This window comes from Colletotrichum siamense, assembly GCF_013390195.1.
Source record: "Colletotrichum siamense strain Cg363 chromosome Unknown KSG_Cg363_contig07, whole genome shotgun sequence".
In the NCBI taxonomy this organism is placed as follows: Eukaryota; Fungi; Ascomycota; class Sordariomycetes; order Glomerellales; family Glomerellaceae; genus Colletotrichum; species Colletotrichum siamense.
Genome location: NW_023501020.1, coordinates 3,802,745 through 4,298,617, shown reverse-complemented (window position 1 = coordinate 4,298,617; position 495,873 = coordinate 3,802,745). Strand labels below are relative to the sequence as shown.

The 495,873-nt window shown below is 53.9% G+C and overlaps 169 protein-coding genes across 169 annotated transcripts; 85 read left to right on the top strand and 84 right to left on the bottom strand.

Annotated features, from left to right (window-relative positions):
• Window positions 1–4,776: 4,776 nt before the first annotated feature.
• Window positions 4,777–6,674, top strand: CGCS363_v011479 (Non-reducing end alpha-L-arabinofuranosidase BoGH43B; the record flags this gene model as incomplete). Its single annotated transcript, XM_036643328.1, has 5 exons — window positions 4,777–5,118; window positions 5,172–5,276; window positions 5,327–5,969; window positions 6,020–6,333; window positions 6,384–6,674. 5 exons carry the CDS (start codon window positions 4,777–4,779, stop codon window positions 6,672–6,674), a joined length of 1,695 nt encoding a protein of 564 aa, XP_036491584.1.
• Window positions 6,675–6,839: 165 nt separating this feature from the next.
• Window positions 6,840–8,027, bottom strand: CGCS363_v011478 (uncharacterized protein; the record flags this gene model as incomplete). The annotated part of the gene is made up of 6 exons (XM_036643327.1): window positions 6,840–6,897; window positions 6,993–7,083; window positions 7,274–7,434; window positions 7,492–7,604; window positions 7,663–7,760; window positions 7,820–8,027. The coding sequence occupies 6 exons, from the start codon at window positions 8,025–8,027 to the stop codon at window positions 6,840–6,842; spliced, it is 729 nt and encodes a 242-aa protein (XP_036491585.1).
• A 616-nt stretch (window positions 8,028–8,643) lies between these two features.
• CGCS363_v011477 (uncharacterized protein) lies at window positions 8,644–9,159 on the top strand (the record flags this gene model as incomplete). Its single annotated transcript, XM_036643326.1, has 1 exon — window positions 8,644–9,159. The coding sequence occupies one exon, from the start codon at window positions 8,644–8,646 to the stop codon at window positions 9,157–9,159; it is 516 nt and encodes a 171-aa protein (XP_036491582.1).
• Window positions 9,160–13,822: 4,663 nt separating this feature from the next.
• Window positions 13,823–14,861, top strand: CGCS363_v011476 (uncharacterized protein; the record flags this gene model as incomplete). The annotated part of the gene is made up of 2 exons (XM_036643325.1): window positions 13,823–14,714; window positions 14,773–14,861. The coding sequence occupies 2 exons, from the start codon at window positions 13,823–13,825 to the stop codon at window positions 14,859–14,861; spliced, it is 981 nt and encodes a 326-aa protein (XP_036491583.1).
• An 834-nt stretch (window positions 14,862–15,695) lies between these two features.
• stcW-0 (putative sterigmatocystin biosynthesis monooxygenase stcW) lies at window positions 15,696–17,547 on the bottom strand (the record flags this gene model as incomplete). The annotated part of the gene is made up of 2 exons (XM_036643324.1): window positions 15,696–17,256; window positions 17,336–17,547. 2 exons carry the CDS (start codon window positions 17,545–17,547, stop codon window positions 15,696–15,698), a joined length of 1,773 nt encoding a protein of 590 aa, XP_036491580.1.
• Window positions 17,548–19,094: 1,547 nt separating this feature from the next.
• On the bottom strand, window positions 19,095–20,927 carry azaF-0 (Acyl-CoA ligase azaF; the record flags this gene model as incomplete). The annotated part of the gene is made up of 4 exons (XM_036643323.1): window positions 19,095–19,347; window positions 19,401–19,504; window positions 19,563–20,563; window positions 20,612–20,927. The coding sequence occupies 4 exons, from the start codon at window positions 20,925–20,927 to the stop codon at window positions 19,095–19,097; spliced, it is 1,674 nt and encodes a 557-aa protein (XP_036491581.1).
• A 537-nt stretch (window positions 20,928–21,464) lies between these two features.
• rhlG-0 (Rhamnolipids biosynthesis 3-oxoacyl-[acyl-carrier-protein] reductase) lies at window positions 21,465–22,365 on the top strand (the record flags this gene model as incomplete). Its single annotated transcript, XM_036643322.1, has 3 exons — window positions 21,465–21,889; window positions 21,945–22,086; window positions 22,144–22,365. The coding sequence occupies 3 exons, from the start codon at window positions 21,465–21,467 to the stop codon at window positions 22,363–22,365; spliced, it is 789 nt and encodes a 262-aa protein (XP_036491578.1).
• A 529-nt stretch (window positions 22,366–22,894) lies between these two features.
• Aldh1a7 (Aldehyde dehydrogenase, cytosolic 1) lies at window positions 22,895–24,460 on the bottom strand (the record flags this gene model as incomplete). Its single annotated transcript, XM_036643321.1, has 2 exons — window positions 22,895–24,304; window positions 24,356–24,460. The coding sequence occupies 2 exons, from the start codon at window positions 24,458–24,460 to the stop codon at window positions 22,895–22,897; spliced, it is 1,515 nt and encodes a 504-aa protein (XP_036491579.1).
• Window positions 24,461–25,383: 923 nt separating this feature from the next.
• adhA-0 (alcohol dehydrogenase) lies at window positions 25,384–26,495 on the top strand (the record flags this gene model as incomplete). The annotated part of the gene is made up of 2 exons (XM_036643320.1): window positions 25,384–25,440; window positions 25,500–26,495. The coding sequence occupies 2 exons, from the start codon at window positions 25,384–25,386 to the stop codon at window positions 26,493–26,495; spliced, it is 1,053 nt and encodes a 350-aa protein (XP_036491576.1).
• Window positions 26,496–26,608: 113 nt separating this feature from the next.
• On the bottom strand, window positions 26,609–28,014 carry Acad10 (Acyl-CoA dehydrogenase family member 10; the record flags this gene model as incomplete). The annotated part of the gene is made up of 2 exons (XM_036643319.1): window positions 26,609–27,625; window positions 27,685–28,014. 2 exons carry the CDS (start codon window positions 28,012–28,014, stop codon window positions 26,609–26,611), a joined length of 1,347 nt encoding a protein of 448 aa, XP_036491577.1.
• Window positions 28,015–28,654: 640 nt separating this feature from the next.
• sirQ-0 (Short chain dehydrogenase sirQ) lies at window positions 28,655–29,950 on the bottom strand (the record flags this gene model as incomplete). Its single annotated transcript, XM_036643318.1, has 3 exons — window positions 28,655–29,553; window positions 29,609–29,869; window positions 29,923–29,950. 3 exons carry the CDS (start codon window positions 29,948–29,950, stop codon window positions 28,655–28,657), a joined length of 1,188 nt encoding a protein of 395 aa, XP_036491696.1.
• A 1,257-nt stretch (window positions 29,951–31,207) lies between these two features.
• moxY-1 (FAD-binding monooxygenase moxY) lies at window positions 31,208–33,286 on the top strand (the record flags this gene model as incomplete). The annotated part of the gene is made up of 5 exons (XM_036643317.1): window positions 31,208–31,497; window positions 31,547–31,591; window positions 31,647–32,730; window positions 32,786–33,034; window positions 33,107–33,286. 5 exons carry the CDS (start codon window positions 31,208–31,210, stop codon window positions 33,284–33,286), a joined length of 1,848 nt encoding a protein of 615 aa, XP_036491694.1.
• Window positions 33,287–35,863: 2,577 nt separating this feature from the next.
• On the top strand, window positions 35,864–38,748 carry nirA-0 (Nitrogen assimilation transcription factor nirA; the record flags this gene model as incomplete). Its single annotated transcript, XM_036643316.1, has 2 exons — window positions 35,864–36,782; window positions 36,836–38,748. The coding sequence occupies 2 exons, from the start codon at window positions 35,864–35,866 to the stop codon at window positions 38,746–38,748; spliced, it is 2,832 nt and encodes a 943-aa protein (XP_036492244.1).
• A 217-nt stretch (window positions 38,749–38,965) lies between these two features.
• Window positions 38,966–39,999, bottom strand: fabG-2 (3-oxoacyl-[acyl-carrier-protein] reductase FabG; the record flags this gene model as incomplete). Its single annotated transcript, XM_036643315.1, has 5 exons — window positions 38,966–39,167; window positions 39,224–39,299; window positions 39,358–39,470; window positions 39,529–39,889; window positions 39,951–39,999. The coding sequence occupies 5 exons, from the start codon at window positions 39,997–39,999 to the stop codon at window positions 38,966–38,968; spliced, it is 801 nt and encodes a 266-aa protein (XP_036492243.1).
• A 1,260-nt stretch (window positions 40,000–41,259) lies between these two features.
• On the top strand, window positions 41,260–43,616 carry iksA (putative serine/threonine-protein kinase iksA; the record flags this gene model as incomplete). Its single annotated transcript, XM_036643314.1, has 4 exons — window positions 41,260–41,306; window positions 41,358–41,815; window positions 41,868–42,851; window positions 42,910–43,616. 4 exons carry the CDS (start codon window positions 41,260–41,262, stop codon window positions 43,614–43,616), a joined length of 2,196 nt encoding a protein of 731 aa, XP_036492246.1.
• A 1,503-nt stretch (window positions 43,617–45,119) lies between these two features.
• Window positions 45,120–46,232, bottom strand: CGCS363_v011464 (uncharacterized protein; the record flags this gene model as incomplete). The annotated part of the gene is made up of 2 exons (XM_036643313.1): window positions 45,120–45,925; window positions 45,983–46,232. 2 exons carry the CDS (start codon window positions 46,230–46,232, stop codon window positions 45,120–45,122), a joined length of 1,056 nt encoding a protein of 351 aa, XP_036492245.1.
• Window positions 46,233–47,847: 1,615 nt separating this feature from the next.
• ace2-0 (Transcription factor ACEII) lies at window positions 47,848–48,888 on the top strand (the record flags this gene model as incomplete). The annotated part of the gene is made up of 1 exon (XM_036643312.1): window positions 47,848–48,888. The coding sequence occupies one exon, from the start codon at window positions 47,848–47,850 to the stop codon at window positions 48,886–48,888; it is 1,041 nt and encodes a 346-aa protein (XP_036491701.1).
• Window positions 48,889–48,947: 59 nt separating this feature from the next.
• CGCS363_v011462 (Beta-glucuronidase) lies at window positions 48,948–50,596 on the bottom strand (the record flags this gene model as incomplete). The annotated part of the gene is made up of 5 exons (XM_036643311.1): window positions 48,948–49,528; window positions 49,584–49,651; window positions 49,702–49,987; window positions 50,042–50,409; window positions 50,460–50,596. The coding sequence occupies 5 exons, from the start codon at window positions 50,594–50,596 to the stop codon at window positions 48,948–48,950; spliced, it is 1,440 nt and encodes a 479-aa protein (XP_036491699.1).
• A 983-nt stretch (window positions 50,597–51,579) lies between these two features.
• eglD-1 (Endo-beta-1,4-glucanase D) lies at window positions 51,580–52,439 on the bottom strand (the record flags this gene model as incomplete). Its single annotated transcript, XM_036643310.1, has 3 exons — window positions 51,580–51,863; window positions 51,943–52,335; window positions 52,391–52,439. 3 exons carry the CDS (start codon window positions 52,437–52,439, stop codon window positions 51,580–51,582), a joined length of 726 nt encoding a protein of 241 aa, XP_036492248.1.
• Window positions 52,440–53,064: 625 nt separating this feature from the next.
• Window positions 53,065–56,411, bottom strand: SPT5 (Transcription elongation factor SPT5; the record flags this gene model as incomplete). Its single annotated transcript, XM_036643309.1, has 3 exons — window positions 53,065–53,702; window positions 53,757–55,980; window positions 56,118–56,411. The coding sequence occupies 3 exons, from the start codon at window positions 56,409–56,411 to the stop codon at window positions 53,065–53,067; spliced, it is 3,156 nt and encodes a 1,051-aa protein (XP_036492247.1).
• Window positions 56,412–58,056: 1,645 nt separating this feature from the next.
• CGCS363_v011459 (uncharacterized protein) lies at window positions 58,057–58,388 on the top strand (the record flags this gene model as incomplete). Its single annotated transcript, XM_036643308.1, has 2 exons — window positions 58,057–58,113; window positions 58,167–58,388. 2 exons carry the CDS (start codon window positions 58,057–58,059, stop codon window positions 58,386–58,388), a joined length of 279 nt encoding a protein of 92 aa, XP_036491541.1.
• A 364-nt stretch (window positions 58,389–58,752) lies between these two features.
• Window positions 58,753–61,866, bottom strand: CGCS363_v011458 (WD repeat-containing protein; the record flags this gene model as incomplete). Its single annotated transcript, XM_036643307.1, has 3 exons — window positions 58,753–59,249; window positions 59,305–59,902; window positions 59,962–61,866. 3 exons carry the CDS (start codon window positions 61,864–61,866, stop codon window positions 58,753–58,755), a joined length of 3,000 nt encoding a protein of 999 aa, XP_036491542.1.
• Window positions 61,867–63,640: 1,774 nt separating this feature from the next.
• Window positions 63,641–65,428, top strand: ATG28 (Autophagy-related protein 28; the record flags this gene model as incomplete). The annotated part of the gene is made up of 1 exon (XM_036643306.1): window positions 63,641–65,428. The coding sequence occupies one exon, from the start codon at window positions 63,641–63,643 to the stop codon at window positions 65,426–65,428; it is 1,788 nt and encodes a 595-aa protein (XP_036491533.1).
• Window positions 65,429–66,235: 807 nt separating this feature from the next.
• On the bottom strand, window positions 66,236–66,793 carry CGCS363_v011456 (Uncharacterized protein; the record flags this gene model as incomplete). Its single annotated transcript, XM_036643305.1, has 4 exons — window positions 66,236–66,374; window positions 66,488–66,530; window positions 66,604–66,679; window positions 66,740–66,793. The coding sequence occupies 4 exons, from the start codon at window positions 66,791–66,793 to the stop codon at window positions 66,236–66,238; spliced, it is 312 nt and encodes a 103-aa protein (XP_036491534.1).
• Window positions 66,794–69,438: 2,645 nt separating this feature from the next.
• Window positions 69,439–71,144, top strand: pki1 (Pyruvate kinase; the record flags this gene model as incomplete). Its single annotated transcript, XM_036643304.1, has 3 exons — window positions 69,439–69,636; window positions 69,700–69,917; window positions 69,974–71,144. 3 exons carry the CDS (start codon window positions 69,439–69,441, stop codon window positions 71,142–71,144), a joined length of 1,587 nt encoding a protein of 528 aa, XP_036491535.1.
• A 362-nt stretch (window positions 71,145–71,506) lies between these two features.
• On the bottom strand, window positions 71,507–73,443 carry radE-0 (Efflux pump radE; the record flags this gene model as incomplete). Its single annotated transcript, XM_036643303.1, has 4 exons — window positions 71,507–72,152; window positions 72,205–72,778; window positions 72,835–72,915; window positions 72,969–73,443. 4 exons carry the CDS (start codon window positions 73,441–73,443, stop codon window positions 71,507–71,509), a joined length of 1,776 nt encoding a protein of 591 aa, XP_036491536.1.
• Window positions 73,444–76,124: 2,681 nt separating this feature from the next.
• On the top strand, window positions 76,125–77,747 carry CGCS363_v011453 (uncharacterized protein; the record flags this gene model as incomplete). The annotated part of the gene is made up of 1 exon (XM_036643302.1): window positions 76,125–77,747. The coding sequence occupies one exon, from the start codon at window positions 76,125–76,127 to the stop codon at window positions 77,745–77,747; it is 1,623 nt and encodes a 540-aa protein (XP_036491537.1).
• A 679-nt stretch (window positions 77,748–78,426) lies between these two features.
• On the top strand, window positions 78,427–79,162 carry CGCS363_v011452 (Protein PBDC1-like protein; the record flags this gene model as incomplete). The annotated part of the gene is made up of 4 exons (XM_036643301.1): window positions 78,427–78,486; window positions 78,665–78,941; window positions 79,011–79,047; window positions 79,105–79,162. The coding sequence occupies 4 exons, from the start codon at window positions 78,427–78,429 to the stop codon at window positions 79,160–79,162; spliced, it is 432 nt and encodes a 143-aa protein (XP_036491538.1).
• A 1,109-nt stretch (window positions 79,163–80,271) lies between these two features.
• On the top strand, window positions 80,272–84,521 carry ABCB6 (ABC transporter B family member 6; the record flags this gene model as incomplete). The annotated part of the gene is made up of 3 exons (XM_036643300.1): window positions 80,272–80,699; window positions 80,749–81,409; window positions 81,465–84,521. 3 exons carry the CDS (start codon window positions 80,272–80,274, stop codon window positions 84,519–84,521), a joined length of 4,146 nt encoding a protein of 1,381 aa, XP_036492580.1.
• An 847-nt stretch (window positions 84,522–85,368) lies between these two features.
• Window positions 85,369–86,532, top strand: CGCS363_v011450 (uncharacterized protein; the record flags this gene model as incomplete). Its single annotated transcript, XM_036643299.1, has 2 exons — window positions 85,369–85,534; window positions 85,595–86,532. The coding sequence occupies 2 exons, from the start codon at window positions 85,369–85,371 to the stop codon at window positions 86,530–86,532; spliced, it is 1,104 nt and encodes a 367-aa protein (XP_036491539.1).
• Window positions 86,533–88,541: 2,009 nt separating this feature from the next.
• Window positions 88,542–90,568, top strand: FUBT (Efflux pump FUBT; the record flags this gene model as incomplete). Its single annotated transcript, XM_036643298.1, has 4 exons — window positions 88,542–89,192; window positions 89,248–89,349; window positions 89,407–90,489; window positions 90,548–90,568. The coding sequence occupies 4 exons, from the start codon at window positions 88,542–88,544 to the stop codon at window positions 90,566–90,568; spliced, it is 1,857 nt and encodes a 618-aa protein (XP_036492189.1).
• Window positions 90,569–91,014: 446 nt separating this feature from the next.
• Window positions 91,015–92,271, bottom strand: CGCS363_v011448 (UPF0590 protein; the record flags this gene model as incomplete). Its single annotated transcript, XM_036643297.1, has 2 exons — window positions 91,015–91,297; window positions 91,523–92,271. The coding sequence occupies 2 exons, from the start codon at window positions 92,269–92,271 to the stop codon at window positions 91,015–91,017; spliced, it is 1,032 nt and encodes a 343-aa protein (XP_036492188.1).
• A 1,068-nt stretch (window positions 92,272–93,339) lies between these two features.
• CGCS363_v011447 (uncharacterized protein) lies at window positions 93,340–95,155 on the bottom strand (the record flags this gene model as incomplete). The annotated part of the gene is made up of 3 exons (XM_036643296.1): window positions 93,340–93,461; window positions 93,522–94,844; window positions 94,909–95,155. The coding sequence occupies 3 exons, from the start codon at window positions 95,153–95,155 to the stop codon at window positions 93,340–93,342; spliced, it is 1,692 nt and encodes a 563-aa protein (XP_036492184.1).
• A 2,535-nt stretch (window positions 95,156–97,690) lies between these two features.
• On the top strand, window positions 97,691–98,352 carry CGCS363_v011446 (uncharacterized protein; the record flags this gene model as incomplete). Its single annotated transcript, XM_036643295.1, has 2 exons — window positions 97,691–97,862; window positions 98,120–98,352. The coding sequence occupies 2 exons, from the start codon at window positions 97,691–97,693 to the stop codon at window positions 98,350–98,352; spliced, it is 405 nt and encodes a 134-aa protein (XP_036492183.1).
• A 160-nt stretch (window positions 98,353–98,512) lies between these two features.
• Window positions 98,513–100,132, bottom strand: CGCS363_v011445 (uncharacterized protein; the record flags this gene model as incomplete). The annotated part of the gene is made up of 1 exon (XM_036643294.1): window positions 98,513–100,132. One exon carries the CDS (start codon window positions 100,130–100,132, stop codon window positions 98,513–98,515), a length of 1,620 nt encoding a protein of 539 aa, XP_036492182.1.
• A 1,290-nt stretch (window positions 100,133–101,422) lies between these two features.
• Window positions 101,423–102,610, top strand: ge2 (4-O-methyl-glucuronoyl methylesterase; the record flags this gene model as incomplete). Its single annotated transcript, XM_036643293.1, has 1 exon — window positions 101,423–102,610. One exon carries the CDS (start codon window positions 101,423–101,425, stop codon window positions 102,608–102,610), a length of 1,188 nt encoding a protein of 395 aa, XP_036492181.1.
• A 343-nt stretch (window positions 102,611–102,953) lies between these two features.
• CGCS363_v011443 (uncharacterized protein) lies at window positions 102,954–103,362 on the top strand (the record flags this gene model as incomplete). The annotated part of the gene is made up of 2 exons (XM_036643292.1): window positions 102,954–103,139; window positions 103,285–103,362. The coding sequence occupies 2 exons, from the start codon at window positions 102,954–102,956 to the stop codon at window positions 103,360–103,362; spliced, it is 264 nt and encodes an 87-aa protein (XP_036491428.1).
• Window positions 103,363–103,398: 36 nt separating this feature from the next.
• msh6 (DNA mismatch repair protein msh6) lies at window positions 103,399–107,212 on the top strand (the record flags this gene model as incomplete). Its single annotated transcript, XM_036643291.1, has 4 exons — window positions 103,399–103,803; window positions 103,862–104,033; window positions 104,085–106,486; window positions 106,538–107,212. 4 exons carry the CDS (start codon window positions 103,399–103,401, stop codon window positions 107,210–107,212), a joined length of 3,654 nt encoding a protein of 1,217 aa, XP_036492187.1.
• A 6,622-nt stretch (window positions 107,213–113,834) lies between these two features.
• Window positions 113,835–115,608, top strand: CGCS363_v011441 (putative transporter; the record flags this gene model as incomplete). The annotated part of the gene is made up of 6 exons (XM_036643290.1): window positions 113,835–114,313; window positions 114,371–114,555; window positions 114,619–114,794; window positions 114,862–114,963; window positions 115,019–115,125; window positions 115,179–115,608. 6 exons carry the CDS (start codon window positions 113,835–113,837, stop codon window positions 115,606–115,608), a joined length of 1,479 nt encoding a protein of 492 aa, XP_036492186.1.
• Window positions 115,609–117,299: 1,691 nt separating this feature from the next.
• On the bottom strand, window positions 117,300–119,756 carry ywtG-0 (putative metabolite transport protein YwtG; the record flags this gene model as incomplete). The annotated part of the gene is made up of 8 exons (XM_036643289.1): window positions 117,300–117,899; window positions 117,948–118,089; window positions 118,338–118,357; window positions 118,412–118,654; window positions 118,708–118,835; window positions 118,887–119,026; window positions 119,080–119,215; window positions 119,270–119,756. 8 exons carry the CDS (start codon window positions 119,754–119,756, stop codon window positions 117,300–117,302), a joined length of 1,896 nt encoding a protein of 631 aa, XP_036492185.1.
• A 2,470-nt stretch (window positions 119,757–122,226) lies between these two features.
• Window positions 122,227–124,413, top strand: CGCS363_v011439 (uncharacterized protein; the record flags this gene model as incomplete). The annotated part of the gene is made up of 5 exons (XM_036643288.1): window positions 122,227–122,310; window positions 122,494–122,917; window positions 122,972–123,264; window positions 123,354–123,472; window positions 123,534–124,413. The coding sequence occupies 5 exons, from the start codon at window positions 122,227–122,229 to the stop codon at window positions 124,411–124,413; spliced, it is 1,800 nt and encodes a 599-aa protein (XP_036492100.1).
• A 2,432-nt stretch (window positions 124,414–126,845) lies between these two features.
• On the top strand, window positions 126,846–128,038 carry CGCS363_v011438 (D-arabinitol 2-dehydrogenase; the record flags this gene model as incomplete). Its single annotated transcript, XM_036643287.1, has 3 exons — window positions 126,846–127,167; window positions 127,237–127,618; window positions 127,741–128,038. 3 exons carry the CDS (start codon window positions 126,846–126,848, stop codon window positions 128,036–128,038), a joined length of 1,002 nt encoding a protein of 333 aa, XP_036492101.1.
• Window positions 128,039–128,190: 152 nt separating this feature from the next.
• Window positions 128,191–128,829, bottom strand: CGCS363_v011437 (uncharacterized protein; the record flags this gene model as incomplete). Its single annotated transcript, XM_036643286.1, has 2 exons — window positions 128,191–128,603; window positions 128,664–128,829. The coding sequence occupies 2 exons, from the start codon at window positions 128,827–128,829 to the stop codon at window positions 128,191–128,193; spliced, it is 579 nt and encodes a 192-aa protein (XP_036491657.1).
• A 430-nt stretch (window positions 128,830–129,259) lies between these two features.
• manF (putative mannan endo-1,4-beta-mannosidase F) lies at window positions 129,260–130,769 on the bottom strand (the record flags this gene model as incomplete). The annotated part of the gene is made up of 4 exons (XM_036643285.1): window positions 129,260–129,462; window positions 129,550–129,639; window positions 129,702–130,553; window positions 130,607–130,769. 4 exons carry the CDS (start codon window positions 130,767–130,769, stop codon window positions 129,260–129,262), a joined length of 1,308 nt encoding a protein of 435 aa, XP_036492088.1.
• A 1,102-nt stretch (window positions 130,770–131,871) lies between these two features.
• HNM1-1 (Choline transport protein) lies at window positions 131,872–133,998 on the bottom strand (the record flags this gene model as incomplete). Its single annotated transcript, XM_036643284.1, has 8 exons — window positions 131,872–132,110; window positions 132,179–132,415; window positions 132,476–132,587; window positions 132,686–132,891; window positions 132,947–133,426; window positions 133,486–133,582; window positions 133,650–133,732; window positions 133,791–133,998. The coding sequence occupies 8 exons, from the start codon at window positions 133,996–133,998 to the stop codon at window positions 131,872–131,874; spliced, it is 1,662 nt and encodes a 553-aa protein (XP_036491656.1).
• Window positions 133,999–136,678: 2,680 nt separating this feature from the next.
• On the top strand, window positions 136,679–137,815 carry CGCS363_v011434 (Core trichothecene cluster (CTC) protein 14; the record flags this gene model as incomplete). The annotated part of the gene is made up of 2 exons (XM_036643283.1): window positions 136,679–136,872; window positions 136,924–137,815. 2 exons carry the CDS (start codon window positions 136,679–136,681, stop codon window positions 137,813–137,815), a joined length of 1,086 nt encoding a protein of 361 aa, XP_036492087.1.
• Window positions 137,816–138,356: 541 nt separating this feature from the next.
• CGCS363_v011433 (uncharacterized protein) lies at window positions 138,357–139,524 on the bottom strand (the record flags this gene model as incomplete). Its single annotated transcript, XM_036643282.1, has 3 exons — window positions 138,357–138,979; window positions 139,036–139,128; window positions 139,176–139,524. 3 exons carry the CDS (start codon window positions 139,522–139,524, stop codon window positions 138,357–138,359), a joined length of 1,065 nt encoding a protein of 354 aa, XP_036491660.1.
• Window positions 139,525–143,380: 3,856 nt separating this feature from the next.
• Window positions 143,381–145,707, bottom strand: nog-2 (Nucleolar GTP-binding protein 2; the record flags this gene model as incomplete). Its single annotated transcript, XM_036643281.1, has 4 exons — window positions 143,381–144,141; window positions 144,195–144,471; window positions 144,801–145,533; window positions 145,610–145,707. The coding sequence occupies 4 exons, from the start codon at window positions 145,705–145,707 to the stop codon at window positions 143,381–143,383; spliced, it is 1,869 nt and encodes a 622-aa protein (XP_036491661.1).
• A 520-nt stretch (window positions 145,708–146,227) lies between these two features.
• On the top strand, window positions 146,228–147,166 carry CGCS363_v011431 (uncharacterized protein; the record flags this gene model as incomplete). The annotated part of the gene is made up of 1 exon (XM_036643280.1): window positions 146,228–147,166. The coding sequence occupies one exon, from the start codon at window positions 146,228–146,230 to the stop codon at window positions 147,164–147,166; it is 939 nt and encodes a 312-aa protein (XP_036492089.1).
• Window positions 147,167–147,563: 397 nt separating this feature from the next.
• Window positions 147,564–151,047, bottom strand: CGCS363_v011430 (ABC transporter G family member; the record flags this gene model as incomplete). Its single annotated transcript, XM_036643279.1, has 4 exons — window positions 147,564–150,247; window positions 150,313–150,609; window positions 150,675–150,787; window positions 150,899–151,047. The coding sequence occupies 4 exons, from the start codon at window positions 151,045–151,047 to the stop codon at window positions 147,564–147,566; spliced, it is 3,243 nt and encodes a 1,080-aa protein (XP_036492090.1).
• Window positions 151,048–153,142: 2,095 nt separating this feature from the next.
• vioD-0 (Capreomycidine synthase) lies at window positions 153,143–154,398 on the top strand (the record flags this gene model as incomplete). The annotated part of the gene is made up of 2 exons (XM_036643278.1): window positions 153,143–153,649; window positions 153,685–154,398. The coding sequence occupies 2 exons, from the start codon at window positions 153,143–153,145 to the stop codon at window positions 154,396–154,398; spliced, it is 1,221 nt and encodes a 406-aa protein (XP_036492241.1).
• Window positions 154,399–154,742: 344 nt separating this feature from the next.
• CGCS363_v011428 (Elongation factor G) lies at window positions 154,743–157,194 on the top strand (the record flags this gene model as incomplete). The annotated part of the gene is made up of 2 exons (XM_036643277.1): window positions 154,743–157,081; window positions 157,140–157,194. 2 exons carry the CDS (start codon window positions 154,743–154,745, stop codon window positions 157,192–157,194), a joined length of 2,394 nt encoding a protein of 797 aa, XP_036492240.1.
• A 1,348-nt stretch (window positions 157,195–158,542) lies between these two features.
• lys12 (Homoisocitrate dehydrogenase) lies at window positions 158,543–159,672 on the bottom strand (the record flags this gene model as incomplete). The annotated part of the gene is made up of 2 exons (XM_036643276.1): window positions 158,543–159,588; window positions 159,648–159,672. The coding sequence occupies 2 exons, from the start codon at window positions 159,670–159,672 to the stop codon at window positions 158,543–158,545; spliced, it is 1,071 nt and encodes a 356-aa protein (XP_036492331.1).
• A 3,567-nt stretch (window positions 159,673–163,239) lies between these two features.
• Window positions 163,240–165,161, top strand: CGCS363_v011426 (uncharacterized protein; the record flags this gene model as incomplete). The annotated part of the gene is made up of 2 exons (XM_036643275.1): window positions 163,240–163,330; window positions 163,501–165,161. 2 exons carry the CDS (start codon window positions 163,240–163,242, stop codon window positions 165,159–165,161), a joined length of 1,752 nt encoding a protein of 583 aa, XP_036492330.1.
• A 528-nt stretch (window positions 165,162–165,689) lies between these two features.
• Window positions 165,690–166,178, bottom strand: CGCS363_v011425 (37S ribosomal protein S8; the record flags this gene model as incomplete). Its single annotated transcript, XM_036643274.1, has 1 exon — window positions 165,690–166,178. The coding sequence occupies one exon, from the start codon at window positions 166,176–166,178 to the stop codon at window positions 165,690–165,692; it is 489 nt and encodes a 162-aa protein (XP_036492333.1).
• A 1,170-nt stretch (window positions 166,179–167,348) lies between these two features.
• Window positions 167,349–168,761, top strand: CGCS363_v011424 (uncharacterized protein; the record flags this gene model as incomplete). Its single annotated transcript, XM_036643273.1, has 2 exons — window positions 167,349–167,544; window positions 167,602–168,761. The coding sequence occupies 2 exons, from the start codon at window positions 167,349–167,351 to the stop codon at window positions 168,759–168,761; spliced, it is 1,356 nt and encodes a 451-aa protein (XP_036492332.1).
• Window positions 168,762–173,052: 4,291 nt separating this feature from the next.
• On the top strand, window positions 173,053–174,518 carry CGCS363_v011423 (uncharacterized protein; the record flags this gene model as incomplete). The annotated part of the gene is made up of 2 exons (XM_036643272.1): window positions 173,053–173,166; window positions 173,244–174,518. 2 exons carry the CDS (start codon window positions 173,053–173,055, stop codon window positions 174,516–174,518), a joined length of 1,389 nt encoding a protein of 462 aa, XP_036492238.1.
• Window positions 174,519–176,163: 1,645 nt separating this feature from the next.
• On the bottom strand, window positions 176,164–177,072 carry ustYa-1 (Oxidase ustYa; the record flags this gene model as incomplete). The annotated part of the gene is made up of 2 exons (XM_036643271.1): window positions 176,164–176,699; window positions 176,757–177,072. 2 exons carry the CDS (start codon window positions 177,070–177,072, stop codon window positions 176,164–176,166), a joined length of 852 nt encoding a protein of 283 aa, XP_036492237.1.
• Window positions 177,073–179,264: 2,192 nt separating this feature from the next.
• apdF-2 (Aspyridones efflux protein apdF) lies at window positions 179,265–180,641 on the top strand (the record flags this gene model as incomplete). The annotated part of the gene is made up of 1 exon (XM_036643270.1): window positions 179,265–180,641. One exon carries the CDS (start codon window positions 179,265–179,267, stop codon window positions 180,639–180,641), a length of 1,377 nt encoding a protein of 458 aa, XP_036492329.1.
• Window positions 180,642–180,728: 87 nt separating this feature from the next.
• CGCS363_v011420 (uncharacterized protein) lies at window positions 180,729–181,520 on the bottom strand (the record flags this gene model as incomplete). The annotated part of the gene is made up of 1 exon (XM_036643269.1): window positions 180,729–181,520. One exon carries the CDS (start codon window positions 181,518–181,520, stop codon window positions 180,729–180,731), a length of 792 nt encoding a protein of 263 aa, XP_036492328.1.
• A 2,728-nt stretch (window positions 181,521–184,248) lies between these two features.
• ALTA7 (Minor allergen Alt a 7) lies at window positions 184,249–185,501 on the top strand (the record flags this gene model as incomplete). Its single annotated transcript, XM_036643268.1, has 4 exons — window positions 184,249–184,275; window positions 184,651–184,736; window positions 184,814–185,306; window positions 185,331–185,501. The coding sequence occupies 4 exons, from the start codon at window positions 184,249–184,251 to the stop codon at window positions 185,499–185,501; spliced, it is 777 nt and encodes a 258-aa protein (XP_036491863.1).
• An 895-nt stretch (window positions 185,502–186,396) lies between these two features.
• On the bottom strand, window positions 186,397–187,596 carry CGCS363_v011418 (Methyltransferase-like protein 24; the record flags this gene model as incomplete). Its single annotated transcript, XM_036643267.1, has 4 exons — window positions 186,397–186,697; window positions 186,763–186,964; window positions 187,029–187,243; window positions 187,322–187,596. 4 exons carry the CDS (start codon window positions 187,594–187,596, stop codon window positions 186,397–186,399), a joined length of 993 nt encoding a protein of 330 aa, XP_036491864.1.
• Window positions 187,597–188,442: 846 nt separating this feature from the next.
• Window positions 188,443–189,468, bottom strand: elmMI (8-demethyl-8-alpha-L-rhamnosyl tetracenomycin-C 2'-O-methyltransferase; the record flags this gene model as incomplete). The annotated part of the gene is made up of 3 exons (XM_036643266.1): window positions 188,443–188,982; window positions 189,036–189,246; window positions 189,320–189,468. The coding sequence occupies 3 exons, from the start codon at window positions 189,466–189,468 to the stop codon at window positions 188,443–188,445; spliced, it is 900 nt and encodes a 299-aa protein (XP_036491622.1).
• A 3,676-nt stretch (window positions 189,469–193,144) lies between these two features.
• CGCS363_v011416 (uncharacterized protein) lies at window positions 193,145–193,696 on the bottom strand (the record flags this gene model as incomplete). The annotated part of the gene is made up of 1 exon (XM_036643265.1): window positions 193,145–193,696. The coding sequence occupies one exon, from the start codon at window positions 193,694–193,696 to the stop codon at window positions 193,145–193,147; it is 552 nt and encodes a 183-aa protein (XP_036491623.1).
• An 8,120-nt stretch (window positions 193,697–201,816) lies between these two features.
• CGCS363_v011415 (uncharacterized protein) lies at window positions 201,817–202,119 on the bottom strand (the record flags this gene model as incomplete). Its single annotated transcript, XM_036643264.1, has 2 exons — window positions 201,817–201,951; window positions 202,051–202,119. 2 exons carry the CDS (start codon window positions 202,117–202,119, stop codon window positions 201,817–201,819), a joined length of 204 nt encoding a protein of 67 aa, XP_036491624.1.
• A 2,715-nt stretch (window positions 202,120–204,834) lies between these two features.
• Window positions 204,835–206,522, top strand: ustT (Efflux pump ustT; the record flags this gene model as incomplete). Its single annotated transcript, XM_036643263.1, has 2 exons — window positions 204,835–205,514; window positions 205,571–206,522. The coding sequence occupies 2 exons, from the start codon at window positions 204,835–204,837 to the stop codon at window positions 206,520–206,522; spliced, it is 1,632 nt and encodes a 543-aa protein (XP_036491625.1).
• Window positions 206,523–207,107: 585 nt separating this feature from the next.
• Window positions 207,108–207,768, top strand: CGCS363_v011413 (uncharacterized protein; the record flags this gene model as incomplete). Its single annotated transcript, XM_036643262.1, has 2 exons — window positions 207,108–207,541; window positions 207,615–207,768. The coding sequence occupies 2 exons, from the start codon at window positions 207,108–207,110 to the stop codon at window positions 207,766–207,768; spliced, it is 588 nt and encodes a 195-aa protein (XP_036491620.1).
• Window positions 207,769–208,893: 1,125 nt separating this feature from the next.
• CGCS363_v011412 (uncharacterized protein) lies at window positions 208,894–209,793 on the top strand (the record flags this gene model as incomplete). Its single annotated transcript, XM_036643261.1, has 1 exon — window positions 208,894–209,793. One exon carries the CDS (start codon window positions 208,894–208,896, stop codon window positions 209,791–209,793), a length of 900 nt encoding a protein of 299 aa, XP_036491621.1.
• A 2,642-nt stretch (window positions 209,794–212,435) lies between these two features.
• CGCS363_v011411 (uncharacterized protein) lies at window positions 212,436–213,706 on the top strand (the record flags this gene model as incomplete). Its single annotated transcript, XM_036643260.1, has 4 exons — window positions 212,436–212,615; window positions 212,669–212,949; window positions 213,001–213,348; window positions 213,400–213,706. 4 exons carry the CDS (start codon window positions 212,436–212,438, stop codon window positions 213,704–213,706), a joined length of 1,116 nt encoding a protein of 371 aa, XP_036491865.1.
• Window positions 213,707–214,223: 517 nt separating this feature from the next.
• On the top strand, window positions 214,224–215,802 carry LAE1-2 (Secondary metabolism regulator LAE1; the record flags this gene model as incomplete). Its single annotated transcript, XM_036643259.1, has 10 exons — window positions 214,224–214,373; window positions 214,431–214,459; window positions 214,524–214,609; window positions 214,664–214,686; window positions 214,740–214,866; window positions 214,924–214,961; window positions 215,023–215,060; window positions 215,115–215,252; window positions 215,309–215,725; window positions 215,775–215,802. The coding sequence occupies 10 exons, from the start codon at window positions 214,224–214,226 to the stop codon at window positions 215,800–215,802; spliced, it is 1,074 nt and encodes a 357-aa protein (XP_036491866.1).
• Window positions 215,803–215,948: 146 nt separating this feature from the next.
• On the bottom strand, window positions 215,949–217,117 carry CGCS363_v011409 (uncharacterized protein; the record flags this gene model as incomplete). Its single annotated transcript, XM_036643258.1, has 3 exons — window positions 215,949–216,158; window positions 216,214–216,852; window positions 216,911–217,117. The coding sequence occupies 3 exons, from the start codon at window positions 217,115–217,117 to the stop codon at window positions 215,949–215,951; spliced, it is 1,056 nt and encodes a 351-aa protein (XP_036492264.1).
• Window positions 217,118–217,606: 489 nt separating this feature from the next.
• On the bottom strand, window positions 217,607–219,696 carry CGCS363_v011408 (putative transcriptional regulatory protein; the record flags this gene model as incomplete). The annotated part of the gene is made up of 3 exons (XM_036643257.1): window positions 217,607–218,777; window positions 218,831–219,484; window positions 219,536–219,696. 3 exons carry the CDS (start codon window positions 219,694–219,696, stop codon window positions 217,607–217,609), a joined length of 1,986 nt encoding a protein of 661 aa, XP_036491976.1.
• A 398-nt stretch (window positions 219,697–220,094) lies between these two features.
• Window positions 220,095–221,696, bottom strand: CGCS363_v011407 (putative transporter; the record flags this gene model as incomplete). The annotated part of the gene is made up of 3 exons (XM_036643256.1): window positions 220,095–220,925; window positions 220,980–221,320; window positions 221,381–221,696. The coding sequence occupies 3 exons, from the start codon at window positions 221,694–221,696 to the stop codon at window positions 220,095–220,097; spliced, it is 1,488 nt and encodes a 495-aa protein (XP_036491982.1).
• Window positions 221,697–222,280: 584 nt separating this feature from the next.
• Window positions 222,281–225,203, bottom strand: CGCS363_v011406 (Cutinase transcription factor 1 beta; the record flags this gene model as incomplete). The annotated part of the gene is made up of 4 exons (XM_036643255.1): window positions 222,281–223,421; window positions 223,473–224,221; window positions 224,274–224,955; window positions 225,010–225,203. 4 exons carry the CDS (start codon window positions 225,201–225,203, stop codon window positions 222,281–222,283), a joined length of 2,766 nt encoding a protein of 921 aa, XP_036492273.1.
• A 909-nt stretch (window positions 225,204–226,112) lies between these two features.
• Window positions 226,113–228,026, bottom strand: CGCS363_v011405 (uncharacterized protein; the record flags this gene model as incomplete). Its single annotated transcript, XM_036643254.1, has 4 exons — window positions 226,113–227,269; window positions 227,359–227,492; window positions 227,551–227,882; window positions 227,958–228,026. The coding sequence occupies 4 exons, from the start codon at window positions 228,024–228,026 to the stop codon at window positions 226,113–226,115; spliced, it is 1,692 nt and encodes a 563-aa protein (XP_036491981.1).
• A 563-nt stretch (window positions 228,027–228,589) lies between these two features.
• On the top strand, window positions 228,590–230,189 carry CGCS363_v011404 (putative agmatinase 1; the record flags this gene model as incomplete). The annotated part of the gene is made up of 9 exons (XM_036643253.1): window positions 228,590–228,850; window positions 228,912–229,005; window positions 229,066–229,172; window positions 229,224–229,377; window positions 229,434–229,457; window positions 229,510–229,531; window positions 229,587–229,629; window positions 229,680–229,905; window positions 229,960–230,189. 9 exons carry the CDS (start codon window positions 228,590–228,592, stop codon window positions 230,187–230,189), a joined length of 1,161 nt encoding a protein of 386 aa, XP_036491980.1.
• A 539-nt stretch (window positions 230,190–230,728) lies between these two features.
• CGCS363_v011403 (uncharacterized protein) lies at window positions 230,729–231,934 on the top strand (the record flags this gene model as incomplete). The annotated part of the gene is made up of 1 exon (XM_036643252.1): window positions 230,729–231,934. One exon carries the CDS (start codon window positions 230,729–230,731, stop codon window positions 231,932–231,934), a length of 1,206 nt encoding a protein of 401 aa, XP_036491979.1.
• A 26-nt stretch (window positions 231,935–231,960) lies between these two features.
• Window positions 231,961–232,518, top strand: CGCS363_v011402 (uncharacterized protein; the record flags this gene model as incomplete). The annotated part of the gene is made up of 1 exon (XM_036643251.1): window positions 231,961–232,518. One exon carries the CDS (start codon window positions 231,961–231,963, stop codon window positions 232,516–232,518), a length of 558 nt encoding a protein of 185 aa, XP_036491978.1.
• Window positions 232,519–232,830: 312 nt separating this feature from the next.
• CGCS363_v011401 (uncharacterized protein) lies at window positions 232,831–233,859 on the bottom strand (the record flags this gene model as incomplete). Its single annotated transcript, XM_036643250.1, has 1 exon — window positions 232,831–233,859. The coding sequence occupies one exon, from the start codon at window positions 233,857–233,859 to the stop codon at window positions 232,831–232,833; it is 1,029 nt and encodes a 342-aa protein (XP_036491487.1).
• A 997-nt stretch (window positions 233,860–234,856) lies between these two features.
• prp17 (Pre-mRNA-processing factor 17) lies at window positions 234,857–236,502 on the bottom strand (the record flags this gene model as incomplete). The annotated part of the gene is made up of 2 exons (XM_036643249.1): window positions 234,857–235,353; window positions 235,407–236,502. 2 exons carry the CDS (start codon window positions 236,500–236,502, stop codon window positions 234,857–234,859), a joined length of 1,593 nt encoding a protein of 530 aa, XP_036491977.1.
• Window positions 236,503–237,255: 753 nt separating this feature from the next.
• On the bottom strand, window positions 237,256–237,962 carry ERV14 (ER-derived vesicles protein ERV14; the record flags this gene model as incomplete). The annotated part of the gene is made up of 4 exons (XM_036643248.1): window positions 237,256–237,348; window positions 237,407–237,473; window positions 237,531–237,686; window positions 237,862–237,962. The coding sequence occupies 4 exons, from the start codon at window positions 237,960–237,962 to the stop codon at window positions 237,256–237,258; spliced, it is 417 nt and encodes a 138-aa protein (XP_036492518.1).
• Window positions 237,963–239,717: 1,755 nt separating this feature from the next.
• Window positions 239,718–241,106, bottom strand: fma1 (Methionine aminopeptidase 1; the record flags this gene model as incomplete). The annotated part of the gene is made up of 4 exons (XM_036643247.1): window positions 239,718–239,839; window positions 239,897–240,443; window positions 240,505–240,906; window positions 240,966–241,106. 4 exons carry the CDS (start codon window positions 241,104–241,106, stop codon window positions 239,718–239,720), a joined length of 1,212 nt encoding a protein of 403 aa, XP_036492517.1.
• Window positions 241,107–241,923: 817 nt separating this feature from the next.
• nic-3 (Kynurenine 3-monooxygenase) lies at window positions 241,924–243,813 on the top strand (the record flags this gene model as incomplete). The annotated part of the gene is made up of 4 exons (XM_036643246.1): window positions 241,924–242,035; window positions 242,295–242,512; window positions 242,562–242,981; window positions 243,034–243,813. The coding sequence occupies 4 exons, from the start codon at window positions 241,924–241,926 to the stop codon at window positions 243,811–243,813; spliced, it is 1,530 nt and encodes a 509-aa protein (XP_036492519.1).
• Window positions 243,814–244,110: 297 nt separating this feature from the next.
• Window positions 244,111–245,273, bottom strand: CGCS363_v011396 (putative oxidoreductase; the record flags this gene model as incomplete). The annotated part of the gene is made up of 3 exons (XM_036643245.1): window positions 244,111–244,545; window positions 244,619–244,991; window positions 245,056–245,273. 3 exons carry the CDS (start codon window positions 245,271–245,273, stop codon window positions 244,111–244,113), a joined length of 1,026 nt encoding a protein of 341 aa, XP_036492296.1.
• Window positions 245,274–246,071: 798 nt separating this feature from the next.
• Window positions 246,072–247,115, top strand: PIG8 (putative NADP-dependent mannitol dehydrogenase; the record flags this gene model as incomplete). The annotated part of the gene is made up of 5 exons (XM_036643244.1): window positions 246,072–246,156; window positions 246,218–246,528; window positions 246,580–246,690; window positions 246,750–247,050; window positions 247,108–247,115. 5 exons carry the CDS (start codon window positions 246,072–246,074, stop codon window positions 247,113–247,115), a joined length of 816 nt encoding a protein of 271 aa, XP_036492392.1.
• Window positions 247,116–249,713: 2,598 nt separating this feature from the next.
• CGCS363_v011394 (Cytochrome b2) lies at window positions 249,714–251,128 on the top strand (the record flags this gene model as incomplete). The annotated part of the gene is made up of 5 exons (XM_036643243.1): window positions 249,714–250,039; window positions 250,099–250,228; window positions 250,285–250,844; window positions 250,900–251,026; window positions 251,078–251,128. The coding sequence occupies 5 exons, from the start codon at window positions 249,714–249,716 to the stop codon at window positions 251,126–251,128; spliced, it is 1,194 nt and encodes a 397-aa protein (XP_036492391.1).
• A 470-nt stretch (window positions 251,129–251,598) lies between these two features.
• Window positions 251,599–254,517, bottom strand: OPT2-0 (Oligopeptide transporter 2; the record flags this gene model as incomplete). Its single annotated transcript, XM_036643242.1, has 6 exons — window positions 251,599–252,101; window positions 252,154–252,211; window positions 252,266–252,885; window positions 252,940–253,203; window positions 253,257–253,931; window positions 254,013–254,517. 6 exons carry the CDS (start codon window positions 254,515–254,517, stop codon window positions 251,599–251,601), a joined length of 2,625 nt encoding a protein of 874 aa, XP_036492395.1.
• A 2,833-nt stretch (window positions 254,518–257,350) lies between these two features.
• CGCS363_v011392 (uncharacterized protein) lies at window positions 257,351–258,825 on the top strand (the record flags this gene model as incomplete). The annotated part of the gene is made up of 2 exons (XM_036643241.1): window positions 257,351–258,604; window positions 258,661–258,825. 2 exons carry the CDS (start codon window positions 257,351–257,353, stop codon window positions 258,823–258,825), a joined length of 1,419 nt encoding a protein of 472 aa, XP_036492394.1.
• Window positions 258,826–262,058: 3,233 nt separating this feature from the next.
• CGCS363_v011391 (uncharacterized protein) lies at window positions 262,059–262,852 on the top strand (the record flags this gene model as incomplete). Its single annotated transcript, XM_036643240.1, has 2 exons — window positions 262,059–262,515; window positions 262,596–262,852. The coding sequence occupies 2 exons, from the start codon at window positions 262,059–262,061 to the stop codon at window positions 262,850–262,852; spliced, it is 714 nt and encodes a 237-aa protein (XP_036492317.1).
• Window positions 262,853–263,099: 247 nt separating this feature from the next.
• Window positions 263,100–264,491, bottom strand: CGCS363_v011390 (putative transporter; the record flags this gene model as incomplete). Its single annotated transcript, XM_036643239.1, has 6 exons — window positions 263,100–263,107; window positions 263,172–263,326; window positions 263,407–263,797; window positions 263,854–264,160; window positions 264,218–264,297; window positions 264,350–264,491. The coding sequence occupies 6 exons, from the start codon at window positions 264,489–264,491 to the stop codon at window positions 263,100–263,102; spliced, it is 1,083 nt and encodes a 360-aa protein (XP_036492393.1).
• A 1,865-nt stretch (window positions 264,492–266,356) lies between these two features.
• DHG2-0 (L-rhamnose-1-dehydrogenase) lies at window positions 266,357–267,234 on the bottom strand (the record flags this gene model as incomplete). The annotated part of the gene is made up of 2 exons (XM_036643238.1): window positions 266,357–266,816; window positions 266,879–267,234. 2 exons carry the CDS (start codon window positions 267,232–267,234, stop codon window positions 266,357–266,359), a joined length of 816 nt encoding a protein of 271 aa, XP_036491715.1.
• Window positions 267,235–267,865: 631 nt separating this feature from the next.
• On the top strand, window positions 267,866–268,905 carry CGCS363_v011388 (Sterol regulatory element-binding protein ECM22; the record flags this gene model as incomplete). The annotated part of the gene is made up of 4 exons (XM_036643237.1): window positions 267,866–267,951; window positions 268,025–268,652; window positions 268,761–268,856; window positions 268,903–268,905. The coding sequence occupies 4 exons, from the start codon at window positions 267,866–267,868 to the stop codon at window positions 268,903–268,905; spliced, it is 813 nt and encodes a 270-aa protein (XP_036492377.1).
• Window positions 268,906–270,630: 1,725 nt separating this feature from the next.
• CGCS363_v011387 (putative fructose-bisphosphate aldolase) lies at window positions 270,631–271,553 on the top strand (the record flags this gene model as incomplete). The annotated part of the gene is made up of 2 exons (XM_036643236.1): window positions 270,631–271,232; window positions 271,283–271,553. The coding sequence occupies 2 exons, from the start codon at window positions 270,631–270,633 to the stop codon at window positions 271,551–271,553; spliced, it is 873 nt and encodes a 290-aa protein (XP_036491716.1).
• Window positions 271,554–272,620: 1,067 nt separating this feature from the next.
• BOT2-0 (Presilphiperfolan-8-beta-ol synthase) lies at window positions 272,621–274,059 on the top strand (the record flags this gene model as incomplete). Its single annotated transcript, XM_036643235.1, has 7 exons — window positions 272,621–272,691; window positions 272,767–272,893; window positions 272,957–272,975; window positions 273,039–273,206; window positions 273,337–273,589; window positions 273,657–273,902; window positions 273,981–274,059. 7 exons carry the CDS (start codon window positions 272,621–272,623, stop codon window positions 274,057–274,059), a joined length of 963 nt encoding a protein of 320 aa, XP_036491717.1.
• Window positions 274,060–275,602: 1,543 nt separating this feature from the next.
• On the top strand, window positions 275,603–276,736 carry BOT4-0 (Cytochrome P450 monooxygenase BOT4; the record flags this gene model as incomplete). Its single annotated transcript, XM_036643234.1, has 6 exons — window positions 275,603–275,666; window positions 275,739–275,907; window positions 275,970–276,080; window positions 276,157–276,421; window positions 276,492–276,652; window positions 276,733–276,736. 6 exons carry the CDS (start codon window positions 275,603–275,605, stop codon window positions 276,734–276,736), a joined length of 774 nt encoding a protein of 257 aa, XP_036491718.1.
• A 157-nt stretch (window positions 276,737–276,893) lies between these two features.
• Window positions 276,894–278,510, bottom strand: BOT5-0 (Acetyltransferase BOT5; the record flags this gene model as incomplete). The annotated part of the gene is made up of 3 exons (XM_036643233.1): window positions 276,894–277,415; window positions 277,478–278,197; window positions 278,280–278,510. 3 exons carry the CDS (start codon window positions 278,508–278,510, stop codon window positions 276,894–276,896), a joined length of 1,473 nt encoding a protein of 490 aa, XP_036491719.1.
• A 3,896-nt stretch (window positions 278,511–282,406) lies between these two features.
• Window positions 282,407–283,638, bottom strand: CGCS363_v011383 (Zinc-type alcohol dehydrogenase-like protein; the record flags this gene model as incomplete). Its single annotated transcript, XM_036643232.1, has 4 exons — window positions 282,407–282,581; window positions 282,640–282,994; window positions 283,057–283,150; window positions 283,213–283,638. The coding sequence occupies 4 exons, from the start codon at window positions 283,636–283,638 to the stop codon at window positions 282,407–282,409; spliced, it is 1,050 nt and encodes a 349-aa protein (XP_036492298.1).
• Window positions 283,639–285,240: 1,602 nt separating this feature from the next.
• Window positions 285,241–286,443, top strand: SET6 (putative protein lysine methyltransferase SET6; the record flags this gene model as incomplete). The annotated part of the gene is made up of 1 exon (XM_036643231.1): window positions 285,241–286,443. The coding sequence occupies one exon, from the start codon at window positions 285,241–285,243 to the stop codon at window positions 286,441–286,443; it is 1,203 nt and encodes a 400-aa protein (XP_036491720.1).
• Window positions 286,444–286,539: 96 nt separating this feature from the next.
• CGCS363_v011381 (uncharacterized protein) lies at window positions 286,540–288,899 on the bottom strand (the record flags this gene model as incomplete). The annotated part of the gene is made up of 3 exons (XM_036643230.1): window positions 286,540–287,608; window positions 287,754–287,933; window positions 288,025–288,899. 3 exons carry the CDS (start codon window positions 288,897–288,899, stop codon window positions 286,540–286,542), a joined length of 2,124 nt encoding a protein of 707 aa, XP_036492390.1.
• A 319-nt stretch (window positions 288,900–289,218) lies between these two features.
• SEO1-1 (putative transporter SEO1) lies at window positions 289,219–291,033 on the bottom strand (the record flags this gene model as incomplete). Its single annotated transcript, XM_036643229.1, has 5 exons — window positions 289,219–289,443; window positions 289,495–289,844; window positions 289,918–290,270; window positions 290,324–290,611; window positions 290,672–291,033. 5 exons carry the CDS (start codon window positions 291,031–291,033, stop codon window positions 289,219–289,221), a joined length of 1,578 nt encoding a protein of 525 aa, XP_036491810.1.
• Window positions 291,034–291,879: 846 nt separating this feature from the next.
• On the top strand, window positions 291,880–294,794 carry tropK (Tropolone cluster transcription factor tropK; the record flags this gene model as incomplete). The annotated part of the gene is made up of 9 exons (XM_036643228.1): window positions 291,880–291,981; window positions 292,080–292,134; window positions 292,204–292,895; window positions 292,947–293,149; window positions 293,201–293,221; window positions 293,285–293,683; window positions 293,734–294,056; window positions 294,112–294,725; window positions 294,792–294,794. 9 exons carry the CDS (start codon window positions 291,880–291,882, stop codon window positions 294,792–294,794), a joined length of 2,412 nt encoding a protein of 803 aa, XP_036491405.1.
• A 59-nt stretch (window positions 294,795–294,853) lies between these two features.
• ugl-0 (Unsaturated chondroitin disaccharide hydrolase) lies at window positions 294,854–296,448 on the bottom strand (the record flags this gene model as incomplete). The annotated part of the gene is made up of 2 exons (XM_036643227.1): window positions 294,854–296,140; window positions 296,191–296,448. 2 exons carry the CDS (start codon window positions 296,446–296,448, stop codon window positions 294,854–294,856), a joined length of 1,545 nt encoding a protein of 514 aa, XP_036491404.1.
• Window positions 296,449–298,202: 1,754 nt separating this feature from the next.
• Window positions 298,203–299,294, top strand: CGCS363_v011377 (uncharacterized protein; the record flags this gene model as incomplete). Its single annotated transcript, XM_036643226.1, has 1 exon — window positions 298,203–299,294. One exon carries the CDS (start codon window positions 298,203–298,205, stop codon window positions 299,292–299,294), a length of 1,092 nt encoding a protein of 363 aa, XP_036491401.1.
• Window positions 299,295–301,059: 1,765 nt separating this feature from the next.
• Window positions 301,060–301,851, top strand: dltE-0 (putative oxidoreductase DltE; the record flags this gene model as incomplete). The annotated part of the gene is made up of 1 exon (XM_036643225.1): window positions 301,060–301,851. The coding sequence occupies one exon, from the start codon at window positions 301,060–301,062 to the stop codon at window positions 301,849–301,851; it is 792 nt and encodes a 263-aa protein (XP_036491400.1).
• Window positions 301,852–307,136: 5,285 nt separating this feature from the next.
• On the top strand, window positions 307,137–309,011 carry aglD-0 (Alpha-galactosidase D; the record flags this gene model as incomplete). The annotated part of the gene is made up of 5 exons (XM_036643224.1): window positions 307,137–307,521; window positions 307,576–307,630; window positions 307,678–307,845; window positions 307,907–308,047; window positions 308,108–309,011. The coding sequence occupies 5 exons, from the start codon at window positions 307,137–307,139 to the stop codon at window positions 309,009–309,011; spliced, it is 1,653 nt and encodes a 550-aa protein (XP_036491403.1).
• A 280-nt stretch (window positions 309,012–309,291) lies between these two features.
• CGCS363_v011374 (uncharacterized protein) lies at window positions 309,292–310,525 on the bottom strand (the record flags this gene model as incomplete). Its single annotated transcript, XM_036643223.1, has 3 exons — window positions 309,292–309,985; window positions 310,043–310,252; window positions 310,311–310,525. The coding sequence occupies 3 exons, from the start codon at window positions 310,523–310,525 to the stop codon at window positions 309,292–309,294; spliced, it is 1,119 nt and encodes a 372-aa protein (XP_036491402.1).
• A 3,082-nt stretch (window positions 310,526–313,607) lies between these two features.
• Window positions 313,608–314,460, bottom strand: CGCS363_v011373 (uncharacterized protein; the record flags this gene model as incomplete). The annotated part of the gene is made up of 2 exons (XM_036643222.1): window positions 313,608–314,104; window positions 314,271–314,460. 2 exons carry the CDS (start codon window positions 314,458–314,460, stop codon window positions 313,608–313,610), a joined length of 687 nt encoding a protein of 228 aa, XP_036491397.1.
• A 2,248-nt stretch (window positions 314,461–316,708) lies between these two features.
• Window positions 316,709–318,498, top strand: VAOA-0 (Vanillyl-alcohol oxidase; the record flags this gene model as incomplete). The annotated part of the gene is made up of 3 exons (XM_036643221.1): window positions 316,709–317,937; window positions 317,990–318,141; window positions 318,203–318,498. 3 exons carry the CDS (start codon window positions 316,709–316,711, stop codon window positions 318,496–318,498), a joined length of 1,677 nt encoding a protein of 558 aa, XP_036491396.1.
• Window positions 318,499–319,680: 1,182 nt separating this feature from the next.
• Window positions 319,681–321,099, top strand: rds1-0 (Protein rds1; the record flags this gene model as incomplete). Its single annotated transcript, XM_036643220.1, has 1 exon — window positions 319,681–321,099. The coding sequence occupies one exon, from the start codon at window positions 319,681–319,683 to the stop codon at window positions 321,097–321,099; it is 1,419 nt and encodes a 472-aa protein (XP_036491399.1).
• Window positions 321,100–321,512: 413 nt separating this feature from the next.
• fkr-5 (FK506-binding protein 2) lies at window positions 321,513–322,307 on the bottom strand (the record flags this gene model as incomplete). Its single annotated transcript, XM_036643219.1, has 5 exons — window positions 321,513–321,721; window positions 321,781–321,854; window positions 321,909–321,950; window positions 322,012–322,069; window positions 322,127–322,307. 5 exons carry the CDS (start codon window positions 322,305–322,307, stop codon window positions 321,513–321,515), a joined length of 564 nt encoding a protein of 187 aa, XP_036491398.1.
• A 3,289-nt stretch (window positions 322,308–325,596) lies between these two features.
• CGCS363_v011369 (uncharacterized protein) lies at window positions 325,597–325,872 on the top strand (the record flags this gene model as incomplete). The annotated part of the gene is made up of 1 exon (XM_036643218.1): window positions 325,597–325,872. The coding sequence occupies one exon, from the start codon at window positions 325,597–325,599 to the stop codon at window positions 325,870–325,872; it is 276 nt and encodes a 91-aa protein (XP_036492030.1).
• Window positions 325,873–327,349: 1,477 nt separating this feature from the next.
• Mkl2 (MKL/myocardin-like protein 2) lies at window positions 327,350–327,987 on the bottom strand (the record flags this gene model as incomplete). Its single annotated transcript, XM_036643217.1, has 2 exons — window positions 327,350–327,573; window positions 327,852–327,987. 2 exons carry the CDS (start codon window positions 327,985–327,987, stop codon window positions 327,350–327,352), a joined length of 360 nt encoding a protein of 119 aa, XP_036492031.1.
• A 1,215-nt stretch (window positions 327,988–329,202) lies between these two features.
• Window positions 329,203–329,634, bottom strand: CGCS363_v011367 (uncharacterized protein; the record flags this gene model as incomplete). Its single annotated transcript, XM_036643216.1, has 2 exons — window positions 329,203–329,269; window positions 329,327–329,634. The coding sequence occupies 2 exons, from the start codon at window positions 329,632–329,634 to the stop codon at window positions 329,203–329,205; spliced, it is 375 nt and encodes a 124-aa protein (XP_036492024.1).
• Window positions 329,635–329,963: 329 nt separating this feature from the next.
• On the top strand, window positions 329,964–331,718 carry HET-E1-9 (Vegetative incompatibility protein HET-E-1; the record flags this gene model as incomplete). The annotated part of the gene is made up of 1 exon (XM_036643215.1): window positions 329,964–331,718. The coding sequence occupies one exon, from the start codon at window positions 329,964–329,966 to the stop codon at window positions 331,716–331,718; it is 1,755 nt and encodes a 584-aa protein (XP_036492025.1).
• Window positions 331,719–334,114: 2,396 nt separating this feature from the next.
• Window positions 334,115–336,403, bottom strand: CGCS363_v011365 (uncharacterized protein; the record flags this gene model as incomplete). Its single annotated transcript, XM_036643214.1, has 2 exons — window positions 334,115–335,875; window positions 335,951–336,403. The coding sequence occupies 2 exons, from the start codon at window positions 336,401–336,403 to the stop codon at window positions 334,115–334,117; spliced, it is 2,214 nt and encodes a 737-aa protein (XP_036492023.1).
• A 1,924-nt stretch (window positions 336,404–338,327) lies between these two features.
• citE-0 (Short chain dehydrogenase citE) lies at window positions 338,328–339,502 on the bottom strand (the record flags this gene model as incomplete). The annotated part of the gene is made up of 4 exons (XM_036643213.1): window positions 338,328–338,506; window positions 338,558–338,633; window positions 338,699–339,309; window positions 339,364–339,502. The coding sequence occupies 4 exons, from the start codon at window positions 339,500–339,502 to the stop codon at window positions 338,328–338,330; spliced, it is 1,005 nt and encodes a 334-aa protein (XP_036491680.1).
• Window positions 339,503–340,342: 840 nt separating this feature from the next.
• Window positions 340,343–342,022, top strand: CGCS363_v011363 (putative amidase; the record flags this gene model as incomplete). Its single annotated transcript, XM_036643212.1, has 1 exon — window positions 340,343–342,022. One exon carries the CDS (start codon window positions 340,343–340,345, stop codon window positions 342,020–342,022), a length of 1,680 nt encoding a protein of 559 aa, XP_036492028.1.
• Window positions 342,023–342,258: 236 nt separating this feature from the next.
• On the bottom strand, window positions 342,259–345,525 carry CGCS363_v011362 (uncharacterized protein; the record flags this gene model as incomplete). The annotated part of the gene is made up of 2 exons (XM_036643211.1): window positions 342,259–345,034; window positions 345,104–345,525. 2 exons carry the CDS (start codon window positions 345,523–345,525, stop codon window positions 342,259–342,261), a joined length of 3,198 nt encoding a protein of 1,065 aa, XP_036492029.1.
• A 1,369-nt stretch (window positions 345,526–346,894) lies between these two features.
• Window positions 346,895–347,203, top strand: CGCS363_v011361 (uncharacterized protein; the record flags this gene model as incomplete). Its single annotated transcript, XM_036643210.1, has 2 exons — window positions 346,895–346,997; window positions 347,055–347,203. 2 exons carry the CDS (start codon window positions 346,895–346,897, stop codon window positions 347,201–347,203), a joined length of 252 nt encoding a protein of 83 aa, XP_036492026.1.
• A 550-nt stretch (window positions 347,204–347,753) lies between these two features.
• Tsnax (Translin-associated protein X) lies at window positions 347,754–348,625 on the bottom strand (the record flags this gene model as incomplete). Its single annotated transcript, XM_036643209.1, has 3 exons — window positions 347,754–348,321; window positions 348,372–348,389; window positions 348,444–348,625. The coding sequence occupies 3 exons, from the start codon at window positions 348,623–348,625 to the stop codon at window positions 347,754–347,756; spliced, it is 768 nt and encodes a 255-aa protein (XP_036492027.1).
• Window positions 348,626–349,003: 378 nt separating this feature from the next.
• On the top strand, window positions 349,004–350,315 carry GPI14 (GPI mannosyltransferase 1; the record flags this gene model as incomplete). Its single annotated transcript, XM_036643208.1, has 2 exons — window positions 349,004–349,710; window positions 349,760–350,315. 2 exons carry the CDS (start codon window positions 349,004–349,006, stop codon window positions 350,313–350,315), a joined length of 1,263 nt encoding a protein of 420 aa, XP_036491359.1.
• Window positions 350,316–350,759: 444 nt separating this feature from the next.
• On the top strand, window positions 350,760–353,565 carry Nbn (Nibrin; the record flags this gene model as incomplete). Its single annotated transcript, XM_036643207.1, has 6 exons — window positions 350,760–350,796; window positions 350,858–350,923; window positions 350,974–351,056; window positions 351,108–351,259; window positions 351,312–353,299; window positions 353,357–353,565. The coding sequence occupies 6 exons, from the start codon at window positions 350,760–350,762 to the stop codon at window positions 353,563–353,565; spliced, it is 2,535 nt and encodes an 844-aa protein (XP_036491358.1).
• A 151-nt stretch (window positions 353,566–353,716) lies between these two features.
• cyb5r4 (Cytochrome b5 reductase 4) lies at window positions 353,717–354,880 on the bottom strand (the record flags this gene model as incomplete). Its single annotated transcript, XM_036643206.1, has 1 exon — window positions 353,717–354,880. The coding sequence occupies one exon, from the start codon at window positions 354,878–354,880 to the stop codon at window positions 353,717–353,719; it is 1,164 nt and encodes a 387-aa protein (XP_036491366.1).
• A 2,181-nt stretch (window positions 354,881–357,061) lies between these two features.
• CGCS363_v011356 (uncharacterized protein) lies at window positions 357,062–360,094 on the top strand (the record flags this gene model as incomplete). Its single annotated transcript, XM_036643205.1, has 1 exon — window positions 357,062–360,094. One exon carries the CDS (start codon window positions 357,062–357,064, stop codon window positions 360,092–360,094), a length of 3,033 nt encoding a protein of 1,010 aa, XP_036491365.1.
• Window positions 360,095–365,023: 4,929 nt separating this feature from the next.
• Window positions 365,024–365,533, bottom strand: CGCS363_v011355 (uncharacterized protein; the record flags this gene model as incomplete). Its single annotated transcript, XM_036643204.1, has 1 exon — window positions 365,024–365,533. The coding sequence occupies one exon, from the start codon at window positions 365,531–365,533 to the stop codon at window positions 365,024–365,026; it is 510 nt and encodes a 169-aa protein (XP_036491547.1).
• A 1,359-nt stretch (window positions 365,534–366,892) lies between these two features.
• Window positions 366,893–368,087, top strand: CGCS363_v011354 (Neutral protease 2-like protein; the record flags this gene model as incomplete). The annotated part of the gene is made up of 2 exons (XM_036643203.1): window positions 366,893–367,130; window positions 367,207–368,087. The coding sequence occupies 2 exons, from the start codon at window positions 366,893–366,895 to the stop codon at window positions 368,085–368,087; spliced, it is 1,119 nt and encodes a 372-aa protein (XP_036491364.1).
• Window positions 368,088–368,828: 741 nt separating this feature from the next.
• Window positions 368,829–371,115, bottom strand: Lama2 (Laminin subunit alpha-2; the record flags this gene model as incomplete). The annotated part of the gene is made up of 3 exons (XM_036643202.1): window positions 368,829–369,947; window positions 370,000–370,183; window positions 370,235–371,115. The coding sequence occupies 3 exons, from the start codon at window positions 371,113–371,115 to the stop codon at window positions 368,829–368,831; spliced, it is 2,184 nt and encodes a 727-aa protein (XP_036491363.1).
• Window positions 371,116–377,420: 6,305 nt separating this feature from the next.
• On the bottom strand, window positions 377,421–377,977 carry CGCS363_v011352 (uncharacterized protein; the record flags this gene model as incomplete). The annotated part of the gene is made up of 2 exons (XM_036643201.1): window positions 377,421–377,656; window positions 377,743–377,977. The coding sequence occupies 2 exons, from the start codon at window positions 377,975–377,977 to the stop codon at window positions 377,421–377,423; spliced, it is 471 nt and encodes a 156-aa protein (XP_036491362.1).
• Window positions 377,978–379,220: 1,243 nt separating this feature from the next.
• CGCS363_v011351 (uncharacterized protein) lies at window positions 379,221–381,102 on the bottom strand (the record flags this gene model as incomplete). Its single annotated transcript, XM_036643200.1, has 2 exons — window positions 379,221–379,483; window positions 379,536–381,102. 2 exons carry the CDS (start codon window positions 381,100–381,102, stop codon window positions 379,221–379,223), a joined length of 1,830 nt encoding a protein of 609 aa, XP_036491361.1.
• A 7,425-nt stretch (window positions 381,103–388,527) lies between these two features.
• CGCS363_v011350 (uncharacterized protein) lies at window positions 388,528–388,826 on the top strand (the record flags this gene model as incomplete). Its single annotated transcript, XM_036643199.1, has 2 exons — window positions 388,528–388,709; window positions 388,760–388,826. The coding sequence occupies 2 exons, from the start codon at window positions 388,528–388,530 to the stop codon at window positions 388,824–388,826; spliced, it is 249 nt and encodes an 82-aa protein (XP_036491360.1).
• Window positions 388,827–397,761: 8,935 nt separating this feature from the next.
• alp1-0 (Alkaline protease 1) lies at window positions 397,762–399,088 on the top strand (the record flags this gene model as incomplete). The annotated part of the gene is made up of 2 exons (XM_036643198.1): window positions 397,762–398,367; window positions 398,420–399,088. The coding sequence occupies 2 exons, from the start codon at window positions 397,762–397,764 to the stop codon at window positions 399,086–399,088; spliced, it is 1,275 nt and encodes a 424-aa protein (XP_036491992.1).
• Window positions 399,089–402,400: 3,312 nt separating this feature from the next.
• Window positions 402,401–404,031, bottom strand: erg-6 (putative squalene synthase; the record flags this gene model as incomplete). Its single annotated transcript, XM_036643197.1, has 4 exons — window positions 402,401–402,517; window positions 402,610–402,771; window positions 402,839–403,898; window positions 403,976–404,031. 4 exons carry the CDS (start codon window positions 404,029–404,031, stop codon window positions 402,401–402,403), a joined length of 1,395 nt encoding a protein of 464 aa, XP_036491993.1.
• Window positions 404,032–406,521: 2,490 nt separating this feature from the next.
• NRS/ER (Bifunctional dTDP-4-dehydrorhamnose 3,5-epimerase/dTDP-4-dehydrorhamnose reductase) lies at window positions 406,522–407,466 on the top strand (the record flags this gene model as incomplete). The annotated part of the gene is made up of 2 exons (XM_036643196.1): window positions 406,522–406,965; window positions 407,017–407,466. The coding sequence occupies 2 exons, from the start codon at window positions 406,522–406,524 to the stop codon at window positions 407,464–407,466; spliced, it is 894 nt and encodes a 297-aa protein (XP_036491998.1).
• A 1,193-nt stretch (window positions 407,467–408,659) lies between these two features.
• On the top strand, window positions 408,660–410,279 carry CGCS363_v011346 (putative J domain-containing protein; the record flags this gene model as incomplete). Its single annotated transcript, XM_036643195.1, has 2 exons — window positions 408,660–408,765; window positions 408,835–410,279. 2 exons carry the CDS (start codon window positions 408,660–408,662, stop codon window positions 410,277–410,279), a joined length of 1,551 nt encoding a protein of 516 aa, XP_036491999.1.
• Window positions 410,280–411,814: 1,535 nt separating this feature from the next.
• Window positions 411,815–412,078, bottom strand: CGCS363_v011345 (uncharacterized protein; the record flags this gene model as incomplete). The annotated part of the gene is made up of 1 exon (XM_036643194.1): window positions 411,815–412,078. The coding sequence occupies one exon, from the start codon at window positions 412,076–412,078 to the stop codon at window positions 411,815–411,817; it is 264 nt and encodes an 87-aa protein (XP_036492000.1).
• Window positions 412,079–413,727: 1,649 nt separating this feature from the next.
• Window positions 413,728–414,865, top strand: ywnB-0 (Uncharacterized protein; the record flags this gene model as incomplete). The annotated part of the gene is made up of 5 exons (XM_036643193.1): window positions 413,728–414,076; window positions 414,132–414,204; window positions 414,259–414,383; window positions 414,454–414,633; window positions 414,684–414,865. 5 exons carry the CDS (start codon window positions 413,728–413,730, stop codon window positions 414,863–414,865), a joined length of 909 nt encoding a protein of 302 aa, XP_036492001.1.
• A 693-nt stretch (window positions 414,866–415,558) lies between these two features.
• CGCS363_v011343 (uncharacterized protein) lies at window positions 415,559–415,850 on the top strand (the record flags this gene model as incomplete). Its single annotated transcript, XM_036643192.1, has 2 exons — window positions 415,559–415,631; window positions 415,690–415,850. 2 exons carry the CDS (start codon window positions 415,559–415,561, stop codon window positions 415,848–415,850), a joined length of 234 nt encoding a protein of 77 aa, XP_036491994.1.
• Window positions 415,851–416,368: 518 nt separating this feature from the next.
• Window positions 416,369–417,169, top strand: CGCS363_v011342 (Acyl-protein thioesterase 1; the record flags this gene model as incomplete). The annotated part of the gene is made up of 1 exon (XM_036643191.1): window positions 416,369–417,169. The coding sequence occupies one exon, from the start codon at window positions 416,369–416,371 to the stop codon at window positions 417,167–417,169; it is 801 nt and encodes a 266-aa protein (XP_036491995.1).
• A 228-nt stretch (window positions 417,170–417,397) lies between these two features.
• Window positions 417,398–418,771, bottom strand: CGCS363_v011341 (uncharacterized protein; the record flags this gene model as incomplete). Its single annotated transcript, XM_036643190.1, has 3 exons — window positions 417,398–417,915; window positions 417,968–418,096; window positions 418,153–418,771. The coding sequence occupies 3 exons, from the start codon at window positions 418,769–418,771 to the stop codon at window positions 417,398–417,400; spliced, it is 1,266 nt and encodes a 421-aa protein (XP_036491996.1).
• Window positions 418,772–419,407: 636 nt separating this feature from the next.
• CGCS363_v011340 (Glucose 1-dehydrogenase) lies at window positions 419,408–420,162 on the bottom strand (the record flags this gene model as incomplete). The annotated part of the gene is made up of 2 exons (XM_036643189.1): window positions 419,408–419,758; window positions 419,824–420,162. 2 exons carry the CDS (start codon window positions 420,160–420,162, stop codon window positions 419,408–419,410), a joined length of 690 nt encoding a protein of 229 aa, XP_036491997.1.
• A 1,832-nt stretch (window positions 420,163–421,994) lies between these two features.
• On the bottom strand, window positions 421,995–424,091 carry CGCS363_v011339 (uncharacterized protein; the record flags this gene model as incomplete). The annotated part of the gene is made up of 1 exon (XM_036643188.1): window positions 421,995–424,091. The coding sequence occupies one exon, from the start codon at window positions 424,089–424,091 to the stop codon at window positions 421,995–421,997; it is 2,097 nt and encodes a 698-aa protein (XP_036492597.1).
• Window positions 424,092–425,395: 1,304 nt separating this feature from the next.
• Window positions 425,396–426,121, bottom strand: CGCS363_v011338 (uncharacterized protein; the record flags this gene model as incomplete). Its single annotated transcript, XM_036643187.1, has 1 exon — window positions 425,396–426,121. The coding sequence occupies one exon, from the start codon at window positions 426,119–426,121 to the stop codon at window positions 425,396–425,398; it is 726 nt and encodes a 241-aa protein (XP_036492596.1).
• Window positions 426,122–426,745: 624 nt separating this feature from the next.
• Window positions 426,746–427,912, top strand: SSU1-0 (Sulfite efflux pump SSU1; the record flags this gene model as incomplete). Its single annotated transcript, XM_036643186.1, has 3 exons — window positions 426,746–427,756; window positions 427,816–427,875; window positions 427,907–427,912. The coding sequence occupies 3 exons, from the start codon at window positions 426,746–426,748 to the stop codon at window positions 427,910–427,912; spliced, it is 1,077 nt and encodes a 358-aa protein (XP_036492599.1).
• A 459-nt stretch (window positions 427,913–428,371) lies between these two features.
• On the bottom strand, window positions 428,372–428,852 carry CGCS363_v011336 (uncharacterized protein; the record flags this gene model as incomplete). Its single annotated transcript, XM_036643185.1, has 2 exons — window positions 428,372–428,538; window positions 428,603–428,852. 2 exons carry the CDS (start codon window positions 428,850–428,852, stop codon window positions 428,372–428,374), a joined length of 417 nt encoding a protein of 138 aa, XP_036492598.1.
• A 1,675-nt stretch (window positions 428,853–430,527) lies between these two features.
• CGCS363_v011335 (uncharacterized protein) lies at window positions 430,528–431,277 on the top strand (the record flags this gene model as incomplete). Its single annotated transcript, XM_036643184.1, has 1 exon — window positions 430,528–431,277. The coding sequence occupies one exon, from the start codon at window positions 430,528–430,530 to the stop codon at window positions 431,275–431,277; it is 750 nt and encodes a 249-aa protein (XP_036492601.1).
• A 1,457-nt stretch (window positions 431,278–432,734) lies between these two features.
• CGCS363_v011334 (uncharacterized protein) lies at window positions 432,735–435,026 on the bottom strand (the record flags this gene model as incomplete). Its single annotated transcript, XM_036643183.1, has 2 exons — window positions 432,735–434,739; window positions 434,791–435,026. 2 exons carry the CDS (start codon window positions 435,024–435,026, stop codon window positions 432,735–432,737), a joined length of 2,241 nt encoding a protein of 746 aa, XP_036492600.1.
• A 1,734-nt stretch (window positions 435,027–436,760) lies between these two features.
• ABHD12B lies at window positions 436,761–438,242 on the top strand (the record flags this gene model as incomplete). The annotated part of the gene is made up of 6 exons (XM_036643182.1): window positions 436,761–436,873; window positions 436,930–437,003; window positions 437,067–437,264; window positions 437,314–437,321; window positions 437,371–438,073; window positions 438,127–438,242. 6 exons carry the CDS (start codon window positions 436,761–436,763, stop codon window positions 438,240–438,242), a joined length of 1,212 nt encoding a protein of 403 aa, XP_036492603.1.
• A 713-nt stretch (window positions 438,243–438,955) lies between these two features.
• On the top strand, window positions 438,956–440,741 carry NMT1-1 (Glycylpeptide N-tetradecanoyltransferase; the record flags this gene model as incomplete). Its single annotated transcript, XM_036643181.1, has 3 exons — window positions 438,956–439,659; window positions 439,710–440,292; window positions 440,343–440,741. 3 exons carry the CDS (start codon window positions 438,956–438,958, stop codon window positions 440,739–440,741), a joined length of 1,686 nt encoding a protein of 561 aa, XP_036492602.1.
• Window positions 440,742–440,925: 184 nt separating this feature from the next.
• Window positions 440,926–442,113, bottom strand: rutD-2 (putative aminoacrylate hydrolase RutD; the record flags this gene model as incomplete). The annotated part of the gene is made up of 3 exons (XM_036643180.1): window positions 440,926–441,810; window positions 441,864–442,032; window positions 442,103–442,113. 3 exons carry the CDS (start codon window positions 442,111–442,113, stop codon window positions 440,926–440,928), a joined length of 1,065 nt encoding a protein of 354 aa, XP_036492562.1.
• Window positions 442,114–442,977: 864 nt separating this feature from the next.
• On the top strand, window positions 442,978–446,138 carry HERC2 (E3 ubiquitin-protein ligase HERC2; the record flags this gene model as incomplete). The annotated part of the gene is made up of 4 exons (XM_036643179.1): window positions 442,978–443,016; window positions 443,093–443,149; window positions 443,246–443,315; window positions 443,386–446,138. 4 exons carry the CDS (start codon window positions 442,978–442,980, stop codon window positions 446,136–446,138), a joined length of 2,919 nt encoding a protein of 972 aa, XP_036492604.1.
• Window positions 446,139–446,565: 427 nt separating this feature from the next.
• Window positions 446,566–447,339, bottom strand: ATR9-0 (Short-chain dehydrogenase/reductase ATR9; the record flags this gene model as incomplete). Its single annotated transcript, XM_036643178.1, has 1 exon — window positions 446,566–447,339. The coding sequence occupies one exon, from the start codon at window positions 447,337–447,339 to the stop codon at window positions 446,566–446,568; it is 774 nt and encodes a 257-aa protein (XP_036491948.1).
• A 1,717-nt stretch (window positions 447,340–449,056) lies between these two features.
• CGCS363_v011328 (uncharacterized protein) lies at window positions 449,057–449,372 on the top strand (the record flags this gene model as incomplete). The annotated part of the gene is made up of 3 exons (XM_036643177.1): window positions 449,057–449,173; window positions 449,229–449,285; window positions 449,343–449,372. The coding sequence occupies 3 exons, from the start codon at window positions 449,057–449,059 to the stop codon at window positions 449,370–449,372; spliced, it is 204 nt and encodes a 67-aa protein (XP_036491949.1).
• Window positions 449,373–449,993: 621 nt separating this feature from the next.
• Window positions 449,994–451,884, bottom strand: CGCS363_v011327 (Carboxypeptidase Y-like protein; the record flags this gene model as incomplete). Its single annotated transcript, XM_036643176.1, has 5 exons — window positions 449,994–450,145; window positions 450,208–450,411; window positions 450,472–451,424; window positions 451,475–451,637; window positions 451,695–451,884. 5 exons carry the CDS (start codon window positions 451,882–451,884, stop codon window positions 449,994–449,996), a joined length of 1,662 nt encoding a protein of 553 aa, XP_036491947.1.
• A 1,566-nt stretch (window positions 451,885–453,450) lies between these two features.
• Window positions 453,451–454,775, bottom strand: CGCS363_v011326 (putative 6-phosphogluconolactonase; the record flags this gene model as incomplete). The annotated part of the gene is made up of 3 exons (XM_036643175.1): window positions 453,451–453,792; window positions 453,848–454,310; window positions 454,435–454,775. 3 exons carry the CDS (start codon window positions 454,773–454,775, stop codon window positions 453,451–453,453), a joined length of 1,146 nt encoding a protein of 381 aa, XP_036492452.1.
• Window positions 454,776–455,831: 1,056 nt separating this feature from the next.
• On the bottom strand, window positions 455,832–457,742 carry fimD (putative fimbrial assembly protein FimD, serogroup H1; the record flags this gene model as incomplete). Its single annotated transcript, XM_036643174.1, has 1 exon — window positions 455,832–457,742. The coding sequence occupies one exon, from the start codon at window positions 457,740–457,742 to the stop codon at window positions 455,832–455,834; it is 1,911 nt and encodes a 636-aa protein (XP_036491945.1).
• Window positions 457,743–459,790: 2,048 nt separating this feature from the next.
• On the top strand, window positions 459,791–464,411 carry CGCS363_v011324 (Subtilisin-like protease 6; the record flags this gene model as incomplete). Its single annotated transcript, XM_036643173.1, has 10 exons — window positions 459,791–459,878; window positions 459,928–462,026; window positions 462,075–462,444; window positions 462,507–462,922; window positions 463,005–463,261; window positions 463,331–463,714; window positions 463,774–463,917; window positions 463,971–464,083; window positions 464,145–464,259; window positions 464,330–464,411. 10 exons carry the CDS (start codon window positions 459,791–459,793, stop codon window positions 464,409–464,411), a joined length of 4,068 nt encoding a protein of 1,355 aa, XP_036491946.1.
• Window positions 464,412–467,564: 3,153 nt separating this feature from the next.
• On the top strand, window positions 467,565–468,951 carry CGCS363_v011323 (uncharacterized protein; the record flags this gene model as incomplete). Its single annotated transcript, XM_036643172.1, has 3 exons — window positions 467,565–468,257; window positions 468,311–468,430; window positions 468,487–468,951. The coding sequence occupies 3 exons, from the start codon at window positions 467,565–467,567 to the stop codon at window positions 468,949–468,951; spliced, it is 1,278 nt and encodes a 425-aa protein (XP_036491943.1).
• Window positions 468,952–469,288: 337 nt separating this feature from the next.
• RTC5 (Restriction of telomere capping protein 5) lies at window positions 469,289–471,189 on the bottom strand (the record flags this gene model as incomplete). The annotated part of the gene is made up of 2 exons (XM_036643171.1): window positions 469,289–471,046; window positions 471,124–471,189. The coding sequence occupies 2 exons, from the start codon at window positions 471,187–471,189 to the stop codon at window positions 469,289–469,291; spliced, it is 1,824 nt and encodes a 607-aa protein (XP_036491944.1).
• Window positions 471,190–471,925: 736 nt separating this feature from the next.
• On the bottom strand, window positions 471,926–472,725 carry CGCS363_v011321 (Respiratory supercomplex factor 1; the record flags this gene model as incomplete). The annotated part of the gene is made up of 3 exons (XM_036643170.1): window positions 471,926–472,470; window positions 472,521–472,591; window positions 472,661–472,725. 3 exons carry the CDS (start codon window positions 472,723–472,725, stop codon window positions 471,926–471,928), a joined length of 681 nt encoding a protein of 226 aa, XP_036491942.1.
• Window positions 472,726–473,629: 904 nt separating this feature from the next.
• On the top strand, window positions 473,630–475,439 carry CGCS363_v011320 (Threonine dehydratase; the record flags this gene model as incomplete). The annotated part of the gene is made up of 2 exons (XM_036643169.1): window positions 473,630–473,848; window positions 473,913–475,439. The coding sequence occupies 2 exons, from the start codon at window positions 473,630–473,632 to the stop codon at window positions 475,437–475,439; spliced, it is 1,746 nt and encodes a 581-aa protein (XP_036492569.1).
• A 500-nt stretch (window positions 475,440–475,939) lies between these two features.
• rpmJ (50S ribosomal protein L36) lies at window positions 475,940–476,631 on the top strand (the record flags this gene model as incomplete). The annotated part of the gene is made up of 2 exons (XM_036643168.1): window positions 475,940–476,362; window positions 476,542–476,631. 2 exons carry the CDS (start codon window positions 475,940–475,942, stop codon window positions 476,629–476,631), a joined length of 513 nt encoding a protein of 170 aa, XP_036492561.1.
• A 229-nt stretch (window positions 476,632–476,860) lies between these two features.
• On the bottom strand, window positions 476,861–477,470 carry Lyrm2 (LYR motif-containing protein 2; the record flags this gene model as incomplete). The annotated part of the gene is made up of 3 exons (XM_036643167.1): window positions 476,861–476,935; window positions 477,126–477,266; window positions 477,378–477,470. 3 exons carry the CDS (start codon window positions 477,468–477,470, stop codon window positions 476,861–476,863), a joined length of 309 nt encoding a protein of 102 aa, XP_036492560.1.
• Window positions 477,471–477,861: 391 nt separating this feature from the next.
• On the top strand, window positions 477,862–478,735 carry naa40 (N-alpha-acetyltransferase 40; the record flags this gene model as incomplete). The annotated part of the gene is made up of 3 exons (XM_036643166.1): window positions 477,862–477,959; window positions 478,024–478,350; window positions 478,417–478,735. The coding sequence occupies 3 exons, from the start codon at window positions 477,862–477,864 to the stop codon at window positions 478,733–478,735; spliced, it is 744 nt and encodes a 247-aa protein (XP_036492556.1).
• A 1,542-nt stretch (window positions 478,736–480,277) lies between these two features.
• PCR2 (Protein PLANT CADMIUM RESISTANCE 2) lies at window positions 480,278–480,902 on the top strand (the record flags this gene model as incomplete). The annotated part of the gene is made up of 2 exons (XM_036643165.1): window positions 480,278–480,485; window positions 480,574–480,902. 2 exons carry the CDS (start codon window positions 480,278–480,280, stop codon window positions 480,900–480,902), a joined length of 537 nt encoding a protein of 178 aa, XP_036492555.1.
• A 766-nt stretch (window positions 480,903–481,668) lies between these two features.
• Window positions 481,669–483,108, top strand: CGCS363_v011315 (uncharacterized protein; the record flags this gene model as incomplete). Its single annotated transcript, XM_036643164.1, has 1 exon — window positions 481,669–483,108. The coding sequence occupies one exon, from the start codon at window positions 481,669–481,671 to the stop codon at window positions 483,106–483,108; it is 1,440 nt and encodes a 479-aa protein (XP_036492554.1).
• Window positions 483,109–483,488: 380 nt separating this feature from the next.
• freB-0 (Ferric/cupric reductase transmembrane component B) lies at window positions 483,489–485,880 on the bottom strand (the record flags this gene model as incomplete). The annotated part of the gene is made up of 4 exons (XM_036643163.1): window positions 483,489–484,607; window positions 484,655–484,946; window positions 484,994–485,299; window positions 485,348–485,880. The coding sequence occupies 4 exons, from the start codon at window positions 485,878–485,880 to the stop codon at window positions 483,489–483,491; spliced, it is 2,250 nt and encodes a 749-aa protein (XP_036492260.1).
• A 1,291-nt stretch (window positions 485,881–487,171) lies between these two features.
• CGCS363_v011313 (uncharacterized protein) lies at window positions 487,172–488,192 on the bottom strand (the record flags this gene model as incomplete). Its single annotated transcript, XM_036643162.1, has 3 exons — window positions 487,172–487,814; window positions 487,872–488,021; window positions 488,077–488,192. 3 exons carry the CDS (start codon window positions 488,190–488,192, stop codon window positions 487,172–487,174), a joined length of 909 nt encoding a protein of 302 aa, XP_036492559.1.
• A 455-nt stretch (window positions 488,193–488,647) lies between these two features.
• Window positions 488,648–489,348, bottom strand: CGCS363_v011312 (uncharacterized protein; the record flags this gene model as incomplete). The annotated part of the gene is made up of 2 exons (XM_036643161.1): window positions 488,648–488,828; window positions 488,912–489,348. The coding sequence occupies 2 exons, from the start codon at window positions 489,346–489,348 to the stop codon at window positions 488,648–488,650; spliced, it is 618 nt and encodes a 205-aa protein (XP_036492558.1).
• An 842-nt stretch (window positions 489,349–490,190) lies between these two features.
• CGCS363_v011311 (uncharacterized protein) lies at window positions 490,191–490,343 on the bottom strand (the record flags this gene model as incomplete). The annotated part of the gene is made up of 1 exon (XM_036643160.1): window positions 490,191–490,343. The coding sequence occupies one exon, from the start codon at window positions 490,341–490,343 to the stop codon at window positions 490,191–490,193; it is 153 nt and encodes a 50-aa protein (XP_036492262.1).
• Between the last annotated feature and the right edge of the window lie 5,530 nt (window positions 490,344–495,873).

Sequence of the window (495,873 nt, the reverse complement as noted above, 5' to 3'; positions counted from 1 at the left end):
TCACTTTTATATCTCTTATAGTTATCTAGAAAATTAATATATAAGTGTTTAGGCGTTTTTAGGGGCTTTCTACCTAAAGTAGAGCGTCTAGCATAATCGATAAGTTTTCTCTCTTACTTTAGTATAATAGGTTAACTAGACTGCTAATATATTTTATAATATTTTTTAGAACTTATACTTTATAAATATTAAAGTTTATAACTTTTATAATTAGTATAAAAATAAATTATAAAAAAAGTTTTTACTAACTTTTTATAAAATAAAAGTTCTTTATTAAAAACTTTATAATATCTCTAAATTTATATAATTATACTTTCTTTTTGGCTTCTAGCTATTTACTATAATTTTTACTTACTTAAAGCAACAGACCTCTTAACTCTACACCTTTTAATAATATATATAGCCTTTAGTTATATAATTACTAGCCTAATAACCTCCTAAGTCTCTAACTATATCCTTCTCTTAACCTTAGCTATACTTATATATATATATTATACTAAATAACTTTACTATTTTTAACTTTACTTTAGTATTATAATAGATATTAGCTTTAGAGGGTATAATATAAGTTATAAAGAAGATAGCTAAGTCTAATAATAGAAAGTATATATAAGAGTTAAAAGAAAAGTTAAAAAGTTAAAGAAAGTCTATAGTAATTAACCTAAGTTATGCTTATGAAGTTATTATTAAAGTGATATTAAAAGTAATAAGATTATCTAATAGATAGTATATATTGCTATGCGCGTAGGGGGAAATAGGACTGAAGCTAGAACTATATAACTAGTAGGCTGTTAGCTAAAGGAGTAAGTTAAAGGTTATTATAGTATAGGTTTTAAGTAAAAATTATAATAAGTAGCTAGAGGCTATAGAACTTATAAAACTTATAAAATATATATATTAAAGCTATTAAAAATATTTTAACTTATTAAAAGGCTAGTAATATTATTTTATATTATTATTATAAACTTTATTATACCTATATTTAAAGTTTAAGTAAGATATATATTATAAGAGATAGAAAGTTTTCTATTTTTTAATATTTTTTTAATAATAATAAATACATTTGCTAAAGTTTTACTCTAAATACTTAAGAATATAAGATATATTACTAAATATTAAGTAAAAGTATTTTTATATTAGTTTTAATTAAATAATTAAGAAGTACTTAAAGTTATTATTTTAGACTAAAATAGGAAGTTCTTTTTTAGAATATAAAAACTAAATAGTTAAAATTATAATTTATATATTTCTAGTAGTAACCCTAACTATAAACTAATATAAAGTTATCTTAAGCTTTTAAGTAGACCTAAGTAATACTTACTTAAGCTTTATTAAGTTATTACTTAATAAAATACCTTATCGTTTTATAATAAATATAGCTTTTTTATTTCTAAATAATACTTATTAGACTTAAAATAAAGAGATATTTTAAGAAGAAGTAAAACCTTTAGTTATATTAACTTAAATATATATAAGTAAAATATATAATAAAAAATATTAATAAATAACTTTTAACTTTAATACCTTTATTAATATAAGACTTAAGTATAAATATTACTTCTTAAGTAACTTAAAGAAAATATTTAGTTAGTAATATTTTAAGCTAATTAAAATCCTTAAAAGAATAAATAAATTAGTTTATAGATTAAAACTACTACTTAATATAAATATATATCTAATTATATTAGTTACTTTCTAAAACTACTAAGTTCTAATTAAGTACTCCCTAATGGAGAATTTAAGTAAAACTAAGTATAACTAGCGCTATAGAAAAGATATAGAGCTAAAATTACTAATATAAGTATAGCTAGTAACTCTTTATTTAATAATTAAATAACTATCTTTATAACTATTAATAATATATTAATATAACTAAAAGGAATAAAGTAATTATAACTTTATCTAATTAGAATAAAGAGTATAATCATATAAATTACCTATTATAGTAATTCCTACAATTAGCTAAAACGACTAAAAACTATATATTAGGTTAGTTACTATAAAAAGTATATATTAACGGAATTAATAAATCCCTAAAATTAATAATATAGTTATTATTAATAAAAATCAATATTAAGTTAAGATTTAAAACTAAAATAATAGAAGCTAATAATCTATAATAAATCTATAAATTATAACTATAATAATACTATAGATCTAGAATATCTAAATTAGATTAAATAAAGCTATAATAATTAACTTTATAATAAAGTTTTTATAGTTAATTACCTATTATAGTAATTACTTAATTAAGTAATTACCTAATTAAGTAAAGGTTTATGAGGAAAAAATATATTATATATACAATAGATTTTTCTACTTAGAATAGATTTTAAAGAAGTAAGTAATTTAATAGTTTTATCTATTTAACTACTACTACTTATTACTACTTTTTACCTATTATTACTATTATTAGTATTATTTCTTTTATATTAATAATAACTATTTATACTAGTTATAAATAGTTATTCTTAATTATTAGGAATTTTATTATAATAACTAATAAAACGAAAAGTTTCCCCCTTTTGCTATATTATATAATATTTCTACCCCTAATAATATTACTTCTATTATATACTCTTTTATAAAATTTAATAAGAGCACTTCAGCTAGTACTTTATATAGTAAGAAGATTATAGTATATACCTAAAGGTTTAGAATAACTACTTATGCTAAACCTAACTATAGCTGCCTATTATATTTTAACTTATACCTTCTACTAATTAAGGAAAATAGTATAGAAACTTTATATATTCTTATTAATAAGTAAACCCTCTAAATATTACTATATAAAGTTAATTATATACTTTAGCTAAATAGACTAATAGAATAGTAATAACGCTAGCTATATAGTATAAAGTTAGTAGTAATAATACTATATATAATAAACCTAATTATATTAAAGCTAAATAGGTTATTAAAGCTTTTATAGCTTAGGAACACTACTATATAAAAGATAACTCTTTAATTAAAGAAGTTATTAGAAGAGGTTCTTATAGCTAAAAGTATAAAAACGATATAAGGCCTTATACTTATTCTTTTTCCTCTTCCTCTTCTTTATTTTTGAACCTATATTAATAACTTATTCTTATAACTTATAATAAATCCTTTATAATATCTATCTTATATAAAGAATATATAAATACTAACCTTATATAAAATATACTATTCTTTAAGAATATAGCTAGAGATATCACTATATAGAATAATATTTATACACTAAATAAAACCCTTAAGTTTAGTATATATTCTATCCCTAATTAGAAATACTTTATTAAAGTTACTCTCTTAAAAACTTTATTTACTAAATAATTATAATAATAATAAAACTTAACAGCTTTAATATAGAGGCTATATAATTATTACTAAAGTGAAGTTAAAGATAGTAAAGTTATTAACTAATATATATATATATATATATATATATATATAAATATAGCTAAAGTTAAGAGAAGTAGTTAGAGATTATAATTATATAACTAAAGGCTATATATATTATTAAGAGGTATAAAGTTAAGAGATTTATTACTCTAAATAGGTTAAAATTATAGTGAATAGCTAGAGGCTGTAAAGCTTTATATATTAAAAGGTATTATCTTATTAATTATAGTAAAGCTAGCTTTATAGTTAGTATTAATTCTACTATTATAAAGTATACTTTAAGTAAAGCTTTATAGTATAAAGCTTTATAGATTAAGTAAAATAGAATATATTATAAAGTTATAGGAATCTAAGTAGTTTATTTATAGGAATCTATATAGTTTATATAATAAGGAATAAGCTTATAGCTTAGTATAAGTAGTAATATCTTAAATATATAGCTAAAATAAGCTTTTATATAGCTAATATTATACGGCTATTTTTATAAGTTATATAGGTAAAGCTATTAACCTTACTAATAATAAAACTATTATTAATATAATACTAAGAGCTATAATAAGTAGCTATAGTTAGGTTTAGTATAAATAGTTATTTTAAGCTTTTAGGTATATACTATAATCTTTTTATTAGATAAAGCATTAGCTAAAGTGCTCTTATTAGATTTATCTATTGTAGACCTTCTTATAGAGTAGGCTATAAAACTTCTTTAATAGTATAGATATTTAACTAGTAGAAAAAATAATAGAAAATAAGTATATATTAAATATAGTATATAGATAGAAATAGCTAGAGGAAGATAGTTAACTTAGTTTATAATAATAGTTAAAGTTTAATTAATAAAAGAGTATAAAAGTAAAAATAATATCTAAATTTAAATTATAGTTATATAACCTAAAAGTTATTAATAAAGAGCGAGGAGATTAGTCTAGCTTTTATAGTTAATACTAGTTAAAGTTTATAATATAAAGCTAGTAGCCCTTCTTAAATAATATATATCTTTTTATAACCCTTTTTAAAATACTAGCTTTTAATATTATATAAATAAAAGTAGAACTCTTAAACCTTAAGTATATAAGTATATAATACTAATTTAAGTTAATAAGGGTAGTATAGTTTCTAAAGCTATCTTCTAGTTTGGCTGCTTAAATAACTAGGAAACAGTGGAGATCGCTTAGCTAGCTAGGAACGGCCTGTGATTGCTGGAGAAAATGATCCCGATCGACGAGCACCAGCTCACGCTCAGCAAGCATCTGGAGACCAACTCCCAACTTAAAAGCACCATAAGCCAGATTCTGTCCTGTTTATAGGAAGCTTTTGAAAGCGACCTGAGGTCTGCCTGGTGCCACAGTGAACATCCACTGGAACAGCTTGACTCTCACTGAGAGTTGCATCACCATGGCATCCGTTAGAGATGGAGCTGTCTTCTCCAACCCTGTGATTCCGGGCTTCAATCCAGACCCGACTGTATGCGTCGTTCCAGCCACAAACTCCACTCCAACGACGTTCTTCCTGTCCACCTCAACTTTCGAGTACTTCCCTGGATGCGCCATCTACTCGTCCACAGATCTGATCAATTGGAAACATATTGGTCATGCACTTACACGCCGAAGTCAAATTGAGATGCGAACAGTTGAGCCTGGTGCAGGTAGCTGGGCAAGCACTCTGCGCTATCGGCCCAAGGAAAAGCGCTGGTACTTGGCCAATGGTCTTTTTCAGAGATATCGACCGACAAGCGACGTGAGATCCTCTGTTATCACTGGCGGCGGCTCATCTGATCCATTCACTCGTAGGAACGCATCTTCCCAAGGGGCTTCTATGTTTGGACGGATAACATCTGGAACGACAACGCCTGGTCAGACCCTGTTTACTTTGACAACCCTGGATTCGATCAGGATGTGAGTCCCAGTCCCCGACATTGGTACGTTGTCTCTGACCAGGAGCCCAGCTATTCTGGGATGACGACGACAAGGTTTATCTCTCTACCACAGTGCGTATGAGCAAGCGAACGCCAGGACTGAAAATGAAAGACTTCGCAATCCACATCTCGGAGATCGACATCACTACGGGGAGGACACTCACACCCCCTCAAGTCATCCGTGAGTCTCCGCACGGAATAGCTGAAGGTTCCCACATCGTTCGCAAGGGGAGGTACTACTACCTGTTCACTGCCGAGGGCGGCACCGAAGCGGGCCACCAGGAATGGGTTTTCAGGAGTGACATCGGCCCATACGGTCCATGGGAGGGGCAAGGACAGGCTTTGTGGTACAACGGCCCCGAAGAAGAGGTACAGAGAACCGGTCACTGCGACATATTTGAGGACGGTGATGGCAGATGGTGGGCGGTGATGCTAGGTGTTCGGCCCGTGAAGTCCGAGGGCAAGTATATCGAGCCCCAGATGGGCCGTGAGACATTCCTCGTTCGGGTCGATTGGGTAGACGACTGGCCCATATTCAACCAGGGTCGCAATATCACTCTCCGAACTGTCGGCAGGGAGTACGTCCAGAAAGCACCAGTGGCAAACGCAGTCGGGGTGAGATGGAGGGCGGACCTATCAAAGTCTAGCCTCGAGCTTGGTTGGTACCATAAGAGTATGTGGTGTGCATCAATCGCACTGGAGTGCCGCAGTTGACATATTTAGACACACCTATAAAGCCTTGCTACAGCCTCACTGAGCGTCCGGGGTATCTCAGGTTATTCGGAAACTGTTTCGACCTCAACAGCCCAGAGTCTCCTGCGATGTTGCTCAGGAAACAGACGTCATACAACGAGTCGTTCAGGGCGGAGATGATTTTCAAACCCAGCCGAGCAGGATATGAGTCTGGCATCACCGTCTGGTGGAGCCAGTATTCATACGCTACCATCGGAATTGCGGCGGTGCGGGAAGATGACGGAAGCCTGGCTGTTCCGACAATTGTGACAAGAGAGCCTACAGGCAAGGTCAGCGAACTCAAGGTACAGAGGCCGGGAGCATCGACACTCGTGGCTGTTGCTAATGACTACAGGTTGGTTACCCGGTTCTTCGATCCAAGACCTCAGCATGCCCGGGACTGGACTTGGATCACCATGTGCAGCTGGCCATCGCCGCGCAGCCGACCAAATACGAGATGAGTCTTGACATCGGCGGAATCACGGCAAACGTATCGTTCAAATCTGAAGATTTGACCATATATCCTCCTGTGGGTGGAGCATTCTGCGGAGTTATGTTCGGGGTATATTCGTGTGGTCAGAGCGAACCCGTTCTTGACCCTTCCGACTTCACGAACATTGAGATCCTGGAAACGGAAGAACGATGAAAGAAATGTCGCAAGGATGGATGGCCTGAGCCCACAGGAACTGGCTCAAACCTAGTATGGGTACTCCATATGGAGTGAAAAATTGAGCAATAGTCTACTCTCATGTCCCTTACCACGCGAATTCAAGACAATACAACCTATAAGGTAGAAGAGCAGTTGAAATTTTCATGTAATGATCAATACTACGACCGAGGCCTCGACATCGCAACCGTTGCCGTCCGGACTGAGGCTCATTAGTCAGAACATCTGTGGCATCATTCTCACGGAAGTCCTGAACTCTAACATGCTCAGACCTCTACCATTCAGGCCTTTGGTTACCTGTGGGAATAGGGCCGCATTGACCGTCGAGCTGTAGCAGCCACATCATCCGTTTTGCCAGCCAGGCATATTTCCCAGAAGCTGCTCTGAAGGAGACAAAAGGATACCCACCTTGGGCTGTCCATGTCTCCGCCATAGACCCAACCAGCGACGGTCTGCTATACACCCTCACGCGGGACCTCGACGTGGAACGACCAGACACCTACCCAAAGAACACTCCGATCTCACCATGGCGTCCTTCATCAAGTCAGAACATTACGAGACCTATCCAGGAGTGTCACCAACTCTAGTCCGGGAGGAGTTTTCGGGCAAGACGGTCCTGTTGACCGGAGGTGGCTCAGGAATTGGAACAACCATGGCCTGTTCATTCGCCGAAGCCAACGTGGCCGAGCTCATTCTCATGGGTCGAAATGAGTCTACACTAAGGGACACCGCTGAGAACCTTGCGGCGGAGTTTGTCAATCTGAGGGTATCAATCCATGTGGGGAGTGTGTCAAACCAGGACGACGTCGCAGCCGCCTTTTCCAAAATGGAACGGTCTCCAGACATACTGGTCAACAATGCCGGATACCTCCCGGAGCCAGATATTTTTGTCGACGCGGATTTGAAAGACTGGTGGCAGGCGTTTGAGACCAACGTCTTCGGTACAGCTGTTGTCACACAGGCTTACCTCCGACACCGCAGAGGACACAGGGCCAGCACTCCGGGTGTCATAATCAATATCAATACCAGAGCGGCGCACGATACAAGCATGCCTGGCCTGAGTGGCTACTCATCGAGCAAAGCGGCGATTCTGCGGATGGCGGAAGTCATCGCCATCGAAATACCAGCGTCAGAGGCGCGCGTCATCTCACTCCATCCCGGGGCGGTGCAGTCGGCCATGCTAACCAAGTCCAAGCTGAACAGGTCCCAAACTGATGTGAAGCTTGCAGCGGACTTCGTGGTATGGGCAGCCTCAGAGAAGGCTGCGTTTCTGAACGGGCGATTCGTGTGGGTGAACTGGGACGTAGACGAGTTGGTCTCGTGGAAAGACATGATTATCGAGAGGGACCTTCTGAAGACCTGTCTCAAAGAGACGTAAGGAAATGGATGGCTCATTCGAGGAAGCCATGAATTACGGACGAGGCACGTAGCTGGGCGAGGTGATGTCGGGAGAAACTAGCTGGAGAAGGGTTGGGCGGCAAGGCTGCATAGACCACTGTGGAACCTGCGGGCAGGTGCCACCACAAGTCTAGCTACGGATACTGGAGCTGAAATTTGATGTGCGACTTTGAACGGAATATCCGTAATGGCGAGATGCTTCGTCAAGGGACAATTGAGTGCTTGACACGGAGGACTTGCCCTGGCTGCATTGGTCGGAAGAGCCTTTCCGGTGAGGCGGCGATCGCACCGGCTTATCGGATTATCCTCGGTATGACATAAGCAGACACCTACCCAAATGACGTCTGCGTGGTGTGACTGGCGCTCAGCCCCAGTAACTCAGCCCCCTGGATGAGCCACGGCAGTCATCGCTGTTGCTTGCGTGTTCATCAAAACAACGCCCGCTGTAAGAAGGACTTGAAGCTGGTCGAATTTGAGAAAGCCCATTGCAAAAATCCGTTTCCTCTGCCTCTATCTACCTTCGATCCCATCGCCTCCGAACTTTCCGATCATGTCTCGTTTCTCCCGCTACGACACGGACGAAGAACGGCTGCCCGACGGCATGCAGCGAGTGGGCTACGATGCCGACACGCAGATATATACATACCGTGATGCAGACGGCAGCTACTGGGAGGGTGCCCCAGGCAACGAATACGGCCAGTTGACGCAGGTTTCGAATGGTGGACGACCCTCGCGCCACGAGCCCATCGACGCTGCCCTCAGACACCACATGTGGGAGGAGGAGAGAAAGAATTGGCGACAGGGCTGGCAGCCGTTGCTCAACTTCTTCCTTATCATCGGGCTATTCCTCATGTTGCTTACCTGGTGGCTTTACCGGACGCCTTCGGAGCAGTTGCCTCAGTGTGGTGGACAGGCGGTACCGTACAAGATCCACAAAGGTGATACGTGCTGGGCTATTGCAGAGAAACACAAGATGAGAGTGGAGGATCTGGTCAAGGCCAATAACAAGCTCAACTGCGACAAGCTGCAGATTGGGAGCTCAATATGTGTGCCATCGGTGATATAGACGGCGAGTATTGACTGGCGAGGATTCGATGCGCAGTGCTATTGGATACCCGGTCGGAAGGGTATGTGCATATATCTCCAGCCTTGTCTTCTCTCCTGATTCGAAATGGGTTGGATACCACAGGACGGCTCTGAGGCTGGGCCTGAGATTGGCTGTCGGAGGGAAAACGAATGGTGGGCCGAGGGCACTCAATAGATTGTGCAATTGTGAGGGATAGCAGCGATGTTCAAAATATCCGAATGGCCGGAGTTCACGATTGCTTCGCAAGACTTCTTTCGGCTCATGCAAGGTGAAAGTGATGCTGGGACTACTATCTTGGTTGAGGCTGTAGAAATCTACGACTCCACTTCACATGTAAGAGAGCAAGGTATCTGGCACTTGGTGTTGACTCAACATCGTGAGAGGAGCCAGACCTGATGCCTGGCACGCCATAGGGCGGGGGTTCTGCCACCTGACCCCATTCGGCGCGGGCTGGGCGACGATCCAACGCAAGCTATCTACCTTCCCGGAGGTACCGGCACATACCCGGGCCCACTCTCCAATACTTCCATCGGTTAAAGTACCACTGCCACTGCATGCTGCGTCCAACCCATATGTGTACTTTGGTCGGGTAACTAGAAGACAAATGTGGCAGGTCAGGTAGGGTGGGAGTCGTTTAATGCCCTGATCTTTGCGGTCGCCGTCAAAAGTCACCGCCGCAGACCCTCCCTCATTGCGCGAATGTGCCCTCAGGAATTGGAGGCATATACTCAGCATCAAAGTGCACAAGCTGAGACTGCGTCTTGCTTTTCGATTGATTGTGAGTCCACGTCGTCAGCATCAGCGACACTACCAGGCGGGTGGACCCTGAGGGGGGCGGGAGGTGCGGTGCCCAGTGTCTCCCGCTGTGCCGGCGTGCCGCTGCACCCAGCTGTGGTGCGGGCGCGGGTATCGGGACCACTGGGGGGCGCGCTGGGGATCCTGTGCGCCTTCGAGGTTTAGCGCTGTTTTCCCCGGAATTACAGCGTCTGGGGAAGTGGGTTTCAGGCGGGTCCCCTGTTGCTCATCGCCCCACAGTGGTCGTGTGTTTGCGCCGGCGTGCCTTCTCCCTGCCCGTCTTTGTTTTTATTGGCTGCAGCCGGCTCACCTCAGCACACCGACACCTTCAGAGTCCAGAGAAAGCGGCATGTCATTCATGCAATTGGAAGACTGTTTTCAGCACGTCGCCTCGGACCTTCCTGGCCTGGATGGTTCGTGTGGGGTGGCCTCTTGCTGCCTCCATTGCGGGCGCTTTGCAATTTGGGGAGACACATCAGGGTCCCCTCAGTAGGTTGTGTTTGTTTCCATTCTAGCACTCGACCCGTCTATCTAATTACCTTATCTAGGTAGGTAGGGAGACGGGTCGACTCGAGCTCGAACGAGAACCCACGGCAATGGCCAGTTTGGACAACATTCTGGTGCTGCAGAGGTGGTATGTTCGCTGAACCACCGCCAGGAGGTCCACGCCGGTCAACGGTATCCGAATCGCTATCGACCAGGCCATGCTTGCGTCACTGATCTGCCCACACTCATGTCTGTAGCGTTGCACCAGGCGACTGACCTGCCCCTACCTACACAAGCGCAGACAAAGGCATCGCCCCTGGTTTGCTTTTCGACTGGGTGTGCGTGCGTCTCCTCGCTTTGCTTGGTTTCCCTCGTTTGGACTCACCATACTCTCCTTGCCCCTCTTCCCCTCGCCCCCTCGTTGGCCTGCGACGTATGGCTGGCAGTCCGCGTGATGATCTGGCTTACCCCGCACGCTCAAGACGGGTAGATGTCGAGGCGCTGCCCCTGAATCCGAGATTCCTTAAAGAGGACGCCATCTGCCTCGTAGCTTTTCCCCTTGGACTCCCGCTGTGCGACATGTCTTCATCCATCTAATCATCTCTTCCATCTTTCAGACTCATTCAACCGCTGCATCCATTTACTTCGAGAAACGCATCAACCAACGCTGAGCCAACTGCAACGCTTGCAACACCCCAACCTCTTTCGACCAGCCGTAGTACTTAGGAGCCTATTATTATTATCCTTTTTACGCGAGACACATCGAAAGGTACGAACAGCGTGGCTTTCCTTGGTGCATCCGTCGACTCTACATCGTCGAATTTTGTCACCCACTACCCGCTATACACTGTACCAACGCCCGCCTGTCCTTTTGGCTTGGTTGTTAATTCGACTTCATTTCCTGCAGATTTCACAATGGCTCCGCGTATTCCTGCCGCAAAGTCCACCGAGACTCTCTGCTACGGTGTCGCCACTGTCGGTGCCTTTCTCCCCATCTACCTCATGCTGCCCGGCGCTGAGCAGCGTCTCGCCATGCAGACGACAAAGTGGGCTCCTCGCTGGGAGCGAAACATCTCGTACTTCACCCCGGCTGCTGAGAGAGGCATCAAGCGCGTGGAACCCCCTGTCTCCCGCATCGTCAAGCGCATCGATGACAGGCTACCTCTCGAGAAGATGGCCAAGGGCATTGACAAGCGCATCAAGAACGGCATCGAGCGCTTTAACAACACCAAGTAGGAATCTAAACATGTTGGTGAAAGGGTGGCCACGCAGAAGTCAACCCAAAGACTGTCTGTGTATATGCATGTGGGGAAAGGAACGGTAGAGACACCGGTGAGGGGAAGGACGATACCACATCAAGCTCTAGAGATACAAAGGATGCATTAGAGATCTCATAAAAATCTCGGCAACAAGTAGAGAAACAAACAAGAAAAAGGTCAAACACTCACCCGCTCTCTCTTTTCTGGTTTCGCGGAGAGCCCGGCGTAATTGGATTGAATTGACGGCAACGCCCAGTCCAACCGCATACCGTATGCCGCCGTAGGGAGCCGTAGTTTCATGGATTGACTGTGGGCATGGATACTTGCATTTCACTGCTACATCAATCTGCAGATGATCAGGCCATGATGAACAACTTGGACGGAGGGTGTCTCACTTACCCGAGCGGGGTTTCCCTTGATCCCCAATTATTTTTCTCCTCCACCGCGCCATTGCTTGAAGGTTAGCACTGCATTGTTGTCGGTAAAGGAGAGGAAAACGAAGCGGTATACAGGGGAACATGCAGCACCCAATTGGGCCGTTTGCAATTACGCAGACTCTCAAGCGAACTGCCATCGCATCCTGGTGGCACCATCCTCAGCTCAATAGCATGCGTCCAGGCCGTTCGGTACTGCAAAAGTCTCTCGACAATTGCCATGCAACACCTTGAGGGATGACCAGATCGACGCGATCTCGTTTCATTTATGACCCTGGCCTCCCGCTGTCGTTTCGTTGCAACTCTTTGGCAATACTGGGCCTGTACGCACTTGCATATAGGGTCAAATCCCCAAAGAGACGCCAGAAGCCCTGGTGCTCGATTCTGGATGCGCAATGGCGCCCTCGTGGAGACGCTGAAAGCGGATGTTCACCCCCGACCGATGATACGGCATCTCCGTAGGTAGAAACTTCTGTGCCTTAGTTGGGCGACCGCGGTATAAATTGGTTTTGCCGTCCTGCCTTCAAATTTCGGAATCGCCAAAGCCCAAGAGCAGCCTAGTCGAGGGCCAATCGAAATATCGATGAGCGATGGTCACTGGCGGCGTCGCTAAGACACGAGGTATAGAAAGCCACTTGAATTCTGCTCAGGCAAGCACTGCCGGTGCTGGTCTTTGACCGAGATGTAGTAGAGAGATGCTGAGTAATGCCAGACCTCCTCGGTCACCGTCAGCCCATGTACCGAGCAAGTTGTGAGTATCTCTCAATCATCATGACAAGATCCCTCACCAACTAGGCTATCGAGGCTCTACACCTTTTCAAGTCAGTACACCTAAGGTGCGAAGCGGAGAATCTACCCAGTACCAACCTTTGTGCCACCACTTGCCGGCAGGTACCGTCAACTGGTCGACAAGCATTCCGCGCTGGACTGGGCCCGACGAGGGTGAGCGGGAAAAGCCTCACAAACATGACCTTACCAGCTAATATCAAACAACGGTCCGGTAGCCGGCCCCCTTGTATGGGACTCACGACGTTCCCAGCCATGCATCGTGAAGGGCCTGCTGGAGATGCTGGGAGCGAGAACCAGACTCCAACGCCGGCAGCAGGTGCGACTACCTGGGCTATTTCCTTGTTGCCAAATGCCCACAGCTGTACGTTCTCGTGTATATGCTCGTCCAGCATGTGGTTATCTGAGCTGGAGGAGTCCCCAACTAGGATAGCACGTCGTTGACATTGACTTCCTCAAGCGTGAAGACCTTGGAAGCTCCTGACGGAAAAACCTGATCCACCTAGGTAAGGTACTGCTGCCCAGTGTCCGATAAGCACGGCACCACCTGGCGCCAGCTGCGTTCACGGGTCTAGGTGTCCAGTTTGATGTCAGCGACATTTCTGGCTTGACGATAATCTCTAATGCATGAACCATCACGACGCGAACGCGCTCTTGCCCGAGCTAGAGTCGCATTCTGCGCCCATAATGCCGATCTGTTGACGGCGCAATTCAATTAACGGCACCACATCCCTGTCTATTCTTCTCCGTACAGCGAGATGACTCTTCAAGACCGAATGCGAGTCGAAAAAAAAAAATTGTCGAGCTACACCTACCGCGCTTTGAAACGGAACATTGCCGGCAACCGTGTGATCTTTCAGCTATTGTAACGATATTCTCACCATGGCTTTAATGACTCTCTCTCGATCACTTACGAGCACCGCCTGGCGTGTTTTTGCCGCTCAGTCGCCGGTGACCCCGCGTCGCGCGGGGCTCCTAGCGGAACGATGCTATACGACTCGCGCGAAGACGGCCACGACTTCCACGACCACGACGGTCGCTGTCCCGAAGACCACCGCCGCTGCAGCGGCAGCCAAGAAGACGACGACGACTACGAAGAAAAGTGTCAGCACTGCGGCTGCCGCGACGAAGAAGCCCATTACCACAGTCGCCGCGGCCTCCAAGACAAGCGCTGCTGCTACAGCGCCCAAGACCGCCACGTCCACGAGCACAGCTGCGAAAGCCACGAAGGTTGTGAAGAAGACGACTGCAACCGCTGCCAAACTGGCTACGAAGACGGCGACGAGGACGGCGGCGAAGACTACGACTGCAACATCCGCGATTGCGCCCAAGAAGGCGATCTCCGCGAAAACGGCCACGGCTGCGAAGGTCACTGCCTCGAAGCCTGCCGCCGTTACAACAAAGCCCAAGATCGCCACGTCTGTGGCCGCTGCAGCAACATCGGTTAAAACAACTGCTAAGACACCCTCGGCCCCTACAACGGCGGCACCTATCGCAAACCCCACCGTTCCGTCTGCGTCAACCATGTCTAAGGCTGCCCCGGCAGCAATTCCCACGCCGGTCCCGCACAATATTACGCCTACAATTGCCCCCGCGCGGCCTGAAGCTCGTCAGACCACTCTGCCATCTTCCGCGGCGACGGAGACCCCAAAAACACCGGCTCCAGGCAGCAAAGAGTACCGTAAAGCGTACGGCTCGGCGGCGAGGAAGTGGACCGCTACCATGGTCGCCATGCCCATCCTTCTCGTCACTTCATACTTCCTCTTCGATAGGCGTTAGTGTTATCCCTTCTCCAGCTAAGGAATGCCAGGTTTTGACTGACGTTGATGTAGTCGCTCTGGGGCACGAACCCAAAGTAATGCCGGATTTTGACAAAGCGAAGAAGCAGAACGCAGAACAGGCGGAAGCCCAGACGGCCTAGAATCCAGCTCGATTATAATGGTCTTGATAAATACCCACTACCACTTCACCTCTCCGACCAGATGGCTTCTTCTGCGACCCCGTCTCGATTCCATACGATGTATGTATTTGTTGGTCGCCTAAGTTCTGGTTCCCCAAACCTGTGACCCCGCGTGGCAGCTCGATGAGGCGAAATTTTGTGGAAGTTTGACCGCCGAACCATCTACTGCAGATGTCCCGGCGATCATGCTTGGGTGTTCGTCTGTGAGGTTGGCTCAATACCTCGAATGAACCATTCCCTTTTCTTCCAACTACCAAGAGTTCTTAAGTGCAAGGTGGACGGCCAACCCCATGAGTGCAACAACGCACACGCCACCGACAACTATACCAGCAACGGCCCCTCCGCTGACGTACCCTGTGTTTGGCGTGCTGGTTTTCTCTGCAAACACCCCAGCGCCCAACAAACTCCATACCAATAGCAGTGGCAAGATTGTGCTGACCATGATGTCTTCTGGAGCTCGGGAATTGTGAAAGTGGTATCTAAAGCTTCCGTGTCCGCACTTACGGTCGTTTGTGTGTGGCTTTATACGAGCGGTGACGAGACCGTTGCTCTTTTCTGATTCACGACGTGCAATAAGCATCAGACGAGCCCCTCGTCGATTATCAAGACATACCTGGGAAGTCACCGCCTTTGATTCATCACCCAGTGAACGTCACGATTAAGGTGAAGGAAAGAAGCAGATTGATGCAATGTCTGATGCATAAACAGAACGCTATGTAAGTTGCTCGCTCACAGCTAGTATTGTATCATCACTGAAATTGCTCAGAAGCAGTAGTTCTCTCAACACAACATCCATCATAGGCGGGCCATCTCTTTAGCCGGCCCAGGCTCAGCGTCCTCCGGCTTGCCACTGAAAGAAACAAGACTTCTACCCTTAACCGATCCGCTCCTAGTCAGAATCTTTCGCTTTCCGGCGGTGGTCAGGGGTGGATCATCATCCTTGTCTCTGATGTAGTATGCCCAGTCCGAGGTGTCATCAAGCTCCGTCTGAGAGTACCCATTGCCCAACCACGAAAAGCGATTGCCGGCGTACTTCACGTCGAGGTCGTCAAATCGAACTTCCTTGATAGCTTCAATGTAATGAAGTGTCGAGCCGGGCCACAACGCCACAACAGGCCCATCGGCCCGTGGCTTGTACCACGAACGGCACGGGTCTGCCCATACCGTCTTGGTCATGAACCACTCTTTGTACTCGACAAAGTCCCGCACAGCCTCCTCCTTCGCAGCGAACTCGACAATGTTGTTGGTCTGGTACCGATCCACAATCTTGAGCATCCAGTCGGCCTGTGCCTCTATTGCGGACAGAACGGGGCCGTTGCCTATGGGGCAGTTGGGGCCAAGCATATGGAAGTAATTGGGGAAGCCAGACGCGGCCATTCCAAAATACGATTCCGGATTGACGGCCCATTTATCTTGGAGGTTCTCACCCGATGGAGCGACAACGGGGAAGCGCGGCTTGAAGGATGTATCGAAACCGGTGGCGCAGATGAGAATGTCTACAGGGTACTCTTGGCCGTTGTCACTGACGCACCCGCGCTCAGTTACCTCGGTGATCTCGCCGTATACCACTTCGACATTGGGCTTTGTGAGAGACTCAAGGTAGTTCACACCAGGGGTGAGACGGCGGCAGCCAACGCTCCACTCGGGGATGAGTTTGTCTTCGAGGTAGGGGCTGTTGAGCTTTTCCTTCATCTGCTGAAGCATGTAGGCGTGCGTCTCCTGATTGATCTTGTTGTTCTTCAGAAAGATCCCGAACTGCCCGTTGAGGCCAGATTCAATGTTTTTGCGATATTCCATCAACGCTCCAGGCTTCTCGCGGAAATCTTTCAGCTCCTCGGGGCTGAACTGGTGCTGCTCGAGACCTTGTACAGGAGACACCCACGTCGGTTCGCGAATGAAGGTCGTCACCTTGTGACACTTGTCGCGTATTGCGGGCAGTACCTGGATACCCGAGGATCCATTGCCGATGAGGCCGACATGCTTGCCTTCCAAGGAGACGGAGTCATCCCAATTGGCTGTGTGCAGGAGGGTGCCTTTGTACTTGTCAAGTCCAGGGATGGCAGGCCACTTCCAGTTGTTCAGGATGCCGCCAGCATTGACGAGGACGTCGCAATGGTCGACGACAGTGGTGCCCGTCTGCGTATCCTTCACGTGGACATCATAGCCCCCCTCCTTGGAGTTCCAAAATGCCCCTACTACTTGGTGCTGCAGCTTGATATACTGGTACAGCGAGTACTTCCTTGCAAAGCTCTCGAAATACTCTCGAATCTCTGGCGCCGGCGGGTATACGGCTGACCAGTCCAGCTTAGGCTCGAAACTCCAGGTGTAATTGTGCGAAGGTACATCGCAGGCACAGCTGGGGAACGTCCAGAGTTAGTTGATACGTCAAAAGGCAATGATGAGAGTTGCCAAACCCTGGATATCTGTTTTCAAACCATGTACCACTGACTGCCTGGTTCTTTTCGTAGCATACTAAGGAGTAGTTGTGGAAGTGTTTCTGCAGCTTGTACGCCATCAACAAGCCGGAGGCGCCGGCGCCCACGCAAATCACCCGAACATGGCGTTCGCTATGAATGGGTGCCGATAGCCGTCTAGTCGCATCCCGATCTCCGGGTTGCGCGGTCTGAGGGAGCAAGAAGTCTCCCATGGTTGAACCACCTTTCGGCGAGTGAGCGTGACGGGAGTCGACAAAACGGAAGATGCCAAGGCAAACGAAAACTGACAGAAGTCAAAGAAAGAAGTTTGATGGATCGGAGCATGGTCTGTCAAAGGACGGCGAGACTAAAGGGTTAGCTGGATGGTTGCTGATATAGGTCATCTGGGAGGTTCGGCATCGCATATCCCAACGTCATGACCGACGATTGCACAACATTTTCCGGCAGAGAACGCAATAAAGCCAGTGGTATCTGGAAGAGTAACATTCTCGGCCTCTCAGATCCTCGACGCAACGAAAGAACCGAGAGAAACTACGGAACATGACCCACAAACGGTTTCCAAACAGACGGAGTGGACCACTTGTCCTGGGCGGGGCTGCTGGGCGGTCTGGAGGACGGCCGATTGCATGGCCTGCCGCATGTGTGCGGGCTCACTTGGGCGTGTGACTGGAGTGTGAGTAGCAGGTTGGATTCGCCGCCATCGGCATTGGTAGCGATCTCAACCATCTCGAGTCAGGGGATCTCGTGAGAGAGCACGGCTCTGGTCAGGCCAACAAGCCACCATGACTCAGTGGGATCGAGACTTGGAGTGAAAACAAGTCATGTTTGAGGTGATGGCACCGCTTGGGCCAAGATTCCCAGAGACCAGACGAAGGCCCCAAGGCTTAACTTTGGCCGATTGGCATTCCGAACCTACAGTAGCAACTGCAGGCCTACCGCATTAAGATCCTACCGTGAATGTCACCGGTATGATTGGGAGACTTTGACAAGGCGGCAACACTTGATGGCATGGATGAGATGTTTCTCGGCAGTTCAAAAGGGGGTGGTTGTAGTAGAATGCATGGCGGCTTCCCGGGATGGAATGTTTATCCCGTAGCGTGGCACGCGACGATGAAGCCAGGTTGCTGGAGATAGAAACCCCGGGCCTGGTCCCCGTCGCTTTAGTGATTGACTTTCGTGAGACTGTCGTCGAGGATGCGGATGAAGAGGTGCGGAACCGGAAGAGCGGGGGCGGCGAGTCTTGGGCTGGGCAGCAAAAGCAACGGGAAGCAGCCGGGAAACCTCAACCGGAGGAGCTCGGGCCAATATGGAGAGGCGATGGACACTTGACGTAGTAATCAACATTGGATGCTACCCGTTGGTTCCAATGCACATCCCATGTCAGATAGGCGATGAGTTCAGACGGGGTACGGGGTCCGTCATGCTGCTAAATCCGAATCTCGCCTTCGGTGAGGGGTCGCATGTCGTAGCTGCCCGTTGAGTTACCTAACATGAACGTTGACGACCGAGGCGACGAGTTGCTTCCCCGGGCGATCTAGCTGCTCGTGAGGGTCGCTGCCTGGGTTTGACGGCTGGTATTTACAGGTCTTTCATCAAGCAAGAGCTAGTGTCTGCACGTAATCAATACCCAACGCACCGTCTGAAGGTTGATGGTAGCGTCTTGACGATTATTGGCAAGGTTCTAGACAAAACACGTCACTATGCGTGGGGTTACACAAAGATCTTGCTGTGTCCCTGGAAGCTTAGGAACACAGGTATTCTACAACCTTGCTTTGGCGCTCTTCGTATCTGCCAGTGCCGCAGCATCCCTCTTGGACCATTCCCGCATAGTCTTCCTCTGAATCTTGCCGCTTGCAAGTTTGGGCACTTCGTCCACAAACGCAACGCCGCCCGCTAACCATTTATGCTTGGAAACCCGGGGCTTGACCCACTCCTGTATGTCTTCGGGCTTGACTTTGCCCCTGGACGCCTCTTGTACCGCCACGTAAGCCTTCGGCCATTCGTTGCCATCGCTGATTTGCGTTAATGTTGTTTCAAAGCTTCAGGAGACCTTATTCGGACGTACATGACAATTCCAACGACGGCCGCATCTGCTATGTGCTCATTTTCGAGAAGAACGGCCTCCAATTCTGCAGGAGCGACCTGCAAAGCATTGACTTTGATGAGCTCCTACTTTCATGTCAGACTGAACACCGGATGAGATCCTCCAAGCCATGGTAACACTTACCTTTTTGCGGTCTACAATCCAAAAGTAGCCATCTTTATTACATATGGCGATGTCACCCGTCCTTAGCCAACCCTCGCTGTCCAGCGCCTCCTTCGTGGCAGCCTCATTTCGCCAGTAGCCCAGGCACACATTCGGTCCACGAACACACAGCTCGCCCGGCAGACCAAAGGCTACCTCTCTGCCTTCTTCATCAACCAACTTGCATTCGCAATTGGGATCGAGCCTGCCGACGCTGCCTGTATCATCTCTGATGCCGCCAGGCACATGGATAGCGCCGCACGTCACCTCCGTCATGCCCCAACCCTGATTTATCTGAATTTTGAACCTCCGTTGGCACTCATTCTGAAGCTCTCGGGACAATGGGGCTGCTCCGCAAAGCACCTCATTCACGCTCGAGAGGTCGTAGCGAGCCGTCTCAGGCCGCTTAGAGAGCATGACCAGTATTGGTGGCGCTACCTGCAGGCTGGTAATTCTATACTTGCCGATTGCGAACAGGAAGTCTTCATATCTGAACTCCTTCATAATGTAGACGGGCACATGGAGTTTGACGGCCATGAGTATGACGTAGAGCTGACCATAGGCATGGTATAGTGGAAGAAAGCCAACCCATCTCTCCTGAGGGCGTGCTTCAAAGGCGTAGGGTTTCTCTGCGTATCGCATGAATATTGTTTGTTCGACATTGGCGATGAGATTGTGGTGCGACACGCATACTCCTTTGGGAAGACCGGTTGTCCCGGAGCTGTAATTGATCGTGGCCACAGTCTTGGAAGACTCTTCAGGGCTCAGCTCCGGCCATTGATACGAGTCCGCCTCCGTTGGCGTCCCAATCATGTGCCTCCAGTCGGGAATGCCACGCCTGGTCTCGTTCTCGGCGTCAGAGAATTGAAAAATGCGGCTTTTCGGGACTCCGGCTTTGGCTGCTGCCTCAAGCACCTGTTCGAGGTGATTGGGATGTGCTAGGATGAGCTTGGCGGTGGTGTTGGTCATCTGGTGAACGAGTTCTTTCAGATGTCAGCTCATGCCCCTTTCCGCGTAAAGGGGAGACCCACCAGACACTGTGTAAGCCGGGTTGGCACCACTGAAGATGCATCCCACTCCCACGATCCCAAGGTATGCAGCAGGCACATATATCTGGTTTGGAGTGCAAATCATGACAACATCTCCGCGCCGGAGGCCTAGTCGTTCTAGGCCGAAGGAGAGGCGTTTTACCCACTGTTCCATTTGTCTGGGGGAGAGGCTGATACCCTCATCTTTGCAGTCGATCCACAGGGGCTCGTCCGATAACACCCCATCACGAGGGAACAAATACGACAGTAGGTTTGTCTTGGGCAATTCCAAAGATGGGTAAGGTGACGTGATGACCATGTTGAATCGGTGCTTGCTCTGAGGAATCGAAAACCAGACCTTGGAAAGAACTGAATGGCGATAACAAAGTTGCCGGGGGGCGGGCTTGTGCGTCTTCAATTGAGGGAGCTGGTTGACGGTCTGTGTTTGTTTCACCTGATAAGGAAGGGAATTGGGAATTATCATGATGCTAGAGAGACGGCGTTAGCATGGCAAGCCGTCATCTTGGCCGTGTGCTCCCTCGGGATGGCGTCGGTAGCGGGATTGCGGGGTAGTAAGGTAGTTGGGGGAGTCTGGGGTAGCTACCCCTAGATCCTCCTGGGTACTTGGGGAGCTCCCTTGGGATAAACCCGACGTGGCCGATGCTAACCACGGAAAAAGCTTTGGCAAGCCGAAGAGCACCGCATGTTTGGAGGCCCCATGCTGACAGACCTCATATTGCGAGGGTCTTGACCGTGAGAGTGCCTGGGCGATCACCCTTGTCTCTATCCAGAGACGCATGCTCGTTCGCTCTCTTCTCGAGCCCTTCAATCTGCAGAGACTTTGTTCCCAAAAATCATGTCCGAACTCAAGAACCTTAGATCCGCCTTCTCCCTCGAAGGGAAGACGGCGCTGGTCACAGGCGGATCTCGCGGCCTTGGCCTCCACATGGCCACAGCATTCCTCCTTGCGGGATGCTCTCAGGTCGTGATCACGGCTCGAAAACGCGGCGGCGATCAAGGCATTGACCAGGCAGTTGAGAAACTGAACAAAATTCCGGGAATTGAAGGGAAGGCGACAGGCATAGCCGCCAACGTGGCTGACTCGCAGGACATCGTTCGATTGACTGGTGAGGTCAAGGACATTGTTGGTCGCAAAGGCCTGAACATTCTGGTGTGCAACGCCGGAGCAGCCTGGGGATCCAAGTTTGAAGATGCTCCGCCAAGCAGCTCAGTCAAAATCCTAGACCTCAATGTGCGAGGCGTGTTCGAGCTGGTGCAAAAGTGAGAGCGAAGAATCGGTCGACGAAGCCGGACCGGGTTGCTGACATGGCGACAGGTCGCTTCCGCTGCTCGAATTAGCGGCGTCGAAAGAAGATCCGGCTCGGGTGCTGATTGTCAGTTCGACGGCGGGTAACAATGTGCCGCATGTAGGGGAGCACGGCACTATCATGTATTCCACTTCCAAGGCGGCTGCGAATGTGAGTCGGGTATCTCATCTGACCACGATGAACTTTGCTGATGTGTGATTGCCGCAGCATCTCGGTCGCAACCTGGCGGTTGAGCTCGGGCCGAGAAACATCACGTCCAACATCATCGCGCCCGGCTTCTTCCCATCGAAGCTGGCGCAGGGCCTCATTAGCAATCTGGGCGGGGTGGAAGAGCTCAGCAAGGACAATCCTCTGGGCAGATTGGGTGAGCCCGATGACATAGCAGGCGTGGCAGTCTTTCTCTGCTCGCCTGCGGGCAAGTACGTGTGAGTATTCGTGCCCCTTCTGGCGATGGATGACGAGATTTGGACGGGCAGAAGAAGCTGATGGATGCTTAACAGAAACGGCGTCGACATTCCGGTTGACGGAGGTGCACGATTGGCTGCAGGGAGGATGTCCAAGATCTGACCCTACCGACCTTCGGGAGGCACCCGCAGCATATTGGAGACGGGAACACGTACCGTACCTAGGTAGGTAAACTGAGGGGTGCGTGGGTTTCTTCAGTTCTGGTCGGTCGGTGCATCGATTGATCTATGGATTTGGCGGGGTCGAGTCGGGCCTCGAAATACAGTGTGAAAGAAATATGATTGCCAATTTCAAAGTAAATACACACGGTACAATTTCGCCTCTGCTACCTGGGCTTCCCACGATGAAGGCACCTTACCTTAGGTGCCTGAGGTAGGTAGGTACAGTGTATGTTTGAGGTGGAAATCTCCACTGAAACCTGAGCGACCAATTCCACCATTCTTTCATCCATTTGATTCATTCATTCCACCGTACCCAAGCACCCTTCCATCAATCAGTACGTCAAGTTCACCATGACCGTCTTCGGCTCTGTGAAGGCTCGCAACGCGTTGATGGCGTTCTCGCGACCCTGACCGCTCTGCTTGCTTCCGCCGAAAGGAGCCGTCAAGAAGCAAAGGCTGACACAATTGATGCCGACCATGCCGCTCTCGAACTCGGACGCCACTCTCAGCGCCTTGTTGATGTCCTGCGTGAAAACGCCAGCCATAAGCCCGTACTCCGTGTCATTGGCTTTGGCGAGCACTTCCTCTTCTGTCTCAAACTTGTGGATCACAGCCACCGGCCCAAAGATTTCCTGCTTGTTGATCTCAGCATCCTCTTTGCCGGCCTCAAACACGGTCGGCTGCACAAAGTACCCCTTCTCGCCGACCCGTCCCCCTCCAACCAGCAGCGTACCCTGCCCCTGTTGGCCTCTCTCGATGAAGCCTCGCACTCTCTCGAATTGCGCTTTGTCAACGAGGGGCCCAATCACAGTTTCCGCTTTCTCGGGGTCACCAACAACCTTGATCTTCTCCTCCATCGCCTTCTTGTAGCCTGCCAAGAACTCATCGTATATCGATGACTCGACGTACACACGGCTGGCCGCAAAACATACCTGCCCAGTGTTCATGGTAATGGCGTTCGCACACCAGGTTATGGCATTCTCCATGTTGCAGTCTTTGAAAACCACCGCCGGAGACTTGCCGCCCAGCTCCAGTGTGACGCGCTTCAAATTGCTGCTGGCTGCCAACTTCATGATCGTGCGCCCCGTCGTCGTCGATCCTGTGAAGCTGACTTTGCGCACTTTCATGTGGCTAGCGAGAAGAGCCCCGGTACTGCCGTCTCCTGCAACGACCTGGAACACACCAGGTGGAAAGCCAGCCTCTTTTATTAGACTGCCGAGGGCCAGGGCCGCAAAAGGCGTCTTTTCCGATGGCTTCAGGATGAAGCAGTTGCCAGTCGCGAGTGCCGGACCAGCCTTCATACCGATGTTTCCGATGGGCCCGTTCCAGGGAATGATGCCGCAAGTTACCCCAAGTGGTTCGTTGCGCACGATCTTGAGGAACCCGTCTTCTTGCGGATATGTCTCTCCGGCAAACTTATCGGTCCAGCCGCCAAAGTACTTGAGGCATTCTACCGACAGTTGGAGTTCAAAGGTGCCGAAGGACTCAAAGGGTGCCCCGAGCGTGAGCCTATTCATCTCTGCCAAAGCCGGTCCGTTCTTCTCAAGCAATTCCGCGAGTTTGAACAGCATATCGCGGCGTTCGTTCGGTGGTGTCTTCTTCCACTTCGGAAAGGCAGCCTCTGCTGCTGCTACTGCAGCATCGACATCCTCTTGCCCACCGAGAGCGACGTCGTTGGCAACGAGAGACTCGTCCTTTGGGTTGAAAAGCTCAAGCTTCTTGCTATTCTTCGAATCCACGTACTGCCAATGTCTCAGTCAGATGCATCGGCCTCAGGGGCAAGCGCCTCTTACTTCATTGTTAATGAAATGTTGCTTGGGAAGATTGTCTTTGTTCCAAGAGAATGCGGACTTCTGGCCGTCCGTGGCTTCATTCGATGAAGACGTGAAAAGAGCCATGTTGAAGAGTGAGTCAAATGCTTTCTACTGTAAGCCGGTTGATTTGTTGACCGACTAGAAGCATGAGATCCAGGGTTGGGCGTCAGCGATATTTTCAAGGACCACAGTGGTCGTATGTCTTCCTGTTTTCCTACGATGCGGGCAAGAGTTACCGACTGGTGCGAATGGGGAGCAGATGCATTCTCCTACGTGCTTATTCATTCCAGCTCCTTTACGAAACCTCTCGTTGCATCCGTAGTGAGGGGCCTGCGCCTTCTGATGTGATACGGAAGACACCCGGCTGCAAGACGAACTTGGCGCAGCGCGAGGTCGGCTTCTCAGGTACTGATGGTTCCACGGTAGTCCGCGGCAGACGTCACCTACCTAGGTCCGTGACAGCCAACGGCCGTCCAACAGCAAGCATCATGAGCTGGCTATCAATATCCTGTTGAGTCATGAAGCCAAGAGAGCCTTGTCAATCTGACTCGGGGCTCGGGCGTGATGAAGCTCCCGCGACGATCAAGCAATACCCAGTACCCCGCATGGGCTCCCGCTTGAGGTGGGGCATACAAACGTGGTGGAGGGGGGTGTATCTGGAGACCAACAGTGCAGAGGCGTGTAGCAAAGTTCCATCACTAGCACCCCGCGGAAGGATGAGATATGGCCCACTGTCAGCACTCTAAGTCTGCGACCGATGGATTGTCCAGGAAGAGGTGTTCCGGCGCAAGCATTCAGTGTTAACATCTTCCAGGTTAAGCTCTGCTGAAGTGGAAGATGGCACTGGCACGGCTAAGCGTTACTTGGAGGTGTGTCTTGCGATAATAGACATGGTGAGTGATGCAGGTTAAAGCACATCGTCCAGGCTGTCGTACCTCTGGCTCACGAGGACCATCCACCGAGACTAGTAAGCTCCTATTCAGAAATCGAGACCAGCTTCTATCAAAATGGGTTCCATTCAGCCACAGCCTCCTAGGACCATGAAAGCAGGACAATGGAATCCCGTAAGCACATATATGGCTTCGGATAGCAGATGTAGAATCTTCGCTAACATTCCCTGCAGGAATTGCGAAAAGTTGTTGTAAATGAGATTCCCGTTCCAGAACCAGGCAAGAATGAGTTCCTTGTCAAAATCAGATCAGCATCATTGTGCCATTCCGACGTGCTGGCCATCCAACAAGCGGAGAAGACCGTAACGCTTGGTCATGAGGGTGTCGGTCACATCGTGTCGATGCATCCTTCAGCCGAAGAAAGAGGTTTCAGTATTGGAGACGCTGTAGGGTTTCTGTACATCCGAGGTTGTTGCTTCACGTGCTCCGGATGCCAGGTTCACAACCTCCACTGCGAGACGGGCAAACAGCTTCTCCAGGGCTTTGTTGTCGATGGATTTTTTGCAGAGTATGCGCTCGTGGACTACCACAACGCCATCGTTCTCGACGAAAGCAAGTGGAACATGGATGCTGCCTCGGCTGTGTTCTGTGCTGGTATTACCGCATTCCACTCTGTCGACAGCTGCGAGCTTTCACCGGGAGACTGGTTCGGTGTAGTTGGCTGTGGTGGTCTCGGCCAACTTGCGACACAGTACGCCAAAGCCATGGGACTGAAGGTTGTGGGCATCGACGTCGCCGACGCGAATCTCGAGGAGACCAAAAAGCAAGGCGCTGATGTTGTCTTCAACTCCATGTCAAACTCGGAATGGGCCCAGGACATCAAGAAATTGACGGGTGGTGGCGTCCAAGCTGTTGCTGTGTACACCAATGCGCCGCCCGCATTTGCTTCTGCTACCAGCTGTCTGACCTTAGGAGGCACATTGATGATTATCGGTGTATCGAAAGAGCCTATCAAGATTGACGGAATGGATCTTTTGCTGGGGAGATACAAGATCAAGGCAGACAGCACAAGTATTCCTCAGCGCATGGAAAAGGCTGTTGAGTTCACAGCCAAGCATGGTATCATGCCCGTAGTGGAGATACGGGACGGGTTGGAAGATCTGGCGAGCATGGTGGAAGATATGGAGAAGGGAAAGGTCGCTAAGAGGCAAGGAATCGCCTTCAGATGATTTATCGATGGCTTCTCACGCGGGCTCTATGGGTATACGGTGTGGAATTCACTCTCGTTTTGTATATATTGATAACATGACAGACTGATGATGAAAAGTGACTGGAGCGACCACTAGTTGTAAGTGATAAATTTCTCTCCGTACTTGTCCGCGAACTCCTTGTACCTTTCCGTGTAAGACTGGTGTCTTTTTGCGACCTCCGCTGCCTTCTTCATCTCTTCTCTTCCCACTTGATGTCTATGAGCTGCGTCCGGTCCATCAGCAACCCTCACGAAACGAGCATATGTCCACATCTCGGGAAGAGGGGTGTGCTGCGTGAGGCCCTGGCCGCCAAACATTTGCATGCACTCATCGATGATCTTAGTGGCCATGATAGGCACGAGGATCTTGCTCTGAGCGATAGCTCGCTTGCCCGCCTTGTTGCCGAGAAGATCCATGGTGTCGGCAGCGTTCAGGACTACCAAGCGGGCAGCGTCTAGCTCAAGACGCATTTGCGCAACGCGCTCAATGTTAGAATCGAACTCTCCAATGAGCTTACCGCGAGGCCTCTTGCGAGCATCATTGCATCGAATCAGCGCAAGTTCATAGGCACGCTCGCACTGTCCAATCAGACGCATGCAGTGATGAATGCGACCTGGTCCGAGACGGCCTTGGGCAATCTCAAAGGCGCGGCCCTCGCCAAGGATGACATTTTCTGCCGGCACGCGTACATTTTCGTATAAGTATTCGCCGTGTCCCTCCGGAGCGTGATCATATCCCATGATGGTAAGGTTCCGAACTTGCGTGATGCCGGGCGTGTTGCATGGCACGATGATCATCGAGTGGCGGGACCACTTGTTGGGGTTCTCCGGGTCGGTGCAGCCCATGAGGATGTAGAAAGATAGCTCTTTGTTCCACAGACAATTACCGTAGAGCTTTCTGCCGTTGATGACGTAGGAGTCTCCATCACGCTTGATGCGGATTCCAATCTGTGTCGCATCTGAGCTGGCAACATCTGGCTCGGTCATGGAATAGGCGGAAGAGGCCGTGCCATTCAGAAGAGGTTGAAGCCACTTGTTCTTCTGCTCCTCATTGCAGTACTTAGCCAGAAGCTCGATGTTGCCCGTCTCGGGAGCGTGGCAATTCATGGTCTGGTAGAACAGTGTCAGTGTAGTCCCGAATGAGCATAACTAGGTCGAGCCACGCGTACCTGCGCTGCCCAGTAACAGCGACCCATGATCTCTGCGCAACACGAGTATTCCAAGTTTGTCAATCCGGGACTTTCTTTGAAGTGGTTGGGCAGAAACAGGTTGAACAGGCCGCGTTCCTTGGCTTTATCCCGTAACTCATGTATCAACCGCGGCGTCGTCCACCGCCGACCCTCAAGCTGTGCCTTGAAGATTTCTTCTCTTGGGATGCACTCATTCTCAACCCACTCGTAAACGGCCTCGATCTTTCTGATGGCCAGAGGAGAGAGTTTTGCTTTCACCCATGGCGGGAGATGATTGAAGGCTGGTCCATGCAGGGCTGCGGTGTCCATCTTCAGGGGCGACAAGATGGTGTTCTCGACTCAAGCGTCAAATGCAATTGAGATTTCAGTGACCAAAATCAACAAGTCCCTATATCTTCTAGAGTAGGCTCTTTTTGAGCAACTGATGCTGTGAGAGTGTAACCGGTGGCGGGAGTCTTGTTCCCTCGCCGTGTCGAACCGCGGCACGAGAGCTGGCACAACGCCCCCGGCACGAACACAGGGCACTATGGGGAACCACACAAACCGTTTCGCAGACAACGGCCGGGAATATCAAGGCGCTAATGATTCATTGGGGTACTTTCAGCCAAGAATGGGGTGTGATCTGCCTCTCCTGGCCATGTTTGGGGGAACCTTGACCTCGGTCTCCTGCGGCTCCCTTATGGAGGCTGCGGGGCTCGCGCGGGGTAGCTATGCGCCGCCATGGCCCACGGGTATCCGTAAGGTACGGAAATCAATCACTCACGTCAGGGTTTGCGGGGTTTGGGGACAGCTGGAGAACTAAAGAGTGCTCGTGTTTGGCTGAAAGACCACAGAGTACCTACCTTATCTACAAGGCCCCCTAACCCTGCCCATCACCACCCAGTACCTGCCATGTACGTACGCCTGCATTCCCATTGCCCCCAACGATCCATCCAGGAACTTCCTACAACTAGTGGATGATCCTAGCCTTCTTGAACCTGTCCAATGTGGTATACCAAGACTGCCTTGTGTCAATCTCCTCCGTACTGGAACCCCACATCTCATGACACTTGGAAAGGTCAAGCTGCCGATCGAAGTTGAGCATGGTCATGATGAAGCTTGCGAAGCCACCGAAGCTTCGGTCGTTAGCAACGCGGCCGCTAACGAGACCGTGTCTCTGCTCCAGCGCTTTCCATTCGTCAATGTGGTCTGACAGGTACTGTGTTGGTTGGGGGGCCTGTCCGTCCGCTGGAGGCGACGTTCCCCTGAGGCCGAAGTACTCGCAGATGACTGGCCATTTCTTGCTCCATGATGAGGGCTGCGAACTGTCCGCAACATTGTATCGTTGCTCGGAGGTAAGTTCCGGATGAAGTGAAGCGTAGATGCACACTTTGGCAATGATGTCTTGGTTGCACTCGCTGCTCAAATTGTTCCAAGACTTCTCGCTTCCGGGGAACGGGCATTCAGCCCCTTTCCCATGAAGCTCCGCGAACAAATTGAGATACGTACCAACTGTCTGTGCAAGGCAGTAGATGTTGTTATTGGGCACGAAGCCAATGATATTGTCAGGTATGATTTCACACCAAGTCCAGTCTTTCCCTTTGGCCATCTGCGACAGCATGTCGGTTTGGTCATAGTAGAACATTTGGGACGCGAAGGGCTCTGGGATCCGCGGCAGAGTCTCGTGTAGGGGAACGTCCTTGGGGAAGGGAAAATGATCCAGTAAGTGAACTCCGTAAGCTTTGGTGCCGGTCGGCAAGACAACAAACTTCAGGTTGGGGGAAAGTGCCTCGACAGCGCTGACAGCTCGTCTGATGAGCTCCTTGTTGATGTCGCATTCCTTCGCAGGGTCGGCGTCCATAATGTATGCTTTCAACACCGTCAGCACATGATGACCAACGGGAAATGAGAGATAGGTCCCTACCAAAGAAATAAACGTGGCTGATGCGACTGATGTTCTTGACTTTTGCCTTGAGATCGGCCTCGAGTCCTTCCACGCCTTTCGGGGTCATGATATCAACGCCACTGGCGACCTGGAGCTGCGGCCTCTCAGGCTTAGGCCACAGGGCATCTTCAGTGTTCAGCGGTCGGTTTGTGAGAGCCGTGACGGAGACGAAAGTGTCCTCGGTTGGGTAGCCATTGAGAAGCGCATTGGTGATGGACCATCCCGTGATCCCGCTTGCTCCTAGTTGTTGTCAGCACTGAACCTGAAGACTATCGCTCGAATGTACTGCATACCGTAAATGAGGGCGTGATTTTCTGGCATTTTTGCAGCTTAAGCTAAGGGAGAACAGGCGAGGATATGGTGTTGAATGAAATACGAAAAAGTAGCATAGAAATTTCTCAACGAAGGACACGATGTTCACGCAGGATCGTTGAATAAATGCATCATGCGCTCGGGTGGGGAAGCAGACCAAGTCACTCCGGTGTACCTACGGGTATTAGAACGCAGAGAGGCAGCAGCTCCCTCCATTACCTACGCACTGTTGCTTGAGTGTTGGCACAGGAGAAGGTCCAGACGGGCCACCCCCTTCAAATTCTTCCATCTTTTGGTCATGTAAGTCAGATTCCCAACAATGCTACTCTGACCGCAGGCACGTAATCAAGCCAGGCTTGGTTGAAACCCTTGGCGGGCGCAACTCAAAAATCACCACACATCAGGTACAGCCTCGCACTTCATTCCCATAAACCATCGTGAACCTTGATGTTGGAAAACCCTCCAACAAGTCAAAGGGGCGCAAAGCTCCGAGCCGATGGACATTGCGCCGGGCGTGCCTCCCGGCCAGGTACCCACTCATCCCGACTCAGTACGTACCGGATCCGGGCAGTGTACCGCCCTCAGATGCATTCTGGAAAATCTTACCCAGCTCTGGTACCAAGGAGAAGCTTGCCACACGACCCTTAGAACCAACGAACGCAGCCCAATCATTTGGTAGCCTGACGGGTGCCGTGCTCGGCTGTTCACCGACAGACGTGTCGCCCTAGGGGGAACACGAAACCACCAATTGCGTATTGGGCGCCGGCTACCTATCCGTAACTTTCGATGCGAGGCTCTACTCCTTGTAAGTCATGTATACGTACCGTATCCAGGCTGGCTGTCCTATTTACCCTGCGGCAGGAAATGCACATCCCGGACATGAATGGCACTGTGCCTGCTGTGTGACGCCCGTTAAACGGTCGAGCTTGGACTGCTTCCGTCGGCCAAGATGAAATCCTCTGAAGATCGATACCCGCGCCGGAAACTCACTTGCGCCTTGGAACGGACCCAAGACAACCGCAATGCGTCTGCCGTTTTCCTGATCACGCCAGGAGCCCGCCATTATCGCCTCAGAAGTTGCACTCGCAACTCAGCCTGCTTGACCACAACTTCATATCTCCCATCAGGAGAGCGACGTCTCATTCTTGAAATCCAGTCTCATAGCCGTATCGATTCCCCCAGATTCATACCCGTGGCTTCCAATCATCGTCTCTTCGTGAAGGATCGTTTTGGCATTCCGGCATCGATAGGCTGCAACAGCACACCATGGCTCCTTCAGCAGTGCCGACCGCTGCGAATCAAGAACTTGTGAATGAAGGCTTTGATGGGCATGGCAATGGACATACGAATGGAACCAATGGTCAAACCAAAGACAGCGCATCTGACTTCTCATACCCTCCCTCTATTCAGCCTGATGCCCCTTATCGAGTTCTGAAGCAGTACCACTCAAAGCCTACAAAGCTACGAGTGGCATGCATCGGGGCTGCCGTCTCAGGCATGTGCCTGGCTTACAAGATGGAGAAGCAGATGGTGCCTGGCTCCTGGGAGTTGACGCTGTAAGCTTCATCCGGAAGATGTGGACGTTGCTGTTCTAACTCGCTATAGCTTCGATAAGAACCCGAGACTAGGCGGGACATGGCTCGAAAACACGTACGTTTCGCCGATGGGTATCGACGCTACTATGGCTGACTCTCGATGGTAATAGATACCCTGGTGTCGCCTGTGACATACCGTCCCACCTCTACACGTTCTCATGGGACCCCAAGCCCGATTGGACCGAGTACTACGCCAGCGGGAAAGAGATCCTCGAGTATCTAGAGGATTTTGCCGATAGACATGGCTCTAGGAAGTACATGAAACTCAACACCAAAGTCGTCGAAGGTCGTTGGGATGAAGAGAAGGGGCTGTGGTGCCTGACGCTCGAGGATCAGATCACCAAGGGGACGTGGCAGGACTGGTGCCACGTGCTGGTCAACGGCAGTGGTATCTTGAACAACTGGAAATGGCCAGACATTGAGGGCCTGCATGACTTTGCTGGGCCCAAGATGCACTCTGCCAACTGGGATCACTCGGTCGACTTCAAGAACAAGAACGTCGGAGTAATAGGGACTGGTAGCACATCGGTCCAAATCGTTCCTGCGCTTCAGAAGATTTGCGACAAGGTCCAGGTGTTCATGCGCTCGTCCACTTGGATCTCGCCCCCATTCGGCGGCGGTGTTTTGGAATCGGAGCTGCGCAAGGACGGTGATCCAGGACACAGGCAGTACAAGTTCACCGAAGAAGACATCAAGAGGTTTCGAGAAGATCCGGAATACCACTTGATGTTCCGAAAGCGCATCGAGGCCGAGATCAACTCGTTGTTTGGCATGTACCAGCAAGGCTCGGAAATGTCGGACCTGATGAGAACCGTCATAACCGATGAGATGAACCGGCGCATTGGCGATGGGCCTGGGAGCGAGGAGTTGAAGAAGTTCATCATTCCTGACTGGGCACCTGGTTGCCGGCGAATCTCACCCGGCGACGGGTACCTCGAGGCCCTGGTCCGACCCAACGTCAAGCCCGTCTTTGGTAGAATCAGGAAGGTGGTCCCGGAAGGAATTGTCACAGACGACGGCGAGACGCACAAGATGGACGTGCTCGTGTGTGCGACTGGCTTCAAGGTTGCCTTCCGACCGGCATTCAAGCTGATCAACGGAAGCGGGCAAACACTTGACGAAGATTGGGGCGACAGCGTCAACCTTTACTTTGGCGTATCTGCGCCGCGGTTTCCCAATTACTACACCATCGTGGTAGGTGGCAACGATGCGCTGCTGCATGCAGGTGTGGACTAACAACACCCACTAGGGCCCCGGTGCAACATGGTCATCAGGCACTCTCCTGCCGTCCATCGAGACAACCATCGAGTATTCAATCAAGATGATGAAGAAGATACAGCATGACAACATCCGGTCAATCGATGTAAAGCAGGAGGCTGTAGACGACATCTATGGCCACTTTGACGAGTTCCACTCCAACACGGTCTTCCAAGAAGGGTGCCGAAGCTGGTTCAAGGACGGCAAGAAGAAGAACCGCATTTACCTGTGGCCTGGCTGTGTAAGAATAAGACTAGATCCGCGTCTCGCATGATTTTGATGATGAAATGGGTACTGATTTCGGCGGCTCTAGACCATCCACTTCCTCAAGACAATCAAGGACCCTCGGTTCGAAGATTACAACATCCGATACCGGTACGGAAACCGGTTCGCCTTCCTTGGCAACGGTGAAGTGAAGGCGAACACGACCAAGGATGTGAAGGGGTTGAGCACATATGTGCGAGACGCCGATGACGATTGGACGGTTGAGTGAATGGACAGCTTGGAGAGCAGCATCCCGCCGGGCAGCCAGATGCGGGGGTGGGATATGACGATGCTGTTGTGTCTCGGCCAGATATTGCTCGAGAAGAAGCAGGAAACTTGAAAGGGAAAGGGACATAAGGTAGGTAGGTAGGAGTGGGTGCTGTATGTGGGGGCACACGTATGTACCTTATCACAGCTGTGGCCTTGTGGTTTCACTTGAGCAGGAGACAGCCAGGCCAATGTGCAGCCTGATGAACACACACTTGTTTCAATATGATTCAATCACACAAGATGCATCTCGAGTGCTACAAGAGAACTTTCTCGTCAAGTAAGAGGGGTAGAGCAAACTCACCTAGTTAGGTCGGTAGGCGAACGAGGTAAGGTAGAGTGAGTGAGAGTGGGTGACAGCACATATGCTGTAATGCGAGAGACGGATACGAACGACGGACCCCTCAACTACCGGCAAATCATCGGGCGTAAAAGAGGACGGGCAGCAAACGAGTGGTGGCTGCGAGGCAGCACTTCGGTTCAGTGATTGCGCACCGCTGGCGTCGGAGACTCAAGAGTAGGTTGGTTGCATGAGTTGATGGATGGACGGGATAAAAACGGCGACGCGACGCGGAGGTGGTGAGTGTGGGCGGGGACGAGTGCCCTTCAACACATTTTGATTGGCTCAACAGCCAGTGGTCGGAGTTCAGGGTCCACCTGAGTCAGGCCCTTCGAGGTCGCATCTCGCTCCTGATTCAACACTGACCTGTGCGTCATGGTCTGTGCTTCGGCACGACATTGGAGGAGATAGAACGGATTTGCGCCGGGTGGGCCACGTGTCTGATTGGCCCCAACGTCTCAGAAACGAACCCCACCCCACGACCACGACCTCAGCACTCACTCAGGTTGCCTTTTTCGACTTCAGCACCTCCGCTCGTTCGCTCTCAGCTGCCGCAGTCGTCAGTCGTCAACTCTTCTTCGACTCGCACGCCACAGCCTTCATCGAGGGTAGGCAGTTAGGTGGTAACACAAGTCTGACTGACAGGGACCGGCTTGAGGCCTTTCAGCCAATCTATCCCAACCAACCAACCAATTCAACTCCCTTCCCCTGGGCCACCTCACTCATCCAGCTGACGGCTGCCCCTCCCCCCTTCCCTTCCCTTCCCCCCGTTGCTTGGAGAAAAGAGCCGGGGCAAAACCTCGCTACCGCGGCCATCTATCGGCAATCCTCTTCGCCTCATTTGCCCTTTTCCTCTCCACGATACCGGTCAATACCTGCACTTTTCTAGTTCTGGAGGAACAGGTGGATCGAGCGACCACTTCCCCGCACTCAACGTGCCCTAGCCTCTAGGTAGTGTCCCTCCCCCTTCCAGACCTTTCCTCCTCTCATCCCCGTGCAGCAGCAGCCATGTCCATTGCCTTCACCTAGTCTACTCAGAACCATCCCCCTCTCCCTCATCTCGTTTGTATCCCCCGTACGACCGGTCCAGTATCATAGCGCCCTCATGATCCACTCATCCCCAGACCATCCGCAATGGGGGCCATGTCATACTGGCCTTGCTCCTCGTTGAAATCCGGGGTAACAGCAAGGGTTGTTTCCATTAGTCGCGTTCCAGCCTCAATCCTTCAAACCCCACTCCAGAGACACTTGACAGAACCAACAATACGTAGTCAGGTCTAGGTCTGCTCCGAAACCCGAGTCTCATTGCCTTAGTCGGCCTGGGGTAGTGCCCGGAAGTCGGAGCCTCCCCGGTGCCCTGTCTGCTCCAAGGACATCAATCCAAGAAACAGGCAGCCCAGCCCGTCTGGAGAAGCAGCCTGTCTCATAATCTTTTCTGCTCATGCAACTACGTCTGCACCAGCCCCATCCCACCGCATCTTAGCTAGTTCGGGGTCCCCAGACTTTCCGCCTGCTCTACTACCTACGCCGGCAACCCTCTCTTGGGATAAACAAGTGGAGCGAGCCATGGGGGGGAGACGAGGGGCCGCATACGTGACGTTTCCACAGGTACCGCATGTTCGTCGTCACAGCGGGGGAAACCCGCCACGCCCAAACATTCTTTTAATGCTGGACCTGAGCAACTCCTCTGCTCCTTTTGTTGGCTCTTCAATTCCACCTCTGAACCTCTCATTCAAAACAGATACTGAATCTGTATCTTCTCATTGCCGCCCGGCTTTTCAACCTGACGCCTGCTGACCTGACCGTCTCTCACACCCTCTAAACCTGGCATCGATCGCATGTGACTGCACGAATAGGCTTAAGTCCCCGCCGAAATCAAGCTGCGTGACCATGGCAAGTCCGAAGGGAGAAGGAAAAACCTCCACGGAAGAGGCTGGCGTTGCTGCGCAAGAGAATGTCTCACAGCGTACGCAGTCGTCCCGTCAGGCAAACAAGCAACAGGTGAGGCATCGGGCATCTGTTGCCTGTGCATCATGCCGCGATAGGAGAATTAGATGCGTCGTACCCAAGGGCGAGTCCGAGTGTGTGCAGTGCAAGAAAGCAGGGAATGAGTGTATAATCAAGAATGACGATGAGAGAAGAAGGTGCGCTCAACCATCCAATATATGACCACTGCCAGAATATCCTTGAACCTAACCCATGTCCAATAGGCCTATATCCAAAGCCTACATGTCTTCCTTGTCGGATCGCATCTCTATGCTGGAGGGAATGTTGCTGGAAAAAGGAGTCGCACCTCCTCCTGCCGCCCACCCCCCCAAGACGAGACACGAGGCTCAACCCAAGACCTCCGAAGAGGAGCGAAAGCATCATGGCACACAACAGAAGGCTCGCGAGTCATCCGAAAGATCACCTCAAGCAGAAGTACCCTCCCCACCAGACTCTGCTAACGAGGACTACACGATGCAAGACAGTGACCGCGCAGATAGCGCTCATGCCGACGGACCAGTCTCTGCAAGCCAGATCTTCCAACCGCTGCCGAAGGAGCAGTCTCCATTCCGGATGCTGGACCCAAAACAAGAAGACATTGTCCATCGCCTTCTCTCAACAAAAGGAAACCTCTCATTCGATCAACTGTCTGGGCGGCTACGTTTCTTCGGGCCCACTGCCAACTCACATGTATACGCAGAGCCCTCAGATCAGTTTGATTTCCGCGAACCTCCAGAGCAAGTCCGACGAGCCGAGCGCATGATCAGGTCCATCACGGCAGAAACTCACGATTATCTCATGGACAATTTCTGGACTCATTATAATTCAGTGCTGAAAGTCATACACCAGGAGGCTTTCGATGCCGACAGAGAGTCGCAGAACCCAAAGTTCTACTCTTCGTTTCTTCACATTTGCATCCTTGCCATGGCGTTTCGTTTCGCAGACGCCGACAGGGATGACATGAAGAGGATTGCGTTGGGCGGTCGAGAGAGTACGCTGCATCGGGAGGCCAAATATATGCTCGATATCGAGCTCGAACGCCCCGGCGGCATCCCCAGCGTGCAAGCCCTCCTGCTCCTCGGCGATCTGGAATGCGGTGTCGGCAGGGACAACACCGGCTGGATGTATGCTGGTAAGTCAAGCGCGATGCATCTTGCCAGCACCACGGACTAATGTGCTATGAAGGTATGGCGAATCGTCTAGCATTCGACATCGGCCTTCATCTTGACTGTCGTAACACTGGGATCAATGAGCAGGAAGTTGACATTCGTCACATGGTCATGAGAGCCTGTGTTATTTACGACAGATACTGGGCATTGTTTCTGGGTCGACCAACGAGTATCAAAAACCAGGATATCGGAATGGACTTGCTTTCACGCCGCTTTTCTCAATTGACATCGTTGATGGGTGGGCCTGGCGCTGCTCACAAGAAGAACATCGCTGCCGAGGTTTACGACCAGCTGATAGAGTTGATGGAGCTTGCGGGACGAATCGTTGAGACTCGAGAAGTACGAAACAAGCAGCGGGGAGATGGCACAGACAATGTATTCAACACCAACGAAGGCGAAGATAACGCGTACTTGCACGCTATAAATCTCGACCGACAACTTCAGAATTGGTATAGGCGGCTTCCTGAGCATCTGCAATGGAAACCATCAGCTATCAAGAGCGCGCCTTTCAGCTATTTCCTCTTACATCAACAATACCACGTTTCCATGATCCTACTGCATCGTCCTTGGGCCAAATACGGAGCCATTGCTGGCGACGGCACCAGCACAGGATCGCATCCGAGCCCAGCGTCCGCCTCCGAACCCAAAGATGTCCTCGACCAGCACCCCTTTTCTCTGCCCATCAACTCCCCGGGGATGGCAGATCCTCATGCTATGGTGGATGACAGCAGAACAGCACTGTCACGCAGCATCTGCACACAGCAGGCGATTCGTGTGGCACGCATTTTCTGGCAGCATCGCCAACGGTTCGACGGCCGCAAGATCTTCGTCACCGGGATTCAACATGCCGGTACAGCTGCGATCGCCTTGATAGCTGCGCTAGCCTACAATCACAGCGAATCAGATAGGCGCACTTATCTTGGGTATCTCGAAATTCTTTCGAGTGCCGTCAGCGATATGAGCCATACGTACCAACCAGCATCCCGCATGGATGACCTTCTCAAGGCTGTTTTGGTCCAACTTCGAGCTGATATTAACGACTACAATGATGGGATCCAACCACCAATTACCTTGTCGGGTAGTGATAAGAGCCTGCTATCCAGTTCAGGCTGGAGAGGAAATATGGATACAATCTACTCCATCTTGCCAGCAAGACGTGAAGCGGATGCTGGCAGTAGCCAGTCTCACAAAAGGCGCCGTCCATCCACAACCAGCCGCAGGGCATCGGAGTTTACCCGTCCACCACCGCCCTTCTTCCTTACCCAGTCAAATACAATAACATCGCGGGCTTCGAGCCATCGGTCGGCCGGTCAGCATCCCCCAATCGACCCAGCAATGTACTCTTTGGGTAGCGGTGACATGCAAGGCTTCAATTTGGATTTCCTAAACGGCTCGGCGATTGAGGCTGACCTTGATGATGCCTCGGATGGCATGTTGAGACCATCCGAAGACTTCGTGCTCGTTGCTTCTCAATCAGATGGATGGACACTCGGCGGGTTGAACGCAGAGAACACGGCCCAACACGGCGAAGCTGCGTATGACGGGACAGGTCTGGGCGAATGGGCTTCAGGAACAACAAGACCGAACGCAAGCTCCGCACTCGGCGGTTCAGATGCCGTCTCATCGGCTGCACGTGACAACGGGCGGGATGGCGGGGGAAAAGAGGGCGGCGCAGCTGTTCCGCGGGGGCTCTTGAGCGAGAAATTGAATCAAGGTTCATCTGTGAGTACAGGAGACGAGGCTGACAAGTCTCAACCTCTCAACTCGGTTGACTCTGGAAGCATGGATTGGATGGGCAGCGAAGGTGGACTGAACGCGCTGAGTCCAGTCAGCTTGAGTGGATTGGTGCAGAGCGCAATGCCGGATAAAGGAGAAAGCGAGTCTTCTGCGGTCAACAGAAACCATGAGCTAGACTTCTTCAGTTTTTGATGCGACGGGCTCGTGCACGCTAGCAGTCTGGCGACGTTTGTGTACGGTAACTACGAGTTGTGTGTCTCGCAGACTACGGTTGGCTTGTTATTTCATCTGTTTTTCAACGGGTAGGGGTCTGGGAGGTCCGGCGTATCGAGGGGGCTTCCAGGAATTCGAACATAGGCAAGAGACGTGTTTTCTTACTCCATGAGAGACGTTATCTGAGTTCCGAGAGCTATTGGACCGTAAACCCTCCGTCGACCACCAGGCCGGCGCCTTGCATGAAGCTGCTCATATCAGAAGCAAGAAATGTGATGCAGTCTGCTATTTCCTCGGATTTCGCCATGCGGCCCAAAGGTGTTCGGCTGATATCTCGGGCAAGGGGTGATTCGGCATCCTGGGCCATTGTCTCAAGGACAAGCGGTGTTTCGACGTAGCTATTGGACCTCATTAGCGCCTGACCCATCAAACGACTCGTCTTGGAACTTTTCACCCTGGGCAGATTGCGTTGATGCGGATTGCTTTTGGACCGTATGTGTTGGCGTCAGCTTTCGTCAAACCAAGCACTCCTGAGAGAACGCTTCATTAGTAACTTTGAAATATAGCATGGGGAAGAGCGCGACTCACCATGCTTTGCGGTTGTGTATGCTGTATGCGACATGAATCGAGACGGCGATATGATGCCAAACATGGATGCCACGTTGATGATGGTACCACGACCTCGACGGGATCCCAAATCTCTGTCACAGACACCACAAATTTAGTATTGGCATTGGTATTCGAATCTGTAAGACTTACTCTTGGTTTAGCATGGCATTGATCTCTTCTTGCTGGCAACGCCACACGCCATGCAGGTCGACATCGAGAACTTTTGTAAACTCGGCTTCATCGATCTCATGAGTGGCGCGCCCACTGCCTCCAATGCCGGCATTATTCACAGCAATATCTACGCGGCCGAAGGCGGAAATGGTTGCGGCAATGCCAGACCTAATCTCAACGGCATTTTGAACGTTGAGGGATAAAGGGAGAAGCTTGACAGCAGGATAGCGGCGGCGGAGGAGATCAGTGGTGACGCTGAGGGTCGCCTGGTTCATGTCCGCGAGTGCCAGGCGATTGATGCCGTGCTTTGCAAAAGCCAGTGCTGTATGCTGGCCGATACCTATGATGCTTATCAGTATGAAGTTATTCGCTCTCAAGACCCAATGATGGAGCTAGCTTACCAGAAGCAGCACCAGTGATGAATGCGGTGCCGCGGAGAAGAGATGCCATTTCCAAGGTGATTGTTCTGCTGAACGAACCTCATGCTGGAAGAGGCGCGTCCGAGACCAAGACGTCTTAAGAGCACTGAAACCTTGACGGGTGCTCACACCCGGTTGCTTGCTCCCCTCCCTTCAGACATCCTTATGGGTTGTTTGGAGCAATGAGACTGCACCAATCAATTTCACTGCAGCTGAACTGAGGTCGGATTCCTGAGCTGAGACAAAAACGCATCGGTGGGTTTGTGATCCGGATGGACTGCGGGGTGGGCAAAGGCATCGGGTGAGGATATCCGGAGGAGGCCGGGCTCCGGGGCCCGGGTCTTCGGCGCCGCAAAGTCATCGATAGGTATTGCAGCTATTTGTACGGACCGTGGCATTTAACTGTGTATCTCCTGGTCGAGTCTCGCAAAACCCAAGTCAAACCACAACAAGGGATGCACATTGTCTAATGAGATGGTTGGGGGTACAGATGGCACGGCTTATGCACCAACGGGGCAATACGAGCTGGTGTCACATCCTCTAGGCTTTTCCATTGCGCTTTCCCCGTATCTGGAGCGCAGCGACGGAAACAGCGTGTGCATGGGTACACGGCCAAGTTTCGAGACGAAAATAATTGAAATGAAGTAGACTGAAAGAAGCTATCAGCAAAAAGGAGACATCTCTCCGGGCTGTAGGGAGGACCCCCAGATAGAGTTTGTACTGTGCAGCTGCATTACGCCCGTCACCTCCCACCTCCCTGGGCAGGCACAGTGCTGCTGGACTAGCTCCCCGGAGCTCTCTGCCCGGTGGCCCACTGTATGCGGGCACGTGGGGTAACGAGGTGCTGCACAGACAGTGTGAGGTCATAGCCTCAACGGGCAAGCATTGGATGCCTTCGCCTTTCTTTGGCTTCACCATGCCATGCCATACTCACCTTACCTGCCCGCCTTACCGTGCCTCGCCCTGTCTGCTGTTTTGGCACTGTACTCGTGACACCTAGCCGCCGACGACAACAACGACAGCAACAACAACCATAGCTGAACTGCGCTTCCACACACAACCACACACAATACCTACGCGTCCTTCGCATCTCCACCATTGTCGCCGTGCCCCTGTCCGCGTCCCTGACAACCAGCGCACCGACCAGATACCGACCGCGACGCCTTCACTCTCCTCCGCACCTGGATACGTCGAGTACTTCAATCTGGCGCCTTCCCCCCCAGTCGGCCATGGTTCACGCCTCTTTGCTGGTCTGACGACCTAGTATGACAACCAACCTGACCGAGTCACAATGTCGCTTATACCATACCATCCGCGCGAGGGCCGCGAAATCGTTCTGTGAGTTTCTCTTCCGCCTTGGGCCATGTCTTTGCTGACGTCCGTGTTTAGCCGTCACCGCAATGCAATAGTAGTTCGCGACCCCTCTTCCCAGCGACTCGAGATTCGAGGCCTGTCCGAATGTCCTACATGCCGACAACCTTTGCGCTCCTCCTCCCCCGATCGTCAATTCGACAGTGCGCGCCACCACGATTCCTTCGTTGACCCCAACTACTTCCGCATGCTGCGAGCTGGTCACCACAGTGTTCGAGCCGAACATCCACCTTCTAGCCCAATCCGCAGATTCGTGCAGCCTATTCTGGCGACTCCCCAACCCGCCGTTTTCGAGGACACACAAGATGTTGAGTTCATATCAAGCACACCCGCCGTCCAGGAAGGAAGTCGCATCCGCCGCGAAGCCTTCAGTCCGAATTATTTCAAAACCTTCTTCGTCGAAGAGAAAGAGCTTGGCCGAGGCGGAAAAGGAGTTGTCCTGCTCGTTCGTCATGAGATTGACGGCTGTCACCTAGGTACGATGTGTTGCTCACGGAGAATCAAACATGACAGTCTAACTGCTCTTAGGCCACTTCGCATGCAAGCGTGTGCCAGTCGGAGACGACCATGCCTGGCTCGAAAAGGTGCTCATCGAGGTTGAGCTGCTTGCCAAACTGTCCCACCCAAACCTGGTTTCCTACCGCCACGTTTGGCTCGAGGACGTTACGTTGACGAGATTCGGCCCCAGCGTGGCATGCGCCTTTATTCTTCAACAGTATTGTAATGGTGGAGATCTGCTTCAATACATCATCGGCGAGCAGCCAAAGGAGACTACGAAAGAGCAACTCAAGGCTCAAATGCGTAGGAAGTCCAAAGGTCAACTCGAAATTCCACGCGATCAATTCGCCTCTCAACGGCTCCTTTCTTTCGAAGAAATCTTCTCCCTTTTCAAAGACATCACATCTGGACTGGCCTACCTTCATGCGGCCAACTACATTCACAGGGACCTCAAGCCGAGTAACTGCCTGCTACATCGTGAGGGGAGTGGCATGATCTGCCTGATCAGTGACTTTGGCGAGGTTCAGTCCGAGCACATGGTTCGCAAGTCCACCGGCTCAACCGGAACCATCTCCTACTGTGCGCCGGAGGTCTTGAGGAGGGACTCTGTGGGACGCTACGGCAACTTTACAACAAAATCCGACATATTCTCTCTAGGAATGATTCTCTACTTCATGTGTTTTGGCCGGCTACCCTACCGTAGCGCCAACACTATCAACGAGGAGTTAGAAGACATTGACGCCCTGCGCGCTGAGATTTCGGATTGGCAGGGCTTCCAAGATGAGCGCAGAGAGCGTCCTGACCTTCCCTCCAAGCTGTACCAACTTCTCAAAAGGCTCGTCGCACTGGATCCTTCTCAACGCCCAAGCGCCAACGAAGTCTTAGCAGCCATGAAGACCGAATCCACCGTTGATAGCGTCCCTCGAGGCAGAAGCTCAAGTCCGCCGGTGGGTCTTCACAACCGCCGCATTCAGAATCTCGATTCTCCAGTACCTCCTAGTACACCTGTCCCAGGTTCGTCATCCACGGCACCATAGTGATCACGCTTTCTATCGAACTGACTTTGTCACAGATCCTCAAAAGCAGTCCAGATTCTCATCCTCTCAGGAGGGCTATAACATTCCTAGCAGGGCTGCAGAAAATAGCTCTCCCCGTCCAAGCCTACAGACAGGTATGCAAAGGCTCTCGGATCCTAGCTCACCGCGGCATCGTCCCCAGGCCCAGACGATGGTGGCCTCGCGCAGCCAGGACAGCTTTCCTCGTCTGTCTCCGGAAATTGCTGTGTCCGAAGGAAGCGCCGAGTCTGTCAAAGATGAGCCGTTGGGTTCTCCACCGTTGCTGATGCCACCCCCTCCCGGCACAAGATTTGCCGCCTTTCAACACAGGCTAATGGTCGGATGGCTCCGAGCAGGTCATCTAATCCATCACAATGCCAGTCCTCTGCTGGTGGTCACTCGTCTTGGTCTCTTTCTCAGTAAACTTTACAGCCTCACGCGTCCTTGTTGGCCTTACATGGTGGACACAAGTGTAGGGGCGTTTCTGGTCGTAATTGCCGCGCTTGATCTCGGTCTCGCGAACACCGATACGTCACGGGAGCTGAGATACCGGCAAGATTTCAGGATACACAATGGGCTGCCATGGGCTTGGGGTGTACGTGGCACCGTGCTCCTTGCGGTCATACACCTCGTCGTCCTGTGGGCTGCCGGCCACTGGAATGCTCTGTGCACGACAGGCGGCAGCCGCTCGTGGAGCGTCCACGACGACAACCTGTTGCCATAGAACATCCGCGTATATGCATTTCTCGATGTTTGGGGGTTGAGGCAACGAGTCCAACATTCAGAAGCTCACAGTGTATTCTGGTGTATATTCCGCTCAACATCAGGGCGCACATCTCGACTGGTTCAATAGCAGATCTCTGTTTGCGATCTCATGCCACGGTGACAAGCGTCAACCACACGGGGCGCTTCAGCGAATCGGCACATTTGATAACGATTATGTTGATCACTAACAGGGGGTATACCTATGGCTATCTTCCGAGTAGTCTGGCTAGCACGGTGGTGATTCATTATGAGTTTAATTCGGTATGGCGTTAGAGAGGCAATTAAAAGTGGACGAATTCTCGAGAAAGATAATTGGTTTATAGGCGCTTTTAACGGACGTGGCATTTATGGACGGGCCGGCTTTAAGATGCATCGCACATGTCTCCCCGCCTTTGACCCCCATGTTGTTACGAGAGCTTCTAAGGCTCCACCGATTCGACGGCAACGGCCGCATCGTACGAGGAGGTACTTTTTGCAGTTTGCCATTCACGACGTCAAAAGGCAGCAGCGCACTGCCGGCGACCTATCCCGTGCCCAAGGCTTATGACTTTTGTAGGGTAGGATGAACGAACGACAGTTCCTTCCGGGTCTCGGGCCATGGACGCTTTACTCTTTTCAGCCCACCACAATCGAAGCTGCTCTGGGTTGAGTTGTTTGGCCAGGTGACTTGTCGAATCGCGTCCCGACGACAAATACCTTCACCGCCCCCAACACGTGCATGGTAGTGATAACATTCAAACGCTTCGCCTCTCAGCCAAAGAAAGCATACAGTATAGGACAGTGAGACTCAGGATCTCTCATGAATACAGGAGCACAACCCCATGCCCCGCCCTCGCAGCATTCATGTGTCTTCGCAAAGTCTTCATTCATCACCGGTGCGGCCACAAGATCACCGAGCTCCTGGAGCCGTGTGATGGCATCGACGGCTGTCCTGGCGTCGTAAACAAGCCCGTCATTACCAATCAGTACACGTGCATCATACGGAGTTGCATCTGGTATGGGCGGTTTTGAGGGTCTTTATCCGGAAAGCATCTGCTAATGGTGAGTTTCGCGGCGATTTCACGATCTTTGGGCCGTCGACCTGATGATGTGACGATAGTCTGTACCCAGGTGGAAATATCAAGTTTTTATGTGCCTGAGTTATTCTGTAGGGTAGCTGGGCCCCTGCATTAGCGGCCTGCGCTGCGAAGCCAGAAGGCATTAGGAAAGGTGCCCATCTTGAAAGTGGGATGATCGTATGAGCCACTGATAGCAATTTGCTCAGTCACAACCAATGTATATGGTTTTAAATCGTTCAATGTATCCTAAGCACCTGTCTAGTATTCTTCGGGGTATCAACACAGTTCAGACCATGGCGTTCAGGGGTATTGCCATTCAATGCTCCGGACCTACTCCCAACACCTTCTGCGCCCTAAATCAAAATCAACAGTAAATCAGCGTCTTACGTGTGAAAGAGCCAATGCTAGGCTATGTCTCTCTCGTGGAGAATCTGCCACTTGGTGTGACAGGAGTTGATGTGCGCCGCCAACGACTGTGACGAATCATACGTCTCCGTCTGTCCGCTTGAAACACAAAGAATACACCCATAGACGTCCTTGTCGGAGTGCGACTTGGCAAGAAATCGGTTCGACATGCAGAACCCCTCCTTCAGCACAATAAAGTCTTTCTTCTCGGGCAGGACTGGCTTCCAACGGTAACCGCACGTACAACTCTTATCCTCTGGAATGGGCTTCGACAAGTCAACCTGGAGCACCATTGCCTTGGGGCAGAACATACTGAAAACGCTGACTTTGGGACGGAGGACTGCCGATGCATCACCACCACCACCACCAGCCTCTGAGGGCGCCAGCGTTGACGGGGCAAAGATGGATGCCACATCGCTGACAATGAGCTTGGAGTCTGGCGGGGTCGGCGGAGGCGAAGGCGGCTCCGATTGGAGGCGGGGTTGATCGGTGCAGATGGTCATCTTGTCGTCATCATCGTTGTTGGAATCGATAAAGCTTCCGGGGCGTCGGGACAACAAGCTACTTTGGCGAGACCGAGGCTTTGGGACAGGCAGGTCTTGAGGGATAGAGCGACCCACGGCCATGCGGCCGTAAAGGTCCGTTAGTGCCTTGACTGAGGCAATGCGGATAGCCTCAGATGTTTGAAGGATATCGGCGATATTCAGCGTCGCTGTCCGGCAGGTGGCGTCAACAGCCCGGCGCAAATGGGAAACGCGACTTTTGAGGTTGAACAACTGGTTGCATAGAAGATCCGTACAAGTGACTGTGCAGTTCCGATATTAGACAAATCCCTGGTTGTAGTCATGAGGACGATACACACCATCTCCTTTGGAGAAATCGGGCCCTACAATGGAGAAGGCAATATCAAACGTCTCTTTGATCTGTGTTTCGGCAGCGTCAAGAGATGTAGTCAAGGCGCAGGTAACGACGCCTTTCTGCCCAGCGGGACCCGTCCTCCGGTAATGGTTTTGCCGGGATCGTTTTCTTTTCCACAGCGTGTAGTGTTGCGCGCCCTCTGCGAAGAGGTCGGTCAAAGCAGACACGCATCCGATGACTGTGGTGGGTTCCATTTCGGTTGTCACCTCGACAGCATGATGGAGGTGAGAATTGGGAAGGTTATTGCAGCATACACAGCAGAGTGCGACACAAAGACAATGGGATCGAAGATGAGAAGAGTCCTTGACGGCGAGAAGAGAAATGGGAGCGCGGGCCAGGCCGGGGAGGAATGTCGGAGAGAGAACAGAAAGTGGCACAGCAGGCAAACATGCAATCAATATAAGCTGAAAATTGGGGGTTGAGCTGAGGAGGAGGGCCGGTCTGGTCTGCGGCTGCCATGCACGCGCAGAGGGTGCAAACAAAGTGCTTATCTCCCGGAGAGGGGAAGAGGCGTCCACGACTCAAGGCAAGCTTTTGGATGATGGGGTCAGAAGCGAATTATGTCTTGGTTGTGTGAGAAGAATTGGCTTTGAGGCGGATGCGAGGTCAAGTCCCGGCTGGCTGATCGACAGCAGCTAGGCGCCCTAGCACCTGGGTAGCAATGGGGAAGCCGGCTTGGGAGCTGGGGCTGGGGCTGGAGACAAGACAAAGGGCACCTCAATTTTGGTGGGCAAAGGCAGGTCGACTGGAGGGAAAGTGTGGCGTTGGTTGGTGGACGCCAACGTGATGAGCGAACGCCAAACGGGCGCACGGGAAGTTGGGGGGCGGGTAGCCGACATGACATGATGCATGGCAAGGCAAGGCATGGCATGGCGTTGGGACGTGGGAGTGAGCAGGGACAAGGACAAGCGTTGCAGTCGGCTGTTGGTGAGAGTCATGTGTCCATGGACACCACCATCTCCGATTCCTCTTGCTGGCGAAGATGCTACTGGTGATGATGGTGATGCAGCGGGCAGAAGATGGCCGATGGATGATGGATGATGGATGATGGTGTGTGTGGACGAACGGCGGCTCGGTACCTTGGATCCCTTACCTAGGTATTGCCTAGCCTGGCACCTAATTAACTGACCCTCTCAGTGTCTTAAGTAGGTACCTAATGAGATGCAAAGACGGACGCAGGGCGGCTGAAGCACGGAAGGATTCCAGGGTTGTGGTTCACTAGGTAGCTGGACGTTTTCTGCGCTCCTGGATGCAAGGGGTCGAAGTCGCAGTGGATGTGTCTCGGCGTTTCGTGTCATTTTCGAGGGAGTTGGGACAAACATGTGTCAAAAAATAGTGCCTGCAGAAGTTCGGACGGCCCACGAGGCCGGTGCGATCGATGACGGTGGCATCCGTGCTCCTGGGGATTGAAAGACATCCACACGTGGAAAAGACACACCAACGTTCGAACAACGGAATCAGAAGTGAGGAGAAACCTGGTGGTGTTTTGTAAGGCAAAAGTGCATCCATACTCCGTACCTATCTAGGCACCTCCGTAGGTAGGTAAGTTAGGTAGGGAGAAAGCAGAAACCATGATCCATGTAATTGATTTGGGCGAGTCTGGCGGGCGCTACGGCACGCTAGAGAGGCTCCACTAATGTCGATCCGCCAGCGCCGACGCCGAAGGTGACAGACCGACCTAGGTACCTAAGATTGTGCCAGCTGGCGACCCGTGTCGCGGGCAGCACAGCACCTCACATCCAAGGTAGCTGCTCCCATCAGCACTTCTCTCCATGCTGCGTCCCGTCCCCAAAAGTATCATACACCGACATGCCTCTTCCTCCGCGCAATCGTCAGGCATGCGACAGATGCCACAGCCAAAAGCTACGATGTCCGAAGCAGGCCGGCTCTGCCGTATGTGCCCGGTGCTCCAAGGCCAGCGTTGCTTGTGTCTACAGTCCCGCTGGTCCACGTCCGACAACTCAAGACTTCGCCATCCTGGAAGCCCCTCTCGTCGCTGAGACCTCAGCTTTGGACTGGGAACCCTTCTCTTTTGACCAGCTCCTGACTTCTCAGCCAATATCCCAACTCAACATCTCTCTCAGCGAAAACACTCGCGAAGCCCAACTTGATCCGAGAGCCCGATGCTTCGAACAGTTGTCCGCCATGATGCTCAAGCTGAACGAAGCTTCCAATGGCCTGCCTCCAGTCTCGAAGCTACACGTTGCCGCTTCCGACTTGAACTTGTTCTGTACCCAAGTCAACGAATCGTACGGCTTGCGCCGCTCACTCGAGTTGATGCTTGGCCAAACCCAGCAGTTGATCGAATTGTATCCCGAGGCTATTCGCTTGGCCGTCGCGTACGATGCAGCCCCTGAATGCATCCTTCCCAATTGTGTCCATACCTTCAAGTGTCGTACTGATTTTGGATCAGACCCATTTGAGGCGGCCGACCGCCCGTCAAGCGTCGACTTCACCTTGCTCAACCAGCTAATCTCATGTCACTACCGCCTTCACGACATTACAGAACTCATATTCTCGCACGCTCAAGTATGCTTTAAAATATCTGTCGCCTCCGCAGAATACGACGGCGTTGAGAACCATCGATTCGATATACCCGAACTTCGCATCGGTTCCTTCACTCTTTCCCCTGGATCCTCGCCTTCTGTCATGTCCGCCATCCTGGTTGATCTTCAGTCCTCCCTAGCTCGCTGCGTCCCCAAGATTCAAGCCTCGTTAGAGGGAAAGGCCGGCAGAGAGTGCCAGGTACTGTCTTTGCAGTGCGACATGTTGAAAGAGCGTGCAGACTCCATTGTGGATCGCCTCACGAAACTCAGGGCCGCCGTTATCGAAGCCGGCATCATAACATGAAGCCCGCACTCCATCCATCACCTGCACAGCTCCTCTGAGATGCCCCAGAATCAACCACATCACTGGAGATACACCAAGAGAGCCTCGCTGGCCCCAACGCTGAGGGTGACTTTACCCCCCGAGACCGCCGCTGTCTCGAATGTCTCCGTGCCGCCGGTAATGCAAGTGCCGTTGTTGAAGTATTGGCCGCCGATCGACGCGTTCCCGCCTCGATCTTGTCTTGCTTCGGCGCTGGCCGCAGTAACCCGCTTGGACCGGACACTCGTCGCTGACAGCCCGCTGAGAACGAAAGATTCGACAGCTCGCGTGCCGGAACCGCTGTAATAGTTGGAGTTGTACAGAAGAACTCGAAGTGGGGCTCCCGCGGCGTCATAGGTGGCATACGCTGCAAAGGCAGACTTGCCATCATCCAAGGCGGCGACGTGCTTAGCCCCAGCCAGAAAAGCTGTTGCCGTGTATGCGCCGACATAGGGGTTGCCCATGGAGTATCTTCCAAAGAAGCTGTAGGGGTTATTGCCAATGGTTCCGTGATGGAAGTATACGCGGGAGACGTTTGACGTGGCTAGGCGCACCGCATAGTCCATCACCCACAAGGCAGCCCCAAACGTCGGGGACACGTTTGCCGCACCTCCTCCAGCGACTGTTCAGAGGTTAGCATGTTCAGTGGCTCAATCAAGGGGAGGGCGTCATCTCACCTGAGTTAGTCTCTCCAAAGACATACGGCTTGTTCACCGCCAAGGCACTGGCGATATCGCGATCGAATCTTACACCGTTCAGCATAAGGCTTCGACGCACTTGGGCACAGAAACTTACAAGTGGATATTGGTTGCAATGTTCGCGTGAGACATCAAGCTGGATACGGTGCCGCCGGGATAGTTGTGGTGGGCATACGTCTTCACATACTCCCTCACCGTGGCATTTCCGCTGGCAATCAACTCTTCGGCCCCCCACGTGGGAGGAAGGGAGTTTGAGTTTCCGGCTTGGATGATATTCTTCTTGCCAATGGCATTTCCGACGATGATATCCCAATTATTCTGCGACGCGGCATCCACGGCAGGGTTCCACGTGCCAGAAGCAATCGGCTGGACTCCCGACCAATCTGAGATAAACTTTGTCAGTTTGATTAAGAATGGATCCCGGACTTCGAACTTACACTCAGGCTCATTTCCGAGTTCAATCGCATAGAGATTTTTCATCTCTGCGACGGCGACCTTGGCTGCTGCAATGGTATTGTCGATGTTGTTCTTGCCTCTGTTCAGTCCCAGAGTCACGTCGCCACCGTATGTCGCAGCCAGCTTCATGAAATTCGGCCCGAAGGTCAGAGTTGCGGGCGCATCGTTTGGGCTCGCAACAGTGTACACAACATACGCTGACGAAGAGGCATCATAGGAGGCTCGGTCCTGGGTTGTCCCGCCGATCCGGATAGGTGGCCAGGCACCGCTCAGCGTCTTGAGGTTGGTCAGACATTGGTTTGTTGCGGTGACGTTCTGGAAGTACGAGGGGAAGGCAAAGAACTCGAATCTGGACGGATATCAGCAAACTAGCATGGCGCAAAATTCAAGTGGACTGACGAGATTCCGACGGGTGCTGTTTCGAGAGGCGCATAAGAGAGGCCGCCGGTGTTCACTTTACTGGGCACAGTGAAAGTGGCGGCCGAAACGAGTTGCGCCGTTGACGCCAGAAAAGCGAGCGAGGGACCAGACAACATGGTTGGAGAGCTTATGGGCGCGACTGAGCGAGTTCCAGCGATGATTGCGCGATCATATGTCCGGCGTTACAGTCAACGTCTTCGGGGCCTTCGGAGCTACTTATACTACTATTCTGATCTCGCCAGCCAGCATGCAGATAAGCCATGCTACAAAGGATCTGCCCATCATCAAGCCTTAATTTTTCCACCACATTAATGAGGTCTTTTCATGACAAGCTCAATACTTGACGTGCCTCAGCCGACAGCCCTTGCATAAGCGCTGGCCTCCTGCCGGTCCGGCCCCCTCATTACAGAAAGATTGAGCTTGACTCGAACAACACGTATTACGAGCATCTGGGCTTCGATACCCCCTATTGGAGCTTTTACCACATGCCGTTTTGCCGAGAGGTCAGGGTTCACGATGTCTGCCACGAGGGCGGCGAGGGGTGCAAGGCCACAAGCTTTCCCCGCACCTTAACCCGTCGACTTAAGCAATCAAGCTACTGTAGTGGGTTACATCGCGTCCTTCGCCACGGGGATCAGCCAAAAATGGCAGGATAGAAGTTCTTCACCTAGCCGCACCTGGCTGCGAAAAGCTATGGAGGTGACCAGTGTTCCAGTCACCCTTCGACCTTGTTTGAACAGGATGAGAATGGGCTCCATGTTCTGCTGAGTGTAGCGCCCAGATTCTATCAGGGAAGCTGACAACAGGCGGGGTCTGATTTCTCGATATTGCACGTTGTGTCGCCCTGACTCGAGGACCCACAGATATAAGGAGCACAACGGTTATCACATCAGAGTTCGGGTCTTGAATGTGACGCAAGTATCATACAACTCTGATCTGATGTCTCCCTACTATGGCTAACTAACCATTGTCTCTGAATCCTGGGTGCTATTGGACGATTTGAGGACGTCAACATGCCCTTGGCTACACCAGTCGACATTCTCGATGCCTTTGGGAAGATCTGAAGGCTTTTCCCACGACATGCCGCTCGCACTGCAACCTAACACACCAGTGGATCGCCTCCCGGGGTTTTGTAGTTTTGAGGAACGGGGTAATAGATGTTCACGACGAGACCCGGGTCGTTGGGGCTATATGCGCCAGGGAACGACATCAAGTTGGGCTTGTACGTGCCTGTGCCGCCGCTGACACGGAGCTGGGCGCACGAGATGTACAATTGAGCGCCGCCGACGCTACTAGCGCTGTGAAGAGCAATGTGTTCGACGCGCAGGAAGTACTCGCCATCTGCGAGGCACCTGGGAATCTGGACGTTAAGCGTCGTTTTGCCTGGGGCATAATTGTTAATACGCGCGAGAGAGGCACAACAAGAGATGAAGGTGCTTGCCTGAAGTGGGCCAGGTCAGACCGTTAGAGGTGACTGTCGGGCCGTCGTTGTAGACCTTGAACCATACTTTTCCGGAGCCATCGAAGTTTGTGATGGAACCAGAAGGCGCCTTGGCCATGTAGAAATTGACTGGTCCGGGATGGGAGACGGACGCCTTGGCGTTGTAGCCTTTGAGAAACTGATTGTCAGTGAGCTTGCCTTTGATCGTGAATGCCAACTTGAACACACCAATCGTGGATCCTGCAGTCACATCCAGCACCGTGGCACCCTCGTTACCTGGGGCTAGCTGGTAGCATGTCATCTGCTGGGAGGTCACGTCCGTGACCGGTCCGTTGGACTGGTAATTCGCCGTCTTGCGGACGACTTCCCAATCTTGTGTGGTCTTGCCATTGTAAGTGACGGATGGAAATACATCTGAGAGGGTCAGTAAGTAGCACAAGGTGCCCCCAAGATGATAGGAATGTCGTACAGTGAGCAGAGGCAAGGCTGGCCAACGCCACAACCACCGAGGCCTTCATAGTGACGCTTAGGGGCTGTTGTTAATAGGTGGCTTCGGAGGAGGAGCAGCAGAGGATGGAAGATAATGTGCATCAATACGCGCAGGAGTTTCACCCGAATCCGTCACCAGATGCTGAACTTATACCTGTGAAGAGCTACAACGCAGATCCTGAACAAAAGGGAGAAAGTACGGCATCTACATATCAAATGACCAGACCTAAAGCACACGTACCATGGTTACGATGCTACCGGCGATAGAACAGCCGGCGGGTAAAGTCGCTCATCCAGTCAACAGTGACCTGCAATATCATCCGAGGTGTCCTAACAAATTGATCCAGCCGGCAGTGGCATTCTATATTGCTAATATCTGACTGGAGGTTGCGGGCAAGACGCATGGAGGCATGGGATTTGTTGAACTGGTTTTCTTGTAAACGGCATTTGGTTTGGAAATTGATCCCGACGCCCGACAGCCAAGTGTGATGCAAACTATCTTGAAATTCGCGCTTCTTTCTTGCGCATACCCTTTCTACGAGAACGCCGGATAATATACAAGTCTTGTGTCCCTCCTGTTTGCTAATGTAAAGCCAATCTGACTATGTAAGACCGGCCACCTTAACTCGTCAAACATCTTGTGACGCTGTTTGATCAGTCATCGTCGGTGTATCTAGGCCCGCTGGCCGCCGGTGTCTCGGGCGCGCCATAGGCAGCAGGGGTGGGGGCGCCGTAATAGCCAGAAGAGGAGGCGAAACCACTGGCCGCCGGAGTGGGAGCACCAGCCGCTGGTGTAGGGGCCGAATCAGCAGCCCAGCCTCCTTGCCATCCTCCACCAGGAGTCGGAGCACTCGCGGCCGCTGGGGTGGGTGCCGAATAGGCACCCGGTGTGGGAGCATTGAGAGCACCGGGTGTGGGTGCACCTAGGAGGTTTCCACCCGGCGTCGGCGCGTCGTAGCCAGAGTTGCCTGGGGTGTATCCCCATGAATCACTACCGCTGGCGCCGGGAGTGGGTGCAGAGCCTCCATAGGCAGGCGTCTTCGAGCCTGAGCCCCAGGCATCGCTCCCGCCGTAAGCTGGCGTCTTCGACCCCAATCCAAAAGCGTCATGTGCAGGTGTCTTTGCGCCTGACTGCCATGCCGGAGTCCTTGAACCTCCGCCATACGCTGTTCTGTTACCATCGCCATAAGCAGTTCTTGAGCCGTCAGCCCAGGCGGGAGTGCGAGAGCCGGATCCGTAGTCCTGGCTGCTAGACTTCCAAGCAGGTGTTCTGCCGCCAGTCGGTGCAGGAGCTTGCTTTATATTAGCAAAGTAATCATGGCATCTCATGTTGGGCATTGACTCACTTCGTGAACCCCACGCGGGCGTCCTCTCCGCGCCGCTAGAGGCGACTGGTGTACGTCCTCCTTGCCAGTCTCCACCACGCCCACCTCCAGGAGCGCCGCCTTGGCCCGGTCTTGGACCCCGTCCATTGATGTCGATCTTGGCACCGGTATTCTTGTCCTTGAAGCTAAGATGGTCCTTGGGCACCGTGATGGTCTTGCTCTTGGTGTGCAGCTCAACACGAGCGTGAGTTTCCGTGGCATCTTTGACGATACCCAAAAGACCCTTGTAACCACCCTTCCGAATGATGACAGTTTGGTTGATAGAACGATCACGGCCGAAAGTCTTGGGAGGTGCCATCTTGCTCTCGGCGCCGCCAGGGTTGCGCTTCATCGCCGGGTTCATTTGATCCAAGTTGGGACCCGCTGAAAGCACGCGTCCACCCTTGGCAGCGATAGTTGTGACATTGCTAGCCTTGGTAACGAACACACCGGCGTTCTCGTTATTGTTGTTGCTGTGCAAGAATACGTATGCGCGGTGGATGTGAATGATTTTGCCCTGCCGTTGTTGGGCGCCATACTCCCTGACAACATCATCGAGCCGGATCTCGGAGCCGTTTCTATCGGCAGCCACAGCAACCTTTCTCTTCGGGAGTTTGTTGGCAATTTGGGATGGCATGACCTGTCTAGTGTCTCCGTTTTGATCGAGCACAACCACTGACTCGCGATCGACCTTAACGATGCAGCCCACAGTGGTCGGGTCCAGCTGAACGAGGTCAAAGAGCTCGTACTGACCCAACGCACCTTGGCCGCCAATATCGCTGGCTTCACGCAGATCTTTGCTGAAGACCGTGACCTCCGTGTTGGTTTGGTCGGTCAAGAAGGTTACTCGGTCTTCGGAAATCTTGACAACCATACCAACTTCGTCGCGGAATCGACTGCCGCTGGTAACCTTGACATGATCTCCGATCTTGAATCTCTTTCTCAAGCCCTTGGTAGGGACCTCAATGACCTGACCTACGAGGTCTCCCTCCGTAACCTGCATCGTGACGATGTCGCCCTGGACGTTTGTTGCTTTTCCAACGACGCCCTTTTGCTCACCATCGTAGACTTCGATGACATCGCCGGGAAGGTAAGTGACGTTGATGTTGCTGTCCTTGAGGCTGGCAGCAAGGGCTTTGAGATCGAGATTTTCGGTACCATCCTCAGCGCCGGAAGCGAACCTAGTGACTTCCTCTAAAGTGGGGTTGACGTCCGTGACAACTAGCTGCTGGATCTTGATATCCTTCACCTGGAAGCCGTTCTCAAACTCATCACCCATGTATGTCCAAACCTTGGTCGTCGGGTTTCCTTGGATATGCCGGGGGTGACGTTTTCGGGCCTCCGTCTCGTTAAATAAACGCTGTGGCGGTCTTGGTCCAGGCACGCCAACGGGGCGCTTCCGTTTGCCATCAGAGGTAAGGGCGGCAAGGGCATCATCTCTCATGCCGTAGTCAAGACGCGGGATGAAGCGGACTCGGGCTTCAAGACCATTTTCGGTAACGTCGATGACTTGCGCCAGGTCACCGGCGTGCTTGGCTGGCTTGCGAAGCCGGACCCAGGCACCGGGCTCGAGAGTGGGCGTCTTGGTCACACGGAGCAAGTCGGGCATGTCCTTGATGTCGACGAGAATCATCTTTGACCGAGGGTAGACGTTGAACATGCCGTCTAGCGCAACCATAATATCCGTTGAACGATTGGCCTCGACGTAGATGTAGCCTTTCATGACGGAGGTTGGGCCGCCACGTTCGAAAGCCGAAATGATAGCCAACTCATCCTTGGTGCCCATCCGTTCATCGATACGCTTCATGATTGAGTAGACGACTTCTCGCTCCTTGCCCTCCTTGCACCTAACAGCCCAGATCGTAGGATCCTCCACACTAGGCATCAGGAGGCGCTTGGGGACAACAGTGGAATCGCCGAAGCCCTTGTTGGGGCGACGGTTACCGTAGCGCTGTCGAAGAATTTCGGCCTGCTTCTCAGCATCCATGCTGGACTCCATCTCGCGTCGGCGATCCAGCTCGCGGTGCCTTCGGTCATCGTCGAGGCCTCCACTTTCGGCAATGTCGTCAGGATGAGCGTTGTCGATGAAGTCCTCTATCTCTTCACCGTCTTTCTCCTCATCCTCGCCATCTTCTTCGTCCTCGACCTCGGCCTCGATATCGAAGAAGACGGCGCGACGATCCCTGCGACGCTTGCGACGATGTCCCTGTAGAGTAAAGAAAACATTAGCAGTGTATCAATCTGCGGAGGAAACGCAGAACAAGTCGGCCAGATGCTCGAAGCTTGACGTATCCCCCTGTTAAAAGGAACAAGGAATGCGAAATGCGAAAGCGGAAGGCTTACCTGCTGAACATCATCCTCGTCTTCTTCATCCTCGTCGTCCTCTTCGTCATCGTCGTTTTGGCCACCCTCCTCGTCGTCTTGCTCATCATCCTCATCGTCATCTACTCGTCGAGATTTGGGGGCAGCGGCGGCGTCGTCATCGTCAGCAGCAGGGCTGCTCTCTCGCGCATCGCTACCCGCATGTCGCTGACCAGAGTTGTGGCTAGGTTCGTCGTCAGAGAGATCGGCAGGCGCAGGGTTGAAGTCATCCTCGTCGTCCGAGTCATCGTATCGGTTGTGGTCGTTCGAAGCCATCTTGAAGGCAATTAGAAGAAGCGAACGTTGTTGGCCTCAAGATTTTGGATGGCGACGTCAGGCGAAGACAGGTTTCGTTTGGCTCTGCTGGCGCAGAGTTGTAGAGAAGAGAAGGCCACTTCGAGGCTGGCACTCTTCCAAGGGGTTCGTTTGTATTAAATATCTGGACGTAAGAAAGGACAACCGAGGGGAAAGAGCTACCATACAATCGACGGCTGGGTTGGGAAGGCAAAGGATTGAGAATAAATTGTAGGACGAGTCGAGGACGGAAAGCTCAGCCATGGTTACCTTCACGCGAAGGAGGCCCAGATTCCGTCTGAATACGGTTTAGCGTCAAAAGACACCTGAGGCAGGCCGGTTGTGGTTCGCCTGTGCAGCGTGCTGCAGGCAATCAAGGTGCCCCACATAGGTGGGAAGAATAAGTGCTGAGGTCGGTTCCTTACCTTACCTTAGGTAAGGCACCTGAGTACGTGTCTTTAAGTAAGCCCAGCTGAAAAGGCGCCGCGAGCACCTAGCAAGGGAAACCATAGGTCGTTCTCCCCGATACAGTCAGTCTAAGAGAGGTTGAGCCGGCCCAAGCCTCGGCCTCTTTATGTCCAGCAGCAGTGGGAATCTTTCAAACAGAATAGCGACCTCCGCACGAGGATGCTGCGTAAAACTTCCCCAGTCTCGAAGCTTCAATCACTGATGGCATCTTAATGTTCACTGCCGGTTTTCGCTCGATATTTTAGTGTGCTATTGCTCCCCGGATACTACTAGTTAAGGTAGTTTTTGTAGCAAGCCTGTCATGTCGCCAAGTTCAAACATGAAAGCGATAGTAATCAACGACTTTGTCAAGGTCAGTGGGTCGCCCACAATGTTAACAGACCAGACTGATCGAGTCCAGGACTTTGACGAGATCACGGTCGCTGAGGTCGAGAGACCTGTTCCCAATTCGAATGAGGTGCTCGTACAAGTGAAGGCTGCCGGCATCAATTATGTGGATACGCTCTATGCATGTGCTTCCCTTCAAGTTGCTGTACCCATCGACTAACGGGACCGCGTGCAGGCGAAAGGCAAACATCAGAATAACCAATCTTTGGTCCGGCCACCATTCATATTGGGTCTTGAGTTCTCGGGAGTAATTGTCTCGGCACCATCGGATTCGGGCTTCCGCCCTGGCGACAGAGTCTTTGGAGGGCACACTGGCTCATACAGCGAATTCATATGTCTTCCTCGTTCAGATTCTCTGCATCACATGCCGGCCAAATGGACGTTTCCGCAGGCTGCTGGGTTGGCAGCGACGCTACCCGTCTCTTTTGCCGCACTTATGCAAGCCGGCATCAAAGCTGGCCAAACAGTTCTCGTACACGCTGCAGCAGGCGGTTTGGGCACCATGGCTGTCCAAATTGCTGCCGCTCTGGGTTGCCGTGTAATCGGTACAGCTGGGTCCCAAGCCAAATGCACCGTGGCTACGCGGTGCGGAGCTCATGCTTGCGTAAACTACCTCGAACACACGGCATGGTGGGAGCAAGTACTAGAATTTACTGATGGCAAAGGAGCTGATATTGTTTTTGATCCCGTCGGCCTCGTTGACCCTAGCTTGAGATGCATCGCTCATCGGGGGAAAGTGTTGGTTGTTGGTTTTGCAGGTATACAAGACAACATGGAACGAGTAGCTATGAATCGCGTTCTACTGAAGCAAGTCTCGCTCATTGGCTATGTGGGTTCCTCCTTTCACTCAAGCATTGTCCGTTTGCTGATAGAGGCACGCAGCGGTATGGCGAAAGTTCTCGTCGGTATCCTCAGGAGCAAAAGGCCACCTGGGATGGGCTTCAGCCGTTGATGGAAAGCGGGAGTATACAACCCGTGGTTTACGACACGCATTATTATGGGCTTCAGAGTGTACCTCGGGCGCTGAGAGACATGGTGGATCGGAAGATTTGGGGCAAAGCCGTCGTCACAATGGCCAGCGGTTCACCACTGGCAAGGCTCTGAAGTCCGGAAGTGCTTTGCAACATTTTTTGTGCAGGAAAGACACCGCACAATGATTATGACATTTCAAATCCACCTCCTTCCTTTCCCCTATGCCCGCCGGTATATAGCCATCCGCCATTCCAAGATTTTGTTTCTGACCACCAACCGAGAAGCCGTGCTGAGCCGGGGGGGTAAGATTCTTCGTCCGCACTATGAGATACCGTAAGGTACGAAGCTCCGACCACGGTAGCATTCCTCCCACAAGTGGCTCAGGGCCCATTCCCAAACGCCAGGCTTCGCGATGCATATACCACAATTGACCAGCCAGATCTATGAACAGGGCAGCAAGACGGCCAGATGATGCCACTCTTCGTCATCCCGCTCTTCAGACACCAGACCGCCCGCATGTCTTGACACCCCAAAGACCCCTGCCTGCGCTTACTCCCAACCACTCTCCTTGGTCGCTGGAGAGATGCGGTACCCACGCAAGGTTGCCGACTTCGTAATCACACTGCCAGCTAGCGAATGGGCTTCGTGTGCTATCGGGCTGGCCGGCGCCATTGGCAGCAGGACCGCCACCGAGGGAGTGGTTGTTGTTGTAGACATCCCAGAGCAAGACTTGGCAGTCGTCTCCTCCGGAAGCCAGGACGCCTCGCTTAAGGGGCGACCATTCGATGCTGTTGAGCGCACCGCCGTGGCCGCGAAGTTCCAACAAGGCCTGTCCAGGATGGCGCACATCCAGAATGCGAATAACGTTGGAGTCTTGCGCAAACGTAGCGAGCAAGTGAGTGTCGTGAGGCGACGTCGCCAGTCTCAGCAAAGGAGGAGGGTTCGACATGGTCTGCTGGGCCAGGGTAGGACTGATCCGACCGCCATTGGCATCTGTGAAATCGGGTTAGCAAAGGCGCGAGGTGACTCTGTAATTCACACGACGTACCTCGGTCATCCTTGCCCGTGGGCTCGTATATAATTGTGCTATGCTCAAGACTGCGCAAGTCGAACATGCGGACACTGCCGTCCTGTCCACAGCTCACGAACACATCCACACTATTGGCACAGAAGCGCACGTCATATACCTCCTTGTCATGAGCAATCAATTGCGTCTTCGCCGTCAATGAGGGGATATCCCAGATTGTGCAGGTCGTGTCTATGCTCGAAGTAATGATCAAGCTTGGGGAGACCGTGTTCCAGTCCAATGAGGTCAGCGGCGCAGTGTGGTCCGGGGTTTTGGAGTTGGAGAGAAGCGCCAAAGGGGTGAGCTTTGTGACGCCGGGATCCCTGCCTTGTCGGTTGATCGAGTTGCTCTGGGACACAGGGCTTTCCGAGGGCAAAGACCACAATCGGAGGTGATCGCCGGACGTCGCAAGGAGATCGGTGGATTGTTTCTGCGAAGAGGGCGGTTCCCATAGGAGGCGGGTTACGGGGTACGAATGTGTGGCTTCGGCAACCTTTGAGAATTCAAGATTGAACTTGGGAGTTCCGGGCTGGTAGACGTCGTTGGGGGTCGGCACCATTTGGGTATCGAGGATTTGAATCTACGATAAAAAAGTCAGCATAGTCCTAGGCTGGCCAATGGGGTAAATCCGGGCCCTACAAAATTGTGTCCGTCCTCCAGATAGCTACCGACGGCGAGCTTGCCGGCTCCGTTGCCCTGAGGCGGCCACTTGCACCAGTCAAAGGCATAGAGTGCCCAAGGAGCAAGATAGTTGCTCGTGCCGGGCTGGACATTGGCGAGATCGAAGGCGGTGCTGCCAGGCACGCCATCCGACATACCAGAGTCGGCACGGGGCCGAATATCAGCCAAGCCTAGCGGAGTGTTCGAAATATTCCGCTGAGAGCCGGGAGCATTGTATTTTTGATCTGGCGGCGACATGAATTGAGAACCGGATCCGCTGGGGGTCGTGGGGGTGTAGGGCGCGAATGTTGCGGCGCCTTCGTAGTTGGCAGCGGGGGAGGAGCGCGAGTAACTGTGGGTGAGACTCAAGCTGGGCTTGGAAGGGGTCTGGTAGTCTTGCGACTGCTGAGGCATTGTAGCCATGGCCGGGGCGGTGGTTGCGGTGATGGCGGGGGGACGGCCACCTGCACCGCCGGGTTGCAGTACGTTGGGCACCGACGATGTGCTCTGGAACTGGGGGGCGTTCGGAGAGGCCTGGTCCAGCTTGATCTGGGGAGCGGCGGGGGCGGCGGATGAGGACGAGTATTCGCGGGGCGATAGCTGACCGTGCTGCATCATGCCAGCAGGCATGTGCAGTTCGTCGTGCTGGGAGCCGTATGTGTTGGTTCGACGCGGGGTGGCCGAGGAAAACTGCGGTTGCTGCTGCGGCGGCGGCTGTTGCTGCTGCTGAGGTGTCGGTTGTTGTTGCTGGTTCATGGCCGCGACGGAGAAGGACGGCGCGTGGGAGGACGAGGAGAGATGAGTGACGGAGGGGGAAAGGCCCGGCGGCCCTGATGTCTCAGTCGCAGTGGGGTGTGCAGGCAGCGAATAGGTCGAATCGTGGTGATGATGGTGGTGCAGCTGGTGGCCATGGACCGGATGCAGCGCGGCGGGAATGGAAGCACGCTGCTGCTGCTGCTGCTGCTGCTGCTGGGAATATGAATGAGAGCGGGAGTGATAGGAAGGGGAGTGGGAGTAGGAATAGGAATGGGAGTGAGTGGGCGAATGCGAGAGGTCAGAAGAGTGCGAGTAGGAGTGGGAATGGCGAGGCTGGAGGGGACGGGAGGAAGCGGAGTCGGGAGCGGCAGCGGCAGCGGCGAGGGGAGAAGGAGGGGCGGCAGCGGCGTTGGCGATGTTGAGGCCGCGGTCGTGGTGATTCAGGTGCTCGGCGTCGTCTTCGTAGTAGAAGTTGGCGACGGCGTGTTTCTTGGGCGCAAGGGGCCCGGTCGCAGTCGCAGTCGCAGGCGCGGCTCCTGAGGCGAATTGAGGAGATGAAGTTGGAGAAGGAGAAAGGGTTATGGAAGGAGGATGATTGGGGTCGCGGTTGGGCGACAGATGCCGCTGATGCTGGTGTTGCTGGTGGTGGTGGTGGTGGTGGTGCTGGTGGTGGTGGTGGTGCTGGTGGTGGTGGTGGTGCTGGTGCTGGTGTTCGGGCTGCAGCTGGTACTGCAACCGCGGCGACTGCTGCTGTTGCTGAGAGTGGGATGACAAGGCACCAGAGGGCGAGGGTGCCGGATTGGGCAGCGAATGGTGGAGGGAATCGGTGGCCGCCGTAGCGTCGTCCATGTCCATGCTGGCGCTGACGCTGAGGCTGGCCTGGCTGTGGCTCCGGCTATGGCTACGGCTCTGGTTCTGGCTCTGGCTGATGGCGTTGGCTGCAGCAGTGCTGCTGGCAGGGGCCCCAATGGAGCCCAAGGCCTGGGCCGCTTGCCAGAGCGCCGAAGTTGCGCTGAGCCGATGGGAATGTCGCTTGTGCTGCTGCTGCTGTAGTTGTTCTTCCTCCTGTTTCTCCTTGTCGCCGACGCTCTGCTGCGACGCCGACCGGCGATGGCCCAGGAAATGCATATTTGCTGGTCAGGGCAAGTCGCCGTGATGTATGTAGAGTACCTAGGTAAGGAAAGGTAAAGTATGCAGGTTGCGTGGAGCCTCCAGCACAGGGCAAAACGGACGAGAGCAGAACAAAAACACCTGGTTGTCCAAGGAGCCCGGAATGACACGGCACGCGGCGAGGGACAGACCAGAGCAACACCAGCCGATGCCTGCGTTCGAGTAAGTCAGGCAAGGTACCGTGCCTCAACTCAGCGCACAAGACACGAGGGTCCTGATGCTACGTACTTGGCTGTAAAGAGTCAAAGTACTCTGGATCAAGAGGAGCAAGAGAGTAATGAGACAGACCATGGGCAAGACTGACGACGAACGGTGGTGATGTCTGGACGCTCCGGAACACGAACACACAAACTTTGTCTTGGCCTCCGTCCGCGCGCTCCGCGTCGTCACTGCAGGAAAAATCGCTCTTCTACGGCATCACTTCTGACTAATAAAACGGCCTCCCAGTTGACTTGTTGGCGCTGGACAAGGAGACGGGGGCCTTGGACGGGACGGGGGCAGATGAGATAGGGATGCGCGTTGTTGCGAATCGTTTGGGATGCCGCGTATGTACTCTCCAATGTCTCGTCTCGCACAACACTCATTGCGTGAAGCTTGCCCTTCTCCCCTGACGGACGGCTCCCTCCATGGAACTAACGGTTCAATGCCAATAAAGCTGCCAATGCTGCCAATTCCACATGGCCGCACCTGATATGGCCCTGGCTTTAACTTGCCTCACCTTGTCTTGCCCAAGATGGCGCACAATACCTTGCCTTACCTGACTTTCCGCTCCTCGCCCACCAGCCGTGCCTTGCTTGAACCAAGTGCGACAAAACTTCTTCCTTGCTGGTGGGTTGGAATATCTGCACGCCGGCTGCCTGACTGACTCTTCCTCTTGGGCCAGAATGTGAGGCTGGGCGAGACTCCTTCCGACCGGTGCCCAACCCGTAAAACAAAGAAGAAAACACATGGGAAACAAGGAAGAGGTGCCTTCAAAACGTCACATTGAGGGCCCATCCAGACCCAGTGGAATGGAAGTTTGTGGGAAATAAAAGACTGGAGACTTCAGACCAGACTTTCTCTGCTGGGTTGGACCAAGCTAGGGCTAATGACTGACCTTACAGAAGCCACTAGGTACCTTACTCCACAAGCATTTGCTCCAGTGAATCAATGCTTACATGCAAGTCACCTTTATAAGCTTATCGGATTTCTTTCCAATGGATATTTCTTCCAGGTTGCGATAAGGAGCTAAGTCCAGTGACGTCTGTAGCTGGAGTAGAAAGGGTTGCCTCGTGCCGAACCGTGGCACATGCTCGGAGCTCGTGAGCTCGACACATTTACCTTCAGTTGCTGGCTTTCGTCACAAATCTTTGCCTTAGCCCATAGCAGCCCGTGGATTCTCAAGCCGTGCCGGCCCATAGACCCCCCCATATCATCAACTTCGCTTCCGCGCCCGACAACTTGCTTACTCGTACATCTTAGCTGTCATCATCCATAGTATTACGCCATTCCACCCCAGTTCTGCCGATTTGTCGCTCAAACAGCCCGACAGTCCTGTCGGCATTGTCCATGTGTCTTGATGGCCCCAGACTCCCCAAGATTCTTTGATCGGCTCTCGCTGAGCCGAAACAAATCGCCTCTCCTGCCGCTGCATATCTCTGCCGAAAGACGTGCAAACGATTACGATCTCGACGAACTGTCCCCACGACCGCACGACGCTCTGCTTCCAGAGTCGCCGCGAACACCCACAACGATGTCAAGACGCCGCTCTCCGTCTCCTGTGGACCCGTGGGATAACGATGTTTTGGACGAAGACCCCCTCAGTCCCGCTGGGTCTATCTCCAAACTGAAGCCCAGGGCTAAGGCCTTGTTCGCCGGCCCTCCACCGCCGATCGCGGCCTCGATTCTGGTTCAAAATCCACCGCAGGGCAGAAGAAGTTCTAGAGAAGGTTCCAAAGCCGGTCGCAGTAGTCATGCGGCTGGGGGCATGGCGCCGAGCCGAGTCAGTTTCGGGAGCATTCTGTTCGATCAGAGTTCGCGCGGTTCAAGCTCCTCGTCCAGAGGTGATTCAATATGGCGCAACCTACAACATCGGGAGCGAGCGTTGCAGAAGGAAGTACAGCAATTGCTGGACATGCAGGCCACGGGACTAGCGCCTAGCAATGAGTCGACAGACACCATTGCCACAGGTGGACAGGATGCCTGGAGTGACTCAGGGAGTAGTACGCCCACGGGGACATTCTATTCTACAGCATCATCAAAGTCGCGGATGATGGCATCGCTCGATCCACCCGTGCGCGCGACCGCTCGTGGCGACATCATACCTGTTCGGCAACCGAAGACCTCGGGGCCTCAAGGCCTTCAGACCGCACGCAAAGGCCTACGGCGTGCTTTAACGTACTTGACTGACTTGAAGTCCGAAGAGAACTCCTACATCGAATCCGCGCTGTCACAGCGCAAAAAGGCACTTTCGCATTTGGGCAACCTTTGCAGTCGTAAAGAAAGCATCTCTGCAGAGCTTCGTAGCCTTGCAGACAATGAGGAAGAGCCGCTGGGCAAAGAGCTTCGAGACCTAGGCGATCAGCATGAATCCTTGGGCCAGGAGATTCGTGAGTTAGAGGAGAAGCTCGTTGGCATGAGAAACAGGCATCGATGGCTCGAACGTAAAATGGCGGATGTCCGCAATCGCCGAGAGGCCGGCTTGAGCGGGTACAGAGGTGCGCTGAAGGAGGTCGAGGGCGAGGTTGCGTCTTTACTCCACCGGCCCCCCATTGAGCCTCTCGATCCCGACGTAGTCGAGACTGTATCACGTACTGACCCTGATTCATCTTACGGGGCGAACAATTTGCCTGGGGGCGCTGATTTCTTTCGCATGATACCCGCCCGGCGTACGCTTAGCATGGCAAAAGACTGGTGGGAAAGTGAGGTCGACTTTTTGGAGCGACGGAAGGCCCAGGTTGACAAGGATCGTGAGGCACTCGACCAGGGCACGGCATTGTGGCAGGAAACCGTTGACCTCATCACCACGTTCGAGGCCGACCTGCGGAAGTCACTAAGCAGCGGCGTGAATGAGAAGGGCAAACGGACCCCGCGGATGCAGGAAGAGGCCGTTCAGTCGATGCTACCCAGGATGGGCAAGGTGATCCTGGAGCTCGAGGAACATATGCGGACTGCGGAGAAGAACAGCTGGAACCTCCTGATATGCGCCATCGGCGCTGAGCTCGAGGCGTTTAGAGAAGCTGAGCGCTTGCTTCGTAGCAGCCTCCCGCAACCCAGGGCGGAGGTTGGTGATGTCGAGGAACCCTGGCCAAATGATGAAGGCCAACAAGAACGCAACGAGAAGGATGCCGATGCCGTCGAGACGAATTCTGTTGGTAGCCACCACGACGAGAGTGACAACGAAGTACCGCCTGATTTGCTCGTATCGCACCTCGAAGAGCATGACGACGCACAACCACACGCCAAGCCCATTGGAGCTTCCTCGAGACGAGACAGCGACAACGAAGTGCCGCCAGAGTTCTTGGCTGAGCATAGTCTGTAGATTGTCTTGTTGGCCGGATTGAGGGAGCGCTGATGGATCACATTCGAGGGACTTGCGGTGACTGGTCGAGCGCACACGGCATGGATAATGAGTTGCGGGGAGGACCCCTAACTACGACTGCATTGGATTACTTACATTATGGCAAACGGCATTGGATAGGACAGGGCAAGTAGGACAGGATACCCCACGAATAGTCAGTTTGAACGGCGTTTATCGGAATGCCTAGGAATCGATTTGCATCAAAGCCCACAGTTCGCCCGTCCCCATGTGCTCCCCGTCACGAGGCAATTTAGGTAAAGTCGCGGGTACGTACAAGTGAGCTGCAACTGTGGCGCACTGGATTGGTTGGTAACCTCGGCTATATCTGTGTTTTGCGACGAGGACGATCCCGAAAGTGGGGTCTAAAGGTCCGGTGGTAAGGATACACGGGGGAGCCTGCGCCAGAGGCTTTTATAAAGAAAAGCTGGGCGACGAGAACGTCGTCTCGTCCACCATGCCCAACGACATTTGATAGCCCCCGCAGCACGATTCCAGCATCGCACGTAACATCTTCGGGGAGCAGAGTTTTGTCCGAAATCGAGAACACCGACCGGGTGCCCGCCGAGGCGCCACGCCCCGACCACCCGACCCTCGCCGAGCGTTCACCCAGGTGCCGAATCCCCCACGCAGCCGCCGAGCATTGCCGCGCCAACATTTGCAAGAAAAATGGCCGAATAGACGAGAAAATTGGAATGGTCGTTGAAATAGTCGTCGCGCCGTCGAAATTCGTCAAAGGGGGGAGGAGGAGGAGCAGTCATCGTCGTCCATCTACCGCGTACGCTCAAACCATCCGCTGGAGCCGGCGATCGCAACCGACTGATCCATCACCCACTCGCCGACACCGAGATACTTGTCAATCCACTTCGACATGTCCTTGTTCTCGCCCGCGGCTCTGTCAGTCTTGAAACTGGGTCTGACGATTCCCAGAATGGGCACTTGTCAGCTGCCACGCATTCTCTTGACGCAGATTTGCACCTGCGGATGACAGTTTTGTCCTGTCCAGTTCGGATCGATACTCACGTAAGGCCTGTCGAGCGCTTCATGCCAGCGAGGAAGGCGGAAACTGTAGGTAAAAGCATCAGCCGGTTGTCGTCCGACGAATCGGGGCGGTAAGAGAGGGGGGGGGGGGGACCAACTGAGAACCGCATCGAATGCGTAGTGAGTCAGACGCCCAAACTTCGACCACAGCCCCAGAGTCAGCAAGTTGAGGAGCTATACGGAGGTTAAGACTGCGCAAGCAAGTCGAAGACGAGGCAGCGAGCGAGCACGCACGAGGAGGACTCGCCGCGCGGCCGGAAACGGAGGGAAGGAGGTGGTACCAACCATCTTGAAGATTCAGGTTTGTTGTTTCTGTTTCTTTTTTTGGCGTCGTCGGTTGAGGAGTTTGCGTGTTTTTAGTCTCCTTTGCGTTTTGGGTTTTGTTGGTGTCGAAGAGGCGGTATCGTCGCTTGGGTTTTGGAGACAAAGGGTGTTGTCATGGGACAAGGCTCGTCTGGCACACCACCAGGGTGGACACTTTTCGCACCTGAGAGGACCCCACGGGAGGAGGCTGGGCTGGCGGCGACTGGTGCAGCGAGTGCTGTGCCTGGCCTGAGGTGGTCGGTGAGCGGTGCAGAGCTCGCGTGGACTGTGCGCTACTGCGTCCGCTTAGGTACCTGACAGGCCTCAGGCTGCCGGGCCGCCGCCGAGGGTGGGCCGTTCATGTTCATCGTGGCACCGTCCAGCGAGGTGTCTGCGGCGATAAGGAGCGCGCGACTTTGGGAGAAGTACCTCTCTGAGACGGTCAAGTACCTCGTGGTACGTTCCTCGATACGGAGCTCGCGTTTCAGTGGAACCAAGCTTGTCAAAGTCACGTGGCCCTGAAGTCAGCTCCAAGTGGGGTCGGGCTGCTCTCATCGGTTACCCGACGAACTCTGTTTGTTGCATATTTCTCGCTTCGAGTCTTTTCGACGGGTTTTCCCTCTTTAGCCCCCTCAACGGTCTGCCCGTAGGCGCTCCCCTGCCTGGACGGCCGATAAGCGGCGGCGCAGGACGCGACTCGGTGCATGGTACCGTTATCGGGACAATTTGATTCGCGTCACGACGATGGGATTGGGCGATCCGGTGCGGACCTTGGACCTTGGACCTTGTGCCTTGGGTCTTGGAGGACTTTTCCTCCTCCGCGGTTCAGATTCAGTGCCCCGTCGATTCTGGAGGGCCGGAGCTACCAATTATCTTTTTGACGAGGGCATTGGACACTCCGCGGACAGGCCAGGAAGCACCCCAAGTGGACCAGGGGACCTCTCCACTGCGACGCTTTCCCTTTTTTTAGCTGGTGGGGAGCCCTGCTGGAGAGCCAAGGTGCCCAGCAATGGAGGGGCTTGGAGGGGTCGGGCTGGCGCTGCCGCACCCGTTGGAAATAGCTGTGTGTCAAAAGCATGAGCTCTGGTTTGTTGAGTGTTTGAGGCTTTATGGCCCAGCGCCCAGCCAAGGTCGCCCAAGGAAACGGAGCTCCGTCGCAGAGTGGGAGAAGGGACAGCAGAGATTGGACACTGCCAGGAACTCGAGGACTCGGGCAGAGGCAGAGAGGACGCAACCCGGACCAAATGGCCGGAGGCGAGCGAGGGATGGGACTGTTGAAGGGGAACTTGGGAAGGGAAGGTGGGAAGAAGAAAAAAAAAGCACGAAAGAAAGGCCGAAACTAACAATGCCATTGAAATCCCTCACATCCCATCCTGTCCATGCTCCCCGTTCCGCCATCCCCGCCGCTGTCTTCTACTACCTCCCTCCTCCTATTACTACTGTTCGCGGGGTTCCCTCTCTTGCGGTCTTCTCTTCATCATTTATTTTTATTTTCCGCCGTACCGCTTCCGAATCACTTCACGTTGGACAGCATCACGCTCGAGCGTCGACGAGAGAATAAATAGCTTGGCTCAGGTAAGTGGAACGAGTCGCATCAACACCAGCACCAGCATCAGCACTGCATCCCACGTCTACACCCCTGCCAGTCTTGTTTCTGCGTCTGTTCCTGTTTCTGTTTTCTCTCCCAGTTCCGCCTGGCACTTTCACTGGCCTGACCTCACCTTACCCGACCTTGGGTCTCGCGTCACCCTGTTCCGGCTGGGCATTCTATTTACGTGTACTGCCGGGTTTGCGCCGGTGTGCAATGTACCTACACAGAACGTGCGTGCCGAGCAGTGGGAAGACCAGAGAAAAAAGGTGAGGTGAGGCGGGAAAAGGGCAAGTGCGCACATACCAGAGGATGGGCATGAACAGGGTCCCCGTCAGGGAAAGGTGAGGTGAGGAAGGGACGAGGGTGCTGTCACAGCACCTCATGTTGGTGGGGCTCCCCGGTGGTGCTGGGTGCCCGGCGCTGCCAAAGCTGCTGGGTTCTGTTAGCAACGTTGGCTGATTGCTGCCACTGCGTTGAATTGAGGGGCAGTTTTCCCACCCGACCCCAAAAAGTCAATGGAAACCAACGAGGGGCAGCAGCACCGCACCAAGGTCCAGCGCCAGCGCCAGCCAGCGCTACCGGGAAACCGCCGACGCCGACCACCACCACCGCAGCAGCAGCGGCAATCTTCAGACGGACAGCAAGCAGCTTCTTCACTCGGTCTGGGCCAAGCAGCAAATTATTTCTCTTGCTCCCACCTCGTGTGTCTTGTCTGCCTGCCCTGTCCTGACGTCTGTTGTCTCTGCTCTGTCTTCCCCCCCGTCCTTCAACAAATACCCATCTTGGTTGAGGCTCCCTGTCTGCATAAATCTTGTACTTTAGGGTCTCACCCATCCATCAGCCATTAGATTTTTTATTTTTTTTATCTCTCACTGTTCACCCACTCCCACTCTCCTCACATCATCCCTCTTCCTCCTCCAACCCTCCACTGCCTGTCGACCAAGCAGGATCTAATAGCTGCCGCAGACCAGAGATTGTCACGACGCCAGCTCAACCACCTCTCCCTTCGAAATCGATACCCCGCCGCCAAATCTTCACAATGGCTGCCACTGCTCAGGACCACCTTGATGTCGGCGGAAAGATCGCCTGGCTCTCCAGCCTCGACACTGCCTACCAGCCCGAGAAGAACTACCGCCGCTCTTCTATCATCTGCACCATCGGTCCCAAGACCAACTCTGTTGAGGCCATCAACGCTCTGCGCAAGTCCGGTCTGAACGTCGTGCGCATGAACTTCTCCGTGAGCCACCCCGCTGCCTCTCCCTGTTTGACAGCAATCGGCTAACATGTTATCCACCAACAGCACGGCAGCTACGAGTACCACCAGTCCGTCATTGACAATGCCCGCGCCGCCGAGAAGGCCCAGCCCGGCCGTCAGGTCGCCATCGCCCTCGACACCAAGGGCCCCGAGATCCGCACCGGCAACACCAAGGACGACGCTGATATCCCCATCTCCGCCGGCAAGATCATGAACTTCACCACCGACGACCAATACGCCACTGCTTGCGATACTGAGAACATGTACGTAATATCCCTGCCTCACGAAATTTCTCTCGGCCGCTAACACTTCTGCGCAGGTACGTTGACTACAAGAACATCACCAAGGTCATCGAGCCCGGCCGTATCATCTACGTTGACGACGGTGTCCTGGCTTTTGATGTCATCAAGGTCGTCGATGACAAGACCGTCCAGGTCCGCGCCCGCAACAACGGCTTCATTTCCTCCAAGAAGGGTGTCAACCTGCCCAACACCGATGTCGATCTTCCCGCTCTCTCCGAGAAGGACAAGAACGACCTGAGGTTTGGTGTCAAGAACAACGTCGACATGGTCTTCGCCTCATTTATCCGCCGCGGCCAGGACATCACGGACATTCGTGACGTCCTTGGCGAGGAGGGCAAGCACATCCAGATCATTGCCAAGATCGAGAACCGTCAGGGTCTCAACAACTTCGAGGAGATTCTCCAGGAGACCGACGGTGTCATGGTCGCCCGTGGCGATCTCGGTATTGAGATCCCCGCCGCCGAGGTCTTCGCCGCCCAGAAGAAGATGATTGCTCTGTGCAACAGGGCCGGCAAGCCCGTCATCTGCGCCACCCAGATGCTCGAGTCCATGATCAAGAACCCTCGCCCTACCCGTGCCGAGATTAGCGATGTTGGCAACGCCATCACTGACGGTGCCGACTGCGTCATGTTGTCTGGCGAGACCGCCAAGGGTAGCTACCCTAACGAAGCCGTTTCCGAGATGCACGAGGCCTGCCTCAAGGCAGAGAACACGATCCCCTACGTTTCGCACTTCGAGGAGATGTGCACTCTGGTCAAGCGTCCCGTCAGCGTCGTCGAGTCTTGCGCCATGGCTGCTGTCAGGACTTCTCTCGACCTGAATGCCGGTGGTATCATCGTCCTGTCCACCTCTGGTGACTCCGCTCGCCTTCTCTCCAAGTACCGCCCTGTCTGCCCCATCTTCATGGTCACAAGAAACCCCTCTGCTTCCCGCTACGCTCACTTGTACCGTGGCGTTTACCCCTTCCTGTTCCCCGAGGCCAAGCCTGACTTCAGCAAGGTCAACTGGCAGGAGGATGTCGACCGCCGCATTAAGTGGGCTGTCGAGAACGCTCTGGAGCTTAACATCGTCAGCAAGGGCGACACCGTTGTCGTTGTCCAGGGCTGGAAGGGCGGCATGGGCAACACCAACACCATCCGTATTGTCAAGGCCGACCCTGAGCACCTGGGCCTTGGTATGTTGAACTAAATTGCATGTGAGGGAAATAGAAAATGCTGTTGGCGTATGGGAGGAATCAAAGTACCCAGTTAAAATCCTGATAGACGATGGTGGGCCACGATGCCCTTTGACGCGAGTATGAATTACACAAATGAATAAAGCAGATATCACCTTCCAATCGTTCGATCTATATTAACATCTTGATCCCAACTATAGCATCCAGTCTTGACTGAGTTGCGGAGTAGTCCGAGTCGCAGAGAAGGGATGAACTCACATGGGTGCTCTGTCTGAGTCTGATGTATAGATGCGGAGGCCAGTGAAGAATGGCTTTTGACCATTCTAACTTCACATGCAATGTACGTCTCTCGAAGCCATCTAACATTTCCTCAAATTTACAAGTTCTTCACCTCGAAGTTCTTCCGAAGATATTCGCCATACTTTATGATCAAGAACGGCACGGGCACTAAAGCTGCCGCAATGAATCCAAGAACACTGTTTCCCCAACCCACGCCCAAATCCTCATACATCTTCAGACCAGCAAGAGGCAGAACAGCGCCAGCCACGGACCGCACGACTGCATTCGCTGCCAGCGCGGAAGCCGCATAGATGGTAAACGAGTCAACCAGATAAAGCTGCAACGCCATGAAGATGATGAGGTTGCCAACGCCAATGATGGAAGTGCCAAGGATTGGTACGATCCAGTGCACACCGTACTCCGCTGTCCAGCCATAGATGAAGAGGCCTGCGGGAAGGAAAAGGGCGCCGGCTGGAAGCGAAACCAGCCGGTACTCGGGCTTCATTCCCTCGCGAGCTGTTCCAGCTTCATCTGCGGCTGCATCGGCCTCGGCCGCTTTCTTTTTCACATACTTGTCTGAAGTGATGCTGAAGAATACCACGCCGATCATGGAGCCAACACCTAGACCGAGGAAGGCTAGACCAGCTGTACCGGCGCTAAATTGATACTGAAGCATGAAGACGGACGTAATGGAGGTGAACATGAGGTACAGATATCCGTATACGACGGCGATGTAGAAGCCACTGATACGAAGGGTCAGCCAAGTATCAAGGGGGCGGGTATGGATGAGCCTACAATATTTGAGTGATTGGCGAGAAGGCGATCATCTTGAGAGGTCTAACGATACCGCGCTTGAAGTAATCGGCTGATGAAAGACCAATGTCAAGCTTCGATCGCAGCATCTTGTTCCCCGTCTCCTTTTGGAGCCGACGAACCTTCTTGTCCAGAATGACGGCCGCATACGTCTCCTTGAGGAAAATGACCATGATGATGCTAATGACGCCTGACACAATCGAGAGTAATCGGAACGTCCAGCGCCACCCCGCGCTTTCACTCAAAAACCCACCAGCAACCGGGCCTACGATCGGACCGAGGAGAGGTCCGATACTGAAGACGGACATGGCGACACCTCGCTTCTCCTGACGGATCATGTCGGCGATGGAGCCGCCCCCGTTAGTGATGGGGCATGAGCCGAAGATGCCTGCGAATAACCGGAAGACGATGAGAGCGTTTAGGGTCGGGGCGAAGGCGGCGCCGATGTTGAAGCAAATGAAGCAGAAGTTGCAGACATGGTAGACTATCGTGCGGCCGTAGATCTCGCTGAGAGGAGCGCAGAGGAGGGGTCCTGCTGCGAAGCCGAGCACGTAGACTGGAACTTTCTGTTGGCCTAATTTCTGCTTATGAACGAGGGGGTTGTTCACTGACCGGAAACGACAAAGGAGGCTAGGTAGGGGCTGTCATTTTTAAACTCTTTCATGAGTTCTGGCACACCTGGGGCGAAGATAGCTACGGCAGAAGAATTAGTGTTCGCTGAAGACAAGGTCGGAGAAGAATCATACATGAAGCAAGGGGGGTGACGAATGTCATGGCACTGATCAGTGTGCATGTCATGACTTTCCTCCAGGTTGGCCAGTTGTATGGGTTTTGAGGATCGTCGTCGCCATCCCACCAAACCACATTCTCGTCCTCTGAAGTCTCCCCACCATCCGGCTCGTTTGTTTGAGGGCCCTTCTCAACATCTTCAGGTCCATTTTTGCTCGTAGTCGATTTCCGCGCGTCTGATGCCCGTCTCTGTCTTGCTAGGGATTGTCTCCTTCGCTGTTCGCCGCGCTCATCGAGTACATAGCCCAGACTAGAGGGAATATCGGCGTCGTGACCTTCTGCGTAGGCCTCTGCTGTCTTTTCTTCTCTTGTGGGCTCACGTTTCAGTAAGTGAGGTGGTCCAGGGTCCTCGTTGTCACATTCAGTCTCTCGAGTTGATGCGCGGTCATCTGTTGTGTGGCCAATCTCCTTTTCTGATGGATCTGAAGGCATATCTTAAGAGGTCTACCGAGCTGACAGTGAGTATTAATACTGATGTATGTGGTTTGAGGACTTCTAGGTGTGTATCGAACGGAATAAAGAGTGTTTGTATGTGCATGCTGTGCGATCCGTCCCGAGCCTTGGCAACTCGTTACGCTATCCACACGCGCTTGGTTTGACCCTCACCTGCTGAGGATTCATACGATAGGCTCGCATACGCAGAAAGGGAGTTTGAAGTGATAGCTTGGATTAACTTACAAATGGTTCAAGTCCAGCATACAAATCTGTGGCAAATGCAAAGTAGCTGATCAAATATCACCGCCGAGCTCGAATCTGACACACAAAATATGTAGTGATGGTGAAGATCAAAAGAGGTTCTGGAGGTCAAACGACGGGCAGTCAAGCTATGAATGAGTCAGGTTTAATGAGACCCATGGGTATCGAGCAATCGATGAAAATAAAGTGGCCTGACAAGTTCAGAGCAGGGGGAATCGCCGGACAACAGTGAACAGAATGTGAAGCAAACCGGAAGAAAGACAGTCAACGGGGCTTAGAGTCATACAGCACCTCTCCCACTCTTTAAGGGAATGATCCAAGCCTTTCTCGGGTTCTCGGTCCCATCATGCGGCCCCATCCCATCTGCGCGAACCGTTGAGATGGGATTGATGAGTGTCATATTGACCAGCGGAACCTGATCACACCACCAACTGAGCACCGTACCATCAAGCCAGTCGGCCTCCCTGCCTAGATCGGCGGGGAGAAGAGAGGGGAAAGGGAAGTCTGGGGTCTAGCGCAGAAATACGGCAGCTACAACTGTTAAATCCGCCCCGAAACCCGTGCAGTCAAGGCTGGTCCGTTGGTTTGGAGTAATTGGAACTTCTGCACGGTTTCTACGCGAGGCAACGAGCCAATCTTGTTGTCGCAAAGAGCTCACTGCCGCCAAGACGTCGGGGCGAGTCGGCCGATTCTGCGCCGTTGCAAGTCGTTGTGTCTCGGCGCCCGATTTTCTTGGTGAGATCTCTCCCGCCCTGTGTCGTGGTCGGCTCGCACTTCCTGCCATCCACCCTACCTGCGATGTAACGTATAAGACGGAGCTGGTGCGGCAACGAATGAGAGCGAATGTTTCAAGGCCGGCTATCTCCGGTCATTTCGCTAAAGCCGTTGACCCGAATCATTGCTTCTCAGCAAGGGATTGAACCCCTGCAGCTATGAATGCTCCCTCATACGAAAATGAGCACGGCAGCAAGAGCGTTTGATTCTAGACACATGTAATCTGAGTATGGGGTTCCTCTGAAGAATAAGGAAACGCCTTTTAGACTTTCGGTTCTGCAAGACATGGGTAAGGGCATATGAGGAGGGCTATCATGTCTTGCAATTACCTGTGCTGCCAAAAACGGCGTATGAGGCCGGCTCCGTGTATCGGGGCCGATGGCCCACTTATCGCCGAAGAACAACGGGATCCATGTGCCAATACCACTACCGGAAACTTCGCGAACAATGGCCCAGATCAAGAAACCAAGTCTTCCGTTTCAGTTAAAGAATTACAGCCAACTGATTATTGAGTACCCATGAGGACGGGAGATAAGTTGTCCCTATCGTTATGTTTCTCCATCGTCTCCTTCGTCTTCATCATCCTCATTCTCGTCTTCACTTAATAATGGTCCTCAAAGATCTGCCCAAAAGAGAGGAAAAAAAAAACCAGAATTATTCAAGAGGTCATCTACAGGGGCCTAAAGCGCTAATATTCTGTAAAAGGCCAAGCTGAATATCGTGTCGTCTTCGCAGAGTCAGAAGCCACAGACCCCTGAGTGGAGGGGCTTTATGGGACCGCTCATTCCTCACCCATCAACATCCCACGTCTCGTCTAACCAAGGCCCTATTAGCGGTTAAACAACGAAGTTTACAATAATGATGAATGGGAAATAACGAGGTAAGAATAACAATGGCTCAAGAACACAAGGATAAGAGGACGTCGCACATTTCTCGTAACCCCATCTCGAGGTACACAGCCAGCAAGACAGACTCCAGTACGAGGGTAGCTCTTTTGAGGATCAGATAGAGTTATACTGCCCAGCAGGCAATTGTCTAAGGGAGTGAAGCGGAAAATGAGGTTAGATGAAGCCTGGAGGATAGCGAAAAGTTTACTCGAATGAGAAGAACGCTGACCTTCAGATGAAAAGAGGCGGCGGTGACAGCCGTGACGGCAACCACATCAAGAAGGTGCAATCCAGTCTAAGCATATATGGAATTTCTTAAAATTCACCAGGTCGCTCGCAAAGAAAGTCAGGCGCCTTCTTTCACCTCACTTGAAGTCCCGCCAATGGCAGAATTTTGATCGATGCTACCACAACCAATTCTCACTTGAGGTACCTACCTGCCTTATTGACTAGGACATTAAACGCTCCCACAAAGCCGCTCTTCTTGGTTTCACCACCCAAACAATCTTCAGTTCGGCAAGAAAAAGGAACCCGACAACTCAAAGAAATCGAAGGGACAAAATACCCCGCCAAAGAAGCGACGAGACTCTCGTCTAGGAACATCACAAGAGCTTCTGCCTCAAAACACCACAAGTATGCCTCACTTTCATCCGTCAGGAGAGGCTGAATGCTCAACGCCTCGAAATTTCTCGTGACGATGCTGACTCGATGGCAGTGGATGAACCGACGCTGAAGAAGAAGGGATCACTGCCTCAGATGAGCCACATCTCGACGCCTTTGCCTCATCCTTTCCCCGCCGCACTGCCTCCCAAGGCAGCCCGCAGGTTGATGGAACCCCCCAAATCAGGATGGCCAGATGCACCACGCAAGAGCTTACCTCCCTGGGACCGAGTTGTTGACGTTGTCTACCACAAGTACCGTCGCGGAAAGAGGCCCAACGTGGAAGATTTCGCCTTCGACCAGTCCGTCGCCATGTTCTTCGTTGAGCGCGGTCGAGCCCCTGACCTGGATCCCGTATCGCCATTCTTCAGACTGCCCGCTATCGCCCGCTTCAAGATCTGTCAAGATGTGATCATAAGCCACAGCTCGGAGCTCCCGATCTCTCTCACCAATAGTCGCTCGACGAGAGAAGTCTGGAAGGACGACGAGTTCATCTCTCTTGCTAGCGCCATGGAGCCTTTGCAATCATACTTGCAAGTCTCTTTTGCTCTCCGCGCCGACATGATGGTTTCCTTTTTGATGACCGAGAGGTTCCATGTCACGTACTCTCCGTTCGTCAACGCGTACTTCGACCCCCTGGCCACGCTGTGGTACAACAGATATGGTGCTTTCATGCAAGACATCATTCTCGAGCTCGACATGACGCGATTCGGCTTCGGCCCCGGCAAGCAGGCTTACAAGCTTCGTGCAGGAACCATAAAACTTGACACCCTAATCAAGTTATTTGTCGAGACACAGCTGAAGCGCTCTTCGTCGCTCAAGAGCCTCGTGCTTCTCTGTCGAAGGTTTTACGGCCAGCGCCCAAAGATTTGCGCTCCGTTGGGTGCTGCCAACTCGACGCCGGACGATCTGATCGAGGTAGATGAGCCAGAGGGTTCTCTGGCGGTGCAGAAGGTGGACGACGCCGTGTACTACTGCCCAGACGAGGAGCTCAAGGTTTGTGAGCCGCTGGTGCGAATGGAGTGGATGATCGACTCGATGCGTCTGGCCGGCTTCAGCAATAAGTACACGCACTCCCTGATCCGTCGAATTTTTCCGATTCCCGACGATGCAGACTGCCTAAAGCACCATTCTTACAGAGTTGCGCCATCCTCAGTGTGGCCGCGGATACCTGGACAGTCTTCTTGGATCGACGCAGGACGTGGAAAGTTGAAACTCGACGACCACTCGAGGGAGTATCTTCGCGGTCTCTACTCTCCCGAGGGCGCAATTCAGCTGCCGCCACCTTACTTTGACCCAGTCACCGGCCACATGTCGATGCGCCCGCCCAGTGAATACATCGAAGAACCATCTGCTGCTTACGACATGTATGACAGACCCGAGACCAGAATGACCACTTCTGGAAAGAGTATCAAGAGCTGCTCGACTCCTTCTGACGCCGGTAGCCTGGAGCGGAGAGTGCAGGGGGTCATGAACAAGCTACGGAGCATGTCCCGATCAAGCCGTGGGACTGAGGCAAGATCCTCGCTGGAACGACACCTGCTTGATCGAGAGTCATTCGAGAGCACGCCATTCGAGGCGAGGTCTGCGTGTTCCGATGGCTACAGACGCAGCCCCGTCGGGCACGTCTACATGGGAGGTGATGGCACGAACATCACAGTTCAAAGACCAAGGAGCGAGAGAGCCTCCAGTATGGCCAGCAAGGCCCAGACGTACTGATGTGAGACGGGGGTGACTACCGACAAACAGCATCCATCAACGAGGATTGGGCGAAGGGAGTTTTGGACTTGGAGGTCGTGACAAGGTTGGAACTTTGACGATTAGGAATGAGTCTCACCTTGGTGATCCTTCGGCGAGGACAAGGTGAAGGGGATGTGGATACCCGATTACGTACTTGTAGGATACCTTGCAGCACAGTACATTGACGTCAGTGCACCTTGCGCGCTAAGCAAAAAAAAAAAAAAAAAAAAAAAAAAAAAAAAAAAAAAGATGAGCATAGAAAACGCCTCAGTGACCTTCAGAGAGCATGTCGTAGCATATCCTCTGGGGCTCATCCGTGGAAATCTCACAGCCTTGCGGAAAGAAGAAGATTTTAAATGTCTTGGACTCCGTGGCTAGCAGAGTGAAGGAAGATCTTACCGTAAACAATTTCTTCATAAAAGAAGTAATTGGGAGGAGGAAAGAAAATTGGGGTACATCCATGAGGCACCTAAAGCAGGGAAACCCCACGGTTGTGCTGTGCGGTGCTTTGATCTTATCGGGCTGCGAGTACCCCACCATCAATCTTCAAAGCTTTGCCAAACAAACTACCGCCCACGAACCGCTCCTTGCGCCCGATTGAATCTGCCTACGTACAAGCCGTATAATCCGACACAAGCCCGTCGCAAAAGATATCAAGATGTCTATGCAACAGGTTCCCAACAACTTCAACGCCGAGGAGGCTGACAACCTCGAGGATGTAAGCCCTCAATCCATGGACCCTCATTCCCCAGATCAAAGAAGCGATGCGCTGACTCCTCTGCTCTCATGGTCAGATCGAGAAGCAGTTCGCGGTCAAGGGCACGTAAACCCACGTTCTAAACGCACTCCGAGCGAGAAAGAAACAAGCTAATTCGCTCCTGTCCGCAGTCGTCCAGCACATGGAAACATACTGGAAAATCCTTGAGAAGGTCAAGGGCTCTTCGCTGCGCCTGACCAAGATCGACGACGAGATCTACGAGCACCTCCAGACGGACTTCCCCGAGTTCGACCCCGCGGCGACCATCAACGAGGATGAGATGAAGAGCAAGAACGGCAAGGAGCGCTGGAGGAAGTTCATGATGGCCTACGAGAAGAGGGTTGACGACTATAACTTCGGCACAATGGTTCGCTCCAAGCCCGACGTCGAGTACGGCCAGCACGACGTCATTTTCGGTAGGTCTCTTCGCAGACGCTGTCTGCGCTGTCTGAGTGCTGGAGGGCACAAGTTGACTAGAGATTCAGTGCCCCGCATGCAGTTCTACGCCATTGAGATTGCCAGGTAGGTTCAGCCTACCCATTCCACCCTATCTAAGCCAAGGCTGACAGTTTATCTTAGAAACCGCAAGGGTCTGAACGACTGGATCTACGAGAAGGCTCAAGCAGGCAAGGCCTAAATTGCGTTCTGAACAATATCAATCAGGCTATTGCAAGCATCCGAGTGAATGAGCCGTCAAGATGTTGAGCCACCTTTGTGGCTAACGCATTGCAAGCGAAGGTGATCCTGTTAGTCGCCTCGGATGGGTATCACGAGGCGTTTCCTGGTCTCTTGGGAATGAATTATGAGGGAAGAACCGCGAGCCGGTCGCTGACTGCAAAGCATCGCACTCGGCTCTGGATCGCTGCCATGATTTGGAGTTTCGCTCATATACAGCGTACGGTGGATGAGACGCATCCCGTCCAAGTCTCCTTTTCCACTCTCGACCTTCTCGGTCAAGTTTACGTCAAGCAAATATCAACAAGAAGTTCATTCATATCCGATGCTGCGCTTTGCCATTGTGACGACACAATGCATTGTGTTTTCGGCGCCCTTTCACGACGGGGGATGCCACTTGCGTACAAGACACGGCTTGAGAAGTCTGTGCATCAAAGAACTCTCTGCAAGGCTGATGCGAATTCAATAAACTTCTGGAAACGTCATCATTCACGGTTCTGTCTTTGATTCAAAGATTTCCGAAACTCAGGAGTGTCTCCCTGGCTTTCAAGAACATTGAACAAGACCCCAACTCTCTGAAAGATATGTTAATGGTCTAATGCTATTGCTTCTGATCGCGGAGAGTTCCTTTGATTCGTTTCCTCTTTCATTCCCAAATCCTACTTTCGTTGCCCTTGTCATGGACTCGGAGACTCTCAACAAGGAATGCCTACAATGGAGCTTCTTACCTACGATTCAGAATGACAGCCGAGTGCTATTTCAAGAGAATACGCTTGCACATAGGCACACAGGCACACCTAGCTAGAGTCCACGATGCAGATATTGTCCAGCCACAAAGAAAGTAGCAGGCATCATATGCGCATCTTCTCCCTCCAGCAACCCACATCGAGAATCTCTACCCTCGAGGGTAGCACCGACTCGTCATGCTCCTCAAGACCCGCCTAGGTCTTTTCTGCCTGTTCTTCCAGTGACTCTTTCCTTCTAAGCTCTATCCAGAGATTTCTCTCTTCCATCATCTCTGGCACCCCCAGAATCCTGCATTTCCCTAGGCCACAGGTAAATCCCATCGCCATGGATCAGGATCCCGATCCACAGCCCCGGAAAACGGCTACCTGGAAGCATCTCTTCGCTTTTACAGAGTGGAAGCACTTATCAATCCTGGTTCTTGCTGTCGTAACTGCCTGCATTTGCGCTGCGGTGAAGACAGGGTACGCGCTCATCCTCGGTCAAATTTTCCAGGTCATCGCAGACTACGGCAGTGGCATCTTGGACGACGCCGACGCTTTATCCCAGACGTCAAGATGGTGTGTTATCCTCTGCTGCGTCGGATTAGGAGCACTGGGTGCCAACGCCTCACTCATGTCGTCTTGGATCCTCTTTGGCGAGTTCCAGGCTAGACAGGCTAGACAGAACATATTCCAGGATCTTCTGCATCAGAGAATGTCATGGTATGATTGCCAGGCCGATGGAACGCCTAGTATTCTTGTTCGAGTCGAATCGTGAGTCGTCCATCCCGGGAAGCTCCTGCTCCTTGCTGACATCAACTAGACAAATCCGCGATCTACAGATGGCAACGTCTCAAGTCTTCGGTTTCTTGCTTACAGACATCTTCTCATCCATTGCCTGCATCACTGTGGCTTTCGCACTTTCTGCGAAGCTGACTCTTTTCTTGATTATGACGGCGCCCATGTCTGCGGCCGTCATGTATGTGGTAAACCGCAAGCTGGGTCCCGCGATCGAAAAGCAACGGCAGCATCTCGATGACGCTTCTAAGCAAGTCAACGCCTCAGTCAGCGGTATCGACCTGGTCAAGATTTATAACGGCTTCAACCAAGAGGTGTGGCAGTATCACAACACCATCAAAGCCTCGAAGGAGCAGCACATGATTCAGGCTCATTGTAATGCCATTCAAATTTCTTACATGCAATGTTGGATCTCTTGTCTCTTCGTGGGAGGCTTTTGGGTCGGTCTTTGGCTGGTGACGCTCGGCGCCAACGCAGGACAAATTCTTACAACTTTCTACGCGACTTTGACGGCTTTCCAAGGAATAGCGAATGTCATCCCTCAATGGCTCATCCTCGTCAAGGGTATGTCCGCCGGCCAGCATCTCAAGCAGACGACAGGAATCTCTCCCGATAGACGACCGCAGAGAGCGAGCCAGGCCTTGGTCACCCCGGAGACCTGTCATGGAGATATCAAAGTCAAGGAGGTAAAGACGAAGTTCCCTCAGAACCATACCATGGGTATTTAAGTAACATCTTCAGGTGACCTTTGCATACTCGTCGAATCCTCAACACATGATATTCAGCAGAGTTTCGCTTCACTTTCCCGCTGGACAGACATGCTTCGTTGTCGGCAAGAGTGGCTCCGGAAAAAGCACTCTCGGCAGCCTCCTGGTCAACTTCTACGACACCTGGTACGGAGATATCCTTGTCGACGGCCGTAAAATTGACACACTGGATAAAGAATGGCTCCGCAGGAATGTCACCTTGGTCCAGCAGTCTAGTGTCATCTTTCAAGGCACCCTTCGCGACAACGTTACCCTCGGTCACCCTGCACCCAACTTCGTCTCCATGGAAGAAGTTAAGCAAGCCTGTGACATGGCACTTCTGCAGTCTACGATAGCAACCTTGGACCAAGGTCTAGACACGTTGATCGACTCCGTCGGCAGCGGTCTTAGCGGTGGCCAGAAGCAGCGTCTTGCCATTGCGCGAGCCAGGGTCAGAGATCCTCCGGTTCTCATTCTTGACGAGGCCACTAGTGGACTAGATCAATTCACCAAGCAACTCGTTATGGAGGCGGTTCGCTGCTGGCGAAAAGACAAGACGACAATCATCATCACCCACGACTTGTCTCAGATTGCGGACAACGACTTCGTCTACGTCTTGGAAAACAGAGAGGTTATCCAGCAAGGCACTCGGAAGACATTGTCAAGAGCCCGAGATGGCCTATTTGCACGAATGGATTCGGGACCAAACGAAACTTGCATGGAGATGAGTCCAGAGCAAGCCGATATGTCGATGGGTGAAGTCAACGATGAAAGGACAGAGTCCCAGATTCAGCACATCCCCATTGGAATCGAAGGGTTGCACTCTTTCAGAGACTCTCGCCAGGCTCGCGCTACCAAGAGATCTACTTGGCGCAACTCCATGGAGCTCACCTCCGCCTACACAAGCAAATGGGGTATGAATGCAGCACATCCAAACTCGTTGACTGGGTTCAGTAGGGCTCTACCTCTTTCGGAGAGCGCTGATATTTCGACCGAATGGGAGAGTATCAGAGGTTCTTTCTACGACCAGGCCCCCTCCCATCACGATTCTGTCCAAGCCCCGAATTGGTCAAGCATAGCCGCCGTTCAGATCGCAGGCGACGCCACACGGAACTCTCGCGCAAACTCAACCCGAGTACATCGCCAGCCAAGTGCAACCCAATTCGTCACCCCTGACGATGCCGAAAGTCATGGCACCCAAGACCTTGGCCAGGAGACAGACATGGAGGTAGCCAAGCCTTCGTTCACCAATGTCGTGCCCCTCAGTTCTGTCCTTCGCAGTGTTTGGCCAAACTTGTCAGGCAAAGACAGGTCCAGACTTGTTGTTGGTCTCTTTTCCTGCGTCATCGCCGCTGGATGCAATCCTGCTTTTTCCTACTGCTTCGCTCGACTCCTCGCCACTTTCTGGGAGGATGGGAATAGACTGGCTGCTAGCAAGGAGTGGGTCATCTACATGATCATCATTGCAGTCATCAGTGGTGCTTCGATGTACCTTGAGCGATATGCCATGGAGGCTGTTGGTCAAGCCTGGATCTGCTCTCTTCGCCTCGAGGGACTGAAGCGCATCCTTCAGCAGCCAAAGGCATGGTTCGACGGAGACACGAACTCCGCGCGGCGCATCAGCGAGTCTCTAGACCGCGATGCAGAGGAGATGAGAAACTTGGTTTCTCGCTTTGTACCAATTGTTCTGATGGTGACTGTCATGGTCGCGGTCTCGACACTCTGGGCTCTAACAATCTCTTGGAAGCTGACGCTTGTAGCCATCGCCACGACACCGATCATCCTGGCAACCGTCAAGATCCTTGCTTTCACCAGCGCCAATTGGGATTTGACTTGCGATGAAGCCGCGAGCAAAACGGCATCTTTCGTGAGAGATGTCCTCGTCAATATCCGCGTCACCCGAGCCTTTACATTAGAGAAGCACTTCAGTCAGCGGCACGCCAAGTATATCAGGACGATTTACGACTTCGGAAGTGAAAGAGGCTGGAGAATAGGCGCGCTGTTTGGTCTCAACCAGTCCATGAACTACTTCGTCATTGCCCTCGTCTTTTACTATGGCATCTACCTCTCGGCTGATCAGACCGAACTGTCGCCCGCCAGCCTTCAGCAAGTCGTCAATCTACTCCTTTTCTGTGTCGGCCAGGCAGGCTCGATGGTCAACTACATTCCGCAACTCTCAGTCTCGCAAGCCGCCGCATCACGCATGATCCGTCTTGCTACCTTGCCATCCGAGAAATCCGAGACAGACGATCGCCGAGTTCTCAGCACCCTGTTTCCAATCAATATGCGCAACCTCGAGTTCTCATACCCATCGCGCCCCGAGCACCAAGTTTTGCACAATATTTCTCTGCGACTTGACCAAGGAACTTACGCGGCAATAGTCGGTCCTTCAGGATGCGGCAAGAGCACCATTCTTTCTCTGCTCCTGGGAATTTATCAGCCATCTCGATCGAACTCTACCGGCCAAACCCAGATGGCTCTTTTGACCTACGCAGGAGTTGAGTTCAACCGAATCAGCAAATCTCAACTTTGCTCTCTCGTCTCTTATGTGCCGCAGACACCGTTCCTCTTCCCAACCTCGGTCTCGGAGAACATCGTCTATGGCCTTGCAGATGCATCAGACCTGCGCCATCCCAACAATTTGCAAAGAGCTGCCCAGGCCGCGGGCATCCACGACTTCATCATCTCACTCCCTCAAGGTTACAATACGATGATCGGCGATGGTGGACAAGACTTATCTGGAGGTCAGGTCCAACGCATCTGTATTGCAAGAGCCATCGTCAGGAGACCACGTCTGTTGATCATGGACGAGCCCACTAGCGCGCTGGATGGACAAAGTGCGGATTTCATCCGACAGACTATCGGAAGAGTGTTGAAGGATCAGGTAAACGGCGGTACGAGTGTCATCGTTGTCACACACAACAGAGAGATGATGCGCATGGCTGATCGCATCATTGTTATGGAAGAGGGTCAAGTGGTCGAGGAGGGCGGATACGATGAGCTGCAGCTCAGGGGTAGTGTGTTTCCCAGACTCATTGAGGAAGACCTCTAGATAGAGCCAAGAGTCTTTTGCAACTTGCAACTTGTGTGTATATACAGAATATAGTCAACGCCACTCCCGTCCAATGTGTTCCCCTTGCCAAGATGTGTTTCTGGAAGCTTTCCTCCCACACACACCCCCATCTTCTGATGCATTCAGAGAACCTACGTCCGCAAAGCATCACCCCCTTTGTCGCATACAGTTCACAGCCGCACATAACTCAACGCAGTCTAGCCTCTACATCGTGATGAGTCGCCCACCTCAGTCCTCGCCCTCATCGGCCACTGACACGTCCTTCAACCACCCATCCATCCCCCACGCTCAAGAGGCCCTAGAAGATGTTTTTTCCTTCCTCTTCCGCCACTTGAAGAAGGAAAGAGCAGGGTAGTTACCGCTTGAGCAGCTTCCTCAAGGACTGAAGACGCGCCCCTGACCGCTCCGGCTTTTCATCCCAAGCTGTTGAAGCGAGAGACGAGACGCGGCAGAACGCCTGGGTTGAATAATATTCACCGACCCTGCCTGAGAAGCAAACTTTTCTTCCTCCCAACCCATCCTCACTCGCTTTACCATCGACACTTCCCCATCCTCTCTTCTCTCCTTTGCGTCGCTACATTCGCTATCTGTGAGCGAGATCAGCTAGCTCTCACTCTGAGTTTGACTATATCCTGTCGAGCTGTCTTCTTTTCAACAGTTCTCAGGCTTCCAATATTACCTGCGAGTTCCAATTTCTCACGGACTCGTCCTTCACTTTACAATCGCCAGCCCAGATCGTGAGTGCTGCCCTTCACCCCCATATCTCTCAATTTAATCTGACATCAGAAAAACGCAGGGAAACTTTCATCTCTTAAGTCTGTTCAAGATGGAGAAGATCGATCACAGCGGTCTTGCCGACAGCAAGACCATGGGCTTCATTGCCATGGTTACGGAGACTTCCAAGCCTGGCCGTCAGCCTCCCCTATCGGCTTCCAGTGACTCGGCGTGGAACTCGGGCGGCGCAGTTGCAACCCGCGGAAGGAAGAAATTGAGTAAGTTCAGCTTCAATACGATTTGACTTTTTGAAGTAAGTCACTTACATGGGAAACTAGCCACGGCCACTGCCGGACCTGCTACCACGAAGACTTCCAATGTTGCGACTTCTGCTACCGCAAAGTCCACGAAGTCCGCCGAAATCACTTCGTCATTCAAGACAGTCACTAGGCCTACTACAGGTGGATCAACTCTGTGGTTCACGGAGCCAACTACTTTCGCCACGACTTCGGCTTCTGCTTCACAGACGGCGACCAGCGGGCTTGCAACCCCCACCAACAGCAGGGCGCCAGCTCCGGAGGCCAGTGATAACAGCGCGCCCAACCCGCAGTTAATCATTATCATCCCAAGTGTCGTTGGTGGAATCATTCTTTCGATTATCGCCATTGCCATTATCAAGGCATGGTGTCGTAGCCGTGAGGCGGTCAAAGATGGCAACGCTCGCCTGGCCAACAGCGGCCTTGGTCGGTGGGAACCTACTTACGGCCAAACTGCGCACTCGCCGTCCGCGGACGAAGATGCCTTCCCTTTTGGTCATCGCGCCCCTTGCCCACTTCCTCGTCCGGAGGGCATCCAGAACGGAAGCGCTCAACAGAACCAAGATGAGTACCAACTTCAGGACCTGACCCCGACTCAGTACGGCGGCGGAACGCAGACGGAAATCTTTCCACCCTATCAGGATCGTGGTTCGCGTTCTTATCCTCAAAGCACCGTGGGTTCCCAGCGCAGCTACATTGCCTACCAACCTCACCCGCAGCACCAAATCCAGCTTCAGCCGGCCGAACTGCCCGGTGACAGCTACATTCAGAGTCCGACTACTGCTGGACCATCTATCCAGAGTTCTCCTTCGGCAACAACTTACATCCAGCCTACTTCTACTACTGGATCCCCCGACCAGGCTACTCCTACCGATGCCTACCCTCAGAACCCGCCCGCCGGCACGTACCACCAGACTTCTCTCACTGGCACTTACATGCAGGTCGTCAACCAAAACTAAGAACATGGTTCGCAGAAAGACCAGCATTCTTCGTTCATTCACTAGCGAACTACCGGCATAGGAAGGCTGACGAAGAAAAGGCGATGAGCTGTTGGATTGATTCGACCGAGCGTACCAAAAGTCCTCGGTACAAATTGTTGGATTACACACAAAAGGACACGGACGCGCGCAAAAAAAGTTTTTGTTTTCAGTTATTCCAGGTAATGGCGGGGAGAAGGGGATGAGTGGAGGGGAATGGAATAAGAGGTTCTGAGGTTTGGTCAAGAAGAGAGGATTGGTCAGGGCATTGTAAATAGCCAACAAGGATCAAGGAATCTCACCGATGCCGTGGAGCGTCGGGAATAACAGGGTTTAAAAAAGTCATTAATCGCGTCTGCTCCACGTAGGCTTGGCACATCCAACGTGGATGTGACTTTGATTTTGGGTCTTTGCCGACATTTTGCCATCTCGGTGATCTCACACTAAATCTCACACCCTGTCTGTGTCTGCTTCAATCGGCTCTCCAACGGTAGGCTCCCCATCCCAGACTGGACCAGATCAGGCCGGACCAGCTTAGCATCATCACGACTCCATCATTCAAAGGCTAGGAATAGCCGGTAACCGATGCACCACTCCGTCTCAGGATGACGCCGTCTCTGCGGCTACTTGAGTCTTGCGCATTCGCCCAAACCCCCCGGGAATAGGATGGGAACGAAAAAGAGTCGAGACGTAGATGCCGGTTCATTCCCAGATTGGTTAGAGATGGCGGGGACAAACGGACGGATGGACGATTCAGGCACTTGTCAAAGCAGCTCGCTTGCTCACGGCCATGCAACCACCCCAGATGACCCCCGGGATCGACTCTTGGCAACGAGACGACCCCGTCACTAAACCCGCGCGGGTTTCCATGCCCGTGGTTTGGTTTCGGTCTGGCCCTTGCCAGCATCATGAGAGAAGCAGCAGCCGCAGTCTGTCGTTCTTCGATGTCGATATGCCAGTTTGAGCGAAATGGAACAACCTGGCAAGCCGTATGTGTGACATTGGCGGTATGGATGGTCCGTCTGTTGGCGATCTGCGACTGCATCTACCCTCAATTTTTGGTTCCCGCCATCCTCTAGCTCGGGACAGCAGCATCAGGCAGGATGACGAGCGATGACAACCCGAGTCTTGAGCGAGCTAATTAGCAGCGACCCCGAGACGCGCCCTCCCTGACTGAGGCTGTTGAGGTGGTGTCGCTGCACGCGGGCTGATCCTCCCCGCGTCGCTTCCCTTCCCCCCCCCCCTCTCCCATTCCCTTCCCTTCACTCCGGCAAACGGCAAACACGGCCGGGTCAGCACAGCACATCATGTCGAGATCCGTTTCGCTGAACTCGATATTACCAAGATTCGCGGGGTACCGTCCACAACTGCGCGTCCGAGGCACAGCACAGCGGACCGGGATACGATTTGCGTTGGCCTGTCGCACGCAGACGGCGGACGAGGTCGGAGACCGGCCTTCCTCCCGCCTTGAGTTGGGCTGAGCTGAGCTGCCAACAATCGCATCTCCCATCTGCCATCCGGCATCTGGCATACTCGTTCTCCAATCTGCAGTCTCCAATCCCCATCCGGGACCCTGACCGCCTACGAATACGCATAGGTGCCAGCGGTGCCATGCAGCCATGCTGCCAGGGGGGGAGAGGAGCAAGGAACCAGTCGTGTACAGATTGACCAGGCCGGGCTTGCCAGGGTAGGGCACAGCCATGCAGCTGGGTCCCTCTTCTCTTATTCCCGCTCACCTGGCCGCATATCCGGTCCTATAATATAACATCCTGCCACGCCCTCGATGCAAACTCCAGGAACGTCACTTGCCTGCTCTCTCGGCTTTCGCGCACCCTCTTTTTGGATCCCATCTGTGCACCGTGTGGAGGCCGGTCATGGATTCTGGAATTGTCAGCAACTTGCCCGCAGATACTTAGGTTTCTGATCAGGCCGCCGCCGCCGCCTTCGATACAGCCCGTCGTCTTTGCACTTCCTCAAACACCTTCGCAACAATGACGAGCTTAAGCCACGATATCGAAAAGGCGCCCCAGGGCTCTGGGGCAACGGGGCAGTCACCCTCGCTCCTCCAAGCCTCTCTCCAAGCTGGCTCGGAAACCCCTCCTCTTGACGAGAACAGCCCCATCACCTACCAGTACCTCACCTTCGAATCGGTTATTCCTGAGCCAGTATTTCTCGAGTCACCAGAGTCACCACCGCTTCCACCGGCCCCAGATCTCAACCGCTTCTCCAATCCTCTGCAATGGCCTCACGGACGCAAATACCTAATGTTGGCCCTCTCATGCATCGCCACCTTCTTGACAGCCTACACTGCTGGGTCCTACTCGCCCCCGGCCTCCATCATGGCTGCAGACCTGGACACAACTCGTCTGGCGATGCTTACCGGTATCACCACATTCTGCATAGGTTTCGCCCTCTCGCCCATGGTTCTGGCCCCCCTGTCAGAACTCTGGGGTAGATATCCCGTCTTCATTATATCCGGTGTGATCTATGTCATATTCCAAGCCGTCTGCTCCGTGGCACCAAATCTTGCCGCCATGCTCATCGCCCGTTTTCTGGTGGGCGTGGGCGGCTCCGTTTTCAGTTCTGTCATTGGCGGCGTCATTGCGGATCTTTGGGCAAAGGAGCAGAGGAATACGCCGATGGTATTTACCGATTTCCCGTGCCCTAGGTTCATATTAGTAATTAACATCACCCCAGGCCATCTTCAGCGGTGCAGTCTTGGCCGGGACGGGGGCAGGTCCATTGGTTGCTGCCATCATGACCAAGCGTATGGGAGCCACTGACCCGACCATGGCATGGGTTTGTCTCCCGGCTGTTTCTGTTACACCATACACATGCTAACCAATATCAATCTAGAAATGGATCTTCTGGCATCAAGTTATCATCGACGCGGTTCTTGTCATTGCTCTTGCTGTCCTCTTCAGGGAAAGTCGAGGCTCGGTCATTCTCTCCAGGAAAGCTAGGTTCATTAACCACTGGTACGAGCAACTCGAGACGGCTGGCCACTACGGCGTGTGGCTAGAGGACACGACGAACAACACCAACAACACAACGACGGATTCAACTTCGGATACTGATACCCAAGGAGGCTCAAGCTCCGGGCGAGAAAAGTCATCTACAACGTGTCGCTCAAGTCCACGATGCTCAACACAGCTGTCGCCGCAAAGACTTCGCTGGCTCGTAAAGGAGGACGAGGAGAGAGCTTCTGTCGCCACGATGATTTCCGTCTCCGTATCCAGACCATTTCTCCTCCTTTTCACGGAACCTGTCGTCTTCTTCTTCTCCCTCTGGTGTGCTTTTGCCTGGGCTGTCTTGTACTGCACATTTGGCAGCATCCCACTGGCATTCTCGCGAACGAGGAATTGGGACATTGAGCACTCTGGGTACTTCTTCAGCGCCATGATCGTTGGCTCCGTGGTAGCCACCATCGTTGGAGTCCTGCAGGATGAGCTCCTAAAGTTGCCTCAGTGGCGTGCCGATGTTGCCCCAGACAATTTGTCTTCCTTCTGGCTCTTCATGCGACGACGCTTACCCGCCGAGGCACCTGAGTCGCGTCTTTATTTCACTTGTATCACAGCCACCCTGCTACCTATCGGTCTCTTCCTCTTCGGATTCACTGCTCGCCACGAGGTTCATTGGATCGCTCCTGCAATTGGCATTGCCTTCGCTACGTGGGGTATCTATTCGGTCTACCTGGCGACATTCAACTATTTCGCAGACATTTACCATAAGTTCGCCTCCTCGGCATTGGCGGCGCAGTCCTGCTGCCGTAATATCTTGGGCGGAATATTCCCTCTTGTGACCGGTGCATTATTCCGAAATCTCGGCGAGGCTCGTGCTGGGGCACTGCTCGGCGGCATCGCCACGGGCCTGACCCTCATTCCTTGGGCGCTCGTGTTTTTCGGTGAGAAGATCCGGGCCAAGAGCAAGTTCGCCATCGTGAGTACTCCTCATCCTTCTGCTTCTGGAATGTTTGAAGCTAAATCCTTGTGAAAAGAATCTCGAACCTCAAAGATGAAAGACGCGACTATCTACTTGGATGATCATAACGACATGTTGGTCGTAATCGGCACCATACAGGTATGTCGTCGATTTGACGATGTGATTTTGCATAAAAGTAAATGAAGATACCCAAGACGAGATTTCAAGCCATCTCGATCATCTGCACAGCAACGCATTTTCTGTAACATTATCATTTACAACAACTTCATACTGCATATCTTCCATGTTTGTGGGCGAAAAATTTCTCAGGCATTTTTGAACCAACTTCATGAGACTGGGTTCCCCGCCTTACCGACCAGATGCGAGTATTAGATAGACACATACATAGATCCTGATAATACAAAACTTCTCTGTGAAGGCCATACAGGGGTCTTTAACCGTTCAAAACCACTGCTCACTTGTGTATACTCTACGAGCACCTGAATCACATGCATTGTCCTCCAACCCATATTCCCGAATCGCTCAGTCCACATCATCAGCATTCGTATCCGCCTCTTGCGGAACCGGGCCCAAATGCTTCTTGGCCTCGTCGAGAGCTTTGGTTTCGTCATGGGCGTCCTGTTGCTCCTTGTCGGGCGGAGGCAAGTCTCCGGCCTTGGGCCCATCGGCATCCGCCTTGAGCGTCCCGTCCTCGTTTACGTCGGTCTTGTAATGGATGGTGAAGAGGACCACGAGGTAGACGTCGCCAGTGGAACGGTTCCGGAGAACATATCTGAGCTGGTGTGAGCGCTTCGGCCCTCCTTCCCTGCAAAGAAGTAAGAACGACATGAGAAGTGAACATAAGAAAGGTTTTCTTGTTTAATGGCGTGCCATGGCGTAGTGTCGCTGAATTCCGATCCCAGTTCCAATTCCAAAGTCACCCCCAGGGGAAGGGACTGAGTACCATGAAAGAATCAAAGTGGGCGTAAACTCGCACGTAAAACACACAAGAACGGCCAAGCCTGGATGAGAAAAGGGGTAATCAACTCACCTCAGTCCCTGTCCGTCCCAGTACTTCATGATGGCAAGCTGAAAACCGGGCAATCGAAGAGCCAAGTTGGAGAAGTCCAGATACGGGTTGAAAAAGTCCATGCCGTACGTCTTGCCGTACTCGAACACCCACTGCTCCTTGCTGTCTTTCCTCAGCGCCCACTTCATGCGCTCTTTGGACGTTGCGGGCGCACCGACCGTCTCCCGCATCTCCAACCCGTCCTCGTCGCCTCCCTCCTCAAACCAGAGTCCTCCCTTCTCCTCGTCGTAGGTGCCCGCACCCGCATGGATTACGTTGAAGGAACTCAGGGCGGGTCCGTAGAGGTACGGCGTGTCCGCGTAGGCGTCGCCCTCCAGGCCGGGGTCGATCCACCATTTGACGATGTTCATGGCCGTGTTGAAGCCCGGCGGCAGACGGTCCCTGATGGGGTGGTCAAAGTCGTTGCCGAACTGGAGGTCGGCGGCGGAGATGCCCTGCTCCGAGGATCCCTCGGGCTTTTTGGGCGTGAAGCGGAAGGAGATGCTGTACTGGTCATTGTTGCTGGAGTGAGGCTCCGTGGAAAAGTAGGATGAGGTCGTTGGTGATTTGCGGGGGAGGCCGGCGTAATTCTGTATGCGGACATTGAGCTCAATGTCGGCGAGTGGCGTGCTGATTTTGACGGGCTTCGGGGTGTTGACTGGGACTTCGGTTTGTGAGTCTGCGTCGTAGTTCGGGCCGGCCGTCACCCGTAGGATGTACTTGTCTGACATGGTGGGTGAAGGGGAGGGGTCTTATTTTCGGGTAATGAGTTTGGTCCTGCTCTCCGCCGTAATCAAAGGTGTTTGCTGATATTGACGGCGATGAAAGTGAACGCAATCTCAGTCCGGACGGGGATGTCGTCACAAGACAAAACGTGTGAATCCGGGGACTGTGCTGTAATGTTTCAGGATTCCAACCAGAGCAAGCCTGAAGTTTGCTGTCTCGGTCCGTAACCTCAATGAGCAAGTCAACAGCAAGAGTAGACTGATTTAGCCGCGTGATGCTATTGTGGATGAAGTCGCGATTGGGACGAGGTTAAAAAGGTAAAATAGGTGTCGTCCCAAGATGCGGAACTTTGGCGGCAGACACAGTTCTGAAGGCGGGTTTACAGCTGGGTGGTTCAAGGGTGAAAGTCAAGCAACGCCCGGATCCTTGCTCACCACCACCACTTTTTTAAGGCGGAAGGATGCGCCAAGTTTGGTAAGGCTTAAAAAATGGGGGGAAAGCGAGCCGCAATGACGTTGAGATGAGAGACTAAGGGACTGCCACTTCGCGTACCAGTAGAGAAATGGACCGTCTGGCTGTTTCCTGCCTTACCTCATCCAACCAGAATAATTGCATGTGAAACAATGAAGGGTGGCGTTTTGAATGCCATTCGAGCTGGACAAGATTGTAAAGTTTTCGTCATTACGTCGGATAAAAGCGGGAGCAAAGAAGCGAAGAAAATCAGCAGGAAATAAATTCTCGCATGGCGCTAATCTCACTCAACATGTGTTTTGCGGGGTGGGGTGGCGGGGTCGAGGTCAAGCTGTTGACGTGGAGCTCAGTTCACAACGACAGATTGCGACACTAATCCTAGGTAGCAAGCTCTGTAGGAACGACCTCTATTTGAGCGCGAGAGCTGACAAGCATACCGTATTTTAGAGGCGTTACTGAGTTATTCATTCCCCATCTCTAGGCTAAGATATGTAAATCTGTAACGTTCGCATCAGCAGCGAAGCCCGCCAACTCATTACACGGACACAACACTTCCACGTCTTCTTCGATGCCATGACTCTCCACAATCTTCCGACTGAGGCTCACGGTGTAATGAACTCGTCGATATTGACCCTTTCAAAGAAACTTATGTGACCAAATGTGACCCAGTATTGCGCAAGTCTGTCATGGGAAATGAGCATAAGCTGGGACTCAATGTATCTGTCTATAAAGCAAAGAGCCGTTAGCATATATTCATCGACGGAGTGAGGACGCTGGCGCCAACCTTCCATGAAACCGGTTCCAGCCACATGTCCCTTGCTCTTCACAACTCGTGTGCCCTGGAAGGGAGGTTCCTGGGCTAGCCCTACAAAGCCTGCCTCACCGAGGTCATCTGCAACGAAGGTATACTCTCCCCTGGGCACATTGGGGTCCCCGGTGAGCTTAATTGCTTCCAAACGGCCTCGATGTACTCTCGCATCCGTACGTCGGCGTGTCCACTCATCGTCCGACTCATCAGCAGAGCGCACCAGACCAAGCTCCTCGTCAGATACTTCTTCGTCGTCCGGTTGGTTGATCAACAAGAACTCGCAGCCGTGACCGCTGTAGTCGCCTACCCAAATGCCGCGCCATGGCTTGAGCGGCGTCGGCGTGTAGACGATGGGATCCAGCGTCGAGTAAGTGACAACTTCCTCGCCGATATGCACTCCTGGTAGGCCTCGCGCCGAAAGATTGGCATGAATAGCCCGTATCAGGCCGGCAGGGCCCGCGCCGACAAACAGCCCCGCTGCCGGGGCACCGGCCATCTCCATCCAATGCCGGATGCGGAAGGCTTGGTCAGAAGCCTCGGCTCTTCGAGTCGGCAGATCTGTTGGCGTGAGGTCGTCACCGTGCAGTCCTGAGACAACGCCTGCTACACGATGGCGAGCCGGAATCGCTGGAGGAGGCCAAACATTGCCATATGGGAAGAGCGTTCCCATTCTCGAAGTGGCCGTGGCTGCATCGAGCGGCCGAGCCAGCAGGAAATTGCTGAACATGGCATCGGACCGGTCGTTAATTACCATGGGTACTTCAGCGGCAAAGCGATTCTTCATCGCCTCATAAAAGTTGCGCGACTGCTCTCGGTAATTCGGGTAGAACTGGAGTACCGGTTTGTCTAAATGGAGCTTGACTTTCGGCTCGAACGCATGGATCATGACAGTTGCATCGGCAGGCCAGTGCTGGTATGTAGTGCGATTGCTGATGGCCAGCAGCTGGTACCCTTCAATGCATCCTCTCCGCGGGTCGTACCTCACGACAATCATCTTGCCCATGAGGTCGCGGTCGCAGAACCAGATCTTGTATTTGGGTAGAAACCATCTTGGATCATGGGCTGTGTACAGCTCGCGGTAGGTATTACACGGGTACGGTGTGTCGAGTTTTACGCCCGGCACGTTCGCTTGCACCCTTTGATACCAATGGACGTCGGATGCGGCGTGGGCATGGAGGCTACGACAAGTCTCGGAGACAATGGCCAAATCGCAAGGCGACAGGTATGCGAGGATTGAGTCTATGAGTTCAGAGGGCAGTGACAGAAGTAGGCAGCCGTCGGCTGGCGGAGGATAAATGTCTAGCAAATGAGTTGCAAGTCAGATGGCGGTCGGACAAGGATACTAGTGTGGAGGACAGCGTACCAGCAGGCTTCACGTTATTAAGTCCAGTTGGAAGCGGATAGTAGTCGGTTTGAGGTGATCCAATTGTTTTCCGGCGGTCCGTAACATCGCTTCGCAAACCTTCGTCGGATACGTATGGTAGAATATAGAGGTTCGACTCAACTTCCGGGTCGATGCCGCCGTAATTGCTGCTCGAATTTGAAGTGGTACTAGGTGCTGGGGCAGCGTCGTCGGAGGCCGAGCTGGAGGCGGGAGGAGTAGAAGCCATCTTGTCTGATGTGACCATGTCTGGACAGGGACAAAGCAAGGCAAGAAGTCGTGTGCCACACAGTCGGCAACCGTTGCCGATCAGGGCGAACAGCGTCGTGCAATGTCCAGGGCAGGAAGAAGGCTGGCCAAGTAGGTGGTATGGCTTTCCTTTCCGGATGGACTAGGCAGCTTTATGTGGACGGCCTTGGAGGCGAGACCAGCCAAAAGGGGGTGCTGGGAGTTCGTTGGCTTTGGTGGCAGGTTGTTGAGGTAGGATGGTGCAGGTCGTCGGTTCGATCGGTCGGTCGGGCGGTGGTTCGAGGACGGGTGGCTTATCAAGGTGTCAAGTCAACAAGTCATGGAGGACGTGGTCGGGCAACAATGATGCGTGGGAGGCGTGGAGTCGTCAGTGTTGGGGTCATGACTCCAGACTTTGTGTCTCCACGTCTCCGTCGCCGTCTCCGTCTCCGACGAGCCGGGGTGAGGGTGTGAAGGTGGCAGTCCTCGTCGCGGTCGGACCAGAGGTTCCCTTGGTCTAGCAATCGGTGGTGGTTGCTGTTGCAGCAGCTGTGAAGTCCCGGTTACGGCATGCCAGGAGCCTGGTAAGGTGTGCAGCTGTTGTCGGGGCACGACTAATGCAGTGCCCGGCGGATGGGATCTGGTTCTCGGAAGAGGAAGGCTGCTCGGGGCGTTGCATGAGGTGCAGCGGTGCTAGCTGGGGTGGAGGATATGCATGCCGGTGGTGGTGGTGGTGCTGCTGCTGCTGCTGCATCTCTCACTCACTGGAAACCAGCCCGGGAGGATACGTTCCCGTCAGCACCTCACCGGGCTGGGTCACAGCGCACGGGGCACCGGGAGCCGGGAGCAGATTGCGGGGAGCCTTTGGCCATATTGGATGTACGCACATGGTTGCGTTTACACCCTACCTACCTACCTAGTACCCTACCTGCGAATACCTAGCCGATACTATTGCCGGTAGGCGTACGGGAGTATGCCGGCCTCCAATTGAGGTACGTCAAGCTTGAAGTTTGCAGTTGGGCGTTCAGCTGCCCCTGACAAAAGAAACAAGCCCCTTGCCCCCTTTCAACACTCCAATCTCAACCTCAGCTCATGGCTTGAGTACCCTGTGAGCTCTCGCTTATCGGACGTTATGCCCGATAGATGCAACTGGGCCTAGCCCAGCGATAACGCCATCGATAAGCCTTGGTCCTGTGGTCCTCTTATGGTGCATACAGCTGCTTGGAGCAACACCAGCGATGCCTGTTGCCGCCCTTCAGGCTGCCATTTGGAGACTTGCTCCCAACATCCGGCAGACTGAAGGAGCATCTTGTTCTTATCTCGAGGCTGGATCCTGTTCCATCTGGTGCTCGTGCAGCTGCAGCCAGTCAGTCGATCCACAATCTCGGCGTGGCCAAGCCGGCGGTTCTCTTGTCGTGCAACCAATGCATCGTCAAAAGGCCCTGGCCAAGCCTGGCTTAAGGGAACCTTTGCGAGAGGAATCTGGAGAGGAACCTTTGCAGAATGGGAGCGAGAAACATCCATTGGTCCATGTCGAAACTGGCCCAGTCGCTTTTGTTGGTCCATCTGAGATGCAACACCAGACGTATTGACGCATAAGAGATGAACCCCTCATGCATACATATGCATATAACGGTGTATATGCAAGTCAGGGAGAATGTTCACCAGCCTGCCCAATTAGGTAGGCACCCAAGACACGGCGGGGCTCCCATCCACGTCTCCTTCCTCTTACCACTACGTCGTCCGCTACGTACGCTACGGCTCACTTCATTCCAATTCCCTCAGACCCAGCGAATTTCGACCCACGACCCTCGACCCTGACCACTTTCACCTCAACCCAAGGCTACCTGACCTCGACCTTGCCTTACCTACCATTTGAAGCCTCGCTTCCCACCTGCCCTTGGATTTTTGTGACCAGGCTTAATTACGCTTATCCTTCGTCCTGGGAATCACATCATTTTCCCTAGCCTCGCTCCAAAAGCATCCATACCACGCCCCTCACTTGGCAACCATATCTGAACCACCATCCAACGTCAGAATCGACTACCTTCTGGCAGTCATCATCCGCTGTCAAAGTTGCCGTGCGGTCGGCCTCGCCGCTGGCTCTCCCCACCACAACACCTCCTTCACGACGGACGCGCCTTGCTCCAACACCTCAGCTTGCTTAAGCACCTTGTCACATCGTCTCGTCTCGCATCAACGCGTGTGACACTCGCAATACGATTTTTTTCGGGGCTCCCAAAAGTCATTTAGCCAGCAATATAGTCGCTCGGTGTCTTGGAATCCCGGCCATTCGCTGTAGCCGTTGCCGGAGTGCCCACTTCACCTCCAAGACCGCCCAACGTCTCCTTCCTACTTGGTGATAGCTTCCGTCCGCCACTGGAGGGCTGCCCTACCAACCCCGAACCGACCTCTTCCTGTCTCCGGAGCGCGTCAAGACGACACGCCTGAACCTCCAGACCGCTTTCTGCAGTTCCGACCTTGGAGGGCCACCGGAACCTCGGAATCCCGCCTGACCAGCATCCTGCAGGAAACCATGTCGTCCTTGATCCCTCTCATCAGCGACTTGCTTCCCATGATCATCTCATCCTCCTCGGTTCACATCACAAAAGCAACAACGCTACGCGCGCCCGATACAACTCCAGAACCAGGCCCCGCCAAAGAGGCCGATGCCATTGTCAGCAAAAGCGATAAGCTCTGTGCTTCTGGTATGTTACACCCGGCCGGTCCAGCCTGCCTCCCCCCCTGCTCAACCAGCACGCAACATACTTCTTCACTGATGGCGCTCCCTGTGTAACTATTTTAAGCAGTTTTGACTCTCCAACCGCATACTACATCCTCTGTGCGTCATCACGGCGAGCAAGGTCAGATTCGTGCCCCCGTTTTATCCCCCTCTTTCACGCCCCCAACCTGTCACTGTACTGCCCTCCCGCCCCCTTGTGATGGGTCTCTAATACGTGCCAAGATACCATTATTTACACAACCTCCGGCACCGGAGTTCTACTTGTCAGCCCGGGTGCGGCGCAAGAGGTCAAGCGACATGATATGGAAGCCGGAGACTTCGCATTCGTTCCGGCTTGGACGGAACACCAGCTGCTCAACGAAACAGATCAAGAGAATGCGTGGGTCATCACCCGCAGCGGCTCGCAGCCGGTGGTAGTAGGCCTAACAGACTGGGGTGGTGACCGAGCCAAATAAGGCCGTTTGCGAATGAAGTTGGACTGCCTTGACAGCTGGCTTCCCGTGGTGTCACATGGTACAACACTCCGAGCCTAGGAGCCACCACTGAGAAGCGACTTCCCCTTTCCCGCGCGCAAGTTCATTTTCTCCATGGTGTATTTGCCGAGCCGCTTGTCTGTCATTTCTCGCAGTATTCTCGTACGACATCGACAATACGCCCTCTGTCCCGCACTGAGTCAAACACCTGCGCGTGGTCTCTGTGGGGGAACCAAAGCACGTCTATGCCCGACCCAGCTGAATATCGATGCTCGCTTCCCAAACCAGCCACTCCGGCAGCATTACGCCGACCCTGCTTCTCTTCGCCCTGCGCACATGCGGGGTCGCTTGACTTCCCGTCTGCCAAATATTTGGCGACAGCATGGCTGTCAACTATCAAATCCTGCCCCGATAAGCAGACGGTGATCTTCCTTGTTGCGGTTCGCCCATTGCTCGTTGATCCGTCAGTTCGAGCCGCTTGTTCCAATTCTGGATGGTGTCCTGCGAGCTCCTCGGCCCAGATGACATTCTCCCTCCAGAAGAAGTATCTGCCGAGGCAATGGGCAACCCCTGGATCTGTACTTGCGAAGTACCACAGCTGCCACTCATTGGCGCGCTTTGGCTGACGCCGTGTGAAGTTGAATGCCACGTCGGGGAGATGGAGCAGTATGCTCACGGGATCTATGAGCACCGCTCGTGGGATTCTCGCCTGCAACTCCGGACAGCGCAAGACATGCGTTGTCAAAACAGACCCATATGAGTGAGAAACAAGAACAAATTTGTCCCACGAATGACGGTCGAGAATCTCGGTGAATTGTTTGAGAAAAGCGTCCTTTCCCAGAGGAGGCTTCGTCAACCGAAAGGATATCGGCAAAATCTCGAGAGCTATAACCCCAACCTGGCCCTCTCCTCCGACTTTACTGGCGCTGATTTCAGCGAGGAAACGAATGTACACCCATAGTCCTATCCCTATGCCGTGGAAGAAGACAATAGGCAGTCGGTCAGATTGTCGATGTGGGCGATGCCAATAGCTCAATCCAGATGAGGAGCGACGCTGGGCAGCAAGTTGTTGAATTCGTGGTGGGAAGACGGCAAGGGTTTCATCTCTACTTTGAGCATAGTACTCAAAGCCATTGAACACGAGGAGAAGATGGGTGAGGGCGTCCACGAGAGCCATGATGGCGTACCACCAAACGCTGCGATACTTGGTCTCGATTTCGTCAAACGTGAGCCGTAGACTTTGCGCAGGGCCACGGCCGTCCTTGAATGGTTTACCCAGCAATTGTTCGGTCCGGCTGATGTATCGGCCCACTTCCTCCTCAACTTCGCTTGAAATGGGGATTCCCTCGGCGCCTTCGTCAAAGAAGGCCCAGAGGAGGAATTCTCGAACATTATCACGGCGAATGTCCTTAAGCTCTGACCCCAAGAACCACCCGCGGAGGTACAACTCCGGGTTCGGAACTGTGGCCATGCATCGGTCAAAAAGGGCTCGTCTTGCAGCCGGCGACGATGGGGCTGGATGTTTCGCAGCTTCCCCCAGCCGGGTCTTATATGGCTTCCAAATGAATAAGGCAAACGCCAGCTCAACAAACATGAAGCCGACAACCCATGAAGCAGCGGCCGTCCATCGCGGGTCCGGGGAGCCAGACTTGGAGCCAAGGAGGCAGATGGCGAGAGCGGATGCGTATGTAATGATGGGATATTGCAGCAAGGCTATGCATATGCGAATGAAGATGAGTTCGTGCAACGTGCGTCCAAGCATTTTGACTGGATATTGCGTCGTTTGCAATCAAACTGAGGATAAAGTTATCGACGCGGTGACAAACGGCAATGAAGGTAAGAAGCAACTGAGCACAGTGACACAACGCCGAGAAAACTGCAAAAGCATGCCAAGTGGCTGGACTTTTATCAAGCTTGAATCCGAGTTGGTGTTTTCGAGCCCGATGTTGACGGGCATGTGATTTGTTGGGATTCGCTTGTTGCGCTGGGGCCTTGAGCGTGCCTGGCTGGTGTGCTCTCGGGCACGTGTCGCACGCGAGACTGGGATTGAAATCGGAAGAGTTTTGCTGATTGGTTTGCAGCTCAAGTAAGTCGCCACGTCAAATCCTCACAACCAGTGCGTTCTATGGGTCTTCAGAACGATGAGATCAATTAGGTAGTGTAAGTGCGGACGTGGTCGGTACGTACCGGACTCTAGTCGCTGGGATTTTCAACCGATCTCGAGAAAAGATTATTCTGTGCAAGGTATTCACTACAAAACAACATTTCGCGTATGTCACCTGTCCGTCGCCATTTCCTTCGTGTACTGCGGCAGAAATTCCGATGGACACATACGCGTCGAACTCAACCGATGTTGATGCCGTATCGTAATCCGGGTTCCTGCACGCATGGGCCGACGTAATCTTCTTGCCTTACCTCGGTTCCCAACCGTCATGCTCAAGAAGCACCTCATCAGGCAAGGGCCATGGAGCTTGGATTTTCCGCCCGAGGCTGGGTACCATGTCATATGAAAACATTCCATTCCGTAAGTCGTACTGCAAATAACCTTACTGTAGCGTTGCATGGCTACTGGATTCAGCCGGCGCAGACCAGAATTTGACATAGTGTTTGATCAATTAGCCGATCCTGAAAAGGTAGCCCTTCCTCCGACATGTCCAAATCGGGGTAGTCAGCGGCAGCATAGATATTAAAAGGCACGTTATTTTCTAGCTGCCGGCGGGGAAGTTGATGGCAGTCGACCTAACTTGGCACTGAGGAGCTTGCCCAGTGGTTGAATCTTTTCTCAACCTCTTGAGGCTGTAAGTATAGCCGCCGGCATTCAATGGTAAGTATTGCGTAGCTTATAGGATTGCTACAGAAATATGCGTTCACAAGAACCTCATGCTACTTTCCCCGCGTAGTTACATCCATTTCTCCGGGCCTCTGTCAGGGGCTGAAAGATAAAATGGCCCTTCAAGCGCTTGAATACACGATGATTGTCTCATCAATCCATCAGAAAATAGCACTTCTCGTCAACTGCAGACAAGATATCTCTACTTCTTGACAACGCAACATGGCCCTGCGTCTCGCAATCACTCTGCTTGCAAGCTCTGTTCTGGCATTGCCTGCCGGGGACTTGTTAGAACGCCAAGCTGACTGCAGCAAGGCGAAGACGAACGTCCCAGCAGTCAACGATGCAAAGCTTCCAGACCCCTTCACGTTCGCAGACGGCTCTAAGGTCACTACAAAGACCGACTGGGCCTGCCGGCAGACCGAGATTCAGAATGCCTTTAAGCAATACGAAGTCGGAGATTTCCCTGGGCCCCCGAGCAAGGTCGAAGCTTCACTTTCTGGAAACACGCTCAATCTGAGGGTCACCCAAGGCAGCTCTACTATCAGCATGAGCGCCTCCATCCAGAAGCCCTCTGGAAGCGGACCGTTCCCCGCCATCATTGGCATCGGGGGCGCAAGCATCCCTATTCCTGGCACTGTCGCCCAGGTCACTTTCAACAATGACCAGTTCGCTGCTCAGAACGGACAGTCCAGTCGTGGCCAGGGACTTTTCTACAACCTGTTTGGAAGCGGACACAGTGCCGGGGCGTTGACTGCCTGGGCCTGGGGTGTTGGTCGCATCATTGATGGCCTCGAACAACTCGGTACTGCGGCCACTGGCATTGATACCAAGCGCCTTGGAGTCACCGGCTGCTCGCGCAATGGCAAGGGTGCCTTTGTAGTCGGTGCATTGGAGAAGCGTATCGCCTTGACCATCCCTCAGGAGTCCGGCTCCGGAGGCGCAGCCTGCTGGCGCATCTCGGACAGCGAGAAAAACAAGGGCAAAAATATCCAGACCGCAGGCCAGATCGTTGGAGAGAATGTTTGGTTCTCGCCGAACTTCAACACTTGGACCTCGAGGACATCTCAGATGCCAGAAGACCACCACTTCCTGGCAGGATTGGTGGCGCCGCGAGGCCTGTATGTTGCAGAGAACGATATTGACTGGCTGGGCCCCGTGTCGACCACAGGATGCATGAAGGCCGGAAGACAGATCTATCAGGCCCTTGGCGTGCCCGAGAACATGGGTTTCTCTCTGGTTGGCGGGCACAACCATTGCCAGTTCCCGAGCAGCCAAAACTCGGAGCTCACGCAATACATCAACTACTTCCTACTCAATTCAGCAACGAAGCCATCGATTACCGAGCGTAGTACCGTCAACGTCAATCTGCAAGATTACGCCAGCTGGACGGCTCCAACACTCTCTTAGCCAAATTGCATGACAGGCTTCAGTTTTGTACATAGGAACCGGGGAAATGCAGGCCTGGATGGGGAAGGATTACACTCTTTAACTAGGTACCTCACAAGACGTGTGAATAAAGACAGCAGCATGGTAAATACTGAAGATCCTCGTGGACGAGTCTTGTTCGTGTGTTAATCGTCCTCCAATGAAGCGCTAATCTACACCGGAACCCAGCCGGGCTTCGGCCGGGACCACACCCCACCAAGCCGGGTCCGGGTGGATCTGACAGACGGGATGTCATAATTATGCACACGCGCATAGTGATACTGCATGCTGTTGGCTCGTGCTTATGCATTCCCCACTTCCAAAAATGTTAAGCGAGTGCCTGCTCCTGGCCCCTGCGTGGAACGTCAGGAGTTCCTTGCCCCCCCCGGTCGTTCAATTAAACACAGCTCTGAGCCAGACGCGGCAAGGACGCGGTTACGCGACTCCACGATCTTTCCCGACGCGATTCCCAGCACTGCCGGGGCACGGCACTTGCTGCAGTCCCAAAAAGGTACACACCCACCCACACTTCGGACCTTCTGCCTTCTCGCTCGTCTTTCTAGAGCTATCGTCGAACGCGGCGTTCCCAAGTCGACTCAAGAGCTCTCGAATCTGTCAATTGACCATTCTTCTTTCCACTTATTACTTTCGTCTAGCCTTCCTTTATCCCAACTAGACCGGGAACACACCGAATTTCGATTCTTCTTCCTACAAGACAGACTACCTTCGTTTGACCTACAACCGCACTTTCACCGATCCAACTCGCCGTCATGGCGCCCAAATCATCACCAGCGGCTCGCACGCCAGCCAAAACTCCCTCGCTGAAGCGCCAGCCGTCGTCGTCTTCGGGAACTCAGAAGACTATAGTACAGTTCTTTTCCAAGTCTGCCTCCAAGCCGACCCCCAAGCCCGCGGCCAAAGGCCCCGACTCATCGCCATGCCTCAGAGAGTCTACCCGAACGAACGAACTCCCCAAGGTCAAGCAACCTCCCAGCATGACCCCCGTCCCCAGCAGTGACGCCATGGAGCCCTCGAGCTCCCAGGAGAATATGGACGGCACAGGGCTCAAGGTAGCTCAGGACTCCTTGCCATCACCGTCTACTCCCGCTGAGACTGTGACCCCGCAGGTGTCTCGTAGCAGACCTGTTCTGCCTTCCTCTAGCCCTACGCGAAAGGTATGTTTGCCACGACGCTAGTTCTCCGAGGCCGCATGCTGACTCGGCGTCTTCACAGGGTAGAAAGGCCGTCAACTACGCTGAGCCGTCCGATGACGAAGACGATGACCCGTTCGACCGCATTAGAGCCGCAGGCACGCGTCGTCGTACCAAGACACCCGCTGTTCCAGCTGATGATGGCGACGATTATGAGGATGCCGCCAGCAATGATGGGCCCGACGAGGACGAAGGTAAGGATGAAGCTCGTTGCAAAAAATCTTCCTGTTTCTAATGCGGTGTAGAAATGGACGACTTTGTCGTGTCCGACGAGTCGGATGCTCCCTCACGCTCTAAGAAGCGCAAGCGCCCCGAGACTACAAAGAAGACACAATCAAGGAAGAAGACAACAGTCTCTTCGCCAATCAAGGAAGAAGAGACCGCAGACGAGGACGAGATGATGGAGGAGCTGCCTTCGACTTCCACTGCCCAGCAATGGCGCTACGATCCGAATAGCGTTGCCTCCTCTGCTCCTCGTTCTGCCCAGGGTCCGGCGGTTCGTCGACCAGCCGCTTCCAAGCGGAAGGAGAAGGCTCACGCCACCGAGCCCGAAGCCCGATATCCTTGGCTGGCCAACATCCAAGACATTAACAAGAACTCCCCTGGCGATCCCGAGTACGATCCCTCCTCTGTCTACATTCCTCCAGGGGCGTGGAACAAGTTCTCTCCCTTTGAGAAGCAGTACTGGGAAATCAAGCAGAAACTGTGGGATACCGTTGTCTTCTTCAAGAAGGGCAAGTTCTACGAGCTGTACGAGAATGATGCCACTATTGGTCACCAGCTCTTCGACTTGAAGCTCACAGACCGTGTCAACATGCGCATGGTCGGTGTTCCTGAGAGCTCCCTCGACATGTGGGTCAACCAGTTCGTTGCCAAAGGTTACAAGGTTGCTCGCGTTGATCAGATGGAATCCGCCCTTGGCAAGGAGATGAGAGAACGAGGCGATACGTCTGCCAAGGCGAAGAAGGCCGACAAGATCATTCGTCGAGAGCTAGCCTGCGTCTTGACTGGCGGCACTCTGGTGGATGGTAGCATGCTGCAGGACGACCTGGCGACCTTTTGCGCGTGTATCAAGGAGTCCGTCATTGACGGCAGCCCCGCATTCGGCATCACGTTTGTGGATTGCGCGACTGGCCAGTTCTTCATCTCGGAGTTCGAGGACGATGCCGACTTGACCAAGTTTGAGACTTTCGTTGCGCAGACCAGCCCCAGAGAGCTCATTCTGGAGAAGTCGAGAATTTCAACCAAGGCTCTTCGCATCCTCAAGAACAACACTTCCCCAATGACCATCTGGAACTACTTGAAGCCGGCCACTGAGTTCCTTGACGCCGACATGAGCCGCCGGGAAATATCCAGTGGTGGCTACTTCGCCAACGAGGACGGAGAGGAGACATGGCCTGATGCTTTGGCCCAGGCCAAAGACAAGGACCTGCTGATGTCTTCTTTGGGTGGTCTTATCCACTATCTCAAGTTTCTGAAGATTGAGGGTAGCCTGCTGTCGCAAGGCAACTTCGAGTGGTACACTCCCATCCGCCGTAACGGCACTCTCATCCTAGACGGTCAAACCCTGATCAACTTGGAGATTTTTGCGAACACTGTGAATGGCGGCCCCGAAGGCACGCTCTTCACTCTTCTGAACCGATGTGTCACTCCGTTCGGCAAGCGACTCTTCCGTCAGTGGGTTTGCCACCCGCTTTGCGATATCAAACGCATCAATGAGCGACTCGATGCTGTCGATATGCTCAACTCTGATCGAAGCGTTCGAGAACAGTTCTCGTCCCAGATGACGAAGATGCCGGACTTGGAGCGTCTCATTTCCCGAATTCACGCAACGCTCTGCAAGCCCGAAGATTTCGTCCGTGTCTTGGAGGGTTTCGAGCAGATTGAGTACACTATGGGCCTGCTGGGTGCCTTTGGCGGCGGCAACGGCCTCATCGATCGCCTTCTCGCATCCATGCCTAATCTCAATGAGCCACTGTCGTACTGGAAGACTGCTTTCGACCGGAAGAAGGCCAGAGACGAGAAGCTTCTTATTCCAGAGCGTGGCATTGAGGAAGACTTCGACAACAGCCAAGATCGCATCGAAGAGATTAAGGAAGAATTGCAATCGCTTCTTGGAAGAAAGAAGTCGGAGTTGAAGTGCAAGACAATCAAGTTCACGGATATCGGCAAGGAAATCTATCAGATCGAAGCACCTAAGGCTGTCAAGGTGCCAAACAACTGGCGCCAAATGTCGGCGACTGCAAGCGTCAAGCGCTACTACTTTGAAGAGCTGACGGACTTGGTCCGTGAACTTCAGGAAGCAGAGGAGACACACTCTCAGATCGTCAAGGAGGTTGCTACGCGCTTCTTCCAGCGCTTCGACGCTGATTACGACACGTGGTCGCAGTCGATCAGGATCATTTCTCAGCTCGACTGCCTCGTCAGTCTTTCCAAGGCTTCGTCATCGCTGGGTGAGCCCAGTTGCCGCCCGGAATTTGTGGACGAAGACAGGAGCGTTGTCGAGTTCGAAGAACTTCGCCACCCCTGTATGCTTAACACAGTGTCTGACTTCATTCCCAATGATGTCAAGTTGGGAGGCGATTCTGCCAAGATCAACCTGCTGACCGGTGCCAACGCTGCTGGCAAATCGACAGTTCTGCGAATGGTAAGAATTCTGTGCTATATGTTCCTAGACTAGATGCTGACTTCATGACAGTCTTGTGTTGCTGTCATCATGGCGCAGATCGGATGCTACGTGCCCGCTGTGTCTGCACGACTTACCCCCGTTGATCGAATCATGTCACGACTTGGTGCTAATGACAACATCTTTGCATCTCAATCAACATTCTTTGTCGAACTGTCGGAGACCAAGAAGATCTTGTCGGAAGCCACACCACGGTCTCTAGTCATTCTGGATGAGCTCGGACGCGGTACCAGCTCCTATGACGGTGTCGCCGTTGCGCAGGCCGTTTTGCATCATGTTGCAACCCACGTAGGCTGCGTTGGCTTCTTCGCGACTCATTATCACTCTCTCGCCACTGAGTTTGAAAACCACCCAGAGATTGTGCCTCGTCGTATGCAGATTCACGTTGATGAAGAAGAGCGTCGTGTTACTTTCCTCTACAAGCTGGAGGAAGGTGTTGCGGAGGGCAGTTTCGGAATGCACTGCGCAGCGATGTGCGGCATTTCCAACCGCGTAATCGAGCGAGCTGAGGTGGCAGCCAAAGAATGGGAGCACACAAGCAGGCTTAAAGAGAGCCTGGAGAAAGCCAAGTCGGGCTGCTACATCCCTCTTGGTGTGCTCAGTGATGTGGCGTCACTGCTTAATGGTGGCGATGAGGTCGGGAAGAGGGGTGTTGAGGTGCTTTTGAGAGCCGTGGAGGCTCTTTAAGTCGGTTTATTTCTTCGGGAGTGAAAATATTGGTGCGAAGCTATACCGTGGCCAACGATGGCTACCTGTTGTTATGATAATGTCGAAAGGGTTTGGCGTCGAGGAGTTTTACATGGTCGAAGGATGGTCATACAGGAATGCACATGTAAAGATAGAGGCGTGTTGCTCGTTACGTTGCTTGGCATTCTGGTCTTTGCAAACAAATAGGTTGTTTCTAAGTTCGACCCACACTCGGAAGCGTGTCCGATAACTTGCATGAACTTCATGATGCTGCAATGATGATGGATAGGTAGGTATCGGTTGGCCTGGGCCCGTACGTGTTCCGGCGCGCAATCCAAACCCTCGTCACACAACATTGCCAGAAGGAAAGAAGGCGTGGCGGAGAGTGAGTCGATGAAAGTTCGATGTCACGCAAGCTAACCATGGCAAAGAACACGAATCTGGCATCGATTAGACGAGACGAAGACCTTTTTGCCATGAGGCTGATGGATTTGGCTTTACCGTATCCTACGACAAGATACCTATGGGCGTATGCTGTGTACCCCCAGAAGGAGCGAGCTGAAAAGCTTCCGCCCCTGGGCCAGGAAAAGGGGACTCTGCAGGACAGTCGCATATCGCACCCGTAAACGGATCCTTTCCGACAAATGCCACCTATTTCTCCAACCAACCGGGACGAAGACGCGGCGACTAGCGCAGAAGGATATCCCTGGGAGGCGTTGGACTTGAAATTTTGATGTGACCGAGGCTGTCTGCGAGGTTGGAATTAGCCGGCGGCGAGGTGCAAGTTCGCGGACTGCCCGGTCCGGGTTGCTACACGGCAGCACGCTAGGCTTGCGGCGCACGAAACAGGTCCTCCACCAGAGGCAAAATGTTCAATGGCTTATAATACAGGGGTCACACCATTCCTTTGCGTGAGCCGGATCTTTTGATCTGGCGCGACAGGACGGGTGGCGTCGGTGAACTCGGTGAGGCGGGAGACTAGGGGTCACGGCACGGAGGAGAAAGGGAGCCGGGGGACGGACTCCGATTCCCCCACACCACCGGTATCGATTCCCAAGTCGTCTAACTCATTGGTGCAATTTCAATGGTACATGAGCTGTCGCATGCGCCGTACGCTAGATGATCTAGCAGCATTGAGAAGCCCCTAGGTTTCTGGAGATGTCTCCCGCCAGGGACGTATGCCAGAAGCAGATCTGTCCGCAGACGAAAATGGCCAATTTTGTGCCCATGCTGATTTATCCCGAGATACGAGGTCTAGACCGTTTACCAGAGCCTACAAGCACAAGCTGGCATGGCTGGTTGTCAACGAGGAATGGATTTATCTCGTCAAAGCACGGCGAATGTGGATTTGTACATTCTCCAAGACACGCAGATTGTCTTGGCTCTCACCAGGAGCCCTGTCAATGTCGTCTTCGATGTCTGTACTCTGTATAATCCAATGGAGCCCTCAGCCGGAGTAGTGCCTAGAGTTGTCTTGCAGAATTCTTCGGGAACATCAGGTTGGCCGCTCACAGAGCCCACCACTACCATTGCTGCCAGCTAACTTGCGCGCCGAGAGAAGATCGGCACCCTTCGATAAGAAGACAGCCACTATTTTCTGCTGCCACGTCTCAGGGCGCCTGGGGCGAGGGATTTGTGCAGGGGAGGGGCACAACCCCCATGATGGCAGTGACTAGCACACGACCATCATCGGCTAGTATCAATGACGGGAACCATCTTCCCTCCAAAGTTTCGCCGTTCTTCTCCCCCCCCGCGCGGTCGACAGTGTGGCTTTTGAGGCTGCCTGGGCGCCGAGACAGCCTTTCGTCCGACGGATGCACTGGATCGAAAAATGAAGGCGTCGATGCAAGATGGACCTGGAGATTCCGAGGCCCTGTCAAGTTGCCAAGCCGTTCAGATTGCTCGCTGATCGAGCACTTCATCCCCGCTCGGGGCAATGTGTCTGGGGTTGAACCTCGCGCTAATTGGAAACGAAAGCTAACGGTGACGGTCTGTTGGGACTGATGCGTAACGCTTCACTGTCGGGCTTGGGAACGAGTCAGGGTTTCCTGGCCGAGATGGACCCTGGGAAAACCATTGCTATGGCGAATTGGACTGGACAGACAGCGAGCACCAGACGAGCCTGCAATCTCGCTGTTAATGAATAAGAAGTGGGAGGGAACCGAAGAGGGCTGCAGCAACAGCGAGACTGGAGAGTGTTCAGAAGACTGGGGGAGGGGAGATGGCGTCCTGTTGCCAAGAATCGCCAAGCCATTTCATGTTGTTGAGTTTGGAGAGTCGACGTTGGTTCGCAGATTCGGTCTGGAAGTCTGGAAGCCTTTGGCCTAAAAAGGGGGCTGACCCATGCTGTCCCCGGTTACCCCATGAGCCCCCCGGTCGGGACAGACGCGTCCCTGTGGATATCCTGGTCTCGTGCAGGGCAGGGAATCACATCCATGGTCGAGGTCGGGTTGGATGCAGATATGGTATTTTGTCACCTGTATCCGTACGTACAGGGCACCAGATGCAGGAGCGAACGAGAGAGTGAGGGCTCTCCGTCAGCGTCGTATCAATCACTTTCTGATCTGTGTTTCGTCAGCAACCAAGCGACCGGCCAGATCCTCAGCCAGTCAACGCTGGCGCCGTCAGCAAAGCAGCCTGAAAAGATGCCGATGGTGAAATCGAGGCGTTTTCATATTGGCAATTGGAGCCCCGAATAATGCTTGCTGGACCGGTTTGCTGCCTCGAGGAAGGAAGGAGCCATCCATCAGCAATTCAGCTGTCGCTCCTTCCATAATCTCAGTTGCTGAGGGTTTGACTGGACGAACCGGTCCCACTGGGTTGGAGCGATGTGGATCCGAACTTCGCAACACTGGCCATTCAGAGCTCATGGTTATCTCAGTCAGCGCTTTCGACAAATGGAGCTCCTCCAAAAATGAGGGCGGGTGGGCGTTCTCGACCCAACGTGCCTAAACTTAAACCTAATCTGGCGGGGCAGCACCAGTCAAAATCTTGGGGTAACGATACGTACCGCCGTACCTATGTATCTTATCTTACCTACCTACCTAGGTACCGTCGTACACCATCCACCTCTCTCACGTCTGTGAGCTTCAGGTCAGTTCGTGCTTCCGTCGCCATTCTCAGTTACACCACGGGCAGTTGGTCCTGTCACCAGCAAGTGTGGCGGACGCTAGGGCCGAGGGAGCCTCTCTCTGACTCGGCTACCTAGCATGCAGCATTGAGAGTGTATGTGTTTACCTTAACCTGATTTACGTTTCTTCTCCCGAATCCGCTGCGACAGCCAGCTGAAGCGCCTTCATCAGCCACGTTTCCCTGACCCAAGCTCCCCTGTTCGTATCCAATGTCGTTCTTGTCTTACCGCTGATCAGTCAGCTACAACAACGCGGTACATACTAATTAAGGTGCCTACAGTAGGAAACGAGTCCAAACCAGCATCGGGCAACGGCCCCTCCCCCATCTTTTCCAGCTCCAGACCTCCACTGGCCCCGAATCCCCAGGAAAAGGGACCTTAGGTTTCCAAAGCAGCCCGCGAAATGCGGGCGTACCCCGTGTCCTGTCAAAACATGTGCCTGCTTTGCCTGCGCAACAGTTGGCGGGGAACGGTGGCGGAGCAGGCTAGTCTGTGCCAAGCTGTCGGAAACTCGGTCGTGCTGCCTGATTTGGCTCGATTCGTCCGGGGTCCTGCCAGCCAAGACTTTTAGACGACATCAACGACCACGTCCTCATCCTGTCCTCATCTTTTCCCCTCCATGTCCACGACATCTTCCACCGCCTTACCTCGCAGCCATCCTTCTCTCCCATCGCCGCCTACATCCCGTCCCGTCTGCGCCCAGAAACGTGCCTCATGTCTCTCCCGCCTTGACTGCATTCACCAGCTTCATTCCTCGTGGCGTCTCCCCTCCCCTCGCTACAAGCCTGTTCCCTTACCCGCCCATCTCCCTGCCATCGTGCGCCCCCAAATCTCTTGTCCATGTATCACCAAGTGTTGATGGCTTTCTGATTGAGGATCAATATTCCATTCGACCGGCGCTAATTCTCTCCAGCACTCCGGTACACGTGGCTGTAGGTTCAGCCAAGAGCTGTCTGGCATGCCTCTCATCGCGACGGAATACTACCCGTCGTCTGTGTGACTCTTGGTGTCTTGGTGGCTGCCAGCACGAGAGGGAACGTCTTTGTCGTCTCGGTGGAAAGGCACCATGGCATAGACCCTCTTGGCTGCGGCATCCCGTGCTCTGGGATCAGGAACCGTTGCTCGAAGCTTGAGCTTAGAAGCATCCCCAATATCCGGATACCGAGACTCTATGCCGTCACACACCCACATATGGCGAAGGCATTGTCATCGCAGAGAACATCGCGATGGATGGAGCTGTAAAGGCCAAGCTAGGTGGCACTGCAGCCTTGGCTCGCGGAGCGGAGAGTTCGGATGCTCGCGTCTCTCGTAGCACCGTCCAGGCCCATGTCTCTCGCGCATGCCTGCGTTGTCTTGCATTCAACATACCTGGAGCTTACGATGTCTCAACCAGCATTATGGTTCGCGAAATACTGCTTTCCTGGCTATGGCGAATTTGAGGAGCCCACAGGCCAATGTTACCCTCCGGGCTGGATAGCCGCATTCCGAAGGCCTGTGAAGTCCTTCTGTCGTTTGTGGAAAATCCGGTTGCATATACGGTACCATAGATGCAGAACCGCGCTCATGGCCAAAGGAAGGAACAGTCCGATAATATCATGGGGGTTGGGTAGCACGCCAGCTGCTTGGGCCCTGACATATGCTCTGTGGAGCATGGGATGGGATGGGATGTGGGCAAGGGAGAAGGGTTCTGCTTGTGTTCGTTGAAAACGCTTTGGCCAGCACTACTTCTTGTGAAGGAGACTAGCGACAATCTTGCCCCAAAACCTCATTTAAAAAAAAACGAGAGTCCTCGAGGTCCATATCCACTCACCCGAGCTGGAGGCATGGTTGGGGTTGGGAGATCCCAGCTTGGCCTTCTTGGCGGCTGCACTTTCACGGGGTAAAGAGGTTGAGGCCAGGCGGAAGAAATCAGATTGGTATGCGGGGGAAAGATTGGATGCGGAGCATGCCCCCATAGATTGTTTGGGGAAGCTGGGACTGCCAACCCAGGGACTTTGGCGGGACACTGACTGAGTGGATGAACGGGGCAGACAGACATGGGATGGGTGGCAACGATGCGGCCGTTGGCTTGCTTTGGATGTGGATGTGTGACTCTTCTTCCATGATTACACTATTCGTACCCCAGAGAGACCTGAAGCCCTCATCAACTCCGCACCAGACTATGTATGTGTGACACAGCTGAAGGCGCTATTCTGGCTGATGGATCGTGAACAAACGGTCGTGTCCGCCGGTGATTGTCCAGATATCTTGGGAAAATCTATGATTATCTTGAACGCACGCTACTGCTGCGCGCCCACCGCATGCTTCGGTGGTCATCAACGTCGTCGCGCCGTATCTTGCGCACAGGTCGTGGTAAGACAGTGGAGGGTCACGTACAGCAAGTACCTAGCTAAGGTAGGGATACATGGCCTCGACGGCGGGACTGTCTCAGCTGCAGTAAGGCGAGATAGGCGTGGCGTGCGGGTGGTGTGCGGCGCCGGGCAGCCTATGACTGGCCCGGACGCGGCCGCTCAAGAGCCAAAACGGGATAAGCTGACAGGATCCGAATCCTGAGAAGCGGCAGAGTAGCAACGCTCTAGCTCGCAGTCTCGGGGATGAGGTAGCGAAGGGTGCATGTACATACGTGCAAAGGTACCACGCCTTACAGACTGACCGCAGAAATGACCAGGCCTCGCGCTGCTTCACATACAGACACAGAGAAGGGACAGACAGACCCTGGTCAGGTACCTAGGTAGGAAGAAGGTAGGGGTTGCTTGTAACCAGCCCGGCGAGACATCCGGACCTTTTTTTGCTATTCTCTTTACTTTTTTGCTTTCCCACAACCATGAATTTTGAACAGTTTGCCAAGACATTAGACAATATGGATATATGGATGGGGTTGGTGCCATCGGATTCATTTAAAGAGGAGAGCTTCGTCCGGGGTCCTATCTTGCTCTCACGGTTCTCTCCTGCCTTTCTTCTTCTTTTCTCATGCTCGATCTGCGCCGCTCTTGCATCTGCACCTGCTTTCGCATCTGCTCTTGTAACTGATCGCCCTGTTCGTCTCTCTCGCGATCAAGGTCAAGTGAGACAGAAGGAAGACGACAAGTCTCGGGCTTCATCCTTTCCCCTCCGCCATCCCTAGGCCGAGCCGCCCTTCTCAACAATACCAACGCCTCGTCTCATTTGGTCAGATTGCCAATATTGTGAGACGAAAGCTTGCGTCGCTCTAGAGCCCCGGATAACTGCAGCGGTCCTACTCAGCTGCATTCTCATCACCTGAAGAGGCGCTCATTTTGATTGGCTTCCGAACTTCACCTGGCTCTCTTTTCCGAGACACCCAGCAACTTTTCGTGTGAGCTGTCTCACGCTTCGTCAAAGCACTTACACGCACTCGAATCCTTCCCGCGTCAAGTGTCGGCCACTTATCTTCCGGCGCTCCCCCGATATTCTGACGTCTCGCTCGTCGCAACCTCATTTTTCAAAACGTTGCGCCTCTGAATAACCCTCAAAATGTCGTCAACTTCTGAGAAAGACATCAAAACCCAGGGCGTCATCGACCCCTCGATCGAGGTCGAATATGTCAGCGATCCCGAGAGGAGCGGCTTTGACCAAGCCGCTACCAAGAGGCTGTTGCGCAAGATGGACTGGGCTCTCATCCCCTTCCTCGCTCTGTTGTATTTACTGTCTTTCCTGGACCGTACCAACATCGGAAACGCTCGTCTTGCCGGAATTGAGACCGACTTGGGCATGAAGGGTCTCGACTACAATGTTGCACTCTCCGTCTTCTTCCCCTGGTACGTGGCCGCTGAGATCCCCTCCAACTTGGCCATGAAGCGTTTCCGCCCCTCCATCTGGATTCCCTCCATCATGATTGCCTGGGGTATCTGCTGCACCCTGATGGGTCTCGTTCACAACTACGCTGGTCTCCTGGCTGCGCGCATGGCTCTCGGTCTTGCTGAGGGCGGTCTGTTTCCCGGCATTACTTACTAGTAAGTGTGAATACATTCCAGAATCCCCAAAAATTCATCTGACGAACCGATTTCCAGCATCACAATGTGGTACCGTCGTCACGAGTGCGGTTTCCGTATGGCCATTTTCTTCTCCGCTGCTACCGCGGCCGGCGCCTTCGGAGGTCTTCTCGCTCGCGGCATCGTCGAAATGAAAGGCGTCGGCGGCAAGCCTGGCTGGGCCTGGATTTTCATTCTCGAGGGTATCATCACTCTCGCTGTTGGTAAGCACACTGGTTCTTTCTTCCCTTGGTTGCTCCAAGACTAACGAGGTTGCTCTTTCTCAGCCGTTGCTGCATTCTTCATCATGAACGACTACCCCGCTACCGCGAAGTTCCTCACCACCGCCGAGAAGGAGGAAGTCACCCGCCGCCTCGAACAGGACCGTTCCGCTCTAGCCGACGAGTTTGACATGGCTTACTTCTGGGATGCGCTCAAGGACTGGAAGATCTGGGTTCACATGGTGAGTAACAGTTGGCGCAGAAGCTTCAATCCGTCTGGATCGCATCGCTAACCTATGGTCTCACCAGCTTATCACCATCGGAATTTATACTCCCTTGTACTCCTACTCTCTCTTCCTCCCGACTATTGTTCAGGGTCTGGGTTACACCAACAACACTGCTCAGCTCATGGTAAATCAAGCCCTTCAGAAACTCCGTTCCGTTGACTCATACTTACCATTTGTAGACCGTCCCTCCTTACGTCGTGGCGTGCGTCTGCTGTATCAGCGGAGGCTGGTTGGCTGATCGTCACCGACAGAGAGGTATCTACATGATCTTCTTCTGCGCTATTGGGTAAGTTACGCCTCGGTCCCCTGATATCACACACCAAATCCTAACGCTGTCAGCATCATCGGCTTCATCATGCTTCTCGCATCTCAGAGCAACGGTGTCAAATACGCCGGTTGCTTCTTTGCTGCCTCTGGCATTTACCCCAACGTGCCTCAGGGTGTTGCCTGGAACGGCAACAACATTGGCGGCTCTGTCAAGCGAGGTGTCGGTATTGCCATGCACGTTGGCTTCGGCAACCTCGGCGGTGCCATCGCCGGTTTCCTGTACCAGGCCAAGGACAAGCCTCACTACTACCCGGGACACGGCACCCTCCTCTCGACCATGACGATGTCCATGATTCTCTCCACGTTCATGACTATCTACCTGCGCCGCGAGAACGCCCGCCGAGACCGCGAGTACAAGGACCCGAGTCAGTACACCGCTGAGGAGAAGGCTGCCGAGCGGACCAAGGGTGACAACGCCACCTTCTTCCGTTACACCGTTTGAGAGGACCGTGTTTGTTGTTTCGATTTAGCGAGTATTTGCTTTGCAAGTTGGTTGGATTCTCATCTACTCTTACATGGAGTTGTGAACGATGCGACGGCAGCCTACGTGTGAGAGAAGGAAGGGTCATGAGTGAAAATGAAAGACAAACCGGTACCCTCAGTGGCTATAGAATTGCATCACAGGAGATAGAGGAATATCCATGCCGAATGAGTTCTTAATGAACATGAGTTCTTACTTGTATCGACCTGTTCTGAAGTTAATCTTCGTCTCCATCCACCGGGCGTTCTACATTCACTCATGCCATTAGACAAGTCTCCGTCAAACTCTATAGCGAGCGGAGGTTTAACCACTAAGTTGCCATGAAATGCCTTGTGAATACAACCCGAAGACAAGTTCTTCCTTTCCAGCAGCAGCCTCTGTCAACACCGCTGTCTCTTGCTGTCGCAGAACCATCAGAAGCCTCCTTATCAGACAGATAGATGTCCTAGTGCGGTGAGGATGGGACTGTCTTGGCCCACTTGGCCTTCTCCATCTCTTTCTAGCCATCGAGGCATGCTAGTCACATGAAGTTAATACAACCCGCGCCAGTGGCTGAGCCACAGCCCCTACCCGATGACGCCTTGCAAAACAGAGCTTGGCCCCATTTGCTAGTGTCCTCGACGGCGCCGTGCCTGTGAGTTATGCTTAACTCTTGGCATCTAACATCCGTTCCCCCGAAACGTGGGGTTGACGGGGGCAGGTGGGGTGCGGTAGCTTCGACACAGGCACTAATTTCGGCCGCTTGGCGCCGGCGGAAGGGGAGGCCAATTCCGTGGACCTGGGGCCGGCCGACTTTGGTTTCGGCTGGCTCTTGACAGGTGTCACGCATACGTGTGTGCGTAAGGCAGTGTGCTGGATCTTGCTGCCCACGCGCGGAGTCCGGTGGATCGTGCAGTGGTTCTTCTTTGACAGGCCTCAGTGTTTTGCGGGGTGAGCAGGGTGTTTCCTTGTCTCTGGCTGGGGGTGGAGGAGGATGGGTGCAGAGGGATCTGATCTGGGCCGTGTGGTTTTTGATGGCTGGCTCCGGATCCAGGGACTCGGTACTTTGTCGTATGATGATTGCGGTTCGGGCGGTGTCACCGACGTCATTTCATCTACCTCGCCTTGAGACCCAGGGGCTACACCATCCCCCTGTTTGTGTCATAGTCCATTATTTGGCCATTTCCGTCGTCATTATCGCGTTTGTTATCTCGATTTAAGGAATCCAAATGTGACTAACATAATATGCCTCTAATAATAGACGCTGTTCCATTACAAAGATGTGGGCAATAACATCAGGTTCACCAGCGAGCTGGTCTCTGCCGCAGGGTGGAAGCTTCTCTGGATAATTGATCAAACTCACTACGTGGGCGAGAGAATCAGATATTGCTAGATCGATTGGTGGAAGACAAGATGCCTTAGGCGTAGAAGACGACCAGCAATATGAAGTATTTTTAAGGCACGATTATCCCTTGACCATTATTCGATTATCTGTCATAAGATTTCCCCGATGAAAAGAAAGCAAGAAGTCTTCAACAGAACAACCAATTAACCTAGTGGTTAATTCTATCGTGGTATTCAAACATAAGTTTTCCATCCATCCTTATTTTGAAAAGCTAGAAAATTACACAATGTGATAGACAATTATCTATACAATGTCAACTGAGAGCCTTTCACTTCTCGCTGTTCGTCCCTGAGATCAAGCCACTCTCGCTGTGCTGAACAGTGGCCTTCGGTTGCACGTCATGGTGCTCGTGATGATCGTCAACCTCGTAAAGCGCGGGGAAAGGTGACACATCCCGTCGTAACAAGTACTTGTTCACGTACCAAGGCATCTTGGAAGTGTAGTACTTGGCATGGTCCCTGTTGCGCACCGAGAAGACGCTATCGAGCTCCTCCAGCGTCAGGTTCTTCGTCTCGGGGAGGAAGAAGTACGCCACGACAAAGCCAAAGAGGTTCCAGCAGGCGTACCACAGGAACGCGCCCGTCGGGGTGAAAGCCTCTGACATGGACGGCCAGGAGAAGCTGATGATGAAGTTGAAGCCCCAGGTCACGGCCGTGGCGCTGCTCATGCCGATGTCGCGGATGTGCAGCGGGAAAGCCTCGGCGCAGTACGTGAACGGGACCGGCCCGGCTCCGGGGGAGTACACTGCGGCGAAGATGTAGATTCCGGTCGCGATGCAGGCGAGTCTTGCGGTTCCTTCGGGGATGTAGAAGCTGAAGCCGGTGAAGATGAGGGAGAGAGACATTAAGGGGAAGGTGACCAGCAGGAGCTGCGTGAACGTCAGCAACACGTCTGTCAGCTCTAAGAATGAACTTACGTTTCTTCTCCCGAATGTGTCGATGGTATAGAATGCTGGGAGGGCGAAGAGCCAGTTGATGAGGCCCATGCCCATGCTGGTGAGCAACGCCTCAGACCTGGTGAAGCCTCCCTCCTGGAAGATGGCCGTGCTGTAGTACATCCTGTAGGTGTGTTAGCCTCTTGATCTGTGACTTCGTTCAATCAACTCATGTGCTCAGGCAATTAGACTGCTGTTCCCAGCGAATATTCCCCGGGAGAGGGGGGAGTTCCTCGGACCAGAGCTCCGCCACCGGCCCCATTACCGGTACCGGGTGGGTCACGTTATCGGCCTCATCAGCTTTTGAGCCCCGGCTCCATATTCTGAGAAAAAAAAGAAACGAAAATACGAAAAGGGTAGGAAAGTACTAACACAACATTGATTCCACAAAACTATGAAATGATTCGTTAGCATGAAGACTTTGGCAGTGCCGATCCATCACATACCTGCTGCATGAACATGACAAAGTAGGAAAACGTCGCAGCGCGTCTGTTTCTCCGGACGGTGAAGAACTCCTTCCAGTTGCGGCCGCTACGGGCCTGAGTCTCGACTTCCAGGAGTTTGTGCGCGTAGTACATGTCACGAGTTGCCTGGATGACGTGCTTGCGCAACCGGCGTACCGATGTGAAGGCCTTGGCGTACTTGCCCTTCTCCATGTACCAGCGCGGGCTCTCAGGGCAGAAATAAACCTATTGATGGAGGGTCAGAAAGGGCAGGGTTATGTAAGGAGAGGTGGACATACCTGACACATAACAATCAATGGAGGAAGAGATGTGCTTCCAAGCATCCAACGCCACTGCGTGTTTTCTCCGAGAAACTCGAGGTCTTGAAACGCGACTGAGACGATCAATCCGAGGGCAATCCCGAAAGCTTCGACGTGTTAGTCAACTCCCGTTTTCGAGGTCGCGGTGATATCTATACCTGTCCACATCTGCCACATCATGGTCAACGCCCCGCGGATGGTTTTCGGTGTACTTTCAGCGCTGTACACAGGGGTCGTGCTGCTTTTTGCGCCAACGGCAAGACCAAGACCAAGGCGAGCGATGAATAGATTGTACCATCTGTCACTTATGTCAATGGAAAGCGACGCTTCCGAAAAAGGAAGGGCACTCACGTATCGGCGACAGCCATCCAGAATCCTGTTGCGACGGAAAAAAAGCATGAGATGAAAATGGTTCCGCGTCGGCCAACCCAGTTGTTGAGATAAGGACTTGTCCAACACCCGAAGAGAGCACTGCAAAGGTATGGGGCTACGTGGATTGTCAGAACATGTACTACGCAGCATGGTTCGGGTGGAAACATACCGCCGTTAATCAGTCCCCGCATCAATGGGTCATCAATGCCGAAAGTCTCGTAGTAAAACTCCTGGGCTCCGTTGACTGCCGTCTGGTCCATACCCTGCACGATGGCCGATCCAGCGCACAGGGAGCAGAGGAAGTACAGCATAAACGGCTGATCCCAACGGTGGTTGATCTCCCTCCGGAGCACCACCTTTTCTTCCTCATTGAGAGCCGTGATAGTCTCGAATCCATCGGGGCGGTTGCTGGCCTGGGCAACAAGAGCGCCCTTTCGGAATTCTTCCCTATATTCGGTCAAGCCGTACTTGTCGGTGAAAGTGTCGACATCTTGGATGAGCTCGTCGTGGCTCAACCCGACCAAAGGGTTCCGGAGTAGGGCTGCGGTGGAAGCTCGCGCGGCTTTGTCTGGAGGGCTATCGCTTCCCGACGTGCGAGTGCCGGTATGGAAGTCATCCGCCGGAGGAGACTCCGTGTCTACCTTGGAGGGAGGCATTGCGACAGATCAGAGGACTGTGTACCAAGCAATGTTGCAGAGATGCAAGTCTGTTTGGTGGGTCAAGTCTGGGGAATCAACAATGATCATTGAGGAGCAGAAAAGAGGGGAGTATGGGGAAGAGGAGGGATGGAAGGTGTTTATAGACATTCAACCCCATGGGCATTACCCTCCTCATGGTATCGACAAGACGTTGCATGTGGGCCCCCGGTGCTCCAAGATGGAGGGGTCTTTCTTGGTCCATGATGGCATACACAGCCGGGCACCAATCTCTGCGTTCAACGAGGATGGAGGAGTGGAACGTCCAAGACTGCAGTCTGGGGAGTCGGCGGTCAAGTCGAGGCTGCATACTGGGCCATCTGACCACCGCTTGGTCGAATATGTGCGGGAGTCCTGTCCAAGCCAAGGAGTGTTTAGTGGAGCAAGGTGTTGCCTCCTGCACATCGACGACCTCGACGGCGGTAACACCGTGTAACATCTCGTGCTGGATGACCACCAGGAAGGGAAATGTGGTGGGTCTTTCGCCCATTCAGAGAGACGGTAAGTGAAGTTGCACCCGGCATATTCTACACGCGTTGCTACATTTCCTGCATCTCAAAGTCGAGATGACGTCGTCCAGCATTTGGTATTTCAAACTCTCGATATTGTGCAGCCCCGTTGCCATGGAGGTTCACTTGCAAACTGTCCACGAATACACTCGGGTCTTGAGCGGCTCCAACAGTAAAGCTTTCTACTACAGGCACGATATAAGTGACCACGGCGAACATTAACCGCAACAGCCAGACCAGATGCTGGCCAGCCGCGTCGAAGTCCAGACGTCGACAGTGTCTCACGGCCGGTCAGCCTCCAAGACGGCCGCCAAGGCGACGTTGGTGGCAGTCGGGTGATGATCAGCGGCACCGCCAAGCGGACGTCGTGCTCGGCGGCGGGGCCTCCGACTTTGAGGACGCAGTAAGCGGCCGTACGAGAGGTAGAAAATCGGTAGACCCCCTGGACACGGTCTCGGCGCGCGGCGCGGCACTCGTCACACCCGCGGGATTAAACCACCAGGAGCCGGACATTGTCCCCTGCTTCGAGTTTTCGAGCCGCCGGAAGCCTCGCCTTCTCGATGAAAAGTTTGCAAATTCTTTCAATCGCCTGGCACGGTATGACTTCATACCAAGCCTTCAGCAAGCCTGGGCCGTAATCCTTCCGGTCGCTCGACGGCAACCTCGATTACATGCTACGACGCGCTGCAGGATTCCTCCCGTTGGTTTGTGCGCCTTCTTACTCACATCGCAGTTCCGGCAAACAAATACCGAGACGTCTGCTTGCCTCCCTGGAGCTTCCGTGCGGCGTCGACTGATCCATGTCCGAGTTGCACCTTGTGAAATCGTCGCCGTAATCCTTCTGCCGTCATTCATGGTCGTTGATCAGCTGGCGATTAATCGGCGATTGAGGGGTCGACGACATGTGATGGCAAAGTGTCGCGTGTTGTTGGGCTCGGGTTTCCTTTCGCGGTTGGCCGCGGCGATCTTGGTGCTCTTCATGCTCCTCCTCTCTCATTCGTTTGCGATCCAGTGGCGACCTCCTCCAAGTCTAGCGCCAACAGTTGTGAATGGCATTGACGAGCCGCGACAAGACGCTTGCCCCCACCCCAAGATAACGCCAGAGGCTTCTTCATATTCTTCCTTTGGGACGGCCATTGAGTGAAGCCCCTGGCTCAATTTGAGCCGAACATTGACCGAGACAGCAAATCGACTTGAAGGAGAGGAGACTGCTTGCGGTTGGCAATCGGAAACGGTGCGAAGGACGACGGCTTGTGAACTCATCGACCCTGGCTGATTCATTCAGAATAACGATGTCGAATCATTCAATTCAACCAATTACATTTGTCGGATTCGATTTGTTGTCTTGGATGGTTATTTCTGTCGATACTGCGGTAGGCTGTTGTTGACGATTGTGGTGCAACGCATCGTCCGCTATTGTCGATCCGCCGATGCGATGGACGTGGAAACTTGAGAGAGACAAAATACTTTCAAATATAACTGGGAGATCTGAAGCTACATATAATCAAGAAAAGTGGAGGAAGGCTGAATCTAATTCGCATCCCGAGTCAAGCGCCGATGGTTTCTGTCGCTGGTATGGAAGTTGGGGACTCAACAGGGTGAGGGGAATTTCTGGACAGCCGCCTTTGGCGATGGCCGCAGCAAAGACGCAGCGTACATCAATGCTGGGTATGCATCAATCCACTCACCCATGCAACAGCATCATGCAGCTATCCGCCTAAGTGCAATACCACCTCCCTTGCGCCTCAATATCTTCTAATCCAGACGCTCCCTTCACGTTCGCTCAGCCGTGGCTGAATCAACAGCATGTTAGTGGCCCGACGACTCCTTTCATCTTCTTTCAGCCGTCTTAGATTTCAGCTGCTCAGTGCGACCAAAATGCGACGTTTCACCTCTCATCATGTCAAGTTTCCTCAGTCACCATGGCCGAAGCATCGAAACCCCCGCCGAAGCGGCGGATGAGAGTGCAAAAGTCGTGCACCGAGTGTCAAAAACGCAAGCAAAAGGTGAGTGATCGCCGTCCTTTACAAGTCAATCCGGCTCGGCCCGGACTGTGCGATCCACCCATCTACCTTAACGTCTGAATCGGTGTTGAGAACAAGGGGTTGCAGTGCATAATCCGACGGCCAGATGCCCCCTGCGTGAACTGCTCGAGGCGCTTCCCTCCGGTGGAGTGTACCATCACGCAGGTCGAGTCGATCCCGAAGCCCGCCTATGAGGACCAGGTCCTCACCTTTGAGCTGTCGTCCTTCTCTGTGGGGTCCGGCAAACGACCCGAGGACTCGTTTGCGAATCACACGTCTGCGCGCTCGAAAGCTCCAGGACCCGGGGCTCTGCAGACGCAAGCGAAGGAAGTCGGCAAGAAGTCTGGTGCTCGTGGGGGTTCTTCCTGGACGGACTCTAGGAGATCATCTGAAGAAAAGCGACAGGAGAATGAAGCCATCATGGCGAGGGCGCGAGCCCGGGCCAACCTTTTCCTCGACGGAAACGGCGACCCGATGGCCTTTTTCTACAACAGTCCCACGTCCATCGGAGGCATTCTCACCGAGGTGACAACGCTCAATGGCATGCCGCTTCCTCAAGGTCCCAGAACCACGGAGCTTCTTCACTTCTGTGAGTCGATGAGCTGCACTAATGACTCGCATCCTGGCTAATGGGACTGTGTAGACATCCAAGTCGTCGCTCCCAACATGGTGTCAATCGACGGGCAAAGCCAGCCTCCCGTGTTTCTGGCAGAGGTTCTTCCGTGGATGCTTCAGTCACCGCTGTTTCCGAACATTGGCATTCTCATGTCGTCGACAACTCAATCGTTGGAGCATGGGCTGGAGATCACCCAGAATCCAGAATCACTGGCCCTGAAAGCTCACGTTTTGTCAATCATCGCTGAGTACATGGAGCGCCCGTTTGACGCAATCGCCGTGGAGATGGTACGAAGCGTTGTGAATCTGGTGGTCATGGAGGTGAGTTTGCAAGAGACACGCACTCTTGCTTCTTGGTGTGGGAAATAGAAGAAAAAGCTCCATCAAGGACACGACTAATTGCCCTGCAGTGGTTCTGGGGCGCTGACGAGAGCATGTTTGCTCACATGAGAGGCATCAAACGCATGATCAAGCTGCGCAATGGGATGAGGGGGTTGAAAGACATCGTAGGCGAGAGCATCATGATTCTGTAAGACCGCCTCCAGCATCGTCAGGGTGCTGCCGCAATAATACTCACGATTGATGACCAGAACCGATTATGAGATTGCATGCTGCTTCGAGACCGACCTCTACTGGCAGGAAAACGACCCGGTGCGGGACGAAGAAATACCAGTTCCAACGACGTGGCCGGACGGGTATGACAGCCCACTGCTGGCTTCACCGACAAGCTTCGAGAGTGTTGCGGAGACGCTTGGGTTGTGCGTAGAAGCAGCGCGGGTGCTCGACGACGTGCGTTTTCTCACGATGTCGGTGACCTCGGCGGCGGCAGGGTTGGCGACAGGAGGAAGCCCGAAGATCCGAAGCACGGCATCGTGGCTGTACGATAAGCTGGGAAATTTGGGAGCGTCACGTTCGCGGCCCACAGAAGCCAGCTCAGAGGCGGACTGGGTGCTTGAGACAGTCAGGCTCGCGGGGCTGATCTACAGTTGGGCGGTGAGGTCTCTCCGCCAAATTTCAAAGTTTGACGATCAGGAGGTGCTGGAAGACGCGTACATGGCAATGCGACGGGTGAGTCTGGTGACCTGGAAGAAGATTCCGGGGGTCTTCCTGTGGATCATGTTGGTGGCGGCACCCAACGCGGGAGCGGACGCCAAGGGCAGGTTCGTCCGGAGGAAAATGGCCGTGACCGGGCTGTCGATCGGGTTTGAGGACTTTGTGCTCGGGATATCGTATCTGAAATCTTTCTGGGCGGTCCAGCAGTGGATCGCCAAGGAGGGCGATGCAGGTGTGCAGCGGCTCGAGGACAAGTGGTCGCTCGGGCTGGGAATGGGAATGGGAAAGGAAATGACTGCGACGGTGGCAATGGGAGTGAGAGAAGGAGGAGTGAGAGGAGGAGTGGAAACGGAGAGCGGCGGGCGGAAGCAGAAGCCGCAGCCGGAGATGGAGCTTGCGATAGAGCCGGGACACTGACAGAGTGTCAGAGGCAGGAGAAGGAGATGGAAAGGAAGCTTTGACATTGGTGAGAGCCCAACAGAAGCGAAGGGAGGGTCGGGAGGAGAGACGAGAGAGGGTCAGGCTCAGGCTCTGGCTCTGCATCGGCTCGTGTTTGGTTGTTGCATTGCGTGTTCGAACGGAGTCATGCGTCACGATGGCATCAAAATTTGACTGGTCTGACCGAGTCTGTTGGTGGCGCAGGAGTCGGGGATGTTTGATGAGCTCGTCTCTGGGTCGTCTGGCCGAACGGACTTGTGGCCGTGGCCGTCAAGCTACTACCAGTACGGATACCAGGTATGGATGGTGCTCAACGGGGGAGGGATCGATGAATCAATCACGATGGTGGCACAAAGGCAAAGGAAGGGAAAGGAAACATTGGGGGCCCCTTTCACCCCGAAAGGGATTCGCCCTCGGATTCCCCTTTTGGGCAATCCGGCGGGGGGTCCCTGACTGCACTCCGCATTCCCCCAGACTGGATCCACTCCCGGATGGCCTGGACTGGGGGGCGTGGAGTTGCATTGCTCGACGTGCCAGTCTGGACTTCTATTTCGCGGCAGACGGCAGGGTCCAACTTCCCTGTGCAGTGGTCACGAAGACAGAAAAAGGGTTCACGATGGACCCATATCTGCAGCCCAGTGCTGCTACTCTCGATGTAGTATCCCAATAGTGTTTGACCCGGGATTCCAGCCGGGACCCAGCAGACCCAGCAGACCCAGCAGTACCTTACCGTGTATCCATCATTCACTTCACAGCCCACTTACCAGCAGCACGCAGTAGAGTAAGTTACACTGGGTCAGATGAGATTTGCTTCTAGCATGGTAGAGTAACAGAAGAATGTTCCATTCGCATCCTTGACAGTTGAGGCAAGCCTTGAGAGCTTTACTTAGACAGTACGGAACGTTCCCTGTCTCCCGACGTTCCGACGAATCATGTCTACGTTTCGTGTGAACCGTGAACCAACGGATCCCGCCGGTGTGTTTCCGCCGCGGGGCCCAGGGTCCTGTGTCCGCTTCCAGGATGCCTGCTTGTGCCTGCTGGTGCTTGCTTGATTGCTTGGAGCCCAAGCTCGTGGGTGGTGGGCGCCTCCAATTGCTGTTTCTGAGCTTCTTTTGGTAGCTCGTCCCTCGTCGTCCGTCTCGCCATCGCTTCCTTTCCCCTCCTTTCCTCCCCTCCCCTCCCCTCGTCTCCCCTTCCCCCCGGGGCGCTGGCCTAGTACCGTAGCTAAAGAGCTTACAGGAACATGGGCGGGGATCTTGAATCTGATATCTGACAACCACCGCATGACCTGTCTCGGAAAATGGCGGACCCTCTGGTTTGGATGTTCTAGCCTTCCCCCCTACCTGGGAGAGACCTGCAAGAGCTCATGCGGCCGCGACGCGCAGTTGGGACGGACAGATAGACACGCACATACACACACACACACACATCCTATGCAGTACACATGGACCTAGAACAACGGGGCGGCACCGAGCCCGCGGCCGCGACGGTGGGCCACTTCCACTTTTTTTGCTGCTCACTTGACATCCGACGATGCTAAGAAAAGAATAGGGCAAGAGAAAAGAAAACACGGTTGAGGCGAAAGTGAGGGCGGGACGTCCGGCCAGACGACACGAGGCTTGTCGCAGTCGCCCAGTCCGCATCCGGACCGGACCAGCCAGGGACATGTGTCTGTCTGTCTACCTTACCTTAGTGACCAACAACAACAACAAAACCCCCCTGGGGCGCACCAATCAACCCAGAGAGACCAGACCTTGTCGATGCCAATGCCTGCTTCGGCGCTAGCAGCTGTTCTGTTGGTGCAACTGTCGCGCGTGCGGTTCGGTGCCGTGCCATTGAGCTTCGGTTCGGGGATGCTGATCTGAGAATTGGATTGGCATGACGGGAGGAAAGGATCCTATCCTGGATGGGCGTGGCGTGGCGTGGGTGAAGGAAGGGCGAAGGGTGAGGGGGCAAGACCTACCTTGGGCATTGCCTGTGCGGGGGAACGGGAAACCCAGCCCGGCATGCCAAAGTTGACGATATTAGTCGTTCCAAAAGGTATAAAGACGAGAGAAGACGAACCGCTCTCAGGACTTGAGGAACAGCTCGTCACTCTACACACTCATCAACTCATCACTCTTACAACACACACAAGCAACCAAACGCTCCTCCTCTTCGTCGATAAAGTTTCCGCCCTCCCGTCTTAGACGCCGCCGCCGCTTTCATCTCAAGCTCATTCACACACACACACACACTTACACCCACATACCTCGACCGTGCGACATCGCTCCTCCATCTCCTCCGTCTGCCCTCCCTAGAGACAACCACCGGCTTCCACCACCAACGGATCACCACTTGCCATTGACTTCCAGGCCAAACTTTCCATCCTTCTTGGACTTTGCACATATCTTAACTGTCAATTCGACAAGATGTCTCGGTACGTAACCCGTCTGAGGCCGTTCGCTCTCGGCGCCCAGCTCAACAAGGCGCATTCCAGGCTCGCAACCCAATCTCTCCCCGTCGCTCCTCTGGCTGCTGAGCCCCTCCTCAACCAAACCGTCGTGAACCCCGTCGTGAACCCGGTCAGGAGCTTCAACACCACTCCCAAGGCCGCCGTCCCCCTCACATCGCCTACCATGACCCGCGTCCTCCCCGAGTTCAGCCTCCACGGCAAGGTCATTATCGTCTCCGGTGGTGCCAGAGGTCTTGGTCTCACACAAGCCGAAGCTCTCCTCGAGGCCGGCGCAACTGGTAAGAAACCCCACGAAACCAACTTACACACACTTTAGGCGCACGACACTAAAACACACGCTTTTACAGTCCACGCCATCGACCGTCTCCCCAAGCCCGACCCCGACTTTGAGAAGGTCGCCCTCAGAGCCGAGACGGAGCTCGCCACCACCCTCACCTACCACCAGGTTGACGTCCGCGACGTCGCCTCCCTCAACGAGATTGTCGCCGGCATCGCCGACAAGCACGGCCGTCTCGATGGCCTCATCGCCGCCGCTGGTATTCAGCAGGAGACTCCCGCCCTCGAGTACAAGGCCGAGGACGTCGACAGGATGATGGGCGTCAACGTCACCGGCTGCTTCATGACTGCGCAGGCCGTTGCTCGTCAGATGATCAGACTCAACACCCCCGGCAGCATCGTTCTGATCGCCAGCATGAGCGGCACAGTCGCCAACAGGGGATTGATCTGCCCGTAAGTTCTCACATCTCATCTACCCCTCTCTTCCCCTCAATAGCCATGAGGATTCGCGAATCCTTCTATGAGGAGAAGTTCCTTCGTGGTGACACAAAACTGACGTAACACGCGGCTTGCAGTGCATACAACGCCTCCAAGGCTGCAGTTCTGCAACTCGGACGCAACCTCGCGGCTGAATGGGGCGTGCACAACATCCGCGTCAACACCATCTCGCCCGGCTACATCGTGACCGCCATGGTCGAGGCGCTCTTCGAGACCTACCCGGAGCGCAAGGAGGAGTGGCCCAAGCACAACATGCTGGGCAGACTCAGCAGCCCGGGCGAGTACCGCGGCGCCGCCGTCTTCCTGCTCAGCGATGCCAGCACCTTCATGACGGGCAGCGACCTGCGCATTGACGGAGGCCACTGCGCCTGGTAGACCGTTGCTGTTGCATGGTTTAGAAGGGAGAAAAGTGTCTTTTTATTGGGTTGATTGGTCGTAATACATCGATATCAGGAGTCTAGCGTATCATCTTGTTTTTTACACATATAATACAATCACATTTTATATTAGCTTTTTTTTGGTCTTTCTCAAGCGGGACTCGTGATGCCCGGACGACCCAGCTTCTCCACGATGCCCTTCTTCAGATTGAGTCTTTCCTCAATCTGAGCTGACGAGTGTCCCTTGTCGCGCATCAGATGCATCTGCACGATGGTGTTGAGGTCCAGCAACGTCCTGCCGTCGTTCCCGCTCCTGCCCATGTTCTCAAACTCCTCTTCAGCTCGCTGTTGCAAGGCGCGCCTCGCCTCCAGAGTAGCCAGTGTCGCGTTTCGTGACGTGGGAGGGAACAAGGGCCCCGGGTTCGAGATGGCAGCCGCGTGAGCTGGCAGCGACGCCGTCGAAGTGGCAGAATATGTCGGGTTGGGCTGCACGACGCCCATCTGGCGCAGGCGGGAGGAGAACTCTTCGCTGACTTCAGGGTTGATTGAGTCCGCGAGGACATCTGGAAGAACAGCGTGTCAGCGACGCTTTTCGGGCCATTTGGTCAGGAAGAACAGCTTACCATCTGTCTTGGACGTCGCAGCCTGTGCCTTTGGATGTGTGTTCGGCTGCGATTGAGTAGGGGCCGGAGCTGCCCTGTTCGCTGATGTGGGCGGCACGGCGCCGGGCGCGCGGGTCGGGAACTTGCGCGCCGCGCCTTGTGCTGCTTTTGACGATGATGCGCCCATTGTGCCGTGCTGTGTCAATTGGTCGTCGGTGAGAACCAGCGATGGCGAAGTGGAAATGGAGAGCAAATGGAACGCTGTGAGCGACCGGGGAAGCTTGAGATTCTTTCGCGGGCGACAGCTTATCGATAAGCAGCTTTACAGGGACCGCCGCCGATGACGCTTCTATGATTCCTGGGGGACCGAGGCACGTCAGACGATTCCCCTGGTCTCTGATTGGCTGCAATTACAGAGTACAGCGGTCACTTTCCCAGGTCTGGGGTAGCTGATCTTTTCTCCAGCTTTTCAATGTACACACAGAAAGTTCCATTAACACATAATATGTACAACGAAGAAGAAGCTTATTTACGCGGTCTTGCGAGATTTTACCGGCCGCATTGGTTGCACCACTTCTCGGGCCTCTCACTCATCATTTATCAACACATCATCACACTCAGCTGATCTCTGCGACGTGGTTCGTGACCAAGCAAGTCCACTCGTCGGTGCCGTAGTAGATGGTGTTGCCGTCGTTGTGAGTCTGTCCGGTGCTGATGGTGTCGCCAAGTTGCCAGAAAGCATCGCCAGCCATGCCGGCAGTCGTCGCCGACGTGATCTGCCACGGCCTCTCCAGCTCGCAGTGCCGCTCGGGGGTGCCGTCTAAGTCTCCGTGTCAGCAAAGTTTTCTGTTTCTTGCATTGCCGCCTCGAGTGAGGCTACTGTTTCCATTGCGTATCATTCACTTACACTCCTCAAAGAAGCATGGCTTGTTTGCCGCAACGCACTGAACAGCGTGGTCCGTCACCCACTTGCTGCCCGCGTCGTACCCGAGTCCCCCTATCTTCATGTCAGCTACCATCACCCCTCGAGCGAGATAGATATCTTCCCTCAGAACTTACATGAGTTGGGGTAGAAGTGGAAGGTCGCAAAGTCGAGCGTGGTGATGTTCAAGAGGGCAACCCAGTCGGTTCCCTCAGAGTACTGGTACGGGTACGAGGTATCCCCGGGCAGTCCCATGCCCTCGTCGCCGAGCGTCACCATGTGGTTGGGGTCGAGGCTCTTCACATACTGCGACGTCGTCTTGGCCCAGTTGTAGATGACGCTGGTGCTACAGCCCTGGCAGCGGGGCTCGTTCGCCAGCTCCCACGCGAGGATGGCGGTGCTCGACTTGAATCGGCTCACCACGGCCTCGATGTACTTCTTGTACTGCGTCTGCGCGGCCGTGTTGGTGTACCAGCCGTTGTGGTCGCCGCCGAAGGCGTTGACGTAGGCGTTGATGCCGCCGTAGTCGTTCCAGTTGTTGACGAAGTTAATGATGAGCTTGATGCCGTTCTTCTCCGCCGACGCGACGACGGCGTCGAGGCGCTGCAGCCCGTTGGCGCCCGTGTTGATGGTCGACCCGGACGCGCTGAGGTACTGGAAGTACACGTCGTTGGACGGGATGGAGTTGACGTCGTTGAAGCCCCAAATACGCAGGATCTTGAGGCCCGAGGACTTGAGGTGGCCCATGACGAGGTCGACGTCGGCGTTTTGCGAGGAGCTCAGCATGGAGATCCAGTACGAGTTCGTGCCGGCGTAGTACTTGGTCACCCCGTCGATGTTGAACTTGGTGCCGACGGCCTTGGCGAAGCCGGTGCCGGTCGCGGGCGGCGCAGCGGTGGAGGAGGTTCGGACTGAGGAGGAGCTTGAGGTGCGGACGGTGGAGGTGGCGAGGGTGCTGGTCCGGGAGGTGGTCGTCGGCGCGGCGGTGCCTGTGGATGTTCAGCTCTTGTTCTTCAGCAAGAACGATGTTGTGGCGACTTACCGGGAACGCACTGCGAGTACCAGGCGTTGGAATACTGGCATACGGCGCCGGCCACGCAGGTCGTCGGTCCCGTCCAGCCCTGTCCACCGCATTGGCCGTACAGAGCTTGCTGCGCCGAGGCGGCAGCCGCGAGAGAGAGCACTGCGGCAACGACTGACTTCATGATGAAAGACTGCGTTGGTGTTGTTCCTGCAAACTACTCTTCAAAAGCAATCGAGAATGCGCCGGTGGGATGCCGTCGTTTTGTAGTCTCGACGTGCATCGCCCACATCGTCCTGATCGGCAACATCAGCCTCTGCGGATCGTCGTCCTCCTTGCCCCTCGAAAGCTTTTTGCCATGTGACTGCGAAATTCCATCAATGGCGTCCCGAGGACTCGTCCTGTGTCAAGCCACGGCGGACGGCTGGACCCTGATCTCGAACGATGCAGTTAGGCACTCCGCAATCGATGGGAACGCATCCGAAAACACCGGGGCGGATGCGAAAAAGCAGCTTGTTCACACCCACTTCAGGTCTTGGGATGGGTGGCCCGATATGACATACCTGCGCTGGTTCTGCGTTACATTGCATATCCAGGGCGGGAGACTGGTCGTCAATTAGAAGTCATCTGGGGCCGCAGAACCAAGATTCTCATTTTCGCTTCCACCGATCTGCCCAACATTCAGCCGTTCATTGTTTTGAACCAGCAAAACACGGTCTCAACCAGCTTTCCACCGACTACCCAATTTCTTTTAGTGAATGAACTTCGCGATGAGATAGGTGGTGAGTCAAAGTACAAGTCACATCAAAGACCCAGCGGCTCTTCTTGGACATAACATCCGCCTCAACGTATGGGGCTGCAACGGCGGACCATGGTCCCCCGAATTCCGCTTTCGAACATCGCGCCCTCGACCCCGCGTCAACGGCAAACCGGCCACAAAGCTAGCACGCTTTTGCAGCTGTACACGTACAAAAGCGAAAACGAGCTGAGTCGACAACGCGGGCCGTCAGGTTCCTGGATTTGATTCCAGTTAGTCATCCGCAGCTTGCGGGATGTACGCGATGCAAATGGCGGGTTGTCCCGAACACCGCCCATCCGCGACCCCGCCACTCCGGCAGCGTGATCCGGACGTGGACGTGGATGCAGCTGAGATGTCGGACCACAATTCCTGTCAGCAGTCTCTAGGGTGGCACAAAGTTCATGTGCAAGGCCGAGTATATTCTCGTCTTTTTGTTCATCTCTCGTCAAGTCAATCCAAAGGCTGCTGTAGGCCGTACAGTTATTTCTTAATTCCGGAGGCTTTCTGCTTCTTTCTGCTTGAGCTCCGTAGCCATCGCCGATGCCGAAGACTTTTCGGTGGCCACGGGCGCCACTCCGTCGGTCTCGATGTACAACTCCATCACCTTCGGGCCGGGGTAATGTTTGACGGCGTGCACCGCCCACCACAGCCCGGTAATCGCCACCGTCCCTACCAAGATTACACTGCTCCAGTTCATAGACGCTTCGCTCACTGGTAGCACAAAGGCTGTTGGCAGTAAGTCAGCTTGATTGCCCAGAAACAAACACACGGCAACATTGAAGACGCAGACTCACGAAAGCAAAAGAGAACATCAAACAACACGATGAACAGGACAGCCAGGCCGTTGACCGCGTACCCCGCTCGCCCTAGGTGAAACGGCCCCTTGGGAAAATACTTGCGGCCTGACAGCATGTTTGCCGCGAAGGGGATGGCGTAGGATATGGTTGTCAAAACGACAAAAGATCCAGCGATGGCGAGGAAAGCCGTCGAACTGCCAAGCGGAATGGCACCTATCCCGGTAGCAAGCACGCCTGTATTGGACGTCAGTCAAATTGAGCACTGGGACGTTGCAAGACCTCGACTCGACTTACAGACGAACAGGGTTGACCAGACGGGACAGCTGAGCCGTTCGTTTACTCGGCCAAACAAAGCTGACAGCGGCACGGCGTTGTCTCTGGCCAGTGCCCAGTAGGTCCTCGAAACCTTCGCGAGTTCGTTAGTCGTTGGTTGACGCGACTCAGACGGGGAGTTGTTTCCCCTAGTCAACCCCTAGTCAAAGGTAAACCGGCACTTTTGCTTACAGTCAACGTCAGACCCACACAGCAGGTCAAGGTGCAGATGAGCATGATGAACAGAAGCCCGAAAGCTGCGCCCGGATTGCGCACGCCGTTATCCCCGGCCGTTGCTTGAACGTAGATGTTGGTCAATGGAAAGGTGTTGAAGCCGCCCTGGAGGGCGGTGATGTCTGTGATGGCGTACGACAAGGCGACGGCGAAACAAAAGGCATCTGGCACACAAGTCAACCAACATCTGTCTTTCAATAAGATGAGCCAAAGACTTACAGACGAACCCCAGAGTGATCTGCAACATGATCGCTTTGGGCAGGTCCTTCCGGGGATGGCCCATCTCCTCCGCCATATGCGTAACTGAGTCAGGAGTCCCGATCGTAAAGGCGCCATTGAGGACGCCCAGGAGAAACGCGACCCCGCCCGACCAGCCGGTGGCATTATTCTCGTTGAAAGAGGACCAAACAAAGTGGTTGGTCGCGTGGCGTTTCGGCATCGCCGCCAGGATGATGATGGTCACGATGCCGCCGACGATGACGAAGAAGGTGCCCACGTGCTGGGTGTGCGGCGCGTACTTGTTGGCGAAGACGATGAAGAACGCGGAGCCCCAGAGGATCAGGAGGTATCCGATGAAGACGTGGTACGGCTGGCTGACGTAGGTGTCGAGGTGGTAGACTGCGTACATGCTCACGGCGACGTTGCTCGAGATCTGCATGAGCGACGCCAGGGCGAAAATCCAGCCGTAGAAGTTGATCCCTGGTAACATATAAGTGAGTATTGCTTCACGTAATGCGCGATGCAGCAGACCGACGTACATCCTGTGAAGAAACCTAGTATTCGTCCCCATCGGGGGCCTCCTGCGATGGTGGCCCAGTGGTAGACGCCGCCGGCGGTCGGGACCGAAGAGGCAAGCTTGACGCTGCATCAGTTGCAGCTCACGATGTCTTCAGAACAAGGGATAGAGGTGGCAGGTACAGACCTCCGACAGACTCAGTCCGATCAGAGAGTAGTAGAAGACGGCGACCAGGAGGCCGTAAATGATGCCGGGTGGGCCACCGTTGACTAGACCAATCCCGGTTGGTTACGGACATTTAACCTGCGAGACTGAGCGTGGACTCACGAATAGAGACCGAAATCGACGAGCCCAATGCGACCCAGGCGTTGTCCACGGTGAGGGCCATGCTGGCAAGTCCCAGAAGGCCGTATTGGCGCGACAGCTGGTCCCTGTGGCCTGCAGCGTTCAGGGCGACGCCATCTTGGATGACGACGACGGTTTCGTCGTCGGAGGTGCCTGGCTCCTCGAATCTGTTTCGTACTTCTTCTCGCATCGTTGTGGATTTCTCACGTAGATGCGCTTCCAAGCGGATCTAGTGCGGTTATCTCGAGTCGTCTGCGAAACGGTGTGTGGACCGTCACGATGCACACACTTTAGGAGGGAAGACGAGGTGTAGACAATCAAGGGTGACAGTAGATACGGCAAGCCGGAAATCCCAGCGTGGTAGCCCGCACGGGAGGCGAGAAAAGAGAAAGACCAGACGGAATATGTATTATTTGAAGCAATGGGCTATCTGCTTGAGCAATGCCAACGTAGCATCGTGTAGCGCCATGTCTTGGGATGAAGATATCAGACACTTCATCCCTAGTGGTCAAGACGCAGACTGTGCGATGGCGCGGTGCTAAGATTGACGTTGCATATTCTTCTTTTTCAGCCAGTCAGCCCGCATAAGCCCATGCTGCTGTGCATCGGACTCGTAAAGCCAAGATAAGACAAGAGGCAAAATCGTACATCAGTAGCGCGTTATCGGACTGCGTGATACGGACAGGACGAGCAGTTTCTTTGCCTCGGCGTGTAGAGGATTTAGACTGTGGCATTTCGCTTCATATGTGCGCCACAACTTGCGTGGGACGGGCCGTCCAATCTGTGCCTGGCTGATGGACCATTCAGGACGGCAGGATAGCTAGAGGTCTGTGGTGTAAGGGGGATGCAATTTGACAAATGATGTTCGCCGGTGCGTGCGGAAGGATTCCAACCGGCAATGTAAGCTTTCCTTGGGCAGCTTTTCCCATGCCCATGTGGCATGTGCTACAGAATCAGTCAATGCTCGAAAGCCGGCAAACCAACCGAAGGCATATTAGTTGAGCGTAGCAAAGGATATAAACGCCAAGACGGTTTGTTTACTGATGTGTCCGATACCCACGTTTTTGAAAGAAAGAAAGAGGCGAACCGAGGCGCGCCGCGGCCTGTGCTGCATGCAATGGGAGAGAGCTGTGTTGGTGTTCGAGAGTCCGAGGTGGAAGAGCACCAGCTATGCAGCCAAGGTTCGCAATGAAACACTGCCAATTCGCATCGCGTTCGGTGTAGTGGACCGCAGTCAGAGTCTAGATCAGAGAGGCTACAGGGGACTTTTAGGCCGATACGACGCTCTCGCATCCGTAAGGTATGTATGCCTCATCTGAAGCAGCAGGCCTCGGAGGGCTGAACCAAATGTCTTGGTGAGATATTAGTGAGCGAGTTTGAGTGCCAAGCGTGATGGCCAACCGGAAGAAAAAGATGCTGGAGAATGGCTGGCTGGCTCATTGGGGTAGCACTGGAGAAACTGTTGGCGAGTAGAGTTTTCTCGCTGACCGGGTTTTGAGTCATCACGATGGTTCGCAGTTGAAGGCGATCTCCTGATGAGACAGGACGATGCCGGTGAGCGAAGGGTTAATAGATGAATTAAATAGACGAGGTTGGATGAGATGGGCTGATGTGAAGGAAGTGGAGGGATCGAGTTGGGTTGAGGGACGGAAGGAAGACTTAGCACTGTAATTAACCCCGCGGCCCGGGCATTTAGCGCCGATAGCGCCCTCGTCCTCCCTCTTTCGGTCACTTTAGCGAATATGGACAAAAGCTTAACAGAAGCACCAAGTGGGGGCTCTGCTTTTCAACGTTCCATTTCGGCGAGGAACACACACACAGAACACTCACCCTCCGCTCATCCATCTCCTCAACTTCGCGAAACAAAGATTCGCAGCTTCATATCTCCCTGTCAAACACCAATGGGCATGCAAGTCATTTGCTGCCAAGCCGCGGAAAACCAGCGCAAGTAAGCACTTTCGGGCCACTGTGCCCCTGTTTCCACGTTGCGACGACGACTCGGCAGTCGTGCCATTGGCTTGGAACCTGCCGTTGAACCTTCGCCGGCACAAGATCCCTGCCGTACGGCAAACCTTCAGGCGTCTTCTGTCTGTCGAGATCCCTTGAAGAATCTGCTGCTGTCCTTCTCCCTGGAAGCCTCGAGTCTTTTTGATGGGTTAGGGGAAGACGGTGACGCTTACACTCTTGGCAATAGAGAAACACGGTTCGGAAAGCCACTAACAAAAGCTGACATGATATCGAAATTTCTCCTCCTCTGGAACTCTTCCTCCTTTCGGCATGTCTTCTCCTTTCAGAGAAGGATGATTCTCGTCGTCTATAAATAATACCCACAAAGCATCGCCGACGAGTCTGTCCACCCAAATCCACGCAACAAGCAATCCCCTGCCCCAAGCGCCGACCGTGTCTCTCATCCAATAACCCACGAACACGGAACATCTCACGCAAACCTGTCATTCAAGAGCCCGGACACCTCCTTTCTTAACTGCCGGTTCTATCGGCCGGGGACCATGCCCAGGTAATCTCCCTGCGATGGCCACGGTTTCCCCGTCCATTCGGAATCCCATCCCGAGCACCACCTTACCGGTCATGGAATCCTCGAGGATTGTTGATCTTGCCGCTTTTTGTTTTCAGGCACATTACATGGGCCCCGAGGGAACCGTAGGAACGGCAGCTTTTCTCGTGCAGGCATCCGGCTGGACGTCAGCTTGAATCCTGGTGCCTTCTTAAATGTGAGACGCTGAACTCATCATTGCAAATGGGGTATATACATAGGCAGACGACCCCCATCCTGAAGGAATCTTTCGAGAACCTCCAGCGAGTTCGTTCTGCCCTTTTCGTTCTTTAATCTGTTGATTACTTATTCCGTTGCGATGTTTTCCATTCAGCATCACCCGTGCGGGTACCTCCTCCTAGCCTTGATTTCCTCCTTGGTGCTTGTAAAAGCGGCCCCCAACCCTCCCAAGGCCTGCCCCCCGTTCACCAAAGGCAGCTTCACAATCCAGCAGTACCAGCTGTACCCCGAAAATGCGGACTGGGACGTGATCAACTGTATCGTCTACTTTGGGTACCTGAGCCTGACCCCTCTTACACAACTCACGCACTAACCCCGTCCCAGGTCCTTGTTCAACGCCAGCGTAGCCGTGTACGACCCGTACAAGGACTCGGTGGTGGACATCCTCACCTTCGACGGCATCACGCACAACCAAAACCTCCACATCGGCGGCGTCCAGGTCGACCAGCACACCAAGCTCGTCTCCGTGGTCGTCGACGCCGCCGCCGCCTTCAACACCGCCGGCCAGGACATCTCGGGTGACAACTTCATCATCAAGTACGACCCCGCCAAGAAGCAGGTCCTCTGGAACAAGAACATCACCGCCGTGACACAGGGCCAGTACGGCGGCTTCCAGGACATCGAGCACGACCCCCGCGGGAACACGTATGTCGTCGGCTCGTTCCCGGGAACCATCATGAAAGTCGACCCCGAGGGGTCCGCCGTCGATCCCTGGTTCCTCCCGCAGCAGATCAACCACACCAAGATGGGCTTTTCCGGGCTGGCGGCGACGGGGGATATCCTCTTGGCGAACAACAACGAGGACCGCCAGATCTACCGGTTCAATATGAAGGACGACAAGGGAAAGCCTGAGCTGGTGCCGAGAACGCCCGAGGTCAGCCTCGACAGCACGGATGCGATTTACCTGCCGCCGAGGTATGACGGAAAGGTCCTGCTCATCGCAGAGAACCTCAAGGGCATTACCGTCTTGCGGTCCAAAGATGGGTCGTGGAAATCAGCTGAGCACTTGGGCACTGTTCCCAACAACTCTACAGCAGCCCAGGGCGGGATCGTCACGGCGCCGGTGCAGATTGGGGACAATCTCTTCATGGTGGAGGAGTTCTTCGCAGACCCTCCCGTGTCCGGCTCAACCGCAGGAAACAGAACGAGTTTCCCATTGGTTGACATCACTTCTGACGTTGAAAGGTTGCTGAAAAAGTCAGCCAGCCGTAGATGAGCCAGATCAGCGGACCGAGAGTAATGAAACACATCATCTTTTCTACACTTTGATACATCTTATACACACCCTGATTAACTCTAAACACTGGTAACGTCCCCGAATCCGATCTACTGCCAAAATTCCAAGGCATCATGTAAAATCGCCAGAGTCCAAATCGCGAGTACAAGCCAACATGACGCCCAAATGCCGTCGGGGTATTACCAAGCTGAGTAGGTCCGAATCAACAACCAACTACCCAGATGCGCAGCCAAGGTTCGCTCGAAGAAATAGGATAACCGCCGAAACCTCAGAATTGGATGCCGGGGTGTTCGTCGTACAGAGTCGAAAAGGGATCGTCCTCCTCGATGCCCAGAATCTCGTTTGCTTCTCTCAGCCAAGCCGGGGTCGGTCCCAACCGGGTGGTAGGCGGCTGGGGTTGATACAATTCCTCTTCAAATTTGTCCTCAAAATCAGCCGTCTTAGCTCCCATCCATGCGTCTTTTCCATTTTTACTCCAGGGGCTGACATCTTCCTCCACCTGCTTCGGCATGGCCGTACCCTATCCGGGGCCGAAAAGGTGTGAGGCTCCAAAGTCTTCCCTGAAGCCAAGGAACTCTCCTCTCTTACCCGGCATCGGCTCTCCATTACCTGAAGGCGAGATCTTGGAGACGTCCCTTCCGAACTTGTCCTTGTAGATGACATTGCCCATACCGTCAGCTTTCATTACGGCAATCTGAACGGGCTCGCCATTGTAAGGATCGATCAGGCAGAAGTGGCGGCCGATCTGGAAGGGGCCTTTGTGCTTGTCCTTTGCGAGCTCGCGCGCTTTCTCGACCTGGCGACCAACCATGCTCTGATGCTCGCTAATGGGCTGGGGGTGCAGCATCATCATCTGCAGTTGAGCGTCGGACTCCTTGGTGGGCTTGAAGGGATCTGCCAGCTTTGTCTCTCGGATCGGGCTGCTGCTCATCATAGCGCCAGGAGCGTACCGGCTTGGGGATGGAGTGATTGTGCTGCTGGATCCGTTGCTGGACATAGTGTTCGAGGTGCCATCAGAGGTCGGCAATGCGACCTTTCGGAGTGACGAAGGGCGGCGAGGTGTCGACGGCGTGCTACTCGATTGACGGTATCCCGGCGGACTGCTAGATGGAACAAGGCTGGCTCGGTTGTTTCTATCGGTGTCTACATGAAAAGGTTAGCTAATCTTGGTAACTCTGGGCATAAGGTAGTGTTCATACGAAGTTGCATGCGGGGCATGTTTCCGGACGAGAGGGCGACCACCATCGGATTCTGCGTCGGACGACCAGAGGGGCTGAAGTGCGAAACGTTGGCTTAGATTGTCAGTAAATCTCTGGATGAATATCGAGATGAGACTAACGAGAGTATTCCATCTGGGACATGTAGGAAGCCATAGACGCGCCGTCCAAGTCCAGATCAAGAGGGTCGCTCGGGAAGGCAGGACCTGGGGAGACGGACTTGGGGCTCGAATGGCTCATCTGATCGTAGGAACGCTTCAGACGGGGAAGCTCCATATTTTCCCGAATATCGGAAGCGCGTTGCTGCATGGCGTTTTCGGCGCGGGAGTTCGGGATCGCCAGGTGGTTGCGGACTTGGTCGGCACGGCGCTGCATCTGAGGCTCGGCAGGGCGGGGCAATGTCGAGATTCCTGATGAGACACGCTGAACGATACTCCGTGTGACTTCTTCGGCTGCCTTGGTCGGGACCATGGGTATGGCTAGTTGAAAGACTCCAGGCGACTAGAATTTTACCGGAAACTGCCTGGCGAGGTGTCGCAAACCGGTTAACCAAGGAGGTGTAATGAAGGTCAAAATGCATGCGAACTGCCAATGTCGGCCGTGATGTGGACTCCGAAGTGTCGTTCTAGAGAAAGAACGAAGGTAGTTAGTTGGGTTGTGGGAGTCGAGGATGGAAAACTCCAGTAAAGGCTGCCTCGACACAAAAGAATATTGTCGAGTCGCACGTTATGCGGTTGCTAGCCTCGAGCTCCTGGTGAATAAGACGTTTGTTTACCTTCGCGTGGGTCTGCAAGGCAGGCAGACTTGGGAAGGTGCTCTTGGTCGTGTCGTGGCTTCCTTTGGCGTGACAAACATGTTCTTTACACAGCCTTCCGATGACCTGATCAAGCAACGTCGAATCAGACCAGCTCCTTGTCTAGGTTTGTTGACACTACCTACCCCTTACCTCTTCCCCAAGCATCACCAAGCAACAATTTGAACCAAGTGGGATTGCGATGTCTAATCGTTTATATTGAATGATTTGTGGTTGCCTCTTGCGTTTCTTGAGGCTTCATTTACATCTCTTACATTACTCGACCTGGAACCCTCGCACAGTCCAGACAAGACACATAGATATCCTGCATCCATGACCGAAGGCAGCACCCGTCCAAGGCTTCAGCAGCCAGTCCCGAAGCCATCGCGAATCCCTCACAGCAAGCAACCTGCGAACACCCGAAAAAGGGCCACCACAGATCCCGTCCGCAAGCGAACCCTCAAAGACGCTGCAAAAACCTGAACCTAGACTTGGGAGGCTTCGCAGGCGGCATCTCGGGCGGGTTTCCGTTGCCCGGCATGCCTGGCATGCCCGTGCCGTTGTTCGGGGGAGAAGGATTTCCCTTTCCTCCGCCCGGCTTGTCGCCGCCCTTACCACCGCCTTCGCCAGGCTTGTCGCCGCCTTTGCCGCCGCCTTCACCAGGCTTGTCGCCGCCCTTTCCTCCTCCTTCTCCTCCTCCTCCACCACCGCCGCCACCTCCACCACCACCACCTCCGCCGCCGCCTCCTTCACGGCAGCCACTTGCAAATAGCATGACCTCAGCGCAGTTCGCACCCTGGTCAGCCTTCTTATAGACGTTGTACTGCTGCTGCTCGGCCTCACACTGGAAGAACTTGGTCTGGTTCTTGAACGTGATCTGCCCGTCGCAGCCAACCGAGAACCCAGAGTCGGGCTTCTGGCCAACGTCACACTGCAGAGTCTCCGTGGGAGCTAAGTCGTCACAGTCAGTTTTCGGAGTCTTCAAAATCACAGACAACCGGATTTACTTACGAGTCCACCAGCAGCCTCGCTTCTTGTCATCGTTGACCTCCCCCTTTTCCATGTGCATGGTCGCCGGCTCCAGTCCGATTCTGAGCTGTCCGCTTTCCAACTGGCCAATGGAGCCGGAAACAGAGCCCTTCGCCATGAACTTGAACGACTTGCAGTCTCTCAGACGGCCGCCCTTACAGTCATCACCTCCCTTTCCGCCTCCACCGCCGCCGCCTCCTGGGCCAGGGGGCGGCTTGGGCTTGTCACTAGCTCCGGGTTTGTCAGGCCCCGGCTTATCAGGTCCACCCGGTGGTGGCATCGGCTTGGGTTTGTCGCTCGATCCAGGCTTATCAGGTCCGGGCTTGTCAGGCCCAGGCGGCGTCTTCGGGGGGTTTTCACCACCCGGAGGCATCGGCTTGGGCTTGTCACCTCCGCCCGGCGGCGGCATAGGCATGGGCATTGGCATTGGCATGGGCGCGTCACTTGCTCCAGGCTTGTCCGGGCCCGGCGGCATCGGCTTCGGTTTGTCGGGCTTGTCGCAGTCTTTAGGGCCCTTACCACCGCCATGACCACCTCCCGGGAAACCACCTCCCGGGAAGTGGTTATCGATCTGAGGGTCCGCATTGTCCCTCTTCGTCCCACCACCGCCGCCGCCTCCTGGACGTTCGCCAGCGCGGCAACCTTCTCCACGGCCGCGGCCGTGTTCGGCAGCCAAGGCATTAGCGTCGTCTCTGCTACCGAGGGAGAGAGCAAGGGAGCTCGTAGCCAGGGAAACGACAGTGATTACCGACAGACGCATCTTCCTGTTCTCTCTCGAGGGATGTACAACTTTTGAGTGGTATAATACAAATTAAGAAATGGGTGACAAACGAACGTCACACGGCCCGTCAGGGGAGTATGCCCTTGGGGGAAAGGAGTTTACTGTCGGAATGGGTAAGGTGAGGAAGATTTATTCGTCTTCTCTACACGAAAAAAGCGAATGCTGTCGTGAAGAAAGGGGGAAGGGGGCGACGGTAAGCACTAAGACGATGGACGACAGACGAAGTCTTCTTATCTTTTTTAGGCTTTTCTTTTCGAACCACCTCGAAAGCTTGAGAAACGACATCGGAGAGAGGGGACATGGCTGCGAACACGAATCACAACGTGAGGCGGCCGTCAACTGACTAGCCGGGCGAGAGCAGAAAAAGTCTGGCCGGAGCGGAAAAGGGGGACGAGGGGGTCGTGAGGGGGAGGGGTTGGCGGGGGTTCGATGATGTCCGACGACGATGTCAACATCATGAGAGAGTCATTCAACAAAGAGGGGTGTGTGTGGGATGGGTGTGGGTGGGCAGAGAGAACAACCAACAGGGGGCCTGAGGAGGAGGCCTGGAGGAGGCCTCGACGAGGCCTGGGTAAACATGATCTCATGAACCACATACGGCATTCGTACAAACATCGGATACGGCATCCACGTGGAGACTTAAAGGCAATTGCCCTTCCAGTCTTTTTTTCTGCCGCCTCTCAGAAGCGAAGGAGATCATAAAAGATCAAGCTATAGAACTTCAGATGGAGCCAGATCGAGATGACATCTTGGCTGGGAGAAAGGGGGTGCGAGAAGTTAGAATCACGAACTGGCGAACCACGCAGAAACAACCACCAAAGGCGGTGACTTTTCCGACGACTTGGTTCGATTGGGCCAAGGAATAAAACTCGGAGGATTAAAAGGAAGATGGAAAAAACTCTCTTGCTTAGTCCTGACAAGAACTCAAAACCTTGCCATTCAAATCACCCCTCTTCTTTCCATCCCCTCATCTTCGCTTCTCCGTCGCCCGATCTTTCCAGGGACTACGCGGCAAGATGCGGCGGTGAAGCGAACGGCCAAGGTCAAAACAAACATGGGGAGGGAACCGGAGAGAAACAAAGTTTGCATCGAACGAATCATTTCTATTCTCTTGACTGATGAACGAGAGTCATTGTGTATGTGTGTGTATCTTTCTCTAACTCTTGGAATCTTTTTCTTTTCTTCCCTTGCGAGACACTGAGTCGTCCTCCACTAGAGACGATTCGGGGGCAGACGAGGTTTCGTTTCCTCGAATCACAAAATGGGGCCTTGTTCCACGGGCAAAGACTCGTTTGCCGTTTCGATTGCGACGAAGACATGGGTATCATACGGTTAAACACACTTCAAAGCTCAGCTCTTCCCCAGACGCGTGCGTGCGGAGCCTCGGAACAAACACCTTGCGGCTGAAAGCCCGTGCCATGCTGGTGGGAGGAACAGGGAAGTAGGGGTTTTGCGGTTCTCCGGAAGAGCCGCATTCGGGTCGCCCAACATCGAAACGGGGTGCAGGTTTAGGCCGCAATCAGGTTTGTAACGGCTGCCGTTGCCCTGTGATCTCATACCAAACAGTGCGGTGACCGCACGCTGGCGGGCGCTGAACTTTAGGATCTGGAGTCCCTGAGTCGGCCCGATCGACGATGATTGGACTGTTTCCCTACCCGAGCTGGCGACGTTGCCGAAACTTCGGCGACGCGACGGATCAACATCATCTAGCTTTTCAGAGAGCCTCATGTCTTTCTCCTCTTGGCGGCAGTGCTGCTCCTAGTACTCCTAGTACTGGCGCGATCCGAGATCGCACGGACCGAGGTATTGTAGCTTGTCTCCGAGGCAGCGCCGTCACCACCCTCACTGTCACTTGCGGAGTCGTCATCAGAGTCAGCGTCCAGCGGGATCATATCGTCCGAGGCTTCATCGGCGTCTTCAGACGCCTCGGCCAAGGACTTGTCGCCCTCGGCCTTACCGTCTTCGGATCCGAAACCCTCAAACTCATCATCGTCCTCCTCCTCTTCCTCATCATCGCTGTCACCAGCGACTGTGGAAGGTCCCATTGAGGTATCAGGCATGCTCTCAGCATTCTCAGCGTCATCCCGCTTTCGCTTCAGGGGCATCTCTCCGAGTCTACCACCGCGACCCTCCACGGCCTCACCCGCCTCGGCATCCTCATCCACCGGCGCAGGAGTGAACCAGGGAATCTTGCCGCGCATGAAATCGTTGAGGATCATCTTGGCGACACCATCCACGTCAGGCTCTCCCTTGCGGAGGAGACGACCGCTCTTTCGGGCAATCATCTCGAGGAACTCTGTGTGGTTCTTCCAGCCCTTGAGTTCGTAAGTCCTCTCCATGTGGTGAGGCTTCACCTTGGCGAGTACGGCAGGGATATATTGTTCAGGGTGCTCGACGTTCTCGACACGCACAACACCACGCAGAAGCAGGTCCTGAGGCGTGTCCGTCTGAGAAGGCGGGACGATACCAGGGCAGTCAATGAGGTCTGGGCGTGTTAGCTCATGCACATTGACTTCGAAAAAGGTGAAGGCGACTTACAGATCTTCTTGGTGAGAGTGATGTATTGCCAGACCTTGGTCTCGCCAGGAATTGGCGCAACGTTGGCGACCTTCTTCTTCCTCAAGGTGTTGACAATACTGCTCTTGCCGACGTTGGGGTAGCCGATGAGTCCGACAGAGATCTGCTTGCGCTCGCTGTGGAGCTTGGCGTACTGTCTGAGCAGCTCAATCAAACTTCCCTTGCCGAAGGGGTTGGTAATGCTAGAGTGCATGGCGAGCGTTGGCCTGACCTTGGAGAAATATCGCACCCAACGAGCCTGTGTCCTGTTAGCTTCCGCTTAAGAAAACAAACGACACAGTCATATGTGATGATATGTATGCTTCGCTACTAAGAAAACCGCCATATCGAGGCTCGGAAGAGCACTAGCAGAGTTCAACTCAAAGTGATGCAATTTCGTCTCATGATGGGAAATCCAAAACGGACCCCATCAGCCCTGATCCAAGGACCAGGACAGCGAGACGACCCTTGATATTCCCAGCGTGTAACGGAGAACCTTCCATTGAGGGCAACAGAGTGCGAAAGGATTCCTGACAAAACGACTGGGGTCTGGAGGAAAGGTAGGAAAAGAAGGAGACAAAAACTTACAGCTACGCTGGTGGGCACCAAATCGGTCTTGTTCAAGACGAAGATGAGGTGCTTGTGAGGAGCCTCCTCTGAGAGGTATTTCTCAACACTCTTGCAGCGCGTGCCCAGAGGGTCGCGAGCGTCGAGGACGTGGATGACAACATCGGAAGAATCCAACACGCGGTACAACTCGTTCCAGATACGCTTGCTCTGTCCCTTGTTGAAGATGGGCTCGATCGACATGGTAACGTGACCCTCGTCCTCGCCGTCCGCCGAAGGTCCCGAGTTTCCACTGAGCAGCTTGGCCTGCTCGAGGCGCTCGTTGTAGGTGTCCAAGCTCTTGTCCGCGTCGTCCATCAAGTCCGTGATGGTGCCCGAGCTGATCTTGACACGCTTCCTCTGCGCCTTGGGGCCGAAGGTGCTGCCGAAAGAGGATGTCTCAATCGTCATCTTGGCCTGGTGCTTCTTGAGGCCGTTGGTCTCGCCTTCCTTGATGAGAGACATGGGAAGCTTGTTGCTCTTCAGGAGGACCGAGTACGGGTCGGCAGCCTTCTCCGCCATGGCACTGCGAAACGCTGTCAAGCTCTCTTGGGAGATGACGCGAGTGTTGTTGAACCACTTGCGGTTGGGCTCGATCCGGGCGTTGGGAACTTCGCGGCTCTGGAACGACGCGGCCTTGGTGATCTCACCGTCGGCATTGCGCTGGGCCTTTCCATCCTTGAGGATATTCAATTGGCGCACTCTCTTGGCAGAGCTGCAAAGATATGTTAGGGACGCGTCCAATGGGGCCAAAAGCCATGTTCCTGAAGCAGGAAGGCGGATAGGCTTACCGATAGAAATTTTCGCCCTTGGTCTTGACATTGCCCATGCCATCGCCGGTCTTGCCCTGGCGAACCTTTCGGTTCGCCTCCTTCTTGCCGGTTCCCATCTTCTTTTGACCGCGAACTCGCCCAGTCGTAAAATTGAAAGAGAAGAGGGAGGAAGACTGGGCAGGAGTTGAAGTCGGTGAGTTGTTAAGGAAGGTTGAGAGAGGGAGGTTGGAGCTCGCGCAAAAGAAGAAGTTCTCTGCGCGCTGGTGGGGTCCTGGCATTTTTTTAGTGGAGTTGCTGAAATTTTTGGAGACTTCGGGTCAAGCACGCGCCGTACCCCCGACCAGCCAATCAAGACTCCGATTGACTCCTCCCCGCTGTGAATGGCACATTCACGCCCCGGTGTTGTCTCTTACTGGTACTGCTCACCTGCTGGCAGACGGAGAGTAACCACCCATCTGCCCCTCCAATCAAGCCACCGGTGTGTTTCTATCAAACCCTGGACAATCGAGAATTTCTCAGGTCCATGATCCTACCACCACAGCAGGTCATCTCAAGCCGCGAGCCGACTCCATTCCCAGCGCCGTCAATCTCCTCACAGTCGGTGCCATTAAGTTGGTCGAAGCCGACTAGGCCAAAATGTCATCACGATGCGCATGCGCGCGCCTGGCACGGCTCCCCGTCGCCGCTGGATCCAGCATGAACCTCACACGACCCTTCTCGACCACGACTGCGAACCTCAAAGTGCCTCCTGAATCCCCCGAATGGATCCAGGTCCCGGTACCGCCTCAATCTCAGTCCTCTGAGCAGAAGCTCAAGGTCATTAGGGGAACTCTCCCCGTGCCCCGCGACCCCTTCCCGCGCAAGGAAGGGGACCGCAAGGTCAAGCCCGAATACCTCGAACAAACGGCCCCGACACCCTCGAACGAAGCCTCCCAGAGGCCTGTCGAGCCAGGCTCTCGCAGGGAGCACCGCCGACTCATGGCTGATAGCCGTCGTGAGAACCTCAAAACCGCCCTCAAGGGCCTCTACCAGCGCAAGAAGACCACCGTCGATGCCATATCAGCCACTTCGAGGCAGCGTCGACTCGATAACGCACGCGCAGCCAAGGCCCCCGAGCGTGAGGACGACCGTCTCACCCGTAGCTCAGTTCTGTCATCTCTCAAGACTACAATGTCTGTGGACCTTGATCCTCACCGTTACGAGCGCGCTGCGGAGAGCAAGGCTAAGACCGCCGCCCTCGCCCAGCAGAAGACCGATGCGAAACGGGATGCGCTTATGGAATTGTACATTAACGCCTCCAACTTCATCGTCACCGAGGAGGAACTGAACGATGAGCTGGACAGGCTGTTCGCCGAGGATTTCTGGAAGCGCCAGGGCCAGTCTATGGTCATGGACCAGGAGAACGCTTGGGACGTCTGGGGAGCGCCCCCAACGGTGCAGACCATGTTGGAGGAAATGTTCAAGAGAGAGACGAACGCCATCGACTCGCAGCAGACCGAAGGAACCAGGTCCGTCAACAGACAGAAGACAATTGCCGAGGAGTTGACCGGTGGCAAGATGAAGGGTTCAGACTAAAGAGCCGGCTCAGCTGGCGGGTCGTACACAAATTGCGGTTCAGGCCTGTAAAATCTCACATCTTCAGTTGTGGTGGCTTGAACCAGACAGCATCCGCATGTCACGCCTGGGTGCAATGTCGCCTGGGTGCATTCAACTTGTACTACCATAGATTCTTTGTAGCATTATAAAAGCCATCGATATCAAACTAACAAGACGTACATGTCCTCCAACGCCGAAGAACCCCATATGCACATTGGCAGGCTTTTGCCAGTCGAAATAGAAACTGTTGTATGTGTCTGCGGGATCTCTATGAAAACGACCGGAGCCGCCACGTTCTTGATGCTGGCGGCCTTGATGCTCCATAATCGTACACTCGTATACCAAAGGTACTTTTGCCGCCAACAGGCATGGCTCATTACCTCTTCTCAACGAGAAGGATGTGCATGGCAGCATAAGCAAGGATGATGAAGACGACTCCAAAGACACCGAGGCTAATAACATCGGTCCAGAGAGCATCGTTGTTGAATCCGAAGGAGCTGAGAATGGCTGCTCCAGGGACAGTGATGTCTAGTCCGTACTTCTTGTCGACCAAAGTGAGTTGGAGGACTTCGTTGACTATGAGAGACTCGAAACCGTAGTGGAAAATGGAGAGAGTCTGAAGCCAGATAGCGGCCTTAGGAATAGCGTTGTGGTTGAGCAGTAGGCCCGCAAAGAGCAAGCTGAACAGCATGACCAAGCTGCCAATCAAGTTAGCTACTCCGCCATCCTTGCAGATGATGCCGATGAACAAGCAGATTGCGGCAGCTGCCAGGTTGAAGAGGACCAGGACGAGGATGAACTTGAAGAAATGGCCGGCTTCAGGAACCAAGCCAGTCATTGGGTAAATGATGGCACCCATGAGAAGGGGAGGGATGATTCTCAATGGGACGATGTCGAACAGAAGCTTGGCCGCAAAGTATGTGATGGGATGGTAGTAGCCGTTGGCTCGCTCGCGCACGAACAAGAGTCTCTCGGTGGCAAAGACGTTCAAGCTCGTGAGTGTGCTAAACCCGAAAAGAGCCAAGAGGAAGAAGAAGAGACCCAAGCGGTTTTGGAATCCGGGAATGTCGTCAGTCAAGCCGTAAAACAGGTATCCAGACAGAACCGCGAGAAGGATGGCGATGGCGTAGTGCGTCAACATCAGAATTGGGTTTCTGTAGAGGTTCTTCCAGGTTCTGTTTGAGAGAATGATGAATTGGCGACCAAGACCGACCCGAGCATAGCCCTTGCCGATGGCGCTGATGTTGATGTTGGGGCCCTCTGGGTTGTATCCGTTCGCATTCTGGCCGTTGGCGCCTCGGGCAGCTGAAATCGATTGCTGGATCTCATCGTGTGTGGAACCAGCGATATCCGACTCCGCAAAGGATCTGATCAACATGTCCAGATCGGTACCGATATAGGCAGCAGGGGGAAGATCATGGGGATCCTCAACGTTGATCGTGGGAACAAAGCCAGCAGGTTGGTTCTGTAGCTTGTAAGATCCAACATCCTCACCGCCAGCGTCGGAGGAAGCCGCAGTGTCGACAGTGTTCTTGCGACGCGTGTAGAGCTCCCGCTCCTGACGAATCCTGACCGAGTCGCGGCGGCTGTTCTTTGGGCGCGAAGTGGAAGATTCGACACCACTGTCCTCAGCAATGCTTCCAGGGATGCTCGCAATGGACTTAACAGCAGTAGTGCTGCTGGGTCCCAGGCTGGCGACTTCCGCGTTGAGGGTGCCATCATCCTCTGACGTAGTAGATCCGGCATGCATCGTGAGGTCGACGAGGTAGTCTGCAATGTTGAAACCGGGAGGGCATGAGTATCCAATACGGTCGAAGTAGCCCTGGCATTGCGAAAAGGGGCCAGAGTAGACCGCGCCTCCGCGCGCCAGCAAGATGAGTCGGTCGAACAGCGCCACAATGTTGGATCGCGGCTGGTGAATCGTGAAGACAACAGTTCGCTTGTAGTTCTTGGCCAAGGTGACCAAGCACTCAATGACGTTGAAGGCATTGTAGGCGTCGAGACCGCTAGTAGGCTCATCCAAGAACAGGATCGAGGGGCTGGTGACAAGTTCACAGGCGATACCAACTCTGCGCTTCTCTCCGCCAGAGATACCTCGACCCTTGCCTTCCTCAGAGCCAATCAGTGAATCACGAATGTGGTAGATTCCAAGTTGCTTCTCGACTTCGAAGACGCGCTGTTCCTTGGCGGTTCGGCCCATATTGCGAGGCAGACGGAGAAGCGCACTGTTGAGAATAGTCTCATGCACCGTGAGGGTGGGCAACATCGTGTCTTCCTGGTCGACGAATCCAATCACATTCTTGTAGTCCGTGTCGTTTACCTTCTCGCCGTTGACGAAGAAGTCGCCAGAAACGTTACCGCGCTTGTTCTTCCGAGCCAGGATATCAAGGAACGTAGTCTTTCCAGCACCCGATGCACCCATTATGGCGGTGACCTCTCCGGGATGGGCCATGCCTTGGATGTTGTTCAAGATCCTCTTGCCGTTGAGCTCGTAGGCAACATTCTCGAAGTACAGAGAGGCGGGCTTGTGGTTGGTCATAAGCTTCAAGCTCTCATCATCCGAGTCATCCAAGGCGATAGCGCCATAGTTGAACTGCCTTCTAGACAGGTACCAGGTGAGAAGAATGATGGCAACGACAAACAGGGAGCATGCCGCGATGATGCTGGCGATAAGCGGAGTGTTGATCTTCTTGACGGGGCGCTCATAGCCAGGGACCTCGGTGTGGTACAGACACTCGCCGGAACGGCAAGTGAGCTGGATGCTGCTATCGCCGATCAGCTGAAGGATGAGATCGTCCATTGCGGGCTCTTTAAACGCGCAGTTGTTGATCCCTCCATTCTTTTGAAGACACTCAAACTCGGCGGGGCCCTTGATTTCCTCGACGAGGAAGTCGCTAATGTCGACGGAACCATTCTCGCCACAAAGCATTCGCTCGGAGATGCAGTTGCACTCGATCTTGTTGCACTTGTAATCGGTGCTATTCTGGCTCTCATTGATATCGGCCTTGGACGAGCACTCGGTCAAGTGGCAGTAGAAGGACTCGCGCTCGTCAACCCAGACTGAGGATGGTTAGCAACAGATGTTGACTCGGAGCTTGAAGCGCAAGGACTCGGCTCGGACTTACATTGGAAGTCACAGTTGCCCTCCTCTTTCTTACAAGTGAAGGTAACCTGGGGTCGCTTGTCGCCCAGAAGGTCGGTAATCTTCTTGTTGGTGACATCACAGATCTGGTAGTTGTGGTTGATGACCTCGCCATTCTGGTAGCACACGCCACCCTCTTGTGAGGGCATTAGAGCGTTACACGCCTGGTTGCTCGTGCAGACGTTGCAGTTGATGCCGGTCCAGCCGTCGTCGCATTCGCAAAGGTCGCCAGATCGTCGTGGCCTGTCGGTGTTGTCGCCACGGGAGAGAGAACCGCAAACTATCGAGGGTGTCAGTGATGCGCCTCGCTTGTGCGACAAATCGGTTCAGAAGTGGGCGGCGTACGTGGTTCGAGGCAGTCATCACCGCCGAAACCCTCGGGACAGTTGCATTTGCCTGTATAGTCATTGCAGCCGGCGAACTGAGTGCACTTGTGGGCGGGGAGGAGACAGTTGAAGCTGCGCGCAATGTTGTCAGCCTTGGGGTCATGGTCGCAATGCCGTTCCGACAGCGGTTCGGAGTGCCAGTAGCGGATTCGACGAGGTCGCAAAAGGCGAGATGGAACTCACCAGGGAGGGCAGTTGTCGGGACGATCGTCAAGCAGCGTCAGCTGAGCTCGCAGCATATCGGCGGTGGAATAGTTGCGCTGGGCCATGGCGAGTGTTGGAAGACACGCCAGGGCCCCGACGAGGAGGCTCCTCAGGCTTGGAGGAGCCATGATGGGCGTTTCGACGGAGAGACGACGCCGTACCGATAAGCGGACGAAGGAGCGGGCTCGGGGTTATCGTCGATGATGAAGGCGACTAAAGGAAACAGACGATGTCAGAAGAGAAAAGGAAACATGAAGGTAAGCAAACGGAGTGATGGATGAATGGCAGCAGAGCGGCGGATGGCGAAGAAGCTCTGGCTCGGGTTGGCTGTGGTAGCAGGAAGAAGAGAGCGGAAGATAGGTAGGCAGGCAGGTAGGTAGATGGGCAGATAGACGACGTACCTGTGACCTTGTGGCACCGCAGTCCAAGCTGGCCGAGTGACGGAGCCGGTACCTTGCTGAAGGAGGAAGCTGGGGTAGGTTCCCAAGAAGGTCTTAGGTCGTGGGTGTTTGTAGGTGAGTACGTACACACGGCCGATAATAACCCGCGTGCCCGCTTGGCTCCCACGTCCCACGTTCCGCCGCCCAGCAACGCGCCGCACACCTCAGTTACAGCGACCTGGACACCTGTACGGTGGCGTCACAGTGGACACGTCTACCCCACTGCGCCTGTCGGAAACACGCACCAGCGTCCCGTGGGGTGGCTGAACTCCAACAAGTGCTTCCACATGGAAGTACACGCACAACGCAACAGAGTTCGGGTGCCTGATCTTGGTTGCGCTGTTTTCCGCTGCCCGCGCAGGCAACCAGCTGCGTGGGACGGGACGGCGGGCAGACTGACGCTAAGAATAACCCCCAACAATCTGTCTGTCTGTACCTGTCTTTGTGAGAGGGAGACTAGGAACAAGGAACACGCCAGGAGCCAGATCCATGAGCATTACACTCTTGCTAAAATCTACCCGCTCATCTGGCGGCGAATTGCCCATTGAAACGACGCCTCGCAATGCGAATCCGGTCCTAAGCGCAAAGTAAGCCACATGTTGACAAGACAAGCACAGAACATTACGCAGTCCATCTGACATGTTAATCTTCAGCCCACACATGCCCATGGGAGGACATCTGTCCCGCCATGTCAACGACTCGTACCTCTAGCAAAAGAACAGCGTGTCTTGGCTGCGACATGGCCAACTCCTTCTCTCGATGAATACAGTACATAGTCAGCATCCAGGACAGAACCCCGCCCTCTCAAAATCATGCTTTCTGTGACGACCGACACTGCCGTCAGATCCTGGGCGGATGCGAGAGCTGGGGAAGTGTGGAGAAGCCTCACAACAAGGATGTCTAGATCCCACCCGACCGTCCGCCAATGTGGTTTGTAACTCAAGAAGAAGGGAAGAGCATGGCCCAAAATCAGGCCAGACCAAACAGTTGTTGGTTCAGCTACGACTCGACATTGCAGCCAGAGGACTGGTCTCGTGAGCGGTAGCCCATCTAAGCCACAGCCGAGGCACTCGAATTCCCCCGTGGCATGTTTCTAGTGGGCTTCTAAACATGCTTTTAAGCATTCCACATAGTGAAATCCAAAGGCGCCAAGATAGAGGTTTACAGTCCGATCTACCGTCTGGTAGTCCGCTATCATCAAAGGATTGGCAAAATGATATCAATTCGAGTCGGCCATAGACGCTTTATCTCTTTCTTTTGTGTGAGTCGGGTCTCTTGGGCATGTGGCGGAAAGTGACTCCGGCAGGTCAGAGCTCCAAGCCCACGCAGTCTGATCTTGCTCAAGCTGCTGTACCAATGCAACCCTGGCTCGGATCTGAATACTCATTCCCAAACTCTCTTAGGGGAACCGATCCGTCTATTTCTCTGCCCTTGGACCCTCCGGCTGGTTTCTTAGTGCTGCCGGTTCCTATCAAGCCTATGCGCGCCTGGCGCCCTGTTGACGGGTCGTTGTCATGCATTAGACTGCGGGAGGGCGCTGGTGTCTGACATGTCGCCCGTGCTCTCGGAATTCACACGCAGCACCCGATACGTACTCCCACGTTAAAAGGTCGAAGCGGTCTTCAAAGTTACCGCCAGCAACTGTTTGAGAACCTCGAATTCGGTCTCCGTAAGGCCTTGGCATTGTGTCAATTCAGTTCTACGCCGCGATTTCGTCTACCGACACCGTCTTCACTACTGACCATCGAGTTGTCAATTGTTCCCTATAGCGGAATCCTCCAACATGGTCCGAATTGCGGCCTTCGAGGTGGAGCAATGGATGGACGAGTATGAGACTACCCCGGGATGCCTCAACATCGCCGAAACCTGCGCCGCCTCCGTCTCCGTGGATGAGTTGATGGCACTCTCCGAGGACAAGAGCGCTCCAGGCCCGATCGACTTCTCCACCAAGCTCGTCTACGGACCCATCCGCGGTTCTGATCCCCTCCGACAACGGGTCGCCGAACTGTGCGGCAGTGACGGTTCGGGCGCCCGAAGCATTCTTAAACAGGACGATGTTCTCATCACCCAAGGCGCTATCGGAGCCAACTTCCTGTTGCTCTACACCCTCGTCAACCCCAGCGACCACGTCATCTGTGTGTATCCCACGTATCAACAGCTCTATGGCGTTCCCGAGAGTCTGGGCGCGGATGTCTCACTATGGAGATTGAAGAAGGAGAATGACTTTGTCCCCGATGTCAAAGAACTTGAGGGTCTCCTCAAGTCAAATACAAAGGCATTCCTCTCTCTCGTACTCTATGGTTTTGTTGACTAATAGTATTGCAGATGATCATCATCAACAATCCCAATAACCCCACAGGAGCACCAATCCCCACCACAGTGCTCAAGGACATCGTCGCCTTTGCCAAAACTCACAACCTCATCCTCTTTTCAGACGAGGTTTACCGCCCGCTGTTTCACAACTTCTTCGAGGATGGCTCCGAAGTGCCGCCTCCGGTCACCACCTTTGGCTACGAAAAGGTTATCGTCACAGGTTCCATGTCCAAGTCTTATGCGTTGGCCGGCATCCGGATCGGCTGGATCGCGTCAAAAGACAAGGGCATCATCCAGGCAATCGCTTCAGCAAGAGACTACACCACCATCAGCGTGTCTCAGATAGATGATCAGATCGCGTCCTACGCCCTTTCGCGGCAAGTTTGGACGCCGCTGCTAAAGCGTAACGTCGCGCTCGCCAACACGAACAAGGCGTTGCTAGAAGCCTTCATCGAAAAGCATAAGAAGGTCTGCTCATGGGTCAAGCCCAAGGCGGGAACCACGGCATTTGTCCAATTCACCCATGGCGGAAAGCCGGTAGATGATGTCAAGTTTTGCCTGGATGTTCTCAACAAAACGAAGGTGTTCTTCGTACCTGGGTCCAGGTGCTTCGGAGACGGGAAGGACTTCCCGGGCTATGTCCGCATTGGCTATGTGTGCCACACGGAGGTGCTCAAGGAAGCCCTGGAGAAGCTCGAGAAATACGTGGAGGCCAATCTTTCATAGCCGAGAAACAGTGAAATCCACAAGACAATGATTGAAAGAAAAGAATGCCAATTGTGAATGCCACCAGATGCCCGAACTGTCGCCGTTGAACCGGCCGGCGTAATCCCGCAGCAGCGATTCGTCCAGCTCCGGGAATACCCCACTTCTCCACGAAAACACGTGCCGTCGCGGCCGGCGCGAAATCGGACCCCTGCAAAAAAAGTTTCGCATGCATTGTGTGGGAGTGCAAAAAAAAGTGCGCTATCAGACCATCCTGTCTCCAATGGGTCCCATCTCCCTCTTTTCGTAGTTCTGCCTACTCCATTCTTTCCCTTCTGTATACGCCGCATACGCTTTTGGTCACGATGAGGGCTCCCAGGGCCGTCAGAGTGCCGAATGGCGGCCTCTTTACAGGCGCAAAGCCTTCGAGTCGGCCCTTCAGCATCGCCGTCAATATGAAGGCTGCTGCTCCTGCCGCCGCCACCACCCAAGCGACCCCGGCATCATGGAAGCTCGCAAGGCGTGCGTTCTCCACGACCTCCCGCGTCCGGTCCGCCGCCCAGGAGGCCCTGAAGCTGGCCCAGGAGAATGCCGCCGCCCTGACCCCCGAGGTCGTCGCCGCCAAGATGAGCCCCGAGGAGGCCCAGCGTCTCTCCCGCGTGCGCAACATCGGTATCGCCGCCCACATCGACTCCGGAAAGACGACATGTACCGAGCGAGTTCTCTTCTACTCTGGCAAGATCAAGGCTATTCACGAGGTCCGCGGAAAGGACTCCGTCGGCGCCAAGATGGACTCTATGGATCTCGAGAGAGAAAAAGGCATCACCATCCAGTCTGCGGCTACCTTCGCCGACTGGACTAAGAAGGAAAACGGAAAAGACGAAACATACCACATCAACATCATCGATACCCCCGGTCACATTGACTTCACCATCGAGGTCGAGCGCGCTCTGCGTGTTCTCGACGGTGCCGTCATGATTCTCTGCGCCGTCAGTGGTGTCCAGTCCCAAACCATCACCGTCGACCGTCAGATGAAGCGCTACAACGTCCCCCGCATCAGCTTTGTGAACAAGATGGACCGCATGGGTGCCAACCCCTGGAAGGCCGTCGAGCAGATCAACAAGAAGCTCAAGATCCCCGCCGCCGCGATCCAGGTCCCCATCGGTGCCGAGAACGAGTTCCAGGGTGTCATTGACATCATCGAGAAGAAGGCTTACTACTTTGAGGGCCCCCGTGGCACCCAGGTCAGGGTCGCCGAGGTCCCCAACGGCTACGCGGACATCGTCGAGGAGAAGCGCCAGGAACTCATCGAGAAGCTTGCCGACGTCGACGACGAGATTGCCGAGATCTTCCTCGAGGAGCAGACCCCGACCATTCCCCAGATCAAGGCCGCCATCCGCCGCTCTACCATCGCCCTGAAGTTCTCCCCCGTCATGATGGGTTCCGCCCTCGCCGACAAGGGTATCCAGACCGTCCTCGACGCTGTCTGTGACTACCTGCCCAACCCCTCCGAGGTCGAGAACAAGGCTCTGGACAGGAAGCGCGACGAGACCGAGGTCAAGCTGGTGCCCTACAACTCGCTCCCCTTCGTCGGACTCGCCTTCAAGCTCGAGGAGAACAACTACGGCCAGCTCACCTACATCCGCGTCTACCAGGGCAAGCTCCGCAAGGGATCCTACCTGTTCAACTCTCGCACCGACAAGAAGGTCCGCATCCCCCGCATCGTCCGCATGCACTCCAACGAGATGGAGGACGTCAATGAGATCGGCGCCGGCGAGATCTGCGCTGTCTTCGGCGTCGATTGCGCCTCCGGCGACACCTTCACCGACGGAAACCTGCCCTACACCATGTCCTCCATGTTCGTCCCCGACGCCGTCATGTCGCTGTCCATCAAGCCCAAGCGCACCAGCGACGCCGACAATTTCTCCAAGGCCATGAACCGCTTCCAGCGCGAGGACCCCACCTTCCGTCTGCACGTCGACGAGGAGTCCGAGGAGACCATCATCTCCGGCATGGGCGAACTGCATCTCGAGATTTACGTCGAGCGTCTCCGCCGCGAGTACAAGGTCGATTGCGAGACCGGCAAGCCCCGCGTCTCGTACCGCGAGACCATCTCCCGCAGAACCGACTACGACTTCCTCTTCAAGAGACAGTCCGGTGGCCCTGGTGACTACGCCCGTGTCGCTGGCTGGATCGAGCCGTTCGAGGACCCCGAGAAGAACTACTTCGAGACTCAGGTCGTCGGTGGCACCATTCCCGACAAGTTCCTTTCCGCTTGCGGCAAGGGCTTCGAGGAGGTCACCGAGAGGGGTCCCCTCCTCGGCCACAGGGTCATTGGTACCAAGATGATTGTCAACGATGGTTCCACCCACGTTACTGATTCCTCCGATCACGCCTTCAGCCTGGCCACCCAGATGGCTTTCCGCAAGGCCTTCGACGAGGCCGGCGGCCAGGTCCTCGAGCCCCTGATGAAGACCACCATCACCGCCCCCAACGAGTTCCAGGGTAACATCATCATGCTCATGAACAAGCGCAACGCCACCATTCACGACACCGAGGTCGGCACCGAGGACTTCACCCTCATCGCCGACTGCAGTCTCAACGCCATGTTCGGCTTCAGCTCTCAGCTCCGTGCCGCCACCCAGGGCAAGGGCGAGTTCTCCATGGAGTTCAGCCACTACGCCGCTGCCCCTCCCCACCTCCAGTACGTCTTCTCGCCTGATTGATGTTTTGTGTATCATAAATGCTAACACCCGCCGCAGAAAGGAGCTCATCGCCAACTACCAGAAGGAGTTGGCCGCCAAGCGTACCAAGTAAGCCGTATAGGCCACCCCTACTGGGGTCTTGTATCAAATCCGTGGCCCATTTGTGGCATCACGTCGTGTATCAACAGCGGACCGCCGCTCGGCGTCATGAGCTCGCCGAGAAGGGCCGGTCGTATGTCGCCTATTTGAGCGGCGTACATACATGTATATCTATCTAATGTCATACACCAGGAATGTAGAGCCTGGACGAAAATCACCCTGAAGCCTTGAATAGAGAGGCTTGCGGGGGTACGTGATTCATGATAGAAACTAGACTTCGAAGAAATACAGACCTCGTCTCTCCCAATGTGCTTTCCGTACAACCGTCCCCATCATGTCTCCGTTTTCGTCTTGTGCTTTTATCAATCCTAGCAATATGGCGACTCTGGGGGACGTTAACGTCGAGGGCTGATGAAAAGGGGTCTTTTTGGAGGAAGCTTTCTTCAGATATAGGTGTCGACACTCTAAGACAGCGAAACTACTGTTGTCTGCGTGAGGAGGATGTGATAGGGTTGATGGTTATTGGCGATAGACTTCGGGCTGTTTTTCTTCCCAACTTTCTCCCGGCTGCCATGACATTCTCCAGCGAACGATACCCAGGATCCTCGGCGGAAATGCTAAACTTCAAGCGATACTCAAACATTTTGCACAATCATCCTCTTGCTAGGGCCCCTTGAAACACGGCTTGATGCTCTGCTTGGACGCATACTGTCGGCCTCCGTTGTTTGCCATGTGTAAACGTAGGGTGTTGGACGTCGATCACGCCTGGTACTGGGATAACCAAAGCAGCTCAACCCGAAGCAGTTGTCTGCTTTTCTCGTTGCTTTCTCGGTTGTCGCGTATGAGGGTGTCGGTGTTGGAACTGCTTCAATCTTCTCTGGCTCGGGCATCGAAGCTGATTCTTGTGGAGCTTGATGGTGTCGGGATGGCTTCAGTCGGGCTTTTTGCTTGAGCCAGTCGGCCAGCCGATGGTGAGTCTTGGCATTTTCGCCGTTATCGGTGTCTAATGCAAGAGAGCTCTGGCTCTGGGGCTGAGACGAGGGAGGGATAGGGATGATAGAAGCGTAAGAGGCCACGAAGCTCATGCTAGTGGCGATGGCTGGCATTTGTAGGGTTGCTGGGAGGAAATTCTGGGCGATGACCTTTGGACAGCGTGTTTAAGCAGGTGCATGCGCGCAAGGTCTACGGAAGAGAAGTTTCACTCATTGCACGGCAGGAAAGAGCGATGAATCCCCAGAGCTGCTAGGTCAAACAAGTACTTTTAGTAATATGGTAGGTATCAAAGACGCAGCTGCCTGCGCCGACTGCCATATCCAGTCACGGAAGTTGCCTCATTCCAAATTTTATCTCGACACGATACCTTACATTCTACGGAGAACGTCGGCGACAACCTCGCTGGTCTTGGCAGAGCCACCGAGATCAGGGGTGAGGAGCTTGCCCTCCTCCAGGTTGGCGTCAACAGCGGCGTAGATCTTGGCGGCTGCAGCCTCCTCGTTCAGGAACTCGAGCATCACGGCAGCGCTGCGGAGGGTGGCGATGGGGTTGGCGATGTCCATGCCCTGGATGTCAGGGGCAGAGCCGTGGCAGGGCTCGCCCATGGCGAAACCCTCGCCGACGTTGGCGCTGGGGACGAGACCGAGAGAACCGACGAGGGCGGCGGCGCCGTCAGAGAGGATATCGCCGTACAGGTTAGGGGCGACGATGACGTCGTAGTCCTCGGGCTGGCGGAAGAGCTTGTAGACCATGGAGTCGACAATCTGCTCCTCGACCTTGACGCTGGAGAACTTGGAGTTGGCGAGGGCCTGCTTGGCGGTCTGGCGGAAGAGGCCGTCGGTCTGGGAGAGGACGTTGGACTTGTGGGTGATGGTGACGAGGGGGCTGCTGTGGATGCTGGAGGCACCGGTGGCGCGGACGTTCTGGCGGCGGAGGGCAATCTCGCCGGCCATGGCGGCGATGCGGTGGGAGGCGTTCTCGCTGATGCGCTTGATGGCCTCGGCGATCTTGCCGTTGGGGCCGTCGTAGGTCTTCTCCTCCTTGACGTACAGGTCCTCGGTGTTCTCGCGGACGATGACCATGTCGATCAGCTTGCGGTCGGTGGAGACGGACTTGACGGGGCGGACGTTGGCGTAGAGGTCGAGCTTCTTGCGCAGGCCGACGATGGGGGAGGAGTAGCCCTTGCGCGGGGTAGTGGGGGAGGAGACGGCTCCGAAGAGGGCGCCATCGCACTCGTTCTTGAGGATCTCGACGGTCTTGTCGGGGAGGGCGGCGCCCGTCTGCTCGAAGGTCTCGAAACCGGCCTTGAGGTCGGTGAACTCGAACTTGAGGCCGAGGGAAGCGGGGAGGGCCTCGAGGATGCGGCGGCCGGCGGGGATGACCTCCTTGCCGATGCCGTCACCGGGGATCAGGCCTGGGAAATGTTTAGTAAATGCGGAATTGGCCAATTGAGTTTTCCCAAAGGTGTCCTACCGATTCTGAGAGTTCTGACAGACATGATGGGCTTCAATTGGCGGCCAGCGGGTGGATTGTCTTCTGGTTGAAGGAAACGAAGCCCGACTCATTCACAGCCGAGACGCAAAAAAAGTTACCTGCATGGACGGTCGATATCGGAGGTCGGGCCAGCCACACCGAGGGCCGTTCGGCGAGCGACCAACGGGCGGCCGTTATTCTTGGAGCAGGGTCCAACACATCGGAGCTTTCAAACCGCGGCTACTTCCGCGCCATTGCGTCCGGTTCTTTCAAGGTGAACTTTTTGTTGGTCCTCTCCAGCGCTGCAAACGAGGCGCATGATTCGCTTTCGCATCTCATCTTGGACAGCATGTTTACGGCGGTACTGGACGGTCTGGTGTCGGCCGTTGATGCGCTGTTCGCCCTGCACGGCCAGAAAACGAGCTTCAAAGATTGAGTGAGTGCCTATTTGATTCCCGGAATGCTACCCATCCCCGCGGCACGCCCCGGGTACTCGGGCCACAGTCCTTCACCATTAGCCGGCCCTACGATCTACCTTCTCATCAACGAACTTGCCCTAAGGGTACAAATGTACGGCACAGTAGTGCATCCGTACGGTGCCTGGGTCGGGCCAGGTCAGGCCGCGAGCAGCAATGAGCATGGAGCGAGTCAATTGACGCAGCACAGCAAACTTGGGGCCTCACAGACGGAAATTATATGGGCAAGGTTGTCGCCGGTTGGCGGCCGAGGGGATGTGACGACCCCTGAGAGACTCCCCACATTCTTCGCTTCTAGCGCGTTGGAGAACAGAGGGAACAGCGCGGGCGTGCCGGGATTGTAGAGCTTCCAGAGAGCTTCCAGAGCATTGCGAGAGGGGAAGCTCTTCCCTCCCGAGGTGGGAAATGGAAGGCAAAAAGGGGGCCGTGCTGCAGACCGGAGTCGCGTTCCAGATACATGACTTTTTTTTTTCGATCTTCTTTTTTGCGTGATCCCAGGGATGATTGATGGATTGTCATTTTCTTTGATCTTTGTCTCTTATTGTCAAACGGTGGAGGGCTCAGTTGCCAGAGCAGCCGGATAAGCTAGGGATAAAGGAAGCCGCCTGAGTAAACAAGAACGCCAACCTTTTTTTTTTTTTTTTTTTTTTTTTTTTTTTTTTTTTTTTTTTTTTTCTCCCTCTCCCTCCGTCGAGCCGTGTTTCGCGTCGCTCCTGCCCGTTGCCCCTTTTCTGAATAATGCATATTCTGATAAACAGGTTAAGCGGCAAGAGGCGGTAAGCTCGCAGTCCAGCAGACGCACTAATGCACAGCGGATGAGAAGAAGAGAGACTGTGAAACAGGAGACCGTGCATTGGAGCTGTACCTAGCTTTCCCACTAGGTAATGAAAAAAAGATTAAAGATATGGACCTGAGAGAGGGAAAGAAAGCTCGTCCGGCGGCGTTCATGTCCATCACCTCAGAGACCGTTTGTAGGCGTGCTTCACTTTTGATAAGCTACCAGAGCTACCGCTGTAAGTTGTCAGCGCCGTCTCGTCATTGCGCCCGGTTGGCGGCATCCGACGGCTGCCAAACTGACATTGCTACCGAATTTCCCCTTTTTGTCGATCCTGCCGCGCCCAACAGTCAGGCACTAGCTGCAGATGCAGCTGCAGCTGCGGACTAAACCGCGGCGACGGCGGCATCGCACGGCCTGGGACAACAGACAGACACGACAGAGACTCCCCGAACACTTCAGGTGAGGGCAGCGAGAGGTAGGAGGGGCATTTTCCTACAAGGGCAAGCACCACCAAGCCAAGGGATAGAGGGGAAGGGAGTCTGGAGGGATGGTTGGATGGAAAAGGGGGTCCGACTGCCAACAGTGAGCTGTGAGGTTGTGTTTGACTTGTGATGTGTCTTCAAAAGTACTCGCGTAAGGTAATGAGTACCTCATATTGTTGGCATCCTGGGACCTATCACCGCCCACCCCCTCTGTGGTTTTCTTGTGCTCAAATGACAATTCTTCAAAAAGGGAGGCCTGGGGGAGACCCTCGCTGACCAAGAGGCACTGGCCGTTAATGAGCAGCTTCCAGAACCATGTTCGACGACCCTGGGCCAATGGATCTCCCATTTGAGGCCCTGCAGGCATTTCGACAAGCGAGAGCAGCCGGAATGGCCAGTGGATGCCCGCCGTTGGAGCTCCTGCATGTTCTTTCTTGGGACTGGGAGGCTGGGGACGCGCACCGCGGCGTTGCAGTGAACGCGAACCATTCGTCTACCTGGCTGTGTTCCATAGCTGTGTAAGCCTGTAAGGTAAGGTAGGCAGTGTACATGATGCATACAGGCATAAACTGCATATGCCACCAGTCCTTACATAAACGCGTCGCCAACACCACCCACCCACCGCCTCATGTTGAAGACGAGCTAAGTCTGTGACAGTGAGCTGGCGTCGGGTCGGTTTGGCAGTGTAGCAGCGAATGAGCATGTACATGTATGGGAACCCCTGAATGCTCGCACACACCCCTCACAACGCCGCCCCCCTCCCTCTAATGCTAGAGTGTACCTTACTCTGTGACTCTGTATTGTATTAGTGTACAACTCTCTCTCTTGGTGATGAGGTATCTATCCCAAAGTTAAGCAGATAGTACATGACGCCGAGGATCGAGCAGGCCCTACACGAGCAGACCGCGGTGGTCTGGTGCGTTCGAATTGGCAAATAGTGGCCTCCCGCGTGGTGGGCTTTTTGATCGATCCAGTCCCTTCTGATTATGATTATGGGATTATGGGGTGGCCGTAATTTAAATGCTAGCCCTGATGAACAAGCAACCTCACCTGTCCCCTTCTCGAACCACCCGCACCCACGAGTATCCGTACCGCACCTCACACACCCTGACCGTGGCCGTTCCATTTTCTCCTCTGTTCGCACTGAACCTAGGAGACCACAGACCCGACGGGACCTGAACCAAGTGGACGGACAAACGCGCCCACCGAGGGGAGACGGGACTGGAACTACTGGACACCAAACACCAGACGAGAGAGACTCTGACTGAGACAACCCAACCACACACGCACCACTTGCAGCACACAACACCACAGCACTCCCCCCCCAGACATCGAGACAAGACAGCTTTCGCAATCTTCCTCTTCTACAGATCATGCATTTAGCATAGCACCTCGCTGCTCTCCCGTCTCTCACCCGCCTACAACTCCACACAAACCCAGCTCGAAATACCCACAACGCTGCTGATCATCCATCGTCTGTCTGCCTGCCTGCCTCGCCTCGCTGCACTGACACCGCCGCCCCCGAATCCAATCCTGCCCTTCTCTCCCACTCTCTCCCTCCCGCTCAGCCCCCAAACCCACGACTTCGAAAAGCTCACACGTCGTGACCGCTGCCCGACTTCGAAGCCTGCTTCCGCCTTCTCCGCAGATACGAACCTGACTCGGCATGCGCCTGCGTGCTGGAAACACTCCAGCGCCGAGTTCCTCCTTATAGCCCTTGAGCATCTTGCGCCGCGCTTTCTTCGCCCAACATATCGCCCAACGAGATACTCGTCGCAACTCCAACCTCCCTTACAGCTTCCACCGAAAGTTTAGCAGAGTACCTCGTCGCAAGGCAGCGACCCGACACCGTCGCCATGTCCGCAGTCAAGAACTTGCGGGCAATGTTCGAGCAGAAACAGGACGCGAGCCCGCCAGATCGAGGCAGATCGCCTGGACTTTCTTCCAGTAAGTGCTGCCCACCAGTCTTCTTCTCTCGTTTGCCCTGCACAGCTGCACTGCGATGCTCCAGCTTGCAAGTCGCCCCTCGCAGCACTATTCGCTATAAACTGCACCCACATTGTCTTCTTGTAATCGCGTCCCGTTCTGAAGCTTTGCTAACCGCATAACCTTCCCAGACGGCACCGAAACCCCTCCGCCGCCAGCCCGCCCCCTCTCCAAGATTCGCACCAGCTTCGTCGCCGTCGAGAAGGACGGCAGAGTCGGACTTCGCCGAGACCCCAGCAATGAGTCGAGCTTGTCTCAGCGGCGCCTGAGCAGCCACACCGAGGGAGAGGCGTCTGTCTCTGGCCAATCCGATAAGACAATGGCCACCGAGGAGACTTCCGGCGGCTTCAAGGCCAGTGTTGTCAGCGAGACCATTCCCGAGTCTCCTCGCCGCCCTGACGCGACGAAGGGCTCTCCCCAAGCTGCCACCCGAAGCCTCGGCGCCGTGACCGACAAGCCAAGCCACAACCCCGACAAGCACGTCGACATCGAGACGCCCACGCCCGAGCTTCTCCCCGGAGACCCGACCGAGAAGACCCCCTCCGCACCTACCAACGGCACAGCTGCAGCTGCTGCCGCCGACACGGCGAAGCCGGCCGCCAAGGCTAAAAGCACCGCAAAGCCTGCCCCGAAGAGCCTCGCGCCCCCTGCGGCAATCAAGGCGAGATCGAAGACGCCCACGAGGTCTCCGACCACCACCAAGGCACCCGCGCTGCCTCAATCCGGCTCGAAGCTGAGCGCCCCCAAGGCAGCCCATGACCCGGCCAAGAAAACCCCCGAGAAGCCGGCAACTAGCACGCCAAAGACTGGCGCGAAGACGGCGGGATCAAACAAGAAGCCTGCCCCCGTGAACGTTACCCCGCCCAGCGGCGCCGGCTTTGTTAAGCCCAAGGTCAAGTCTCCCACAAGGCCCGTGAGACTTCCGGCGTCCCTCATGGCCCCGACTGCCGCGTCTGTCTCCAAGGTCAAGGGAGAAGCTCCCCGCGAGACCCTCTCTCGCTCCTCCGGCAACCAGGGCCGCCCGGCTAGCAGAGCGAGCGCCGCCGGGGCAGGGCCGCACAAGACGCTGAAGCGCCAGAATTCGGTCATCAACCGGCCCAGGCCCAGCATTGGACCCCCGCCGAAGAAGCCTCTCCAGGATCACCCCATCACCAAGAAGGAGAAGGAGGTCGACGAGAACTTCCTGGCGCGTATGATGCGTCCGACCCAGAGCTCGAGCTCCAAGACCACCGAGAAGGCCCCCGTCACGCCTCCCAGACACCGCAGCTCCACGCAAGGCAGCGGCAAAGCTTCATCCGTCTCGAGAAGCCCGAGAAGAACCATCAAGCGCTCTCCCGAGTCCGTTCGTACAGGAAGCCCCTTCACCAAGAAGGAGACCTCGATTGAGGAGGTGGCGGCCGAAACCGCTCAGGCTGAGACGGTTGAGAAGGTGGCTGAGGTTGTCGACAAGGCCGAGGAGCCCGTCGAGGTCAAGCCTGAGCCGGAGCCAGTCAAGGCACCGGTCACACCAGAGCCTATTCCTGAGGAGTCTTCTTCGGACAAGACCTCTGACCCCGAGCCCAGTGCCGCCGTCACGTCTGGATCCGACGGCGTCAACGAGGATCGCCCTGAGTCTCCCGAGTTCGATGAGCTCACGCAGCGAGCGGCGAGGCTGTCCATTGATGAGGGAGACACCCACGAGCTTAAGAGCCCGGATGAGTTTGAGGAGCTCCTTGAGGAGACCGTCGAGGAGCAGAACGAGGCTCCTGCTTCCAACGCGGCGACCACAGAAGTCAAGACTGAGACAGCATAAAGAAGCGTGTAGCGTGTTGAAGAGGGGTGGAGGCAAATGTATAGTTTAGACGATTGGGGTGTACCATGATACCTGACCGACAAAAAGGCGTAAATTTCTTCGTTCGTGAGAGTTTTTTTTTTAGGGGTTCCGGAGCAATAAGTTGGTGTCTGGAGCCCAAGGATTAAGATTAGTTATAGAGAATGAATACCACTCGCAAGCATTTTCACTTCGGCGATTGAAGCTCCTTCTTCTTGTGGTGATACTGTTCGGTGCATGTGTACTTTAAGCGTTGTAACAGGGCCGGGGCAAAGTGAAGCGTGAAATGGTGTGTTCATGTTTTCTACAAAATACAGATTTTGTACAGTACGTGGAGGACATGTCTCCCACCGGGCGTCTATAAATCGGCCGCCCGTTTGTCCCTTTTTGGTGCCTTTTCCCCTAGACGCCATTTTTGAGGCCATTCGTCTATCCGTTTGCGGACCGAGTCCTCGTCTTCGTCCAAAACCCCATCCGTCATTCCTTTTTTGTTTTGGTTTTTCTCTTATTTTACCTTGCACGGCACAGGACCATGCCTCCCACTTTCCTAGCCAAAGCCTCCCTCGCCTCCAAAACGCCCCTGTCGGTGGAGATGAACATGCACTCGCCCAGCGTCATGCCCTTGATCAGGCCGTCCTTGCTCTGGAATCCTCTTACGACGAGCTCGAGGTCCTTGATGGAGATGTTGACGGGTCGCTTCGGCTTAGTGACCATGCTGATGCCCTTGAGGACGGGCTCGTTGTTCCAGTACTTGAGGCCGACCCAGAGGCGGCGGGAGGCCACGTTGGCGGTGGTGATGGGTTCCGGGGGCTGGGACATTTGCTCCGGGGTCGGGGGCGCGGGGCCGCCGCGGTAGAGGGAGGAGAGGAAGCCTGCGCGCTGCAGGGCGAGGGCGAGGTTGAGGTTGTGCTTGGTGTTTACGATGGAGGTCATGCCGAGGCGGGCGCGGGAGGCATTCTGGAGGTGCGAGCACGCGTGGATAGTGTTTATGAAACCCATCTTGAGAGATGATTGGGTGAGCACCGGGGCTCTGGTATCGTGGGGAGGTTGCGTCGAGGGGTGAGAGGGTGCTAAAGGGTGCGGTTCTAGGCGGGGACAAGTTAGACGCAATCAAGTTTCCGGGACATCGGTGGGATGCTCTTACGGCGTGAGCCTCAATTGGGGCCGAATGACTGGTTTGTATGTCACCCTTGACCTTTGAAAGGAACGTGCTGCGCGTGGGGTGGCTCCAAAGATTGCGAATTCCAGACCGTCACCTGACCAGACCGGCGATATGGAAGCTATCGCCAAATTTTTGGAACGCAGCCCGGCCGGTCGTCGAATGATGACTAAGGATTCTGGTCGACGGGTGATGGACCGTGCACAATGGACCAGAAAGCTCCACTTTGAGGAACGTGGGGACCGCGGCCGGCTGCGAGTGCTTCTTCTCACTTTCACCCCGGCCGCCGCGTGTCATTGGCTCTTTCAACCTCCTGTAAGCGCCCGGTTGACCACTCGATGCGACCACCTGCAGGCTCCTCCAGTCGAGCAGCATGCATTTAGACGCCGGCACATTGGAGCTATGGGCGGGACAGTGGGATGGTCGCAAGACTCTCTGCTTGGGTCTTTTCTCCTTCTCTCTTGCGACCGAGTACCGAGTGGTACAAAAAGCTGACTGGCAGGGCAGAGGGAAGAGAAAGAGGATGGGCCGGTTCCAAGGAGACCTACCTTAATTATCTAGCCCTCACAAACCCTCCTCCCTCCTCTCTCCCCCGACACTCTTGTCCTCCTTCCGTACGGAGTATATTTGTGTTGTTCCTTGCAAAGAGTCCGCAATAAACGTGCCACACCAAACACCACACACACACCTCCCAACGGCAGTTTGTTTCTATTGTCGTCCTGCTGCCGCCCTTGGCCTTTGACCGAGGCGGGGTAATTCCACAGCTTGCGCCGCTCCTGTGCTTCTCACCCTCGCGAGTGGGAGGGAGGGGTTTAGATTGATTGCTCGGCCGATTGCCTTTTCCCCAACGACCTGAAGATCTATTCCTGGAAACACGGGTTCCAACAAAACCAGGATGGCGACCCGGCCGGGCGAGGAGAACGTAGCTACTCTGTGAGTTTGCTCTATCTTCTCAGACGCAGAAAAAACAAGAGTAGCAGTGCTACTTGATTTGAGGGGAAACCAACATCATGGCTGACTGGCCTGTGACGCTTCACAGCTTCGGAGACATTCATTACTTTTACGGCCCGCCAACGAATAACCCCCCTCATCACCGCTTTGATAAGGGCTCATACGTCTATCTGTTCGAAAACGCGAATGACCGCCGCGCGCGCATTGAGATCGCGAACCACCCAGGCACGGATGATCAAGATGCCTTTGACGGGTGTATGTTGCGCCGCCATGCGCCGCCGTAGCCAGAGAGCTGACAATAGTGATGTCTAGTCCTCGATAAGACGCACGTGCAGTACACCTATAATCACCAATGCATGGTAACCCTCACCGTCGGCGAAACGACGGACCAGATGGAGTGGCATCTCCCGACCTACGACCCCCAAAACCAGAACAAGTACCACTACAAGCTTCACTCTCTCGACATCTACTTCTGGAAGCAGGAGGACGCGCTCCAGTTCGTCAATGGCATCCGCAGAGTCCTCCCGCCGGCGCAGGTCGAGGTTCTTGACGAGCCGGCGCAGCCATCACACCACCACAGCCATCACCAAGCCGACCCCGTGAGCGCAGTCGTGCAGCAGCTCGAGCACGCCGCGATCTCGGATCCTCACTACGGCAGCCCCCAGCAACCTCAACAACAAGCCCCCGTCAGTTTCGCGGGACCCCCAACATCCGCTGTCCCGGCGCAGCAAGAACCTCCAGCAAGCTTCGTGCCGATGGCATACAACCCCGCCGCGCCCGCGGCGCCCGAGGCAATCAGACACCGAGAAAAGACTCCTCCCCCAGAAGACGGCGGGGTGGACCCCCTGGCGGCCGCAGTAGCATACGACGCCCAGGCTCCCTTCTCTCCCGGCTTCGTCCCGCCCCCGGGTTTCCAGTCCGCCCAGGTCGGCGCCACCGGTCTCCCTCCCCCACCCCCGCCGCCGCAGTTCGGCGCGCCACCGCAACCCGGGCTCCAGCGCGCCGTGACCATGCCCGTACAAGCCGTCCACGGCGGCCTGGCCTCACCCGGATTGGCAAGCCCCTACGGCAGCAACTTTCCCGGCACCCCGGGCCTGCAGCCTCCTCCACCTCCACCCCCGCCGCAGACAGCGCCGGCCCAGCCTCAACAAGCGCCCCAGCAGCAACAGACCCAGCAGCCGACGCCGCCTCCTCAGACGCCAGGCGCGACAGGCACGCCTCCGGTCACGAGCCCCGGACCCACGCCGATCGGGGGATTCTCGCAATACTCGTATACGACGCAGCCGCAGTCGCCGGCGGCGGTGGACTACTCGGTGCACCAGCAACTCTACCGGCCGACGGAGCAGGAGGCGGCCCGGTACAAGGGGTACATGGTCAAGCAGGAGCCGGCGGGCAAGTTGGAGGCGAACGCAGGGCGGCTCGAGAGGGGCGTCACGGGCATGCTGAGGAAGTTTGAGAAGAAGTTTGGATGAGCATGTTCTTCTTGTTGTTCCTTTTTGGAAGGCGAAATATGGTTTCTTGAGTGGTGGGTTATTAAGACGGGCTTTTTCTCACGAGATAATCTGGTAATTGAGGCTTTTTGGATATGAATTCTGCGCGATGAATTTGTTTGATCACAACGACTCTGCTCACCGTTTACCTCCGGCCAGGCGTGTTGATCGTCATGATGATGATATGCTCGCACCCAATCATAAACGTCCGTCTTTTCACATTACTAAAGTGGACATGAAGTCTGGATTCGATGCTTACCAGAGTGACTTGAGTTTCCTCAGGAAAGGAGGACAGGCATCACATGGCCCTCAGTGCATTCCAAATCATCATGGCCGTGACTTCGCGTACTACTTCAGAATATGCGATCGCGACAAGGCTGAATGTCGTTGTCTACGCCTGGAAACATTACTCAAATCATTCAGGCGATATGCAACGATTGATCGCTTCCCTCTGGACAAACGGGCTGCGTTCTACGTCATGCACGGGTGTGAGCAACAACGTGGTGGCCTGGTAGGATTCGCGACTCTGGGGGGCCGGACGTCAAGGACCCGTGGCGCAGTGAGGAAGGCTGCATGTGTTTTTCTTGCTTCGGCAGATCGTCGTTGGGGCGCTGTGTTGGTTGCTGCAGTGGTGCTTTGTGCTTTGTGCGTGCATGGAGGCGGGCTCAGAGGATTCGCGCTGCAGACTGCGAAGTGTGGTGGTGATCATCCTTCAAAAGCACTTTGCATATGACTGAGAAAGTGCACCGTGGGACAAGCTTCTTGAAGCTCATCCCAGCTGAGCTGAGACGGAACGTGGGAGTGGCAAGTCTGCGCTGTCGAGTTTGCGTTGGCTCTAGGACGGTTGGAATGAGGGGCAGTTGGGGTAAACCCGCTGCTCGTATAATTGAAGACTGTGGCACGACGACAGGCCGATTTAACGTTGCGTTGCGCCTGGTTCAATGCGGGACGGATGCCTTGGTGCTGTGTGAAGCGTGGGGACGGCGCAACAGAGGCCGCCACCGTCAACCAAAATCTCGTTCGACCCGAGGCATGGCCGGGATTGAGTGCCAGACTCAAGTATGGACGAAAGTGGGATGCCATCCCGTTCCGCCTCTGTCAGCGCTACTCGCGAGGAGCTGCGAATGAGAGGGCACAGCCAGGCGATTGGGCAATTTAAGACGACATGCAGGCAGGTCTTAGACAGGTGCGTCTTGTCTGAGACTTGCATTGAGACCAGCCATCCGTCCCTGAGAGTAGGGCACAGCTTGGAGAACTTGCAGGTTTGGGCATTTGGAGCCAGGATGGAATTCGCAATTGTATGCGGGCATCAGCGCATGGCTGGCAAGAGGCATCATGTCGCAAGGATGACTTTGTAGTTGCGCGAGATATCAGAGGCTGGTGATCAAACAGGCCTCTGTTCATCCTGCCGTTGGTTGCGATAGGAGAGCGCAAAAGCCACAGTGCGTTTGGGGGATGAGGCGGTGCGCCTCATGGCGGGGCATCCTTGCTGTCGTCCAGAAGTCTCCCAGGCTCTGCCAACTGGTGTGGTTGGCGGCTACGGGATTAGTTTTTGCACTTTGATCGGGCTGGGGAACCCTGCAACGTCTGTGGGCTGTGGCAGAGCGCATTCTTGGATATCAGTCATGAGAACATGTCGAGAAGGCGGTGGCTGGAGGATAATGCATTCCAGGCATCAGCGAACGATTTTTGTGTTTGAGGTCTCTTGGAAGTGGGAACATTTCGTTGATGGGTCGTCACTGGGCGGTGATGCTTGTTGTGCTTTGGGTCATGATGTTGCTTGAAATAGTAGCACGGGCAAAACTGGAGACGACCCTGAGCGCTCGAGCGCGCTGATGTCCTTCCTCATGTGGGTAACAAGACCGAGGAAAGCAAGACGGCCAGCGGCATGGCGACCTCGTCACTCCTGAACGTCACTCCTGAAGCGCCTCATTGCTGGTCGAGTCGCTACGCGGGAAGTGACAGAAGCGAAATCAGTGTCCTGGAACAGGATAAAGCTGGTATCCGTCACCCTCGAAAACAAAGACTGCATCGTCGCCAGGAGGAAGACAGTGTTTCGTCTGATGTCACGCGTGGAACCCGTGTCAAGGACGAGATGGGGGTCGCGATGGAGAAGTGACGCTGCGGTGGTCCAAAAGTTTTGGGTCTCGATACTTTGAGGTGAGCGTTTGGACAGAGTGGGATCGAATGGAGCGTTGTAGCGTTGCAGCAGCCAGGACAGCCATGGACCGAGGGGCCGGAGAAGTGGGCAGGGCTGGGTGGTGGTGACCACTGACGATTGACCAACAGGTTTGGCGGCAGCACCGCCTGGCGCACCGCCTCAAGCCCCGAGACTGGAGGTCGGGGTTGGGCTGACTGGTAATGAGGCGGCGATGGCTTGGTGGCTTGGTGGCTTGATGGCTGATGTCGAACTGGGAATGTTTAGGGTCTGACGGCATACAGCTGGAGATGGGCGGGTGAAGTGGTTCGTCGGTGAAGGCCGAGGGAATACCAATTGCTTGAATCTAATCGAAGGAAGCGCGGGAGACGCATTGATGGAGAGGTCGGTTCCCGAGATTCGGCTTGGTCCGTTTGCTGGACACGACAGGGCTCTTCCCTCCGCATTGTTTCGCCCGTTCGTGTTTCCCGTCGCGTATGTTCCCGGCTGCAATACTCTTAAGATCAATATTCGAGGGGTTGTTCATTCGACGAACACCAGTTGGACAGGTGCCATCTTCTGTAAACTCAAAAAGTTGCATTGATTGCTTCCCCTGCCATCCGGAGAGCCTCATCCAGTGTGGACGTCGTCGTGTGTCAACGGGCAGGGCATAGCCTCTTGGGCGTCCGTCTCTTCCGTGGCGGTTCGGTCCCTTCGGGCGCAGGACCAGCCATCGGGGACGGGCGGTGTCTCTTGGTCTGATATCATCGAGGAGCTGCATCCGCGGGGTCCTTTGCAGAGGACGCGACGACTCGCATCGTCGCAGCAGAGGGGGCGGCTGATTGGCTCAGGGTCTGGCTGTTCCCGCCGCCGGCGCCCACTAAGGAGCATACACGAACCCGGGGTGGGACGTTAGTGTTTCCGTCGAGGTCGTGTTTTTGGAGGCCCAGGGTTGTCGGCGGAGGGACGGCCTTTGCACAGCATTGGGTAAGGTAGGTAGGTCTACTGTCTTGTTGGTGGTGGGTGATGATGATTGCGGTTTTTGGGAGTGGTCTGCGAAATGAAATGAATGAATGCACTGCGTGCACCGAGCATTGCATTGCATCCGGAGCTGCAGATGCTCGAAAGGAGAACGAGATGGCACCTCAGGCACGAGAGGCAGAACCGAAGAAAAAAAAAAAAAAAGGAAAAGGCTTGGCTGGAACTGCAAAATGGGGGAATGAACGAACGGTGGTGCTGACGGGACCTGGACCTGACCTCCTCCAGTGTCCTCCTGCCTGCCCGGGCTGACGGTCAACCTGTGACCGTGACTTGACGCTGCTGCCTCCACGTCCCTCCTTCCCATAATCCATAATCTGGAATCCATCTCCATATCCATTTGCATCCAGTACCTTATTCATATCCATCCACCCTTACCTATCCTTAAACCCTTCACTGCTCTTCTCTCTCTGTCTCTCTCTTCCCCATTCAAACCCCTCTCCTCCACCCTCAGCTCCTGCTAATAATAAGGCGAGGTCGGTCCCTAAATACCTAAAAGGCATCTCTTACACCTCCTGGCTGAACACACCCACTGGCACCCTCTCCAATCCCCATCCCGTGTCCCACCTGGCATCCTCGTACACTAACGCACCTGGTCCTGGTCCTTAACCTGGACCTGGACCTGGCCTTTGGGTTGCCCCCCCGGGACCTTGCCTGCAAACTGGGACCTGCACCTCTGTCCTGCACCTGTTGTTCCATTCCTTCCTGACCTTACCTTGCCTCACCTCGCTCACCTCATCCGCACCTCTCTCACACACACTCACACACACCTACCAGCCAGCAGTCTGCGCTTCCCGCCGCTGCTTCCCTCCTTCCTGTCTCGTACCGTTCCTCCAACCCACCGGAAGAAAACCCTTCTCGCAACCGACTTCGATTACATTTCGCGCGTCGCGAATTCCTCCATATTGCCCTTCTCCATCTGCTGTTGTCAATCGTCGGTTCTCAATGTCCCAGCTCTGACGCTTATTTTTTGCCCTGCGCAGCTGGGACGCCCCGCCGTAATTCGCCTTACGCCTTACCTTAGTCACCTCCGCCCTCTTAACCGCCGCCTCTTCCGCTCTGCGCCCTCTATCCTTTGTCACTCGTTTCTTTACCAACATGTATCTCAATATGCGAATACCTCTGCAGTTGCTGGGAGTTGCTCGAGAGCACTCGTCCAGGGCCTTGCGGCGCCGTGACGGCGATAGCGATCCCAGGAAAGTCACCATCATTGTAAGTACACTATCATGCCATGGCCCCGAGCCGCTCGTGCCAGTCAACAACACCACTAACACCTATCGCCAATACAGGCAATCCTCGCCGCCCTGGTCCTCATTATCTTCGTCGCCTTTGTAATATTCTCCTTCCGCGCCTCTCGACGCAATCGCCAGCCCTCGAAGAACTCCTCCCGTGGAGGCTTTCTCAAAATATGGAACACGGGCGCTGGCCGGAGCAGGTACCAACAGGCTCAGGATGAAGAATCAAACTCCACCGAACAGCTAGCCACCCGCAGCTCCCGTACTCGCCCGACTTCCCTGCGCTTCGATGCCTCCACCAACCAGTCACAGGCCGACAGCCGCTCCCCCAACAGCGCCGTGAACCGCAACACTTCTATTCGCTCAGTCATGACCCTACCAGCTTACAGGGTCGATGCCAACGATAACGAACAGGTTTTGGGTCGTGAGGGCGAGCGTGGCGGTGTGGATGTTGTCATTGAGTACCCGACGGAGGAGAATGAGGAGGAACTGCGTGACCAAGAGATGGAAGCACTGTACCAGATTCGCCTGGCTCGACGACAAGAACTTGCCGAACGCGAGGAGAGGAGGAGAGAACGTCGCGAAGCGCGAGACCGTGGCGACCACGTTGCTCTGGAGAACATCCGCACACAAGCCCGCAACGCCAGCAACAACAGTGTCGTTGGCGTCCTCCGCGAAGAGCATGAACGTATCAAGGCCGAACGCCAAAGAAATGTCTCCAGCGTATCTTACGCCGATCTTGGCGTTGCACGTCACGATGGCACCCGAATTCGAGCCAACAGCCAGGAAAGCGAGAGGATGGGCTTGTTATCGGACGCTGCTAGTATTGCCGCCACATCAACCAGGTCCGTTGCCGAGTCGGGCCACAGGAGAGGCAGCTCCGTTATGAGTATCGACAGCGACCTCCCCTCTCCTGGGCTGCCGAGATCCCGGGCGAACTCGCGACCAGATACGCCCCGTCTAGACACAAGAGCCGGTTCGAGCCCTGAGATTATCGAGGCCGATGTTGGAGAGGCCGGCATCCCCATCTACTCTCCTCCCGGATACGACGAAGTTTCCCTCGACGATGAACACTCCAGAAGCAACACTCCTCAGCCAAACGTCGAACCCCCTCCGACCTATCCCGGACCCTCTCAACAACGCGCAGACAATCTTGCCTCAAATATGGCCGACTTGGCCGCGGAGGAGCACACGACTGGCCAACCTGGGCAGCAAAGCCAACAGAGCCAGCAGAGGAAGATACCACAATTACCAAGCCTTCGGCTACAGCAATTACCACAGATCGTGATTGAGCCATCCAGCGCCAGACCTCGTGATGACGAGAGGTGACGGTTGATCCTGGATAGAAGAGAAGGAAGAAAACCGGATGAATGACGGCTGGATTTAATGAGCCCCCGTGCAAAGGAAGAAAATTTGGTGGCGATCTTTTTTGATACATATGGCCTGAATCGGCAAATCACATACACACTGAGCGAGTGCTGTCAGGACGAGGCAAGCTCTCCAAACTCATTGTATAGTACCTTACCAGTAAACTGGATATCGGCGTTGGGCGAATCTCGGCCTGGACAGGGAGTTATAAAGGATACCAGAGCGTGTTCAGGAGGTTTTGCACCTCTGCGGCCTGCGCGCCCGAGGTACCATCATATTTCGAAGCAATCATTTCAAGCTTTCACTCTGAAAATGACTTTCTGTGCTCATTGGTTATACTGCTCTCCACGGTATTATCTGCCGAGTGCTCCTCGAGTGCATGGAAGGCATGCTTTATGATCTGCATTGTATGTAAGTAACCCTTGCTCTTATGACATGGCCAAGTTGCTGGGGCCAAGTCGAAGGTCAATTCCTGATGCTTGGCCTAGTCTTGATTTTGGGTCCTGACCCGTTTGCACTTGCCAAGCATCTTGGCCCAATGCTTGACTGTGCCTCCGGTTTTCCACCGGGTCGAAGACGAGCGATCGTAAGAGGCTGTAGAAGAACTTGCGGAAAACCCATGCGCAGTATTTGTCTCAGCAGGACCGATCAGAACCAAGTGCAGCCAAGACACTCAAGGGCCTCGGATGTGCTCAGGATTTTTGTTCGTCAAGCTCACAAAGCGCTATTTCTCTTACTCTTCAACGATACACATTCGCCCTGGGTGAAGGTTCTGCTGCACGGAATGGGTTATTGAGTTTGCGCAAGCAGCCCCATTGGAGGCAATCAGACGACAGCCGGGGGAAGCAGGGAATCAACAACGGGTGCTTGGAGACTCCCCAAAACCCTCGGATTATGTTACCGTCACTTCTGGCCTCAAACGAATCATTCTTTCTGTCCAGTACAGTGAGGCCCGACGCGGACTGCTTTTGTTTGGTGGTATTCCCTGTTACCTGAGGTCGTTTCTATCAACACATCCTGGCCTCTGCATCAATCTTATTATCGATGAAAAGGCATGAGAAACGGAGGGCGACTGATCAAAAGCCCTTGACGATTAGCATAAGCAAAGCTGGAGCGGGATTTACTATCCGGAGCGAATATGCAACATTTGCGCCCATCGTACATGTACTATTTTGTGACCGGATGACAGTATCCGAAGTTATTCACATAACGCGTTGGTGGGCGTTTGGCGCAGTGGTAGCGCGTCCGCTTTGCATACTCGCATCTGCGGAAGGTCTAGGGTTCAATCCCCTAAACGTCCATTACCTTTTGCTGATTCTCACGGCTGATGCTTTTTTGCTTTAATAGTCTTCGCACGCGCTTTCTGACTTTTAGCGTCTTTCAAGATAGCTGTGCAACGGCTCACAATACAGATTGAGAAAATAAAAGATGGCTTGGTTCGCTAAGCAAAAAGACTTCGGCCGGCCTGTATATATAAAGTGTCTCAATGAATTCATCCATGCTTTGCGGGCTCTGGCCGTAAAGTGAACACCTCCCGTCCCAAAACGCCGATAACCCAAAAAAACAGCCCGTTCCCCAAAACTCCAATTTTCATCCCAAGATATCATCAAATCCAGTGGTCGTCCAACGCGCGGTTCTTGTCGAGATAGTCATACACCTGCTTGGGGTCCTTGCACACGTGCTTCGCGTCCCAGCCGTCGCTGCCCGTGAACCCGGGGGGGAAGGTCGTCTGGGTGCCCTCGAGCGCGACGTCGCCCGAACACAGGATAGCCTGGCGCAGGTACTCGAAGCAGTGCTGGAGGTGCCAGGGCCCGTCGGCGCCCTCGGTGCCCTCGGGGATGTGGGAGTGCATGTCGACGGCGGCGGAGCCGTTGACGGAGAGGCCGGCGTAGCTCTCGAGAATGGCGTAGAGGCAGTGCAGCTGGTGCGTCATGGAGGTGGTGAAGACGGTGCGCGGGGCGAACTCCGGCAGCGGCACGGGGAGGTTGCTGTGGGCGCGCGGGTTCTTGACCTCGAGGTAGCCGAGGCCGCGGGGCACCATCTTGAGCCAGTTCTCCTGGAGGGAGGCGTTGGTGAAGAGCGATTTTGGGTCGTCGGGGACGAAGTCTGTTGTCGGGTGGAAGGTTGTTATTTGCTGGGTGACTGGAGGTTTCTTGTGTTAGCCAGGAGGAGATTCGACTGGGATGGGAATGTACGAACATTCTGGCGCAAAGCCTGTCAGGTCGCCGACGGGCTCGAGACGCTTGTCGCGGGCGGGCGACTGGAGGTATCGCCTCTCGACGAGGAGGCCGATGACGACGAGAATCAGAGCCGTGTCCAATACCCAGCGCCAGCGCCTGAAGGCCTCGCATTTCTTGGCGCACCGGCTTCGTCGTGTTGCGCAACCGCCGCCGTCTTCGATGTCTGCTTGCTTCCACGGCTTGTCGTCTTCGCTGAGCAGCGACACGCTGATGTCGGTCATGGAGTCATTGTGAGGCGAGACACCGCGACGGGTGTCTGAGTAGCCGTGATTCATGTTGTCGGTTGTCGTCGTCTTATAGAGGGAGCTCTTGATGAGTGAGGACTGACGACGATGGTTATGTATGTCTTCTTCGAAGAACAAGATACAGCTTGACTATCGAACGCTTCAAACTAACAATTCGATCATTGAAGGATAGAAAACCCAAGGCCCAAACTCCTGGGCGGCCAGCCAAGGACGCGACATCATGTCCCTATTATTCGGCCAATGTGAAACACCCTCTGGGCTGATGTCCCTCCCAACGGCGGTGCGTGGCGTCGCTGGCCGGTCGATGATCTGAAGGAGATCCGACACTTTGTGTCTGAGAACGGCGGAGCGGCGGGAAACGGTGACCCGTGCGTCTGTACCCTGGGCGAAAGGACTTGAGGGTGACCTATTCTCATGTGGCCGTGGACTCTTTTCTCTGAATAATACTTGCGATGGTAGAAATCCGAAATTCGGTCGCAATGATTGGGATGGATTGAGTGAGGTCGGTGGTGAATGAGATACTTTGCCCATGCGCCCACAAGATTTGCGCCAACATTCGCACTTGCAGGCTGCCAAAGCCAAGCTCAAAGCCTAACGAGTTAAGCATAATCCCCACTGGGCAGCTAGCTTCCTTTCTGTGAAGAATCAACGTGGCTTACAATTGAATGATCCTATTCATTATTCGCGACTCATCAATCCTCATCAAATTGCGTCTAAGCATCAAAGATCAAAAAGTAAAATATGTTTTAGACTATTCCGATGACGATAAAAAGGCAAAAATGACAACTGTGAGATTCGAACTCACGCATCTTTCGATACCAGAATACTACCCTTTGGAAGGACAAGCTCGTCGCTTGAGTCTGGCGCCTTAGACCGCTCGGCCAAGTTGCCCAGTGATTTCCGAAGCGGATTCATTACTCGAGTACCCTTGCGCACAGGTGTGGAGACCTCGCCCTGTCAAGCAAGCTTCATCCGAAGCACAGCTTCCGTCCAGTTGCTGGGCCCGGTGGTTTTCTTCTTTGGCTTTGGCATTCTGCAGTTGACTTCACATCATCTGAGATGGTTTTCTTTCTGAGTACAGCAAGCTTTCGGTCACCTACCACGTCAGAGCTGAAGCCCTAAAGCACCGCTCAACCTCTGGCCCAAGGTTTGCGCGCCAGCTCTGGCTGACTTCATCATCGTATGAGCTTCACTGCCCTCACATCACCTCCTTCCAACAAGGCCGAATGTCTCGGATGCAAATGGCCTCCGGCATGGGCCCGTCCGCACCGGCCTCGGCGGCCGCGTACCGCCGAGAACGTCCTCCCCCGTGGGCCCTCCGTTATCGTCGTCGTCGTCAAAATGTGGAAATCATTCGAGTTCCCAAGGGTCCAGTCGTCAGTGCACCGGGAAGCCTAAGCTAGACTCGGCCTAGCCGGTGGGAATACAGCGGAGACCAGCAGAGGACGGGAGTTGACGTCGGCAATCTTTCGAGCCTGCTTCTGATTCTTTTGTTGCTTTCACCCTGCCAACATGTTTGGCCTCGCCCAGAGACGCGGTGGTTGCTGGGAAAAGACCATCCGCGTCTCTCAGTAATCGGGGACTGGCTACGGTAGATATCACTTTCATATTCACCCAGCTTCTGGATATGTTCACTAGTACCAAGGTGTATTAGCTAGGCCTACAAACCATCACTTTCTCGGGAGAAGCCTCCCGATCGCAACCCTCCCATGCCCTGGCGTCCGCACTGCCGGGACGAGGTGGCGGATGCGCATCTCAAATCCATCAACAAAGATTTTTTTTCTTTTACATGGCCCCAAAGATAGCGAACAGTGGACCCTTGCCAATGGTGCAATACGCAGAGTTCCATTGTTTCCCATCCCTTTTTTAAATGTCCGTCGGTCTGCCGCCGCCGCCACTGGTCCTTTGCCGATTCCACTTCCCGATTTCTAATACATCTTCCGACCTTTCGTTTTCTTTTGCTCGGCGTCAGATCAGGATAAGACCACGCTTGTTGGGGGGAAACACATATTTAATGTTTAATCGCTCCTTCTCCCACTTATAACATCGACTTGAGCCGCCGGGCAGATTTCCCGACTAGATCTTCGAAAGGATCGCCCTCGCAACGTCGCAACGAGCAAGGTTCATCCGCCAAGGAGGCTTGCATGAACCAACGATCCCCCTCTCGGGACAACATCACCACGAAACGACGAGCAAAAATCCCAGCTCAAAAAATTTAGAACATGTCTTCGGCCCGAGACCCGGCCGCCGAGGCCGATGAGAAGCACGGCTCCGCGCCCCCGGGCCTCCGTTTAAACCACCCCTCCGAAACGACTCTCACGCCCGCCTCGAACTCGGACAACGACCCCGAAACCCAACCCTCCGCGGCGGCGGCACCCACGACATCCGATCCCGGCGCCGTCCCAGACGGCGGTCTCGAGGCCTGGCTCCAGGTCCTCGGGTCCTGGGTCGTCCTCGCCGCCACGTGGGGCCTCGTCAACACCTTCGGCGTGTACCAGACCTACTACGAGACGACGCTCGCCGCGACGCCCTCGGCCATCTCCTGGATCGGCTCGCTGCAGGGCGCGCTGCTGATGCTCGTCGGGCCCGTCTCCGGCCCGCTGTACGACGCGGGCTACTTCCGCGAGCTCCTCTGGGCGGGGCTCTTCCTCATCCTCCTCGGCCAGTTCATGACCTCGCTGTGCACGACCTACTGGCAGGTACTGCTCGCGCAGGGCGTGTGCATCGGCCTCGGCTGCGGGCTGACCTTCCTCCCCTCGACGGCGATCCTCAGCCAATACTTCCTCAAGCGGCGCTCCTTCGTCATCGGCATCGCGGCCACGGGCTCCCCGATCGCGGGCATGGTGTTCCCCATCATCTTCGGCCGGCTGCAGCCCGTCATCGGCTTCGGGTGGGCGACGCGCATCATGGGCTTCATCCTGCTCGGGCTGTCCGTCATCCCGGCGCTGTGGATGCACACGCGCCTGCCGCCGTCGGGGCACAAGCGGTCGCTCATTGACCGGACGGCGCTGCGCGACCCGGCCTTCATGCTGGTCATGGTCGGCTCCTTCTTCGCGTTCCTGTCCATGTACATTGCCTTCTTCTACATCCAGCTGTTCGCCGTCAGCCGCGGCATCGGCCCGGCGTCCTTCTCGTCGTACTTTGTGACGCTGCTGAGCGCGGGGAGCATCCCCGGGCGCGTGGTGCCCAACTACCTCGCGGACAAGATCAGCGCGGTGTACGTGCAGACGTCGCTCGCTGCGGGGGCGGCGATTATGATGTTCGCGTGGCTGGGGATTAACAACATGGCGGGCCTGATCGTGTTCGCCATTATCTACGGTTGTTTTTCGGGGGGTATGGTCAGCATCACGCCGAGCGTGATCGTGAGTCTGTCGCCGGACCTGGGCCGCGTGGGGACGCGCATGGGCATGATGAACTTCACGTCGGGCATCTCGATCCTCATCGGCACGCCTATTGCCGGCGCGATCCTGGGAGGATACAGCGAGGTGGAGTGGCAGGCCATGATCGGGTACGGAGCGGCGGCTCTGACGGTGGGATGTTTCTGCTTCACGCTGGCCAAGATCTTCCAGCTGAAGCAAGAGCGGTCTCTGAAGGCTTGAGTTAGTGGCCAGTAATGTATTGCAATCGTGTATATTAAGAGGGCTCTGTTCCACGTTGATCGCGGCTATCAAGACGCACTTGTAGAGTCACCGCATCCACCACCAACCGCAAGCCACTGCCGCGACGCCGCCAAACACAACCGCCCATCGAGCCAGCCCGCGCATGATCTGCTCTTTCGCAAAAGCATCCATCGCGTCCCCGTCGTTGATGTTCGGAAACGGCACATCCGGGATCGGCTTCCCGAGAGCCTTGCACAAAGGCTCCCACCCGTCCTTAACATGGTAGAACACCAGCTGATCCGCGGGCACCACCCTTCTCAGCCACGCCTGGTGGGTATCCCACACGGCGCGGTCCGGCACAGGAGCTTCGTGGGGAAACAGCTCACCCCAGCGACCCTTGGGGATCGCATCAATGTACCGCGGGAACCAGCGCATGGTCGGGACGAGAAACAGTGCAAAAGACAGAAAGGCCTGCAGAGACGCGTTGCCCGTCTTTTGGATGCTGCGGACCCACGCGTCCGGTTCGCGGACGGTGCAGATGACCTTGACGCCAGGGTGCATCTCCAGCAGCTCCTCGATGAAGAGCATGCCAGGCACGTCGAGCACGGCGGCGAAGCCGTCGGCCAGGTGGTTTCTCAGCGTCTCCCGGACGACCTTGTCGTCCTCGGCTGATTTGATCGGGGTGTGCTCGAGGGCGGCGATCCAGGAGCGGATCTCGGATTCCGGGCCTCTGGTGACTTGGGTACCGCCGTGGTGGACGGGTCCGTTTAGGAGGATTTCGAGGGCTTTGCTGAAAGAGGCCGTGCCGGTTCGGGGGAGGCCGGCTCCGATGACCTGGAGCTTGGTTCCGGGCTTCGGCTTGGAGGCTTCTTGGCCCATTGTGAGACTTGAGATGCTTGTTTGAAGATTTTGCACTCGAGAAAGAACGCAAAAGATGGAGCCACTGTAATCAGATTAGATGAATGATTGATACTTACGAGTTTCCTATTTTGATGCCAATGCTGACACCGTCCACTAAGGTAGCCGAGGATGCACCTAATGACCCCTTCCGTTTTGGGGAATTAAAAATCACTTGTCACCCCTCTCACTCGACGTGGTAAGAATATCAATCACATATGCCCATGGCAGAGTGTTTGGCGTAGTGAAGCAGTTGACAGTCTGAAATGGACGAGGCCGTTGCCGGATACGGGCAGAGAGAGTCCCAGGTGAGAGCGCACACCTCCGTTCACCGACCTGACTCACCGAGAAATCCAGCGTTGCGTACCCCATCAAGGTCGGCGGGCGCTTGCCAATTTTGGCAAATGGGAGTGGAACTCGTTTTCGCACCATACCGAGGATCTGTGTCACTGAGCCTGAGAGCTGCACAATAATAGTACGGCGAGGTTGGCGGTGAGGGTCCGTCGATGCATCGGATGTTGGATGCGTTTCGTTTTCGTGGTGCGGATAAGGCTCGATATGGGCATTGGCTGCTCCGTGACCCCCGTCAGCGAAGCCAAGTCTTTCTATCGGGACCTAGCCCTCGAAAGATAGGTCGAGAGAGATCTCGATAGCGGACAGGGCCTAGGTGTTGTAAGCCAGATGTTGAAAATGAAGACCAAAGTATTACCATTACCCAGCGATTCGTGAGCGTGTACCTACGGAGCTAACTGCAGGTTACGATGCGCGGATCCGTACCAGCGGCGGCGAGGGCGGCCTATCACGGCGGCAGGTGAGGGTCCAGCGCTGTGTGTTGCTGATTCATACTTGGATCATGGCGCTGGTGCAGCTTCAACCGCTTAACTCAGACCCGCGCGCGAGGGATGACAGCGACAGCGACAATGTATGGGGTGCCGCAGCGTGCTCCGTCGTCGGGTCCAGGCGGTGTCTCCACTGAATGCTGACGGCGGTTGACGAAATCTGCGACCATCTGCTTTGTGATCTGATGGACCTATTCAATCCATGGGTATCAGACGACAATTTCGATGAGCGCAACCGTCCAGGATCGGCCAGAGGGAACAGGAGTCCCACGTGTAAGTCATGAAGAAAAGATGCTCCGTGCAGTCCACGTCCTGAGGTAGACACTGGAATCCCCGGCGTTCTTTCATTGGCTCGCCGTGTTCTGAGCTCCGTAGAAGGAGATGGGCTGCCATTTGTCAGTCAAGACTAATCTCTTCGTCCTACCATCGATCGTCACCGCCAACTCCGGACCTCACTCGCAAAAGATGCCTTCGGCTCCGGCACTTGGCAATAATGGGAGGGAAAACAGGCTTTGGTACCTGATCCCATCCCGCCGTCTGGCTGAGCTTTGACCTCCGAGGGCCTCAACTCTAAATGAGGAACGCTCCTGATGTTAGGTTCGTCTCGCGGTTCGTCATGACAATTTGAGGGAACGGCAAGAGGGCAATCCGTGATACACCCGCGATCCGAAAGTATTTGCGCTCCTCCAGAGACAGTCGTGCACAAAAGAAGAGCCTCCTCCCCCCACCGGGCTGCCAGGTTGGTGAGACTAAAGTGACAATGGAAGTGCCGCCCTTACCCCACGGCCGACAGGGTGGTCGAGGAAAGGGATTGCCTGTGTATTCGTAAGGCTTATGATAGCTGATGGCGTTGTTAAGCACTTATTCAGCACCCTCGTCTCTTTCAGAAATCCAGCCCCCCCGCTGCTGGACCACGGATCACTGCGATCTGTTGCAGGGCAGCTACTGGAACAAGGTCGGCACGGGTGGTTTCTGACATGGGTTCGATGGGCAAGATGGTGGTGTTCTCCGGGTAGCTTGCATCATGGCTGAATTGGATGTTGCATCGCGACCTGACGTGCCTATCGCAACCCATCCTCGCCCGCGGCTCCGATTCGCATCGTGTCTGTTTCCTGTGATGAGTATTGAGTGAGACTTTCATTGCACAGAAACAGTATGGCGGGTAAGTACTTGCCTGCCTAGGTACAGAGTAGAATAGGTACACTGAGATCACGAACCCAAGGAGTGTACCTACCTACCTCAGGTGCCTACCTCAGGTGCTCATGTCACAATAACAAGCCAGCCCCGCAGCGGAGCATGGACCAGCTTGGAGGGGTGTAGCTCCCCATGCCGGGCAGGGCAGGGGCAGGGCAGCTGCTTTCCTTCCCTCCCCTCCACCCGCACCTTGAGGTGCGGTTTGTCAATTGTCGCGCGCCTGCTTACAGCACCTTAGCTGAGCAGCATGGAGCTCTTGGCCGTTGAAGCTGGATGAAACCGCACCTCATCGTCCACCTCAGATCCCAACCTATGGAAAGTACCTACCTTACCTACCTTGACGCCCGTCTGGTTGGCCTGCCCGAGTCTAGCGTGCCTTTGATGATGCAACACCGCCGTAAGGTACCTTATCCAAACCCCTCCAGCCCCTCTCTGGCCGTTTCCGCGCCTGGCCAAGCTGCCGGCCTTGCGTGGTAACGTATCCGTACCTTGTCTTGCCCGGGTACTCTGGGTGAGGTAGATTGATATAAGAAGATGTGCTCCTTCCCAACAGACGACACCTTTTACTCCATTCCCTCTCCAGTTCCTCTGTGTTGAGCACTGATTTCCTCTCTTCACTGCAATCGATACCCTTCCTTTTCTATCCATCCGTCCTACAGAGACACACATCTGCCACAATGGCTCCCAAGATCGCTATCGTCTACGTGAGTATCCACCCCCCAGCCAGTAGCTCTTCTTTCCTAATCGGGCAATTTCTTCTGTCCCGTTCTCTGCCCCTCCCCCCACCCGCTACCTCACTCACCACCTTGCCACCTCACTCAATCTCAACGGTGGCTTGGCAACCTCTGTCTCCCTTTCCATGTCTACCGCAAGCCTTGTGTGCAGTAGATGCCCATCGTTGCCTCTGGCTGCAACAGAAGGCCTCATTCTGCAGACGACATGACGACTCCCGCGCACAATCATGACGCCTCGATACGCGTTGCCCGCACCTCGGCGCCCTGAACCCCGCCGCGATCGCCAACTCAACTCCAACCCTGCCCTTAAGACCGCCATGCTAATCCCGTGCGCCCTCACAACAGTACTCCATGTACGGCCACATCCGTACCCTGGCCGAGGCCGAGAAGGCCGGTATCGAGAAGGCCGGCGGCACCGCCGACCTCTTCCAGTACGTCCTGCTTTACTACAAACCCCTTCCCCGCCGCGAGTCGCTTGCAAACCGGCTAACCACTGTACAATCAACAGGATCGCTGAGACCCTCCCTGAGGAGGTCCTCACCAAGATGGGCGCTCCCCCCAAGCCCAGCGACATCCCCGTCCTCGAGGACCCCTCCACCCTCGAGGCCTACGACGCCTTCCTCCTCGGCATTCCAACCAGATACGGCACCTTCCCCGCCCAGTGGAAGACCTTCTGGGACAAGACCGGCAAGCAATGGAGCTCCGGTGGCTACTGGGGCAAGCTTGCCGGCCTCTTCATTTCTACCGCCTCCCTCGGCGGCGGCCAGGAGTCCACTGCCATCGCCGCCATGTCCACCCTCGCCCACCACGGCATTATCTACGTCCCCTTCGGCTACGCCAAGGCCTTCCCCCTGATGGCTGACCTCAGCGAGATTCACGGCGGTGGTCCCTGGGGTGCCGGCACCTTCGCCGGCGCCGACGGCTCTCGCCAGCCCTCCGAGAAGGAGCTCGAGATCGCCCGCATCCAGGGCCAGTCCTTCTACGAGACCGTTGCCAAGCACGTGGGTTGACTGCATGGCAGCAAGGACGGTGCCAAGGTGGAGAACGGCACGACCAACGGTACCAACGGAGCGGACAAGCCGGCCCCGGTCAAGAAGGACCCGCCCGCGACGGAGAGCCGGGCGCCGAAGGAACTTGACGACAAGGACGTCAAGTCTGGACCGTGTGGACTGCCCAGCAAGTGTGTGGTGCAATGAAAACAGAGCCCCTGCACGTTTAATCATGTAAAATCATCACAAAAATATTTACCGTAATGACATACTTACCACCACTTTGCACACAAATCATCCCATGAGTACGTGAACGGTTCTGCCACCATCGAAAAACTCCGCCTACGCCCGTCATGACACTCGGACGCCATCCGGTCTACACCTGCGGAGTCAAAACTTGGACGGAGCAGGGTCCAAATAAGCTTTGTCGCCGCGCGCAGACATCGGGGACGGACGCGACCCTCCTCGGACTGGCTGACCGCATTACGGCCAGGGGAAATCAAGGCAGCGATAGGCCAGACTCTTGACCACGGCAAATGAGGGATCGAGCTATTCAGGGACAAACCAGGAAGGCGGGGGAGAGGGTTGGAGAAGAAGAGGTTTAGCGCACGGGACTGACAAGCTGACATGCAGCGCTTTCGTAGCAGAAAGAAAACCTTTTTTTTTCGTTTTCGCCGTTTGCCCACGAACGATCCCTGGAATTGGAGTATTTAGACTTCTCGACACCATTTGCAGAATAATGGTTCGAAGATGGAAGGTGGCCGAGGTTTGACCGAATGATTGAATTTTCATCTGCCTTTAGTTCCATCTCAGCTCCGTCTCTTTCAAGGATCATCGAATGACAACTCCAGGTTATGGGCCGTGATATCGCCGACCACCGCCGACTACGGGCCGCGACGTCTTGGGCTGTGCGGCAGACTATCGTCATGGTCCGTGACTGTCAGTCATAAACGAACGTTGGGAGAAACAAGTCCTTAATTCACACATTGACTGAATTAATAGGGCATCCATGTCCACACATGTTATTTGCCATTCGCATGTACCGACAACGCCCTTAAACAATGCAATATCACCATGCCAAACACCGTACGCTCAGTGGCTTTTACCTGCCGTGGAAAAGGACATTGTTGCGGTCCTTGACGTTGACCAACGTGTACTCGGCCAGCTGGGGGTGCTCGAAACCCAGAGTGACGGCGAGCAGGTTCGGCTCGGTCCAAGTAGGACGCAGGCCACGCGCTTCCATACGCTCCCACCAGTCGAGGTACGTCTTGGAGTTCCTCACTGTGAAGAAGTGGATCTCGACCATGAGCTGGCCGATGGGAAACTCTCCGCTGGCAAAGTCGGCCATGAGACCGTCTATGGCCTCGAACTCGGCCTCCTCAATGTCCATCTTGAGAATGTCACTGTGATGTCGCCATGTCAGTGTCTAAGCTCAGCATGGAGGTCAGGAGTGGGCAGCAATGCGTACATGTACTGATGACCGTTCATTTCCATCAAGTCGCTAATGCTGTAGAAAGGAGGGCTCGCGTTCAGGTCCGTCTTTCCGGCAATACCGGCCTGAAGGAACTGGGCACGAGCACGGTTGGAAGCCTCGAGCTGTTCCCCAAAGTCGACAACGGAGAAGTCGTATGCCCAGACGTAGCAAGGCGTGCGGCTCAGCATTTCGTTCTCTGAATGGCGAGCTTTGTCAGGAAACACCATCGCCAATACTTAGTGCTATGGCGGGAAACTTACCGAAGCTAGACTCGTCACGAACACCAAACGAGTAAACGACACACTGCTTGTTCTTGGGGAAGTTGACGTAATGCGACATTCCGCATACCCACTTGCCGCCGTCTCCCATGCGGCCAACACGCTCCATCTCATGAGGGCAGCTCCATGAAGCCGGAGTGAAATCCCAGATCGAGTACGGGCTCTTCTTGTAAATTTCCGCGTTAATGGCAGGGAACCTGATGCATGTAAAGACATATGGTCAGCCGTGGGTTTCCTGATCTGCCGACGTGGGATAACGGGGAGGGGATTCATACATGGGCATCTTGGAAGCATCACCGTAGTCGGCAGCGATCATCTCGTGACGCTGTCGGACCGTCTTCTTCCATAGGGCCTCGGATTTCTCCATGGCCTCACGCAGGGAGGGACGGCCGGATCTGAGCTGGGTGATGGAGCCGACCTTGTTTGCCGCCCACTCCTTGGCCTGCGGTGCGGAGCCGCCCGTGGCAGACAAGAAGGCGAGCACCAAGAGCAATCCAGCAGCCAGCCAGAGCATCTGGACGATGCGGCGGTTGTTGGCGGGCAAACTCATGGTGGAGGTTCAGTTGCTGAACCGAGAGTCAAGATGTGATTATGCTCCGATTGTGGATCCAAGAGAAAGGCGGGCTGCTTTCGTAGAAAGCGGAGGATGAAGAGAAGATGATGGAAGAGCTGGTAGCTCAGGTAGATTAAGTAGAATGAGGGAGGGGCGTCGCCGAATGTGCACTGCAGCCCTTAAAATGTTTGTAAGCGTGGCTTCCCACCGTGGACACGGAAGGCTCGAATTAGTACCTGCTCAAAAAGGGAAGTATATTTAATCGCAGGAAAGAGGGACGACTTCCTTCCTCCTTCCCACCTACACATTCAAGGGACATATTGGACCGGAGAAGCTGAAGAAAGAGGCTTCTCGGCGGGAGGCGGAGGCCAGGGATGATGAGACCGGGCATGCCCAAGCCAACACAAGGGTGCACCAGGGTTCGTCCTCACTTCAAACATTTACCTGATGATTGAAGGGGAATCCAACGCGGGCTTTGCATTCCTGCACATCTCCGAAACCCCACGAGCTTCTTTGCTTGACTGCCAGTGCAAGCGCCACCTCCCTAGGCTAAACTATCCCCGACGCCATGCTTTGTTGTACTCGCTCAGCTGAAGACGAAGCCCCCGCACACCAGTCAATCGCTGGCGATAGCAGCCACCACATGCTCAATGGTCTTCTCGCGCTGGCTGGACGCCACTGTGGATGATGCAATTATAAATAATATTTAAGCATTGTTGGCTGTGACTCGACAAGTACATTCATCCATGTAGGCCAGTATCCTGACAGACAAGGGAGAAAACAACCGGACTCCTGTCCCATCCCACCCGCTACTCCTCGTGGTATTCCTTCGAACAAAACTACTCATCGCGCTCCAATCTCCTTCTTGACCAACACGCACATCGCCTCCATACAGTCGATGCTCGCAATCTCATGCGTGAAGGGGTATTTGGTGGCACCGACCGGTTCAACATGAGCCTCGTATGCCGGCAGGCTCATTATATCGTCCAAGATCTCGTACAGGAAACGCATGAAGGTGCGCTTCGTAGCGTCGGTCCTGGATGGGTCGCCCTGCCACGAGCTCAAGTAGCTGGTGTGCAGGTCCTCGATGATGTAGATACCGCCGGGGCGGACGTACTGCCACAGCTCGTGGAGACTGACTTCCTGCTGCCTCATGCTGTGGCCGCCGTCGTCGATGAGGATGTCTAGGAGACCATCGGCGGTGGCAGCGGCACCCGCTGCGTGGAGGAACGACGGGTTGGCCTGATCGCCGAAGTGGACGGACGCCTGAGGGTGCTCGGCAGCCCATGCCTTGCCACAAGCCTCGTTGTACTCAATGATGTTGATTTCCAACTGGGGGAAGTACTGGATCCAAGTCGAGAACGAGGCGCCGGGACCGTAGGCCTGCGACGGCGTGAGATAGCGGACGGGGAGGAGATACAGGGGCCCAGACTTACCATGCCGCAGCCGAGACCGATCTCGAGCATCTTGACGTGGCTGTCACGGAAGGCCGGGAGGTACTTGTCGTATAGGACGGCGTAGTTGTGGTCCGTTACCTTGTCCGTACCGGAGTCCTTGGCCAGGTCGGCGAATGTCGGCCGGTTATCGTGCTTGCCGCCGTAGGTAGTCACATGTCCTGGCTTGTAAGTGTGGCCATTGCTGCCGGCACTGCGATTGAGATGTCAGCCTCATAGGACTTTCATTTGTATATGATGAGAGGCTTTGGGGCGAGTGGACGCACTTATTCCATCCTGTCGTTTGCTTGATAGACTCCGGGACACCCTCACGGGAGACGTGAACTGTGGCAAGGAGGAGGAGGATGGTAGCACCAGCGAAAAAGATGGACAGGTACCTCCTGTTGGCGGACACGTTGGAAATCGGAGTCTGCATCGTGATGGTGATGCTAAGCCGATGCTCTCTGCTGGACTATCGAGTTGTGTGAAGAATAAAGTCTTGGACAGTGGGGACAGAAGGTGAGCAACGAACGGCGAGCGTCCTGCTCGTTTAATATTTCACGTACAGCTGCTGATCGTGTTCTACTGCGTGACGATTCTCCATTCGCGTATGCTTCCGGTCTCATCTGCGCCCGGCATCCGTTCCAAAATACCTGAAGCAAAGCTAGCTTCGTCCTACGGAATTCAAGGGCATTCGCTACCGACTGTAATTGGCGGCAACTAAACAACCCCATTTTCGGTCACTTCTGAGATTGGTCGGCACTGCTAAGTGTATGAAAACGGCGTTCAACGACGTTGCGGGGCTCTGCTTAGTTGTATGAACGGTGATGTGGAGGCTTGGAGGCAGCCGTCTTATTCGCTTGAGAGGGTAGATGCTTAACGTTTTCGGTCTCTTCAACTTTTGGAGCTCTCTCGAGATTCCCTCATTACTTTACTCACAGGTAGTGCTATATTGTACTAGGTGGACACTGAGGGCATCTCCCTACCGTCCAATGCCCCAGGCTGACGGTTTGGGGGGAAAGCCCATGTCTCAAGGAACATATAGGTATGGCCATCCGCAGGGATTTTCTTTCCACAGCCACGTCCATCCTCGACGTGTTCGCGATCCAGACCATTTCGCGAAACAGTGTTTCGGTTCCATTCGCGATGCCAGGAATGTGTGCATCAGCGCCGTTTTCCACGCCCAATGATATTGTCCAGAAAAGAGGCAAATCCTCCCTTCGTCTTCTTCTGAGAATAGCGCGCTAAGCATACTGTCGGGGTCTCAGGAGGGATGAATGAGGTATCCATTACAGGGATATTTTGACTTTTACCTGTATCCCTTTCTTGTTTTCTTCACAAGAAAAGAAGAAGCGAGTGATTATGTAAAAACTCAATTTTCTTTTACCGTTGCTTCTTATCCGTGGAATCCGACTTCCTTTTAGTCTTATTCCCACCACGCTTTGCACGCACAGGACGTAGGTACGGAGGGGAAACCACTTCTGTATATCAATTTTTTGTCCCACTTACTTGACTTACAGTGGATGCGAACCTGCTCATCTTCCGGGACGATGGCAGATCTGGACTTTATGAAAGAGAGTTAGCCTATCTAGACACATCGATGCGCCATCACATGTAGCGGGCCGAACAGGTCGCTAGTCTCGGGACTCGATGGGGAGAAAGCTCGGATGCCGCTTCAGATTTCCTGCATCTTCGAATCGGGTGCCGGTTCCGTTTCAAACAAAACGCAGCGACGGGCCGTCCTGTGAAGTCTTGTATCTGAGTCCGAGCGAGATGGCCGGTTTTCCCGCTAAGCCTGTGGAAGCAAAGAACGTTTCCGACGGGGGCTTGACGTCAGAAGAGGTTGCCAGACCGCATCCGTGAGAACTAGCACCATCAAGCGAACTTAGCCGCCCGCGGATGTGTTTGGTTGTTTTCGGCAGCGCTCATGTTTGGCAGCAACGGTTGGTCTTGGGTTGATGAGTCACTGTTCCTCATCGCGAGAAATAAAAACTATCATGCCGGTTACTGTCCCGAGAAAAACAGTTCCAATATAAAACTGTGGACACCCTCCCCAGACTTCGATGCGGTCTGCGCTTCGGTACACGAATGACGCGCATTGGAGAGTTGGTAAAGCTTGTCGTGGGAAAAGCTCGCAGAGATGGAGTTCTTGATTGATTGAACTCGAGCTGTCAGCTTAAGCCTTCCCGGTAGGGCTGTTCTTGAGAGAGGTCTCTCTCTGGGATCATCCATGACAGGATTCGCCGGGTGCAAGCCAAGCCAGGGGAATTAGCCACGCCAGGAAAAGAAGCTCTGTCACTGCCACGCGACCAGTAAGAATCCTTCGACGCCTCGTCTGCGAATTGACCACTGCCCACTTTTCAGACTCTCCTCGCGGCGCGCATCTTCCATACCATAGCTTTTTCCCGGACCTGAGACGCTTCTTCGCGGCCTTTGCTTCGATATTCTGACTTCCTGGGAAAGTTGCCGGCACTGATACTTTGCTCACGGACGGGAGAAGACCGGTAGGATTTCCATCGACGGACGTTGTCCGCGCCCAGGACAGGGTGAGCCACAAGCTTTTTCGGCACAGTCTGCCGTGGCCCGTCCGTGTACATGGTTCGCATGTCGAAGATCTCAAACCTCGCCCTTCTGAGTGGGAAACGTCCAAACTCTCCGTCACCTTCGCGCCTCTAGGAAGGGTTCCGGGTGTCATGGCAAGCTCCTTGCAGCAACCTTGGCTTTCTGCCCACCGGCCGGTTTAGCCCTTTTCGCTGCACGAGACCGCGTCCCCTTCCGTCCGGTTTCTGGAAGAATCACAGGCTTCCTAGGTCGGGCAATTTCTGGTCATCTTCTTACTGGCATTCCATGTCCGAACATCGAACGCTGCGATGCGTCGAAGACCAGTCTCGCCTGGACCCGTGCTACGGAATCCCAGGCCAGACGGAGCTTGCGCCCCTCGGCCGAGTAATCATCAAGCCAAAGGCACATGCCAAGTGGGCTGTTTCCATGCAGCATGGAGTTATCTGCACCTATCAACTTCCTTCCTTCGGCCTTGCGCTGTTCTCTGCAAGGGCGCGCTGCTCCAAGAGTCGCAGGTATACTCTCGCCTTGTGAACTTTGCTCAAGGCGCAGTTCTCGGAGGAATATACAAGCCATGGAAGTCCCTGCCGCATCGCCACCAATAGTTGCGACGACCAAAGGCTTCCATCATTCATACAGGTCTTTTCTTTCTATATAAAGTACTGTCGAGAATGACATTTACCTCGTTATCGCTCTTGTCAAGTTGCACGTGTTTTCATCAATAAACCTATTGAACCCAGCTTTCAAACCAAGTCAACTAGTGTTCACCAGTCAGTCTAGCACATTGCTCTAAATTTCACAAAGTGATTACTCCTGGAGACCGATTATGAGAAGACCCTGCTAACACCTCTTTCCAGTCACCCGCATCGTTACCAGCTAGCCATGGACTACCAGAGTTCCCGCGGCTCAAGTCGCCAGACTTCAAGGTCAAGCCCTAGGCAAAGAGACGCCAGCGGAAGACCTCGCGAAGGCTCTCAGTACGTCAAGATGGCAGAAAGCGAACGACGACGAGAGGTTCCCCAAGGCCGCAGCGGCTACAACCGCACTCGGGACCACGGCGTGTCGACCAAGGGGAGGTCAGGCTACAACTGAGCCGGCCTCGATACCTGTTGACCAGGCCGAAGCGATATTAAAACATAGACATTTGAATGGGTTCGGCGTTTATAGAATAATCTTTTGGACACAGTCATAGAAAAGACACTTGGGCAATCCAAAACCATGCATTAAATCTATTCACATACACAAAGCAAACAAGCGTTCCGGTCCAATTTCAAAATAACTCACCGTCCTCTGACAGCTTGCCTCCCACCAATCCAAGTTTTCCGTGTAAATCTGCCGGAGTGCTGTTGTCCTCCGTGGATATCAGATACACTCTCCAGATTTCGACGACCGCGCCAGAACAAACTTCGCCAAAACCAACCGAATCCAAGACACAAAGAAAAGCTGATGATACAGTAGACAGGAGCGTAGTGCTCCTAGGCCGTCTCCACCCTCTCACGCATCGCCGTCGCAAGCCGACTGCGACTCTGGACAAGCTTGCCATCCATCAATCAAGGGTCCGACCTATCCGACTCGTCCGACTCAAAGGTATCATCCTCTTCGTCAGGGTTCCTGAGAGGGCAAATACAGTTGCAATCCGGGCAAGGTTCATTCTCATCGTCCACAACGGGGCGTAGCACTCGGCAGCGGCAGGCCCACCAAACCGCGCCGGTCTCTGAATCGAAGCGCCGGTAGCGCCGGTAAAAGTGGAGACGGACGCCGCAATCCACACAGAACTGCCGCAAGGGTTCAATGTTTACTGATTCGGGGTATTTGCGCTTCTTGTTGAACGGTCTGTAATTTCCGTTGGCTTTCAGGATGGCGTAGGCGGGCTGGTCCTTGCCGAATCTGTCATCTCCGTACTTCTCGTAGCAGTAGTAACAGGCGCGACCACTTCCGCTAGGCTCACTTCGGTCGCGCTCTCCGATGGCCGCCAACAGTGTCCCTTTTGCGTTTGCGGATTTTTGGATCTTGTCTTTGTACCAATCGCTTGAGTCAAAGAGTTTCTTCAGTGTCACCGCGTCCAATTGACCAAACTCTTCCTCTCTCGATTCAGGAGTCATACTCTGCAGCCTTAGTGAGAGGACGTCGATCGAAGCCTCTTGGCTCAGCCTCTCCTCCGGTTGGCGATCCAACGATACTGCGCCGCGGTTGCTTGCGTAGCTTGCTACTGAGCCCCTGTTGGCCCGTCTGTTGGATTTTTGCCCGTATAGCGAATTGGAACCGGTGTTGGCGTGTTGTCCGGACTGGGGATTGCCGTTTGTATTGACCGAACCGAGGGGCATGATAGGCGACGAACCCTCATCACAGCTAATGAGCCTGGACTGAGGAGACACAGAACATCTATGGCTCTGCATGGGGGGGTACATGGACGATTGTTGGTAAGGCGGTGGAAAAGCTCGAGGCGCGACGAGTGAAGACGGAATCGGTGAGTTGGATGGTGAAGGAACAAAACAGTGCACTTGATGTTGGACAGGCTGAGGCGTGGGCTGCTGGACGTATCGGTGGTGAGGAGGAGATAGCGCGGTAGGCTGTTGAAGAAGAGTATCGACAGAGAGAAGTCGTGTTCTGTATTCTGAGCCTTCGGGTTCTTGGCTTGGTGTGCGGGCCTTCTTGGTCATCGGTGCTGTGGATGATTCAGAGTTTTCCGTTTTGGTTGAGTGTGGAAGACGTCGCTTTATCGGAGTGAATAAGCGGCTGGCGTCAACTGAAGGGTGACGAGAATGTCCGGATCGGCGAAAGGCCAATGCGGGACTTTGAGGATTGGGTTCCCAGGTTTCCGCTGGAGACGAGTACTGATTCTGTTCGCCACCAAAGGTCTCCATGTCGTATAGGTTCGGGGCTCGCTTTGGTTGCTGGCAGCCTCGAGAAGGTTGTTGGGTCGTTCGCTCAGCTGCTTGCTGGGAAGCGCGTCTTTCCTGGACGCTGATGGCCATCTTGAGAGGCTCTCCGACGTCTAGTGAGGTTGAACGCTTCTGTGCGGATGTCCCTGGATGGAGTCAGACGACAGCGACAAGAGCGAAGACGGAGAGACAAACTTGCAAAGGATGAGGTGGAGAGAGGTACAGTGTGTTCGTATCGTATGAGGAGGCTGATGAAGAAGAAAAGAGGGTAGGGACGAGGTGAGTTCTCCGCACTGGCTCTTATATGCTAGCAGAGCCCAGATACCATGGATGTTGGACAAAAGAGCGCGGGCTTTGAGACAGGAGCGCTACCACAGACCGGGAGAAAAGAGAAATCAAGCTCAAGGTAAAAGGAAGGCGACATGCACCCTGACAAGCGATGGATGTCTACCCGCATATCAACAACGATAACGTGACAAGGGGTGGGGTAAGGTAGAAGAAAACTGTCAAGGGAAAAGACGCCAACATCGAACGGATACCGTATCCGACCACGACGAGCTTTCCACTTTAGAACCGTCCATCCATTGTAGCGACGGTATCGCAAGCCCACAAAGCCCTACAGCTCAAGTCCGAGATACCACCATGCAAGCATTCATGGGTTTCGTAAGGTGCTGATGCATCACCGTCGGCTAGGACCACACCGGCATGGATCTTCGGGAGGACCAACGGCGCCAGCAGAGACTGCAGACTGGCGCAAAGCACGCCCTACCAGTTGCGGTCCGATGCAACGCTGTTGTTGGCGGTGTATGTCCACCAGCATTTGTCTCTCTTTCTCTCGCTACACGCAACGCCGGTCGATGTGGGCCAACGGGTGACCAGGTTCTTGAACTCTCCTGGAGTCTCGACAACTCGAGGGCGTCTGCCCGCTAGTCCCTGTCGTCGGCGACTGTCCAAAAAAAGGCTGCAAGTGGGGGCATCTTGGCGAACATGGTACAGGGAAAAGAAACGATCGATCAATATCTAGACCCCGGTGGTAGGAGCCGCCAGTCCTGGAGGGGAGGGTGGAAGGGGAGACAGGAGGGGCGATGGATACCCTCCAGGTCGACACAGACTCTGGTCTTCCTGCAAAGTCCAGATATCCGGTAAAACATCCCGGGTTCCAGGTTCACAATGAAGTTGGTCTGCAAGTCGTGTCCCAGAAGTTGCACAACGTAACACCGTCGCCGCCTCATATTCCGACTTCTCGGACCGATGGACCTCATCTATCCGTCCTCCTCCATCGGTCTGATATTTGAGGACGGAGCTGTCACTTTTTCAAGAAAGTCGTTCGGGCACAACCTCGAAAGTGTCTCTGGTCTCATGGACAGAGAGAAATGAGAAAACTTGCATGATTGGATAATGTGGACGACCATGAACACGACACAGCCTGTGCGTACGGGAGCCAACAACCCTTGCCTCTGTCTTCTGGGCAGAACAGTGTATCCTAGTATCGTTCTCCACGCGATGGACAAATGGATTATGTATGCTGCTAGCCTTTAAACTACGCAAGATGGCCAGATGTGCATTGGTCTTTGTATGTCATCTGCAGCACCGTTGGCAAGGATCCATCAACCTTGCGTCTGAAGTCACCCTCCTGATCCCCGGTCACAGCTTGTCTCTCCCATTCGTAGACTGCGAGGTCGCAATGAATCCACGAAGGAGGCACACACGAAGAAGAGTGAGCAGATCCACAAGGGCTATCAAAAAATTGCTCAGGCGCTCGAATCGCCGGAGTGCGCCCAGCCTGCTAGTCAGAAAGCAAACTGCAGGTCGCATACGCCGTACTGGTGAACGGGAAAAGGGAAATTACGTAGTATGTCCAATGTGACAAAATGTGTGATAGTAATTTAGTGTGCATGTCGACCCGTCCCGTCGGGTCCAATACCACCATCTCACACATTTCAAGGCTCGTTCAAGGTGCTCAACCTCTGTTGGTGCGGTCCTGTCGAGGCTGGCCGGGTCCATGATTGGCTCTCCCCTACCCTTGTCAATCTTGTTGGAGTTTCGATGACCACCGGACCGGGGTTGTGAGGTCTGAGAAACATCACCGGGCAGGGGTGTAAGCAAATTCATCAACGGTCCTTAGTGCCAACAATGACAATATCAGGGATTGATCTGAGCGCTGCCCTCAATCTTGTGGGCCGCTCGACGCTCGGAAGACGTAGGCTTGCATCCGGGACTGGAGACGCCCTCGATCATGGACACGAAATGGAGAGCGCCGGAACCCCCGCCTGTTATTCCCGGTCTCTAGCTCGGTTCTGAATGGGTACCAACTACCAAGCCCACGGGCGTCGGAGGAGGAGACCGGCCCCGATGGCTCGCTGCGGTCCGTCCGTGGAGCGATCAGTTCCGTCTGCGTTGTTGGAGCTTGAGATTTTCTCTTTTCATCTCTGCGCACCGGCCCCCGAGCAGCTGGGAATCCAATCTGGGGAAGCCAGAGGACGGTAATGTTCACCCTCCTGCTCCTCCTCTTGCTGCCCACCCCCTCCTCTTTTCCAAAATACCCCTGCTGGTACAGCACTTGGCGGGTACGTGACATCCACGACCTGGCCTGGCCTACATCCTAATAGCATGATCAGTCCCCTGCGGTCGGCCGCCCTGCAGTCCATGTTTGCTTCCCCTTCTGTCACCCAACGGGCGCGTCCTGCATCAGGTTGATATGGAGAATACGCAGTACTTGCGGTTGGTGGCGCAAAGACGTTGGCGCAGTTGCCGGGATAAGCGCGGTAACTTATCCTTTAATTGGGCACTGTACGAGTTACGAGGTCCAATTCGTTGCGTCTCTTGTGATCACGTCTCTTTGCTTGAAAAGACTACCATGAGAATCGTTCCGTTGCTCCAGGGTGCCGGACGGTCCTGTCCAACCCGGGCCCCGGGACGTAAAGACGTAAATACCTGGCACGTTGACACACACTGGCACACTGGCAAGCTAGCAAGCTGGCACACCGGCTGACCAGGGTCCCCGCCATGGTGTGCGGGCTTGCAGGCATGTTCGGTGTTCGGGGCCAACGCGGCTCGATCTGGTCTCCGCCTCTAATTCCCTTGTGAACCGAGATGCACTAAGTTGTACGCCAGCAGTGTGAGGGGGGCAAGGGGGCACCGGAGAGGAGAGAACAGTGGCGAAAGAGAACAATCCAAGCCAGCCGGCGCAGACTGACCGTAGTGGCCTTGTCAGATGTAGGGCTTGCGAGGAGGGCATGGCGACTTCAGCCCCCATCAGTCCGCGAGACGTCTGAAGTGGAAGTCTCCTCAGGCTCGTTGCCACGTGGATACTGTGTCAGTTGTCAGTCGAGAAGGACGTGCACAGCAAACAATGGCCTTCCATTTCATGCCATCTCATCATTCATTCAGTTGATCGTTTCACTGCGTCGGGCATTACCTGATCAAGCCACAAGATGGTGACTAGTAATTCTCCGATCGTCCTCGTCTGATTGGTGTCACCAGCTTGTGGCGTACTTGGTCGCCGACTTCGACGGAGCTTCTTCTGGGCGCACACAGATAGATACATGCGATCCTGGGTAGGACAGAAATTGATCTATCCGAGGACTCGAGTCACACAGAATCAACGCTGGACACGCATTCACGCTGTCGATGATTTCAGGCGAGCCGCTCATTGCGGCGCGGGAAAAGGGGGCGAGGGGGCCAAAAGGGGGGGAAGATTGGCGGTGACACCAACGCCGCCGCAGTGCCACTGCGGGATGACTCGTCAGATGCGGCGAGGAAGCTTGAGGAGAAGTGCTCTGGGCGGCAGAAGACTCGTCAGATATCATGCCAGACCTGAATGGAGTTTGAAGTCAGCATTGAGGCCTGAAACTGGCCAGCTGAATGGCGGTCACATATGATGGGAGCCCTCGGGGAGACGGTGAGTGGCAGTACAGCATCGCAGCAGGCACCTCAGCGCTCGTCATCCTTCGAAGATTCCAGGAGGCGACCCAACAGACTGGTTTAGGTCGGCGATGTCTACTCATTTAGGCAAAGTGAAGATGCTGTGCCACTGCTTTGAAGACAGCCGCAAAGAAGGACCGATGAGCTGTTGAATTGTGCCGCCGAGATTTGGAATTCTCCATCACGACTCCGTCATGGTCATGTCTAAACTGATAGCATGGAATAACGTCGGAAGGCAAAAGGGATGGTATGATGCTGATGCTATCAGCAGACCGCCCGGCGAGCAGGAAACGTCTGGTGGATTTACATAGTTCCAACAACGGCTGTTGCTCGCATGCAGCCTTGGTGTAGCAAACCTGACGTTGGAGACAGGAGATTCCCTACTGCACATGTCGTATTGAGGCCTGGCGAATAGCGAACTGAGGACACGGACACGGAGGCGGACACGGAGAGAGAGTCCTTGGCTTTGGGTTCCAACTTCCTGCTCGATCTCCCCTGAGCACAACAAGCGATGACAACAACGTCTTCCAGGAGCGAAGATCGAGAGCGAATGAAAGGAGCCAAGAACTCTCTCTCAGCCGATCTCAGCCGTCTTGGGTTCTGCAGGCGTTGCTCGTCAAGACGACAAACATTGTTCCAGAACCGCTTTCTTGCGTCGAAGCCAGATGAAGATACGCTGTCCAAGGGGCTCGCCTGGGAATGAAATTCATTTGGAATGTTCCATGATGGAAGTAACGTGCATGCTAAATCTCGACCGCTTCTTGGAGGGGACTACTGGACGCCGGGGGTTTGTCCACATGGACTGGACTGACGTTGGCGATAATCGGTGCTCACGTCGAAAGACTTGCCTCTTCTAAGCGCCCAGGCGCATGCAGTTTGCTTCAACCCCCCCTACCACGAATCTCTGACCACATATTCACCTGGGGTTATACACGGTTCCCGTGCGCAGCTGTAACGGAAACCCAGATGCTGAAAGCAACCAATGAAACCAACTCCAACGGCGTCAACTCCGGTTCACCAATCACGAGTTGCATGGGGGAAAGGAGTAGCCACCACTCACTTCGTTTAGCCAGCCTGACTGCTGCTGCTAAACTAGTCTCTGTCAACCATGATCAAGCCGCAAACTGAACGTCAAACCGCTCGAGAGGTTGTCAGGGGATTCGCATACGCTCAATCCGGTGAAACCCCCCGACCAGCTGACCGCTTCACGTTGACGTTCAACGGTACTAAGAGGAGCTGGAGCCGGGAATAGCTTCATGCTGCAGGGACATACACAACGTCACAGCCCCCATTCACCACAATCCTCGTCATGTCAACGGGCGTTGGGTACCAGTGCTAAAAACAACCCTCACGACACACCCAGGGGCGTAATTCTCTGGTGAGGGGTAGACCACGTTGTTTTCCCAACCTGTCTTCCGACATTGGGACATGACGATAGCTGTGGACACGCACTGCGAGGTCCTTTCGTCTCTCATTAGCCTTCCTCCTGCGCTCTTCCGGGTATCGGGGAGAAGGCCCGGCCGTGTGTTCGCACTAACCAGACGAACGTAACTACAGACATGGGTAGACATCTAGGAAAGTGGTGCTGTCACTCGGCCGAGTCTCGCAGTCCTCGTCGATCTTGGTTGGTACGACAAGTGTAAGAAGTCAAAAAGCGGCGGAGCCTCCTGGATGAGAGGGAAGTCAGGGATCAGCGATATTCTCGGATGGCGAATAGATTGCGAACCTCGCCCGAGCAGCAGGAACTCGAGACTCGACCGTACTTGAAGTGGAGCATCGAACTACGGAGTCTGATGTTGGGCTGGGCTTGGGCTTGGGCGGAGAGCCAGTCGATTCTAAAGCGTGGTAATAGTACCACAATACCACAGTCCCTCAGGTCACATCAAGCAGGCGATCTCTTATTTCCGTGCTGCAGACGTGTTTTGACGTGCCATAAACAAGCAGCAATTCGCGAGTCCCAGCTTTCCAGCAAGTCTTGGCTTTGCAGTTGCAGTGACTCCTGGCTTTCACAATGTCTCATACGGAGTACCCCGTGAACAAGCTGGATAGACCAGCCATACGTATGCCACGTTCCGCTCCAAGTGCCTGCCGGCGGGATACACAGGACGAGCTCCCATATTATGCCACCCCGGCCCGTGGTTCACCGGTCCCCGTAGACATTGAATGGCACGGTGGCATGCATACCGTCATGTCAAACGCCACATCTCGCGGTGGTGGCTCCATTGAGGCTCCCCAATGTTCAACGTATCCACTGGAACGGCAACCTGGTTCATCTTGCGCCAGGCCTCGGACTGCTACAACTCTGCAGAAGGCACATCAAAGTGGAAGAAGGCGGCAGCGCGGCGGTTACTTCCCAACTTTCCCTGATAGAGCAAATGCGGATTGGCCACACAGGACAGGCGTGCGTCCAACTCATGAAGAGGCTGCAGGGGGGTTTCGCTTGTTGGTAAGATTGTGACCAACCGGACCTCGTCGACATATTGAACGAGACCACCACCAGCAGGTTTATCAAGCGCCCAGATCCTCGCCAGCGGTGCGGGTCTGCTCATGTGTGGCCCAACAGACGAGCAAAACGATATGAGGGGGCTAATGCGAAGATGCCTGACGGATGTGCTCATCTGTCGAACGTGTGGTCGACGTCTTCTATCTTCTGAACCCAGCCACATCCAATTTGTTCGAACGTGTGGTCAAATCAAAGTGTGACTGGGAAATCGCTCCTTCAAACTTCTGAAAGAGTAGTAGGAGGAGCAGCAGGAGCATGAGACTTTCTCAGCTGGCTGGGGAACCGACAAGGTCTGGTTGCTCCTCCGGCCTGGTCCTCCGTCAACCTCGTCGAGGGGTGATGGGCGCCAACACGACGAAGGCCCCCGCAGGGCCAGTAATGATCTCCAACGTCAAACCCGTTCAGCGGGGAGAAGACGGTATCCAGGTTCAACCTGCGCCATAGTAGCACTCGTCGTGGAGTACCGGTCGATAGGGCGAGATGCGGGCAATTCTGGACTCGTCACCTCTTCATGGAGGGAGGTGCTCGCGGGGAGGGGGGTGTGGGCGTTATTTTCCTCGCTGAGAATCAGAACAAAACGGATGAGGGTTACGGCTCTCCCTCCCAAGACGACCAACAACAAACCTCATTTACATTATGGCCAGGGATTGCGTGTTCGTATTGGAAGGTAGCGAGAGTCCCAGTCCCCGGACGAATGTTTATGCTGTTGGTAGATGACAGGGAAGCAAGCAGCAGCAGACGGCGCGAAGAGGGAGGAGAAGCCCGGGGCCCTGGGTACTGAAGGTTGTTGCTGCTGCTCACTTTGGGCGGAATTGGGTCCGGGAGATCGGGGGAGTATGCCGGTGACGAGTGAAATGGCTCGGAAGACGGTTTTGGGAAAGACGATGGAGAGAGATGGAGGGGGCAGTCCATGTCATGCCAGCCTTGGGAGCGGGCGGGCAAGACGGTGGCCATGTCCGGGCAGTTGGAACTTGGGCTCTCTCTCTGTCTCTGTCTCCTCCTCGCAGGGAACATCTACTGTAGCATTAGCATTCATAAGAGGAAAACCGTCGCAGCCAGCCCAGCCCAGACCGGGTGTGTGTGGGATATGAGGAGCGACGAAGGAGAAATGAGAAAAACCCGAGAGTTCGGGAATACCTGCACCCACCTGCCTGCACCACAACTGAAATTTCTGCCTCATGCACGGCGACTGGATGGATTTGGATTTGGTTTGCATTGACAGTTACTCAGCGTTCATAACTGTAATGCAGTCGGACGAGGGACGACAACGTGGGAGAGGACCGCGCAAACTCAAGCGCGCCATCACGCCAGACCAGACCCCTTTGCGCCAAATGCCATTCCAAAGCTGGGAATCAATGCATTTTTCTGGTTTCCCCCGCTCCCAATAGACTTTGGTTTACGGTTCATTGACACCTCGTGCCCTGAGTCCTTCCCCTCTCGGTGAACAAACCCCGTGGATAAAAGTTGGCTTCTGCTTTCGTGATCCCCCACTCGAGGGCGGGAGGTGCCTGGCGGGAAGCATATCTCTCTTCCGCGAGCATCACATCGTGGACCAGGGGCCTGCTGGGCGGAGTCGTACGGGAGGTGGACTGGTCATCTCCTGCACCGAGCGCCGGGCCAGACTGATCTGTTCCGAACAGAGTTAAGCGAGAAGAGAGGGGGGCCAGGGCAGAGGAGCACTGAGGAGGCGCCGTTTGGGCGTCTGCGCCTCGGACGTGTCTTGCACGTGTTTTGGGACCGTTGGTGCTTTGTCTCTTGTCCTCAGTCGCCGTTTGGTCGAGGGGCCCAGCACCCGCGGATCGTTCCGGCCGTCAGGAAGAACCTGGGACGAGAGAGAACTGAGGACTGAGAGGAGAGAGAGCAGAGGATATTGGATGATACCCGATACGCGGCCGCCGTGAACCACCTAAAGACGAAGGATAGGAACCGGGGCGAAGGGTCCCAATCTCCCCCCGTTCCAACAGATGGGTAGCAGGGCAGTCCCCCGAATTGCCAACGCGCAGTTCCTGAACTCTTTTCGCTCTCTTCCTCGCAGCGGACCTTCACTCAGGTGCTGGTCCCAGTTCGCAGAGAAGATCGCAATGCAAAGGCAGACGCGGTTCTTGTCGTCGCCAACAACCGCGGCGCATCCCAACGCGCGTCCATTGCCTTTTGCAGAGGAGGGGCGCCAAACAGCAGGAGAGAATCCAGAGCTGCGAATGGCGGATTAAGCTTACCCATTACCCAACGATTCTGCCACTCTGATGCTTGTTGTTGTCTGTCATTGGGAAGATTGGGGTGGGAAAAGAGGGGAACAGCTTTGGGCATCCGGTTGCCTCGGTGCAAAAGTGCCATTGCCCTGGGACCTGGGACCTGCGTTGGCGTATCTCTTAGATCACCACCTGACGAAAGAGTAAGACGGCGACAACGACGATGGACGTGAGCAATCAATGAGACTGGGCAGCGGGAGACTGTTGATAGAAGCCGCCACGCAAGCGGAGCCACGTCAGTGCTCTGTCTCTGTTTCCGTCTCTCGCTCTCTGCTTCGGTGTCGTGACGAGAAATACGTACTCGCTCTCACTCCAAATACCTGCCGAACACACTGCTGGAACACACAACACACACAAACACACACAGACAGCAAGGTCCCGAGTCTGACATCCCCAATCGGGAGGCGGCCGGCGTCCGAACACGCTCATTGGGCGCCCCGAGCTCCCCCCAATCCCGAGGGGGAGCTCTCTTGCTCCTCCTCAGCGATCAGTCTTACTGTCTTCCTCGTCCATCCCTGAAGTCGCACCATGCCTAACCTGGAAATTGGGAACGCTGCCGCCCCCATCTAATAGGTTGCCGGGCTGGCGACTCAGGGAACAGCTCGTCGTCGAAGGCAGCTCTCCCGCCCGTTCTACTGCGTGTCTGAACTGTGACTTGCGTGTGTGTGAGAGACAGAGAGATAGGGAGAAGAGCTCCAGGTACAGCAACAGCAGCAGCGACAAGGCAGTGTGTCAAATGTCATCGAGCTGCTACCGCCGCCCAGCCGGCCGGGACTTTTGACGCGCCCCCAAAAATTCATGCAGCCCTATTACCTCTCCATTGCGTAGCTTTGGCTGCTGTTTTGCAGCAGCGAACCTGTCGTGTGCCGCCGCCTCTCACAGCTCACTTAATTGCCTTCTTTGGAACATTCTCTTGGCCTCTCATTCGTAGGATTCCTTTCGCAAATCGTTTTCGATAGCCGGGCCAGATTCCTTCTTCCCTCTCTCGCTTGGTTTTTGATGCATTTAATGACGACAGAGCACTTACGTCTGCCCCGTCTGCTGTCTTTTCCTACTTTGGCGCAAAGGTCCGCCCAGCAGGGCCCTGATAGCGACTCGCGAGCCCATATCATAGTAAGACGGAGGAATATTACCTCCTCGTCCGCTCGTTCAACCTGCTTTTTTCGGGCAGGACATTGGACCTTTTGGCCCCTTGCTGCATCGTGTCGTGTGCCTTTCTTATCGTGCCACGCAAATTACCTGAGGAAAAGCTGCCACGACTGCGCAAGCCCAGGTACGCAACACACGGCTCCGCGGCAAACGCATACGGCTCGCGAGTCGCAGATACGTCGAGGTTGCAGCAGTAGCTCCGGCGGCAGAGCGAGAAGCACTTCGTTGCCGCAGGGAGTGCCTTATTTTCAGTTTCAGACCGCGTGTCTGAACGTCGGGGTCCCATCACGTCAGGAAAGGGATAAGATTGCACTCTGCGTCTTGTCACCACACCATCATCATTGCCTGCCCTGCCCCAGCGATGCCATCTCATTCATATTTCTTGAGCTGTCTTCCCTCCCCTTCGTTTCTTTTGAGAGTCCCCCTTTGGATCAAGGGACTGACTCGCATCTGTTCTCTGTACTACACCCCATTCTTGAGAGAGCATCGGAGCGCCACAGCCAAGCCCACGGAACCGTTACACCGCAGCCAAGATGCATCGCCGCGCCGAGCAATCCGACGACTTCAATGGGGACCACGAACCCGCCGCGCCGTCTAGGTACTCCGTAGACGAGGAGCCCACCGAATCGACGCCCCTCATCGCCGCCGATGGCAGCCCACGCCGTCCCGGCGCCGGTCGTGGCCGCGCCGACTCCCTCATCCGCGCTGCCAACACCATCCACGTTCCCAAGGTCCACAACCCGAACGTCATCGTCGGCATCTTCTGCGCCATTATCCTGCTCGGGTCTGCCGCCGGCGGGCTGTGGACTATCCCCACCACCCGTAAGGTCGAGGACATTGTCTGCCGCCATTACTATGACGTCCTGAGCAACGAGAACATCGACGAGAGCCTCTGCAAGGAGGACGCCATCCAGTCCAAGGTCGCATACATTTTTGCCGTGTACAGCGCTCTCCAGGCCTCGATCGGCGCCATCTGTGCGTTCCCCTGGGGTATCGTTGCTGATCGCCTCGGCCGCAAGATGGTCTTCTCCCTGACCATCTTCGGCATGGCACTGGACCAAGCTTGGTTTGCCACGGTCTGCGCGTTTCCTCGAGTGATTCCCTTGGAGGCCCTCTGGTTTGGCCCCTCGATGCTCATGATTGGCGGTGGAAATGCGGTTCTGAGCGCCATCGTGCTTTCAATGCTCGCCGACGTGACAACTTCTGAGAACAGGTTTGTCTTCGAGTCTTACTCCGTCGATCGTCGAGAGATACTAACATTTGTACCAGGGCAAAGAGCTTCATGCATGTTCACCTGGTGTCAATGATTGGCAACCTGTGCGCCCCCGCCATCGCCGGCTGGATGATGGAGAAGACCGGCCCTTGGCCCGTCATGGGGTTGGCGTTTGGCCTCTTTTCGACCTTGATATTCACCATCCACCTCATTCCCGAGACCAAGCCAGCTGCCCAAGTATCCGATGACCCAATTGAGGACGAGCCCGAGGTCGAGTCTCCCGCGCTTGGGGCCATACAGCACACAATTCTCCGTCTGAAGGAGTCCTTGGCTCTGTTCAAGTCGCCGTCCCTCATACTTCTGCTTGTAGCGATGCTCACTTCTTACCCCGTCATGCTGTCGACGCTGCAGTTCATGTCCATCTTCGCCTCGAAGCGATACCACGTCTCGCTGTCGCAGACTGGCTACCTGTCGTCCCTGTATGGCACGGGCGTCTTGCTTTCGATCTTGCTCATCCTGCCGGCCTTTTCGAGGCTCCTCGCATCCACGAAGATGCCCAAGTCGCTGCGCCTATCGGACGACCACCAACGCGACCTCTTCCTGGCCCGCCTGTCCTCCGTGGCGCTGCTGATCGGTTCCCTGAGCATGTCCGCATCGCCAACGGTTGGATCTTTCATCGGCGGCCTCGCCATCCTGTCGCTGGGTACCGGTTGGGGCAGCTACGTGAAGAGCGTCAGCAACGTCTATGTCGACGCGGCGCATCGCACCCGGCTGTTTTCCATCATCTCGCTGGTTGAGACTGCAGGACAGACCTACGCGCAGCCGCTGCTCGCAGGCCTATTCAGCCTGGGCATGAAGATGGGAGGGCTCTGGATCGGCTTGCCCTACTTGGGTGTCGCAGCCTTCTGCTTGATCGCGCTAACGTTGTTGCTCATTGTTAGACTGCCGCCGCCTGAGGGCAAGGTCCCGGAGGACGGTGGCGAGAGCAATGCGCCCGCCCAACACTAAATGTTCCATGATTTTCCTTTGTTGTTGTCCTTTGTTTGTAACAACACCTGAACGAGCGATTTCCTTGTCTGTTTCGATACCATCCACGTTTAGAGAGAGAGAGAGAGAGACAGAGAGACTCTGTCGTCCTAGAAAGAAGATGAATAAAGTAGACCTTCGCAAGTGTAATCATGGCCCGAGATGCAGCTTACCATATGACGGCTACTCGTCCCCATTTCCTTGGTAAAAGTACCATTTTGTACGTCACATTCAGTTCGAGCGCAAGGAAGCCATTGGATGCGTCTGGAGCAGATGGGACTCCAGGAAGGCTAAAGCGATTTAGCTGTGGTGTCCGCTGTTACCCTTGCTCTAACCCTGTAAAACACCGAGTTAGCGACCCATTTCCAGCCATTTCAGGGGACGAAGTCCGGCATGATGCTCTCTTGTGCCTCCTGCGCCGCGGACCCGCTTCGCCCGGCGCCTTCGCTACTTAAGGGTTGGTGTGGTCCTCGTCGTCCTCGTCGAAAAGGCGAGCGCAGCGAGGTTGTTGTCGCCTGTAATCTTTCACACAATCGAAGAAGCCTCGACAGACATGTGCGCGGGAGGATGGCGGACGCAGTCGACGTTAGCGGTACCGCGGGCCATCTGGAGGCTGCCGTCCAGCTCAGCGCTGCGGTGAGCCGGCAAATTGACGCCATCTCTGACGCGCCGCGAGTGCTCACGACCCTCTCGGCTGATCTGCAAGAAGTGCTGTCGATCCTCGAGACATTGCTTTACTACCTCAGCAACGACGACACGGCCAAAGGAGTTCTGCATCCGTCCACGGCTCGGGACCTGGATACGGTCCTCAAGAAATACGCCAAAAGCCTGTGTCTGCTGGAAGAGAAGCTGGAAAAGGCCACCGAGGGCCGCTCCGGGGGCAAGCTGGGCTTGTGGAAGAGGACGATGCTGACGCTGCAAGCCAAAGAATTCACCGACGTGAGAGAACAGCTTGCGACGCAGAAGATCATGCTGAATATCAGTGTGGCGGTATCTAATTTGTAGGTGTCTCGATCAAACAGGAGGAGCTGCTGCCTGTCGCATGGACGTGCCTGCCTAACATTTTCTCTGCAGTATTAATACGACATACGAATCGACACCTGAGAACCGGAAGGAGCTCGTCAAGATGAAGACGGACGTCGCCAAGGTGCTTCTGAAGCTGGACCACAGCCAGCGGCGGCAATCCCATCGAAGATGTCCATCACTGCGATCTCGTCACACAAACTGAGGCTGGTTTGCATGTTGCAAGTTGTCATAAGTCAGGTGTTTGGCGATTCAAGCACCATGGAACGTGAGTTTGACGCCCTCATACTTCTTTTCCACTTTCTGCGACGGATGCTGACTTCCTTTAGACGACAAACAGGACCGATGTAGAAGGGCACGGCACGCGAAATGTGACGCTCGACTCGTGGCTAGCGGAAGAACAAACGACGAGGTTGATGACGATCTTCAGTGTCCGTGACACTCCATTCTCCCCGGATCGACGACACCCCGGCCGGCCTGCGATAGTGTCGGCGGGCAATTTCAGCACGAATTGTATGCCTCTCTTCGTGTGGCTTCAATGTCCTGATTTCCTGCGAAGCCCTGATGCAGCGAGTTCGGTCGAATCAGCCGAAAACAAAAAGAAAATACTAATAAGAAAAATACAAAAGACCCTTTTGATAGTGGAGGAAGGGTCCAGGCACCAGGCAAAGCGCCGGTGGTTCGCATTGTGGCCCAAGACAAGGGGCCCTTGAGGCAGCCGGGATGGATTCGGATGGTGAGATGGCGAGGCGGAGGATGCGAGGGGATCTGCGACCACCAAGACAAGGGAAGCGGGTGGCTTGAGTGGGGCACAGCCACCAGCGGCAACGCAAACACGGCCGCTGAGAGGCCGCTGGAGAGCACCCGCCAGCCAGTCGTCCGGTGGCTTCAGGGATCTTCCTCAGCGGGTGGCCGTTTCAGACGAAAAGCTGCAGCGCTTACTGGTACGTCATACCCGCTGAACCTCGCCGCCGTGGGGTCCAGTCAGAAAAGGGGAGGCCCACCCTCACCATACACATTAATGCGCCGCGCCTCACGCACGAATGCTTTCCCTTCCATCATATTAGACACCATTTCGCTCCCTGGTGGCACGCGAAACAGGGCCGTCAGTCTTTCATTGAATCAATCAATCAAACAAATCGAATCGTCGATAATGATGCCATGATTTTCAGAGGGCTGGAAACGAACACATCGTCTGCAATTGCGAGTCGTTAATCAGGGTACCGCACCTTGAATCTCCGAATATCCCGCTCGCCGAACCTCAATCTCGAATTCGATACCCAACTTCATTTCTTTCTAGACGCGAGTTTTGCACTCGCACTTCGCCAAAATGTCCTTCTTCAGTCCCCCGAACTGTTCCGTCGACCCCGCCACCATCTCCGTCGCTGGCAATGCCGGTATCGCTGGAGTGGCCGTCTTGCTCTCCTTCACCATCGCCGCCACCATCGCCCTTCTCCTCAGCTGGTCCATCGTCCTGTTCGAGCGGAAGGAACGCCCCTCCAGTATCCGCCGCAAGCTTCTGAACGGTTATTCCGATACGCAAATCCTCCAGGGCATCGCCATCTCCATCCTCGGGCTCGCTACCACAAACCGCATCGTCCCGTACCACTTCTTCATCATCTGGTGTCTCTCCAACATGAGCATGGCCGTCCACAACGCTACACTCTTGATTTACGGCCAGCTCCTCCGCCAGGACTGGCTGCTCCGCACTCTCCGACAGAGTCTCATGACCGTCAACCTCGCGCTCAACTGCACATACGGCGGCGTCATCCTGCAGAGCCTGGGCAAGGGCATGAAGGACTCCAAGCTGCCCGTCGGCTGTGTATGGTCCTCCGTCAACGGGTCCACCGGCGGGGGCTCGTTCATCGACTACGCGGGCACGATCGCAGTCATCGTAGCGAACGTTCTCGTCTTCTTGGGGGCTAGCTGGTACATCCACTCGCGGGGGAAACGCTTCGCCAGGCCAATGATCATGGGCGGCCTGGCCCTTATGACGGCGTCGGCGATCGGTGCCGCGGTGCGGTCCTTCATGGCCTCGTCCGTCTTTGGATCCGGGCCCCAGGGCTACAAGCTCGCTGACAACAGCGAGGAGAGGTGGGAATTCGGGCAGTTCCTGTCTATCCTGGTATTGCTGTTCCCGATAGTCAACTTGCTGGAAATCTGGCGGGGCGAGATCATGGTGGCAGAGCCCGTCTGCGAAGATGCCGAGGACCAAGAGAAGATGCTTTAATTCAATTTTTTTTTATTCTGTTCGCATGTAGATCTTTCGGAGGATGACTGGGCTGGCTTCATTGTGACAACGGCCTCGAGAGACTGTACTAATTGAACGGGCAATTTCAGTCGCCCTAGGGCTCTCTGGAGAGCAAGCGGCCCGCGCCTTCTTCCCGTTTTAAATGACTCTTGAATGTCCATGCCCGCCTATACCCGAGTCGCCTTTTTTGTCTAGGTCAGCTCATATTGACTTTCTTATGATTAAGCAGACGGAATATCGAGCAACCTTACACGTGCAGACCACGTTTACAAACTTTCAACGGTTATTCTTTAATCATATACGATATAAAAGTGCCGGCATCACTCGAGTACTTTTTGACTCAAAACGCCATGGCTTTGTACCTTGCTCGTCTCTTCGAGGGATCTTGCGACCAGAAACCTGACCCGACGCAATCAAGCCACCAATTACTTGTGCCACGTTTGATCCCCCTACGTTCCTTGTATCAAGCCACGAGCAGCTCAGGTTCCAGAAACCTGCTGCAGGGTGCATTCTTGATGACCAAATCGCCCCCAGAATGGCATTGAAAGTTACGAGGGACCCGATTGGGGGCCAATCTAGAGTGCTCATTCTGAAACTTGCCTCCTCTGGTTGGGAGGAGGGGCGCTCAGTCGCGAAGACGGTGTCGAATTCCAGAGTCTGACCGGTATGTTTGGTCAATACTGATGAGGGTGTCTGGCATTTTCACGGGCTTTCCAGTTTGCCATCCTTCCTTGGAGTTTACAGGGCCATCCAGGCGAAGCTCTGTTCCTGAAGCGAAAAGAACCAGGTGAAAACCAAAACTTCCTTGACTTCGGGACAATGTCAGAGGCCTGCATTCTTATGCCGCACACAGTAAATTTCACATCAAGGAATGGGACCTTTATTTGCATGTTAGGGTACATGCAGTGCTTCCCAAGGTTTGATGGGTTGCAAACATTTTCCTAAGCCAAGCTGCGGCGGGCCCAAGCAAGTGGCTCTGCCGAAGTTTGGATGTTTGTCAGTCGGGTAAATCTCCAGCAGAAGCTTGTCTTATTGACAGAACGGTCAATTAGTCGTGGACAAGCCTTTAGACCTGGTAGCTGCTGCTCTCAGGCGGCTTGCCTCGCTCATCTGCTACCCAGGTGTGATGTTGAACCCAAACATCACGAAAATCCAAAGCTCTCTTCACTTGTGCCGTTTCCACATCAAACCAATTGTTGCATGTGCCCTACAGGTTCAGCGACCACCCATGGCGTTTGCGCCATAGGGGATTTACCGTGATTGGCTTCCAGCTTGCTATGCTCATCTTAGTTGGCAATGTCCAACTCCTTTCCGTCTCCCCATGAGAAGAGTGAAGCGGGCTTTGACACATCCACCTGTGGGTTTGGCACCACTCCTTCCTTCCATACTGGCAGCCCTCGTCTCTATTCAATGCGTGCGCCGTGCTTTCGGAATTTTCTATTGGAGTATCGTCATGCATACTCAACGAACAAGAGAGTTGAAGGACAAACACTCCAACGCACATCAACACGTAGGATCTACCACCACCCGACCAGAACAGTGGTGGATCAACCTCTACAAGCAACAGCCACAATCACTATTTGTCGATGAAGCTGCCAATAATTCGGCCTGGCAACGAGAAAGAAATATCAGCGAGCTGCGTTTATAGCTCATACCACAAGCCCCCGGTCGCTTCCTTCCTTCCTCATTGCAGTTTTCGGTTGCAGCTGCTCGTACTAGGGACCGGCAAGCTTTGAGAAGTAGCAGCTTCCTGCTAGTCCTTCACACAACAACACCGACCGTCATAAAACAGCCGATAAAGCTCGCCTCAACACCAAACGGACACGATCATTTTGCTGGGCACTCCCGCTCTCTTGCAGCAATTGTCAAGACAAGAGCGACTACTTGGGAATCTCAGAAGCCACGGAAAGTTCGCCCATACTTCCTGCGTCTACTTGCTTCTACCTATACTGTTGACACTTTATTTTACGACACCCGCTTCCCCTTCGACTTAAAGCCACCTCGAACATTCTTTCACGGCTTTAGAACCTCTTGAAGACACAACAAGACTTAGACTTTCCTCGCGGCTTAAGATCGCGGTTTCACTTACCGTTGGCAACCTGCTCAAGAGAAAATTTCGTCACCAGTGCAAAGAACGACAGGTCTCACGACGACAACAAGTAAAATCGAACTACTATCATTCAACAGAAGGCGCCTTCCGTAAAGTTGGGTGACACTGATAAGCCTTGATAAGATTTCCTATCACTGCTCAGTCGACATCCAGTGGCAGGGACGACAGGGACGACAATCGAAACTCTTCAGCAACTTCCTTCATTTCCGAGCTCCTCTGTCTACACACTACCCAGAGTGCTACCTTCCGAAGCTCCATGAGTCGCTGAATTCGGGAAAGACGCATACTAATATCGCGCTTGCCAACGACCAGACGATCCATTTCAGACATATTTAATTTTCTTTTTCGACTTCGCCGAGCGATTGTTGCACTCATTTCGATACACATCATATACATTCTTTTGGATTCAGATATCCCGTTCAATATCCCGTTCGCTCTCCCATAGATTTATACTCACAACAAAACATTTCTACCTGTTGAGAAAGCACGGCCTGATTCTCAGCCCGCGAAGATGCTGTCGCCGCTTGCAATGGGCGCGCAGCCGGCCGATGACCTTCCCAGACCGCATGATAGAGATAGCCGCCCCGGCGAGAAGATTAAGTCCTTGGAGTTGGACGCAATCCTGCTTCTGGACTGCCAGTCAACAAGAGTCAATGAGCTGATTCTTCTTCAACTGCAGATCGGACTCAAGGTTAGTCACGCGCGCACACCCGTTCCGGCCCCTTAAGCTGACCATGATCACAGAACCTCAAAGAGGATTTCATGGTGTTCTCGGAGGCCGTGGGATCGAAACTCAGGCCATTGCATAGCAAGCATATGACCTGGAGAACGATTCCCCTCGTCCGTAACATTGTGTTCGGGGGCGAGCCCGACGACGAGGATGACAGCGACGACGAGGATGACAGCGACGACGAGAACGACGGAGATTACGAGTACTACGACATCCTCTCGCCCTTTGATATGAACGATGTCAGCGATACAGACATGACCAGTGAGGAAGATGATGATTCGGCAGAGCTGATAAGGTAAGTTGGATGGCTCAGGTATGAAAAGAAGGATTGGTCTAACATCACCAGTACCGGATTCGGCCACGACCTTGAGACTCTCAAGCCCGCCGGTCTCCCGTTTCTGAGGGCCAAGAAGGGCGAGGACGGTTCTGAAGAAGAGAGACCCGTCATCTTCCAGAACGAGTTCTTCGAGATCCGGCGCTCTCCTGTAGCCGGTTGGGGCGCGTTTGCCACGAGGAAGCTGGACAAGGGAGACCAAATCCTCGTTGAGAAGGCCCTTTATCATGCGACTTATGAGGATGTGGAATCTTCTGTCCTCAGCCTTCACGAGCACGAACAGAAGGTCGCCAATGATCTGCATGCCCATTTCGGTCGCGATGGAGAGACCAAGGCGCAGGCTGTTTGGAACACCAATGCGTATGTTCCTTTCCTACTATCTTCCAAATATTCTGCTGACCCATCACTCAGGTTCGCATCCAAGCTACCCAAGGACACCGTCTCGACCCGTAAGAAGGGTTCGGGAGCATGTAGGGATGTTGCCGGCCTCTTCCCTATCGCTGCTCGCTTCAATCACTCCTGCAATCCCAAGGTGGGGTACAGATACGATGCTGAGGAGGAGGTACTGATATTCGAGGTCCGCGCTTGGGTCATCGAAGAGGGCGACGAGCTGACCATCAGCTACGGTAAAGATCCCTCGGTGTTGTATTATAAGTTCGGATTCAACTGCGGATGCGGCTACTGCGGCGGTTTCGACGAGAGCAGGTGGAACTTTTAGGTGTGTTTGGTGCAATTGTATAAGATTTGAGCGGGAGCAACTTGGACAGAGAGCATGCAGATAGACATTGCGGAGCGGCCTGCAGCGGTTTGCTTTTTTTGGTTTCGGCGCTGCTTTAATTCAGATAGAAAAGACCGGAGAAAATTGCGATCACTTCCTCGACGATAATTCCTGCCTCCAATCGGGATGTCACGAGCTGTTGTGCCGCCGAGAGTTGCACAACCACGGCGAACGCTGCAACTTTGGCCGACAAACCCCATCTCGTTCCGAGAATGGTTGTCCACTTGCGACCGGGGGTAAGTAAAATGAAAGGTGACAAAACACCCTTGCCTCGTCTACATCTGTGCCGCAATGATAGGATAGACCGCACCAACAGCGAGTCACGTTGCGGAGATTGAGCCCGCGTTGCAAGGGGATTACAAAACCCGTCTCTCCTGACCCATTCCCGAAGACGCCAGATTCGTTCCTACTTCACGGAGGCTCTGAGACAGAGAGCCCGGATACTCAGCCTTAAAGGATGGCCGATTCACCTGCGGAGACGGCGCCGGCGAGCCCACACCGGTCGCCCAAGTCGTCGCCGGAATCCCCAGAGTCTCCGTCCGCCCAAGCGCCCGCAACCGGCGAGGCCCCGGTACCGGCACCGCAAGAGGTCATTGATGCCTCGGAGGTTTGTTATTGACATCATATTTTCGTTCCGTCATGTTGAATCTGACGTGATGCGCAGGATGATAATTCAGTCACGGATGATCAAATGTGAGCTTTGCCGGTATTTCTTATTCAACGCACATGGGACGCTGTAGCTAAGCTGGATGAGAAGTTCGTCTTACACTGCATCTCTCACCTCATCGGTTCTCAACTACCCGACTGAATACGGACGGCGGTATCATGCGTTCCGAGCGGGAGGTAGGTTTCTAATGAATATCGCTGGTGCTGACCGTGTTACTGAGATGAATTCAGCATATAACTTCCCGAACGACGAGGTACTTGTTGGAAGTGTCTGGTGACGAAATTGAGTGTTAACTGTCTGGATTAGGACGAGATGGACCGCCTTGATTTGACGCATTGTATGGAACGGAAAACGATTGGCGGTGAACTATTTCTCGCCCCGATAAGTGACAATGTGCAGCGCATCATGGATGTCGGGACTGGAACGGGCATTTGTGAGTGCCTGGTATCGCCCAGGAGAACCTAGAAAGGTGGTTACTGAGACATACCAGGGGCGATAGAGATGGCGGAAATGTTTCCTAGCGCCGAGGTACGCGTCAAAACGGCGTTTTTCTTGAATCTTGGATGGTGTGATTCTCACCGAGAGACAGATCATCGGCAACGACCTGAGCGCCATTCAGCCAGAATGGTAACGGATCCCATCATGTCACCAAATATCTCACAGAAGCTGACAACAGACTAGGACACCGCCCAACATCAAGTTCGAGATCGACGACGTTGAGGATACATGGGTGGGCCACCAACCGTACGACTTCATCTTCAGCAGGTACATGGCGGCGTCTCTCGCAGACTGGCCAAAGTACGTGGGGAATATTTACGAGTAAGTCAAACACGATGGCTGTCTCGACAGACTCTAACTTCGGAACCGCGTTTTAGCAACCTGAAGCCCGGCGGATGGGCCGAGTTCCAAGACTACGACCTCATGCTCGACTGCCAGGACGGCACGCTGGAGAACACGGAAGTCTGCCGGTGGAACACGCTGATGATGGAGGCCTGCGCCAGGCTGAAGCGCGAGGCGGCGCCCGGGCCGAAGCTGGAGGGCTGGGTCCGAGACGCCGGTTTCCGGGACGTCCAGCGCCGGGACTTGAAGATCCCCCTCGGTCCGTGGGCGAAGGACCCGGAGCTGCGGGATATTGGGATGTGTAACCTTGCGCAGACGCTGGAAGGGCTGGAGGGGTTTACGATGAAGCTGTTTTGCGGGGTGTTAGGGTGGAATGAGGAGGCTGTGATTGTGTTCCTGGCTAAGGTTCGTCGGGAGCTGAAGAGGGGGGATATACATGGGTTTTTGAACTAGTATGTTGCCGCAGTGATTGATGGGGGTGTTTGCTAATATGGTACGCAGCTACGTGGTGTATGGTCAGAAGTCATAGGATTACATGAGGGATGATAGCATCTTATGAAATCCGAAAACGAGCGGCAGGGTCTCTGGAATAGTATATAACACGCTTGTCATTACAGATGGAAGTAGCAGAGTCGGATTTAGGCGTAGATTTACAAAGCAAAATCACCCGTGTTCCTAATCAGACTTCTTTGGCTGCCTGCTCGCAACATTGGGATCGTTCTCGGAGTAAGCAATATACGTCCATCGCTCATCATACGGCTTCGTCTTATCCACGAACCGCAAATCCGTCGACACGCGGATGCGGCCCTTTGGCGACTGGTTCATCGCCCCGGCATGGACGGCGTACGGAGTATGAAACACCACATCACCAGCCTCGTACGCCCCCTACGAAACACCATCGTCAGTAAACACAAGAAATCTTCAACAAGGCGAGACTCACCACAAGCCAGCCGCGAGACCAGTGCTCCCCAAACCTCCTCGCATTCCTATCCAGCCACCCGCCCTTCTCCATGTTCCTGTTAAACGCCGAGATCCTGTCCGCGTCGGGCAGCACCGCATTCACCCTCGAAAAGTCCTGCTCATACTTCTTCCCGATCTCAGCCGAGCGGTCCAGGTAAATCAGCCCGCCGCCCTCCAGCTCCACGTCGCCGATGGGCACCCACGCCGTCACGCTCGTCGGCGGCCCCGCGCGCAGGAAGATCTGGTCGTAATGCACGGGCGTCGTCTCGCCCCCCGGCACGGCGCACCGCAGCAGGGACCTCGGCAGACACCAGCTCTCCTCGAAGCCGGCGAGCTTGCCGACGAAGGGCTCGAGCTCGCGGCCGACGGTGTCCTTGAAGTCCTGGTAGAAGGCGGCGCTGTGGCTGGCGATGGCGTTGTCGACGAAGGGGCCCTCGTCCTTGAGGCCGCAGGCGACGCGGACGGCGCCGGGTAGGAGGAACTCGCGCCAGTCGAGGCCGGAGAAGATGCCGTCTGCGGGGTCGGTGCCGGGCTTCAGCATGCCGGTGCCGTTGTCGACGAAGGTGAGGTAGTCTGAGCGCATTTTGTTGACCATGTCCGGGTTGAGGAGGCCCTTGACCTATGAGAGTGTGTTAGTGAGTAAGTGGATGTGGGAATCAGCGGAGGAAGGGGCGTACCCAGACGACACCGTCTTGCCAGTATCTCTGTTGGATCTCCTCGATGGGAGTGTCGGGGTAAACGGGTTGGAGCAGCCTCACATCGTCGAGGACACCGCCGTTACCGTGCAGCGAGAGCTTCTCGTCGTCTTGAACCACGGACTTTTCCTGTGAAAAGACAGGTTTTGAGTGAATGTCAGGGGCGCTGTAACCAAGGACTTCAGTCATGTTGGCGATGTTGACGACTTGTCTGATGTATTTGGACACAACTAAGGTATCAATGGTAGCCGAGAAAGTTTTGCTTATGAAGGCAAAGCATTTGTGTTTGAGCTGACGTATATCCATCTTGGAGTCCTGCGTGCATCTTCCGTCTTTATGTCCTCGAATCTTTTCGATTCGAATGGTCAGCTGGGAGGGGGAGACGGTGCCTTGAGTGATTGCCGAATACAGTAATGGGCATCGTTCCCCGAATCATTGCCCGGAGGCAGGGGCGGGGTTGACTCCCGGGGAAGCAGTCGATTGCCTAATCCGGTAATTTGGACACCGTTCCCCGGAGAAGCCGTGAGTATGACGCAGATTCGGGATGTCAAAGTTGGGGTCTCATCATTTCGATGCGGGCTAGTTTTCCCGCCAAAGCACGGCCGGAACTGTATTGGCCTGAACTCCAGTTGGTACGAGAGTAGTAAAATACCAACCGGTGGTGATCCACGTAGTCGACTACCTGGTTTCGACGTCAACATACTCATCAATAGCCGAAGTGTCAAAGAAGAGATTCGACCAAGGCCCACCAAAGTCCATCAAGGACGTCTCAAACGCTGATATCTCGTCAACAGTACACGCACTCGCCAGCATATCCATCCCGGCCGACGGTGTCTTCGCCGTCACCTCTCGCAACTCGTTGAGTATCTCTACATACCGCTGCCCCACCAAGTCGCCTTGCACGCCGACAGGAAACTCAGCCATGGCCTCCTCTGCAGTTTCCCTGACATGAGTCGCCTCGGGCCACAGATGCGAATACATGTACAAAGTGCCCAGCGCCGCGAACTGCATGTAGTTGACCAGCCAGAACGCCCTCGAGAACAGGCCTCGCTGACAGAGGTAGCGGCACTCGTTGACGACTACCCTGGCCGCTTCGATGGACTTGTCGTGACATCTCTTGACCCACTGCTCGAGTCTTGACACAGATCCGGTGGCAGGGTCCATGGAGTAGAGAATGAAAGGGCGGTAGAGGAGGAGACTGGCGTGCGCGAACATGAGTTTCAGCGTGCAAGTCTGGCGTTGGGTCATTGTAGATAGCGCTGATGGGGGCAGGGCGACGTAGTTGAGGTACGCGGGCAGATTGTCCTGCCAGTCCAGCAGACTCTTTTCGAACTCGGCCGCAAACTGGTGCAGCTGGGTGATGCTGTTGCTCCGGGCGGCGGGACTGTAGAACTTTCTGAGGATCTTGCCTAATATCCTGGAGAGGCGAGCGTAGTGGATGAGTGCCGCGGCAGAGCAGAACTCTCCGTAAGGGCTTACTCGGCAACCCGCTGCAGTGATGTCGTCGTCGTTGGCCAGGGCGCATTCGTCTTGGTCAATGTCATCGTCGTGTATGGCGCATGGACGGCCGAATATGCTGCTGATGATTCGGTCGTTGACGTAGATGGCCCAGAAGAGTCGTTTGCGATACTCGTGGGTGATACAATTGCTCAACGGGCCGACGGAACGGCGGTGAAGGCCGAGGGCTTGGGCGTGGCGGACGACGATGCCGAAGGAGGACCAGGCTTCGTGCATGCGCGAGTGGTTCAGCAGGTAGTGTGTCGCGAGGAGTCTCGCTTGAAGAGATGCAAACGTGATCTTACTGGATTCTCTTTGAAGCTGGCGGTCGGCCATGTGGTAAAATCGGACGCTTCATTCATAAGGGTCAGTCAGAACTGTAAGGGATGTTCGCCCATGTCGTACCTAGAGGAGTAACCGCAATACATGTTGTTGACTCTCGAGTAATGGGAACCAAGCGTCAGTACCATGTAAACCAGGGCTAGACTGTCATTGTTGAGACTATCGCCCTGGCCGTCGCTGTAGAGCTTCTCAAAGGACTCCATCAGAGTCGGCTCATGCACGAAGCGCGACGTGGTCAGGCCAAAGTCGAAGAAGGTCCGCATCAGCCTGTCGGCAACAGGTTTCGGAGGAAGAATCGGTGGCAAGTTGCTGGACTCGGCGAGTGGGTAGTCGGAGAAGTGAATCGACATTGACGGCAGACGGGCGAGTTTCTGCTTGGCCATGTGGAGGAAGGCAAAGTCGGAGGCGCCGCCGTGGAAGTGGCCGTACTGGTCCTCCTGAAGCGGCCCGTCGGGCGTCTCGCTGGAGGTCCCATTCGCCGGTGGTGACGATTGAACTGGTGAGAAGTCATGAAGGCTGTCTGGCTGGGCGCCGTGTGAGTGCTGCTGCTCGAAAGAGATTGTTGTCGCCGTTGCGATTGGCGATGGTGCTGAGGGTGTTGCTCTTGGGCGTCTTTCTGGAGGACACGGCGATGCTGTCGTCGGCATGTACTGACATGGCTGGTCGTGCTGCTGACAGCGGATGCATGGTAGGTGGCCGGAACAGCGAGTCTTCTTTCTTTAAAGGGAGTTAGTATTAGGATATGTTTTGTGAAATAAAGCAACTCACTCTCTGCAGGTCATGCAGGCATTCCTAATCTTCAAAGATGGTCCATTCTGGCTGTCACCGTGAGTGCCTCTCCGTTTGCGTTTCTGGCCGGCTGTTTGTCCTGGTGTTTGGTACGGAACAATCTTCAGCGGTGGTGCTCGGGCAGAAGCAGCGCGATCCATTTGTAGTCCAAGGGCACTAGTTGAGCATTCCCAAGCACTTTAATCGCTTTTTGAAGAAGGCCGTCTCGAATGCGTGTAGTTGGCAAACATCATCTAGATGCAAACGGGCAGCCGAGGTGAAATCAAGGAGCCGGGACTGACTGACCAACCCCCTGTTTCTTACTGGCAGAGGGGTCAGAAGGGCGCTGCAGCCTGTGTGGAGAGGGGCACGTCAGGGCCCCAACGCAATGGGCTTCACTGGGTCACCATCAACTGGCTGTCTTTCTCCGTCTTCGACCGTCCATGACCACATCACGATTACCATGTTGTTGTGTTAGTTGATGTTTTGTGTCTACAACACAGACTCATTATTCAACTGGTTTGAGCCGTCCTTCTTCATTCCACATCTCCCATATCATCTACAGCATGTACCTAAACCCACTGGCCCGCTGCGCCGCCGTCGGCCCGCTCACACCCAGCTCTCTCCCATCATCCATCTTCCGGTTCTCCCTCCTCAGATACATCCTCGTCACCGTGGCCGTCACAATCGCCGCCCCGGCCGCCACCAAATTCACCGTAAACGCGGCGAAATACCGCGGCGCCCCGTTGTACAGGTACGGCGTCCACACGTTTGGCGTATTACACACCGACACGATCAGCGCAATCGCCGCCGCCCGCTTCGTCACCGGCTGGTTGATGGTCCCCGCGATCCACGACAGCAGCACCGTCGAGCCCGCGTAGAAGGACGCCGGCATCAGCATCATGGCCGTGTACCGCGCCCCGACGTTGAGCGTCGACACGGCGATGACGTTGGCCGCGAGCGTGACCCCCAGCGGCGCCACGACGTGCCAGTACCGCTCGCCCGCGCGGTCCGAGTGGAACCCGTTGGCGAGCATCGTCGCGCAGCAGAGGATGAAGGGCGGCGCCGTCAGCGCGTAGGTCACGGTCCGCGAGTACCCCAGCGTCGCAACCACCGGCGGGAAGAAGTTGGTCACGCCTGCTGATGTGAAGATGCAGTACAGCGTCGCGAGCATGAGCCACGTCTTGGGGTCGCGGACGGCCAGCATGAAGCCCTGCCGCGCCGAGACTTCGGAGCGGTCGTCGCTCTGGCCTTGGTCCTTTTCGTAGTTGAATTTGACCCATGCGCGTTCTGTCGCCGAGAGGGACTTGATGCCGTCTGGCGAGTTGGGGAGGATGAAGGCGAAGAGGAGGGCGAGGCCGACCGTGACGACGCCTTCTACGAGGAAAAGCTGTTGATGTCAGTCACACGGGATTAGAGAAGAGTGAGTGTGGTGGTTGCTTACCCAGCGCCAACCCTCTAGCCCGTACTTGCCGTCCAGCTTCAGAATGGCGATTGCGAGCAAACCGCCAAACGCGTTGCCCAGCTGGGACCCCGAGTAGAACAGAGCTGCGCGGAGAGCGTACTGCCGTCGGTTGAAGAAGAGGGAGAGGTAAAAGAGACCGCCTGAGAAGAAGACGGCCTCCACAAAACCGACGGCGAACCGGGCGACCGCCAGGCTGGCGAAGCTCTTGACCACCGTCTGCGCCGCCGTGACAATGCCCCAGAGCGACATGGCGCAGCAGATATAGACGCCTGGTAGTTTGATCTTGCTGATAATCATGTTTGACGGGATCTGCATGATGACTGTCATCGGTTGTTAGCCAGATCCCCTCCATTTCCGTGAGATGTGCGGTGATGACTTACTATATCCCACAAACAGAACCGAGACGCAGGTCTGATACTGCGTCTCGGACAAGTGCAGGTCCTCCGTGATCCCGGCCAGCTTAGCCGCGGCGATGTTGTTGCGGTCGAGGAAGTTCAGGATGAAGGTAATCATCAGCGTTGGCATGATGATGATGTCCATCTTCAACGTCGCTCTCCTGCCGGTCTTCCTGTACTCCGCCGCCGAGAGAGACCTCAGAATCTCCGGCATGGGGTGCTCGACGCCGCCTTTCTGCTCTTGGGATACATCCTCTTTGATGGACTCGTGGGCAATGGAGCCAGCCTTTTCGACGTCCATCATGAGGGGACGAGGGGAGTATACCCAGGCTCTTCAGTAAATATTAATGATCAAGGGACTGCCCGAAAGATATGATGGGATCTAGCTGAGCATTCATTCTCGCGGTATATGTAGTCATTACCGTTGAATTTCGCCAAAGCACGTTCATGTCACCTGGCCAGGACATCTTCCCGGCCTATTCCCCGCCCCTGACATCGCGGGGTTAGCTCCGGGGAAGGCCAGTCTGTGGGGGATGGGCAATCCGGGGTCGGAGAACCTCACGTTGCGGGGGACGGGTCTGCTTTCCCAGACTGCACTCCCAACGCGGTTCCCCGGGCATTTCCGCCCTGCACGGCGCAGATCTCGTATGTTTCCGTCTCTCGGGGGAGTCGTGCATGAGATAAGGGAATTGATGTGCCGGACAATCTCTCCTGAGGAACTGCCATTGGCCGCTGAATGCCGGCCGCAAGACGTGCATGTAATGGACCCTTTCTTTGGTTGGCCGCGCATCTTCACTCTCATGGTGAGACTACTGCAAAGTCTGACGTATGCGATGGTCAAGTCATTATCATCATTCTAGTCATACCCTCCATAGACATCCCACATCACGCAGCACACTCAGCCAGGTCCCCCTCCCGCAGCGCCTCAAGCAACACCCGCGCCGTATCCCGATCCGTCCTGTCATCCCCGCCGTGCGTGAGCTCCCCCCACGCCGTCTCGATCCACCCGTTCGGCCCGTCGTGCCCGGGCATCCCGTCAAAGTACATCCCGTCAAAGTCGCCCTCCACGCTGACAGACTGGTCGTCCAGCGGGAACGCCGCCAGCACCTCCGCGGCCAGCCCGTCGATTCCTTCCGAGGGCGGCCGGTCCGCCATACTTACGTCGCCCCCGGCGCCGTTCCCGCGTGGGGAGGTCCCGTCCGTCGCGCTGTCTTGGCTCTGCGATGTGGGCGAGTTGCTGTCTTCGTCGGAGGGGATGACCGTCACCGTACCCGATTCCATGCGGAAGAGGCCGGGCCGCAGCGTGCCTGTTTCAAAGTCCATCATCGACGCTGTAGATCCAAGGCCACCGAGAGCGCCGAGACCCGCCCTGCTCTCGTTCCGTTTCCTTTCGAGGAGTGCCTTGAGCGGGTTGAAACCGCCCGTGAACAGGCCGCGGAGAGTGACCGGAAAGTCGCCGTCCTCGGGGAGTCGCCCCTTACTCAGGGATAGGTCCATTGTCAAGGCGAGACGAAGGTAAGAGCTGGGCTGCGACGCGAGGATGTCCGTCCAGTCCGCGATCACGGCGCCGCCCTCATTCGCGCTCGCAGGAGCCTCCCCAGTTGCCGAATCTATCTGTGCCAGGTTGACGATGTGCCGTATCGTCTCGCTGACCCAATCGACGCCATCGTATTGCGGCTGGTACGTCTTCATGGCCTCGATGAGGATGTTGAGGCGGTGCTGCTTCAGCGCCGACTGCGTGTTCGGGTCGAATGATCGCGACGAGGCGGAGAGCTTCACGTCGAGGATGTGTAGGACCAGGGGGAGGGCGGTGCATGCGACGGCGCTTATGGGTAGCCAGCGGGCTAGCCTCAGATGGATGAGTTCTTTTAAGCATTCCGTGACACCGGAGGCTGCGTCTTGGAGCTCGTGTCGGTTCTCTCCGATGATGACGAGGTCTGATGTGGGTATAGCGCTGAAAGAAGGGGCGGCGGCCGTGATTGCGAGGTGTAGGACTTCGTGATGGCTGAGGACCACGCGTGAAGAGCTGTTGATGTCAGCGACGATGCTTGAAATGTGAGAAAGGAGGGCAACTTACTGATAGTACATGTACATCAGGTTGGTGTACAAGATCACGGAATCGTGCTGGAACTCATTCCCCGGCGATTTCATCCTCGCGACGGAGCCGCCCCCGAACATGGGGAATCTGAGCGTGGCGCCCTTGTACCACCTCCGCAGCGCCATCTTACACCCGCGCACCCGGTCCTGTTCCTCAGCGCGCATCTCCCGGCCCCAGCCGGGGCTGTCGTCCAGCGGGAACACCAGGATGAGAATATCCGTCAGCACGACGCACAGTTCAACAAGCTGCTCCAGGATCTCGGCGAGACACCGCTTCGTGCCAGGGTTGTACACCCTGCTGCGCTCGATCTCGTCCGCGAAGTCCGAGTACCCCAGGATGCCGTTGGCGTCGAAGTCGAAGTGGCTGCGGGTGATCTGGACGCCACGGCGCATGCCGAGGCCGACAATGCGGTCGCGGATGATGCAGCACCACCACAGCCTCTTAAGCAGGTTGCGCTTCTTCGGGGGTGCGGTGCGGGTGGCGTAGTGGTGCGCCTCGACAGTCTTCGCATTCTGGATGGCGATGGTGAGCCAGGCGGTGTTTTGCTTCCGCAAGGCGGGCGATGAGGGAGGGGACCAGAAGGAGAGGAGGAGCGCGGCTTGGGAAATGGCGAGGGGCGAGGACTCGGATTCGAGGTCGTAGAGGAGCTTTGCGCGTCTGTAGAACGCGGCGCGGGCGGCCCGTATTGTGGCGAAGCCCAGGGTCTTTATTGTTTGGCGGGAGACGAACTGAAGTGAGGTCAGTGAGGTGTTTTGAGAGCTGTCTTCTAGTGAAACTCACATTACATGAAGCGAAGAGCATCGCTTGAAACAGAAGTAGCGACAATCGGTCGCTTGGCATACTGCTCGGGTTCATGCAATACACGTCCCAAAAGTCCCCCTCGTTGAGCATTGGGAGGAGGGGATGTACGTGGAGAAAGTACTGTTGAACAAACTCGTCAAGAATCGCGCGCGTCGGTATCCTTAGACAGCCCTGCAGCTCGAGGAAGTTGACATCTTGAGGAGGGATGTTGTGAAGGTTGCCCAGGGCCAGGAACGGGTAGAACGAGAAGGTGACGTCCAGGTTCAGGTGCCGTTGGTCGGCAGATAGCTGTCCTCCAGGGGCGCTATTCAGAGGCAACGAACCGACCGGGAGAGACTCAAAGCTCGCTCCTGTTGCGGTCGAGGGCTTGACGGGGTGTCCATGGCCGCCATGTTCATGCCGGCAAGTGTTCTTGTGCGCCGTCGGGCTCTTTTGTCGGTCATTGTCCGCAGCTAATGGCGATGATTCGTCACTGTGAGAGTGGTCGTGACCGTGATGCTGGCCATTGGGTTCACTCAATGGTATTGTCTTGCCGTCGCTGCCTGTTGCCGCAATGGGGTCGACATCGTGAGTATGCTCTCCAGATTCGGCGCCATACGGCGGGTAGGACGCCTCTGCATTGTCTGCGTTCGCGGCGTCATCTCTCTGCTGAGCTCGCCGGCTGTAGACGGTCAGCGACAGTACAAGAAACGCTAGTACTCGCGATTCCACTTACAATCTCGAAGCTCTCCCTGTAACAACACATGTCTCGCTGTCGAGATAACAATTCATACACGGACGGCCACGCTGTGAGACATCACACCTCACTTTGCGAGCGCGACACGACAGACACGCCTTGGGAGCGCGCTTCCGGATCTTGCTCTGTGATTTGGGTTTGGTAGACTCCGCAGCAGCTGCTTCAGTTGCCATGATGTGGGTTCGGCCGGGACACTGTATATGCTTGCGTGGTATCCGTGGAGAGAGCAGGACTGACCGAGGTGAAGCTCGTCTATCGGCAGTGACTACGGGTCGAGAAAACACACGAGGATGTCGGGAAAAGTTCAACTTCCCAGATCAGGATGGACCGAAGACGGAGGATGGGGACGGGACACGGAAAGCAGTTTGCGGGGTGTGGGGAAGAGGGGAGACTGCATGGAATTTCTGGAGACAAAGTCTGGGGGTCTGGAGCCGTCGACGATCCTTTGACGCTACACGTCTGGGGATATCAATAGCGGTGGACTACTCGTCCTGGACAGTGGACACGGAGCTTGGGGGGCATGCAGCTCGCGGCCGGAAATTAGGACCAGGGGAAGCTATTCCCCGTCCCCGTCCGTTGCGCCGGCGGCATGGTTTGTGAAATCGGATTGATCGGAACTGGACGGCTTTCATTTGCTGACTCGTATATCCATGTCCCTTGGCAAAACGCTGTCCAGCATCACGAACTGGAGGCTCGATCTCGAAGAAGAAGGCCGAGGCTGGAAGTGGAGGGATGGGAATTGACAGAGCAAATGAGAGTCAGGAAATCGTTTGCCGATGACACCAGCCGAGTCTCGAAGGGAGACATCCCAGAGCTTCTCCACACGAGCTCGGCGCCGAAAGCCAATCACCAGCGATGTAACTCTCTCCAACTGACCATGCAGGTCGAGTCATTAGTGCCTCTCCGAACCCCGAATCTCGGAACATTTCCGCACGCAACCCACCTCAAGGGACGAAGCACCACACCAGACGCGGAACTGACAGGTCCATTCCGTCATATTCAACTGCCTCACCCGCACTGCCGTTTTGTTTTAGGTTCGATCTGATGTATCAATGCACTCTGATGTCGATCCAATGCCAGGATCACCATGAGATCCCTCCCTCAGAATCGGAATCCGACGATGATTCTTCGCTCTCGATCGGCTTGAAGACCCAATCGCCATCTTCCTCTCTCAACAGGCACACCTTCTCGTCCCCGACGCGCTTGTCCAACCCGTTGGGCAGGTCCATGCCATCGCCGACTTTCAGGAGGATCGAGGGATCGATTCGGCAGAACAGCATTGGCAACGAGTCGCTCTTCCACACAGATATGTCATCGCGGGCTCCCCGGATAATGGTGTGGAAGAGATAGTAGATGCTGATGACAATCAAAGCCGTCGGGAAAATGAGCCACCACCACGCGACGATAATCATCTGCCTTTCCATGACTGCCGGACAGCCGTACCGCTGCCAGTCTTTACGCCTGTTTCGAACATGTCCATGAAGTCTGACCTCATTCGTGAGACTGGTGCTGAACCGACCGATCCAGTCTTTGAGGTTCCCTTGAGCGTTGTAGAGACCCTCGACCCAATCCGAGGAGAAGTTGATGATGGCGTACTGCTTTTCGTACGTTCCCTCAAGCAGGGGATCTGTGAACCGTTGTAGTGCCGCCAATGCCTCCTTGGTGACGCTGTATCGAGATGAATTCGTAACGTTCATTCCCTCCGGTATGTCAATGAAAACGTACTCGCCGAAATGCGCACTGTTGTCCTTCTTAAAGCGTGTCGTGTGCCACTTTTTGTCTTCGGGGACTGTCTGATTCAAACCACCGTCACCAGCCTTGATCGTGTAAGTCTTCATGCAGAACCACAGGGCGCATTCGTGTGCAAGGATCTTGGTCTTCCGCCTCGTTCTCGACACCCAAAGGAAATCAAATACGTTGATGTAGGTGCGTGAAGTTGAGTTCATGTGATGGAAGACACCGTCAAGCGAGTTCGTCACCTTGAACTTTTCCGTGTTCGGTGAGTTGGCGACATCGAATGAAGTGTCAGATGGCGTCCTGTACTTGCAAGTCTGTGACTTGTCGGTGCACACAGTGTCGACGCTCAGTTGGTTGCATTCGCCGCAAACCGCAAGTGTTGGAACGGCTTCCCATGTGCAGGTATGGTTTTCCGGTTTACAATCGGCTCCGATATCCTTGACATCAAGCGAGAAAATGCCGCTATAAACGGCGGCTTTCGTGGATACGTTTAGAGCCGGCACTGCGTACTGTCAGAAGAAGTGAAGCGACAAGAAGGCATCTACTTACGAGGATCAAGTGCCCGCGTTACCGTAAAGTCCTACAAATCACTTCTCGGGGGAGGCTCGACTAGACCTGCTGTTTCGTTTTTCCATGGTCTGGGCTCGTATTGATAGAGCTGTTGAGAGGATGCCTCAAGTCCATGGACTAAGATGACAATCAAGGCTCCGATGCATGCCAGGTGCCTGTTTTGCAGAGTTAACCATGGGATTGATCAAGAGTGTCGGGTGCTGCATCCATTACCTTGCCCGCAGACGCCAAATGAGGCAGATACTCCCCCACAGACCACGCGAGGCTTCGTCGTATATCTTGAAGTCTTCCAATCTTGCACGCATGTCGTGGGTACGGCTTTGGCGCGCGTCAGAAACCCAAATCCAAGCGGCCTGGCTGATGCAGGATTCGACAATGCCACTCATTGCAACGCGGACACATGTGAACATGGCGACTATGACGACGTCGAAGTCGACGCCTAAGGGCAGCACTGGTACCAAATCCTTATCGAATCTTTTGAAAATGATTCCCAAGGCAATCGCCCCGATGATGCAGACCACGACGAGGAGGTATTCGTCGATCCACTATTTCGAGATGGATCTCCAGTTGCTCTTCGGGAGAGGCCTTGGAGGACCTTCGTTTGCATCGTCGTCGTCAACAGCACCATCATGGTCAATCTGGTTCAGACGGATGTTTTCATTTCGTATTCCGCCAAATCGGAGATTCATGGTGGGGCGGATAGGCAGGAAGAGAGTAGTTTCCTGATTCGGAGATAGAGATAGCAGAGAGAGGAGTGCTAAAAATGCAGTTCGTAGAGGACAATAGGTAGGTCAAGCGATTGCTGCCATCATCTTAGGTGAGTGATGCGACGTTGATATTTTGGAGATGGCAGCGCGGAAGGATTGTTGTCTGGATGAAGTCGCGACGACACCCGAGGCACCGAGCATCCGGCAAACATCGTGCGCTCGAGTTTCACGGAAGGAAACCTCATCTATTTCTCATTCCCCGGCAACTGCCTGACGGAGGGTCGTTCTTTCCTTGATCGAAGAGATTAGTGCAGACCTATAAGATATGCACAACGATAAGGAACGAGGCAGGGAGGGACGGATGAAGGAACCTCCTTAGGTAATGTTCGGCTCGCTGCGTCTCCCCGATAGGAGTGATTCGCCTGTACAGCGCTGGGCGCGCTACCAATGTCCATCCTGAGAGATTTTACACTTTTTCCCCTAGAAATTGGCTACCGAGGAAATTCGCATTAGTAGCCGTCCAGTCGTAGAGCTTGTTATCAACGATGCATGCCCTCCTCGTTGCTCTTTTTGGCCTTCAAGGCACAGCTGCGTGGCAGCTCCCCCACCGGGTCCTGGCCAATTCCCCTCACGGCCAGATGCCCTTGACCTTTCAAACCAATGACGACGACATCGACATCTCCGGTGCCGATACCATCGCTGGACTGAAGACCTTTGCCAATCTGCCGTTTGTGGATTGCTTCTCTGGCGGGGACGCCGAAGGTCAATTATATGACATTGCCATCTTCGGTGCCCCTCACGATACAGTCCGTCCACCCCGAATCCAACATTAATCGGCGTGTACATCTGACTTGATGCATGCAACAGACAACTACTGGCCGCCCGGGAGCTCGATTTGGTCCACCGGCCATTCGTATGGGCAGCCAGAGAAAAGGGCCTGGGCAATGGGACATTTTCACCGGTCGGCTTTTCCCCCCAAGCGGCCCGCACAAGTCGGCAGTCTAGCTGACCGTCCTCATAGGCCGTGACCCCTTGCAGAGTTGGGCTAGAGTGGTCGACTGTGGTGATGCACGTCTTACATGGTTGGATAACACCGTTTCACTGAAGCGACTTGACAAGGCACACAAGGTGACAGGTTTTTAGCTCCAAATCCAGGAACAAGATGCTGATGAAGACAAGGGCATCTCCGGCCGACCAGCAGCAAACTCGGCTGTGTCTGTCACACCTAGGATTCTCGCCTTAGGCGGCGACCACACGACGACATTGTCAGCTCTTCGGTCGACGTATGAGAAATGGGGACCTGTCTCTGTCATTCACTTTGATAGTCATATTGGTTTGTCTCAACGACCACTGACCTCGGTGACACCAGTTGCTGACACTGGAGTTCAGATACGTGGGACCCTTCCGTTCTTGGTAAGTGCATCTCACTGAAATATGTGTCGATGCTTATACTCAAGCCTTTCAGGTGGAGGCATATCAGATTATGCGTGAGTTGAAAAGTCACTCTTTATGTACTTGTCTTTGAGACTGACTTGCTGCTAGCGGCCTCAACCACGGTACCTTCCTACATATTGCCCATGAAGAAGTAATCAAACCTGGAGAAAACTTACAGTAGACCACGACTGACACCGCTAGCACCTCATTCTGAATACTTCCATCCATGCCGGAATTCGGGCCCCTCTTATCAGACGAAAGGGTGATCTGAGAAACGATGTTCGATGCGGCTTTGAGATAGTAACTGCGCGGGACCTCGACAAGCTTGGCGCGCAGGGCGTTATTTCCAAGATCAAGGAACGTGTCGGTGACTCCAAGGTTTACATCAGTGTTGACATCGATGTCCTTGATCCCGCTTTCGCTCCAGGTATGTTCGACTGGCCCGTTTAAGCTCCGCGAAATGCATGCTAACACATATTAGCTACCGGGACGGCTGAACCAGGAGGCTGGTCAACCCGAGAGCTTCTCACAATTCTCGAAGGTCTAGAAGGTCTTTCAGTTGTAGGCGCCGATGTAGTGGAGGTGGCACCTGTTTATGACAACGCAGGCGAAACAACGGTCCTAGCCGCGGCCGAGGTCGCCTATTCCCTCATCGACCTCATGGTCACAACTCCTGTCAAGTCAAAGGCTGACCTGGAAACCGGCCAATGAATACTAGCCATATCCATGAAAGACCATACTGCAGACCTATGAGATGTAAAGGAAAGATCAGTGCTCACCCAATGTGATAGACAATAAGGGACCTGCTTGTCGAGGCGACATGCACAGGCGCCTTTGTTCAAAGTCGCATAGGGCCTTGAGATTTTGTTTTCTGATTTATGCACTAGAAACAAAAACAATGGAGCCATATCTCTTACACCGCGACTGTTCAAGGATCAAAGCCGGCCACTTTGACCTTGCCCAACAGCATTCCTCATCTAGACAAAGGCAACTCGAGGTGTTCGTGCAGTTAGCGGGCAACTCTCCACTGACAAAGCCAATTGTGACTTGCCAAGCATTGTTCTTTCGCTTGGTTTGCAGATTTCGACGACCATATATCACAGGTTCCAGCCGGCTCAATCGTCCATCTCAACTCAGCTCACAACTCGCACTCACACAATAATATTCCTCGAGTATCACTCAACACAGCATCAATATCTAATCCATAATCAAATTGATCAACACCGAGTGCGATTTCGAATCATTTTAAAATGAGTTTGGGTTCCAACACCTCGAATGATTCCGACATGAACCACCCCGAAAGCCCCCAAGACGTCGCCATGTCCTTTGACCTCGACTCCCATCTCAACGTCAACGCCCCCGTTCCTCAATACGTGCGAGATTCACCTTCGTCTACACCCACTCACTCGTACGACACTAGCAGCCTCCCGGACTACAAAGAGCCAGGCTACGACTATGTTGCGGGTTTCGGCTTCCGTCGGACCCCATCCCCAGGCTCCGGGACCAACCATCTCGTCCCCTCGCCTACCCAGCGCCGCACATGGGAAGTCAACACCGATGTGCGCATGCAAATCCTCTCTGACCGTCAGGATCGCATCGAAAGCCGCCAGTCTGGCTCTGAAGCCATGCAGGAATCGCTGGACGACCGCATGGACATGATCTCTGAGCGTCAGGACGTCGATTCCATGCGCATCAGCAGCATCCGCAAGGATCTCGAAGATATTCAGGACGCGCTGCGCAACGGGCTTCGTGGGACCTGGACCAGCGATCATCCCGCATTCTGCAGACCGGAGCGTGGTTGTCGTCCCACGGGGCTGGCAAAGAAAGCGCGCGCTCATCCCTTGCGAGGCGCGAAGGGGAGCTCTGTCAAGTATAAGCATTCGCGGGATGACGAAAATGAAGATGAGGTTGACGCGCTTCCGTGTTCCAAGCGCCGCAAGCCGTCGCCCTCGGCTGAAATCAGACCTGTAGTTCCCCGTCCTGGCGATCATTCCAGCGATAGCGACACAGAGATGATGGAAATCGACAACGTCAGTGTCATCGAGTGCGCAACGGTTTATGCCATGGCAAAGAACGCGATGCCTACTACAAAGGGCAAAGCGAAGGGCAAAAAGGCGGCGTCCAAGGCTCCCGCTTCAGCTCCCGCCCCTCCTCCCGCTCAGAACAACCCACAACCTCCTCGGCACGCTCATCCTCGTTACGGACTTAGGAATCTCAACCAAATGCAAGAGGATAGGAAGAGGAGAGAGGCAGCGAAGCAGGCTGCTGACGCAGCGCGACGACAAGAAGCGCAGGATAAGAGAGTGGCCGCGAAAAGGAAGAGAGGCGGCGGCGCAGTAGAGAGAGGCGCGCCACAAGACGTAAACTGCGAAGAGAGCGGCAAACAAGGCTGCGAGGACGGAGAATGGTGGATCTCAGTCGGCTCCTCCTCCACAGCAGGATCAGCAGCAGAATGAGAGACAAAATCAGGAACAGCAAGACGATGGCCGACAGCAAGACGATGGCCGACAGCAAGACGATGGCCGACAGCAAGACGATGGCCGACAGCAAGACGATAGTCAACAAGATGATGATCAACAAGATGATGGTCAACAAGATGATGGTCAACAAGATGATGGTCAACAAGATGATGGTCAACAAGATGATGGTCAACAAGACGGCAGACAGAAGGACGACCAACATCACGGCGAACAGCAAGATAACAGCCTGCAAAGCCAGCAGCAGCAAGAACCGTATCAAGAACATGAGGAGTATAATGAGCAACAAGATGAGCGACAGAATGAGCAGCAGGTCGAAAACGATCATCAAGACAACCAGGTGCAGCAAGCTGGCGAGGTACAGGAACAGAAAGATGGAGAACCACAACAAGGAGAGGGATCTAACACGAGCGACGATTCACGGGCCGGCGAGGAAGGGGGTCAGGGGGGACAGCACGATCTCCAGCAAGACGAAGTCGAGGAAGAAAAGGACGAAGAGCCCCAGCAAGAAGAAGGTTAGAATACAAACAACACAAGTCATGATTCAGTCGAGGAACAAGTAGAGGACGGGGCTGGAGGGGGGACATGTAGCCTTCATCAAGACGCCAGGCAGGACGAAGACGGGGAGGATGATGATGAGGGCCACCAAGCTGACATTTAAACAGAGCAGAGCCTGGACAACGGAGGGAACAGAACACTTAACGTATAAGGTCAATAGGAGTCTGCCGGGATAGGCAAATGAAGGATGTGAAAGGGATGGTGGAAAAGGCTGAGTTGTACTTATTTTCTCGTGCCTTGGTCCCCTCAAAGTGATGGCAAGAATATTTCTCAGTTCATCTAGACGCTCATAGTTGATTCCCCTAGATATTGAAGCATTAGTCTATGTCCCTCAAGTCGACAGCAGGACCCCTTTCAGTCCCCCATAACCAACCAACCATCCCATTCCATATCCCTTCCATCCACGTAATCCCGGGCCCATCTCCAGAAGGCTCACCTTTCGGAGCAGGCAGACAGAAGAGACCTCTCGCGTGTGCCGTTCCCCTAGCATACGCCATGCCAAACACAACCCTCGAATGGCCCTTCCCAGACACGAACGCCATCTCTAGCAACCTCGCCCTGTGTACCATCACAACATCATGAACATACCTCGGCGTCAACGGCTCAACCAGCGGCCGCGACCTCCATCGAAGCTCCCCCTTCTGCTCATCCCACTTCCTCCTCCTTCCGACCCCTTTCACCGGCGCCCGCTGCACCCTCTCATTCTGCCAAACCCTCTTCTGCGCCCTCCGCTCCGGCGTGCGTATCCTCTGCTCCTCCCACCGCGCCCCTTCGACATCCCAATAGCTCCCGGCTCCCTCAATCTCCCTCTCATCCCAACCTTCAACCTCGCTCGTCTGCCACCCAGAAGACCGCCGCCTCTCACTCATCCGCGGCCGGCGGGGCTGCATCCTCCTCCTCTGGTGCTGGCCCGTAACCTCCAGAAGCGGCCCCCGTTCGCGCTGCGACCGCTCATGCGCCGCCGTGTACGTTGTGGCGCACGTGCTTGACGTATAAGTCGACATCCAGGACGGCGAGGCGGTGTACATGGCCGCGTACACCGGGGCCGCTGCGCCGTTTCTGGGCGTAGGAGTCTCGTCGTCCGGTGACGGGAGGAGCACCTCGGGCACGGGGGCGGGAGCGTCGGAGCTGGCCGCGCGGGGAGGGAAGCAGGCCTTCTCCAGCGACGACTTTCTCGCTCCAGCGCTCGAGATTTGTTGGCGCCGTTTGCATCGTTTGCAGAGATGCTTCCTGTCCTTGCACCGCGCACACGGGATCTCCAGAGATGGCGCGCACTCGTTGTCCTCCTCGTCGCTGCTGGATTCTGAGTCGTTCGCGGGGAAGACGTCGAAGTACATTGAGTCCATCTCTGCGCGCCGGTGCTATTCGGAGAAATCGTGACAGCCTGGAAGAAAGGAGAGAGACAAGACTGTCGGAGGCTGAGGAAACGATGGCCTTCCGTGACGGACGGTAGGTATGAGAAGATCAGACGAACATGTGATTGCCCAGTTTCTTTCGTGAGTGAGGTGATAAGAGGTATGATGTGAAGGCAGAGAAAAAAAAAAAAGGAAGGTCGAGGTATGTTCAATGCGCGGGACAAAAAGTTGAGACATGCGTTTGGGGTAGCTCAACCAAGAATGGCCCGTCGATGACTGCACCACCTGATTTGCGGGAAGGAGGCGTCGGATTACTTCAGCCATCTGCACCGGCGCGCTCCGTGTGCCCGAGGAAATAGCCTGTATTGACTAGATCTCAAGCTATTCTATTTTTGCAGCAGTCAAGTGGAAGCTAATTTGCTAGAAGTTGACTTGCTTCTAGCTCTGAGGCGGCGTTTTGAGATCTAAAGCGGGAAGGAGTCTGTGGAGGTGCGGACATCTTCAACCTCACCTTAGTACACCATCAAGGAAGGAACAAACATCCCATCACGAGCCTCACTAAAAGAAAATAGCAGCAACACCTCGTTTTTAAAGATGGACTGCTTCTACATCAAAAATAAATCAGATCAAAATGACAAAAGATAACGCGACGGTCATCCGTTAGGCCCTCCTCGCTTTTTTTTTTTTTTTTTTGCGAGATTCGAACTGAGCGCCCCTACCCTCAACAGAGTAACCAGAAACTCATCGGGTGGTATTGGTTTTAAGTTATTAGAGATGCTTTACCAACTAGACCATTCGGCCCATCTCTTAGTTGTGACTGGTTGAGAGTGCTTGCACCAAAGCCATACAAGTAGCATACTGCGCGCAACATACGCGCAGGTCCAAATTTTTGCATTCCCTTTTTCTCCCAACGCCAAGCAATGCCTACCAAAAATACAAGAAAGCCCGCGTGCTTCTCCGGATTTAACCCCTGAGAGCCTCCCCCCTCTTAGTCCCAGTACCGGATATCCCCCTCCGCGCCCGCCGAGACGAACTTGCTCGTCTCCTGCGGATGCCACGCGACGCACGTGACGGCCTGGTCGCCGGCCTTCAGCTTGTGGTACATCTTGCACGTCTTCCAGTCCCAGAAGCAGACGTAGCCCTGCGTGTCGCCGCTGGCCAGGAACTGCCCGTCGGGCGACACATCCACGTCGATGGCCGTGCCGGCGTTGTTGTGCCCGCGGTACGACTTCTTGCGGTTCTGCCGAAACTTGTCGTTGGCCCCGTACACGACGATCTGGTTGTCCGACGACTGGAACGCGACGTACTTGCCGCTCGGGTGCGGCGCCGCCCGCGTCATCGGGTACATGTACGGCTCTGCGATGTACTTGATCGGCACGGGGATGTTGTAGTCCCACGCGCGCAGCGACTTGTCGTCTGAGGTCGTCATGAAGCGCCGGCCCTCGTCGACGAAGGTGATTGTGTTGATTGCGGCCAGATGGTGGTCTGCATACATGTTAGCATATACCGGGAGCGAGAGAAAACACAGAGAAACATACCGTATTCTTGCACAATCTCGTTGCCGGCGCGGGTGTCCCACTGGATAATCTTCTTATCCGACATGCCCGCCACAAACTCATGCGCATGCTCCGCAGACGGGTTGAAGCGCACGACGTGCGGCGTCTTGCCCGTCGAGAACTTGCCCAGACAGCTGCCCGTCTCCGTGTCCCACAGCTTGATCTGCCGGTCGAAGCTCGCCGACAGGAACCGCGTGCCGTCGTTGTTAAAAGTCGCGTCCGCCACCGCCTTCGAGTGGCCCGAGTACGTCCGCAGCAGCTCGCGCTCGTGGTAGACGTCCCAGATCTTGACCGTCGAGTCCGCCGAGGCCGAGAGCAGCAGGTGGCCCGAGCCCGGGAAGAAGCGCAGCGCCGTGACGGCCTTGCTGTGGTCGCGCCACGTGTGGATCTGCTTCTTGGGGATGTAGTTCGTGATGCTGCCGATCTCCTTGCGCAGGTCGACGTCCAGGTCCTGCGGGACGTGCATGTACGTCCGGCCCTGGTAGTCCCGCTCCGCGGCGCCGTGGAACGTCGTCGTCTCCTCGCCCATCTCCTCGACCTCCTTCCTCCTAGTCAGGGCGGCCTCGGGCGCGCGCACGACGGTGCCGCTCTCCACCACATCGTCGTCGTCCGTGACTTCTTCGTATTCCTCATCGCTCGCGAGCTCCTCCCCCTCGCGGACGACCTCGTACTCCTCGCGACGGTACCGCGCCCAGGGGCCGACGTATGCGCCGTCGCCCTCCGCAATGGACGCGTCGCCCTTCTTCTCGCGCCCGGAGCGTATCCTCGCCGCCTCCTCTTTGACCGCCTCGCCCGTCTGGTACTCGCGCTCCGGTCCTCCTTTCCGCTCGATCGCGCGGTGCTTGCTGCGGAAGGTATGTTCTGACAGAAAAGTCTCTTCCGCTGTTCCCGTGAGGACGTTCTTGCGCTTCAGGGTGGTGTTTGTCTCGTCTTTGAATGGGTTCGCGGGCCCCAGCTTCGGGCGGGCGAGGTCTTCGCCGGTGTAGGGGACGACGGCGTGGTCGGGCTCTGCTTCCTGGCGCACAATCAGGGCATCCTGGGGAGCCATGTTTGGCGTGTACTCTCCAAAGCCCGACATCTTGAATACTGTCGTCTGTTCGCGGAAGATTTGGGGGTTGAAAGGCGGTTGCGTCGCGGTTGAAGGATTTGGTCGCGATTGTCAAGGTCCTGGTCGCATCTGCAAAAGTTGGTGTCACGTGACTCTGATGTCAGGCCTGAGCTTTCGCTGCGATGCAAGCTCCTGGGTGCAGAAAAGCTTGGACAGCTGCAGTGTACAAGCACAGGACACTTACGAATCGAACCCTGGAAAAGCTGCTGGCAAGCTTTTGTGTTTGATGATGATGGAAGCAGTGATAGAGGCACAAGAGGCACAATAAAAGATCTGTCATTACTCAATTATCGCAACCCGCCGCTCCCAGGACCAGCCGGCCTGGCAGCAACATAAAGTAAACAGCTAGGTATTTGTCTTTCGCATCATAAACTTCCACAACCATTCCCTCCTCCCCTTCATCACATTCCTTTCCCGTTCATCATCATCAGAATCCCAAACGGAGGCGATCATAAACCAAACCTCTGCCCGTAAACTCCGGGAGACCAAGGCGCGGGCACCCGCGCCGTATTCTCCGCCCCAGATCCCCACCACCGCATCCTGGTATCATGACCCCATGTCTAGCAGTTGCCTGCTTTATGCCTTCATAATGAGCCACCTCGTAGCGTCCGGCTGCGGGGAGGCGCAGCGTCTGCGTTTCGGTGTGCTCACTCTCGTCCACACGGCATGGTAATGTATGTACTGGAATCCGTCCCGTTGTCGTTCGCAGTAAGCGCTTCAGCTCTAGTGAGCCTCGTCGCGAATGAGGGCGACGATCATGCTGTAGAGGTAGAAGAAGAACATGACGAGATGGAAGCCGAGCTTCACGAAGGACTCCTGCAACGATGTTAGATCTAGTCATGCATTGTACTCTGCTAAAGTGGTGCTTGCTTACCTTCTTGTGGACGTTCAGCTTGCGGAAGATCTCGGTGGCATCCAGCAAGTGGGTGTTGTCAACAATCCTAGGCCAAAGTCAGCTTTCATCCCTTCTCCGCAGTGGTCCCTAGCATGTGACGTACTTCTTGATGTTGTAGGCAAGCAGCGGCAGGTTCAGGATCAGCGGCACCCAGTAGCCGTTAATCAGGAACAAGAACGTCAGGAATCCGTGGACAGCGGCTTCGGGGATGATGTAGGTGTTGAGGCGGTTGCAGAGGTCAATGGGGTTGATGTAGTCGCTGCAGAAGGTGAGGGTTAGCTGTCAATTGTCCCATCTTTGAAGGTATCAAGAGCACGAGCGCGCTCTTGCAGCCGTCTGCAGCAGCTGCAGCTTGTTTAAGCTCGCAGAGCAGCGGCCAGCGGCGATGCACGGTGGGCGCGCGTCGACTCGAGGGCAGGAGGAGATCAACGTACCATTCCAGATCGCTGTACATGATGGTGAAGAAGACTTGGAGGAACAGGTTGACGGCATTTATGAGGACGGCGAGGAGGTATAACCACGCTTCGCCAGACATGTTAACGGCTTTGGCAGCGAGCTGCGCTTGATCGAGATGGAGAAGATGAGGTGTTTAGTTGGTAGAGATACAGACAGCACTGGTCGGGCGTGCTGTTGTTGGAGATAGGAGGGGAAGCTCTCGTCTCTTTTTTTTCTGCGCTCAAAAGGGTTGGTTTGGAGCTGTGTGCGATGCGGGCGGGTGGAATGCTTCGACGTCACTGGGGTGATGTACGAGGGAAGCTCTGCGCCGAGGCAACCGTTGCAGTCAGGAATTGCAGTCGGGGGGATGCTGCGGAAGCTGCAGAAAAGTGCGAGGGAGATAGATAGACAAGAGCCAGACGACACGTGTGGGTATCCAAGGGGTCGATGGCGAAGTCGAGTCGTGGTTGGATCTTGTTGGCTTTTTGGTGGGAGAAGGCAAGAAGCAGCAGACGGGGACGGAGACGGAGGAGACTCTGCTCTAGCAGGCGAGTTGAGGCAAGGCGAGGCGAGGCGAAGCCAGGTGAGGTAAGAGAGGCAAGGTTAGGTAGGAAGCGAGCCGAACAGGGTCGAGGACACCACACAAGCAAAGCTACTGAGGTGAGGTAGTGCGTAGTGCGCCGTTGACTGAGGTTGGGCCGTGGAAAATCGGGAGGGTGGGTATGGTGCGCGCGGGCAAAAGCTACGGGGCTAGGTTTTCCCTTCTGATGATGAAAGAGGCTCCAGTGTCGATGCCTTGCTCCAGCACACCACCACCACCACCACAACAACCACCAGCGTGAGGTGCCCTTCAACTGACCTGGACCTCCAAGCAGCGGGCAGGCAGGCCCAGATTGGGCTCCCTGCCTGGCCAGCAGCGGCCAACACCCGACCAACAGCCAGTCAGCGCCCCGGGATTGCGCCCCGCCAGCCTGCACCTCACAGGTGCACCACCAGATGCACCTGGCAATACAGGGGATACGTACCGCTAGAAAATCCTCCGGCAGCGTTTTTCTGATTTCTCACGCTCCGACCGGCGACCCCAGCGAATCCCATCGATGCGTGGCCGCGAATTCCAGACCCGCCAGTTGAGCCACACTGAGCAGTTGACGGCACAAGCGTGAGGGGAAACACAGAAAATCCCAGATAAATCCCCAGGGGTCCCCATCGCGGCGAACAGGACCCCTCCTTCGTCCCAGCTGCCAGGTGTTGTTCCCGCCCCTCATCCAGCTGTTGACAGTCCATCAATGGCTGTGCCTGGTGGGGAGAGGGGCATTTCGCATCATCGTAAAACGTCCATTCTGTGTCCGCCGGGTGGCTGGGAGCGGAGGCTGGGGGCTCGACGGGCTCTCTGCCGGTCTTGGCCCGGATTGCCGCCTACGACTACGACGCGCCCTATTGTGTATTACGAGTCCGAGTCGCAGCCTGGACCGGAAGCTTGAACAGCAGAAGCACATGTCCATGTCCCTAACTTGGGATATCCCTGGCATAAATGCCCCTCGATTGACAGCTGTCTTTTCCGTCCACCACATGGGACAGGGGACCGCCCCAGACGTCACGCTTGGATCCGATCTCACGTGCCCGTGCTTTCAGCATCAATTCTTTCGCTTTTCAAGTCATGATTCTCCAAGGTATCATGCCCAACGCTAGCAACCTCGTTCGCTCTGCCGGCTCAACACCCTGCATGAGCTCGATACCTCGGTGTTGCCAGTCGTCACCACGTAAACACTGCACCAAACCATGTATCTCCTTGTTTTCCCCCTCACCACAACGCCTCCTGCTGCTTGTTTATGCATATGTGTATGCTAATGCTTGTTTATGCGGTCGTTCCGTTGGCATCGCCGTTGGCGCCGGGCATCGGGATCTTTCCACCAGGGGAGTCGGCTTTCCTGGCAGTGAGTACCTCCACGCCATCCTCGGTGACAAGGAGCGTGTGCTCTGTAACATCATTAGCAATCTATCCATGTCTGCTATCGGTCACCATATATCACTCACCAAACTGCGCAGTCCTCTTGCCATCGATCGTTGTGCTGGTCCAGTTGTCGGGCCAAGTGATGTCCCGGTACTTACCAAGAGCAATCATGGGCTCAATGGTAAAAGTCATACCGGGCTTGCACTCGCCAACCTGCTTGTTCTTGGCGTAGTGAGGAACGTTGGGAGGGCAGTGGAACAGCTTGTTGATGCCGTGGCCGCAGTACGTGCGGATGACACTGCAGTTCCTCTCCTTGGCGATCTTCTCGATGATGTTGCCAAAGTCGCGGATCAGCGTGCCGGGCTTGACCGCAGCGATGGCGGCGTCCAGACAGTCGCGAGCAGCCTCCACCACTCTGACGGAGTCGGGGTCGGCCTTGGCCCGCTCGCCAACGTAGTACGTCTCGTTGAGATCGCCGTGGTAACCCTCGTGGTACAGCGTAACGTCAATGTTCAGGATATCGCCGTCGAGCAGGACACGCTGGTCGGGAATGCCGTGGCAGATGACCTCGTTGAGGGAGGTGCATACCGACTTGGGGAAGTGGTTGTAGTTGAGGGGAGACGGGTAGGACTGTTGGGCACCTGGTCAGCTCTCATGCCCACGCGCGCTGGTTTCAGCGCATAGCACTCACGTTTCTCTCTATGCAAGCCTTGTGGACAATCTCGTCAATGGCGTCCGTGGTGATGCCGGGCTTGATGGCAGCGGCAGCAATATCCAAAACCTCTCTTGCCAGGCGGCAGACCTTGCGCATACCCTCAATTCCCTTGGCATCCAAGATATCAACCTTGTTCCTGTTCAGAATGGACCTGGGGTACTTGGGCTGACCATCTTGCCACCAGTCGGGGTGGGGGATCGACTTGGGAACCTCGCGGCGGGCGGAAAGAGGGTAGACGGGTCGGAGGGGGCCGCTGAAGGGGTAAGTCGGGAAGGGGTTGAAGACACCTGTCTCTGGATCTGGTTTAGAGACGACCTTTGGCGGGAGGACGTGGTGGAGTATACTTGTCTCGGTCTTGTGCATGGCCTTGTGGTTGCCCTGCGCGCAGTTAGCAGCCGTCGCGGTTGTCGTCGCGGGCATGATTCTGCAGTGCTAACCCAGTTCTTCTTGAAGCAGTCCTGCGAGCAGAAGTAGCTGTCCTTGATTCCCAGCTTCAAGCATGTCGGGCACTGGAGGGAGCCAGCATCGTTGGGGCAGTCGACTCCCAGGCACTTCTTCTTCGCGGGGGGTTCCGTCATGGTGGGCGGTCGTTGGTCGTGTGTCGCAAGAGGAACGGCAGTGGTGTTCACGAGGTGACGATGGTGTTGGAAGACACTTGAAAACAGAGAATGGAAGTTTACGCAAAAAAAGACCCTGGGAAACGACAGGGTTCGGATGGAGAATGCGGCGCGGCAGCTAACAGCACAGCATATAGTACGGTACGACTGAAAAGTGACCTGACGAAGAATTATTTCCAGTGGAGGCCAAGAGTCTGAGGCTGTGATAGGTACGTTGCCGCAGCTCGGGCGCTTCCACACGTCCCAGGTCGGTTCCCCGCCACCAACAGCGACAATTTTTGGTGGGCTAGCGGGCGGGCGCTTGCTCCAACAGTCTTGGGTGTTTTATCGATTGGCTGCAATCTTATCAGATAAAGACTGTTATCGATAGGCGATATCCAGCAGGTACTTCAGTTTGTCAGCGTTTGCGGCTAAAGGCCGAAGCAGCTCGCACCGCGGAGCTTCCTTTGTCGGGGCTTCCGGGAAATAGCCGACGTCTCCGAGACGGTAACGGGCACCACCTGGACCTGAACCTGGACTCTTGGTGGAAAAAAGCTTTCAAATGCAGGTGAAAGAAAGGTGCGCTCTGCGGCGTTGCGGCAAGTCATTGACGCTCTCTCCCTCTGTCCCTCTGTCCCCGGCCGCCCACTTGGCTTCTTCCCCCGGCCGACTCGACCCGCCAATGTGCGAAATCATCATGCGACTCTCTTCACGCCACCGGCCGTAGACTGTTTTCCTTTTTCCAGCAATCCCTCCCGTTGGAATTGGAGAATCTCTTTGTTTCGGCGCCCAACCAGCAATGGCCGGCAAACAGAAAGTTGTAGTTGTGGGCGCTGGCCCAGTTGGTTCGCTCGCTGCGCTTTATGCCGCGCAACGCGGTCACGATGTCGAGATTTACGAGTTGCGTCCTGGTAAGTTTCTGTCTCTTGGTCTCGGTCGCGTGTTGCTATTCCCCTTCAGCCCTCTTTCGGCTCGGCCGCCGTTGCAGAGTCGCGGGGGATCCTCCAAGCCCCACCACCGTCTGCGCCGAGACGGTGATGTGGATGAGATTGATAAGATTGCTTGCTTTTGGCTGTTGCATATCTCTGAAATGGGGCCGCATCGACTTCATTGACGATAAGCCTGGTCACTCATAAACTCAATTGAATGCCACTGACTTTCGCAATGTAGACCTGCGAGATCCGACCACGGAGTTGTTGAACTTCACCCGCTCCATCAACCTGGCACTTTCGGAGCGCGGCATCAACGCTATGCGCAATGCTGGCCAGCCAAAGTTACTGGAACATGTCTTTGGCGCCACCATTCCCATGCGCGGTCGCATGATTCACGGCAGAACCCCGAAAGGTGATCTGTACGAGGCCTCTCAGGACTACGATGTTCACGGAAGGGTGAGCCAACCGGTTTCTAGGGGTCCTAACCCGGATGCTGACTGTTTAGGCAATCTACGCCGTGGATCGCGCCGGTCTGAACAAGCGCATGCTCGACATTCTCGAGGAGATGCCCAACGTCAAGTTCTTCTTCAGTCATAAGCTTACGGGCGCCGACTTCAAGAAGTGCAAGGCCTGGTTCGAGGTGATGACCTCCGAATCAGCTACTGGTCGCGCGCGGGAGATTGAGATTGACTTCGATTTCATGATTGGCGCCGACGGAGCCCACTCCGCCGTCAGGTACCACATGATGAAGTTTGCTCACATGGACTACAAGCAAGAGTACATCGACACCCTCTGGTGCGAGTTCCAGATCAAGCCGGCAGAGCCTTCGTCCAAGGACAGTGTTGGCCCTCATTTTAGAATCTCCCCCAACCATCTGCACATCTGGCCCGGAAAGGACTTCATGTTCATCGCGATTCCCAGCGATGTAAGTTGCTGAAGCTGGACAACTCGCCAAATTACACGACTGACAATTATAGGATGGATCCTTCACCTGCACGCTGTTCCTCCCCAATGAGCAGACCGCAGCTCTGGAAAGCAACCCCGACAGCCTGCCAGCCTTCTTCGACAAGCACTTCCCCGGCGTCACAAACCTGATTCCTGCTGACGACTTGATCGAGTCATTTAAGAGGAATCCCCATCTGCCTCTCATTAGCATCAAGTGCAGCCCTCACCACTTCCAATCGTCCGCTGTCCTGGTAGGCGACGCCGCCCACGCTATGGTTCCCTTCTACGGCCAAGGCATGAACGCAGGCCTCGAAGACGTCCGTGTTCTCTTCTCGGTCCTCGACAAGCACAGGGTTCTGGATGAGAACAACAACCCGTCGGGAGAAGGAAGTGATGCTTCAACTGCAGCGTACCACAGAACGGTAGCTTTCGCTGAGTACACAGCCAACCGAGTCCCGGACGCCCACTCCATCAACGATCTCGCGCTGCAGAATTACGTGGAGATGCGGGCCTCAGTTCTGTCTCCTCGCTATCGCCTCCGCAAGTGGTTGGAAGAAACCATGTCTGTCTACCTGCCTGGCCTCGGATGGCAGACGAAATACTCTCGTGTTAGCTTCGGAAACGAACGGTACTCCGAGGTTGTGGCCAAGAGCGACCATCAGGGACACGTCCTGATGAAGTCTTTCGAGGCTCTTGTTTGCAGTCCCTTCGTTGTGGGAGCTGTGTACCTGTGGTGGAAGCGGCCACAGTGTGTCATGGGTGTTGTTCAAGGGGTGCTGAAGAGTTTGTTGCGGGCGACAGAAAAAGCATGATATCGACGACGATTTTGACATTAAAATACCATCTTCTGCACGTTAGACTCAAGAATTACACCACTCAGGCGCAGCCTCATCTCGTCTCATGTCCCAAGACCCATCCTATCATGACCTTTGTGTTATGTGATCTATTTCAGTGTGAACTTTAATAGACTTCGTGAAAGAGCCAGGCGCTTACAGATGGCCACCACTCGTTACGTTTGCTTGTTACATCATCACACCACGGAAGAAATGACGGCGGCAATACGATTAGCCAAGTTGAATTGAGGAAGCCAGATCTATGCTCAAATCCTCTTACACCCCGTCTAGTCCCTTGTACAGCGGCCAGCGATACTCCTCAGACGGAACATTAAACCTAGCCTTCAAGTCCATCGTGGCAATCTTATCCATGTCCTCGGCATCGAGCGCAAAGTCCGACTTCAGGTTCTCCTTAATCTGCCACTCAATTACGCTCTTGGGAATGACGGACCTGCCGCTGTTGACGCCCCACGCGAGAGCCACCTGCACCGGCGTCTTGCCGTGCTTCTTCGCCACCTCGGCGAGGACGGGATGCTCGATGAGGCGATGCATGTGCGACTCCTTCTTGCTCCATGACACCTCCCTGTAGAACGAGTTCTCGTTTCCCAGCGGGCTGAAGTGGATCATGTGGATGCCGTTCGCGCGCTGCCACTCTACGAACTCGCGTTGCTGGAGGTAGGGATGGAGTTCCATCTGATGAACCGCGGGCGCCTATTTTGACGAAAAGAGTGAGTCAGCTTGAGCCTCCATCGACTTCTCATCCGTCGCCCCTTGGAAGACTTACCACAGAACCTTTGTCGAGCAGCGTCTGCACCTCGTTCTTGCTAAAGTTGGACACCCCGATCGCCTTGGTCTTGCCCGTCTTCAGCAGCGCCTCCATCGCTTTCCAGGTATCGAGAAACGTCGTCTTGCCCATTATCATCTTGCCTGACGCGTCCTTCGGGAAGCGGTCCTCGCCGCGCGCAAAGGTGCAGGGGTAATGCATCAGGAACAGGTCCACGTACGGCGTGTCGAGGTCCTTGAGGGAGGCGTCGAGCGCGGGCTCCACGTCGTCCGGGTGGTACGAGTTGCACCACAGCTTGGTCGTGAGGAAGACGTCTTTGCGGGGGACGCCGCTTGCTTTGATGCCCTTTCCTACCTGCACCTCCGTGTCGTACCTGGCTCATGTCAGTTTGGTGCGTCAACAGCGGGTAGGCCGGATGATGCCGGGGGTCGCCTTACACTCTGGCGGTGTCGATGTGGCGATAGCCGCACTGCAACGCCGTCTTGACGGCGCCCTCCTGGGCGTCTGCATCTTGGAAGGTCCCGAAGCCGATGGCGGGTATCTTTGCGCCGGTGTTGAGCGTGTGAGTGGTGAGACTTCTGAGTTGTTGCCTTGGGGCCAGGCTGCGCCGCCTCAGGACTTGAACTGGCCCGGATCTGAAGAAACTCATACTCATGGTGAGTTTTAAGGGGAATGGCGGGTGTTATATGGTCCAAGCCAGCACGTCTGGTACGAGAGAGGAACAGTAGAATAATCGTATCAGACGGTGGCTTTATATCGCATTTCTCAATTACAAGAAAGTGCTACATTGCATGAAGACAGCAAGACCCTTCCTCCCACCGGCTTCTGCTCCAGGAACCTCCATCCGCTACCCCAATTCTCACCTACGCAGAACCTCAAGATGATCAGCAGGTCTCTCCGGATGAACAGACGCGGTGCGACATCCATGTTGCGCCAAACCTACGGCTCGCCTCTCCAACTTCGCCAATGGTGTTTCAGCCGGATATCTCACGCTGCAGCCAAACACCACCAACTGTTACAGCCCGATGCCCGCCGGACCGCATTGAGAGGCACTGCTGTCGTGTAGTTGTGTTGGTGGAGATCACCCCGCAGCGTCGTCTCGAGGGAATCCTTCATGCTGCCCGTTATTAACCCCGCGTTCACCCCGCGATTGTGGAGCACGCGGCCACCAGCGCTGAGTGGCCTGCGCCCAGCTAAGAGCTGTGCTCGTCTCGAGGGAATGTGTGATGATGCGTTTGAAGCTCGAGATGATCCGGTTTGTTACGAAGTTGTGGACCAGGGTAGCGCTTCAGGTTGGGGAATTGAAGACACTTATAACGTGACGATGCCATGGCTTTATAGTCTTGTTTCCCAAATTACAAGTCAAGTCCAATACCAACCGATTAAAGCCCTTGAAGCATACAAGACAAGCCTCCCTATTACGAGGTATCTTGGATCACACACATCAGACAACATGTCCTCATCAACCGGAATGCCAGCGGCGACGACAGCCGTCGACGTCCAGCCAGTTCTCACACTAAAGGGAAAGGTCATCGCGGGTACGTCACAACACACCATCGAGTGAGGTATACACAGCCCCTCCGTTGACACTCGCTATAGTCACCGGCGGTAACCGCGGCATCGGTCTCGGCGTCGCAGAGTGCTGTCTCCTCAACGGCGCCGACAAGGTGTACTCGATCGACCTCGCGGAGCCCGGCGAGGAGTTCGCGGCGGCCTCCAAGCAGTTCCCCGGCCGCCTGTTCAACGTGCAAGCAAACGTGACCGAGGAGGAGAGCATCACCGCCGCCATCGACAAGATTGTCGAGGAAGCCGGCGCCATCCACGGCGTCGTCGCCAACGCCGGCCGCACGAACCATAAGGCGGCGCTGGACTTTACCAAGGAGGAGATTGAGACGCTGTTCGGTGTTAACGTGAGTTTGATTTAGTATGGGAATCAGAGGAGGGTTGCTAATGATGGGTAGCTGTTTGGAGCCTTTTACACAGCCAGAGCCGCGGCGAGGGCGTTTATCAAGCTCGGCATCGAGGGATCTGTGGTATTCACGGCGTCTATGGCATCTTACCGCCCCAACAAGGTTTGTCCTGTCAATTTCGAAAGGGACAGTCGCATAGAGCACGACTGACATTGTTCCAGCGCGTGCCCTCGGCACCTTACGGTGCGTCCAAGGCCGGCATCCGCAACATGGCCCACACGCTGGCGATGGAGTGGGCAAAGTACGGCATCCGCGTCAACAGCGTCTCCCCCGGTCTCGTCCGCACCGCAATGACCTACTGGGTCCCGCAACAGCCGGACTGGGAGCAGCAGCTGAAGTACTACGGAGGCATCCCAAGGCTGGCAGAGGTTCAGGAGTTGGGTGGCGCGTATGTTTACCTCCTGAGCGACGCCGCGAGCTACACCACGTCGATAGATATTCCCGTCAACGGTGTTATTGGAAGTAAGTTGATTTCATTGTACGATGATGATTGAGGGTTGTCTGACGAGTTCTTTCTAGTCTGCTGAGTGTGGTTGATAAGAGAAAACACAACAAAAATTAAGCAAAGCGATGTCTTTCTAGAAGGAGATAGACTCAAAATGTGTCACATAGTTCACCAGTGGCGGAGTGCAAGTAGAAACCACCTGGATGGTGCCGATTCTTTAAGCGGTGTGGTGCTGCAAGTTGCGGTGGATATCAAATCAAAAGATTTTCGACGATCCTGCCTCTGTCTTGAATCATGGTGTTGTGTGCATTTGGTCGTTCAGCACTGATTCGAGTCAGGGGCTGCGGGTTTTGGCTGTGCCTCCCCCTGGCTTGCAGGCGCTGCAGGCGGTGTTGTTGCGCCGAGCACCGAACCCGCTACTTGTGAAAGTCACCCTGTTATCGGAGCCGAGCACAAGAGACGGAAAAGAAACAAGGATTTGAGCAGAAATAAGAACGACGGAGAGAGGATATCTGTGTGAGGGAGAATGAGAGAGTCGGCTTGTTTGACAACCAAAACCACCGGGGCCCGCGCCGCCCGCGCATCGTGAGAATTAACATCGTTCCTACTGCCCACGCCCAGTCCGTGCCTTGGATTCTCAAAGTGATCAGAAACTGCAGCCGAGATGATGATTTCCAGACTTGTCAAAGGGCTGCCTTGTAGGGCCCGAAAAGCTGGCTGTGCGACCACGGACTTTGGCGATCGGAGCGTGGGGGTCTGTCTTAATCGAGGAGGTGCAACGCTCATATCGGCTCGCAACATCATTGGTGAGCCCGGCTCCGTCACATTGCAACTGTACCATTTAAATCGAGGGACATCAAGGGAGCCTCATCTTGATTACCAGCCTATGAGGAGTAGTTGATGGGGGCTGTTCAGCGTGTGATTCATGAAGTTTTAAGCCGCGGCGGCCGCAGGAAAAGCATTATGGAAAAGATCAAATGGGATCAGTCAGTCATGTTGGTTAGTAGATGTGTAGCATCACTCCCTGGATTCTTCACGGGAATAAGGACTTGTTGAAAAACACCGCTACCGGTCTGAATCTGCGCCAAAAGTCCTCCGTATTGCGTGACAATATCCCTTGAGAATTCCTTGCTATCTCTTGGCAGCTCCCGTTCTCGGAATTGTCGTCCGAACCAAGCCCCGAGGATCATGGCAATGCTGCTGCCAATCGCCCTCGCGAACCCGTGTGCGTGGGCCATTGATTCCAAAGAAAACAAAAAAGTCTTTGCTAGGGAGGGTCAGTGATGTCGGTTAGGTTTTTTCCTTCTCAACGACAACCGCGCGCGAAGACCCATCTCGGGCTATCGGAGAACCGGAGGAGTCCACAGGTCCCCGGGCAAGCTCCGTTAAAGAAAGCCTGGAGCCCCAACCGTGAGATGAGTTTAACTGCGAGCTCTCCGCAGAGTCCGCACATACGAGTGTGGGCGGACCCCATGGAGAATTATAACTCAGCCCGTTAAAGACAGACCGACCTTGCAACGGGTACCATACGTACGGCTGACTGAGGGTGAAGACACCCATCGACATGGGAAGCATTTTACATCCGCGCCAAGCTTTCTGTAGACAGCAGATCCATCGCTTTTATTCTTGTTGGCGACTCCACTCCCTCCTAGAAACGAGAACTTAATTTCATCTCGTCTCGCGGCTCTCGTTCGTCCAAAGTCATTCCCAACTCTCTCCACAAGCGGAGTTGATGTTGCATCTTGAATGATGGAAAGCGCGCATAAACAGAGCCAGTGCCAAAGCAGCAACACTGCCGACAAGCGACATCCTGTTACCGCAGTCTTGGGCCGGAGCCAAGCCTCCTGCTTCAGGAAGTCAGGAATCCCAACCTGCTGTCTCTGGCAGGTCTGGGCACTTTCGCAATCTTGGTTATCATTGAGGAATTCTCATTTCCATTCTGGTCAACAAACTGGTAACGACCGTCCGACTACGGAGAAGCAGCCGAGTCGTTACCAAGTCTTGGGCAGGATTTACTTCATTGTGGGTTCTCTTCTTTTTAATAAACTAACCAATGCCCTGAAGATCCGACCACGGTGACAGGATACCCTTGCCTTAGCCACATGTGAAGGTCCCAAAATTCTCCGGTTTAGGCAAGTCGATGCCTTCAAAAACAACTTCCAAAAGAAACGAGTGGACTCTCCGCGCCATTACTAAGGATGACTGAACAGACACCCCCCACGGAGGCCTGACTGCTTCAGCCAAGGAATCCAGGCATTCGGGTATCTCGGATTGATTAGATTAGATCGTGACTGGCCAGTCGGCGGGTTCTCTTCACCTCCTTTCGACTCGCGCGGCAGGGGGCGTCCCAGCTCCCAACTTGGCAAGTGACTCGGCCAAGGCCTGATGTTTGCTCTTTGGGGAGGACTTGAGATGAACCAGTACCTGCTCAACGTGAAGAACATGCGGCCTAACCCTGAGGCCGCCGGGGGTAAAATGCACCGACATGGTAGTGGGTGCTCTCGATGGAGATCATCGTGGGATGGAAGGGGTCTAGCTCGTTCGGAGAGGAGCATATAAGTCTGGCATGAGTCGCTGTAGCTACTTATGAAGAAAGGCGTCACCAGCTGTGCTTGGCAAAGATCTACACTCAGTCTTACCCATTCCACTCCTTTCAACGGTCTTTACAGCACAGTTCACGATGCGTTCCTCTCTCTTCGTTGCCGCGCAGTTCGTCGCTGCCGCTTTCGCGGCCGAGCCCTGGGAGAACGAGGTCGATACCGGCTTTGTGACGTACCTCGATAGCACCAACTACACCAAGGGCAGCCTGCCCCTTCTCAAGGACATCCGCGCCATCCCCGACTTCGACTGGGCCGCCCGCCAGAAGCTCGACAACCAGAAGTACTCCTTCTACCGCACCGGTACTGCTGGCGAGTTCAGCTACCGCCACAACCTCGACGTCTGGCAGAAGGTCCAGCTTCGCTCTAAGCACTTGAGCGATGTCACCAAGCTCAACGAGACCCTTCCGTATGTTATGACGACATATATACAAGACAAGAATCCTTTTGACTAACACTTACCAACAGCGTAACCATCCTGGGCTACAACTTCAGCGCCCCCATCTTCATCGCGCCTGCTGCGCGCGCCGCCTATGGAGATGAGGCTGCCGAGCTGAACCTTGTCCGCGCCGCTGGCAACGAGAACATTCTCTACGTCGTAAGTCATTTCCCTAAAGGATAATTGGTAGACATCACAAGCTAATGCGGCGAAAGCCCTCCATGTACGCCTCCAAGTCCATCGAGGAGATCGCCACCGGCAAGAGCAACAACACCCTCAACGGCCCCCAGGTCATCTTCCAGCAGATCTACACCAACGGCAACCTGTCCGTCACCTGGGAGAACATCCGCCGTGCCGAGCGCACCGGCGCCAAGGCCATCGTCTGGACCATCGACGCCCCCGGCGACTCTGTCCGCCACCGTGCCGCCCGCTACGACACCACCAACGCCAACTCTGTCTCCTCCGCTCTCACCTGGGACATCTACGACCAGATGAAGAACCAAACCAACCTGCCCATCATTCTTAAGGGTATCACCACCGCTGACGAGGCTCTGCTCGCCGTCGAGAAGGGTGCCAAGGCCATCTACATCTCTAACCACGGTGGCCGCCAGCTTGACCACACCCCTGGACCCCTCGAGATCGCTTACGAGATCTACCGCAACGCCCCCGAGGTCTTCCAGAAGGTTGATGTCATTGCTGACTCTGGTGTCCGCTACGGCAACGATGTCCTGAAGCTTCTTGCTCTTGGTGTCAAAGCTGTTGGCATGGGTCGTCCGTAAGTCAATCCCATTTTATCTATATTAAGACCCCTATCCGCTAACTGGCCGAAGTTTCATGTACGCCAACTGCTACGGCCTCGAGGGTGTCACCAAGGCCATCAACATCATGAAGACCGAGATCGTCCGCGACGGTGCTCAGATGGGTGCCACCAACCTCCACAACATCAGCATGAGCTTCGTAAGTTCTATCATTGTTCGTCGTTATTGGGTCAATGCTAACATGCTGCAGCTCAACACCCGCCAGCTTGAGCAGAACGTGTACCTGTTCAACCAGCAGTAAACCGTGTTGTGCACGCACGCATCATCACACTCATGACTTGTCAGATTACGTTTCATTGCATGCAGCCCTGCTGCAGTTAGAACGGCGTTCACATTGGGATTGGGGTTAGCACATGTCGGCTCAGCTTTGAAAGCCATCTTCTTGTCCATACTTTTCCAGATCTTACATACCACAAAAGTACTTACATTTCCTCATAACTGCTGCGGTTCACCATATATTGCAGCAAGAAAGCCCGAGTACTTGAGTCGTCATGCGTGATATTTTTGGATTAAGGGGCTTAACTCTTAATGTCAAACGGCGGCGCCAGGAGACCGCATTGAGCCAAGATCCCGTGACGGCTCCACCTCTCCGGCCCCCACGGGGATGCGTCTCCGCCAGAGTCCGGAGAACCCGACAAGATGCCGGATACAATAGCTCTTCCTACATCAGTTTTCAATGTTGATGGTCTGCTCCTTGTTGTCTCAAGACGTCTAAAACGCTCCCTTCTCTGGTCCAAAATAGCCCCTTTCTGGGATAGGCAGAATCCCGACCTGACTGCCGTCTACTCCTGCACCACTCACCGTGTTCCCCCACCATTTCAGGGCTATAGGATTATAGCCGACGGCGAAAAACATGACGAGCGCCGAGACCGCCACACCGGCAGTCAAAGCGGCTGACAGGACGTAGTTGTACTTTTCCCACCAAGCCAGCCTGTGCCGGGGCAGCCAGTACATGAAGATGAAACCCAGAATCATCCCGGGCGTCTTGTACGAAAGGTTGGATGGCGCCCAGTGTTGAATGCCCTGGATGACGAGAACGGGGTTGAGCCAGAGGAGTGAGGCGACGAAGGGGAACAGGGTCCGGTCGAGGAGGGCAAACGTCTTGGGGCTGAGCTTGACGCGCAGCTTCTCGCGTACGCCGGGCAGGTACTTGGGGCCGTATCCTTGGCCGACCAGGAAAACGATGGCGATAAGCGTGCCGATAAGGAAGCACCCTGCAAATTCGGTGTTAGACAGACTTCTGATGTTGGGTGGAGAAGGACTTACACTTGAGGATTGGGTAGAATGAGACGAACATGCGTTCTGAGCCCAAAAGACCCCACATCTAGTCGGTTGTCAGTATTCTTGTTCGTAGCATAGGCATGTTTGTTGAACGAACCAGAGAGTTGGTGTAGAGCGGTGCACCGTCGTTTGCGCAGGTGAATCGGCTCGGCTGGTTGGGGGTGCAAAGCCCTTTGACATTCTCCAAAATGAAGTTTTGAGTCGCAACAGCCACGAAGCAGGTGATGATGATAGTCCCAATCTGACTTCTGAACACCGCGCGTGGTGCGATCTTCGTGTAGTGAGCCATCTTCTGGTCTTGCACGTAGTTGTCACCGTAGCCCGCAAGCGCCCAAGAGCCCAAAGTCTGCGAGAAGAGGAAAGCGTTGGTGTTGCCGGGCAGCATGTAGCCGGTGATGACCTGGATCAACGCTCCGAGACCCAGGTTGGTTCCCGTCGTCGCCGAGAGGAACGAGAGAGGGACGGCGAAGACCAAGTTGATGGCGATCATGAGGAACGTGATCCAGATGGGTGTGTCGAGCGGGTATATGCTGAGGAATATGCAGGAGACGACGATGGCGGCTACGAGAATCAGGAGGAACCACCAGTCGGGGACCTCCTTGTACTTGGCCATGAGTCTGCTGTGGACGTCCATCGCTCCGTCGTAGTTGCCCTTCTTGTAACGAAGACCCTTGTAAAAGTCGACGTAGGCTGCAGAAATTGTCTTCCATTGGTTGCCTTCAACATTTTAGCTCAGCCTCAGTGAGAATACGCGCCGCTGGTATGACCCACCCATGATGTAGAGGAAGTAAATCGGGTAGAAGCAATAATTGCCTCCAACCGTGATTAGATAGCCGGCTGAGTAGAACGGAGGGGAGTAGTCTTGGTAGAGAGTCTCGTTTAGCTTGTTGTCGACGACCACGTTTTGGACCACATATGGGGTGCCGTCGTTGGCAAACGGCGAGGACGAGTTGATGGGAAGATACGCCGTGTTGTACATGTTGGTATAGTAAATTCCGAGAATGATGACTCCGCCGAGAATGGCGCCGCAGTATTCTGGTTTCAATGTCAGTCAATTATACCTTCTGGGGTGTTTTGGGGCAACATACGGGTGCAAGTGGCGAAGAAAGGCATAGACAAGGCTGCATACGAGGACGTGGCGATATTCCAATCGAACGTGGTGATGGGGTTGAACAGCCCCAGTCCGAGGGAAGAACCAGTGATGATTGCGAGGGTGACATTTTGGGGCGAAATCCAGGTCATCCAGTTGAAGGTCGCCAGAGCAGTAAACAAGTAACCAGGAATCCAGTAGTAGAAGAACATGCAAATGGTACAGACGTAGAAGAACTTGTATCGAGAGATTGTCCATCCGTTGATGTTCTCCCTGGGCTCTGGCCGAGTAAGGGCCCGGTTCATAGCAATGGTCGGCAGGATCGTCGGCCACAGTGCCTTGACGGGATAGACGCTGAACCGGCGGAGGTATCCCGCGAAACCCATACCCATCAGCTGTACGAACAGCGTCAACATGATCTGGTAGCCGAAATTGACGAAATCTAGGCCGTAGTAGACTGGCGACTTTTGAACGAGGATCATTCCATAACTGTTGGTCGTGTAAATGGCGATATTGTAAGTGATCGTCGCGAACATTTGCTCCTTGAAAGTCCACGGACCCGGGTTCAAGGAGTGGCGGACACCGAAAGCTGTGAAGCCCCAGTCAGGTAGAATGAACTCCAGAACTTTTGCGCATGGGAATAACAGAATCTGGATGACCTGTCCGCTCAGAGCTACACGCCTAAGAGATTAGCGAGAAGACAAAAAGGCAAAACTAGCACTAGCATGATGCCTATAAATCCCAGGAGACTCACAAATGGCAGGGAACCTGGAGTTAAAAAATGTCGAGATGAAGGTGCCGATGACAGCCCATCCAATGCCCAGGAAATAGGCCCGGATGGTTTCGATCGGGACGTTTTGGTCGTCCAGAATCTCGGCAACGGCGCGAACGCCGGGGTAAGGAGACGAGTAGCGGATCATGACCGCGTCGATCCTTAGATCGCGGTCGTAAAACTCGCCATATGATTTCGGTCCCTCGAGAAGTCTTTTCATCCGCTCTCGCATATCAGAGGGAAAGTTCCAGTCGTCCTTGAAGAACTCCACACTCTCTTCGATGATCTCGATGGCCTCTTCCTCAGTCATGCCATTGATCTTCTCCAGAACGTACTCATGCTCGCCATTTGGTGCCAACTCCTCCAGTTTCTCATGGGAGATCTGGTCCCCGATCCGCTCATTGCTCTCAACTTTGGCCGGGATCTTCTCGATATCGTCCGCGGCCGGGGACGGCTGGTCGGCGGTGATCTCCGCTTTTCCGGACATTTTGGCTTCAGAACTCCACGCGGTGGTGCCGTCCGTCCGGGACCCGGTGAAAGGAATTGACGAGACAACTCAGAGAAAGAGATGAACACCGGACTGACAATTCTACATCATTCGGGGCGCGGGGACAGCTCCGATAATATATGTCGGAAAACCCGTCTCCCGACTTAGAGTTGGTGGCGGATGCAGAGGCGGGGGAGTCGGGGTCTCGGCCCAGCTGTCGGGCGAGATAGGTCGTTCGACAAGGGGAAGCACCGCTATCTCCTCCATCTCCTCACCAAACCCCCAACAACGTTGCATTCCTTCGGTTCAACGTTGCGCTATCAAGCTGTCTAACAGAAGTTCTGTGATCGTCCCATACACATATCCGTATCACCCCGCACGGCCAACAACACAACGGATGACCTGCCAGACCGGGCCTGCGGGGTGCATGGGGTTGAGAGGGATCCGCGCCCCTGTTCGTGCGCTATCGAACGACGTCTAACCAACGGCAGTTGATCATTTGCCACGGCAAAAACAGTCCGACGAAATTGATAAAAGCGCCAACATGAAATAGAGGGGTCGGGTAGGGCACTTTCGGGTACTTGCGGAGAAAAAGTGAGTTCTGGGCATGCAGTCGAGCAATTGTGGGAGGCATTGCTTTTAGGCTGGCCAAAAGCGGTAGCGATACCACGGGCTTTTGTCCTGCCTGATTGCTTCCCACATGACCTGTTTATGAGCACCAATATTCTGTGTTGCAATGCAAGCTAGGCCGGTGAGTGGATGGAGAGTTCGATATCTGTTACGCGCTCTGCAACCAGCACAATATCGTGACTCCGGATTTGATCGCACTGCAGGAAGACGTGGACGTTTTCGCTTCCTCTAGCCATTGGACAGGGGACGTATGGCTTGAGTTTCATGGAGCTATTGGCTAGTTGAGCGGGTAAGGCGCTTTCTGGCTTCAGGTGGAACTGGGCCGAGCCTACTCCTTGTCCCGCTAGGTCAGCTGTGGCCGTCAGTAATTCCGACGTCTGGTCTGAACATGATTCGTGTGTGCTTTGATCCATTCGATCTATTATGGTCTGGATCGAATATGCATGAGTTGATTAGAGGGCTATATTACTGCATGTGCCCAAATCGTAGCATGCAATATCAGGGCTTCTATTGCGGAACTACACGCATCTACGGGGATGAACACGTGGTACGGCCGTCCCACTGGTATGGTATTGGATTGCATCTTGCATGTCACCGTCAACATAGAATCTTAGGAGACTGACGAATTAGATCTGAGAAGTACAACTTTGAGCCGCAGATGGCTGCCTCCATGCACGTCCACAAGTGGAGATGCGAGAAGAAACTCCAGCAAAACGTTGACGTAACCTTGAAGCCACCACCTTGAACATTTCAACCAGAATTACAACCTTCATTAGCATAAAGTACTATGCTAGTCGTTCAACTAGGCCGTCCGATCCATGTTTCACCATTTGTGGCTGAGCTTGAGATTTGCAAACTTTCGGATGGAATTGGAACACGGGAAAACATGATTTTCAGCTTAGTGTAGTAATCGGTTTCGAGACTCCTCCCTAGACAGACTGGGGCAAAGTACCTGCGGCTAGAATCAAGCAAAAAACCATTGGTGATCGAGGATGGCTGATAGTTTCTACGACTAAGTAACTAAGTTGCCTACATGTAGCATCAAAGGCACTACATGTACCCATTGCTGTAGCCTATACAAAGCTAGCGAGATAGAGGCTTCCGGAAAGCTACCCATTCTAAGATCAACCGAGACGTACATACGATTCAACACTTGCCGAATGGGCAAAACCGGTTGACCCTCTTCTAGAGAACCACTGGTTCAAAAAGATTGGACAAAGAACTGATTACGATCTTGATACGTGATTCCTCTTATAGCCAATTTGAAAGAAAGTACCGGGATCTCTCGAGAGTCCTGTCGTCATGAGACTCGCCTGGTGGTTTAGTCTTAGAAGGGAACATCTAAGCGCCGCGGTCTTATAATCATGTTGTCACAACAGGGGGCTAATTATGAGAAAGTCCTCTAGTAGCCTAATTCTAACTTTGTGAACTAACACATCCATCAAAATGTCAATCTCGACTCCGTTTTCGAGCATTTGATCTTCACATATTCTTACTGCTGACGCTGCTGATTCCAAAGCAAATTGTTGTGGTCTAGTTCCGTTAGGCTGACTATATTTTCGTTTTCGAAACATTCTGCCATTTACGGAATTTGGGAAGCAGGATGGCTGAAATCCAGTCTTTGTCATTCCGATGCTAGCCATACTCTATTCTTAGTTGGGATTGAGGCCACAACGACTTTTAGGCTCCCATCTTGTTGGAATTTCATTCTTGTACGCGGGTGGGTCGCCTACTACGCCCGTATCAAAATCTAGACTTTTGAGGTTCAAACGCCCCCAACCTTGAGTTGCAATTTTTCAGGTGTGATTGGCTGTGGAAAAGTCCTCATTTTCGAGTTCGGGCGTAACAGCTTGGATTAAACTGGAGATTGCGCTTAATGAATCTCTTTTGGGCATCGATGCCGGGTGAAGAAAGGCGCGTGGATGGGGCACAGTCACTTGTGGGTTCTGGTGATAGGAGGCACAGCTAGGTAGTCACACATGTGCCCGCAGTTTCGGTGTCGCAAATGAGATCAGGATGAGGCAGCTGTATTTGATCGAGAGAGTGCTGGTATTCCGGAGTCGACTATTTATACTCCCATCATTCCGTCTACATTTGGCGTAACACATTACCTCTCCTCACCCATTTCTACCCACTCAGCCTTCGCTAGGATAGACTGAATCATCCGTCAACATCAAATCTTCTTCAGTGAGAAAATACAATTATGAGAGCGGAAATCTTCATCACATATTTCTGTTGCCTTGGGGCTGCTTGTCTGGCGTCCCGGGTATGGAAGCTTTTCTGGTCATACAAACGATCCAAGGTCTTGGATGAGAAACCAGTCTCCGAAGAAACCGACGAAGAATTGAGAGACCGAAATATCGAAAACATTCAAAGACTCGTCGGAAGCCACGAGATTGCCGCTGTGCTCTCCGATCTTGTCAAGAACGATGGAGCTGGGTCCTGGCCACCCCGAGCGAACCATGCTCTCGGTGCCTGGCCCGAAGCTCTGCGGCCGTACCGGAAGATTTACATGGAGCTGGCTCCCCAAATCCCACAAGCAAACCCCTCTCTGGACGACAACGTCAATCTCGCTCGCATCGCCGAGTTCCGCTCCCGATTCCGAACACTCCTGCGGGAAGAAGTTGACCTGCCCCAGGTCGACGGTCTTCTGAGCAGCTCTGAGGCCGGCCAGTGGAACGCGATGCCTCAAGATGTATACAACGCCTTCTATTGCTGTATCGCTTCCTGCAGACATGCGTATCGATGGGCTACTATTCCGGTTGTGAAAGTAGCCCAGATGGAGACGCAGGTCGACTTGCCTGAGGAGCTGGTTCTTCCATGGAAGTACATGCAGCGACGTTTTGATTGCGCATCTGATGCTGGAAACAATACCAGTAATTTGATATTGAACTTCGACGCCGATGGCGAATACATGTTTCGAGCTAACACTGGTATGACGCCACACATCGTTGCGGCCGAAGAGGCGTTCGCACGTATTTTCCGCGAAACCGAAGTCCGGGCCGTGTCCGTTTACTATGAGATGCTTCAAGCCACTATCACTTGGACAAGAGGCGACATGGCAGAGTGTGCGCGTCATGTGGCGGCTGTTGGCACACAGTTGAGGACGGTACTGAAAAGCTATTACGACCGTATGCATGAAACTCGCATCCCTCGGTCGGTGTGGCTTTCAAGAGTACAGAGCTTTTTTGCTTGGAGTGCCGGCAACAAAGAGCAGCCCGACGTTCGATTCAACGGCTTGAGCGGAAACCAGGTCTTGCTTTTCCAGGCGTTGGACGCCTTCCTTGGTCTCGAGCCTTACCTATCAGAGGAAGACCTGGAGCGTAGTGTGCCTGTAAGGCAGCGCGCACTAGGCAAAGCCTTCCGGAAGCATTCTTTTAGGGACCAGCTTTCTCCCGAAAACAAGCTCCATGTGCGGATTGCGGAAGAGATGGAGGACGTTGTAAAGCGCCTTAGAGTAAGTTTGCCACCAAATGTCTCATCGGAAAGACGATTGATACTGACATCAAATAGGTGTTTCGCGCCGCCCATAGGACTCGTTCCTTGCCATACCTAGCATATCCCGCTCCCGAGAGACTACCCATGACGGCGGCAAAGTCTCTGCTCAAATCTGATTTGAAGTCAAGTTTGGAGTATCTCGATGCTTTCATGCTTGGCCGACTTAAGCAGACAGTATGAGGGGTTCTCTCAGGTATGCGACTGAAAATCATGACTGAAATACCCTCGGGTACCACTACATGTAGACTATTAGAAAACGTTGGCAACAACGTCCTCATTATTAATATTATCCAAGTACGATATCAATACTTGAGACCTGGAGAGAATCCCACTTGTCTTTGTGCACCCGACCAAGGCCCTCTCGATAAGCAATCCCATTCCTCCGGCTGATCCACATGATATTGTAAAATTCATACTTCTCGCCAGCCTTTGGTCGTTCTTCCAAAACATACTCTGGAATTTCTCTTGCAACATAACTCTCAAGGCCATTCGCGATGAAACCCCGAGATATAGCTATAAGCTGCAGCTCAACAGGACTTTTCGCCGGGTCCAAACCTTGTCTTTCGAAGTGATCCCGGCTGTGCAGTCGTATCACTCCGGCCCATTCGTTCTGAGAAGTGCGCATCGACACATGAGCAGTTGATGGATTGACTGGCCCCATGCCAGTCAAATCTTCATGCATCCATACTGCGCCTGAAGCTGAAAGATATGCCGTTTGCACGGAGCCAAAGAGGTATGTCGCCTCAGAGAAGCTGGGAATTTTTTGCTGGTGCGGATAGTCTGGATCCGAGAGAGGTATAGGGTACCAAAACCGTGCTGTGCAAGACTCGTGCTTGTACAAATACTCGCCGAACCCGTCGGGGAATTCCTCTATGGTTAAGCTCTCGCCTTTTCGCCGCCTTCTTCGTGTCCACCCTGAAGGGAGGGGACACTTTGGGTCTTTGTGGCGATCTCTCCATAGCGCCCACTCAACTTCCACCGGTCTCTTGCCAGTCCTGCCAGTGACATCAGAGCTGGTGAACCATTTGGTAATTGGAATAATTTGTTGCCGTGAAGAGGCGATCCAGCCGCTGCATGCGGCCACGAAGTCATTCCCTGTTGCCCAACCCGCAAAATCGAGACGGCCTTGCCATCCTACCCAGGACCAGGTCGGCAGGCTCCCGCTGTTGATACCGCCGCATGTTGTACCTGTGTCTACTGGTACGCGACGTACAAGATCATCTCCAGGCTGCCAAAGTAAAGTTGCATCGAAAAACATCTCTGGGAGCCCGCAAAGAAACCCTCCCTTGAAGGCCCTTGAGTAACATGGAAGCATTCCCGCTATAGCAGCGAGACAGTCTTGTGGGTAGCTGAGTTGTCTTTGGTTGAAATCTTCCACTAGGCGTGAAAAAACAGTGAGAGATGGGTACCCAACATCCAACAAGAAGTCGCGATTGCGATCGGGAAGGTCCGGATGGCTGTGGTCTTCGTACTGGGTAGATTGACAGCACTGAAACCATACGCTACTATTCTCGAAGCATATGCGTCTTCTTGCGAACAGATACTCTTGAAACGTCCATCCACGATCGAAGTAGTCAGCCTTTTTGGATGAAAATTCACCCCTTCCACGCAGACCCATCTTGGTACGAATCAGAAGCGACCTCTCCCCAAATGGGATAGTCTCCTGCTCCAGGTGCCTGGGTTGCGCCGCAGGCGCCTCTTTCAACCCCGGAATCCCACTTTCGGCATTCTCTCCGTCAATTGGGACGATGACAGCTTGAGCATGGGCGAAGATGGATGCCATTCGGCCAAGATGACCGTTGAGAAATTCTTCATCGTCCTGCACAATGCAGAGGCTATCCACCCAAAGATAACGTTCGCCAAGCAGCCTCGTTAAATAAATCGCATGTCGGATGGTTTGGGGAAGAGCAGTGTTGTTCAAGGCCCCTAGCTTTTGCAGTTGAGATACGTTTGCTGTGAACGTTTTGGGCATGTCTACTTTGCCCCAGACGTAACTGAGCGCCATGTAAGAAGCATTTTCAGGGGCTGGAGTCAAACAGTTTTCCGTGACGTCGATCAGAATTCTCAGCTCAGGTTTGGGAAGGTACCCAAGATACTCGGGTCTACTGCACCTGTCTCCGTGGCCAGACTTGCATGTGTCGTACCACCGAATAAGAGTCTTGTTGTCGATCCAGGATGGATCAAGTTGGATCCCATATCCAGCAAATTGCTTTCCGTCGGGGCTTTCCAATACATCTAACGAAGGCGACGATTGACCATAATTATCTTTCAGCGTAAATGTGACTGAATAATCGAAGTAGTTTCTGAACAGGTGCAGTTGTTCTGTGGCTCCCTCTTGCAAGTCTAACCAGCTCGTTATCTTCTCCAATAGTGGTCGATGGCGAGTACATGCTGAAGACACAATTTGATTGACAGGCTCGAGGTCAAGAGATACGTGGTCGGTTGGTTTCCTTTTCATCGCCGAAATGAATCGTTTGCAAAAGTCGCAACGTGTTGCTCCCTGCATTTCGGCACATCCTTCGTTTCTGGCTGCCAAATGCGATTGGAGGAAGGCTTTGATAGGCTGCAGGCACAAGGACATCGCGTTGATGACAGCGCCCAATGGGAGAAAAGAAAATCAGCAGGAATATTGATCAATAGATGGTTGCCTTCGTGCAGGCAATCACTCATCATAGTCGTGTCGAATGAGTGGGGTTTATCCGTAGACAAAGGAGAAATCGACGACTTCTGAGGCAGCAGGTTTAGCGCCCAGCCAGGATGAGTCAGCGCTGGTAGATCTGATTTGTCGGGTCAGACGGCTTCTAAGCGAGGATCTCATCACTGAGTCTGGAGGCACGGGGTGTCAGTTCATTCATTCTCACCATGGCCTCCTTACGGACAGCTGATACGCGCTTCTGGCTGACATGCTAAGTTACTCCATCTATCTCAGGGTAACTAGTCAACTGGAAGGTGCATAAAGACGATTAAGGGTCCCGTCAATGCTTTTAATCCACTTCGTGCTTATCGCCCACTACGTCAGCAACTGCAATGATGGTGTGAGACCTAGGCCTGGAGGTGTTTGAGCTGCCGCTTGTAGCCGGCTTACAAAAGGCCACATACAGTCAAGTTACTGACAGGGGTCCAGCTGACGATGCGATAACACCAGGCTCTTCCCTCTTGATGCTCGGACTCATATGATCTGCGTTTAGAAGAGAACACGTATTCCTACTCATGACGGGATTATGTGTGAGTGTCGTTGAATCGAAAATGAGTTAGGGTATAAAAAGCTCAGATGCCCTGTTTGAATACATGTACATTTGATTTATCACTCAACTACAAAGTTTGTGCCAAACACCAGTGCTTTTGTCCTCACTCCGATTTTGGGTGTCGACTTTGTTGAAACCTCCCTAAGCAAGTGTCTTAACTACGACTCGATGACTTTCACGATATCTGCCGTCGACTACGACGACGCTCAAGGGGTTTCCAAGAACAATATGACGGCATTTTACCATACCGACGCCCACTGGCGAGCTCTTTGGAAGTCGACCACACTTGAAGAAATCATTAGAGGTGCCGCTGCTCGAATGCCGCATGGTCTTGCATCAGGCCGCGAAGGAAAACGCCACTTGAAAGCCACTGATGACGACACTGGTGAAATTATTGGGTATGCTCGGTGGATTCTGCCTGATGCCAGTAGCACATTGAACTGGCCAGAGGCTCTTGTCCGAGAACCAACCGACGATGAATCAGAAAGTTTCAAGGCCAAGTTCCAAGCCAACACCGAGGAAGGTATGATTCCGGGGATGGATACGCGTCTGCAAGAGGCTCTTGGTCTTCCCCTCGAGAATGCTGAGATTGAACTCATGAAGTCCCAAGAAGGACCATTTCTGGGTATGCTGGCCCCATTTGGTTCAGTCACCTCAATACTTGCACCATATCACTCGGAAGTGAGCCAAGACTAACTTTTAAAGTCCTCGACTATCTGACAGTGCATCCGCAATACAGACGGAAAGGGATTGCGTCCGCCCTGGTCAAAAAGGGTCTAGAGCAAGCAGATGCTGTTGGAATGAAGGTTTGGGTTATGGCTACAATGGCCGCGCAGCCGATGTATCAGAAGTTAGGTTTCCAGCTTCTCAAGACGGTGGCAACGAATGTCACTGAATTTGGGATCGAAGAACCGCATTGCAAGTCTTTCTTGATGAGACGGCAACAGCGAGCCGTGCGTTGAAGGGTTGCTATTTTATTTTCTCGGTAACGATTGGATGGTTATAAGGTACATGATGAGTAATGAGAGAGTGGCGCAAGTATGTCTTGCGCAGTTGGGTTCCTCCAGTAATAGCAGTCGAGCACCAGTCGGTGGTTTCAATAGTTTTGACCAAATAATACGAGCGTCTGATCAGGTGCATGCTTTATTCGGGTGACCATAATGATTCTTCTTCGAAATAATTCAGTAAGTGTATCGGAAATCGGAGGCATCAGTTTCCTGGAAGAAAATAGGAGCAAGTTAGAATCGAATTGCTCGTCAACATGAGGTAAGTGTATGGTACTTGCCTCTGAGGCTTCAAGCTCAACCTCACCACGCTCAGCCTTAGCGTTCCAGTAGTAAAAGTAAGCGCTGAGGCCCAGAATAATGATGATATTCAAGACGGCACATCCCATGCAGGTGCTTAAGCCTGGGAGATAGCTGGGCTTATCTTGACTCCTGTGATTTGATTAGAGTTTGTGGTTGTGTCGAGTTTGAAACGGGTGCTGAAAAAATGGGCTTCTGAAATGAATACTCACCGGAAAATGAGAGAACCGGCGATGCCGCCAACACCACCGAACGCAACGACCAGGCCGCTAGAGAATGCCCGCTTCCATTGTCCTCGGATGTTGTTTGCTTGATAGGCCATGACGACAGGAATAGAAGAAAAAGAGCCGGCAGTAAGAAGAAAGACGCCGGTGTAGCGTACAGCCACGTCGTTATGGAATCCGACCAGAGCGGTTCCAACAATGGCGACAACCATGTCTCCTATGATGATGGGACCACGTACCATGAAGTGATCTCCTAGCCACCCGGAAATCCACATGAGAACCGCACCGAGAACGTACGGTGGAGCGATCATGATCTGGGCTTTGCCAGTGCTGAAGCCCATGTTCTCCTTCAAGATAATGGGGAGAAAGAATGACAAAGCTGAAGAAACAGGGTGTTAGTTCAAGCCATGGATACTCGAAGACTCAACAACGCACCAAAGTTGACAAGGGCCTGATTGAAGTAAATCAACGCAAATGCCCAGACCTTGACATCAGCCCCGCCTCTCAGAAATCCTTTCACACTAAGAGCGGGGAGCTTTGCATCCCCGCGATCTTCTTGAACACGAGACACAACCCATGCAATCTCTTGCTGAGACAGAAATCCCCAGGTTCGCTTTTTGGAGTCGGGAAAACCGACCAACACGAAATAGCAAAGGACTCCGAGACAACAGGTGATGATGCCTTCCATGAGGAAAATCCATGACCAACCCCTGAGTCCCGCCTTTGCTTCCAATTTGGTGAACTATTCCACCCAGTTAGTCCTAGGCACCCACTTTGATGTAGAATGAGAACACGATACCCCAAATGCCAGGATTCCAGAGAACGCTGTGGCGAGACACACCACAATGTAAAAGGCTGAGTAGCGCTTGCCAACCTCGTCTATGGCAGATCAATATCTCAAGCTATCCATGTTCAGGTAATGTAGACTCACAGCGAGTGTACCAGGTACTGAGAAGGTAAACACAAGTAGGGAAGAAACCGGAGTCAAGAGCCCCAAGAATGACTCGCAGAGCAACCATCTGGCCCCAATGTTTGAGGAAGGCCATGCCAATGACAATAAAGCCGCAAATCATTGTAACACCAGTGAAGTAGGCTCTTGGGCCAATGGTTCGAGCGAGTATGATTGAAATTGGCTGAAAGGTAGTATATGTTGTGAAGAAGACAAGACTTATAACCGACTTTGTTGAAATTAACGTTAGAGTTGACATCCCCAATACTTTTGTTCAAGTCGGAAATCAAGGAGTTCCAAACCTGCCCATTCAGATGACTTACATAACGGTTTCCGATGAGGTTCAAATCTTCTGTCATACCAGCCACGGCGGCGGAGGGTAGGTTCGATCGGTCGATGACAGAAAAGCAATATAAAAGCCCGACAGTGGCTACGACACGAACGTCAACACGCCTCATGATTCTCTGCTGCTCCTCTGGTGTAAACTCGTGTAAGGCTGAAGCTTCTGCTGCTTCTCCACCCGAAAGTGAAGCTCTGCGGCTTTGATTCTCGGTCTTGCTGTTCAAGGTCGACATTTTCGTTGGATGATTTTGTTGCTTGGTCGCGTAAAATCGAAGATTAGATGACAGTCTATTGACGAGAGCACTTTTCTCAAAAGGCCTGAAAGTCTTTATATGTTCTCCGTTCGACGAGGCTAGGTTGGGGGTTTCCAGTGAATTGACTCAGTGGTTGCTTCTCATCGACCATGACTTCAGATGGCAGTGCTCTTCTACTGTTTACTAAGACACATTACAAAATATCTTTGTCTTTGTGAGCACCGGATCATCATGGAAGCTGGATAAAGGATGGTCAATGATTGAGCACTTAATTCAGCTACTCGATGACTGGCTTCGTGGGCAGGGACTTGGGGCAAAAATTAGTCCAAGGATGTTCCTACTTGCGCCTCGCTACTCGTGGGCCCCTTGTTGTTGCTAACCTAACCTTCCCGCGCGTGAAAACGCCCACATACACCTGGCAAGAAATGCATTTGTCGCTGCCTCCGAGATATCAATTTGCTCTAACCGCTTTATAATCATTGCATTTCTTGACACCGGCTTCACAATCTTGCTCACGCTGTACTAATTGGCGCGCGGCCTGGGGTGCATTTTACTTCTGGAACCAGCATGAAGAACTTGCTAAGCTTCCTGATCATCAACTTCATTCACGATACACACAGCAATGGAATGGTGTTTCTGCTTTCATGAGACATGACTAAGTCTTGAGGATGGGGTCGGTCAGACCGGCACTCTGGCGCACCGGGTAGGTAAGCAACGGCTAAGTGGAGCACCACCGATGTCATCTGCAGGGCATCGCCGATGGGACTGAATCTCTTGGTTTTGACGTAGGATTGCGGGATTTAAGTCTTGGCGAACTCGTTACCAGCTTCCGTAAGCTAATGACATAGGCGCCGCTGGCCTTGACAAACCACGACAAATCGAAGTCCCACGAAGATGAGCCCGCGCGCGAATGATGGCTGCATCGAGACATTCGCCGCACATGGTCTCATTTCCTTCCACGTTCCCTGGTAAGTATGTCCACCGCACCTTGCAGATGGATCCTGTGAGCCGGAACTCCACTGAGCTGGTCCGGCGATGACGATCAACATGCATAACCATGGAACCAACACAAGGTATGCCGGCCCACAACAACGAGCAGAGATCTAGGAATAATCAGTAGGGCTGATGCAGGTGCAGCACGTCTACCACGAGTATTTGATCCCCCTTACTCTATTTGCGGCTCTGTAGGATGCCGCAGGCAACCCGGGATATTTGTCCACGCCGTCCCCCACAACTTACCTTTCGAAGGGATAGCGGGCCGCTGGTAAAAGTAAGCCATTGAATACTCCCAAAATTAGATCAGATGATGCCTTCACTTCATTGAACAAGTAGTTACGGTCATAATATATCATTTACGGTATAAAACCTTCAGCCCAGTAGCAAGCACATTCGATTACTGCAAATTTACAAACATTCCTCCGTCAACGAGCACCTGAGATCCCGTCATGAATCCGCTCAGCTCCGGACAGGCCAAGAAGACTGCTGGCCCCGCCAAGTCTTGGGGCTTTCCAACACCCATGGGTATGCGCTGCTGGAGATATTTGCGCTTTTCCTCATTCTGCATATCAGGCTCCGCCAGTTGTGTGTGAATAGTGCCTGGCAACAATGCATTACACCGAATCTTGTCCTTCGCCAACGCAATTGCCATTGACTGTATCATGGACAACACAGCGGCTTTTGTCGGCGTGTAATGTGTTTGTAGGCCACCACCAACGAGAGCAGAGATTGATGATATTCCAATGATCGATCCGCCGCGTCCTTGCTGCACCATCTGGTTGGCTGCCGCCTGACAGGAGTAGAACGCCCCGTTGACGTTGACTTGCATACTTTTGTCGAATACATCTTTTTCAAGACTGAGTTCTCATAAAGTTAGTAACCTCGAGGCTGAGCATGATGCAAAGAAGGGCCAACGTACGTGAGAAACTCCGCAGCCTTGAAAATTCCTGCATTGGCAACAAAAACGTCAAGTCCACCCCATTTCTTGACTGCTGCACTGACAAGAGTTTTGCCTGTCTCGGGGTTGGTGACGTCTCCAGCAAGTTCTATCAGCTGGCCAGTCGGTTGATCTTTGGTCCCAGCTTTTGCGATGCTTTCCGCCTCCTCCAATAGACTGTGTCGATGCTTCTCGTCTTGGGGCAGGCCCAAATGATTTACAGCGACATTGGCTCCTTGTCTCAGATATTCCAAAGTAATCGCACGGCCGATACCAGTTGTGCCTCCTGTGATGGCAGCGGTTTTGCCTCTCAACAGACGGCAACTAGACAGAGCCATTGTGAGAACGATGGATGCTAAAGATTTGAGTAGCCCCTATCGTCATCAACGGTACTGAGACTCAAGGACGGCGGAAGAGCAGACTACTTGAATCGAACCTGCGGGGTGAGTTACCCTGTGAACAAACGATGTGTGGTCTACCCCGCATGATCAACGTATCAGTCAAGGTCCCACTCCCTCGTCTCGAGGGAAACCCGATGTGTGCGAGCCAATTTGTCGGTGTTACAGGTCGACCAGAAGATAGACTTCGTCTCGTCTCGACCAAGCCGCCAGAAGCCTTCGAATTTCGTTTCTCGACTAATAGATACTAGCCTCTGAGGGCTACATCGCATTCACACACCAGACAACACCGGCCCCAGGGCCGGCCGCCCACCGGGCCGTTACGGGACATCCAGGACCCAAGCTCGGGTCTCCAAATTGTGGACCGTTGCCCCAGATTACCCCGCACCGGCTGCAAGATCTCCACGCGGTTTCCTTCACGCTGTCGACGCTGCTCGGATTCTCCCAAAATTGCTTTCAATGACCCCACGAATGATGCCACCAGGTATCACCGCAGCCTTGGTCTCTGCCATCCGTGACCACGAGTACACAATATCTGTCAGGGCGCAAAGTATCCACTGAAGTCCACAACATGGTGATCGAGGAGGAGGGAACTAAACGATACTTCACCAGAGGTCGACTGACCAGAGGCCGGGGCTTGAGAAACACAACTGGATGGTAATACACCTATTTCCCTCTATCCATTGGACGTATGGTCTCATATTTCATTGGCTAAACGTATACCGCATAGCGCAACCTGCCGTCGCCGCCACGTCAAGTGCGACGAGAAAAAGCCTACTTGCGGAGGTTGTGAAAGGACCAAACACATCTGTATCTATGCGCCACGGCGACCACCAAACAGAAAACGCACTGGCAGCCCCGGGGATGTGGCTCATACTCAACATGAGAGCGATGCAGCACAACAAGAGTCTTCTTTGCCTCCGCGATCAGTCAGCCCCGAGCAGCAATCCCCAGAGCCCCAAGAAACACCTCCGGCAGTCAACCATGAGGAGAGTATTTCCGCACCCGTAGTATCGTGGGATGAACAGCCGCAACTGAACATACCTAATACGACGCCGGACGCCGGCCTTAGTGCTGGAGCCCAGGATGAGACATCACCAGATTTTCACGTCAATGAAACACCCAATGTTCAGGCTGGTGGTCCGGAGCATCTTCCAGAGACAAGATGCACGGGTATTACGCCTCACAATTCAGCTACAACAAGCAGCTCTTATGGGGCGAATTTGGAAAACGCAACGGCAGTATGGGTTGACCTACTTCTTCAAGATGCTGCCATGCAAGAGTTCGACTTTACAAGCTTCAACGTGGATCAAGAAAGTGTCGATATTTTTGGAAGTTCCGTTGTGCAGTCACCAGCAGTAAGAAAAGCTCAACCGAGGGTTTCCTCAGATGGGCCACATCCGACTCCATGCACTTCCAACCCTTATTTGACGGAGAGGATACCAAGGTTAAGCGACTACCAACAGTTTGAGAAGCAGAACTGGTACTCGACAAGCCCAATACACATCTCTTCTCATGAGCATGTGATTTTCCAGAACTTTGTGAGGCACATCAGCATGTGGGTACGTAGGCATATTTCCCCGGCGTTTGGCCGTTCTAAATCTTTAGTAGATGGACTTCTTCGACCCTAGAAGACCTTTTGGAACACAAGTTCCCCAACTAGCGGTATGTCTCTCACAGAAGCCTTCTCTGCAGAGCCTGTCACTTAGCAGTTATACCTTGACTTAGATGCATAATGTAGGTCTCATGAACGCCGTCTTGGCGCTTTCGGCTCGCCATCTTTCTTTGAGCTCAAAAGTTGGAGAGAAAGATCATCAAGATCTGAACGAGGCCTTAAAATATTACTACAAGACTCTGCACTACATCCAAGAGGCAATGCAGTACGATACATACAAGACAAGCCTTGAACTGCTCGCTACTTCATCCATCATATCTGCATATGAGATGTTGGACGGATCACGTCAAGACTGGGAAAGACATCTTAAAGGAGTCCACTGGATACAGCGCTCTCAAACCATACATGGTGATTCTGGGGGTTTGAAGCAAGCAGTATGGTGGACGTGGCTTTGCCAAGATGTTTGGGCTGCATTCCGTGAGAAGCGTCGCCCCTTTACATTCTGGAGGCCGGTCAAGACATTGGATGAGCTGGATCCTTATCAACTTGCGGCTCGTTCCGTGTACTTCTTTGCCCAAGTAGTAGCATTCTGTTCCAAAGAAGACACAGAAGCAGCAAAGAATGACCCGATTGCTAGAGTTTCTGCAGCTGATGCGCTCAAAGATCAATTGGAAAATTGGAGGAGGCATCTGACGGCAGAATTCCAGCCACTGCCGTACGCCGGTTCTGTGGACGATGTATTTGAGCCAATTTGGATTCACCCCCCAGCATGCGGTAAGCTGTGACATTTTGAGCACCGCCCCCAGCGACCAAGATATTTACTGACGCCCTGTGAAGCGATCGCATTCCAAGTCTACTACTGCGCTCACATACTTTTGCTTTTGAATGTGCCAGTACTAGGAGGTCTAGAGCAATACACACAGCAACGGAAGCGTCTCATGGAATGCGTGAAGAAGGTTTGTGGGATTGCCTTGACACTCTCTGACTACCCATCGAGTGTCATGTGTTCTCAGTGTCTTTACATAGGTATGTTATCGTCACCGCCGGCCCATGAACTAGAACGCGTGCTCATGGCCTTAGCTGGAATTCCTCTTGAAAGCAGGAGAGAACGAAATTGTGTTCTAGGGCTATTGGAGGCCTGTCGCGAGAGATCCGGCTGGCCAGTCAAGCCGCTAGGAGAGGAACTCTCAGCAAGATGGGAAATCTCAGAGGGTAATTGAGGAATAACTCCAGAAAAATCAAATTGAACACAGATTCAATTCACTTGGTAGAAAAGGAAACAGAAACTTGACTACCGGTGAACCCAACATAAAAGCTCCCTGACTTCGCATTGGTGCTCAAGCTCGAGCCGCATCATACAAAACCTCTGTGAAGCATTTTGAGCCCAGGCTTCTCCCATTCATATTGCAGTTTTCATGCATGTCGGAGAAGCGGGGATGAGACACGATAAAGGTCAACATGGAACAATGGTTCGTGTTGGTTGGTGATCGTGACGTCCCTCGTGACGACTCAGACCCACTGCCATTCGATTTCCTCGACACGGAAGCCAACACATCACCCCAGACCCATCCGTCATGTGGTTGACGTAAATTCGCCACTATCGATATCGGATCATGCACAGAAATAAGTCAAATATCCAATACTTGGGGTTTCCAACGGCTACCACTCGACGAACACACCAATATCAGCATTATCCTAGTTCGAACGTTTAGACACACATCATGGCCGTGCCGACCAATTGGAAAGACAACAATCGACATCTCCAGATCTTACGGAATGCTGAGAAGGGGCGGTATGGCGTGATCGCAGCCATTGCGTACAACCTCGAGCAGATCTACGGGCTTGTTGCCGCTGCTGAGCAAGCTCAGTCACCCCTCATTCTCCAATTCTTTCCCTGGGCAGTGACCTACGCCGACGGTCTGCTCGTCAGGACTGCGAAGGAATCCATCAGCCGAGCAAGTGTGCCGATATCGATACATTTGGACCACGCGCAAGATGAGAACATCATCAAGCATGCGGCCGACAACCTCCCCTTCGACAGCATCATGGTCGACATGTCGCACTATGAGAAGCATGAGAATTTAGAGAAGACCGCAACTTGGGTCAAGTACTGCCACGAGCGCGGTATTGCCACGGAAGCAGAACCTGGGAGGATCGAGGGCGCTGAAGATGGGGTGATGGACACGGCCGGGCTGGAAGCGAGCAAGACGACGCCTGAAGAAGTTGACCAGTTCATCGCCACAGGCGTAGATGCTCTGGCTCCGGCTTTCGGTAACGTCCACGGCGAATACGGAAAGCAAGGCCCGCAATTGGACTTCGAAAGGTATGCCGCTGCGCTGGTTAATCTTTGGTACGCCTCTAATCGAGAATCAGGTTCGACAACATACAAAAACAGATTGGTGGGAGAGTACGGGTTGCTCTTCACGGCACAAATGGATTCCCGTCGGATCTCATGCGGCAATGCATCGCTGCAGGGGCGACCAAAATCAACGTGAACAAATTGGTCCTAGATGAGTATTACATGCATCTTAAACATCAAGTTGCACGGGTACCACACACCACCTTAATCGAGGAGGGGACGTATCATGTGAAGCGACAAACGATGGAGTGGATGGAGATATGCGGATCAGCCGGAAAGGCATGAGTGATGTTGGTCGGTGGCTAAATGAAGAAGGGCAAAGGGGTAATTAGCAATGGATCGATGCATATCCTCATCTTCTTTACCAGATCCAAAAGAACATCGTTCTCGTTTGGCTGGAGGCGCGTGCATCAATCCTGCTACAGATCCGACTGAACTCGGCTGGTGAAATCCCATGCATCTTTGGGAAGACGTCGCCTCCGTCAGAGTTGAGGTCAAAGTTGCCGATTTCATCACCCTCCATCGCTGCTGGAATTGTGGAAAATGCGCTATAAACGCGTCCAAACTGCACTGAGTCACAGGGACTTGTCTACAAAAACATCCATTCAGGAGGCCCACACACGGCAACGCCAGAGAACCGGGGTCGCACTATTTTACTCTCCTGGCAAAGCCCGATTTCATGCTGGGAAAAGAGGACATTACTAAGATGAGAATTCCAAGTGGAATTTCTAGATTGAGATTGGCTTATTGATATTGCTTTGTATAGACGAGCCTCCGGCACGAAAGCTATAATCTGTCGGCGTTTACTCTTTTTGGCAATTGCCGTTAGGCCGTATCAGATGCTCTCCTTTGGGAGAACGATAGCCTGTAGTACACCGGTTCGTGCTTTCAGATGCTTTGCCACCCCGTTGACAGGCTTCAGATATGCGGCCATACGGCAGTTTACCCCCCTGCTATCGCACGATTACATCTTGCGTAAGGCAAACGACGATGAGGCGTCATACTTAAGAATCAGAGGGAAACCTCTACGCCTAACCCATATGAAACGGGTGATCGATGGTCGATAATATCTGGTAGTGTCGCTCACTCCAAAGATCCAAGTCTCGTCAAGAATTATTCGATTCGCCTTACACGTATATCATCGGAAGTTAGAACCTACGAATACGGCAACGCTCTTACGCCAGTCGCAGGACGTCGAGATGGATCCCGCCTGTGACGATGCCAGTAGCAACAGCTCAGACTCTGGCTACGAAACTATTAGTTTGACTTCCCCGATGCAATCAAAACCAGAAAGAAGGCAGATTGCCAAACGGCCACCTTTCGTTCGTATCCCAGAGCTATTTGGTTCCATCATGTCCACAAAGCTTGTTGTCAATCCCAACTACTTTGAGGTAAAAGCTGTCGGAGACGAATGGATTGCAAGGTAAGCGTACACTTTCAAATCCAATTCTGGAATCGTTTTCAGTCCGAAACTAACGCACCGAGCTTCGTCCGGCAGTGTCATGAAGTACAACAAGGCGGAAGCAGCAAAGAACTCCAAAGTTGATCTGTGTTTCCTGGCATCAATTTGGTCACCAATCGCCTCAGAACACCGCCTGAAAATCATGTTAGATTGGCATCACTGGGTTCGTCCTTCCACTAAGTCAACTCATATACTTCCAAATATTGACCAACGATTACCTCAACAGGTGTTCCTTTTCGACGATCGTACGTGGCTCTTCCATTTCGAATATTTTCTTCCAAGTTACTGATAACGCATCGTCATGAAAGAGTTTGATGAAGGACACCTCAGAGAGGACCCGGCCGCTGCTGCTGAGGAGATCATTCAAAACATAGCCATCATGGGCGGTGATGCGCCTCGCTACACTGCTGATTCTAATCCCATTCGATATGTGTTTCAGAGATGCTGGGACGCCATCAGCGAAGTATCTAGTCTAGGTTTGTCCTACATTCTCCTTGGAGCAGACAACCATCTTCTCCCATTGCCCATCCTCGCCTCATGGCAGCTGACCAGGCTTCGGGCATTCTTGAAGACGCAAGCTCGTACAGCACTGATATTCGAGAGTAGAGATGCAAAACCGATGGATTGATCAACACAAGCGCTACTTTGGACAACTCCTCGTGCAGGTCGACCAGCAAGTCAGCGGCCTAAACTTCACACGCGACGTAGATGAGTACATGAACATGCGCAGAGGTACAATTGGCGTGTACCCAGCCATCAACCTCACCGAGTACGGCTCAAACATCAACTTGCCACAGCACGTGTACGAGCATCCAAGCCTGCAGGAATGCATGACTGTCTCGGCAGACCTGGTGATATTGTAAGAATTAAGAGTGCACAGCGTTTTGTATTCAAGCCTTTGAAGCTGACATTGTTCGTTCTCCTAGGGTGAATGACGTCTTGTCTTACCGCAAAGACCTGGCATTAGGCGTAGACCACAACTTGATTTCGCTACTCATGGAGAAAGATGGTCTCAGTATCCAACAGGCAATGGACGAAATTGGTAATATGGTCAACCAATGTTACCGAAGATGGTATCTTGCTCTGGCAGAGCTGCCATCCTATGGAGAGAAAATCGACCGCGAAGCTATGAGATTCGTGGAGGTTTGCAGGGCGTTGGCGCAAGGGAATCTGTATTGGAGGCAAGTAAATCCAAAGTTTCGACTGTCTTGTCATGAACATTAGACGAGGAAAGCTAACAAGATCAACAGCTTCAAAACAGGTCGTTACTTAGGCCGCGAGGGCCATGCCGTCCACGAAACAGGCATCATGCATCTTCCACCCGCATAGAAGGAATCTTGATCGTTGCTGGGAAAATTGGAGTGCATTGGAGTGGAGCTTATCATAGATTGATACAAAAGTTGACGCAAGGATCGCGGGCGCTGCTGTTTCTCGCAGTGAATTCTCGACAAACCCCGAAATGGGAGACCATTTAGAAATATAGGACTTTTCGCGCAGCATATCTTTTTCACACATATGTAGCAACAGTGATTTTTGATTATATCCATGCATTCCAATGAAGCTCAATACCATAGGTCTCAAGTGACCCCCATCACAAGTTGTGCATGTGCACCTTATCTGTCATGCCACTTTTAATGCCACCGTAGCTGTGAAAATGCTGCTAAAGGATTATCTCCACATGAATGAGTGCAGCCGGGAGAGTTTAGCTTTGATGCGGCAAGGAAATAGCCACGTTCTGATATCCAAGAGATAATCGGGTGAAGAAAAGCCATCGTAAGACATGAAGTTGCACATTCATGATTCGTTGAGCAAACCCCTATCTGAGTCGCCCATGAATCTTTGTGGGTGTTCTTCCTCAAACGAGTATCGAGGATTTCCGTTTCGGGATTCAGCGATCGGTAAGTCTCTAATTGGAACTCCCCGGCCACCTCTGGTTGGTTGTCGTACACTGAGAAGGGGCGCACCAACAGTATATGTGGAGGTAGATTATCCATTCCTTGGGGATTCGCAGAAGTGCGCTATGATATCCGAAGAACGCGGCTCACCATGAATTACGATAATGTCATCGTAAATGAGACCCGTGAATCCAGGTCTAGCTGGTCTATCGGGCCCCAGCTTGCCAAAACAATCCACAACACGCCGCAGCAGTGGGGATGGAAAGCAGTGGTCACATGGATAATTACTATTGTAAGGATCAATTACACATCTGAGGCGTACTAAGAGCGATATCACTAATTGCTGCACATAAGATAATCTGTCGATGTATTGCCGTATGGAGCTACAATTTATGGTTTCATCCCCTGGCAAAGTTTCCAGGACCAACTTTGGGCCGATGTTCTTTGGTAGGCAGAGAGACAAAAATGACAGCACCAAACTAAGGTATTAACGCGACATTCAAAAATTAGTTATATCGTTTCTTTCACAGCTCTCGGGGTAAAATCCATATTGCAGTTGAGCGAGCCCATGACAAATATGGTGCGTTTCGAACCATCGTCGTTTCGATTGCACGCGACATTGTTTTTGACATATTTTGCCAGGCAATATAGTCCGGATCTCGCCTAATGAGCTGTCGTTTGCCAGTGCGGAGAGCTGGAAAGCCATCTACGGTCACCCCGGAAGCGGCAGGCAGATTGCGCGGAAAGGACCTTTCTATGACGTCTTGGCTGCCGGCTTCAGCAGCAGATGCATCGGAAGCGAGCGTGATCCCCAGAAACACTCCGTCATGCGCAAGATTTTGAGCCCATCTTTTTCGCAACGTGTTTTGGTCGAACAAGAGGATATTATCTCGGAAATTGTTGACAGGTTTGTCACGAAAATGGGAGAAAAGGGGGGATCTGGAACGAAAGGTTTGAACATGACCAAATGTTACAACATGAATTCATTTGAGATTCTTGGCGAGATGGCTTTCGGAGAGAGCTTCCGCAATCTTGACATTGGTGAGTAGACTCATCTCTGGCTTCAGTCAGAAATGCTTTGGCAGATGGCAGCTCCGCTGATTCCAAGACCAGATATCCTGAATTCTTGGGCGGATACTGCACTCGAGCATCTCTACATCGTCACTCTTATTGACAATTTGCGGCGCATTGGGTGGGTGTCCAAACTTGCAAGACTACTCATTCCCACATGGATCGTCACCAACAATCAACATTCGAACTATAGCCGCCAACAGGTCGAGAAGTAAGTTGAAAGTTGTCCAATGGTTCTCAGTCAACTCATGAACTAACTAAACCTCTCGTTAGCCGTCTTCAAGTCAAAGCGGCTCGCAGCGACTTCGTCAGTCCGCTCGTCGACAAGGTTCGCGCAGGAGAAGTCTCTAAGGAGGAAATGACAGCTCACGTTTCAACAATCGCGTACGTTCAGTCAAGATTCCGTCGAGTTTGCTTCCATGAAATTTTAAAGGATACATTACCTAACGTGACCCCGCAGAATTGCTGGTGGAGAGACCGTGGCAACTACTCTATCAGCCTTGACATGTTTCCTCGGTCAGAATCCAGAGAAGCTGGAACTTCTCAGCCAGGAGATCCGTGTCGCTTTCAAAACCTACGACGAAATAACCGGATCGAAGGCCCAGCAGCTACCATACCTGCAAGCTGTTATCAATGAAGGTCTTAGACTGTTTCCTCCCGCTTCTGGGGGCGCGACCAGGCTCTCTCCTGGCTTTGAGCTGCACGGCCAACATATACCTGAAGGCGTGAGTTTGAACAAGCCAGGGCAATCAGTGTATTCTTCACTAATTAAAACAACTACTGATGGATGTACAGACGGACATCAGCGTCAGTCCCTGGTCCACCGTTCACAATCCAGAGTATTTCTCCGACCCCTGGCATTTCAAACCAGAGCGATGGCTGGACCCTCATTACAAAGATAATAAGGATGCCAGTCGTCCGTTTCTGCTTGGTCCTCGGGACTGCTTAGGAAGAAAGTAAGTCACAATTCACTCTCATCGCTCTGAGAGTTGACCGGTCTGACAAATTTGCTACGTCTAGCTTTGCATGGATGGAGTTGAACCTCATGTTGGCGAAACTTCTGTGGTCGTATGACATGGAGCTCGTGGATAAAGATATTAAGTTTATAGAGAAGAGCAGAGTGCATGTCTTGTGGTGGAAACCAGACTTGTTTGTTAGATGGCATAGGCGTCCTACGTAAACGGCTATGTTCTCCCCTCAGAAGTCTTCCATGCCTTCTTCTATCTTCCGCTCCATCATACCCCATTGACCCTGCGCTCTCTGTCCTCCAAACCAGTAGTTGCCTGAGGAGTCCTTGCCAAAAAGAATGAGCCCATCATTAAACTCATAAGGGCCTGGGACTGCCTGGATATACGAAGGAAACAGGGGGTCATCGAGTTTGTTGACAGATGCTGCCGAGAAATCGGTCTCGTAGAGCCTAGCCCTTTGCCAGTTCGTGAACATCAACAGCTTCATGGAGGTGTCGCCAAATAGAGGAGGGGCCTTGTTGATCGGGTCCTGCCGGATTAGTGATGTATAGGCTTCAATCTGCTCTCGTGAGCCTTGCTCAATGAGCGTACGACGGATCTGGGAAGCCACATAGCTCAGCGACTTTTGGAGAAGATCTTTCGCGGGTATCAGAGTTACAACGAAGCCGACGCAATTGCTTAGTATCGGCCTGTCGTTGGGTATGAGGTCTTTCAAAGCCCGTCGCCATTCATAAACCTGCTGTAGGGCCATCTAGAAGTATCATTATGTCAGTATGCTGTACCAGCTCTTGATTATTATGCATGATTACTTACCGTACACTCAGAACTTTCAGAGAGACTTGAAAATGAGAGGCGTGCAACCCATGCTAGGATCACGTCTCCTTCACTCACAAACTTTGGCTTTTCCTTGCCGTCGATACTTGGCTGCGCCTCAAGCTCAGCCATGGCCTTTTCCTTGAGCCCCCGGAGGTACTCAGCAGGAATGCAGACAACGCGATTCTCCTTCGGCCTGATGGCCAGATTGTAGAAGTTCCAGAAGAGCCACTTGCATAGACTGATCGTGGACATGTGCTGATGAGAAAGAACGTGTGGCCTGTTCGGATTCTTGCCCAAATCTTCCAGAGCATAGGCACCTGTCAGTGGCTTTGGTATGTCATCTTCCCGCCCTTGAAGTTTCAGCGACCAAGCGTTGAGAAGAGACCCGATAGATACGGCATCAGCCGACAAATGCAGCCAATGAAGGACCATGACTGTCGAGTTCTTGAAGGAGACGATACGCAGTCCAAGCTGTGGCCGATCCGTGAAGAGGTAGTCATTCAACCCTCTGGGAATGTCAGGGCCGAGGTAGAGGTCCGATAGATGGCTGGGGTCACCGACAATAGAGGGCTGACCGCTGCTCGGTGGGCGGGGTATTTTGGATGCAGTGGGATGATCCTCGGCAGCCAAATGACTTAGGTCAACATGTTCAAATCCGACGGCTGGGCGGTCTGCAGAAAACTCTTTCGGGATGTGGTGTTCAAGCTCTCCACGGTCCTGTACGGCCATTCCAAGTCAGATCTTCATCAATTATTCAAGAAGACGTGCTTTTTCGGATGATTCGAGCACCATGCCTTACATTTCTTCTCAATCTGGCTCCCAACTTATTCCAACCCGGCTGATTTAGCAGACCTCCTAGAGAGTCATGTAGCAATCCAGTCGCAAGGACACTGTCAAAGTTGAAGAGGGCGTAGAAGACAAAGTTTCTGAAAATGATGGTATCATCAAAAAATCCCACGGGAATAACTTCATCAGTTGACACACGCTGAGGTTGCGGTGATCTCCAATACTTGGCAAAAAGGTTGAACATTGTGTCGAATAATTTGCGGATTCTCTAAGATTTCAACCCAAGGGCAGGAGGGTCGTCTCAAGAATCCGAGCCATTTTATGTAGTAGCGTTACCTTTTTCTTAGAGATAAGGAATGTGATTTACGAACCTGGATCTTGAGCAGGCTGAAGCTAGAATGCGGATAAATCACCCAGTTGCAGGAAAAGAAGTAAAAGGCCGGGCGAAAGTCGATGCCGGGGTAGGATGTGCCAATTTAGAGCAATAACCCTTTGCGGAATATGTAAGACGGAAGATGAGTCTGACCCTGAACACCTCACCCAATCATCCTCGACAGCGCCAACGTGGTCCCACTGAAGCATGCAATTGACACCATCGTATGCTCACTCGGACGTGTGGCTCGAGCAGGCTGTGCGGAATTTTATCTGTCTTGGGATGTTTGCGACTGTTTGCCCGAATGCTCTTCATCCACTCGTGTAACACAAGTCCCATAATTTCACAGGGAGACATCCACGCAAACGCTTTGTTTTGCTTGGCACCGCATGGCATTGGGACCAATCGCAAGCCGTGCTATCTTGTCAACATCACTGTGAATCATTCAAACTTGAGCTATGTATAATCATGCGTTTCCTTTTGAGATGATGATTTTTTGTCGACAGATGTCGGAGGCAATTTCATGTAAAATCAATAAAGACCGGCACTGGGCTCACCACAATCAACCAAATGAGGCGCATGTTCCCCCATACAGTGGCAAGAGTGACATTCTTTCACATTTAAAACATATAATTGGTCTTTTTCGCATCCGACGCCGTGTAAAATCACCATTGCTAATGTTTTTGAGCAGAAAACATTGGTAGTCTCATGTTTTTGAAGGGTCCGATTGAGGATTTGCAGCTCTTCCAGATATTTTCTAACTTCTAAGTAAGCGCTTGCCTTAGCCTTTCCATCTGCCGCTGGTACTCTTCATTTACAGTGTCTAGGCCAGATAAATTCACTTTGAGACTCGTGGTTGAGATGAAAGAGAACAATTCCTTCATTCTCGAAGTTATAAGGTGTTCAGCAATCAATCGCCGATCAGCCCTATCCTCCACGACGAATGATCCCATGGTGATGTTCAGAGCAGAACCTGACAGTCCGGGGTCTTTGGCAATGTCTCCAGATCTTGCTAAAGATGAAGCTTTCAATAGCAACGAGACCAATTGTTGCACATTCATCAACATGAGAAGCGCGAGGCTCGGGGTAGTAGAACATGCCGAAGCGCACGTGTCGATACCCTTCCATCTGTACATGCAACGCTTGAAGAGAAGCAGTACACGGTCCACTCGAACATTCTCGCCAGATGTCTGGAAACCAAATAAACCTGCAGTCAAGTCTTGGAGGCATGTGCATACGCTCGAGAACGAGTTTGCCGAGTCGGATAGGGAAGGGCTTTTAGGAAATCGTACGACGTCTATGACATCGTGAAACCCAGTCAGAGGTGATAGACGGGCAGGCAGCTTATCTTGGGTGGATCCCAAATGCCTTAAAGTCCATGAGTGATCAAGAGGTGTCTCCAGAGGGGTTTCCAACGTTTTGGCTCGTCCATCTTGCCCATGTGGTGTACTCCTGCTTATATTGAGTGCTGATGAGAGGGTTGCTGTTGATAAAGCCCGATCCGAAGGACTATGGTTGCCAATGGACCTTTCATCAATATACTTTGATGTTGAAATCATGTCTGGCACATGTGACATGACACAAGTGTCGTTTATGAAACCAAACAGGCTGCCCATGTCGTCAATTTCATCTTCAGCTTGTCGATTTGCTATGTCTCGAGATGTAGCTGCCGTACTTGGACTTCCACTTTGGTCGCCAATTATATCGATGTTGTCCAATTGAAAATCGAAGATGTTTTCTCTCCCAACAAAGTCGTTCTGTCCGCCTGGTGTTGGGCTGAGCGCTCTTGGCGGTGTTGGACTTATGACTGGGTGGCTGTCTCCATCCTGAACCGTTTTCTCCCCGACGACTTTGGCTGGTCTAGTTGATCTAGGTGGTCCTTCTCTGCCACTCTGATTTGATTGTCGAGGTGCGTGTTGATTTGAGCTGTACGTGCATGTCCTTCTCGTGCTGTGACACCGGGCACATTTGTCTTTGCTGAACTTCTCTCGACACTTGACGCGTGCTCTTCGACATTCGTCGCACGCTGGCTGCCTCTGCCGCCTGCCGCGAATCGATGAAAATGCGTAGAACTCTGTTGGAGAATTGTCTTCGTTCTTGTCAAAAGAGAGAGTTCCATACATCTTGTCGATCTAGATTGTGTGATGATTTGGGTACCTTTCGTAGAGAATGGTACCAACCTTGGAAGTCCTCGTCAATCGAAGCCCACAGCCCTCGGAGCAGTCTCCGAGTTATGAATGAGGTGGTTCCCATGACACGTCATCGGGATGTTCTCGTCCCCGCTGCAGATTTCTGCGACTGGGAGGGGAACATTCCGGTGCAGTGTGTTGCTGGTTGTTGGTTCCGATACTGGGGGCCGCAGGAGACCCTGTTCCCTTGCAGATAGAGATCTGTTGGTAGTCCCCGCCGGCGAATTCCTGGACATGTTTGGGGGTTTCGGGCCCGTGATGCAGCTGGATATGTGTGTACAGTTTGGCGTCAGTATCAACATTCAAGCCCATTCAAAACTCTAAGTAGGCAACGAATTTGACTTTCATCAATGCCAATGATGTTTAATTTTCGCAGACAAGTTGGCGTAGTTGGAGCGTGTTCCACAGGTGAATTCCTTCTGTACAACCCCTGATGAAATGTGGCAACCAACGCCCGGCCGCAAAAGACACCCTTACCGATAAACTTGGATAGGATGAATACCGACGTATCATTCGTAACCCAACCCCGCACCTCCTGGCTTGCATGCAAGTTGAGAAGAAGTACCACGCCTATAGACCGCGAAAATCAGACGATAGAGTGGGTGGGTTCCTCGAAGACCCTGTCAGGTAGAGGGTGTGATGGGGCATCTAGGGCAGATTTACCAACCAAGGATATTTTTACACCCCTGCACATCTATGTTTACCCTTACAGTGACTCCAAGATATTCGTGGTAGACGATTTGGTTGTTTGAAGAATAGAAAATTGGATTTTGACGCTTCTTAGGTGCATGTCATTCAACCAGCGATACGCCATGGAGATCGAAAAATGGTGAGCTGGCAAACACCTTGCCCGATACCCCTGCAGAGCTAAAAGTCTCCATCGGTCCCAACATCGGCTGCGTCGGCTACATCTGGGAATCTTGTCTTGTTGGTGCAGTTTGTGTTGGCATGCACTCGCGAATCCCATCTGGCGAACATGGGCATCATTGGGATGGTCATGGGCTGCTGACTCGCGAGGTGCATGGATAGGGAAGTTGCACGTCGCTTCTGCGTGTTGCTGCTGCCCTGTGTTGCTGATAACAGGATTTCCTTCGCCCCCATATGCATGGCAATGACTGCTTCGCCAGCTCTAGTGGAGTACCAGAATGCCCAAGACCTGTGGTATAATGTCGTGGGTTGCCCAATGATATGTAGGTATGGCCCCTGAATCAACGGCCATCCCATTGACTTTTTTCTCAATTTCAATAGGTACATTGGCGTTGCCATCCCTTGATTCGTGCGTGTCGAGCGTCACGTCAGCCCACCGCCTCTTTTCTTCGGACAACAGATCAGCCTCCGCTGGCTGTGGCTATTGTTAACAGCTAGAGCAGCCTACCTATCTTGCAAAAGTAGATGGGCTAGCCGTTATTCTGTGCGGCTAATAGTGCCGTAGTCAATTGTACAACAGAAAATGTCGTATTAAACAGATACACATCATCAGGAACTATAGCACTGTCATTGTGACAAAGAAAAGCCAATATAATATGTGTTACTTAGAAAAATGCCAACATGTCATTGAGGACGGTGACACAGCATCCCTCAGACTTTGATCACCACCTTTCCCACGTGCTTTCCGGAGTACAGGTAGTCACAAGCCTCCCGAGACTCGGAGAAAGGGAAAACACGGTCAATTAGAGGAGTGAGCGCAATCTTGTGCTTCTCGAGGAAGTCGAAGAGCTGGATGTAGTCTTTTTTGGACCCAACCTTAATGCCCCTGCAATTTCGAAGAGTGATTAGCACAGCTTTTAGTCTTTTGTCTTGCCTGAACTCACCTCAGACTAGCTCTCTTGCTCATGAAGCCCAGAATCGCGCTCTGGTCCCACTCTGCCTTGAATCCGTCCAAGAATCCAACCAGAGAAACATGGCCGTTCTTCTGGCGCAAAGCATCCAGGTCTTGTATGATGGATGCTGGACCAGTGTTGTTGACCACGACATCGACTCCTCTACCGTTGGTAATGCGCCGGACCTCGGCTGCGACATCGGGTGTTGTCTTGTAGTTTATTCCTTGGATCGAAGGATGAAGTTTCTTGATGGCAGCGATCTTCTGGTCGGAAGACGATGTAATGATTGGCTGGACACCGGCAGCAATGCACAAGAGGAGGGAGAACATGCTCACACCACCGGTCCCTTGTTCATAAGAAGGTCAGTTTCACTTTAGGTCGACAGAGGTATGATTTGGGATCACGTACCTTGCAACAGAACGCTCATGTTCTTTCCGGATGCATCGCTGGGAAGATCTAACACGTTCCAGGCAGTAACTCCGGCGCAAGCGAGAGTGGATGCCTGAAGAAACAGCTTTCATCAGCAACTACTCACACTAAGGATAGACATTTACAGGGACATACCTCCTCCCAGGATAAATACTCGGGCAGGTGGACGAGCTGTTTCGCTTCAAAGACTGCATACTCTCGAAGAACACCTTGAGCATCTCCTCCAAGTGCTGCAACATCATCGTCAATGTAATCATCGATGTCGTTGATGTCAAAGATAGGCACAACGTGGTCCCCCTGCTTGAAGTCTTCAACAGCGTCCCCAACCGCCACCACCTCGGCTGCACAGTCAGATGCGATGATACCTCCGTCTATGGACTTGGCGGGATAGCGTCCATAGAGTATGCCGACATCTCGGAAGTTCAAAGAAACCGCGTGGATCTTGATGACGACGTCGTTGGAACCTAGGTTCTTGGGCAGTGTCTCGGTAGCGGGTTCAACACTCAGGGGTAAGCTGCCGAGAGTTCGCCTGATGGACTGATAGGTCTCTGGGTAAGCCATGTTGAGATGAGGAAGACAGTGATGACTTGTGTTCTCAGGAGAGCAGATGCTGTTGCAACGGAATGAATGCAAAATCTCATTTCACGAGAATCGAGAATGTGGGAGTCTTATATGATCTCGTCGGGTTGCGGGTACCGTACCATCATGCAAGAGGTGACCAATCTCCGCCGCATGATATATCAGATAGTCTTTGTGGTGAACGTTTGACGAAGCCGGGAATAACATGGGGTAAGGGTTGTTGTGACTGCTGTCAGCAATGATCGAATTCATGATAGGATGAGATCGAGCGCACGAAGTCGGAGTGACGGCACGCAGAAGTAAGCTACGATCTGCCTTCCTGATTTGTAAGACGGTAAGACTTACGTTTGGTGAAACTCCGCTAACCAAAAACTCCGCTGTCCCCATTTGTAATCGAGCACCTCAAGCAATTAAAGGCTCCAAGAAAGAAAAACGAAATACAGCGCTATCCCCACGAAAATCGCAATTTTTGCCAGCAGCTTAGATGTCAGATAATAAACTTGGGCACGTCGCTGGAGCAGACCTTCGTGTATTGCTTCGTGCTATCTTTCTACACTGCCACAAGCTTTCCTTTTTTATACGACACGCAAAGTTTAGGAGTCAAAGAATCATTTCCTCGATTCATGTTTGTCGATGAGCTCTAAAAGATCGGGGCATATGTCGATGTCCAGTAGCAACTGTGTAGGATGGCTCATGGACTGGATCTATGAACATGTGATCGGTCGCAAGCATGTGATTGGTCAGGGGTTCCCTGACCAATTGTGCGAGGCCTTTTTGTCACTCTTCACCATCAAACGCCCGAGGACTCTGTCTCTTTCTGTGTTAGTCGTTGTCCAGCAGCGTCTTTCACCTTGACGGGTTGAGGCTGAAACCTTGATTCAAACCATGGTTCATCCGAAGCTTAATTGTTTCAACCTGCATGTCTCTGCCGTTGTCGGATTTGTCGCCGCCAGAACTCGACATTCAATGTCGTGTTCAACTTTTTACAGCACGATGCGTGGGCGGCTATCTGTGTCCTTCACCGCTTGTTGAGACCTTGCCCCCGAAGAGTCTGGACCGTTGAACAAGGCGTTAACCCCGAAACACGACAGATTTTTTTCCAATCCGCAAGCAGCACCCAGCTCGCTTATCGGAATTGCTTCACGCTAGTCCAGAGTCAGCTTTTCCAATCTCAGGGTCCGGGTCCACCCACGAGATTTAAAAACCCACCGCCACCTACTTCATCGCTTTCTCCGTTCCCTTTACCCCTCCAAGACAAATTGCCCATACCTCAAATCACCTCTTCTGCAGCATGGCATTCTTTCAATTACTTATTTCCAGCAGCAGTATACGTGCGTCTAGGAGTTGAACACACTTCACTCGCTTTGCATTGCTATCTTGCATCATCAGTGCTACCAAGATTGACCACAGAGACTCAATTGCCCCGGTTGCAGACGCCTATTGATCCCGCGTGTCACCACATTGCTCAGATCGTGTGCATTGATATCACCACATTCACCCGCGACTAACGTGCATTCATTCACTGTGGATATCACCAAATTCAACATGGCTGCTTCACTCACGGCTAACCTACAATCGCTCACTATGACCGCTACCGACAGCGACAACATGTCTCAATCGACAACTAACCCCATCATCGACCTCCTCGAAAGCGATACCGCCGCCTCACTGACGAGCTATCCAGCATCGAGCGCCTCGAGACCCTCCTCCGCCTCCTCAGCTCCCTCCGACGATCTCTCGAAAGCACAACTCCCGGGAGCACCCATCTCGCCCCTGTTCGAAGTACGCGACACACCCACAGCCGGTCGTGCCGTATTCGCCACCCAGGATATCGGAGCCAACACCCTCCTCTGGAGTGCAGAGGACCTCACAGTCTTCGCCCTCCTCCGCGAGTACAAGCGCGAGGTCTGCGGACAGTGCTTCGCGTACGACTACGGCCGAGACCTGCGCATTCGGGATCAGGTCGTGGGCTTCGCCTTCTGCTCGGAGGAATGCCAGAAGAAGTGGCACCAGGAAACTGGTGAGCTTGGCGTCCAGGCATGGACTGAAGTCGAGAAGCTGGTCAAGAAGAGGAGTAAAGAGGATAATGAACTGGTTGATATTGGTTTACCCCGGCCGCAAGCAAATGAAATTGCAGAGGTCTGGGAGGAGACCAAGGCACAGGCAGAACTTGTCCGGGCGTCAAGAATGGCGGAGTTGGGTGGCGAGGGCGTGAAGATCACAAAGCAACACCGCAAAGCTGTTCAAAAGGCGCTCCAGCAACCAATCCAGCCGGACGTCATGAGCTTTTGCGTTAGCGGTCTCGTCGCCCGGTACAACCACCCCGACAAGTGGGAGCATGTGCTGTCGCTCGCTGTGGATTCAACGCCGTACAGCAATGCAGACAACTTGAAGGCGTTCACCCGCACTTATCTGCATCTGCTCGCCATTCTTCCTCTCCGACTTCTTTCCCTCGCCACCCCGGAGACTTTCCACCAACTCATTTCGCACGACAGTCATAACTCATTCGGTATCCGCTCGTTGGAAGACGAGGGGTCTGAGTTCTTTGGTTATGGTTGCTGGCCATCGGCTAGTTACTTCAACCACTCCTGCGGCCCGAACATTGTGAAGAGGAGGGAAGACAGGGTATGGGAGTTCAGGGCTGCAAAGGACATTGCGAGTGGAGAGGAGATGAATATCACCTATTTGGGCGGCGAAGAGAAGGACATGCCAAGGAATGCCAGGATGGCGATTCTGAGGAAGAATTGGGGTTTCGATTGTGGATGTAAGAGGTGTCAGGAGGCATGATAACATACATTGAATTTCACCAATAATCCACGTCTCCTTCATACAATGAAATCGTCGCCTCCGTTTCGGAGACCTTGTGGTCTAACGCGTTCCACATCACACATCAACCGCGATGATCTCTTCTCCATTGGACACAGGATTACTCCCAACGCGGACAAGAGGTACATCTATCCAACGCTGTTGCAGTCCTTTGCCGGTCAGGCTCCGTCCGCCATTCGCCTTTGTAGAAATTGCAAATATTGACTCGACCAGAACGAACTCAGATCCAGCCTCGATACCTTCAACAACGCTGTGGGATGTGACTGGGATCATTGTTCGCTGGGACGCCAAGTTTGTGTTGGAATCTGGCTTGAGGGGGGAACAGTCTGAAGTTCTTCCACTGCCAACGAGACCTTTCGTGACCACCCCACTCGCACCAGCGGAGGATAGTATCAGCACTGAACCCTTCTTTTGAATGATTGCCTCAGTTACGCCCAGTGTAGCGTCATCTGAGATGGTATCAGTGACAGGAAGTGGCATGCCGTCGGCCGATTTGCGATTGAAAATAGCGAACCCGCCCTCGACCGTATGCAATGTCTTCAATCTCTCACTCGCTTTGATCCGGTGGATTCGCACATGCCAGTCTGGCCAACGGTTCGTCGGCGGAATCAGTGTCGTGTCGACGGTGACCGCACGATCGCCCCAGGGATACCAGACAGCGCTCGCCACTTGCACCTTTTCTGAACCTAAAGAACTTTTGAGATGAGCTCTTGAAAATCTCACTTCATCGGACTTCCACTTGACTGCCCAGGTGTCGCCCCCATCCTTGCTGAGAGCCAGGGCATTGTCGGGCGCAATTTGTTGGATGAGGGGCCCTGTCGGCACAGAGAAGGCGAAAGCCGAGGAGTAAGCAAATTTGCAATACTTTGCCTGGTTTGCTTTCATTGGCCATGCGACGAACTGACCCGGCGAGAGGAGGAAGTGGTGGTTGCTGCTGGGATGGTTGCAGAGAATCTGTTCTGGAGCCCGAACGACAGTCACTGAGTCCGAAAGCGCCGATTCAGGGTAGGATGACTCGTCTTTAGTCCAGAATGAGTCGTTCTCGCTGAGTCCAACGGCTACGAGAGTCTTCAGGCACCAGTAGGGGGACTGCGGTGAGTTGTAATCCTCACACATGAACATGTTCCTGGTTCTGATGTCAGCACCTGCCACGGACACATTCCATCCATTCACGACTGGGGGATATTTGATGTCGAGGCTAAGACTCATCATCACGAAGACACAGATGACTGGAATAGCCCTAAAGTAGAAGAAAGCGGGTGAAATCTTACGGGTACAGCCATCCAATATTCAGAGTTCCATCTGGGTAGAAGATGTCGTCAGAGTTCTTGGCCCACCATCGCAGATGTCTCATCAAGAACCCTTTCACGGCACCGGGTGTGTTCAGAGGTGCTGGCAACTCGCCTACTTGGGCCAGAGCCACGGCTGCGAAGTAACCACCGCAGGCAAACCTGTAAGTCAGAGATCGACCGAACGGGATAGCGGCACCTTCAGATAGTTAGACGCAACCTGATAATCTTCCGGATATGGGACACATAATACTTGCCATCAGTGTCGAAATATCTCCAAAAAGTAGCTCCAAAGTCTCTAGCGCGCTGGCGATAGACCGCACTTCGCTCAGGGTCTAAATCCGCAGCAAAACGTGAATAAAGCAGTTGGCTGAACTGGATGGCAAAGCTTCCAGAGTAGTAGTCCGCTTGGCGCCCAATTCCAATGGCGTCACGTCTCCCCGTCTTTACGGACTGCTCAAACTCATCGTGGGCCTGTTCGGCAGTCTGCCAAGGTCCATCGGCTGACCATCCATCCATGCGATAGAAGGTATCCAAAAGCTTCAGGTCCGAGTTCAACTCGTCTCGAACATCCTCGAATGGGACACCACAGACTTTGCTAAGCGCTAGGTTACCAAAGACTCGGAACCAGCGCCAGTTATTCTTGGGCATCTCCATCCCATTGAGGGTACGAAGCCAGTTCGTGACATTCTGTTTGGCTTGGTCGCTTAGTGGAGCGAAGAGTTTCTCAGGGGCGGAGAGCAAGGCAAATGAGATAATCTCGGCCTCAACCATTCGTTGGTCCATATCGTTGATCTTTCCCCAGTACTCTGGATGTTCTGGATCGGTCCCGGCAACGAAGCCGTCGATCCACGGCTGGACCACTTCATTGATCGAGGTTGCCAACTCTGAATCCGATGTTGATTCAGCTCCAAGAAGAAGAGCCCCGACCGCCCACAATGGTCTTGCAAACCCTTCAAGTTGGGCTGCTGTCTCGTCAAAGTGCGTAGCCGTTGAGACCGGGACCCGGATTCGGGCTTTGGACGGAGAGAAGTGGGGGTTCAGCGGCCGGAGGAGAGCAAGCGTGGCACGGATCAGGTCCGATCGGGTCTGGAAAGGGTTGTCTGAGAAGCCTGGAAGGGGTGGCATTTTGGATGAGTTTGGAATAGCATGAATTATTCGGGATGGCGAAAAGAGCCGCAACTGGTTATTGCAACCTTGCTAGGTCTTATTTCGTCCTGACAGAGGGGACGGATAATGAGTTCCACAAATCAAATCGGGCGTCGGGCGAATGACCGGGTGATTCTCCGGCGTTTTTATGATCTGCCGGGTGCCTATTTCTTATGTTGGTTGCCGGCATACGGTACAACGGCAGCCTTACGATCTGTGGGTCGCCAACTGAACGGAGCAACAAGTTATAGAAATCATTTGTTCATCGTTCGTTCATATGAATAAATGCCTAGGGTATCTAATCCACGTGCTTGACATCGGCACCTTTAAGGTTCTCTTCGTCAAGATCCAGCTGTTTCTGCCTCTTCTCTTGCTTGCGATATAGGAAGAAACCAGTCGTGAGAGAAGCCCAGCATCCTAGAATGAAGAAGAAGTTGACGATGTAGCCCTTTTTCCACCGGGGAGCCTCTACCACTGGAAAGACGACAAGAGGGTAGAAGCTTGAGATCGCGAAACCGAGCGTCTGATATTTCTTGTTAGCTTTTGCGAATCTCTGAAAGTATAAGCTACTTACCAGCATGCTTCCTGTGCAGAATGCGCGTGCCTCAGCCGAATCTTTGAGCCAGTAGTTCACGGTTGGTACCAAGATGGGCGTGACGGCTGCACTGACGCCGAAGAGATAGTAAGACACAAAGTGCAGACCATGCGGCACGAACCAAACCATTTGCACAATGTTCGCAAACATGAAGATGGCCATGACGATCTGGAAGATGACCCACGTGGGATACACCATGCACAGAGATGTGGCCAACACTGCCGCCACGACTGAAACCCCCTGAGCTCCTGTGGGGATGGTGTTGATCTGTGGTACCGTATAAATGCCCCATTTGTCTGCTTGATCTTTGAGCCATAGAGCCATTTGGCCTGTATGAGGAGTGAATCAGCTTATGCCTGGCGAGAAACATCATGCGATGAGGTGGTAAATGAAATTACGAACCGTGAGGGTACGCTCCTGACAGGAATAACACGTAGGCGAGAACGCCAATGTACCAGTGCCAGTGACCAAAGACGCGCTTGAACATCTGCATGCTGATCTTCTTGGGCTCTTCGATGCCTTCCTCTCGCATTCTTCGCTGGCCGATTTCATGTTCTTCCTGAGTAAGCCACCATGGCTTGCCGCTGGTTGGCATGCCGGGGAAAATGAAGTAGCCAGCGATTCCAATGGGAAGACTGATACAGCCGTCGATGATGAATAGCCAGCGCCATCCTGCCATACCATGAACCCCGTTTAGGTTCTTGTAAGCTGCCGCTTGAAGATATCCACCGAACATCACACCAATGTTATTTGATCTAACGAGTGTCAGTACGGTCGAGTATAGGGGTGTTCTATTCTTTTTACTTACACATACCACAAGCCCGCGCGCTTGAAGAGTTCTTCGGGCTTATACCATGAGGATAAGATGAACAGAGAACCTGATGCGACTGGGGTCTCGAGTACGCCGAGTAGGAACCTGGTGCCGTAGATCTGAGGAGCGGTTTGAAGCTTGCATTGAGCGAATGTCAATACGCTCCACAATACCTCCATAGTTGGCAGAAAGTATCGGGAATATTTGGGTCGGGAAAGTAGTAGCATTGCTGGGACTTGGCAGATGATGTAGCCGATGTTGTAGAACGTTTGGAACATGGAGTATCTGCACCCATCTTGTTAGTTGCCGTCAATCTACTAGTTGCGGGTTGTCTCAGCATCTTACTCATTTCCAAAAAGCTTCAATTCTTCTTTCATGCCAGAGACGTAGGCGGAGTTGATGTTGGAAGAATCCAGCCACTTCAAGAAGAAGGCTAGTGATGTGAACGTGAGCAGAAAAGCATCAAGTTTTCGCAGAAACTTCTTCTCCTGTTTCGAAAGATGTGAAGGATACCAGTCGAACATGTAAAGCCATGCGATCCAGAGGGAACGCTTCGGTGCTTGATTTTCAGTCTCGCCGGCCTCCTCCATCACCGTCGACGCAGCAACAGCTGGAACCGCTGCGTCCTTGGCCACATGACGTTCCGTCGTCGCATGTTGATGTTGAGAAGTCTCCTCTGAGACTGTGGCCGATGCCGTTGTAACCATTGCTGCTTTCACCTGACGTATCTGTAAACAAGGAGAAATCTCCACGGAGGACTCAGAAGATCCGAGGCCGTGGTTCTGGAGCCGACGCCAAAAAACTGGAGGTGCAACTCCACGCCGTCCTCGTTTCCTTTTATGTGAACAAGCCGTCGATACGACGTTCATCTGATCTACGCTACCCCAGACAAAGCCACAATTCTCCTCCCACACGAACTCCAGTCGGGCGGCAGTGAGCGGTTCGCGTGGCGCCGGGCATCGGGCAAAAGCTCACCGGGGTGCTCATTCGACATGATCCCTGTCGTCTCTCCAGTTTCTCCGCACCAACCTCGTTCCACGAAACTGCCCACTGTTTGCTATCACCCCGGTCCCACGAAGCCGAGAATGCGGGGAAAGCTCCGTTCTGGTCTCGCTCTCCGTCTGAGGGGGAGAAGAGCGAAGAAACCAAGAGGCGAGATCACCTCGAGTAGCTAGCCCCCTCGGCGTTCGAAGTCTCTCGGCGATTTGCAACCGAACGATGAAGGGCCCCCGGTTCCCCCACAAGCGCCCCCAAATTCCCACCTCATAAACGCGGAAAACCCTCTTTGCCCACATCCTGCATCGTCGCGTCGCACGATTCCCTGGCCGACGATTCTCACGCAAAACCGACGGGAAAACACAGACGCGCTGCACTTGCGCCCGGTGTGCGCCCGTCCTCGCTTGTGCTCCTTGTTACGGCCGATCATCGCTCGCGACCCCTCAGCCCGGCCACCCGTGCCGCCGGCCACTGCTGTCTGCCGACCCGCTGCCCGGCGATCCTCTTCGAGGCCATGGAGCTGGCCACGTCGGCATCCGCAACGCAGCAACCCAACGATGGGTCCTCCGAGAACGACATCCCATCTTGCCAGGGTTGTCGGCGCCGGAAGCTCCGCTGCTCGCGCGACCAGCCGACATGTTCTCACTGCAAGCGATTGGGTACGTCGGACTCGTACGGCCGGAGGGCTCCGCCGATGTCTCACCTGCGAACTTGAGATGCTGATTGGCTAGATTCACCTTGTGTTTATGACCTGAAGAAGAACAAGCCTGGAATTAAGCCTGGAGCGGTTGAGAGTTTGAACCGAAGAGTAGGTGCGTAGCTAAGCTGTCATCCGATTTTGTCACGTACCAAACACGCGGATAAACTAATGATTTGCTCAGAGGTATTGGAGAATGCTCTGTTGAACAAATCAGAGCAAGGATTGCAGTTTCCGACCTCCAGCGGAAGTGGAGATTCGAGCAGCGGGCCTACCGAGTCTCAGAATGTTGTCGGCATTTTGTCTTTGCTGGCTCGTGAGTTGCACAAGCTCAATTCTAAGACCAAAGTAGGCTCTCAAGCAGGAAGTCCCGATGGCATTGGCGAGCATGCGGTGCTGTCCCCGACAACCTCCAGTTCGTCCCGAAGGTACACGGTTGATGGGCTGGAGATAGTGTCTCACCCTCACAACCAGCCACGGAAAAGAAGACGCGTTGACAGCTGCGGCAATCCCAACATCGATCTCGCGTTTCCCCTCGAAGACCTCGAGAATATTACCACAAGTTTGCCGTCACCAGAGCTCCTGGAAGATATCATCAACATTCATTTCAACATCATTCAGCCATGGATTCCAATCCTGCATGAGACACAATTTAGACGACGAGTTCACGACCCAGAACAACTTCCACGATTGGTTGTTGTCCTGCACGCGATGGTGGTTGGTGCTCTTCGGTTCGTTGACAACCCTGAGACCCGCCTCTCGGCGCAAGAAGTTGAGCGCCGCACTTCAAGGTCCAGGAGCATCGTGGTACTCAACGCAATGGACCATCTTTCAGTGGAAAATCTTCAAGCACTTATAATAATTGCCTTCTGTGATGTGAGTTAACATACAAGGAACAAGTGGACTTCCGTTGACTTTCAGTCTCAGATCGGTAACGGCGATGCATCCAAGGCATGGTCCATCGTGGGGTCCTTAACAAGAACAGTCGAGTACCTCCAGTTGAGCATCGAGTCGGACCATCGCGAAAAAGAGCCTCTGTTGAAGCCATTGCCCTCGATAGATCCGCCACAAAACTGGACCGAAGAGGAGGAAAGACGCAGAGTCTTTTGGAATATTTTCAACTTGGACAGGTAAATATTGTGCTTCCTGAGGCTGCCAACATTAGACACTAATTAGCCTAGATTTTGTTCAGTCACCACAGGGTAAGAAATTAAGTCATGAGATTTAATCCTGACGGCAGTCGTGGATATCTAATAGGCTTTCAGATGGAACACGAGCTTGACCTCCGACGATGTTCACCGCAGACTGCCTGCAGATGGGGGCCTTTGGCACAAGGAAGAGTCGGTGATTACCCCGTATTTTGGCATTTGGGATCGGTCGGCTGCAAAGATCGGCAACTCCATCGCTTTCTTGCCAGCACACTATCCCAGCCCGGAGCAGACAGTCGATGCGCCGCCGCAAACGCCAGTGTCTGTGAACCCAAACAAGGGGCCTAACACTGTCGATATGACTACTGTTGGCGCCTTTGCTTACTGTATTGAGGCAACCGAGTCGTTGAGCCGAGTCACGACCTACTTCCTCCAGCAGAAGATCAACTTTCAGGACCGTCAAGAAGTTAGCAGCTGGCTCACACGGTTCAAGGAGTTGGACCTTCGTCTTGTTCAGTGAGTTTCACTACTAGTAACGTGCAGATGATCATGCTGACATTCGATAGTTGGAAGATGTTTCTGCCTCAGAAATGGAAGGACTCCAATATCTCTAGGCAACCAGCCCTTATCAACATGGATCCTAACTTGACCTTGGCGCACGTCACCCACAACACATCAATGATCCTACTTCACCAGCGCATAGCGTATCCAGAGTCTCGTTGGTCGAATATTGTGAAGCTTCCTAGCTTTTGCAGTGCGGAAACTTGCCAGATTGCTGCAGTTGAGACTGCAACTATCACCCAGAAGTACCTCAAATACACACCCGAGAACAGCCCGGCAACCAGCCAGTTCGCGTTTTGCGTTTTCATCAGTGCAAGGGTTCTGCTAGGTAAGTTCACAGTCGGGAAGAGAGCATTCATGATTCACTGTCTAATAAGATATAGTGCATTGGCGTTATTATGATGCGGACCTCGTCCCGGAATTCTGGCTGCTCGTTGAAGGGCTGGAGGAAATGGCCAAGCGTTGGGTCGGGCCGATTCTTCGGGAGAAGCATGCCTTGTGTCTTGCCGGCAAGTATGCCGCTCAGCTACGGGACCTTCATCACAAGTGCGAGACGGACTCCCAGTTCACAGTAGATGTTCTAGGCTACTCCAGCGGTATCAGCGGCCAAGGTTGCAGTCCATCTGCCCAGACGCCAGGATTCAGCCACCATCAGGGAAACGCGCTCTTCTCACAACCATCAAAGGCGGCTCAGCCCCCTTCATCGAGCCCCTTGGCACCTCACCAAGCGTCTACCGCATCGCAACCGAGACCGCCCCCAATCTTTCCGACTCAGCAGTCACCAAACCAGCTTCGCCAAGGGTCCATGATTGGGCCAATGGCTTCGCCGCTTAATATCACTGGATTCACTCCTCGTGACTCGGACGCGCCCGATGAGCTTTCCGCCATCTCGCATATGCTGATGGATCAGAGATTCATGGAGATGGATAGAATCATCAGTTTCGATGACATGATGTTTACAGCGCAAACCGCGAACCCAGGACAGTCCGGTATGTCAGTGAGTGGGTGGAATCAAGTAGATAACTCACGATTGGAGTAATTTGTTCTGAGGTATGGTAGGAAGTAATGACGGTGGTAGGAAGTCTATTTGAGATACCCGAGTTTACCCTGTCTATAAATGCATATTCAAACCAGTCCCATCTTCAGCAATCTGTTGCCGAATTCAATGAGATAGTAGTCGCCATATACTAGCCCATGGTCCCAGTATCGCTTGTGGTCGCGTGCATTGTGGTTCGCCGTCGCATTCTTCAGAATGGCCTCAAAGGTCTTGCCCTCCTCCGTGTCAATGGTCGTGATACTACCGTTTTCCAAAACAAACTTGGCTTTTTCAGCGGCCAGCGAGAAGTCGAGGGTATCCTTAACAATGAGAATAGCCATGTCTCGCCATTTTACACTCTCCTCGTTGAGGCCCTGGCCTGCCAGAGCTTGAGAGAGAACAAGCATGCCGTTAGCAGCAATCACGCCGGCCGACGAGTCTCTCAAGGGATTGGCCTCATCTTCAATGGGTGCATCGAAATCCCAGAGAGGAACGTAGCGGCCCTTCGTGCGGTTCTCGCTTTCAACAGGAAACTCAACCGACTTTGGCGAAGTCTCAAGACGGAAGATGAAGTACTCGGCCAATCCAAGGGCAACGTCCAGGAATTCCTTGTCGCCAGTCCACAGGAAAGTCTGGGCATAGCCGAGGATGGCCCATGCCTGCCCTCTCGCCCAAGTGGATTCGGCCTTGTATCCCTGGCCGGTGCGTCTCTCCTTGATCTCGCCGTTCTTGGGATTGAAGTTGATGACATGGATGGTACTGTAGAATGGGCCAGTAACAAGGCCTCTGGGGTCCTTTTCCGTCCGAAGGTTCGACTTGATCAGCGTTTTCGCATGCTTGGTCGCCGCGTCCCACAAATACGTTTCACCTGTGTGCGATGCTGCGTAGTACAACAGATCGAGGTTGCACATTGAGTCAATGATAACCAGAAAGTCATCAGTCAAACTTGTGATGGTGACACCATGTTGAGTCAGGGCGTCCCACGACCGCATCGCTCCAACGGTGTCGTTGTACCGGGTGTAAAGAGCTTTCGCTGCAGTGATGATGGAGTTCAAAGCTTGCTTGTCTTGTGCAACCTCCCATCTTACTCTCATTGATGGCTGAATCATGAAAGACATGTCATGGGTGTCTGTTCGCTTTGCCGTCTCGTGGAGCGGTTCTGACCATGCGGCGCCGAGTGACCAAAGTTCTGAGAGCAACGCAGCCTTCTCGTTACCACCTGGCATGGTTTGAGGGAACTTGGCTAGTCTCTCGATGAGGGAGTATATGCTCCCCGGGAAGAAACCGCATGTCCAGAAGGACGCCTCTCGTAGGTGGTATTTCCCCGCTTCGGGGCCAGTCTGGAGCACATACTCGGGGTATGCTGTTGGGGGATTCTAGATATCATGAGCAACTTGTCATCATCCCCTGACTTCGTGATGCTCACATTGTTGACCAGAGAATCCGTTGCCGTTTTGAAGATCTTGGCGGTAATATTTTCTTCGAACAGGCCATTCAGCTGGTCTTTGGTTGACTTGGACCGAGACATCTTGGTTCTAGAAGCAGTCCGGCCTCCGGTCTCAGAAACGCTAGTGTCGCTATCAGCATTCAGTTCCGTGGTACTGTCGGACTCGGCGTAAGCAGCGCCCGTGTTCGAAGACAAGCGGTCTGCAGGGGTCTGGCTGATGATTGTACCAGGGGCCATGTTGTTGATGATGTGGGTTTGGTGGGAAACAAAATTCCTCTTTCTAAACGAATTACTCACTTACGACAAATGTCTTGATGCGAGATCGTGAGATCCCGGGCTAGCCTTTTAAGTCGAATGTGTCGTGGAGCGGGCCAAGGCTTAGCGTAATGTTCTTGCGGGAAGAGTTGGCAATGGACAGATTCCCCGGCCTGTCATTCGGGACAAGATGTCGTACGAAACCTTCTTTCTTCTGGAACGGCGCAGTCTGCCTGATTTCTCGGTGGAAACATCGGGCAAAACATCTTACTGGAGCGGGAATCGGGTGGTGTTGTGTCGGCCCTGCGGGGTTGATCGCCCGGGCGATCCCCCGATGCCCGATGTCGACATCTGGAAGAGCGCTGCTCAATTCTTCTCTCACTCGCTTGAGGTGATTGAATTCATGACTGGACGGAGATCATTGGATGAGAGCGACCTCTATATAACCTTGAATCAACTTCTTCTCTGTTTAGATAACCATCAAGTGTTTCGAGCGTCAAGCGACATGGATCCTGACGATGCTTAGCCATCGACATGCGCAGTTCTTGAACATGCAATTGTATGCATATCCACGATCAGGGCATCTCATGAGAGTTCCGAATGGACAGAAAACTCATGTATCATAGGCCTGTTGATGTTGTTGCTGTTGTTTTCTCAGGTCCTGTATTGAGTGGGGTTATCGATGCCACCCGCGATAGCTCAACCGTGACGCGCTCAATGTTTCAATTCGCGGTCGGTTTTCCCAACATCGAGACTCTTTCCAATAATTGCGTTCCTCAAATGTGCCACCAGCAACATTTGTTTTCTGGGAGATACTACGAGTCAGCCACAACTTGTATTGCATGTAGCCAAGCCGAATATCCGGAAACATGTACGCATACGGATCTTGGCTTCCGCTGGCTGACGCCGCATTGCTATGATTGCTACCAAGGTACCAATTGTTTCCCGGGCACGCGACCAGTTTCCCGATCCAACCACAAGCTCCTCAAGTCTTATCTTTTGAATCACCTGATCGGACTCAGACGTGAAGCCGTCCGAATGATAACGATGCTACCAGGGCCCTGGTTGAACCCTTCTCCTTCGGGTTGGCGAGTCCGGTTCCCCTGATGCACACATTTGGCCTTGGCAACTCGTGCATCATCCCCACGCTGCGGCATAGGGCTGAAGAACGGTTCATCCGATGCAACACACCTGAAGACTTCGAAGAACTCGAGCCGCGATGAGGCTTGACTCGCACACGTTTCTTATCGGCTCAGCCATAAGCACTCCACTGGATTACGAAAAGCTTATCAGCTTCTCATTTTATTAATCCCGCTCGACGTCACAAATGTGACCAAGACAAGCCGGGGAAATTGGGAACCCCACAAAGTGGATGTTACGCGACGTCGCGACACCATCGCCAATGAACGCCAACAGTCGCATTCGAGTCCGGTACCTTGGCGACCCCAGTATCTACTAGACTCAGCGCGGTAAGCGAACAGGAGGGACCATGATTCCCTGAATTGAGTGAAGCCGAAATTCGGGGTCACCTTCGTCCAATCGACGCCTCCATTTTGCTAACGTGACAACGGCCCGGCCGCCGTTGAAAATGGGGGTTTCTCCCGCTCCCTCCCGTCCCCTTCCGTTCCGTTCTTTACCTCTGCCGGCATCCTTCTCTCAGATTGGTCTCGAAGTTTTGGCAAGGCGCAGCTACCCTCAAGAACACTAGCTCGACAACGCTATCACCGCAAGCAAAGATGAAGACCTCCGTCAACCCCATCATCGCCTCCCTCGGGCTGGCCCTCGCCCGTGGCGTCGCGGCCGTTCCTTCGGTCTATGCCAGCAACCACACCGTTGGCCCCGAGCTGAAGACCTGGCCTGCCGAAGCGGCGAAGTCCCTCAACGCGATGATTGCCGCCAACGCCAACCAGAGCAATTATGCCGTATTCGACATGGACAACACCAGCTACCGCTTCGATCTTGAGGAGTCGCTGCTGCCGTTCCTCGAGAGCAAAGGTGTCATCACTCGCGAGGCCATGGATCCCTCGCTGAAGCTGATCCCCTTCAAGGACACGGCCAACTACACGGAGACGATCTACAGCTACTACCTCCGCTTGTGCGACGTTGACGACATGTTGTGCTACCCCTTTGCGGCCCAGATCTTCAGCGGCATTCCTCTCGGCGAGCTCAAGGGCTACGTGGACGAGCTCATGGCGCTCAACACCACCATCTCGACCACCTACTACGAGGGCGATGTCATTACCCCTACCGAGGTGTCTCCTCCCAAGATCTTCACCGGCCAGGTCGAGCTCTACAACAAGCTAATGAACAACGGCATTGACGTCTACGTCATCACCGCTGCCGCCGAGGAGCTCGTCCGCATGGTCGCCTCCGACCCCAAGTACGGCTACAACGTCAAGCCCGAGAACGTTATCGGTGTCACTCTCGTCATGAAGAACCTGACCTCTGGCGAGCTCACGACTTCCCGCAAGCAGATCACTGAGGGCACGTACGATCAGGAGGCAAACCTTGGTCTGGTCATGACCCCCTACCTGTGGACTCCTGCCACATGGATGACGGGCAAGTGGGCTGCCATTCTCACTTACATTGACGAGTGGAAGAAGCCCATTCTCGCCGGCGGTGATACCCCTGATAGCGATGGCCCCATGATCTTCCATGGCGTTGACGTCTCCAAGGGCGGCATCCACCTGTGGATCAACCGCAAGGACAGTGCGATGGAGGAGATGAACGGCATGATCGAGGAGTACACGGCCGAGCAGACGAAGCTGGGCCTCCCCGTTACTGCCGATAAGAACTGGGTTATTGTCAAGCCGGATGACATTCTGTAAATCAAAGTTTCTGTTTGGAGTACGCCCAAGTATACAGCACCCTGGGCACAAACACTATAGGGAAGCAAAATAGAACTAAGAGTAATGTCTATGATATACATTTGATCTCTATACACAGTCTTGCTAGTGTTGAACTCAGACTTCCAGGCGGTGCGTAGGTACATACGTCCACAACGTCGGTGTTCAGCACTTCACGCCCATCGACACATCCACTCACATTCCCAATTGATACAAAAAGCAATTCGCAACGCGACAAGACAAAAGGTTGGACGAACAGGGAATCGAACCCTGGACCACTCACATGCTAAGCGAGTATTATACCACTAAACCATTCGCCCAAGATGATTTCGCCCGGACTTGAACCGGAGACCTTCAGTGTGTTAGACTGACGTGATAACCAACTACACCACGAAACCATTTGGCTTGTTGAAAACGTCGAGGGAAAGAGACGCTAACATTTGACGGCGGGTCGACGGGGTTGTGGGAATGGCTAAACCCTGGTGGGGGTTGAGTCTTGACTGGGGATGTTGATGGGCCCGCATCAAGAATTGAACTGCAGATGGGTGAGTGAGACTTCACAATCTCGCGAGAGCATTGCTCGAAAGAAACGGTTATGCCGAGAGTCAGTGATAGAAGGTATTGTAAGAAAATTTACAGTGAGCGGGATAATGCAAAGCTCTGCATGTTGACTCATGAAGTTTGGTCGGAGGTATTGTATAACGTGCTGGTATTGTCAAAAAGTCTTCTTGCATCAGGTGCATCACGCTGACCAGAAATAATGAATTTGTGGCTGTCAGCATGTGAAACTCCGCCTCATCAGAACTAGACTCATTTGCGACAAGCAGTAGCTGACATGCCTCAACTTGAAAGTAGTCATTCATAGAAGCGATTGTATATAAGAGCTTCGCGGAGATAGTGCGGACTGGTCTGTGATTTTGAGAAGTCTCTTTACAGTTTGCAGAAGCGGTTTCGAGGGCAGCCCAAGTTCACCAAAGCAGGGAAGCCATGGTCATTACTTAAAACGGACGACACAACGCACCGGATCATCTCAAGCAACTGGAGGAATATCAGTATAAGAATACTGAATGGAGTAGCCTGAGCTTGAAATATTATTTGAGTATACAACATCACCATAAATGCACAGCGTGACTTTAGTAATCCCCGCCAAACCAAGCGGTCGCTCAGTTGCAGACCCTCAACAGATTCTAACTAACCATGTAACATCATCCCATTGCTCCATTTTTAGGGGGTCACTCGGTTGTTTGGTCCCACTTGCAAAGTCTAGATTCCTTCAATGGAGCCTCAAACGAGTTAGCCTGCATACCACATAGCCGACATCAAGCTGAGGTCCGTTCTGGTAGGCAGTTTGCTATGTCCAGGGCCCTTCTCCATTCTATCTTTAGGCTATCAACAACTATGCGACTAGCATTCTTTGAGTGATTTCTAGAATTCCATGGCAATGAATTACTAATTCTGAGCCGATATAGGCGCTTTGTTCAAGTATTTGCAAAATCGCAGTGCCCACCGTGTGCTTAGCGCGATGAATGACGTCGCCTACACAAGCCCCGGCGTCACCACCCGACATATGGAATTAAAAAGGTGACGAAATTCGGCCTCACCACCTGAGGAAGAAGGAAGTAACCAATTCCTCACTTTAAGCGAACCCCCATCACAGGCAAATACTGCTTCAACTGTCTTATATCCCGACGATACCGCAGGACCGCTTCTTTCATCTCTCTACTGTGAACCACTTTCTTCAACAAATATGGCACCAGCGAAAGACAATCTCGGTTTCCAGTGCGCCGTCATTACCGGTGGCGCTGGTGGCATCGGAAAGGTCATGGCCCAACACTTCATCTCAAAGGGCAAGAAGATTCTCCTCGCTGGCCGCACCGAGTCAAAACTTCAGGAAACGACAAAGGAGATTGGAGCTGCAGGCTACTATGTGCTTGACACCGGCGATGTCGACTCCATCCCGAGCTTTGTCAAGAATATCACCACCGATCATCCAGAATTGGACTGCCTAGTCAACAACGCAGGGGTCCAGCGACCCCTCGAGGTGCTCAAGGACGATGACTTCCTCTCAAAAGCCGACCAAGAAATCAACATCAACATCCGCGGTCCAATGCACCTGGCTTTGGGCCTACTGCCACACTTGCAGAAGAAGGAATCGGCTCTGATCATCAATGTGTCGAGTGTCCTGGGCTTCATTCCATTCTCAATCATCAACCCGGTCTACAATGGCACGAAAGCTTGGCTGCACTTCTGGAGCATGAACCTCCGCACTCAGCTGAAAAATGGAGGTTCCAAGGTTAGAGTGGTGGAAATCGCACCGCCGACGGTAGCTACTGATCTTCACCGGGAACGATCGGATCCAAATGACAACAAGAAGGAGAACAACCCTGACGCTCTGAGCGTGGATGAGTTCATGGAGGAGGTTGCAAAGAAGTTGGAAAACGGTGATGAGACGATTGGCCCTGGCATGGCTGGTGAAGTAATTGACCGCTGGTACGATGCGTTTGGCGAGCAGTATGCTAAGGCGGCGTCCGGCAAGTAGTAGAACCAACGCCAGGCTCTCTTTCATAAATATCTAAGACGGAAATATTTCGATAGGCGTTGAAAAATCCTAAGGGCCAATCCCAATACTGTCCATTATCATTTCCTGCTTGTTCCTTCGTGTAGTGTCTTCCATGAGAACTCCCCAGGCTGAAGTTTTCAGATCTTCCCCAACGTTTTCAAACTGTCGGTCTTCGATCCGTAGTGATCGTAACAACCAATGACTCCATTTCTAACCCAGATGCCGTAGGCTAGACAGTCGCCTCAGGTTAGCCAACTGAGCATGCATGCTACTTTTGGGAATACTCACAAAGATTTAGCCATGACCAGTTGTTGCCTCTCCAGAACCAATTCTTTCGCGGGCAATTCGAGCAGTACAAGTACAAAGTGCTGCCTTTTTCTTTTGGGTCTTGCTGCAATCTACAGCCCTTGCATTTGTGGCCTCCGCTAAGGAAGAATGAAATTAGCTGCGTTTGAGGTCGACAAACTTGCATGGAATTCAAGTGAAAAGTAGCGTGCCTTTTTAGAGTATCTGGGAGAAAAGCCGAAAAAGTATGCTTGGGGCAAGAAAAAGGGGACTCAACGCATCGGCCCATTTGAGGAACCCATCAAAGTTACCGACACACCATCGAAGATCAATCCACGTGAAGACTTCATTACCGGCGTCATTCTTGCAACGGGCATTTAAGACGATTGGCGTCTCATAGTCCGGTCCACCAATATCGTATGTGATGTCCTTGCACAGATTCTGGATACAGTCAGACTCGAGCGGGCAAGTCCTGGCTATAATCGTAGACGCAAAGATGGATAGAATGACAACAATAGCGAGGTTTGTGAGACGCATGACTGCGACGGGCAGACGGTCTATGCACTCAACTTGTCGAGGCGAAAATCTGACCCCCAAACGTACGCAAAGATCCTCTGGAGGCTCAAATCGGCCGAGCGATTAGTGGACGCGGCTCGATGTATTTATCAAGTAGGTTCTCTTTGTTTCTAATCGACTCATTTTTTTCAACATTGAACAAAGTCAGATTGCAGCTCCAGGGCTATCGTACAGTGTTTGAGGCATTACCGACTGTTCATCTTTGAATGAGAGAAAGAGACCGAAAACGTCTAAGATACCTTTCCCGGATGTTGATATCAACCTCTGACAGAAGGACATAGGGAGAAAGTCAGAATGGCGCTCTTTGGCGAGATGCTGGACCCTGATGCCCCTTTACGCCACCTTTGTGAAGTTCCAAGCCATGATGGTAGCTGAGTTCAATGGTCTTCTCAGCTTTCATCTTTGAAGCTGATGAGGCCTTCGGGCAAGTCAAGTGGAAATGCTTTTTGCAGTACAATGCAACTGCTTCCAGAAAGTAAAACAAGATACTGAATGTCAGTTTGAACTGCCATATGTTGCCTCAGCTTCCACCATCCATGTGGCACAGATCCAAATTGTGCAACATCCACCACGTGAGACAATCTTTGATTGCCAGCAAACCTTTGACGATTTGCAACTCACGGCTCAACAAAGCACTCTTGTATCACCATCTTGGTTCATCGGCAACCTATGCAGCCGTTTTCATTCGGGTCGGTTCTCAAACGATTCAGCGGGCCTATTGTGGATCTGTGGAACCACTGGTCGGATTTGAGTTGACACAAATTTTCATTCCATCAGACCCATAACCGTGACTCATTTCCAGGGCTTCTTGAGAGACTCATGCTTGGGCACCGCTCATCTGATACGTCCCACAAGCACGGTAGCTCAGGGGTAGAGCGCTGGGCTCATAACCCAGAGGTCCCTGGATCGAAACCAGGTCGTGCTAGCTTTCATTTTTGCACTTTTTCTTTTGCTTAGGCTACGCATAGGAAGTTGGTGATGTGTTTCTTCGTATTCTACTCATTGATTCATGCGCATCATCTCTACTTAAGGTGCCTCTATATCTTCCTTGAAATCTCCGAGCCTTAGTAATTTTGCTCCTCAAAAGTTGCAGACAGGATAAATCAAGTTGGTACCAGAGTCTCCCCCTCAGCGCGTCTTTGGTCCCCTAGTCTTTATCAAAGAGTCGCCATCTACTCTCGTTCTTGACTCAAGGAGGACGATAATTGACGGGATTGGCCAATTACCCATGCAAGAAAATGACCCCACTGAATCCTTCCAGTAGTCTTGACGTCTCATTCATCAACGCGCTTCCCTCAAACCCCGCTCGTTGCATGCTCGTTCAATAGTCCTCCTCTCGTGCTCTTTTTGCCGTACACCCAACAGACGGTAACTCACAACCAAAGATGAACAAGCAATGCATCTACTGCGCGAAGCTATCAATCGAAGCACTGGTCGAGCTCGCCAAGATCAGCTTTGAAGCACAGAGATTTCCACAAGATGCCTATTACCAGCACCACGACTCGTTCAGCGCTCTCGAGCAGTCAGCTCACGATGGCTGCGATCTCTGTCAAGTCATGCTCCAATGCTTCCAGCAGACACCTTGCGACGCAGAACAACCTGTGGAGTGGCCACAAGATTGGAATGAGACAAGCAAAGCGTCCTCGGACGGATATCCCCAAACAATGTACTCTGTTGCGAAGGGACTCGACGTCTCAGACGTTAAACTTTGCATCAACACATCGCATCTGTACGATTCACAAGGGCTAAGGATGTACAGGTCTTTGATGAAATAATTGTCCAAGTTGGAACCTTGCACATTGAGACAGATGAGAACTATGGCGTATGGTCATTTCCCCAGCTTGTATTGAGACTGAGTACTCCTAAAGGTTGGTTGAAAGCAATCAGATCAATCAGAGGGTCATGATCCTAAGCTCACATCTCTATCCAGACCAGGCGGTTTTTGTGGAAACTTTTCGTATTGGGAGATTCGAAGTTGACCTAGATCTCGGGTCCTTGAGAAATCACCAACTGGCCAAGGAATGGCTTACAGAGTGCTGCCACGATCATGAATCATGTCTCTCGCGTCAGATACATGAACTTCCGAGCAGAGTCATCGATGTCGGTAGCTCCCCGAACGAAGGCTCTGTTCGTCTGCTTCTCTCCCATGGCTTGAAAGCAGACTACGTTGCCCTGAGCCACTGCTGGGGTGGAGCGATATCGCCTCTTTTGACAACCGAATCAACTGCCATCTTCCAACAGAACATCGATATTGAGGTATTACCGGCTAACTTTCGTGACGCTATCACAATAACACGCCATCTTGGTATTCGCTATCTATGGATAGACTCTCTGTGCATACAGCAGGATTCGAAGTCGGATTGGGAGGTCGAGTCTAAGAAAATGGGGCTGGTATATCGAAACTCAACGGTGACAATCTCAGCGATGGTTTCAGGGGATAGCAAGTCAGGGATCCTGAAAACCAGCCAATCGGCACAGAGCTCCGATGTCTCCACCACTTTGCACGTCTTTGGAGGCAATAACGACGCATCTAAGGTCACCATGAGACGGAAGAATCTACAGGAAGAGAACCTCATGTCTTTGGATAGGCGCAGTGCGCTGGCAGAGCGTGGGTGGACCCTTCAGGAGTACATTCTGTCTCCAAGGCATCTCTTATATGGGCAAGAGATGATCTACTGGAGATGTCCTCAAGGTTTCAAATCTTCCGATGGCTTACCGCCAGGCAACAACTCACCGCACACGATTTACGAAGATGCTGCACAATTCATTTGCTCCGACATTCCACGGCGTCCTACAGCAGTACCACCCGATATTGACGCCATTTTTCGAGACTATTCCGAGCTTGTCAACGCGTACTCGCAACGAAAACTGACATACGGCTCGGACAAGCTGCCCGCGTTTTCCGGTCTGGCCCAGCGACTTCATCCGGCCATAGGAGGTGAATACTTGGCTGGAATCTGGACAGCCAATTTCAGACAAGGCCTGCTCTGGACAGCAGAGATGAAATTTTGTCAGCACGTCAACGAGCCTTATCGAGCACCGTCATGGTCATGGGCTGTGACTGATGACCTGGTACTTTTTGAGGGCCCACAAGCGGTTGAGGAACAGGTAGTGCTGAAATCGACTCCATCAAGCGCCAGACTTCTGGAACACAGCATCAACCCTAGAGTCCCTGACAACCCATACGGCGAGATCAGATCAGCAAAGTTGGTGGTGGAAGCCTTGACGAAACCATTCGTGCGGAGCCGTCAAGTGGTCGAGACAATTCTAGACCCGAACTCGATTGGAACTGCCAACTTTGATGAGCCCGCTGGTCCTGAAGACTCGGTTCCAATGGGCTGGGCGAGCCTTTTCCGTATGAAAACAGAAGGTGGAGACTACATATTCAGCATCATTACTCGTCCGGGTGACGATGCTGATTGGGAAGTCGACTTTCATTACTTTCGGGAGGAAGACTATCTTTTAATGCTTGTTTATACCGACGACGACGTAACAGAGGATGATGAGACTGAGTGGTCGAGATCGCCTGCGTTCTGTCTAGTACTCCGACGAACCACTGATGGGTCTGAAGAAACGTACGAGAGAGTTGGGTTCGCAAAGTTGCAGGAGCCTAGGCTAAGATGGCTCAAGACTTGGGAGCGATGCGTTTTAACACTCGTCTAGGAGAAAAATCAACAACAAGATATTCCTGTCTTCCTCAATGCAACGTTGGAAACGCAACCCGCGGACATGTGAAGATGAAGTCGGCCCACCCCCGGAATCTGCGCATGAGTCGTAACCGCAGGAAAACGTCGGTGTCATCCGTGACCCTGGTCATTGCAGGCCTGTCGAATCCCGCCTGTGTTTCCTATTTCTCTCATTCTCCTCCTGGGAACCCCAACAATATTGCGACTCAGATGCGGGGAAATCGTTTGCCAAGTTTAAAATCCGACGTGGTTTCTGCTCCGGTTCGTGTGGAGAAAAACATGGCCAGATCGCGGGGTCGCATCACACATTTTATAAGCGCCCGACTCGGAATCGCGCGCTCTTCTCAAATGCAACCTTCCCCCGGTGTGCGCATTCGGCTGATTCCCCCGCGTTGTTTACCCAGGCGCATCCGCCCGTTCGTCTTGTGACGCGCATCCTCGGCGCGGAGCTCGGTGGATAACCTACATCGGAACGATATTTCAATGGTGCGCGTAACAGTTGCGATGACCTCACTAATGCTCGACTCAAGCTATCCATGCCGGGGAACACGGGGCCGTGCGGGGAGGATGGTAGCATTTCGCTCTTGGCATCAAGCTATAAGACGAACACGAGTCGTTCGACGAATTATGCTTAAATACTGGTTCAAGATGCGATGATTGAGACTCTCTAATTGTCCCGGCCCGACCACGTCCATACATTGCAGCTCCAGTGCAGCCATGGCCTCCGTTGCGTTCACTCTTCTAACGGCGCTTGCCAGTCGGGCTTCGGCCAAGACCGTCAAGACGCCGACGCCTCAGATGGGTTGGAATAGTTACAACTACTACAACTGCTACCCGAACGAGACGATCATCAAGGAGAACGCTCAGGCCGTCGTGGACACCGGTCTCGCGGAGGCCGGGTACTCGACCGTCACGACGGACTGCGGATGGCCAGCCAAGGACCGTGACGCCAACGGAGAGCTCGTGTGGAACCCGGCCCTCTTCCCGTCCGGAGGCGCTAAGGAACTCGGCGACTACCTCCACAACCTCGGCCTCAAGTTCGGCGTCTACTCCGGTGGCGGATACTTCCAATGCGGATCCACTGATCAGCCTGCATCGCTGGGTATGCAAATCATCGTGGCTGCGAGTGATTGACTGGAGTTAACGACGATTTTAGACCATGAGTTCACCGATGCGAAGTCCTTTGCTGCTTGGGGCGCGGATATCCTCAAGTAAGTATAATCTCTCGAACTCAAGGACGATTCTGACAAGGCCAAAGATACGACAACTGCTACCCCATTGACCCTACGGTGATGGTCGACTACGTCTCTGAGGAGGCCATCTCCCCGGACCGTTTCGTGACGATGGCTGAGGCGATGAACACCACCGACCGAGACATGGTCTACCAGGTTTGCCAATGGGGAACAGGAACCGACCTGGGTGTTTGGTAAGTCGTCACTTACCCGCATTTGTCTGCTGACATTGACGGAAGCTAATTTCGCATGCAGGGTTCCCAAGATTGGAAACAGCTGGAGAATCAGCAACGACATCTACAACAGCTGGCGCAGCATCTGGCGCATCACGAACCAAGTCGTCCCCTTCTACAAGTACACCGGCCCTGGTGCCTTCCCCGACATGGACATGTTGATGTGAGTGGTCTGATGATAGTCTGCCTGACATCACCGCGGAAACTGACTGTAGCATTTCAGCGTCGGGCTCAACGCCTTGTCTGTTGAAGAGGAAAGGTTTCACATGGGCATGTGGAGTATTAACAAGTCGCCCCTCACTCTGGGCGCCCCGGCCATCCCCGCCCTCGTGCCGGAGCACACCTTGTCCATCGTCGCCAACAAGGAAGTAATTGCAATCAACCAGGATCCGCTCGCCAAGCAGGCCCAGCTCGTCCGCCGCTTCACCGAGGAGGAGTGGGACGTCTGGGCCGGCGAGCTCTCTGGCGACCGCCTCGTCGTCGGCATCGCGAACTGGAAGAACGACTCCCAGGCCGTCAGCTTCGACGTCGCCGACGTGCTGGGCCTGGCCTCGGCCAACGCCCGCGACGTCTGGGCTGCGAGTGACGTCGGCTCCATCTCGGGGACTTACGAGACGACCCTCGTGGGCCACGAGCTCAGGCTGCTGGTGCTCTCAGACCTCTCCAGGGCGGAGCCGGTCCACAGCTCCACCGGGTATTACACGGCCACAACGAACGGTACGCTGTCCGGATCAGCGGCCGCGGTGGCTTGCGGCAGTGGTGGATGTCTGCCCAGCGGGTCGAAGGTGGGCAACATCGGGTCAGGGGCTGCGGTCAAGTTCGAGGGCGTCGAGGCCAAGAGCGAAGGCAAGAAGTTGCTTGGCGTTGATTTCATCAACTACGATGTCGCCCTCGACACTGCCTGGGGATTTGGTGCCAACGTCCGCAACATGACTGTCTCTGTGAACGGCGGCACTGCTAAGCGGTGGGCGTTCCCCATCTCTGGAGGCAACTGGTTCGACAGTGGCCGCTTGCTGGTCGAGGTTGATGGTTTCAAGGGTGATGACTCCAACACTGTGGAGTTCAAGAACGTCGGCAGCGAATGGGCTCCCGACTTGGTCGGTTTCGAAGTCTTCGAGTCCGCCTAAGCTTTTGAGCAACGTCTTTTCTTCTTTGCACATTATTACAAAAGGCCACTCAAGACAATGGTCGTCAGCGTTAAGGTAGTTCCTAATCATATTGATCTGCCCACCGAGAGTCCTGTCTTTACCACACGGTGACATTGTACAAAGGAAAACATTGGTGCATTTGAAAGTACATTAATGGGGTATACGTGTAAAACAGCATTTTAACCAGTGCATGCCACCCAGTCCTCCAGTCGTGTTCGATAATACCATAAGGTCAGTGCGTTGAAAACGTCGGTAGTGGTCAATTACTCTTCTCAAGCGAGCGAGAACGAGGGTGGCCGGGGTTGCCAGTGAGCGAGTCTTCGTCGTCGATCTTGTAGAAAGTGCTGCCGCTGCCGGTGTCGTCGTGTCCCGATCTTCCACCAAACGAAGGAGTGTTGGAGTGCTCGGGCGTCTGGTCGACTCTGATTTCAACGTCGACTCTTCGGTGGATTCCGTTCGCGCTCTTCGGGATGTTGTCCAACTGCAGTTCGGCGGGAACGGCTCCGACGCTGGCTCGGTGGTAGCTCTTGAGTCCTGCATCGTGCTCGCCGCGGTTGGCATCGTGCTGTGTCGTGCGGTGGCCGCGGGAGTGGCCTTGGGAGTAGGAAAGAGAGTTGAATCTGAAGCCGCTGTCTTGATCCTTGGCGAGCCGGGTGATGAGAGACGCCATGGACATCTCAATGTTAAGCTTGACCATGTAGGCGACGGGGTGGAACTGGATGAAGACGACTTGGTTGGGTAGCGACATGAGTCCGATGAGCATGCCGTCCATAGCGATAGAAAGAATCATGAGCTTGGCGTTGAAGCCGACAAGGGGCTTGTATTTCACCAGACCATGCTGGCTTAGGAGTCTTGTCTTGACGATGCGCAAGAAATACCAGTTGAGACCGGCATCAACAATCAGGATAAGGACCTTGGAGGTGCGATCCCAATAGTGGTTGATAAGAACGAAACTGCGGGGATGAGGTCAATATCGTTGAAGGGTTCGTCTTATAGTTAGGTTAACTTACGTGTCATTGACGGGAGGGGAAAGATGGGATGGAATCCAGATAATGAAGACGGCTATGTTGATCACAGTGATGAGCACTGCGGTTCCCCATTTCAACCTCATGATTGTCTTCTGGCTTTCCGCAATGACTGCGATTCGGTTGATGATGATTTGCATCAACAGTTGGACCTCAAAAACCCAACAGAAAAGGATGAAGAACAACACCGGCACCCTAGCCAACCAGAGTCAGTATGAAATTTCTCAACAGATATCGTCTCGAATAGACGTACGTTGGTCCTAAAATCCCATCCAAGAACAACCAGCCGATGACTGTGATGACGAGGTTCGCCAGAATCTCACCCCACATCATGTAGATGTATGAACTTCGAAGCGGGTTCCGGTTCCTCCTCGTCTGCTTCATGGCCTCCCATACTGTCAAGAATCCGAAGCCGATGGTGAAGCCGGCCGCCAACGAGGCGATCTGGTAATCGACCTTGGACGCCATCGTGAACCGCCGTGAGCCGGAGTCGTCGTCGTCCTTGTCTAAGCCGAGTATGTGTACGGTCGATGTTTCGAGCTCGCCAAAGTCCTGCCCGGTCGTCTCGAAGCTTCGTGGATACGCCCGGTATGCGAGAAGGGTAGGTCCGCAAGGCGAGACCGGTGGGATGTCGTCAAGACTTTAAACTCTAAAAGAAGGGCCCCCAGAGTCCATGTCGAGTGGGAGAGGCCACTCTTAAGGCTTCATGCTTCTCCAAACAGCAGTGGGCTGCGGATCGTCCTCGCCCAGTTTCCATGTCCCACTCTTTCCCGGAGTATTTACTGCATGAGTCTTTCTGACTACACCTCAGTGTGAGCCTGTGGCAACAGCATGGCAAGCTTTTGTTTTGGGTACGCTGGAAAAGCAGTCCAAACGGCCCCGGGCAGCCTGGGCCGCGGGAAGCAAAACCCTTAGCCGACGCTGGAGTGCCTCGGTGGACTAGCTAGACCCAGATGGAACCCACATGGTGACAATTGGTAGTGTCATCCTTAGCCCGACGCCACAGCGCCGTAACGTCGGAGGAGCCCTTCACTACGACGCCGTAGTGGCAGAGAGGAAAGGCTTGCGTACTATTATGGACAGGGTGGTGGAGGGATATGAGACGACAGGACCTGCAATCGACACGCCCTTCCTTGATATCTCGCCGTTCCTGCGTGCATGGCACGTATTCTAGCGGGCAGAAAAACCAATTAAGGTAGAGGCCGATGGAAGACCTCGGCCGCCAAGGGTTAGCCTGAGGACGGTAGCAATACAGCTTCAGAAACCTGCAGGTGTCACAGTCCATTGGCCCGAAGACAAAGGATCAACAGGCACAGCAGCCGTGTCTTGTCTTTCGATGTGCCGTCATCCCTATCGTTCAACTGCCGGAGGAAGGTTTGCTGAAGAAACCCAGACGCAGATCTTGGAAAAGATCAAGTCACGCAACAGACGGACGGGGGCCTTTCCAGAGGTCCTCCTGGAATGCAACTTGGGGTCCGGAAATACAGGCATCCCCTTTCCGGGGGTTCAGTCTTGTCATACGCGCAGCGTGGCGGGCATGGGTCTTTCTGGGTCCCGCTAACAAGAATCTCGCGAAAAAGGCGGGGAATATTAAAAGGAGACGATGGGTCAACAGTGTCGATAACTCCTTCACAGTAAACTAATCAGCGAGTCACAGCACGAGATTCCGGTGTCCTGCTGGAGACGGGTGCGAAAAATGTGTTCTGGATCAGCAGAGATCGGCACGGGTTCCATGTCTTGATGGATGCAGCTGAGGCCGTGCGCTGCTCTGTTCTTCACGCCAATGAGTTGACAAGTGATCAAGGTCGCATCATGCCATCTGCCACATCTGCTTTTTTAGAGTGGGCGGACAGAGGCTCAACTGCTGACGTACAGTAGATTACGACGGGAGACCCAGACTGCGATGAAGAAGACAGCATCTCCCGGTGAGACGGTCTCCAGCATCTCCAGATGCAAAGTTTCTTCATCAAACCCACAGTAGCACTAGAATGAAGCGGGAGAAAAGACTCCAAAACACCCGGCTCTCCTGGCGAAGACACCGGCCAAACACACCAACGAACCACATCCTGCAAGAAACCCCGAACAGCCGTTCATGCGCATGGGACGTCTTCACCCTCGTGCGTTCTGAAACGTGATATCTCCTGCGTCCCAGTCGTTCTGCTGGGCCACAGGGCCGCATTGTTCCCTCCCGGAGATATTTTCCACGTGGGTGAAAGCTTCGACCTAGTATCAATCAGGACACGAGAGCCGAGATAACCGTCAATCAGAGTGCGAGGACGACCGTTCTCCATCCGAGGAGGTAGCGATGTAGTAATGGCCCTTCGCCTTTTACCATCGCCATTGGGCCCCATACTCTGTGCGGCCCCCAATGGAAATTTGAACCCGCCAAGATTAAGATGCCAGGGGCCGAGAAGCGAGCGAGAAGAAGGCTGCCACAGATCTCCTTTTCCTCATCATTTTCTTCTGCACCGTTTCCACTTTCTTCAGCGCAGCATGCCAGTCAGTGGACCGACCGTAGACGACGCGCATCATGAAATGCGGGGATGTCGCGCGCTAATGACATGGGAACTTCGACGCTTCATCTCTTTTCTCGCCCTTCCTCGTCCATTCATCTGTCAACTGAGCAACATCGTCCGAAGAAAGGATAGAGCGGCTCGTACCCGAGGTCTAGCGACATAAGGTGGCGGTAGAAAGAGGGGCGTCGAAGAGAGCTGTCCCTCTTCCGACACTAGGCACCGGGCGTGGCGTCAGTCGCTTGAGCATCCGGCACTATTCCCACTTCGTCCCCGTCGTCCGTGGCTTGTCTCGATCTGCACTGCAGTGACGGTGATTCGGTGAAGAAACCCCTCCAGAACCACGGTTCCAAACGCAAAGATCCGCGTTCTGCAGCAACTCGAGTTCCGCGTTCGGAAAGTCAATCGGCATATAAGAAAAAGGTTGCAGCTTGTCACAAACCGACCAAAGCACACTGGACGAACTATTGCGAGTCTCGTGACCGTATCCGTATGCCCCTGCGACGGCGTCTAGTGCGTGTGTGGGGAGAGTCTGGAACTCCCGAGCTATGAGCAGACCTCTGGTACTATGGCCAGTCATCATCTTGCTCTCGTCTGTGTTGTGTAAGCGAGCTGAGAACCGGCGCACTCTCTCCGGCAGGGGATCCTAGGGCGCGGACGTCGATAGCTTCACAGCTATGCTTCATCTCCGTGCTGACAGCTTTCTAGTGCGGTCACGAGGAATCACAGACGCGAGAGGAACGCGAGACGGTGTTGGTATGATGGTATTTTCTTTTCGCAATTCCGCAGTTCGCCACTTCGCCCGACTAGAAGCTGAATAGAATGTTCGACCCAGAAAAAGCACACGTTTGACCCCGCCGAGAACCGAAACTAGCATCAAAACTACTGACATGAAAGGTGCGGGATGCTAACGGAAAACGGGCAACAGAACCAAACCAAGCGCAGCCCTCTCAACACATGAACGCCCTGCTCATCAAAATATCCCCTTCTAAAACCCGCTGAACCACATCATGCACCCGGGACATGCGCACAAGTCTCTATAATCCTCCAAATCCTTTGACGGGAAATGTAAAGTTGACGTGGTGACTCTCGGTTTTCATACCGCCCGTGTATGCCGCCTTGTTCGCCCTCCGGCTTGCCTCGACCCCCGTCCACCCGATGACCGCGACGAAGGTCCTGCCGCCGTTGCCGCCACCGATGCTCGCACTCCCGCTTGCCATGCCGCTGCTGCTGCTGCTTGGACCTCCTCCGGAACTGTTCCTACACAGCGAGAACCCGCTCGCTACGCCGTTGCACCCGGGCATCGCCTTCGCTCTCTCGACGATCTTGCGCATCCTCTCTTCCGGCTCTCGGCAGCCCTCGAAGCTCAGCGTCTCGACGATGGGCGAGTTGATGACGGCCTGCGGCGCGAAGGGCTTGAACTGCAGGAGGTAGCTCGTGGGTTGTCCGCTCAGCACGGGCGCCAGCTTGGCCATGGCATCGGCATAGTCCCTCGTCCTCTTCCAGGCCTCGCTTGCCTCAGCGTTGATCCAACCTAATCGCGGAAGCACAGTCACATTAGCTCGGCGTCTTTCCGGTCTCTCTCTTGCCTACTACGGCAACTTTCCCCGGTCGTTGATCGGCAGGGCTCGCGCGCAACGGTTTTTGTATCCCTCCCCGCCCCGTCCTCCTCCCCGGGCATAAGGAGGTTGTTCACGTACCAGCGAGGAGCTCCAGCTTCTGCGGATCTTCGCTCCATGGGCCCCATCGAGTGCGGAGATATCCGGGCTGGTTCTGGAGGACTTGAAGCATGGACTTCAACTGCTCTTTCCAGTCATCAATGCCACCCTTGACGGGAATGATTACACGCTCGGTGACGGCGTTGGCAAGCTGGGCGGCAGCGGGATCCATCACTACAAAGCTGCGTCGTGCGTGTGTATGTGCTTGACTTTGCTTTTCGACGGCAGGACCTTTTCTCGTCACAGTCTTTCTCCTTTTTTTTGCAATGAAGCTAAATGAGGCAATGGGCAGATGACTTGAAGTTGATTTATAGTTGCTGCTAAGCTCAGACAGAGACAGCTAGCTGGAGACGTCCGGATCCTTTTCTGAGGTAGTGTATGTGGTAATCACGCATCCCCCTCTAGAGCTGATGTGGACACAACCCTAATCTTAAATACCTACAGCTCAACGAGAGCGAACAAGACGCGACTGGATCAAGGGATTGGTTCCAACGCAGAAGTTTAGTCTCAGTCCAAGGTGTGTGTGTGATGGGTGTGATGGGTGTATGGCGTGTGGCTGTCTGAAGGGAAGGGGATCTTGGCTGATGACGTTCTCCCGCTCAGCAGAAACGGTATTCAGGTTCGCCCGACAATCTGGCACCGCACTTCGGGATGTGGCTCACGAGCGCAAGGCCGTCGGCGTGTCATATCCCGCCCTCCCTTTGTGCCCAACGCAGTTCGCAATCGTGGGAACCCCCGATCAAAGCTTCATGGGGGGTTCGCCAATGTCCGGCTCTGCCTGCTGCCACCGGGGGGGAAATAAGCTCAACGCTCGCACTTCGCAACATTTCGCAATCGCAACGATACCCGGTGACCGAGGGTCGTGTGTGGTATTGGTATTGGTATTGGGATTGGGCTCCTATAGTGTCCCAAGCTCCCTTTCGTTCTGCTGGGCCGAACAGCCGACGAACCCCAAAGCAGGAAACGTTCTAGAAACACCGCGCAGTCCGCTCCGCGCCGACAGAGGATGGCCGATGCGAGAATTCTCCAACCGCTCCTCCGGAACTGGCCGCACCCCGGTTCAGTCCGCCCGCCCGCCTGTCTTAGGGCTGCGGCTTTACAACGTCAAGCACGCCATTGGGTGTGTGGCAGGTTTGAAAGAGAACGCAAGCAACCCAAAATCGAGATGGGACGAGTGCAAGAGAAAACGAGAAAAATAAGCGTAATGTGTCGGTGTCGCTGTCGGTGTGTGAGAGAGAGACACAGAGATGGCGAAGAGGGTGTGCAACCGTAATGATCTGCCGCCCGTCCATCTCGGACAACGCCGGCCGAACGAGCCGACGGGCTGGTTTACCCCACGGACATGGTGGACGGGACCAACTCAACTTGTTTCGTTTCATTAGCGTCTCCCGCTGCGACGGTAAGACGCCGTCTGTCAAGACTGCATCTTGCAGCATGCAGCATCTCACAGCGGGAACGGCTGTCTGTGTGTCCAAGGTTCCCGTCAAATAACGTTTCATGTCAAGTTTCTGTCCCGTCGACTCAAGGTCCGCAGCTTCCGCCACTCGTTTCTCCTGCAAGGCCGGCCATCGTCAGAAGGCCCAGCGGACAAGAGACTACTTTTTTGTTTTTGCTCTCACTCGCATACTATGCCTCTTCAGTCCGCAACCCAAAACTGCTCCACGACACCCGTCACGTCAGGTGGAACAGAGTTTCCTGACACGCGGGTGTCTTCGTACCTTATCGAACTCAGCCCAGCGGCGACAGAAAACCATAACCATGGGCAGCTTGCGCCACGGACGGAAGTTACCACTTACATGGAGTCGGCATCCTGGCCACGCCGGACATCTCTCAAGCCACATGTCGGAAGCATCTGTCAGTCTCGAAACGAGTAAGCGTCTGCTTGGTATTGTTCGTATTAGGCAGCTGTCGACGTCGAACAGGTGGTCGGTCCATTGACCTGAAGCGACCTCTGCAAGCCACCCCTTAATAAGTAGAAAGAGCCGCATATCTCATTATCGACTTCGGACGGACTCGACTCTGTCGGCACAGAGCCTCGGTCTCTCGTAGTTCCCCGGGTAGCATGGCTTGGTTGACTCTTGCCGACTGTCCCCGTATCTGTATACGCTCTGCCCGAAGATGATCTTTGCGGATCTAAAACGGGCAAGGAAAACTGCCCCACGACGTCGCCTCCGTACCATGAATTGCTTGATCGTGGTCCGGTCCGCGAGGTTGACTTGTCTCGAGGATCCACCGTCATGCTGAAGTTGCATAGTGATTGATGCGAGACCGACGGTCGAGATTGGTATTAAAAGATTCAATATCCCAATTGACAATGGAATATGAAGGAGCATCAGAACCACCTGCATCTTGATATTCTGCTGGACACACCACATCCAGAGAACCCCTTTTCCACACAGCCAGCCATCCGATCATCCACAATGGCACCAATCCCAGAACCTATAACTCTCCCTCCAAACTTCACACCCGAAAAGTTCCAAGAGTTTATTGTCCGCGCCCAAGAGATCTGCGGCACCGAAAATGTCCGCGTGATCCCCAAAGACAAACCCCTCGAGGGCGACTCGTACCTGAACCAGCCCAAGTCACACGACCACTTCCCCCTCTACGAAAAGACAAAATTCGTCGCCTCGGCCGTCGTCACCCCGCGCCATGTCCCGGACGTCCAGGCCCTCGTCGGCCTGTGCAACGACCTCGTCATGCCCGTCTGGCCCATCTCCCTCGGGCGCAACTTCGGCTACGGCGGCGCCTCCCCCCGCGTCCCGGGCTCCGTGGTCATGGACCTGGGCCACCACATGAACCGCATCCTCGAGGTCAACGTGGAGGGCGCCTATGTCCTGCTGGAGCCTGGTGTTAGCTTTAGGGATCTGCATGAGTACCTGGAGAAGCACAACCTGCGCGAGCACCTGTGGCTCTCTGTGCCTGTCGGCCAGGGCTCCGTGCTCGGCAATGCTGTCGAGAGAGGCGTCGGCGCAACGCCGTATGGCGATCATTGGGGTATGCACTGCGGCATGGAGGTCGTGCTGCCGAATGGGAAGCTGGTGCGCACGGGGATGGGCGGCGTGCCGAACCCCAATGCCGACAAGAATCTCCGCCCCGACGAGCAGCCTGGCTGCGAGACGTGGCAGCTCTTCAACACCGGCTACGGCCCGTACAACGATGGCCTCTTCTCCCAGAGCAACCTCGGCATCGTAACCAAGATCGGGATGTGGCTGATGCCCAACCCCGGCGGGTACCAGCCCTACGAGATCACCTTTGAGAACGACTCGGACTTGCCCAAGGTGGTCGACATAATCCGGCCGCTCCGTCTTCAGATGGTTCTCCAGAATGTCCCGTTTCTCCGGCACACTCTGTTGAATGCCGCGCACTGCGGGCCCAAGACGAAATACACTGACAAGGAGGGCCCGCTTTCCGAAGACGAAGTCAATGCCATTGCGAAAAAGCTCGACTTCGGACGGTGGCAGCTTATTGGTGCTGTCTACGGGCCCAAGCCCGTCCGCGACGTCCTGCTGGGCGTCATCAAGCACGAGTTCCTCGCCATACCGGGTTCGCGGTTCTTCCTCCCGGAGGACCGCGCCAGGGAGAGCCCGCTGCGTGCCCGTGAGTTGTTGATGCAGGGTATTCCGACCGTGGAGGAGTTGAGATGTCTGAAGTAAGTTGCCTGTCGTCGCATCACTGGAGACATGAGCTAAACAAAGCTATAGCTGGCTTCCCAACGGCGGTCAGCTCCTGTGGGCCCCCATCTCCAAGGTCTCGGGCGAAGACGCCAAGAAGCAGCACGATGTAGCCAAGAATCTCATCACAAAGTATGGGTTCGACTACCTCGGTGCATTCGCAGTCGGCATGCGAGAACTTCGTAAGTCATGAAACTTGAGTGTGAATCTCGACCGAGAAACATTGTGCTAATGGTAACCAAGACCACGTTATCGGCATCCCGTACCGTCTCGACGTCCCAGACGACGTGACGCGCATCCGCAAGCTGGCCCACGAGCTGATCAAGGAGACCACAGCACACGGCTGGGGCCAGTTCCGCGCGCATACTGCCCTCATGGACCCCGTCGCTGACGCCTTTAACTGGAACGACAACGCGCAGATGCAGCTCAACGAGGCGATCAAGAACGCGCTCGACCCCAACGGAATCATCGCACCTGGAAAGAACGGAGTGTGGCCTGCGAGCTACGACAAGAAGAAGTGGGTGCTGGACGGTAACTAACCGTCGGCCCGGTGGAGGACCGATCTGGTATTGGGGTGCGGCGGCGACTCGTGCCGAGATGACGTGGACTTGATGCTCCAAACAAAATGCGGAAGTAGAGCTAGAGGGGTGAGGAGGGCGTGGCCGAACCTCGGAACGGTGCCGGAGATGGGGGCGGTAGTTGAGAGGCTAGAGTAATAGACTCCGCGCGGCTAGATCTTGCATCGAAGGCTAGAGAGCCTTAGACCGTCGCCGGAGTTGGTTAGATGAGATTGATTCAAATTGAGATACGTGCTAATGAATCTCGGTCATGTTATGTACCCCATGTTTCTTGCGTGATGAGGTCTTTGATCGGGATTTGCTGTGCTTGTCCGTAGAGGTCGCTTAGGTTGGCACAAAGAATGGAAAATGTGACAATCCGAACTTCCTCCGGACCTAAACATCCGGAGACCGATCAAGGACGAAACGCAGAATAATGTCGTTTCCCACGTTCTACATCATCGCGCAGTCGTTGTTCCATAAGTTCATCTAACTGACCGTCCTTCCCGACGCCCTTCCACATTCCGAAGCAAGGGGCCATTCCATCTAAGCTTCGAAAAAGAGCCTCACCCGTCCGATGTAAGCGTCATCAACACCGGGGCCGACCAGTCACGGCCCGGCGGAGCAGATCCACCAGCGCCCCCCTGGACCGGTTAGCCCCACACCGGACCTGACTCCGTGAGGTACTACTGACGTCTTTCCGTTGGTGAGGCTGTGGGAATAATTGCGGTTCTACACTGGAACATCGGAAATTCGATGGTTTCTTATTTCCCCTTCGTATGCCGAGGAAACGAACGCCTGAGCTTGTTTGTAAGCTGGTCCGTTAGGCTCAATCTGGCGGATGACGGCACAATTACACCCAAAGACTCTGTAGCGCGTGAGTAAGACGTTGCAATTCTCCCCGTAATTCTTCCTTTTGAGATGAGAAATTCTCCGATGAGCCGTTCATCCCGAGTCTATGAACTCATCCCCAGCGGCTAATGCCAGGTCGCTGGGGAAATGGCGAGCCGAGATCGGGAGGTGATTCTGTGATGTTGTAATGGAGTCGTAGTCCCGACGCTTTGCGTAGCTGTGCAATCCAGATTTGTCTTATATAAGAAGCAAGACCTGTTCATCTATTCACAGAAAGCCGTATTCTTCAGCACATCTTCAACACCCAACAAGATGACTAGGATAATGGCGCCCCGAGGCATCCTCCAACATGCTGGGCTTCTCGCCTTAGCGACGACGATCCGAGCGGTCCCGTTCGTCTCTGAGCCTCAGACAACAGTCACTTCCGAGCCAACAATCACCGCCTCCCAAGTTCCCGTCCAGAATGTGACCTCCCATGGCCCCTACACAGGACCATCGCCAACCACGACGGGCGCCATCTCAACCAGCATTCTCGCCTCAGAGGTGCCGCAGCTTCCTCCCCCAGACGATGCCTACGACTACCCAGCAGACGGCGCTCTCCACGGCGACCAGCCCGCACCGTACACTCCTGCTGGCGGTCTCGGCACCAACGGCTCTGCGCCAGTATACCGCGTCCAAAGCGACTTCGACTACCAATCTCTCGCTCTGGCTCTGTACCAGGAGTACATCGAGCTCGATCTTTTCCATTGGGGCTTGGCCACATACCCCGTTGAAGATTTTGAGGAGCTCGGCCTGAACGCCGAAGACCGGTACCTGCTGCAGTTCATGGCGGAGCAAGAAATCGGCCACGCGACCGTCATCACGAACATGCTCGGCGCCGAAGCCCCGCAGCAGTGCACGTACAACTACCCCGTCTCGAACCTTCGCGAGTACATCGACTTCAACCAGAAGCTCACGCGCTGGGGCGAGGCCGGCGTCTACGGCTTCCTGCCGCACCTGAACTCGGGCCCCGCCGCGCAGCTGCTGTTGCAAAGCATCACGACCGAGGCGCGCCAGCAGATGATCTTCCGGCAGTTTGAGGGCCTGTTCCCGATGCCCGAGTGGCACACTGTCGGCATTCCGCAGAGCTGGGCCTGGACGCTGCTGGCGCCGTACATCTCCAGCTGCCCGTGGAACCAGACGCGGCTGATTTGGCAGAATTTCCCCGCGCTGCACATTCTCAACCAGCCGAACCCGTACCGCATCAATGGCTCGAGTGCGTGGAACGAGACGACCGGCGGGTGGGCTAACACGGCGGCGACGGGCAACATCACCGACGCAGAGTCTTGTGTGAACGCTACGGATCCCGGCGAGGACTGCAACCCGGCCATCTCGCAGAACCGCACCATGCCGCTGTCGTATGCTGGCCGGCAGGTGTTTTTGCAGTGGGATGCCCCGGGCCAGCCGGTCGGCCCGAACAACAGCTACATCACCTCGACGAACGTGAAGGAACCCAAGTTCGCCGCGTGGGTTTCGCAGCTGAATGTCACGTACTCTGCCCTGCAGAACGTCAGTCTGGAGGACCGCACTGCGTACACTATCCAGCCGAACGTGTCGACGTGGGAGTTTGACCCAGCGATCAACTCGACCATGTTCTTGGCGCTGACTGACACCGACTTGTATGTCACGCCTTACAACCTGACCATGATCAACCCGCATGTTGCCGCCCTGGCCGTGTACCAGGCTGGTTAAGGATTGACGAACGAGGCAATGTCGGAGCCTAGCCGTTGGACCAGGCTCGGAGTCATAAACGTGGGCAGCTTCGGCGCAGGGAGCGAGGTTTCAATTTGTTCTGTACAAAGTCCGTTAGCAATCAATCTTAATGACATCACGATGTAATTACAAAAAACAACAAAGCGACTGCGAAATAGTTGGGTGCGCCGGATGTAGCAAGGCGAACCTTCGCGAGAATTGATTGGCATTATTGCTCGCCTAGAATCATAATAACTTCGTTGCACGTCAAATATTTCTCATGTCAACCCGTATTCGCCGGTCATGCTATGATGCAGACCCGTGTTTCTTGTGGGAGAGGCAGTACGCCTTAAGCGGACCTTTCCTTTTTTTCTAGCCAACGCATGTCTAACGCCCTGTATTGATGCGCCCGTTTAGAGCTCGTTGTGCTCCTGGCCGTCAGCGTCGGAGTCGGCGACAATAGTCTTAACGACATCGGCAGCCTCAGCAACCTTGCTGGCGACCTTTTGAGCAACACCCTCCTTGGCAGCCTCAGCGGCCTCGCTGGCCTTCTCGGTGGCCTTGATGATGATCTTCTCAGGCTTGGGGACACCGTCGATGCCAATGAGCTCGGTCTCGAAGACTGCGAAAGATAACGGTTAGCTAGGACCGTTCAACGATTTGCTATTTGGTTGTACATACCCAGGGTTGAGCCGGCGGGGATAGGGCCCATGCCGCGGTTGCCATAGCCCAGCTCAGGGGGGATGGTCAAAGTTCTGTAAGGCGTCAGGATCGGTTGGTCTCGAACATTTGGTTGCCGCCCATCTTACCTCTTCTCGCCAATGCACATGTCAAGAAGACCCTGGTCCCAGCTGCAATGTTGTCAGTCATGTTACTTCGCCCATTGCTCGTTGGCCGAGTGATTGAACTGACCCCTTAATGACCTGGCCGCTACCAAGCTTGAAGCTGAAAGGGGTTCCGCGGTCGTAGCCTTGAGAAACGAGACGTCAGCATCATTCGGCAACTGACAATCGGCGCAGCATCTTACTGGCATCGAACTTCTGTCCGTTGGACTGGAGAGTGCCGCGGTAGTGCATATTGACCTTGTCGCCATTCTTGGTCTTGCGCTCGCACTCGACGGCCTGGGTAACGTCGATCTGGAGCTCGGCGGCGGCGACGCTGACGGCGCTGGAGGCCAGGAGGCCGAGAGAGAGGAGAAGACCCTGCATTATGGCTGAATTGGGACGGTGAGGCGGTAGACTGTGCTGAAGAAAGTCGAGATGTTGTGATTGAGCGGTCAATTGGTCGAATTAGAGACGAACAGCTGGCGGGCAACAAGGAAGACAGCTGCAACGAGGGGCCACCGCCGGGCAGCTGTGGTGGGTTGAAGCCACGCCGCCTCTCCCTCATTGCTATTTTCCGATTGGCTCTTTCACAGGGATAATCCGGAGACACGGACCCGTTTTCGTTATCGATAAAGGGCACCTGCAGGTGACGAGGGTGGCTTATCGCCAGGGACTTGCCCCAGCTGAGCTCCAGCTGACAGCTGTGGACTCTGTGTGACGTCAAGCACCAGCAACAACCCCAAGCAACTCTCCCATCCACCATTTCTTTTCACGAGGATTATTGGTGATAGTTGTGGGGGTCTGTCAACCGCCCATGAGGCTATCGACCGCCTTGGACTCGCGATCGGCTTTCTTCCGAGTCATTTGACTCAACCCCAGTTCGCCCAGGAATCCATGAGCCGCAGCATGTCTTGCCTCGTGTGTCTGGACCGGTCGTCGATTTGGTTCCCGGTTTCTACCCTTTGGTGTTTTCTTTTTCCAAGCCACAGCTTGTGATCTCGACGTGGCTGCGATGGAGTCATCGGTGTCTGGGCTGTGCAGCGTGCCCAAATGTCATTTCGGCCGAGGCGGAACAACACGAGCTGTCGAGGCAGACAGGGACCACGCAGTCGCGTCTCATTAGCCCGACATCAACGCCAATCATAGCCCAAAGGATAGTCATCGCGACCATCACGGCCTGCGGTTGAGGTGCTGTTGAGGTGCTACCCACCTCCGGCGAGTCGGCACTGTCGCGTGCCTGTCAGACATGCCCGAGCACCAGTCGATTGCCAGCTTCACGGAGACTACTGCAGCAAGAGAAACCTATCAGGCGACCGGCTTCTCGTCGTAGAGGGTCGGCGCAAAAGGGTTCCTTGCCTATCCGTCCGGCATGTCGATATGATAGTGACAAACGATACAACAGCCACTTGGAGAAGGTTTACAGACATGCGCACTCTAGCACACCTGTGCTATACGCTTTTGAGGGTTTGCCGTTTCGAGCGTCATCGGCATTAGCTCCGTCGTCTCTTCTGCCAGAGCCCGTCTGGCCGTCTGCCGTCGACCTCCAGTCGCAGATCAAACCATGCAGCCCGCCCTACTTGCCCGTCTCCGTCTGCACGCCAGAGGCATGAACCACTCCACACGGCGAAAAGAGCACTCGCAGCAGACTGCTATCCGCGATCCGTTGCCCATTTCGTGCATTCACTGCATAACATGCTGCAGACAACCTGCGCTACTGGAGCGATCGCTGCCACATGCATACTCACCCGCTGGAGACCCGATCGAAAGGGCTGGATGGCGGCCAGTTGGGTCGCTGTCGCAGCCCGCATGACAGGGTTTCCCCCCAGCAATCTTCAAAACATCAGGCACGATCCGAACTCTCTGACCCGTTGGAGAGCCCGACTGGGCCGCTTCGAGAAAAAAACACAGACATTTTTGCTTGTCTCCGGCGGGCGGTCCCGTTTGAGTGGAAACTCTGAGATGAGAGGGCAGAAAAGCAAGATTGCACTGACGACCGAGGAACATCGACCATCAGGCCATGGGTTGGGAGGTTGGGCAGCGATGGCGTCGCTTCGCCGGGGTCTAAGCCAACCTACATCGACAGCAGAAGAAAGAAGAAAAATTTTCAACTTTGCGGAATGCCAGATTCGGCCTTTCACACACTAGAGAAGACGTTCTTCGGATTTCGAAGACACCGGACACGTACAACCCACGTCGGACCATTCGGGGCCTTTCCTCGAAGCTTTTGCTGCACGGCGCTTGGAGCAGCCAACCATGCCCATGCTCCCTCCAGCCCAGGCTATCTAATTATGCCGCAGCCTGATCTAGTCCAGACAGTGACAGACTTCAGACAGACGAGGAGGGCCTCCTGGACTGTCAGCTTTTTCCATTTTCACTGCAAAACAGCCCCCAAAGCTGAAGAAGACTGGGCGCCGAGCAGCCACAGGCTCAAGGCTGCATACACGCGCGTTGCTGCTTCGTAATGAAAGCAGGCTGGCACGCACTCCGGGTTTCTGGTACGATTTGCACTTGCTTCCCGTTGCGCGCATGACGAAGCAATATGAAAATATCAACGGCGCTTAGTTTGGGAGGCGTAAAATGCCAGTGTCATGAAGCAAAGGGTTCACCACGGACACAACAAAGTACACACACCTGGAGGCGGCAGTAACAGGCCGAAACAGAGCGGCAGTCCGTCAATCATCGCCCTGGCGAATGCGCCCTGCAGTTGTCGTCAGGCCCAATCATTCCGTGTTGTTCGCCACCGGGGCACTGCTCTCGCGCAGCAGAAGCTCTGTCATTCGCCGGGACGTTGGTCCGGGTCGAAGTTGACAAAGTTACTGAGGCATCGGCAGGACTTTTCCAGCAAGAGTTTCCTTTCCATGCTGGCGGGTCCACCATGCAACACCACCCTTTCTGCTGCACCTGCAACATCAAACAACAACGCTCTTCCCTGCTTCCTTGGTGATCCAGGACGTTAACAAACAGAGACTAACCACCTTTGCCCTCATCCTGCGCCCAACGGTCCCTGCATCCAGTGGCCTGGGATATGACAAAGCTGCCCAAGGACTTCCAGCAGCAAGGCGACAGACACCCTTCTTTCTCACGGTCAGCCCCAGGTTCCAAGGTTCATGGTCCGAGGTCCAAGGGGGCTCCATGATGCTACCCGCCCCCACTGCCTGTCCACCTTCGCCCGTCCGTCGCCCAGCGCCAGCGACCACCACATCCTGTCTCCTGGCCACTTTTCCACTTGGTGCTCAGCCGCGTACACGGCTGCAAGACTTTCCCCAGGGCTGTCTTTCTCCCGGCCTGGCCTGGCATGGTCCGGATGCATGGCATGGCCAGGCAAGCAACCCAGATGGGTCCTGTCTGCTGTACCCACGACCGGCTTGACCCTGGCTCCGGCAAGTGCTGATGGCTATGCCCCCGTACCAGTGTACTTGATAGAGGCATCCCATCCCATCCCACATCAAGTGTGTTTGCAAACAGTCCTCCTCTTCCAAGTATATATCTATCCTGCCCTCGACCTCTCTCCTCTTCCTGCTCTCGCCTCTCACCAAGCAAGCAACCAAACATCTGTCTACACAAAGCCATCTTCCTCAACCGAGTCTTCACCCTCTCTCATCTCGACCAAGTCACCGTTCTCGAGACCAACCTCAACACCACACCTTACAAACAAAACCTCACATCACACAAAATGTCTTCCAGACCAGTCATCATCCACCAGGCCGCTCCCTCCATCAGCAGCGCCTACACCGCGTCCTCGGGCTCTTACCCATCCTCCAACGGCTCTTACACCCCTCGCTCGCTCTCACCAGCCGACCCCGTCTACCACCGCGTCCACGGCGCCGAGAACCACATGTCTTCGAGCAAGGTCTCCTCCAAGAGAGTCACGGTAGTCAACCGCAACCAGTCTGGCTATGAGCACGGCGCCCCGTCACCAAACTACGGCGGCACCTTCCGTCGATCCTGAGCCATCGACATCGATACCACATCACAGTTCATCATCATCATCTTTTTGTTTTGCATACATTGGCGTTAAGGGAGTAGGGCATCAGGGGGCATCGACGGCAGCGACAACATTTGTACGGCATACTTGTATCATTTATGGGATATCGGAGAAATATTTGGAGATTTTTCACAGGCAAGGATGATAATGCGAGTTGCACGCGGAGGGACCCAAGACGACGGGGCCATAGGGCATGAGGGAGGCACGGGATTGATTACTTGCAGATTGTTGTACCATCATAGCATAGCAGTGTGTATATGTGCCTGTTTAGATTAGATTGGGGTTCGCGGGCGATGCATTGGCAGCCAACAGCGTCTTCTTCAACAACACCTGGTTTCAAACAAATCATTGTTTTTTCCCCATTGCCCAGAGACCTCTCCTTCCCCTTTCGGCGTCCCATAATTATGTTTTGCAGTTACTATTTTCGAAAGTGAATGCCTGTCCGTCGTGAATGACTTGCTTCGTTCTTTTCCTCGTCCCGTGCCTGTTTGACGTGCAGAATCCGGCTGCTGCAAAACATGTCCTCCCCCCGTGCCGCCGTGGACCCTTGGGGTCTCAGTGGTCCCCCTTCCTTGTTTTCCCTGAGGGAGGCCCCGAGTAAATGCCCCGAGGAGCTGGGTACGTAGGTACGGGCGCTGCAACGCTGGGCGGTCGGGTGGCCGGTGATTCGCTACGGCGGTTGGGTGCCCTGCATTACCGCAGTATGGTACTTTCATGCAAGGGCAGCTGGCAGCTATGAGTGCTGGAGTGGCTTTGAGAGAGGAGAGAGACACCACCACGCCAGGCCTGGGCCCGCTGACATTGCAGGTAGGGAACAACAGCTCCGAAGTGCAGCAGATAATTGGGATAGAGGGACTGGCTCTGGAATTCGGAGCAAGGCGATGAGGTCATGCGAATCCGACAGGGGCCTGTTCACATGTAAACGACCCTCGACCGGACGGGAGTGTTCCAAGAATAGACGGATGGGGATGGGTACGACGGGATGGATGGGATGGGGACCCTGAAATGTCATCGCATCTTGATTGTGTGCATCATGGTAGCATTTACGATAGGGCTGATGGAGACGATGGCGCGAGTATGTTTGTTCGTGATTATTGTTTTTTGTGATATTTTGGGAAACAAGTAGATCAGCTAGCTAAAGATACCCATCTGCAAGGAAAAAGACGTCCCGCATTGCCTGGTTCCAGCGTCAATTCGACCTGTTTTTGGGTGTGATTCGGTTTGGATGTTTATTCATATCTCATCAAGGAAAACAAGGGACCCGTCCGCCTCCACATGTAAACTGCAAAGTGCGATTGATCCTACATCGTATTGCAAGTCATCCGCAGCGGCTCGTTGACGTCGCATCGCAATCGCAAGAGTGCCGGGTTCACTTCCCCACAATCAATCCCGTCCGCCCCAATTGATGGGGAGCCATGATGAGGCTGTGAACGGCACGTCTTTAAGCACCGCCCTCACGCTTGGCGTACTCGTCCTCGATGGCCTCGGCGTACTTGTCTTCAGCGGTGCGCGGGTCCTCCTTGAGCACGCCCTCTTTGACGAGCTCCTGGGGATCGGGACGGTGGGAGAGCTTGTCGTTGAGGGAGTCTGCGCGCATGTGCATCTCGAGCTCCTTCTGGTGGGCGATCAAAGACGGCGCGGCGTTGGATGCGGGAAGGATGTTCTCTGCGAGGCGGGTTGTGGTCAGTCTCGCTGTGGTCACGATGCTCAAGGGTTTGCTAGTTGGGGATATCATGGGGTGATGTTCATAATGCGCCGGCGGGTGGATGCTCTGGGTTTAGTGGTTGGGATCGGCGGGTGAGGCGGGCAGACGGGTGGTGGGGTTTGGAGGGAAGAGTGGTTGCAGGGGTCCGGTGGTAGTTCGAAAAAGGGGAAAACAGGGAAGTGAGGCCGTGAGGCAAAGAAGGCGAATTGCGAGGGATTGGGTGACGGGCGAGACTCACTCTCGACGAGTTCCGCCCGGTCGGGACGGTGTTGGAGGTGTGCCTCAAGGGAGTTCTTGCGGTCGCCGCGAGAGGGCGAGATGGGGGTCTCGTCGACGGCGGGTTGCTGCGTGTTGTTGGTGCTGTCGTCGGCCATGGTGGATTGGTGCTTTGCCGGGGTAGTTTGATGGTTCTTGGTTGTTTGGACCTTTGGTTCTGGGTTCGTATCTGCGGTCGAACGGGGCGAACTGTCTCTGGGTCGAGGGATGTCTCGCCTTGTTTTTCAGTGGTATTGAGATGTGCAGAAGCTTCTTCCGCCTTGCTTTCGTGGACTGGACAAGCTGTACGATTCAGGATATCCGGTTGGTTGCAAGTGCAAGTCTGGTTCGCGATGGGTATGGGTTGTAGTGTCGGTGTTGTTGATGTAGGCGGGAGGAAAGAGGGGCTGAATGGGAGGTGGTGGTGTTTTGTACTCGTTCGGACGTCAGCCACCTCGCTTCAGTCTGGAAAGCAACAATCAAGCCAGCAAGTAAAGCAGGCAGGTTGGTATGGCAATGGGCGCTTGCTGGCTCAGGCACAAGGCACATGGGACGGAGAGCTTCGATAGGTAGAAGCCAGTCCAGCAGGTCGAGAATGTGGTCTGTCACTCACTTCGCTGGGGGTCGGGAGACGCTTTCGCGCAGAGAAGGGAAGCTGTTTGGCCGCAGCTGCTGCATGAGACCTGGTTTTACCCCGCCCGTGACCCTTGAGCCTGGGGAAAGCGCACCCGTGCAAGCAGTGACTGCCCCTCCCCATTGCATCACCACACGGCAAGCAGTGCCTGCCTCTAGTGCTTGCCCTGCCCAGTCCCTGCCCGAAGCTGCACTTTGTGCCTGAGGATCCTCAGCTCCATGATTGGGGGAAGCTGTCATGGCAAGCTCCCATTTGCTGAACTTTCTCCATGGGATGTGTTTGTTTGCCATTTGCATCTGATGTTGCAGCTCCATCACCTCGGAGACGTCGGCTGCTTTGATACCGTCTGGTAAATGCCTTTATCGATTTAAACGACCGTTGATGCCGCTGCATGGAAAGCTCAGAAACATCCAATGCGACAGCTGCCAAAGCTCTCGGCCCGCGCGCCCCCTGATGACTCTGACGACGGATGACGTCTGGCGCACGGGAGACCCCCAAAGCCACACACGCCTGAGGAACCACGGAACCTAGCTCGCCCACGCCAATCTCGTTCCTCCACCCGTCATGCCACCAAGTTTGCCTCAACCCAGCTGCAGGACCCTGGGAGAAACCACAGACGCGCAGCCTCGGTGATGGGATCATGAGGACCGAATTGCCCCTTCACTTTGCGCTGCGCTACCCATCCCCTGGCTGCCTCGTCTCATGACCGCACCAGTCCAATGCCGATGGCCGTCACGACAACCACCCCGGCCGCGATGGTTCCGCCTCTGCGAGTGTCATCATGTCAGCGAGCCCGGTCTCATTTCGCTAGCCAAGCTACTCACAACTTCGGCCCTTTTGCTTGCCAAATGGCCACGGCGTCCCAGACGCAGAGGATCGTTCCGGCGAGGATCACCGTTCCCATCTCCGGGCCCTTGCCCTGCCGCGCGAGTGCGAACAGCGCTGCTGCGATTGCCAGGTCCCGTACTCCGAGGAGCGGCACCAGTCGCCCTACCGCATCCGACGGCGGGAGCCCGAAGAACTCATACCCCGCCCGGTACGGAAGGAGGACGTCCAACGCCCCGAGGACCGTGTAGCTTGCTGCGACAGACAGGCCAAGAGTCCGCCACGTCGATGCTTGGAGGGAGGCCATGGTGAATGATGCTTCAACTGTGTTTTGCTTTACTTTTGTGATGCTGTGATCCAGGGAAACCTGGTTGCTTACGGCTAATCTGACGGACAAGCTCCTGCTGACTTTCCATCAGGCTGTCATCCAGCTCTATCTGAACCGCTACTGATGATGCAGCCGCCTGTGGCCAATGACAGGTGCAGCAAGATGCGCGACGAATTCGTTCGTCTTGGCTACCAATTGGGGTGCTTCGCTTTCCCACCGATCCCAACCGCTAGCCTGATTGTCAGCTTTCAACATCCACAACCAATTGGGCGCATAACCAGCGAGCTTGTCCCTGAGAGCGAGACAACATGAGGCTTCTTCACACCACGACGCTCGATCTCAATGAGTTTATCGGCGACGTTCCTCCATACGCCATCCTCTCTCACACCTGGGAAAATGACGAAGTGAGTCTCCAGGACTTGTCAACCACTGCTGGGCGGTCCAAAAAAGGGTTCAAGATTGAGGCATGCTGTGCACAGGCCCGTCGCGACGGTTTTGACTGGGCTTGGCTAGACACGTGCTGCATCGACAAGACATCGAGCGCCGAGCTCTCCGAGGCCATCAACTCCATGTTTCGGTGGTATCGGCAGGCCAGAGTTTGCTACGTCTACCTGAGCGATTTGCCATCTCAGTACCCGGGGGATGTCGATCGCCGCCAATTCAACAATGCCAAATGGTTTACCCGAGGATGGACTCTTCAAGAGCTTATAGCTCCCAGAGCAGTTGAATTTTACGACCAGAACTGGGAAGAAATCGGCACCAAGGCGTCTCTGCTCGACTTGCTACATGACAAGACGGGTATTCGGCGCGACATATTAGACGGGACAACCACCCATACCGCCATTTCTGCCGGAGAACGGATGTCTTGGGCTTCAAAGAGGGAAACCACCAGGCAGGAGGACCTTGCTTATTGTCTCCTAGGCATATTCGGCATACATATGCCTCTGCTCTACGGAGAGGGCCCGCAGGCATTCATCCGCCTTCAACATGAGATACTCCGCACGTCAGAGGACCTTAGCATCCTCCTGTGGACAGGCCTTTCGCGACGACCAGCCGCACACGGTGTTCTCGCGCCGGCACCCAGTGCCTTCCGAAACATCAGAATGGTCGATCTCCAGGGCCACAGAGTTGGTTCCATAGTGACTTGGAGGTGGAAACACGTGTTACTGTTGCATCCTTGGTCGGAAATCAGTCTGGGCGATAATACGCTTCCAAATGTGCCCCCCACCATCACCAGCCGCGGTCTACACGTCCAACTGCCGAGAACTCTGGTCGACAGGGGACGTAGGTGCTTATTGTGGCCAAAGTGCATGATTGTGGAAAGGCTCGACGGCGCCTCAAGCGAGCGAGGGTCGCTTGATGGATTTCTGTGTATTGAGGTGCAGGGTGGCACCCCTAACACTAATTTGCCAGTGTCCAGACTATGCGCACACTACATCTACTATATCCCACGGGCCGTAATCACCTTTGCGACCCAGCTCCCGATGTACCTTACAATGTCGCACCAACAAGTTGACGAGGATTTCCGAGGCCTGGACGTGTTCACCGTCTCACTGGAAGACGACGGTCCACTACGGCTTGGGATTTGTAGATCAACAATCCCTCCCGGCACTTTCCCAGGACCGGGGCCTGCAGATGATGGGATCGACTTTTTCAGGCTCCCCGAGTTGCATGCGCACCAAGTCGTTCTGCAATGTTCGGTGACGCACTGTGAGTCACCTCATCTTCACAGCAGCAAGGCCACCGTTGCCGTCAAGGAAGTTGCGGGGGAAGACCGCCTCGGCTGCTTCATCAACACAAACGACGACGCTCAAGCTTCGATTTGGGAGATGATCGGCTCTCATTCTACAGGACTCGACGACGCTATTTCTCTGAATGGTCCTCAGACCGACGATGAGGCTCGGAGATGGTCGTCGGTTTCCCAGTTGGTCGGCGCGGGTCCGTGGTCGGATCGGTGCGCAAAGAAACTCCCAGGTGACCAGTATGTACTGATGGCTGCGATTAAAATGTCAAGAGGCATTCCGGTGCTTGTCCTTAGCATCAAATCGCTTTCTGGCAGATGATAGCGGTTCTCAGATCACGGCAGTAGGCATTAAGCAGTCTCGTCGCAAGTAAACATCTATTTTTGCATGTGACGCTGGGCTAATGGTTAACCGCTCCATCATTCGTAATAATCCGCGCTCTAAACAACCCATTCCTTGTTTAAACTAGACCAAGCGACTACATCTAAGGCGACTCGGAACTGGATGACTCGGGCTCAACGTTAAAATCCCCGAGATCTTCCTCAAGCCCCGTGTCCGTTTGAGGCTGGGCTATCGAAGAAACTGTCTGCGGTGGTTCGTAAGGCAGAGAAAGGGTTTGTTGTCCGTCAGACAATAGGATAGAGCTGGGATGGGGGAGGAGCATGCTTGATCTACTCTGCATCCAAGGTGGGTAGCTATCTCTGGGGGGGTCTTCCGGTCGTGTGTCGTGATCCAATGGAGTGTTTTGCGTGAGTTCTTCAAATGCAGAGCTTGCATGGAAGCTAGGATCGGCGAGGTTATCGTCGGCACTAGACTGAGGGGTGACTGAGTCATCGTTGATTATATTCTCAGATGAAGATCCATGAGTTCGCTCCGGCACCGAGGGGCTAGCTGAGCTCCCGTCATTTGAGGGATGTGGCGAACGGTCTATCTCCATGGACTCACCGTCAAGTTCGTCTCTCCAGATAGTCTCTGGCCTCGGTTGAGGCAGTTCTGACGGTACTGTAAAATCATTACTCGAGGAGGCATGTGCCTGAACTGTAGGCACTGCTGAAGTAGCCCCAGGAATATTGCGTGGCAGGATATTACCCTGAGTTGGTTGAACGGAAGGCCCCCTCCGGAGAGCACCGCTGTTCCTAGGTGATGTTAGTCAATCAATGGCCGCAAGCTTGGAAGTGACACATACTGTGCACTATCCTCGCGGCTTCGGAAACCTGTTTGATTTCTCGCGCGCGGAGAACGAGATCTTGAAACAGAATGAGGTGGTGGAGGCGTAGAACACATCTGTGAACCGTCCTGGCGTTGCTGTGTTTGGGTCGGCTGTTGTATATCTCCTGTTCCGGAGCGGCTGGTGCCGTCGACCGTAACGTCAACGTCAGGAGTCCAGTCCATAGCGTCCTGTGAAGTCCCCGGCGGGTTCGGCGCAGGTATCTCCTGTGCTGCATTATTTTGGGTGGAGGGGATCGGTACGTTGTCATTTGTGGTGGCACGCGTCGATATGTGAGCACCAGCCAAGGTCGGTAGCTCGGAAGAAGAGCCACGGCGTGCTAGCTGGGGCGCCTCCGAAGGCCTACTCTCGCCCGCCTGTCCGATAATTGACGTTTGGAGGGGGGGAAACTGGCCTGCATCACTGCTGAAGCTCGACGGAGACGTCAGACGTGCTGGCCGGGGAGAGCCGGGGGGTCTGAGGCCCGCTGGATCGGGAGTTGATCTCTGAGGAGGAAGAAGCACAGGAGATTGATTGCTCAAGCTGGGAGATCTGTTCGTGCCGTTCAGAAGTGGGGATGACCTCATCATAGGTGCAAGCCGAGATGTTCGACCCTGAGCTATCGGTGGCGAGGACCGAAGAACTGGTACAGGCGAACCAGGAAGTCTGCTGTTCGGTAGCTCGGAACTTGATCTTGGTGGAGGAGAAGACGAAGCAGGCTGGTACCTAAGGACCGCAGCGTATGACAACCGAACGGGCCGTGGTGCCGCGAGAGGTCCACTCGCGCCCGTTTGCTGGGAAGTGTATTGTTGAGCATCGGATGGAGCTGGTCTAGGCGAGCCAGGAAGTCTACTGTGAGGTAGTTCGGGAGTTGATCTTGGTTGAGGAGAAGACGAAGCAGGTCGATTCCTGAGGAATGCAGCGTATGGCCTTCGGGGTGATTGTGGTGCAGCTGGAGGTCCAGTCGCCCCCGTCTGCCGGGAAGTTGATGGTTGAGCATCGAATGGAGCTGGCGAACCCTCCAAGTCGGAGGACGAGGTAAGCTGATGTGACTGAGAAGAATCAGGCGGCCCATTCGTGCCATCCCGTTCGGAGCTGGAGGCGCCAGGAGACATTTTGAGATGTTCTGGTGCTAATCAAACGAGATGATACTAATGCGAGATGGAGAATGTCAGGGGAGATAATGTGGTGACGCAGCGTTAGTTAGAGTTGCTGATGCTTTGTGGAAGACTTGCTGATGTTCGTTGGAACCTTGTTGACGTTCGGGGAGATGAAGAATGACATTGAAAATGGACAAGTAGTAGTCTCGCGCTCGAGAGAGGTGCTATCCTGCGAGGCATCGATGGTTCTTTCCCTGACTCCGACTTGTGAGGTTGGAACCGCCTTCCCACACCAAGTTCCAGAGAGCAAACGCAGGAGGAGCCATGCAGCTTTTGTATCGAGAGTCGCTTTCACTTGAAGGAAATCCAAGTTCATCGTAGTTGCTCTAATCATCTCATTTCTCCACCATCTACTTCCTAGCTAGAACATCTTTGATCCGAGCAGTTTCCTCTTCATGGCCGACGGCCATAACCGGCTGCCGCGACTCGTCGCGAATGAACCCGTACCTTATCCTCAACTTCTTCAGCTCATTGGTCAGTTCCGAGCCATCCAGCCAAGTTGTACTTGACGGCAAATCGATGTACTTCGAGTTCCGGATCGTCGTGGAGACGTAGCCGAGAATCTCAGGGCCGTGGGTCAAGTGGATGAACACGACGCTGAGAATGCCTCCCGCCAGAAGAACGACGGCAGACAGCAAGCAAAGTGATATCCACAGCTTTGAGATGACGTATGTCTCCAGCAGGGTCGACGACTCCCCTAGGAAGGTGATGTTGGGCTGGAAAACGGCATCCGCTTCGGCGCTGGTGTTTGCAATCGTGCTGGAAACTTGGCTGAGGGTGAGATACGTGTTAAGCAACTGCCCAAAGCGTGCGCCGACTTTGGAAGTGTCGAGTTCGTCCATCAGGACTGCCGTGCCAGACGAGATGTTTTCGTAGGTCGGGTCTTTGAGATAGTACAAAGTCGGGTCGATGAAGCCGGTCATATCCCGGCCTGTGGCGACCGGCATCTCGCCGGCGAAGAAGTCGAAAGATCGAGGGAAAGATAGTTGGGTGATTTGCTCCGGTGCATGGGTCTTTTGCGACAATCGCTGCTCGATGACTCGGCAAGATCGCTGGCCCGCGAGAAACGAGCAGCTGACGCGAGATTCAACGTACTTCTGGGTGATGTCGCAACTGATCTCCAGGTTGTCGCGGTTCTTCTTGGTGATTTGAGGTTGCGCCAGAGCCATTCGGAGCAGAAATTTCGTCGGACCTGCGGTGATTCCGGTCTCGTTGGAAAACATGGCCAGGCTTCCGTTGTCTGCATATGCTGGCATCCAGTCCCATCCCTGTCCCTCCTTTCCATGGGTTATCCAGTACAAGTCAACGAACCTGTCAATGGCAATTCCCCATTGAGTTGAGATGTAGCCTCCGGAGCCTCGTTGGTAGTCGTATCCTCGCCATGTTCCATTAGGGTACTCCTCAGTCATATAATCGGTCGTCACGTTGGCCTTGGCTGTCCTGTTCGCAGTGCCCTTGGCAATATCCGAAGCGGGGAACTTGGTAGCGTTTGGGCACACGAGGTGGATGTAGCTCGACTCCAGCGAGAAAGTTGCGTTTCCAGTTCCAGCATAGTGGACTGGAACACCTGCCAAGGAAGAGTATTCGACCTCTTCGGGGTTGTTCGAGATGCTCCTCCACGTACCATCTGCATCCGCACTCAAGTAAGGGATTCTCACGTTCCCCCACAGGTCCATGGCGTCGATCTTGTTCGCCTTCGGCGTTCCTACGAGGATCGTGTACAGAGTTGCCAGACTCGCAAGCTTCGGTCTGTTCAGACTGTCGACGACGCTGCTACCCTGTCCCGACGATACGCCATCCGCGAGAGGCGCTTGCGTGTCGAAATAGGCTATGTAGACGGGGCTGGGATCAGGTACGAGACTCGTGTCCATCATACGCAGAAAGGCTTGTGCTCCTAGGGGTGAACACGCCCAGACGAGGAACAGTCCAATAGCGACGAAATTCAACGTTCGGAGTTGGAAAAGGGTGATCACAGTTGAGCCAACGGTCCTGCTGCCCATGAGCTGCTCGAGGAAGCCCATGGTTCCTCCCTTCTCAAGCTTCCATCGAGCGGCCTCTGACATCAGACGGCCAATAACCGACGCAAAGAGGATAGGGAATGCCGTGGCAAGCTATGTTCAAATTGTCAGCATCATCATACCCATAGTCGACTCTTCTTTGGTAATTATGACGGCGGCTCTACATACCACGGTGATTGCGTTCTCCCAGGCTGAGAGGTCGTCACCAACTTGCGAGCCGTCGAGGCGCCATACTAGTACAATGAAGACAATCACAGCTAACGGCAAGACAACGACAGCGAAGTCGGCGAAGATGGTGGGCGCCGTGGCATTGTAATTTCTGCGGCCTGAGATGTTGCCATGGGCCTGGTCATCTGTGGCAACGGGCTTGTACGATCTTGTCTGATTCTGCCCATCAACAGAGACTAGCGGGTCGTTGACTTCAGCAACTTGGGACTCAGGGCCGCCGGCGCGCTTGACGCGGCTTTCCGATGACGGCCGCTCCGCATCAGTCGGCCCCAGTCGTGTCTCCGATGTGCGCCGGGAGAGATTCGGTGAGACCGGCGAGACGCTGTACTGTTGATCTCTCATTTGAGATTGCGGTGAGGGGTCCCTCGAACTCGGACGAAGGTTGTACGCCATGTCGGATGCCTTCAACTCCTAGTACTATGCCCAGGTCGGTGCTGACATTGAAAATCTCCAGCCTCTCGACTTGGCGAGGAGGCATTGAGGTTTTTAGCTTGTGTTCTGCTGACTTCGTGCTCCATCGCACCAGACGATGATCTACATAAGCGGCGGAAGGATCCTTTGAGAAGCAAGCAGGCGTCGAATCAAACAGCGCACCCGTCGCTGAATGTAACCAGCAAAATGTAGGGGTGAGCAAGGCAGCCGCCAAGACTCGCTTCGGTTGTTGCCCCCCTGTAAATATGCCCGTCTGCCCCTGGTTGAACCACTCACAGCGCATACCTCTACAGCCCTAGCATACATGTGTGTGGGTGAGAGCCTCTGAACGAAAGTTGCAGTGGGACATTCTGCCAGAACGGCAAGAGGATCGTTGCGACTGAAACACAATGATCAGGCTGTGTTAGGCTGCATTTTCCCATTGCCAGGTTGCTATTCCTGTAGGACAGACAGGCTGCAAGCCGCGATCCAATCAGTTTTTGAGCCAGTTCTTTCCCCAACTGTGCTCGGTGTAGGACTCAATACTCGTGGACACATCAGAGATCTCGACGTGGAGATCGGAATGAGGTGTTCAACTGACAAGATTGGGTTACAATGATGTATCCATCGTGTCCAAGCCATGATCATTCTTAAAAGCTACCAAGGAGTTGGCTTCTCATGATCAGAAGACTCAGAAGCCCCGTTTCATACGTGGATATTTTCGACTAAGATACACTGGAGTTCGACGATAATGAGATGAGCAAATTTCACCCTGACATTGACCAAAGCTGAGAAAAATGAAATGTTCTAAAGGGCTGGGATTTTTCATCACCTACGTAGCCTCATTTTCATTCGAAACACTCTATCATTTCAAAGCACGCCTGTGCTAATCAACCAGGGAAGCCCAATAAAGACCCAGACCATCATAAAAATGGCCAGTGGTGCCGCTGCAACTGAGTTGAAACTTTCGAAAAGTTCAAGAACATAGACCACGAGAGGTGTGATCATCCATAAAAACGACTTGATCGGCTTGTAAATGAAAGTCATGAAGGCACTTCTTAGCCATCGGACCCAGAATTGCTCGTCTACGGCAGGCTGTTCCTCTCCCGGTTGTTCCATGGGCCCTGCCGCAGGCCGGAACTCGTCAGTGAATGAACTCTCTTTCACGGGTATATAGTTAGCCTGATTTCTGGCATACATAAAGAGACAGAAGGGGTTTATATACCGGGCAATCGTGCATCTCGCTGCCACCGTGGACCGGCTGGTAGGGTAAAGATCCCTCGCTCACGCCTAGAGCCCTGGACATCGTGAGTCCGGCCTTTCGATCGGAACATGACAACTCTGCATGAATATGAGCGACAGCAAGCTTTTAACACTCTGGACCCCAAACCTTTGTAACGTTTGCTGTTGATGCTCGTGAGCGGCTGATGTTGGGAAAAGCTACACGCAGCCTGATGTTGTTTTTGAATGCCTTGCCAAGGCCCAGACGGCACTGCGGCTCGGCTGTCTAGTATGACATGCAGCCAAGCGAGACAATGCTGACATGCCCAGTTACCGGGTCTTCTGAGCAGGCTTAATAATTTCAGAAGAGCAGCCATTTAAATCCGGTATAATAAGCCAGTCGTCTTTGGGATTCGACCCTGAAGAAAATCATACCTCGTAGCCTCGCAGAGTCGCGAATCTACAAGTCACCAATACTGGGGAAGATCCTGCGGTGAATTAAAGTAAGTTCGAGTGCTGGATGTGAACTGCAGTCGAGTGTGCCAAGAATTACACTTTTCGTACAATAAATGATTCAATTCCGTCGAGGACTGGTGTCATCTCATTACATTTGGACATCATCAAAAGGTTCTTGTTATTTCATGCGCCCCTCCAATACCAGCATCCAACTAGATTTAGCCTTATCTTACAAGCCCATGCACTTGAACTTCAATAGATTATTCTCCACAATCTCTTTCTCCATAGTGATTAGCTTTGGCATATCCCACATGCAGCTAAGCCATCTTCCACCAAGCCACTCCCTCTTCTGACTGGTAAGATAGGGGATGGAATGGGCGGCAAGCTCTGGGGTATCAGTCATCCTAACTACTCGGACGTCAGCATATTCCGTTAAAAACAGAGAATCGAGCTTCTTACATTGTAGCTTCTCGGGTAGGTTTGACGATAAGTCAGTCGGAATTCCACCAGGGTGGATGGAAAATGCGAGAACCCCCTACCAGTTGCATCGTCAGTTTCGACCGTAAGGTATAACGCATACTAGGGCTGCGTGAGACGTACCTGATCACCATACTCATCCTGAACAAACTCGGTAAAGCGGATGAGGGCGAACTTTGACACATGGTATGCACCACCACCGGCCCCCATGAAGTGCGCCGCAACTGAAGACATGTTGACAATCGTCTTATCGCCGCCCTTGAGCATCAAGGGCAAGAACGCTTTGGTGACTCTGTATGTGCCCCAGTAGTTCACATCCCAGGCTTTCATGTACTCGTCGTCATCCGTGTCCAGCAGCAAGTTGAATGGGGCCATGTAACCAGCGTTGTTGACCAAGATGTCCAGCCGCCTCCATTCGGTCGTTAGCCTCTCCGCTGCCGCTCTTACGCTGGCCATGTCGCTGACGTCCATCTCGAGGGCAAACACTGTGGGCTCATCTCGCTCAGCGTTCTTTGCCGCTTCACGGACGGCAGCGACAGTAGAAGAGACGTCTGATCGAGCAGCTACCGCGATATGAGATGCGCCGGCTTCGGCGTAGCCGATCGCAATGGCTCTGCCCAGTCCCTTGCTAGCACCGGTGATGAGGACCGCTTTCCCGGAGCAGTCTGATGAAGTGAGTGGGTTGATCTCTGGGTACGTGTCGTGATGGATCACATCTCCGGTGAACGTGTCAACTGCAGGCTGTCAGACCGATTGAGCTAGATCGGAGACGAGGTCTAGAAGCATACCCTTGCGAGGAGGGAGACCGGTGGGCCCCGCGGGAGTGTTTTCCGCCATGAGTGGAGTCAGGTTCAGTTGAACGAGCGTTCGTTTGATCTCTGTTTCGACGTCTTCTTTCAGGAAGAAGTTGTAGATTTGGTTCAACATCTTGGGCGGTTGCGAACCTTCAGCGGGCGCTAATATCGGAATGCCGGACTTCCCCACGCTTCAGGGGTGGCGCTCAGGCAGAACAGGCGTTTTGTACCACGCCTCAATCCAGTCCGCAAAGTGGCGGAATCTTGCTCTGCAAAACTCATTTGAAATTGGATCTTATAAAATTTCAAATGGAAGACGACACGAGGTTTTCAAGACCGCGCTGTTGGGCTTGCTTACCACCCCAGGATGGGCGTAAGCGAGCGCATCCAGCCGCTCAGCCATTGCCAGCGAATACACTGTGGAGCTGGCCGCTGACTCTTCTTGGTCAGCGGGGCGCATATCGCTGGTGCAGAGGATGCTCATAATCAATTGTAGCAGTCCCAATATCATCCGGTGAAAGCGGTGAGTGCCGGGCAAGCCGGGTTGCTGCCGATCAGAGTGCATGGACTGTTACCGTGAATCCGGGGCCGGTCCGAGAAGAGCCCCACTGAATCCGGGGTCTCCTCCGAACATGCAAACCGAGTGCCATCGGCGGCTCTCAGGGTTGTATTTTGATCTCCAGCAGCTTATCAAACTTCAGCTGTTCAACGATCTAGCTAGATGAGGCAGCTACATTCATATGCAAGTAAGACAGATACCCCACTAATCAGACAAATCCCCTTACTGGATAACACGAGATTGCTGACCGGGGTTGTAATCCTCCGAACCTATTTGAGGATGGTATCAGCCCAGAGGAACGCGTCAATTGATATCGCGGCTATATCTGCGCCACGAAGCATTTTCTGACATTGGAGTGCGTTAGTGGTTCGTGAGACCAAATCTCACATCAGTTGCACTCAAAACACCAACAGCATGGCATCATCTTGGTTTGCCAAGGCCGTCTCACGCCTCTTGTGTTCGGTGTATGCAGCTTCATTCTGTCGCGAGCCCTCAACTACCAATTTCCCACCCCTTCTGGACGCAACTCTAGATGATCTTCGTCAAGGGCTCGACAGCGGCCTCTTCACTAGTGTTGACTTGGTGAATGCCTACGTTGCTCGCATTGATGAGGTGAATGATGACCTCCATGCCGTCGCCGAAATCAACCCTGATGCAGTCTCCATCGCTGCTGCTCTAGACCAAGCTCGGGCGCAAGGCGGACCTCTTCTTGGACCTCTGCACGGCATCCCAGTTCTCCTGAAGGACAACATTGCGACCAACGACAAGATGAATAACACTGCTGGCTCTTTCGTCCTCGTCGGCGCAAGAGTCGGCGAAGATAGCACCGTAGCGGACAAGCTCCGCAGAGCCGGTGCGGTCATTCTTGGCAAGGCCACCATGGCTCAATGGGCGACTTGCCGCGGTACGAACTCCAGCGCTGGATGGTCTGCTCGAGGGGGCCAGCCGATCGGAGCGTACTATCCAAACCAAGACCCGCTGGAGTCCTCCTCAGGAAGTGGCATCGCATCTTCAATCGGCCTCGCGTGGGCTTCACTTGGAACGGAGACTCTGGGATCGATTACTATGCCCTGCGATGTCTCCAATCTTGTGGGGATCAAACCTACTCTCGGTCTCGTCTCACGACACCTCGTCATACCCATTACTGAGCACCAGGACGTAGTTGGTCCGATGGCCCGTACGGTGAAAGATGCTGCGCATTTACTAGCAGCCATCACGGGTCCGGATGCTCGAGACAACTACACTTCAGCCATACCGTTCACCAAGACGCCCGACTATGCTGCAGCTTGTGTTGACTCAGGTCTCCAGGGGAAACGAATTGGTATCCCGAGGCATCTGTTCAAGGACATCCCTTGGCCAAATACCAACTACTCCATCTCAGTTTTCGACTCTGCGGTGGATGTTCTGAGATCTGGCGGAGCTGAAATCATCGACGACATATGGCTTCCTGTGGGTGACCATGTTACACGGCTCCTCAACCTGTCTAGCCAGGTTATGGGCGCAGACTTCCTCGTAAACCTCGAAGAATACTTTGCAAAGCTCACATACAACCCTTACAACATCACTACGGTCGCCGAACTTCGGAATTGGACGCAAGGTGACCCACGCGAAGGCTATCCGGAACATAATACTGAAGTCTGGGACAAAGAACTTGTCAGAGGCGTTCGCAACACTGATCCCCTTTTCTGGGAGCTTTACACCGAGAGACAGTATCTTGCTGGTCCACTGGGGTACGCCGGGGCTTTGAAGAACCATTCGTTGGACGCCCTGGTACTTCCAACGAGATTTATCCTGGGTCCCGCCGCGCTTCTGGGCACGCCGGTCATAGCTGTTCCTTTCGGCCGGCACCCGGATGACACACCGATTGTGAAGGATGACTTTGGCAATCTTGATGTCTTGGCACCGAACCTGCCTTTTGGTATCGGTTTTGCTGGAGCAGCGTTCAGTGAGGAGAAGTTGATAAGCATAGCGTATGCTTTCGAGCAGAGGACTAAAGCTCGGACTGCGATCAAGCCGTACATCCAGCCAAAGACTGAGTTAGGGGATATTGTACAATCAAGGGAATGGCGAACGAATCGGCTGGATCTGGTGTAGAGGAAGGATCTATTCTTTGGGTGATCACCCAGGTGATCGGTAGGTCTTCACAAGAATTTGATACCAGAGGACGTGCAAAGCCCCGGTATTTAAATAAGGTAAGGAAACGTAACCAATTATCAAATCTGCATATATGTCTTATATCTACACACAAATGAGAAAACAAGTGCATGGGGTATCCACCAGCAACTTCAAATCTACCCAGTAAGCTTACTCTAAAACGACTGTAAAACAATCTATAAAGCAGAACGAAGATATTGCACCACTTTGATATGACTCAGTGCCACCGAGCTCATGCCAGATGCCTTCAAAAGCGGTGGGTTATCGTCGAGATACCTCAACCCTGAGACGACACTTTCTTTCAAACACTTCTTGGCCTCTCGGAGTGCAAAGTCAAATGCTGTACGCCCCTTTTCGTCTGTGGCTCTGAAGTCTGCTCCATGCTTCTTGAGAACCTGGAGTACTGCTAGGGGCTCGAATCTTGAGACGGACCCGTCAACCCAGGTTCTTACGACACCACACACCGGTGGTAGTAGCAGCTCATCCGAATCATGTGATTTAGATCCCCGGAAAACACCAAAAAGCGAAGTGCTCGACCGTTTGTTGTTTGGAAGTTGCATGGGCTGGTCAGCTGCCCCAGGGCCCCCCTTCTCAAGAAGGGCTTCATATACTGGCAATCTACAGTACCTCCACATGCCGTGCGCCGCCCTCAACAGTTGTAGAGCTTGTTTTTGTGAGGCCTTGTTGATAAGAGTGGCCACGGAAGTGTTGATCTTGGAGACGATCTCCCGGCCTTGAGGATTGCACGGCGGGAATGCAAGCAACCCGTCACACGACAGCTGACTTAGATCCGTGACATCAAGGGATAGAAGAAACTCAACGACCGCCTTCTGACCAAAGGTTGCAGCCATCCACAACGGTGTTCGTACAATACGCCTGGCCTGATCAGATTGATCTGCATTCCGCTGCGGCACGAATAACTGGTCGGGCGTGTTGATCAGAGCGCCGAGCATTCTGTCATTGGGGCTTCCGAGCGTGAGCAGGAATTCAATCTCTTTCACGCAGCCAGATGTCTCGTCTCTCCCTGGCCATTGACTGAGTACAGGATCTGCAATGGAAAAGAAGGACAACAATGAATAGCAAGGCAAGTAAGAGCCACTCGATACTTTAAACTCGGTCCAGGTATCGGCAGGTTTCTGATGGAAGGTGCAGAGCATATCCGGGGTCTGAGGAGTCAGGGGCAGGGCTTTCATGTTGACCATCTCAATGATGTTCCTTCGAACACAGTCAAAGCAGATTTGACAAGGCTTTTTGGGCTGATTTGGGTACCATTTGGCAGAGAGCGCATCGACGTAGTAGTTCTTTCGTAGAAAGTCGGTGCCAAGATCAGCCGCTGCTCCCACGTCATTGGCGGCCATTTCAAGCATATCTCGGTACAATGCGTGAAGCCTCTGAGCGGGATTGGAGGAGCTCACCGAGATTTCGCCCATGGACGCTGAAGCCCTGACAGTTCTCTCGGGCCCCTCCGGCAACATATCCTTCCAGATATCTTCATCTGGGTCCATTGTCTTGCGACAGACATCAACCATGAGCGACAAGCAGGCGAGGGTCCTCTCGTCAGAACGGCCGCGAACCTCCATGTTGAGCTCGACGGCTTGCATGCAGTGAGATTTTGCATGGTCTAGGTCGGACTTGAGGGCATACGCCTCGGCAAGTAAGCGGTGGACGTCGCTCGTTTGTGCCGGGTCGAGTTCTTCTTGCCTCTGTAGAAGGAGATTTAAAATGAGAAGGGCTTCGTCCGCCTGGCTAAGCTGAACCAGCGCAGTGGACAGGATCAGTCGAATGTTGATGTTGACGTCGTCGTACGCAAAACCCTCAGCTTGCGTCGTCCCATAAGATTGAAGTAGACGAACCACCCCGCCAAGGTTCGGTTCTGCCAGGAGAATTTCGGCCTGGACAAGACGTTGAGCGTCGAGATGGAGCACAAGACTGGGATATCTCCTGCATAGAATCTCGGCGTCTTTGCTGTTGGGATCCGTTTCGCCGAGAGCTTTAGCAAGCATTCGAATCAGACGAGGGTCTTTTTCAGAGCCAGACTGGCCATCGAGCACTCTAACAAGATGCGGAATCGCCTTGGAGAATTGATTGCTCGCAATCATCTGCTCGGCGTGCTTGATCCGTCGCTGGTTGAGTTCGTCGGCGAGGCTTTGGCTGCTGACGCCCGTCGCTCTCGATGTTAATGAAGTAGCTTCTGAGATTGGCGCAGTGGATATGCTTCCAGCTCGGGTTGATGCGGTGTCAGAGAGAGATCTGGCATCGTCGCCGTTCACATCGATTGCCCAGTCTGAGATTTGTCTGTGCCTATCTCCGTGTATGTATGGGCCGAAAGCCAGGCCGGCACTGAGCATTTCGCCGAAGTCTACCTCTATGGGAGCAACAGAGTAAGGACTTCGTCTCGTGCGGACTGTCGTGTTCCGGGAAAGAGGGCTCATCGGGCCGGACAACATTGATTTGGCATCCAGGGTTGTGGCTGCGTCCTTGATGCTGCCGCACAGTCCTTGGGTTGCCATTATCATCGAGCGCGTTTCTTCAAGCATCTCCACGTCAATTTGCAGATCTGAATAACTTGCTTTTCTCGAGGCCGTCTCTTGCATATTTGTATCCTGGGGTTCGTCTAGCTGGAGTCCGACCAGAGTGCTGCTAACACGGGAAAGGCGTTCGGTAGCATTTGCTGGCGATGTCAAAGTAGCCAGAGAAGCTTGCCGGGCGCTGAAGGAAGTTTGTGACCCTTTTTTCGGATCCGCCAATACCTCTGAGCTGCTGCGATCACTGACACCGTTGTATTCGGTCTTTTTAGATTTGGTCTGCTGGATGTATAACTCTTGGGCCATTAATTCCTGCTGATGTTCTGTTGTTGCCGTCTCTAAGTCTTGCATTCGTCTGGCGAGATCTTCAACCAGCATTGAAATCTTCGCCGTCGTAAGCGGATTATTGCTCGCAGCTGCATTGTACCTAACACAAGCCGCCTTGTTAGCGACGAAGGCCGTCTAGTCTGAAACCTGGAATAGACAAACGACATACCCTGAATGTACTATAACCGGAAGTTGGAGTGCCCCTATGCAAGTTGCGATCTGCCCCCTGAGCGCATGGATTTGATCATCATAACGCTGAAAACGTGCGTACGTCCTCACGGAGGTCGTCCATGATCTATCGCGGTGTATCTTGACGAAGATGTCGGAAAGCCGCGTGTACGCCCGATCGCACGATTTGATAACCGGAACGAGCTCTGCGTACCGACAGATATGCTCGCCAAAAGTTCCGCTGGAGATGCAGTTCTCTAGCAACTTAAGATGGAACCTGGTAGCTTCGAGCTGCGACTCAAAGTCCTCGATCCTATCATCGATGCGCCGGATGTCATGATATGCGCTGCTGGCAACTTGAACTGTCTTTGAGAGAGCGACCACGAGCTGGAGCACGGCGGTGGCGCCGCCAATTACTTCCATCTTCGCATATGAAGTTCATGAGATTGCGTGGGAAATGCCATGGCCGTTTCCCTTGACAGATAATGCCCATTTGAAATACTAGGGAGAGCTGACGTGGAAGGAAGCGGGGTCGGGGGGCTTGATCAGGCTGGCAAAGGGGGTTTTCAGCTATCTGTTGGGAGCATTCTGCTTGCATTCCAGATCAGGCTCTGTCCCGCGTTGGAGCGAACTATTGATTTTCTCTACTGCGCCGCCACAACATGCGTGCGTCAGACACGGCAGGATCTTGCGCCATTCCTCTTTCTGATCAACTGGTGACGTTCGTGGTTAAATTTAGGGGCGGCGTTCGCGAGCAGTCCCAGAAGGCAAGGAACTTGCGTGTTTCGATTTTCTTGTGTACAGAGGCCGATAAACGTACAAAACCTTTGTCGTTGGATGGATGAGTATTCAGTCATGGTAGAAGTCATGACTTGTCTGACTTTCACCAAAAGTAAGAAAATCAAGTTTCCGCGTGTTGGACCTCGCTCTCCGCGGACGCGTGAAGTTCATATGAATGATGGGCTAGGGTCTCTGGAATAATGTCAGCGGCGTTTGTTGAGAGGACCCATTTTGTCCGGAACCTTCCACTCTTACGGGCAAGCCCACCATAATAAGGTCATGCTTTCTAATAATAAGAGGCTTTGGGGGCCAAATGGCAGGCCACGCCCTACTGCGTACACATTATATCAGTGGCCGGTTGTACATTCGATAGGATCCACAATTCTGAGGCTTTCGGCATTCATGAGCTAGGTGCTGTGCCACGGTGCCTCTGACTCGCAGCCTGTGACGACTTGCGATATAGCCAAGAATCAAGTGTTGGCTCGCTGGCCTGACTCTCGAGCCGTCTGCAAGAGTGATGCACCCCCTTCAAGGAAATAATGCCTGCCAAAGGCATTCTGCGTTCGTCAACTGCTTGGAGAGAGAAGGGCAACATTCACTTGTTGCCGACGGACTTAGAGTCCGCGCCGAGTTGAGGAACGGGTCCCCGGTCGTCCCGTATGAATAATCCTCGGAAGCTTAAGTAGTGGGCTCGGGGAGATAGAATGAACCGCTTTAATATAAGAAGTTTTTAGACCACCCGTTATGGGTTGTTCCGAAGAGTACGACGACGTCGGAATTAAAGCTGACCTAGGAGGTCGTGGCTTGGGTCGCGCGACAACCCACCTCCCCTGACGATAGGACTTGGCGGTTGATTGAGAGTCACGGAGCACTCCATTTGCATCAATCCTAGTCAACCACATAACATATCTATAAATATGTTCCTGTACCAAAGCCCCTTTGCAACATTTCATTGTCGCGCTTCTTTAACATCCACAACACGCTCATTCAACCAATTTTCAACGCTGTAAAAATGCCTTCTACTCTGAAGATCGCCTTTCTGGCCTTCGCCGCTCTTGTCTCCGCGGTGCCATCCTCCCCCAACAATGATGACGGTACTCTTTTCGCAGTAGAAAGTCAGTGAAAGCCCCACATCCTCTGCCCTACCTCGATGTTGACTTGATGATATGCAGAGCGATGCGAGGCACTCTATGCCAAGTGCAATGAGAACACCGACTGCTGTGGCCCCACACCGGTCTCGTGCAACTACATTCCCATCTGCGGCGACAACCGCTGTGTGTCTTATGACCCTAACACCCCGTACAACCCCACGTGCTTCTAGACAGCTACGAGATGTGGGTTTGACTGAGACTTGTCAATGGGGCCATTGGGTGGGACGGCAAGATTAGGTTGTTCTTGGCAACTATTCAAATAGTGCAATAATGCATTGAACAGATTAAAGCAACGTTCTTGAATCTTCATATGACCCCAACAACACGTAGACTCAACGCTTAGCACACGGCACACTTTGTGTGTGAAACCAAGAAAAACGTCCAGTGCCAGCAGAGATAAGGTCTCGCATGTTGCTGGCTATACGGAGTCCCCCTCCCGTCGTTGTTCTTGCGGATATATTGTAGAGCCGGTGGGCGGCCGCGAGGTTAATTCAACAACAGTTCGGAGATGCTCGGATTAGTTGCGACCTCGGCGTGAGAACGGCGAAACCGGGTCACTTCTCATCAATGGATTTGAGAGAACTTAGTCTTTCCTTCAATATTTTGAACGCCAGGTCCTCTACCTATCAGGCCGACGACCGCAAATGGAACACCCTCTCTGACTTCGTCATTCACGCCGGACAATATTGTAACAACGCCCAGCAATGAACATCGTCTGTCTTACTCCAGAGATGAGGGGTCGAAATCCTCCTTCATATCAGGAACCCAGCCCTTTGGCCTCTCCGTACCCCGAATCGCCAGACCGTAGCCCAACTTCTCGACCTTGCGCACCGACTGCCTCATAACCTCCATCTTTCCTCTGAAGTCCTTGGTCGGAATCTCGGGCAGGATCTCGAAGCAACTGCTCAGCTCGTGGATATCCTGCAGGATGTTGCGGCCCTCAACGCCGGCGAGCTGTCCCGTTTGGGCTGTCGTGACGGTGGCGAAGCGCATCATCTCGCCGAACAGGTCGAAGAGGCCGTACATGTAGTCGTTCTCGGTCAGAGGCACGTTTGCCGGGACCGCGGCTGCTGTGTCGTCTGGGCTGATGAGGGTCTGGGTACGCAGGTAATGGGTGAAGGAGAGGGCCTCGACAAGTTCCTCGAGGCAGCGAAGGGAGTAGGCGTAGCGGTAGCGATTAATGCCCTGGATGTCGCCCTCGATTGAGGTGAGGTGGTTCTTGATCTCTTCCATGCGGGTGTTGAGTTCCTTCTGTGCGAAGTTGGGGAGTTCACCGAGCTTGTTGACTCTGTGTTGTGTCAGTGGTGCACCTGCTGGATGCGCAAGGGGCGACGGTACCTTTGGCAGGTGAAAATTCTGTCCAAGTGTTAGCCAATTCATTCTGATTCTGTTCAAACGAGATGAAAATACATCTTCTTGCTCAGAGCAGTGACGTCTCTTGAGGCCTTGATGATGCGCTCTCTCCGGTCGTGGTGCTCGTCCAGCTCATCGCGGAATTTGGTGAACATGGGTGTGAACTGCGTCACGGGTGCCGCGGGCTTCTGCTTGGCCTCATTAGACCGCATGTTTCCATCACGATCGCGCTTAGACATCGTGAGTTTGTTGCAGCGATTGTTGAGCGCCTTTGATAAAGTGCCCCGCGATGAAGTCGGTGATGCAGTTTGATGGTTGATGCACAGGGTCAGAATTGATGGTGGGGTTGATTGGAGCAGAACCCCCGGGCGTGGGTCCATACACAGTGTAGCGGCGGGTGCGGGTCTCTGCGACAGCCAGGGGCTTGCCAGTTATGCCCACGTCACTCAAATTTCCCCAGTTGGGAAGGGGAAGCTACGACTTGAAGCTTCAACAACCACGCGACATCAACAAATCGGAGCCCGGGTGTTGCGATCGAATACTGCACGGTGTCCAATGGCAGTGTAAAGTGTCACATCTTACCGGAAATACTGGGAGGATTGAAACACCGCCCAACCATGGCCGGCCTCAATGCGCTCTTCCGGCCCGTGCCGCTCTTCGGCGCCGCCGCGCTTCTCCGCGTCGGCATGCTCTTTTATGGTCTCTGGCAGGACGCCAACTCGGCAGTCAAGTACACCGACATCGACTATTTGGTTTTCACCGATGCCGCCCGCTTCACAGCGCAGGGGCGCTCACCTTACGACCGCGAGACTTACCGCTACACGCCTCTCTTGGCGTGGATGCTCGTTCCGACCGCCTGGGATGGATGGTTCTCGTTCGGAAAGGCGATCTTTGCTGTGGCGGACCTTTTGGCGGGATGGCTGATTGTGCGCATTCTGAAGAGTCGCGGCGTCGATGAGGGAAGGGCTTTGAAGTTTGCCAGCATCTGGCTTCTCAACCCCATGGTTGCGACCATCAGCACGAGAGGAAGCTCCGAGGGTCTGCTTGGCGTGATGGTGATGGCACTCTTATGGGCCGTTTTGGAGAAGCGGACGGCATTGGCTGGTCTGCTGCTCGGCTTTGGGGTGCATTTCAAGATCTATCCGTTCATTTACGCACCGGCAATCGTCTGGTGGATGGATGATGAGACCCTTGGACGAAAGGGGGCTGAGGGTGTGAAATCCCTGCCCCAAGCCCTCGTCAACTTCCTGAATCCGGAGAGGATCAAGTTGGCTGTCGTCAGTCTTGCAACATTCATGGGCCTGAACATTGCCATGTTCGAAATGTGAGTTCTGAATTAATCTCTCTCTGGTTGCCATGCTAAGACCCGCCAGCTACGGCACCCCGTTCTTGGTGCATACCTATTTTCATCACGTCACCAGGATAGACCACAGGCATAACTTCAGCCCGTACAACATCCTTCTCTACCTCAACTCGGCAATGCCATCCACAGCTACCATCAAGATCGAGTCTGTGGCATTCTTCCCTCAGATTCTGCTCTCGACCATACTCATTCCTCTCGTTCTGGCGAAGAAGGATCTCGCAACATCAATGATGGCGCAGACTTTTGCATTCGTTACATTCAACAAAGTCTGCACCAGTCAGTACTTCCTCTGGTACATGGTCTTCCTCCCGCTCTACCTTCCCAACTCTGCATTTCTGAAGAGCCCGAAGCTGGGAGTGACGGCGCTGGGTCTTTGGATTGTTTCTCAGGCTGCATGGCTGCAGCAGGGATTCCAACTCGAGTTCTTGGGATACAGTACGTTTTTCCCGGGCCTTTTTGCTTCCTCGGTGGGATTCTTCTTGGTCAACTGCTGGATCCTAGGTGTCATCATTGGTGATGGAGCCGAGGCAGCGAACACTGTCAAGGCCATCAAGGCCAAGAGTTGATGTAGTAATACATGGCAACAGTCGCCTGTTCATTCTGAATAAAACTAAAGTTAATTAAAGTGTGGCTCTCGCCGTTGGCTTAAGTGAACCGGTCGATTCGACCTCAATGGTGTGTAGGCAATCAAATACGACCCTTCCAGCAACTCAACTTCGGAAAATCCAACGCAAAATGTGGCAAAGACAATTGATTACCTTGATTGAAGCTTTCAAGTGCAATCGAGCCAGGTTCAAAGGTGCTGTTGCCTGGAAAGTGGCCACGTGATTAGGCGTCACCTTCCCGCAGGAGCACGTCCGAACGCGATCCAACCAGTCGCGCACCTTCTCCCCACCATTTCGCACCTTGCAGGCCAAGCACCCAACGACTTTTCCCAGCGCCACAACGTCCTCCCATTGCGCAACGATCTGCAAACATTTTATCCTGTGGATCAGATACTTACTCTCGCAATGTGGCTGCTGGAGAACGAGGGGAACGCGCTCGAGGGTTTGTATTGAGCTTCCTGCTGACAGCTGCCTGCGACACGAGCTAACGCGATTGATCACAGGCCGGCGCATCTGGCTGCGCCCCGGAAAACTGTATCTCTTTGGCCGAACATCCGCGAATGTCGAACGTATGCGATTCCACTGACTCCCGAATGACTCACGTTGCTGACAACTGCAGCCGGAACCCTCACGATCGCCCACAAGACCATCTCGCGCAAGCACATGACGATACAAGTCGACAAGGTTCCCGAAGGCGACAACGTACGTTCTAGTTGGGTATACATAAGGCAACTCTGCTGATCTTATTCGCAGCAAGATCTGTCCAGTCGGTCGACGATAACGATCGAAGACTTGAACACGAAGGCGGGCACAACGGTCGATGGACACAAGTATAAGGGCGAGAAACATGTAGTGACCGAATCGACGGCAGAGATCAAGATTGGCGGTTGCACGGAAGTCTTCCGGTACGGTCGCACTCTATTGCGAAAGCGTGAACTGTTGCTGACCATTTTCTAGGTTGACATGGCACCCGGTGGTGCTGACCTTCAGTTTCTCTAGTCGCGAAATGCAAGCCGACCCCTTGTCCCGACTGCGAGCCGACGTCGAGCAGCTGGACATCAAGCTTACATCCGAATACGATGTTGAGCATACGACACACGTGGTGGTAAAGAAGCGTAATACATCAAAGGGCCTTCAAGCTCTTGTTAATGGGAAATACATTGTGACGGACTCATTTGTCGATGCAATTGTTGCGGCAGCGACTTCGGAGCCAACAGCTATATGTGCGCTGGAGGATAACTTCGACAGCTCCTGGCCCGATGCCTTAAGCCACTTGCCTCCACGTGGCGGCGAACCTGTCGAGCGTCCCAACGCCGCTTATGCCCCCGACGAAGGTCGCCGCGACATCTTTGAGGGATACACCTTCATTTTCTACGAAAAGGGCCAGTTTGAGAATCTTCGCGCCCCCATCATCAACGGCAAGGGCAAGGCGCTTTACACAAAGGTGACCCCCAACGCGACTACTGTCGACGAGTTCATTCTGTACGTCAAAACAGAAGCAGGCGAGAAAGGGCTTGGGTGCTTTGAAGATGGCAGCGAGGGACGAGGTGTTGTTGTCGTCCGCTACACGCCTAGCAAAGGTGATGCTATGGCCTGGTATGCGGACTTTTTCACTCAAGTCTCGCTCCGATTGGACCATAGGCCCATTGAGCAGAACGAGTTCCTTGAGGCGATTCTCGTCAAAGACGCCAGTATTCTGCGTCGGCGTCTGGAGATTGACCCTACTCAGGAGCCTCCACGCACAGCGCCGCAGCAGGCTTCGAGCAGTGACTCGATGGATGTTGACCAGCCCGCCCCTTCACAACATACCCCCCAAGAATCTGCACCGTCTGCTCCACCAGTGAGACCAGCTCGCGTGCGAAGGGCAGCCACCAGACGTTTTGCCGGATTCGATAATGATGACGACAATGATGATCCTGTGGTCCCCAAAGAACCAGAGAGCGTGCCTGTCAACGCTGAACCGGAGACCGAAGAGGGGTTATTCGTGTCGCAAGAAGCGGCCGTACTTGATGAAATCCCAGATTCGTCACAAGAGACGAGAACCAGGAGGTCGCAGAGGAAGCGGCCTCCAGTAGAGGATGACAGCATCATGGATGATATTATCCCAAATGCGGCCGCAGCCAAGCGACGACGGATTGAGGCTGGAGAAGATCCAGAGCCGCGACCTAAGGAGCCCGAACCTCCAAAGGCTCAGGAGCCGAAGCCTGCTACTAAGCCCAAGAAGGTGAAGCAAGAGATTGATGTCCTCGAAGTCGCTCGCAAACGACGTGAAGAACTGGAGGCTGCGGCCAAGGCCGAAAAGGATGACCTTCGCAATTTGCCAGCCGACCTTGACTTGGCAGAAATCGGTCGGAACCAAACCACGGTGGCCATGCCTGTACGTCAACGGCCGGCAACCAGGACTCACGAGGAAGACGTAGCGAGCGGCAGATGGAACCCTGCCTGGAATGGACGCAAAAATTTCAAAGGCTTCGTACCCCGTGGCGAGCTCACGGGACGACCGCGCCAGAAAGTCATTGTACCTCTGAAGGAGGTCAAGAAGAAAGATTATGGCATTGGCGATGAGTACTGGCTCGAGGACGACAGTCAGAAGAAGAAGAAAGACGACACCCAGAAAAGCGGCAGGAATACTAGTCAGAAGAGTGGCACGAGTACTGGTCAGTCTGCCGCTTCGCGACGTGTGTCACTTCAAGATCGGGGCACAGTTAGCATTGTCAGCAGCGACGAAGAGGATGAGACGCCTGCACCTGAGCCCGAGCCAGAACCCGCCCCATCACGATCGAGAAGCTCTCGCGCCACGACGACACAGTCTCAAGCTACTAGCCAGATTCAGAGGACGACGCGCGGCAAGAGAGCAGCGCCACCTCAGGCTCCGGCCGACGAACCACCTGCGAAGAAGACTCGAGCGGCGAGGAAACCTCGAGAGGTGGCTGACAGCGATGAGAGTGACGACGACGACGGGCTGAAGTTTAAGTTTAGGAGACGCTGAGATAGCCCCAAAGCTGATCCTGAAGGCCTGCTGTTCAAGTGGAGCGACGAGTCAAAGGGAGCTATAACGCGAAGTCGGGCAAGACGGCTTTCAAGAAGCCGTGCCCGCGAAGCTGGCGAGGGCAGCAAGGCCGACGACAATAATGCGGACGGCGACGCTGAGATGGTTGACTACAACGCCAGCGAGAAGGATGCGGACGACGGCGCTGAGGAGGCCAACTAGCGATGTTTGTATGATTGCGGTCGCTGTGAGCGGTGCGTCTATTATGGGGTATCACTCTATCAGTATCTGTATGCAGGATCGACCTGTTAATACACAGCGTAGTAGCCGTATGTGCCTGGCTCTCTCTTCTGAAATGTGCAAAAGAAGCGGTTTAATCCATCTCATCCATGGCGCTCGGCTTCGCGCCTTCTTCCTCGTCTACTAGCAGCCCGACCAAACACGCCGAAAGCATAGTCTCGTAGTTGACCCAGGGGTGGATCTCCCCAAACAGCTTGGTGCCATCTCGCCCGGCGCCGCGAAGCAGCTCGGGCTCGCCGGCGGGGTGGTAGGGCAGGTAGGGTGTGATGTTGTAGACGCGGCCGCCGAGGGCCATCCAGGCGTCCTTGCCCTTGCGGCCGGTCATCTTCTTGAGCATGGAGGGGGTGACTTTGAGGTAGGGCGTGGAGGGGGGGAGGTTGCGCAGGTCGGCGTTGGGGCCGGAGATGCGCGCCCAGTCGAGCGGGGAGTGGCCGGGCGCGAGGATTACTTTGCGGCTTGGTTTGGAGGGTTTGGCGGAGTGTGTTGGCGGTGGTAGGAGCGAAGAGGAGGAGGAGGAGGGGGCAGGGCCGCGGTTGGGGACGGGGCCGCGGGCGCGTTGGGGGGAGTTTGCGGCTGGGAAGGCGGCGAGGCGGGGTGGGACGGGACCTCGTGAGGAGGAGGATGGTGGTGGGGGCATGCTGCCGCGGCCTGGGAGGGAGTTCGTCGAGGTGTTGTTGAATAGAGGCGGGGGAGGAGGCATGCTGCCGCGCCCGGGTGCCGGAGGGGGCGGCATGCTTCCGAGGCCGAGGGTCGGGGTCGGGTTCGCGCCTGTGGTGAGGCCGGTGGAGGGCTCGTTGAGGGAGAACGAGGGGACGGTTGGGCCGGCGGGGGTGGAGGGGTTGGCTTTGGGTGTTGTTTGTTCCTCCTCTGGCTCTGATATCACCGGCGTCGGGGCCGCGTTCGGACGGCGGATGATCGTGGGAGGAGGAGGCATGGCGAGGGCGTCGTTCTTCGGTGCCGGTGCCGGTGTCGGGTCGGGGTCTTCGGGGAAGTTGATGGATGGCGGGGCAGGTGCGGCTGCGGTGCGCTTTTGCTCGTCGGGGCCGGCGGCGCCGTTGCTTGGGTTCTTGTCATCGTCCGGCGGGGGACTCGAGCGTGTCTTTGGCGGCGGCGGGAGGGATGGGGAGGGACGCCAGGTCAGGAGGAAGGGCGGCATGAAGGGGTGTATCCATGGCGGAGGGGCGACGATGACCCAGACGACGGAGGCGATGATGAGGGAGACGCCGATGTAGCCCATTTTTTGTTGTCCTTGTTGGTGTCGCGTTGGGAGAGGCCGTGGGGCGGCCGCGACAGAAGTTGGATTGGTCGTCGTTTGTAGAGTGAGGGTCCTGACAGAGAGGCAGTTTGAGGTTGACGTCGTGATGGGATTTGGAGAATGTTGCGCTGCGAGTGTCTTCAGTGTTTGTCAGCGGGTTCAACGGTCACGGTGAGTGGTCAACTGTCTGGCGCGGGGCCCGCAATGGAAGCTGGAGAGATGGTTGTTCCCTTAACGGGCGGCTGCTAAGCGACAGGGGTGCACCGTGTCCCCTTTTGGTGGGGTTCACAAGTGTTGCCTCGGAGGGCGGAATGACGCGCTACGAGAGTGAGATTTCGAGATGGAAAGGCGCGAGGAAGGGAAAACAGGTACGTACCGAGACGTTCCACTAGCGCGTGCCCACGTTCAATTTGGCCCGGCCGGGCAACAACCCGGGATCACGGGAGGAAGGGGGGGAGGAAAATAAACGAGATGGGCGCTGTCAAGGGCCCAAAACAAAAATAAAGCAGACTGGGAAGGGTCCGACCTGAAGGGGGAAGGCACCAAAGGAGAGACGAAATGTCACCGCCGTCCCGAAGGTGAATCGTTTCCCGCCCTGCCGCCCTTGTCCCGCTCATTGGCGATATTCTTTTCCCTTTTTCCTTTTTATTTTCTTGTGAGTCTCCGCTAGCCTGCATTCATATCAGATATACCTGCCCAAGGTGTTTTATGGATGGGCCAAGGGTAGGTATCCGTAAGGCAGGCAAGAGTTCGAGACTAGCACTGCACACTGCACCTCTCGAACCAAATCACACAGCACACAAGACAAAATGTCACGACGGCAGACCTCTGAGATATCCGGGATTGGTTGTCTTGTGTCGTGTGGAGTGGGTTTGTGCAGGTTGGGACGCATGAATAAACAAATGCCAATCGAGATGAGGGGGATCCAACGGGCGGTTTCGAAGAATGACAACACGCCAGGAATAACATGGCCCAATGGACGATGGCCCATGGATAGTTTTGTGCCTTGCTGTGGACGATAGCGAACATGTCATATTGCATTATCTGCCATTGCCGTTCCCAGGTTCGCCTGCGCTCTCCTCTTTTTTTACGGATCCTCGGTGAAGTTCAAGCGTGAGAGAGGAGTCGAATATGCAACTTTGAGGCTTGCGGCTAACTGGGCTGCTACTGGACGCCCCCGTTTCGTGGAATCGTGAATGACATTCTTCAACTTGCGTCCTCCCCCCGCCGCCGCTGCCCATTCCAATCTCTCAGTCACACTCACCACTCGTGCTCTGTCTCGTTTTTTGATCCCCCGAGTTTCCCTATTCCGGCACACACCTTGGACGCGTCTGTTCGCGGTTGGTTGCTGCTGCTACCTCACCTGCTCCGTGTCACCGCTACGCCGTTGATCATCGACCTGCATGTTTCAATCGGGGACCGTTTCGTGTCGAGTCAACGCTGTTTGAGAGAGACAAGCGCGAGACAACAAACCAACAACTCTTTTTCTTCTTCCTTTCTCGGTCTTGGTCTTTGGGCTGCAAAGCACATTGCCTCCTTTTTTTTTTTTTTTTTTTTTTTTACTCCTATCCCGACGGGACCCCAAGCTGAAAAAGGTGAAGCGGCGAAGTGGTCCATCACCGCCTTTTGCCTCACCGACGACGAACCCCTCCCCTCCCCTACCCCCCCTCCTCGCACCCCCGACCTGCAGCAAGCAAGCACTTGTGCGTACGACGGGCACAGTCATACACACACGAGAGAACCGGCATCGTCGTCGACTACCTCAAGCGGAATTGCAGGCCCTGCGAACCACTTTCCTCGAAGCCCACCGTCACCGGTAAACTGGGCACCTCGACAGTCGACCACCGCGCCCATCCCTGCTGGCTTCTATTTTTCTTTGCACATCTTTTGCAGGTTTTCATTTTGCAGCCTCGTTCCCGGGATACCCAAACCTGGGAAAGGAGTGCACGACGACGACAGAAAGAGGCAGGGAGCGCCCGTGTTCGTCCAATGTGGTTTTCCGTTTCCCGGCCATGGTAGCCAGTGAGAAGCCGAGGACGGAGGAGGAACCCCAGGAGTACCAGCACCTGTACCCGTACCAGTACCTGTACCTGTCCACCACCGCCTCCAGGAACCCGAACCGAACAGTCACCTGCAAATAGGTAGCGGCTGCTGCTGCCCAAAATGCGCTCGCTCACCTCCGCCAACACGCCGGCCGGCTGCAACAATCTGTCGACTGCTTCTGAAGACCTCACCAAGAACAAGCCCAAGAAGCCCGACCCATCCCGGCTTCACAGAAACATCAGGCCATCGTCGCTCTCGCCCGCCACCCGCAACCCCGCCCTATCGTCAGCAGCATCAACAGCAGCATCGTCCAGGGCCTCTTCGCCTGCGCTGCTCTCGCCGACCTCGACGCCCTTGCGGCCCGTCTCACCAGCACCAGCATCCGCGGGTCGCAAACCCACGGTCGCCCAGATTCGAGCCCGAACCACAAATAATCCCGCTAGCACGCCCACGCGAAGGTCTGTCTCTGGCTCTGGCATTGGCAGCACTGGCACCACTACCAACACTCCATCCAGCAGACCAAAGACTGCCGCTGCCGCTGGAACTAGTGCCGCGACTGCGACTCGCACTGCTGCCACTGGCCCACCAACCGCAACGGGGCCCCGGCCACGCATCACAGCTACCACCACTAGAAGTAGAAGTACTGTGACCGTAACCACAATTGGCGCAGGCACCACCAAAACATCAAATTCCCACTCCACCACTACAACCGCAACCGCCAACCCAACCGCCGCCGCCGCCGCTGCTGCTGCTACTGCTGCCAATCCAAACCCAAACCCAAACCCAAACACAACATCCTCTTCGCAATCACCACCCGCGACCGCCTCCAATACCACCGCTACCGCTACAACCACAACCACAACCACCGACGCCGACGACGCGGGTACCACTGCGGAAACTCCTGCTACTTCCCCTCAGGGTTCTGCCTCCGCCCGACGACAGCAAGCTGCACTGTCCTCCAGCTTGCGCTCTCCCCTCCGTAACAGAGACCAAAATGTCCTGAACCCCTCATCTCGTCCTGCCAACGCCGCGCGAGCGAAGCCGTCGCCAACACCTTCGCCCACCTCATCCTCCGCACCTGCATCCGCATCCGCCTCTGCATCCGCCTCTCCCACGCCCACCACAATGCCCCCCTACGACAAAGGGGGCAGCACGACTACCCGCCAGCCGGGAATGCCCTCCCTCACCGCAAAGGGAATGAATCGAGCTCCCCTCACCCCGAAAGTTGCTGCGAAGCCAGCCTCCGTCGTGACCCCCTTGGGCCGCCGCCGCAACGATAATACGAATAACAACACCCAACACCCGACTCTACACGCCGCTGCTGGGGGAGGAGCCAAGGACGACCTGACGAGTCCTGCGCCCTTCCTGGGCAATAATATCACACCGCGATCCGGCCCTCGCCAGAACCGCGTAGACAGCAATAATAGCACTCCCAACGGCACACCGAACCCCGACCGGACCAACGATTGGGATCACCAGCCCACTTTCCAGGCTGAGCCGGTAAGGAGACAGGTCGTTACCTTCAGCCCTGTCCCTTCCTCCGCTGGCAACCGTCACGATGCCGACTCCAAATTTTTCTATGCGAGCGACGCCAAACCCTCCGCGCCCGCTCCCCAGCCCAAGCAGCCTGCTGCTGCTCCTGCCGCCCCACAGCGAGCTTCCACCTTCCTGTACGCCAATGGCAGCGCCGTAGACAAGAATCGGCCCACGTCCGCTGGCGTAGGCTTCACGCCGATGCTCGCTCCCTCGCTGGCACCGTCATTATCACCAACACTTGCGCCCACGCCGGAGCCGCCGCAGAGCAAGTTCTTTTATGCAAATGGAGCTCCAAATCTGGCTCCTGGCTTCAGGCCGTCGTCTGCAGCCTCGGGGACTGGGCCAACGATCGCAGAGTCGAGAAAGAAGGCTAGGAATTCAGCTGGCTCGGCAAGCGGTTTGTCGCTCGCCTCTCGGCCCATGTCGCCCAACAAGCCGATACAAACTCCAGCTGCTCCGCCATTGGTTAAGAGCAATAGTCAACCGCAGACTCGGACACAGATGACAAGCCCGCCACCCCTGGCGCCTTCGATGCACAAGCGCAAAATCAGCATGGACGCCGTCTCTCAGGTAGCCAGCCATGTCAACAGCCGGCCCGCGAGCCACGTCGGCTCAGACGCTGCACCCACCGATGCCATGATCATGTCACAGTTCATGGCTTCTCAGTCGCCGACTCCCTCCGGAGTGTCATCTCCGACAATGGCCAGCTTCTTCCCTAACCAGCCGATCACGATAGCTTCGATATTGCAGGCAGCAGATGAGCTGAGCGAATCTGAGGGAGAGGAAGAGGAGGAGGACGATGACGACGACGATTCCAGGGATCTGGAAGAACTCCACAGCCCGACCCGGTCGAACCACGGCGACCCTTTGAACGATATGGTGAAGCACGCCAGGAGGGAACGTAAGGTGCAGGATCTGGAGATTACAAACGCTTCCCTGGAGGCCATTAACAGATCGCTCGAGAGGCAGCTCAGGAAACAGACGGCTGAATTGAGGAGGTACAAGAGACTGTCCCGGTCTGGCCGTCTGTCCTCGGCTCCCACCGCGCCACCAGCGGAGGAACCGTCCGAGCCGACCACGGGTCTTGGTATCGAAGGTGTTTTAGATCTTTCGGACCTTAGTGAGGAGGAGGAGGTTGAAGCTGGAGGTGAAGGCGGGGCCGAGGGCGAAGGCGATTTAGAAGACCTCGAGGATTCCATGTTTGAGTCATCGGAGCTTGACGAAACGGACTCTGCCAAATCGGACCCCGAGCGCGACACTCGGCGGAGGAAACGAGACGAAAAGCGACTTCAGCTGGATCTCACCAAGCACAGGGAGCTGCTTGTTGACAGTCAGAAGATTAATCAGAGCATCAAGAAGTGCCTGAATTGGACGGAGGAGCTCATCAAGGAGGGCAAGAAGGCTCTCGAGTACAAAGTGCAACCCAGCGAGGTGAAGCTGCCACCACGTGTGCTCCAGCCAGCTTACCTGCGAGACAACGAGGATGAGGAGTCGCGCAAGGATGGAGCGTCAGCACCGAGCAGTCCAGTGGACTCCCCGAGGAGTCTCACGCCAAATTGGAGCAAAGAGCCGCAGGACCGCGATAGCGGTATCGAGCTGCCGACGGAGGGCTCATAACAGCGCCTTCAATACCAACTACACATTATAATCTTTCAAGCAGACCGGGTCTCCCGTCGCGGCCTGGACGTTGCGGCGGCATCGCACAACATCACCACTCACGGAACATTTTCCTTTCACAAAATCACCAAACATTGCATCGGGAGACAGGATTAGTCGGAACCAGGCGTTTTCTATTTTCTCATTTGTGTCTACTCGGCCTTTCGGCATTCTAACGAAAGGAACGACATCATCGGCGAAGCATCATCTTTCCTCCCGAGAAGGGAGGGTAGAAACACTGCGACTGCTCATTTTCTGCAAACAAACCGGTTTTCCTTTGTCACACGTTTTTGTGTACCAACAGATACCCCAAAGCAACTTTACATATAAAGAACGGAACATACAAGGGCGGGCCGAGTGGGATTTGATGTCCAAAAAGAAGGCGCCCACAACTGATTTTTTCGCCTGCGCTTGGTTTGGGGAGGAAGTTTCGACCCTTGCGAGCGATTTGCCCATCAGCAGATGACGCAAGTAGAAGACCAAGAATCAAGACGGAAAGACGGAGGAGACGAAAAAGGGGAACATGCAGATGATGACGAGCCGATGTGTATAATATCGATTCGAGTCAAATAAGACCAGTCAAAGACTCTGGTGATGATTTCGGGTTCATGCTTCTTGCCTTTGGCGGTGAGTGATGTCAGATGTGAAGATCAGGGGTCCATCCGGGTTCCTGGCGGGGAGTCCCGAGGGCTGGGCGGCGATGAGGCTGAGGGTTCTGGACCAGGAGTCTGCCTCGATCGGGATGGGAGAAGGAAATATCAGGTCCCACATGGGTGCAAAGGGGGGCCGAGGTATTGCTTCTTTCGTACGCGGTGAATGTCTTGCTCAACGGTCTCAATTACGGGTGGTAGGGGTATATATGGGAGGTGCAGAGACAATGCGCCGGGCCCTTGTGAGCCTCCTTTTTGAAGAGCGTGGCTTGGGTGATTGCGATGTGTCCCGGGAGGGATGGGAGCTTGTTGGCTGGGGGTGAGACAGGAGGTTGACTGGGGTGAGGGTTCGGCTCGGAGACGGAGGTGACGGGTGAGGCTGGACCGGGGAGCGAGGGAAGGAGGGAGGGAGGTTTTAATGCGTGAACAAACATCGAATAACTCGGTGGTGGGTTGGTTGTGCATTTGGAGATGCTGGATGGCGATGCAAAAAAGTGAAGAGGATGGGTGAGAAAATGCAAAAAGAGTCGGCCGACGGAGATGTCGGAGGCTATGTGCCTCGTGGGTGAATCGAACACCCGATCTCCTCATTACTAGTGAGGCGCTATACCACTTAGCCAACAAGGCGTTGGAGACGGCAGGCTGTATTGGGGAATAAGAAGGATTGCGCTGGGGTGTGGGGTTGTGGGGCATGGTCTCAGGAGGTGTTGTGCTGTGGTTTGAGCGTGGAGGTTTCGCCAGCGGTTCTTTGGTTTGGACTTGGGATGGGTTGATTCACGGTTTTTTTTGGTGTTTTTGAGGGTTTCTGGAGTTTGGTGCTGGTTGTGAGTGGTTGTTTAGTTGGCAAGTGGCTTCGTCACGTCAGTGTGTACGTGAGTGTTGAAGCTGCTGTTGGGTTAGGTTGCGTGGTGTTTGAGGCGGCGTTCTTTGGGGGATACTCCACGAACCCATTTCGTTCTTTTTTCAACTGATTCGTGATAGAGCTCATGTTTGAGTCTCCTTTTTGCGAGTGACCCGAAGTCGAAAGGTGCTCCTCGTCAGTTGTAGGGATGGAACATGATGGGCAGTCCCCATCATCATGTAAGTGCGGATTCCGTGACGACATATTCCTTTACTCTTGGGCTCTGAAACTTGTTATCCGAGGGAAGGCAGTTGGGCTTCAACCTTTGAGTTTCTTTTGCAGAAGATGTCGGCTTGCTCAGAGGACTTGAAGGCTGCGTGTGGGAATTGGGCATAAAATAAGCCACCCTTCGTGAAATACAGTTCAAGTTGGATGCTTTGATGAATCTCGGCGAATATTCCAGCCTCATTGCTAACTCCACAAACTCTACATCTCGATGGAGGACTCAAGGGCATGCTCATGATGAGCGGTGTCAGATGGTCGACACTGCGCGGCTCCTGCCCCTTCAGCATTGTCCTGCGCCTTCCTATACGTATTCAAGAAAATCATCCCACGATATTCAAAAGAGGAGGAGAAGTCTCCTATGCATTGCGTCGTGTGGAACATATCCTGGTTGAGTTCGCTTGCATCGAGGTTTTCACCATCTCATAACGACAGTTTTACAGAACTCAATGCCATGAGAATGCGAAGAAGCCATTGGCTTGATGCTCTACCAAACACTTCGTCCAGCTTTCTTTATATGCGCGCCTGGGATTGAGGCATCTCTTCTCCTCCAGCGCCGGTGGTTGCCCACGCGCAAGGCATGTCTTCGGCTCCAACGAAGACGTACCAGAATTGATTCTTTCCGAGAATTTGTCTGGCTGTTAACGAGGTAGAGATCATGCCATGTAAGTTTTGACTGAAGTTGGCGGCCGCTCTCTGTCTTTGGTTGGGACTCGCGGGCGTGGGTCTATCGTCTTCGCCTCCGGGTGTATTCCAAGCGCATACTCGATGCTGGGGAGACACCAATGAGTTTCTCCTTACTCTTGACGAGCTTTGGAATCCCCCTCAATAGATAGTGACGAGATTCTCATGACGATTGCCTTGAGTAGCCTGTTTCTATCTGAGGCAACAATGGGCAGCATTGGCTTGTCTACCGTCAAACTGAGGAAGCTCGGCTTTTATGTTCAAATTCAGGTCAATTATTTCTTGCTTGATACCATAGTAAGTGCTGAGAAGAGATCTGCTACTCTGCCACTTGCGGACACCTCATATCGATGGTGGTGATTGCACTACATCGATGTAAATGATCCCAAACACCCACACAGCATCTCAACAAGAGAGATAATTGCCAGTCGTAATCTCTAAAAAGTTTACACAAGCTTGAATCTTGTTTCGGTGCAAGCTTTCTGAAGTAAGAATAGCGTGGTCGCTGTTGTGGGGTTGTATAGTCACACTATGAACCTCTGCTTTCTCCGAATTACTCATGTATGGTGTACTGTAGCTCTTTCAGACGAAAGAGATGTCTATGATTGTCCCATTTTGAATCCCAGGATTGCATTTGGTAAGCTCCTCGTGATTCGTGGTGATCGCCGTTCGCTGACCGGACCAGTGAGCCTTGTGTGGCGGCGCCAGACCCATTCGACTACATTTGAGGGTGGTGATCCATTTGTGTGAGGAAGAAACAGGGATCTCATTTTACCCAACATCTTTTATAAGCTTTCCGAGCGATTTAAACGATGTTGAAGCCTCGATTGATGCGCTGCGACAGTGGCGGTTGAGACGCTGCGTCGTGGAAGAAGGCCCGAGACTTGAAGCCCAACGGGCATAGAAGCGATATATAGTATATAAGCTCAGATAGCTTTGTGATTGTACAAAACCCAAGCAATAGCGGCTTCGGCCGCGTCGATGCCTTTGGGTGGTAACTAGTCAGGTAGTGCAGTATCTTTCCAACGAGCCATGAGTTGCCAAGAGTGGTTGCCTTGAACTATTTCGTGAAGCGGGCAGCTTTCATTTTGTTTCGTCATTTTGAGTGGATTCACCGTAGTCAATGTAGACAACAGGTGAAACTAGAGTATTAGACAGATAATCCGTGTCACAATTCGTACATTCCGGAAACTATGGTCACTTTCACAACGTCACGTTTAGCAGGATTATGCGAAACCATCTTCGGAAGAACTTTGCTCTCTCTCTGACGGGAGATGGTTCGAATTCCCAGGCGATGGACCTGTTAACTGACTCTCTACTATTTCTCATCGTTGTTTGCGATTTATTCACTACATACGAGCAGACTGTTCATCATATTCAAAGAAATGTACCAATACTTACCAGCTGAGATCGGGACTGAAGTATCTCTTTAAGTCATTTGCATGTTTTCCTCTAAACAAAGTACATCAAGCTCAACCCATCAGCCTTCACCGTAGTCAAATTGTTGAACTCGATTCTGGTTTCTGTGACCCTAGGGAGCTTTTATAGCTGTTCACATGAATATGTTTCGGAATACATCAGAGTCTTGTTTCGGGATATGGACTGTCTTTAGGGGAGTTTCATGCAGACGTGATGACGCTAAAGCCGTCAACGGTCAACCACTAGCATGGTGTCTAAGTTGGACAAGTACCAGTCTTGACTTTACGTACAAAGCCCAGGGATATTTCTTACTTAATCATTTCAATGAAGAGAAGCAATGTGTTAAAAAACAAATGGCTGTGCTATTTAACTCAAACTGACGAAGTTCCAAAAATCTAGTTCCAGTCCGGCGTTCTTCACCACCTCCTCAGCTTGACTCATGACAAACCCGCGAGACAAGAAGTAGGTATAGCTCTTTTTCGCCATTCCCCTGCATGGTATCGGTTCTGTTGAAGCTCGCAGGCTATAGAGATTTGCAATATCCCGTTCGCCATTATCATTCAGCTTCTTCGAGAGTATCGTGAGGCGCTGCTGCCTTGCGGATCAGGATCCTCAACACGGAAAGCTCTGCATGAGCGAAAAAAACACCTTCCACGCCAGGAGATAGGACACGGGACAATCGGGGACGCAGAAAAGAAAAACCAAACTCTGCTTTGGGAAAAGTTCAACGTTCTCCATGACACCTTTCCTTGGTAGCTAAAAGCATGACACTGAGCATTGTCCCCGACTAGATCTTCCATACTAGGTGTACTATGGAAGTTCATCTACTGAGGAGCTTCTGGGAACTAACCTGGAATTTGAGATAACTTTTCAAACCTGGACTTGAGCTCGACAGGCGCAAGTCACAACAAGCCTCAATCTTGATAAAAGTAACACGGTGAAAACACAAACGGACAAAATGGAAGTTGGTCAATCAACTTTATTGAGCGAACTGCAGTTCGGAAATCGAGTCCGCTACTGACCGACCTCCACAGCCTCAGTCTTCCAATCCCCTGTCAACGAACCACCAGCGCCAGCACCAACAGACTGCAGCTTCTCCGGCTGCTGCAACAATTCTTTCGTAGTCAGTCCGGGCCAAACGGCCATCCACCTCCCTGTCATCAGTACTTTCGCGTGGCCTGCCTTCCACACATCTTTTGAAACCCTCGGCTCGCGTAGCTCGATGACATTGCTTACACTCTCACCAGGAAGCAACGTTACTAGGGACTCGGCATTTGGTGGCATCTTGCGGGTAAGTCTGACGGCGTCGATGTGGATAGGCTCTGACGCCCCGGCGGGCGTGATAGACACTAGACCCAAGCCAAGAGCGGCCTCATCAAGGGGAGAACTCCACTTCAGAATCGTCACGGGAGTGTCAGGACTAGTGTTCTTGACTGACACTGAGACGCTGGGGGCTTTCGAGGCGACGGTCTGGGAGAGGCTCAGATGCAGATCGGGAAAGGACGACGACTCGGAGTCGACCATCGTGGGCGTTGGTTGGGCCGAGAAGAAGTATAGAGAAATGACAATGAAAGCGCCTATAGCTAAGGCGGTTGGGAGCGATAAACGTCCACGGCTGCGCTGCTGGGCGATCATGTGTAATAGCTCTGTCCGTGTCTGGCTGGTAACAGACTGGTCTGATGCGAATGCTTTTTCTGCGGTTGAATGTTGAGTGAGTTGAGCGGCAAGATTTGTGACGGACCTTCTGGGGGCCCCTTCAACTCTAAGACTGGATATATGCAGGTAGATGAGAAAGGCAAGTTGCCGTTGTAAGGCTAAGAAGGAAATGTTGCCATTGAAAGCGGGAAAAGTTGCCGTTACAAGAAGGCCGTCGTATTGTTCACTCTCGCTTTACGAATCTTCAAGGGGCTGCAACTCCTTAATGATGTGTTTGTGGTTCGTTGTTGAGTAACTGACAGGCTGAGGAATACGAGAAATCCATATATGAGAGGCGCAACTTGAGGCAACTGAGCAAGCGGCAAGTTTAAGCGACGTTTGTAGAATATTAAAACTTGCGACACGTGCGGGGCAAGCTTGTGCTAATTCTTGATGAGGCCAGTTCATTTCAAAGAGACCAGTCTAGAATCTTTCGCCTTGCCATGCCTCGCTAAAGGGTAAGTCGGTAACCCCTTGAATCAACTTCTCACTTGTGCCAAGTCGGCCAAGAAAGCCAAGACATTTTCTGATTGGTGGTGCACGGCTGTGAAAACAAACAGCGAATTAGAAGACAGAATTTAAATCAACACACGGCTTCAATAACTTATTACAAACCAGGCAACTCCCCCACCATCAATCGTTGTGATCGACAATTCAGAACAACCATAATCTTCCGTGGAGAGGGGCCGGGACCAACTTGTGACTGTGCTATTCAATCCTCCAATATGCTTACTAGTCAGTGTTGGCCAAAGTGCCGCCTCTCTGGAATTCAAAGGCACAGACAATTGTGATTCGACCCCTGTTCCCAGATCGCTGTCCATCAGCCTCAGTTGCTCCCGACGAACGTGTCGGAAAAGTTGCTGTCTTCAAGCCCCATCCCAAAATTGCTCGTTTTCAGTGGCGGAAAAAAGCATCTACACCTTGAGATTTCATTCTCCACGATACGACTCATGTTTCGGTCCAGGCTGAATGCAGCCTCCCACAGCGGGGCCGGCGGGTTGCTCCTTCACGAGGATGTGAAGTAATAAAGTCGTGCTCTTCCGCTGACGAAGGGAGCATATTCTAGTCACAATTCAACAGCTGAGCTGCTACCGACCAAGTCCGGAAGATAATTCATTCATCCGCTCATTCATTCATTCATTTATTCATTCGTTCTTACGTTCGTTTCTTCCACATCCCTTAGCCAAAATGAAGGCCGCCACTGTTGTTTCCTGCCTTGCAGCCCTTGCTAATGGCGCTGCTATCAACCTTGCTCGCCGAGACGCAAGCCCTCTTGATGTCAAGATTGAGCAGGTCGGCAACAGCGAACTGAAGGCCACCATCACCAACACCGGTAGCAGCCCTCTGCGAGTTCTCAAGACCGGTTCTATTCTCGACGACACTCCCGTCGAGAGGGCTCAATTCACGACCGCCTCTACTGAAGGTGGTAAGTACTAGATTTTGTTATGGCGCTTTTCATATAAGTTGGTTGCTAGGATGGTCCTCTCTAATGAATCCAACAGTCAACAGAGTTGCTTTCAACGGCATCCGCGTCTATGTCCGCGACACGAACCTCCCCGACTCTGCCTTTAAGACAATTGGTGCTGGTGAGAAGGTCGAAGTCCAGTGGGATCCCGCCAAGGTACACGACCTGAGTACCGGCGGCGAGTTCAACGTTTCGAGCGTCGGATCTCTCCGTTACGCCAAGGAGGGAAGCAACGACATTGCCGGCCAGATTGTCTACGATTCGGGCGTCCTCACCGCCAAGGTCGATGGAGTAAAGGCTGCTGAGGTGCACGCCGCGTTCCACCAGAGCCTGGCTGCTAAGCGCGCCAACGTCCAGAACGACTGCACCGGAAGCAAGAAGACGGCCGTTATCAAGGGCCTTGCCGAGGGCCAGAAGCTTGCCGCCGCTGCGCAGACGGCCGCCAAGGCAGGTACCCGCGTGGAGCAGTACTTCCGTTCGAAGTCGTCGGGCACCAAGGCTGCTGATGTCCTTGGCAAGGTCGCCGACTATCTCGGCAGCTCGACTGCGGATGCCAAGATGTACTGCTCCGATGTTGGCAACTTCTGCGCCAACGCTGCTGCTTACGCTCAGGCAAGTCACCTTGAACTTTTCTTCCTTAATGGCGCGAATACTAACAAGCTTTCTCAGCCCGGCCTCGACGGCTATATTGTCCTTTGCGAGAACTCTTTCGAGGTCCCTGTTTCTGGCGCCGGTTGCCGCGGCATGGACCTGGCTTACCTCATGATCCACGAGGCTACTCACTTGTCTGAAATCGGCGCCACTGACGATGTTTGCTACGGATACGAGGGCTGCGTCGACACCATCAGCGCGTCTCAGTCGCTCAACAACGCTGACACGTTTGCCATGTACGCTAGCGGTATCAAGAACAGCTGCTAAATGGGCGAGGGATTACCTGTCGTCAGCATGTTTTAACAAATTTCTTTGTATATCTAGCGAGTACTTGACGTATCTCTTACATAAATTGACTTGGCCTTGAAGGCCATCTGACTTCAGCACATCAGAGGCACTTCGTGAACCTAATTTTACAGTTGCAACCAAAACAAATTTCATATAGAGTGAATGTATTTTGTATTCACCTTTCAACTAGCGTCGTGATTGATAAAGATCAGGATAAAGGTTATGATAAGTGACAAATTCCCAGCCTAGAATTCAAGTATTCCTTTTGACAATGATTTCATTCCATCATCAATGAGCGAGTATCTTTGCGCAAGGTATTTCTATTATGCATAGATAATGTAGATAAAGTCAAGAGATAAATGTCAGAGTGTGGCCATAGCAAATAAGCCCATCGGACTTTAAACATAGGTAGCAACGGTAGAGGGTGTAACTTCGTCTCACGCGATACTGCAGAAACAGACGCAACCAAAGAGAATATGAGTGATCCAGTCATGATCACACGGAGAGATCTTACTTTACTATCAAACTTTGGCAACGACGGCCAAAAAGACTTGCGCGAAATTAGTTGTGTATTAGTGCTTATGGGACTATGATCCCGGAGCCGCAAATGCTCAATTAGAAACAGTGTTTAGGGAGCGTGTTGTGAGACGATACAATCCAATTGCGCGGCCGTGCGACAAGAAAACCCAACACAAAAGAAACCTAGGCAGAGCCTCATCTTCAGGCCGCTACAGGACCTCTGTTCCTTCTTCTTTGGTTTGCTTCGAACGCGACTCTCTCGTTATAGTCTTTGTCGTCTTGGGCGAGGTGGTCGTCATATTCCTTCTTGGTGTCGGTATAGTCCTTCTTGGTCTTCTCGTATAACGCGTTCTTCTTGCCATCATCCTCTTCATGCTTCTTGCGATAGTCGGCCTCCTCTTCTTCACGTTTCTTGCGATAATTCGCATCCTCCTCTTCATGTTTCTTGCGATAATTCGCATCCTCTTCTTCATGTTTCTTACGATAATCCGCCTCGTCCTCCTGGCGTTTCTTATCCTCTTTCTCGTGATCTTGCTCCTCCTTTTCCTTGAGTCTGATAAGTTTGACTGCATCATCTCTCTCCCTTCGCATCAAATCTTTCGCGTGGAGTGCATCCTGGTACTCCTTCCAAGCTGAGGCGGCCTCTCGTTCAGCGCCCTCCAGAGCCAAAGTCTTTTTCGCAAGGTCAGATCGAGCTTGGTCTCTCTCCTCTTCTGCCTTCTTGAGAGCCAGGTTCTTTGAGTCTCTGTCTAACTCTGTAGTCTGCAGAACGTCTGCAGCACGACTGAGTTGACTCTGGAGGTCCGAAAGTTTCTGGTTAAGACTATCCTTCTCCAAGGCGAGTTGGCTGTTCTGAGCTCTCAGTCTCCTAAGCTCTTCCTCTGAGTGAGCCTGTTGAGCTTCAAGGGCACGATTCTTAGCTTCCAGCTCTCCCTTTTGCTTCTTTTCCGCAGCAAGAAGAGCTTCGGTAGCCGAAAGCTCAGATCTGGCGGTGCCGAGTTTGACCTGGAGGTCGGAGGCTCTGGCGTGGAGATCACTAAGTTGCTTCTCCAGTTTGTTGATGAGATGGTGATCCTTGACGTCATGGGCCTTTCCTTGCTTGATTATCTGCGCGATCTCCTTTTGTAGCTCCACTTCTCTGTCACGGGCCGCTTTCACAGCGTCTTTGAGACTCTGCTCCAACGTGTTAATCTTGCTTTCTCCCTCAGCAACTTTGCCTTCCAATGTTTTAACGTGCTCTTTGAGGTCCCTGATCTTTCCCTTGGCAGTGTCAAGGCGTTGCTCGCGCAGGTGGAACTCGGCGTCCATAGTGTTGAACGACTACGGCAAGTTAGCATATCTAGGCTTCGCCCAGTGACACATCGCCACATACCTCCTCAGCGTATTTGGCCAGATATCCGGCTTGGTTAATGAAAGCAGCCGTGTGCGTCAATGTTTCGAATAGAGTGCTAGGGAATGGCATCGGCGTGAGAATGTGAGGAAGCGAAGGCTGAGGCTGAGGGACCCTGAACTCGGTCTCAGCCTTGTTTGGGGTGGACTCCGGCGGGTTGAAGTTGCTGAATCAAAGTTGTCAGTATTGCGCATTCATGAGAACTGGCGAACCTTACTGGGAGTGGCGATCTATCATAGCAGCGAGGGCAAAGTCGCCGAGGTCCTTGGCGGAACTCTCTTGAGGTGATTTCATGCGAACAAAAAGTTTGCTGGTTTGCCGGTTGAAAGTGCAATCCAGGTCGTAGTATGAACTGTATGTAAACCTGACAATGTCGTCGTTCTCGGTCTGAATCTTCTGGTATTCGCAATGGAGAGAAGGATCTTTGGCTTTCCCAGCATAGCTCTTCGTCCATTGCCAAAGAGAAACTATGGGTCTACCTTCGCCGAAACCCTCAGGGGCAATGAAAGTTGCCATCTCGTTTTTGGCGAAGGTAGACCAGTTGATCTTGCCAGTCCAGACGCGGATCGTATCGTTTGCCTTACCACCGTGGGAATGGGTTCCCCAGATCCGCTCAAGAGTCGTCGAGGTCTTCGAAGATCCAGTACCAGACATGGTGACGTCGATTTTCTCGTAGATTTGCTTGCTGGTGATCTTCCACGAGAACTTGGGATGCTCTAGAGTGAAGACATCATCTCCGTTGTCGTTCTTGGAAACCTTGTCGATGAAGATGGTCTGGAACCAGTTGGCCTTCGGGACCCCAAATTCGTCGTGTGTCCACTGAAAGAAGACGTAGGCAGTGTCGCCGGTGCGAACAGGACCATTGGGCAAGATGACGATAAACGTCTCGTCTTCGGCCACCGCAGTACCCTTCCAGTTAAGCTTGCCCAAATAGACGTACATCCTGGTGGGCTTTGAGGTTGAAGCGGAGAGATTCTTTGCGGCCGGACCGTTCTGCGGTTTGGAAGGAGCCAAAGAAGGATGTGGAAGATGATTTCTGAGTATCTTGAAGGGGATGAATGGGATGGAGATGATCTTGAACGCGAAGTCGACGAGCATTTTATGTGTAGGAGTTAATCGCAGCGTGGGTGTTTTCTGATGATACTTGGCTCAATCAGTTTGCCGGTTTCCGATCTTATACTGCAGGGTTGTGGCGTTCATTGACAGGAACTCGTTAGCAGCGTGAGTTCTGGTTCAGCTTTCCACATTTTGGCTTGCCAGGAGGAGCTGATCATATGAGATAAGATTTTGTTTTTCATTTTGCCTCGAGACATGCGTGTCCTGTCTAGTTTGATTCAGCCCAAGCACGTTGTGTAGCTGAAGTTGCCGGAGCTGAAGTGCGAAGTTTCCTTATCCGGCAAGATACGATTCAGTTTTGTGAAAACGTCAATGCCACTCACAAGCCACATTCTTCCCCGTGATATATTTCAATACGGTGAAAACCGAAAACATGTCTAGCTTTTCGATCCGCGGGGCAGCATCAGTTGATGCTTCCTGTCTGGGTAGACCTCAGCTGCAGAAAGACTCAGACAGTGGGAATTGATTCTCACTCATCTCGCGGTTCCCTACCAATCAGAATCTGAAGTTCGGAATGGGTCTAAGAATGAAGCTATTATGGCGGTTCTAGCCGACGGGCGCCGTTCTCGCGTCACCTAGCCCAAGAATGCTTGCAGGAAGAACCCAGAGCAATGGTTGTCTCACTTCCGCGTTGAGAAGACCGACCGAAACGCCACAGAATTGCGGGACTAGCATTTCTCTAGCCCCCGACATGGCAATGTAGATCCCCGTGGAATCTTCCATGATAGATCTGCCGCGTCTTGGCCAAGAAACTGGATGGGCCTTGATCGCCAAAAGTCAGCAGAAGATGACTGAGGGTTCGTCCATTGCGTGTTTCCCTTCAACGGCTTTTGAAAATCTTCTACTCTTCATACATATTCTCAACGACAGAGGTGCCAACCTGCCAAAGTCTTGCGGATGAAGCTCCTTCCACCGGAACAAGTGTCGTAGAGCACATGCCAGACGCTCAATCGCAACACGCAGGACGGAGAAAGAACACCGATTAGGAATCGAGGATTGCGGGTACCAACGTTCGGGACGTCCCTGGAAGCCTCCACGCTCACTGGCGATCGGAGGGCTTCTGTGCCAAGCTGCTAGATGTCTCACACGCGATGAAGCCGTACGTTCCTAACGTTTGCAGTGGCGAAAGCGGAATGACGTGAGTGGGGAGCCACCAATTGTTTTTGGCAACGACAGTACCCATCTTCAATGGGTCGAATTCTAGGATATCAGACCCTAAAGCTGATGGGAAAAATGAGGAGGTGTTTCTCGTCAGCTTCAGCTACAGCGTTGGGCGTACCTGTTCGCCACCAGCCAGCCACAGCCGTTCACACGCAGAAAAAAGAGCTATCAAGATCGCATGGAGAAATTTTGAGCAGAAACAAGCAGTACACAGATTGTTACTACGGAACTCACACATGTAAATGGATTTCCTGCCGGGACAGTTAATTGGCACTGATCTAATCGACTCGGCTACACGACGGCTGTTCCCTTTGTAGCCAAGGCGACCCTGATGGCCGTTTAAAGTCAGCGAAGGGATATCCAATGCCTTGGTTCCCTCTTTCTAACTGATGACCCTCCTGGACTCAAACCTTAGCCTGGGCTTCGTGTCGTCCCGTCGAATATCTGCAGGCCTGGAGTTCTCATCAGCGGAAGAGGCAGATTTCGTTCGTGTTCATCAAAGCCAGAAAATAAAGTTCATAAGAGCAATGAGGAGGGCCTTCCAGACAGTCCATAGTCACAGCGACAGAGAGCAGTCCAATCAGGAATTACTGACAAAGGTTGCTGATTTGCTACTAGCGTCTTGGAAGAATGAACAACCTTTTGGTCCTCGGCTGCGCTGATATTCCAAGGTTCGGCTTGAATATGAGTCATTGAAAAAGAACGCCGTACGGTGAAAACATTATGAATGACGCTTCCCATAGCGCATGCACCGGATTTCTTCTCGCAATCACCCACCGCAGAAATGACGCCTATCAGCATGGAGCAACCGCACGCCGAGAATCGTCAGTCAGCGCCCGCCGACGGTCTCGAGATGACGGTATTTGATCGTGAGCACCGGAACAGATTGCAGAGCCGCATCTGCGCTCTTCCCGAGGAACTTGTCCTAGAAATCATGTCTTGCATGCGACTTACCGAGCTCTATCTCACCCGCCAAGTGTCCCATCTCTTCTTCCGGCTCTCTGGGGCAATCCCTTTTCGAGAACTCCGCTTTCCCAAAGAATCTGATTCCGCAAGCAATTTTTACAACAGGTACCGTTACAACGACAACAGACACGTAGTCAGTCACTCTCAGCCAGTCTTTAACGCGTACGTCTGGAAAATCCACCCCCCTATCGGCGAAAACCCGCTTGAGATTCCGTACGACAAGTTTTCGAAATGGTGTAACTGTAGCGAGAAAGTTGCGCTCACTCTGCGGCGTCAATCTCTCTGCCAGCCATGCTCGCAGCAAATCCCGGAAGAAAATCAGCTGGCTGAGCTGATAGCTGACTATACAAAAGACGTCTGGTGCTCCGTTTGTAAGACGAACCATAAGGCGATGTTGTTTTCTCATGAGAAGCCACATGAACAGCCCGAGGGCTCAAGGCGGTGTATTCTTTGGGAAGGACGTATCCGACTGTGTTCCCATCTCTCTTTCAGATGGACGGATATCAACCACTGGAAATCCCGCAGACGCAATCTCCCCCATGGCGGGAGCATATTCGAATGCCACCAGTGCCTCGCTGGAGTCAGTGGTGCACAAAACCCGGCGGTGAGGGCTTTCGCCGAGGTTACAAAGACGAAACGTGGCAAGGAGGAAAATCGATACAAGATCGAAATGAGTTGGAGACTCCCCGCTTCTCTTATCGAGAGCTGCTCTTCCAGGCGACGCATATACGACAACATGCTTTGCCGGCATGTCACCTGGACAGAGATCCTGAGGCATATCGTACCAGGTCAGCTTCCGGGATTATTGGAGTGCTCTATCTGCAGCTTCCAGTATTCATGGACCAAAGCAGAGTCGGGAGAAGAGACGCTTATCCAGGGATGGCGAATTCTTTGGAGACCTCAAAGAATTCAGGCATCTCAGGAGATAGAAACCTACGATGATCTCGAACCTCCTTCTAAATCGCTCTTACTAGATCCAGAGTCATACCAAACACACAACTTCTCAAAGCATGTCCTCTGGTGCGACACCAAAGGGTGTTACAACGCTCAGGGTGACTTCAGGAACATCCTTGATAAGAGCAAATCCTATAAAAAATTCATTTACCGCCCTTTAGAACCCAAGTACGTTTGGTCGTCCCTCCCTTTAGCTGTAGAACATTTGCTAACTTCCATTTCTCGTTGTAGTCGATGCAATTCTTCTAACACATACTCGTGTGACGAACTACGAAGAACTTTGCGAAGATATAGAAAGTCTAACTTGGACTGGTCAGCAAAAGACAAACTTTGCAGCTGCGCTATTGGGCCTCCTCATTTTGAATGCCCACAGCCAGACGAATGAAAAGTGAGGTTATTGACGAGGCGATGGCTTGTGTTGCCACTCCATATGCTGTCCTTCGGGCGCAGTTGTAATTAGACGAAAGCACACAAATTTGACGGACAAGAGTTGAAGTTCAAAGTTGGCATTTCCTAGGAGACTGTGAGCTTCTTCAAGCTTTTGCTCTGCTCATATCATTCTAAGAAAACATTTACGTTATAATCACTGGGAGATTTGAGAGGTTGCATGTTGTATGTTCTGTCGAAGACCAAACATCGAGTGCCCAGGTGGGCTAAGCTATTCAGGGGGGACATTTTGACAACAAGACCTGGTGGCGATATTCTGACGGCTTTATGAGAGCAGAATATGAGGTTTTATGAGTGCCTACGCTTATAGCCGGAAGGTTTTGGTCAAAGATAGGCCTTAAACGTCACATCTTCAGGAATCTGAACTTGTCAGGTCTATACGACAGGGTCTACGCAGGTATCAGGAGTCCGAACTTGCTAAACATTGGGATCTTCTTTTCAATTGACGAGAAGTTTTTGAACCTAATTGACCTGAAATTACATCCACTCCCAGAAGTGAAGTTTGATCTGTGTGCCTGAACAGTCAAGCTGTTGTTACGAGGGCAGAATCAGAAACCTCGATTACGGTAACCATAGAAAGGAAATAACTGGTCTTGCAAACACGACGGCTCTCAGTCACGGCGACCCTGATGAGCATATCACGTCAGCGAAGGAATACCCGAGACCTCGAATCCCTCCTTCCAAGCGCAAACCTTAGGCCCGAATCCGCCCCAGCCATCGGGAAGAAAATGACGTATCAGTATTTTAGCCGGTAATTTGCCCTATCTGGCCCTTTCAAGCTATCTGCATGTAGGCGTATTGTATGATTCTAGTAGGCTGTAAAGGGCAAGAAGTGTCTACAAAAGCGGTACTGAGACAGCTGCATCATCTGGCAGCTGGCTTCTGGGACCTGGCAAACGAGATGCTAGGAACCAGTTGCCAGTACTTCGAGTCCCTGGTGTCGCCGCGTGCTCATCACGCAGCCCTACTAACGACCTGGTTGGGACAGCCAGAAGTCCTGGCAACTGGTTGCTTCTTATCGCCTCGCCAAGTGACTGCAGGTTTGATTTCTTTTTTATCAGAGCTGAAGGCACACGTCGTTCGAGTGAACAACAGCGACGAAACCAAGTCTAGAAGAGCAAGGAGGAAGGTTTTGGAAATTTTGTAGGCTGAGAAAAGCTTCTCGACGCTGTCCATAGCGTCTGCGGAAAATGGACAACCTCTTCGTCCTCGGACGCCATCGGAGTCACCGGTTTGAGTCATTGAGAACAACGCCTCAACTAATAAAGCATGAACCAGACGCTCTCCAATCAATTTACGCTGAACATTCATTCTCGCCATATCCGCCGCACAAATGACTACTACCAGCACGAAGGAGTCGAGCCTCATGACGGCGGTGCTCGATCGGGAGCACCAAAATAGGGTACAGAGCCGCCTCTGTGCTCTTCCCGAGGAAGTCATCGCCGATATCATGTATCAAATGCGAGAAGCCGACCTATATTTTATCCGACACGTATCCCATTTGTTCTTCAGACTCTTTGGAGAGAAGCGCTTCTCGAAGTTCAGAAGCGACAGGCCACCGTACCGCTTCCACTTTTCAGGACACGAGGGTTGTACCTGCCAGCAGGAAGTGCAATTTAAGCTGCTACGTTTGGTGCTCATGTCTGCGACCAGAGCACCGCACTTCCTCTTCCAAGCGAGCCATGCGAATCTCTGCCAACCATGTCTGCAGCGTATCCCAGACAGAACGGAATTAGAGCTCCACCTGGCTCGCTTCGAGGAGAACCTGAGGTGCTCTGGCTGCGGAGAGGATCACCAAAGGCTGTGGTTCTCCAGGGAGCAGCTCTTCAAGCTTCACAGGCGGAAGTGGAGGCGCTGTATCCTCTGGGAAGGACGCGTGCGGCTGTGCTCTCATGTTTCTTTCACATGGGGCCATGTCAGCCACTGGGTCGAGGCCAGACACAATCCCAAGCCCGACGGCTTTGTCTTTGTCGAGTGCAAACAATGCTTCGATGGAGTTCACGGAGCAAAGCCTCCAAAGGTTGTGTTTCTTGTGGAGCAGTCCACGAATGAGAGACTCAAGCGCGAGGTTGAACCAAGCTGGACGGTTCCTCTTTCAGCTGTCGACGGCGAATCCCCTGGACAACACAGCTACGACCAGCTCCTCTGTCCTCATGTTACCTGGACGAAAGTTCGAACTCAAGCTCTCAAACAGTATCGTAAAGACTTCACGTGCAGGAGCTGCCACTCCGAGTATTCATTTTCAACAGAGGAAGGAGGGAAAGAGACGTTCGTTGAAAGGCGTCGTTTACTATGGAGTAACGCCCAGGTTGAGAACGACTACAGTCGAGTCCTCAAAGTGCGCTTGATGGACCCGGATTCGTACGAAATTGACACGAGCTTATCGAGAAATGTGTTGTGGTGCGACAGGGAAGGATGCTTCAACGCCAATGCCAACCCCAACTTCCGCTTCGGCCTCTGGGTCAAAAACCAAAACCCATATGCCCACCTGAGCATTTTTCAGTCCTATTCGTGCCAAGGCCTATCAACGACACATTATCCCTGGTCATCCGACATGTTCAAGGAGCTCAAGCTTTGCTCCTGTAAGGGCGTCAATTACGTTGTTGACGACCTTTACGAGCAGTTGTGCAAGCGGCGGCGCGAGCTGCTGCGACGGCAACAAGAACTATATGATAAATACCCCTGGCTTTTTGTTGACTACCTTGAGCGGAAAAACGATACTTAGCTATCAATTTATGTAACTGAGGTGTCTTTCGGTTCTACACAAGATTACACTGCTTCGAATTCACCCCATGAGCGCTCTGCCACACCCGTTCCTCGCTCGTCACGTCTCCAATCGTCACATTCCAGAACCAAGTCTCCAGCGACGGATAGTTCGCAGCTCCGGCCCACTCCAAGATCACAGCCTGGATGCCGTACTCTCCAGGTGCGAGGTTCAGGGACTCCGGGATCGAGATGTTTGGGATCGTGTCATTGTACCCGCCGGAAAGTTCCTCTACATCGGCAAAGGTCAGCACGCGCATTTGATGAACCATCTCCATGCTCGGCAAGAACAATAACTACGGCATGAGAGTTACATACGACGCAGATTGGTTCGGTGGAATTCGCGACTAATGCTTCCCGCGTAGACGGAAGACGTATCGCCGATGCCCCAGATCATGAGGTCCTGCCTGGGCTGCATGATGGCCGTCGTGACCGGCGCTTCCCACACGTCGCCGGGCTTGATTGTCTGCGGGAGTCCGATTGTCTGGAGATATCCCTGGGCCACGCCACTCAAGAGGGCCGCGGCGGTGGTGATGAATGTTGAGGTGCGCATTTTGAGGTGTTTCCGTCGACTGGCTTCAAAGCTTTTCGCGCCTCGTAAGTCGTCAATATAGATACTAAGAAATTCAAAACATTTCTCGAATCAAAGATTGGGTGCAGTGTCTTTTAAGTACCGCAGTCTGCCACTTCCAGGCCTTCGTAAGAAAGGATCTTCCGTTCCCCTGAGAACACCAATAGGCAAGGCAGCAGGCTGACATGCAGATGAACTATTCAATACGGTGTTACATTTACAATTTAAATCCCCTCGTCTCTCGTTTAGTGAGATCCTTTGATGCGACTGTGGTGATTCAAATTGCGTCATGTCGTGCATGTACTTGAGGGTAAGCGGGATCTGCTCCCAACCATCTCACCTTTTCTCAGCGCAACGTCATCACGAACATTCGAACGACAAGTTTACCGTGCAGCCTGGACACGGGCTGAACCGCTGAGCCGCATGACTGCATCGGTGGTTGCATTATTGTCTCTTCGGCAGTGGGCATGTTACACCCTGTGCTGACCTAGAGCCCAGCCCTCGCCGTATTTGAGACTCTGGAAGAGCTACTGCCACTCTGCGATGAGTCCACGAAAATTCTAGCGTGGATTCGTCGACTCTGAGGGATGTAATATCTTGGTCCGCGTCTTCCTCGGAAGCGAGACCTCGAGGGACACACCACCAAGCCATCTATAAAACGCGGACCGTCGACCCGCCACGGACTCTCGCTGAAGCATACACAAAATCAGTTTAAGGTTGCAAAGATACTTATCACTCATGATGAAAGCAGTTCACGCATACTGGCCCACTTGCTCGTGGGAACAGCCGCCACTACATCATGCACAGACGGACCAGGGAACGCAATAGCAGAAAGAGAAACCATTTTTGTTGACCATATACGACCGGTGGACAAGTGAAGGAGGAATAGTTTCCTCCAGATGCAGAGCCAAAAGACAAAGATGCCTCAAAACGAACTTGCTGATTCTTGCCCCCCTTCCGTCCAGACTCCATATTAACCCATCGTTCCATGTGTCATGCCCCCAACTCCGTCGAGATAAGAAAAGTCATGGACCCAGGTTTTCCCAAATCAAATTAGGGGTATGATGCTTCTATGGCGCAGAGACCTCGAATTAACGCCCCTTCCGGTACCCCTTGTTGCTGTGCAAGTTCATTGTTGTCGTGATATAAAGAAAAGCAGAAAGGAAGCGTATGATGTCTTTCACACCTTGCTTGCTTTTTCGTTCATGCGCAGATGTGTGGCTTTCTATGGCAATGCGGCGACGCTACCAGCCAGCAGGGCATAGTTGGCCAGCTTCAGTGAGAGGACTCTCGAGCGCGGGTAATCAGGGCTGATGATCATGCGGCCGTCCTTGTTAAACCCGACTTCGCCAAAGGATTCGCTCAACTGCTCAAACTTCGCGTTTGGTCGCACTCGGTTCAACTCTGCTAGAATATTGTCGCTCCATACGCCTGAGCACCAGCCGTCGCGGAGGACAAAGTACGGGTTCAGTGGTGGAACAGGAGAATCTAAGAAGTCGTCAGTACAAAGCCAGTGCATGGTGTTGGAGGTAATACATACCCAAGTCCACAAACCGAATCCGCAGGTAGTCGAGTGCCTTCAGAGTTGACATGGAGTGGATGCCTGCAAGGACAAGCATCTCAAACGCGTGGATAAAGTTCATATCTTGAATTCCACTTCCCGAGTCGTGGAACTGTGGCACCGGCCGGCAGCAGTTTTTGACTGTCAGGTCAATCGTCTTGAGCCGGGTTGTTCTCGGGTCGGATCTGATGGCTGCCATGTTGAAAAAGGCCTTGCACACACGACCAGTGTATGCCAGGTGCTCAAGCGCCGGCGTCGCATCCGCCAGCCGAGTACAGAAGTGTACTTGGTTGGAGACCTTCATGTAGAATGGAGGGCACGTCAATTCCCGTCTGTAGTCGCTCTCCAGGCACAAGTTGAGGTACGTCAAATTTGTCGGCAGCTTGGGAAGAATGCTGGCCATGCTTAGGTAGCTCTTGGACTTGGGCTTGCTGTAGGAGCCGTGCCACTCGTTCAGATTAGGGAGGGAACCCAAAATGGCTGCGAAATCGGAGTCGCTGCGCATGAGATTCCACTGGCCCTTGGTCACCAAGGTGCGCACCGATTCGAGGGTGGGAAGATGCCAGCCAGCCGGCCGCCTATGCCAGCTATGCTGCACCTTCGGCGCCTTCTTTCTCTCACCACCCTCAATCGTCATTACGCAAACGTCAGGCAGAGCCTGGGAGACGAAAGAGAAGGCTTCCTCGAGGCTGCAGTTGTTGGCGGGGAGTGTGTAGGTCGCATTCGTCAATCCGTCCATGGTGACCGTTGGGAGGGCGAGGGTAGTGCTTAGCGCCAGCGGTCCGTACTTGGGCTGGAACACCGGGAACCAAATCTCAATGTGTTTCACGTAGCGACGAAGGTGGTCGTGCTCGCTGAAGTAAATCATGGCCATCTCGAGGGATTCCACCGTCGCCTTGATCTTGATATGGCGATACAAGCGCTCTTGAATCAGGATTCTCCATACGGGGCTCACGAGGGCCAATTCTGACAACTCCCTGCGCCGAGAGTGTCGCAGCGCGGTTCCCCAGCTCTTGGTCACGCTCGGCATGCCCACCGAACTCTTTGACGTTGTGGATACGCGGTATCCGAATAAATGATCAAGGATGCACTCGTGAATCTCGGCGGGAAGATCGTTCAGGTTCAGTGAGGGCGAGGCCTCCGGGGTCTCGAGGGAGTAGGGATGGGTGGTGATACCCGGGCCTCCGTAGGCCTCGGTGTCCTCAGCCATCGGACAGCAGCAATCCGAATTTCGTTGATCGGGGTGGAGGAAGGGAGTGCTGCTGGGGCGGGTCGGGGGCACGAAGTCATTGCTCTTGGCCTGTTCGAGAGGAGGACTGGAGGGTCCGGGAGATACGGGGTTGGAAGCGGTGTTGAGGATTGTTGTGATGATTGAGGCAGTCATGATCGAGGTTAACTCTTCTGTAGCGTTGGCGTTACCATTGTAGTCGTCTCGCGACGGTCGCCTATCGATACCGGAGGGGTCTCGGTCTCGGGAGACGTTATTCGTGACGTCGGGGTGGTCGTCGTCGTTTGTGTGCATGGACTGCTCGACGCAAACGGACATGGTCGCCTGGATGGTTGAAGTGAGATCGAAAAGCTAAGTTTTTCGTGGTGAAGTCGGCGATTCCAGGGTCATGGCAGGTTGGAATCGAAAGGCGTCGAATGTCGTCGGGGTTGGCGGGAATTGGTTGTCAGGCGGGAGGTAAAACTGGAAGGTGAAGGGAGATTGGCCTGGGCTGCTTTGACGATGGTGGGGGAAATGAAGTCCCAATAATTCAGAGACCCTTGATACCAAGACCGGGGGGGTCAACAATGCTGAGCAGCTGTTTTGGTAGGCAGGCCGCCGTATTCGTCAGGGCAGGGCCAGGTCCAGGTGTAGGTAGCGGCCCAGCGATCCAGTCAGTTCGCTGAGAGTCTGGGACTGGGAGGGAGTGGTCCAGTCCAGTCTAGTCGTGGCGGTAGCGCTGCGCTGGGGTCGCTTCGCTTGACCAAGCCACTTTACGCGGTCGGTCGCGTGCGCAGCGGCAGAAAATGGTCCAATGGGGCCGTGAAAGGGAGGAGTTGGCGAGAGGACGCAGTTAAGAATGGGTGGTGTCGATCGATGGATGGCCGAGCGAATGGCGGCAGTCGGGAAAAAAAAACACAGTGACAGACTGCAGACTGCTGTTGACAGTTGCGGACCGAGAGATTCCCAGAAGGTGAACGGTTCAGTTCAGGCGCAGTCGCAGATGCAGCCGCAGGGGGTCTTTGAGTGAAGAGACGATTGAATAGAGCAGACCCAAGCAGAGAGACCAAAAGACACCGAGACTCAATGCTGGCGTGTCGTGTATGGATGAAACGGGCGCCGGACACTTGACAAAGTGTTTGGGCGGGCGGGAGCGCAAAAAGGCTGACTTGGTTGCTTTAGGTGAAGCAAGCAGGTCGCAGGGTCGCAAGCACGCAGGGCAACGCAGCGAGGCACAGGGCGGCGGTGCGGCGGGCGCGGGTGCGGGAGCGGCGTGTTGCGGTGCGGCAGGAAGATTGGGTGAGGAGTGGAGGGTCGACGGTCGCTGGCTGCACTGCACCGGTAGGCAATGCGACGCGAGGACGAGGCAGGCAGGCGGTCAGTCGACGGGGGGTGGCGTGGTCGAGTTGGGGTTCCCGTAGTCGCAGTTGCAGTCGCAGAGAGTGGGTGGTGAAGGTGGTACCAAGGGATAAGGTAAGATAACACCGGCCAGGGTTGCGTCCAGAACGGGAGGACGGAGATTTGATGATGACGGTATGGTCTGGTTTTGATTTCGGTGACGAGATGAAAGCCGGGAAGAGGCAAGAGTCGACCGAGAAGAGGGGGGTAACCAACAGTCGACAATGAAGAGAAGTGAAAAAGAAGAAGCAGACGATGCAGAAAAAAGAAAAAGAAAAAAAAAAGAAACAAAAGGAAAAGGTAAACCGGTAAAATGGAGTCAAGCAGGAGAGATATGACGGAGCCGAAGAGGAGACAGACGGAACGGCAGTCGGTAACTTATTTTCGGGGGCTGCGTGGAGGGTTGCGGTTGGAAGGTGAGATGTTGGTGCAGTAAGGTAAGGTAAGTGCCTTGTCAGGTACCTTTGGGGAAGGCAAGGCACATGAGGGGAAAGACAGAAACACCACGCAAACCTGGAAAGAAGGTTACTTTTTGGTCAGGCAGGCGGGCCCAAATCGCGGACCCTTTTGATGGATGGAAGGCAAGAGCAACACTCGGAATAGAGCAAGAGCCACTGGGGGCAACTGCAGCAGTAATGACAAGGCAATAGCGATGCAGGTCACGGCAGGCAGGTGCAACCAACGGCAAGAACAGTACCATTACCACCATACCTCCTGCCTTCCAACTGAAGTGGAAAATCAACATGCGCCCGGCAGTCAGGTACCTCAGGCTTCACCAACCTGCCAACCACTAACATCCATCACGGAGGATGGGAACAACAATAACACTGGGCATCAACAGCACCACCACCACTAAACCATCATCAACAAGCTGGCCCGATGAGACGTGCACAGCCGTCTTCCGCGACGAGCTCCGAGAGTCAGAGTCAGCGTAAACATAATCAGTCCGTCCGCGCCGTCCTGCCCGAGCCGTGCGTGGTTGGCCGTTGCAGCGCTGCCTTAGCCTGCTGTAGTGGCCACACTCAGTGTGTCGTGTTAGTGAGGGCCGCCGGGGACTTGCTCATGAGGTAAGGTACCTTAAGTACCTCACCTCATTCAGTATCTTGCGCAGTACTGAGGTGGGCGTCCATTTCAGCCACTCACTGATGACGGCCCGGACCCTCGACACGGGCCAGTTCCAAGTCGATGCGTCCAGCGATGGTCCCAGCATGCGCAACCACCACTGGCCACCACCGGTCAACACCGCCGCTCATTCGCCGCCTACGGCGCCACTCTTGGCGGGACTCCACCTGCCTTATCCTTCAGAGGTACGTACCTTGCCCACTGCGCTCCTTATCTCTGATACCGATAGCCTTATCGACCCCCATTTCACAGTGTTGGCAGCGTCATTGTCTGCTTACCTCATCCGCAGTCTGCCGACCGTAGCGAGCCGAACGACGCCAATCTGCGGGAGTTCCGAAGAGGCAACAACCAACAACACAAACGCATGAGTTTAAGCCGCAAGTCATCCCACCTTTTCTGCTCGATGCATGAATCCGACCAACTTTTACTCCATCACGTCACTCCCCTATTTTTCTTTCTCCCCTATCCCGAATTTTCTTCCGAAAGGGTCCATTGTCTCCCGCACCCGGCCGCCAATGAGGACTCGCACATGTTGGTCCAACCTTGCGAATTCCCGGAAAATTTCCGGCAGAATACCAACAACCAACCTGGAATGCCATCAACATGCTACATGCTTCTTCTTCAGCATGGCACAGGACAACGGCTGATCGACAAACAACCAGCCCTGCCTGCCCTACCTCAGCCCCAGCAGAGTTCGGAGCGAATGACAAAGGGATGACAACTCTTCCTTCGCCAACCAAAAATGACGAAACACACCTCAATTGAGTTGCCAAAATAACCTTTGCCAACCTTCCACGCCCACGTTTCAACTTGTTCTACGGCAGGCATGGCAGCTGCTGCTGTCAACCTTTGCCCACGGGGGAACCGATCACGCGCCCTGCTTTAGTCAGCTGTAACGTGTCGCGAGAGTTCAAACTCTGACCCAATGTCATGACAGCGTTGCCATATGCCAGGCAAGAGCACCGGGCAACGTGCTGGCCCGACGACGCCGTCCCTCCGGCGAAGGCATTCCGCGAGCGGGCGGAAGCGACTGCAGAAATGTTATTTTGCTCAAATTTGACATGATTCATCAAACTCACCGAGGCCGGTGGACGACATCTCGATTCGTCCAGAGCTAGCGCCACTGAGAATGCCTCACTGGAATGCCAACGTCTCGGCAACGGATGCCAATTCCTTGGAGAGCCACGGGGAGGGCGGGCAACCCTCTTTATCAACGCATTCTCGGCGCCGATACTGCTCGGGTTGACTTGGCAGTAACGGCCAAGCTGTCGGAGTTAAGAACTGTCTGGCGCATTGCCAAGCGCAGAGTTCACGCTTTACTGAGTCGAATATCGTGAATCACGCCAGCTTGCATTTCCTCGCTTGATTGATCGACAACCAGGCGCTTGTTTCCAACTGAGTCGGACAGCGCGCGCGCACCTTCGTTATCGGGTCCCAGGACTCTGGAACCTGCCCCGGTCAATAGCATTTGGACCGGTCTGGAAGGTCATCATGGGATTGTCCCACTCAGCTGAAAAAGCAAGAGCCTCGTTTGAACAGTAACCCGCGACGTCAAGGAACTCATGACTCTGGAAGCGACCGAAATGGTGATCCCAAGCTTGACTTGCGACAGCATGCTGCCTTGGGTGCGGCTGACGACGTCGGCATGTCCGCAGAAGCGCATCCACATTAGCCTCGTCCAGAACTTAAGGAAGTGAGTCTTATACCTGGGCCACTCACTTGACACATGTGAAGCTATTCGTTCGTTACATGATGTATGGCGCATCTCTTAGAAGGGGGGAGATATGCTGCCTTTCCAGCTCCCTTTCCAGCTGCCTTTCCACAATTGAATGATGTGATGTAACCAAGTGACATACTCTCTTCCCTGCGTCGGTTGGGATACTGCGACTTCAGTCAGAGCCGTCATGTTGTAAATCTTAGACGTCCATATCTCAACGCAGACACGCCTTCTATAGGCATGGTGATATCGCGTCAAGCTACGAACATGTTAATGCGCCTGGATGAGACCTATCAGTATCAAGTTCCCTGTGCTACTGACGGTCAGCTTTGAACAGTTCCGGTCATCATTCGAGGGACTGCTCGGTTACCTGAGCCCCAACTGCGTGTTGACAGGCTTAATTTGAGAGCAAAAAGACTGTACCCGTTGGGCGCAGAGTCTAGACGTGATCACGAGGTCATGAGATCGAGAAAAGGAACGTCATTCCATGGGACGTATTATTGCCGTAAGCAAGTCAGATGTAGTATGCTTTGAATCCCTGATCCCAAGCCTGTCATGCTTTTCGTTGAGGTCAGGAACACATGTAAACTGTCGTTGAGCGTGTGCCCTCATCAACCTAATTTAAAGCTTTGCAAGATCTATGGCCACTAACTTATGTTGGGAACAAGATGATGGTATCCGAAAGTCGGGTTTAGCATAGCCAGTACCCTCAAAGACTACTCCTGATATAGCAACTGGGTGTTCAATGAAGACGTTGCAAAGACATGTTGCATAGAGCTGCTAGCCCTCGTCAGCATCGTTCTCACCTACCACTTCACACGTCAAGGTATTGTATTAGGCCCCCTCATGACCCAATCATTCGAAGCATCGGTGCCGAAGAACGAGGCTCCCAATCACATCCAAACTCTTCACTGCTATCGTATCTACTCTTGTCTGTCGATGTCTGGTGCGGATAGAGGGAAGGGTGAGGAGGAGAGAGTGCGAGTTTGTGCGTGGGTGTGTGAGAGAGGAAGAAAGACAGACGTCCGGTCGGATAAGATCAAGAGGATTCAAGCTAGATACAACTAGATAAGCAACGCAACGTAGTGTGAAGCAACGTAAGGTCGGGGCAGATGATGAAGGATGATTGTGTTTGTTTTGCGCTGGCGCAGTTGCCTCAAGTCGGCTTTCGCAAAGACCAAACCTACTTCCACAGTACTTTCTCCATCACCTTCTTCTCGGATGGTTTGCCCGCTGAACTTCGACAGTAATATCGCCTCTTCGATCCAGCTTGCAACAGCAGTGTCTATGGGGCAGGCACTTTCTGGGGATCTTGAGGCCTTGCCAGTGCTCAATACCACTGGCATGATCTCATGCAGGTGATCAAGCACTTTCACGCCGGTCCCATTACATCATGTCTTCTTTGTGTTGTCGACTTTGAAGGAGCCTTCCTCATGACCATGTGGGGGACAGAGTAATAGGAGGTCGAGAAGTTTGTTTGCCTCATCAAGGACCTCATCGAGACGGTTGCCGGGCTGGATCTTTGGGCCAAGGGTCCCAGAGGTCGTGTTCTCGTCAAGCAATACGCCAACGGGGTCTCGAACGGCTGACAGACGATGCACAACACCAAGACATAGAAGAAGCCTGTGTAGTCCACGTTAGCAAAAGGTTCTCAACGCATGTCTTGGGAGATGTGCACAAGACCATAATGCCCTAGCAACACAGATAAGGAAGTGCAGTCCTTTCGACGATAACGGGCTGAGTCTAGCGTCACCATTTGGCCAACGTCAAATGGGAAGAACCAGATTGTGCACGCGGTTTCCTTGTACTCATTTAGTCACATCGTCGAGCCCGTTCTTGGTGATGCTTAGGCACAAACATCACCTGCTGGTAGAAGTGATGTCTGAACGAGGACAACGTGCCCTCACTATCTTCGGACCGTACTTCCAAGCCGCACATCTCTCTGAGGCAGTTGCTCGCGCAGAAAGGGCCTTGAAACCTCTGTTCATAGTATAACACAACAGAGAGGAAGACGAGACGCCTCACTAGTGCTAAACATCAAGCAATCCACGGCACAGGACTATGGCTATGTCCTCGCGAATCACCACAAGCAGAATACTACCGAGCTCGGAAACTTGATCCCGCCGCCCAGAGGTGCCATCGACGCCAAAACCAAACATTTCAAATCATCTCACATTGGTCATCCCGCAAGCCAAGGCAGGATCACCAAGGCGCCGAGACGTCACACATGGGCAACGCACATCTCGTTCTTCACCAGATCAGCAATGACAAGATCCATCCAGCCAACACACATCAAAAACAAATCTCGACGAAGATCATCTTGGCACAATGGGCAAGCGAGACTATATGTAACCTCTAAGCAATGCTAAGCAAACAACAAGCGAGCCTCAGAATGCCTTTTCAAATATTGAAACAGCAACAAGTCACAACACCGGACGCGCCATCGCCAATCACCAGCGTATAATACCACCAACCCCAACAATCCGATATGATATCAAAGCGAACTCGAGGGATCGGCGCCTCGGATCCTGCCATCCGACAAGGCGGGCGGCGGGCCTGGGGTTGGTTTTGGCGCTGGCGTCGCACGCGGATACCTTAGAATAGCTCTGATATAACCCATCGCAGACCAAGACATAACCGGGGCCCGTCGACGCACGGCGTTGGCCGAGGGGAGAGGAGCTCCAAGGATCAACGGAGGGACTGGGAAGCTCGTTCTTTGCTCTGCGTCTGTTCTTCCTCCGATCGGCGCCGCACTCTTCGTCCGCTCCCGCGATTTGTCACCGAAGACTGCTGTGACATATTCATGGACAAGATGATGGACCAAACAAGGTTACACGTCGGCAGAGGATACGACTTTCCCACTCTTTAACCAGACGACCCTCCGCTCCGAAACCTCGAGACCACGCACCCAGGCGCAAATCAGACCACAAAACATGATCGACGAAAGATTCACCACTGCCAAAACATATGCTTGTTCGGTATGCGGGCGACGCCAGCAAAAGACATCAAGCAAGGTGCGAGGTACGGTTGTTGGCTACCTACTCCAACTTTTTGGCTCCAGTATTTTGGAACAAGCTCAACCGGGAGGGGGGATGATTGTGGGGGGTTGCACCAAGGGGGAGTTTCTTCGGCCCAACACAGCTCACCTTTTGCGGCGTCAAACGTCGGAACTTCCGAGCTGTGTGTGGTTGATGCTGCTAGGGGGCTTACTGCTCTTCACCACTCACACAAGCGCGGTGCGCAGACGCGCAATTCCTCGTGATTCAGAAATGCCGCCAAGACCTACCAACGGTTACCGAAAAGTGGGCGACGCGGTCGTCGAGGGATTCGCGCGGTTCAAGCCTTCACCTTTCGAGAAAAAAACAAGCATTTTTCCCGGGAAGAAGAGGTCTTGGCAATGTTCGAAGACGCGTGGGCTTTTTTTCCCTTTTTCTATACACTGCTAACGGCAGGCAAGCGGGGGGGCGTTCCAAAACATACAGGAGTTCGTTCGTGTTGGAGATGGATGACGAACGCAGGTTGCTTCAATGTTCGAGCCGGGAAGAGAAACTCGTCTGAAATCGAGGATTTGGCAGGTGTCTGACGACGGCCACGACGACGGCGGCGGCGGCGGCGCTATCTTCGTTGCTTGCGTTGCGGATAGAGACGAGCGCTGGCACTCGCGCCGCGGAATGGTCACGGCTGCGTGGGTTCACCCTATCTGTGACAGGTACGGTCTCTTACCACGAAAGAGTTCGGATCGTTGTGACGGACGTCCAGATTTCGAACCGTCAAACGGTGGTCTCCTACTCGTGGGATTTACTTCGCACTCAACGGTCGTCGGTGACGGTGAGGGGACGGGTTGAAGAGAAGCCGGGTTTGATGTTAAAGCTCCGGAGATGGAGAGACCGAATCGGCGGGCCGTTGAGAAGAGCCTACCCCCGGGCCGGACTGGGAATGGAAGCCAATCTATCCTTTGCAACAGGAATGCGCGAGATCGTGCCGGGCGCCGATCAGATTGGAGCCACGGGACTAGTTGTGGAAGAATACAGTTCCGAGGCTGCAAGCCAAGGCGCGAGACAGCCGCATATCCTCGTGTAGGTCCTAGGTTCCAGACCGTGGAGTATTACACGAGAAACGCAAGATTTCTACAGATTAGATTGCCCTTTATTTCGGGTCCCCTGGATTACGATGTATTGGCATTGCGGCGGTACGAACGCTGGGCATTTGGGATATTGCGTACGTTCGTAGCCGATGTGCTCTTTACAGCAAAATGATTTATTGCTTGTAAGCGAGGGCGCGGCGACGTTTGCATGCGTGCAGCGTCGCATCGTGGACGGGGGTGACGGTGCCCCTCCTTCATCTCTCCAGCGCAGCGGTGGACTGACGATACGTTATGGCTGGTCGTCTATAACCACCGGGGCCAATGAATGGTTCGTCGAATGTCGGTTAGTCAGGTCCTCCGTATCCTCCGTATCCTCCGTAAATTGTAGTTCATCGTCCCAGTTTCTGTACGGAGTATCGGTGGACTGTCCGTACGGTTTCCAGTGTGTCAGTCAATATTGGCGTGTACCAGAATCCGAGTCACACAAACACGCCCAATGCCTGTATCGCAACTGCCAGCCATGCCTAATCTGGGATATCACACATAACCGCAAACAATACACAACCCAGCGGCGCAGATGGGATGGCGTGGGCGGCTCTCTGAGACTGGCGTCGTCACCTCGAACCGTTCGCTGCTCCGCCAGGGAACCGGCGCCTCCCAATGTCCAATGCACTCACTCACCTGCTGCTGCATCAATGGGCAATAAAGCACAACGATGAATGACCCCCTGCCTATGTCTAGCCCTGTCTCGCGGCCTGCACGACTTGTCAGGCCCGTCGATGTTTCATCCGTTGTCATGTCCAATCCGTCACAGCCAATCACCTGCAGCCAGACCCGCCGCGCCACGCCTGTTTCACCGTAGCCGATTGGGTGCTGGCGCCTCTTTCTTCTCTTCCTTCTCCCTCGTCGAGTCCCCCTCCCCCGGTCACTCAACCCCCTGGGCCAGCAGCACGAGGAACCTGTCCAACTGTCGTCTGGTCTTTTTTCAGTCTGGCGTCGCTGCTGTGCTGCTTCACCATGGGCCTTGTACTTCAGTGGGGAACGTCGTCCCCCTTCAGCCGCGCTGAAAGGTGGACGAGAGGGGCAACCCAGTGGAAAACCAGCAACCGCCTTGCTCGACTTTGAACGGGGCCCATGGCATAAATCTTGGTCGCTATTAATCTATCCCCTTCATAGCGCTCCTCACCGCTGGAAATTCCGCGCCCCTCGACGCCTGGATTCTGGAGGCTCGGTCGTCTTCCATGAAAAAGAAGATGAACCAAGCCTTGCTCCACTGCATGGTCGTTGCTTGTCCGGCTTTTGACAGCCCAGCCGGACGAATAACTAGCCAGAGGCTGATATTGGGTGCAATAATTGCAGAGATTCTCATTGGCATCTCTATTGCCGGAGATTTCGTCTTCGTCAGCCCACCCGCGATATCTCCGGCCCTGTCTGCCTCCTCCTCCGCCGCGCCTCCGCGAGGCCTCTTCAACGGAGCCGGTGGATCTTCCCAGGAGATTGAATTCCGGTAGCGATAGTGCGGATTGCGTCGTGGACGACGACGACAATGAGCTTACTTCACGTGGCGACTCTACGTCTTGCATCAAACATCGCCAGTTAACAAGTCATGGGCCCCCCTTACCCGAATAGGTCTGCCAGTATAGCATTCCTCAAACGGCGCACTCGGCGATTCATTCTCACGATAGAAAGAGTATTATGAAGCACGCCGTCGTAAGCACCTATTAAAAAAAGAAGCCAAAAAAGCATATCAAGCCCGTCCTTCGGGACGTCTGCGGTTCGTCCTCCCGCATCCCGAGAGTGCCGCGTCCATGTCTCAAAACAGCCGCCGAACATCGCTGCAGCGGCCGAACTAAAAATCCCCGCTGCCGTCTGCTGTGGTTTGGCTTTTAAGGGATGACGACGAATGGGATGTCACCGTTTTTGTGCAACAACCGCAGTTTGCACAAATTCAGGTGTAGGGTAGGTCAGGTACCTCGAGGTACCTGGCATCAACCATGCCACGGTTCGCCAGAAAGAGAGATCGCTCCATTCCGAGATGGGGAGGCTCCCGAGATTAGAGCAAAGCAAAAAAAATGATTGAACGGAACGTGCGCGTTCGATTCCCACCTTCGTGCGACGTTAGCTCCGATGATTGGCAAGGGCCCATGTGCGCCGCCTGTTGCTCTTCTTAACGGAATGCATTCGTAGTCTGGTCCTGCGGGAAATTTCCAACGATACAGCGGTGTTTGTACGTGGTGTTTTTCACCGGGCCAGGGACCATAGGTAGGAGATGCCTTGATACCGCCGCAGAGCAGTTCACCGTTCACCAGCAAGATTGACACAGCGAACACTTCGGGACCACAAAAAGAAACACACTTCATTACGGCAACCGTCAATTAAGGTAACGAGAGTTTTCCGTTAAACCTCCGGCCCAGATTAAATTTCTCGCTCGCTCGCACGCAACGGCCAACAGCATCAACAATAACGCAATCCAACGGCGCACGTAGTCAATTAGAGTTGAAGCCGTTCTGCGGATCGTGCGTGTGTACTCTCTCTTTTTTTCCCGCTCACACTCACATTGAGCTTCCTGTCGTCCAAATTGCGGTGCTGTAATTTCGGAGCAAAGCAGAAGATCATCTCCCGCGGCGCCGGCCCCTCAGCTTTAACTTTGTATTTTACCAATTCGTGCGAACGACTGGATTCTGCGCGTAGTGTATCGCAAAAGTTAAATGGCTAGTTCCCCGCCCACGGCGACGATCATCTTGCGGCTCGTTAAATTGAACCTTTTCCAACGTCCGGCAATTCTGTTCTGACAACTGCTTTAATTTATATAGCGACCGCCACGAACACGACGTCTGAGCCTCTCAGTCCCGGCCTCGGCGCATGAACGTCGAAAAATAGGGTACGGCGGAGTAAATGGCCTACCTGCCTTTGCTGGCCGCCGTCCGCCGTTCGGGACCCCCGGTTGAACCTTGCACAAGCCCGGGGCTGAACGAGGAAGGTTCAGCCTTCTTTTCTTTCAGGAGCTGGATCGTTGAGATGCCGGTGTGCGATATATTGCAATCGCAGATATAGCATTTCTTCCATCTTGCGGTCTTGCGCTCGCTCCTGCAACCAACGCACTTTTCATTCCGTGGCGTTAGCTTTCGCGAGATCAATGTATTGCAAACCGGGTACAGATACCTGCGATGAACAGGTTCGCTTGACCCAGATGTTAGACTACGTGCCTAGGTCTGGGGAAGGCAAGAGACAGGAGCCAGAGACAGGACGGTCTGGGCCTTGCCTTGTCGCCTGCACGCCAAAACTACGGGACGGGATATGGCACAAGGGTGTCTTAGCAGCGTCGCCTTGCCGCAATTCTTTTTTTGGTCCCTGGGTTCCTTTGCGACGAGAGACGATCGATTCCCACCGCGAATGCAACCCGCCTTTTTGGCATGTTGAAGAACATACAACTCGCACACGCATGTCTTGAGGAATCTGACAGGAATGCTGTTTTGGAGAGCTTATTGCGCAGGGGACTGCTTTCGGCCTCCTCCCCAGTCGGAGCACATTTACGGTTTATTGGATCCGGGGGAGCTGGGTTAGTAGGTACTTGGTATTTGGGCTCTTGATGTCCTTTTCTTTCCCACGGCCGCTGTACCGCCGTCGGCTTCCTACCCTTTGGCTATGGTCTGTTCTCCGCATCGACCGCTTCGATCCTACCGACGAGGGGGTGCTTGGGGATTGTCGCGGGAGATTGACGGGCGGAGCGTCTGTGGTTTAACCTGTTTTGACGTTGACGTGACCCCCCTTCCTGGCTGCTGCTGCTGCTGCACCCCCCAAGCGTCGCCCCGGAGTTTAGGGTGCGAAAGGGGAGGGGAAGGGGGGGACGGTGACAGAAGGGCAGGGTTCGGACGCGAGAAAGGGAGGTTCACGGGTTTCAACGGTTTCGAAAGAAGCTCCTCGAAGGTCGTATTGCTGAGGTTTGCATGTTCCGCTATGGGACGGATGCGGGCCTGAGAACACGAGCGGCCGAGGTGATGAGATGTTTTTCTCTTGTCCAGTTTGCATGAAGTGCCATGCGGACTTGCATTGAGGGCGCGATATTACACAGAGTCCTGGAGGTGAAGACTAGACAACGCCATTGGATGCTTGGTGTTGCACTGAGTTGCTTTTTGATATCTCCCCTTTGAAATTGCGCGAGGCGGCTCAAGCACCGAGAAGGCCAGGCTGCGGCGACGGCGTGTGGCTTGCGCCGTTGGCTTGCACGCCGAGCCGCACGTTAGTCGGTTCATCGCCCACGAGCCAGGGGGGAGGGGGCCGGACGTGCCTCGGAGGAAGCAATCGAGGAGGGGCGAGGGAGGTCACTTTTTTAGAGTTGCTTACACAGCGGGATCGATCAGTCGGTCAGTGTGGTGTGAGTGACGTGAGGGCAAGAAGGAGCGGAGAGGCCGTGGGTATGGCGTCTCGGTGCCGGGCAAGGAACTCGTGGACCTCGCGGCGGGATGGGCGGGCACACATGGCGAGATCAGGGATGCCAAGAGAGGGGACGACGGGATTCGGCAGACGGCAGCCAGTCCAGTACACGGGACCGCTCGACGAGGGGGACGAGAGCAGGTATGCATGCATGCATGCATCGTCATTACGGGTTGGACGGGATATGGGCTTTAGCGATATGTAGAGGACCGTCATGATGAAATGAAGAAAAGCTTCGTTGCCGGGATGGCGGAGTCCGTCTGGGCCAGTCGACGACGGGACCGAGATGGGGGTGTGGAAGGTGTTGTTGATGACCGACGAAGGTGTGCACTGCATGGGGAAATCGGAGAGAAGAAATGGGATGCGGAGATGGGGATGGGGAATGGATGACGGGTCGAGTGATGGCTGCAGATGCAAAGCGTATCTGCGAGATGGCTGCGAAGCGGTTGAGACACAACGTGTGGTCTTGGGATGTGTTGCTATACGCAGTACAGAGTACCCAGAGGAGAGGGTTTTGCATGAGGCAGGAGGGGAAGGAAGGAGGAGACGCAAGCCCAGAGGAATAGCGCAGAGTCAAGACATATTGGTGATGCTGACGGAAACGAGCCAAGAGGTGGCATGTTGCGAGGTTGCGACTTGTGAGGGTATCGACGACGAATGCGATTCGCAAGCTCCAAGCCGAGCCAAGAGACAATACGCTTATGGTGTGCACTTGCATAGTATTGGCGATGTCGGGTGTTGAGGGAGGCATACAGTAGGCATCGGCATGGGTGTACGTAAGGCTGGGTTTGGCAGTTGCACAGTCTCGCAGTCAGTCAGTGTCATCAGTGTCAGGCTGTCAGCATCAGCATCAGCTCCGGTGCACCGCGCCTCCTGGGAGTCAGGTGCAGTTGTGGCAGGCAGTGAGCATCTCAGTCAGTCAGCAAGCCAAGTGAGCCATAAGTCAGTGATTCAGTGTCTGACGGTTAAACTCCGTCGTCGTGTTAATTGAGTGCACTCTCGGTGGGACACGCAGAGCGCCAGCGAAATGGAAAGCAGCCACAATGGAGGCGAGGTGGGCGTTACAGATTTATGGAAATGACAGGGTCGAAACAGGCCCCAGTGGGGAGGATCGACGACCAGCGTCTCCAGGCGTTGGGCTTGTTTGACTTGGCACGGCCACTCACAAGCGCGCTTGGCTGCCGCAGCGCCCAAAAAGGGAACCGCTACGCTCGACGCCTTGCCGTCTCGGGACTAGCCTCCGTCAGATACGTACTTGCCCCTGCAGAAGGGCAGGCGCTACTGTCCGTAACGAGGAAGGGACCTTCCTGCCAGATTTTTCCAGGGGCAAAAGGGGAGGAGCAACAGCAGCAGCAACAGTAAGAGCAACGGCGACAGCAGGAAGGACCGCACCTCAGATCAGGTCACCAGCTCCTGCCTCAAGGAAGGTGGGAGGGAGCGAGGCAACCGTAAGAAACTGCGATGAGGGAAGGAACGGTTCAGGTCCAGACCCAGCCTAGGTTTAGGTAGGGCCATGTCCGGGTTTGAGACGGAAGCAACGCTGGATTCTGGAAAAAGAATGCCCCAAGGAAGGATCCCAAACAGCCAAAACAGAGAGAGACATTCCATTTCGCACTCTGGCGTCCAGCGTCCACTGAAAAGACGACGACGCTGACGAACCCGGGCGGCGGGAACCAACCAGACGGGCCCCATCCACAGCGACGGGCGTCTCGTTGCTGCACATCGAAACGGCGTCGTCGTCTCGCTGCTCCTGCTCCTGCTCTGCTCCCTCTCGGCGGCTGTGGCCAACGGCATCTGCAAACTGCATGTTTGCTTCTGTCCTTTTTTCGTCTCTCTCTCTCTCTCTCTCTCTCTCAGACTTACGCGCGTGTGGCTGCGGCACTCATTTGCTGCAACCTGCGTGGTACAGGCCCAGGAGACGGCGGTTTGCGACGGCATGTTTCTGCTCGATGCGCCTCTTTTCCTCCCCCAGACTTGCTTGTTTCTGTTTCCTCCCAACTGAAGACATCCTCAACGCGTGCTGCTGGTCCGAAGTATTGCAGACGTCTCGAAGGGTTCGCTATTTGCATTTCTCAGCTGTCAAGGATGACTGGGCCAGACCACGGGTGGACAGTCACCGAGATCTCATCGTCAAATCCATCTAGTCAACACCAACCAGTCCCTCCATCCCATTCTTTTCGCCGCACGTCACCGACAGCGTGCCAGGGATGGTTGGCCTGCGTTGGTGTGTGTCCCCCAGCACCACGACGCACTAAAAAAGCGTGCAGTGTGTGTGGCGCCCCGGCAATCAACGACCCTGGCACCCTGCCAATGGCCACCTCCTCGTGGTGGTTGATTTTGATTTTGATTTTGGCGCCCTGGGCCGGATTGGACTCGACTGGACCTGGCACGCACGCCGAGTCGCTCGCAGCCCGAAAATAATTCATGACGAAGGGTCGTCAGCAGCATTAGCAGGACCCCCATTTCAATACTATGTACAGCAACCACTCATACCCATACCACCTTACCTACCTTACCTTAGGTACCTAATGGATAATGGACCTCAGCATCTGCGCTAGGCGACATGTCGGTACCCCTTCACACCTCGACATGCACCTCACCAGCACCTCACATTTTAGCCTAGTGTCAGCGGCCTGCTCCCGAGAGACACTACACCCTCCCGAGTAAAGACAAGAGGCAACAAATCGGCGCTACAACGACAAGGAAATAATGAGGGAAAATTGTGCAGGGACCCGCGAGGCCAGCCGAGGGGAGCTAAGACTCTCTGCTGCTCTGTTGATCTCACTTTGAGACTGCGCGTGCGTGGAAGGGTACTTGGCTAAGGCGCTTGGTACTTGGCTCTCTGGTGGTCTGGTGTCTGTTCCCTTCCCCGAGGGTTTTCAATGGCCACCTTAAGGTACTACGGCTGTGATTGCATGCTGTCACTGCCACTGCCTCCCTCTGCCTCCTGCTTCTGCTATGGAAATCTATGCAACAGCCTGCCTGCCAAGTCTCGGATGCAGTCGACCCAAAGCCAAGCCCAAGCCATGACAAGCAGACACAGCAAGACCGGTACGTACTCTGTACCTCCTGCTGCATTTGCATCTCTTGTCTGGTCTGGTCTTTCTCTGCCTCTTGCTTTGGTCTGAGTGAGTGACTGAGTTCTCTTTCGCTCTCAGCCCAGTTGCAGCATTGTCTCTCCCCTCTCTTGTCTTTCTCGTCTCTTTCTCGGCTCTCACTCCTTGTCTTCTTGGAGTCCATGGGTCCAAGGCCTTATTCACTTTGTGCAAAGAGCACTGTCCCCTCTTTCTCTCTTTCGTCTCTCTGCCTCTGCATCGCCTCTGTCCCTTGTCCCACTCACCCTCTTGCCTCTTGTATCCATACCTTAGTCCATCGTTCGTTGCTCCTAACCCTGGCCTGGCCTGTCCGTCTTCTTGCACGAGCACAAGCCCTCCCCCATCCACACTTCATCCACCCCTGCTCCCAAGGGCCCCAGTCCTCTGATTCCCACCCCGGGTCAGGTCCCAGTCCATGTCCACCCCTTCCCATTCCCATACAGGGCAAGGCAAGGCAAGGCATGGCCCAGCTGCTCCAGCGCAGACCGCAGATGCAGGTACCTGATGTACCGCTTGCCCCCCCGGCTCGCTCCCGTCCCCTAGTCCTGTCGTCCACTTCGTCCCCCCTTCTTTTCCTCGTGGCCCGTCGTTATACTTAAGTTACTTCTCTCAACCTCCATCCAGACCCAGCTGTGCTTGGCCTTCCGTCTTTTATCTTCTTGCTCCGTCTCTCTCTCTTGTTGCTTCCATCTTCCTTCCCTCCAATCCTCTCTCCATTTTAGTATATCCATCAGTCAGCTCCCACGTCTCCCGTGCGGCCGGATAGCTATACCTCCTCCTCTCTCCAACAACAACCGTCCACTTCTTCGCCTATTCTTTTATCATATTTGTTTTACTCCGGTTCGGGCTTTTTTGACTTGAGATCAAGAGCGTAACAAAGGCTTTGTGTCGTGACTGGTATCCGGATCCTTTATTGCATCTTCTCTCAACATCGCACTCCTTCCGTCGCTCGACCACGACTCACTCACTCCCACGCACACCTCGACGACCTCTTTCCAGCCGTCGACTTTTTTGCTCATAGACCAGCGGTCTCATATTTTCGCTTCTTCATAAACACACCAAACACGACGACGAGCTAGCTCTCTCCCGTACAAACCTTCCTTACTTAAATATCAGCAACCCGTATTTACATACACATCTCGCCCAACATGGTTCGCGCCGTTTCCACCTTCGTCGCGGCTCTGCTGCCCGCTCTCGGCCTCGCCGCCCCCTTCGGCCTCGGAGGCAGCTCTACCAACACATCCGGCTCCTTCATGGGTGTTCCCATCTCCAACCTCGACGCCCTGGACCTGATCCCCAACAAGTACATTGTCGTCTACAACAACACCTTTGACGACGATGCCATCGACATGAAGCAGCAGTCCTTCATCACCTCCATCAAGAAGCGCAACATTGGAAAGCGCGCCCTCGACGGCCGCCAGTTGTCCACCTCCACCAAGAGCTTCAAGATGAACGGCTGGCGTGCCATGACGATGGAGGCCGACGACACCTTCATCATGTCCGTCATGAGCGCCGACGAGGTCGCATACGTCGAGCAGGATGCCAAGGTCAAGCTGTCCGCTACCGTCTCCCAGACCAACGCCCCTCCCGGCCTTGTCCGTCTGTCTCACGCCACTGCTGGCGAGACCGGCTACGTCTTTGACCAGACAGGTGGCGAGGGTATCACCGCCTACATTGTCGACACCGGTATCATGACCACTCACTCCGAGTTCGAGACCCGTGCCACCTTTGGCGCCAACTTCATCAACAGCGTCGTATGTACCTCCGGCTTGCACGTTTACGATCCTTGAGACTGACGTAATATAGGACACTGACGAGAACGGCCACGGCTCCCACGTTGCTGGCACCATTGGAGGCCGCACCTTCGGTGTTGCCAAGAACGTTAACCTGATCGGTGTCAAGGTTCTTGACGGCGATGGTGCTGGCTCCAACTCTGGTGTCCTCGAGGGCATGCAGTTCGTTATCGACGACGTCCAGAAGAAGAACCTTACCGGCAAGGCTGTCATGAACATGTCCCTCGGTGGCTCCGCTTCCCAGGCCGTCAACCGCGCCATCCAGGCTCTCAACAACGCTGGTGTCGTCCCCGTCGTCGCTGCCGGTAACGAGAACCAGGACGCCGGCAACACCTCTCCCGCCTCTGCTCCTAACGCCATCACCGTCGGTGCCATTGACGCCCGCAACGACCGCAAAGCCTCCTTCTCCAACTTTGGCCAGTCCGTCGACGTCTTCGCCCCCGGTGTCAACATTCTGTCCGTCGGCATCACCTCCAACACTGCCACCAACACCCTCTCTGGTACCTCCATGGCCTCTCCCCACGTTGCTGGTCTCGCCGCCTACCTCATGGGTCTCGAGGGCCTGAACACCGTCAAGGCTGTCACCGACCGCATCCTCGCCCTCTCCGATGCCTCTGGCGCCACCGTCCAGCAGAACACTGCCGGCACGACCAACCGCATCGCCAACAACGGCCAGCTCTAAGCGAGCTATTTCATTGGTCCGATTACCATTTCACGAGAGCTCGAAGCATGAAACCACACATGGCGTCTTTTCTTTAACCTCGATTTCCTTGGTTTAATATCCGCGACACTTGTGTACTTCATTTTTTTGGTTCGAGGAGGAGACGAAACGCAAAGAAGAGAGTAAAAATATTCACGGCATTTTATTAGAGGATACCCAGTCATAGCATGGCGCGCGGGCCTTTTCGACTGCAAAACCTGTCCCGTCTCTCGACCAGGGAGAGGGATAACTTGTATGTAAAAAGACACTTTTAAGCAAGAAGAGGTCATCACACAAACACCATACCGCATTTCAAGAAACTTTCCACAGACAAGACGCAAAGAAAAAGAACAAAAACCCTCGACGGGGCTGGTTTCCTCGTAACTTCACTGTCCTGGGTTTACAATCTTTTCCCTCCTGTCTAGTCAACGATTTTTCTTGAATCATTTTTCACTTATAAGCCAAAAACTTGTATTTACTTGCGACGGGGGAGGGATGGGAAGACTTAGGTAATGACAGCAGACAGCTACAAGACGTTAACTTCACCTCTTGCCTATCCATCGAGTGACATGACTCTTCTACCGTGATCACGATCTTCCAATACACATATCACAATCTGCAAGCACCGACGATCACCAAGCAACCCCACCCTTCTCGCCGGACCGTTGGAACGAGATGAGACGGGAGGCGAAAGACCGTCACCCACGCGCGCACTCGGAGACGGAAAACCCAATCTGCGTGGATTCTTCAGATTCCTCGCATTTGCATCTTTACCGATACGATGCGAGGCCGGGGGTTGTATCGCGAACTTGGACAATCCCGTTGACCATACACAGCCTTCCTTCTCTTATTTCATCCCGAGTCTTGTTAGGTAGGACATGATGCCATGACGACACTACATCTACTCGACGCACGTACGCACACCCTCGTCGGGGAGGTCCAGCGGTCAGAGCCAAAACAACACAAGGCAAGACTTTCGCCCGCTCTCACACGCGAAACAAGGTTTCACGGCACCTTCACGACGGGATGGGATGAACTTAGCGCCGCTGCTGTCCTGGTGTGCCTTTGCACGCGGGGAGTTCTCCGGCCGAAGCAGCAGCGGCAGCAGCAGGCCACCATCACCGCATTCGGGTCTGTAGACGGCCCCCAAGGTTTTCCATAAGTTGACTAGTCTCGTGAGTTGAGTGCTCGGAAGGTCGGCTGGGGCAGCTTTTTCGACCACAGAGATGGGACCAAAAAAAAAAAAAAAAAGAGAAAAGTTGAGTTGAAAAAGCTAAAGTTGCTTAAGAATTGCCCGGGAGGGTAGTGTAAAGTCTCCCTCTTATGATGTAGCGAGCGCAACGAACGGACGGGACGGGGTAGGACTTCCCCCAATAGAACGGAAGACAGGTTCCGAGGCCAGGCCAGGCCTCCCTTTCCTCACCTCCTCGCGCTTTCGCTGACTTGTTCCCGAAAGCTTCTTGCCACTGGGCTGAGAGAGAGAGACTGCAGCGTGGGAATGATCAGCTGCGAGCGCGAGTCAAACATCACCGTCTCGGTACCCCGAACCTGAAATAGGAAAGCTTCTGGGGGTGGGTTTCCTGTGACGATGATCTTCCTTCACGGGCAGTGCGTTAAAACCGAAGACGAGGATGAATTCCTCTCCATAATAATCGAGGCCATGTAATAAGTTGAACAGTCCAAGGGAAGAGCGAGAGAGAACCCCAGAAAAGGCCTCCTCCCCTTCAACAAAACAACGCTGAAGCAGACCCCCGATACTTGGGCCATCCAGTCCGCCTGTCATGACCCCAGGGGCGACGGGGGCCAGCGTTCGATGTTGCAGAGGTACGGAGAACCGAGTTCTTGGCGTCATGGGGCTTCACGGGGCTTTCTGTAACGAACCACCTTCAGCTTGGAACGGAGGCCGGGAAAAAAAAAAAGGCTGAGGAGGCAAAACCAGCTGAAGAAAGTTGAGCCCACCAGGTACGGATACACCACGGCTGGAACAGGGGATGTCCTGACATCGCGCGTGTCTTATTTGTGATTTGTGGTTTATTTCCTTTCCCACGTGTTGAATATCGATGTGCTGTCACGGGAGTACTCTTCAGAATGACTCGGCTTCGAGACCTCAGCAAGAAGCAAAATGGCAGAAGGCGAGACGACTTCCAACGACGATGGCATTCGACCGTGAACGCGATCCATCGCAGCAAATGCAGAAACGGCTATTCGTAGGGGAACAGAAAGCACCTCGATAACGGGTGTCAGCTGCGTCGCCGCACGGGCAAAGGCAGCTCCCCAGCCGGCGCGCATGAACGCCGAGAAGCCTTCCAAGAGCCGCATCCAGCGTGCCTGCCTCCCCCAGGTTCTCCCCTTCTCCCCCCTCCCTTTCGCTTCGCAGCTCGCGGCGCGCGGGAAAGACGGGACGGTCAAAGGTACAGACTTTCGGTCCGGCCAGCCCAAGGCTAAAGTCCGGGGGGAAGGGGGCCGGACGAGTGCGAGACAGAGACTCTTCATCCGATATGCAAAAGAAAGAGCCAAGTGTCGCGAGGGGGGACACCGCGCGCATTACCTTAACTCGTCTTAGCTAAGCTCTGCCCTACGACATGGTCTTCCAACTCTTATGACAAGAACATATCCGCATGCTTCCCCTGCTGAGAGGGATTTGGGATTTGGATTTACTTTTGGATTCGCGTCTTCCCTGATATTTGGGGAACCGAAGGACATATAGATATGGGAGGCTTGTCATTCCTTCCCACGTTGCTTTATGTGACTGCGTCGGTGGCAGTCTTGTCACCCGATGGGAGGATGCCCGTGGATCAGACGACGACGACGGTGACGACGATGGGCAGTCGCGATATTTAGAAATCCGAACTATCGGCGCCGAACATATAACGGAAGGGACATGTCAAGTATGTTTGCAAGCCGAAGCAAAAGAGCGCATCCCTGGAACAGTGGAAGACACGCCCGCCCCGTACTCGCCGCTGTGGACGAGGTCTTTGCCGGTGGGTTTGATATCAGCACTTCTTCGGCACAACTACAGTCATGACCACCAAGCGGTGGGACTGAATTGCAATTTGACATCCGTGCTTGGGTTCGTTGGAAAGAAAGTCATCTCAATGGCGTTGGTTCAAACGGCGACGAACAGCAGGCTTGGCGCACAAAAACCATCGTAGATGGTGTGTATTAGCAAGATTAGTATGGGCTCAATATTTCGTGACCGGAACCGGCAGAGCAACCGAAAAACTCCTCATCAATATGTACCGTCAACAAGTCAGATGAAGCGTAAGAACAACTTTTGTTCTCGTCTGTCTGGTGTTACAGCTCCTTGTGCTCCAACGGCTTGGCCGCGTTGGGCTCCATGCCGGGCCAGTAGACGCTGTCCGACTTCCAGAGCGTGTCGAAGCGCGCACCAAAGAACCACGCCGTTCCAATCTGAGTCGTGTCAGCCGTGGTGTTGAGGTTGAGGGTCGAGAAGAGGTCGGTAAAGGAAGAGAAAACAAGCGAGAAGAAATTTTTGGACTGACCATAAGAGCAGAGACAAAAAAGAGGGTCAGCAGGACCATGCCGCCCAATATGAAGGCTTCGCCTGGGTCCATGCCCGGCTCGCCCCGCTGTTTTTGTTTCGCTGCATCTCCGAGCTTCTTGGGGTCCTGTCTCGGGAACAATGAGTCGATGAATTGCTCAATCTGTGCATTGTGTTAGCAATTAACTTTTTTGACGCGAACAAAGGCGCGGGACAAAGCCGTCGCGTACCTTGGCGCACTGCACGCTGATCTGCACGTAGTTGGGGTCGCGCGGGTCGTTCTTCTTGTGTATCCGGCGGACGTATCTCCTGAAGACATCGCAGACGACCATCAGGTTTTGTGTTGACTCGGACATGAGCTGGCATGCGTCGCCCTTGGTGATCTTGATGTGGCTGTTGAAGATGGCGGGGTTGCGGAAGACGAGTTCGAGGGTGGCAATGGCCATGCTTTGGGGGATGGCGACGAAGTTGAAGACACTCTGATCGCGAATGCCGGCCATGTAGAAGATGCACTCCTCGGCGTGCTTGAGCGCGTTGAGGACCATCTCTGAGCTGCACTCGAGGGCTTGGCGCTGGTACTCGGGCTTGAACAGGTCCTCCCACTTGTCTACGTGCTTGCTCCAGATCTCCTTGGGCCACCACGCGCGCTTGTCGAGGTAGTCCTCGTGGATATCACGGATGATGTTTGTCTTTTGCAGGAACTGGCCCATAGACTCGGTGAGCTCGGGACGCTCGAGGAGCTTCGGGTTGGCCAGGTCGCCCTCAACGAAGAGGCGGGTCAGACCGTCACCGACCAGACCGGCGACGTAGTGGCAGTACAGCTCATATTCCTTGATGGTGTTGGTACCGTTCGCATTGAGCTCGGTGTCGAGAGCGTAGTCGGCCATGCCGTTGCCCATCTTGATTGTGATATCCTTAATGATCTCGTAGTAGGGCTTCTTGAGCTTCTTCAGCTCGACAATGATGTCGTCAAAGTGCACCAGAAGTTGGCGATCCTTCTCATTGGGGCCGTTGCCGGTGAACGTCCATCCGTCCGTCTCCATCAGGGTGTCAAACTTTCGCAGCAAAGGCTCCTTCTCCTTGATGTCGATCGTCATATCATCTTCGATGGTGTCGAGTCCGCGCAGGACGAGGTAGAATAGAGCAACGGGGACGAGCAGCTCGGGGTTGAGCTCCTGGATGACGGCGGAGAAGGAACGGCTGGTCTTGTTCAGGAATTCGAAGCATGATCTCAGGGTCGGGTCTTCCTTGGAGGGGTCGCGGCGGTGGACAGGCTCGTGCCAGACCTTCCTGGAGGCTAATTAGCATACAGATTGCAGAATGAGCGCATGGCATGCGCGCATCGGCAAAAGGGAGGTAGACGGTACCATTGAATGATGGAGCGAAGCTGGTTCGGGTGGAGGACATAGTAGAGGGCGCCCATGATGGCAAGTGGTCGTCGCGACGGACGGTGGGCAAAGGCAAAACTTGCAGAGGAGACGACAAGGTGAGGTCAGTCAGAACGTGCGGCGACGGGCGGTCAGGGCAAGCAAAGGGCCGGGTCAGACTGTCGTCGCGGTGGTAGTGACGCAGAATCGAGAATCGCCAGTTGCTTCGTGGCCGCAAGTTCGCGCAGTGCAGACGGTTGCGGGTGTCGTTGCAGTCGCAGTTGCAATTTTCTCCAGGTACCGAGGGGTTGGATCAGACCAGTTCGCGAGGGACACGGACGCTTCTTATGCTCGAAGGACGGGATTGCAAATTGCAGATTGCAGCAAGCGATCTGGGTAACCGGTGACGACGGGAACCGGAGATCAACAACACACGACGGGAGCGAAGCAGTCGACGGGGAACTGGAATAGGAGGAAAGATTTCTCCGCTGTCATCAGCATGAGCCAATCCCATGCGCCGGGTAAGGTAGGTATGTAGGAACTGGGCAGCTCCTCCCCAAATTTGCCAAAATGCAACGATCTGCCAAGCTCCGGCGGTGGTGTGGTCCCCCGTCCAGTGAGGTGCCTGCGCTGTGCCACTGACGGCGCTGTGGTTGCCCGCCTTTTCAGTTGACAGCTCACGCGGTGGTTGGCTGCTGTGGGCGGTGGACCGGCGCGGATGGGCGGCGAGCGGCGCCATGCTACAGTGACACACGGCGTACCTTGCCTGTGTGCGAGCCTGCCACGGGTCCAGCAGCGCAGCGGAAGCTCGCAGTCGAAGGCCCTATTGGGGAAGGCTCCAAAGGCCCCCAACTGCATCGCACTCGTAGCTCCCATTTGGCAGGCGACGGAACCAACTGGAGCACCGGTTCGGCTAAACCTAAGCGAGCCAATGAGACGGACGGCGCGGCGTGATTGGCCAGTGGAAGGTGCTGACTGTCAGCGATGCAGGTCCCTTTTTTTTTTTGTCCATCCAAGCGGGGCACGGATCACGACCCTGTTGGTACTGCCTGAGAAGGAAGGTATTGCCCATATTTCAGGGTCTTCCATCCGCGACTGCGTCGTTGAGTTGGTTCTCGCTTCCAAGTCTTATTTTCCCTCTCTTTCTCCATGGGCTCAGCTCGCATCAAGTGTCATTTGCACCTCGGGCGTCTTGGCGGCACCCAAGAGGCCGAGACTGATGGTCTATAAGTACCGGGCCTGCGTCCCTTCCTTCGCCTGTTGACACGCCAGATGAGGTGTGGGTGGGGAGAGCAGTCGACTTATTTCACGCATGCAATTCACCTCCCAATAAACGCAGCAGCTCAGCCTCCCCCTCGCGACCCGACTATCCGAACCTTAGCACGCGTGCGCAATCGTCTGGTCCTTGGGATATTATCTCAAGTTTCCAGCCCATCGTCTATCACGCAACTCGACAGAGACCCTTGGCTTTTATACCAACCGTGAGGCTCTGTTTCTCCACCATTCCTTGCGAATGGCATGACGCTGGAACAAGAGCAGAGACAGAAACGGAGAGCTTCTTCTCCAAGTCTCAAGTCTCAACCGTCTTCCCCTCCACCGCCACCCGACTCAAGGGAGCACGATGCGGTGTGCACCTCGTCGGCGCATGTCTCACTCGTTGCATCTCCAAGGGAGCATACTGAGCACATCTAGCCCCCTTCATCATAGGCCCACGTATCCGCGATACATGTCGTTGAGGCTCCCAACGACGGCGGTAGCAAGTAGCTACTTGTCTTTCAAGTCTCCCACTAACAATACTTTGTCGTCCCGTTGCTGTCTTCGGCTTCCGTGGCGCTGCTTACATATCCATAGCCTTGCCAAAGCTCCGCCGACTATTGACTGAAAATAGGCACGATAGGCCCGTCTGATAACACGCGCCCATCAACATGGAACGTAGCTCCTGGCAAGCTTCGTACTCGAGGTACGTAAGTTGCGCTACAGGGTCGCGCGGTGAAGGCGGTACCTCCACGCTTCCATTCCTCTGCCAGCACCAAACGTGTGCAAGCCCGCCCACGTCCAGAGTGTCAAGGACCAGTGCAGTTCCCGGAGGTGGGGGTGGGAACGACATTGAACACCTGCTGTCCAGTGCCGGTGGCAGCTGCTTGCTGTGAACGGTCCAAATGGGACAATGGGACATGGAGTCTCGACCATGGGCTGAAATGCAGATACGACTCGTACCTGAACTGAAAGTTTCCGCCTTCTCTCCCTTGGGTCACACCTGCGCTGCCATGCTTACCCCAGATAAATAATCCCGTCTCACGCCTTCCCTTTTCTCTGCTGATTGCTATCTTGTCTTACAAATTACTCAATTTGTCCTTTTCCCATCCCCTTCCCATACCACCCCACGACTCCATCCCTTGCCGGCGAACGACATATAAGACCGCCGCCAGCTATATACCGCCGCTTGCCAACTTACACCATCCCAGCGAGCCGATACAAACCCAATTCGAAACTTTCCGTCCCCGACGAACGCACCCGATAACAACACTTTCATCAACATCATCACAATGGCCACCAACGGACACTCCGCGAACCGCTTCCTCATCTGGGGAGGTGAGGGTTGGGTTGCCAACCACCTCAAGGTCCTCCTCGAGAAGGACGGCAAGGAGGTCTACACCACCACTGTCCGCATGGAGAACCGCGAGGGCGTCATTGCCGAGCTGGAGAAGGTCAAGCCTACCCACGTCCTCAACTGCGCCGGCTGCACTGGTCGCCCCAACGTCGACTGGTGTGAGGACAACAAGGAGGCTACGATGCGATCCAACGTTATCGGCACCTTGAACCTCACCGACGCCTGCTTCCTCAAGGGCATCCACTGCACCGTCTTCGCCACCGGCTGCATCTACCAATACGACGATGCCCACCCCATTGGCGGCCCCGGCTACCTCGAGACCGACCCTGCCAACTTCAAAGGCAGCTTCTACTCCGACACCAAGGGCCACGTCGAGGAGGTAAGTCATCAACTCTCCGTGCTTGCGACGGCGAAGCTAACCCCATCACAGATCATGAAGCACTACAAGAACTGCCTCATCCTCCGTCTCCGCATGCCCGTCAGCGACGACCTGCACCCCCGTAACTTCGTTACCAAGATTGCCAAGTACGACCGCGTCGTCGATATCCCCAATAGCAACACCCTCCTCACCGACCTGCTCCCCGCCTCCATCCTCATGGCCGAGCACAAGGATACCGGCATCTACAACTTCACAAACCCCGGCGCCATCTCTCACAACGAGGTGCTTGCCCTGTTCAAGGAGATTGTCCGCCCCGACTACACATGGAAGAACTTCTCCCTCGAGGAGCAGGCCAAGGTCATCAAGGCCGGTCGCAGCAACTGCAAGCTTGACACCACCAAGCTGGAGAAGAAGCTCAAGGAGTACGGCTACACTGTGCCCGAGGTTCACGACGCCTACAGGGCGTGCTTCCAGCGCATGAAGGCCAACGGTGTTGTTTAAATGAAATAGATTTAGAATTGGCGTATCGGGAGCTGTTTGCTTTGGAAGGAATCATGAGGCGGAAAAAATGACATAGGATTGTGGAATTTGAAATGGGATAACAGTTCAAGCCAAAATGGGAGCAGCATAGCATGAATCCAAAGCAATCGGGCAAATGTCAGCGCAGAGCTCCAGTGCAGAGTGAGAGTACATCGTGAGTCGGCATGGCCGGTGCAATGAGCAATGTGCTGGCATTGGCTGGTCCCACTGGTAGTGTATGCAATAGAAGCTGGCGGAAGCTATGCCGAAGATCTGGCATTGTTCTGGAAGCTGGATGACTCGCGGCGTTGAGCAGCCTTATTAGGGGCGTTGATCGTCGAATGTGTCGGGAGAACTCCATCGCAACATCCACGCGTAGATGGTGGCTTGCCGTTTATAGGTGCTGTATCACTCCGACAAGCTTGCTGCAATCGGTTGTTAGCAGCAGCAACCATGTTTGCACGGCAAGTTGGAACTCTACGGTCGCGATGCAGGACGGTCGCAAACATGATCGTGATGCCGTGCAACGTCATCCCTGTCAGCAGGACCCTGTCCGCGTAATCTCCAAGGCCGCAGTGGACTTCGCCAGCAACAGTCGCCTGAAGTATGACTGGCATCGCTGAGCAGTCAGCCCAACAGATGCCACCTCGCTGGGGAAGTGGCGGGCCGTCAGCGGGCTGGGCACCGGTGGACGTTGCCTCAGCCCACCAAGGCCTAGAGCACAGTTGGGAGTGCGGTGCACCTCCAACGACGTAATTTGGCGGGGCACCACCGCAAAAACGAAAATCCACCCAAAATTCAGCCCAGCAGCGTTGCTGAGTTGCGGCTTCCCGTCCGGTCGGGTGCACCTGCTGTCACCGTCACCGATACTGGGCCAATGTGTGCGTGCGTCGCCTAGTTTTCCTTGTGATTTTCTACGAGGATATTGCGTACCTGACCTACCTACCTCGCCAACCTTACCTCATCGCCATCCTACCTTGTCCACCGCTTGAATCATAATCGCTGGCATCCCTACCCGCCACCACCCCGCGATCTCTGATCTCTGCCGCGCCGACCGTATTTTTCTCTTTTTCTTCCCCTTTTCCCGGTGCGACTCTTCCATAGATCTCTAGCTGTCATCGCTATACCTTGATACCCCCCTTCCAAACTTTACCCCTCCTAAAATTACCTCGACCATGGTCGTCGACACGGCCTACTACGACACGCTGGGCGTGAAGCCCGCCGCCACCGATATCGAAATCAAGAAGGCGTACAGGAAGCTAGCTATTGTTCACCATCCTGGTAAGCACCCTGTCACGAGCATCGCAGGTCTTTTCGTGGGCGCGCATCACTGACGCCAAGCAATAACAGACAAGAACCCCAACGACCCCACCGCCCACGAAAAGTTCCAAGAGATCGGAGAAGCATACCAAGTCCTGTCCGACAAGGACCTCAGAGCAGCCTACGACAAGTATGGAAAGGACCATGCCAAACCGCAGGAGGGCTTCGCCGACCCCGCCGAGTTCTTCACCTCCATCTTTGGCGGCGACGCCTTCGTCGACTGGATCGGCGAGATCAGCTTGATGAAGGATCTTACCGCAACAATGGACATCACGATGCAAGAGGGCGAGGAGGGAGCCGAGGGTGCTGAGGGCGCCGAGGGCGAGTTCCCCGGCACCGAGGAGGCTAAGAAGGAGAGTATGAAGGCTGCCGCCGACGGCGAGAAGAAGGACGCAGAGAAGCCCACCGCCAGCGGCACTGCCGCCGCACCGCCCCCTGCCGTCGTCGTCGAGGACGAGAAGGAAAAACTCAAGGCGCGCGACGCCGCCGAGGCCGCCGCCGCATCCTCCGGCACTGCTACCGACGCTCCACCCCCTGCCTACCAGAGGGAACCCTCGCCCAGCCCCTCCGGCACCTCAGGCTCGAAACGCACACAGATCCCCCTTCGCCCGGCTCTTATGGATCGTCCGTCGGACGAGGTCGGCGGCGTCGAGACCGAGGAGTCGCTGCGCAAGAAGGAGAAGAAGAAGGGCCTGACTAAGGAACAGCGCGAGCAGCTCGCCGCCTATGACAAGGAGCGTGCCCGGGTCCGCCAGGAGCGTGTCGACACCCTCGCCCGCAAGCTCCTCGACCGCCTAAGCGTATGGACCGAGACTGACAAGGGGCCGGACGTCACCAAGTCGTTCCAGGAGAAGACACGCCTCGAGGTGGAGAACATGAAGATGGAGTCGTTCGGTCTTGATATCCTGCACGCCATTGGCCAGACCTATCTGGCCAAGGCAACCGCGTTGCTCCGGAGCCAGAAGTTCTTGGGCATCGGTGGCTTCTTCAGCCGCGTCAAGGACAAGGGCACTATCGTGAAGGAGACGTGGAACACCATTAGCAGTGCAATCGACGCTCAGCAGACCATCGAGGAGATGGCACGCATGGAGGAGAAGGGCGGCGCCGACTGGTCCGAGGAGGCCAAGGCCGAGTACGAGAGGCGGGTCACGGGCAAGATCCTGACGGCGGCGTGGCGCGGGAGCAAGTTTGAGATCCAGAGCGTGTTGCGCGAGGTGTGCGACTCCGTTCTCAACGACAAGAAGGTGCCGCTGGCCAAGCGCCTGGAGCGCGCCGAAGCCATGGTACTGATCGCCGAGATTTTCTCCAAGGCACAGCGCACGCCCGAGGAGGAGGGCGACTACCTCGTGTTCGAGCAGCTCGTCGCCGAAGCGGCCGTCAAGAAGGAGAAGAAGAAGGGCAAGAAGCACGAACACGCGGCGGCGGCAGACGTGGCGGAGGATGCGCCAAACGTTCCCAAGCCCGAGAAGGCGTAGGCGTGGTGTTTTTCTGTTGAGCTTTAGATAACCGATCCCCTCCGTGTTTTTAGCCTATTTTTATATTCAACGCTGACGAGCACCCACTGCTGGGTACTCTTTTTTCATGTACTGCCGTGTAATACTCTTCAATACCATACGGCCACCGCACACGGGTGTGTGATGTCTGAGATCCCCGAGATGTCGCCCTTGCGCTCCGTCACGGATTCCACTACCCAAGTGATGATGGATGCCGCTGAGTTTAAAATCGATCTCGGCCCTGTCACTTCAAGGCGCGTGGGCGGCATGCGAGTTAAAGCGTGCTTCGCTTTCGTGATCGTAGCATTTCTGTCCATGACCATGATGTTCGGGCTTCACATGGTGATGGGGCACTAGCTTGAATCTCGTGGTCTACGAGTCTAACCGATGACAACTAGAACGAGGGTCGTTGAGAGCCAGTCAAGGATAGATACTTCGAATGGGGTTTTGGCGAAGGAATTAGGGGTATGTGCTGCACCCTATGTAGTCTCTCTGCCTCTCAACACAGCACAGAAGACCTGCTCCATCCAGGAAAGTGAAGGAGCCCCCTCCCCTCCGGCCCACGCCTTCCTTCCGCGGACGTAAATATTCTCAGCCCGTAAAACGAATAACCTCAGCAGCCAACTTGAAAAGACGAGAGAAGAGGCAGATGGACACGATGAGGAGAGCCGGGCTAAAGAAAACAGGACGGTTGTAAAAAAAAAAAAAGAGGAGAGAAAAAGACACAAAAAAGCTCGGGTTCGATGTTGAACCCTACGAAAAACCGACGGTTTTTACAATGTTCTTTTTTTTTCCTCGGTCGGTCTTGACCGTTCGACCACGCGGTCTTGCGTGCTTTGTTTGGGGGGCTCTTCCCCCGATGACTGCTGCCAGAACTTGCTCTCATAGAGCTTGGGGGGAGCTTCCATGGTAGCCTGACCAGACCATAGTCAGCCGGTTCCTCGAAGGGAAGGGACGGAACCGAGGGTCTTGCCATTTCTGCTTTCTTTGCGGTAACCCGGGACCGTCCCAGGCCTTGAACCTGAGAAAGATGGGATCTCGGAGTGTGAAGTTAACAGTGCTGATTATGACTATAGGAACTCCTTTCTCCATCTCTCAGGACTTTTCGATAGGCTCTATCGGCGCTGATCATATGCACCGCCGTGCGACATACGTAACGTGCGATGATCACACCGGCCGCAGCCAAGGGCCCGACGATGGCGAAGACAGTGAACCCGTATGAAGCGGAGTGAAAAAAGAGCGTTTTCTTCCAGAGCTTTGGTGGCCAGGCCCAGCTGCATAGCCGTCAGGACACTCGCGATGTACACCGTGGCAGACGCCAGCCAGGCGAAGTTGTCACGGAAGAATTCTCCATGTCGATACCACCGCGGAACATACGTGCTTTCCCTGAAGTTTGACCGTATAGATGGAAGTTTGTTCAATCGGCTCCGGCGGAGTTCGCCGCACATGAACCTCTCGTGGATTTGACCATCCGTGTGTTTTGTGTTGAGCTTTGCGACGAAGCGTTTCCAGTCTGCCTATTCGATAAGTTCTGGTAACAAGCAGTTGTCCTGCGCGAGGCGGAAGTCGCTTTCGTGCCGTATCAGAGCGCGGTAGGAGTACAGGAAGCCCAGGGCGGACTTCCAGAGCGTGCGACGTGAGCACGACCTTGAGGGGTTGTCGGAGCAGTCACAGCCGTCTCCGCAGGATAGATGCCGAGTCCAGAAGGCAGGCTCTAGCAAGAAGGGCGGGATCGGCTTGGCGTAGAACTGCATGTGGGAGCAGACGAGGTGGAGGTCCATTGCTTCGACGACGATGATGTCTCGGCCTAGGACGCGCTGGAAGTGCACCGCGTTGGGTGGCGTGGGCTTTCCCGCGATCCAGAGCCTGTCGACGAGTTCGTGGAGCCTGCCCTGGGCCAACTCTGCGTTGAGAAACTCCTCGTCTACTGTGGGTGGCGAGATGATGTCTTTTGGAGTGCGCCTCGGAATCCTGCGTGTTTGGCAAAATACGAGGCAGGCAAGAGGGAATCAAGACTTTCCTCTGTTTTGAGCATTCGGCTTTGGAAGGGGACGATAGATTGGTTGGGCTTGCATGTGTGAGCGTACGATCTAAGTGTGAGATAGTTAATCAAGTACCCATTGTGTTCGTGACATGACACATCGCCTTTTTGGGTGGATTTCCTTGGGTTCATCTGTCAGGATTGCACGAGGACGAGGGCCTTAGATCTGTACATTTTCCTTCCACAGATTTTCTGCGTTGGCAGAACATGGCCTGGGGCCTCATTGGCTTCCTTCAGCTGAGGAAGTTGCTTGTGTTGTTCAGCCACCTCGCCGGGCCTTGCTCTCTCCATTCGTTTCCTCTGAGAAATTTACCCCGCTTCATACCACAGTAAGTGATATCAAGCCATTGGCTGGCTATGCATCCTGCCCTGGGTGATGCAGCTATGCACACAGCGGATTTCGGCTCGGCTCTTTCAGCCCCGGTATATCCCAAGTATTGGCTCCTTTGGAGAGTAGCTTTATGTCTTGCGGTAGTTGGACTCCAAATACAAGTTGTGATATCCACCTGAGATAATTGGTCAATGTTTAGATTTAGTGATGGAATGGGGACTGGGAGACAAAGGGAGATCGAACGAGAGAAAGGAAAAGGAGAAGCTCAGGATCGTATTTGAGCCTCAAGACAACACGACGGACTTTTCGACTGCAGTTCTTGGCTTGAGCCGTCTGATCCCATTTTCCGTGGAGCAGAAATGGTAGATATAGAAATCCGCTTAAGCGAAGCATATATGCCTGGACATGTCAGCTTCGTTTCTGATGCCAGCCACAGAGCGAAGCATCTGATGGGAGCTTGGCTTGAGTCCTTGGTCAATGATTTTCCCCCGACCCGACAAGTCATCCATGTAACTTGTCCTCATGAGAGCTGCAAACACTAACACGAGAAATACGAGACCCTCGCGGGCAAGCTCAGCCGAGGTAAAATGAAGGCTCCGTGTTGTCGAAGGAACAGAAGCCGAATAATGCTTCTCAGAACCCTATGTTCCACGGAAACTCCCGTCTGGGCACAGAATCACGGCATAAACCAGCGTTGCAACGCGTCTCGGAAGAGCCCCGTGAAGATCGGCGACGGAACGATCTCGTCATATCTTCGCGGTTGATCTACTCGGTATTGGTGCGACGTGGTGGGAACTGGAGTTGTCAGCGGCGGTCCGGACTTTTGGAGTGTCCGATATCCCGTGCCTCTGTCGTTTTATGAGGTGCTGGCTTGTAGACGAGATTGATGATGTCGAATTAAGAAGTTTCCTTCTTTTGAATGGAGAGGTTTGTATTTAAATGATTGTTGATTAAATACGACGGTAGTTCGCAGCAAGTCAAACTCATTTCATTCACTTTTTGATCGACATTTATTAGTCTCCCGCCGGCCCCACCTGTCAACTCAATTGCTCTTTACCATGTCCAGAACGTTAAAAGTCGGCGTCATTGGTCCCAAAGGCCAGGCGGGAAGCTGTGTGGTCGATGAGCTCTTGGCGCGAGGCCACTCTGTCGTTGGCATCTCGCGAAGTCCTCCCGAGCAATGGCCCAATTCCGACAAGGGCACTTGGTCGTCAGTGTCTGTGGACATCCACAAAGAGCATACGAAACTGGTTGAAATATTCTCGTCTGGTTTCGACGCCATCGTCTCTTGCTACGGACCGAGTCTCAAAGTCATATCGAATATTTACTCGGAGGCTGTCGAGGGCCACGGGCGGATCAAGACGGCTTTGTTGGCTTCGGCACACGATGGCCCCTTCATCATCGTTGGTGAGTCTGAAATCTTTATTTGAGAGTATTTGAGCTGTTCTAAAACATTGAATAGGCGGCGCCGGCTCGATACACGTATCCAATCGCCTTCAACTTACTGACCAGGAGGGCTTTGCGTTTAGTTGGTGGTAAGGACTCTAACCTCGCTCATCCTGGTAGTGGCTCTGCTGACTGAGTTGTAGGTGGAATTGGCCTGACGAGCATCTCGACTACATGACGGCGCGTGGGCTGGATCACGGAAGCCGGTTCATCAGCTTGGTGGCCACGCTTGTGAAATGGAGCAGGTCTCACATTCAACGGCCGAGATGTAAGTTCTACCCTCTCAGTCGTATGGGGTCAGCCTTGGACAGGATCTGAGGATTTTTACCAATATCAAGTCTATTCTTGGATTCTAAGCCCCTTCGTCTATTGGGCGCGGGCTTGGGTGAAAGGCGCTCTGACCAACAAGCACACCCTGGGGTTAATCACTGGTAGTCGGATCGCCTTTACCATGTGGAATGGCGTCCAGGAGAAGTCGTGGTCATTCTTGTCGCCGCCTGGTCTATTGCGTGATAAAGGTTAGTGTTTTGAGAAATCCTGTTAGATGTTTTCTGATACATTTGTCCAGGAGTGCGGACGGGAGAGTACAAGGTCTTTGTGGACAGTCCCGAGGACCCTGCGGTTGAAGCAGCGAACGGCGGTATCTACAACGAGGACATGGCCGTTGCTATCGTTGATGAGGTTGAGAACAACAAGTTGGCGTATAAGCACTGGAGTTGCACCGGCCCTATCGGACTGGGCAAGTGGTAGTTATCGAGGGCAGATAGTTCAAAAGTCAATCCTCATGGCCTAGACATATTGAGTTATACTTTGACGGTGACAAGCTCATAAGTCCGGCGGCATTTTAGTAAGAATGGAGACTTCGCGGTCCGGATTTATAATCCAGAAAGCCCCGACCGGAGATGGTGCCAGGGAGAGCACCGCGTCCGACCCCTCGCGGTCCGAAACCCACCGGCTCGCTCCGCGTCGAGACTCGTCAGTCTCACACCGAGCCGTCAAAGCCTACCGCATAGCATAAGCAGGAGACTTAATGACCAACCGGAGGTCCGATATTGCTAAAGAAGGTTCAATCATGCTGCGACGTGAGTCGGTGAAATCGGCGTGTTGGTGTGAGGATGGCGGGCTACCCCTCATTTGAAGAGGTGATGGCCGCTTCGCTTCCCCGAATCCTAATGAAGATGGTTGAAACACTCTGGACGGGACGAACGAATAGGAATGGTTGGAGGCAAACCTTACTCTGGGTTATGGCAGCGGCGGAATCACGAGGTCCTTGCTGGTGTATTGGGCTGGACGATACATAAAAGCGACCTACCCCTCTTTCAGGCCTCGTGGTGTCGTGTTCATCACCTCTTTACATCATAGTGCTCAAAGATCGCATTGATTAACATCAAGAAAGAAGTACAATCTCATTCAAAGACCAAGAACCGAGGATTTGCATTCAACATGGCGCCCGGTGACAAGGCCAAGGCAAAGTTCTTTGCTATTATTGAAGACCCGAAGAGATATGATACCACATGTAATACGCTCCTTATTGATGAGCGAAAAGACCGCGAGACTGATGCAAACCTTCGCAGGCTACAAGAATAGACCCATGGCGACGAGGACCCCGTCCGGGGGATCCGAGCTGACCAATGTTGTCAGCCGCCGCGAGAGCTCGAGCAGTACCGGTTCGAACCACCAACAAAGCCGCATCAGGGGCATGTTGAAAGAGTGGATGAATCGGCCGGCATACTAAGGCAGAGAGGGGTAGGTGTGTGTAAACAAGACCCAAGAGCGGGAGATCGACGAAGGGTCAGAGGAAAGGGGGGTAACAAGAAAATGCAAATAAATACCAAGATTCCCCAGATATTATAGTCCATGTGAGATGAGAGATATCGCTGTAATTTTCCGACCAACTGTTCATTGGATGGCGGCGGTCCGAATAGCGCTTGAGTACGCTTTCCGTCGATTATTCTGATGTAGACCCAACGTTGTTTCTTGAAGGTTTGTTTTTGTATTGCAACATTGCAGCAGCACAAGCGATGCTCAGCGACCGCAGGACATTTGGATGAGTGCATAGTAAGACAACATGGGGTAATCTGAGTAACACCGCCACCATCGATAGGCAACAACTTATGGCTGCCTAGAGTCAACACCCGCCAAGCTGGCTGCACCTGCATCAGTCACATAAAAAACACCATACTCTACAAGTAGTCTGCAAATCAATGGGAATGTTCCCAAATGTCATCGCAAATTCTCGAATCACCTACCAAGATGTCGCTGCCTTCAGTGACCATCCCGCCCTCGAAAGCCCACACGCACACCATCATCTTTCTCCACGGTCGCGGCGATAATGCGGAAACTTTTTCGCAATCTCTGGCATACTTTACAGACTCCCGAAACCGTACTCTGGCAGACGAGCTCCCGTCATTTCGCTGGGTCTTTCCCCAAGCCAAGCTGAGCATCCCCGTAGCCTTCCCGAGGGACAAGGTGTCGCAGTGGTTCGACATCTGGAATGTGTCTGACTTCTCTGAGCGGGAGGAGCTGCAGGCCGAGGGCTTGAGAGAAAGCGTGTCTAGAATCAGAGGAGTCATCGCCCAAGAGGCGGAGTTGGTCGGAGGAAGGTACGACCGCATCATCCTTGCAGGAATCAGCCAGGGCGGCGCGACGAGTGTACATACGCTCCTCAACCTGAAGTTACCAGAGGGTCAAAAGAGGTTGGGCGCATTCCTGGGATTTTCTTGCCGCATGCCGTTCCCTGGGAGAAACCTCGCCGACACCCGTGCGATATTGGGACTAGAAGACGTCCCGGGAGATGACCGGCTGCTGCGAAGTACGCCAATGTTACTTGAGCATTGCGTGGATGATCCTTTGGTACTCGTCAAAAATGGTCGCGTTCTGCGGGACACGCTGGGAGGGTTTGGAAGTCAGGTGGAATGGAAAGAATACAAGGATGGAGGGCATTGGTTTAACTCACCTTCTGGTATGGACGATGTGATACGGTTTCTGAAGGCACTAGGGTTTGATGAGAATAAGAAGATAGATCAAGCAAGCGGTGCCATTGACCTCTCATAGACACAACGTTATGAGACGTATAGAATCATCACCGAGGCAATGTACATAGAACGAATCTTGAAAGTATTGAGAGCTTCTTCTTAATCTGTATTGCAATAGCACTAATTCTTAGCTAAGCTGAGTTCCTGCTACTCAACTAAACCGAATCCTCTACGGCTCATGAGACGTCGAATCCGCGGACACACTGTTCAACGCCTTTCGCATCTCCTCGCAAAGCCACCGTCGCGCTTACTGACCAAGGAAAGTGTCAGCAACATACAGCTCGCGGACGTTGGTCATGTTCACTCCGACGAGCTTCCAAGCCATGATGCCATCGGCAATGTCCTTGTCCTCCTGGTCGAGCAGGACGTAGCTCATGACGGGGTCGGTGAACTCGGCTTCCTGGCGGAAGTAGGCGTCGTCCTTGTTCTCTATGAAGTGCTGCTTGTTCTTGCCGTAGCGCTCGTGCTTGCGCATCTTCTCGACGAGCTTCTGGTCGAAGAACATCTGGCCGGCGTGGGTAGCGACGTTGTTCTGGACGGTGTCGTTGGCGAGGGCCTCTGTTCCGGCGGCGTGGGTCATGATGTGGACGTGCGGGGTGCGGCCGGCGTAGTGGCCCGGGAAGTTGGTGCCGAACCAGACGGCACCGTCGGCGTTGGTCTTCTGGAGGCCGCGGTGGAAGGTCTTGAAGGCGTTGTCGGGGTCGGAGTCGCCGGCACCGTTGGCGTTGGTGACGACGCCGGAGTAGACGCCGGTGGCGTTCGCGTCTGGGTGATGTTAGTGGGATACTTCTGAGATGGAGGGAGTGGGAGGGCTTACGCCAGACTTCAACCCAGACGTCAGGGGCGGGCTCGCAGGTCTCGGTGTCGATGATCTGGAGGTCGAAATACATGGGAATGCCAAACTCGTCATCCCAAAGGGCCCAGCGGACAAACTCTCCCTCGACGTCTGTCACCATGGAGTCAGCATAGGTCGCTTGGAATTTCTGAGGATGGGGCACTCACAGAAGGGACCCTCGGTGGTCTCGATGCTCAGAACGCAGCCATCATCGCGGGTAGCAAAGACCTCGGCATCAGTCGAATCCATGGTGATGCTGCCGTCAGTGATCTCATGGTCGGTGTTGAGGACATTGTCGACGGTGCGGCGGATGAGCTGAGCGTGCTCGTTGTACTTGGCGATGCGGCGAGCGACAGCCTGATCGAGAATTCCACGCTGCTGAAGCTTGGGGATGCAGTGGGCAAGGCTCATGGTGTTGTTGATGGAGTACTCTTGGCGAGTAGCGATCTCGCCCGTCAGGTCAAGGGATCCGTGAGCAGCAGCAAGACGAGGCATCACAACCAGGACGAACATGGCGACGACGTAAACGGCGAAGCCAATAGGGGTGATCTTCCGGCCAACCTTGAGGCCCTCCATGACGGCGTACTGAAGTCTGGGGAGGTCAATCACCTGATTGATGCTGTGGTAGCACTTGCTGGAGAGAGAGGTAGTCTGGTCATCAATAACGATGAAGTCGCCAGAAGTGATATCTCTCTGAATTTTGATGTTCTCGTCGGTGATTGCCATGTAACCTTTCTCGAGATTAAGATCAGTGCCGGCGGCTTGGTCGAGGGTGGTGGAAGCCATTGTGGAAGGAGCAAATCGTGAGACAAGGACGTCGCAAAGTATGAACGTAAAAGAACTGTTTGAAAGAATGAATAAAGAAACGTGAAAGCGTCAAAAAGACAAGCAATCAAGCCCAAAAAGCCAAAACTCACGTGAAGAAGCGATTTGGTAGCGTTGTTGTTGGGACGATCTCGTGAGGTCGGGTTGGTGGGTGGTGAAGTTAGTTTTGCTTTTTGAGAATGGAATAAAAACCTCTTGTGCCCAAGCTGTGGTCCGAGCTCAGGGATAGAATCTCAAGTGAGAAACTGAAGCAAAGTGTGAAAGGAAGGAGCGAAGGTGGGTGAGGAAGCCAGGTGAAGGAGGGGTGTGGGGCTTTGCATCTCAAGCAGGAGGTCGAGATGGAAAGAGCATGAGTCTGAGGAGTATTCACCTAAGAATAAGTTAAGCGAGCTTTCTTAGTATCACAAAGCTCAAAAAGATGATGATGCCTGGAAGATAGAAGACACTGAAATTCAGCAGTCCAAACCAGTTTGTGGTTTGAAGACTACTTTTAGCTGACATATTACTTCAATATTCATAGGGCACAAGTGAATTTATGGAGACAGAGTACTAATGTGGCTGTCAATTCTTTCACCTTTCATGATATTTGGCTCTGCCTTAGATCTTAACCTCAAACGACGGATTCTCCTTAATCTTAGAAAACCACTCCCAAGCCTTCTCGGCGATATTCGGCGGGTTCCAGGTCTCATGGTCAGGGAAGACTTGACCTCCAACATTGATCAGTCCGATATGAACCCCCTCAGACTCATAAGACATGCGGAGAGTCTGTGCCAAGTTGCGCTGGGCGGCCTTCACCAGAGAAAGCGCAAAGAAGGCAGGGTGCGGGCTGTAGGGGAGGACAGAGCTAGTGATGATCAATGCCGGCGTCGACTCTGGGCTGGACTTGGCGAGTTCAATGAGATGAGGGATGTATCGCTGAGCCACGGCGTACAATGCAGAGACGTTGATCTGGAGATGACGTTAGTCTGCCGCTCGTCATACGTAGTTTCGAAATGGCAGAATTCCGGAATTACCTTGAAGTCATATTCCATTTCCTTCACGTCATGAACTAGCATCTCTGACATCTGTACCCTGGCAGCGTTGAAGAAGACGCACGATGGTTTGCCCAGATCCGCATCCGCTTGGTCGAGTACTTTGGTGAGGGCATCTGGGTCGGTAATGTCTGCGGTGTAGGTCTTGACGGTCGCGCTTGGGGCAGCTTCTTCTACAGCCTTTTTCTCAATCTGTAGCTGCTCCTCGCGTCTCGCGATGAGGGCAACATTGCTGTAGCGCTTTGAGGCGAACAAAGTGGCCACAGAACGCCCGATCAGTGGGCCAGCTCCGATGACGAGGAGTGTTTGGTTCGTCGCCATCTTTTCAGGGATGATACGACGGGGTGAACGCTTTCGGGGGTTTTTCTTCGGAGTGCGGTACGGTGAACGAAAGTAGGAGGTATGGCGAAGAAGAGGAGACGGGCCACGGCATTTATGATGGTTCAGAGTTCATGATGAAGTAATCACGCCAGCCCAATTCAGACCCCGAAATCAGCGTGGTAGGAAGTGGGCGATCAGCACTAGTGCTATGCAGCTTTGATGGCTTTAGGCACGGTACGGCATGTCCAATCATGAGACGCCTTAGATCCGATTAGGAGACTGACGTAAGATATGCATGTGCGGAGAAAGTAATACATTCCTGAAAGCTGACACCGCTGTGCGAGAAAGATCCCCTGGATACGATATTCCTTTCCGGTAATAAAACAGCAGCAGCACACAATCTTATAGGTCTGGTTCGGAGAGGAGACACTCAAGAAATGAGAGCTTCTAGCTTAGCGCAGAAGTAGATGAATAGACTCATTACCGCCACGAGACGACTAAGACACTCGACTTTCAAAGATCGATCAGCAAATTTCATATGAAAATTCTCCTTGAAAATGTTACCAGGGCTTGCTAATTCAGAGGCCAATACTATTCTATTCCCGGCTCCTTCCACCATTTTGACTTATATAAAACTAACCTGGCCGAGGTTACCCTCGCAAATCGATCTTTCCATCCTGCTGGCATATCGCCATGAAATCTGACGACTTGAAGATTCTTCAAGTCTGAAATAATTCTAAAGAATTCGTCATGTTTCCTCTCCGTTAACTTTGCCTCCCACACCTTGGTGTTGCCGCTGCTCGGCCTCGGCTCCCAATCGACGACCAACTCATTCAGATTCGTTGCCCGCCGCGTAACTTCGCCGAGCATGCCCAGCCAACGATTCCAGTTGGGATACTCCATGGCGACGAGCACATACAGCCGGCGCAGGCGTTCGAAGCGGAGCTTTCCATGCACGGCGAAGCCGATGCGCCGGTCGCCCCAGCCCGCTGTGTGCACCCGCATGACGGCATCCGAATGGACTCGCTGATGGAGCTCTCGGTAAGCGCGCTTGGATGTAAGCATCAGGGGAGGGATTGGTTTTGAGTAACCTCCCTGCTCAATGTAAAGATGCAGAGGCCGGAGGGTGTCTCCGAAGTCGTCATGGTCGAATGAGAGGTAGTACTCGTAGATACGTTCCCTGATCTCCCATGGTAGTTCAAATAGCTTTGAGCTTTCTTGGTTGGTTGGAGAAGCCATCTCGGCGCCACTGAAGGATGTCAGACTCGCTTCACACATCGAGCAAAAGGGCTGGTAGTGGCTGAGCTTACACTTGATTGGTTGACTGATAGTTGGAACGGTTAACATCAGCTGCTTGAGAAGTTTGGATCTTCCTCGTCTCTTTTCTATCTGCTTCAATATGGCAGCCTGCTGTGAAGATGTTGCTGCCTGCTTGGTGCCGCAAGTTCCGTCCGAAAGTGTCGGATGTTGCGGTTGACCCGCTTCCGGGTGCTTACGCGACGGGATTGGCCACTCGTTCTCGGCACCGATGCGGGGCTGGCCGAATGTGCCGAACACGGCTCCGTAGGTATGGAGAAATGGGGGTCAGTCGCAGTGCGTCGGGAGAGATACTTTGAACCACTTGAATCCATGCTTCAAATACCCAAGGTTTTTATCTCAAATATTTTCGAGACAACCTCATATGTCTCTATTTTGCTAAAATCAATCATGCACCATATGTGGACCAACTCCCGGACCAAATTCGTCCGCCCGAATGACGGACGAGCTCCGGCATCAACCCTGTCGTAAGCCCGGTTTTGACCCACCACAAAACTAGGTACAATGACCAGGCTTCAGCTTCTGTATCTTGGTCTTTCCTCCAATGTGCCTGGCAGATTCCACAACGTCGCAACGTCTTCAGCTTCCTTAGCACGCAGGATTTCCTCGGTCTTCAGTTTGTCTGCGGAGTACACTCCGAAACGGAAGAAGCTGAATCCATTCAACGAATCCGCCAACCTCCGTCTGAATCCAAACAAGATCCCGAGTACACAAGACCCAACGGCCCAGATGCCAAAGGGAATCACCGCCACTAACGGTGGAAGCTCCCCTTTCGTCAAGACTTTGCCTTTCTTGGATGAAGTCAAGTTTGCGTAGGGCCAGCTGGTTTCGAAACCGTAGACGCTGTCGTACATATGGTTAAGAACTTCTTGGCCCCATGCCAAGTAGACTGACTTCTGCAGATCTTCTGAGGTTACAAATTTGGAAACCAGAACTGAGTTGGACTCAGACGTCGTGGCTCGAATGTTGATTGACTTGAAAATGTCCTCCAAACTGGCCGCACTTGCCACAGCCTCCACGATGGTGCCTAGTCGGCTCACCGGCTCTTCCGCATTTACTTCTGGATCGTCATACGGAGTTGGTTCTTCGTTTTGAAAATCAAAAAAGCTGGATGTTCTTGCATCGACCGTTGCTGAGCCGAACACCGATCTTACGGTACAGCGGACTCCAATAGCAGCAGCAGCTTGGATGGTGCCGCGGGGGTGATCAAACTTGTTCCAAGTGTCCTTCGTTACATTTTTCTTTGTTGTAATATCCACTTCGTTTGTATAATTCCTCTGTTCGAAGAACGTGGTGTTCATGAACCAGGACCCGTTACTAGCCTTCATGAAAGGTGAACCGATTCCCCGGACGGTAGTGCCGACGGTACTGTTGAAATCTTCAATCTCGATAACTTTCCCATCAACTGTAGCATCAACAGAAGCATTCGTTCGTGCCTGCCAGACAGCCCATTCAAGAACGTTGACTTGGGTGTCAGTTGAGACGAGCGGCTCCGGTTTGTTGCCAATGGTATCTTGGGAAGCCTGTGTTTCTTTCACGTCCAACCTGCTCCCCACCTCGGAGTATGACCATATGTTGGTGCGTTCAAACATTTGAGCCGTGGCGCAGGGTTTTGTCGAGTTCCCATGTGATGGCCAAAACGAACGGCACCAATGACCCGTGTAGTGGCCCAGAACAGTAAACTCAGAAACATCCTCGACAATTGAGCAGTTGTATCCGACTCGAAGACCCCACGGCCTGCCAGAAATTGGCCCAAGCGCCTGCGGTACGATGAACATCTCAGGAATCCTTTGGTCTGTTGGGAGACGATTTGGAGTCTCGGCTAAATTGTCGTGGCCTTCACGATTGAAACAGTCTGGAGTGAATATAATTCCGATACCGGGTAGTGTGGCAGGGGATCCCATTTGCCAAAGGGCCTGCGGCGCGGGCTCTTTGGTGGTTTCACCCTGTATTTCATATCTCTTGTGAAAATTTGTCGAGTTTCGGCCAACTACCATCGGAGCCTCTTTCAACCGAACATATCCATCAGATAGCTCCATAGTCAGACCCGAGAGAGGCATTCCGACGTACAGAGACAGGCTGATGAAGGCGAGGATGTACCAGAGTTTGTAGGTCTTCAGAGAATCTCCCAGACTGGTCTTTGCTCCGCTTTGATTCTTCTTGAAGGCTTTTGTGATGCATTTGAACCAGCCGCCAGGTCCGCTCCAGGTCCCCTCGCTGTGGCTTAAGAGTGCAACCAGGTGACGCGCCCCAAACGTCTTCGTCTCTAGCATGGCAACTTCAACTCCGACGAGGCCATGCTTAGACCATTCCAGGGCAAAAACACCGATGATGAACCAGGAATAGTACACCCAAATTTCGGTTGCTGACCCAAACTTGATTGCGTCGTCTTGCGGTCGGGACAGAAGGTACTGCCATATCCAGTAGTAGTAACCCGTAACGCTGAGGGGTACAAGCAGGCCAATGATTGTTCTCGTCCAATATCGACTTCTTGGGGGGGAGGGGGGTGCGACCGATAATAATTCGCCAGTACTAATGTCTGACTTTGGGGTGATAGGAGAAATCAAGTGATAGGCATCGTTCCCTTTGCCGAGCCAGTCATTGTGAGACATTGTAGCAGAGAGATAGGAGTTTGGGGGGACCGATCCTGAAAGTCTGATGAGCAGGAATAGTTACAGCACTTCCCTCGTGGCTACATATATAATATTGCCTAATTATACCGATGCCTATTCCACAGCCAGGGATAATCTAAGCTTGTCACGCAGCCTCGATAACCTCTGCCAGCTGGCAACATGAAGCCCAACTCGTATTTTCTGCTTATGGCTTGGGTGACACTTTATTTAGGCGAGGTTGAGCAATCAGGACGGTGCATTTCTTGCAGCCAAGACCAGCTATCCGCCAGCCTGCCGATACACACCAACTTATATGTTAGCCCCGGGCGAAAGATGGGTATTCGAAGCCTGATGTTCCCTCAAGCAATTTGTGAAAGGCCCGATTTGAGGCTCACCAAGAAGTTCGAAGAGGCGACATATGCCTCTCATATAGACTCATAACCGCAAGGTCACTCTAACTAATCGTCATTCTTCTCAGTCAACGTTCCATTTCCATACATAACGCTCTGACTCCTACCACAATCTTTCGCTTAATAAGAATATAGTAGACGCTACTGGTGAAGTTGGAATAATCAGGCTGTGATCAGTGATCGGGAGAGCTGCGAGCGGGTTGCCGAAACAAGAATCAGTCTGCGGCTTGCGCCACCCCCACCAAATCCTTCATTGGAGCTCGGGTTGCACTTTTGACGGCAGTGAGCCTATCTTGTTGTCGGCTCAGCCCACATGTTAGCTGCGTCAATTAAGCAGGATAAATGGCGACTGGGGTCTCATTTCTCAGGTGACACGGATAAAGCCTCGTCCGCCGCGGCCATTTCATTCAATCATCTTGTCTTTGCCAGAATGCGCTTGGTTACAACATTTTTATTCTCTGTCTGGTGTTTCGATCTTGTCGCGTTCATTTTCGTAATTAGGTAGGAACTATTATCAAATATTGGCAATAAGTCTTTTCATTTCACTAGGCTTATACGCAAGAAGAATGCTGCCTTTGCCGCTCATAAGAGAGAAATATACTGGCTGTGATATCGGTACCCCGTGTGCCAAACCAGCTTTCGAAGGAATGAGAGAAGTTGTTCCGCTTTTGATGCTTGTTACACGTTCTAAGCACATCTATCCGTCCAGACAATGAACACAGGCAGTCAGCCCAGTGTGTACGGGTAAAGCCGGGAGAGCGACGATACTCTCAATACGTCGGGCACTGTCCAAGTAGCGGGCAAAATTACAGAGATCCAGGGCAAATATACACAGAATATGATCTCGCACCACACGCTCGCTGTAATCATGAGTTCGCATGATTGATGCTGACATTACGCTTTCTCCGTCGGCGCCTGGATGGCGACAAGCTCAGGGGACCCAAGCTTCATCTCCCGCACGCTCGTCAACAAATCCTCCATGGAATCGACGTCTGTAAGCCACCACTCGCTACCAGTTGGCGGTTCCAGCATCAAGGCGTCAAACTCTCTCGCCGCTTCGGAGGGACATGGGTGTCCCCGAGCTACCCTCTCCGCCAGCCGCGACATGGCTGCCGGCGCCCAGATCGCCAGCAGCGGCTCGCAGCTTCCATCCATCGACTGGTAGCAGGTGACCGGAACAGAATCGCGCTTGTACATGAGGTGATAGATGGCGTCGGGCGGGAGGAGAGGGTATTCGCAGGTGACCACGACCCAGTTAGCCCACGGGTCGTAGCGGTACGCCGAAAGGAGGCCGGCGGCCGGTCCGGCAGCATATCGAGGCTTCTCCGCTGGCGGTTCGTCGCGCAAGATCTTCACTCTCGGCTCCTTGGGCGAGTCCCCATTTTCAGAGGTCTCGTCGGATTCGGCCGAGAGTAAGCCATCCAGATACTCGTCCGTCTCAGAATCGGGCGCCAAAGAGATGTAAATCGTCTGCGGCTCCGGGAAGATGGCGCGGAGGAGTTGTAGCTGGCGCTGATACAGGGGTGTCCCGTCGGGCATGCGGAGGAGGTGTGTTGGTGTGCCCATCCGAGTCGATTTGCCCCCTGCTAGCAGCAGTGGTCGCATGGCTGGCAGTCCCATCTCCGCGCTGGTCGTATCTCACCACCGCGAACCGCGGCAACCCGAAATCAAAAAACACCAGATTGACGAGGACAGCTTGGAGATCGCTTCCTCGGAAAATGTCCACTCGTCTTTTCTTTGCAAACCCAACGGGTACGTCGGCATAGCAATGCTGACTTTTTGAATGGTGCTAGCCCCTGCCTCCCCCTGTATCTATGACTTCTTGATTCTCAGACGTCATGATTACGCCATGACAGCCATGACAACGCGACTAAGCCTGACAAAGCCACTCACAAAACATGCACTAAAAGAAGAAACCGTTTGTTTGAAGAGGAAAAGGTCCGAGTGACAAAACATAGCGGCATGGCAGTTTAAACTATCAACGCGGCCCAGGGCCGATCCGGGCCGGCGACAGATCTTGGATCTCCTCGGAGATGCGATCCGGAGCGATGAGATCAGCACGCCCCGCTTCCCCGGCCTGTTGTCTCTTCTCTCTTCAGCCCAAGGGTCCGGATCGTTGCCAAGAAAACAATTACCGCATTTGTAAAGTTCTTGCTGGTGACAAGAACTCAACAGTCACCTTCACGATACAACAGATAATTACTATTGTTCAAGTTACATGTCCCTTTAAACCGAAATGCAATCATGCCAATGGCTTCAAAGCCTCAAGGTCTCCCTCCACCCAGCCCAAATCATGAAAGATCATGCATTCGCACAAGCATCCGCAATTTCACCTCACAATGGTTCCTCATACCGCAGGGAACCGCTATCCTTGCAGCAGTCTTGCAGCAGCTTGACTACCGCTTCAACGGCCTGACAACCATCTCCTACGTCTTGTTAGTGATGGCCATGGTTCTTCTTCTGTGCATGGTCAGCATATACCTGCTCCGCATCGTCTTGTACCCACGAAAAGTCGTACAAGCGCTCAAACATGACGAGTCCGAGCTCGCGGGGCTCTCGAGCGTCTCCATCGCCTTCACGTCCATCATCCAGATGGTCTCCCTTGCTCTCGTCCCAGCGTGGGGCGAGCGGTGGAGCAGGACCATCTACGTTCTGTGGTGGATCGCCTTTAGTTTTGCCGTGACCATCAGCATCGTCCTCCCGTTTATCACAGTCAAGGTCTATCCCTCAGGTGTCTCACGCCTCTCTCCCGCGACGCAGCTTCCGCTCACCGCAGCGCTGACAGCAGCAGCCGCCGGCGGGGCGATGTGCAACTCGGCCGCACTCGCCAGCGACCAGCAAGTGCCCGTCATCATAGTGTCGTATTTGCTCATTGGCATGGCTCTGCCTCTGACATTTGCTCTGGACGTGCTCTTCTGGGCGAGGTTACTGGGAAACTACCAGCCGCCGAAGAAGAAGGCGTTCCAGGACATGATCCTCTGCGGCCCATGGGGACAGTCCAGCTTCGCGCTGCAGATGCTGGGCAGATCGGTTCTGACGGGAAGCTTCGCGTCGTACGCGAGCGGCGTGTTCCTGACTGCGGACGCAGCGGCGCCCGTCGGGTACAGCAGCATTTTCGCCGGACTTGCGGCCTGGGGTTTGGGTACGTTTTGGTGGTTATTCGCGATCCTGGGTGTTTTGCACGCTTTGTTTGAGGGTTTACGGCCGAGACCGATGCCGTACACGTTGGCCGCTTGGGCATTGGTGTTTCCCTGGGTAAGCAGCCAGTGTGTGCAAAGATGGCGAGTTTATACTAATGATTGCTCACATGACAGGGAGTTTACACAAACGCGGCGATACAACTCGGCAAGCTACTGGATTCGAAGGCGTTCAAAGTGTGGTCTACATGCTTGGCACTCATGCTAGTTGTGATTTGGTTCTTTAATGTCCTGATGACAATGCGAATGCTTGTATTTAAACGTCGATCTTGCGTGAGAATATGACCTGTCAATCGACCTTGACCCCCGATCAACCCAGTGGCTACCTTGTTCAAGCGGTATTTTAAGCGTTCATCCCATACTATGTATTTATTGCAAATATCCTCACTTGATAGAGCACTAGCTTAATGTTGTTACCGAGTTCATCCTGCGGTGAATTCTCTTACTGAGTATGCTATCAAGCTTAATTGATAGAGGTTATCCTGGATATGCCGAATCTGGGTTTGGTTTTCTAGTCTAAACTCATATAATACTATTATTATATCTGAGCGAGGAAGCTTAACTAAATCTCAACCCTGACCTATTTTTCGAGAGAATAAAGGGTGTGAGCGAGTGCCGAGAATAAAAGGTCTCTAGTTAGGCCTTGAATAGAGCCATCTCCTCATCAGACAGATCAGCACTCTGAGTCCTTGAATAGGGCCATCTCTTTATCAGACAGACCAGCCCACTGAATGCAGGCCGTGCCACAGGAGGTAGGGCGGACGGTGATGACGTTGCAAGAACCTCCGAGAATGGTAAAAAGGTCCAAACAAGCGGGAGGGACGTTTTCAAGCCGGACAACTGGACAAAAGTTAATCGTTTCCCCTGCCATGCTTGAACCTTGCTGTTGGCATGCGATACTCACCACCGCTGGCGGGGAAGGAGTGGACAATCTCGACGCCCTTTTTCTGCTGACTCTCCTCCTGGCGGTCGCACGGCTCAAAGACGTACGAAGGGACGTTACAAGAACCGACCTTCTCGACCTCAAGCTTAGGGACCTCCTTGAGACCGAGAAGATCGCTGAACACGGGGCCATTGACGGCACGACCACTTAGAACAGCGGGCATGGTTAGCTCGGGGACATGAGCAGGCGTTCGGTAATTGCAAATAGGCATTTTGGTGGCTGAGAGACCAAGGTCTGAAAAATTCTAGGAAGACGGTGTCGAGAGTGATGAGGTGAGATGAAGCTCGACGACGGGTTGTGGTATTGCGGGCAAGGTAGCTTCCTCTGCAAGGCGAGCGGCTTCTTCATATGTACTATGGGCTCTTCATAGAGGTTGCTCTGTGAAGCCCAATAATATTGTGGCCCGCGCAAGTGTCTTCGACAAAGTTATACGACAAGCAATAATTTATGCCCGCAGGCAATAACCTGCCGTGCGAAAGCGTAAACGAAAAGTCAGAAGATCACGATGGGGGGAACCAAAGCTCATAGAAAATCTGCTCATGATAGATAAGACCTCGATGTGAGAGAATAGACTTTTTGTACAGTACAGGAGAAGTCTCACCTGTTGATAGCTATTGGGTCATTGTATCCACGATCACCTGTTTACCAAGAACCTGAAGGTAAACGGTCGGGTTGAAACAAAAGCAGCAAAATCAAACTTTACGCGAATAAAAGAAGCTCTAATAACCGTCACACAGATCTGCAAGTTCTCTATCTGAAGAATGCATCTGGCCGTGGCATCCGGCTGACGCGCATAGGGCTTCGCGTTTATAATCCCCTTCAATCACAACCCGCTGCTGAGGAATTCGGCATTGATCAATAAGTTTCTCATCCAGGCAAGGCCAGATGATCGATTTATACTGCGACTTGAGCATAATTCACCATAGCCGTCACAATGCATTCTTTTGGTCATCAACACCCCCTTCCGTGGTGTCTCTTGTCCACTACTCTATTTTACGTGGCTACACAATGGCAGATTGGCTGTCTTCGTCTGCATGAGCCCGTTGGCTTTACAATGACGCGCAGTCGCAGATCGCGGCAGTACCGTATGTATGGTGTCTGCTTTGACTCCAATACTTGGTAACAAGTGGCACTACCCAAAAGTTACACATCATGTGATATCTATCGCATATGCAATATTCAATTAACCTTCCGCCGTGAAAGACTAACACGGAAATCCCATCATGTGGATGCTATCCAGGTCTTCAATCTTCTTTGAACTACTTTGCAAGTTGTAACTATTGATATGCTGTGCTTGGCTTCTGACGCCGATCTTTCCGGATGAAACACACGGCAATCCAGTCAGATTTCCACTCCATCCACGCGTCGAGGGGTTCACGGCCATATTAGCACGAGTGGCCGAGCAGACTCGTGTTGGAGCACACTTTCCAGTCAAGTGTCCGCTCAATCCACACGTCAAGGGACTGACCGCCAACACGAGGAGCTGAAAAGACTCGCTGGCGCGGTTTCCGTAAGAGGTTCCCGACTAATTTCTCAGCACCCATTGACAGACAGTCTTCTTTATCAGGCCGTTGCTTGATTCTTATCGCGGAAGACCAGTGCAGGTCATACCTACCAACCAAGACACAAGCAAACAATTGTCTGTCATCCATCATCTCTTTGCCCGCTCCATCACTTAATGGTATTGCGTATGCATTGGCCATTATCTGAAAGACTGGTCCAAGTGCACCAGCCCCCAATGATGGAAGAGGGACATCCAAAAACCCCAACCTATAGCCAGGATCCCCAGGACCCTCCGCTTCAGGATGTCCAGGCTCCGCCATCATACCAAGAACTAGTGCCTACGCGCACCTCTTTGTCGTTTCCCCCAATAATGAACGGATATTATGACAGGAATCAAGAAGTTCTACTTGTGCTGTGCCTCCCGCGATGACCGCTTATTCATCGTTGAGATACACACAGGCTTCAGCAGAAAACCGCCTCTTGGTTCACGACCTGGAATACTGCTGCGCAATGGGACCGATTCCAAGGATCCCATCATCGCAGCTGCCGGCGACGAATCGCAATTCGCCGCTCGAGCCTACGCCTTCAACTCCACCACCAACATCTTCCTGCCGCCATTGGAGCCCCGCGCAAGCGTCCTCGACATGGACACCGAGAGTATGCGCGCCTCAGTATCAGCGGAAAAGGTGGCGTTTCTGTTTTCCATTGAGGTTGGTGAGAAGCAGCAACGCGAACGTTTCGAGTGGACAAAATTGAAGAAAGGGGAAGACCATGAGGCAAAGTCGGGTGGCTTCAGACTTGCGCAGGTCTCCAAAAGACACGGTAAGCCGCAGATGAGCTCCGAAGCTGCTTCTGAATCTGTCGAAGAGGGGCCTTCGTCTTCTCCGGAGGAACCTGTGAACCACGGGTCTCTTACGCTGCCATCGTGGTCCTCGGGCCTGTCCAAGATGACTCACCGACTTTTGCCACGATTGCAGACTAGTGCCTCGTCCATGGGAAATTGTTGGGCGTTCATGGTCGTCATAACTGCTTTGAGGCTTTGGGAGATGAACGTGCAAGGAAGGAAAAGTAAGGTTGGAGTATTGGTTGAAGGAAAGATAGAGGAGGTTGAAAAGACCAGACTCGCTAGCTGAGCCGGCATCTCTTGGTGTCCAAAAACAATCGGGCACCGCTTTAAACTGCTGGTTACTGTGTGAGGGCTCTTGTGATTTAAAACCGGTGTTTATTCTACCACAACTAAAGACTCCATTCTGGTTCGAAGGATAGTGGTTCATGTCTGACTTGCCAACATCATCCGATGCCTGAGCAAGGGGAAAGACAAAGAGCAAGAGAGCTACAAACATGACATGTTCAACGGCAACAAGTGTCAGCCAGTGCAAGTAAGCTGTTATCGCAATATAGTCGTAATAGCCCCGCGAATCCCCGCACTACCCTAAAGTGACTTCGCTGAGATTATACTCCCTGAGGTCAGGTACCTTGGATTGAGGATATAACTCGCAGGTTTGCCATACTCGGCTATTGGCGGAACCAGCGCGACCTTCCACTCCGTAAATACGTCGTGGCTACTTAGTTTCACATCAAAACAACGTTTTAGTTCTCAGGAGTCAGCTACGAGTCTGAAAACACAGAAGTGTTCGTTCCTGTGTTTTCAACCAAACGGAGGAAATAGCACCAACATGGTAGCGTCCAAAGAACGAGCTTTAACGCGAAGCAGCACTTCCAAGCCACTTGGAACACTCGAGCCAGGGTGATTAGGTTAATTGTATCGGGATACAGGATTAGATAGTCACATAGACGTGCGTAGGGGCTGCAGAGACCTTCAGAACACACAGAGATGTCTTTGGATGGTTGATGACTCGAGCGCTGCATAGAAGCAGTGCCCATGCATAGTGGCTGCGCCGTCTTTAGCTGGCGGACAATCTTCCCGCAGCTGCAAGACATGTCAGTAATGATAAGCCAACTAAGGTACCCATAGGAGAGCACTTATGTGTTCAGAAGGTAAGGTAGTTATGTTAAGCTCTAAGCTCCAAGGCAGAGTTCACATACCATCCCACGGGACATGCAATAGTCACCAGCAAAGCAGTAGGAATAATTCTTCTGAATTCTCTGTCCGGTCTGTCTGTCGGGTTGCCAACCACACCCCCACCCCCCCCCCCCCCCCCCCCCTCCCTTATCTCCAAAAGCACACAACTCTTTGTGGGAATAAAAATTTGCTGGAATCGAGCCACCACCCCTTTGCTGTATCCTCATTGCCCGAGGAAAAGTTACATACTCTCTGAACACCAATGGATGAAAAGTAGACGAAAAATGAAAAAAAATGAAGGGAGAAGAAACACCCCGACAAGCCCACTCCGGTTTCCTTTTCCCACCCAGACCTCTCTTCTAGGTCAGGCCAAGAAGTAAAAAATGAAGTAGAACCACAATGTAGGGGCCCAAGAATGCAACAACAGCTGACCCTATGCATACAACACGTGCTACCCAACCCACCCGCTCGCCAGTGCCCCCTTTCAGAATCATGTCTAGGTTACATAAGTGTCGCAGCACTCAAGACGGTGTGTGCTTTCTCTTCTAGCTTGCTGGAATTTTGCTTTCAAGAGGATGACGACTCCGAGTCCTTAGCGGCCAAGAGCTCAATCATCTTCTCGTACTCTATATCCTTGTCCAGAGGGTCGCGGCCAATCGCCTGGCAAGCCTCTCTGAAGATTTCGTCTGACTTTGTCGTGCCGGCTGGCTGCTTCTCTCGCTTCCTCCACTCTTCAAACCACTTTTTGTTGAATTTTTGAACAAACTTGGACGTGATAGGGCCCCACATCACCGACTGCTGCTTAGGGGCCGGGGCATCAGGAGCCGTGGAGTCGGGTCTTGATGGTGGCGCGGCAATTTCCTTGCCGTTGTCGTCCTTCTCGGGTTCACGCTCGCCTCGAGGCAGGCGCATGGCCAAGAGCACGTATTCTGCCCGCGTCATGTTGTCCATCACATCATCCATGTACCGTCTGACCTCGTCAGGGGGTGCGACGACTCTCTGAAGATAGTCGAGGTTTCGTCCAGAGGGAGAAAAAATTCTGATGGTGACGGGCTGGTAGTAGTCGAGCTTGGCGTCTCCTCCGTACTCCAGTTGGCTGCCCTTGCGGACAATCAAGAATGAGGCAACCACCTGCTGACCACCTGGCAGATACTCCAGGATGCTGTACTTTGGGAATAGGTAACGATCGCCGTTCCCGCCGGTGAAGTCCAGACAGACGCCTGATATCTCAGGTCGCACTGGCTGCGGTGGACCCTTGGAACGCAAAGCCTGCTGCGGAGGATGTTGTAATTGAGGTGTGGGCGATGCCGCCGGCGCCGGCTTCGGCGAAGGCACAGGGGCTGTGGCCGGTTTTGGGGGATGCCCGTTCAGGACGCCGTTCACTGGAGTCTGCGGGGTTGATGGTTGAGGCTGAGGAGTTTGACCACCCTTCAATTCCTTGTGCAACTTGTCAAGCACTGCCTTCAGGTCTGTCGCATCGGTGAACCCCGGCTGGTTCTCGGCTATCCGTCGGATCATCGTGCGTACTTTGTTATCGTCCAAGGCTGATCTCACCAACGCAACTACTAAAGGATCACTGCCCCGAGGGGGAAGCAACTCGCTCGACTTCTGGCGCGGGTTCGTTGAGAGCACGATGTCCAGGATGGTGCGCACCTCGTCAGCAAAGTACTTGACTGTCCTCCCGTCGACAAGTAATCTGTCTGCTGAAGGTCCCTGCTGACCTCCCTTTCTCTTATACTCAACCGTAATTTGGTCAATAATTTTTTGGAAATTAGTAAGCTCATCGGGCTTTGCTTCTCCTGCCGCAACTCGCTTCATTAGATCGCGGAGCATAGGATCTTCTGACGCCTTTTCGGCCAACGTCATAATGATAGGATCGGTGCCTTGAGGCTTGGGAGCCGCAGGTTTTGCAGCTCCTGCTGCCGGCGTCGGAGTTGCGCTTGCTGGTCGTGAGTTTGGCATAGAATGTGACGGGCCAGGCTGACCGGGAAGGTGTGACGGAGTGCCCGGCGCAGGCACTGGTCCTTGCCCAGGCGCTGCAGCTGGTGCTCCGGGGGCCATTGGCCTGGGAGGAGGTGGTGTCGCGGCGGCAGGTCGTACAGCGTCCAAAGTCCGTGGTGAAGGAATTGGCTTGGGGGGTTCAGTTGCCGGCGCAGACGGTGCTCTCGATGGCGCTTGCTGGGGTGCAGGCGAGTGTGAAGCTGGTGTCGGGGCTGGCGGCGTCGGCTTCGACTCGGCTGGCGCAATAGGAGGGTTTGCATTTGTTGTCGCTGGAGTGGGAGGAGGCGGCATGGCACCATTTGGGGGCCCATACTGCAGAATTGGCCGGAAGGTTGCCTGAGTAGTGGGCGCAGGCGGCTTCGGGTCCTTGATAGCCCACATGGTGGCCTCAAAGACGTGCGGCTCAATGGTAATTTGCACCTGGCCGATCTTGCTCATGGTGTCTTTGGCCGGGTTCTTAGGATCCTCGGTCGCGCCCTTTCTCCTCAACGGCTTGGTCCAGTACTTCTCGAACATGCCCTCGGCCATCCATCTATGCCGCGACCGTGCAAGGGACTCGGCCATAACACCACTGTAGCATCTGTTAGTGGGAGAACTCGGCCTGCGCAGACTGACGACGTACCTCTCCTGAAACGACTGGTAGTCCTTATTGGGAAGATCATCAGGTTGGGGGTCCTCCACGGTGGGCAAAGGCTTTCCGGGCTGGATCGATTTGGGCAGTGCCGGCGGCGGGGGCTCCTCGACGGGAGCAGCAACTGGGGTGACGGATCGATGCTCGGGAGGGGTGACGGTGCGCTTCTTCGCAATGTGCTCGACGCGCGCAGCAGCCCTTGCGGGCAGTTTCCTCTTCCTCTCCATGACTGTGTACGTCTTCGCCTTTTCCGTCTCCCTGTCGCGAGAAGTTCAGGGTATCACGGGTCGATTTCCGAGCGTGTCGGAATGGTCATCATAAGCGAGGGAATACACAGCCCTCGACTGCGCGCGTGCTCGTCGGGTTCGGTCTCGAGATGAGAGGGAGAGGGATAGTCGACAGCGGCGTGCGTGAGAGGGCGGAAGAGCGAGTCGGTGGGTTACGGCTTTCGATTTCGGGGGTCGTCGCGGGAGCAGGCTGGGGATGGGGTGGAGGAAGAGATTTGGAGACTCGGGGACGGACAGGTTCGTGGGAATTGAATTGGGGTGGATGGGATATAGTATTATGGGAGCTCTGTCTCTGTATGGATCGGAGAAAGGTACAGGGCAGATACATGGGCGCGGCACTGAGCCCGCGCAGGACGGTTGTACCTCTGAGGCGTGGTGCGGCAGCTGAATGGTTCGGAGAGGTGAAAAGATACATGCGGCATGTACCTGAGGCTCCCAGGTATCCGTCGTTGTTGCCGTTGCTTTGCCTGACTGGCTGGGGATCTGAGGTGGACGGGAACACGCCTTACCAAACCTAAGGCGCTGCGGGTACACGCTGCCGCTGCTGCTGCGCTGGACGTCCACTGGCCGGAGCCTCTCTCTTTCTCTCTGTGTCGCTGACACGGGGTGCAGTCAGTCTGGACTTCCTTCCTTCCATTGCAGTGCTCTCCGGCGAAAGGCGGGCTGCAAGTTTAACAAGGATCTGGTCGTCTGATTGGCCGGGAAGAGGGGGGGAAACTGGGTACTTGCCGCGCCCTGACTGGACGAAGGGCTTGGCTCAGCTCCGCCTGCCACTTAAATCGCGCCAAAATCCGTCTCTTAGACGGGATGTACCTTTGTACCGCGGCACCCTTGCAGCTGGCGTACCCACTCTTGCTCCACATTATGTGATTACCTAAGGCAGGAATGCGTGCCGTTTTCCATGACCTTCCCATCCCAGTCGGTCCCTCTCGTTGGTCTCGCCTCGCCCTCGCCCTCACCCTGCAGGCTTTCTCCCATCAATTGCCAATCTGGCTCGCTCCGGGTGTCATTGCTGCCGACCTGCTCTGGCGCCAGCGTTTGTCCAGTGAGGAGCGGGAAGGCAAACGCGGGTGGGTAGAGCGGTGTGGCTGTGAAAGCTTGGGGGCAGTGACAACCTGTGATCTGGGCAGATTCCTCTCGCATTTCGCAACACGCCCTCTGCACCAGTAAATTACCTACCACCGCTGCAACCAATCCCAGGGCAGCGCCAAATGAAGTCTTGACGTCCAGCAATGCCGGAAATATTGAACCAGATACTGCACTTTCTCCAAAAAAACGGTTGGCTAAGCCGTCAGTCGATTGACTGGCCATGGTCAGCACAAAGAATTCAGTTTTATACCGAGGCCCGTCTGCTGTCGTCAGAGTGCGGCTGATACCGCAAATGTGGAAGGCCGCCGCATCTTGGGGACATCCTGCCTCTAGTGCAGAGTACCTCCAGACGGATGTGCGATGCAACTAAACAGAAAGTACCAAATGATAAGGCATCCGGTGACACCATCCCTGCGGGCCGCAGACAATTCCAACCTCAACCAAGCAACCAGCTCCATTAGGCATCCCCGAGGGTGGCCACGACATCGCCTCCCGTTACCTGTATATAGCCCGGAACCATCACGACGCCCTCCCCCAAAGCGATTCTCTCTCTTCGCCTGAAGAGACTGTCCCACCGCCCACGTCATGACGGTTCCGCTGTCTCCGATCCTGCGATCCGCCGTCTGGGTGGTCGCAGCTCCTCTGGGTCTTTACTTCACATTTTTGGCCCTCGGCGCAACACCATTTTTTCAACGACAGTGAGGTTTTACCAGTTCATTCGCTTCCCAGTACTTTATCTGACTCTCTCCTGCAGTTTTCTGTACGCGCACAAGATAAACACACTTTGGTGGCGCGGCGTCAATGAACCTGAGCGGTTTGGCTTTGCTAGTCAGTCCACGTACCATCACCGCCACTGGTGACGCGCAATTAGCTGACCCATGTCTTGCATAGAGGGCCAAGTCACACCCTTCTCCCTCAACACCCCAGATGGAGTGAACTTGTATGCTTGGCATGTCATGCCCTTGCCAGCCTATCTGAAGCAGGAAGAGAGATTCTCAGCACAGAGGCCTGGCTTTTGCGAGGACTTCACCCAGACCGAGTCTTTCAAGGCGCTTAAGGAGGACCCTGAAGCCCGCGTTGTTCTATCATGTAAGCCACGCTGTCCTATCTAAGGCTCACTCATACTAATATGCTGCAGTTCATGGTGTAAGGGGCATCCACCTGAAGCGCATTTTGACATTGCTGACAAGAACAGAACGCCGGAGATATCGCGCAAAACCACCGTCCTGACAGTTACCATGTCATCACCGACACCTCTTCGTACCACGTGTTGGCAATCGATTATCGCGGCTTTGGCCACTCCACAGGCACTCCCTCTGAAGACGGCCTTATCCAAGACGCAGCTACTCTGATTGACTGGGTCATTAACGTTGCCGGCGTCTCCTCAGACCGCATCGTCCTTCTCGGCCAGAGCTTGGGCACTGCCGTGACCAGCGGCGTCGCAGAGCTGTACGCCTCCCAGGGCATCGAATTTGGTGGAGTCATCCTTGTCGCCGGCTTCAGTAACTTGCCCAAGATGCTCAGTGGTTACAAGATCGGCGGACTCCTCCCCGTTCTTGGCCCTCTGAAGGTCTGGCCTGGATTCTTGGAGTACATGGAGACCTTCATCTACGACAAGTGGCCGTCCGCTGACAGGCTTGAGAGCCTGGTGAAGCTGACCAAGCGAAGGCTACGCCTGACTCTGATATCCGCCAAGGACGACTCGGACATTCCCTGCGAGGAGAGCAGCAAGCTGTTCCGGGCTGCGGCTAATGCCACTGTTGATGGCGGGCTGAGCGACCATGCATTCGAGTCTTGGAAGGAGGTACGGACGATCCACAAGGGCAAGAACGCATTCGTCACGACATGGCATGCGGACCACAATATCATTATTCGACAAGAAATGTTCCCATACGGAGGTAAGCGACTGGTATAAAATGATGCTTCGGCAGGCAGTAACTGACAAGACTAGGACACAACGACATCATGGGATATGCGCCCGTAATCCTCGCAGTGATGCGGTCTTTCGACCTTGTAGGCACTGCGTATGATACTGCTGGCTCTGACACCAGCAGCCGAACATTGTAAATATGCGCCTTCACTTTCAAGACTTCAGAGTAGGAGTTGTACCAGACTTTGGAGGTGCTTTTGATAGACTTTAGTAGCGTAGACATCTGGCGCGATGCTATAGATTTAGTAATGATGAACCGATTTTAGAAAAAGCTCAGTGTCCTTGTCCTTTCGGGCGACAGGGACTGAGTTTTGGTAAGGTAATGAATCTGATGAATCTGGCGCGAAGTCTCGTAGACAGACGTATGGACATTCTTTTGAACCGCCTACCGAGCTCACTTTAGGCACCAAGTCGACTTTCGCAAGACACGTGCACTAGAAGAGCGGATAAGGACACATGAATCCAAACCGAAATGCCGTCATTGAATTAAGGTGAGATACGTGGCTGATCAAATGCACATCAGCAGGCAGCGACAGCGTCTTCGGACCCCTAACTGGAGACCACGCGATCGCTAAGGCGCCCTAGCGCCAGGTGGGATGGCTGCCCCGCAGTGCCCGCACACAGCACCCCAGCAGCTAACCCCGCCATGATGCAGTCACAGCTGGAAACTGCCCGGCCACATGAAACTGTCCTCTCGCCCGCCAAAACTTCTTCCCCCGCCATTCCCACCTTCCAAGCTTGTCCAGAGCTCCAAAAGCTCGAACCACGACACCGCCGCCACCACCCCGCCTGCGATTGCCGCAAACAACACCCCACGAACCCGCGCGAACGAATCGACCAAGCAGCAAACATGCCTGCCGAGGAGTCCAAGCCCCTCGACCCTGCCGTCAAGCAGGCCGAGGACGCCGTCGCCGAGGCGGAGAACAAGGGCAAGGGCAAGGAGCCCGAGGTCGAGTCGGAGGAGGAGGAGGACGATGCGCCCGAGGAGGCCGGCGCTCCTGCCTCCGGCGGCGCCAAGAAGAAGAAGAAGAAGTCCAAGAGAAAGAAGGTCAAGGAAGCTCTGACCGGCAAGCCCAGTGACCCCGAGCAGCAGATCCGCGATGCGATCGGCGGGCTCACGCCCCAGCAGCTCACCGAGCTCCTGGCGCTGAACCCCGCCCTCGCGAACGAGATTGGCGCCAGCGGCTCCGGCAACCAGTCGGCGGAGCAGACGGCCAACGCGCTCAAGCAGCTTAACCTGCAGGACATCATGACCGGCCTGGCCTCGGCTGGCAAGAACGCCAAGGACATGGCGAGCTACAAGTTCTGGGCGACGCAGCCTGTGCCCAAGTTCGGCGACGGAGACAAGAAGATTGAGGAGGGCCCAATTCGCGTCCAGAAGGTTGAGGACGTCCCCAAGGAGCCGGCGCCAATGGTCAGCGGCTTTGAGTGGGTTACAATGAACCTCGAGGACGAGGGCGAGATGAAGGAGGTGTACGAGCTGCTGAACGGACACTACGTCGAGGACGACGAGGCCATGTTCCGTTTCAACTACTCTCCTGCCATGCTGCAGTGGTAAGGATGGGTATTTGCTTTGATAGACAAGTGGAAGCTGACTTTTGCAGGGCCCTCATGGCTCCTGGCTGGCGCAAGGAGTGGCACGTTGGTGTGCGCGCTTCTCAGTCCCGCAAGCTGGTCGCCTTTATCTCAGCCATCCCCGTTAACTTGCGCGTGCGCAAGAATGTCATCACCTGCTCCGAGGTCAACTTCATGGTTGTCCACAAGAAGCTTCGCGGCAAGCGTCTGGCGCCTGTCTTGATTAAGGAGATTACCCGCCGCAGCAACCTGCGCGAGATCTGGCAGGGTCTGTACACTGGTGGTGTCGTTCTGCCCAAGCCCGTCAGCACCTGTCGCTACTTCCACCGCGCCATCAACTGGCAGAAGCTGTACGAGGTCGGCTTCAGCCCGCTGCCTGCCAACAGCAAGCCTCAGTTCCAGATCCGCAAGTATGCGCTGTCTGACAACACGTCGACCAAGGGCCTGCGCGAGCTGCAGGAGAAGGACATTGAGCAGGCGAGCGCCCTTCTGGACAAGTACCTCGCCCGCTTCGATATGGCGCCCCAGTTCTCCAAGGAGGAATTCAAGCACTGGTTCCTGCATGACAAGGAGAAGGGCGGCGAGCAGGTCATCTGGACCTACGTTGTTGAGGTTTGTATTGAATCGCCCCCTTTGTTGACGACATGGCTGACCAAAAACAGAACAACGGCAAGATTACCGACTTCTTCTCCTTCTACTGCCTCGAGTCTACGATCATCAACAGCACCAAGCACCAGGTCATCCGCGCCGCCTACCTCTGGTACTATGCCTCCGAAATCGGCACTACCCAGCCCCTCGACAAGGAGGCGCTCAAGCCGCGCCTGAACTCGCTCATCGGCGACGCTCTCATCCTGGCTAAGAAGCACAGATTCGACGTCTTCAATGGCTTGTCCCTCCTCGACAACGGCCTCTTCCTGGAGCAGCAGAAGTTCGGACCCGGCGACGGCCAGCTGCACTACTACCTCTTCAACTATCTTGCGGCCCCGATTGCCGGAGGCGTCGACAGACGCAACAAGCTGGACGAGGAGAACCTGAGCGGCATTGGTTTGGTCATGTTGTAAATGGAGATTCGCAAAAGGGCGAGCACGGCACCGGGAGAAACGGTATGACTGCATGCATACGGCGTTGGATGGATGCGGAGGTATCATAGTACATGAATAAAAGCTCTCACAACCTGCACACTATCGTGTATCCTGTCTCTATGTGTCTGCTCAACTCACCGCCCGGCGGATCGTCCCATCCCCCTCATGGCAAGGGAAACTGCTTCTCGACCGCATCGATCCTGTCCACGTACCACTTATTCATCCATGCCACCCTGTCCATGATGGGCGCATGCCCCATGCCGTCAATAAACTCAACCACACTGGGCTCCAAATGCTTCGCCAGCAACCGGCCGTGGTGCGCATCAATCATGACATCCGCATTGCCGTGGATGACCGCGATCCTCTCCCTGCCGACCGCGTCCGCCAGCTGCGCCAGCTGCTCGGGCGACTTGTGATGCCACCCGGCGCTGACGAGCTGCAAGATGAAGCCGCGGATGCTGAAAAGCCCCGGCGTGCAGCGCTTCACAAGCTCCTGCGCCTGGAAGCGCTGGAAGTTGCTGTCAAACCGACCATACCCCTTCCCGCCGTCCGCAGGGCCGCACTTGGGCGTGCTCTCGTCGGGCAGCTCGGCGGCCTCGTCGGGCTGGACGAGCCACTCCGCGGGGAAGAGCTTGAGGGCGGTGTCCTGGATGCTGCGGTCCATGGACTTGGGGACGAGCATGGCGGCGCGGTCGGCGAGGTTGGTGAGCAGGGGTTTCGTGTTTTCGATCCAGGGGGCGGTGCAGAGGAAGGTGACGGAGGCGAAGAGGTCGGGCGCGGCGAAGGCGAGTTCTTGGGAGATCATGCCGCCCATGGAGATGCCGAAGAGGTGGACGGAGCGCGGGGTGGAGGACCAGCCGACGTGGATGAGGACGTCGAGGGCGTCGAGGGCCATGGCGGAGGTGGTGTAGCGGGCGTAGGGGACGTCGGAGCCGCCCATGCCGCGGTTGTCGAGGATGAGGACGGAGTAGCGGGCGGCGTTGTCGTGGCCGAAGAATTTTGTTTGGCGCTGCCAGGAGGTTTTGACGCCGGCGAGGCCCATGATGAACTTTGGGGGTTTGTCAGTGGCGAAGAGGATACAGAGGCGGGGGAGAGAAGTACGATGATCTTGGAGGGGCCGTGGCCGTGGATTTCCCAGGAAATGTTGAAGGGCCCGTCACGGTCTTTGGCGACGGGACACTTTCCTGAGCGGTCGGGCTCGAGGTTCCATATCGTTGAGGGATAGGAAGGGTGGTTCATTGTGGCTTCCGCCGTTGGGAAGACGGGGACCCTTGGAGTGCATTTTGGTCAGATGAAGCCATCCCCGGGGTTGAGTTTACATTGTGAGTGGCAGCGCTTACTTGGTAGCCATGTTTGCGGGTTGTCTCTTTGCCCCAAGAACCTTTTTGTGAGGTTGCAGCGCAGATCGTTTGAGGTTACACCTGCGGCTGGATTTAGAATCGTCGTTAGTTTACGCGCATGTATGTAAGGTAGATCGCGAGAGAGAGTGGATTTTGAGCAAAGAGGGAAGTAAAAGCTCAAGGGTGGCGATGGGGGAGGAGGGTGTTACAGATGAGTTTTGATTGAGGCTGTGAGCTGCTCTTGTCTGAGAGACACAGAAGAGAGGTAGATTGAGAGCCGGGGGAGCTTGATCCTTGAGCTCGAACCCACCCTCCTTGATTGAGAATATGCGACGAAAAGAAGCAAGCGTATTCGCTACCTTGACCCGAACCAGACCTGCGGGTTTTTGGCGATTTGCGAGGCGGTTATATCGGAAACAGGACTTATTTAACAAAAAGTGCTGCAGAAGGCGGCGTCTGGGAGTGCGATCATGGGATTCCACGTTAGCTCGACAGAGATGCTTCAGAGAGGACGGCGGTGACGTTGATGAGTGTCGGTGTCAGTTATCAGGATACATTTTGTCGGTATCCGAAATGGATGCTGGCCTGGAGTACATTGATAGCAGCAGCACTCAGCGGCGGCGCGGCTTCCTGTGACCCCTAGTCCCACATGAACAATGCCTCGGCCCCGGGGAGCTTCAGTCGCCGCGTGGAAGCTCCTAGCTCATGGGACGTTATTGATCCCCGTGAGTCTTGGGCCAGTCAGGGAGTTGATATACATCGGATGGCGCGGAATTCCGAAGGTTTTTAAGAGCTTAGGGTCACTCATCTAGTCTTTCACGAAAGGGTCTATGAGCTTATTGTGGATTGCAGAAAGACCTTATTCAACCATTGAAATGTCCAATGCTTCTGATAATGACGGAACCCCGTCCGCGGTACGTACCTGCCTCGGAATAGCTTGGCGACAAGCCAGAGCTCGGGCCACGTGCTGACTGAACTACTTCTCTCAAGCAGCTCACCGCCTGCCTCCTTCCCCCCTCCTTACGGCAGAATCAACAGCTGGCGCAAGTCTGACCCTGTTTCGTTTGGTCATCGAACAGCTCAGCTCGACATCAAGCAACAATATTATTTCGTCCTGTGACGCCACATATCTACCGCCTTCAGGAATTGATCAGCAGCAGATTACACGTGCATGTGAACATCAACTACCGTCCTCAACATGCTACACGCATAGGTACACCTACGCTCCATCATGTGGCTCTCGGTGCCATCAACAGACAGCCTGACCCGGCCGCGCATCGCAGTCGCCGTCGTCTCCGCCATCGCCGCCCTCTCCGTAAGCTACTACGCCTACCAAGCGACCCAGGACGCCTACGGAGATGGCGTCCCCGGCCCAGGCCTCCACCGCAGCAATGCCGTCCGCCGCACCCACCGTCGCACCCGCCGCGCCAACTCCCTCTCCTCGTCTGACGGCGGCGACGGCGACCACGTCCCGGACGAGAACGCCGCAGACCTCGACGCCATCCGGCCCCTGAATGACGGCGACACGATAGTCGACGGCGGCACCGTCGACGAGTGGTGGAACGACCCCAACGGCATGCAGCCCCAGGCCCGCGCGGGGCACAACATCGTCAGCCTGCTGTTTAGGGTTTCCGAGGACAATGCGAGACGGAACGCTTGCGTCCATCGAGGCTGCGCGTGTAACGCCTGCGGCATGGTGCCCATACGCGGCGTCCGCTACCGCTGTGCCAACTGCGCCGACTTCGACCTCTGCGAGACGTGCGAGTCGCAGGGCGTACACATCAAGACGCACATTTTCTACAAGATCAAGGTCCCCGCCCCGCCGTTTGGTCCTAGGCAGATGCAGCCGGTGTGGTACACGGGCGACCCGGAGGCTTGTATCAGGAATCTGCCGCGGAGTTTGATGGCCAAGCTGAGCAAGGAGACTGGTTTCGAGAGGCCCGAGATCGAGGCCTTCTGGGAGCAGTTCTCGTTCATGGCTAACACGGAGTGGCGCGAGGATCCGGACGATCTGCAGCTTGCTATGGACAAGAAGACCTTCGAGCGGTGCCTGGTGCCGTCCGGTGGCTCTCGACATGCGACGCCGAACTTGATCCACGACCGGATGTTCTCATTCTACGATACCAACAACGACGACCTTATTGGCTTTACTGAATTCCTGCATGGACTGGCGTACCGCAAACGAAAGGACAAGCTGCGCAAGATCTTCGAGGGTTACGACATTGACGGGGACGGTTTCGTCAACCGCCGCGACTTCTTGCGCATGTTCCGCGCGTACTATGTTCTCTACAAGCAAATGCACCGCGATATCCTCGACGGACTGGACGACCAGCTCATGGGCAGCACTGAGGCAATGCAATTGGTAGCCAGCCGGCAACCTCTAAGCAGTCTTTTTGGTCGGGAAGGAAGAGTTCCGCGTGCTGATGGCAACAACCGAAGCGAGGGCAAAATCTTCCACCCCAACGGTGACGTCGAACTGGAGCCTGGCAGACAAGGTGCTGTGAGCGAGGACAAGGGTGACACGTCGGCGAGAGAGGACGTCTTGACACGACTTTTCGCACCCTACATCGGCAGCCCCTGGACCGTTCAGATGCGGTCTCCCGATAGTGAACCGGATACGCCTTACTGGGATGCCCTGCTGAACCCACCTACAAGTATGGATGATCTGCCGGACCTGTTGAGTGGACAACGACGCGAACGTAACGAGCTGGACTTTGACTTTGAACTTGAATTGGGCAGCTCGGACGGCGAAGAAGATGGAAACAACAACTCGGACGCGGAAAACAGAAGCTCCACCGGTGCTGTTGTTGGCCAACCGAACGAGTCGGATAACAGGACCAGAAGAGTCGATTCAGAACAGTTTACTAGCACCATGCCTACAGAAAGCCAACTCCGTGCGCAAGTCATCAACCATAGGAGGCAGCTGGCACCGGATATTGAAAGAAGACGGCGACAAGCCGCAAGGAAGCAACTACACGACAGATGGAAGAGGAGACAGTTTTACCTCGACGAAGAAGAAGGCGGCCTGGCTCCGGACGGATGGCAGTCTGACGAAGACGTGCTCGTCAACAACCTCAACGGCGTCGCCGAGAGTTCCAAGGCAGCGCAGCAGCAGGTTCTGTCCCCACGCTCGAGATCATCTTCAAAGGTTCGCTTTGCGGAAGAATTGGACGACTACGAGATCAGATCCAACGCATCAGCGTCTTCTAGGAGCGTTCCCGAGCGCTGGGGTGGTATGGAGATCCCAGACGAGGAGCGAGACGCGGGCAAGGAGATTCTTTACCAGGTCACCCAGCAGGCATTCAACGAGCTCCTCGACGCCATCTTCAAGGACAAGGAGGATCTGGCTATTCAAGCGGCCGCATCCAGATCTCAGAGAGAGACGCACAGAGCTCTATTTGAGAACCTCACCGTCGAAGAGACGAAGCCAAAGGCGACTGAGCCGCGACAGCCGCGTAAGGCGCTGGATGAGAGCAAGCCGATTGCTGAGCGATCCCTGGAAGAGTTGCTCTTGACTAGTGGCTACAGAGTTGAGGAATCCGGCGATGGTGAAGATACTCATCCAGCGGTAGAGGTCGAGCGGGTGATTGAAGAAATCGACGAAACGGATGAGGAGGGTGCCGAGGAGGAGGAGGAAGAAGAGGAAGAGGTGCCGGTCGTTGAAGAGGTCGAATACCGCGATCCCACGATGCCCCAATTTCGTCCCAACAGCGACGCCTCTATCGAACCCCCCATCCCATCACTTACACCATCATCTTCGGCCGAATCAGTCGAGACCAAAACGAGGGATGCCAGGGCAGCTTCGAACAAGGATCGCGAGGGCAAGCGTGACCGCGCCGCCAAGGAAAAGGAGGGAATCTTGCATTCCAAGCTTATGGAGTGGAAGCGCCTCGACATTGCAGAGAAGGAGGCCGCCGACCGCGGCGGCTGGGGCAAGCTCAGCTTCGAGGAGTTTGAGGACATTTACAAGAGCCAGGAGAACGCCGGCAACAGGCTCGACTACCTGGGCAGCTGGGTCGACTTCTGCATCCCCTAGAACGGACAAGACGACCCTGTCCCGGACAGGATATTCGAAGACGGCATCTGGATCTCCGAGATGGATACAGATGACGACGACCTGACTATTACCACGATTGAAGATAGCGAGAGTTCCGATTCAATGAGCTAGTTGAACCCCAAGGAGGCGGAACTTCTTGGCTTGATTGGGAGTGGGAGGTCTTCCCCTGCGGCAATGGTATGGTGATTGAGCGTGGGAAGAGTCGAGATGGGAAAGGGGCCGAAGCGCCCTTGTATTTTAGCCGTTCAAAATGGGGTTGCATGGTTCTGCGCATCGGTAGGCGTGGGCGGACATAGCGACAATGGTAAATATGCCTATTGAGCTTTTCTCGTTTATTGTGAAGCAGCAGGTGGCACTGATCGGACATCGCTTTTCAAACGCCGGAATCTCACACAACCAAAACCACTCAAGGGGCTAGAATCCTCCCTCCCTCCGTGAACAACGTCGTCCCCGTTACATTCCCATCCTTCATCAGATACAAGTACGCCTCCGCCACATCCTCGGGCCTGCCAATCCGCCCGGTGAGGCACTTGCTCCGGAACAGCTCCACCGTCTCCTCCGGCAGCGTCTGGAATATCTCGGTGCTCACCGGCCCGGAGGACACGAGGTTCACCCGCACGGGCGCGAAGTCGACGGCCAGGCCGCGGACCATGCCCTCCATCGCGCCGGCGGCGGCGTCGGCGACGGCCCAGCCGGGCATGGGGCGGTGGGACGAGGAGCCGTTTGTGAAGGTGATGGAGGTGTCTGGGCTTGCCTCGATGTGTGCGTTGGTGCGGAGGATGGAGGCGAGGATGAGCGGGGCGTAGGCGCGCATGGAGAGCTGGGCTGTGATGTCTGCGACCTGGGTCTCGGGGAAGGGCGGGAGGGCGGCGGCGCCGTCTGCGGTGTAGATTATGTGGGTTATTTTGTGGGAGCCGTTGGCGGTTGCGGTGTCGAGTAGCGTGAGGAGGTTTTGGCGGAGGTTGGGGAGGTCGGAGAGGTCTATTGTGAGGGTTTTGATTGTTGTGGAGGAGGGGGGGAGGCGGGAGGCGGCGGCGGCGAGTTTGGTTGGGTTAGAGGAGACGAGGGTTAGGATGGAGGGGGAGGAGGTGAGGAGGATCTGGGAGGCGGTGGTGTGGCCTAGGCCGGAGGAGCCGCCGAAGATTAGGATGTGGGTGTTGTCGAGCTTTGAGGGGGGCATTTTGGTGGTGATGGGGGGGATGGTGAGGTTTTGGAGATGGTGAGCCTGGTGGTGTTGTTGGTTTACTTGGGGAAGAGGTTATCATTTATGTATTCGAAAGCTGTGAAGTAGTCCACCGAGACGGACGAACTCAATGACGGAGATCAGATGGTCTGGCCCACTGATTCGCGAGATGGATTGATGGCGTCGTCGAAATGTGGTTTGCTTGGTGTTCTGGTTTACTCCGTCCCATGCTGATGGAGCTGTCCGTCGAGGACAAGAGCATATCCACGCCAGCCACTGCTGGCCTCGGACACCGTACGGACGAGCTTTCTGAATGAGATTCTACCTCGTTTCTTTCTACTGGCCAGCTTTGACGTTGCTAATGGTATGCAATGTCCCGGTGTAACTAGGACGTGCTGGTCCATCCCAAATCCGGGGGTCGGCCCCGCGCATCCCGCGGAGCGGACGCCGGTCAAGGCCCCGCTGGGCTCCGTGGAAGCCGCCGAAAGTCCGCCGAAAAACTGCCCTGTACGGGCCAAGAGGGCGCTGCACGAGAGCACAGGGCGCGGCCTTTGAACATTAAAAGTTGACACTTCCCCCATCCCGTACTTCTTCGATTTATTGAGTGAGCCCCTTCCCAAAGATTGGGATGATTGGCAGGGCCGGTGCGCGTTGCTCACTATGCTCTAGCCAAAGGCCGCTTTCTGTCTTTGTCTTCCTATCCTTCTTCTTTTCTTTCCGGGTAGGCTGTGGAATCGTCTCGGCATCCAAGCCCATCAGTGACGCTGACATCACGGTAGCACTTCTTGGCTGGTCTTCGGCATGGCAGTTTTGATGGAGCATCTATCCTACACGATAACATCTTACACGAGACGAACCGGAACACCGATGCTAGCAACGCATGAGGGAGGATGAACCGGCCCTATCTACACGACACCACGCCGCGGACTTGGTCCTCCCGGAAGAATATCCCACATACGTCGAGGATAGTCCCGAACCAGCTGCCTAACCTAAGGCCCCGACGAGTCGGAGCACCTTGGTTAAGCCAACATTGAGGCACTTTGTCAAACTCCCCTAGCCTCCGCAGGCGTAGGGGCAGAATCCCGCGGTTACGGACGTCGCGGGACGATTAAGCTTAACGCCAAGCCCGTCATGCTTGCATATGCCCACCCGAAATCTTCACCGCGCCCTGAAATGACTCGCTGGCAGCGGCCGACGCCTTAGCGTACGATCAACGTCTCTAGGATGATGAATACGACGATTTTAATCACCAACAGTGGCAATATAGTCGAGGACTTTCGCAACGTGCAGTTTTGGCATTCAATGGGAATCAAAGCCGACTGCTACTCTCCCATCATGTAATCAAACAGATGAGCCCGACGGGAGAGCGTGAAGAAAACCAGTCGGCACTTACAACACAGCCACATCTTTAATTATATCCCACACCAGAGCCAAGTCCCCGGAGCAAACCGTGCCTGGCAGCGAATAAATGAGTTCAGATGAGATCGCCCAACCGTCTCCACAGCCCACCGGTTCGATCTCAGTGAGGGACTGACTCGGTCTACGATGCTTCACCGTTTTGGGGGACGGAGAAAACAGAAGGCCGCCGATCCGCGATCAGCCCGAACGCCCTGCGAGGATGATATAAAAAGCCAGGACTATTCTTGGACAGATCGTATTATGAAGAGTGGCAGACCAAGTCTCTTTTCCTGCAACTGGCCAACGATATCTCAATATGCAGCTTTCCGCTCTCCTCCTCGCTATTGCCCCGGTGGCCGTCATGGCCTGGTCGCACCCTGGGTGCAGCAAGTCCGGCAACAGCTGCTTCAACTCCGCGCTGGTCGAGTATAAGGTGAGGGTGCCACGAAATCATTCCCTACGACCACGTAGCTGATATCGATACCCAGTGCGGCATTTCTCAATCCGAATGGCCTCCCTTCCCTCCCTGCGAGTCTGTTGACGCGGTAGGTCATGTCTGGCGCCACGTATAAATGAGCTCGTTGACTAATGAGATCCCCTAGGCCGTTGGCTACTGGTGCTGTCCTCCTTAGGCTGGGCATACCACGGAAAACCGGGCTTGATTCATGTATATCTTTTTAGAAACGTACAAAGACAAATGCAGGAGACCTTTTGACTGCATAAATCTGGTCCAACGTTTTCATAGTGTGTAATATTCGCCTCAGTGATGGATGTTCTGAGGCCTGGGGGCTATGGCACTATGCGAGCGAACATGCCAAGTGTGATCCGAGCCATTGGTTAAGAGACCGCCTGATTTTCCTGTGCGAGAGCAACTACTTTTCCTGTGTGCTCGCTGTCATCATTGCTATTGTAATCGCTACTATCTTGCTACTGTTATCGTCGTGCTTCGTTCTCGTCCTCTATTACTAGCGTCTATCTCCGTCGTCCCCCGTCATCGTCCCCCGTCATCGTCCCCCGTCATCGTCCCCCGTCATCGTCCCCCGTCATCGTCCCCCGTCATCGTCCCCCGTCATCGTCCCCCGTCGTCCTCCTTATCAAATTCACTAAGTACACATGAAAAGTAGTCACTTTGGCACAGGAAGAATAGGCGGTCTCTTGATCAAAGGAGTAACATGATTACAAGTTTATTTCTTTTATCAAAACTATGTCTACGTAGGGGCGCTAGACTGTTTTGAAGCAGGGGTAACGGAAACTTAAAGCTTCTTGCTGGCCGTAGTCGCATTCGTGGGAGCCGCAAAGTTGCCCGGAAGGGCAGTGAACATGACGTCGGACGCCAGATCGGATACGCGGCCTAGAAGCTTCTCGAGCAGACGGTAGCCCGCACCTTGAGCATACTCCGGAAGTTCTATTACAGCATGTCAGTCACCATGAAATACAATCCCAAGAAGGATGTCCAGAAAAGCTCACCATGTCCGGCGTTGAAAACTCTGGCAAAGTTCAGGCCTCTCTGCTCAACCCAGTCGCCGATCTTGCCCGCGGCGCTCTGAGAAGAAAGGTCGCTGTACGCGGTGGGGAGGAAGAAGGTCTTGCTGGGGAACTCGTCGAAGCCCTGTTTTCCGTTCCAGGTCATGTTCTGCAGGACATATAGCGTGCCGTTGGTGGGTACACGGTCTGCGGGTTACGATGTCAACTTCTGAAAGAGTCAGTGAGTGGGAGCTGCTCAGAACTTACAGTCGAGGTTGCCGCTGGCGATGATGAAGTTGTTGGTGTGCTCGATGACTCTCGTCAGGGCACCCGAGGTGAAGGGGTCCTCGCTCTGGTCACCATTGGGCCCGAAGGGGTCCGCGTCGGTGCACTCCTGCCAGTCCTTCTGTCCCTCGGGGATGTGGATCGCCTTGCGCATTTGAGGGATGTTGAGGTATCCGTGCCAGTCCTTCTTGTCGAAGCTGAGCGGCACACTGGCGTTGTCACCGGCCGAGGCCCAGAGTAGGGGGTCGGACGGGTTCGGGCAGCCCTGAGAGATGTGGTAGATATTGGAGCACGGGCTGACCTCAGCCAAGCCGTCGTAGACAATGGAGGAGATTTGACACTCGTCGCTCATGTTTCCGGGAGGGAAGGGGCCTGCGGGCGGGAAGGTGAAGTACTTCTCGCGCATCTCTTTGTAGCCACAGGCCTCGTCCGCGGCCTCGATGCGGTCCCAGTAGTCGCCGACGCCGGGGTACAGGCCCATGACGTTGTTGTACTCCTCAACGAAGGGCTTGGTGACGATGTGCTGCTGGAAGTCGTTGGGGACGCTGCGGATGTAGGGGCTGAACATCATGGCGCCGGAGAGGTTGTAGTCGGCAGATTGGTTGGACTTGATCATGGCGTCGCCGATGTACGGGATGTAGTGGCCAGCGTAGCTCTCGCCGGTGAGATGGGTCTTGCGGCCGGTAGTGTTGAAGGTTTCCATCCAGTTGTGGTAAAAGCCGAGGAACTGCTGGGCAATCTCTTCCTCGGTGGTGGCGTCCGGGGAGCCGACGGAGAAGCCGGTGCCGGCGGGCTGGTCGACGTAGAGCATGTTGGAGAGCTGGGACCATGAGTAGATGTTGTAGACGGGGCGGTAGGCGGAGGGAAACCAGGTGAAGGGGCCGTTCTCTTGGACGAGCCCAATGAAGGAACTGCAGCCTGGGCCACCGTTGAGCCTGGTATATGTTAGTGTTGATGAGTGAGATGTGTCGTGGGGAGTTTCTACCAGATGGTGACTTCGTTGGAAGCATCCTTGTTAGTGCTTGGGAAGTACCAGAAGAACAGCTCGCGCGTCTCATTCGACTTTTTGGAGATGGGCATCAGACCGGCGTAAGACTCGCCAAGGTCCCAGTCGACGAAAGGAATGTCGGTGCCGTTGACAAGATACTCTGAGACATCATTAGCTTGCTCTCTGAGAAACACAGTACGCTCCATGAGAATCTTACTCTGAGTCTTGTCAGTAAGGTACTGGTAATCACCGGTGACATCGCGCTTCTGGATATGGCGACGGTTCGGGCCACGCCTTTCCTCCGCCAACGCCTTGACGGGGTTGTGGCCATCAACGCGCCAGTGGGCCAAGACGGTGCATGGCAACACCGCCAACAGAAGAGCGCGTAGAGAAAGCGCGGGAGCCATGGTTATTATCTAGAGTGAAACGAGTGAAAATGGCGAGTGTCGACGCTGGGGGAACGAAACAGCCATCTTGGCAGAAACTTGGCGAGAGGGCAGATAATAAATAGGCAATCGTATTTGGTGTGATCGGTCTCCCTGAGGCACTGCATTTTATTGCAACGCTGATTGAATGTGGCATGGATCACCACTTGATGCGACCCTAAGATGGAGAGAGAGTTAATAATTAGAGTAGCGCAGCTGCAGTGTACCCTACAATTAACTCGGCCGCACCGTCTTGGCCGGGGTGCCATTGCAATGGCGAACGATAAACATAGGTGCCGGCAACTGATGAGCATGACTGATATCGCGCAATTAACCGTTTATTAGGGGGAAAAGCAAATTCTCTTAGTTTGAAACATTCAGACATGTCGTGTTCCTTGAGGCAATAGCAAGTCTCCAATTGGCGGGGAATCTCAAAGCGACCCATCCGGCATCGAAAATCGACCCGAACTGCATTCTGAACAAGCTCCCGAACCGATCGAACGGATGCGCACTTTTGCCTACTTGACTATAGCTCAGCAGCATTAATATAACCTTAACCCCCCCTTATACGGACCGCAATAAAACCTTGTCACCCGCAGAGCAAAACAGCTCACAATGTGCTGGAAAGAACGGTCTTGACTCGCTCATTTAGCAAGTCGACCAATGCACCTAAAATAAGCTCGATTTTCATGGGACGAACTTGGGCATGCTGTTTGCCAAGATAGATCGGATGCAAAGAAAGCTTGTCTTTCGCATCGCACCGAGAAGACGGCTCCGCAAGAGCTTGGCTCGGCGATCAGCCCGCCATACCAGGGGCTGAGTAGCCACCGTGCAACACAAAGAGTCCCGCAATGTCCGGGGAATATGTGATGAGCTTCCCAGTTCTGCGGGCTGTCAATTGACGCCATGGCCCGGATTGGAATGTGCATTGGTGGAGGAGCCGTGATAGCCGTTACCCCTGAAAACCTACGCTGGCCGTCAGTTGGAGCTTATCTGGGCGGAATCCTCGCACCAACATCCTGCCAAACTTACACCAATTCAGTCCTTCCTTAATGAGTTGGTCTTTTGCTTGAGTTTCGCAGAGTTCATATGGAACTTGGCTTCTCAAATCTTACATAGACCGAGCTTCTTAATGAGACAATTCTTCCGTGCTGCTGTTTTACGGTCTAGCAGGGAACCTCTGTTTCGATGTCCCATTCTTGCCTGGTCTTCTTATCAAAGCAATATTTAAAAGATTATTTCCAAGGAATACTCGAGTTCATACTCGGGATCCATGGTTGTCATACATTCTCCCACGAGTACACGTCATCCCCTGTGTAGTCTGCATGCTGCTAATTCAACATTGAAGTGTGACTCCCGAGCTTATGCAGCAAAGAGCCATTTTGCGAATCCGACTTTGATTTTATTCTTTGAAAGAAAATGTGGTCTTTGGCTGGCTATATACGTTGAGTTCTCACATTTGCTAGATGTTCCCGCAGAACTCTTGCTTCTCGGTTGCTTCTCAGTCGCTCTCGCGTCACAAGTTCCTACCGCTTCGACTGGCTTTTTCTACTCGTCATAAATGACGCACACAACCTCGCCAGCGATGTCAATGTTCGCGATGAAATCCTTGAGAAGACCAGTCTTGACATCTCTGCTGATGACCACCACACGTCCATCTGACTGAAGACCAACAGCGACCTGATCACCAGCCTTGTTGATAGAGAATTGGCGGGGGAATCTGCCACCAGCAGGATAGAGCTGAGTGAAGTTCAGGTGGCCCGTCTCCTGGTCGATGGCAAATGTGGCCAGCGCGTCGGACACGATCTCGGTGCTGTTGGTCTTGTCGAAGTTGGGAATGCTGAAGGTGCTGACGTTGCGGGAGGAGACGACTAGGTACTGAGAGTCGGGCTGGGATTGTGGTTAGTCGCCGAAAATCAATCATTTAAGGTGTGGTAGTACTCACAGAGACGTGGATCTCAGCTGCAGCAGCTCCGGCAGGAACAACATTGTCCGGGCCGTGAGTGCCGACGACGAAGACCTCCTTGAGTTCCAGGGTCTTGTCCTGGTTGTAGGTGACCTCGTAAGACGTGATGGTGTTGCCGAGCTCAGCCAACAGAAAGAAGAATGTCTTCTTGCCGACGACGAGGAATCTGGCGTGTCTTGGGCCGCTTCCGGATGCCGCGTTAAGAGATGTACTGGGCGTCAATTCGTACGTCTCCTGGTTGATGTTGAAAACCCGCACCAGGTCGGCTCCCAGATCTGGGACCAACACGAACTCCCCCGTGGGGTCAAGGATGGCCTCGTGGGGATGCGGGGCATTCTGAGCGGGCTTCGGGCCTGGTTGGCTCAGCGAGTACGTCCAGGACTGCAACCTCTTGATGTCGCTCGGGTCAGCTACAGAGAAGACCTCGAAAGACGATGCAGGGCTACATCAATTTGTCAGTTCTGAGATCCATATCGTTTTCCAACATTCCCATTTCACATTTACAACCCAGGTCGACTTCTGACAGGGGTTCTAATGCTAGCGCAGCACGTGGGCGATGTACTTACTAAGACGCCAGAGCAATTCCACCGCCATCCTTGCCATAGACAACAGAGCTAACGGCACCCTTGATGGTCTCCAGTTTGCCAACCGGCGAGAGGGTTCCGTTCTCAGATTTTGAGAAGGAGACGAGCGTGCCGTTGGGATTGGTGAGGCCTCTGTCCGCGCAGTAGAGCAGAGACTTTGACTGGTCGAGGGTCAGCCAGGAAGGGTTGGCGGCGCATTCCGTCGTTGTCGAGATTGCATCCAAAGTTGCCCCGGACTCGGAAGTCTGAAGGTCGAGAGTCGTGACGGTCCCCGCGTGGGAGGCGGCGTAGAGAAGAGTCGACGAAACCGGCTTGACGGACATGACGGCCAGCAGCCAGGCAGAGGTGAGTTTGGACAACATGACTGGCAACTGGAGAAGAGCCAATGAACCCGAGAAAGCTGCTCGACTCCATTTTTGAGCACTGGGAATCACGCCTCTTTAAGAATTCAAGGTACACATGTCGGAAATGCGACTATGCTTGCTCCGCCGAGCTCGTTTTCCGTGCGGGGTCGGGATGACCCTGGAACCCCGGCGGATTTTCCCACCTATTAATCTAACTGGCTGTGTAATTAGATCACTCTTTCCATGGAATTGGTAATTGCTGGTCGCACTTGTAAAGAAAATCGCTGCAGCGCACTGCCGGTCTGCTTGTGTGCTTCTTCTTGGCAGGGGTTGCGGATAAGGTTTGAATAAGGATGGGCTTGGCAGCGTTGTGTTTAAGGGGGAACACTGGATGATTTGGGGTTTGGGTTCGTCTAAACCAATGATAAAGGTCGCGTTCCGCACTAATGGTTCATCCCATCGGTAAAGCTTCGACTTCGCCATCCATCCCACCGGTAAGTCATCAACTTCACTTCTCGACGCCTCTCCGATATAACGACTTGTCTTGGCATTTATTCCACGTTGAGGGCGGACTCCGAAACTCCATCGCCAAATTCTACCGACTGTTAACGAGCATGCCAAGACAGGTAATGAATGATGATTTGAACTTGATTTAAGCTGCCTGGTCTTCCGAAGTCAGATTGCTTGGCTGATTTGATGTAAAGCCATCAAGGTGCTCGTATCACGACCAGTATGCGTCCGGCGCAGATATGCCGGAAGACTCGGTGCAAACATCAACGATTAGATCTCAGTAGTTTTGGTTCAGATCATCTGTTTTGTTACGCCGGACATGGTGACATCGAGCCTCACTGGGGCTTGTCTAGTCGAAAGCCCTCTCAGCTTTAGTCGTGCAGATGATTGGTTTGTTTTTCAAGCCAAACTTCCATAAGGGCTTACAGACACAAGTGAACACAAGGTACACAGGGTGATTTTCAGAACAAGCATTGGGGTATCTATTCTATCTATATACACACAAACCCGACAGTTACATGGAGCTCAACCACTGGCACAAAGCCTTTTTAACCATGCGAAGCACGAATTTGGCTCCACGAAAAGCGGCTGCAAGAGTTTAAATCTCAAGTTAATAACCTCGTCAGGCTCGACGAAGTCGCGCGTGTTGATGGTGATGGCCCAGTCGAGGCCCGACTTCTCCGATATGGCAAAAGATCGTGCTCCCGCGAGCATGCCCTGGCGCTTGCCTACAGTGCGTCCGCCAGTACCCCATACAGCATGCTTGCTGATGAACTTTGCAATGGTGCTCGCGCTAGCGGCGAGGGAGAATGCGGCATCGCACTCCTCTTTGATAGCTCCGTCGCCCCCGAAAACCATGGAGACATTCGCGGTGGAGTCCGGTTGCGAGCCGTCGAGGCCAGTAAAGCGGGTGTCTTGGATGATGCGATCGACGGCGTGCTTGCTAGCGGCTGTCTCAAAGACACGAACATCCAGACCTTCCAGGATATTCTCCTTCAAAAAGTCAAAATAGGGCTGCTGAGTAATGTTGCTCACGACGTAGCCCAGGAGCATTGAGCCGTAGTTTGCATATGCAAACTTCGAACCAGGTTTAGAATCGAGAGTTTTCGTGAGCTGATACTCGATCATGTCGCGCAGAGTCGCGGGACGCGCATTGTTGTAGAAGTATTGAGAGGCCTTCCGGAACTCGAATCCAGGATCACCCGACTTTGAACGATCAAATCCTGTCTTATGCGTAAGGAGATGGTCGATTGTTGTAGTGAGAGCCCGCGGATCCTTAGCTTGCTTGTAGCCAAGGAGGTCGTAGACGCGTGTGGAAAGCTTGAGCTTTCCAGCCTGAATCAGATTGTCAATGGCGGCATGGACAAACATCTTACTCAGACTAGCCAGAAGGAAAACGTCATCCGGTTGGACAGGAGCTCGATTGCTCTCTGCCCACGTATAACCGCGCTCAAAGACGATGTGACCCTCTTCGGCGCCCGCGACCTGGGCCTGGCGCACGCCGTTTTTCTTCATCCATGTTTCCATAATCGTATCGAGTTTCTCAGTCATGGCTGGGTCGCCCTCTTTGCCGGTCACAGTCCACTTGCGGGCCTCAGGGACGTCAGTCTCGGCGAAGATGACAGAAAACCGAGTGTCCTGTCCAGTGCCGGCGCCGTCGATGTGAATCGGATAGAGGCGATTCTGGCTAGCCCGCGATTTGAGTTCGGCGTCCAGTTGATCCGCGGTGAGGTCAGTCTTTGCCTCCCACTCACCAACCCAATCGCTAGCAAATTGGGGCGTGATCCGTTGATCATCGGCGACGAAGAGACGTTTCGGTCGCCAAAAGGTCTTTGTGAGTTCAGAGTCATAGATTGCAGCGAACTCGTTGGGTCCAGGGGTGTCGTAGAAGATCGTTTCCATTGCGTTGCCAATGTTCTCGTGGACGATTAGGCAGTAGCGACGATCACTAGGGGTGCCGTAGGTGCTGTAGTCCTTGACGACGCCACTTGTATTGGTTGCAGAGTGAAAATCTCCTGGTTTCGTAATACCACACTGTTGACTCCATTTCCCAACATTTGTCCTCTCCATGACGGCAGCGAAGACGGCACCAGCAGCCGGCCCCGCAGCGGAGACATGCGTTGGAACATAGCCTTTGGATTTCCATGAGTCCATCCAAGTCCGGTAGCCATCTATATCCGCGCCAGAAATCGTTACTTGGTCGCTGCCCTCCCGCTTGACCCAAACTGCGGCATACTTGTTGTCGGGAGGAGTTCCGTAAGAGCTGAGAGAGATTATACGGTAGCCAGAGCCCTTAAGCGCTTGGGTCTTGGCCGCATGAGTGGCACCGTCGAGATTGAAGTAAGTCTGGACTTGGGGTGGTGGTGTTGCGGCAGCAGAAGAGACAGAGTACAGAGCGCAAAGGCTGAGAAGGGAAAGGACTGAGCGAAATTGCATGATGACGTTCAACATCAGCCCAACGGCCGGCAACAGTCAAAGACGAGGTCACAGTTTACAGTCAGCGATACATTCTGGGATCAGCCGGGCTGGAGGTGTTTTTATGCTCGTTCAATGTTGGCTCTGGATGAATCATGTGTGGGTGTTGATCGTGACAAGCAAGGATCCCCAAACCCCTCAATTGTTGTTCGGTGTAGCCGATTGGGGTATCAGCAAGTCATTTCAACAACTACCGCCCAATTAATGTCCAGATTAAGCATGAGTTGTTTTTTGCCGGCCATGCTGAAGGTGCTACGGGCGAAATAGCCCTTAAATTCTCATTTAGGGAAGCAGATCAATCAGCGCTTCAATCCAAGTGGATGCAAGCATGGAGACCATGGGGAAGGTAAGGGCCGCGACTCGTTTTTTAAGGTTAACGCCCTTTTCCCCATTGCAGATGGCAGTAATCATCTACTGAAATGACCCCATCCGAAGTCTAATGAGGTGGTTTTAGCAACGCTTCTGACAGCGTTGTCGATACTCTGAAAATGAACTTCAGTCACAACTCGGGGAGATAGGGGCGATTGTTCATCGCATAACAGGAGATAGTGACGGCGGACTCGCCATCACCGAGGCTCTTGCTTTGTGGTGCAGTCAGTTGCCACGTCTTGGCATGCTTAAGCTACGAGGCAGCGGGAGTCATGACCTGCAATGCTTCCTTCGAGGGGATAAAGCGACAGTTTTCCCGCTACGCAGATCAATCACACCACCCTCTAAACATAGCATTCGTGGTCGCCCCCAATGATACGCTGCGCAGGCGATAGAGTGAGGTGTGTATCCGGGGTAGTTCTGATCGAACCAGGCGGTATCCCACTTTGATCGTCCAATCAGACTAATAAACCCGTCGCACCCGCGCCAGCGCCGCCAACTATATAGTTATTTGTGCGCATGCGTTAATTGCAGTTTCTATTCGCAGTAAAATCGATTGCAATGATCGGTTCCGCATAGTCGTTAGTAATGCGCAGTCAGTTCCAAAAAGGCCCCAGAAGTTGCCCGCGGTTCAGGTGCACCGCGCGGGAAACACTTGCCTACTTGACTTTGATGTGGGATACCGCCTGGCTAGCGGATCTCATCACACATTCTTAGCCCCGTATACAACCCCGTCAGAAGGCCTCAGGGAGTCACGAAAGACGCCGCTGGCGTACATCGGAACGGGGCTATGGTTTTGCAAATGCGGTAGGACGTCCCGGCATCACGCGGAACGCCCCGATTCATCACTTTGGTGTCCATGAGTAAGATAATTCAATACCACCTTCGACAGTGGTGGCCGACGTTGGCCCAACCAACAAGTTGAGCTGTGACAGACAGGAGTTAAAGTTGAAGTTGGAGGCCAGCCAGTCTTGGCCATGGGGGTCGGCTTGAATGCCATTGGATCGTTTCGTGGTTCATCACGTGTTGTTGCACCAACGTCTTTGTTGGTTCCTGCAGGTACATGCAGGTCGTTGGTCGGCCGCGTTGTAGATTTGCACCAACAACTACATCTGAGCATCACGACACTCTGTTGGAAGCCAGCCCCCAAAGATCCACCCACTCAAGATCGTCACCATTGAAGGTCGAGCAGTTGGTCGGGCCGGGTGAAAGCCTGCATGAACTTAGCCGCCATCGTTTCGTGTCGTCGCATTCAAGAGATAAAACCTGCTCTTTCAGCCCCCGAAATCTTCATTTCCAACTGCGCCCCCGATGAGAAGTCAGTATTCTTCACCCAACTGCGTCTGAATGACACGTCGTCCCTCGGACTTGGTTGGAAACTTACATTTCGATGGCACGTTGCGTTAGAACTTTGTAAATGACGCTAGATGGAGTGAAACGAGATACTTACTTTCGGAGGTAGAACTGGAAGTGATGCTTTGCACCAACGGCCACTTCCATTGATCCAAAGGATAAACCAAAGCTGCGAATTTTAATTTCTATAAAAGCAGGTAGTTGGTCAGTAGTATCTTTCTCAATCTTCAAGCCAGCCATCATCTTGATATCCTGCTTATTCTACTCCTTGCACTTTCTCCTTCACCATGCGGTTACCGCAGACCTGTTTCGTGGTCAGTCTGCTGATGATATTCGAAGCGTCAGCTCTACTTCCGTACAGCTTGCCTTATCTCAGTGAGTTTCGAGAAGACCTTTTGAAACTGATCATTGCTAACTCTCGTAGCGCCCGGAAAAGAGCCTCGGACGGGAGAACCACCTCCAGGACGTTCAGTCAGATTCGTCAGGGGTGCGACGGGCCTTCCAAGCGGCACTGGAATACCCACGTCCCAACCGTCCTCCTCCTTCTCGACTCACAATACATCCACCTCTGCTTCTACCTCCACCAAGCCCACCAGCCTAGCGTCCGCCGGAAATTCGCTTCCTCCGCCAAAGTCAATCTCAACGTCCTCATCTGGAACCAGCTTCGCCCACTACTCCAACAGCTCATCACCTACCGTTGCACCAAGCTCCGGCACCACTGTCGAGAATACTGCCACAGTCACTCTTACGTCGACCACGGTCACCAGTACTGTCACAGTTGTCAATCTCAACGGATCACCCCTTCCGCTTGACCGGCCGGTTGTCACCTACGCCCCGCGAGGAGGTTCCCCCATCACCATCTCATCGGGATCCATCGCACTGGGATCTACGACTATTGCTGTTCCAACAAAACCAACAACGTTGACCGCTGACGGCACTCCGATCACCTTTGGCAGTCTGAGCACCACCCAGCAAGTTGTCACTTCAGTGAAACAGCCACCGAAGACCACAAAGCAGGAGACCCAGGAAAGCCCTACCCGGACATCCAAGGCTGTACTTACATCCTCCATGCCTCCCTCTGAGACTTCCTACATGGGCGAGGGGAACTCCCCCTTTGACCATACGTGGGTCCCGCTTCCGGTTGTCGTTAAGCTAGACGGGGTTGAGTTTTATCCCCCAACCGAACACGAAAAGCCAGTTGAGATCTTTCTCAAGGACGGAAGCACCGCAACCCTTTCGTATAAGTCCTTGAAGATCGCGGGCAAGACAGTCCAGATACCTCAGGAAGTTTCATCTACAAGTGTCATTGATGGTGTGGAGTTTTCACAACGCTCTTTCGACTCTCCCGAAGATAGCCCTGGTAGCGGTGGTGGTACCGCAGCCGGGGGCAGCGCTGGTGCATTTGGTGCTATGAAGGGGATCTTTGAAGGGCTTTCCGGATCTGCAGGTCCATTAGCTGATGCCGTGGCCGGCTTCAGCGGCAAGGCCATGCGCCTGGCTCTCAACGCACCTGGCGGGCCCCTATCCGGTACACAGTTTGGCGAAGCAATTGAACTGGCGGATCTCACCCAAGATGCCATCAACCTTGCGAAGCAGACATCTCAGTTCCAAAATCAAGTGGAGTCGGCCCGAATGAATCAAGGAAATCACCCAGATGCCTTTCGATCTATCAACGGAAAGTTCTTCTCGGCTTACGCCCATTCACGCAGGTTTGCGACCTGGTCATCGTCGACTGCCAATATGCTCCAGAACCTTCCCAATATTCCCACGGAGCTGCACGCGACAATCATGGAAAGATTCGGAGACTTGTCGATTCTTGGGATGGCAGCCTTGAGCTTCGCAGCTGACGCCTATGACGCCTACGCCGTTCTCAGCGCCGTCAACTGGGCCGATGTAGATGACGTATTTGCCGGAAACCCCCAAGAACCGCCTAATTCGACAACAGTATCTCAATCAACATCCACGACTATCTTTGCCGATCCCCCAAGCAAGTCAGGAACGCCGAAGAAGAAGGCTTCATGGCCACCAATTCCCCGAGGACCCACTGACATATTCATGATCACCGCCAAACGCGGAAAAGTCAGCACTTCTGTCTTCAAGAAGTTCACCAAGTACCTTGACAACGACGCTGGAAGTACTCTTGGCGCCGAGGAATGGCTGCCGACTGAGATGGCGTGGCCTGTGTACACTACCAACTTGACTGTGCTCAAAGCTGCAGGTATCGCTCAGATTCCCTGGGTGAGAAGTGTCACTCCTGATATTTCTTTCGATGTCCAAGAGTACGAGAAGGCTTCCGCCATAAAGACCCCCGACTTCACGACCCCGATCGCGACGCCCGCTAGCACTCCTACCCGGATCCCACTACAAAAACGGCGGCCTGCCCCTCCTGATGTCCGACCAAACAGCCCGCCGCATCTCAGGATGATTTCAGGAGACTCAAGACAAGATTACCGGTATCATTCATCCCTTGGCCGAGGCGTGACCATCTTCATCATCGACACTGGTTTCAATTTGGGCCATCAGGTATGGAACATATGGCATTTTGGTTGACCAAGCTAACCAAAGCTTTAGGAACTCGCTCCAGGCTCAAGAAAAGTCAAGGACTACTACGTCAAAAATGAGAACGCTGTCGATTTTTCCAAGGTTGCACTCGACAAGCTCGCACCGGATAACTCGGAGGACTACTTTCACGATGGCCAGCGCAGGATAGGACACGGTACCTCCGTAGCTTGCGTTGCTGGAGGCACCACCTTAGGCGTGGCATCGAATGCTGATCTGTACCTCATCAAGTGGAAGGCGGCACAGAAACGAAACAACGGCAGCTACGGGCCAATTCAGAGCCGACGGGTAGCACTCATTGATGCTTTTAACCACATTCGAGCTCAGATCCTGCGTGCGAACCCTTCGCTTAAGGGCAAGGCGGTTGTGAATGTCTCTTTCGGTGCGTATTCCCGTGATCCCAGTTCTCTTGGCTTCGTGAGCAGTTACCTAACTTTCATTCAGGTATCAAAAGAGACATCGCCCTTTTTGATGACATCCAGGCTGACTTTGAGGCGTTCATCGAAGACCTGGAGGAACTGGGTGGTGTCTTCGTCATGGCTGCCGGGAACGCTGCTCAATCCCCGTCACCGGACAGACTAGGGGACCATCTTCCGCAACTTCTTGGAACACAAGAGAACTCGCTTATTACCGTCGGAGGAGTTCATGCTGATGGATCACTTCAAGCAACCTCTGAGCCAGAAGGGAAGATGAAAGGCGACCCGCCGATGCAGGATGGCAGCCCTCATCCCAATGCTAATCGTCGTGGAAGCGTCACAATCTATGCACAGGCCGAAGATGTGACGGGCTGCATAGGTGACCCGGCCGACACTAGAAGCACTGTGAAGATGACAGGGAACAGTTTCGCTTCTCCAGCAGTGGTAAGTGAAATTTTTCAAGCACCCTTGACGAAAGGTTCACCAGAGCTGGAGCCATTACTAACATGCACACTTCGAATCATAGGCCGGCTTGGCAGCCTACCTCTTGGCACATCCCGATTTCAGTGACGTTTTCGAGTACAAAGAGAAGTCACAACGAGAACCAGACTATCGCAGTGTTGGTCTCCAGATGAAGCAGGTCATCGAAGCCTTTGCCTCTTTCCAATGGGTACCGCAAGAGGCGGTGTTCAATCGCTTCCGAGAGTATGAACGGGAGGAATATGAACTTCCCAAGCGCGTCCGGATTGCATACAACATGGTGGATGGTCCGAAACGCGACGTGTAAGTTCTCTCTATTTTCGTTTTCGTACGGGCAACATGGGCTTGGACGCTAAGTACAGGTTCGAACAGAGATGCAGCGACTCAGCCAGCCGATCCCAATCGACAGAGGCTGCGCGAGAGATATCACCGCTTCTTGGACCGTTTGCAGCAATGCAACCCCATGAAGGTCAAGCGAGACGGCACTACTACTGAGATCGATTTCTGTTCTGCCACAGATACCTTCACCCGCGTGTCAACTACTGTGCCTCCCACATCCATGGCATCGACGTCGACTGGCGATGCGACGCTAACGTTCAAGCCTACCACATTAACCGGAAGCACCTCAACGACAGCGACTTCCAGCCCAGTTTTGACCTGCAACGAAGACAGTGAGTGTGACGGTCTCACCTGCAAGTCAACGGAAGCCAAGAAGTGCAAGGCAAAGTCGGCAGTAGCCGGGCCTATCCCGATCAAGTACTATACCAACGAGCCCCCCATACGTTTCTACAACAATGACTAACAACAGTGAACAGACAATGCGAATGCGTCGACCCGAAGGAGGAAGACAACGTTCCCGCCGTTTGTACTGTTGACGAAGACTGCAAGGCCCTGGCCTGCGATGCCCCCAAGAAGAAGTCCTGCGTAACGACTATCCCTATGGGTGCATTTGCCATCCGGTAAGATATTCTGTAGAAGGTTTGAACTTGCACGCACTGATGGCATATCGTAGGCAATGCAAGTGCACCGATCCCAAGCCCACCACCACATCGGCGGCGAAACCAACCACTGTTGCGCCCAAACCGCCGTCGACCACCGTCAAAGCCCCGACTCCAACATCTCCAGGTAAGCATACAAGGTCATTTGCTGCTTTAGTTTGGGAAGCAGAGAGTTGACACAGCTTCAGCGCCTATGGAATGCAACCTTGACCAGGCAGTCAACTCGTGTGCCGGCTACAAGAACTGCCGGGAAACCGAGCGTGGAATCTGCAAGGAGCACAATACTGATGCCGGGAAACATTCGTAAGTTCTTTCAGACCTTGTAAGCGTACAGTTATGGTGTTCACATACTGACAATAATACCCCCTATTAGTCACTGCGTCTGCGAGGAGATTCCCCCGACAGCTCCAGATCCCGACCCTGGCTGCTCCCGACCACAGGGGCCTTGCGAATGAGCTCATGTTGATCAATTACTGAATACATGAGTACACGAGTACTTGAAAGCAGACATGGCAATGGAGCGCATTGGGCGATCACTGATGTGTTCAGGTCTGAGGTGGGGAGAAGCCCAGAACGTTCCATCGATGCTCTCCATTTCGGATCTTTTCAAATTGGGCGATTTTTCGGCTGTTAGGTAGCTGGGGGTTCTCCTTGCGATATTCATTTCACTTCGAGAGTTACTGTTCAACAGTCCTCATGTCCGCAGAAGAAGATTATGTATCATCGTACCGTAACGCCTCAATATTGACATGCACCCACAGCTGGCTTGCTCCTCACACAATTTGGGAAGCGATCTTTGCTGCTGCAATATTGTCATATATTGGGATAGACAGCGGATGCAGTCAAGAGATTAAAAGACTGACACGGATCTGAGTCGCGATGCATACTTGTGTGTACTAACATTTTCGGTCGAGATATCGGCATAGACCATGGTGCCAACCCCAACATTGGCAAATGTTCCCACCAAATAACATCCGATTTAAGCTTGAAATGAAATGCCGTGGTGTTCTCCGCTTACCGTGATACCGGGAAAGACAATGCGTAGACACTTCCGACGCCGGTTCCAGACCACAAGCCTGTCGAGGCCGGTCAGAGGTGTGCAGCCAGATGGGCCGGCTTCAAGCATTCGTTCATTGGTCACAAATCGCCCTGCGGTATACCTTTTCTTTCTGGTCCTCTCGCAAGAATTGGGATGAAGCCACAAGCAATAGAGACTCGATAGATTGACGGGCTTCCGACCATCAACCTCGGCGTTGAACGCACGTCTTCCGATCCGCTGCGTCTCGCCGCCAGATCTGAATATCAAGGTTCCAAACCCCCAGTCAGGCACCTGAAGCTCTGATAATCCATGCCATACGAGAGGGCCGACATTCAGTTTAAAACCAGATGCTTCGGCCGAACCGATTATTCAAATTCTCTCAGAAACAGCACCCTCAGCACTTGTTTCCAACAGCTTACCTCGCAAGCAACAGCTTCCCTCGAAAACAACAACAACAACAAAATCCCAACAAAAATTCGATACAATGCGTGTCCTCAAGCTCACTCTCATGGTCGTCGCCATGGCCCTCGTCCACTCCGCCGCCGCCGGAAAACACAACAACTCCCAAGGCCCCAAGGGGATGCAAGATTTCAATGACACCCAGCTGGACATGGAGGGCCCTCTGGACGATAACCTTTGGGCCAACGGGGATGAGTCCGCGGTGCCTATTGCAAATGAGCAGCAGGGCCAGGCGGTCAAGTTCGAGGCCTAAGTCCCGCGGAATGCTGCGTAAGACAACCCCCCTAACACATCAGAAAATCACTTTCCTGCCCTCTTTGACTGCTACCGCGACGAAAAACGAACGAGTTGCTAATGGGAATAATCCGATAGAAGTCCTCGCAAGCCCAAGCTTTGGGCTAGCGAATCGAGCTGAAAGACGGGTCCCCTCGTTGTCGGACATCGAAGCTTATTGAGGAATGGCGATTCGCACGTGGAATGGTTCAATCCTTGAGAGTATCATTGTGTGGAACTTCTTTGTTGTGTTGTTTTCTTTGGGACGAAGGAGAGAAAGTTGCGTGGTGCCGGGAAAGATGGTGTCTGTTTGGAATCTGCCTCCCCTGGAACTCGGAGGCGAATTGTCTATGTACGCAGGGATCGGGATGTATTTCTTATGCCCTGGCGTAAGAAACGCTTTCATATGCTGCTTAATAGTCAAGTCAATTAGCAAAAAGACAGACAGTGTTGGACCAGACTCCCATTTGCCCCCTCTTCTCTCTCATCTGTGATCGACATGAAGCCGTGTCTGCGGCGCAAAAGCTCCCGCTGAATAGTCACTGAGATGTAAAAAGGCAAAGACTGCCTGATTTTCCTGTGCCTACGCGGCTACATTTCTTGAATACTTGATACCGGTACATCTAAGGCTTTACTTCGATCAAGGACGCTTGTATGAATAGCAATTACAGAGAGATAACAACAAAGATACTATAGCAATAGCAGAAATGGAGGTAGTCGAGACATCTGCAACGACGGCGACGATTACGAGCACAAAGGAATGGCAGTCGCCCTAGCGCGAGAACAATAGGTGGTCTCAAAAACCGAAGTGGCTACCAAGCATTCGCCCCGTTCCAAAACAACACCAGAAATACAATCCAGTCATTTTTGCAAAAATGGCTGTCTATCTGAAGCACAAGAAGAATCGTCTCCTGGCAGCGCTGCATACCTATCAAATTTAACCAAGCAAATCAAGCAATCAAACAGACAAAATGAGGCTATTCAGAGAATCCAAGTAATCCCATGTTCCAGGGGGGCATTATGATCCGTCTGGCCAAATTGCGGCCGATCTTCATTCGTTTTCCCTTCTAACCTTTCGTTTATACTTTCATATGGCAGGTTACCGGCCGCCGGCACAGCTCGTTTTGGGAAGAATTCCCTTGTGAACTTATGTATGACTAAAGGAAACACGGCCGATCTCCATACCTTACAGCTACGTACAGAACCTCCCATCGTCGGATCTCGTGCCAGGCTTCTCGGGTCTGTATGTCCTGTCGTCGGTATATTCGTTCATCTTTGCTTGAAGCAGGAAAAATAAACCCCATCGTATGTGAAGTATGGAAGATGGAGGCATGGCAATAATTGCTAAACGTTTCGATGTGGCGTTGAATGTGGGCCCAATGAGCCTGATCAAATACCTTAATTGACGTGAAGATCGACATGAAATTCGATCAGAGGTGGCACCAACCCAGAATGTGCCGAACTTGTGCACCTTTCATTGGACTTGTAGTTCGTAACTCGAGAGCCTAATTCAACCACAGCCTGTATATAGGAATATATGAGAACTCTATGCCAGTAAATATCGAAAAGTGAAATGCTTCCCTGTATACGGTTGAGAGCGCCATTACATCGTGAATAACCGCCTCCCCTGAACTCATCCCTCCAGGTGCCATAACGACATTCGCCATGCTATCTACCAATATCTTGTCCTGCTCGCCATCCTGGATGAAGACATATAAAACCAACCAAAACTGCACGGGTTCAATCACATTTCCTACCTGCTTCTTCATCCACACACACACACACTTACAAACATACGCTCGCTTCTCTCGCTTCAACCCCTCAACCCACCTACACGATGAAGCCCTGCTTCATCCTCCCCGCCGCAGCCCTCGCCGGCTCGGCCCTCTCCGCCGCCGTGCCCCAATCCCAGGGCCTGGTCCCCGTCCTCGTCCCCGAGTTCAGCGACGCCGCCTTCACCCCCGCGGACCGCGAGGACGCCTACGCTGACGCCGAGGACGCCGACAAGGCCTACCCCGCCCCTGGCACCTACCTCGACGGCGAGGAGGCCGCCTACCTCGCCTCCGTCGACCTCGACACCGAGGGCGCCGCCGCCTGGGCCGGCGTCCACGCCGACCTCCGCGCCGCCCTCATCACCAACACCCACGTCACCAACTTCACCGCCGCGGACGCCGACCCCCACCCCGTCACGCTCAAGTGGGCCGGCGCCCACGTCGAGAACACGAACAAGAACAAGACCGCGGAGCTCGAACAAGGCAGAAAGGTTGCCCTTGGGATCGGAGCGCTAATCCTCTTTCTCTTCAATCCCATCCTTGGGACCCTCGGCCTCGGCCTCGCCCTCGCCAAAAATGGCACCCAGCCCACGGGCGGCCGCCCCAAGATCCCCGACTTCCACGTCGGCCTCAACGCCGACGGCGTCTGCAGGTACTTCCAAGGCGCGGCGTGGAAGGCCCAGGAGCTCCGCAGGCCCGTGGAGCAGTTCTCGCCCGAGTACGTCCCGTGGCTGGTTGAGAACAAGGGCCCTTACATCGTGAGAGCATTCCTCCCCTGGTGTTGATGTCCAACGGCTAAAAGTCAGATTAGTACGTCCTCGACGGCCTCCGCGAGATCGAGTGGACCTTCTGGACGCTCAGCCGCGCCCTCGAGTACACCTCCTCCTTCACCGAGGAGGAGCAGTTCAAGATTGCTCGCTGCGCCACCCTCGTAAGCCCACCTCAACACCCCGCTCCGCTCCGTGAAAGCTAACAAAACCCTCCAAGTTCGCCGGCTCCAACCTCCAACTGACCACCGTCCCTCGCCTCCCTCCCACGGGTCCCGGACCAGTCGTCCCTCCCCGGCCCCTCCCCACCAAGTCCAGGAACACAACCGTCCGCCCGGCCCCCGTTCCCCAAACCACCTCCCTCTCCCCCTCCCCGACACCCACCATCCTCCCCCGCGACAACGAGGCGAAGGCCGTCAACGTGCCCAGGTACACGCACCTCTTCGGCTTCGGCTCCCTCCTCCGCCTACTCGAGGAGAAGGCGCCCATCTCAAAGTACCAGACGTACGCCAACGTCCGCATCGTCCGCGTTCTCGAAAACCTGGGTTGGTCCCTCGACAGCGTCCGCACCTCGGTCGACCGCAAGCTCAGCACCGATGCCAAGGTTTACTTGTTCCGCGGCGATTACTACGACATGTACGAGCAGTTTGGCCGGACGATTGGGGCCTTTGAGCGCAACCTTTGAATGCGACCGCCCACTGGTTTCCCTCAGATGAGAGGAGGGGGGGGGTGTTTGGGAAGCCCAGAGAATGTAAACTTTTGCCCACGTCGTGGAGGATATTTGGTTCGCCCTGTTGTAAGAGCCGAAAGACGGCTCGCCGTGTTTTGGTTTACTCGGGGTGAAGAATACTGGCGCAGTGGCGCTAGTATCTGTAGTTGCGGTAATAAAATGTCTATTTCCGTATCCTGGTCCTATGAGTTTGATGACGCCCTATCCCAAAACATCGTACCCAATGATGTGCCTCTATCAATACCGTCTCGCACCGTTCTCGTAAGCTTTAGTTCACAAGGGTGCCGACTTACTACGTAGAGCCGCCGCTGCGGTTTTGCCCAACAAGCCCAGCCATCTCCAACAACGCGCGATCAGCGGCGATGTCACCCGATCCGAGGTTGATCTTCCTCCGCGCTTCCGCTTCCCGAGCCTCCCACGCCCATCGCTCTGCCTGTGCCTTGGCCTCCTCGTCCCCACCGCATCCCCAGACCTCGAGGCTCTCGATCTCGAATCTGTCCTGGAAGTCAAATTTGCGGGTCACGCTAGTCTGGAACGCGCCGCCGCCTGCCGTCCAGTCATGTGTAAACACGCCGTACTCAAAAGAATCGTCTAACAAAAGTGATACTGAGCCGAGGGACACCATTGTGTTTCGTCGGTGTGCCTGCGTCGATCTTGGGTGGGGACATCCGACTCCCAGCATGGGCCGGTTGGCTGGCTGCTTCGTGAAAGAGACGTAGTCTGAGTTGTATTTCGACGCTGGGAAGACGTCGTGGATAGGTTCCAATTGAAATAGCACCGTATCCCTCTCGCCGAAGCATTCCTTCGAAGTATGCTTCCAAGGTGTGCTGAGGTATACGCCGAAGGTGAGACGCTCTCCTTTGCTGCCATGAGGAAAGCGGCGCGGGGGGATAGATGCCGCAAACGTTGCTTCCTGGCCACCCTGGGGTTCATCGTTGATGCGGCTGCCACGGACGAGAAGGATTGTTGGTGCTCTCCAGTTGAACACCTTGGTTTCGAAGCTGCCCATGGAGAAGCCCGCGTCGTTGCCAGAGTACAGGAGCCTCAATCGGCGGAAGAGGTCCGAACCCGGGATGAAAAAGGACAGTTGCGAAAGGACGTTCAGGTTCATGATGTCTGAGCTGTCCTGGAGCAAAGGCTGTACGACCTCTTCGGGCTGTTTCTCTGCTGCCGGGTCGTCGCCCTTGTGTTTTGAAAAGTCGAGGTTCTTGGAGAAGAGAAAGTGCTCGAATAAGGGGTTGAAGCCGTTGAAGAGATACGGAAAGCAAACGGGTATCACGCGGTTGAACTGGCTAAACTTGATTCCAGGTGCTTTTTCGACATTCAAAAATGCGGCTAGAATGTTCTCTGCAGTCGAGCGGAGGCTTTCGAGCTCATCGCCAACGACGCGGGTCGCAAACATTGACAGCCTCTCCTGAGGACTCAGAGGAGCTATGAGAATGAGTAGCATGAGGAGCTTGCGGAAGTTATCGGCTGGTATCATGGCTCCTTGGACCGTTGGGGCATCGCCTTGTCGGACCGCATCGTTGATATCGAGCAGCTCGAAAGCAGCAATCTCGAGGTCGTCGTCTTCGTCCTCTTCTTCTTCCACAGGCTCGTCGACGGCGAAGCCAGTGACGTGACTCCTGGCCGGTTCGTCCTTGACCTCAACTTCAGCGTTCTTGACCTCCTCTTTTGATTCGTCGACTCCAGCAATCGAGGCTTTCCGGTCGTACACGGCAAGACTCTTGAACAGAAGCTTCGCCCGGTCTTGGGCGCCCTTTGCTAAAACCTTTTTGTACCTCGCCGTCATGATGACGACCACCATGATCATTTGTTCGAGGCCGAGGACGGCGGGGGCGTCCTGAAGGAAGGGGAAGGCGCCCATGTAGGACACCATCTGGAATATGACGGGCGAGACATGGAGGATGTCGGGTATCTCGAGGAAGCGGGCGATGGTGTCTTCTTTTAGGTAGTGGATGTCGCTCTGCGTATCTGCTAGGCTCTTGAAGACGTCCTTGAAGGAGTAGAGCTCGAGGTTGGTGAAGCACTTCTCGGCAAAGCGGCTGGCCTGTTGGTGGTCATGGTCAGCAACCGTCTTTACGATGCTTCAAGGTGGGCTGGAGGGGCACGGCGACGGCGACTTACCAGTTCACGGGTGAGCTCCTCGTGCGACAGCTGCCGCGGATTCTCGTCCGACAGTGCTTGACCCATGGTGTGCTCGTAATGGGAAATCAATAAGCATCGGTGGAGGTAGTTGCAGTAGTATGGCTTGCCGTGGAGCAGTCATCGACGGCCATGGCCATGTTCTGGGGAAGATGGAGGTAGATGAATGACGGGAGCCTGGGGTGCATGAGCAGCCAACGATTGCATAATAATGGGAAACCCAGCGCCCAGAGCTCAGCTGCAGGTGTCAAATCAGGACCCCCCTTCCATCCCCCAGGCGCCCAGCGCGTCATGTCTTGGGGGTGACAGTCTGGAGGCTAGGGGGTCAAGCCACTGCGGCGAGTGGGCGAAGCGCCCCGCAACGTCACTGGCCCGAGCTCCCCTGCCCCTCCACATGTGATGATCTCCCGCCCAGAGCATGTTCACGCATAAAATCATCGAGACCTCAGACCACCTGGAACTTCGCAGGGTAACAAGACATTGCTGTTAGTCATTTATGTAACTCGATGACCAATTTGCAGTTTGTTAGATAACGAGAACCCAAAAGCGTCTGTCAAGTGACTCTGCAGCCAAGCTCTCCATGCAAACCTGCACCATTTCACCGGCCTCATCCAAAACAGATGATCTATTCAAACCAATTGCGCCACCTATTATTGCCCAGTGCTTTTATGTACGACGGAGGGGAGTCTTCAATGAGACGTCAAGGTCCGTCCTCGATGCCAATGCCATGCCAATACTATACAACGCAGCCGTAAGTCGATGCAACAACAAATCGTCTCTTTCCTCATTTCTTGGGCTCATCCGACGATCCATCCGACGGCTTCCGTCCGTAGAGCTCGCCAATAACACCGAGTGAGCTCTTGGGGTTCTCCTTCTTGTCCTTCTGCCCCTCGGCCGCGGCCGGTGCCTCCGGCGCCGCACCCTCGGCAGGCTTGCTCCAGCCCGACAGGCCAATCGCACCCAAAACACCGCCGCCGCTCGCCTTCTTTTCCGCCTCTTCCGCAGCAGCACCCCCGGAACTCCTGGCCTCCGCCTTGGCGCGGCGCTGCTGCATCAGGCTCTTGAGGGCCTTCTCCTCCTCGTCACGGGCCTCGAGCTCGCGGATCCAGCGCTGCCTCTTCTCCTCGGCGTCCTTGGCCTCCTTGATCTTGCGCAGCTCGGCGGTGCGCTCGCGGTCCTTGTTGTAGTACATGCTGCCGGCAATCATGGCGAGAACGGTGAAGCCCTGGGCGGCGACACGGGCGCGGAACATCTTGTTCGCTTGGACGGCATCGCCGCGGCGGGTTGCGCGCCAGGCGGCGTAGAAGGCGTAGACGGTCATACCGCAACCTGGTGGTTGTTAGGTTGCGATTGAAGGAACTAAAGAGAGATGGACGTACCGAGAGGAATGAGGGGCTCTTCCTTCAGCTTGCGGAAGACCTTGTGCATGATGCGCTCATCGTAGAAGTCACTGTTGGCGGGGTCAACGGTTAGCAAGACTTTGGGTCTGAGCTGTGGTCCCTGCTCGCGTGCAGCTTACTTGTTCTCGTCAAAGGACGAGGGCATCTGCCTGTCCATGACTGGGAGTCTCTCGTCGCCGGGCATGTTTGCGAGAGTGCGATTGGATGTTCAACTCGTTGTGCCGGGGCGGTGGTTGTTGACTATTTGAGGTCGCAGAGTCGGCAGCGCAGTCATGCGATTTGCAGTGGTCGGCGAACTTCGATGATGAAATGGACTCTCAGGCCCTTTGATTTTCGGGGTCTGGCGGGCAGCTGGCTGGACGCGCCGCCGGAGCTCGACCCTTGAGCACATTTGCGGCAAATCCCGGCATTTCAGGCGGCTTAGGTAACAAAGCAAGTGTGCCTTCCACCTCTTAATTAAGACATCTGCGCCGAAACCTCAGGCAACACGAATGGCAACTGCTGCACGGACCAAGCATCCAGATTTGAGGTCACATTGGAACTCTCATCGAAATTCATTGAGTGAGTCTCTAATAGTGGATTTCACGATCCATCTCTACCTCATGACCAATTGCTCAGTGTCACTTCAACAATCAACTCAATTGCACTCTATTGAACATGTACCACATCAGTTACTAACCATTTCCTTAGTAACAACTACCAATTCATCCTGAGTCACAATTCAAGAGGTTGGACAAACTCAATTTGGAGACCCAAACCAACCGATGTCGCCCAGAGACCCAGCCAAACGCAGGGGAACGGCAGCCGGCCTGCTGGCACCGCAGCACGAACAGGGGTCCTCCAGCCAATCCCAGCGCCGCCAATAGCGCACCTCACCGCAAAAACCGTCCGATTTCTACCCCGCGACACCGAATTGAGCTCCGATGTGTGCCCCACTATGAACAAATTTCCAGTTTAATCCAGGCCATCGCTGTCGGTGACTCTTCGCCAGGCCATTTCTTTTAGTTGAAGCCTCCCGGCCACGATTGTTGTCGTCGCCGACTCAGTCCCGTCCTCTCGTTCATCCTGCAACAATCCTCCTCACCACCATGTCCGAGTCGACCGAACCCCCCGTCGTCGCCGTCATGACCAACGGCACTCTCAACGGCGTCAATGGCGACCACGCGCCCCGGCCTCGCACCCCGCAGCCCAGCGGCATGTCCCTGACCGAGTACAGCGCCAACCCGTCCACGCCGCCGGAGGAGAAGCGCAACCGCATCAAGACCGTCGTCCCGGAGGACTACCTCCTCCCTGATGGCAACCCAGACGTGAGAAACCTCTTTGCGGCCCTCAATGGCTGACAGGAAACAAGCTGACACGATCCCTTCACAGTACCTCCGACTCATCGCCGCCGCAACCTCCCGCGTCTACGAAGCCTGCAAGGTCACCCCCCTCCAGCCCGCCGTCAACCTCTCCAACCGCCTCGAGTGCAACGTCCTCCTCAAGCGCGAGGACCAGCAGCCCGTCTTCAGCTTCAAGCTGCGCGGCGCCTATAACAAGATGGCTCACCTCGACCCCGCCGTCAGCTGGAAGGGCGTCGTCTGCTGCTCCGCCGGCAACCACGCCCAGGGCGTTGCCTACTCGGCCCGCAAGCTCAAGATTCCGGCCACCATCGTCATGCCCGAGGCCACCCCGAGCATCAAGCACCTCAACGTCGCCCGGCTCGGCGGCCACGTCGTGCTCCACGGCGCCGACTTCGACGCCGCCAAGGAGGAGTGCGCCCGCCGCGCCGCCCAGGACGGCCTCATCAACATCCCCCCCTTCGACGACCCCTACGTCATCGCCGGCCAGGGCACCATCGGCATGGAGCTCTTCGGCCAGATCAACATGTCCAAACTCGATGCCATCTTCTGCTGCGTCGGCGGCGGCGGCCTCATCTCCGGCATCGGCGTCTACGTCAAGCGCATGGCCCCCCACGTCAAGATCATCGGCGTCGAGACCTACGACGCCAACGCCCTCGTGCAGTCTCTCTCCAAAGGCGAGCGCGTCGTCCTCGACAACGTCGGCCTCTTCGCCGACGGCGCCGCCGTCAAGACCGTCGGCGAGGAGACGTTCCGCATCTGCAAGGACGTCGTCGACGAGGTCGTCCAGGTCACCACCGACGAGGTCTGCGCCGCCATCAAGGACATGTACGACGACACCCGCGCGGGCCTCGAGCCCGCCGGCGCGCTCTCCATTGCCGGCCTCAAGAAGTACACCGCGCAGCACCCCAGCGACCGCAAGCGCACCATGGTCGCCGTCACCTCGGGCGCCAACATGAACTTCGACCGCCTGCGCTTCGTCGCGGAGCGTGCGACGCTCGGCGAGGGCAAGGAGGCCCTGCTCGCCGTCAGCATCCCCGAGCGGCCCGGCGCCTTCGCCAACCTCATCAACACCATCATGCCGCACTCCGTCACCGAGTTCTCGTACCGCTACGCGACGGAGGAGGTCGCCAACGTGCTCATCGGCATCTCGCTCACGGCGCCGGCGTCGCAGCGCACGCAGGAGCTGCAGACGCTCCTCGAGCGGCTGCGCGCGAGCGACATGGCCGTGACGGACCTCTCGGGCGACGAGCTCGCCAAGAGCCACATCCGCTACCTCGTCGGCGGGCGCTCCAACGTGCCGCACGAGCGGCTCTACATGTTCAACTTCCCCGAGCGCCCCGGCGCGCTCGAGAAGTTCCTGCGCACGCTGCGCCCCAAGTTCAACATCAGCCTGTTCAACTACAGAAACTACGGCGGCGACGTGGCCAAGGTGCTCGCGGGCATCGTCTGCCCCGACGACGAGGTCGCGGATCTCGAGACGTTCCTGACCGAGATTGGATACCCGTGGGAGGACTGCAGCCAGTCGGGCGTTTTCAAGACTTTCCTCCGAAGCTGAGGAAAGTAAACCTCCGAATTATTCTGTTCATAGACATTTGCTTCTGGTATATGATTTGGTTCGGCGTCGGGAGTTCTTTGATTGAGGCGAGTTGGGGGTCCAAAAAGGTAGACATTGGACAAAAGGAAGAGCATCATTATAGAGAAAAGTGTTCAATTTTTAAGCATATTGAATGAGTCCCATTGATCGTTCTTAATTTGTCTTATTGACGATGGCGGATGCCCCACCGGTCTCGACAGCGTTGTGAGTTATCACTGACGGTCGATTACTTGCGCGAAGTGATCTCAATATAAACCTGCATATAAGAGATATTAATGTTCAAAAACTACCGCTTGTACACGACCAAATCATGCCGCAATGCCCAAATTCAACGTGAACCCGTCATCTGCAGTCCGTCGCAATCCAACTTTTTCATCCGATGTCGCCAATCGCGATAAGAGCCAACGCGCGATAAGCGCACAGACATCCACCCACGTGACACACCCAAAAAAGCTCCCGCGATGTCTAAGCCATCCAGGTCACCCAACATCGTCGTCGTCGTCGTCGCCAGCGGAGCCTCCCAATCGACCACGATCTCGCCGTCCCGTCGTCTGCCGCAGCCTGCATTCGACCCCGAAACCACGAGCCGCAATCACCAAGCGCACCGAAACACAAGAATGGCCTCCCTCGCCGCCTCATTCAGGGCGCTGTCCCTCGCGACCGCCCGCCCGCAATGCTGCGCCGCCGCCGCCGCGAAGCTCGCCGTTGCGAGCCCCATGCGCGCCAACATGTCGACGGTGATTATGACGAGGCAGCCGATGGCCAAGACGGAGGCGTTGTTTGCGAAGAAGAGCGCCGCTGCTGCTGTTGCGGGCGCGGTGGCGCAGCAGACGAGGGGGATGAAGGTGCATTCTTCGGTGAAGAAGAGGTGTGAGCACTGCAAGGTGAGCTTTTTTTTCTTTCCGGGGTTTGAGGAAGAGGGTGGGATGCCGGGAGACTTGGTGAGGAGGAGATGAAGTGGCGTGATGTGTTGGGAGGAGGAGACGGGAAGATGGAGGCGGGAGAAGGACCAGTTTCTGGGGAAAACGGCATGGACATGGGCTAATGGGATGTTTCTTCACAGATCGTCCGCCGCAAGGCCGGCAAGCGACACAACGGCTATCTCTACGTCATCTGCAAGGCGAACCCGAGACACAAGCAGCGCCAGTCGTAGTCGAACGAGGGCCGGGTTTGGGGATGATTGTGTACGCTACGGAGGCAGATTGGTGCGAGGACGTGTTGCTGCATAGACGAGGCTGCGACGTAGCCTCTTTACTTCAAGAGCTTGGGGTCTTGCGATGAGAGGAAGGAGAAACGAGCGTCACGGAGGATAGACGCATTGAGGCAGAGGCCTGTTGTATTATACAGATCGGGATATTACAAAAAAACGCAACAACTAAACTCTACATTCCGTCAATGTATCGCTCCATGCCCTGGAACTCTGTTTTGCCGGTTGAGATGAGGTAGCGGATGTGGTTCTGGGTTGGGGTTAGTGTATGAATGTGTTTGCCAGAGATGACAGATAGAGACGGAGAGCGACAGAGACGGAGAGAGACAGGGACGGAGAGAGATGGAGACAGAGATAAAGACAAAGACAGAGAAAGAGATGAAGAGAGAAAGCGATAGAGACGGAGACGCAGAGAGAGAAAGAGACCAAGGTGGGCGTACAATATCCGTCACGTCTCTGTGACGCTCAAACTCATCACGGGCGTAGCGGCGGGATTCGGCGCGGGTGGTCGGGTCCGCGATGCGTTGTGTGCCGCGCAGGATTTCGCGGTAGAGGGACAGGGCGCGGGAGCGCTGGAGGAACTGTGTACTCGTCAAAATCCATATTCTTATCATTAATTTTGCGCCGTGTGGTTCTTAAATGTCATGACCATGTTAATGTCAGGTGGGTGAGAGTTGGGAAAGGCAACATACATGATCCAGACTCAGCGTCTTCCCGAGGCGCGACTTGGCCGGGCCATTGGAGTAGCTGCGGATAGCGGACCACAGGGGGGTGAAGGGGGGCATTGGTGCCGCGGTGAAAGGGCGACTACATCTGAATATTGATGATGGTCTCAAGTGAGCCTCTAGCCTCTCAAGGTGAGCGAATGGTGGGTGAGTGTGGAAACTTTTTGGGTGGATGAGGTCAGGACGGGGAAACTTCGGGAGTGTGCCCCCCGGGGGATCGAAGTGCCCCGCGGCCCGGGGGGTGATGCATGCTTTAGTGGACGCGTCGGGGCGCGTTCAGCGAGTTGGGATTCTGGGATTACAACGAAGCGAAAGGGGAGGACCTGAGTAAGGTCACGGATCCTTTATCTCTGGCAGGGAGAATATTGTTCAGGATTTCGAGTTTTATATGAATTTGTCTTTTTTCCCTTCGCCTTACCTTCTGTGGTCTGTTGGTGTCCAAAAGCTCAAGATGCCCGTCAAGCGGCGGAGGGCGCCTACAAACCCCATCGAGTCCGCGAACCGCAAGACGGACGAGGACTTCGTCAGAGACCACCTGCAGCGACCCAGGTTCGTACGGCACCTCATGCATCACAGCCATGGACGACACACTTACCTTTGAATAACACGACAGCGCAGACTGGACATCATGGAAGCACCCCGCGACCAAGAAGGCGTACACCCTCGCGCTCAAGTCGCCGGCCAAGATGTCGGTCGACGAGATGCAGGCGTGCTTCGACCTGGTGGAGTACACGAGCGGCGCGGACTACCGCGCGTCGTCGTGGGGGTGGAAGCCGGCGGCGAAGATCAAGGAGATGCGGAGCCCGGAGCTGCGGTACGTGCTCGTCAAGGAGTCTGACGGCGAGAGGTTGTGTGGGTTCACGAGCCTGATGCCCACGTTTGAGGAGGGCGAGGCGGTGGTGTATTGCTATGAGATTCACTTGTTGGAGGAGCTGCGGGGGTGAGTTCTACTTTTTTGTGATGGTGTTTGGCTCGTGATGCTTGAAACTTGCTGACGGTGATGTAGCACGGGAATGGGCCGCAAGCTGATGGACTACCTCGTCGCCGTCGCGGAGAGCATACCCATCGTGGAAAAGGTGATGCTGACGTGCTTCGTGGCCAACAAGGCGGCGCGGGGGTTCTACGAGAAGCTGCGGTTCGAGAGGGACGCGACGTCGCCGGTCGAGAGGAAGTTGCGGTTCGGCAAAGTGTTTGTGCCGGACTATGTGATCATGAGCCGAAAGATTCAGCGCCGCGAGGGCGGACAAGTTGATTCGAAAGATGGTGGTGGGGATGTTGAGGCCGAGGTTGATGGGGTGAAGAAGTCCAAGAGGAATGATTCATGATGCATGTTCTCTGCTTTCTTCACCCGATTAGGGAAGTTCATGAGATACCAAGATACAGCGAATATTCGAATTCGGAATCGATAGACGAACTAGTTTGGTCCTGCAGATTCGCTCGTTGATTTGGGGCAATGGTGGTGGGTTGAGGTTACATGCAGCCAACTGAGGCTGAGAAGGAACCACACACAACTACTGCATGGGTCGGGAATAAGCTCGAGGAGACCAAGTCCCAAGTGCCACACAGCGGGCAATTAACAGTGGGCTTTTATTTGCTTTGCCCGCCCTGCAGGTGGACATGCCGTGGGCGGCGGCAGGGAAGCTGAGCCTAAAAAGTACCTCACCTCTCGCTTCCACGGCTGAACATTCCTTCATTCCACCTCACGCCCACTTGGCAGGACCCGACTTGCTCTGGCGGCGACGATCACAGTAAGCGCTGTCGAGGGAAGCATCCACTTGGAGTAAGGCGACGAACCCCGGGAATCCTGCCTGCCGAGAGTTTATTCCCTTGAGGACTGGTGCTGTTGAGTTCAGGGTGTTTCTTCACTTCAAGACAAGGTCAAACGGCAGCCGATTCTCTCGTCCCAAAAGGGGTTGATGCTCTGGATCATGTTACACAAGACTCATCTCACCACATGCCAGCTCCTCACCCCAGATAATTACTCAAGCCATCTTTTGGGCTGACTTGCTCAAAATCTGCAAATGGAGAAAAAGAAAGGGAAGGACTTTCACTTCCACCCCTGCATCAGCGTCCCCAGCTACACAGCCCGCCAAGCTCAGCCTTAGGACGCCATCGCCTCCTAGCGGCGCCCCTCCGGTTGCTGCCTCCCACGTCTTCCACCCATGTTGCCTATCATCACAGCAAAATGGTTAGAAAGCCACAGGGGCGGGCTCGTCAGGCAGACTCCAATTGACAGTCTGTGAACAATGAAGGGTCTGATCGCAGCGTCCCTCTCCGCCGATCTGGTTCCGCACCACGAGAGCGCCATATGGGTCCGACAGAAAGGATTCAGGCATCGATATATGGCATGAGACGAAGCGGCCGGCAAACATGCCACCACGAGCCCCGTCTCTCCAGACGCCGATTGGGGCGCCATCTAACGGTTTAGTGCGGACCACTGGTGTTGAGGTAAAAAGGTTGGCTGAATCTTTTCATTAACCCTCCGGCTCAGCTGCTGGCCAGGGTGAGAAGCTTGGTGTGACGTTAAACCGCTTCCGGCCCATTTCTCGAGCTTCACGCAGGCGTTGCCCGACTGTTTATTTCCCCTCCCCCTTCTGCATCCGTCTGGTTGGTCTTTCCCACATGATTGTCTCAGTTCCTTCCTCCTTGGCTGATTTACTTAATTAGTTCCTTCCCGTTTTCAAACGCAGCTACCTCTGGGGGCCAATTCATATATCAACGTGTCCCCCCTTGCACCTCGTTCCCAATCCGTCTGAACGACTTCCTTTCCGTGCCGTCTGCATCATTACACCACCTCGCCCGCCTTTCCTATTCGCTGCTCAGGTCATCACCGTTACAAATTACAACGCTCCCAGACCAACGCCATCATGGATCACCAGCAACAGCAGCAGCAACAGCAATACCAGCAGCAGCAGCAAATGCAGCCGAACCCATACGAGGGCCAGCCCCAGCAGCAGCCCATCCAACAGGAGTACGCCCAAGGCGCCGCCGTCCAGAACCAGGAATGGCAGGCCGGCTTGTGCAGCTGCTCGCCGATTGACAGCTGCTGCTTGGCCTACTGGCTACCATGCATCCGTACGTCTCTCTTACATCTCCTAACGCGCCTCTCATCGAGGACGGCTCTTTGCCTCGTTGATCAACCATGACTAACACCACCCCACAGTCCTAGGCAAGACCTCAGAGCGCATGCGCGACCCCACGATGCAGACGTACGAGGCCATCAACACGGACTGCCTGCTCTACGGTGCTATCCAGTGCTTCACCGGTTGCGGGTGGATCTACGCGCTCATGAAGCGCGGCGAGATCCGTGAGCGCTTCGGCATCAAGGGGTCTGGCGCGAGCGATTGCTGTGTGAGCTACTGGTGCTGCTGCTGCGCGCTCATCCAGCAGGACAACGAGGTCAAGGCGCGCCTGTCTACGGGACCTATCGTCCAGGGGTACCAGCCGCAGAAGGAGGGCATGCACATGCCGCCGCACCAGCCGCACAACTAAACGGGATGGTAGACATGTACGATGAAACGAGGGGTTCTGAAAGTTGGCGACGAGGGATGGTGCTGCTCGGCTTTCTTTTTGTTCATGGACATGGTTTAAGGATATGGGATACCCGATGGATGGGGGCAACCACAGGCGACTGGATGGAGTCGTTGGGGCACGCACTTACCTACAAGAATTCAAGTATAATAATTCGAAGAAGAGCTTATTGGCCCGTCTGGCATGAGACACAGCTATGAATCACTTCAGGTTCCTCGTCTGATTGTTGACTTGTTCGCACGTTAGATCGAACGTCGGCTCCAACGCGATGGACCGTCGATACAACGTCTCTGCACCATCCTGTCGATAGCATCGCTGTAAGGTGTTATGTGTGGGCGGACACGGATGAGGGACGTCGACAGAGCGAGTAAGAACTCCGACGACCACCACGATGACACATTCGACATAAGCAACAAAACAAAACATGGACATTGGTGAAGCCAACTCCTACAAGAATAGGGTTCACCAGCAGAGAACAGTCCATCAAGGCGTAACCCGTCGCCGGGGACGTATTGATAGGAATTTGAGAACCTCTCTCGACCATCACGAGGTGGCGGACAGAGTTTACCGGCAGAACCGCTCACATGGATACCAACGGGTTGTTCAGCCATGTGATACAGAGTGATAATCGACAGAGGTTCTCAACTACTTTAAGTGTATTCTTCAACCGCTTATACTTTCCTATATCCAAAAACACCAACTTATCAAAGCTTCAAAACAGAAGACGATGAAGACAATACGCAGCCTCCTCGCCAACCTCCGGGGAACCGCCCCCGACCCCCTCCCGACCATCCGCTTCCGTCGCGATCTCGTCCCCCACAGTCCCCCCAGCATCCCCACCGGCTACGACACATCATGGCAAACCCGCCGGCTCGAGAACTACTCCTCCAACCCCTTGCTCCGCCTCCCCAACGAGCTGCTGCTCGAGATCATGGAGTGCCTCGCGCCGCCGGACCTCTACCTCGTCCGGCAGGTGTCGTACCTCTTCGCGGCGCTCTTCCGCTACGCCGCGTTTTCAGAGTACCACCAGCAAACCGCGGCGATCGACCCGAAGACGGCGGAGCCGAGCGTGCACCGGCTGCTGCGCGCCTATCGTAGGCTCAGGGGCAAGACGGCGCCTGTTCCGCATTTCATCCCGGGTGTTGAGTTTAATTTGGAGGCGCTGCGGGCGGAGGAGCGAGATGGTCTGCAGTATGTTTTGCAGAGACGGATTTTTTGTGCGCGATGTTTGGCTGGGAGGAGTCAGGAAAGGCAGGGTATCTATCCGCGCTACACCCGGGGGGACAGGTACGTTGCATGTGCCGCTTGCATGTGCTCCCATCGCCCAAGCTGGTTCTCCCCCGCCGAACGACAGCGTCGAGATCGAATCTGCATCGGATGGGAAGGGATGCTGCGGATCTGCCCGCATACCCTGCTTTCCTGGCCACGCGTCCAGGGCTGGATTGGCGCAGGGCCTAGCAGGACAAGGTCTGTCTTGCGTTGCCGGCAATGCGCCGATGCGTTCGGGCGACACGGCGAGGCCCCTGAAGTCACCTATGAACCCTCGCGGACGGGGGATGCTGCAGGCGAGTTGAGGCTTGGATGGAAGGCGCCTGTTCACGCTTTATCGAGCGGGGAGGTCCTTACCAAGGAGGCGATGCGTAGAGCGCTCAAGCGATTTGATGAACTGCATCCGGGATTGCTGTGCCCACACGTCTCGTTCGACTTGGAAAAGCTGATGAAGGTGTTTTACTGGCACCGGTGTGTCTGCTTCAGACAGCCGTCGGCGTTGGCGCTGGAGTACCACAGGAGCGACGAGAGAGACGGGCTATCGTGCCTTTGCTGCGCAACCCAGAACACTGCCGACGAAAGGCGCGTGGGCAGGTTTCCGATATCGTCGATTTATAGCATGTCGCGCCACTACACGTTGTGTCGTCAGTGCTATTACCGTTACGAGTGGACATCGGACGGCAAGAGGATTTACTTGCGCGGCTCTCTGCACTCGATAGGCGCCACCTCCGAGATCTCGACGGACAAAGACGGGCACATCAATAGACGGAGGCCCTCGAGTGACTGGCTGAGGACGATGGATCCGTCAACGTACCAGCAAACGGAGGAGTGGCGCCATTTGAAATGGTGTCCGGATAAGTCCTGTGCGAATTCAACGAACAGGAGCACTTGGTATTGACGTGGAGCGTTTCCCGAGGGTATATATGCGTGGGGTAGGTTGTCATTCTTGAATCAGTATAGTATTGATGTGGGAGGTCCAGAGATGCTAATCGTTCCGACGCCAAGTTGAGAGGTTTAAATATTCGGACGGGTAGGTCTGGTTGTTCGACCCCATCGTGACTATGGACGACTAAGATAACCACAAAGATAACGACATGGCGGAAAGCCTCGGGGGGATTGCGACGATAAATGCTTGAAATACTTCATAATCTAGTTGTAAAATTGTGTATAAATGTCATGGTATCCGTATCCAAACCGCCCAACGCCAGGGTTATGCTGAAAAACATCGCTGATCCAAAAGACTTGGCTATCCGTCTAATCATCTAATTCCCATCTCTCTTACCAATTGAAGCTCTCCTGGAAGTACTCGATCCTAGAATACCCGCGTCCGAGCATCTCAACAACGCTCTTCCGCGCGTCGTCAGCCATGACGTTTGGCCCGCACGCCACAACCGCGAGCCGGCTCTTCTCAGCCGCGGTCGCGGCGTCCTGCACCTCCTCCCTCACATCCGGGCGTCCGTACATCAGCCTGACGTGCTCGGGCCAGTCGTCGGGCCGCACGGCGTTCGTCGCGAGACTCGTCTGCGTGACGTAGATATCCACGGCCAGCTTCCCGCTGTCGAGCGCGTCCTCGAAGTCCTGGCGGAGGACGTCGGCGGCGAAGCTCAGCTCGCGGACGGCCCAGACGATCTTGACGGAGCGGGCGCGGGAGGCGGCGCGGCAGAGGTGCTGGAGGTGCGCGAGGGGGACGACGACGCCGCTGCCGCCGACTATGAAGAGCAGGTCGTCGAACTGGGAGAAGGGCTGGGTGTGGCCGTAGGGGCCCTCGACGAAGACGCGGAGGCGGGCGGGGCGCGGCCAGGGGGCGGCGGCGGCCTCGCGGAGGCGGGCGGTGAAACTGTCGTAGGGGCGGATGAGGAAGGTCATGGAGGGGGTGCCGGTGCGGGGGTGCAGGTCGACCTCGGACATGGGTTCGACGGGGTTATCGTCGGAGGCGACGAGGAGCGGGGTCTGCTCGGAGGAGAACTTGCGGGTGTGGTGGGTGTTGAGGGTGGTGCAGGCCATGGTGAAGGGGTGGCTTTCCCAGGCGCGCTTGTCGGAGAGGACGTGGAGGTAGTAGTAGGTGCCGGGCTTGGGCTCGTAGAAGGAGGTGGGGTAGGGGATGCTGAGGCGGACGATGTTGGAGGTGGCGTCGTAGGTTGCGAGGGCGAAGGTGTTCCAGAACCTGAGGTTGAAGGCGAGGGTGCGGGACATGCGGAGGACGCGGTCGGCGACCCAGATGTAGAAGGGGATCCAGAAGAGCATGTCGAACTGGTGGTTGAAGATGGAGACGTGGCCGAGCATGGTGACGAGGGTGAGTATGGAGAGGAGGATGTGGAGGACGAGGAAGAGCTCGTACTGCTTACGGCGCATCCAGAAGACGGAGGCGACGAGGAGGAAGACCATGCCGAAGGTTGCCTGTGGGGGTTAGCGATGGACGAGTTGATGATGCTGGGAGTACTCACAAACCAGCCGGCCCACCAGAACATTTGCGTGAACCACCAGAGGAAGTATGTCCAGCCGCCCTCGCTTAGAATGAGCAAAACGTAGGCAGCGGTATGGATGACAGCCTGGACTGTCGCAACGCGAGCAACCCAGCGGTGAAAGTTGTTGTACGTGCCAAAGTCCCAGCCGGTCACCCACATGAGGAGGTTGTTCCTCATGCCAAACAGCCAGATGATGGGAAAGTTAGCAAAGGAGATGATGCCGGTTCGGTCGGCGACGTAGCGGCCGATCTGCTTCGACATGTCCGGCCAGCTTCTTGAGTCAGTACAGTACTGAGATGGTGGAAGGGATGGACCTACTACATGTGCCCCGGGAGGAGGGAATAGCCGTAGCAACAGTACCACGTGTTGACGGCGATGAAAGCGAAGATGGTGATGCTCTGGATGCGCGGCGGTATCGTGCACCAGCCCAGGTTCTGCGAGCAGCGGTAGCCAAAGGTCGCCGGGATGGTGATGTACCGCTTGAGCCAGAGCGCAGCCCAGTGCAGCGCGTTGGGCTTCTTCTCCGAGTCCCATTCCTGGCGCTGGAGGCTGGCGATGGCTCCGACAAGACGGGTCGCCAGACCGAAAGCGCACACAATAACCCAAAAGACAATAACATAGAATCTGGGATCTTGTCAGCGGTGCTTCGTCGACTCGAGGTGATGCACATACCCATATCGATAATGCCGACTGTAGGTATACTCTACCGATTCCAAAGAATCATACCAAATCTGGTAAAACGGCTCCGCGGGCAGCACAACCTCGTTCAAGACAGTCCCCGCCGTGCCCTCCTCCTTCGTCAGCCTCCTCAGGCCCTTGATCTCCTCCTCCGAGTACCCTCCGATAATCTCCAACGGTGGCAGCGACACGTTCATGTACTGCTGACATGTCGCGTTCTGCGTGCTCAGCCCGGCATCCCGGTGCGGCGCGTCGCAGTGCAGGTGCGTGCAGAGGTACAGCGACTTGATGTGCAGCAGGCTCTTGCACGATTGCGGGAGCTTCGACTTGGCCGGGGCGGTGTCGTTGAAGTGCGGCTGGCGGATGGTGTTGACGCAGGCGTCGTAGCAGAGGCCGCCGACGGACACGGTGGAGGCGGCGACGGAGGTGGCGAAGAGGAGCGCAGTCGCGGCGACGACGGTGAGATTGAGGCCCGGTCCTCGTCCTCGTCCTGTCGCCGAGGACGGCGATGACCACGGTACGCGCATCACGGTCGGGAGCTTCGCATCTGGTCTCGCTCGGGCCGTTGGCGGGGGTTTGCTGTGATATGCGAGCTGCTGCTGGGCGATGGTGATGATGCGAAATGCCTTTGGAGGGGTTGGTTGGAAATGTCTGGAGCGAGTTGCAAGGGGACGCAGACGCAAAGACTGGGCAGCTCACGGCAAGTGGGAAAGAAAAGGCGAGGTGAGGTGCCTCGGGAGGGACAGCTCGGTGCTCCGAGGGGTTGAGGGAAAATGTTACTGAAGGATTCGGGGGTGGGAGAGTGGTGAAATTTAGGATCTTATCAGATCATCTGATTAAGCGTCCCCACTGGCTTAGGTTATCGCGATTATCCACCGGCATCGGCACCAGCCCGTGACCTGGCCCCTCTGTGCCGGGTCACCCCTTGAAATGGTGTAGATGCTGCTGTAATTACCTAGTGTGTGGTGATGGTGCATGACACTCGTGGAGGAGGACAGGCAGTCAACTGGGACGGCTGCCTTCCAAGGTTGGCTGGGCGAGAGAGGAGGGGCTTTGCCTTAAAAAGGGCGGCTATTAACTCACCTGATGCTGGCCACGCAGCGTGTTGTCTCACTGTGAGAATCCCACGCATGCATCCCGCCGGCCGCTGCTTTTGGGCGCCGCCGTTTCCGAGACTTAACGTTCATGAAAAATGCACTCAAACACTCTCATAGAAAGTAGTTTTTGCAATCAGCGCCGGCTACTGCGCTCAAACGTCCGATAATGCCCTCTGAAAGTAAGGCCCGTGATACGCGGGACCACCCGCTAAGCTTTCGGGAGCCCGGCTATCAGGCGGGAGACCTGCGCTTAAAGTCACCCGCCATCACGGAACTCACTAGGGCATTCTCCCGCCAAACGAAATTCTGGCTCTTCTATTCCATCTCCTCATGCATCCTGCATGAAATTCATTCAATACCACTCTGTAAGTAAAGCAGCGACGATCCATCAAATGCCCCCTCAGTCCACTCCCGGGAGCAGCAACCGAGCAGGGCCTACCCTTGGAGGACCACTGCGACTTCAGCAGTGCCCGCTCTCCCCCGCCGGCGGTTCAAGGACCTTCCCTCCCGCGCTCCCGTTGACACATCACCACCCGCCGAGTCGGAACCGCCGCACCGCCGATGTTCGTCCCATTCTCGACCACACGTCACCAGCAATTATCGTCCAGACAGCCCACAAAATTTCAGGATGGATGATTGAGAATTCTGGCGCGTGAGTCACCACACATCTAAATGCCGCGACTGCCACTTTCAATACAGAGTGAATTTACAAGTAACCCCATCAAATCCACCCGCCACTAACAGCCTCCCCATCCCTCCTCGGTCTCCCAGGAACATTCAATGCCGGCGGCACCAGCCCCTCGGAGCCCCTCTCAACGTGATTTCCTCTACTATACATCGATGAAGTCCCTCTCCCCTGGTCAAAAACTTCCATATCATAGACACCCGGACTCATCGGGGGACGCGGTGGAGCAGGCGGCGGCGGCGGGAACTTGGGCGGCAACCCGCTAACCATGTACGGCCCCGAGATCGCCATGCTCCCCCTCCGATTAAGCCCCGTGAACCCCTCCCGCTTCTTCTTCTTCTTGTTCCATATGTACAAGTACACGACCCCGCCTGCAAGGAGGCCGAGGAACGCGAGGGCGCCCGCGACGCTGGCTGCTATGGCCCCCTTTGAGGCTTCTTGCTGCGGTTCCAGCGTCGATGTTGGGAGGGGACTCGCGGTTGCTGCTGATGGTGTCTCAGATCCCGTGAGAATCTTGGATGTGGAATCGATGATGGTGGTTAAGATGGGGCCGGACAGGTCCGTCGGAGACGCCAGGAGGTTACCCGTGCCGCTTGTGGAACTGCATTCGTAGAGGGTAAACGTCGACGCATCATCGGTAGAAAGCCAGGTGTAGCATGCGGTATCCGGTCGGTATTTGCTGTTCGGGACGTTAGCATTGTGAACCACGCCAGATGGTCAACATCTGCCTGCTCACCAGCACAGCTCGCCCTCTTTACAGCCGCCCGCTATGGACTCCACGGACGACCCGAGGCATTTTGTTGGTACAGGGGAGCGGCAGCCTAGGAATGAGTTCGACGATATGCACGACCCGGGACACGTCCACGCCTGGTCTTTTGGGGATATCCTGTGAGGCGATTAGTACGTGTAGCGGGGACCCCAAGTGACAAGATACGGCCTACGTCGGTGCAGAAGTAGGAGAATCAATGAAGCCGCAGGTATTCGGCTCCTTGGTGAAAGGAAGCTGAGCGGCAGCAGCGCCTTTGGTCGTCGAGGATTGAGACTCGGAGTATGCCATTGCTATGGTCGAAGATGGAGTAATCGAGAATGAACGTAAATGGTCAACTTGCAGCGAAAAATGATTCTTGACGATCCTTTTATCGTGAGATGCTGCCAGAGTTTGTTGTAGAATCTGCTGTGAATAACTGCAATACTACTTTGAAAAATTGCGAACAGCATCAAACTGATTCACTGCGGGAGGAGCCAAAACCTAGTGAGTCAGTAAGGGACTGAAAAATATATTTTGACTACTTATCGCACGAGTAAAACAACGCGACCATGAAGGAATTATGTTTTTCGACGATGTGCTAGATGGATCCAACATGGCGATATCTAAGGACAGCAGTCGGCTAAAGTCCTGCCGGGCTTCTGTTAAAGAAATACACTGGCTGTCGGGATGGCAGAAAAACATCGTTGCTCATTGAAATAAATATTTAGATTAGGCTTTCGCCGTTCGTTGGCATCTTTACTACATTAAGCTGTTCGTTTTCTTTTCGCCGATTCTGAGGACTCAGTCGCCTTAGAGACGGAAATCTTCTCGCTTTTCTCATCATCGAGCAATTCATCCATCAGCTCGCTCTTTTCGTCCAAGGCAGCCCACTTCGGTCTGCCATCAGGCAAATCTACCACCCTCTGCTTATAAAAGATGTGCATCCTACACCATGTCAGCACATCCGCATCTCAAATCGCCTCACCCAGCCCAAAATTTCAATCAAACGGAACGGCAAAGACACTCACTGCACATCAAACTTCTCCCTCTTCTCCTCCTCGTCAAAATGCAACAGCCCCGGAAACAGCAACACCATATTCCTCCCCTCGTCCATGATCCGGCTCCCGCAGTGGCCGCACGACACCTTACACGGCAGGTCGTGGTTGGTCTTCTTGGAGCCCGAGTTGTAGAACGCGAGGCCGTCGACGCCGCGGTCGAAGGCGAGGTCGGTCTTGTGGAAGATGGCGGCCCACTGGAAGGGCGCGCCGTGCATCTTCTGGCAGTCGCGGCAGTGGCAGAACTTGGAGGCGAGCGGGCGGTCGCGGGAGAGCCAGTAGGAGACCTGGCCGCAGTGGCACTCGCCGCGGATCTTCTTGTCGAAGGGCTTGCCGTCGATTTCGGCTTGGGAGGAGGGCAGGTAAGGGGCGGCGGTTTTCCAGTCTTGGTCGAAGGAGTTGGAGCCCATTTTGGAGGTTGTGGAGAAGTGGTGATGGGTTGGGGTGAAGATGAACGGCTTGATTGTTTCTGAGATTCGAAATGTGATTGGGAGTTCGAATCGGTGAGATGCTGTTGTTTTTGAGTAAAGGAATGTGGTTGATGGACGGAGGCAGTGACGCGGGAGTGATGACATCACTTTTAGGAGTTCTGCTCCGGTTTGGGGCAGAAATGTCTATGATGCCGTTATTCTCAATCTAGAAAAAAGCAATGGCACAGATGAGTATCAAAGGGGGTTTTGATGCACGGACGAGGTTGGTGTGGTTGTGGCTTGAGCTTTTGTTCTTGGGGCCGTTTGAGGTTCTGCACGAAATGCGAAAACGATGGATTATAACAACGGACTTGGCTCAAATAGCTTGAAGAAGTTCTGAGGAATATGCCATTGCATATGTAATTGCTGAGATCATTTCAGGGTCATGTCCAGCATTTGACTGGACTATGGAGATGGTCTGCCCCTGACGGGAGTGCTTGGACTGGTCATCGAGCCATCATCGATCCGATCTTCTCCACAAACGGTCGGCGAATCAGATGAACTAGGGACCTGAGCGCCCGACAACGCTTGATTGATTCTAGTTGCCAGTTCGAGCAACTTAAAACCTTGCGACGCGTGGTGCAAGTATGATCAGAAGTTGACGTCGCATGCTGATATTGCAATTATAATTGAAGACTGGTTATAGTAAGGTATTTCTCATTCGAAGAGATCTCTAAATTTACAGATGTTGCGAAGTATGTCACTTGTTCCCTCTGTGTAACTCAGTATGAAGTGGACATCATGCAGTCCAATCGTTCGACTCCTGTCTAAGAATTCTTATCTTAATTTCCATGCTTTGGAACTCCCATGATTTCCCAATCCCTTTGCCATCTTTCGAGCTCGCGCTGTACCTCCCATTTCTTGTTCTTTGTAATGCTACCGCTGGCAAGGGTTTCGATGACCGTCGGAGAGCTGGCGAGATATTTGTCGAGCATGACAGTACTGATCTTGTCTCTACCGCTATTTGAATACCTAGTCAACGAAAGCTTAAGGCCACACCAGTGGTAGCGTGACTGACCTGCCGCTGCTAGTAGTAGCTGCCGAGATGTTTGATCGAGAGGACATTGCGATTAGATCGGAAAACCTTCACACACAAGTGCTCGACGTAGTGGGCCTGGAGAATTGATTTTCTTTTATCAGCCGATAGCGAAGCTATGAAATACAAGCAACAGAGAACCGTCTCCCTAGCAGCATCCTCTACAATCACATTCTTTATACCTGGCGAAAAGAAAAACTGTTAACACAGTTAACACAGATTTTCTGATAACACGGGTGGTCTACAACACCACTTCACACATGAGGGTTGAAGACCACGAGATGGCGTAGAACACAATCGCACGCAGTCGGTATGAAAAACACAGTTGTGTTTTCTTTACTGATTGGGTGTTCCAGATACAGTCGCTCATTGGAGGACTAGCAAATTGAGGCGACAATGCACGCCTTGGGCCGCTTGTTGCCTAATATGTAAGCGCTGTCGCAGTTTTCGTTGCAGCTTAGCTTGCCTGATAGCGTTCCCCTCTTTCTCGAACCATCAAGATTCTCCTTCGATCATCATCTTGAAAGCTTTGTTTGACTGGGCAACAGCAACGACTTCAGATCGAAGCCTTGGCGGCTGCCATTATTGACTTTTGCGTCGCATCATTTTGTCCATATCTCTGCTGGTCCGGGCATTTGTTTACCTTGTCTGACATGATGCCTTATTCGGAAAGTCTCGTTGTTCACGTTGGGAACCGCATTCGAAGTGTGACGCGCAGTGGAACGGGAAGGCGACGATTGTATGGCGATGCTGTGGCTAATCGGAGTGACAAGGACCCTCAAAGTCGGAAGCGTCGGAGGCTTCGAAGGCATGACGATGATGACGACGATGACGATGATGACGAAGATGACGATGATGACGATGATGGCAATATTTGGAGTGAAGATGAACCTTCATGGCAGAAGCGACCACGTCGGTCATTTGCCTGTCCCTTCCTGAAACATGATCCAAACAAATATGGCGACTGCTGCAAATACAAATTATCTCGGATCGCCGACGTCAAGCAGCATTTATACCGAAAACACACTCCGCCATTCTATTGCGGTCGATGTTCAACAATATTTTCCTCGGAAATCGAACAACGCGAACACCTCACCCACAAAGTTGGCTTTGTGTGCCCGATATCTTTGAATCTGGAAGGAATATCTCATACACAAAGAAGGCTGCTATCTAAGAGGTCTATAAGAGGCCTCACCAAGCCGGAACAGTGGTTTTGTGTTTGGCAAATCATTTTCCCGGACTCTAGACCCCCAACATCAGTTTACCTGGAAGCCTCTGAGTCGAAGCGTACGGAGAACCTCGAGAGAGAAGAACTACAGAACGACTTCGCCTCCGGCATCGCCTGCGCGCCCAGCAGCGTAAGACATACCCCCGAAGTTACGTGTGTGCAGAGCAACGTAAGAAACACCCCGGTGTCTCCTTTCAGGCCCCTTAATTCGTTATCAGAATTGAACCATGATGACACATATGCCTTGAACCCTCTGGACGCTATATGTGAGGATTCGGCTTGGCTCTCTGTTTTATTCGGACCAGATGTTCTTCAGGAATACCAGCTACAGCAGTGTAGTCCACAGAAAAAAGAAGTCGACCTCGAGCACGCTAAGGTTGGCAGAGATATCCAACACACGTATTCATCAGCTGGCGCATTGGATTCGTCACTGGAGGAACGGTGTATCTCTGAGGCATGCCAGAGCATTCGGGACAAGTTCGACGATCCGGAGAGTTGGAAAACTCTGTCAGAAAGACTTCTCGAACTTCTGAGAGCCTTCGCAGTTAAAATAGGCCCGGAATCCTCCGATGAAGCGAATTTGAGAGTGATGTGGTTCTTTCACAAATATGGAGGGTAAGTCCTCTAACAGAGTGATGCCGACTATCGAGATTATCGAGTCAACTGACCCCGTGACAGAAGAATCGCTGACCAGCTTTTCGGAAATGATGATTCGCGCATCGAGCCTCCCGGAGAGAGCGAGAGTGTCAAGGGGCACGAGATGTCTACGGCAGAAAAGATGCAGCTCTTATGGGGGCAGACTCGCAACTGTGGCATCTCAGACGATGCGGATTGGTTTATGGATGATGGGGACGACAGTGACGAAAGCTTGACCAAGCTTGAGCCACCTAGCTACGGCAGCATCATTTTCGGAAGTGTTTCCTTCAACAGGCTTGTTCAGGGTCTAAAAAACGATTTCCGTCTCCAGGAGGATCATGGTATGCCTAACAATGTTGGCCCGAGGTCTGAAATCCGCCACAGAGTTCTTTGTAACATACCCACAGGGAGCACCAGCAAACTAGATCCACCTCCTGCTCATAAGGTTGTATTGAGGTTGAAAGATTGGCCATCTTTCGAACATCGATCGCCAGGGGATACTCATGGCCAGTCCTCCATTGCAGAATCATTCGGTTCTATTGTTATGGCATGTTGCGGTGCCAACTCTCAAGCACTTCCCATTGAGCAATACATGAGGCAGACATGGCCTTCAACCTGGTATCAAATTCTCAGCTTGTTGCGAACCGCAAGCACTGGGGAAATCACTGGAACATTTGCCAGTAAGTATGTTTCAGAATATAAGATATTTTCGCTAAGCCTCTCAAAGTCTGTCTGCCCGACAAAACACAATTGGCAGCCTGCGCCGAGCGATCTGACCTGATTGTGGGGGTTTCAGGACCCGCCTATGCGATTGCCGAATGTGTCGAGCAAGTTGTTTGGTTGCGGGCTGCACTCAGCCCCGTTGCAGATCATTCTGGTACTGGCTTCACGCGTGTTCCTGTGATCTCCGGTCCCGTTTCAAGGTTTGATGTGTCAGGCGCACTATTTGAAGCGCTTTCCTCACCAAAGGATCAGCACTATATCTGTTTCGACATAACCGCGACGGCTTCCGCCACATCAGAGAATCCGTTACATGTACTTCAACTGAGAACATTCTTCCCAGAGGGATTTATCGTTGTGCCAGGTTGTCCTATATTGCGTCGACCAGCTGGATATCATGGCGTTGAAGTGCCCGCCGAAGCAGTGCTACGAATATGGCAGAAGACCTCAATCGACACGCAGACAGAAGTTGAGCCACGGATTTCATCTACGACAAATCTGTCGCTGATCAAACAAGAGGATGGATTTTACATGTGGCATAAAACTCAGACCCCTCAGCAAGCTTGTCATTGCACCTCACCACAAACCCGAGACTTCAACAATGAAGGTGCTTCTCACTTTGTGAAGAGAATTTTGTCTAGTCGGCACTTTGTGGAACAGTGTAACAGTCAAGGTCGGTATTATCTCAACTTCTCATGCCAAGAACAGTCGCTAAACTATCTTCAATATAGGCAATAGCATCGAGGTGTCGTCCTTGCAGGCTCGCTGTTCGCCGGACTTGATTCGCGGCTTTTGTTCCCTTGATGCCGCCTCGTTTACACGCAAAGGAAGTGGAAGCAAGCAGGATTCAATACGGTCCTCGACGGGCTTCGTGGAACGCAATGAGCTGTCGATGTATACTGCACCTACAAACCATCGGCGCCAGGAAGATTTGTCCTCTTTAAGCCCGGCAGAGCTCTCCGAATCATCATTTGATTCCAATTGGTTTCTTTTATCTCAATCCTCTGATGACTCAGACGTTTGGGACAATGATGGCCCGTTGGGCGCGGTTTTAGATACTGTTGTTTGTCAAATAATGATCTCTCGGCTTGCTCCGAAGCTCAGGTCCGTTGCTGGAGGTCAGGCTTCTACGAACGGTGACGGCTATCCTGCCACGGCACCTTCCTCATTGTCCGAGCAACCTACAAACTCTTTTGTGGGAAGACTTACTACAGAACGAGGAAAAGGTGAAGATCATGATCCGGGATCTGGTGGAGATAGACCTCCGAAACGAAGAAAAACAACAGCAGAGGAACCACTTGCGCCAAGATCATTCGCCTGCCCTTTCTGGATGCTGGACCCAAGGAAGCATGCACCATGCATAGGGAGAAAGTTGTTGAGAATTTCGGATGTGAAGCAGCATCTCAACAGGAGACATATGCTTTACTTCTACTGCAGAGTCTCCTTAGCAGTTTTTCCTGACCAACAGCGTCTCGACGAACACACGCCTAGTGCAAACACCTTCCTTTGCGAGCTTGCCCCTCCTAGCAGAAAGCTTGACCTTCAGGGAATTTTGCCTAATATCTCTAAAAAGCTTTCGAAGAAAGCAAAAGGGTCTACGAAAGAGAACCAATGGTTTGGGGTATGGGATATATTGTTCCCTGGACACCCGCGTCCCCCGTCCCCGTACTTGAATATCTCCCTCTCTGAAGATGTATCTTTGTTGAGGAGAGAAGTACTTTTGAATGCACCTGCTATGTTGGTACAAGCGCTGGAGGAAGCTGGGATGTCGGATCAGCTTCGTCCGAGCGGCGGGCAAGACTTGCATGAGATTATCCACCAAGCTACCGAGGTGATTTTTGACAAGTGCTGCACTCGCGCGTTCGCGGATACGGAAACGAGGGGCCGCCGACAGAGTGACATTGTAAGTCGGGGAGACTCCAGTCCAAATTCAAGTGATCAGAAAACACCTGCTAGATCATTCACGGACAGCGGAGTTGGCACTGAGACACCATTCACAACCTCTGTCAGGCAGCCTACGAAGCCCCCGTTTCCTATTGACATAAAGGATCCGATACATCAAACACAACAAAATGCACCGCAATCAACCGATGCTCATATGAGATTGACAACAATACCATGTGGAGAACCGGTCCAACCAAGAAGTGGTATGGTGAGAGAACCTCCGGGATTCTCCGACGTTATGCTGCACCATCGAAGTAGCAATCCTGGGATTGATAGTCAAGCAGAGCTGGAGCCGGAGACTGCAATCGAACAGTATTTTGAAACTGAATTGCATCAGTTTGCCCCGAATGATAGCACAAATGGGGTTGCAGAATGTCCTGCCGATTGGATTGGACAGCTTGGTGACAACCCACCATCATTGGATTTCCTGGGTAGCGTGGAGGATGGTTTCCCTCGAATTGACGAACCACACGCTCAGTTAGAATATCCCGGGGAGTTCAGCTTTCCTTAATTACAGTTTGCGCATGAGCACGATGAGGAATAATTCATATGATGTATGATTGAAATTTGATTGGTTAGGCATCATTATCGAAAGCCAAAGGATTATTTCACTAAGGGTCGGTGCAAGCCAAGCTAGAAGATATAAGTGTGCAGACTTTTAATTCGAAAGAGACGGATGATCTCTTCAACATCTTATTTCGTACTTGAGGCAGTTTCATGCATTTTACATTTTCGCATAGATATAAATTTATGATGGCGGGAAGTTCTTAACTTTCGTGATCCCTGGGCATTTGTCCTTAATCTGAAAAACTTTAATGATGAGCTAAGTGCTGAGGAAAGCATTAGGTGCCTTAAGCTTATCACATTCTACTATCGCATTAAAGTATTCCCAGATGTACTT